At 37.9% G+C, this 576716-nt stretch overlaps 2 protein-coding genes and 2 long non-coding RNA genes across 5 annotated transcripts; 3 read left to right on the forward strand and 1 right to left on the reverse strand.

The window, feature by feature from the left end:
• Positions 1–35108: 35108 nt before the first annotated feature.
• PRRG1 (proline rich and Gla domain 1) lies at positions 35109–65973 on the reverse strand. 2 transcript variants are annotated; one of them, XM_083854800.1, is made up of 4 exons: positions 65922–65973; positions 49368–49417; positions 44991–45151; positions 35109–38347 (listed from the first exon to the last, which is right to left on the reverse strand). In XM_083854800.1, exons 2-4 carry the CDS (start codon positions 49375–49377, stop codon positions 37829–37831), a joined length of 690 nt encoding a protein of 229 aa, XP_083710926.1. In that variant the 5' UTR covers positions 49378–49417; positions 65922–65973; the 3' UTR covers positions 35109–37828. The 2 variants fall into 2 exon arrangements, with proteins under 2 accessions (XP_083710926.1, XP_083710925.1); XM_083854799.1 differs by having other exon boundaries at positions 65872–65971.
• CFAP47 (cilia and flagella associated protein 47) lies at positions 65548–359731 on the forward strand (the record flags this gene model as incomplete). The annotated part of the gene is made up of 68 exons (XM_083854475.1): positions 65548–66270; positions 66353–66501; positions 67943–68093; positions 102269–102517; positions 105022–105173; positions 107275–107390; positions 109378–109516; positions 110666–110894; positions 111395–111549; positions 112273–112406; positions 112968–113203; positions 113900–114092; positions 114707–114920; positions 115297–115449; positions 116107–116296; positions 116401–116497; positions 117734–117950; positions 118623–118867; positions 119776–119906; positions 121026–121148; positions 122512–122643; positions 123919–123996; positions 124542–124686; positions 126222–126316; positions 134426–134597; positions 136718–136818; positions 137904–138063; positions 142812–143004; positions 144402–144611; positions 153256–153356; positions 155433–155561; positions 156334–156577; positions 157347–157553; positions 160472–160565; positions 161110–161250; positions 163677–163872; positions 177040–177137; positions 177938–178054; positions 180838–180972; positions 181456–181568; positions 182202–182287; positions 184440–184798; positions 185469–185557; positions 186738–186824; positions 192413–192480; positions 193809–193954; positions 198834–198942; positions 199856–200082; positions 206355–206535; positions 216124–216320; positions 219868–220011; positions 221553–221726; positions 230557–230668; positions 239263–239400; positions 256365–256462; positions 276815–276990; positions 279179–279286; positions 282855–282966; positions 289970–290074; positions 291743–291899; positions 298391–298486; positions 322060–322231; positions 322865–322956; positions 326926–327081; positions 338749–338920; positions 340416–340577; positions 349968–350136; positions 359494–359731. The coding sequence occupies 68 exons, from the start codon at positions 65548–65550 to the stop codon at positions 359713–359715; spliced, it is 10971 nt and encodes a 3656-aa protein (XP_083710601.1). The 3' UTR covers positions 359716–359731.
• Positions 359732–428550: 68819 nt separating this feature from the next.
• LOC310906119 lies at positions 428551–445139 on the forward strand. Its single transcript, XR_014589355.1, has 3 exons — positions 428551–428632; positions 439864–439916; positions 445046–445139. It is a non-coding gene; the product is annotated as an uncharacterized lncRNA (long non-coding RNA).
• Positions 445140–455588: 10449 nt separating this feature from the next.
• LOC310906120 lies at positions 455589–457788 on the forward strand. Its single transcript, XR_014589356.1, has 3 exons — positions 455589–455660; positions 456541–456607; positions 457521–457788. It is a non-coding gene; the product is annotated as an uncharacterized lncRNA (long non-coding RNA).
• Positions 457789–576716: the final 118928 nt, after the last annotated feature.

Here is a 576716-nt window from a genome sequence, read left to right on the forward strand (position 1 = left end):
CTGCTGGAGAGATCCAGGGGCTGGAAGGGTGGCCGGAGAGCTGCTGAGTTATTCCTGGCCGTGGAACGGCCCCTCGGGGGCTGCTGCAGCCAAAGCTGAAGGATGGAGCCAAATCCAAAGGAGGGCAGCCCGAGGCCAATTCACATGGGAAGCTAAGCAAGTCCTCAGCAGACCAGCGGTGGCACAAGGCCATCTTTGGCCCCTTTCCTTCATGCATGAGCCAAGCAGAGCTTATGAGGAGCAGAAAATTTAGGTCAGTGAATAGATTCCAGTTAAAAGAAAGAAAAAAATAAATAATAATAAAAAAAAGAAAATCTTGAGGTAGAGATTAGGAGCAACTCTTTCGTGATACAAATACACAGTTGTCACTTCTGTCCCTGATGATGTGAACTTCTGCACCATAAGTGACTCTGTCATCAAAGATCTGTGACTTATTGGGCACCTGGTAATCTCTGATACTTTCTCTGGACATGCTATGCTGCCTCAGTAATTGAGGACCTTCCCAAGGAGAGGTGGAGGGTGCAGCTCGCTGGAGGCTCCAGGCAGTAACCAGCACTGGCACAGCAGTATCAAGCACCAGAGCATTGTCCTTTGGATGTTGAAAGGCCTTTCTGAAGTCATGGCTGGCTTCTCTCAGCTTCATGCTGGCTGCTTATTTCAGCCCAGCACCTTCAGCCCTGTTGCAGCTCCTCACTTGCACTTTCACACCCTCTTTTTTGATTTTTATCTGTCCTTTCTCTTTCCTTCTTTTTTTAATGTGGTTTATGATCTGCTCAGAGATATTTGCTTTCACCCTCTGGTTTTGGTTTCTTCACTTTTCTTCAGTGCCATTTTGCCATGTTTACATTCCAGATACACACATACTACTCTGTGTTTGTACTGTGTTCCTTAAAGTCCTGTTTTCTGGCTTATTCACAGTTGTACAATATGTGGTTTCTACCACACAGACCTTGGCAGTCTAGAGCATTGAAAATGTGAAAATGCCCTGCAAATGGCTAGGATATTGCATTCATGTGTTATTTTCTGTCATAAACTGGCTTCTGTTTGATAAGGTTGACAGTGCAACTAAAGAATTTCTAGAATAATTTCTGTTGGTTCTTAAAAAAGGATTCCCTAAATGGTTTTTTAAGTTAAAATTTGGGAATTTTATTTTTCATTCTGACAAATTATTTTGCATCTGGGGGGTGCTTGCTTCATCTGTTCAGTCCTCTTTTCAAATTAAAAAGGCTCTGTCATTTTGAGCATCTCAGCAAAGAGAACTGGATCTCTGCCAGTTTCAGTGGCAAAGGATTTAAGAAAAATACAGACTTTATAAAAAAATGAGTTGAGTTAGCAACATTTTTCTACATGAGAGTCAATATTAAGTCAGTAATAATATGCCAAGAAGGAACACCTTCTGTGCTCTGGGGAGTCTTCTGTTGAAATAAAGAGAGCTTGGCAAATGCCATACAGCAATTGAGCAAGAAATGAGCATGACAGTTTCCGCTGCACTTCTTTTGTTTGAGTATTAAACCACCAAAGCCAAAGGGAGAGATACATTGAAAAAACACATGCTGCTTGTAGCAGCAACCCCCCCAAATCTTAAAGTGCTGATGTGTTCATGTACAAAAGTTTTGTGCTTTCACGTAGTGCTCTGTTTCTTTTTCTCTCAAACAAGCACAAGTGCAGTCCTAATAAAACTGGAGAAGTCAGGCTGATTCTCAGGTGCAGTTCATGTGTTTCTCACCAGATCATTTGAGATTTGCCCTCCTTTTCAGTCCCAGAGCAAAAGTGGGCTTCCAGTGTGGGTCTTCAGCTTGACAAAAAATGTGAATTCCCCCGTCTTACTCCTCTGCACTTCTGCAGCTCCTTGGTTTGTTTGCTTTGGGCATGATGTGCCTCCTCTTTGCTCTATAAATCTGATGCCACAAGGCAAGGACCAGGAAAAAAATATGGATTGTAGAGGGAAGAGATATGATCCTGGTGTGATGGGTCGAGGAGGGAGCCTTGAAGCTATTTGTTCTGTATTAGTAAATCCACCATTCTAGAACACGTATTCTGGAGATTTGCATGTTGAAGATATTAATAAAATGTCTAATCATAGAATAAATAGGCTTGGGAGGAACTTCAGGATCTAGTTCCACCCATGCTTGAAGTGGCACCTATTGGTGTACTTGTTCATGTATGCTGGTTCACTTCTATTTGTTTATTTACAGATTCCTTCAGGGAATCCAGGTGCCTGATATTTCCAAGAGAATACAATAGTCTGTCTTCAGTTGTCATGTAGGGACTGGAGGCACCTCTGAACAAATGTCTTATGGACTGATCCATCATTTGTCTTTTATACTTTTTAGTGATGTACCAGGTTTTTATGCCTTCAGGATTTTGGGATACCCATGTGGCTGCAGTCTTGTTCTCACCCAGTGTTCCACATCTCTTCTGAGCTGAAGGTGAACACTGGGCTCCATACACAGGCTGAGCTTTAACAACAGAATTGTATTAACTCCTGTGAACACATCAGCAGGGTTGTGCTAAAGGGTTTTCAAGGCTGGCTTGAGTAAACCTGCTACTCAATCCAAACTCAGTTCCCACCCTACCTATCAAAATCAGCCCTTGGTTCTTCACTGCCCAGTGCTGCTCTTCTCTCCCCAGAGAGGTTTTGGACACTGCAGGTCAGACCTTCAGTGAGCTCCTCTCCTGCCTGGGTGGGCTCTGTCCCAGGAATCTACACTCCTGTCCAAGAGGATTTTACAGCCCAGTCCTGCAGTCAGTTCACTTTTGATGGGCAGCTGTCCTTGAAAAATTTGGCAGAAAAGAATGAATTAGGCTGAGCTGTTTCATGCCTACATCAGAAAATAAGTATTTATATTTCCAGTATTCTCTGATGAGGGTTCTTTGCGGGGGCAAGGGGGGCAGGATGGAATTATCACTGCACTGCAGAGACCATGCTAGTAGCCAAAATCTGTAATAGTCTGACCAGTAGTCATGCAGTGGAGGCAGCCCAAAGGTTTAATAGCATTGTTATTTAGTAGCCAAATTTCCCCAGCAGTTTCTGGTTGCTCAAAATATTCTGTTTTCTTGCCAGAAGTAAATTTTTTTATTTCTCAGATTGAGCTACCCTGTTCTGTATGAATTCACAGTGAAAATTACACATCAGAAGACAGGGCTACACTGAATTACCTTTTGCTTCAAGAGCACACTGAATTTTTTATCCACTAGTCAGATTGAAAAAATTTAACAGGAGTTGAATTTCTTTGAGACTATATCTTAATTACCAAATATGGTAGAAATTGGCCAACATGAGACATTATGGGATAGTGGGAAATGCTGAATAGGTACTTGGACAGTCATGCATGTCTCTTCCTTAAGAGACAAGACTAGAAGTTTTGGGGGTTTGTTTTGTTGCTTTGTGGCAACTTACAGATTTTTGTAACAGGATACTGAAAGCATGGGAAAATGTACTCATTGCTTACAGAATTGATTTTTTTACAACATGTCACATTTTCCATTTGGAGAGGTAGGATAATTTTGGTAAGGGTTTCATCTTAGGTAGAAACATCTGTTACAGAGTCTCTGAAGAGAATATTGCGTTTTTCAGTATCTTTATGTAGAACTACCTGTGATGAGTGAATCACTCTTCAGCTGTTCACAATTTCCAGGGCTTTCTGGAGAGCAGGAAGTTTGAAATTCAGAGTTTTGGCTTAACTGATAAAACTCTAACGTTAAAATAGCAGTACTTTGACCCTATCTGGAACTTTTTTCCATAGGCTTTGTTATTCCTGGTTTTTCTTCCTTTGGCTGGAGCCCGTTCAGATTAACAGGATGGTGGAACTCTTTTCTCAGTCATGTCTTGTAACAGTGTGTCTTTTTCGGAGTGCAGCTACAGCCTTTCTACATCCCAGTCAGCCTCTCCAGTGGAGAAACGGCTTGAGAAGAATTCAGGCAGCAAATCGAGCTCACACATCCACACACATTACAAGGCTGGCTCAGCAGAGAGGCAGAAGGCTCCCAGCCCCAGAATAATTCCAGCAAGCCTTTATTCCATGTGCCGAAGGTGAAATCCGGAGCCAAAGAGGGCAATCTTGTGGTTTCTCTCAGTTATTTAGTGTCTTAGATTCTTGGGTGGTACAAAGGGGGCAGGGCACGGGGCAAGTGGCCATAGGGAAGACAGAAATTGGACACCATGGGGGTCTCCAGGGATCCCCAGATCCCAATGAGGAAACAGGGAAAGGGGATACCACAGAGGGGGTGATGGAATTGCGAAACCCAAAGAGAAGATTGCACAATGTTTGCAAAGAGCCATAGGGGAGAAGCCTTTTGTTACACCTGGGAGGGGAAATCTTCACTTTTCCAGGGCAAGGAAGTTGGAAATTCCTTTAAGGGCACGAGAGACTCCACAATGTGTGTCACAATTAACAGTCTCTTCATCCAGCAGATTATCTCATTTATTTTTTTATGTTCAAAGTGATTTTTACTGAACACAAGTACTGTTGTACGCTTGGAGAGCAGTTGTTCATCTGCAGTTCTCTGCATGGCTCTGGCATTGTCCGATAGAATAAGGAAACACAGAATCCCACTGGGCACTCTACTGTTGATATTTAAACCAAATACTTCTTTTTGTCTCATTAATTAGTCTGTCAGTACAACATATATTGTAAATTCTAAATTTCCTTAAGTGCATGTTTTCTACAATAGATGTCAGTGTGATAGCCAAGATTTTAATTGTAACCTTTTTTGTCCCAGATGGAATTTGGAAGCATTTCAAAGTACAGGAACAAAAATCAATATCTGAAGTCAACTAGTACATTTTGCTATTGCCTTGGTGTTTGCTGATCTCAATAATTGCTGTGATGGAAATAATAGGCTTTTATTAAGAAACCATGCTTCTACTTGCCAGGGCAGGGACCTCGCCAGGAGGTCCACAGCAGGTGATGAAGGGAACTGGGAACAGTGACTGGGCTTTGGGCACAGACACAGGCACTGAGGAATGATGCAAATTGCTGGGATTTCAGGCTGTAACACTGAGTGTGATAAGAAAATGTCATGGAGTCCAACATACAACTAATGATGATAATGATAATAATGGTTTTATGTCCTTGAGGAAAACTAGCACTTGCAGAAACAAGTTTTCCTTTTATGATATGCTAAGGAACTTAGATATGTGATAATGGAAATGGAAGATTTCCAACTTCTGAGTCATCAAAACTAGTGCAGCATTTGACCTTCTTTAAAATTTCCATCTTGGCCATGATTTGACCAGGTCTGGGTCTCTTAGTCTGACATATTTTCATAGTGCCATGTGTTACAAGATGTGTGTACACACACAGACCCACACCAATACAACATTGTCCATAAGCAAAACCTCTCTGAGGTGTTTTTGTGTTTGCTTGATTATTTGTTTTGGTGTTTTGGTGGGTTTTCTTTTGGTTTTGGGGGGTTTGTGGGGTTTGTTTTGCCTTTTTTTGTCAAATTACCAAAACTGTAAGACAAAGCTGGGTTTACAAAATTGAAAAATTTAATATGACACTTTTCCTGAGAACCTTCTAGCCCAGCTGTTTTCAGTTTTCCCTAAGAAGTAAGGAGCCTAGGTGAGAGAACACAGAATCATGCAAATTCACACAGGTCCAGCTTTGTGCACCTGAGAGCACCTGCTGTTTTAGAAATCTAGAATACTGACTGTTCTCCATGGGATGCTGATGCATTGTCACTTACAGCTGCCAACCTAGGAAGGCATAAAATAACCTGACTTTGGCTGTATAGTTCTTGTCCACTCAAAAAATGAAAGAGTTGTGTTAACACTGAAAATTAATGAAGTTGATACTCAAGATACTGCAGCCTCAATTTTTTTTTTTTTTTTTTTTTTTTTTTGACACATTTTAAAGCTCAATTCATTATGTAGGATGACAGAATGGCTGAGGTTGGAAGTGGTCCAGCCTCACTTTGGTCCAACTCCCCTCCCCTTCTCAAGCAGGTCACCTAGGGCCTGTTGCCCAGAACTGTGTCTGGGTGGCTTTGGAATACCTGAGCGCAGAGACTCCATGACATCCCTGGACAACCTGTGCCAGTGCTCAGACACCCTCACAGAGAAAAGTGTTTCCTGATGTTCAGGCAGAACTGTATTTCAGTTTGTGCCTTTTGAACTATGTTTCAGTTTGTGCCTTTTGCATCTTGTGCTGTCACTGGGCACTACTTAGAAAATCCTGGCTCTGCCCTGTTTGCACTTTCCCTCCAGGTGTTTCTCTGTGCTGACGAGGTCCCCCCCTGATTCTTCTCCAGGCCCAGCAGTCCCAGATTTCTCAGCCTTTCCTTGTGGGAGAGGTGTTTCAGGCCCTTTAAAATCATAGTGACCCTTTGCTGGACTCTCTCCAGTAGCTCCATATCTGTCCTGTCCTGGGGAGCCCAGAAATAGACACAGTGCTCACGTACAATTCTTGTGTTACTTAAGTTTGACAATCCATAGTAGTTTGCTTGTTTTTTATGTAAATGTTGCAGCTGAACTGAAAATAGGTCTCAGAAGAGAAAAATAATTAAGGAGGCCAGAGTTTATTCTTAGTAATCCTGAAACAATGCATGGGATGCTCCTCTTTAAATACAGTGATAATATTTTCTTGTGAAAGTGCCAAGAACATTTCAAAATCAATTTCTGTTCACATTCATTTACAGCTCTTGCACTTATCGCACCGTCTGTCTTCATTTCTCTGCTCTGTACTACTCTGATGGGATGCATAGAGCTCTGCTAAACTGTGCTAAAGATCCATCTGTAGCAGTTTATGCTATTTGGCTTGTTAAGCATCCAAGAGGGAGGTAACAGAAATATTAAAGGCACTCTACTCTGATTTGGGTTTTTTTAGTACAAGCAAGTTTTTATGGGTATTTGTAAGTTAAAATTAAAATAATGTGAAGTATTATTATTGGACTTTGAACAAAAATATTTTATTTTTGCACCCTCATGTGTGGAAGCTATGATCAAGGAAATATTTACATCTATGATTTAACTTGCATGTGTGAATAGTCCCTCACTGCTCTCAGTGCTGTTCACAACATCATGGTCTAAGTTCATTTCAGAACACTGTTAAGCATTTTTGTTTTTCTAGTGTTTGGTTTTCAAACAGCTTGTTAAAAAACAAATGGAGGCAGAGGATATATAAAAATAATTCACAGCTTCATGAATTATGCAGGACAACATTCTAGTTGATAAGGCAAAATGTTCAGGTACTAACATATAAATTTGGATGGTATATTACAAAATTAGGCTCTGATTCAGTAAACCATATGGGTCAGAATTATGGCTTATAGACTTGATGTAAAAAGCTCATGCTCAAGTGGATCAGACCAATACTGCTCTGGAACAAGATTACCCCCTCCAGCTTTCTGTAAGTTGAGATTTCTCTGAAGTAAGCAGAATTAAGATTGTTTAAAGGGCATTTTAAGCCACTTAAGGCTTCATAAAGAGATACTAGTGAGTGCCTGAAAAAATCCACTATATTTCCCATACAAACATGGTTATTAAAATTTCTCTGTGCAAGATGATTCAAATTCTTTAATGATGAAAAAGGCAATGTACATAAAGGAAATTATATGTATGTAATATTTATACACAAACTTACATTTTTTACATGTATGTATGTATGTATAAGCTCAAATTTGAAAATAAAACTTGTAGTGAGTATGAAAAACATTATAAAATGGAGCCCTTCCTTTCTCTGGTTATTACTTTTATTATTGCACATTGAAAACAAATGAAGCCAGTTATGTGCACTTATTTAGTACTTGGTTTACTTGCAGGTTTCCACTATACTGTTTGTAAAGCCAGCCTTTTTCATGTCATGGCATTGTTTTCATTTGTATAAAGAGGCTCAACTAGAATCACAACTAGTTTAGAAGGGTTTGCCTGCATTTTCTGTCTTCTCTTGCTGCTCTGTTCCCCTGTGTCAGAGCCAAATTATGAAGCAAAGCCATCAGCTCTCTGAGTGAGGCACTAACACACAGTTCAATGAGAAACCTCTCCTAAAGGGCTGCTGGGCTTGGTCAATAGTCACTGCAATAAAAGCTTTGTGCTTGGAGTGCAGCTGCTGGTGCTGGCGGGGCTGGGCTGGGCTGGGCTGGCCGCCTCTCTGGATGCCCCACATTTGGATGTTTGTTATTCACTGTGCAGTGACTTTCACAGATGTCGGTGTTTGTTACCTGCTGGGGAGAAATTAAACCCTCTGCGTGTTGGCCAGTGCACGGACTGTTCCCTCTTTTAATGTCACTTTGCCTTCCAGCCCACACTGGCTCTGAGGCTCCAAGGCCCAGCTGGGGTGCTCAGCCACATGTTCCCATATCCCTCTTTGGATTTAGGCATTGTTGTGCTCAGGAGGTTGGAGTTGGCTTTCAACTATTACTTCTGATTAGAGCAACCCCATCTCTGATCACCCAGCAGGCGATCAGCCTGATGTTTTCAGTGACTCCCATTTGCATTAAGGTCCTGAACTCCTGTTTACATCAAGGTCCTGTTCTTGCATAATGTTTCCTGGAGCTGTGTCTGGATCAGCCTTGACTGTCACTCCAGTTGCTTTTCACTGCTTGGGTAGTTAAAAAATGGAAAAACTGGTATATCTGACCTCATTATGCATAGGAATTTTCCACTGGCATTCTCCCCACCATTGCCATGGAGAAAGGGTGACAGAGGACATTTTCCAAGCGCTTTATGGCCCAGTGATGACCTCTTCCTAAAATAGCATCTAATTAACTTCTGGAACAAGGTAATCAACCTCCTACTACTCTTCCAGCCCCATATCCCTGGCACACATGTCCTGGAGAGCATGGACACTCCTTGGTGGCAGGCTGGAAGTGGGCTGGGAAAGGAGGTCTGTGGAACTTGAGCAACATTTTGCTGCTGACATTGGATGTCCTTGGATCCCTGTTCTTCACCCTATGGCCCACAGATGTGACTGTTAAACAGCTGAGGTTGGGACAGATGATGACATGTGTGTGTAACATTATTAGTTATTTCTTTGTAGGTCCCACTTTAATCCTTGGCTGAAAATGAAGGTTTCTGAAAATCCATCTCTGTCTCCAACATGCCGCAGAGGGAAGACAATTCTGTTACAGGTGACTTGCCAAGTGAAATTTCTTCCATCACCAAAACCTCTCCCTGCCTTGCTTTTTTAAAAGTTTACCCTCTTTGGTGCTTTTGCCTTGCAGGCCCAGAAAACTGAAGTTTTTCTTCTCCAAAAGAGTTCCAAGCAGAGGACGAGCAGGCGCTCTGATCCCAGGGCAGAAGGGGTGGTACAGGAGCCAGGAAATTGTGCTGTGGAGTGCCACTGCCTCAGTTAGTTTATTTTCTCCTCCCTTGTTCTGCAGGCTGGAAGAATAAGGGATGGCAGCTGGAGCAGCTGGCAGTTTCTGGGGGTAGGTTGCATCTGAAAAGAAGGAAGACATGTTAAAGCATGGCAGAGAAAGGAGATGTAGCCACAGGCAGGGGCAATGTGACATGAGCCAAGTGTACTCGTGTCACACTCAGTGTGTGACACTTGACAGGCCTTTCACATCAGAGGCACAAGGATCATGTGTGGTTTTGGAGTCTGTCCCTTAGGGCAGCATAAGCAGGATTAAAGACTTTAAACTGAGCTCTTTTTGTTTAAATAAATTCAAAAGATGCTTCCTTCTTCCAGCACTTTCTCTTCCGTGTAAATTGGGGCTTTATGATTTTAGGAATTAGTAATATCACTTCCAGCACGTGACATAGCTGAGATAAGAATTCCTAAATGCATTTGGAACAAACAACTCCATGTTACTGAAAATAAAATCAGTTATGTGATTAAAATGAACGCAATCAAATTTGAAGCTTGAGGCGCTGCGGCTAAACAAACATATCTCTAATCAGCAAATTATGTCATTCCAAGGAACAGCACAATTTCAAAATGGAGGAACTACACGAAAACTGTCTTCTTTAGCGAAGGAATGATTAGGCAGCAATATTCACATAGCCACAGAAAGCGCCTTTTAAAGGGAATTGGCGGAGATTTTCCCGGTCCGTTTCCACCCGGCTCAGCTCAGGCTCTGGGACAAGGGCGACCCCTGGCGGGCAGGCCCCGCCATGGCCGGGTTCCTCCACTGCGCCGGGAAAATCCCCGTGTCCTGGGAAAAGCCCGGCCGCTCCCTTGGGAATTGGAGCCTTGGAGTATTTCTAACATTGGCCTCAGGGACTTAGAGAACTGGGGAAAGGAAGAGGAAGGGGAAGAGGCAAGGGAACAGGGAAATAAAAAGCAACAAAGAGGGAAAAAATATTATTTGCATGTTACATTTTATGCATCACTTTGACATTTGCACACACAAGCAGTTTCTTATAACTTTTACAAGTTCATGGGATCGAAGAATCATTAGGGTTACAAGGGACCTCTGGAAATCACCCAGTCCAGCTCTCCTGCTCAAAGCTGTGTCACCTGAAGCAGGTGACACAGGAATGCATCCAGGTGGGTTTTGCATATCTCCAGAGAGGGAGACCCCTCGGCCATCCCAGGCAGCCTGTTCCAGTGCCTGCCATCTTTGACATAAGCTTCTTCCTCATGTTGAGGTAGAACTCTTTGTGTTTTTTATTTTATAGCCATTGCTCCTCATTCTGCCACTGGGTCACTATAAAGCGTCTGGCACATCTTCTTGGCACCTCCTTTGTGATATTTATATGCATTAATGACATCCCCTCTCAGTCTTCCCATCCCCAGACTGAACATGCCCAGCTCCTGCAGTCTCTCCTCACAAGAGAGATGGTCCAGACCCCTCCTCATTGTTGTGGCCTCTGCTGGACCACAATATCATTTAGAAATGACATTTTTACTACTGATTCCTCCTCCTCTCCCTCCTCCTCACTGTCCCTCACAGTTCTTTCCTCCCTCCTCGTTCTCCCTTGCAGCATTTTCCCTGTTCTCACAGGCCTCCCCTGCAGCTCCAGCACTGCCAGGCCTGAACACCTGGGCCAAAGACACAGTTCTGTGCCAAGAGTGATATCCCAGCGGCCTGGGAGACACAGCAATGCTCCCACTTTGGGAGTGCAGGGAGAAAAGCAGGACATCTGTGTGCACAAGACTGTGTCCCAGCACCCTCAAACTGTCTTCAGGGGTGGCTGAGCCTCCAGCTGTGGGTCAAGATCTGACAGTCAGAAATAGGTGATGCAATGGCCTCCACAGGCCTTTGGGTGTTTCAATTCATGGATCAATCATCTTATAAAAAACAGCTTGAGAAAAAGACCCTATGATGGAACTGCTGATTTCGGCAGAGTCTTTTGAAGCAAGTTCAGAGATATTCCAAGGCATGGGAAAGGATGCTGGGAGGAGATGGTAAGAACACCAGGAGGAGAGAAGACAGGGAGGTGCCAAGTGCTTAAGTACAAGTGTAACCACTGCACTTGTCAATGGGTGTGGTAAGACAGATAGAGATAGTGTTAAAGGCAATCCTGCCGCTGATATATTGCAGCTGTGTTAATTACCAAAGAGTGGGAACAGCCTTGCCCTCACAGCTGGGTGTGATAACAGAGTGAGTTAGTGGGTAGAAAGTCAGTTGGGACAGAGGGTCATGAGAGGGGCAAATAAGGTAAGTCACTGTACGAGGGACAGACAGGGTTAGGTGGCTGTGTCAGGGACAGGAAGCAGTGAGCTGGGACTGCAGAAGGAAGAGAGAGGAAGAAGAGAAAGAGCCAAAGCTGTGGGAAGCTGCCCATAGGATTGCTACATAGAAAAGGTATGAAAGATGTCTAGATAAAGTGGTGCTGATATTTGAAGCCCCCTGAAGTTTTTAAAGACGCACTTTGAGTGCAGTGGCTGTCTCGATGCCGACAAATGGGAGCACAAACTTCATCTCTTTGTTACAGAGGGGAGATAGAGCCATCCCCCAACACAGCTTGTCCAGACCCTCACAGATGCAGGATTTCTCAAAGCAAATCAACAATTTTATTAACAGATGGACAAGCAAGATACTTCTTCTCCATCTCCTGGCAGGGAGTGCATCACAACTGGCACCATTTGCAGAGGCTGTGCAGGAAGCAGGGATTTGGACTCTGTTTGCCTCCTCAGGTGGGAGAGGAGGAAGCATGGCACGTTCTGTGGCTCCTGCTCCCTGTAGCTGCAGTGATATCAGCAGATCTCCCCCAGTGCCCAGCTCTGGTGGGAAAAGTGCAGTGGTTGGTCTCAGGGACAAGAGCAGCAGCTGGTCAGTGACATTGTCCTTGCAGATGCTCAGGACTACATAGGTGCTGCCAGCTCCCGTGGCTGGATGTAGCTGTCAGAACATTTGTGGGAAGGACAAGGCAAAAGCAGTGAAGATCCCTACCTTATCCAAGGGCTTGTGCTCCTCCATCTGCTCCTGGGCGCTGCAGGTGGTTTTGTTCTGGCTGTCACTGCCAGAACCAGCTCTCTTCTGATGGGGGAGCAAGTAGATACCAAAGAGCATGAGGATGATTTCGACACAGTTCCAGAACCACCACTGCTGGCAGACTGAGTGGAACACACTTTCCTGGGTGGGTCTGCTCTGCTCCTGCATCCTCTGCTCCATCTTCTGCAGCTTGGCCATCTCCTGGCTGTGCTGCTCCTCGTGCTGCCTCAGGAGCTCTTCTGTGACCTTCACTGCTGGGAGATCCACACTCAGAGCATATTGGAAGATGCATGCCCCCAGCAGGACTTGGGTGATGCTTCCAGCCATACTCTGGAGGAGGAGAAGGAGGGAGAGAAGGGGCTCAACAGGCTGGGTGATGGTGGCTGGGGCAGTGGAGGCAGGAGGTGGAGGACCCAGGGATGGGTGGGACAGGGGATGCAGGAGCCTGGAGACAGCCAGAAAAAGGTCGGGGAACTCATTGGGGATGGGGGCACATCCCCCACAGGCACTGGCTGTAGCTGGCAGCCCTGGGCACCTCTATACCTGTCCTTCCCAAAATTATCTCCACAGCCCCTGCACCCTTTCCCCAGCCTTAGAAGTTCCCCTGGGTGCTGGTGCTTCTTGTCTGTCCCTCAACCCAGCCTTCCTTCTGCCTGCCCCACTCACTGCTGCCTCAGGCAGTGACATTGCCACATATGGGGTATCTGGGGATGTGTCCCCCTCCTCTCATGTCAGGGACATTGGAGCCCCACAGCCCAGCCAGTTGGGGCTTTGGATGGAGCTCACATGGAGCAAGAAACTTTATGACCTTTGGAGGAAGGGGCAGCCACTCAGAGCACTGCACAGCTGTCATGGGGTTGTGCAGGGAGAAAATCAGAAGGGCCAAAGCCCAAATAGAACTGAATCTGATTATATATAAACTTCCATATAAGAGAATAAAAATGTTTCTGTGAATTCATTAGCAACAAAAAGAAGGCCTCAGAAGAATCTCTGTCCTTTACTGGATGAGGGCAAAATAGAGTGAGAAAGAATGAGGAAGAGACTGAGATATTTAATGCCTTCTTTGCCTCAGTCTTTAGAGTAAGGCCAGTTGTTCTCAGTGTACCCAGGCCCCTGAACTGGAAAACAGAGATGAGGAGCACGCAGGAAACAACAGCAGGGCAGAGGGACCCAAGTGGGAGGCAGGCACAGTTAAACTCAGCCATGCTGGAGGATGACTGCCCTGCTGGTCCCAGACTAACCAGGAGTTATTACCAGCTGCCCAGTCACTGGAATGATTTACAATCCTTCTCACCAGCCAAGTCATCTGGCCGTGCTGCTCCTCATGCTGGGTCAGAACCTCTGCCGTGGCCTTCACTGCCTGGGCATCTGCCCTCAATGTGTACTGGAGGACGGCCAGCACCAGCAGGAGTTTGGTGACCTTTCCAGCCATGGCCTGGAGGAGAAGGAGGGGCTCAGTGAGGTCGGGTAGCAGGGAGAGGGCGGCTGGGGCAGCGGGGGCAGGAGATGTCGGGCCCAGGGGCGGGAAATGCAGGGCCCAGGGACAGGGCACCCGCCTCAGCGGTGGAATCTGCCCGAGGTGCTCTCCACAGCCCGCGCACCCTCTCCCCTGACCTTGGAGCTCCCTGGGGCCGGTGCTTCTGGCTGGCCCTGGCCCGGCCCTGCCCTGCCCTGCCCTGCCCGGCCCTGCCCGGCCGCACCCTCCGCTGCCGAGGCCGCTCTGCAGCGCTGCCCCGCGGGCTCCGGGCCGTGTCCCCGCTGATGTCACAGACACCCACCGGGGCTCCAGGGCCGCACCCCGCCCCAACAGCTCGGCCCTGGGGGGGAGCTCGGGTGGAACTCCCATGGAACCAGGGAGTTTGTGACCTTTGGAGAAGGGGCAGCCACCCAGGAGCGCCGCACAGCCTTCGCGGGGTTGTGCAGGGAGAAAATCAGAAGGGCCAAAGCCTGACTGGAAGTTGATTTGGCCCTAAAAGTGCCCTAAAAGATGATAAAAAACTCCTTCCATTAGTACATTGGTGACAAAAGGAGGGATCAGGAGAATCTCCAGCCTTTAATGGATCGGGAGAAACAGTGACAAAGGAGGAGGACGATTTGAAGTGTTTAATGTAAGGCCTGCTACCCTACCCTGGTCTCCTCCCAGGACAAGATTAGGGAGAGTTTGTGTGTCCTGATTCCCTGGAGTTCAGTAAAGCCTTTGACACCGTTCCCCACAACATTCTCCTGGAGATGGCTCATGGCTTGGATGGGTGTGCTCCTTGCTGGGTAAAACACTGTCTGTGGGGCCAGTCCCAGAGAGGGGTGGGGATGGAGTCACATCCAGCTGGGGACAGACCCCGGGGTGGCACCCAGGGCTCAGCCTTGGGGCCAGTCCTGTTTTCTGAGGGGTGACTGAGGGAGAGGGCATGTCCAGCCTGGAGGAATAGGGGCTTGGGGGAGACCTTGTCACTCTGCAATTTCCTATAAGGAGGTTTTAGGCAGGTGGGATGTGGTACCTCTCCAAAGTAACAGACGACTGGACAGAATGAAATGGCCTCAAGTTGTGCTTGGGGAGGTTTAGGTTGGATATCAGGAAAATTTTCTTCACCAAGTGTGTTGTCAAGCATTAGAACACAAAGAGAGCCCAGGGAAGAGGCTGAGTCACCATCCCTGAAGGTAAATAAAATACATGTTGATATTTCACTTAAGGACATGGTGTAGTGCTGGACTTGGGAGTCCTGGGTTAATGGTTGGATCTTGGGGTTTTTTCCAACCTAAACAATTTTTCGAGTCTGTGTTTCTATTGTAGCAGTCTAATGTGATAACTAAACTCAATGCAAATCTTTACCTGATTTTCATTTGACAGCTCCAGTAATTTTCCATATATCTTCCTTTGCATATATCTATGTCAAAAAAAAAACCAAAAAAACCACCCCAAACCATTGTGTGTCTTCTGTGTGGCTGCTCATTACTTTCAGAGTTGTTATTTCATCAACCAAAGTTTGTCCAAACAAACTTTAAGTCTGCCAAATTCATCTTAAGGCTGTAGTATTGTCAGGATATTTGGCAAACCAAGGAAAAATGCCCTCAGAAACAAATATGCTGCTGTGCACTGCTCTTCCATCTTCCATTTCCCCCTGCTATAATGTATTTCTGGCTTGTGTTGTCAGAGTGCCTAAAACAATAAGTTTCAGCCCTCTGCTTCCTAGATTGTACTGCAGTGCACATAATAAAGATTGAATATTTGCTCCTGGAATAAAACTTACCTAATCAGGTGGTTGGGATACAGATTCACAAATCAGGGAATCTCTTCTCAGTTCTTGCCTTAGCCAAGGGTCTGCTGTGTGCCCTCAGTGTCTGTGACAATTTCTCAGTTACAGGGTCGGGAGAGCAGGACGTGGTGTTGATCCTAAAGAGGAGAGCTGCTGAGAGAGGCTGAAATCCTGAAAGAGTTAATGCAAACCCGAAAGCATTCGTGTCTCAAACGCTGGGCAGAGGAGAAGAAGAATGTTACCACGCCAACAAGTGAAGGTGATGTTTGGAAAGGGGGCCTTGGAGGCAGGATGGTGCTTTTTTGAGACCACCCTCCTTATCTTGGGTAACTATCTCTAAAGCCAGATTTGGAGAGCATTGCAGTTGTGTCTCTGACAGGGGAATTGAAACTATGAGAAAACCCAACCTGCTTCTGAAAAGTTTGAGAATAACAAAATGTGCCTGCACAACAAGGACTGTTCTGTAAATAGCACTGCTGAGGGGGCTGTGTGTGCACCCACAGGTGCAGGAACTGCACCAGAGATGGTGCTGGGGCCCTGGGTGGTGACACGGATCCTTTACCTCTAATTTTCATATCTTTCTTTCTTCATTTCTTCCTCTCCTTAGAAGTTTAATGTGCTGCTGCTACAGGCTGTTCAATGGAGTTTAACTCAATGATGGTGTGGGCTGTTCAGAAATTTTATGTTGTTGCTATCTTGGACTGTTCAATATATCATAAAGTTTAAAAGTTTAAATTGCTTCTTCCATAGCTAAAACTTTCTAATTGATCATTCGGCATTTTTTGGCCTTGATTTAGTCCAAGGGTATCCTGAATATCAGCTGTCCCAGAGCAGGAGGCCCAGGACCTCCCTCACAGGACCTGACAGCTGAAAAGTGTGAAAAATATTCTGAAATCTTGCTGTGATTTCATTATATTTTAATTTCCCATGATAATGAGCAATATTATCTCGAAATTGAAAGTGAAATATTATTGAGACATCCTAAAGCGACATTTTAATTTTTGCAAGTCAAACTAGAGCTGATTTGAATTCCTCTGACTTGGTGTTGAGCTTTTTCAAATGAGATATAAATCTACCACTATTTGACTTTTTTAACATCACTGAGTAATGGCTGAAGCAATTAAAGAATGAGATGTCACACTTATATTTTATGTCGTTATTGCAAGGAATGCAAATATTGAAAATTAGAACTATAAACAAACTTTAAATAAAATTTTATTTATAATTCATAATATAACTTCTATGTTTTATATAAATTTTATTTATCATGTTTGTCAAACATATACACCCATATGCACCCTGGCTGTTTAAAATTTAAAATGTACTGAATAAATGCAGCAACCCATTTGGAAAATGAGACAAAGTTAAACAAAAGAACAATGATAAAATAATAATTTTCATATTTTACAATTATTTAATTGCTCCAGAATAATTCCTTTAGACATTGTTCTCTTCACATCCTCAGAGAGTACATTTTTTCTGCAGCACATTTTTTCTGTTCACAAGCATAAGTTGAACAATTGAACCATCTTTTAATTCTGTGTAAGGGAGATTAATTTTTATTTCTTCTTCCAGAAGAGCTCTGCATTCTATGGAGAAAGTTGTCAGAATGATTAAATTCAACAGCAGTTTAAAATATATAACATAACTCACCTGAAAAATAGAAAAGAATATTTTTGCCATATTCCTATTTTAATTAATTGAAAACTAGCTGAAAGTTTCTAATCACTCATGTTTTTCAAATGATTGATTTCTCACTGAAGAGGCCAAACGATGAAAATACTGCAAATCAACCCAACCTCCCTGTATTTTAGACCACTGAAAAATGGAAATACACTTTGCTTTTGGGGACTTTTCATTACTTGATTAATAGACCTGATTCAGATTTGAGAGAGAACAAGCACTGACCCAAAAGACTGTTTACTCCCCACCCTTGCACAAGTTATGAAGCAAAGGCAAGCATCACCCTTGCTTCTTGTTCCTGGAGAAGTAAATCTATTCTTTGGCCAGAATTAGGGCCTAAGCACACCTACAGCTGACCTGCTGACAGAAAACATGACTTTGAGTCATTATGTCGATTATTTTTAGGTATTTTTTATAAAATTGGCAGTCTCAGTGAGAATTTTCAAGGCCAGTTTCTGCAGCAGTGTATGTGGAAGTACACACACCTACTGCCTTTGACTCCTTTCTCACTCACTGCAAACCTTACAGCTCAAATTGAGGCCAGTTCACAATCATCTGCCATGTGGATTGTGCCAAGTGACCCCAAACTACCTTTTCAGTTCATAAAATATTCATTCAGTCCCAGCTGGGACCATAAAATATGAATGCTTGGTTATGATGTTGGTAACATACCCCTTTTCATTCTCTTACATATGTATAAGGGAAATAGCTATACATCACTCACGAGTACAGCTATATGATAAATTAGTGCTCTAAAAAACCCCAAACCCCTCCATCTCGCTCTGCTGGAAGCCCATTTGACACTACAATCCTCTGTCTAATCCAAATGGTGGCCATTAGAAAAATGTTTCAGGTTTTACCCTGCCATAAATTCCTGCCCTCTTCCTTCATATTCATCTGCCCTGTGGGAAATTTAAGTTCCTCCATATTACCTTCTCCTGGCACACAATATTCCATTTTGGACAAGTATTTATTAGTGCAATTCAGAGATAAAATGCTAATGAACAAAGAGCTTTGGAGTCTCTGTGATTGTATATCCACTAGTTTAGAGAACTGGAGAGTGCTCAGATATACAGCTGTAATCACAGGGGAGCCTAGTGCATAGAGGAATATTTTAGGACACATTTGAGAATTTTTACCTGTCTTGATCTTGAATTTCCTTTCTCCTTTGTTTGACAGACAAGGATTAGTACAAATCTTTGCACTTAGAGGGATTCAAATATTCAACTCCCAAAACACTGTTCACATATTCTGAAAAATATTTAAAATACAATCATTCATTAGAAAATAATTTACACGCCTATCTGCCCTAGATATGTCTCTATAAGTGCAAATTTGTGTCATGACATAGTGCTTAGGGCTATTTGCAAGAGTTGGGATAAATGTCTTGTCTTTACAGTTGAAAAAACTGAACAAAAATGCTCAGAATGCCTCGTGCTAAGAAGCTCCAAGTGAAAAGAGCAGAGATGAGCTTGCCTTGTAGGCCCAGGGCTGTGACATGAACAAAAAATGACACAATGTCAGACTTTTTGCCAATTTGAGTTGAAACCATACCCATCATCTTTTAAAGAGGAAGGACCACAGTACTTTGTGAGCTGATTAAACTTTACCATTTGGTCTTTACTGGCATCTGACTCACACAGTTGAACATATAAGGATTAGTGGTGATTGATGCCTCCTTCCCAGTCCTGGGGTTATGGTTGGTAGAAATCCTGCAGTGTTCATCCTCTCTTTGTTCTCTGTAAGCCAATACTGAAGTTTCAGGAGATCATTTACTTCCCAGGAATATACTTTTCTGTGAGGCAATGTAATAATGGTGTATGGAATATCTGCCAGAGAGAGAAATCTCTCTCCTGTAATCTGAACTCTGTGTTTCTGAGTGAGGAGCCAGCAGACAAGGGGAAGGGACCAATCGTTAAATGAAAGCAAATAAGGAGAAAATAAGCTAAAAAATAGTAGGGTCTTTGTGAGGGCAGGAAAAGGAAAATGAAAAGAAGAAAGAAAAAAAGCTTTGTTTGGCTGGCAGATAGGCAGTGATGACTGTGCTCATCTCATAATTATTCAGCTAAGCAGGAGGTACATCAGTATGGATGTTTTTAGGGCTAAAAATCCTGTCTAGCATGTTCAGCTATATGCACACCACAGTTTGCATGCTCATATGGACAAGCACTTGAAGGGAAACACAATCTGCTATAATGCCTATCTGCTAGACAAAATGTGCATGATTAGTTCCATATGGCTTTTCTTTCTGAAACAGTAGAGTTCCAAAGTGAGGAAAGATTTCCAACAGAGGTGATGATGTATTTCAAAATTGCAGTTCAATATTAAGCTTATGGGGGAGTATTGGCCTGCAGTGGGATTTAAATGCACATTAGTGTGCTTTGCTGAATAGAGATGTCCTTAAACATCTCCTTAAAGACATTTACACCGTAAGACATGCCCATAGTAGGACATGTACATGGTAAGAAATGATCTTGTTTTTGTGGCCTTTGAATCAACTTCCAAGTGATTTGTTGCATGAAGCTTCCAGAGAAGATACCTGCAGTCTACATAAATCAGTATCTGTTTTCCAGTGTAACATTTCCTTTCCTGCTGAGTTGCATTATCAAGTAGAAAAGTGCTAATGCTATTCCTCTTCATACGGTCACATTTTGGACACTGATACAATATTTAATGGAAGGAGCTGCCTGTTCTTGTATGTGCCTATTCCTACCATTGCAGAGGAGGGAGTCCTTTAGAGGACAAATCAGAAAATCCCCATGTTCCACTGCATTTTAATGTAAATCAACACTGACTTTTAAACAGCCCCTGACTTCTAGTTCCAGCTTTGAAAAGTTTCTAGGTGAAGTTTCTCTTTCTCCACACACCAGACAAAGGAAGTGAAGGACAGTCTCCCAGTTTAGATGTCTAAAGTGCTGTTAGTAAGCTACACGAATAACCTTTGTCAGACAGGATTTTTTAGGGGAGGTGGTTTCTATAGTCACAATTTGTCCCAAATGCAAGAAAGAAAACAAAGCTCCCTGTCCAGTGTGGCTGTTTGCTCTCGGCAGCTGAGAGCACTTGAGCAGCCCCTGCAATGGGCTGCAGGCTCCGAGAGCAGCAGCTGTGGCACAGCTGTAGTCAGCACCTGCCCTGCCATCTGCAGGGGTGACACTCACTCTCCACCCAAGACAGGAATATCAGGCTTCCAGCTGGGAATGTCCAAAAGCCAAACTGCTGAGCACAGGAGAGTTTTAAACTTTTCATTGAGAAACACCAAGGGAACTAAACACTGGTCTTTGAGGGATTCAGTGTCTGCCGTGTCTTGCCTGCTGTCTTCCATAACCAGGGATTACAAAACGTGCCCGGGAGGCTGATTCCCAAACCAGCATCGCCCTTCCTGCCATTTGAACAAATGGCTCTGCATTACAGGAAAAGCTGCCAGTTCAAGGGGGGCATTTTGCACAGAGGTGGTTGTCACCTCTTACTGAGCTCAGACTGCTCTGTAGTCAGAAGTGTGAACTTGTGAGAGCAGAAGAGAAGGGTCCCTGCAGGGGACTGGATCAGTAGCCTTGGCTGTAGGCACTTGGCCTGGGGAGGGGCGCTGTGTGGTTCCTTAGGCTAGTGAGAAACTTGAAACACAGCACTTAAAAAACACAGAAAAATGCCCCAGAGTGGGAGCCATAGCTCTGCACCCAGAAAACACAGAGCCCACGGGAGCCCCGGGTCATGTCTGCTCCCTGCTGCTGCAGCAGTTCTGCCTTTCTCAGTGGCCCAAGAGTAATCAGGACCATTCCCACGGCAGATATGCAGCACATGATGTTCAGAGCATTTTTCTAATCTCAGGGAAGTGGAGGCTCCACTTTTCAGGGGCTAGAAGAGCCTAGGATGCAGGTTTGGTGTTTCCCACAGGAGTGCTCTCTGTTATCAGTCAGAAGTAGGGCATGGTGTTTTGTGATAACGTCTTTTAAAGTGAGCTCCAGGATAGTTCAGACTTGTGAAATGAATTCTGAATTTGGTCAGGCCCCAAACAGCCTCAGAAATTCAGCATAAGCCCAGCTGGTCAGCCCAGCCCAGCTCAGCCAGGGCCTGTGCTGTGCCTGTTGGTGCTGCAGAAGGCTCTCAGGGGAGATTTTCCCTGGGGATTTAGGTCCATAAAACAAGAGAGGCAGCATTACCCTCAGTTCTTTACAGCAGAGTAGGACAAGCTCTTACCTTGATTCCTTCCCCACTGGGAGCATTGTAAGCTGTTCTTCCTCCACCCCAAGGTGTTTACAAGCAGCATAGCCTGCATGTGAACTATCTGGATGCAGTTTTTAGAAAATTTTATTTCATAATACAGAAATAAATGGCTCATAACAAGGAATTGAACTGCTGTTGTTTTCCCTTTCCTTCAGACAGAGAAGGGAACTCCCTGACAGCTTCCTTGCATGCCACCAAGCACCTCCAGTCCTTGAATAGGGTTTTTCACAATGTACATTTTGGATACAGACTCTTAAATTCTGCCTAAGCACCACTTTGCATACATAAATCTCTTCTTGGAACTGAGGATTAATCCATGTGCTCACTTTGTCATCTGCAAAATGGAGAATTTTCTTACCTGACAAGAAAAGTGAGAGGATAAATATTTCAGAGACTATGAAGTACTCAGACAACTCAGTGAGGGTGACAAAAGTGCTTTGGCTAGACAGGAAAACGCTTCTTTAAAATTCCCAGAAGAGCGGGACAGAATAGAGATGAGATCCAGAGTTGTGGGAGGCAATTGCAGCACTCTGTGTGATAGATGGCATCATTCCCAGAGCAGTAAAATGGATCTGCACGTAGACTTTCCTCCCTGGTACGCTCCCTTCACTCCTGGCACGGGCTCTGTGCCACCAAATAGTGCTGCTCATCCTCCTGCTCTTTAACTCTTGTTTGGGACATCAAGTCCTGCAGAAAGAGATTTGGGATAGGAGTGGTACCGTATTTATGCTGCTTATTGTTGTGCTGTTACAAGACAATCTTTGCAATTCTTGCAGGGACACAGCCTCGGAGCTGCGTCCTCCAGAAATGCAGGAAGAGAAGATTTTGGGGGAAATGGACTTATTTGAGTAAATATTTCCCACGTCCATATTCCTGAACTCTCTCTCCCCCAGGCAGGGCAGCCCTTGGCTGTCAGCTCGGGCCGCTGGAACCCGTGAGTGACGCGGGGTGGCAGCTCCGGATTCAGCTGCTGTTTGCAGGCTCGTCCCACGAGAGGGCAATGCAGCAACATCCATCCCAGAGCCTCCCTCACAGGAAAGGATCGAGATCCGCACCCGGGAATTCCACGCTGCAATATACGTGCGGTATTTATAGAACGAGCGTTTACTCTTTTAAAGTGTTGCTTATGGCAGTAAAATGTAATCAGTCTGCATTAAACTTCATCTAGGAGAAGCTAATATGGCCCTGTGCTGCTAGGCAATCTAGGACAACTGAACATCCAAAGAAAACCATATTTTTTTCCATGTCTTGGACACTCTATCAGACAATTAAACTGAAGGCTCAGTGCTACAACTCATCCTCGGGGGGTACCCTATTTATCAGCTGCTTTAATAGGACTGACAGTTTGAGTACAATACTATAGGTTTGTGTGTTACTTTCATTGACCTTTATGCAATTAAATACCTTATTTTGTACCTCACCCTCGGCTCTGTAATCTCTTTTGGCTGACAAATGTCTGTGTCACCTCCTAACCTGGTTGATCCAAACGAGCTTTTTGAAAGTGCCACTGACAGCAAATCATTGTGGTCTATAAAAGGTTTGTCTTCCACTTGACTGGAAATTGCTTACTATGTGCTAAACATTGTCGAAAACGCCAACCAAAAATGCTTTTTTTCCCCCCACAGATTTAATATTCTGTCTTATATTCCAAAAGACTGTGCATATGTTTCAGCTGTCTTATGGGAGGCAGCTGAAATATTTTGTTCTGATTCCGTTATACACAAGTGATTTCCCTTTTCTTTGCATTACACACAAGTTACTGGCCAGCTGCAGGCTCTGGTAGCGATTTGCAGTGTCACCAGCCATTAGAGAGGAGAATGCAGAATCGTTAAGCACATCTTGACAGGTAAATGAGAGAAGAAGCGCATCAGCAATGCTGTGAGGAACGCCGTGGGAAGGAGGAAAAACATTCTTACGAACAACAGCTTGAAATGAGTGGATAAGTAAGGTGAGATAAAGGACCTTGCCGGCTGTGACCGCGCTGTTTGCAGCAGGATGAGCACAGACGATGAGGACAGGAAGGCAGGGATGCAGGGAGGCCTGGCAGCACTGGCTCTCCCAGTGTCAGCCTGCAGCCAACAGTGCCAGCGTGAGCACCAACAACCGGGCTGCCAGTCCTGCCCGGCCCACGGACACAAAAGGGTCAGCATTTTTTGCATGGCACGGACATTACTGTGTGTGCTCCTCCCACATCTCTCGCTGTTTAATTGCTGCAATCAGTTGGGCAGCTCTGCGGAATGGAGGAATTAAGTGGCCCGATTAAGTCACCGTTTGTGCAATTGCGGCTGGGGCACGTGTCCCTGCACAGCCCGTGTCGGGCAGACACACGAGGCCCTCATTACCTGTGAAGATGAGCTGCCACCCGCCCAGGTCAGGAGTGGGGATGGTGGAGAGCAGAGTCATTTATGCCACAGGGATTGCAGCACTGCTGGGGTGGAAAGGGGAGTGAGCCTCACAAGATTGGAGAAAACTGTACTCAGAAAATCTCCTGGATGAAGAACTTCTGTATCGATGAGGACAGGTCGGTCCCTAAGCATTCTGTCCCTGCTGTGAGAAGTGGCTGTGCTCTCATAATGAAAAATTAAAAATTAATTTACTTTCTGTTTTGTTTTGCCTTCCTTCAAACACCACAGGTGGTCAGGGAGCACTGTCACCACCCAAAACTTCTCTGCTGGCTGGAGAGACACTGTACTCTCATGAAGGAGACTGATGTGGTATCTCTCCCCACAAGGTGTATTTGAAAGGGTTCTTTAATAAGTCTGTAATTTCCAAAGTGACTTTGGTAAAGACACCAGCCAAGCTGTGCCCAGAAAAAGGTGAAGTGGGAGCAGTGCAGCCAAGGCTGGGCACAGCCCAGTGTGGAGGGCACTGAGCAGCTGCTGCTGGCTGCACACGTGGAACACACCCAGTGCTGCCAGCAGACAGAAAATAATTCTGATGAGAATGTGAGGCAGATTAAAGCACAAGTGGAAATAGTCATGCATCAGAGGGGTGCCAAAGGGGCAAAAGGGCATACTGGGGCTAAGCTGGGAGGCTGCCATGCTCCTGTCTGCCCCGTCACACCCCTGCAGAGGCAGCAGAAGGCATCAGGAAGCACCAAAAAGAGGATCCTGCTGCTTATGGGGACCAAACCATTGCCCAGTCCTGGGCCAGGATGCCTGGGGCTCTGCAGCCCCTGCCCAGGGCTGGCTCCAGTAGGAAAAGCCAGTGAGGAAGAGCACTGGGGGCTTCTGTCCTGGTCTAGGGGCAGTTCCTGCTGTCCCAGCTTCACCTGCTGGACCCCTGGCTCAGACACGGAGCTGCCCTACAGCCTCAGCCATGGGTGGCCATCCTGGGGTCTGTGGTAGTCCCTGGTCATGTTTCCCATCCTGGCTCTGCCCTGGGGCTGCTGTGGTGACAAGACAGCCTGGACACCAGGATGACCATTTATAGATTTATTTTCTTTTCAGAAGAACAGTGACCTTCTCCAGACTAAGGTGCATAACTTTTCAATATACTTCAGCACTAACAAACCACTGGATGGAAAATTTCTTTTACATCAACGAGATTTGCGTAATGGGAAAGGACATTACCATTGAGAAAAGCAGTTTTTCCAGACCTCGGAACTAAATTCCAGCCAGCAACAAAAAAGAGAAAAGAGGGAAAAAATTATGGAAATGATAGAAAGTTCAGGGACTTTTTAAATGTGATTCTTTACTTGTGTTAAATATTTGACAGCAAATTGCAATAGACTTTTAGGCAAAAATAAACTTGAGTGGACTTACAGGAAATGTTTCCTGCAAGACACACATGCAAATAGGGCTACAATTTTTTATTAAAGCATCATAAAGAAGAAAGTACAGATTTAGCATGACATGCTGTTTGTAAACAATTCACAAATCTCCAGTTAAATTTGAACACTGTGATGGATGTGCACATGCTGAGGTTGGATTTTGGATATTTTCCACTGTTTAACTGGTGAAAAAAAGACGAGAGGCAAAGCCTGAATGGCTTTGTCAGCTCAGCCACTTCCAAAGTGACCTCCCACCCACGCACAGTCCCATTCTCACAGCACGAGCTGCTGTGCAAAGCCACTGAAACATGCTGGTGACAAAGCACAAACAAACAGGATCAGTTTCTGGTTTAAGAAGTAGATAAGCCTAAACCAAAGCCAAGCTGAAACTTTAGCCCAAATGAAGAACTTTATAGGACAGGGCTGGTTTTGTCTTGTGGCAGGGGACAGAAGCAGACTGCTCCAGCCTCTTCCTGGTCTGTGCTCACAGCAGCAACCTCTGTGGATGGTGCTATCCAAAGTTTGCTGCAGTTAAAATACACTTCTCCAAATCACCCAACTTTCAATGTGCCTCTTCCCACTATCTGGTTAAGTAAATACATATTCTCAGTAGCTAAACATAAGCAAAGAGGTTCACATTTTTATCTCTTATTTGATTACCACCTTTGCTTCAAGATTTGCAGTGAGTATTCCACAGCATCCAGATGAATGACATGTTACAGAACTGGGGCATCAGCCACTACTGACTAATCAGTTTCATTCATTATATTTTATATAATTTAACTGGCTGAATCAGCTTACCATTAGGGGAATTTGCAAACCATTTAAACCTTTTGCAGTCAAGTTCATGACAATTTCCTTTTCCCACAACCAAAGCTGTTTCCCCAAGTACCTGCACAGTTATTTCCTGCTTGGGATGTTTATCTGTTTCATGCGGAAGGTCTGTAATTTCACCTGAGACAGATTGGCAGTTAAACTCAATGGGAGCCCAACAGAGACCCCAGGTTCTGTAACCAATAGATTACATAATAGAGGTTTATTACTTTTCAGAAGAAATGATAAAACTAAACATTAACAGACAGATTGACTTTCCTGTGGGGTCACTGTTCATTAAATTTCCCACTGCTTTTACAATCTGAGCTGCTACAGTCATTTAGCTTTTAGCTCAAGTCATTAAAGCAAGAAGATTGTTTCTTTATTACCTTGTGACCATTCTTCATTTTAATGACATTTTTCAACCTCTCATGCTAAAACTGCAAATGCTATTAAAAAAAAAAAAAAAAAAAAAAAAAAAAAAAAAAAAAAAAAAAAAAAAAACTGTGCTTTCTGCGTTCTTTGGCTTAAACACCAACAAACCCAGTGGCTTCCATCCTTCTCATTTAATATCTGACAGGCACTGATTTGTGCCAGGCAGGTACCTACTGGGTGAGGATGCAAAACTCCTTCACAGAAGTTAGTGGTAGACTCAGGGCAATCAGCTCTGAAGGTATTACTCTGTGAAACAGCATTTTGTGGGCCTGGCTGTAGGAAAGTGCCAAGTTTTGGCAGGTAGGAGACCGAGATTTGGAACTGGTGATGAGGCAGCTGAACAGAGCAAGACATGCCAGTGAGGGGCTTTGACATGGGGAGTGTGCACAGATGCCCTCAGGCACCACAGGGCTGTAGCTGGACTAGAAAGTAGTGGCTTCAACACCCCTGACATCTTCTCTCTTCTTTCCTCTTCCATAAGAGACTATGCAGACTTTGGACAGATACCATCATAAAAGGTCATCCAGGTACATCAGAGAGGACTGGGAAAGAGGGCATAGAAAACAATAAGAAACTGTAGAGAAACTCCCTGCAAGAGATCCCATCTATCATAGAATCATAGAATAAAATCACAGAATGCCTTGGATTGGAAAGGACCTCAAAGAAGATCTAGTTCCAAACCCCTGCCAAGGCCAGGGACACCTTTCACTAGACCAGGTTGCTCAGAGCTCCATCCAGGCTGGCCTTGAACACTTCCAGGGATGGGACATACAACTTCTCTGAACCACCTGTGCCAGAGCTTCACTACCCTTACAGTAAAGAACTTCTTCCTAGTATCTAATCTAAACCTACTCTCTTTCAGTTTGAACATGAAGAAAGACTTTTTTTTTTAATTATTTCTTATTAGATAGATAAACCATAACATTTATAACTTTTCAACAAATATAGTTAATAACAAGATTCATTACTCATCTTCATCACATGCAGTATCTACAGATTTCAACAGCTGCAAGGACATTACTTCTGGACCATTTTTTCAGGTCACAGGTTACTTATAAACACAATGGCCACAATATCAAATATTTGATGAGAGAACAGAATAAGAGAATGCTCTTATCTTCCATCACTCATTTCCCAAAGAAAAAACCTTTACTACACATCCTAATTTATTACAATAATTCCTTTTTTTTTCTTATAATACATCTTATGTGTTATAAGGGCTCATGTCTCAAATTTTACATTGTTTTGATGAAATATTGAACAAAACTTTTTCATGTTTACCTCTTGCAAATTGTGAACTTGAACTTTTTTCCTATCACTGGATTGATGCTGGAGCAATGCAACCCAACTGCTTTCCTGTCTGCCCACTCCAAAAATGGAAAGTTGATAAAAGCAATAGATGAGATAGGAGGAGGCAAACATCTGTTAAATCAGTGTTCTATGACATAGAGAGGTTTTTTTGAGCCCTAAACCCAGCAGACTGTAACAGCTAAGGATGCCTAAACCAAGAAACACCTGGGGGAACTTTGCAGCTGAGCAACATCTTAGGCTGTTCCTAACATTACAAGCTCCAATTATTTTTCTTTTCTAAATCCAGATTTATTCTTTGAGACCATCACTAAAATGTTCTTTGTTTTTCCACTATGAAACAGATGGCATAAATGTGCCCTGCAATTTTATTGCTGTTACAATTTCACCATGTCGTGCTCAAACCAATGGGTTCATTCAGTCCACAATAAAACCTCCACTCTGCTGTGCTGCTGATGGATGCACTGAATAAAATGGCAGCTGAAAAAGTTTCAAGTTGGCAAATCAATAATTCATTATTTGTCTCATACAGGTTTATTAGCAATAGAAACAAAGCTCAAGAACAGATAAAAGCTTGAAATGGTTACTTGGAAAAATGTAATGAGAATGGACTTGTGCACAACCACTGCATTTTTCATCTTTTTGGTTTTTAGTACAAGTATGTCTTTTGAAACATGATGAGATTAGACAAAATTGCTCAATTCTTTTCTCTGTAAGGTTGGTCAAACTACTGGCTGAAAGAATCTTTCTCAAGGTTATACACAAGTGAAAGAAAACTTCTGTTACAAATTTACCTTGGCACTGGCATGAATAAAAAAGAGTCTAATCTGTGAAGAGCTGTTCTGAAGTGTTCAGTTTCAAGAGGAACATGACTAAAGAGAAAAAACCTGAAATACAGCAGGATTTAACTCCTTTCAGTCCTTCATCAGTGCTTTTCAAGCATGGCAAGTCAACTGTTCAACACATGTAATGGTTTACAGCCAGAGGCAGCTACAGGAACTTCCTACTCTCACCTTGGAGGGATTATCAAACCCAGGCAGGGTGGAGTTGATACATGAATACAGAAACATTCATAGAAATCCATTCCCTTGTTTTCTTAAGGTGAATACAGCAGGCCAAACTCAGATGTTACTGACAGAGGCTTAAAAGGGAGATGACAAGAAAAATATTGCAAATCTCTTGGCTCTAGGGGACACTTTATCTGCATGCCCTGTAGAGATAACCTTATTCACACCACCAAGGGAGCAGAGAGGTGAACTTTAAAAGATCCTAAGGGATGAAAACACCTATCAGGTGAGACAGTCACTGCAAGGTTGCTGGGATAACATCAGCATTGCTGCACGACTCCCTCCACACCAAGCAGCCTCTGATTAACGCTCTTGGAAGTTGACTCCTTCACACAGATTCCACCAGTGCCTGCCCTGGCTGATCCAGTTTAGCAGACCTGTAGCTCTGGTTGCTCTGCAGGGTGGTTGGTTCTGTGGGACTGGTTCAATATCCCCATTTTGATCTCCCTGCTGTGGATTTGCTGAGTATCTTGATACCAACCACAGCACCAAGGCAGGCCAAAGGCAAAACAGAGAAGACATGTTAACTTGATCCAAATGTAGACAATAAACCTATAAAGGTATCAGGAGACATGTACATGAACAAAGCCAAGGGCTTTGAAGGACTTCTAACAACTACTGTGAAAGTAATTACTTCAGTTGAACTGGCTTCTTCCTTGTCTTTTTCTCTTTTTCTTTTTTTTTTAGGAAAAAATACTAGACTATTATTTAATTGCACCACTTTCTTCACATTCAGCCTTAAAAGAAACCTTTTAACATTTTTGAGTGCCCTTCAAATAATTAGATTTGCAAGAATCACCCTGTAGCATTCTATTAAAATTAACTCACCTGACAGCAGTTTAAATAACAAAGCAAAGAACACAATTTGTATCAAGCACTGGACAGTGATGGTGGGAACACTTCCAAAGTACCTTCACAGGATTTGTTTAAACTGCTTTCAAAGCCATGTAAAAAAACAAGCAGCTTTTAGAACTTGTCCCAGAGAAATTAAAATTAAGGCATCACAAATAAGTGACAGGGGCAGGACCTGGAGAAGTTCTGATGCTCACCCAGCCTCCTTTGCAGCACAAATCCAGCAAAGGTGCTGCTGGGATGTGGCACATGGAGAGAAGGGATGGGAGTGTGATCTCAGGGGTTTGTAAAGCAGAACAGCCTCCTCAGGCCACGGGGAGCCAGTGCAGCTCTTACAGCCCTGCTGTGCCTCATGTGGAGTGAGCAGTTCCTCCACAGCAGCTTTGGCCACTGGAGCACAGTGCCACACGCTGGTCCTGGAGCTGGAAAGGGCTGTGAACAGGGACAGTGTCTGCTCCTCAGAGGCATTCAGGACTGCATGGTCACAGGCAGAGAGGCTGCTCTGTGTCACATGGCACACACCACAGCCTGTGCTCCACCACCACATCTTCCTCAGTGCTGGGCAACTTTCCCAGTGGGGAAAGGCAGCATCTCTGCCACCTCCCACCAGCAATGCCTCCAGCACATCTAACCAGCCTCAGGCCAGCACAGCAGCTGTGCTGGGGACACACAGTGCCCTCCCAGCCCGAGGAGGCTCTGGGAAAGCAGAGGGAAGTGCTATGAGAGGTGGGGGATGGCAGCATAGCCTCGTGCAGAATCTCACCTGTGATGTCTCGTGGAAGAAGAGCATTTGCTCACTACCAACAACAGCAATCTCTTTAAAAGAAAAGATTATCAAAATGATGTTGACTATGAGCAAGTTACTCATTTGTCAGTGTCACCAGCACAGAGGAGGTGCCAGATGAAAGGTCCACAGGCTGTACCTGGCTCTGAAATCCCATGTCAGACAAAGTAAACTCCACAGACCTCCAATCTTTGCAAGCCCTGGCACACAAGAGCAGCTTGAAAAGGGCAGGTCAAGGGAAGGGAATGCTTTGGGGATGTGGGGCAGCACTAATCAGCTGCCTGGGGGGGATTTTGCACATCCCATAACAGGACTCTGGGAAAAGGCCTTACACCTTTGGTGTGACTTTGGAGAACCCTTTCCAACACAAAATGGGCACAAATGTGGTGCAGGGAGTGCTGGTGAAGTGAGATGACTTAGTCAGCCTCATCAAGGTAAACAGCTATCTGGAAATCTCTGGACAAATGAGCAATTTTTTTCAGTGATGTTGCTAGGAGACATCACCGTAGTCAATCATAAAACCATCAACTGCTGCTACTCAGGAATTTTTTTAATAAACACTTCTATACTGAAGAGTATTTCAGTGAAGCTAAAATTGCTTATGGGATCATGCCAGTTTCGACAAAAACTAGCAACAAAACCTACACTGGTGAAGATTTCTCAGATTCCAGATGAAATTTGTGATCCATAAAGTGTAATACTAAGGTTTGGTGTCACCAGCATACCAAAAAATCAAGAGAGCAGCTCAAAACCACACCCTGTGATATCCCATAACAGAAATATACTGGTCTGCTTTCCAACAATCCATAAGTTAGTAAGGTAATTAAGTCTATGTTAAGTAGTTTAAATTTACTATACCCAGAGATCTGCATATAGTATAGAGAATTTCAAAGGATTTTGAAGCTTGAGAAAGATAAAGACTACAAGCTGAGTCTAATATTCAAAGCTGCCTAATGCCCTGCAATGAAAGGAACACAAGTTCAAATCCTTGCTCCAGGGCTGTGGGTGAAGGTCAGGGTGAGGGCCAGCCTTCCTCAGGCCTGGGGGTTTGCTGACAGCTTGGCACTGCGATCAGGATCTTGTGAACAATTTTCAGGAAGTCAATGCTGGGTTATGCAGAACAGTAAATGCTGAAATCTGAAAACAATGTGCAGAGCAGAAACTCCCTTTTTAAACATTCCTGCCAATGGAGGAGCTGGTAGTGCTTTCATGGAGCCAAACTGCCTGTGTGGAAAGGCTGGAGGGTAATGAGGGTGGAAGCACAGTTAGGCAAGAAAAGGGAAATTAAGCTACAAGTAACACTTCATAAAGCTGAAAAAATGATTGAAGAGAAAATAACATTAGACATTATTTTTCAAAGCTTCATTTCTTCTAGGGAATCTGCACAATAAAAATATCAACTCTTATGCACTTTGCTGAAGGAGCATGTGAAAGATTTTAGGGGGAGCAGAAAAAGAAGGTATCATTATTCAGCACTTTTATTAAACCAAATGCAAAAACCAGCAAGCTAAGAGGAAAAACCCGACTCACTCAGAAACAGAAAAATGAAAAAATCCCCAAAACATGTAGCTCTTCATGATTACATGTATATTTTACCTTCACCCATCTGTAAGGCAGAAACTGTGGTTAGAATACAATCATGAACAAAATAGCAGACACAACAAAAGCATAAGGAAAAAAATAAAGATAGTAATTCTAATAGTAAATGGCAATAAATTACTTGTGCTAAGAGAGTTTAGGGGTACTAGCTGAGGAAAATGTTTGAGCTGGTCCCATCGCCCTTGCTCTTCTTTGACAGGACCACTTTTCAAAGAAAGTCTTGACAAGAAATGCAGCCTGCAGGGGTTTTCATCTTGGAAACAACCCAGGAGGTGGCTGCATTCAGACTGGCAGTAAAAAGGCCACAGGTGATAACAGACTGTGCCTCACTGTGTGTTACACCACGCTGACACCTGCCTCTGGTCCCAAACACTGTGTTCATCCCCTCAGCTCTTTGCCCAGCACTGAAATACTGCCTGGCCTGGCGTGAGAAGAGCAGCAAGGCCAGGGGAGGAAAGCAGGGAAACCTGGGTCCCAGAGCCACGATGTACAGCTGTGTGTCACCAAAAGAACAACTCCAGTCCCTGTGCACAGCCAAGAATGGCTGCTGCACCACTGCCAGTGTCAAGAGCTGAGTTAGAAAAGAAAGAAAAATCAAATTGGGAGCCTCTGACCTATGGAATTGATCCAGGGTCTGTTGTGTGGGAACACACATCCCACACCACAGGCAAGGCCAGGGAGACAGTCCGGTACAGATTATTCCTTATGCAGAGATTTCATTGCTGGCAGTATCAAAATGAATTTTTTAAATACTTGTTTCCTTCTTGCTTTAAGCTCCTCAGCTAACCCCAGGAGCCACACAGTTAGATACAAAGCTTCCAAGTGGAGAAGGAAACAGCAGGGCACTCTGGAAATTGTCATTTTGATTCTCAGGCTTTGTTTCTAAAGGGGAAAACATCACAGCAGTCAGTGTGTCTTTATTGCAGGATACACAGAGAGAGGACAGGCAAAGAGGACACAGGTCTAATATTACAGCAAACATTTGCAGAGATCTAAACAGTAAGGAAGTCCTGTATTATATATGTGCTGGAGATATCTGTATCTATCTACAGACAGATAGATATGGTCAAGATAGCATAAGCAAGACCTTTCCTGTGCTGACTTGTTACTTAGCATTCAATAACTCACTGCCAAATGAAAAATACAATTACTGAGGTACCCCTGCAGAAGAAAAGTGTACTTCAACTTTCTGGCAAAATTCAAAGTTCAATTACCCTGTGGCAAATCAATCAAATGTGTGCACAGCAAGCAATGAAAAAGTACAGATGTCACCTCAGTGCTTTCAATTGAACATGGTTTTTCTTCTTTTTAAAAATCAGCAAGTGGCACTAGGAGACATTTACAAAGCTCACATTATGCAGAAAATAAAAAGAAATCCATCAGTGTGATTTAGAGCAGCACAACCCAGCGCTCTGGGCACGAGAAACAATAAATAATGAACATTCATCACTGGTAAGCTGTGCAATGATCTGATTTTTATAGACACTGAGATTCATTACACCAGTTTGGCATCGTGTCCCACGTTCCTGTAGCTGGAAGCCAGGCCTGCAGGGGTGCCCTGAACCACGAGCACAGGTCAGCCTGTGCTGATGGATGTGGCAGGACACAAATGTGTGTGTGCACAGCAAGCCCCACCTAAGCCAGGGCAGAGCACCCTGTGTGGATGGTGCTGGCCTGGGATACACAAATGAAGTCTTCCCAAGGGGAGCACGGGGCCACACTGGGCACTGACAGCTTAGGAAATCACTGACCTTTGCTGCTTCAAGTACCTTTCTCGGCCCTTTTGTTATGAGCAGCACAAAACTGCACTTGAGTTCACAGCTCTGAGGCACAAAACTTGCCCTGGGCTCCTCCAGCCTTTCCCACAGATCCCGCCCTGGTGAACAATCCCAGGGACGCTTTTTCCTGATTACCAGAGTGGGAAGGGATGACACACACTTTGTGTTGCCTGGAAAGACCTTCAGTTTCCAGCAGGGATCATTACACAAGGTTGGGTTTGGTTTTGTTCTCTGTTAATTCATCATTCCTATAGCTGACATGAAATTTTGTAATAATTTTCAACTGGCTGAAGGGAACCTTGAAATTAAGTCCTCCTACTTCAACATTTTTTGCTAGTTCCCTTTCCCTGAGTCTGTGACTGATTTAGCAATGGCTACAATGAATATTCTGAGTTGGAAGGGACCAAGAAGGATCATTAAGTCCAACCCTTCAGTGAACAGCCCACATAGGGATTGAACCAAAAACCTTGGTGTTATTAACAGCAGACTCTAAGCAAATGAGCTCATCTCAGTGTTAAAATTTTTTAATAGGAAACAATACAAATTCACAACTCTGATAAAAATTGAGGCTGAATTTTAAAACACTACTTGCCTACCCACAAACAAAATTATATTTGTATTTTATATCATCAAAACAACTGATTCATGAAACTGATGAAGTCCATAGAACAATGGAAATTAAAAGACCATTTAAATACACAAAGTTAATTCTCACTGTAGTTGTGTAAAATTGATATTTGGAAACATTAGAGGCATCTTAAAAATTTTTATTTAGCATGTTGAAAAACAAATGTTACAAAAAATTTCTATAAACAGGCAAAAATCTTTAAATAGCATAATTTAATGTAAACCAAACCCCTTTAAAATATACAATACTGTAATCAGAGGTTATTTACATCCAGTGAAGAGAGAATAACCTTCACTAATGTTAATATCATCTAAGCAAATCATTAATTTCCATAATTTCTTAAAACAGTGCCACCTTTAGGTTAGTTTTAGTAGCTAAATCATTTCAGTCCTAATACAAGATGAAATTCAATGTTACATTCAGAAGAGGGAAAGGCAGTATCCTGACTATTCATGTCATCAGTCAAGACAGCACTGCATTCAGAGTTGCAAAACCTTAGAGAGATACAACTATAAACTGATATTTTTTGCATGACAATACAATTACAGGATAGGTAAAACAACAAGGAAAAAAAATGTAAAAAACCCCAGTACAAATAAAATTTTATTTTTCAATCAGGTTAGAAAAGCCAACCACAAGATTAAGCTATTTTCCCACATTTCACAAAACAGAACAAACCATTTGTAAGTTGACACTATTTTACCATGGAGAAAACTGTTCATGTTTTAGATGAAATGCTTTTGCACAACTGTCCCACACAGGTTTTGTTTAAATATTCAATTTATTCACCAAGACATAAATTCATAGCCCACAGTGGCTTTCATACTCATGTACTCATGGAAAAGGCATTGTCCAGTTAATTCAACTCATAGATCACTTTGAAGTTTTTGGTTGTGACTTGTTTTGGAATGGCAAGCATCAATTTTGGATTGCACATAAAAGTATCTACAGGACAAAGTAACATACTCAACTTTGGAGCCAGAAACAAACCCTTTCAAAGTGGTACTGGAATATGGAGTGAAAAAAAACACAGAAAAAAGGGAAAAGCAGCTCATCTCTAAACTACTAAAGCAGACTGCCCACATTCAGGGCATGATGACAGCTGCTTAACAACCTAACGTGACATGGGTGATCTCCCTGCATTTCCTACAGGAAAGTCCTAGATCCTGACAAGGAAGTTACTGCTAAAACTATCTGTGCTGGCAGGCACAGGAGGTGCCAATATGGCACAGACACTGAAGTTCCAGCTGTTTCTGAGGTGCTTCCTGCATGCTGGGATGAGGCACTTTGTTCTGGTGAATCTGCCTAAAGCAGTGTATCTATTAACTCCTGCTCGGTATGAAAGGAGCTTTAACTTCCACAAATGCAATTCAGGATTCACAAGAGCTAAAACCACTTCAAAATAAAAGGTCTGACAGTCCCATAAACAAAACCCAGGCAATTTTTACTACAAGTGTCCAAAACATACTGTACTTATCTGCTTATCTTAATGTATCTATTATATATAATGAATATAAATATGAGTTTTCACAGTGAAGTCAGGAGTTGGCCAGGAGTTCATCTCAATTTGCCTTAGCAGCTGAAGACCCTCAGCAGGTTACAAAGGCAACTTACTCTTTGCCAAAAATGAGAACTCCTGACTCCACTTGTCAATATTTTAGATCATATTCTTATCAAAGTGTGCATTTACACACCCATCTACAACCATCCACTTCCTTCCATAAAACTCCTTTGGGAACAGTTGGGCCAAGCCCCCATGAGAGGGACACTAAGAGCAATTTCAAACAGATGGCACTGACAGTTCATTTGGGGTGTTTGACACAAGAGAGTTTGGGCTTCTGTTGCAAGAAAGCCAATATAACATAATTTAGTCCTTCAGGGCTCAACACACTTCACTTGGTGTTAATTGATTAGTAGAACACAGAGCAGTACTAAGCTAATGCCACGCTATTTAGTGTGGGAAGAAAAAAACCTGAAACTTAATACTCAGAAATTAAACTGAGCAATTATCCTTTACATCAACCTGTGAAAGAAGAATCACCACACTAGAATTTGTACCACCTAAACCAAGTGGATGAAATTCTGTACAAGCCTGTATTTAACTTGCCTCCATCTCTTCAGTCTCAAAAATTCACTCCACACTAATGCTTGGGGTTATGCCTGTATGTTGTTAGAATTCCTTGTTGGAATGGATAAGCAATGAATTTATTTGTAGTTGAAGAAAGATATTTATATTCTCTGCGAAGAATTTCCACAGGCACCAGTACAAGGTGCACACAAGGTACGTGTCAGTAGGCAAGGGAGTATCAGAACTTCAGGAAGGGGTTTATAGCTGGCAAAACCTTGAGGAAGGTTTTCATAGTTGGGGAAAAAATGAACTCACAGACACTGAATTTCTTTCCTTTTTCCCCCTTTAAAAAGGAAAGTAATGCCTTTGGCTGTATGTGCTTAGAGATTACATCCTGGTCCCAGTAAAAATCACAGTAGGAAGTCCATGATCAGGATTTTATCTACTCTTGAGAACTTCTCTATTACTGTTGCATGAACTTTCAAGTTCTGAAGTTAACATATGCACACTTTTCACCTCTAGAATACAAAAGTAAAACCAGATAGGAAAACAGGAAAGGCAGAACATAGACAAACACACCATTAAATGCATCAATTAGTGTCTTGAATTGTCAGCTTCTAAGCATTTACAGAATTTTGAGCTGTAACAGCAAAAGCTTTAGAATACACCTCTCCTGCTAGGACTCTGGAATTATTGCTCTTACACCAGCTCTTACATGAGATCTGGTTTGAACACAAAGGCTCCCAGTCTCCTGAGAGCAGGAGAGGGTGCAGCATGTAACAAAAATCCAAGTGAGAAATAGGAACCAACCAGACAAGAGGCAATACTGCAAAATCAGTTCCCTCTAGTGTAAGTAACTATTAAAATGTTGCTTAAGGATTCCCTATTGCAGGGAATTCTGACAGTCTGCAGTAAGAAAGGGGAGGGGGATCCCACAAATCTTGTGGGGAATGTGAACAGTGTTTGGAATAAAACAAGTGACATCCTTCAAAACAGAGGTACTTTTGAGAAGTATGGCAGAGCACCACATCTGTATCTGCACTACACTCCCAATGCAGATTCCTTATCTTTTAAAACATTCAATAGGGGAAAAAAATCCCAAACCCAAAGAAGGAGTGAACCTAAAAAAGGTGAAATTCATTGTATACAAGTCCGTTTAATTACAGAAATGCATAATAAGCCAAGATAAAGTGCTACAAAATGATTAATGATTTTTAAAAGGTCCATGGCATTCTTCTTGTTTTACTTAGTACTGGTGACAATGGGGGTTAGTGCAATGGCATTGGCTGAACTGGAATTCACAATGTCCTCGTATTGTGGGGGTGGATCTAAATGTTGTTCAGTTTCGCTTCTTCTCACACTGATTTCCCCAGTGGCTTCCTCATAGGAAGGAGGAGGATCACAGTTTGAGAGCCTCGTGGATATTGAGTCTGACTGTGCATCTGAGTAGCTCAGACCTCCTGGAGAGAGCCCACTGACTTCATACATTTCCTCCTGTGGGGAATGAACAATGCTGAGGGGCGGCGGGAGGGGCCCTCTGCCGTCAGCACCATCGCCCAGCGCGCCGTGGGCTCCCCTGTGCACGTACACTGACTGCCTGCGCAGCTTCTTTTTAAACAGGCACCTCCAGATGACAAAAATGACAATGAGGATAATAAAAAGGCCAATGATTAATGGGAATGCAAGGTAAAATGAATACCAGCTATGTCCTGTGTTACTTTCTCCCTGGAGTCCGTTTTTGTAGACTTTCCAGAACTCCTTCTAGAAGAGCAAGACACAACATGTCAGAAACTATGACACAGTTAACAAAAAACAAGCAATGTAAGCAAGTTGTTTTAAAGAATGAGGAGAAAAACAAAAGGCATTTCAAATATTGATGATTAAAATAAGAACTGGCATGGATAAGCACACACAAACTTTCAATGCTTCTTCTCATGTGATTAGTGATACAAAAGGGATTTGGTTTTGCAAACAAACTCCTCACCACTTCTAACATTGTTATATCTGCACTCAATGTTTACAAACATGCAGCAGAGACAGGACTAAGCAAGAACACACTCAGAAAAGAAATAAACTCAATGACAAAACAAACTAGGAAAGAAGTATCTCAAAAGCTCCTGCCTAATCAGCATGCACATCAGCCATCCAGTGGATCAGAATCTGTCAACACCACTCAAGGTATAATTTTAGGGTTTGTTCGTTTTAAAACTGCAGTAACACACCAGTACAATTTGATATGGAAACACTGGCTCAAAATGACAGACCATTTTGGCAAAGCACAACTATGCTGCAGTGTCTTATCATAATTTAGACATGCCCCACCCTCTGGCTCATACAGCAATTGCTGCCAGCTTATTTTGAGTTGATCCAGATCCTCTGTTTACAGTTAAAAATAGCTCCGTAACTATGAGACTATTATACAGGTTATAGTCTAGAAACCTTGACAACAGAGCTGCAGATAAATGGAACACGAAGTGAAAATATGAACAAACGAAAACAAAGATGAAGGGGGACACCAATACTTGAAACTCCTCTTTGCTGTATTAATATGAGCAAGTGGGAGCACAAATACCATGTTACCATCAAATTTCTTCTGCTGTGAATGCTATGAAGAAACAGCACAAAAGAAAAGTATACCCTGCCTCAAAAAAGCCATCCTCACCTGTAATGTTTCTCTACTATGAAACACTTCCACTGAGTTTTATGATCATCATTTATTATATTTTAGTATATTGTAGTATAATTAAAAAACCCAACCACCCAAAACCTGTAATTAATGACACCTTCCCCAGTCCATGTCAGAATCTCTGAAGTCTAGTTTTCTTTAAAAATGCACAGACTTGACCCCCTCATCCTCCTGCCAGCATCACATTAATTTTAAATGACAGCACACATTTCATGCAACTATTTATAAAATAGTCACCAGGTAGAATTCAAATTGTCATTGCTCAGTTGTTAGTAAATGATGTATTTAGGTTGCAGACTGACTTTGTGCACAGAGAAAGCAGATCCACAATTTTTATTTAGTTCAGGCCTGCTGCCACATGATGAGCATTAAACAGACAATGCCACCAAACTGCCCCCAGAGGCAGCTTGAGTCCAGAGGCAGGACAATCCCTCTATAATAGAGGTCAAGCTTTCCCTGTGCAAAGGCAGGACCAGGACACCATGGGCAAAACACACACTATCAACACTTCTGGATCAGAATTTGCTCAGGTTAAGAGCAATGCCATGTACATGAAACAATTGAGTCTCCTGTAAATTTTCTTCTCCAAAGATAAATCCAGTTGCTCTTACATCTGTGTGCAAATTCAAAAACCAAAACAATTTCAGCTCCTACACCAATCCAGGATCAGGCATTTTCCCTAAATTTTAAGGCTTGATACCACAAGCAGGTTGTTACAATGCCCCTCTTTGATGAGAACCCAGGTTCAAATCATCTAAGCTGTGTCAGGTGGCATTGGCTTCAAACAAAGCAAGAAAGACTGGAAAGGTGGACTCTAAATACTTCTCTACAAGGGCTCTCCCTTGACATGTGTTTCACAGTGAATCCCAAGCCAACTGCTCAGAGTTTAGAAAATGTACTTTGGGGGGAACTAACACTGGAAAATGCCATTAGCTGCACAATTGAGGGCTTTTGAGATCTTTGCATGATAAAACCTGGCAGAACCAAATGCCTCACCCTCTCCCCACCAGACTACCAGGCAATTAAGAAAACCTATTACTTTTCCATCTGGTTAGAATACAGCTAACTAGATTACTTAGTAGAATAAATAATATACTGTTAACTAAAAAAAGCAGAGAAGGATTAATTAGGATTATGAAATGCTGCTGGGTATGTACCGGAATAAAACATCCCACATCACTGTTCTGTGGCCTGAATGGCAGCAAAGAAATAAAATTGTACAATGTTTGCTTTTAAGACCAAAGATTTAATGAAAGTCATTAAATATGCTGTGCAAGGATATGTCATTTTAAAGACTCTCTGGAGAAGAAAGGTCATTTTGATGAAAAAGAAGAAATCACACTTCTCTCCTAACAAACTATTATGTGTTGCAGACTGCAGAGGAAATGCACCTTCTCCAAGAGAAAGGTAGCAAGTAGTAGCAGGTACTTGAATATTGTTTCCATGTTACTTCTAGGTCAGATCTATCTGCTGTAGAAAATGTCTCTGTATCTTCAGAAAGCTGAAACAGCATCTCTCCTTGGCACTCTGCTACTCAGCAAAGCAGCAGAAAATCTGTTCTGTTCTCCCAGAGTGGCAGGCACTTAGTGCAGAACAGGGTGTGTTGCTTTGGGGGTGTTTGACTCGGTGATGTGACCAGACAGATGCATAAAGAGCTTAAAATAAGAGTTTAAACTGCCTTAAGGATGAAAGTAGTTTAATGTCCTCTTTCATTTACATGCAAGGCAAAGCAAATTCAAGACAGTTTAGACACACCCCTCTCCCTGGTCAGAAATTACTTTAGGTCAAACACTGTCTTACAGAGGCAGAAGATTACAGTTCTGCATGCAGCTGAAAAACACTGAGAAAGAAACACTTGCTTAGTCATTAAAAAAAAAAAAATAAAATATATAAATCTTTAACTGTTTTTCTTTATGGGAAAAGAAAAAAAATAAAAAAAACCCACGAAACCCAAGAACAACCAATCAAAAAAAAAAAAAAAAAAAAAAACCTCCACAAAACCCCACAAAAAATGAAGTTGTTAGCATACTAGATCCTGGGTTCCCAGCTTGCATTTTTGCAAGTCAGCTCTCCGAGAGAGCATTTTTAGCTCCAGACTGCCACAATTGACAGGAACTGCAGGAAATCCATCCTTCAGATCTGAGTTGCACAGCTGCCAAGCTCCCTCTCTGCTCTGCCACCCCACAATTACACTGCAGAGTAAAGGGATGGTGCAGGAGGAATACAAGGCATCTGGTCAGAGTCAAATCCTGCTCAACAAAGCCACAGACAACTTAAATGAGTTTGCACAGTGTGAGGATTTGTACAAACTGCTGTTTGTAAAAAAAACTACTGTTTGAAAAAGACCAAAAGTGGATGATTGGAAATTCACAAAGTATCTGTAAAATTCATACAGAAAGTTAAAGAGTAATTTATAAGCTGGAAAACTAACAGCACAAACATCCCTCCCACAATTGCTGGTCTCTTTAACTAACAGAAAGGACTTTCTGCTTGGCAAAATTACTAACTTGTGATTAATGAAAAGGAGACTTCAGTAATCATTTATCCCTGAGTGCTATACAACTGGGAATACCAGGTGTAAAAGCCTTTTAAGGCTGAAAAACTTAAGCAGGCCACAGAATCAGATAACTGCAATGGAAAAGACTGAGAAAACATCTAACATATATTCCTGCCAAGAACAATTTTTCTGAATGTACCTTAGTGCTTTGGCAAATCCAGTTTGAAATAATGAAAAGGAATTCTCAAAGGCATCCCAAAGACAGTTACAGCAAAATTTTCAAGAACTCCATTTCCCTTTCCTTTTTAATACTTCTCAGAACAGAGTCAATATCAATTAGCTGGATCTGAATGCTGAGTCAAATAATGGATCCACAAGGAAGTCAAGACTCACACTCTCTTGAGAATTTCAGGGGAGGCCTTTACTACATTTGGCAGCATTGTCATCCTCAAATAATTCCTTGTCAATCGCCTGACTTGTTTCAAAAGTGGACTGATAATAAGCCAGTCAGAAGACTGCTTAGTATTGGCCAGGCAGAGGGTGAGAACAGAGCAATAAGGGGAAGTGAGTGCACTTGCTACATTCTTCCCTTCTGCTCTGCCCCCAGTTTTAAGCAGCAGGAAAAGATTCACATCTTCTCTTATGAGTTATTTATCCAGCATCCATAATTACACACAGAGTGACACTGGAAATCTTACTTGATCATGTAATTTTAGATCTGGTACTGACAAGTTTTGAGTTGCTTACAAAGCTTTTTAGCAGTAGTTTGTTTTGCTTGAGTAAAGCAACAAAGAGAACTTGGCAATTTTTATTAATTAAAATTCACTGGAAATTTGCGACAGGAACAAAAACCTGTGACTTCCAGGTTTTAAAATCTTCATGCAGTTTAATTTTAAAAAAATGAGTTAATGGAAATTAGTATCAGTGCATTACACTCAGATACTTCACATGGTAACCTCTGAATAAATCTTTGAGCATCCCAACAACCTCTGACACCTGACCAGTGACCACATGCAGTGCTGCCTGCAGGCACCACCAATAAACAGCTTTACAAGATCACACCTAGGGCTCACCTTTTCTGTTAACTTCTCTCTGACAGTAATCATTAAGGACTGCTGAAAGGGTTCAAACACAAGCAGGCAGGGATACTCTCCCAGATTTCATGTATTTGTACCTCAAGAACTTCCATTAGCCAAAGTTGATTCCTTTTAATTAAGAGTTCCAGACTGATTTATCTTCCCTTCATTTACATCACTGTCCTCTGAACCTGTACAAGCTTTTAGGATCTGAGTCATCCTGTCCACAGCTCCATTAGCTGTGGTGAGGAGAGATTTCTATTTGCTTTGGACCTGCACCTTCCCAGTTTCCTTTGAGGCCCTCTTAGCTCTGCTGTCAGAAGGATGGCAAGTGACTGACCTCAGCTCAGCCTTCATCTCACAGACATCATCACATATTCCCTGATTCAATTCTTTTATGATCTATTGTTGTTATACAAGTCTTTCCATATCTTTGATCAATTGTCACACTTCTCTGGTACTTCCTCACCAACTAATCTGCTTTTAAAGAGATAGGGAGATGAGAGTTGTACACACTCAAGATGTGGGTAAGCTCTTTATTTTGATCCCTGTTCCTTTACTTTAGATTCTTAGAACTCAGGGTCTTTTGTTTTGGCTTTGTTTGACTGCTCAGCATTAAACTGAAGTCTTCATAGATTGAAATTCAGATCTTGTTCCAGAATTCTGTTCAGAGCCAATCATATATTATAATGAATGTGCCCAATTCCTCCACATGCACTACATTTGTCAACACAGAATTTCATATTCTATTTTACCCACTAAGTCCTGCAAATTCTTCCCTGTTGGCTCTAGCCTAACATCATAGTTTTATCTTTACAACTAAATTTCAAGTTTTAAATAATAATTCTGGATCTGTCAAAATCCCCAAGCCTTGGAAATATTGAGAATGGCATGTATGCACACTTGACACACACAGTGCTAATTAAAAACTCATGCACCAAAAATAACTTGAGGGAACTGCTCAATATTATTTTAATATTACAAATCTGCATGTTGCAGACCTGCCCAGGAGAGTGTGGAAAAACAAAGAAGCAAGCACACAGGATAAAAAATAGAGATTAGACAAAAAGTTATCAAGAGATAAATAAACTACAGCCCCTATTTGAATTCCAGTCTATCTATACTATGAAAGCTTTCATCCTGTGTTTCTCTGAAAATACTGTATCATGTTCCCAGTCTACTGCATCCATTCCCTTCCCCTGGGCCACAGATGTTAAGTATTACTAAGTGGCTGTGTGGATGATACTGCTGGGGGACAATGCACTAAATGAAGCCCAAGTAAATGAGGCTGGTGAGGCATCACTGCACATTAGCAGAGCTTGGCCCATTAGGAACTGCCCACAGCAGAACACAGCAGCCAGGGAAAAGAGATACAGCAGTGGAAATGGATAAAGGTCAGGACCTTATTGGAAGCTCCTTTGCCACTTGTGGCAGGAAAGAAATGTAATTATTTCTATTTTACTACTTCCCAAATACCTCTGCAAGGGAAATGGTAATTACCATAGCATAAAATGTTCCTAAATGGGAAATAGAAGCTGAGAGACAACAGGTTTAGGTTATGTTTTCTCTAGTGACTGGAACAAAAAGCAGAAGTGATAATGTGGTAGAATTTTATAGAAGTTGTCTCATTGTACACATTATTTTTAATTACACAATGAGCTATCATTAGGAATAGTCACACCAAGTCAAGTTTGGGAGGTAAAAACACGTGTGTAGACACTTCACAGCTTCAGAAAGAAGCAGTTTTGAAGAGACACCTCATGTCCTACAACTTCATTTTAATGAATCAGCAAATTCTCATGCCAGCCCTATCCATCTCCCCAGCTATGTGAGAGATACACATCAACACCAACAAAAAGAGATCAAGAATTTAAAATGTCCAGTATGCCTTAAGACACTGTTATTCTTTGATGTAGAACTCAGCCATGGAAGAGTGGAATGTGTCACCTATGTAAATATCAGAAGAAATCTGCAAGGCTCCCTGTGCCACTTTGAACATTAAATCACAATTAAGTGATTTAGTGAAAAAAAAACTGTGCAAAAACCAAATTTAATGCAATGTTGGAAAACACATAAGCACTCAGCACACCCAAAAGTTCAGTATAAATACACCCCACCCATCTTTACTTACACAGCAACACATACCGTTTTTTCCTCATTTTCAAATGCTTCTCTTGCTTCCTCATAGCTACAGATTTCTTCTCTGCATTCATGTTCTATGTCACCTTGCTTTAATTCTTCCAGAAAAGTGTTGGCTCTTGGGTATCTTTTTAACACAGAGTTGGCTTTGTCCTCTGTTAAGAACACTGAATAAGAAGAGGAGAGTCAACAAAGGTCACTTCTAAAATAGACACCCAAAACCTCATGCTAGAATTGCTCCAAGAAAATATGCCTTTGAGAAAAAGTTTTTTCAAAGTCTTCCCCTTTATTTGATATGATAAAAGGCCTTTCCTAGTTCTGCTCACTGTGGTAAATAGTTGGGCCTGCAATTTCAGTAGTTATTGCTAAAAGGTCATAAATGCACAGACCTCAATTCAGCACCATAGTAATGTGTGGTGAAACAAGACTGAAGCTGCACCCAAGAAGAGGCCTTGGAAGAGAGGCACATGCTCAGCTCAAGCTGACACAGAACAAACAAATCCTGCTTGTCAATATCCAAAATTATATTTGCAACTGCCTGAGGGCATCACAGCCAGAATGCTCTGAAGTTTTTGATATAAATATTTATGACTATTATCCAGAGTCATAAACACCAGACAGCTGCATTTATCAATGTTTAAATCTGTAAGTTTTCATAAACAACTTTGAAGCAGACTTGCTCCCTTCACTCCAGAACTCTCAACCATGAAATGGGTGCTCTTTTAAGGGTGTAGGGAACTAGCCTCTTTCTATTTTTTTTTTAACCATACAGAAAACCTCATCTTATTCAATGAATTAAACTAAACAATCCTAAAAGGCAACTAATGTTCTGACATAGGTATCTCCTTTATTTGCTTCCCTTAGTTTGCTGTACAAGGAGGAGAGTTGGAGCAATCTCTTTTCTTCTGATGTTCTAGCTTTCCATCAAACTCTCTGACCCAACGATTTTCACATATGCAGTAACTGGGAACATTTTGAAATCCATCAGCCTGAATTACCCAGGAGGTACATCTGCAGTGTATGATGCAGGAATACTCCAGGCATTTCAGGTCAGGAAGCCGGAACATCAAGTCAGTGCTACACTGCTCTTGGGCTCTGAGTGCCAGCAAGAGGGGATAATGGTTCAATGCACTACCACACTACTGCATTTGTACCACTTTCTTGGCCTACACAATCATTTGTGCATTGCTTCATTTGCAGTTAGTATGAAGGGGTTTTTTTCACCCTTCATTGTCAGACTTTTAATGTTATAAAAGGAGGGCAGCAAAGAAACGGTGTTTTTGCTTTAGAAAGATGTGCTGGCATTTGCCAGCACTGATTAGCATAATTAGGCATAGCTAATCTCAACTTGTCTAGTGTCTGTGGTATACTACTGTAATGGATCTGCATGGCCAGGCTACAGGGGTGGCCTCTGTGAGAAGCTGCCAGAAAATTACCCAGTGCCAGTGGAGAAGGAAGGGGAGGAGGTGCTCCAGGTGCCAGAGCTGGGATTCCCCTGGAGCCCCTGGGGCAGACCATGGTGGGGGACAGTGACAGAGCAGATTTGGGGGCACCTGGCATCCAGCCAGGGTCAATCAGTCACAACTTGGTTACAAATCATTAGACAGTCATCTGCCTTTTGCAAAGGATGTATGAAGTTGTGAAGATTGAATTCCACAATACCACTGACTCCTGTGCTTCCAGCTGAACACATTACATGCATGCATCACACAAATTACCCTCCTCATGAGATGCTAGGGGTTCAGGGCATCCAGCTCTGCAACTGCACCTACTACAAATTTGGTTTTCTTCAGCACCACAGGTGAGTACATGGACATCTCCTATTGTGTAAGTTCATTGGCCGAACAACATAGAAATTAATATCCAGAAATCTCTTCAAAAAGGGAAGAATAAAAGATGGCTTTTTTTTCCACTTCCTAAACAATTCCCCTCACTTGCCTCTAGGCCTGAATAACTTGGTTTGTTTCAGCCTCATGCCTCAGTGATCACCTCAAGGTGATGAGCTGAAGGACTCATCCATATCAGGAATGCAGCACACAGCCATGCCTGGGGATGGACTGAAAGTGCTTTTCCTACTTCCCCCACCTCCTTGTGGGCATTCCTGAAGGGAACAAGTGTCAGGCCAGACTCTCCTAAGAGTGCCCATATGTAGAGGCACTGAAGAGTAGATAATGCACTATAAATTAAGTTTCCCTTCCTCCAGCAGATAAAACTTAGGGGATTTCATTTCACGGCTGGAATCTATCCCCGAAAAGAGCAATGAGAGAAATGATGACAGGTTTGTATTGGATGCAGAGGGAAAAGAAACACAAAGAAATGCAGGTTGCTGAAAATACTCTGATTTACAGATTCTGGCTCTCAGAAACAAGATATAAATACTTGTTTCTTTATGTGCTTTCCAATTTCCAAAAAGAATAAAGGTTTAAAAGCCGGTATGTTAAGAAATATTGCATTTGATACACACTGGTATGAGGTTTTTAGGTAATAATTTAGTTTTTCAAAAGTAGATAATCATACATTTCTGAAATGTACTGATGAAGAACAGCAAAATGTTAATTCAGTTCAAGGATGGACAATATATTGGTATCCAAACCCCTAAAGTCTTCATTTAACAATTCATATTCAGAAGGTCTGTCTTCTTTCACAATAGAGTACACAAAATGCACATACTACAGAGACAAAAAAAAGCCTGCTGAGGAAAATAAACTGCATCCCATATTAATTATGAATGTATCTGAGAAATAACAATCTCTGGCTAGTCCAGACCAGGAATGCCTTTTGACCCTGCAAGGCTGGAAATAAAAATGAAGTGTATTAACTTGTTTGTTTGGAGGTGACATTTTTAATGCTCTGCATAATCCTAGTGCCTTCAAATCCTATTGAGAAGTCAATACAAATATATCAAGGAAATAAAACCCTGCAATTGAAATACAGAGATTTAATGAGAATCAGGCACCGCCTGATGAATCTTATAAAAAAGATAATGGAACCATATTGCAGAATCCAGTCTGACTTCTTAGTATTCCAGGACCATAATCATGTAGATATTTAGCTATGGTTGGACAGGAGTGTGCAAAAAGCCCACTTGGTTGGATGCCCACCCAGCTAAGCCACAGCATGGCTGAATTCACTGCAGCTTGACTGTGGAGCTGAACATAATCAGGGAAGACTTGCATGTAGTAAGAATAAAGGAAAGAAGCAAGGTAAGTCACTTTTTCACTTTGGTAAGGAGATTAATCAGCAAATAAAGGATTTAAAAAAAGTCTAAATCGTTATTTTTGCATTATATAAGACACAAATCATCCAAAGCCTCTTCTACTTCCCCAATTTTTGTAGGATATAGATGAAGTTATACAGCTACCAAATTTAATGTGTTTGAATACATCATGTATTCAGACATGCTTGTGCTCTGTATGTAACTGTAACAATTGGCTTTTACCAAGTTTTTATGTATCAGAAAGCTTCCAAAGACTCAGTTTCACTTATTATTGAAGAGAACAATACAGTCAGATCAATTCATGACACATCCTCTGGAAAGCCTGCCTGCTATGCTAGTAGTGAATGGATACTCTAGCAAGGTGAAATTCAATCAGAACTGGAGCCAGGCACGAACACAAGAGGATAAATATTTTGCAGCCTTCCAGCTGAAGCTGTCACAGGGAGAAGAAACAGACTTTGGGTCTGCTTCAGAGGGAACAGAGAGCAGCAGTGTGGGAAAAGTATTCTGAGACACTGCAGTGCCACCAAAGCAAAGCCCAGGGCAGCCTGGACACCAAAACCAGCTCTACTGAAACCATTATTGAGCTTCCTTTTTTGACTCCTTACCAACATCTAAGCAGATTAAAATCACTACTAAATAGTAAAAATAAACATTTTAGCTCTAAATTTGAAGCTGCTGTTGCTGTTAAATCTTTCTGTAGGTCACCTTAATAAATCCATTTAGTTTGAATAGGGCTGGAAGGAGAAAAATGATTTGTGCTTTTATTTATAAAATTAAGAAAGTGACTTCTGCTCTGAGAATTGGCAGTTACAGAGACAAGCTTAAAAACAGTTAAAACTTAAAAGAGTTCAAGTACTCAAGGCTAGAAATTCAGCTCTGTGGTTTTCATTCTGCAGCCAGCTTTCAAAGGGCCACAATAAGTCTGTGATGATTTTTATGGTCTGCAAGTAAAAGCTGTTCTGTCAGAAGAGCTGCTTGACTCCAGTTCAGCAAGTGCAGGCAAAGATCTGCATCATCTGTAACATCAAACCCAGTTCAATGCCAGAGGGCATCTTTTGTGCAAAGAGACTGGGATTATGAGCAGAAGACAGTTTTGGGGTGTGTTACTGTCCACTCCACAGGAAATAATAGAGAATGCACATTCAGCAGTAGGTAAAACTTACCACCATCCATGGTGATTGCTGTCAATGCAGGGAACTTGCAAATATCAAGTCTGTAAACAAAAGAGGAAATATCCAGATGAGTTTGCAAATTACAATCAACTTGGACAAGTTTCTCTTGATTCCCAAATACTGGTACAAATACATCAGTATTCAAAACTCCATGATCAAAATTAATCCCTCTTTAGAGTTGCAACAGTACCGCATGCAGGCTGATTTCAGTAGTATACGAACACTATCCAAGGAAAAGATAACCTCTGAAATGGTCTAACAATTTTCAAGTCTTTTCAAATTCAGAATATCAAAAATGTAAATATGAAATAAGAGGGTGTGTATAGTTTCAAACAAAATCTGACCTGTTTTGCCTAATTGAACTTTAAAGGTATTACATTCTCCACTGTAATTACTTATACCTTAACTAAGACTTAAATTCACTCTGCAGAGATCATCAAGTCAACTCATTATCTTTAGTCTATAGATCAGATCTTTTGAAATCAGCATGAACACATGGAAATTCATTCAGAGTCGGGTACTGATTAAAACAGGATGCCTGCATAAAGTTCAAGGGCAGAACAAGATCTGCCATTTGGCAAAGGAGCTTGCACTACATGAGAGGATCCCAACCTGCCCTACAAGAACTTACATGTACTTTGTACCTCATCTTGGAAAGAGAACAGACAGGAGATGCTCTCAGCTGAGAAAGTGCCTGAAGCTCATTGCACCCACCAGGCACAGAGCCAATATGAGCTGCATCTGGAGGAAGTCAGAGTAGTGCAGCTCCTTGGAGTCTTTTTTGGTACGGGAGAAGTCGGGAAAATAAAAGCTTTCAGCAAAGAGAAAGAAAGATGCAACTGCCTAACCAAGTTAGAATACCACGAGGTTAAAGGGTTTTTTATTAATGAATTAACTTCTCCTAAGGGTTAGCACCAGTCTTCAGAGGCCAGGTTACACATCAACATATCACACCACTCAGATGTCCTCACTTGCCATAAATCCAAACCCCCAGAAACAAACCCTTCTGTAAAAAAGGTTGGCCACGGCTGTTGTAATAAACAAAGAGGGAAAGTTACTGTTTTCAGCCTGGCCTGCTCAGCACCATAACTCATCATGCAAGAGCAGATTGCAGGACTTGCAGTGCTGAGGTGAATGGTGCTCCATGAAGACATCCCAGCCTGCTACAAAACTCTAGGAGTGGCACTACAAGATGTGGGATGAAGGAGCAAACTGATTTTAAAGCAAGTTTGTCAAATCTCATAAAGGCAAATAAATGTGAATAAGGAGCAGACATTAAGGCACTCTGAAATCTCACAAACACAATGTTTAGCTTGTTGTTACTAAGTATTGTAGGTTGACAGAAGCAGAGGGCTTAATTTTTTTTTCAGAATATATATAAAACCTCTTTTAATAGCCAGAATTTTTCTTGGCAGACTACTCTATGCCAAAAAAAAAGACCTTTGCCCTTTGCTTCTTGAAGAAAAAAAAATAAAATTAGTGTCATTTAATAACTAGTCACATTGTCACAACCCAAATATCTGTGATGAAGAAACTGCTAAACTTATTAAAATAAACAGGCCATGAAAGACTTGGCTAGTGGTCTGTTTTCTTCATCTGTTGCATTATTATTTTCTTTTGCCATTTATTACCCACCAGTTTCAGACAGCTGGTTTAGCAACAGCCCCCCAAACAAACAGACATCAATAAGGAGGCAGCACCCAGGAGGGTTCCCTTGCTCTCTCAAGTGGCAGCAATGCAGTGAACTAAACATACCTTTCCTATGTTTCCCCACTTGAATGGGGCTAATTTTTTTTGCAATAAATTTCAGCCTTTAAAGTTTTACCCTTTTAACAAAACTGGAGTGTGAGTTTCTACAACATTCAAAATAAAAACAAAACAAAACAAAAAAACCCCACAAAAAACCACACACACAAAAAACCAAAACACACAAACACAAGACAGAACACAAGCATCCACATCCATGAGTCACAGCCCCTCTGATGGCTCTGCCTACTTGGAACTGTGTTAGGAAAAACGGGACTTTGTGCCTCCCCTGGCTATGGGATGTTTTCCACCAGGAACACAACAAGTCACTGCCTCTGCCTTGGCACCTCGCACTTGGTACTTGGCATATCATGCTCTCTGGGAATGAACACCAGAACACTGGCACACAGGTTGGAAAACTGGGGAAAACACAGGGAGAAGAAAAAAGGAAACAGAGAAGGCAAAATATCTTTTAATTTCTTTAAAGGAAATTGTATTAGGGGCTAGTGACAAAATAAAGAGTTGCTGAAGTGGCTGCAGAACATAATTTATGTTTCATTTTACCTCCTCCATTACAGAAGGAACCAGTATGGCCTTCTCTAGGAAATATCAAATACAGCTTTCAGTCAGTGGCTGCAGTGCAGAAACTTACCTTCATCAATCCACATTAGATTTTACAGCACTTAAAAGTATTCAGAGCTCCCTGGAACTAATTATGCCCATTCTCTAAAAAATATGTTTCTTCCATGCTCTCCTGACTTTCCTTTCAAACTTCTTCAACTCCAAGCTCCCACAATTCACAGCTTCACCCTCTATTAACAGTCCCTTCCCCTAAAGGGAAGGAGTTTAATTATACTTTAGTCCTCTACTCTGACACTCTTGGTTCAAACTGACTAAATAGTTCAAAGTGGCTTGGAAGAAGAGACTGAACAAAGACAGGCACAAAAATCTTTTTTACCGTCATAAGCCAGCTAATAAAGCAGAAGAGCGCTGGTCACACCACAGAACATCCTGATCTACTACTGACTCATTTATTCCTCTGTCCAACTCTTAGTTTCCTGCTTTTAAGTCTTCATAAACCTTACTGAAACACCAAAAATTGTTGTTTATTGAATCTCTCTTCTATCCATCTTCTATAAGGCTGTATATCACCTTAGATATGTGACAACACAGTGGACAGCCCTATACCCGTGCTAAGTGTCAAATTCTGAATTAATGGCAGCTGATCCAACCAACACATGACCTTTCCTGATTGCCTGCTTGGCTGTCAGTAGAATGCTTAAAAAACAAAACAAAAAACAATGAACCACACACTTCTAGTAGGAACTATAATGGCTCAGTGGGAAATACTGAGTTCCAAAGCCTGTGAGAGAGCCCAGGAGACACACCAACACCACCCCTGCTATTTACCAGCAGTACCCTAATCACCACCAACAGGCTGCTGCCTCTTACCAAGGAGAAATATCTCACATGAAACAGGAACTAATACTGAAATAACAAACCAAGCTGTACATTTCTTTCCACAACTAACCTAAATATTCTTTGTCTCAATTCTGAAAGTATCCATATCTTGCATACACTATTTATAAGCATAAAGCATAGAATATTTGTTTACATATTTCCAAAGCTGGTAATCATATTCTAGCAGTGGCAATCTCTTGAACTGGGAAGGTAACTAATTTCAGCATAAAAAGCTGCTGTCTTAAGACAGTGATTCTGCAGGATTTTGTTGCATTTATTAGGATAACCATCTTTGGCTGGCAGGCAGGCACACACCTCCACTGGGTACATTTCCTGGCTCCAAGTTTAATGGCAACTTGTGTGCAGCACGTACCATTAAAGGACAGAGGATCTGACTGAGGGCACACAAACTGCCTGCACTGTTCTCCCTCACTGCCATCTGTTCCAAGGATACAGAACATCGAGAACAAAGTGAGTCTTTAAGGGAAGGGAGTAGAAAGGGAAGGGAAAGCAAGGCTAATATAAAGCAGCAGCAGTATTTTCCCTCATCTACTTTCTCACCAGCTGTGTTAAAAGGGACTTAAAATACTGCAAGGTCTCTGCTCCTCTCCCAGCTGGGATGTGCATGACAGCATCCAGGTAGGGAAGGGGGAAGTGGCTTTTTTTCCATTCTGCAACAGAACTCTCACAAGCGGCACAGCTGTTAACTTTAGTTTTCTAATCTGTACAATTCATGAAGCCAAAGAGCTACATAATTTCTTAAAAGTTATCAATATTTCAGTTCTTCTGGAGCTTTTTATAAAAGCAGGTGCATTCCAGGGACACTGTTAGCTAAAACATCAGTAGACATTCAGTCTAAAAATAAACACTCCTGTTCTTGCTCCTCAGCCCCCAACCAAATGCAATGGAGCAACTGGAACACTCCTGGGGGAGGTTTGTTTAGAAGCAATATTAAAACATTGTCAATCTGACTTCCTGTGTAGCTATTTAATTATCTGACAGGCATTTATACAGAATGTATTATGTGTCTACCTAAAAACCCCACTCCCACCACATGTCTTTAACATGCTTGGAAAGACAATTTCTTTTACCGTTATCTAGTTCCAAGGAGCTTTCTCCCCAGGAAAAGTGTACCAAAGAATTTACATTGATTCAAATGCTGGAAAAATAGATTGATTTTTCTCTGAACAGGAATTGCATAGGACATGGGAGAACCCTGTGGTAAGTTCAGTTTGCTCGCAAAAACAAGGTTTTCCAGGGAATTTGGTGGGAATAGAGAGGGAGGGAACACTTTGGAAACTACTCTGTCAAATGAGGATGCAAAAGATTTTTCCCACCTCATACCACATGGGACAAGAATAAAAGTAAAACAGAGTTCCAAAAAACCTTCTGCTTTGTACATGCTATTTGATCACAGCATTATAAAACATCATCATTAATTTAAGCACCCAAAACCAGAGACCAGATCACTCAGAGGAGCCTGCACTTCACAGGCTGCCACTGTACCCCAAACCCAGTGAAACAGCACACGGCTCACACAATGAGCCTGCACAGGGCACAGCAGCACCCTGACAGCAGAGAGAAGGAAGCTCCCCCAGGACTGCAGGGCAGAGACTGAGCCTGAGCTTCTGCCTCAACTTCACTACTCATCTTCACTCAGTGTTTTTTGTTCTGTTTAAGCTGTGGCAATATTCTGGCTAGTTATTTTCTGGATACTTGTAGAGGTTCAAAGGGGGAATTGCCACAAGCTATCTCTTCCTTCTCTTCCCTTTAAAAACCAAACAAAAGCATTCTCCTGATACATCTTGGTGAGCAAGACCTTTGGCAGAAGTAACAAAACTATTTAGAGAGAGGAAGAATTTGGGGGGATTGCATTGTTTTAAAACTCCTGGGGACCACGTGGGGCAGTTCCTGGGAGGCATAATTGAACACTTACATGACCATCTGTGTGGAAACCAGAATTCCACAAATCCTCAAGAGACTCTGCCTTTCCCAGCAGTCTGTAGAGTAGAATTTCAGACACCTCACTCTTCTGAAAGCTACTGTCAGAAGACATTGATTTCGGTTATACAATCTCCTATGCCTTAGAAGTCAAATTTAGAACATTTAACTTGATAATCCATTGAAATGTTGATGTAACAATAACCAATTCCTCTCCTTTTTCAAGTGAGAATGGTGAACAATTAAGTAAAGCTTTCGCAGTACGATGTGTTTTTATCCTGATTTTGTTTGGACATGAAACTGATGCTATGTCACTTATCTATTCCAAATTCTGTTCCTTGTCACTTTTCTGCTCCTCTGCCAGTACCTTTTAACTAAATCTGACACTGAGATTTCTTTCATGCTCCCACACATTTTCCATGAAAATCAATGACCAAGAATAACAGAGAAAAGCCATTAATGCTCTTCAGTGAAGTGAAGATGGGTTTACAAATTGCAGCAGTTCTCTCAGCAGTCACAGTGCCTTTGGCAGCTGGAAATCATTATCTATTTTGCCAGCAGAAAGCGGGCAAAAGACCATGGAAGCAAACACCACGTCCAGGACCAGGCACAGCTCCACAGCCCTTTGCAAGGGGGCAACTCAAGTAGCTTAAAGAGATGGGAACAGGGAAAGAGGACTGCCCTGCCAGCACGTGTGAGATGTCAGAATGTTGTGACTTGGGGTAGCAGCTGGATAACAAGGATAAGCACGCTAGGGAACGGAGGGGAAGTCAGATTAATAGTGGGAAAGGTGAAAAGATAACAGAGACAAGAACACAGCTTCACTATACATCTGGTGCTCCCTGACCTAATTAGTGCTTGGGTGCCAGCTGACAAATCCAACTTGTCAGCCACTTGGATATCATCTATTCTAACTTAGGCTTGAATAGCTGCACTCTTTATCTGAAGCAATTACAGTGGCCATGAATAATAACCTCTAAGTGCATAATAATGACCTCTATCCTGACTACACCCACATTAGCCAGGAATGCAAAGCACTTAGGAGTGCACCTGAAGAGCTAAATAGATGGTGCTGAGGACACAACACTTACACAACACAGGTCAAGAATTCTACTTTGGGGTAGCTCTAATTTGCTTTCATAAGCTGAGCACTGTCTGGCAGTGGGACTGCAGCTCTTGGAGTTTATCTTCTAGTTTACCTTCTGTGTTTAGAAATGTTTCTGCAATGCAAACCAAAACACAGCAAGTAGTGACAACTGGAAAATTCCTAATCTGAACCAAAATGCTACTGCAGATACACCCAATGATGCACCCATACACTGTATGACCACACTCACAGCAGTAAGTTGAGGAAGGAACCTCTGTAAAAATGATTTCTCATTAAAGAGCCAAAGGTTGTTATGGGGTGGTAGTGACTGTTTGGGAAAAACTTTCTGTGAGGCTACAAAAGTACTCTGATAAATAAGTTGACAAAAACAAAGGTAATGTGAGGCTCTCTCCCTCAAACTAAAACCCAAATGAAACAATAAAACCTCTCAAAAATCTCAGCAGTCAAAGAGATTTGTGAAGCAGTTCATATGCTTGTCTTTTGTCTTCAAAAATTATGTTCTTGAAGTGAAAATTATATCCTACTAATACACAGGACACCACAGGGCTCAGTCTAAGACTTAAACCCTGAAATACTGGAGTAGCTTCTCAGAAACAGCAGAAAAAGAGACACACAGAGACAGCTAATCCAGGAACTGAGACAACCCAGCCAGACCTCACCTCCACAAAATAAAAGCACATTCTTCCCACACACCCCTAAGGAGAGCAATTACAGATTACAAAATTAACATCCAGTTTATAATCACCATTACTGACACCTTCAATAACTTCCTCTCCAAAATTTTACCAGTTTCGAAAAGCATAAAGTAACACACAAAGTCAATACACAATAAGCCAGAGAAAGTACATGATCCCTTTGCTACACATTTACAGGTGGCTGGAGTGTTAAATTATGTATTGATAAGATCCTATGATATACTAGTAAAGTGACAGCTGCTTATTAAATATCTAGCATGCATTTTTTAAAATTTACAGTAAGATCAAATAATCAATGGACCTGCTAGCATTTTCAAAGAAAAAAACCCACATGAACTGTATCAGAATACTGCAGAATGTTTTCACTCACAGCCTCCCTAAGTTAGGAGCTTTGAATGTGCACTCATCTTATTTTCCTCCTCTATTCTGTCCCTGTTTTCATACAAATGAAACATTTGCATCTGTTCTCTAGATTAGAAACAAGCCAGCTTTGATTTTGTAGTTCAAACCATCTCCTGAAGCTTTAAAAACAAACTGAGGAACAGTCAGCAGCTCCCAACTTCCAACTGAAAACCGCATTGTATATGAATGAAAAATCACATTACTACTTATTTGGGAAGAAGGGAAATATCCTTTGTGCTTAAATCATCTCTGTGTAGCAAACCTTTCAGTTCAGAGAAGGCAGACATTCAGCTGATCTAACTGTAACATGTGGCAGCCAACCATTACTTTTCCCAAACTGGAGGGCACACACTGACCTCGGCTGACATGGATGTAAATAAGCCAAAGGACCTGAAATTTCACACAGTGGGTAATTCACGGAACTTGCTGCCACAGGAAGCTGTTCAGGACAAAAGCAGAAATAGATGAAAACAACTAAAAAGGAAATCAATAAATGAGAGTGAGATTTAGTGATTACTACAACACTATTCTCCAGATGTAGCTACAGCTGTTAACTACATGGCTGTGAAAGGAGAGGAGTCCAGTCTCCAGGATGCAATGGGTAACTAAATCCAGTTCCTCTCCAAAGTGGTTTAAAACTGGGTTAAGACCAGGGGAGTAAATCTCAGCACATAATACCATGACACAACCAGAAATTGAGTTGATAGATGGCATGCAGTCTCTTCAAAGATCCTACTTACGACCCACAATCTCTCTTTTTCATGGTCTCTGGTCTCCCAAAACAACACATCAAAACATTCATAATAAGTAGAAAGTGGAGTACAACAGTGCTTTCTGCTTTTTAAAAGCATATATGGGTTAGGTCCCTACCTAAGGGGAAAAAAAAAAAGTAAAGAGTACTACCTCTATTTTAGATTACACCTCCCTAGACATGAGAGAGAAGGGCCAAGGAACAGTCTCTGGACACAGTCCATTCTCAAAAATGTAATTTCATTACAGGTACAGTGTTTCTCTGCTCAGGAAAGGTCATAAGATCAAAGCTAACGATGTACTATTTATCCTGCCCTGAAACTCTTACAGATACTTTCTTCCTCAGCCCAGCTTATAAAGCCAAACCATGACCCAAGTGTCACAAATAATACCTTTCCAGGTTTTCCAATAACACAAACTGGCTGTACAAGATTCAGCCTTCAACTCTATTACTGTATCCAATATTCAAGTCTGATCTTTTCACAGAAAAAGAGAGACCTGGCAATTCCATACATTTGAAAAAAGGTTTAACTCAACTCACTGAAGTTTTTCTTGGAATTATTACAATATTGTGAAAGGCAAGAAGCAACAGCTACTTTTAAAAATCAGACTACCTCTAAACTACCAGTACTTTTCAAGTAGCTATTAAGAAACCCCAGAAAGATTCTAGATCTCAGAATGTGCATTTCTGCCGTAAAAAAAATGAACCTGGGTAACATTGGCATCTTTGTGTGCAGTAATTTTATAGCAAACATAAGACTACTACTTAATGAAGTTTGTTTTTCTGTGATGAGGCAACATTCTGCCCCATACAGAAACGGCATTTAGCACTTGTTTGGTAGGCCAATGTCTAATACCCCATTTAATTTAGAGAAATTAACCCCAAACCAATAAAAAGTAACTCCTTTGTTTAGTGGTAAAATAAGCTAGAGAAATGTGCAAACAAAGCCTTCTCTTCCAAGCATTTATGCACTGTCAGCATGCTTTAATACAAATTTCCACCCTGCCTGTCCTCCCCTGAAGCAATGCATATATGACAACATTTCAGAGCATGTTTTAATGGGATTTTCCAGTCAACCAAAAATCAAATTGCAGAGAAGTTATGAAAGAGTCATAAACACATATTTCATCTTATTGAATTATATGGTAACCAGGCAAAAGATAATGAGGCACAACTACTTTAGAGATTTTATTAAGTTTTCTGTCACACTGGGGAATTGCATAAAGAGAGCATACAGAAAGTTGTACACCACCAGAATCCACAGAGCAGCTGCAGTAAAACAGAAGGGTAAAAGAGCCCTACAAACCAGGGGGGAAAAAAGAAGTACATTTTAAATACTAAATACTTTTATTTCCCTCTCCCAGCACCCACATCCATTATTTCTCATGTAACTTTACCTGAATTTCCAACCACATGAAGATGCACAATTATTTTACTGCATTGCACTTAATTTTTTTTTTAGTAGGATTTGAACAAACCTACCTACAAAGCTCATTTATACATTTAGGGTACAGCAAAAGATGTTTTGACTTCAGCCTCAAAGAGGAGTCAAGGAATTTCTCCTCCTTTCCTGCCACTGCCACCCACCCTTTACTGGGGATTTTGCACACACAAATTTGACACACCAATTTGGCATGTGAGTTTTAGGAACTTCAGCATGAACATCCTCTGAATTGTTTTTGTTACGTGCATCTTTGTGCTTCCAACTCAGGCAGAATGGGTGTTGTACTGACTCACTTCATAAGGAACAGAAGAGCAACAGCAGAATTATTGTTTTACCACCCTGATGTGGCTGATGCAGTTCTGTGCTCTGCCCTTTGCCTTTGTCCCTCTCCCCCTGACTCCCCTCTCCTCCTCTGCTGCTCTTCTCCCCAGGACAGCCACAGAAAGGAAATGTGAACTTTCCAGACTGTATCTGCCACCAAACTCAGCCTCTCAGGGAGCTGGTTTTGCATCCCTTGTGACTCTAGTCCAACAATTTTACTCATGGTCCCTTCCAATCAACTACTGCGGAGCAGGAGAAATCCTTAAATTCATGGCAGTTTTCCTAAAGGAAAACTGATCTAGAGGATGGAGGTATCCTGAACACCATCACTGGAGAAAACACTGGAAGACGAACTAACATCTAATTCAAACTGTCAGTTACGAGGAATTAAGGATCACAGTGAAGCTCTAAGTCACAGTTGATCAATCACACAGCACAACTCCATACCTACCAGTAGCAGGTCATACTTCTAAACAATTTTTTGCACTTTCCAGCACTATAAAAACACTAGAGCAGCTCTCAAAACTAAAACAATAATTCCACTGCTGCTCTTCTACTCCTTTTGAAGTGAGTGAGTACGACACCCATTCTGCCTGAGTCAGAATCACAAAAATGCACCTAACAAAAATAATTAAGAAGATGTTCATATTGAAGTTCCTAAGAAGTAATGTGCTAAAGTGATGTGTCAAATTTGTGTATGCAATTAACTGTACTTGAAGATGCAATTTATCTTAGTTGTGTCAAAAGCATACACAGAATAAAATAAAGTTAGCTCTTGAAAACTTCATTCCTAACTGACAGATCCCCTACAGATCCAACATGTAACTCATATTTTGTTCTTGGAAGATTTTAAAGGGTGTTCCCCTACTCTCCCATAAAGCTGAACATCTACTCCAGGATACAGAAAATGGAGAAGAGTCTTCTAATGCAAAAAATATACCACTGGTATTTTTTAGGTCTGATAACTCATTTATGTATGTAATACACTGCAGAAGTCATTGGAGAGATTCTAGATGTGCTGTCCATCAGCAGGTGCATCTCCACCTTGTGCATTTGTGTACATCACTTCACCCATACAAACAGCTTCACAGAACCATGGAGCAGCCAAGGAATGTCAAAAGATTGTCTGGTCCAACCTTTTGTGTGGAAGGCAGCCCTGATGAGGTTATCTAGCACTCTGCCCACCTGCAGAAATGACCCCTCTAGTTATGGGGAATCCCCCATAACTGGTTGTTCCAGTGAATGATTGATCTCACTGTATAATATTTCTTTCTTACATTGAGATGAAAACTTTGGTTAAATCCTTACCAAGAGTTCCCAACAAACAGCCACACTGAAAGTGCTTTGATACTTCCATTTTTGAGAGCTGCATCTCTGATGAGCTTGTAGTTGGGCACTTCTTTACAGTTCACCCTAAGTGGCCTTTCCGTAAAAGATGAGTTTGTTCACCTTCTCACCTCCTTGCTTGTTTTAAGATAAGACAGATCAGGTCCCTGCTGACTGCAGAACACCAGGGAAGCAGTCAAAATGCAAAAGGCAGCAAGGCTGGAGTGGAAGAGGAGGAACTCCTGTTTTCAGGCAGCGGGAAAAGCTTAGGTCAGTAAAGCCGCTTACGCAGCCGCACTCAACAGGCCTTGCCTTTACTTCACTGCTGCCCACAGCTCTGACAGGCAACAGCAGCAAACAGCAAATGGCACAGTGAGCCCATTCCATTTGTGATACTCAGAAGAGCTCAGCGGTATTGAAATAAAATATTACAGACTGTGCTCATTTCAGCTGCCACGGGAGAAATCTGTAGGAAAACCAGCAGGAGATTTAACTAATTCTGACACCGAAACCTCATCTAACCCTTCCCCATTCCCCATAGCCAGGAGAATGGAGACCAGGAACAGAAAGACAAAGCTGCTTCTCCTCCCAGGTTTATTTAGTAAATAGTTTGAAGAGTTACAGCCTGCAAATAAAAGCTAAAGAATACACACAAGGTCAGTAAAAAATTCACTGATAAACCCGGAGAAACAGCCTGGTGCAAAAGTTCATGTGACTGATGTAGCCACTATTTATGATTTTCCTGCCAGGATTCCACAAACTGCCTTCACACCAGTGAGCTAACAAATTCACACTTCAGTGCCAAGGAGGGAACGCTTACAAATACAGCTGATTATAATAAATATTACAGTTTAGAGAGTTATGCTAAATGGTTAATTTAGCCATTGGGATTTTAATGAAGAATTGCTGTAAAGTGAATCTTGAAACTGGGCCATCTATTGTTATACTACAGGAAAACAAAGAGCTCAGCAAAACAGGAATACCCAGAATTACCACAATTCTTGATGTAAACAAACAAACAAAAAAAATCTCACCCACCCTGAAGCTCTGGCAAATACAGGTTTTCTGCAGTTTCAGGTGACAAAATGAATACTTCACTGGGATTAAGTTTTATGTATGACAAATTACTCCCATCCTACACTTCACATGGTGTCTCTGGATTTTAGCATTACTTAATTTGACCACTCTTGGAGTAATCATATTGGTACAGACTAACCACTAAGATGAAAAACTGGAAGTATGTTGAGTGTGTGATCTTCAAATATGAGATGCCAGCTTTCAAAAGTAATTTCAGAAGCAACATGAGAAGGCTGGTTCAAACATTCCAAATGAAACACTCCACTGAGCAGGTAAAATGCACAATGAAATGTGTAAAATGCAAGGGATCTCAAAGATCTTTCAATATGCCAACTGTAGGATAGTCTGTCTCCTATATAGACGTCTATGGTCAAAAAAGTTATCTATTTGCATAAAGTAGCATTCCTGGTTTGAAAATGGGCAACTCTTCTTGTGCTACTACAGTGTGCATGTCTCAGCCCTGGATGCTAACTCCAGTACACTGGGCTGTGCAAATGTATTTGTCTGATTTTATAAATGTAGTTCTGAACAGATGCCTTTCATTCAAAGTTAAAGTTATTTTATATAGTAATTAAGTACTACTAAAAATAAGCAACAGCCTGAAATAGACACAAAAGAGCTCTTAACAGATGTGTTTTCTTAGCAGGCCAAAATCCACGGTGTGATTTTAGGTGGTTAGCATGGAACTTCTTTAACCGTCAGTATGCAGACAGGCTTTGCCTTTGAAATGTAGCCATTCTAATAATAGTATTCAGCAACCTTGATTAAAACACCAATTACTTGACAATCAGCACCATCAAAAGTGCCAGCAAGAAAAGAATGAGTTAAATGTATTTCAAACCTCACAAACGCTTATCAAATTTTACTTAACAAGAATCAGTAAGACAAGCAAAAGTAAACAAGGAAAGGGCTGGGTATGGTCAGATTAGATTTTAAGAGGTCAAATAGTTACCAACATCTGAACTCAGCTGGCAGGAGAACAGACGAGACATTAGGTCATTCAGGCCACTCCTCTGCCAGCTCCGTAGGGTTCTCTACTGCACACTGCAAGTGCTTTTGTTTGTAATGTGGAAGAGGAGAGGAAGCAATGGTGGGGGCAAGAAAGTAGATTGTCTTTGGAGGCTGAAGCAAAACAACCATTAAAGAAGCACCAGCCAGACCAGACAGCATCCTGGAAACACCGCTGAGGGGAATTCATGAAAGAGCAAGACGAAAACGAGCAACAAAATTCAGGACTGAGCTGACAAACTGAAAGCAAAAGCTTTTAACAGGATGGGGCAAAAAAAAAGTAGAATTCTTGCCTGTAGGAATGTGGTGTCATTTGTTGAGCAAATGGGAAGAAATGACACATATAAGATTTCCTGGAATAATGGAAGAGGGAAGCAGAGGGGCAAAATGGGTTTGTTTTTCCCCAGTACTCATACCTGGGGTAGGTGCTACCAAGCGCTCTCTTGTTCCCTGCCTGTCCAGCTGTTTCTAAGAGCCCAAAGTAAGCCAGGTAAGTTTTTGTTCTCAACCTGACTGATCCTGTGATGTGCCTCACCAAAACAGTATGGAAATGGCTACACTATCACACGTGAGGGAGGTCACAGGGCAGAACAAAATGATGGACAAGAGGATCACAGGAAAAGGAAGCTATTTAAAATGACAGAGCAAACAAAAATGGTTCACACTGCTCTAGTCTGGAGTAAGTTAGCACTGTCCTGAAGTATATTTTATCCTACTTTTGCCACAGAATTTATTTCTAGTTCTAGATAAATTACATAAAAATGCTGTTACAATGGGGACACCAACTACAAACATTTTATTTTAGGGATGCATCTCCCAAAATCTGACTGGTTGATCTGCAAAAGCAGAATAGGTTTAGAACAGACATTTAATTTATTTGCACCTGTGCATTTAACATAAATGAGGACAACCGAACTCAATACCCTGAAAAAAAATCAGATCCTACCTGGACCAGATTTAGTCCCTATACTTTTATCTTTGACTCTTCATGTGGAATGGGAGGATGATTTCCTTGTCTTAGGAGAGTTTTGTCACTTAAAGGGGGAATTAGTTGAGTACTGAGATACTGAGGTGATAAGCACAACAGAAGATATAAGGAAATTTATAATTCCATAGTCAAAGTAGAATTTGATGCAGATTTGAGTCAGATCAAGAAAATGTGTCTACATCACACAACCCAAGTAAGGAGGAACACCAAAATACTTCATCTCTTTAATACCTTGAGTACAACAGGATTTTTATGCAAAAAACAATGTTATTACTTAATAGAAAACTGTAATTCAATTTAGATGTATGAAAAGACTGAATTAAAGCTAACTTCAAAACTTCAGTTCTCCATTGGTGTTTCTGGAAATGACACTATTAGTTCAGTTATTCTGTGTGTAACTATCCACTTCTCTCAAAAGAAAACTGATATTAAAATTGTAACCAAGTTATAATCTCAACACCTGCATGTATTACAACCAGATGCAATGCTTTGTTGTTTTGAGTCCAATACCAGCTGGACACAAATTTCTGGATGAACTTATATGAGAAAAGAATAATAGAAGTTTCACCTGGAAATTTCCTGGTATATGCTAGTTCCAAGAACACAGAGTTACTTAGAATCCCAGTTCAAGTTTTCTAGTCTAAAAGAGGTTGAAGTGAGATGGCTGAAACTGAACAGGTAAGTAAAAATCCCACTCCTGTCTCCATGCAGTACTCTCTCACACACAAATTCCCTGTCTCCTCCTCCTCTCTGATTTCTATTCTCACTGCCCTGGTTTAGCAGGAACTACTCTTGCAATCTCAGCCACCTTTACTAGGTAAGTCTCCTCACACTGCTCATCACCTCTTGCACTTGTAAACCTCCCCCACAACTGCTTTATCAATGGCACTCCCTCTGTTCAACACAAGGGCCAGAATGTTCAACCTCCCAGTTGCACAATCCCTTTACACAGGTGTGCGTCTGTGTGCATAATACACACGTGGACACATTAAAAACCAGGGCTTCTACATGCATTCCTACTCATTTTGTACAACTAAAAAAACTCTTTCCCTCCCAACCACACGTTTCCTTGGGCCAGTATAAGCAACCTTATGCCAGTGCATGGAAACAGATGTGATTACTAACTAGGTTAATAAGAAAAAGTGTTTAAAAGGTCAGTCTGAGTCTTTGGGCAATGCTCCACGCCACTCCCCTCCCCTGCTGTATCAACAATGGTACCAGTATGGAGAGAAGATGGTACAGGAGGTGGTAATGTGCAGAAAAAGTACAACTAGGGGTTTTTTTTCAGTGACAGTCAATTGTAATAATAAATTTCAGATCTTGATTTTAATCTAGAACACAAACATCTGTGTAACTGTACCTCTTCTCTTCAGAACTTTTCTATGAAAACTTGAAATTCTTTCAAGTATTTTCATGTGTTTATAGTCTTCTTCCTTTTACTCACTGGCTCTGTTTTTCTCTGTTTTGTTCCCAACAAACCCAATCCCTGCCTGCTCTCTCACTCCTCGACCCATGCAACATTCAACCCCAGCTTCAACTGCGGTACCACCGAGGCTCCCTCTGCCCCTCCTGTTTCCTGTGGATGTGGATGGATTGTTCCCTCGCCAGCACAGGTCCGGGAGAAGCCCCGCAGGGCCGGGGAGGGTCCGGCTCATTCCCGAGCATACCTTCCCTTCCCTTCCCTTCCCTTCCCTTCCCACCCCAGCCCAGCCCAGCCCAGCCCAGCCCAGCCCGGCCCGGCCCGGCCCGGCCCGGCCACCGCAGCTCCAGCACGGACGGGGCCTCTGCCTGATCCTGTGACAGTGGAAAAACTTTTACCAGGAATACCAGAGCTCAGGATTGCCGCGGCTGAGCTCCGCGGGCTTGTTTTGTGGGATGGTGTTCTCTAAAACTTCGGAGAAAAATGTATGAGCTGCCTATTTTGCAGAGAGTCGCTAACCCCTTCCAAAAGAGAAACCCCTCAGGACTGTTCCTTTGTTCAATACACTCCGCACGTTTTCTCCTCGGGCTTAAGCGCGAACGGCACAAAGCCTTGGAGAGGAGTTCCCCGGCGGCTGCTGCCGGCGGAGGGCGGGGGTGGGTTCCTCCCTCACTCCCCTCAGGGTCCCTGTGTGGGACCCCCGCCCCGGCCGCTCCCTCCGGGCAGCCCCTTTCCCGCACCGGCTCTCACCCGCACCCCGCACTCACCGCCCCTACCCGCATCTCACCCCGCACTGCCCGTACTCACCGCCAGTACCCGCATCTCCCCCGCGCTGCCCGCGCTCAGCCCGCACTCACCGCCCGGGTGCGGAGCAGGGCCGGCGCTGCCGCCCCGCGCTGCCCCAACGCCGCTGAGCGGTCGGCGGAGCGGGCGGGCGGCGCCTCCGCGCATGCGCCCAGCGCCCCGAGGGCGGCCGTGAGGCGGGGAGAGCGAGGGCGAGCGGGCGCCGCGTTGCCCCTGGCCCCGGTGTGCCTGTGCAGAGCCCGCCCGGGGATCAGGGGCACCGCAGGGTGCCCGTCAGCCCCCTCCCCGGCACAGGGTGATCCTGTCAGCCGCCCTCCGATCGGGAGCTCCCCGCCGTCGCAGCCCGGGGCTCAGCACTCCCCGGTGGTCGGGAGCGCGGCCTCGCTGAGCCTCCCCGCCAAGGTGTGTCCCGGAGTTACCGCTGTGTGTCCCGGAGTTAGCGGTGTATATCCCGGAGTTAGCGGTTTGTATCACGGGGTGACAGCATCAATTGTATCGGAAAAGATCTGAGAAATCATCGAGCTCAAGTTGTGACCGAACACGACCGTGTCAACCAGACCGTGGTCACGTCCAGTCTTCCTTTAACACCTCCAGTGGCGGTGACTTCACCGCCTCCCTGGGCAGCGCGTTTCGGTTTGTGATCATCCTTTCTGTGAAGAAATCTCTCAGAGTATCCAACCTGTATAGACTAATGCAGTCTTTTCTTGCAGAGAGGATACACACAGACACACACACACACACACACAGACACACACACACACACACTGGTAATTGCAGTCTTTGATGGAGAGCTAAAATTTGTGCCACAAGTAATGATTTTCCCCCTTCTGTGCTCCCAAGGGTGGCTGCATGGAGCTGTGGGGCTCATTGCCCAGAGTTCTGAGCCTTTGAATGCTCTCAGATCTCACCCAGCAGAAGATGTATTTCAGGAACCCTAAAACATCATGTTTCACGTTAGAAAGTAAAGGTTGGTTGGCTTTTTGCACTGCCCAGAATTAATCTGAAACCAGAGAGTTTGATAGCTTTATTTTGTTTGTGACTGGTACCTTCATTTTCACCTCTATGACTTTCAATGGATGTGTATGGAAAGAAGATGAAGCTCCTCAGAAAATTCACAGCAAATTAATAATCCCTACCTGACTTCAAAGGTGCTGTTGTCAGTGGTGCCATGGCCTGATTATAAACGACTTAGGAACAATCCACAAAAAATCACAGCTTGACTTGCCAGAAGAGAGATTGAGGTCTAAATGGTGTGGAGTGTAAAATACCATTTATTCCGTGAAAATGGAATTGAAGTTCCCTATAAATATGCAGTGGATCTTTTTTTTTTTTTTTAAAGTTTACATTGCTGCTGTCTGCAGATTCAATGAATATGAAGAATATGAATATGAATTTTTGTGGCTCAAACTTTTGATGTGTTACTATGCTGTATAACAGATCTTTAAACCTTATTTTGTATTGAGAGACAATTGACAATGAGCAGAGAAGGAATGAGGTAGCACTACAGTCACAGAGGAGTTGAGGGAATGCAAAGATGAGACACAGTTTGCAGTAGCTCAGGCCATGTCTCAGCTTCTTTAATGAATCTTGACCTATAATAAAAGTAAATGCCTCCATATATATCAGCTGAGAACTGATGCTGAGACCATCAGGTTTTAAACAAAATAAATCACATTAATATGCCTGACAGTTCTTTGACAGAATTATCTAGAAACTCCAATGCCTTGAGACAATGGGAGATGAAATACTTCTGCTCTTTGAAAGTTTGTTGAGGCCCTGACAACAAATGATCAGCAGTGACCATGAGGAGAGGCACACACCATCAGAGACTGAGTTTCCAAGAGAATTGAATTTACATCTGCTTTTCTTTGGAAGGCAGGGAGTTTTCCTGTAATAATTTACGAATACTTGCTACAGGTTGTTTGAATATGTAGTATTCAACCATATCTGTTTAACTTAATAGCAGGTGGTTGGGAAATCACCAGGAAAAGCAATAGATGAAAAATTTCTTTATAAGGGTCGGGAGACAATATTTAACTTAATAATTATGCAGCACTTTCTTCCTTGATTCCAGGTGCATTACACAGTTTGTTTGTGAAGGCTTAGGGCCAAAAGCTCAAAAGGGCAATGGAAAAGTTAGAAAACACTGGGAACAGAGGACAAGAAATGTCACAGCTGTGCTGGAAGAGAGAAAACTGGTACCCAGCCTGCTGAGAGGAATGGAGGTATGAAAACAGACCAGTACCTGGGCAGACCTCATTGGGGAACCTTACTGTTGTCAGTTTTTAAGGATATAGTTTAATAAAATTTAAACTGTTTGTCCAAGGTGGAATTTCTGAACAGAAAGAAGCCCATTTGTATGGATAATGGTTTTGCTGTGTAAGTACTTCCCTTGGATTTTGAAAATGAATTCAAATCCTGACTCTTCTACTTTCCATACATGGGAGGAAAATTTAGGACCCACTTCTTGGAGACGTCTCACTTCATATAAATACTCAAATATTCATAAGAACAGCAAACCCACCAAAGGCCCAAACATCCTGCTGCTGAGGGTATGCTCAGTGCTTTTGTCTATGACATTAATGAGGATATCAAATAACACTGGCCCAAAACAGAGCCCTGAGGAGCACCACTTGTCACTGATGTCATTGGAACTCTGAGCCACTGATCACTATTCTCTGGGTACCACCTTCCAACCCCTTATCCATCTAACACCCACTGTTCAAATCATCTCCCTCCAATTTAGAGAGTTTGAATGACTCAGTTTTCACAGTCTTAAACCTCATTTCTTCCCCAATTTCTGTCATGGTACAGAAATAATAGTAATACAATTAATATTAAAATACAGTTTTTAGGACATACCTGCTTTCATCTCTGAGAGTAAACTGTCATTTGATATTGAAAAGTTTGTCATAGACAATTACACATTTGCTTCTAACTCCAGAGTACCTTCAGGGGGTCCACTCCTAAAACATGAAGTAACAGATACAAAAGAGAGAATTCATCAAGACTTTTCTGGGGTGAAAAAATTATCTTTTTTGATGTAGCCCAGGACCAGGACAAGGAGTGGGAGAGACGAGGATTTTGACTGAAGAGAGATCAAAGTTCAAAAGCTATTGCAGTAAAAGAAGTGACAAGACTTAAAAAATTGAAGGAAGCAGAATTGTGTCCCAGCACAATAGCTGGGATACTCTACCATTTTCTAGGAAAAAAAAAAAAAAAAAAATAAAGTATTGTTGTATATACTCTAAATTTAGGCCCAGAGCACACATATAAAGGAAGTGTGCCTTACAAAGTCTTCTTATTTTTTGTGTGAGTAATGTGTTATGAGTAAAGATACTTACAGAACTTGCTTGAAATGGGCAAAAGGGGGAAATTAATATAAAGTGTGATTTACTGCCAAGGATTATTGTGAGTGCTACCTTTTAAACTCATATATGAGTTTTCCTGTTTGTGCTGTGCACAGCTAATGTGTACCCTGCACTAGAACATTTCTCTGGATGTCACAATTTCTCATAAATGTAACTGGTTTATTGTTTCTTTGCCATCAAGCCAAGCAAACAAATGTAAAGCCAAGAGGCTTCTAAAGTGTCATCTCTGTGGATCTGTCACATGCAGATCCAGTGTCCTCACTACTTGGTATTTCCTGCTCTGTGACTTCTTCTCTTCTGACAAATGAAAAACTTCAGCACTGAAGGGGTTAATCTGACAACAAGAAAACAATGCAGATTTTTCCTCCTCCTTTTATCCCTTTGTTTTAGTTTACCATCCAGTTTTGAAACTTCTGCTGTTTCAGTGCAAGAATGCAGTATGTAAAGAAACGATGACCGCTATGGGGAACTGCATGATGTTTACCAGCATATTCATTTCCCCACTCCAGACCCTCTGCCCTGGGATCTGGACTGGAGCAGTGTCCTCTCAGCCACATAGGGCTAAATCAGGTGGTTTTTGGAGCCCATTAAAGATACCTTTCAGTCAGGGGGATAGTTGGTCCCTGGTGAGTGATGTTCTCAATGTCTCATTATGACCCAAAGCTGCTCCTGCTGCACTCTGGGAACTTAACACCACACACACAGATTCTACACTCTTAAGCTGTTTTCAAGTGCATTTAAATATCACTGTGTAATACATTAACTTGATTCAAATATTTTGGATTTTTAAATAATCCTTCATTATTCCAGCAAAGCAACATAGGAATGTTTAGTTTTCTGAATGATTGCTCACATCTAAATGGCTTTGTTCCTTCAAAAATTAATTTATGATTCACTCCACTCCCTCCCCAAACATGGACAGGATTTGATGTGTGTTCCAGTTGTTTTGTGAATTGCTCAGAAGTCACCATTTTTCATCTGTGAAGGTGTTCATCTGAATCACTGTAGATCACACAAGTATGCAATTGATCTGAGCCAAATATTACAAAGTAATTGAAAATGTATTTCGTTTCTCTAACTTTGATATGGACAGCAAGCTGCAGATAAGTCCAATACCATTGTTTTTATAATGTATATTTTAGTTTGATTGGTGGCCTCCATATGGCACCTGGGAAAATGCCACGATTACTTTTCTAATCCTGATTAATCCTATATCTCATAATTTCTTCTGTGTTGAAAAAAAAAAAAAAACCCAGAGAAAAGAAACACAAATAAATAGAAATATTTAAGAACAAACTGGGCCATAAACCCCCAGTACAGTATGACATGAACCTGCAAGTTATTTAAGACAGTTGTAGACCTTGGAACTGAAGATTATGTGCCCAGATCGTGGCTGGGGCAACAAAATAAGCAACTTCCTAATCAGGGCTTCCAAGTTTTGTTTCTCATTGAATAAAAATGTGAAAATATTCAGAGTATTTTTAACATCTAGAAGAAAAACAAATAGCTGATGAAATAATACCATCCTTAAAAGAGAGTCTGAAAACTGTTAGGGAAATTCCAGTTCCCACAATATTTGTGGAAATAAGTGATTTGGATTCACTCTGCTAAATTCCACCCTGTGACTTTGAATACATTTCCATACTTTTAAGAGAAGAGTAGGAAATAGATGAGTGCCTTTTTATTTCATAACAGTGTGCAAAGCTTTTGAAAGCCCATTTGATATAAAAAATAAATAAGCAGCTACATTTAATAGTGCTGTTCTAGCGGTCTCGCCATCCCTGTAATATCACGAGCAACTCACATTTCCTTTCTGTGGTTTGTAGTGTTTTTCCAGAACATCTCAACAAAATAGAACCCTTGCTACATTTCTTTCCTTAAAGTCTGTTCTGCTGTTGACAATATAAAGCTGATACACACATTTAGTGACAAGGCATGCATACAAAAATAGCAAGTATCTCAAGTATAAAAAGCAACAAAAATGTAAATGACTGGAAATTGACTTATTTGGTTTGTTACTTCATGCTGTCAGGATTCCACTGACATGATCTTATAAGATGCAGACCTTTGTGCCTTCTGATATTAAATAAAAGTCTAAAGAGAAGGACATTTATTCTGTACAGTCCTCAAATACATATCTTGACTTTCCTCACAACACAATGATGACAAAACACTCTGTTGTGCAACAATCTGTTAATTGAGAGATGTGATTAGAAGACCTCAGCTCTTTCCTGGGCAGAATAGGTCTCTTGGGGTGAGTGACTGACAGACCAGATGGGTGTCCTGCGATTCAGAGGGACTTTGCAGGCTGGAGGGATGGGTCAGCAGAAGTCTCATGAAGCTGAACAGTGGGAAGTGACAATTCCTGCCCCTGGGGAGAAATTACCCAGTACAACTGACCTCCTGGAAAGCATCTTGGCAGAAAAGCATCTGGGAGTCCTGGTGAACACTGAGCTGACCATGCCATGTGCCCTTGTGGCAAAACATCCTGGTCTGCATCAGGCAGGGTGTCCACAGCCACTGGTGGAGGGTGATCCTTCCCCTCTGCTGAGCCCTGGTGAGACACACCTGGAGAAGGACCATGGAGACAACTGAGGGCTGGTGAGGCTGGGAGAGCTGGGACCACTCAGCCTGGAGAAGGCAATGCTCAGGGGGATCTTATCCATGGGTATAAATACCTGATGGGAGTGTTCTTCCCATAGAAGACAAAGCCATACTCCTGTCAAATGTGCCTGGGGACAGGATAAAAGGCAAAAATGAAAACAAATACAGGAAATTTCATTTAATTTCTTTTTTTGTAATGAGGGTCAAATACTGGTACAGGCTGCCCAGAGAAACTCTGGAGGCTCAGTCCCTGAGTCATTAAAAATCTATCTGGACATGACCTTGAGCAGCTTGCTCTGAGCAGAGTTTTGGACTGGAAGATCTCCAGCATCACCTTCCTGCATCAGCTGGTTTGTGCTTCTTTCTCCAGACCACCTCCATGGAAATGTGAGGTTTGTAAGGGTTAGGAAAACAGAATGGGCTGGGCCAGGTCCCATGTTGAGAACCAAGTTGGATGATACATGCTAGAAACATGTCAGGGAGTGAGAGGCTTCCCATGGGCTGCACCCAGGCCCGCAAGGAATCACAAGGATTGAGCTTCTCTATCAGCCTCAGTGATGGAAACATTCACCTTTGGCTTATCCTACTTAGCACTGCAAAGAGCAAGTGACTTTCATGTGTTCATTCTCTGTGTTTGAAATGTGTTAACTATTGTTTCTGCATAGCCAGGGGGATTTACAGGCTGACCCTGGGGGATTGTTGCAGTTTCAATACAGCTCGTTTCTACAGAGCTAACAGCCTATTAGCAAATGACTGATGGGTCGTCAGGAGCAGGAGGAAAGGTATTTTAACCTTCAAGCTAAAGATGCACCCTTCTCACTTTGTTTTAATTTTGTATTGTCCAGAAACCCTGAGAAAGATCATTCTTTTTTCATGATCACACTGGAGCTGGATCCAATGGTCAGTGCTACAAGCTGTTCTGATAAACATTCCACAGTTTGCATCTCTACAATTGATTTAGAAGACTGAAAAGAAAACGTTCCTAACAAAAGAGCTCTTAAAGAGAAGAAAAAATAGTACAGAAATAGGAAACTGTCAGATGAGTGAAAATGAGGATGAAAAAATGGTCTGTGTGAGGGATCTAACCAAAAGGTTATAGAGCAGCAATATGCAGAGAGAGTGCGAACAACAAAAGAAGTAACCATGTTAATGATTGGAGGAAGACTTGGGAATGGTTTCTCTAGAATTTAGTGAAAGGGAAGGGCAAGAGACGTATGGAGAGCAGTGACCAAAATTTCAATATCAGAAGAGTTTCTGGTGTATTTGTCTGTTGTCCTGATCCATTTAGGGAGCAATAAAATAGAAAAAAAATACTTATTACCTTGTTAGATAATATGTGGAAAAATTGCAAGTATGCTTGAGGATACAATTCAGATGAACAATAGTCTTGCTAAACTGAAAAAAAAATAGAAGATGAGGTTGTACAGGGACAAATGAAAAGTAGTATATTGGGCAGTTTACATACATGTATTGTATATGTGAACTCAAACTACTTTCCAGGGATGGATAAGCATTCAAAAGCCCTGAATTACAGACTGGCCATCTTTTCATAATGCCTATTATAGCACCATAATATAAGAAAGATATAAAGGTATTAGAAAGTATCCAAAGGAGGGCAATGAGGATGGTGAAGGGCCTTGAGGAGAAGCTGTACAATGAGTGACTGAGGTGCCTTGGTCTGTTCAGCTTAAGAAGGGGAGACTGAGGGGAGACCTCACTGCAGTTACAACTTCCCTGTGAGGGGAAGAGCAGGGGCAGGCACTGATCTCTGCTCTGTGGTGACACTGACAGGACCCGAGAGAATGGCCTGAAGTTGTGTCAGGGGAGGTTTAGTTTGAGTATTAGAAAAAGGTTCTTCCCCCAGAGGGTGGCTGGGCACTGGAACAGGCTCCCCACAGTGGTTACAGCACCAGCCTGGCAGAGCTCAAGGAGTATTTGGACAATGCTCTCAGGCACAGCGTGTGTCTTCTGGGGCTGTCCTGTGCAGGGCCAGCAGTTGGACTTGATTGTACTTGTGGATTCCCTCGAACTCAGGATATTTTATGATTCTATGAGGTATCCCTGATAAGATTGCTTACCTGTCAGAAGAAAGGGCTCCCAGAGTGATTGAAGACAACCCCAGCACACTCTTTAATGCCACTGCTTTGTGTAATGGATTGTTCAGAGCAGGACAGGGAAAAACCAGATCTGTTATAAAGCCATGTAGTGTTTTGTCTTTAGCTGCTGTTGTGTGCAGTCCCAATATATTAGATACCAAATAAACTTCATGAACAGCTCCTGCTTCTGTTTTCTCTTTGGGGGCTCTGAGATTTCCTGTACAGCTCTCTGCCAAGAAATGGACTTTGTGGACCTGGAGCAATTCCATTGGCGGCATTCAAAAGGAGCAGCTGCGTTTTCCCAACCTTTTGCTGTTACACTTCATTCCCCCAGTGCAACTTTGGTGGTTTACTGTAGCACTTTTTGTATCTGTTGTGGTGCCAAGGGAAACAAGTTTTTATAAACATTCAGTGGCAATTTTGTGCAAACAGATTTTATTTTGCTTTCCAGCCCTCCAGCAGTATGTGTCTTGTCAACTGTTATATCTCAGCTGAGGTGGCCCTTGCCAAATCAGGGCTAGTAAAATACCAAACTTTTTTAAACAAAAAGAGAAGTGTTATCATGCTCTTCACAGTTAGTAACAGTATTTTATCAAACGTAATTGATAAGTGACATTTCTTGTTCCTCCAAGGAAATTTGTCACAAAACTTGTGCCGTTGTACATTCAGTTACTTAATAGTTAATAACTAAGGAGATTTTACCAATTCAATACATCAAAAAGAAGAGCACATTTTTATCCTAATTTTTCCTAACCGAATGCTCAGAATATGTCCTTGAAATCTGATTTGAAATAGTGAGTGAGCAATATAATGCACAGCAGCTTTCATGTTTGGAATTTATTTTCAAAGTCTGAAGGCAGGCCAAGTAAGCAGGCATCTGAATTCTTCCAGAGTTGTCTTTATATCACATTATGGCAAATTTGTCAGCAATAATGCAATGCAGGGGCACAAATTCATATTTGGCTTGGAAGGAAACAGATTTGCATTGTTGTCTGAAATCCTGTATTTTGTATGTCCATTAAGGAAGTCACAATTGTAAAAATAAATTCCATTTCTTGCTTTCGTATTTGATTTTCATGTTAAAAATGGTTTGTATTACTACTGTGTTGTGTTGCTTTCCAGCATATACTGATTATTAAATGAAAGATTTAAAATATGCAAATAAGAAGTAATTTATTTGGCTGTTGAATACTAATTCAAAGTCAATGAATTTTTCCTCTAGGTTTGACTCTTTTGAAATTCATAAGAATGTTTGCATTACCTGGTTTAGATTATATAAAACATCTTTGATTTCTTCCGGGACCTCTTTATGAATTTATATTGTAGTTGCATTTGACTAATGATTTCAGTTCAAGTCATGCAAATCATTAGTGCTGAAAACTATCAGATTAAAATTCATATAATTCAAGAAAAAGATTTATTTGTTTCAGGCAGCTTCTAAAGTTATTGCAATGAAAGATATGAACTATATTTCTTTCCATTATTTATCCCTATGTTCACTTTGTGTCACACAATATGAATATGAATATCTACAAAATGATCTATTTCTTAACTGTCTTTGGGTTTTACACACACAGAGACAGAAAATTGTTGGTTTTAATTGATTTTCGATGTGCACCACCTCAGGACCTCACCCATCCTGGCAGCAGTGAATTTTTAGTGACTCACTTTCTGAAAATCAACTCTGTGCATTGGCATCAATAGACTTAGGAGACATAGAAGTGACAAAGGTTTGGGGAGTATTTTGTCTCTAATAACACAGAAATTACTTAAACTTAGAGGTCAGCTGTACTTCTGAAAGGCCCCTGAGTTCTTCAAGCACAGAATTGTGGTTTTCTCCACATCACAGGACACAGAAAATCCTCCTGCATCCCTGGTTTGTCCATTAGAGTCACACCATGGCAACTTCAAAGAAACAAATAATGCTAATCTCTGTCCAGCACTGACTAATGAAATTTATTTGAGCATAAACATTTCTACACTCCATCAGCCTTTGTGGATAGTTTTCTGTGAAACAAAGATGGTGCATTCAGTATAGAATTTAATAAATGAGGAAGAGCTGTCACAAGGTTTTGTTCTCTCTATTGTAATGTCCCTGGCAACTGAAGTCAGGACAAATTTGATTGCAACAAGAAACTCCTAATGAGTTTGCCAAGATGCTATCTCCAGCATGTCTCACTAATGAGGCTGAGGCTGTGATTGAGGATGGTGTTATATTTATTCTGCACACATAGAAACATTAATAACCCTTTGGAAAGATGAAGCTCCCTCCCAGCAGTATTGATGAATGCAAAATGAGGATTTTTTTCTTCCCAAAGAAAACAAATTAAGAAACAAACACATGAACATTAGGTTCAAATCAGCACCATCATTTTTTGCATCCATTTGGCATAGTTTTATTCTTTTATTACTTAAAACTGAAATAATTTTTTTTTCTGTTAAATTGGTGGTCTGAAAAAACACCTTATTCAACTCAACAAAATTTTCCAGTGGAGACCAGTGGGATTGTGGCATCACTGGAGTAGGGGCTGGCACCCTGGGACTGGGCTGAAATGTGGCTTCTGAGCCATGGGGGGATTGAGGGAGGCCCAGAGGGTTCTTATCAGGGCCAGTAAGGCTTATTAATGCTTATTAATGCACTCAGGGCTTTTATAAATAGCTATGGGCTTTCCTTTGATGGTCCGTAGGCATCTTTTCACAGTTGTGTTAGCTGGTCCAAGGTCCAGATCATTATGGTTTTTTACTGGGAATAAACAACTTTTTTCTTTACTTGTTTTAGACTTTCAGGAAATCAGTGCCATGGCAAAACATCTACAACTTGTATTGTAGTTGTTGACTGATAAAGTCTTGGTTGCTTTTTTTTTCTCTGTAATACCTTAAATACTAAATACATTGTGGAAGTTAAGCAAAGTCACAAAGTTGCTATAAGTGAGTCTGTCATAAAGTAAGTACATTACATGCCTTGCAAGAGGGACAAAATAACAATAGGTGATGAATTGAGAATTTGGTTTTTCAAGACTGTAGTGGATCAGCAGTAACAGATGCTGGGAAAGGGAATTTTTTGCCATAGCAGAGCTCCATGAGCTGAGGTAATGCATCACTCAATTCCATTGTAGTTGTAATTGAACAAAAATTAAAAAGAACATTATTAGGAAGAACAGATTTGCCTTAATGGATTTATAATCTTAAACATTGTGACTGATCACACACAATAGTCATTAGCAGGTAAATGTGCTCAGCAGTGGGAACTACAACAGCAGTTAGGGGAACACTACTGAGATCAGTGCCAAGGGCCCAGAAGTCAGGAAAGCAGAAGGGAGTTGGACTCTTATCCTTATGTTTTAAGATATTTAGTTACATCACCATCCCATTCAATTTACAGAATAAGCAAGACTTATCTAAAGTGAGTTTCTTCTTGCTTTTCCATAGCTATTTACAAGTTAGGCATTGAGTCTTTGATTTGTAGGTTATCTTTCTAGTCATTGGAAGAAAGTAGTTATCTCCAGAAGGTTTTCAGAAAGTTAAAATTCTCAGCAGCAGTATCTTCATACCCTGAACTTAAGATTTAAATCCCTAAAATTAGATGGGGTCAATGCCCTCCCAAGTGCAGAGGAGAGTTTCCTTCACTGCGTTGCCGTCCCTGGCTGCACACCAAATCCAGAGGAACGGAAGGTACAAAATCTTTCTGAAATACAACCTCCCCTAGATAGCAGAGATGTGTGATTTGGTCAGTCTGAGGAGCTCGACAGCAATTAAGAAATGTTAGGTACTTTATGGGCTGTAATTAATTTTATAATGAGGCTTTACAAGTGTGTGAAATCTGAGATCTCTTATTGTCCTCACTGGACAGTTGAACAGATTTTCATGAGGTTGTAAAAGACTGGAAAATATGTTAACCCACAAATAAAGGTCAAGCTCCTGCTCTAAAGCCTGGAGAAAACAGAATGCCCAATGAAAAGGCTGACAGGACTCTTTTATAAATCAGGCAAACCAATGTGATTCCCTAGCTGTATTTTCACATATGTGTGACTAATAGTGCTGAAATTTTTGCAAATAAACAGCATTATGAGAGCACCTCATATGGGGAAATTTCCTTATAAGAAACTGAATTTTGCACACTCTTAAGATTACAAACCCAAGGTTTTTTAATGGCATACATAGCCCAGTCTGTAATAAAATATATTCCAGCTGCTTTTATTGTAGTGCAAAGCATCGTCCCACTAATAATGACAGACCTCCTGATTTTCATTGTGTCCTGAATATTTACAGTGTTTTGAGAAAGTTTCAGTTTTCCTGTTCTCTAGAGTTTTAAACACCCTTCAGTCTTTTACAGGCAGATGCAAACCCATTTTCATCAGACACCAAGTCAACTGGGAGCTCTGCTGATGTTGAGCCCAGGCTGATATACCCTCACAGGGTTTATTAGCTTTGCCCCTTGGCAACAGCTCTGCACAGCTCCTGCCTGGGACAAGGGTTGTGTCTCCAGTCCCCCCAGACCGTGTCTGCCTGCAGGATCTGTGCAGAGGCACGCTTGGGAAGGAACTTTAAGAAGTGCTGCCTGTCTTTTACACAGGGGAGGCTGCTGAGATGGTGCTTGTAATGTGAACAGTAAACTTGCTTACAGCTGTGAGATTTCTCTTTGGCAGCTCCAAGGGAGCTGGCTGCAATCAGAAATGCACACGGTGCCAATGCTGCTGTATTAACTCATTCTAATGGTTTCTATTTTGTTACTACCAGGCAGTTATGCACAGTGCACAGAAAACAGATTATCAGGAAGAGTGAAAACCTGTCATGGGACAGCTGTGTCCCTTTAAATCTGACAAACTAAATAACTTACAATGGCTTTTAGAGCATGTATTATTTATTATCAGTCATAAAGTCTCCCTCAGCTATTATTCAGATTTGACCTGCACTGTGGAGTTTTGCCACCAGAGTTATTGCAGTTTCAGCTGCAAGTGTGAAAATAATGGTGCTCCCTTGCTGATGGAGCTGTGCTGCAGGAGAGAGAACTTGTTGGCTTGATTAATGTTGCAGGGGAAAATAAAACAACACCCAAGTTGACATAAAGCCCCTCTTGAATGAATTCACACTGCACCTTCACCAGGCTGCTGTGCCAGAATAGCTGTGCTCAAACTGGGGTGTGCACAGAGGCTCTGTAGGAGAGTTGAGCTGTCAGAGATAAACAATCTTTAGAAGACAGTCAAAATGGAAACTTATGTAAGAGAAGAAAGAATGGTTTTGCTCACTAGGCATCAGAGAGGGTTATGCATTCTGTGAAACAGTGGGTATGTTGAATTCTGTAGTAAAGGCCTGTTTTTGTAGGCACAGAACTAAATGCAGGATTCACGCTGAAATTTATTCTTTGGCTCAGGCAGGCCCAACAGAACTAATCTGTTTATCTCTTCCCATTACATCTTTCTTGTTTTCCAGAAAAACCCCAGTATTTAGTTCTTTAATATCTTGAACTGTGATAATTATTCTTCATTTCTGTTTATTGGAATGCCAATACTCTCTCTTTCCCTATTGTTGCTTTATTAATGCATTGTTTTACCAAGATAACGGAAATCGTTAGCACAATATCCATGGAGAACTGTGAGCTTGTAGGCATTTATCATCTTCCTTATCCTTTGAGAGTTTCCTTTTAATTCAGGGAAATCTCTTAAGATTAATGGACTGAGGGAATGGGCTGAGGACGAAGGCAGAAAAGGAAAATAAACATTCCAAGAAGAGCATTGCTGTGCAGAGTGAACACAAAGAACAGAGCAGAGGTGTGGTATGTGCTTTGCAGAGAACTTCCCCGAGTCCTGTCTGCAGCTCATTGCAGTGCACTGCAGTCTTCATTAAAACTTGACTTCCTGAGCTCTAGAAGGTGTGCTTGTCTCCCTCCTGGTACAACATGCAAAGGTTCCCTTTCTCAGTGGTTTAGTCATCTGTGCACACATCGAGTCAGTGTTTAATGCCTTCACATAGTCCCAGGGTACTTGTGTTGCTTGAGGGCCTCAGAGCCAAACCTTTAAAGTGATTAAAAAATCAAGACCAAACTCTATTAAAGGCTGAATTTCAGTCAATTAGCTACTAAAACAGCTGATCTCCCAGGGTGATGCAGCTCACAAATCAGAAGATAAAGCGCATAGAGCTGGGAGATTGAACCACCTCAGGGCCACACAAAGTTTTTCTTTCTGGGGAAGCCTCTTCACATGCCTGTCTCCCGCCTACCCCAGTCCTCAAAATTGTAGTCTAAATAATAGTGATGAAAATACACTATTCAAAGGTAAATACACCGAAACCTGAAGGAGATTGGGTATTTCAAGACATCCGTAAAGGTCTTAATTGCTGGAAGTCTGGGTTACAGGCAGAAATTGTTTAGCTATGACAGTGATATAGGGTTGGATTTTAACTCCAAATAACTCCACATTAGGTTGGAATAATGATAATAGTATTTTTCCACTTTTTTTTGTGTTTATATGAAATAGGAGTGGTACAATGATAATAGCTTATGTTTTTGTCTGTTGGATTCATAATGGTTTCATAGACGTAAATACACATAGCTCAAGGGGTGAGTGATATATTTTATATCTCAGGGTGGTAGAGGATGAGTAAAACTGAATACAGAAGAAGTCTCAATTTTGAACACTGGTCTTTCATCAGGGATCATCAAAGGCCATTTGTCTACCTCACTATATTTTATCTGTCCTCTGACATTTGAATAATAACCATTTGAATTGTATCTGTTCAATTTTTACATACCTATTGCCAAGGATCACTGACTAAGGCAAAAATAAACTTTAGATCTGTACAGAAGTTTATTAGAGAAAATTATTCAAAATTCAATTAATTACACCAATTTATTCCTAGAGGTATTAAAAGCCTGTTCTTTTAAGAGTGAGATAATACTATTTGGATAGGAACTGACTTGAGAAAAATAAGCAAGTGCTATTTATATAGTCATGAGTTAGTGCAATCCAAAGGTAGTGGATGTCATCTAATATACTAATTCTGCACTCAAAATTAAATCATAAAAAAAAAAACAACCCAAAAAACAATGGCTACAACTGCTTTCTGTCCAACAAATTTTTCCTGGAAATTACAGTAGCATAATTAAGCTAACCTAGCTGTACTAATCTAACTGTCTATATAAATGCATATTCCAATATGAGAGTGGCTTTGTCTGTTCCAGCTGAATCAGTTCTAAAGGACTAATGCCAAAACTGGGGAAAAAAAGGCCTCTTGTAATTAGATGAAAAGTGTCCACATATGAATTTGTATTAATGCCTTGTAGCACTTTAGAATCACAGCTTACCTTTTATTACCATAATTTTCCATGTGAACAATCTGTAATCTTCTGTCAAATGCCAGTAGCATCAACACATTCTGAGTTCAGTCTTGCATGAGAGTCCTATTCTAAAATAAATTCAGCTGTGTGTCAAGCTGTTCTCTGCATTTCCATTCTTTTTTTCTGGTTCTGGGAAACTATGCTGAAAGCTGACTAGTCACATTTTTGTGACTCACACTGCTGACAAGTAAGTTCTTATAGAATTTATGGTATTTTTTCCTCTCTACTACAGAGTTTCATTCTTCTCCAAGTGAAAATGTGTATTTACACAGCATGTCTAAAATAGTCTTGCCAATTGAGTAAATACTGCTCTGTATATAGAAGAATCTTACACTGCTTAAACAAATATAAAGGTATCAGTTGATCAAGGAAAAAAGAATTTGTGATTCCAGTGTTATGTTGGGCTTTTTGTGTTGATGAGGACACATACTGCTTAAAGTGAATCTGAATGTGCATTCTAGCAATGATATGACTCCATAACATTCCTGGTTTATTTCTGAGAAGACCTGAGGCATGGGTGTTTCAGGTATGATTGTAGGGTAAATGTGAACCCATACTTGCAAGAGGTGCTGACACAGCTGTTCATGCAGAGGTTGTGCTCTTCACATCCCCAGGACATCAAGCAGGAGGGCAGCAGTGGTGCCTCCCAAGGAGCACATGCACACAATTCCTCCCTTCTCCACACTTCCTGGGCTGCCATCATATTTCTGGATGTGCTGCTTCTTCAGCCGTGTGCTGGTAACAGGAGAACCATCATGGAAATGCGATCTCTCTGCATCTTTTCTATCCCAGGAGAGTCAGTGCCTGTGGATCACAGCAATGACCTCTTCATTCTTGGGAAACAAGAAGGAAAAATTTTACAGCTGCCTTGTTGAGTTCCAAGTCCCTGAAGAGTCTTGGGAATCCTTTCAAACTCTGGACTCTTGTCTCCTTAAAATAGATAGAAGATGGCTTTTCCTTCATTTTTCCAGATGTCTGGCAGCCTTGAAGGCTGATGCAGGACCATCAGCTGCTGCACTGCTGCTGCACAGCTGCTCTGCAAAGGTGTGCATGGGGAGCCTGCACAGACTCAGGGATATGACAGCAGCATACACACACCAGCAGTGAGACCACAGCCAGCATTGCTCAGGGCCTCACAATTCCCTCTGACAGCCTCCAGCAGGATCTCTCTCCTCTAATCAAAGGCAAATTGCCTTTGGACCCGGCAGTTCCATGTGCCTTTCTGTGCACTTCAGGGACTTGTGTACTCATCCAAGCAGTTTTGCTGTAGCTGAGGGCTGTGATGCACAGCCTCAGGAGGGATGTGAGCAGTGTCTGTCTGGGGCAGGTACTGCTGACACCACACACAGCCTCACTCAGCCTGCCTGAAGTTGCCACCCTGTTGGAAAGCAGATGTGAGAGGTCTTTAGCTCCATCCCCCAGCAGCCTGGTGCCGTGGCTCAAGCCCATCTTTGTTGATAGCTTAAGGATTTGCTCTGGAGGAGTTGAAGTATGTGCACACACTGTAGTCTGCCAACTCTTCTCTGTGGAAAATAGCCTCTGGCAGAAAAGAAGAGTTTTGAGACAGATGTTATTGTAAAGCGCGTTGGCAGGACTGCCTGCTGCTCTTCTGTAAAGCCCTCTGTGGTACTGATGTGGAGGAGTCCTGCAGACTCTTGTAGGAAGGAGAATAAAGTCCCATTTTATATACAATGACAATATGTCTTTCTGATGTAAACCCCACATTCTAGGTGTTCTGGGAAAGTAGTCATTGTGGACACCAGGTTTTCAGTAACTTCCATAAGTTACTGCTCAGTTATTATTTCTTTATTTATTATTCTGTGAATTATAAAAGCTATATTTAGGACTCTAGGAAAAAAGGAATAACCTTCCTTATTTACAAGTTAAAGAATTTTTCTATATAATTCCTCAGAGAAATGAGCATATCTTTGGTCCTTTTGTAGATTCAAGTAATTTATTCTTTCTTAATTATGTAATTTTCTATAACTTATAATGAAGTGATACAGCTAATTTTATTTTTTCCTGACAGAGTGGAAGAGGGAAATGTAATTTCCAGTTACTGCAGCAAAGCACCAGGATCTATTTAGAGAAATAAATTGATTTAGATGCCATAAAAAGTGGCAGCACAAAGTCAAAACATTACTCATCCTGTTAAATAATTTAGCTAGTGACTTCTGTCTCACTTGAGTATATCTGACTTGGTACACTTTGGGATTTATATTTGTAGGCCTTTGATCTCTCTGAGATGACTGCCTTTTATATCCTCCCCACAAAACTCAAAGGAACACCTTTGGAATGAAGGTTAAGCTCAAAACGTTTCTTTCTTTTTCCTGTTCACATCAGATCCAAAGGCACGAGGCCAGTCAGGAGTGTGAAGCACTTTTTCACTGACCATGGTATTATCCTGGGCAGCTTTTCCTTGTCCTGCAATAAGGCAGCTTCTTTATTGGGCGAGATTCCCTTCAGTTGAGTGGATGTCTCACAGCAATCGTGGTATCCTGCAGTCAGTTTGTCTGAGAAAGCTTCACCTGGCTGTGGTGGAAGGGAGCTGATCCTCCCCTACCTGCTGCCTGTTTAAAGGCAGTAGCTAATTTTAGCTATGATGTAAGTGAAATCCAGTATCTGATCCAATATCCTCAGGGTGAGTTACCTAATTTCTTAATCACAGCTCTATTTTGAACTCATGTGGTACTTAAAAGTAAATAAAAAATTCTGGACTTTAAGCTGATGGTTACCATGGAACCAGCAGGGTTATACTCAACATGAACAAACATTGGTAGTTTCATTCTGCATTTTATATTCAGTGTATATATTTATATTGGCTTCAAATAGTAAATTAATTTCCAAAGTAGAGACACTTTTGAAAATAACTAGGTTAAGACAAAAAAAACCTCTTAAATTTGTGAAATAAACCCAATACCAGATCGTTGTCACAGTCAAGTAAGAAGTCAAGTAAGTGTTGTTCAGGAGTTAGTGAAGGAAGAAATTAAAGGAAAATTTGAGAAAGAAATTAAAGGAAGGAAAAAACCTAAAATGCCAATATAAGTGAGTATGAATTACAAACAATAACAAAAAAAGGAATGTCAATAAGGAGAGATAAAGATAGAACAAAAGAGACTGGGAGTTCTGAAGACAGAAATAACACCTCAAGGGTATTAAGGAGAATATAAAATGTAACTGGTATCCGTTGCCACAAGGAGATGGAAATTTTTGAAGAGCAACAGGAAAAGCTGTTTATTCAATAAATGGTTTTGTCTTTCATTTGGAAAGAAACAGAGAAATCTAGTCATAGCACATGAGGATGGAAAAGTGCTTTCCAGTGTGGTTGAGTGAAAAGAATCCCACTAACTCCAGTCTGAGTCCAGTGATCCAAGCTGTGCTAGTCAGGTGTGTTAGTGTGCACCTTACCACTCTCTACAACCACCTGAAAGAAGGTTATAGCAAGGTGGGGGTTGGTCTCTTCTCCCAGGAAAACAAGTACTGGGAAAAATTTCTTTACTGAAAGCATGATCAGATATTGGAATAGGCTGCCCAGGGAAGAGGTGGAGTCACCAACCCTGGAAGTGTTCAAACAGTGCCTGGCTGTGGCACTTGGTGATATGGTTTAGTGGTGATTACCAGTTGGACTCGATCTTAAAGGTCTTTTCCAACCTAAAGGATCCTGTGATTCTCTCTAGTCAAGGGCAGGCACTCCAGAGGGGAGTTTATTCCACTCTGTGCAGGGGACTGAAGTATCAAAATGACCACCAAGTTCATGAGGAATCAGGCCAGGTGTGTGTATTAAGTTACCCTGGAATGACAATAAAATTACACACACAGCTGGTAGCCCTTGATGCCACAATAGTTGACACCATCTTCATCAGCTCCACCCAAGCAGCTGGTTAGGGACAGCTTGGACAGGTTCTTTTCATGGCTAAATTCATGATCCCCACCTGCAGAAGGAATGATTTGGTCTTGCACTGAAGGTGCCCTTTTTTTAGCAGCTGTCAAGGTAATAGTGTGTGACAGCAAAACCATTGTCTGTTCAGAGCTTATCATTCTATAAAATATTCTGGCAGTTTTCCAGGTGTGGCTTTGTGGTAGCCTCAGCACTTATTCCAGGGTCAGAGACTCGGTCACGTACACATTCTTGTTTTAGGATTCCTGAAAACTCCCTGTGCACAGAACTTTTCTCAAGAATGTAGATATACATGCTTATAATGCTTTGTCACCCATGTGTTATTAACATCTGTATGCTTACAGTAATGCTACTGGCATGTGCTCTAATTTTTTTTGCTTGTCTTTGGACTAGAATAAATCTTTCCTTCATGATGACCTGTTAAAATCACAATCTCCCTAAAAGTGCTGCTGGTCAGACCATTCAGTTCCCAGTCATATCACTGGCATTCTGAGGAAACATTTGTGGGTTGCTTCATAATGTATTGATTTTTCAGTGGGTTTTGGAAAATAACCTTGAGAAAACACATGCAATGAATTACCACTGTAGTGTGTAATACCATAACCTGCATTGCTAGCAGTTCAACACTGGGTGAAATAAGACACATAGCAAACTAGATGTTGTAGGACTGTAGAATAGCCAGTTCCACTGAGATTTAGTAAATACTCTCTTAATCTCTGATGCCCATATTGTAATTTCTTGCTGATTATATTCAATTTTCTCCTTGGTTTGTTGAGACAGTGTCACTGATTGGTTTCTAATGGATTAATAATAAATACCCTTTCTTCCACAACTTTTTACATTCAGCTTCTGTTTTTCCTGTTCCAAGAGTACCTGCCATGCCCTGGGGAGGATTGTTTTCAGTCATTCTGATTGGAGAAGGATGTCTGGTTGTACACCTAAAACCTGGTAAGTAATGACCACAATATAATTGCAAAATGTGGGTTTCAATTTTAAAATGCAGTCTTACTCTGAAGACACCATGATAAATGATTTTAGTTTTGGGTCCTACCAGTTGAGCTTTAGATCAGAATAATTCTTTATGGCAAGTATTTCTTTCCATTCCTCTACAGCAAGAATGCATCCTAATAAATTTCTGAAAGTACACAGGCAGCTTCTTCTTGAGGAATGCTGGGTTTTCATTAGGGATGGAGTTTACCAGTTCAAGGGTCATCAGTTTATGTGTGGTCCTTTCACAGATCTGTGATACAGTTCCATACAGGAACTAAATAAAGCTATGGCTCTACAGTCTTCTAACATATGGTTAAGATGGTGGACTTTTCTACACTTAATTAGGTTGACTTTTGTTCTATTAATCTCTGCAGTGAGAGCATATTTTAATATCAGTAAACCACATGGACCTGAGAATATTGCAATCAGATTATTCTGCAATTATTCTACATTTGAAGCTAATGAGAACACAGCTTTTTCAAGGAGCAATAATCCACCCCGGTAATGTACTGAAAACTGTAGGAAGGCCTTAATCACATCATTGCCTATCAGTGATAATTTATCCCAATTGGATTCAAGGTCTACAGTATTCAGTGTTCCATTTACTACACTAAATTTCCTAATAAATTACTTAAATCTCCCTTTCACTTTCAAATATTTCTCAATCCATTGCTTAAACAGGCTTTGCTCAGCATACATTCCAGTTGAATAATTAGAAAGTTTAATGGAACAGTTACTTGAGTTAATTTGAACCATATGTAACTCTATACCAGATTTAAAAGACCTTCTGACTTTCCATATTGCCTTTGGAAAGTTTGGCTTCTGGAGACTTCGATCCCAACAGTAGCTGGCATTTGCCCAATCAAAGGAAAAAGGTGAGCAGATGGAAACAGCCTGTGAGCATGGGCAGAGCACTGGCACAGAGAAGTCTGACCTGATCTTTCATGGACAATTTTATTCTGGGAAACTTAACCATTAGATGGAGTTAATACTGTGTGATGCTGGCTGATCACAGGAAGAGTTACACAACCCAGGGAGGCTGTGGAATCTCTGCACACATTCCAAGCCTTCCTGGACATGTTTCTGTGTCACTGCTCCAGGTGACCCAGGCTTGGCAGGGAGCTTGGACTGGGTGATCCCCAGAGGCTGCTTCCAACCCTAACAAATCTGTGATTTGTTGACTCTGTGGTGCAGGGAAGTGGGTTCACTGCTCTGGCTGGCAGAGTAAGTTGTGAATAGTCTAATACCCCAAATCCAGCTGCAGTGTGTGGGAGGGTACAGACTACCTCCACAGAACCCCGCTTGTAGGAACCAGCACTGTTTAGTTAGTTTTACCCATTTACAAAGTGGATGGAAGCTGTCACACGGCTGTGATGCAAATATATACTGTGGAATTTTATCAGTGAAGAATTCCCAAGGAAACCATGCCAAGAGCAAATAACGAAAGAGTTGTGCACAATCTTATGAATCAAGCAAAAATTAATCTCACACAGCAAGACAACCTCAAAGTTCTGGACAAGTGAAATATTTCTGGAGGACAAGCAAGAAAATTTAGAAAATTATTTAAAGGCAGTGATAAAGATTGGGATGAAGAGCTGTCTCTGGACTCATGGTCAGAAGAGCAGCCATTGTAGTTTGATTGGTATATGTTTCTTGAGACTTTGATTTGAAGAGAAGTGTAAATAGCACAACGCTGTTAGCTGTAAGGAGAATGAGCTGTAAGGAGAAGTCTGAGCTGGAACCTTGAAAAATTTCAACCTAAGTAGCAAACCCTCAATGGTTTGTTACAGAGTTCAAAATTTTATCACATTGATGTATTTTCGTTTATGTGATTTCCAGTTAAGGTAGCTATGGAAATATCTTTAAGTGTTTGAAAGCTCAAAAGAAGTGGCTTAAGGGTACTTATATTAACAAAAGTATCATTCAAAATGCAATTAATTTTGAATGTTAAAGGCAAGACCCAGATGGTCAATAATCATGGGTGTGGGCACATGTAACACCACATTAGTCTTCCTGAGTGAGATCCCTAATTCCTTTGCTATTGCTCTAAACTCAGTACCATCTAATTCTGCCTTGACCATGATTTGCGCTGTATGTGCTATTAAAGCTAACTTTTTTTTTTCAATTAAATATTTTTGATGTCCCCTTTTATTTCCCAATCTAATCCAAATGGTGCCCTGGTTCCCACAGAAGTTTTGGCTTAACTCACTCCCTTTTCTGGGAAGTGTTCACTGTGTTCCATATTATCCTTTTCCTGGAAACCCCTTGACATAACTGCTGTCCTTAATCCTTCTGTGACTGTATCACATTCCAAACTGCTCTTGGGCTTGGATCCTGTTTTCTGCTTGCTTCCTAAACAGGCAATGCCCAAACTGCTCCCCCAATAAGCTCTTTGGATACCCTTAACTTGGTTCTCATTCATGTCCATGCCTTCAGAGATATGTTTTGCATTTCCTAATTGCCCATGGAAAGCATTCTTTGTTTTTGGATTAGAACCCCACTGTCTACTTTTCTTTAGTAGGCCTCAAGATAATAGTCCCTAAAGGCATGAACAGTGGTTTTTTTTTTTTGTCACAAACACATTCTCATTTTAGAGTTCCTGAAAATTCCCTTCATGTGGAACGGTATGCAAGAATATAAGTGTGTATTTTAGCCTAGTGCTATTAATATCTGTGCATTTACAGCAATGTAACTGATACATGTTTAAATTTATTTGATTCTCTTCAGGATAATTGGAATCAAATGGCTCTATGGGAATCTTAGTTTTCTTCCTTTATTGTGGGAATCCCTAAAACTCTAATTTTAGACACGTTTAGGTGAGATGAATCACCCTATTAGTGGCAAATGTGGATGCTAAATGAACGTATGAGCAGAATATTTCACACTGACACCAGGACTTCTAAGAGCAATGAGTTTTCAGATTGCCTCCTGAAAATGTCAGCTTTGAATAAGTATTTGCATGTGGATGATTCTAAAGATCAAAAACATAATCGTATTTTATGAGTATTCAAAATGTTCAAGGGAAAGAGAAGGTAACAGGAGGCTTGCTAGACAACATCAGTTCTTGGCAAAATACTGGAAAAATTATAATGATTCTGTTGGTTAAAAATTAAAAGAGAAGGGTTTATAATTAAGCTTGGTAAATGCATGAAAATAGGCTTTGTCAAATATATTTGATTTCTTTCTTACAATTATGGTTGATAGAAGTAAGTACAAAATAGACTTCTGTAAAGCATTTGATTTATTACAAATGACACGTTGATAAGAAAATTAGGACTATGCAATATCAATAAAGTACGTATTAAATGGATTAAGAACTGGTTCACAGGACTGAAAGAGTACTTGTCAGCAGGGAGTTATTATGATTATGACATTTTTAGGAGGGTTCTGTAGTGATTACTCCTAGTTTGTAATCAGCTTCATTTTCATCAGCTCTGTGTTCTTCATAATTTTCAATCGATTGACAGAAATAATTGAAAAATAAAATCAGTGGTGTTAGCCCTTGTGAATGGTCCCAAGTGGTGAAGGATGTGAAAAACAAGTCCCCCAAACAGAGTGTTCTGGATTACAAGGGAGAAAATTGAGCTCCATGAAACACATTTGACTTTAATATTAACTGCTGGGAGGACATAGGACAAGGGATAAGATCTTACTGAGGAGGACAGAGGCTGTTTCATGGGTAACAGTGAGAGGTTTACTGGAGATACTGTGGTCTCCCACTTTAAAGTGCTGTAATAAAGGGTTTATGGTGCATAAACCCCAGAACTATAAGAGGGGAATATGGACATGATTTCACCTCTCTGCACAAAATTCCTCAGGTGTGCAGCTGTGATTCCAACACATTAAAAATATGATTGAAAGAACAGAGGGGACAGAGAAAAATGGCAACAATTACTCCAAGGTTAAGGAAAACGTTTTAATCCATCAGACATTTTTGTTGCATAGTTAATGCAAGTCAAGGCCCCTGAAAACCACTCCTTCAGTACTGTAATTCTGTCAGGTTTTGGTACCCTCAAAAGAGCTCTCTACATATTTATACAAACTTCAAAAAAAGACCTTATAATGGTGCCCTCAAATGAGATTTTATATATATTATATATTATATATATATATATTATTTTATAATTTTATATTTAATATTTATGTATTTATATGTATTACATACTCTTGACCTATATAGGATGAAGGCCGGATTATTTTCCTTTGCTACTCTCACCCCTCTCAGGAACATACCAACCACTGTGACACCTCTGTGTTTCCCTGGAGACAATAAGAGATGGTTTTACCTTACAGCAACACAAAGCACATGAAGAGTATGTCCAGAAGCCCTTGTGCATTAAACCACTGAGTTGTGCAGTGAATAAAGACACACAACACATGGCAGAGTTTTATAACCTGATTATTAACTTGTGGATAGTGTTAAATAAATGCTGTTCATCAGAAATTGCCCATCCAATAGCCCATACACCCCAGATGATAAAAAAGTTGAAATTTTTAAATTTATCAAATAAAAGGCATAATATAAAAGGATATAAGCACTTTTAAAGGAAAAAAAATAATAAAGGCTTCTCAGTGGAACCAAGCAAAACAAGAATCTGGGCTTGGTTATTAAGACCAAAAATGTTAAAAATACAAATTGACACATTTTTATTTGGTTTCTTTTTAAAAGCAAGGCTGGTAAACAAACAAAATGAAAGTCCAAAAGGGTTGTAGTTTCCACTGCTACTATTATAAAATCAGTGGATTTTATACAACTAAGGATATGTCTTGGAAATCAGAATAAAAATTGTCTTTAGGCGTTAACTGGCTTCTACAAAAGTACCATGTAAAGTTTAATAGCCTGTGCTATATGGGAAATCAGGCTACAGGATCTAATATTGGTCCCAAAGGCAAAAATCTATGAATAAACTGTAGTAAAAATATTACATGGGAAATTGGATTGGAAAGCACCATTCAATTATCTTATAAATCAGACCAATGGCTGTGATCCTTTCTTGAAATTCTGGGACAGAATATTCTTTTAATTTCCTACTACTAAGGCTTAACTATTCAATCTTGAATTGCCATGAAACCTGTTTCTGTCTCACATATATAGTGTCATATATCATGGTGATAGAAAGCTGCACTCAGTGCTGTAGGATGGGATTGTCAGAGCTGGAAGAAACCCTACTAAGATCAAAGAGGTGGAGTAGAGCAGAAAAAGAGGACATCTATCCTTTAGTAAATGATACTTGCAATAAAGAGAAACAATGGAGAGTTAATATTCTTGGTTCTCTGACCCTTGAGAGTAAAGCAGTATTACTCTAAAGTCACACAGTAGTTACTCCTGCAATGCTGACTCTGTACTTTGAATTTGACCTGTATTTGCTTCAAGTATGAAATATATTTCCAAAACTGAAAGTAAAAAGGATTGCTTTGCAAACTGCAGTGATATTGACTTACTAATTAATTTAAAGTGGTGATTTCATGATTACTGGTTGCCATTAAATTGCTCCTTGCAGAATCATGCAGTGTGTTTGCTTGAAACAGCTACAACAGTTTTCCATATAATTGCAGGATCTAAGCGCAATACAGTTGAAACAAAGTGCTGGAGACACATTACAAGAGCTGTATCTTCCAGATACAACAGAACAATTTGTTTTGTGATTCCTAATTGCTAGCAAGTCAGTGGAATGAAATGTGCTTTCAGAAGCTACATTGCTGACATCTTGCTGACATCATCTCAATCAGCACAGAAGCTGCCTCTATGTATTCATGCCCTTTGAAAGTTCCAGTAGTTGATGCTGAACAAACAAAAAATAGCTACAACTACAATAAAACCTCAAAGTATGGGAGACACAGGCTGAGCCATGGTGAGGAAAGAGAAGAAAAGATTTAAAAGAAACAGGAAATTAATCAATAACAAAAAAGTTTCTCTGGGCAGCCTGGGACATGAAATAAATCACCAAATAAAAAAGTGTTAAAATAATGACAAGCAGAAAGAATGATGATGGGTGAACACAGGACAGCAAATCAGCCAAATACTAAAACTTAGGACAAGAAAAAAAATTAAAAAAGAAGAAACAAGATACAGAGTAACTTAGGCAGAAAGAAAGTCAACTTTAAAAAGATAAATTTAAAAAGTGACTCAGGGAGATCTAAAGGGAGCGAGTTGGTGAAAGAGAGATAAGAAGGTCCTAGCTAATAAAGAGGGCCATGACTAAAAAAGACAAATTTCAAATGGTCATGTTGAGAATGAAATAATCCATTTTTTTAGTCAACAAAGATAAAGAGTAAGGACAAACCTAAGGAAGATGCATTCTCTGAGCTTTCATATTTGTGAAAACTGAGTGTGTGCCACAGTTCCTGATTCCTGTGTAGGTAATGACAGGCTGGCCTGGAAAAGCAGACTTTTCAATTTGTCTTATGTAAGTCCTTTTTGTTTTGTGTATGCCTTTCTGAAATTGTTTTTCGCATTTGCAGAAGAGTAAGTTGAGATATCTGAGGGTTCTTTGTTTGCCTTTTGTTTGCAACATTCCCTTTCTAGGGAGTTACAAAAGAGCCTTTTGAAGTGTGGATTGTGTTTCTTCCTTCAGTTTTAAAATACAAACTCATGTTTTTTAAGAAATAATGCCAATTCTAGGACTCCCACTTAGGATCTAGATGGGAAGGATGTCGCCCTGTGTTTTCTTAACTCATTGAAAAACCTTTAGTGTTACTAAATGACCAAGATGGCTTAGTCAGATCTACTGATCTAACAGGATATAGTTGACATGAAAGAACTGCTGTCTTCAAAAGCTTGTTGTCAAACAATGTGCTTGATCTCCCCTCCTAAAAATGACTCACAGAGAGCAAAGGCACAGAGCAGTTACAGAAAATTGCCCTTATTCAGAGACTAAATGCTTATATAATCTTCTGTGTCTGAATGCAGGCCACACAATCATGAGAGAGAGGGCTGTGTACAGCCCCTACATATTTTCGACAGAGAAGAAAAACTATAATTCTAGACTCTATTCCTTGGTCCCTTTTAGCTGAATGTGGCAGCATTTCTGCAATTCTACCCTTTTTATTGTTTTATGTATTATTTGCTTGAGTTGAGGCCTTGCTAAAATCTGTTTAGGATCTACAAGCAGAGGCTCAGCATAATACAAGATCAGTACCTGACTGTCTATCTGTGCCTTTTTGAAGCCCTTTCCTTTCTCCTGCTGCCTCTCAGTGTCACTGGAGCAACCAGAGCCTTAGATGAGGATGCTCCACTGCCTCCAGCACTAACAGCCTTTGCTGTAAAGGGTTTGCTCCCAAACAGCTGTGAATTGCAAATGGCCAGCAAAGTTTTGTCCAGACTACACCACCATCCTTATTTTTCTTCACTGTTAAAAAGACTGTACATGGTAATCTGGAAAAACTGATTCACTAATTATTTTATTCTAGTAACGTGTGAAATGTTTTCTAGTTGTTTCACAATCTTAAGTCTTCCTTCAGATACTTCAAGAATTATGCCAAAACTTCTAGCAGGTTTGATTAAAATGCTCACTTGAAACCAGCCTGAACAGTGCTTCAGTTGTGATCTTGGGAGCATGACAGCGAGAAAAAAAAGTTATGTGTACAGATATCCTTGTTGCTTTTTTGTTTTACTTTCACATTTATATTCATTTTTCTTTCATCCATCTATAGCATTTAAATGCTTCAAAAACAACAACGACCTTAAATTTCTTTCCTTTAAGATTTTATCTGTTTTTCATATCTGGAATAGGTGTTTGTAAATTTTAACTACATGTTAATATACTATTTCTTTTTCCTCTCTAAATGGAGACTGAATATAACTAAGATGAGGCTAATCTGAGATTTCTGAAATGCCAGTAATGTATTTTAAATGCCAGAACTACAGTCTGCTATTCAAAAGTAAAACTTCTCCTGGTGTCCTCGATTACTTCTGCAGATATGAGAGAATCTTTATTTTCAGCCACAGATGTTGGATTTGGAGACATAGTGAGCTCATCCATAGATGATGGATGCAGATCTATGACAGTACAGAGAATAAAGAGAAGGGTAACTAGCAATTGGAACCAATCAAAAAACACAAGTACATCAGAACTGAAGGTCTTTATATCAAGATATCTAAAGGATAAGTTTTAGTACAACTCCAGCTGCTGGAATTAAAAAAGTAATTAGACCTTGGTAACCATGAGGCTTTTATATTGCTGAAAGTCTGATTACATGATCACAAGACCCTTTTCATCTTAAATGTTATGAAAAGTCACTGATGACTATGAAACTCTAAGCTGACAACTGCCAGGAAATGCTTCACAATCTCTGGCAAGATGTAACAAGAGATGTGTTAAATACTGTGGTTAGCTGGACCCCTGAAGCTACAAAGGAGGATGGAAAAGTGCTGCCCTCATGATGTTACCAGAAGGAATCATGTTCATGGCTAGAAACTTGAAAAACTTTGTAAACTGGCTTATAGCCCTGTGGGTGAGAATTGTGGGGAAATGTTCCAGTGGTTGCTGAAAGCCACATTTGTATTAAATTATGCCACTGTGAAATATAAGCAGCTAATTCAAATACAAGGAATTTAAAATCAGCATTAAAATGTTGCTATACTTCCTCAACAAATAATGGCATTAGGCAGATGAAATTATTTTCAGAATTTGGCCAAAAATATAAAAATAGTGAGATAACAGAATCCTGCTGTGCTACATCTGACCATTCTTTTGGCAACAGAGGGAAGAAGAGCAGTGCCATTGATGCCTAGAGAGGCTACCTGGAACAGAGACTAGACAGTGTTAAAGAAATAAAGTAGGTATTTATTAAAATGCCTTCAAGGATACACCTTGGGCAGTACAAGAGCCTGGCCGTGGCTCCCTCCAAGATGGATCCAAGATGGATCCAAGATGGATGACTGGTCACGAGTTTTCACACTTTTATGTTTTGGTCCATTTACATATTGGGGCTAATTGTCCAATGAGAGCTTCAGGCTATGAAGTCCCATCCTCACAGTTTGCTCTCCTCCATTCTCTGTTGTTTATACTTTTTGGGCTGGAAGCTGCAACCATGTCCTTGGTTCTCAGGCTGGAAAAGGATTGTTTTGTCTAACTACCCTGTGAAGAGAATTTGCTAACACTTTGTATGAAGTTCAGAGTCCCACACTAAGGCAGTACAGAATCTGGAAAATATGAAAGCTAAAACTTAAGGCATCACCATAAATTCAGCAGCTTGCTTGATGTGTGCAGCTCAGTGCACAGTTGGTCTCAGGACTAGAGGCCTGCAAGGGAAGACAAGGGAGAAATCAGTCATGCTGACAGATCCTCAGTGCATCACCATCCCCACGGATGATGGCTCAGCTGAGAGTCTCTTTCTCCACCAAACTGGCACATGGGTCAGCCTGCTCCTGTGCCTTAAAGATTTCCTTCTTGAAGAAGCTCCAGTCTTCCTGGAGCCCTTAACCCCTCAGGACTTTCCTCCAGGCACTCCACAAGGCTCATTAAGAGGGCAATGTCTACCCTATGGATATCAAGGCACAGTTTTGCTGACCCCCTTCCTTCTCCATGAATGAATATGATTTTCTGTTGGCTGTGCCCAACACTGTCTCTGACCATCACATCACCCACCTCTCCCTCTGTGTCCATAAACAGCAGGTCCAGTGGCTGCTTTCCTTTGCTGCCTCCCTCACCAGCTGTGTCTGGAAGTCTCTCCAGACTCTCCAGGAACCTCCTAGACTGTTTTTCTCTGCTGTACTCTATTTTCAGTAGACATCTGGTAATTCAAAGTCCCCCAGGAGAACATGGGCTAGTAATTGTAATTTCAGGAATGTGGATTCCTCTTCAGTTAATAGAAAGTAATAAGTACTGAAGAAATGAGATTCAGCTCTCAATAGTTTCCCAAACTAATAGCTCTTTGAGAATAGCTCTGCTAATACTGGTGACCCCTATTCCCACCAGATAATTGCTTTTATTATGCATTTCTATTTTCTGCTCTTGTCTTACAGCACTGATGGATGTAATTTAGTTGTATACTATATAGGTGCCTAATGAAATTGCTGAAAGAAAGTTCATTGCCAAGCTAAAAAAATGATGTCTGCTCTTGAGTCTCAGCAAGGGTCTTACCTTCAAGCTTGCTTTTTTTTTTTTTTTTTTTTTTTTTTTTTTTTTTTTTTTTTTTTTTTTTTTTTCCCCCAAGTACATTAAATAATTTTCACCATGGCTAGAAAAAATTAGGAAGGGCAAAAAGCCCATCATCGGTAGCCTAAATTCAGACATACCTCACACTACCATAATGAACAGACATGCTGTATCTGTAGCTGATAAATTAGGCCACATGATGGCAGGTGAAATGTAGATAAGGTGAGAGTACTGCATGATGAAAGGAGGATATTAAGACCTGTGTTATGTTGATATGACCAGTCAGAAAGAAAAATGTGTGTCGGCGAGAAGAAATCAATTTAATGTCTGCATTATACAAAACATCAATACAGACAGGACATTAAACTGCATTAGGACACGTATCTGTAGGTGGATTTACAGGTGGACTGCATAATTCAAAAATATCAGGGGACTAGAAAAGGGAAAACAGCATGGAGAAATTCTCAAGTGAAGAAAAATGTATTAACACAGGACTTAGTTGAGCAAGAAATATTAGGGAGGAGATACACTAAATGGTGAATAAAATAGTGAAAATCACTTGAATGCCCATATTTATTCCTGTTGTAGGACAGAATATTAAAATAGTAATCTTAAAAATTAGTGTAAATTTTACAAGAAAAATCACATGTTGACACAATGCATCATTACCCACTGAGCAGCAGAAATTCCCCAGAGTCTGTATGTTCTATACTCTGCAAGATATGTTCTATCCTAATTACCATTTAATGCAATTCCAAAACTCCTCTATTGATCTTCAAGGCCACCACTGGATAAGGGCCCAGCTAAATTAGGTAATATCCTTTCATCTGTAACTTATGAAGACAGATGAGCTCTCTCAGTGTAATGTAACAAGCTTTGATGACATTCATCAGGACCAGAAACAGCATTTGACGCAAAGTGAATTGATACAGAGCAGCCAGATACAAGAAGGCTGGAGAGGGACTTTTCACAGGTGGTGGTGGCGGCTTTAAATTGAAAGAGGGGAGTGGAGAGGGTGTACTGAATTACACCCTGATAGCATTTAGAGTAAATAGACACATCTCTTTGGTAATGGTTTCCAACTGTAATTGAAATCAAAGAGACAAAACCATCAAGATCTCAGAAGGATCAGTACCTAAAAAACTGAAAACCAGGGAGTGATCCAATACTCTAGACTGTCAGAATGCAAATTTAATTGATCTTGCTAAGCACTTGGATTCTAAGGAAGTTGGATAAATTTCATATAAACTGTATAAGATACATGTAAAGTAAAAATACATAGAATTACACCACACAATGATTAGGCAGTAATTTTTGGCAAAAGGAAAAAAAAAAGTACTAATATATGAACATGCTTTTCAATAATCTTATAATTTCTGCCTAAGAAAAAGATTCTTGAAATTGCGTAAGTGACTGGCTACCCAGCGACCCACACAAAGCCAATGTGATATATGGAACTCTATTTCAAATACCTATTTAAGGGGAGGAGAATGATCATGGAGGTACTTATCTCCCTCCTAACCATAGCGGAAGCTTAGACTGGACATTGATTTTCAATCAGTGAAGTGTGCTGAGATGAATCTCATCATTAGCAACTATAGAAAATCACATCTTAGTTGTGTATAGTTGAAATTTAATATTGATTTATTGATGCCAATAACTGTTGACATCTTGATACCTGGAAACTCTACTGTTCTAGTTTAGCATAGTAAATATTGAGATTTTTTGGGAGTGTTTGATAACCACAGACAGCTGTTAAAGAAGCATTAATATATATGTGAGATTTCCAGAATTTTTTCATCCTTTATTTGTCCTTTACCTGAATTTCCTATTACCTACATTTATGCGGTTTCTCCACAGCTGTGTTCTGTTTTGATCAGAGATGATCTGCCCAGCCCAAAAAGATAAATCTTCATCATGTTTCTCAGTGTAGTTCAAGGGTTTCTCTTTCCACCCTGCAATTTTTGTATTTGTCTAATACACGAAATCTGGGAGTGGATATGGATGCTTTTAGAGTTGCTAAATTTTTCATGAACAAGGATGTTTCCACAAACTGTGACTAAAAATGATGCCAGATGCAGAGAGCATTTCCAGTGCTGCAGACTGCAGGAAACAAAGGGCACATTTGTCCTTTGGTGCCGAAATCTTTGGATTAACTGCTGTGAGCTCATAAGATCAAAACGTTCAGCTCAGCACTGAGTGCTGGGAGTAGCCTTGATCCCCAGATGAGTGTTGTCATGTTCCAGCTGTACTGTGGCTGACCTCCTGTTTGGCTAAACCGACTGATTGTGCTGATAAAACCACTCTGATTCTGCTCCACGATAAATATAATAACTCAATGTGTGGCTTAGGGGGCCCTAAGCTATATTGTCAAATAATGGCGACTGTTTGTATTTATAATACAGGTTTTTTCCTTCACCAATTCCTACAGAGTCACTCTAAAAAGGGAAGGCATTTGTGATTGTCTTGTCTAACTAAAAATGCCTCTGTTGCTCACTATTTTTACAATTTTGGTCACGCTCCTTTCAGCCCAGTCTGAGATGGAGGGACACCTCAGAGATTGGCAATTCTTACATGTTTTGTGAAGACTGATGGTTTCATTCAGCAAAAAAAGACCCAATAAAATCTTCATTAGTTCTGCTTCTAACAAAATGCTTTGCTGAGTGAAGAGACCTTTAGAGAGAATTAGAGCTCTAATCTGTCATTTTGAACATCCTCGTTTTCCATTAAACAGAGCAATTTGCAAGATTAAATGCAAAGGAATATCTTATTAGTCCTCATTATTTGGACTTTATCTGTTTCTGATTCCTAAAAGCTGATATCAAAATATACACCCTTTGTTTGTTTAACCAGTAGGTGGTTGTATTTCCTACTTATATATTCTAAAATATTTATTCCTCCCAAAGTAGAATAAATAGGTCAACATTCACATTTCAAATCACAGTTCCTCTGGATTCAGGTTCCAGCAAGGAAGGGCAGTATGAGTGGCAGTTTCTTCAAATTACTTTAATTATTTCACATATCACTGTCATTTCTTGTTGCTGAATTACTGTCAAATAAACCATCCTTACGATCAGTTTAACTCTCCCCTTTTTATCCTTTGGAATACTTTCTGAAGGGATTTCCCTGTGCTTTTAGAGATTCTTGGATAAGTGAGAACTACTTCTGGTCTAATAGAAGACTCAGATGGTCTCCAGGCATCTTTGACCTGTGTTTACAACATGGACAGATAGGAGCAGTGTCTCAGATCTTGCTGTTTACTAACACGTATTTTCTAATAAAGCTTTCCCCTGTGCAGCTGGAGAAAACAGACTGGAGATGGCTTTCTGATTCTCCATCTTGTTTTACACTGGCCACGGCCCCAGGACTGATCTGAACAAGATAGAAGCTATTTAATGTTAAACAAATTAGCCTTTCTTAGTAAATGGAAAAAGCCTAAAGATGAAATTCCAGTTTTCTGCCTGAAAGCTGGGAGGATAATCAGATCAGTGGATAGTCAAGGAACTTTCAGATCTGAAAGTCTGGCTTAGAGAAGTTGGAAGTGATTCTGATATTGAGGTGTGGCAGGAATTTATATGACTGTACTCTTCTCTCTGATGACTATAATACAATAGTGAGAAATTTGCTATGAAGCTTTTTTATTCACCATCTGATACTGCCAAGGTGAATGCAATGGGAATTGTACAGATTACTGCACAATTTATTCTGGGAGAATTAAATTTTGTAGAATTAAAATCGCTCTTATTGTGGCCAGATGATAATGAGAATGACAATACATAATCTATACCTTATCATCAGGTATAAAGGATTCTGTCATCCTTTATCATCAAAGGATTCAAGTAAGTACATGTGTTCCTTTACAATAATCTTCACTTTGGGGATGAATATTAGTTGACCAGGAAAAAAGTGCTTGTGAATCCAGACTGAGCTGATAAAAGGAAGGAGAAGAGTCCATTATCTAATGGTGTTTCATCATGAGCGTTTGTAGTGATGGCAATAATAAGCATTTGGATATAACAGCCTGCAGAAGAGGAAGAGAGCCTAGCCAAACTATTTCAGAGAGTTCAAGATTCTTTTAATGCTGAACCTGACTCTTCTATACACAAGCTAAATCCAAGTTTAAATTTGTTTTTTAAAGATTTAGTTAAACTGATTAAAATTTTGTACAGACATATTTATATCAAATCAAGGGAAAATAGACCAGTGTTCTTTGATACTAATTCTCTTCTGGAATAGTAACTTCGTCAGTGAGAGCTGGAGCAAGCAGCAGAGACAGAAATCTTTAAAAATCAATTCTGCTATGAAAGAATTAGCATCAAAGGAACAGAGAAACTATGTAGGAGTGTTCTCCACTCTGTATTGAAAAAGAAGAGAGAATCTAATTATTTGATAAGGTAATCTTCTATTTTAATTTTTTACTTTTACTATTTTTTGTGTGTTTCTTTTCCATTATGTACAACCATGTTACCATAAAATAGATTCAAGTAGTCTTCCCAAAGAACTCCCTCCAGATGCTTTTACTCTTAGTGCTTGCAATGCCATGATCCAGAACATTCTTTAGTGATCTACAGATGGGTAGCTATAATTTGAATCTTTAAGAGGGACAAAAAGACCTGTTACCATTCTTCTCCAGCAACAGAAACAAATGCTTTTCTCTCTCCTTTTTCCCTCTAGGTTTCTTGATCTATTAAAAAGATTTTTTTTTTTCTTTTTTTCTACTTTGTAATTCTGATCTGTGCAATCCATGTTTACAGCTTCTCATATCTGACTTTTAGAACATAAATTTCAGTCCTTATGCACTTTCAGGCAACGAAGTAATTCAAAGCAAAACATTTTGAGTTAATCAGAACTAATGTCTGAGGTTCTCTGTACCTGCTGTGAGTGCTGCTCTCCCTCATTTATTCTCCTACTTTGAAGGCAAGTGCAAGGTAGCTGTCCTGGTTTAGGGAAAATTTAGGGAGTGTCCCATAGCACTCCAAGTCTAAGTGCTGGAATCTTGTCAACCTCATTTTACTGCTTAAATTAGGGCCCAGGAAGGATCAGAGCAGGAACATATCTTCCACCACTCAGTAAATGTGTGCCATGAATTATTAGTGCTGTCCCTGCACTGCAGACACTGAGCTCCCGGCACTCACGAGTGTTAGTGCTGCTTTAGCTCTGTGGAGGCCAGGTCTGTGATTGACATGGAGGCCCAGAAGAGTAATGAGGCTGGTTTTAGTTCAGTGCAATCCATCTTTAAGAATGCCAGGGCACCCATGTCTGTATCCTCCGTCACTCTCCCAGGCCGCTGTTGGAGTGGAGCCATGGCAGGAAACACCTGGGGTGGACACAGGGGACAGCCCCCAGCCTGAGCCCCAAGCTGGGCATTGCTCAGGTAATTCTTTAGTGGTAAATCCCATCCTGGGGTGCTCTGGGAAGAGTGTGGCCGGCAGGTTGAGGGAGGAGATCCTCCCCTTCTACTCGGCCCAGGTGAGGCCACACCTGGAGTGCCCCGCCCGGCTCCTCAGCTCAAGAAAGACAAGGAGCCATTGCAGAGGGTCCAGCAGAGGCCACAAAGGCGATGAGGGGTCTGGAGCATCTCTGAGGGGTCTAGAGAGAAGACTGACAGGAGATCTCATTTATGCATAAAAATATCTCAAAAGTGGGTGCCAAGAGGGCGGTAACACTCTTTTCAGTGGTACACAGTGACAGAACGAGGAGCAACGGCCCTAACTAAAACAAAAGAAGTTCCGCCTCCACACGAGGAAGAACTTTATGTTGAAGGTGCCAGAGCACCGGAACAGGCTGCCCAGGGAGGCCAAGGAGCCCCTCTGTGTGGAGACATTTAAACCCGGCCTGGACACGTTCCTGTGTCACCCGCTCCGAGCCGAGCCGAGCCGAGCCGAGCTCAGCCCGGCCCAGCCCGGCCCAGGAGGACCAGGACGAGCCCAGCCGAGTTCGCCCGAGCCCAGCCGGACCGACACGAACCCAGCCGAGTTCGCCCGAGCCCTCCCTCTTATCCTGTTCAGATTGGTGGGTTTTGGCCTCTCCGCGGCTTCTCCGCCAATCAGCGCCGCGCGTCCGTTGCTAAGCGGCCGCTGGCGGCCGGGCGGGCCATGGCGGAGCGGTGGCGGGACGTGTGCGGGGTGCGCATCGCCCCGGCCGAGCTGCGCTTCAGTGACACGATCCCGGGGAGCTGCTACCGCGCCGCGCTCACCGTGCAGAACCTGCGGCCGGGGGCCTGCCACCTGCGGCTGCTGCCGCCACACGAGCCCCAGGTGAGGGCCGGCCGCGAGGGAGGCGGCGGGGTGTGCCCCGGGCCGTCTCTCTGCGCTGGCTTTGCCTGGGGCAGAACGAGGAGAGTTCTGAGCTTCCCGGGTCTTTATTCTCTCGAGGCTGTGAGCAGTTTAGAGAAAGCTTCGTTCTTTCTTAAATCCATAGTTTCAGTAGAAATGATCAGGCTTTCCTTACTACATCAGCCATTAACAGTTGGGCTGGATGATGCCGGAGGTCTTTTCCAGCCTCAGTGGTTCTGTGATCAAGTTCCTTGTGGGCAGCAAACCCTGTTTGCCTTCTTTGTGCTCTCCAGAATTCATCCCGCAAGAAGCCCATGAGTTCCCTCGTAACTTCAGGGAACATTCTGTAAAAATGGGTCACTTTGCTGTGGTGTGAACGCCAAATCTGGGAAGTGACAACTCTTACCTCATTTCTAAGTTACATACTTGTAAGTTTTTTGACTGGAATAGACCCCTTGTGCTTGTTTACTGAGAGCTTTCTCAGAACAGAGGAAGTTTAAGCTTCCTCAGAAAAGAAGATGTTTGCAATCTTTTATTGAGATAGTATGATTGCTATGAATAACATCTGGTAACTTCTGGAAAAATCATTGCATTGCAAGGCTTTTTAAAGGCAGATGCATCTCTGCAATTCCAACCAGTTGAGTCCTCTTAACCTATGTGGCTCCAGTAAAAGCGTGTTGTGGTTAGTGGTTTATTGTTTATAAATTATGTCAAAATTCAGATAAAAATGTTGGGTTGAACTGGCATCAGGGGTTGAACAGAAGCTGATGTTGCTTTTTGTTCATAGCAGCTTGAACTGTGAATAATTCAGGATAGTCATCAATCTGATTTTCTTACAACCGAAGTACTTTGAATAATTTCATTATCTGAGTAGTGCACCTTTCTTTTTGAGGGCAAGAGTGGCAGGTTGATTCTTACTAAACTGTAGCTAAAGACTTTTGGCATAAGGTGAAACTGTTGAGAGTGCTTGGTTTGGTAGGGCTGTGCTTACTCCGTTTTGTTAGTTTTCATCAGCCTTATCAAATCTTTCATGTGCTCTAGAAGTGGAAAAGGCAGAGTCAATGTTAGAGAAGAGAAAAGCTTACTAAATAATAGCTTTGTGGTTTTCCCCTCTGTGGTTAACTCTTGCCTTTTGCTGTGTATTTTTATGGCCCTGTACATGAGATGACCAATATGACAGCTGGGGGACAGGATTCCACTTCACAGCCCCAGCTCCAGAAAGCTCTGTTGTGTTGTCCCTTCTTGTTCCCAGACCTCGTATTACTGCCTGTGATTACAAGGCTCTGAAGTGTGTGACTCCTCTGAAATACATTCTGGTGCATTATAGTGCAAGCACTGAAAAATAACCTTCCTTCAGCTGCCGTAGTGCCTGGCCAAGAAATGCCTTCCAAGGAATAAAACTCACAGGCAGTTTTCCATAGGCTTCATTGAATGTTCCTAGTGCAAAATATTAATTTTGTCTTGTATAAAATGAATATGTTTGGATGTTTTAATTTTTCTTGAGAGAACAGATAAATTGTACATGCCTCAGAAATAAAACATGGCTACTCCTTCAATGCTCCCATAATCATGATGTGCATAACATAAATTTCCCTTAGCTGAATATTTATACTGCTAGGAGGATTCTAAAGGAATAGAAGGAGATGCTTGGGTAACAAAACCAGCAACTAGTAAATTTTGTTTGCACATTTAAAACATGAACTAGAACAGAAAACTTGGAGAATACTGGGAAGACTGTCTTTCAGAAAAAAAAAAAAAATTATGCTGAACATAAAGAGTGGAAGGCCACTGTGCATGGGGTAATAATGTGAATTTTAAATTCTAGGAAGACTGAACCACCAGAGGAGCTCTTTACTTTGAGGCTTTCCTAGGAGTGTGTGAAATGCTGAATTTCCCTCTATGTGCTAGTGGGTTACTTGTGTCTTCTGTTCAAGGAAAGGTGCAGGAGGTTTCATTTAAACAGATGCTTACTTTTTTTTTTGAGAGAGAGGAAAGTGCTTTCCATCCCTCTGTTTTTTTTCTCTTTCATTTGACTGCCAAGACTGGAGGTGCCTTGGGCCTTTCAAGCAGATTTTCAATGAGCAGTGAATCTTTCTATTGGTATCAGTCAGACCTGAAGGAAACTCTTTCCCCTTTTGTTGCTGCTTGAACTGAGACTTAATCTTTGTTATTTTCTCAGGCACTAAAAATATTCTTCACTGGGTAATAGCTGATTTAATTTTGTGTTGCTTCAGAAGCTTTTTTTGGAACAGTAGGAAAAGCTGGAGCTCTCTTGGAAAGACCAATTCATTCTGTCTTCTCTATTTCTGTAAAAAGTTTGAACTTCAAGAAATAGAGAGGTAAAATTATAAAAACCTGCATATAAGTTCAAGGTAAGTTTTAAATCAATTTTTGTATTCTTCTGAAAATAAAGTACATCTATATCCTTCTTAATCTAAAAATGTGTAACAATTTAAAACACTTTTTTTTTTTTTTTTTAATTGCAGTTTAAATTGATTGTGGAAAATCCAGAAAAAACCGTTGCACCTGGACTTCAAGTGAAAGCTGTTGTGGAATATACTCCCAAATGTGCAGAAGATCTTCGGGATAAACTCACTCTTTTAATAGATGATGACGTAGTTCATATCCCCGTGCTTGGGTATGACATGCAAGAGTTCATGTGCTGGGTTAATATTTGCAGTTTAATCTTGTGGAAAGTTTACTTCTGGCTGTCAGTTATGGCTTTGTAATAGTCTGTCAGTTGCATGGAAAACAAACAGTAAGTTTGCTTACAAAAGTGAGATTTGTCTTTTTTTTTCAGAGCAGCACATGGGTAAGAAATTCATTGGGGTGATATCTCTCTAAAGTCATAGAGAATCTGGATTTTTAGTTTTGCCTTATTCTAACTTGGTTGTGATAATGTTGATAATTTTAGATGCTGTATTATTAGACAAGTCAACAGCTACTCTTGATGTCTTCTTTTCATAGTGAATCACTGATATGGAAGATTTCACAGAAATTGTTCGTAGCAGTTGCAAATCTGGATTATAGAGAAACATATGTTGCCTAATTCTAAAAATACAGTGCATATTTCAGAGTAGTATCACCTGTTCAAGGACTGTTGAAAATTTTTAAATTTTTATCAGGGTAGTATTGTGAAGATAAAGCCACTTAGGCTGATAATGCTCCTTGTGACTCCTTTTTGGAAAGAATTTGCAATAGATTAAGTATTTCACATCTTCATGTTTAACTGTCTTTTGAGGGGGAAGTGTTGACAGGCTTTAATTTTTTTTTTTTTTTTTTTTTTTTTTTTTTTTTTTTTTTTTTTTTTTGTGTGTGTGTGTGTTTGGAAAAACAAGTATACTTTGATTTCTTTTAATCAGTGTTTTAAAATGTATTTTATGTCATGCAAAAGCAGTAAATTCCAGCTTCGTGAAAAAACCCCAACCAACAAACCAAGGAAAATAAACCTCACACTGTGTTAAAATGGTAACCCTAAACCTTTTAACTTGATTTACCTTGTTTCTGCAGGTCTGTATCTATTAGAAAATCTCATTGCATATAGAATGTATGCTTTTTTCTGTCCAGTTGGGAAAGGAGATACTTGGATCTTGAGAGGAGAAATCCTTTTTTCATTCTTCCAGTAAAACTTCTTATAAGAATGTCTGGATACTTTGAAAGTAAAATTTGTACAGTTGTTTTGAGTGTACTCTAACTTTGATAGATGATTCCTGTTTAAATTTTTTTTCTGACATATCCTGCTAGTCTAGCATCATGTCTTTCAAGAATTTATTAACCTATTTTTTTTACATTACAATTACTTATCAAAGAGAATTAAAAGTGTATTGAAATTCCGGAAAGCAATTTCTATTGTGGCATTTCGTGATTCATATTTTTTTCTGTCCCTTTGTAGCCTCTCCCCTTGCCTTTAAGCAATAGAGTATTTATATATGCAGGATCTACCTTGCTTGACTAAGGATATTTATTTTTCTTCTCTATTATTTCTTCTGTACTGCATGTGACACAGATCAGGAGATGGAATTGTTCCTGCATTTTGTGGCCAAGAGGAGACAGATTGTTGTGCTGATGTAAAATTCCAATTGATTTGAAGCACAGTTTTATGTGACACCAGAAGTGTCATTGTATTGAAAATTGGAGTCTTGAAAATACAAGTTTCTGAGGCATGATCTGTTCATTATGGCTAAAAAGTACCTTATACAGTGATATCATCTCACTGGCTGAGGTTCTTAAATAAATAAAGGAAGTAGCTCATGGTTTGTGTCATTACCCACTTCTGTCTGTTGTAGTAAGTTTTGTTGAAGTCACAAAAAGTGTTTATCAAACACAAAGCTGTAAACTGGCACTACTTCTCTGCTTTAATTCATGCAGCTCATAATGAATTATGGTGCATGATTTGGTCACATTTTGTAATGCAACTAACTCAGGATAGTTTTACTTAAAGTACTGTAATGAATTATTTAAAACGAAATAGAAATATGTGGGTTAAATTTTGACCAATCGTTTATAGCTGTATTGTTTTAAAGTTAGAATACTGAGTCATTAAACAGACTGACAGATAATTACCTCTCTTTTAGATCTTCCCTGTGTATGCTGTAGTGCTGAAGTGAGTTGCCAAAATCTTGATAGGAGAACTAGGAGAACAGGAGTACTCTGTTCCACTGGAGTGCTTAGTCAAATTTCTTTAAAATGCAAAGGTATTTTCAAGTTTCAGGAAATATTATGTTGTCTTTTCTCTGCAGGTTAATTCCATACTGTGATCTGGAAATAGAGTCAGAGGTTAATTTTGGTGAAATGATTGCAAACAGTAAACTGGTTTCTAAAGAGATTAGTATTACTAACCGTGGAACAACTTCAGGTAAATATTAATATGCATTAAATAATACAAATGTTTTATTTTATTGGAAAAAGTAATTTTATGCAAGTTAACACTTGAGTGAACAAGTAGCAATTAACTGGAATTTTGGGTTATGCAGATTACGTGTACTGTAGCTGCAGGTGTTGTACATGGCTCACTGTTTATGTAGCCAGTACTGTATTTCCATTTAGAAAAGAAAAAATACTTCAGAACTTTGACAATTTTATGCATTCTCTCCTTTTGAGTCCTATTTGGAAGATGTAAAAATAATAGTTGCTCATTGCCTTAGTGTGCCCAGCATAGACAGCAGCAAATCACATCTGTTCCTGCTTTGTGCTTCTGTGATCCCCAGACCTGTCTCTTGAATAAACAGCTACAAGTTCCCTGAACTTTCCAAGCTAAAGTCCTCTGTGATGGGAACTGAATTGTATTTGTTGCTATAAGATAATGAGAGGCCTTTTATCTTGCTGCCATAGCTTTTGAAATCCTACAGCTTTTACAGCAGGCACGTCCTTAAATTTCTGTGAGCAGCTATTCCAAGGAGAGTAAGAAACATGGACAAAGGAGCATAAGAATGCTTATATGATCCAAATAACCTCTTTGACTGCCTTTTGCAGTGGACAAACCTGCAGACACCTTTCTCCAGAGGAAGGGTGGAAAATATGCTGAGTTTCAAACAACAAATTGAAGGCAGTTAATTATTTTTGTTCCTCATTTGTACAGCTGCTTGTTACATTAAAGGCTACCTTTTTTCTGCATTAGGCCAAAGTTGTGGGAACATTTGTTTTACATATGAAATACTGCACAAAGAGAAAATACATGATAACAGAAACACAGAGTTGCAATATTAAAAATCTCCAAAAATAAACAAAAATCTGTCTGGATGAAGCAGATCTTTATTTTTTTTTTTTTTCCATGAAGTAAAAGAAGAAATTATTGTGGGTGTTCTTCCTATCCAGTTCATCTTAAAGATGTAGTATGTAGTTTATATAATCAGGTCTTTCTCTCATATGCTAGCTTACTCCTTTGAGCAATTATGATTAGGTAAAGAAAAGGAGATAACCTACAGTATATATGCATCTACAACTAGGTTGCATGATAATTATTTTTTTCATATTGTGTAGGGAAATTTCTAGTTATAAACTCTGTTGCATGATACATGCATGGTGCAGTTTGATAGGGTTGGATGATAACTAGAAGGGTGATGGTTAGTAAAGGATGTCTTGGGGACAGGCAAGAGAAGAGCAGCTGAATCTAAGTTTCTGTAGGCTCTGTAAATCCTAACACAGCAGGTCACAGTAACAGGCAGCACATAAACTCTGTGAGCAGGAAGTGCTCTGTGCTGGCCTGAGACTCAGGGATTGCATTTCACCTGTCACTCCATGCACTAAAGGAGTCCTTTGTTCCTGCTTCTGATCTCAGAGATTATCTTTTATATGAAATCAAAGAATGCATTTTTTTGTACATTTGAAACAATTTCTTTGCATCTATTATAGAATGTCAGATAACTAATGTTGTTGGTTAAATACTGTTTTTTTTTCACATTTAAAAAAAATGCTTTTATAACCTAGAAATATTTAGTGTTCTCTTCTACAGTAGCTGTTGTAACCCTGCAGTATGCATTTAACTTTCTGGCTACTGTAGGTTCTTAGAGCTTTGATAATATTTGCAAATATTATTTATAGCCACATCATGCTATAGTCACTTTTGTTTGGAATGTGAGTATCTTTCCTGTTATAATCACAGCTTTTGCAAAACGGAATTGGACATGTGGGTGTAATAATTAAAGAAAGCCTGGAAACGATAGCCTACTTTGCTTGGAAATAGCTTGTAAAAAGGTTAACTCTGTGTTTCCTGTTTTCATAGGAAGATCTACTGCTTGTGAACATCTGCATTGTGTTGTGCAATTTCAAGTGTGTAACAGAAGCATATAAATCTATAAGTTTATATTGTCAAGCATTCTGTTGATTTCCATGGGTTTTTTTAGGTGTGTTTAGAGTATTATATGATGGGGTTGTCCTGCTTAACATAAAACCTACCAGAGGAGTAGTAAAGCCAAAATCTGTAAGGAAAATTCAAGTCGATATCTGCACAGATGTACCCGGAGTCATCCAGGAAATGATGAAGTGAGTGTATGACTGAAGAGATACAGCTTGATAAATTCCACTTTTGGTCTGTTATTAAGTCTAGTCTTTACTATGAATGTTTATCTAAATTTAAAGTTAAGTTCCTAAGTGTCAGTTGCTGTCTTTAATATTTAGTTTTATTTAATTGATTTGATTGTTGTATAAATTGTATGCCTGGCTGTGTTAATAAAAATCTGTCATAATTTGTAATGATCTAGGATGTTTGCACATTTTTCAGAATAAAACTAATCAGGAGACTTTGTAACTTTCACCTTTCTGCACATAGCGTTTTCCTTAATTTTCTTAGCTTCTGTAATTGCATGTTTTCTTTTAGCTCTGTGTTTGAGAAGTCTCAGAAACGTTCTGGTGTTCTTTGGTGTATCTTATTTTCATTGGAGGGAATGTATTTGCAACACTGGAGTGCATTGCTTTTAAATACATACCTTATAGAATCCTAGAATCCCAGCATGGTTTGGCTGGGAAGGAACTTTAAAATCCTGTATTTCCAACCCCTCTGCCATGGGCAGGGACTTTCCACCAGACCAGGCTGCTCAGAGCCCCATCCAGTCTGTCCCTGAACAATTCCAGTGGTGGGGAGTCCACAACCTCTCTGGGCAATGTGGGAATTGGGGAGGGGTGTAGTTGATTTTTTTGGATGTTTTGTTTTGGTGATTTGTGGAATCATCAAGATCAAGATTCCAGGCAGGAACAGTTGCAGTTCTTTCGTGCTTATTCAGATGAACTTGTACCTTCAGTTCCCTACAAGAAAATTAAATTTTATATGCTAAAATTGGTATTGAGATACAAAACCTCTGAGGGATAAGAGCAGTTATATATTGGCTGTGGACACCTCCTGATTCTTTGCAGATGTCACTCCTATAGTTTCAAGCATTTAAAAAAAGTCAGAAAACAAACCAAACCCAAAACTCCACCAAGTAATGTGTGATTTTTCCTGATTGGTGATACTCCTGGCATTATCAAGGACATGCTCACTTTGCCCTGCTCTCCCACTTAGTTTATCTGTGTGATTTGAAAGCTTGGATTGGGTCTTTTTTGGCACAGATTCTAATACAAAGCAAACTAACCAAAGTTACTATTTCTACATTTCTTCTCTACATTACCTGTTGCTGCTTCTGCTCTTACTGGCAGAGTGGAGTTGGAAAGTCATGGCTGCGCTGAAGTATGGATCAAAGGTGTTGTGGTTGAACAAGTTCTTAAAGTTCTTGGAGTATCTTGTGGAAAAGTACTAAAATGCATTAACTTTGGACCTCTTTACTTTGGGACCTCAAAGACAGAAAAAATACATTTATACAATGAAAGTCCTGAGAGTGTGGATTGGGTAGCAGTACTGGAAGACAATGCCATTGGGGGAGAGATGGTAAGAAACTGCTCTGGTTTTTATTTTAATTGAAAACTTGTTTTCATTTCTTATTTTGCGTTTTTTAATTCTCATCATTCATCTTCTAGTATTGTTTACTATGTCATACTGTTTCCTGATCAATAGGTTTTCTGAAATGTCTGTCCAACCAAAAAGTTTTTTGTTCCAATTTAACCCTGGAATTGAGTTTTTCTATAGTTATTTACTAGGAGTTATCAAAATACAATTTGAGTTCTAAGATACTAATAATCTGTAATTTCACTTGTTTTTCTCAGATAGTGAAATAATTTCAGAATCATGTTTAAAAAAGAGATTTCAAGACATTGACATGAAATTGATTTAAAAGTTGTTTAATTAGCCATGTGCTCTGTAACTATGTGATTGCTATTTCCTGTGATATGTCCTTCTACTTGTTATACATGAAAATGTATGTGTGGGGAAAAAAACACAAAAGAGAAAGTAGAACAGGGTCTACTATGCCTTATTTTGTTATTTTTTAGGGGACAGATCTCCAGGGGAGTACAGATGCTGTTTTATATGACTTAAGCCTGAAAAAGAAAGATGCAGATATTTCCACCTTGATCTTGTGTGCTCCCAGTCAAGGAACTTTGCTGCCTTATGAGAAATCTTTGATTACAGTCTGCTTTAGTCCAGAGTGAGTCAGTGATACCAATTAAATGCACACACACCAACACACACATCCAAGTTGGTTGGTCTACACTGTTCTGCAAGAGCTGTCTTAGAGAAAATAATTTTGAGTTAATATGTCTGCAAATTATTTCTGAGTAACTTCTTATGTATTTATGTGTGTTAAAAGAAATTTCTTGATGTGATTCTGCAAATAAAGCCTGAAGTATTTCTATGATTTTATGTTTTATAATACCCTAGGGGTTTATTTGGACCAATAATTGGTTAAGATGGTTTTGTGAGAATAAGAATTTTATTAGACTTTTTTGCCATATATTAACCACCAAGAGAGTGAAACATTTTGGAATGCTGTCATCTCATTAAAAATAAAAAATGCATATAAGGAAACATTTTTTCTTGGATAAGGAAAAAGCAAATGTGCTGTTGCCATTTTCCCTTGCTTAAACTCAATACAGGTAGTTACTATGCATGTGAGAGTAGCTTAGAAATCTGTTGTAGACAGAAAAAGATACCAAATTAACAGTATAATAAGCACACAGATATTGATGTGCTTAAATTTGTTACTATTTGCATTTTCTGAAAGTAATTACAAAGATCATTTGTTCAAGCTGTTACTGAAAACAAAGAAGCCAGACTGGATGTTCAAAAATATGTTTTGATTTTTTGTGGGTTGGATTTGGAGGTTTATTTTTTTTTTTCATCTTTTAATTTGAAAATGTGACTCTTACAGAAAATTTGAAAGAGAGCTTGAAGTGGATGATGCATCACTGATTCAAGATTATGTCCTGTTTCTGAGGTTTGAGGCTGTTGGGGCTAGAGGTGTCTGTCTGCAGGACATCAGTGGTGGTGCCCCAGCAACCACAAGTATGTTAGTCACCATCAGAAATGTATATATGGATGATAAAACCGTATAGCTTTTTAAACTTCTAAAAACATTCTTGGTTGTCTTAATAGTTTTATGGTAGATCTGCTTTTTTGTTTATTTATATCAACACAAATAAATTAACTTGCATCTTGAATGCTTTTGCACTGAAACCTCTTTGAACAGTGAGTAGAAATGAGGGATTTGTGTTATGAATGACCACCCATCACTTAATTATAATAATTATAAATACAAATATTTGAAGGAAATAAAACACCCCCAGCCATTTGCAGCTCACTAACACTTTTGTAATACCAGTCTTGTGCATTTTCAAGTGCATGTTTGATTATCCTCAACTTCCTTACTGAGGGGATGCATTATCCAACATCTTTTAGAAGTAAAGATCTCTGCATTAGGTTTATAGAAACTGCATTATAAAACATACTGGTTTGTAGTATTATTTTGTTTTCGTGACTGTACAACTACAGCATGACTGTCCTGTTAGTGAGATAATGGGTGTGAGAGGGGTTTTGTTTGTTTGCTTGTTTTTGTGTTTGATGCAGGGAGTTACTTTCGTCACGTGGACTTGGCTTTGATGGGTTCTGGATATCCTGTGATATTAAATTTTAAGCCAGGAAGAGTAATTAATTTTAAGGACTGTTATTTGGGTGAACAAACAGAAGTGGTGTGCACAATGAAAAATGAATCTGAGTTCCTTCCACTAATGTTCAGATTCCGCAGAGCTGCTCACTTCAAAGTTTCTCCTGAAAGAGGAACACTTAAAGTAAAATCTGAAAAGGTAACTCCCTCTTTCTCTTAGGTTTTGTAAGTGTGAAGATTATTTTATTTTATTATAGTGGTTAGCAGTGGAATTTCTTAAAAATAAAAGCAGAGGAATTTCATTTCAGTAGCAATGGCTTTTAATACCAGCCAAATATATTTTTGTATTTTGTATAGTCTCTTAATGCTTTTTCCCTACTTCAGGAAGCAACAAATACTATTTTAAATTAGGAAAAAAGATTGGAATTCTAAGGTCACTTTACAAGGGATTTTCCTATCTGTAATTATTTTTTATTTGACTGATTTGAGACGATTAATTTATACTCAAATATTTTTGAAGGATACTTTTAATTTGTTTCAGTAAATCACAAGTATTCAAGTAAAATAAAATTTTCTTTTAATTAGAGGAACTTTGCCAAATACTAAGTCAAATACAGAAACATTTACAATTTTGCAAACCAATAAATCAGGGCACAAGATCTCTCTCAGAAGTGAACAAATGACACTTTGCTGTGTTCTAACATGTCAGATTTTTATGTTACCTTATATTGCTAATTTTTATGTGCCTCTTGGCATATTCTGCAAGCCCAGATTTGAATACCTGTTTTAGAGGTAAGTGTGGAGAGAAGTGACTGAAGGGACTCAGTCATATACAGAATTACACAAAACTTGACTCTTTATTGTCTCACATGTCTCAATGAGTTTTCTTTTCCAGGAAGTGATCATTTCATTTTCTCCACATCAAATTGGAACGTTTGAGATTAAGCAAATTATTGATATCATTGGGACAGGAGTAGTGGAAAATAATGTAGAGGCTTTGAAGATGAAATCTTTTCATCAAATATGTTTGACCTTACTTGGTGTGTGCAAATCTAAACGAAGAAGCATTGTATTCACAATTAATCCTGGTAAGATGCTAAAAACATAAATGACAAGTGATAAAATGTTTTAAAAGCACATTTTTAGCACATTTTTTAAAGAGATATTGTACTACTTTTAGCTTGCTTGTAAAAAGCCGTATCTCTTTGGAACTGGAGAGAATGTCAATTGTATGACGTGTCCCATAAGACGGCAAAACAAAGGCTAAAATATGGTACACCCTCCCATAATCTTATCCAAATTTAAACTATTACAGCATAAATTTTCGTCATATGATTATCTGACTTTTTTAAGATTCTGTTTTTGCAAAATTCATGCCTCTGTTTGCAGCCCTTAACACGAGCCTTAGGACACTGTGATTGGTGTGACAGGCAGCTCTGAGTGTCTGATGTGCAAGACATAGCATCATAGCTGGACACAGCTGGTTTGAACTCTGGGTTTATTTGTTTGGTCCAGGCCAAGGGAAGCAGTTGGCTCTTGGCATGATGTGAATGGCTCGTTCTGTCTTGTCTCAGGAAAACGCTGTGGGATGGATATCTGACCACTGTGCTGCTGGGTAGACCATTGTAAATTAGATAAATATTTTTAAGAACTTTGGATTTTGTTTAGAAAGTATTAGTTTATGTTTTATTTGAATTTTAAGGTCTAACACCCTTGATCTCTAATGCAACTGGACAGTTTGTAGTTCGTGGCACAGGACAGCTCAGTGATACAGCACCTGTGGCAATCCTTAAATCAACCCAAACACAGATTCACACTCACCAGAGAAACAGGAACTGTAAGGATGATGCACTTATAGCTTTCCCCAACGATCGTGCAGCCAGCCTTAGGCCTAGTGAATGGAATAAAAAGTACAGGTAAAAATTATGTGAATCTGATATTTAACCCTGCACATTTGCATGTATCATATAGTAGATCAAGATTGGTTACTCATATGACAGTTCGCTGTTTTTTTTTCAGGCTGAAAGTACTTTAAAATTCATTGCATTCCCGAGTCTCTTGCACATAAATTTATTGAGTTTTCTTATGTGGAACTACAAATGTAGCTATTACACTTGGAATATTTCATTTTAATGGTTGCCTTTACAAGGTCAAATATTAATAATCAGGTGTGATAAAAAGAATGTTTGGAATGAAATATGTATGTATCAAAATCAATTATGTTCTCACTCTAACAAGACCCAGTATCATTTTACATGTGTAATGAAACTACAATTCTCTTTAAATATTTAGGACTATTTTCACAAAGACTGAGAGATATAGTTATGTAGACCCAGACTTTGCTTATACTGAATTTGAACGACTATTCAGAAAAGCAAATACCAAACGCTACATAGACTTCATTTCCCATTTGAGACAGCGTCGTTTAGAGAAAGAGGCTGCCAGGTAAGCCTTGGTTTAAAGGGTAAATAAATGCTTTGGGATCGTACAGAAAATAACATGAATATATGTGCAGAATTAACTTAATGGCAACAGTCATATACCTAAATTTATCCCATGCCAATATGCTTACAATCTTGGGACTTCCATTTATGTTGCATTCAAAACCTGTTTGTTTCAAGTATTTTGACATGTAGAGATCACTTCCTGGGTGAAACGTAGGGATAGAGGCAGGGCACTTGAAATTAAGCTTAAAGTGAATTTAAATTAAGGTGTCAGGTTTTAAGAATACTTGGTTATGGTTAATAGGAAAAAAGATAACATTGATTGTTTTGGATTCTCTTTATATAAGAAATATGTATTTCCAGCTAGGATGTCTAGTTCACCCCAAGTGATGGATTCAGTATGTAAATTATTATATATTCTGTGGACTGAAGCAGATACAATCCTTTAATCTGACTGGTCCTCTAGATTTACCTTACAGTAAAAATCAAAACAATAAAAGTATTTTCGAGATATTTTCTGTGCTTGAGGTTTTTTTAAATAATGAAATATTCCTACTGAAAATATTGTTTTGTTTAAAAATATTAAATAATTTAATGTGTAGATCATGGAATGCTCAAACTTTTAGATTTCCACATTCTTTTTTTTCCTTCCCTGTAGGCAGTTTCATATTTATAACAATCCTGTGAGCATAGGCATTAAACCAGGTGAAGGCCTTAAGTCACCACACATCTCAATCTCAGATTTGGCCGAGGAGAAGCCAGAGCCCAAAATGCTTCCTTCAAATGAGAATTACATGTTAACGAGTCGAAAACTGGCAGCAATTGTTTCTAAATCTACAAACAAAGGAGTAAGCTAAACGCTTGAGTATTATGTGAGCATAATGGGTTTGCGGTATAAAAAGTCGTAAGAATTTTGATCCTGCTCTGAAGAAGTGTCTTGTGTTTATCACAGGTTTGGAGCTGGCTTAATCCTATGCCATCTTCTACACAGGAGAAGGAAGATTGTGGGCTAACTTTGACACACAAACAGCTTCATCAAATATTCATTGGTAAGATTTTTAATTTGTTTGCAAAATGCAAGTGCTAGAAAAGCACTTATATATAGTTAACACAGTTTATGATTATAGTTGTTCACCTTAAATAAAAAACAGTTTAATTTGGTAGGCAGCTTGAGACCTACACTAGTGTTTCACTAAAGCTTTGCAATTCTCACCAAATACTGAGATGTGATTAGGTATGAACATGTAAAAGAAGAGTTTGCTTTGAAGGCTGCTCGTACCATAACGTCTTACAGAGAAATCTCTACAGCATAAGAATTGCTCATACCCTTAGGCCTTGTTAGTGGATAGTACCTGAACAAGCATTAATATCAGGAAGATTCATGGAAGTGCTCAGAATATTTCTGGGAATAGAAAACAGTAAAGATTGATGCCCCCAAAAACTAAAATTTAAGGATCCTCCATCAAAATAATTTCAGGGTAATGTTCTGTGATGAGAGTAAGAGCTTCTAAAACTTCTTAGTGACTTAATAACAACACTTATTACTGCTACAGGTCTATTTTAAGGTCAGTTTTTCTTCAGTAAAGTTTTTTCACAGCAAAAAGAGGATTTTCAGTACTTCCTGGGCTTTTTTAAATTTTCAGTCAAGCCAGAACTTGAATAGTGTAGTTGTGTAAACTGATATACCTGGGGAAAGGTAGGACAAGATAAACATAATAAGACAAAAAGTACTGAGAGTTTTGTAAGATGTTTGATTAGTGCCATGAGCACTCAAGTTTTCAGACCAGCCTAAAAACTAGTGGTAGCAGTAAACTAGGTGATGAAGTAGTTCTGTGACCATCACACGACATGAATTATTAACCCAAATGGTTGCACATCAGCAAGCAAACCAACAGGTTGCACATCAGGTCATACATAAACTTTCAGTGAATTGGTAATTGGTCCTTTTAAATATCTGTTTAACAAAAAGAAGTATTTATGATTATTAATAGTCCTGTTAGTAGTGAGCACATTGATTTCCCGTTTTACCAGTTGGCTAAAACAAGCGGAATTAAAAAATAAATGTTGCTGGCTTTTGACTTGTACTGCTGAAAACACTCACAGGACATGGATGATTATTAGTTCCATATTTTAATGATAATTTGTTCCACTACAGGATTTTCATAGCTGACTGAGTTTGTAATTTGAAGAACTAAAACGTTTGATCATATTATTTTAGTAATTATGTTTCCTTACATTGGCTTTTACCTTTTAATGTTGAGGATCTTATTTCTTATATAATTCAGGTCCTTCTACTATAGATTTTGGTGATGTTTGTGTGTATTCTACAACAACCAAAGAACTGCACATCATCAATAACTTGTCAGTTCATATTTGGATTCAAATTGAGGTTGAAGTTGCAGAATTGCAGGAGACATCTCCATTGTCTCAGGTGGTGCCTCCTCTTACAAAAACTCATGTTCCAATTGTGTTTGAGACAACCACTGTTGGAATGTTTAAAAGGTAAGGCTTTTTGTATTTATTTGTTTTGATTTACACATTTTCTTGGCAGTAGTAAAATATGTTTTAAAAAAATCACCTGGCTGAGTTTGAAGTGTAATCATGATAATTGTTAATGGTGTATGTTCATCTATGGTGATATTGCGATAATCACCGCAGTTTTATGTTGCAAAAATTTCCTAGTACATACTGTTTCTTGGGTTTTTTTAAATCACAAACAAAAATCTGTTCTGTGAAAAGCCTTATATAGCTAGAAGTGAATCAGGGAAAAAAGTTTGCTATTACAGTGTATGTGCTAGGAGAAATTTTTATGGGAAATACTGTCCTTTTTCCAGCCTAGCATTGCATCACTTGCATCCGTGCTCAGGTCTTTTGATGCACCTCATGGGAAAATGTATAAGCAAACTGTGTTCTAGCCTGCTGGTTTGAACTCTGTTTACTAATGTTAAAGTAACTGTGTGAGGCTGATCATCCTTTAGGATGATCTTCAGTTCTGACATGATTTAAGTAGTATGCAAAACAATTGCAAACTTTTCTCTTGTTGGTCTTAACTGTGTGTTCACAATCAGTTGTTAAGTATTTTCTTACTAGTGGTTATATTTAATGTAAACTTTACTCTGACTGTAACATAATAAGTGCATAAAAATATTGATATATATATATTTTATGTTGCAGCTCTTTCAGATACAAAATAAATAAGCAGCACATTGGACATGTGCTGGTAGTTGCACATGCAATGCCTTTTGAACTTCAGCTGTCTACAAGGGAACTGATTTTGAGTCCTGTTCATGGCTACCTAGCAGGGACAGAGTTTAGAGGAACTGTCAGGGTATGCAATCCCAGAAACCATCCTGTTGGCTTCAGTTGGAGGCCTGTAACAGGAGAGAGAAAATCTGCATTTACTATAAAGCCAACTAAAGGTATGCTGTGCCAATATAGTGTCTGTATGTATCTTATATGCCAACAGTGTTAAATAAGACAAACATTTAGCTGATGCTATAACTATATTTTTAGATTTCTGTCAGTATTAGTGTGTCCCAAAAGCAGTATCGGGTTCACAGCTTAGCCCCACAGCAGCATTCTCTGTGTAAGCCCTGCCCTGAATGCAGGCTCAGTCCAGCTCCCTGCTTCCATGCCCAGCCAGCAGTGCTTCTGTAAACATTTTTCTCAGCACACATTGCTGACATTTCAAGAGTGGGGCAGCAACATCATACAGCTCATCAGGATAGGAATTTTTCCAAAAGCACTGAATGAAGCTGCTAAAAAGCTGATGGAAGAGTTGAGTAACATAAATGGAATTCAATCTGGGATTACTCTGCATTTGCATCATAGATGATCAGTATTTATTAGATGTGTGTATAGCTTTTACCTTCTCTTTGAAAAATAATATTCTGTAGGGGTATGTCGGAGCTCCATTATGCAAGAACAAAGTGCTAATTGTGTTAGATTTAGTGTGCTCTGATTCTAGAGACTCAATTGCAAGAAAAAAAGTGTATATGATCTTAACCCAAGTTGCCATTCTGCAAGAAAGATAGTCTGTTCTTTTATTTTTGTTTTCAGTGTTGACTATTAGAGTAATTTGTGGCTAAAAATACCAGTAAACTTTGAGTGTGTTTTACTGCAGGGTACTAATAAATAGCAATGCTCATGAGAAACCAAGACCTGATTTTACTTAATTCATCAGACTGTTCAACACTTAAGAAATGTAGGCTTACATTTAGTAAAAGGTCATTTCACTTTTGTGTGCCTGTTATTTCTAATTATACAATGTAATTTGACAGTTGTACATGTGTATGCTATAACATCTAAATTATGTGCACATATTTAGGGTTTGTGGAGCCCTATAGTGATGTGGAGTGTGAAGTTGTTTGGCATCCAGGGTTCAGCAGTCCAGAAACAGGACAATTCCTCTTGTGTGTGCGCAAAGGAAAGACAATTAACCTGAAGTGTTTAGCAAAGGTAACAATTCCTGTGGCAGCTTTAGAGAAAAAAATGTGTGGATTTCTTTAAACAAGTAATACCTTAAATATATTTCTATTACCATCTATTTTTTATTAAAGTGTTTTAATTTCATATTAAAGTATTTTAATTTCATATAGCTTTTACTTAATATGTTTAACTGAAGAATATGCTCCAAAGACATGATGGAGAAGGCAAGGCAAAGACAATTTACCTTTTTCTTGCTTTTGATGATAGTCTTCCTTTGGCATCACAGCTTAGTGGTCCTTATATGTTATGGGCTAGTTTTTGTGCTTGGCTTGCCTAGTTTGACTAAACAAATGTTGAGAGGTGATACAACAGTTTTTTAGATATATATTATTTATTAAAGGAATAAAAATCTAGATGTGTGTGGGAAGGTATGTTTCAGAGTGTCTTAATTTAATTTTGTGTTGTATTTATTTGAACACGATATTTGAGAAGCAATGTTCTGGGTAGTCTTCTAAACAGTGACAATCATGTTTGGTTAGTTATTTGTTGTCTTATGTTGCATACCAGGGAGTATGAAAAAGAAAGACTTTTTTTTTTTCTTTCAGTCTATTCTATTGGCTACATGTTCTAGAACTTACATTGGGAGTCAAGAAAACTTTTCCCTTTCTTTTGATAATCCTGGTTTTGTTCTTATTTTCTTTTTTTTCCCTCAGTAGCTAGTTTTATTTTCTTCCTCTTCTTTTGAGGTCTTGGAAGTTTGCCATATGTAAACCAGGATGTGTGTAAATTAGAATATTTGCATTTCTACTGCTGTTAATATCTCTGAAATAGCTTGTCCTGATCACACATTTGGAGTTAATGGAGTTTGTGCTGTTAAATTTAATTAAAATATTTTTGTTGGTCTTGAAATCAGTCCAGAAATATCTGTAGGGTTCAGTCTGTTCAATTTGAATCTAGATAAATTCATTACATTGGGTAAATCTTGTCTTACACTTAAGCTGTGTTTTCCTATTTGAATACTTCCAAAATATGTATTTTCACAACTATATTAGCTTATTATGTAATTAAAAAAAATAGGCTGAATTATTTATTTGTAGTTAGGAATATGTTATATGGTTTGCTTGTTTTCTCTCTCTCTTTTTTTAATAGTTTGGTACTACTAGAGTTCAGTTTGCGGCTCAAAGTATATCCTTCGCTTATAGTGCAATTGGTGTCACTACCTGTAAGACAGCCACTGTTCTAAACACAGGATGCCACCATGCATACTTCCAAGTAAGAGAAAAATATTTCTAGCACACTTAATTTCTTGGGCTGGGGAGCAGAAGGGAGTTAATTTTACTTGATCATGTTATAGTTTTGTGTTTACAGCTATTAAATATGCACCTATTTAGGTTTTTGTGATGTTTTCTGGAGAAACAAGATTGATGTAAATAGGAATTCTGTCCTTCTGTCAGATTTGCACTGATGAGTAGATGGGACAAATAAAAAGCAAAGTGGTGATGGCCTAAATAATTCTGGTGGTTTCCTGAGAGCCAGGGGTGAGAGTAGAACCCCATACTGGTGTACCCTATGGAAAAGCATTTATTGACTGTTTTCCTGCATTGAGAGCAAACTGGCTGTGCATGCAGGGACCCAGAGCAGTCACAGCACATGGGGTGACTTTGCTAAACCAACATCCAGGGGCAAGAGGGGCTGTGCAATGAATTGAAGAAGGGGGTGAGATGGATGCCAGAGTGGGTAAAGACATAATACACGAATCAGTAGGAAACCTAACCTCATTAGTTCTGCTGATCACAGGATAATTGCTGTATTAAGTGAAGGAAAATAATGTTCATTAAAATCCTCTGAGTTTTTGTTACTGCACTGTTACGATACTGAGAAACATATTTAATTTATTTTGATTTGTACCAGATTTCTCTTTTATCAGCTGAGCATTGAATAACAAGTAGTACCCTAGTCTTGGAGGCTGGGCCTGAAAGAATAAAATCAGCATAGCCTGTAACACAAACATACCCAGCCCTTTTAGCCCCCAAAATTATTCTTAAGCCAAGACATAGCTGGTTGGTCTTGGTCACTATCATTGGTATAGCTATACTTTAAAAAGCTGTCTGCTAGGACTGCATTAGAAGAGAACAAATTCATTTTGGTCTTTGCTAACTGTGGCTAAGCTGAGTATTTACTTCTAATATTATTACTGAGCTATACAGAATTTGGGTTCTGTGTCCCATCTTACTGTGAATGTCAAAAAAGAAGTGATGAATTTATTTGTCACTGAAAAAAATGTTTTGTAGAATATTTTGAAGACTTGCTAGATAGCAAGTCTTAATTTTGATAGCTTAATGAAAACAACCCAAAACTCAGAACTCCAAGTTTCCAATTGGTGGCAACATTTATTTCATAGTAGAAACTGACAATTATGTTTAGAAATATGTTACTTTATTTTGTTTATTTTGTTTACTTGCATTTTTCCCCAAACGTCTAAGTCCAAGTTAGCCTTATATGCTATGAAGGTTCTCCTTGTAAGAATATAAAATCTTTATGATTATATAAATAAATAAATGTATAAATAAAACAACAACAGCCAGAACAAATGAATGCAAACACCGTTTTCAGTATGTTTCTTTTGTTTGTGAAGGTTCAAGATGCAAACCCGGTGCCTGGAATGCAAATCAGCCCCTCTGAAGGAGTGATACCTGTGGGAGGCATTGTTGATCTCAAAATCTCTTTCACTCCAACGACATACATGAATATTGATAAAAGAGTGGAGGTATTTCAAAATTGGAAGAACTTTGTCTTTTGAGTGTTATCCTGTGTGCTTATGTGTGTGTATGTTCATGCATTTTTTGGATTTTATTTCCAGTGTTCTAATGCTTTCTAAGAATAAGATTTTCTTGCAGCATATCATTACTACTGTAACGTATTCTGTTTTTTTATTTTGTCTCAGTCCTGCTCAGAAGTATCAAAGCAGTCTCTTAGTTTGAGCTGGTTCAGATTATATCACTGACAAGCTGTTGGAAGTAATGTGTGGTTGCTCTTTATGAGAGAATGTCGACATACGTGGAGTTTTTGTAATCTCTAGAGAGGCAGGATTGGAATACTCTAATGTTTTTAATTTCTTGACTTCTTTTTGTAGTTTTCTCAGAGATGGCTCTATTAGTAGATTTACTTTGATATCAGGTGTGCAATAAGCATGTAACATATTTTGTTTTCTGCACGCCTTCTTCCTGAGATAAGTCAGATTGGGAAAAAAGATGCTACCCAAGGTCCTGAACTTTGCTACCATTTTTGAGTGATCCTGGATTTCCCATTTTCTGGGGCTGCAAATATTAAGCTTGTTAAACCTAGTATTCATTTTTTTAATTTTTACAACAGATGTAATATTCCCCAGAACACCAGTGTCTACCTTGTACCAGCACCTCTGTCAAGCAATGTGTGTTGTGATACACATTCCAATCCTCACAGCTGCTAAACACAGATTTTTCCTGTTGGAAATAAACTGCTCATTCTAGTAATACAGCCTCCTGCAATATTATTTTTGTCTGCAGAATTGGGGAAGACTGGTCACTGGTCTTTCTTACAACTTTGAGTTGTGGTTTTTATGTTTTATCGTTTTTTTTTAAAAATTTTTATTCTGCATTTTTAAATAACAGCTATATCTATCTAGCCATATCTGTCCCAGATTTGATATGTCACAAAGGCATGATTTGAACCCACGTCACTGGAATCTGCATACATATGTTCTGGAAAATGAAGACATTTACTTTATCTCTTTGTATTTCTGCAGAAAAAACCCCAAAACATTATATTATAAGAGCAGAGTTATTTTCATATTTTCAATGCAATTTATACTGACTCCTGACTCTCTCCGCTCTGTATTTGTATCTGTGGGATAGGGTGTTTTTTTTTGTTGTTGGTTTTTTTTTTTTTTTTTTTTTTTTTTTTTTTTTTTGGTAAGCTTTTTTTGATGTAATTATGACAGATTTGGTGAGATAGTTATGTTGAAATGACCTTGACCACATCCCAGTCTTGTCCCTTCACTTAGGTAGCAGTAAGGAATGCAGCAGATCTCCGGCTTAGGATTACTGGATTTTCAGAGGTCTCTGAAATAGTCATTGATGTGGTAAGTGTGAAGAAATTGTAGCAATTGGTAAGATTGGTTAAGTATTTTGCTTCATCTAGATGTCAAAGTGGCTCCTCTGTACTTCATATTTTTCATTTCTTCCTCAACTAACTTCCTAAGAAAATTATCAGAGAGATGAACCTAGGAGGATATATTAAAGCCCAAATGTAGATACAACAGTTGCACTAAGTGATAGCTAACAGCTTTAGCTTTTGAACTTGACAATCTGGTAAAAGTATGTTTAAAGGCAGAGGATTTCTTAAGGTAGTTATAGCAAAAAATGCAATAAAGGGAAAAGTAAGTTGCTGGTCTGTTTACTGAATGATGAAAACTTTTCTGGTGGTGTGACCAGACTTGATATTAAATTCTAAACTCTTCTATTTTGTGTCCTGTAAAGATTTTAAAGATAAGGGTATGTGAGATTATTGATTAACCAATACTATTGTGTTCTAAATTGTGAATCTTGTAAACTTTTTCATATTATGTTCTATTATAAACTTGACTTCACAGTGCTTTGACCCATTTCTTTTTCTTTAAACTTACAGGAACTATTTAATTTTGGTCCCGTTTATGCTGGTTCTACAAAATCAATTCCATTTTTGCTGCAGAACAAAGGACACTCCTCCACCAGAGTGGAGTTTGATTTTTCGGAGTATAAGGATTTTAAACTGACTGCTAAAGACAGTTCAGGTATTTGCTTTTGCTATATTAGAATTTTCATTAAATAAAGAATGAATAATGGTAAGAGAAAATCTGTCTGACCATTTCTGGTAGCCAAATTTTCTGATACAAGAAAACCTAAAGCAATTATTTTAAAAGTACTGCTTAATATAAATTAAGAGGAGATATTTTGGTTTGCCTGTAAGATGACAATTGACAAAAATAAATATTGGCTAAATTTCAGGTTGCCTGTAGATTTTTTTCCCTGATTTTTCCCACCATAGTTGCTGAGGTATAATAAAAATTTGGAATATCATCTAACCAGTTAAAATAAATTATTAAAAAATTCAAACAAATAAAGCCAAACATTTGTATTAATTTCCTATTCATGGACTCATACCCAGTTTTTGACAACGTTTACCTTTTGATTATTTAATCCCCAGTATAAGGGGATTAAATTGGGATTGTTTTTCCCAAAGGGACAGAGTGTTTGCAGGTTAATGACATTGCCTCTGCATGAATGCCCAGCTCAGGAAGTTATTGGGGCAGCAGTGGGATTGAATTCTTTTTTTGCTTGGTGGAACTAGTTCAGATTCTTACCCTGCACATTGTTGCTCATGGCTTTCCTACTTCAGTCATGGCATCTCCTTGGATATTGCACCATCATTATTTACAAAAGAATTTTGCCTTATAAGCAAAGCTGCAAACTCAGGAAATCAAGACTTCCTTTTGCAAGACAGTATTATCAAATTTAGTTGTATCTTTATGTTGAACTATATGTGGATGATGCAAAAAAATGATCTCCCAAAATCAGAGGGGTTTTCTTACCATGTGGTGTACTTAAAAGGGAGTAGGAGGGCTCCTAGTCAGTCATCTTAACTTGGAAAAGAACTGTAAGACTCTTTACAACAGGCAAGCAGCCAGCATGGGATCAGACTCATTGCACATGGATCCGGATCAGAGTTTGTGCTTGAAACCAGTCAGGTGACATCCAGTCAGGCTCAGTACTTAAACAGTTAATACTAGATGGATGATGAATATTCCATCATGGGTACTGATCTTAGAGGAATATTACCTTTGCTGGAAACCTGTGTTCCTGCCAGTGCCTTAGAATTGAACATGGAAGTCTGAAAAATGAAGCAAGCCTTGTTGGAAATGTAGATTATGAATAAAACTAATTAAAAAAAAAAACCCATAACAAAAAAACAGTTTCAGACAAATATTTTTATCCCAGTGATATTAGTTTATTATGTAATTACTATTTTAGCCTAACACTTTTATTCAGAGGTAAAGGACAATGTTGTTTTGGGGTTTTCTTTTCTGAAATACTGTGTTTTCCCAAATTAATAACTTACATGAAAATTGCTGGTGATTAATACTGCCCAAAATCGCATTCAGAATCCTTATGAGAGATACTATAATCCATTGTAACTTTGTGAGAAATGCTTACTGTGCAAATATGTAGATACTTGATACTAGAAATCACTTTGAAATACTGCAGCTGTTATAAAGTTGATATTTCATGCAGTAACATCTGTAATTTGATTTTGGATTTTGTTTGGCAGCTGTTGGCCATTCTCGTTCAAAGCCTTATTCGTATTCAGTTGACTTAGAGGAAGAGTCATCTTTGCAATGCTTCTTGTCCTTGACACCAAAAAAGGTAGGTTTGTGGAACAATGGTGATGAAGTTCATTAAAATAATGCTCTGTGATATTTTTGAGGTGGGGAGAGTAGAGACTTTAGATTAACGTTTTTGTGTGTGCAATAGTTTTATAATTAGTAATGTTATTCTTAAGAAAACGAGTTCTGAAATAACCTCTTTATAACTTTAAGTGTTTGCATACACAAAGAAAACACTTTCTCAAAGGATTAAAAATGGTGTAAACTAATACTGAAATGTGATACCACACACTCATGAAATTATTCAACAAACCAGCAGCCACCTTCTTGCAGCTGTTCTCACCTGAATTCCCAGATGACCAAGATACTGCAAATGTAGATGAGTTTTATGTGTCATAAAGATTGGCCAAATTGCTTTCTGGTTGAGCTGTTTGAGTGGAAAAAAATTGAAGATATGAGACTTTGTTACTTTTACATCTGAAAATTAGCATTTTATTGGTAGTAACTGTCAATAGAGAATGCTCAAATGAATTTTAAATCCAACCCCATTGAAAAATGCTTTGGAAATTGAAGGTTTGGGGCTTCCCCATATTTGGAGAAAAATGAACTGCAAGAAAACTATATGAAATCATAATCCAGCTTCAGAACAAGCAGCTGGGGATCACTTTTACAGCATGTAAACCCATTGCATTATCTGCACTTTTACCTTAAAAATGAATAACAGAGATTATGCATCTTGAAAGGGTCAGGAGTATTCTTTTTTCCACCACCCCCCACCTCCCAGGCTTGCCTTCCTAGCAGTAGAAAATTGAATTCTTTCGTTCAAAGCATCATTCAAATAATACTTGTATATTACAGGCCGTGTGTGATAATGTTGTGATTTTCTGCTGTGTACACATGGAAGCTATTGGAGTGAGTTTATAGCACATACACTACTCTGAAATGGTTTTTCCTGGCAGAATATGAGTCAATAGATTTATAAAAAATACCTTCTGTAGCATGGCAGGCCTTGACTTAAAGGAAAAGGAATAGTTGTCATATGTTTTTAAGTATCTTGACACTTCTAATGCAACACTCATAAGCAACGTAGTCAGAATTAGACTGGATACAGTGTAAGGACAGTATGTAAGGGTTTGCAAAATGGTATCTACAGGATATCGTAAGTGACCTATAATCAAACTGGAGAAACCCAGCAAAGGAAAATGCTGGCATTTTCCTGTAAGTAGGAAGGTGCAGTGATGGGAATACAGGAGTAGATAATGCTCTTGGAATAATCTCTGTGTATGGCATTGCAGGCCACAAGCTGAACAATAATTAAGAGCAGAGATTTACCATACCAATAGCAGTAATATTAATAAAGCAAGTAAAATACTCTAATCAGGGCTGATAACATTTCAGCTGCACACTTTTCCCAAAAGAACTCTAAAAGAAAGCAATGGAAGAGAGAGGAACTCTATTTCCCATTGTAACATTTGAGCTCTATTCCTATTTCCTTTCCTTGTCAAGTTGCAGGATAGAATAAAAATAGGTATGTTGCTACTGATACTGCTGTAAATTGAAGTGACTAAAAAATTAATATTTCTGAAGAATGCTGAAATAGAAGCTTGCTCTCTATGTTTATTTTAGCTTTGTCACCTGAACATGATGTTTAGGATTGCCCTTTGTTATTGATGAGCATGTCCAACTGTCATTTGATACTGGTGTACATTGGCTTAAGTGAAGATAAGGTTATGCCACTTCCAAATCTGCTTTAACTGTGGTATAAATTTGGAAAAACAATTTTTACATTTGACAGGATCAGTTTTGTGACTGTTCTTGCCAAAAAAAACCCCACACCAAACAACCCCTAAAAAACAGAAGAAACAGAAAAGGGCTGTGGAATATTGCACCTATTGATTACAGATTTTATTTTTCATACTCTGGGTCTAAGAGTTTTTCAAGTCTTAAGAACAATTTTTGGCAAACAGAAATAACTTCCTTCAGAAATAAGGAAATAAAAACTTCAAAAGGGATACTTTCTTGGGGCCCCTCATAACCAACTAATAATTGTTGCTTTAATTAAATGTTTTTACTTCAGTTTCCCTTCTCCCTGTGTGCTCAGAGTCCTGTTTCCCTTTGTCCTTGGTGCTGGGTAAGCTGGGTGCAGCCAGTGTTGCCCTTCGGCTTCCAGTGTGTTCCTGCCTGTCAGGAGCAGCTGCTGCTGGGCAAGACATGCCCAAGGTCCCTCACAGCTTCCTGCCCACTGGTGCTCACAGGTGAGTATCTCTGAGCCTGCAGCACTGTCACAGCTGGCCCCAAGAGCACTGAATAATGTTAAATGAAGTTACTCGGTGTGGCATGACTATCAGGCAGCATATGTAGCCCCCAGGATGCTGTAGCTTTTCTTTCATTTAACTCCTACAATGTAGAATACTAATTAAAAACTGAGTTTGTTAAGAAAGTGGTTGAGGTATCAGCATCTCTTACTGCGATCAGAAACTCTCAGTAGTTACTGATTCTTAAAACATTTTCCTTTGGATCTGAGCTCTTTATTATTCTACCTCATCTATAGTCCCCATTTTCTCAGCAGATTTCTTTCCTGATTTTCCAGTTTTGAAAAAAACTTCAAACCCGTTATCTCTGTGTTGAGCTTTCCCTATTCAGATTTCACAGTTGCAAGTGCTATTTCCTCCCTCTCTGTGCTTGAACAGCTGTTTCTCTGATCCCATCTCTAGTTTTTTGACAACTGCTCTTCCCCAGTTTACCTCCCAGCTGCTACAAACCTTCTGTATCCCATCAGATCACATTCTTCTCTGTCTCCCTTCTGGTTTTACTAGAACTTCCTGCTGTTGTAGACATTACTGACAACACTACCCTATGAACCACCATACCCCCACTATACTGATGTTTTCTTTAATAGAGTGGATACTAGAGCTAAGGAAAAGTAAAAATAATTCAGCTGCATTACTAAAAAACATAAAAAGGCATGAAATTATTTTCATGCACTTAAAAATTTTATTAAAGTGACTTGAATTATTGATGTAAGGTTCCAAGTAATTTAGTCTTGAATGCAGCCTTGAATTCTGCTAAAAACCTTGCAGATCAACAAATTTAGTGTATATATAGGAACTTTCAAGAGCTGCTACAATTCTCACTAAGCTATAATTTGTATTAATACATAGGACATCAAAAATGTTCTTAGAGATGAAGTGTCTTGGCATGCTTAAAAAATAAACCTTAAAAAATGTTGAGCCAGTTCCTTCAGTATTCTGAGTGAGAAAATGGAGCCCCATGCATTATAGATAAGGCTGGGATGTTGCTCAGACACTGTGGCTGTGCCTTGCTGTTATTCCAGTGTCTTTGAAGGTGTTAGAGGTGATAGGGCTCTGAACCTCACTGCAGAGGGTTTAACCTTAGTGTCTGGTGGCTGTGAAAGTCAAAGCTGTCAGTGAAAGCAGTATTGATATAATCTGTATCTTTATATCTGTATCATCTATATCTATCTAATCTGTATTTCTCCAGGCAGGATGATTCCTTGCTCACAGAGGTCCTGCAGGGTGTGCTGGTGGAAGCATGCAAAGCAAAGTGCAGGAGTGTAGTGCTTGAAAATGAGGGTTTTTTTTATTATTATTTTTTTAAACCTTGCTGGATAATAACAAATTCCATCATTTTGGAAAAAGGACAAAATACCCAGCTGTGTAATAATGAAGCCTTTGATTGAGATAAATAGAACAAGTCATAGCTGTCAGAGATTATTGCCTAAGCTTGTTGTAGGGAAGTGACAGGTGTTTTGGTGGTTTTTTTTTGTCCTTTTATATCACCTTTTTTTTTTTTTTTTTTTTATGAAAGAACAGATTTGTCGTGTAAGAAATGAATTCTGTGGAAAATCTGCAGCTGTGGAATTACAGGCCATTGTTGTTGCATCATCTCTGACCATATACAAAGGAAAGATTTAAATTTATTGCAGCACTTTGAATGACGGCTTTGAACAGCAGTTACATTATTCATTGTGGAAGCTTCTTATCTGTGATATAAACCTGGGGGAATGAAAGATTTCAGTATATCTTAAGGAAAAGCTCATGTTAAATTTGTGAGAAGTTTGGGGGTGTATATTGGATTCAGTTGCAGGACATAAACCCTTGGCTTTGCAGTTTAAGTTTGAATCTAACTGATTTCTTTTAATGTACATTACATTTTGTCTCCTTGTATTCCTGCTGAATTTGTTTATTAGAGGTATAAATAAAGAAACTCTAAGGTCAACCTTTTCACAAATGCTTCAAGATACTTGAACAATCTGCATGGCATTACACGATAAATACAATAGTATTATTATCTTTTACAAATGTTTTAATGCAATTTTAAGTAATAAATTAGCTTATTGATTTATGTGCAATTCCCTGGGAAGTTGTACTGTGAAAGAAAACACTGCAATTTTAGAGAGATGTCACATATTCTTTGTGTTAAACAAACTATACAATTTCTGAATTAGCAAAATTTTTATTCAACCTTGAGAATATATGTTCTATTAGAATAATAATTAGAGAATTATATTTTATGCTTTCTAAGACATTTATGCTTTCTAAGATTGATGCTTTGGAATACTTAGTAAAGATAGAGATAAAGTAACTGCTTTGAAAGTTTTCTTTGAAAATAGCAGTACTTTTTTCTACTCTCAGATTGCCACCTGACAGCTGTGCTTGTTTGTTTTTGATCCATGAATTTTATATAAAATACTATTTTACTTGTAGTGTTTGATGGGGTAGATTTTCCCCCTTTTGTTTCTTGTCTTACACCAAGTATTTAGGGCCAAGGCAGGAACCAGCCATGTTTGCTCCCCACTGTTGAGCTCAGAGCTACCAAACTGTTCGTATCAAACCTATTTCATAAATTCAAATGAGTTTTGGTAGCAGAACTTGCTTTAATCTGACAGATTCTTTGTAACCGACAGATTCTATTTGTTTATTAATTCTAGCAAAAAAAAAAAATTTGAAAGTATTTTAAGATGCCATCTGAATAATAGTTTCCAAGAATGTTATTTTTATTTGAAGAGTTAAATTCTGCTGGCAGCCTGACCAAGCATCCTTTTTCTGACATCCTTTGGAGGTATTCCATGTGAGCACACAATGAAAAGCTCCTTTGTCTCACCTGTCTTTTAAAAGCTTCTTTTGAAGTCTTTTACTTCTAAGACTTTCACTTTGTAGATGATGCCTCCTTTCCAGCCAACATGCATAATCAGTGTACATCAGGACAGGAAAAATGTTTTTTGTAATGATATTAACAAACAGAAGTGTTTGTGAAAGAACACTCTCTAGGCTGCTTCCTTCCTGCCCTTCCCATGTTCTCTGGTGTGTGAAGTTAAATGCAGCTTCAGGAAAATATCCCAATAGATAAATAAATATAAAGTATCATTAAGTTACCTAAAAAGCAAGGATAAGACCAGTAATAGTCTAAGGATTTATTTTTTTTAAATACCATAATTACTTTTTAAAGTATGTAATCTCGCAAAAGAGGGAGTTTTGTATTAGAGAGTTTGAAAAATGAAAAATTAATCATAAAGAGTTTTTTTTGTGTTTATAGAAAGAAACATAATGATTGTACTTGCAAAGTGAAGTCCTAATAATTGAAATGAATTTTTAATTCTGTTTCAGCAGTATGTGGATGTGTATGAATTATAATCTGATTTCTGCTTGCACAGAATTTTAAAATTATTTTTCATTTGCAATGTAGTTTACATAATGTGCAGTTAATATATGAATAAAGTAAAAGAGCTATGATTTGTTATCAATTATATAAATACATCTCTATGAATTATGTTGGCTTTGAATTTGTACCATTGTGCTTCATAGCAAAAGTAGATTTTCAGTGAACATCATGATCTACATGTAGTGAATTGAGTCTTTCTCATATTTGCTTTTGTTTGCCAGTTCTTAGAAAATAAATCCCTTGTTGTATAGTAAGACAAAACCAAATTTTCCTGATAGTTGGGGTGAAAAATGAGTTTTGATTTGCTGGTTTGGGAGGGGGATAAAGGGATTCCATCTTCTGCTGTCTGGCCTAAACCTGATACTGAATAGCACGTGGCCAGAGTGTAATAAGCCACATCCTAATATATCAATCTCTGAGGGACCAGCCTTCTGCAGAGAAGTGGCTGTAATTAATTTCAGCAAGACTGCTCCTGGGAGGTGTTTTGTAAATCAAAAGGTTGAATAAGTAAAAACACCAAAATAACAAACGTTACAGAACACAAAATGATAAAGCCACCACAAGTGTCTGAGAAATCTCTTGCACCTTGCTAAGACACCCCAAAAAGCCTTTACTTCTTTTTTTGCTCCTTCCTAAATACTGAATGTTCTAGGAGAGAAAACCTGGCTTGCAGCCAATAAGATCACCAAGAGGCTTTGAGTTACACTCTCAGAGCCCAGTCCATGCCCTTGTGCAGGCACAGGAGGGTATCAAAGTTTCTGAGTTCTTTACCATGAAGGGTAAGCCTTAAACTTTTCCCCATATGGAAAGCACTTGCTGGGTGTAGGAAATGCATCCCTACATAAACCTACCAGCATTGATGAGTAACAGTTGCAGTGCTAGACTGCACTTCTTTGCAGAGGCAGTGCTGGCATGAAATCTGTAATGGACTAAACATTTTAATCTCACCAAACTTAAAAAAAAATAAAAATTGTCACAAGAACATATTTTGAAGATGTAAATTGATGAAATGTTTTGTGTGGGTGACTTGAGCTACTAAAAATAGATGAGTATGTAATTCAAATGAAGAGATTTTTACTCAGTCTTTTTTTTTTATATATATCTTGAGCTGTAGTTACTAAAAAATACTAAATGTCAGTTTTGAAAAGCCAGTTATATATTGTAAAATCCAATAATTATTAGATTTGAATATCAGTATAAAACAAGGGACTGTGGTAATCTCGCCCTCATTCCATGCTTTCCTTTAGCTAAGCACAAAAAGACAAAACATTCCACAAGGCTCAGCACACACTTCATTGTCCAGGAGTGTGTCACAGTTGTAACTGTGTGTCACAGACCCTGCTGGGACACCAATCCCTCCCAGTGCTGTGCTTGCTTCTCACTAGGTGTTACAATTCCAATAAATGTGCCTCATGCTCTGGCTTAGGACACTTTTGGTGTTCTTTCCTGTCATTTATATATTCTACTTGCTACCACAGATGTGAAAGTGAAGAACGATGCACTATTTTCTGCAAGTTTTGAAAGCTTTTAAACGATTCATAACATCTTTATATAGCTGGTTTTACTGCTTTTTCTAAGCAGCATGAAGATTTTATGGATTTAATTCCTTTCTAAGATTTCAGTGGACTTCAAGGTGAAAACAGGATTTGAAGGACTTCAACAGCGGTTTAAGTGCAGAAGTTTTGGGGTTTTTTTCCATTACCTTTATTAAGGAGATCCATACCTTTTTCTGCAGAACATAATCCCTTAATGTGTTGGTCCTTGGAAAGACAGAGTGAGGGGCAAAAAATATCGCTTTGAAACTGCTTTTTGAAATAAATGTGGCCTTTCTGATGCACTCTGTCAAAAAAGAAGATTCTGTACAAAACATGCCATTTTTTAAGTTCTAAACCCCACTTGGGAATGTGATAGCACAGATAAAATGAAGATCAAAATCACTGGAATTTAGACTCCCAGAATTCACTGGCATTTCTCAGTTTCAACTCATGTTTCACCTTTGATCTCAGGGCCCATTTTGTTTATGCTGGATGTACAGAAATTATTGACCTTTGCTCTTCAGCCTTTGAGAAAGGATTCCATAAGTGATGTAGCTTTCTTTGTTTTCCCTCCTCTTTGCTCACATGAGCTTCTGCATTTGGGCCATGGCTCCAAGCTTTTTTCACTCGTGAGAGTGGTAGGAGTGGAACACAACACTGTGATTTACTAGAAGCCTTGTCTGTAACTGTGCTGATAACCCTGACACTTTTGGTCACAGAGCTTTTCCTTAATGGGGAAAAAAAACAACCCTGGGCACTGCTTACTTAAAGAACTGATTCTGAGTTCCAGTAAATGAACATCCTGTTAAAACCATGAGCAGCTCCATAATTGCAATAATTCTGCCAAAACAGCAAACAACTCGGATGGTTCAAGAGGTACCTACTACTTTTTATTTTTGGGAAAGTGACCACAGTATTTTTTTTTCCTTTAGATGGCAGCATATGACTTCATTCTCCCAATTGTTACTCCTCGGGCCAGTTCCCCACCTCCATCTCCATCTCCATCTCCTTCGGAGTCTCTGAAGGGCGGTGCTCCCGCTCACGCAGCGGCTTTGCCACCCCTGGAGGATCCTCCTCTTCCATCCTGTAGAGTCACAGCTACTGGTGGGTAAACCAGGCCCTTGGAGACCTGCTGGATGCATGTATCTGGATGTTTTTGCTTTGCAGAGAACGGCTACTTAATTGGAATTTGTATCATTTGTACATTTCGTGGAAACTTGCAAAATTTTCAAGTTTTGATTCGTGTTTTTAAATATGCTCGAAGCTGAACTTCCTATACCTAATTGTAATGTGGAGAAACTATTTTTTGTATAGCCATTTGCCTTATATAAAAATAGCTTACCAAAACTTTTTCAGTAAGAGTTTTCTATCCATTTATTAGTATTTCTAGACTACATCATGCAAATCCCAGTAATCACAGCGGTTCCTCTGGAAAGTGTAGAAAAGTAGAATGTCAGTCATCCTCCTTTGTAGAATTCTCCTGTCAAAACTAGGATCTCTAGCTGTATTTAAAATCCTTTAAAATGCCTCTGAATGGTCCTCATCCCATCTGGCTTGTCAGAGGTTGTTAATAGCCAAAGTTACAGGCCATTTGCCTGCAGCAAAGAAATTGGTATCTTATATATTTCTTGTCTGCTTTTCTCAGAAATAACTTGTGGTTCTCTTTAGTCTCCTGTCTTATTCTTACTGTCATGTATATCTATAAATTGTGAATATTTGCATACACTGGCTTTCCTAATCTCATAAAAAGAATTTGATAATTTGACTACCTTCTGACAACTTAAAATTATGTCTGTTACTAAATAATTTCACATATTATCACATTAAAAGCTAAAACTGAGTAAGATGTATCTTGCAAGTTCTAAGTTTTGATTTGACAAATATGCCTAACTCTCACTGCTGGATGTTTTATGGCACATTTGTTTTTTGCTTTTACAATTTTTTATTTTCCTGGGATAGTTTTTGTGGTTCACTGGGATTCAGACTGCATGGAACAGTGTGGTTGGCACTTAAGCAAATATCTTATATTTGCTGTTTATACTCAGGATTGTTCACCCTGAGAAAAGAATCACCCTAATCTTGGTGCAGTCAGCCCAGTCTTTTAATAAACTTCAGTGTAGTCTGTATGTTTTCAATCCATCAGGAATATGTTTTTTGATTTTTTTTTAAAACAGAGTTTTTAGTTTGTTTCAGCACCTGGGAAGGAAAGCAGGTCTCTTACTTAAATACTTACAGGAATTCTCCCTGGGAAGGTGTTTATCTGTATATGAGAAAGAACTGGAAGAGAAAAATCTCAAACTACTGGAAAAGACACAAATCTAATCTAAGCCTGGCACAAAGGAAAAAAGTTTGTCCTATCAATGTAATGGCCTCATGGGAGCTGACATATGTTTTAATAATCCAACTCAGTGTTTTTGGTTGGGTAGACAATTTCCTTTCCCTGACAGAGTTTCAGTTGCGCTGTGTTCTCCTGGTACAGGCAGTTTCTGAGAGTTGAGGACTTGGTGATGTAGTTGTGTGTTGGTGGAAAAGTTCCAGCAGATTCTGTTCCTACTTTGAAACAATATTACTTTATAGAGTTTATGTGCCTATGATTTAGATAAATGAAGGTAACATGGTTGTTTACATAATGTGATAGATATGATTAGGAAATTATTTGGGTTTTTTTAGGGGGAGAAGAGAATTAACACTGGGCAAGGAACAAGTGTCCAGATTTTAATAAAAGGATCCTGTGTGCTTGCTAGATTCATTTCCAGTGTTGTTTCCAAGAAGGAAGATGAGGCTGTGGGAACACATACCTCTGTTTTCCCAAACTCCCACTTTAAAATTTCATATGTTGGGATGATTTCTTTGTTGCATCTCTATGAAATTAAAGAAAAATGCTGTTTTATATAAAATCTTCCAAGTCTTGTTCTAATGGTTATTATCAGAACTGTAAGTGCATTCATGTGCAGAAGGAAGATCATGTGGCTGTTGTGTTATGAAGAAGAGGTGCTATATGTGTGGTAGATATAAAATTTAAATAATTTTAATGTGACTAAAGAATCATAGTAAGACAAAGTTTAATTGCAGTAATCATGTATATACTATAGGAGCAACAAAAAGGGGAAAAACATTTTTCCTAAACATGTACAGAAATAATGATTTTATGAAGGTACTTTAAGAAAATATTTGTCAAATGATGCTGTATCAACATTTTAAATTGATTGTTTTTTTTTCAATAGTATTTAAACCACTATTGGCGTTCTCTTCAATGGAATTTAAATTTGAACAACATTTGAGTAACATGTATTCCAGTACTCCTGATGAGAGTATGAATTCTCAGGTAATCACACTGTCATTTTGTTCAGTTTTCTATTTCATGTTTGTCTTTTAATCTCTATAATTTTTTCCCAAAATTTAAAATTGAGCTTGTACTAAGTCTGACAATATGAAAATGTGGGCACTATGAGAAATTGACCATGAACTGTGTAAGAAATAAATATGAATAGAATAATTCTGCATCTGCCTATACCAGTAAGTGAGGCAGCAATGGTGCCAAGATGGAACTGATTTGTGCCATGATGGGTCATGCAGTAAAACTGCTGTCCCAGTGCCTTGTATGGTACTGACTCTGCCAGCTGACACTCTTTCAAAAATTCCTTGTCATGACTTATGGCTTCATAGGGAAAAAAGACACTAAATATAATATTTGCAACACAGGTAATTTTTCTGAATGCAAAACATACCATAACATAATTTATTATTTCTAATTCCTGAGGGCTTTGGGTAGAAATTAAAAAAAAAATTTGGCCATGATGGAAACACTTGAAATGCTTTTCCAAGTGCATTGAGGAAACAATGATAATACAAAGTCAAGGCGTTTTCCTAGCTAGGCGTGTTTCAAAAGCTGAGAGAGTAACTCTGAGATAAAGGAATTTAATTATATTTTTTGTTTCCACTGTCACCTTATTGAACTTGAAAGAATGGGTTTTGAAAATGTATTTTGAACTTCTTCCATTTTCAACAACTACACCTCTAAGTCTAGATGTGAGACACATGTTTAGTGCTTTTGCTGTGCTTCATTTTTATAAGGAATAAGTCCTCAATTCTGTTTGGCTAAGCACTCCCACTGTGATACTTTGATCTATTTACCTCACTTAAATGAGGTTTTTTCCATTCTGGAAAGAAAGTATTCTCTTTGTGAATGTGGTGAGTGGCTGGAAAGCATCTAGTCTGTGCAGATAGGCATACTCACCTTTGCACCCCATAGACACAATAAACTGAGTTCTTCACTGCTTTCTAGTGCTGCCTTGTTTTCCCTCTGATATGTTTGCACAAAGAATGCTCAGGAGAGAGCACTGTGAAAAGTATCACAGTGTTTGCTGTTTCCCTCTTTCAACATCACTCCTTTTCTCTAAATATTTACAGGAGCTTGTCCTGAAGTGTATTGGAAGAGAGACTGTTTTATGGAAATTTAATTTTGATGATGCAGACAAAAATATAGAAGAGGGTATTTTCAGATTTAGTCCGAAGCGTGGATGTCTTCATAAAGAAGAAAGTGTCGTTATCACTGTGTCGTTTTGGCCTCGTAAGTAATTTTATGAATTCTTCTATAGATTGACCATTTGCATAGGTATGTTTAAATGGGGTTTTATGATGAATCAATAGTAGTACTTATTTTGATCAACTAAAGGTTTTTTTGGTTCTGAGAAATTAAGACAGCTGCAGACCTAACAAAAAGCATGGAATCACTGTTTTTGAAATTGCATTATTTGAAAAGTTTGCTTTGCACATAGAAATCATCAGGTTTTTCACACTTAAAACATCAAGGACTGGGATAGGTGTATCATTTTCAGAGCTTCTACTTCAGGTGCATTTAGGTTGACTGACTTAGCTAGTAAAGCTTTCCAAGGGTACTTGGAATGCTTTTGAACTTTTCTCTAAATAGCCACAATTGAACAGAAATTTCCTGCCTCATTAAGATATAAAAACGCTTGTCTATGGTATTTTTTGGAGTAGACTGGTCAGGCAACCAGTCCTGAAGAAAAATATGCAAAATAGATTTCTAACAAAACTTGGGAGAATGAAAGAAGATAGTAATCAACCACATAATGCCAGAAAAGGAATAGAAGAATAGGAAAATTAAGATTCTACTTTTTTCGCAGCCAAGTGTTTAGAGTAGACAGTGATATACAAAATTCATAGATTCATAGGGTGGAACATGTGAGGGTTGGACACTGGAAAATCCCACCAGCAAATGCAGCAGTTCTGATGCCCACAGAACCTCATCCTGTGGACAGTTTCAGTGCAGTACTTTTGGAGCTGCAGCATTGTCAAGGGGAAGAGAAGTTGTGTCACTTGGATCTGATGCGGAGTCAGGGAGTGAGCATCCCTGTCCTAAAGAAAGATGTTACTGTTATTCTTTATCATAGCACTGAAATCTCTAACCTCAATTAAGCACTGGAAACAGTTTAATATAAATAAAGTTTAATATAAATAAAGAAAATAAAGGAAAATAGATTTATAGGACTCTTGCCATGACTCTGTATGATTAATTGAGAAGACTGCATGAAGTATTGCTCTGTAAATGTTGTGAATGTGCAAGAGCAGTGTTTAATTGCATGTGTTGCTTGGAGTTGCAAACTGTGAAGCAGAGAACAGCATAAAAATAAAGGCCAATATTCTGAATTACTGGGTAAATTGTATGTACAAATTCAAATGTATATATATATATATATACATAAATATGACTGATAAATTACTGTAATTTGAAGTTATCTGTATTTTTGCTGTGTTCCCATATCTTTTGTTTACAGAAAATCATAAATAACTGTAAAGATCAATTACCCTGAATTCAATGTTCTAAGTATTTTGCCATGATTTATAGCACACTTGTGCTGTACCTTCAGTGCATATCATTACTCTCTCTTGTAAGAGAGCATTAGGTACATCAAAACCCACACAGGAGACTTAGTTAATGAACATGGGGTGCTAATCACTTTCATAGGCTTGTGCTGTAAAGTTGTAGTATGTGGGGGGGTGAACAAACCTTAAAAATGAGCTTTGAGTGTGCATTAGGGTAATTTATTTAAATATGCTGCAGCAGTTATGATAGAGTACAAAATGCTATAATAAACTGCAATGTTTAATTAAGTGAAAGAGCTTTTGACGGTGGTAAAATCATGCTACTTGTTAAAAAAGCATTCTAAAAATAGAGATTTTCAAGAATTGAAAACATATTAATATGCTCCTCTTCTCCTGTTTTCTAGTATAATGCATTAACAGTCAAAAAAATGTTTCACTATATCTAATTGTAGTATGAGAAAACTTATCTGCAGCAAAGAAAGTTACAAGGAATTTGTGCTCTTGGGTTCTTTTACTGGGAGTTCAGGGATACTGGAAGATGTGAGGATTGTGTAATGGGTACAGATGACAACTTTGATACTATAATTGTGTGGTCTTTTTGGTTTTGTTTTTTTTTTTTTTTTCTCCAACAGCAAGATATTAACTTGCTGTAACCTTTAACAAATTACGTAAGAAATTGTTAGTTTACTGCTGATTTTTTTTTTTGTAGGACACCTGTAAGTTCTAGCTATCTGTGGCTTTTCTGCTTTGAAGTCTGTATTTCATTGTATGCAAATTGCTCAATGGTACCTATTAATGTTGAAGGGATATAGATGCAATAACACCTGAATAATCATAAGGTCCTAGGCAACTAAACTAAAAACGTGCTTTTAGGAGACAAATGCAGGAACTGCAAAACCATATAATACAAACTTAAGAGGGTGAGAAGAGCAGAGAGTCATAAACTCTGAAAATATATTATAGAGTTATTATTTCTGGATAAGAGAAAATATTTCCCAAATAATTCTAGAGATTTTGTTACCCCTTGGCAAATTTAGACTGACAAGTTTTTAAGTCCCATCAAATGTCCCTAAGGAAAATGTTCACATCTGCTGGACTAGAAATTAATGGTGGTGTACCAGAATGGTAACAGCAGCCCTGGCTTTGACAGCAGTCATGAAAGGTGTGAGGAGTAGAATAAATTCATGACTTCAGCTCTCAGTTCAGGACATAATTCTCATTAACTTCTAAGTAATTTATTTAACATAATATCCTGAAAACACTGGTTATAGGCATTCCAAATGAATTAACAAATCCTAATAAATGACAGAATTCACTTTTTTCTGTCTTGGTGTCTGTTTAAAATGATCGTGGTATTGCGTTGTCCTGGACGCAATAATTTATTGGTTTACATACTATGCTGAATTCTGGTATTTAGTAAATGTGTGGATCTATGCACAGAATGATCAGTGATGCAGGATAGGCACTGTCTGTTCTGCTCTTTGGGTGAACCAGAAATTCTCTGGCATTAAAACTTTGTATGAGAAAAGATTAACACTACTATTGTCTAACTTTGAAACAATGGTTAATACGAATATTTAAAAAATGTGAGTTAGTGAAAATTGCACATTCTTTGGTACTGAAATATGCTCCTACACTTTTCAAGTATTTATTAGTATTTATTGGTTATACCCTTTCACTCCAGTTTATGGTAGATATGGATGAAGAGAGGACACCAGAAATATGGTTTAGTTACAGCTCAGCTATAGGACAGGCTTGTACAAGGGAGGAGCTTGTATTGAACATGCTTTCTTACAAGCTTGTAAGAGATACCATGTTTGGCTCTTCAGCCATCTCCATGACTTTTTTTCTGCTGCTTTCTCACCTTTCCTTCATGAAAGGGCAAAGTGCCAGAGGAAGATCTGTTCCTCAAAACCTAGAGGCAGAATCTTTTTAGCCTTCTCAGCAATGTTGTCTCCTAAAGCTGATTTACATTTAACATGGAATCAATCAGATGTTGAAAGCAGTGCAGCAGATTCCCATTAGAGCTGGTTTTCAGTTTGCCATTTTCATGTTTGCTGGTTTGAAATGAAGGGATCCACAGGTCGTGTTCTGGTGACACAACAGCTTCCATGAAGCTCTTCTATGGTCACCATTAGGAAATTAGCTTTTACAGGAAGGGAAAAACACAAAGTATTTGAAGACACTAGATTTTCCTTTTTTTGTGTGTAAACAGTGACAGCTCTTTCTTAGGCTGTGAAAGTAATGATCTGAGATGATCTCAGAAGACCCTGTCATGTATTTTGCTTCATGACATGTATGTGGTCGTGTGGACATACTAAAGAGAAAATTTCTTTTTGCTATCTTAATTATTAGGTGAGGGAGTTTCCATATTGGTCTAATTGAGGGGAATCAAAGGAGAAGGCGTTTTTTCTCAGAAATTCAAGGATTGAACTTTTTGGGTGGTTTTAAAACACATCATTACAGATTTATTTCTAAATCCAGGAGTTGTTTATTAGTTTACCCTCAAAATTTATTAGTTTGCTGGTTCTTCAGCAGGTGAGGATGACTGAGGGTTGGGTAAATGACACTGCTTGGTTTGGAATATCATTTTTTGGCGTAACAGCTGTGGAAGGAAGTACTGTTTTGCCTGTATCAGTGAAAAAAAAATGTGGGTTTCCATCCTTGAGAAAACTTCCTTGCAGCAGGAAGCAAGGTGGCTTGAGAAAGAGCAGGACACAAGGAAATCTTCATCTTTGCTGTTGTCACGTCCAGCTGCACTGTAGAGAGCACCTGGAGAAGGATATTTGGTCATCCCTTCCCTTTTTTTTTTTTGGTGGACTTGGCAGTGTTAGGGTTGCAGTTGGACTTGATGATCTTTAAGATTTTTTCCAAGCTAAATGATTCCCTGAGATGGGAGATGCTCTGAGTGGAGGGTAGAACTTCCTGCTGCCTTGTGTGAGGCTGCTTGGCCACATTATAGGTTTTGGAGCCATCTATGAAGTGTTGTAATTGCACTCTTAAAAGGCCCCAACTTCTCCTTGTCTTGGCAGTCAGATGCTTCCAATAGTCACTCCTTTATAAAATAAACATTCACTGTGTCAATTAGTGTAATTAAAAGTATGACTGCAATTCTTAACATTCTGCTGTTGTATTGATGTTATATATAATGGAATATTAATGCAATAAACTCATTTATTGCAGTTAGAACTCAGAAAAAAATTCTGACAAGTTAAAAAAATGTGAATTTCTGGTTTGCTATGGGCAAACGTTCTGAACTTTATTAATAAATTAATAAATAAATTAATTCTTAATAAATACTCTTCTGATACAATATTTATGAAATGTTGAACTACATTTTGGGAAAGAAAGCAGTATTAAATTTTAAAAAAATTAATAACAAACAAGAATTCCAACCCCAAACCTCTTACTATAACTCTTTTACATTCCTGTATTTATGGTAATATATATATTTTTATAATTTTTCAACAGCTTGTCCTGGGACATATACATCTGAAATCCTCATGTGTCTAAATGGTAATTTATCAATATATACGCTGAAATTGACTGGCACGCTGAAGTCGCCAAAACTGAGTTTTCATCCTCCCTTTTTAATGCTGACGCCAGTTCCTCTGGGTGTGGAAACTGAAGAACTGATCACCATCATTCCACAGGAATTTATAAGGTAAATTCCATTCCACAGGATTTTATAAAGTAAAAATCTCAAAGTCAATTTATTACAGAAATCATGAATAATTGTTTGTTTCATTCACTTGTGAAAAAGTGAATTAATATTTCTTCGTGAAGATTAGTGTTAATTTTCTGCTCAGCAGAAGAATCTGTATATTTAAGAGAAAGTTAATGTAATTAATATTGTTGAATATTCAACAAGCCCACATTTTGTCCTCAAATATTCCTGCTTCATGAAGTGTCTATCTTCTGATATCTTGACTCTATGAATTTATATCAGAAATATAAAATTACTGTGGATAGCAAAAAAGTTAAAATCAGAGACCTACCAGGATTTTTTGTTGCATTTAGCAAGATACTAAGGTTTTAAATCTTATTTCTATTTTTCACATTGTGATAACATAAAATGTTTCTGTTATTTTATTTTTTCTATGCCACTAGTTTGAGGCTTAGCTACTTGAACAGTTGTTGGGGTTGCAGTTTTTGGTGGGCTTTTTTTTTCTTTCTATGTGAGGTTCTATTGCAAAGGACCACCAAAATGTTTTAATCCTGCCATTTGTTACAATAAAAAAATTATATATATATTTTATTTTTCTGTGGATCACTCACTTTATCTTGTTACTTGAATTTAAAAGAGTAAATCTTTGTATAATGTAGTATAACCTAACATTTCAATTCTTAAGATTCAACTTTTCTGTTTGTAATTAGTAAAGATCAGTAATATTTGTTTGCTATGCTTATGTAAGTATCATTCCAACACTAGAATTAGAGCAAAGATTTCCTTTTGTCATAAATTAATTAAATTACCTTCAAATTATTACTGTCTTATCTTGTCTGAGTTGTGCTGATTTATCAAGTGGTTTGTCTGTTGTCAGTAGCTCAGTGATTGGAACCGAAGGCATTCCACATGGGCCTGGACTGACAGTTCTTATTTCAGAACTGAAACCTGTAATAACTACTGTAAAACCTGCATAACTGCATGCTGAAGCATCTTCAGCATTGTCACAAATTTTCCTCTTAATGTTTCCATTTTATAACTTGTTTTAACTTATTTGTGCAGTAGTGCAGTTTAATGAGCACTAATGAAAGTTTTAAGTTTCAGAAAACTCTTTATGCCTTTTGTAGCACAGTTAGTAGAAATTTCATTTGGATGCTCAGATATTGTAGGTCAGCATAAAATGTTGTTAACCCTTACGTTACATACAAAGTAAACAAACTAGCATCTAAACGATGGAAGAATTTTATTTTTTAATTTAATTTCACTTGATTTGCACTTTAGAACTAAGGTTATCCTTCTGTATTCAACTGTGAAAGAGTTTGACTGTGTGAATCTATGAATTGACTTTATTCCTGCAACCCTGTGACCACAAACACTATTTATGTTTACCACAGGCCATCGCGAATTAGAGTTAAAGTTCCTGAGCTTGAACTTGCAGATGGAACCAGGACTTGCCCTTTTTCTGCGAAGTTCCTAGAGGGACAAGATATTGTTCTTTCATCAGATGGCACAGCTAATGAGCTGACTTGTTGTATCAGCTTCAGATCATCTAAGCCAATGTCATTTTTAGGGGAAATACTCTTCATGGATCAAGATGAAAACAGGTAATGTGTGCAATTGAAATTCACCCGGGGGAAGGTTCCAGACTGACCACGTTGGATGTAAGACACAGAACTCACAAGGGTTGGGTAAAGGAACACAAGAATCCTTTGAAGAAAACTGAAAATGGAAGCTAGTAATTTATTTATTTTTGTCAACTGAATTACAATTCAAAACAAAAAAAATCAGCTTTGATCTCTAAGCTAAAATTCATCTAAGTGTCCATCTTAAGGTCTTGTTTCAAGATCTCATTCATATCTACTGGTAGCTCATCTCTTGTTCAGCTCTGCCAGGGATGGGATGACAGGATGTGTGCAAGAGGAGGAATTTAGGCACTGTTGTAATTAAAGTTGTTCCTTTATTTTCTATTTTCGCTAAAGCAACTACATTGAGGGATAAATAAGTCCACCCTGCAGCTTACAATAGGCTTTTTTCTAAACATAAAACTAAATTTTTATTCAAGGCTTATGGATCTTTAAGTTATTGCTGCTCTCTGGGTTACTATTTTATATTTTTCTGTATAGATTGTCAGTCAAGAATCAATTTCTTACTAATTTTATTTAATTCTAGGATTTAATCATTGTTTAGGGTGTGATTCATGAATCTGTGTTAAAGCTTGCTGTAATTACAAGAAAAGGATAATTTAAGCTTATGATCAAGTCTGAAATGTAGCTTCTGAGCAGGCACAATATTTAGTTTTAATAACTTTTTATTTGATTCACTAGCAGCTTCTCAAACCTTTTTATGGAGAAATAAAAATTCTCCTGTATAATAATTTATTTCTATATTTGCCATTAAAGGGAAATAAAGAATATGATCATCAATTTAAAGGCAAACTGAATGTATTTTTTAAAAAAAAGATAGCAAATAAAAGTCATCTAAGTAACCTTAACAGCCATTCCTGCTCGTGAGGGTGAAAAAATTCATGCTCCAGAATGTCAAATCATCTTGGAATTGTTGCTAGGTTTTAAAATGTAGAACTAAAGTATTTGTTAAAGGACAGAACTCATAACAGCAGTTTGCTAATGTATATGGGATTTCCTGGCAGGCAGTTGAGTTGTGGGTGGGCTTTAGGAGGAGGTAATATAAAACCTGAGCAAAACTGGATGAGATAACACAGCATCAGAAAAAAAAAAGAATTATGTATGTGTCATTGGTCAATGTGGTAATATTATTCATATTGGCTTTCAGATGAAATTATTTTTATCATAACCAGAAAGAATTCTTTCCTTCACTTAGGGAGGTCTGAGTAAGCACCTAATTCTGTAATCCTGACCATTTCCTTATTCTTCTAATAAAGTCCATGATAATTTATCCAGACTTGGATACATTCATATACTGTTAGTATTATTATGTGCTTTGATATTGCACTCTGTAATAATATGTAGCTGCAATTTCTTGTTCTTTGCATATCTTTCCTTCCTTCCTGCCAGCCCCCATGGGAGCCCTGTGCAACATGTTCAAACTTCAAACCTGAATCAACCAATTATCTAAGCATTTGAGCAATTTGTTTCAAACTGTGTATCTAATGAATTGAAACTGCTTTGTTAATTCAAGTCTGTTAGAAAGACGAGATTTCAGGGTCTTCTTGATCTTTAATAATAAAACAATGAAACCTATAACCTTTTATAACACCTATAAAAGCTAACTGGTCTTGAAAAATTGTTGGACTGTTTAATAGGCTGTGAAATCTCACAGTATCAGTTTCTGAAGATGTATTAATTTGTCAGGTGTTCTCTCTTTATATTTCCATTTTCAAAGTGATAATATGTACTTTAAAGTAATTTGAACGAAACTTTTGAACTTCAACTCCTATTCTGTATTCTGGGATATTCTTAATAAAATAAGCAAGTCAAGATTTTTGGAGATTGGTAAAATATTGTATTCTACAGCTGCTTAGAAAAAAAGCCTTAATTTCTAAGCAGAACTAGCTCTAGGCATATTTCAAAGCAGGAGTATTGATGAGAAAAACACTCCATAGAGGTTGACCCTAGCTAGATGTAAGGCACCCACCAAAGTCTCTCATGTCACTCCCCTCTTTCACTTCTCTCTGAAAGGGAAGAGAAAATATAATAAAAAGTTCATGAATTAAGAATAAAACAGAGCTCACTCACCAAATACGCTCATGGGCAAAACAGATTTAAATTAGAGATATTAATTAATTTATTACTAAAAAAATCAAGCAGGATAATGAGAACTAAAATACGACCTTAAAAACACCTTCCCTTCACCCCTCCCTCCTTCCTAGCTTTACCTCTTCCCCCAGCAGTGGAGGGAGACAGGGAATGGGGATTGTGGTCATTTCATCACATATTTCTACTTCTGCTCAGGGAGAGGAGTCCTTCCCCTGCTCCACCATGGGCTCCCTTCCATGGGAGACAGTTCTCCATGAACTTTTCCAGTGTGAATCCATCCCATGGGCAACATTCCTCCCCAGACTACTGCAGTGTGGGACCCTCTGCCACAGGGTCAGTCCTTCAAGGACAGCCTGCTCCAGCCTGTGTCCTCCATGGGGTCACAAATCTTACCAGGAAACCTGCCCCAGTGTGGTCTCCTCCATGGGCTGCAGGTCGATCTCTGCCCCCCTGTGCCCTCCCTGGGCTGCAGGGGCACAGCCATCCCACCACGGGCTCTCCTTGGGCTGCAGGGGAATCCCAGCTTTGGTGCCTGGTGCCTGCTCCTCCTTCTGCACTCACCTTGGTGTCTGCTCCTCTCACTTACTCTCACTCTCCTCTTCTCTGGCTGCAATTACATCTGTGCTATAACTTTTTTAAAAATTCTTAAGTATACTATCACAGAGGTCTTGCCACCATTTCCAGTTGTCCCAGTCTTGGTCAGTGGCACATCTGTTTGGGGCTGGCTGGAGTTCTGATGGAGGTGGAGGAAGTTTCCAGCAGCTTCTCAAAGCCTCCTCTGTAGCCCCAACCACTACGAAAACCCGGCATACTAACCCAGTGCACTTTACTTAGGCTCTGTAGTATTTTCCTTTTCTAAATTCAGGTCTGAAATGTCAGTAGGACTGATTCACATAGCCCATACTTAGTCCTAAATAATAATGACGTTTTTGCTTTAAAACAGAGTGAATGTTAGCTAGAGAATAGATAATGTTGGATTTGGCTGTCTTACAGAAAACATTTGAAAGATGACAGGCAATCTTTTTTATGATAAAGCAGTATTAAATGTAACTGTAAAAGAAAATTGAAGAGATATATGGTTGTCATTTATGCAATAATTTACTGTGTGCATGGATTCCATAAAATGGAACATATGAAAGTGCATTAATATTCTTTTAATGACTGCTTTAAATGAGAATTTACAGTTAATTTCTAATATTACTTTAAATCTTTACGCTTTCTTTTTGCTCCTTTGACTCTAAAGTGGAAGAATGACTCTTCCTTACGTAGGAGTGATAGGAATTCAGAAGTAAAAGTTAACATAAAATCTAAGACTGTCTTGAACAAGTATTTATTAAATGGGAGAAATATTTAACTATGACACATATTTCACAAAAAAACCCCCAAACCCTCTGTGAACATAACACATTTATATATTTGTTCTCTGGTTATTGTTATTATATATTTCAATTTGATGATTATACAAAGAGTTTAGCAGAAAAGAAAATTTTCTGGCATCTTGATGGAAATAATATTTGACTTACTATTTCTGAAAATAAGTAGTAAACATACAAAGAAAATTGTGCCCTGGGCAGTAAAATATACTAAAATCCCCACATGTGGTGTAGATAAGTTGGTGTGTCATTGATAACACAAGTGTGCTGGGATGTTTTCCTCCCATGTTCTACAGTTCTCCCTTCCCTCTCCCTCTCCCACTGGGAAACTATGGAAACTTATGAAATTTCTGAATTTATTCACATTATTCATGGCTGGAACTTCAGGAAAAGAGAATGTCAGGGAATTTAGCCTCTAATAACAATATGATAGAATTGAGACACAGTCACTAACCCAATTATGGATTGGTTCCAGTTGTTTTGGTAGTCCATCAGATCCCAGTGTCTCACAGGGCAAAGCATTCCCTTTGCTCTTGGGAAACATGCCCAAACCATCCATCTCTTTAATAAGCACTGCTGGCAAATGTCAAATCCATGTATTCTGCTGGCATGCCTGGGAGAACATGAGCTGTCAATGTCTTTCAATATCATTTACATTACATGAGAAAGCAGGGAGCTAGGAAACGCTGGAGTTCTTGATATTTGCATGCTGCTTTGCAGCATTCATCTGACCTAAGAATATGTTGGCATTTTACCTTAGATAGTTGGGAGTGCTTTGAAAACAAGAACTCCAAACCCATTAATCACTCTGTTATTTTCTGTGCTTGTGGCTTTCTGCCATTGTGATGGTTCCTGACAGCTGAAGCATCTCTTATTCAGGAATTAAGTGCTAACGTCACTGCTGCTGGAAGAAAAAAATGTGGATGCTTTCCCAGCTATAAGTTTTACATATAGCATGAAATTATATGTCAGCCACTATTCATTGTTGTATTATGTTGGTTGCTGGGGAAGCCTGAGCTCCTGCTACAAAGGATAAGGACCCTTCAGTGTTGGGGAGCTGCTTATTTGTCAATAGTAATGGCAGAGCTGGTGTGGGTCATCTTTTTCCCTTTCTTCCAGTTCCATCATCTCTGGATCTGTTCTATGATTTTTGAGGGGAGGGAGGAGGGCAGGTCTTTATTGGTATTTAAATTGCAAATTCCCTGCATCTAACTTGTTCTTTATTCTTAAAGATCTGTAAAATGCCACACTCTGGGGTAAAGTTTTCTTTTGTCACCAATCAATTCTGCAAGCAATTTGTTTTGTTTCCTAAACTGGCAGTGTGAGTTTCTCTTAATTTTTTTTTTTTTTTAGTTTACACAAATGATGTTGCTACAGGAAATTGTTAGTTAGATGCTAATGGATTTGGATTCTTTCTCATTAGAAATTTAGTGATATTCTGCATCTCTTAATGAATACTATTGATGAAGGGTTTTTTAACTACGCCTACATATTTAGGACATTTGGGGTATACTGATACAGAGAAAAATCACTTATTTGTACTTAGGAAACTCCTGAAATTCTATAAAGCAGATTAAAATTATAAATATATTTTGATTTGTGTTCTTTTGTCTTTCCACAAACATTAAACAAATTAATGAAAAAAACCCCCAAAGTTACTTCAAAAGAAGTGAAAGAACTTCTTAGATAAACTTTTTTTTGGAGTGTTGAATAGTATTTTTTTATCATCACAGTTGGAGCTTTACTTTTGGTGATCAGCAGGTTTCAAATGTTGGTAAACACAATATATTTGATGGCCATTCTTCTGTTCTGTGTTGTTTGGAAGTACACATTAGGGAATAAACAGTGGAGTAGCAGTGGCAGTAATGGTTCATGTAGATAAAAAAAAAATACTTGCTTTAGTAAGCATTATAAAAACCAAATACACTGAATAATTTAATGTATTTAGTGACGTCACATTTGCTAGCAATACAGGTACTTTTCATTCCAATAGAATAATACAGACTTTTCTATTATTTAATTAAACTGCTGCAAATACAGAATAAATATGTTGTACAAGCCTTCTAGTTCTGTAACATCATTTCATTGATGATATTGTAAGTAAAGGTCAGTGGTACAAGATGCTTTTACACATACAGAATGCATGTCTTTGTAATCTCTCTTCTGTACTTGTATGCTAGTGTGCATGCTTTTCTGTCTGGTGCCCTCTGACTCAGTTCCTCAAAGGCATATGATAAATACTTAGTTCCCAGCACCTTCACTGTTCTGCCATGTGTCCTTGTGAATGGAGTGGCATTACTTGAATCTCAGATTAAATTTTTAGGTACAGATTCATTCTTGAATTCTATTTCAAATAGCACTTCTGGGAAAATGCTGTAATAAAGTCCTTACTGATGATAAGTGGACAGGTGGCCAATAGGTGTGTTGATATTTCTTATCACACAATGCAGAGGTTGGAAAGACCTTCCAGAGATGATCTCGTCCCCTCTTCAAAGAATCAACTCTAGTGCCCAGTTGATTTTTTTAGTATCTTCAAGGATGAGACTCCATAACCTTCTCTGGGCAGACTTTTCCAGTCCTTTGCCACTCTCATAGTTTTGGTTTGTTTTTTTCTGTGATGATGAGATAGAAAGAATTTTCTGTGGTCTCATTGAGCATCACTGAGAAGAGTCTCCTTCTTCCTTACTCCCTCCCATCAGATATTTGTGCACACAGACAAGATCCCCCTGGGCCTTCTTTCCTCACAGCTGAACACTCACACCTCTCAGTCTCTCCCAGTAGCTTCTTCAATCTCTTCTACATCCTTCAGTCCTGACCTCCACCATCTTGTGCTCTCTGCAGCCACAGTCATGGAAGTTAAATCCTTATGATCAATATCAGCTGCAGAATCAGTTATTGACTTGTGGGATCCATCCCCTCCTCCTCAATATGTGCCTTGTGTTTGCTGTTGGCTGGGTGTGTTCATGTCTCTCAGTGTGTTACCACAGCAGCCAAAGAGGAGCATCCATGGGGCACGGAGGAGCTTCTCTTGCAGCAGCACCAGGAGCTCTGAGGGGTTTCTTTGTACACAGATGTTCTGTTGTGGGGCTGCTCTTTATAATCTACATTGCACAGTTACTTCCTTTGCTCTGAGTAGTTTCACTCATGGAATTTGTATAAGTGGTTCAGATGTCCTGCAGTTGTTCTCAAGCACACTTTTCTGTGTTGCATTACTGTGCAAATCAGAGCATGAATGAAGATTTCCAGGAATCCCAAAGTGGCCTTTAGGATGGAAATGGCTGATGAGGTGCTCACCTCAAACTGAGATACCAGGAAGTTAACTGAGACATCAATTACTTTCATGTAACTTCAGAGCTGTCTTCCATTAACCTCGGTACAGCTTTCTTCCCCTCCTGCCCCTCACTCAGTTGTCTGAAGTTCATCTGTGTGCCTGCAGAGTTGTCATTTATCACGGTAAAGTCCTGAGTTGGAAGTTGAAAACCTTTCTGTGTTGTAGTTATTGATCCTGTGTGTCTTGAAATGGCTTGGTGAAGGTAGAACAAACAAGCCCTGACACTTGTTTTGAGCATGTACAAATGTACATTTTGTACACATAGATAGGTGTAGATGTACCTCTCACAGCTATCTGTTGTGCTGATGCCCTGCTGCTGAGATTTTTTTTTTCCTGAATAAAAGCAGAAGGAATGACATTTGCTACAAGAAATATTATGCTGCAAGGTGCAAGGGGCCAGAGCCCTTGCCTTGCCCCCAGCCAAGTTCCAATAGGATTAACATTTCCTAAGAGCAAACCAAAGCACTGCAGAGCTGGATTATTTACTTAAGTGACTGTTAGCTTTTAAATTGGAATCCCAATGGGAGTATTTACCTGTAAGAAAGTTTGCTATGGATTTTGTTGGATCCTTTCTCTATTTATTAAAGTTGCCTTGAAAGCAAAATTCAAGAATGTTGTGTTTGGAGAGCAAAATCTGAAAGAGGAAACATTTCTACTTTCTGGTACTTTTAAAACATTTCTGTTTTCCTTGATTATGTTATTTCACAAAAAAGAAAAGCAGTAAAATCTAATTATGTCATAAATAAATTAATCTGAAAGGTCTTGTGATATCTTTTAATATTAATCTAAATTTGCAATAAATAGAACTTTCTCATTGGTTTTTTCAAGGAAATAGAAAATATATTAATTTATTCTGTGCAAGGTATATTTTCAATATGCATAATTCCCAATATGTTAAAGCAAGATGGATATCAGCATGCTGTTCAAATTATTAAAATACATTTTTCTTTTTACTTTCAACAGTTTAGTCAAAACAGTTGATTAAAATTAATGTTAGTTAATAAGTAAATGAAGACTACAAACTCAGCTATTTAATAACATAGGACTAAGCTCAGTTTAATTACCTGTCAGTTGCCATGAGCTAAGAACATAAATACAGATGGCTCCAAGGATTGCAGTGATGGCAATAATTTGCTTGTTGACTACACTCTGAGAGACTGAGGTGAAGTACAAAAAGGGAGTTAAAAGGTATTGGAGGTGAAGTACAAAAAGGGAGTTAAAAGGTATTGCTGCACATCAATAAAGTTACTGCAGATAGGACACTCTAGTGAACATCAGACCGTGGGCATCAATTTCTATTATATTCCAGCAACTGCAGTCAATATCTTATTGTTTTTAAATTGAATCTATTTATTTTTAAATATTTACTTTGACATTTCTGTAAAGTCTTATAGAATAAATGCTACATCAAAATAGAAGTTGCTTTTCAAGAAAACTTCCCTTGTCAAAATTTATAGGACATATTATTTAGCAAGTTAGCAGGCATCTTTAGAAGACCTAATGTCAGTTGTAATTTTAGTAGTTTTTATTTTTCTTTTTAGAAATACAGTTAATTTATTTCATTAAATCTCTGCTGACTCTTTCAGACTATGATACACTCATGCTTATAGTAAAACTAAGAAGTGGAAATACTATATTAAACTTCAGCATTTTGAAAGGTGCAGTCCCACCTGTGTAATCTGTTCAGCCCCCTAGAAAAGAATGAAGGAGTTCTGATATCTTCACTCTATCTTTTGTTCTTGTGCTGAAAAATATCTTGATTACCATTGGTGTATAATAAATGGTAACTCCTGTATTTTGTTTTCAACAGGTTCTCATTTCAGGTTTCTGGAACAGCAGACAATTGTCTTCTTACCTTGTACCCGTACTTGGCATTGCACTGCTATGATCAAAAAATTGTCTGGAGAAGCAGTAAGCAGTCAAGACTTTATCTCTGAAATGATATTACAGCCATTAGTATTATCAGTGTTTTCAGAGTGATAATAGGAATGTGATCATCAAGATAGCATTTTCCCACATTTACTGCCGGGGGATACTGCAATTAAACTTTTAAAATCATTTAATAGCTTCAGTTTTCTTGTTGAAAATGAGGACAAGGTATATAAATGATTAGTTAATATTTTTTGAAAAATATTGAACAAACCAGAATCTTCCAGAATGTTTTGTGAAGTTATTTAAATATGAATAGGGAAAACAGCCAAAACAGAGAATTAGTAAACTTAGTTTGAATTGTGTTGATAGACAGTGGTCGCATGTTTTGAAGAAAGCAAAAGAGAAACCAGATGATGTTATTTTAAAACATGATAATTATTTACTTGTTGGGAATGGTTTTCAGGGTATTTTAACTCCTGTCCTTGAATGGAGAAGGGCACAGCTATCTTTTAAGGCCTATTAAAACCTGTGGTCAGAGAGCAGAAATATTTTTATCTGCATTATATATCCCTGCCTGCCTCCCTCTGCCTGCCTCTATCTCTAAATCTCTGCCTGTGTCCACTCTCCTGAATCCATCTCTGCTGCCTCAGTGACCTGTAATCTCTGTGTGTGGCTGTGCTTATGGGAAGAGATTGGGATCCTTGTGTAAGTCAGGCTGGAAGGGATCCCTGGGGGCCATCTAGTCCAACCAGGCTCAGTGTGGGGTAAATGATTGTGGTTTTTATAGCTGTAAATGTGATCTGATGTATTTTCATGAAATAGAGAAGTTTTTCAGGTAAGCAAGTAAGTCCTTAGATCTGAGACAGATTTAGCATCAAAGACTGAGTTCTAAGACTGCATTAACTTAAAGGAAGTGTGTCGCTCAGCGTATTTGTGGGAAAAGTGAATTGATATTTGGGAAATTGAGAAACAGATTAGCAAGAAGACAGGTAATGTTTTGGTCTTTGTCACCCAAATGGAAGAAGATAGGTGTATGAACCACATCATTCAGGAATCATAGCACAATTAAATGAAGATAGGAAGGGGAAAAAATGCTATCTCTTATTAATGTGTAATTTTTTGTAAATTTGTTTCTTGTCTTTATTTTTTGTGACCAATGGACCATTTTTGCAAGCTTGTTTTTTAAAGATGCTTTGTAGATTTCCATTGAGGATTAAGACAAAAATGGAGTGATGGTTTTATAATAAATCATGTCCCATTAATAACAGGATATTTCTGTCCTGCATTGATTGCTTATTGGTTTGTTCACACATCAGTTTGTGTCAGTTTTGAAGGAAATCATTACTTCTAAATTCCTTGACTCTTTTTTAATATGATTTTGTATAGACTGTGTTGGTGTGGAATGCTGTTTGATGTGACCAAACCATATCTATACAACACAGTGTCTTTGAAAGGTATCCAGGAAGGCTTTGCCTCCACTCTGACACCATGCTCTTGTTTTACTTCCTACAGATGATAAAAATAACAGTGCCAACAATCAAAAGTTAAAAGATAATCATAGAGACTTCTTCCTTCTCTTAGTGGTGTGTTTGCTTCTCTGGAAACTACACTTGGTGCCTCTTTTGTTTTGGACTGACAACAGAGGGTCCTCTCATCCTATCTTAGTCCAACATGAGAATGTCAGAACATCTGTTATTTCAGAATTGATGGATTGATAAAGTTTACTTCTCAGTTTGGTTTGTAAAATATGTTTTGTGGAGTCTGAAAGAGCTTGAGAATGATGTACTGAGACTCATTACCCTGCTGGGAACAAGAAGTCCTTAAGAATATTTTGTTAATGACACAGAATTCTTGAATTAGCATTGTTCTGACAGGTGCTTTTCAGCAAGTAGGAGGATGCATCAGTTAATGGGGAAAAAAAAAGCAGCATGAAATTTTTTTGGACCCCAGTCTAATGACCAAAGTGAGATTTTTATGAGTCAAATAAGAACTGTTACTTGATTAATTGAAGCATGATGTAGAAAAAGATATAGAAGTAGATATTAATTTAGAACTTGTTAGAGCACAGGCAGTAAAACATGTTTTCTGAACTGCAACTTGAATGTTTTTCTACAGACAATAAAGACTTCAGCAGTGGAGAAATTGTTCTACAGCCATGTTTTCAACTACTGTCATCTTCACATAGTTATTCCTCAAAATCTTTAAGTGCAGCTAGTGGCTCAGCCTATGAAGATTCTCTATCAGGTATAGTGCAGCACATAGAATCAATGATCTTTTGAAAAAATGAGCCTCTTTTGTCCACATTGTATTGTTTTTTCTTCTTAAATCCCAGTAAGATATTTTTTTTTAATTCACAAAGGTATCAATTTATTTTATTTTTGGATCATTTAATGAAACTGCAACAGTGGTTAAAATGCACCTTCAAGGATGGAGTCACCTAAGTTATTTGTGCTATAAGGAATATGTGCTATAAGGAATTTGTGCTATTTGTTTTCTTAGTTATCATTTTGTGCAATAATGTTGTTGTCGATGTTAAAAACTAATAGTTGTTAAAAAATATCAGTCATGAACAGATCAGAATTTAGGAGCGAGAAAGCCTAATAGAGGGGGACAAAGTCCAAAGGCTTATAGATGTAGTGGGAGATATATCTGTACAGTAACTGTTAAAGTGAACTTGCAGTGGCTGACCGGCAAACCTGTGTCTGCTGGAACTCTGTGTGAGACTGCTCATTTTAAGATTCTGGCTGTAGTTTTCTAAGCCATGCCTGAATTTAATTTTTGCTGGTTGGGTGATGCTTTTTGATGAAAGTGAAATTAGATTTCAATATATAATTTCTTCTATTCCCAAGATGTGTATATGTAATTTAAATTGTTTTTTCCTAAAATAAGTTGATCATTTGTTGTCTGGCATTTTTTTGTTCTTTGAAAGCAATTGTGTGTTGGATATTTTTGTACTAGACAAAAATGGAGAAATAAGAAATCTTTCTGGATGTTTCATTTTATGTGCATCATTCAGAGAGCACCACTTCTGAGAGTGATCAATGTGGAAGTGATGAGAATGAAGACACAAGTGACGAGAGTGAAACTGACAACCAAAGTGATGGGAAAAGAGATAAACGTGAATTATCATTTTTTCCTAATGAAGACAAGGAGGAGTACACCTTCTTTCAAAAGATCCTAACTGCTGTGAGGAGTTGGTTCACACTCTTTGGCTGGTCTAAGGGACAGAATCCTATTTCAATACCTCATTCGCTGAGACGGTAATTCATGCCTGCTTAGAGCCAACTCCTGTCTGTCTTCTAACAGGCCAAAGATCTCCTCGAGTGGTTTGGATATGACCTAAGGAATATAAACACACTCTAATGCACAGTATTCTATCAGTTGTGGCTTCTATATGGTGCTTATATGAAAATGTCATCCAGGTGTTAGTTTTTACTTCTAAAATATATTTTCAACTATGATACTGAGAACCATAATGCAGTGTATGCTAAATATGCAGTTCAAACTGTATGTCACCTTCTTAACTGAAATTGATTCTTCTCTGAGAGTGAAAACAGTTCTAGCCTTTGTCCCTTTTTTGGTGGCATAAGTAAGTGCTTTAACAATACATCTTTTTCCCCCACATAATCTAAAGATCAAGAAACAGATGAGAAAGAATGTTTTAGAATCAAGAGCCTTGCAAGCACCCTGGAAATGTATCAGTTGTGGTGGCCTCACTTACTTGATCTTATCTAGCTTGATACTAAATAGTGAAGAAGCCACTCTCCTGGGTAACAATTTATAAACATGATAAAAATCCAAGTTATTTTTGGCAGAAAGCTTTTCTTTATGAAGGAATAAATATTCCATGCAGTTCAATTTTCTTACTTTATTATGAAAGTTCTATAAAGATGAAAAGGTGCTGTATTTTTCAACCTTCCTTGCTGCTGTTTTTAATTCGTGGTTTGCTAAATTAGCCTTGTGATACACAAAATTGTAGCTGATTTTGTGCATTTAGAAAAATAATATCAAAGGCTTTTTCTCTCCTAGTGATGTGTGTATAGCCCAGTTTACCATTGCACAAGAAAAGAATTTCAAACGGAAGGTTGACAAAGATAAAGCTTTTTATGAGATGATATTGCATCTGAATGGACAACCCATACCGGGCCTTGCAGCGAGCCAGTCATTGCCCTCTGATCCAGTAGAAAGAATGTTCCAGCTCCACTGGCAGCATTCTGAATTGCTTTCCTTCCTTAGGTAAGTACAAGTATGATGAGATATCCATACATGCACCTTCTCTTTCCAGTTTTTAAAATTAGCATACTTCAAGCCTAGTTCTAATTGAGGGTATACAGTGGGTTTAGGGTTTCCTTTATCCTTTTTGTCAAATAAGATGTATGTATTATAACCTTTAATTTATTTTTACCAAGGTTATCTGCAGTTTACACTACTCAAAGTGTCCTTTGGTAGGGTTATATCCAGCATAGGAATTCCACAGGAGTTCTGCTTCCTTAATTGCAAAAGATGACTCCTAACCTTTCTTCTTAGACAGACTCAGTAGACAGTCAGTTCAAGTTTTCATTCAGGATCTCCCCAATTCTCTGATAACTCTTATGTGCAGTCTTCCCATTGAAATTTTCCAGGAATCTAGGAATCTTGAAATTAGCATTAATTATGTTTGTTGAATAATTTAAAATTAATAATTTAAACTTTTGGGGTAAGTGGATTCCAATCCTCTTTGCTAAAAATAACAGCAATTGGAAAGAACTACTTAAGTGTCTCTAGTATGTTTCTTGGGAATTTTTTAAAAGCTCTTTAATAGCTAAATTTTAATAAAAGACTTCAGGTTTACTGAGCTTTGGCTCTTAAGTCATGGATGCATTCAGAGCAGAAATGAAGCAGCAGCCAGTTGGTCAAGGCTAAGTCCACTGCTTCTGTACACAAATGTTGAGATCAAATGATCACACATGAAGTAGTAATCCATACCAATCCTAGAAAAATATCACAAGTTTTCATAAAAAAGTATTTCTAGTTGGACTCCTTTGCTTGTATGTATTTTGATGATCTTGGAGGTCTTTTACAATCTGAACTCTTCTATAATTATTTTGGTGCTCATTTGTGCTTGATGTTACCACATCCTGTTAGGTTTCTGCCTCTCCTAGTTTGTGTGAGTTCTGTAAGATTTCTTTGTGGTCCTTCATTATGGTTCTACTTTTCCTACTTGTGCATTTTAGGATCATCTAGAATATTTGCATTTCCTCGGAGGTGTTTATAGATCGTAGCACAAAAATGTCTTATATCTGCACTGCTGGCCTGACTGTGTGTAATGATGATAAGACATCTAAACCCAGCTGAGATATGAGTAATTTATCTGTGATTTGCTATCCTTGCATGTTCACTGTGATTTGTTGAAAGTCAGCAGATAGTTCTTGACTTTCCTACCCCAACCACTAGTTTCTGGAGAGCTTGGTCCAAATAAAGCATAATTTGTATCTCAAAATTTCTACTTGCCAAAGCAGGTGAATGGTGCTTAGTGTTTCATTCCAAGTATCAATTTTATTGTTCTCCAGTAAAAAGGTTTCTTTGGTGCATTATCACAGCAGTAAAGCAGAAGCTTGGGTATTTTACAGTACAACCAGGTTGTTGCAAGCCCTGTGTCTTGAGGAAAAATGTTTTATAGTGTGAAAATTTATTTAATATTACCTGAATGAAGAGGAATTTTGTTAAGACAGTCTTCCTTGGTAGCAAAATGCAGCCAATTATGAAAACATTGTTACACAGAGCTTTGCTATGATGACTGTAGTGTAGTGATTTTTTTCCCTCCTCACCAAATGTCAGTTAATGCAAAACCAGCACACTGACATGTAACCTTGTTACAGGCTTTTCTTGGAATGAAAATTATAGATTACACCTATTCCTGTGTATTTGCCAAGGAAAAAGATCAAAAGAAAGATAGGATACCTGAAAACATTAATATTGTATAGCTTTCTTATTTTTTCCTTTGGGAGGATCTGGAGTTTAAAAGTGAACAAGGTTTATGAGTTAGTGGAAAATGGGAATTTCAGACAGGATGAGTTTTAGAACCAGGCTGCTAACTTGGTGCTATTTTTATGTCCCTGGTTAAAATAATTTTGTTTTAAAAAATATACTAGATAATTGTAAAAAACATGAAATTTCAATAATTCGAAAAGATGAAGAGTAATTTTCCAAGTAAAATATGGAAACTGAAATTTTACTCTTACTTGAAAAATAGAATTCTGTGAGAAGAGTAATAACTTGTCATGATCCTAATTGCAAACTGTGATATTTGACTTTTAATGTAAAAATTAAATTTATTTTGAACTGTATGGTATATGGTACTGAAAAGTATGATCATTTCATTTGAATGAAAGACTAGTTATATAAGAAGAAATACTAGTTGAATTTTTATTCCCATTAGCCGTTTTAAAAACTCAGAGAACAATTTAAATCTAGATATGCTATGATAATCTTCCTGACCTAAAATTCAGGAAGCTTTTCTGTTTTCCTTTGAAAAGTAAGGCTCAAAATTCTACATTGTTTTCCTTTCTTTCCAGCACAGTTATTTGAACTGTGTCATTTGCGAAAATGAATAGTCTTTATTCATTTGGAAATTAACTTTTTTTGGTTTTCAGTTTAATGAAGTTGCCTTTTGTTACAGCAATTACTTTTCTTGTTACATTTATAAGTAACTTGAGAAGAGATGGCAGGTCCATTGAGAGTTTTGAAATACCTTTGCTTACACCCATTAGGCTTTCGGTATAATTTGTAAATATGAAACCATAGACATAAAAGCATCATCAAGTTTTAATTCTGCTGATGTTATGCAACACTGGTCATTTGGCTTTCACGTAGAAATGGATATTATTTGTTTTGATGTTTTGTGTTATAATAAATCCTTCATGGAGGGGCAATGCTCATAAAGAAGCCAGTCTGCCCAGAATTGTATGTTCTTATTTGTGTAGTTGTAGCCGTAAGAATGGAACATGAGTTTCTATTCATCAAGTTCATCTAAGCAATTAATGGAGCTGGACCACTTGTCCAGAGGTTATTCACGTAGAGGAGATTACACACAGGTTGAACAACTTGAAAAAAAAAAGGATTTCTCTTAAAAATAATTATCTTTCCCATTAACTTTTCCTGCTTTGTGATTTCAGAAGCCAAGGAGCACATCTTTCTCATGTTATGCCAGAATTTCTGCTTACACCTGAAGATTATAAGATATGGACTGAAGTGAATACTGGACTGAGGGTAGGTAGGTTTGGTGTTTTTTCTCTTTTTAATAAAGCCCACATGCTTAGTTTTAGTCCTTTGAATACTAGTGGAAGTTCTTGGTGGATCGTGAATGCTCTTACTGTGGTGACTGTTTTGCATTGCATAAATCTAAGCACATGTGTGAGACTAAGTAGGAATTTAAGCTGACTCCAACATTTGCCTTGCTCTCCCTGTTTTTTTCGGTTCCTTCTGATACTGTTTATACTTGATATTAATGTCCAACAGATAGGTTTTGAAGTAGAGATCAGATTGTCATACAGATTTTTCCATTTTTAAATAAAGTATTTTGTGTGTTTTCTTCCTGTTTCCTGATTTCTGCTTTCAACTCCTGTCAATTTATTATGATTCTTATTCCTGAGGTAGCAGCAAACTGCAAATGGTTCTAATGTTGGTCACTATTTCACTATAGTAGATGTTATCACCCATTTATGCCATTTATTCATTATTGTCCTCTTGTGAATTCTCTATCCAAACTGATGAAATGAATATTGAAAATAAATTCCCATCTTTTTATCTGAAGTGTTTCGTACCTGAATTCAGGAGAGGAAGCATGAGAAGCTCAGGCACATTGAGTGACAGCCCTATTTTCATTCTGGAGCACAGAACGTTTGAGACAATGAGTAAACGAGCTTGGACAGATGTGCTGCTGCAGATATACAAGGTAAATTACAGATATATTTACTACCAGATTCTGAGGAACTGATGACTAAAAGCTTTATTTTGAAAAAGATCTGTGGTATATTGGAGGTTTATTTTTTTCCCAAACACATTTTCAAAAACTAAATACTTGTAAGGATATTTTTTCTTGGTAACAAAGAAGGAAAAAGAGAGAGTGAGAATATTTTAATTTTCTTTAAAACTTTATAAGTGTTCCAACTAGGAGATATTATATTAGAACAGGCTGCATTTTGTAGGATTAAATGTTATATAAATATTAGTGCAAATAAAGAAAACTTTCATGCTTTTATGTTACCCTGCTTAGAAGCCCTTTTCACTGGACATAATTGCCTCGATGTATAACTGTAGCATTTATTACCTTACATTGGAATGAAATTTTTAAACAGCTAAAGATTTTTTTATAATACCTATTATTTTTAAACTATGATCTACTTGGTATAGTATAGACTTCTTATTTTTTTTAATTTAATTTTTACTGATGGTGGAGAAAAAAATTAGGTGTCATGTTTTCCGAAGTAAAATTTATGTGCTCATCAATGATCAGCAACATTCATTTGCCCAAAGGAAAAAATTATTTCTATTCTAAGGGATGGAAAATAGATTAAAAACATAGCTAATATTTGAGCTTCCCAGTACAAGTCAGACGTGGATGTACTGCAGTGTGACTTCAATGAAGGATCCCAGAGATGATTTAAGAGACTGGAGCATCTGTCATTTAGGAAGAAAGAGCTGAGACTGTTCAGCCAGGAGAAGAGAAGGCTCAGGCAGGGGTTGTAGCTAAGAAATGTATTTCAGTACCTGAGGGGAGGTTGGCTGTAAAGAAGACAGTGCCAAACTCCTCAGTAGTGCCTCATGACATAGTGAGGAACTCCAGACATGAACTGAGATGCAGGAAATGCCTTTAAACTTAAGAAACCTTTCCATGTCAGAATGGTCACACACTAGAATGGATACCCTGAGGGGGCTGTGGAGTTACTGTCCTTGGAAATATCCAAAGCTCAGTGGAATACAATCCTGGAAAAGCACTCTGATTGTTCTTGGAGCAGGAGATTTGGACCAGGCAATCTCCAGAGCTGCCTTCCAACCTCAACTGTTCTCTGATTATGTGATTATTGATTGGGAAAACAAAATAAAAAATAAAGATGGAACAGTATGTGTACATGGGCTGAGACAGATGACTTAAGAGCACATGGGAGTATGGGTGTGGAAAAATGCAATCAGGTACCAGAAAGCAAGTAATTTTCTGTTCTTTCAATTTGCTGTAGTATTTATTTATAGGTACATGACAGACTAGCACAGAGCAAAACCACACCAAAATTAATAGTATGCATATATATTTTGTTGTTTGGGTTTTGATTTTTTTTTCCTGATGAGATGAAACCCTAAAAAATAGGTAGCTTGATATGCCTTGATTCAATCAGGTTTTGTATCAGTCAGGTCAAGGAAACCTCCAGTATCAGTCCAGGCTGGGGGACGAACAGCTCACGAGCAGCTCTCCCGAGAAGGACTTGGAGGTGCTGGTGGATGAGAGGTTGGACATGAGCCACCCACATGCACTTGTAGCCCAGAAAACCAATTTTGTCCTGAATTTTATTTTAGGCCTTTAATGTGAATCTTTTCAGAAGAAACAAGCAGTGTAATTTGGACTTAAATAAGCAACTGGGTCATGAAAAATACAATTTGAATGTTGTCTATAGATTGTGCTGGACATCCGTGTAAGTAGTTCATCAATGAGTGCTTTGGATAGAATATGCACAGTAATTCTTGGAATACAGATGACCTAGTGATTTCACAGGATTCATCAAAACTTGGAGAAAAGTTGAAAACAAAAAGTATTTAGAATCATAGAATATCTCAAGTTGGAAGGGACCCATAAGGAGCATCAAGTCCAACTCCCAGCTCCTCACAGGACTGACTACCTAAACTAAACCATATGACTAAGAACATTCTCTAGATGCTCCCTGAACTCTGACTGAGTTGGTGCCATGACCACTTCCCTGGTCCGGTGACTGACCACCCACTGAGTGAAGAACCTTTTTCTAAAATCCAAACTTACCCTGTTGCAGCTTCATTCTATTTACTTGTGTCCTTATTGCTGATCATCTGAGAGAGGAGATTGGCACCTCCTTCTCCTCTGCTCTCCTTGAGGAATTTGTAGACTGTGGTGAGGCCACTCTTCAGCCTTCTCCAAGCTGAACAAACCAAGTGATCTCAGCAGCTTTTCGTTTGTCTTGCCCTTGAGATCTTTCACCATCCTGTGTAGTGGTTATGTGGGTGCTAATGTGTTATCTCCTAAACCTCTCCTAAATTAGTAAAACTTTTGAGTTTGAAGAGTTTGGTTTTTTCTTTATCTGTCAGCTCAAAGTTCTTTTTACAGTTCATGCTTTAAAACATTTTTTGTCATTTCAGGTGTTTGTTCTTCCACGTGTTTCTTCCCGTACTGTTCCTGACCCATCAAGCCTGGAGAGCTTGCACAGCATGCCAGGAATAAAATCAGAACCTTTATGCAGTAATGTATATTCTCGATATGAACGAAGCGTCCTCATCTGGTTGAATAAACAATATGAGAAATATCGAAAAATTGTGTGGAAAGATAGTCAAAGAGGTGACATAATTCTTTCACTATGTTCTTTCTGCTGATATTCCTTTTGTAGACTTTTGCAATTGTTACTCATAGAGATATTGTGACAACTTGCCACTGAAAGTATTTTTTTGGTATGTTATTGCCTATCCATATGTATTTCCTTTCCTTATGTTTCTGTGTTCCAAGATCAGCATCTTTTGATTAGCACTGTTCATGATGGATCTTCTGTGTTCTGTGTGTTCTTAGAGTTTTTAACTGGGCATAAAAGGGTGATGTGAATCTTCTCACTTTTCTACTTTCCATTAATGTTGTCAGGAACGAATAACAGTAATTACTTTATATTAATATTCCTGTTTATAGTCAAATGCAGTTGTTACTATGTGTGCTTTTAGTGATATGTTTGAGAGCTAGCTTTTCAGAAGTTTTAGAATATTTTTGTATGTCTTTTATTCAATGACATTTGAGAAGGCACTAGACACCAAGGTTCCAGATTACAAATCTTGTCCTGCTTGCAAGAGCAGGTTGACTGTCATGATTGCTTGAGTAAGGTTAGATAAAATTACCTTTTCCATTTAAGACTGATCTAGGCAGTTCTGGTATTCAAATCTGATAAACTGTTCAATCACTAGTAGCTATTACTTCTATTTTCTTTCATGATTTTTCCCTTTTGCTTCTTGACCCTAACTGCCTTTTTCAGCAGTAATTTTGGGTGTGTGGTGAGCACCAAGAAAGGCCAGTCTGGTGATAAGCAGGAATGACCTCCAGAATGGCTCATAAGCCACATGTGGAAAAAAAATTCTGGTGTCGTTTTTTGCCTCAAGCTATTTCTGACCTCTCTCAGTTATGGGTAACCTATTGGGATGTCATCTTCCATAAGTCTCACTGGGGCAGAATCTCTACCTTGCATGTGCCTTGACTGTTCCTTTGCTTTTCTCACTTTATTGTGTAGAAGCAAATTGTAATGGCTATTCTCAAATATGTAGAATACTTCTGCTGGTAAGAGTGAAATGTTAGTCTACCTCCTGCATCCAATGGAAATTAGCTGGTTTTGCATAGTCTGGGTCTTGTCTTATGATTAACTCAGGGAGCTCTCTTAGCCAAATAACGTGCCCTGCAGTAGGTAGGTGTATTTGCAATATATTATTTTTTATTATCTGTGCCTGCTTTAATGGAGCTTTCTGACAGCTGCAAGGACTACTCTGCTGGGCTTTTCTGAGTGTAGATGGCAACTTGCAAAGGGAATGGCTCTCTATGGCCAGAGCTGTGGCTCACTGTAAATGCTGCATGGATAAATTCCTCATCCCCTCTGTCTGTTCTCTGGCTTGCAGGCTCCAATAATACCTGGGTGTTGAGGCATGGCTGGCCTTGTTCTGGTCTGTGGGAGCTCAGTGGGGAGAATCTGAGTGCCAAAATAGATCTTATTTAACATTAAACTTTTAATTGAGTCATAGTCTTTAAAGATGAGAGGAGTGAATCTGAATCCTAAAGTGCAGATTGAATGGACATTATCAGACAAAAAAGCTGCAGATGTCCAAGTAGAATATGTACTAAGGATGCATTGAAAGAGTGAATTATTGAAAGTGTTATTTTAGTTTCCTAAGAGTATGTAATGAATTATAATATAAAAATGAGGGGTCTGTTGCTAATGAGTCATCATGTAGTTATCAGCAGTTGTAAAGTAGGGGTTTTTTATAATTATTTAATTCTAAAGGCTCCCCAAAATTGGCACCCAAAAAGAGCAATTTAATTACTATATTGATGTTCACAGAAAATAATAATAACGTCTGCTAAAGCATGCTGTCAGTACAGATAACTCACTAGGTTGATGTATTAATTAGTGCAAATCTGATTGTAGCTTTGACTCTGGGTCACAGGTGAAGATGAATTCTGTGGTTACTGCCAGGGGACATTTATCTGCATTACAGTTCTTCCCTACAATTTCAGTTAATTACACTTTTCTGCTTTCAGAGAAGTGCAAGGTTGGAATGAAAAGGCAGAGTTTATATATACTTCCTGCGTATGGGCAGTTAGAGATGCTGCCTTGCTATACCAACTTCTTTATAGGTTTTTTGGTTCATGAGTTCTGAATTCTCTTTTCTGTAGGGCACACAGAAATAACTTGGTGCATGCACATAAGCATGCCCTTTTCTTTTGCTTTGACTTCCATTTCTCTACCCAAGCTACATAAATGAGCATTGGAAAAGATCTAATAACCCCAAAAAAGAGAGAAAATACTGAAAAATTCTGAAATTCATAGCTTACTCTTATGCCTTTCAATTATGAAAGTGTTTAGTTGTGCAGTCTTACACTGTTTTGTGTCAGAGATGACCTGCCTCAATATCTCTTTGAATCCTCTGTTTTAGCCTTCACTTTCCTCTAGCTTGTTTTGCTTTTGTTGCCTCAAAATGAATTGGTGTCTGCTACTGTACTGTTCTTTCTGCCAAATGAGGCAAAGAATCTTAAGACAAAGTACACAGAAAAGACTTGAGGGACTCAATGCCTTCTTTTTTACCTTGGTCTTTACAGTTTAAGATTGAGCACTGAGCAATCCCAGGCCCTTGAGATGAAAGGGAAGGTCTGGAACAAGGAAGATTTAGCCTTGGTGGAGGAGGATCAGATTAGCGACCCACTGGACAAGCACAAACCCAGGGGACCCAGTGAGGTTCAATAAGTGCTGAGAGGCCAGTGTCATTACAAGGTCACATTCAACCTTGGAAAGGTGAGGACAATCTGAGGGGGAAAGTTTGGAAGAGATGTCATTCCCATCTGGAAAGAGAATCCAGAAAGGTTCAAAGCCGGTCACCCTCATCTTGTCTCTTGGGATGCTGATAGAGTAAATAATCTTTGCAAACATTACCAAGCATACAAAGTACAGGAACATTTTTGTAAGTAGTTGCCAAGAACTTCCAAAGGGATAATAATGCTGGATCAATCTGATTGCCTTCCATGATGACATGTGCAGCTCAGTGGACAAGGGGAGACAATGGATGTTGTTTATCTTAGCTTGGGCAAGGCTTTCAACAGCCACCTGTAACATCCTCAAAATCAAACTGGTGAAATACAAGCCAGTTAAGAGCCCAGTGAGGTGGACTGAAATTAGGCTGGACTGCCAGGCTCAAGGGGTTATGGTTAGTGGCAGAAGTCTGGCTGTAGTCTGGTGACCAATAATATCCCCTCAGGGATCATTAGTCTGAATCTGTTTCTTGAGATCATGCACTGGAGAAGAGCTTATATACCTTGGCAGATTTAATATTCTGATATACTCTTGGTCCTTTAAGTTTTATGATGTTAAGGTTAATCTTTAAATTTGTACTCAGATATTTTGACATTTTAAATTATATTAGCTTTCAACTAAGCGTTTAATCAGGTTTTTTCAGAGGAAATTAAGTGTCATAAGGAAAAATGTCAGAGTATATTAAGTGTTCATGTAGCTCAGCTGAAAGTCTCAAATATCCTCAGGTTTGAATTTTGGTTGTTACTATTTTCTAATTTTAAGAGAAGGATTAGGGTTTGGGTTTTTTTTTCTTTTTTTTTTTTTTCAGTTCTTATTACAGTGCGGATCAGAGAGCAATTACCACTTTTTACTTAACATTTATGTTCCTGCATATTACCATCCAAACACTCTGCTTTGAATACTTACCCCTGACTATCAAAATGTATTGACATGCTGTTTTCAGCTCAAAACAGTCTGTTTGGTGATCAATTTCCACTAAATAAATAAGGATCTATCCAGACCACATTTCTCAGTCTTTCCTTTGATACCTAAGCTCCTTAAAGTGAAATCTGACAGTGTGAAAAGCCTAAGCTACTGCAGTGCAGAGAGGTTTCAAATATTCCTCTTTATTACACTCTTCTAAAGTTGGAGATAACTATGCCATTCATCAAAACTCTCCTTTTGCAAGAATTAAGATCTTAATAGCTTAGAGAGAACATTAGAGAGGAGTTTAGTGTCTCCACATCTTCTCTCCTTACTGCTGCTGAAAAATAAATAAGTTTTAAAAGCATCTTGGCATGTGTTTTGGAATGGCAGGCTTTGTACTGTGCCTTATTGACCACAAACTGGAAAACAATGTTGAAACTTGAGTCCAGAGTCCATAAAACTGTGAAATGCAGCTATGCCTGCTATGCTGAGACTATAATTATACATGAAATATAAGATTCAGTGCCCACTTAAAGCATTATATGGACAATAATAATGATAACAGAAGAAGCATTAATTATTTGAGCATAATAAATTTGCAGATTACCTTCTAGTAAAGATAAATTTCCTTATCTTCATGTTTCTTTTCAACATTTCTCTCTGGAAGACTAACTGCTAATAGCATGAAAAAGTAACAGTCAGGAAAAACCCTTAAAGAGTTCCCAGAGTATTGGAATATTGTAATTCAAATCCTGTAGTCTCTAAACAGTAGAAAATCTTGGAGATTGGTGAATTAAGTTGTCTCCTGAGAAGCTGTATGTCTCTTCCTTATTAATTATGACTCTTACCATGGTAGAAAAGATAAATTATGTTTTTGGAAATAGGGAATTATCTTCAGTCTGTTCTAGGAGGATTTTGAAAAAAATAGATAATTCTATATTTAATATAAAATTGTTAGAGAAGATGACAGCCAGTAAATATCAGCAATATCTGAACAGTCAATCTATGTCTGAGGTTCAAGAGCTGAACAGAGCAGATACATCTTCACTTCACTGGAAAAATCTGTTTATGAGGGAAGAGAAATTCTAATCCATTGCCAATATAGGTGTGTCTGGCAATCTTAGGCATAGTGGCCTCTCACAAGATTCTTACTTCCAATTAAGAAAGTTTTGGGTTTTAATGCATTTTATTCAGTTCTCTGTTAGTGAGTTTGGGGGTTTTGTGGTTTTAATTTTTATATTTTCTAATTTTGATATCAATTCAGCGTATATTTGAAAACCTGTCAAAAATATTTTCAAAAAAGAAAGTAAAGCCTAAACTCTTAGGCCCATATATATTTTTGTATATGTTTGTGTGTACAAATATGCGTACATATGCATACCTCTGTGTTTGTAGACTGTATTCTTATATGAAAAAAATGCATATATGTATATAAATATATGCTGACCCACAAAAACATAATTTTCTAAAGAGAAATAATCAGACAAATGCTTAGAAAGAAATTTTGTTTCCTTACTTGCAATGCACTTTGTGATGTCTAAACAGCAATTCTATTCTCAGCCAAACAAGGAACTTGGCAGTGTTTGTATGTTAATTGGAATAAATAAGCATTCTAATCATTTGTGTAATTAATGCTACTTCTGCAATGCATGTGAAATATGTATATTGAGTGTGGTATAGCTGAGGATTTAGTAATACAACTTCAGATATTTTTTGAGGAGAAAACATATTTCAGACTGTGAAGTTTCAGAAAGATTCTCTTAATTGATTTTAAGGATTGAGCAATAAATTTAATTGAGAGCAGTATTTCACTTTTTTTTTTTGCTAAATAACAAAACACAGACATTATAGTAATCATTGTGAAGCCAGTCGAGAAACTAGGAATGCTTTAATGAATTGCTGAGATTTGTAGCATTTTAAATGGAAATGATGTCTAAGTGAAATGCCATGATGTGAGGTCCCACCTTTAAGGTGAAAGGAGCACCCAAGATTCATAAATACTCACAGATGAAAGGAACAACAAAAGTCAGGCTCTGCACAAACTCACAAAGTTTTAGTAGTAAATCACATGGCATGGAAGTTGATCTGTTAGTCCCTGACCTGCTGTGTAAGGATGAGACAGTGGGTTTTGGATAAATAGGTGAGATGAAAATAAAGAAAGGAAAAAAAAACAATGAATGAGAGAAAGCAAGAGGTCACCAGCCCTGGTTCCAACGTTGGTCCAGCTGATGGGATGTTCAGGCTCCTTGGTGGGGGGGCTTGGTGGGGCTTCCTCACCCTGGTGGTGGAAGTTTTTTGTTGAAGGTCAATGAAATGGAGACTGATGTAAGGTAATGCTGCTCTTACATGATGCATGAAACCCTCAGAAATTTGTCAATTTAAGATACTGTTTAGGATAAGAATCAGTGAAAATAAAACAAAACTGCATAGAGAGTGAAAGATTATAGACAATTTTTTTTAGGAACAGAAAGATGAATGTGCATGCCTCAGGGCAAAAGTGTTCTGCAACAGATGGGAATAAATGAGACAAATCACCAGCATCTCTGTTTTTTTGTTATTGCCCCATGTGGTGCTTCTTGAACTTTTCTGCTTGGAATTATGAATTGACAGTGGTATTAAGTTAGGCTGTCAGTGATATTTCAAGCGTTCTTAGATGAGTAATTGTCAGTTTTGATGAGCAAGTGTTGTATCCTGCATCCTGCCTGAAGTAGGAACTATAATTTTTCTTTCATCTCTAAGAAAATTAGACTTGTTTGCCACGTTAAGATAAATGTAGCTAGACATGCTAAATGCTGTATGTTCTGAAGGCAGATATGTTATCAATCTCTTAATCTTAAATTCTAAGTAATAAATAATAACTTTTAAAAAAATTATTCAAAGGCATATTCCATCTCATCTTTCTTATGCTCTGGATTGTATATCTCAGTGCTATTATTTCAAAGCTTGTTCTGGTTCTGATGTTTGCATGTACAGGAAAGGGTATTGCTGTATATTTCTTTTGCAAATGTTTGTATTATTCAGTGCCAGATTTAAGCTACTGACACAGAACTATAGGTGTTATTATAGGTATAGATTAGGTCCACCTCCAGAGATTTTCAGATTCCAGAGTAAGAGTTTGTTGTGTAATAATACAAACCATAATTACTGCACTAGTTTACATGGAAAAGACATACTGTGATATATTAAAGGTCAATGTAGCTCAGTATTCCACCTTCAACAGAAGTTGCTTAGAGATGAGTAACACTGCAAATGTACAGAAATGCTTTATACATACTCTGAGGCTTCCTGCTTTGAAATTCAGGATTCCTTCAGATGGAGGTGGCACTCCTGTCATGCTGTACTAGATTTCCGTTCTGTGAATTTAATTTTATTTTCAACCTGTGCAGACATGTATCACAATATTCTGAAGCAATAAGTAAATTTAAAATCTCTTTTCTATGTAAAGTACTTTGTTTTGAGTTCGCTGCTTAATGCTGTAACTTAGTTCTTCCTTTGCTGACAAATTTGTGTATTGCACTAAGCTATTTAACAACATCTAGTTCCTAATCTTGGTCTCACGCCTACTTACACAGACTGCTATGGTAGCACCATTCCATTGCTACTCTTAGTAACATAGTCTAATTTATTAGTTTTTTAAAAAACCCTGTTTCATACCTTTAATCACAAAAGGCCATCAGTTTCAAGGTTTTTTTGAGAATGTATTTGGTTTATTTGAAAATTCTCAGATAATAGTAATCTAGCTCTGTATACGTTTCCTCTGTTTTTCAGTAACTCAGAATTTGAAAAAATTGCTTGTGGCTATGTAACAGAAGATTTATCATTGGTATCCCTTTTGTCTCCTTAGATATAAGGATTTTTCAAGAGATGGCAAGAATTTAAACTTTTTTTATTATTTGTGAAAACAGAAGAACAAGTTTCACAAGAAATACAGTACTTTATTTAAAGATTTATTGATGTTCTTGCTTTTTTATATAAAATAGCTGTTAAACTTAGTAGGCTAAACTAAATCTGATCCTTTAAGTGTTTTGTTCCTTGGTATGAGACCAGTTTTTACACTGTGAAGTGTCACAGTGGTGGCGCTGGTCTTCTTATCCAGATAATTCCAAAACATCATATTTCTGCTCATCCAGATGATGGATCAGTTAATAAAATGAAACTTAAAAAGAACCCACAGTAAATCCTAGAAATGGAGAATGAGAGCAGAAATAATCTGCTTTATTCTCATGCACAAAGACTAATTTGAATATACCTGTGGTGTACTGAAGAGGTATTTGCCTAGGCTGTTACAAAAATCTCTGAAAAAGGAGATTCCACAATCCACTTATGAAAATATCTGCCAGAATTTCCCACTCATTTCCATTTGAAAGAGTTTCCAGTTGTCTAACATAAACTCCAGCATGGGAAATTTTGCATTAAGACCATCATTTCTCTTTTAAATATGGTGTGTGATGAATCTTTTCTTTTCTAGTAACTTTATGCATATTTGCAGATTATTATCCTCTTCTCCAGTTTCTCTCTCTCACCCTTTTTGGCAAAACATTCTTTCAGTCTTTCTGTGTACTCAGCTCAGGGATTTTTGTTGTCAAACCCTTTTAGTTGCTCCTTCTCTTGAAGTCTGGTGTCCATTACTGGTTTCTATACCAGGTGAGACTTTACTGGAAATAAACAGAAGGGGAAAGATCAGTCTGTGTGCTAAAGATGCAGCTCTCCTGTTAGTCCATGCTAGCACAGTATTTCCTTTTTCTCCACATTATTGGATTTAGTGTTTTCTCCAGATTCTTTTCTGCAGAAGTTCTCTCTATCCAATTTTCCATCTAGCACTTGCATAATGAATTATTCTTAATTAATTGTAGTATGCTGCAAGCATCATTATTGGATTTCATCCCATTTGTTTCAGATCATTACTCCAGTTGTTCAAGAGCTTAAATTATAGTCCTTTCCTCATGAATACTTGCAAACAATTTTTCTTCCCAAAGCCAATTCTTTAATCTGCTTTATATTATCTCCAGATGGGAGTAAGATAATTTTGTGCAATTTTTAAAAACTGCATATGAAAATATTGGAAAGTACACAATCTAGGATTTTTTTTTTTTTTTGTGGACAGCTGATAGCAGTTAGGGTTACTGTTTTTCAGTGAAGCTTGTGTTCCACTTTACAGGATCTTTTTTCCTAGAACACATTTTCATTGATTTTCTATGACAGAGAATATAATCAAAATCTTACTGAAGTTAAAATATGTAGTATTCTTCTTTATTCATCATATCATTTCCATGTCAAAGAAATAGAAAAAAAAATTGACCTAGAGTAGTTTATGGTGACTGTTGCTTGGTACTCTGCCAACAAAGAAGTGGTTTGTCATTTTTGTGTAGAATTGTTGTAGGTATTCCCTTGATTGTCTCGATTTGGAAAATAGTCTCCATATCCCACAAAAAAACCTTGAAGATTCAAATCTAATAATAAAAATAAATATTTAAATTTGTTGAGGGTTTTTTCTCTTTTTTTTTTTGGTGAAAAATTGATTACAAGCGAAAAAATCATTGCAAAATCTTGTGGACTTTGTATCGATTCATCAGGGTAAGAACATAAAGTTTTAAAAAACTCAATGGATCTGGTCTTAATTTAAAACAATTTTTTTAAGAAAAGGGTAGTCAATAATTAGAGTGCCATGGCAAAACCTTGCTGCTTCTATGTAGAAATGCTTCATGAATGAAGCAAGCAGTGTGTATCTTCATGGGTTGGCTTAACCTGTCAGAAGAGAGATGGAGACAATGCTGTTAGGCTTGGTTACTACATGCATGCAACATGATACCATTACATGTTAATAAAACCACCCCAAACTATTAAAGGTAAATGCATTCAAGAGTTAAGTTGGTCCAAAAATCACTGAATTTACTATGCATGCTACTTCCTTTAGTGCTGAGTGGGATCAACAAGTGAAACAGAACTACTCTCATTTCAGACTCTTGCAGAGGCCTTTTGCAGTGTATAACCATAACAAATGTTTAAGTGCACTCACAAGTGGCTGCACATCCACTCCAAGATAACCCTGCTTAGTTATTTTCTCTTAACAAGTATTTTCACCTCTTGTCATGGGTGAGACAGTAAAAAACACCCTGTGGTGGGTCATGGGATCCTGGGTTTGTTGTAGAACCTGATCTTGTCCTGTTTGATAATTTCACACATCCAGTTGCTTCCACAGCACTCTGTTCACATTCCCTCTGTGCCAGTGAGGCCACTGGAACATCAGGGAAAATTCTTGTCAATTCCTGCTGTGCTGCTGCTCTGGACACCAATCTCATGTCCATCCGAAGTCCCTGGATATCCAGTGCCATTTGTCTCTTCAGAATCTTCTCTCACTTCCAAAGTCTTCCCTCCAGTTATGAAATTTTTTCCCCTTCTTTCTAGTCCCCTGTTATCTCATCAAGACCACAGATTCTTTTTGGAAATTATTCTTTTTTGCCTCCTCTTCTTTTTGTGACTCCAAGTTTTCCCAATTCCATTAGTCTATATGCAGAGCACAGTTCATTATCTCCCTAATTGAGGCTTCTGTCTCACTCCTCTTCATTAATGGGATATTTAGACTGTGCCATTTTAGTCTTGGTGTTATCAAAATTTGCAGCCAGCCCTTTTGGGATGCAGTTAAGAAGTAGCAGGAATCTGTCTCAATTCAGAGGTGAAAGTGTTGACAATTTTCTCTCTCCCTGCCCCCAGTCACAGAGTTGTTTGCTACCTGTTACCATTCATGTTTGAAACTATTTTTCGCCAGGTTTTTATCATTACATTGGATGAAAACCTTATTCTTAAAGCTCCACTTGATTTTGTTTTTTTACAAGAAATGCCAGTACAAATGAAATTCAATATATTTACATGCTTAGAGGTATCCTGAGTAATAATTATGATTTCTATTGTTTATTTCTACTAAAATTGACTAATTCTATTTAAAAACTTAATTACTGTAGAGTGGTTAGCTGGCAGATGTTCTGCTAGATTTGATGTAATTAGGAAAAGTACATTATGTTTTCTGACTAATTTATTCACAAGCCTTTGAGTTAAGTATGTTGATTGATAGTAGAAGGATTAACTGAAAAACAACAAAAATGCTTATAGAAGTATTTAATTAGCTAAGATGGGAAAATATTCCCATTAATGTTTTTTTATTCTTTATGCTCCCATATACACAACTATAAAGCTATAGTTCAATAAATGGTTTTTTAAAAAATACTCCTACCATGTTTCATTTCCACTGGCATGTTTATATGGCTGCATGGCAAAACTGGATTGGGTGATCCAGATTAAACACTAAATGAAATTTTTGCTCTTTCTTTTTAAGCCAACTTTGTTCCCCAGCCTCTTTGTTGGCACACAGACAATTCTACCAGCATGAAAGCAAGGATTAGTCAGAACACAACAAAGTACAGAAGGGCTGTGTGTGGTGTCCCTGGCTGTGGCTGGGCTTTAGAGCTTCATGATCTTTAATGTTCCTTCCAGCCCAAACCCCTCAGTCAAAAAGGCACAGCTGCTACTGCTTAAGTGTGCTCAAGTAATGGTCCCAGCAGAAGACTATAAGTAGAAAATGGTATATTTAAAGTAAAATATAAAGTAGGATAAAAAAAAAAAGTTACTTTTTTTGATCAAAGCACCTGGAGCTTCCATAACCATGCTCAGCAAATTAATCTAGATTACTAACCAGAAGAATAATCAATATTGGACTTAAGAAAGCAGAAATAGTTAATCTTAAAAAGTTAAAAATAAAAATTTTAAAACAGTGATTTATTAAAAATACTGATATTATATGCTGAGAGTGAGTCTGAACTCTATAAATAAAAAAAGAAGACAGTTTATTGATTTTTATAGGTCCCAACTATGATCAATAGAATGATGTATTTAAGTTAGAAGACTGACTTTTTAGGAAGAAAGCGTCTTTTCTTAAATGTATTTTCCTATTTTTAAAGTATTCGTTTTTGCAGTGATTACATTAAATATTTTTAAAATAACTGCAGGTTAGGTTACCGAGAAGATGGGATGAAACTAATGTCTCTTACTGTAGATATTTGTAAAATGGATGTAGATGAAATTAATACTGTTACAATTTAGATGTTGAGGCCCATGTTACTATAATCTCTTTCTGTTGTAAGTAAAAGTAAGATGTTATATATCCAGTCAGACTCCATCTTTGGTACCTTCCAATATGAAGTTTTCAAGACTTGAAAGTTGAATTTTCTGCTTGAAAAAGTTCTTTCAGTTAAACAATAAGGAAGAAATAACTCTGCCACAGTGAGATAAATGCAAATTTTAATTTTGTTTGGAAAACTTAAGGAAATATTCATCCAAATACTCTTTTAATACTGTTGGTTGTTTTAAAAAATATATTTTATGGATATTTAGAATATTGCCTAAACGGATTCACAGCAGGAATAAGAAAAAATAAGGGATTTGAGGCCAAGCCTAAACATCACCACAGTGAAGCAGTGGCAAACCAAAATCATTACTGATGTCATGGAGTAAAGCTCAGATGGATTTACAGACCTTTGTTTTTAAGTTTGTGCAGCATCTGCTCCTGTTTTTTCTTACTAAAGCTGCATGAGTACACTGAAGGATCTGCAAGTTCATGTGAAGTGATAGACATTTAAGTTTTTTGATGTTGACTCAACTGTAGTCTGTAAATGTCTGCTCTTTTTCTGCATAATTGCAGATAGATTTTGCTTAGGATCTGGTGCAGGGGATTGTTGTGGATTGAACTAATTTTTTTAAGTGTAAGAGTGAAATGAAGCCTGTATAGTTTGTCCCATATGAGAAAGCCTGATCCCATGCTATTTGAAAACCTTGCCATTGGCTGAAATCCAAAGTGTTTCCTAAATTTGGGAGCTTGGACCTGAGACAGTAAAGTTGTGTAAATGCTGTGTTAAATATTTTAAGATACGGATGCTTCAACTAAGAAATTATAAATAGACTACATTTTATGTCTTAATAATAACTTTTATTTTAATAAAAACATTAGAAATATAAAAAAATCTAACCTTCTGAGGCAATGGAGTTTACAACAGTTATAGAAGTTGTGATTTGTGCTGAACAATTGAGCTGTTAGGTGTTAGCTCTCATTTATGCCAAATAATTAAATATGACCTTAAAGAAAATCAGTAACCTTTCCTTTTTGTGTCTTAAGCATTTCAGCTTTTCATGAATTTCAGTAGCTCTATTAATATTAGGCCTATAGTAATAAAAAGTTTACATATTTAAGCTCCTAATCTATGAATTTAAGTTTCAATTATTTATTTTCCATTCTGTTATGGTGAATACTCTTGCATGCTGCAGCAGAGTGAATAATAGTTAACAGTATTCCAGGTGAGATTTTTCAAGTTTTCAGCAACCGCTCTGAAATAGAAATATTCCAGTGAAATTCTACAAATTCTACATGTGAATGGATATTTCCTTCTTATGTTCTTCCCTCTACTCAGTGATTTCAAATAGTTATGATACCCAGTCAGAGCAAAATAGGCATCCTGGGGAGAAGAGAGTCTCATGAATGTTTTGCTTTGTGTTTTGATCAGGTGGAATACCACCCATGAGATGGATAGTGAATTTTGACCAAGATCTTCTAGATGGTCTGGTATTGGCAGCACAGATAGCAGCTTACTGTCCATATTTGGTAAGAGGGTTTTTAATATTTTGCAAGTTTTATGCGTTTTATGAATGTCAGTGTGTTTGTTCTTCTTTGCAATGCTGAGGAGTGCACTGAGTGCAGGCAGCTGGGGTGTGGCTGTGGTGTGAGCTGCAGGTGCAGCTCTGGGTGGTGGGAGCAGGAGGAAGGAGACCTGGCTCTCTGACCCTTTTTATAACAAAGCTTCTGGGGACCTGAGGCACAGCCAGGTGTCCAGAGGGACACAGCAGGAGCCGATGATCCAGGAAATCCCAGATTTTCACACACTCAGACTGAGGGTGTGTAAGAGCCCAGGGTTTCCTTTGCAGGGGTCCCTCCTCAGAGGCACCAGCTCCAGGTTATTGCACTAAGATTAAATTATTTTAAGGATCCAGATGGCTGAGACTCTGCTGTGGGAAACGTGGGCCAGAGACAGTAAGGAAATTTTGTTCGAGAGTGTGAGAATGGGGTGTGTGGGGAGTCAACAGAGCATCCATCACTCCCTGCAGCCTCCCACTGCAAGGTCCCACTTCAGTCCCAGCTCAGCTGGCTCTTGGGTGCTTGGACAGGGAACTTTCCTTAACAGCAACTCTTGGCCTATGGGATTTTTAAAAACAATTAAAAAACCCCATCCCAACATTTAGCAAGTTAGGGAGGATTATTTCAGTGTTAATTTTTCTTCTTACTGCATTTTTTCTTAACAGGGGATTTCAGTTCAAAATTTAGATCTTTTTGCTGAATGGGCAAAAATACAAAATCGGTGATTTTCCCTAGTGGAAGGTTGAGTTTGATTTTTCTGTCTTGTCTAGATTCCCACTCACTTCATAAAGATGTATACTAATCCAAGGACTCAAGAACAGCTTCTGCACAACTCCTTGATAGTTGTGAAAGCTCTGCATTCTATCAATCTAAATATAGACATAAAGGTAGGTGATTTTATACTAGCAGCTCTTACACATATTACCATTTGATTAACAAATTAACATTTTAACATATTAAAATTTTTATTTTGAGTGTTTGTATAGTAGTGTTACACATCCAATCAAGGTATGATTGTAGTGAAACAGTTTTGTTTCAGGATGTGTTACTATATGATGAAAACCAAAATACTGCTTCATATTAATAGACTTAAATAGAAGTAATTTCCATAATTCCTTGCTTTGTGCATGCACAGGTAGCTGAACATCAATTAATTCAGTTCAGATTTTAGCATCCTACATCTCACAGTGAAAGCTCCAATGGAGTTCATTATTACTGTTATTACATTTAGAAAAATATGTTTAATAACATCATGCATTTAACCGTAAAAAGAAGTGGTGAAAAAAATTATATGAATGTCTGGTGACAGTGACATGCAACTAACCATGAAGGCCCATGAGAGTTCTGTCCCAGGTTTGATGCACACAGTCAGCAGCTTTGAATGCTGGTGAGAGCAGCACTCACTCAAAATCATCAGCTTTAATTTCTTTTTTTGGGGGAGGAGTAAAATGTTGATAACTGTTGATAATTTCTTCCATCAAAGACCTGCTTGGGATCTCTTTTATTCTCTTTATATGTTTATATATATATTTATATGTTTTTGTATCTCTTTATATGTTTAGTAAGCATGCTTTACATCTCGGTGGTTTTTATTGACCTATGGCTCCAAATTTTCTGTATATGGTGACCTTACATAGGTTAGATATCATTCGTTTGTTCTTTTTGTTGTCCCCAAGTCTGCATTTCTTTAACTGTCAATTTATGAGTTATTTATGTCTCTGGGAGCATATTGAGCTGCCTGGAAGAGCAGAAGATGCAGTAGAATTGACACAGTATTTCAAACTATACAAAGAAACTTTCCAAAGGAATTAATGACATTAGGAACCAAAGGTAGAGCTTATTTGTGTGAACAAAGTAGTATAAAAAGAAGCTCAATTACAACTTTTTTTCCCCCTTTCCATTTGATTATGTTATGATTACAGGGAAAAATTAACCCTGGTATTTCCATTTGTATCAGCTGCTGTCTTGCTGTCCCCTTACAGCTGTCACTTCCTCATACAGAGCACTCTGTTAGAAAGTACTTTGCTGTGACAGGCTAAACAAAGAAAATCTACAGCTTCCCATCCTTGTGACTGACAGAAAGCAAAAAAGTAATCTGGGTATAACCCTCAAAACAAAGGCATATCCTGCCTCAGCTTGTATTAAGAAAAACAGGCTGTTCAGCACATGAAGGCAGAGGCTTGATGCCACGTACGAAAAGGGTGTTCAACACATTATATGTGGAAGCAGAATTCTAGGATATTCTCCTTAATGTACCTGTTTTAAGACTAAATTGTCTACAATAAATGGGACAATCCATTTCTGAACAGACTAGCAATTTAAACAAAGATAGACAATCAGTACCAGAAAAAGAAACAGATCTTGTCTCTTCAAGGTCTGTATTTTAGTTCAAAGGGTACATTTTACGTAGATTTATTGAAATTCATATATACTTTTCTAAGGCTATTGTAGAAACTTCTGAACTGTCTTGTTCTGCAGTAATAGAAGTAGCAAAATACATCAATCCTTTTGCTCCATTCTACTAATTTGGGAATTTTCTGATAGTCTTTCCTGAAATTTAGCAGGCTAAAATGTTCTGATAGGATTGGCAAAGTTCTTGACTTGGGCAGTCACTGCTTTTGAGCTCTCAGGACATTTGCATTAATTAACAGTACAAGCTGAGACATGTTAGGTCTGGAACAGCTGGCATTTAAATCCAAACATCTAAGAATCTGTAATAATAAAGAAGTTCAACTATCTGCAAGGCTTCAGGTTAAAATGACACTTTTAATGGCATTCAAGGTTTTAAAATCCTTTTAAGGATTAAGGTGTAGATTTAATATGGAGTACTTTGGGTAGGAAATGGTTTCTACTTTCTAATTCTGACTTACAATTCAACCCTAGAGTATCAGTGGTGGCTTTCTATGTGTTTTTAATTTGTGTTTGATATATTTAAGTTTTAAAATGCTTTGATTTGAAGAAGATTCAGATGAAAGCTAAAAATAAAGTGTTACCAGATAAGATGGTGAATGGCAGCAACATGGATGGAATGTGTGTGACAAAGAGATTAGGACAGAAGGTGCAGTGATTAGGAATAGCCAGTAAAGGAAATTTGTTCCAGACTTTATTATTTATTGTTATTAATTTATAATTATTGCTATTATTTGCTAACACATATCTTTTAAAGAAAATAATATTTACTGACTGAATTTTCTGATGAATCTTGTTAAGAAATACATTATTTTAAAAAATTTAGTTCTTAGACTAGTAGATAAGTGGTACAAATGGAGTTTAAGAATTCATCGCAGGATAGAATTGTATTTTCTGAGGGAATAAATTCTGATCTAAGTGGAGATGGATAGAAAGAAGTAGGTGGCAGAAGAAAGTCTTCAACAGATAATCTACTCTGGCATCTTTTCTATCTTAAATGACAATGCATGAAGAGTGAAAAGTAGGGGTGGAAAACCACAGCCATATTGGAATAATGGACAGTGACAAGATTCATATTCATATTAGCCATGAGAATAATACAGTTATTACATGTTAGAATAAAAATATTTGTATAATAAGAATTAACTTAAAATTTTTTCTTCTTCCTGTCTTTAGACTATACAGGCAAAATTTTAACTGAACATCTGCTTTTTTGTTTCTGATATTTGTTTTTGTTTTTTGTTTTTGTTTTCAATATTAGGCCACTGATATCTGTGATCCAAACCCTGTCGTGATGCTTATTTTGTGTGTCCACCTGTATGAAACTCTCCCTCACTACATACCCAGGAACAGTATAGAATTTACAGGTGCTTTCCATTCAACTATTGTGAAGCAGGTATTGATACCATTGAATTTAGATTCATAGTAATGAAAGGTTAGAACACTGTGTGTATATGTGTGTTTTTATTATGCGCAAGCTACAACAAAAAATTAATAGGTTTTGTATCGATTGGCTAGTTAATATAGAAGATGAAAGTGTGCATTTTCTGATTTTATTCTCTTCAATTTTGGAATTTCACTTCTGTTTTTTACCTATGCTTGAAAGTACATGAAAAAGAAATCTACGAATTTGACAAATCTGAGATCAAAGAGAGGAGTAAGAGATTCACAGGCATAGGAGTGCAGTGTACACTGTACTCTCAAAAATTAAGGTTGGATAGTCCATGGGAAATCCACACTCCTTTGGATGGAAAATCATCTATCTAGTTATTTGAAATACTTTCTTCTTAGTTTGTATTTTGGAACTTACATGAAGAGCACATCTTTTATTGTCTAAGAACTGAGTAAAAATGGGCTGATCTTGTTTTTGTTGTGGCAGGTGCGCCTGAGAAACCCGAGCAGCAGCACTTTGATGTACACTGCCACCATTGTGGGAAGAGATGCTGCTGATTTCTCTTTACCTAAAGGAGGCATCGTTTCCATTCCTCCCACGTAAGTAATAACTTGTTGGTATTATTATTTGTAGTATTACAGAAATAGAAACTTACTATTTTATGAGTGGTGGAAGACTAGAAATGTGTACAACTACAAACAGGGCAAAAGAGGTCGATGTAAGGGTCAGGTTTTCTCCTTAACCTGGAGCAAATCTAGAGAATTATTTCAGTGAGACTCTTGCAGTTGAGCTCAATAGAGCTTTAAGAGCACTATATAAGCCAAGGAGTCATCTGTCTCCAATGTATATTTTTTTTCCTATGTATCAAAACTTGATTCACATTTTGTACATCAATGCATTGTATAGGAGCATGAGCAGGTAGATTTTTTTTCTTCCGAAGTGTCAGATTTTGGCTCTTAATTTAATCATGACTTAGAATTAAAGATACCATGACATAGGTTTGAGTATTATTACACTGCATCTTTTTGCCCCCATACTTCCTCCCAACCAAGATGGATGTGATGTAGTTACTTGTACATCTTGCATGTCTAAGAGACATCTGAGAATTTGAGAGAGATTTAATTTTGGGAAAGCATTAGGTTATAATTTCTGGTAGCAGAAATATTTATGGTATATCACCAGCTCCTTGTTTTTGTTCACTAAGTACATTTTGCTCTTTCTGTGCTATGCAGGTTTATGAATCAAGACAGGAATTTCATTAATCTCTGTTTAACTAGTGAAGACAAGAGGGATGTAGAGGTGACTCTGGCTGTCAGCAGTTTTTAAGTTTGTCTGTGAGATATCTTAAAATACCATAAAATATCAAGATATTTTATTTACAGATAAAATGGATTAGAGATTGTAAAAAGGAAAAGAAAAAGGTCAACATTTGTATGAAAATAAACTGTAAAGGAGAAAAATATTCAAATATAGATGGTGAAATTCGAGACGACTCAACATAAATACAGTGCTCTTTAAGGACCATCAATATATCAGTATTAAATTACATGCCTATTATAAAAATGTGCAAAGGGAACAACAAATAATGCTATGTTTTCAGCAAGCTGTGAGGCTGATTTGATTCCATTTTCTTTGCAATTACTTCAAATAAGACTTATCATATAAATGTAATCCTTGAAAATACCATGTGTTTCTATGAAAGGTCAATACCATGGCTGTTTCTCACTTCACCTTTAATAAACACCCAAAACAAACCACAAAGTGAAATCAAGACAGAAGAAAATGTGCACAACCTTGTTGTTGAGCTGCTTGGCATTATATATAGAACCAAATATTTGAAAAATTGCATAGAAGTAAAACTGTGGAAATGCCAGTCATGCACAGTAACCTCTGCAGAGTTTTTCATAATGTCATGATCATTAAATGAAAAATAGTTTTTTTGAAATAATAGGTTTCTTAATATTCTGGTGCAAAGGTTTAAAAACTCCAAGAATGGACGAGACATATGGGAGTCTTGCAGGTTCTTTATGTTAAATCATTATGCTGTAGGTGGATTTGAAAATTATAATAATGTGAATAACATTCTCAGTGTAGCTGAGTGTCCTATGTTGCATATGGCATCATTAATTCTTGATCTGAGATTCCCACTCTGCGGGGCACTGCACTGTGCTGTGTAGACTTGCAGTTCACAATGGGAATAGCATGAACCCCCAAGGTTATAGAACAATTCCATAAGATGAATTTGCCCTCACTTTGCATTGACCACAACACGGATTAATAGAGATAAAAATGAAGAAGCTTTGTGGTTTTGCCAGAGAAATCAACAATTCAAATCCAAAATCTCAGGTGTTTCATCAGTCAGAGGGCAAAGATCAGGCAGAAGGTGCTGTACACTGCTGTTGCCTGTCCTTATTTGTGACCAGAGCAGGCTTTTTAAAACTTGATTCTTAAAGTGGCTTTAGGAGTGTATGTCTCAGGCAGTTTATTCCTCTGGGTGCTTGCATCACAGCATGTTGTTTCAGAACATTTTGAATAGTGAGGTGACCTAGGAGCCTCAGACTCTGAGGGACTCAGCAACTCTTCAGTGTCATAAATGGAACTGTCTGAAACTTGAAAGCTGTAAGAGCCAGGTTTACAGAACTTCCAGGATTTCATGATCAATATTCAGCATTGACAATTGGAGACTTCCTGCCTTCTTAAGACTAATCTCAGAATCAGAGAGACATTTTGAGAGCTTCAAAGTGAAAGTTTCAGGCACTAAAGTTTTCTTATTGTTCTTTCTTCACTGAAGGACTGAAGCAGATAAAGTCTGAATTTGTATCTGGTCTAAACTCTCATTCTCTGTGGTCTTCTCTAGTTTTCCCATTAGAGAGAAGATGTTGGTTGTACAAGAAAACTTTGTTTTTTCTCCCTCCTAATTACTCAGCTTTACTGATTATTCTGAAGGGTTTTTAACTAATTTCTTTCTCACTCTTCAACAATAATTTCATTAAGACTATCTGGATCAGCCCCACAAAGTGCATCACAGGCTGTCTGACTGCTTAACTCAGAAAAAATCTATTCAGATAGAGGAGCATAAATTGGATCAGTTGTTAACATTGGGTGATACTCTAATGAAAGAGAACTTCCTGTGCTAGTGTGTGTGTGTGTGTGTGTGTGTGTGTGTGAAGAATAATTAAGCTGTGTGCTGATGTAAAAAGCAGTGATATTGTTCTTTATCTCTGTAGTTCTTTTGTTGGAATGTTTTAAAGTACTCTTAGGCAGAAGATTATACTACAACAAACTATTTCAGAAGAAACAAATTGCTTTCTTTTCCAAGACTCCTCCTTTACTGTTGCCTCTGGTGTGAGGCTGGCGACCTGGTAAATGGGAGGCCACGGCGAACTTACAAACAGGCCGGACAAACCATGCGTGACACCAATATGATGAACGGTGGAATGCGATTTATTTCCCACGGGCACCTGCTTAAGTGACCTCGGTGCGCCCACGTGACTCTTGGAAGGGGATAGACAGCAAGGTTACAGGGCAGCAGCATGGAAAAGAGGAGGACCCTATTCTCCTCGTACATCACGTGAACTTCCGTGCGATTTTGCTAACTACACTTTACGAAGACTCTGTAATTTCTGAGCCCTGGTTTTTTTTTTTTTTTTTTTTTTTTTTTTTTTTTTTTTTTAATAGGAGACAAGGCTTTATAACTGTGGAATTCACAATCCGTTTCCTGCGCCCTGCTGAAGCAGTATTGTTACTGATCTCAAATAAATGTGATGGAATGGAGGGTGCCACAATGACATTCTCTCTGAAATCTGAAGTTAAGAATATAGAGCCTCATGTAAGTTTATGTGTATGATTAATATTGTCACAAAAAAATACTGTTATTCTGTACATTATATCAAAAAAAAAAAGGGAACTGAGATAAGAATGAAAATGTGAGTTACCATCAGCATTTGCCTTTTACCTATGAATTTTCAGATCTCCAATATTAGACTATGTACATACAGCAAAAACCCTAGAGGAATAAGTAAGATTCCTGAGGGCATAAATTATATTTGGATCCTGAATATACTGTAAAAGTTTGCCCTGAATGCTCTGAAAATAAATCTGGAGCCCTTTCAGCATATGAATGTTATTGGAAATTCTGTTATGGGGATATTGGTGTGCTTCAGCCTAGGGATTTCAGATATCACATGTAGATGGACCACAAGCTTTTCTTAGATGTTTCTGTATTTGTTTGTGCTTTTTAACTACAGAGGCTCTGTAGTTGTCAGATATGTCCCAGTGAGGGCAGGTAGGCCTGTATTTATAATCCACATTCATTGGGCACGTCTGGATAGACTTCTGAACTTGGATGGTGCTTATGTCATCCTCTCTTTTTTTTAGGCCCTCTGACTCTGTTAGAAAGGAAGCCTGGGGCAAGAGAAAAAATAGAGGACGTGTAAAGATAAGAAGGAGAAAACTATGATAACTTGATTATTGATCTTGTGTTTTTTGTTCCCTTTTAGGGTATGTTGAAGTGCAGATCTCCATGTTATGAGCTGAAGAAATTTAACCTAAATGTTACTAATCCCTTCAGAACTGATGGCCAATTCAGGTAGATAGTGATATAAAACAGGTCTTTAATGATCATGCTGTTTTATCCACTCTTTTCTGTAATTTTCTTCTTCTTCTTAAAAATTTAAAACCTGGAGGTTAAATGATAGGGATTTACATTCTCAAAATTGTTACAAGCACTATGAAGTGGAAGCTATCATAGTGAATAAAGAAGATAAATAAGCCTTAATTGAAATCTGTCTCAGTGTAAGCAGTAAAGCTGGAGCTTTAATCAAACAGAGTTCATGAACCTTGCTTGTATTTTTGTGTTTGGCTGAGGTCCAGCAGAATTACAAAGAGAAACAAGCCATGTTAATTAATAGTTGGTTATTTTTCCCCAATCTGCTTTATCCTGCTGTTTAAGTTATTAAGCATGCAAAAGAAAAAAAATGCTTTTGCCTTGGGGCTTTCATCATTATCAGTTAGTCTAATTTTTAATTTGTATTCATCATAGATGCAACAACTGCAGAGTTATAAATGTTGCTTTCCTTAGTACAAAGGAAATAGATCGTTGTACCTCTTTAAAATCTATTTATGTGATCTGACTCCATATTTTGTCTTTAGTCTTTGGAACTAAGTATTGGTTCATTTTATTCATTTATTTGGAAGAACCATCTTTCACAAGATTTTAAACTTGATTTTTATGCAACATGAATATGCATGTTGCAGAAGCTGCAAATTAAATTTCTCTTTTCCCCACAGACTGGGATTGATATATACAAATAATAATAATAACAACAACAACAGTAACAATCCTGCAAGAGGACTGTTTCCACTGCTCCAACCCTTGTGTGTAGGAATCATATAAGTTCAATTAGCTTCTGTCTTTTATTTTGAAGTCTTTGAGGTGATCAGAGAGGCTGAATCAGTCCTATGATTTGGAAATTATCAATGAAGTGATAAAGTAATTTATTTTTATGTAATTGCTTTGAACAATCTAGTGTTTAATCAGGGGGTATATTACTTACTTGCAAATTACACTAGGAAATGCTAGTTTGATACCAAGGGATATATTTTACAGAAAAACAAGGGTTAAACCACAACAAGTACTTTTAAAGTATCTTTATTGAAGATAATAAACTTCTTTATTGAACCTGCATTTAAAAGTTAGAATAAATTGAGTTTCATCTTTATTCCTCGAGGTAAAAATGCAGTCATTATGTGTGCTTGTCATACTCCAGGGTAATTTTGCTGGAATCCACACAATGTTTAACAAATGGAGAGAAAGTATATCAAGCCAAGCAAGTAAAACAAGAGCAAAAGTTCAGGTAAGTTCCAGATAACAATTTCTAGCTGTAATATAGTGGTTCATACATTTCTATTAATATTACCTGTTTGTGCATAGCTGTGTGCTATCTGTTGTACAGAATTACAGTTTAGGACGTGGAAATACCACAGAAAATGTCCAACCAGTCCTGAGCAGTGAGGGCCTCCCTGGCCAGCTCTGCCTGGGTTTAATGCTGAGCCTGATGTTCTGTGATTCCCTTTGGCCACTCCAGCTCAGCCACCCTGGCTGTGCTCCCTCACAGATTCCTGGGAATCTCCTCCTAACAGAGCATGGGAAGCTGGAAATTCCTTGTGCTTAGAATAAGCACTGCTCAGCAGCAATTAAAATATCAGTGTTATCAACATTATTCTCATCCTGTTCTGAAACAGAGCACTGTGCCAGCTACTGAGAAAAAAGAATGAATTCTACCCAGCTGAAAGCAGGACAGGACTGCAAAGAAATTATAAACAGATTAAAAAAAATATTCTCTGGTTCAATAATACTTTATTTAATAGTTTAAAATATTTTCCACAATTTGCAACTTGTAATTTTTAAAGCTCATGTAAATGTTCAAAATCCTGAAATATTTTTCAAGGATTATTGGGAAATACCATAAATTGTTACCTCGTCAGTACTGTAGGTTAAATTGTAATAATAGGGAGCCATGTCATGCAGATTGTTTTTCAAATTTCTTTTAAAAAAATTTTTAAAAAAGGCAAAAAAAAAGCAGAAAAATAATGAACATTTTGCTATTAAGAAAAGATATACATATATTTTAACTGGAAATAGTTTTCTAAAGTGTAATTTATACTACACTTTCTACTAAATTAAGTAAGTGTATAATAATTGTTGATATAGAAAAGGATTTTTAAATAATTTTGCATATTTCAGCTTAATTTATCCCCAGTCAGTCTAAATAGTGTAATTTTAGTCACACATCCAGATCTCATTCTTATGGAAATTGATTTCAGGGCATCTTAGGTTTTTACAAATTTCCAGTACTGATTTGCTTTATGTTTAGATGTTTCTGTCATCTGTGATAACAGAAGCCACTTAAACGCCCCTTTTCAGAAGATCTTTTTCTTGAATGGAACAAACGTCTGAAATTTGTGTTAAAAAAGTCGTGTGTGTATATTTTGTAGCTGATCAGTGAGAAGATCTTGCTCTCAATCATTTTTATCCTTCTGGTAAATCCAGCAAATGCCGTGTACAAATTGAGAGCCAGTTTCTCTAAGTGCTCTGTGAGCGCAAAACTGCCGTGAAGTGAGTCCTTGCCCTTTGGGTAATTGTGTCTGTGAGACTGATGGCAGGACAAGGCATGCAAATGACAATTTAATCATCCCAGCACGACCACCTGGGCTCAGAGCTCCTTCTGCATCCTCATCCTGTGCCTCCAGATACGTCAGATCCACTTGAAACCTCACTTTAAGAAGCTTTGCTTGGCAGGTGACCCTTTTACCTCCCAGCTTTCCCCTCTGGCAGTGTCACAGGCCCCCGAAGTGGTGTCATTCAGGCTGGAGAGGAGAGCAGCCCTTTGATCATGGTGGTTTGAGTTCATCACAGTGTGACTGGAATGATCCCAGTCTGGAGCAAGAGCCTGAGGAACTAAGTCCTTGCTGGGACACAGCACTGTCTAAGCCCCAAACTCTAACAGTGCCCCCTGTCCTTCAGTGGTTGCAGGCAAGACTATGTCTTTGCATGAAGACAGTAAATTTTTTTTTTTTTAAAGCCAGTTGACATAGTTTTTCTTTTAAGTACACTGGGAAAAGACTTTTTCAAATTATCCACTTCTCTGTGCTTTTTCAAGCCCTTGACACTTCAATTATTATCTTTGGTCTACATCTGTGTGGCAGCATGGTCTGCTCCCTGTGGGAGAAGGAAAACCAGGTGGAGGGAAACACACCACATGGCCCAGAAATTCTGTGTAATGTAAAACTACCCATAGCTTTCAAGTGTGTTGGTATTTTTAAATTATGTCCATTAGAAAAAAAAAGTATCAAATGACAGTAAAAGTTCAAGGTTAGATTTAATAGCTAACTTTTCCTTCATAGATTTTGTACTGTAAAATTAGCAAGTGGTAAAGATCTACCAATGTTTCATTAATAGTCCTATTCTAAGACCATGACTAAGCAGATTATCATACGCAGTACAGTGTCCATAAGGCTGGATCATGATTGCACAGATTGATTTGCAAAACAAGCTGTGAATGTTGATAAATATTTCTACACTTAAAAAATGTATTCTGAATTTTAAAAAAAGAAAAATTAATGAATTTCAAACGAAGCTCTGCATTGTGTATGGATTCTTACTGTAAAATTAATTACTTCTTTTTTTAAAACTGGAGATAATGCCAGGAATTCTAAACAATTTCAATTTTCTGAATTTTATTCCTACACTTTTTGTTCTAAGCTGTTTCAAGTGCCAAGGAAAGAATTATGTTACGCAGAATACCTGTATTTATTTACTGGAAGAATAAAGAAAAAATTAGGATTGCAAAATGGTGTCTCTGTGCAATACGAGATACAGCATTATTACCTGTTGTTTCAGAAAATGCAGTTTACAAATATGTTATCAAGAGTCATTACAATTCTGAGTAATATTTGATATAAAAGAAATCCATCTACTCTAAGCCTTAGTACAGATTTTGGACAGCTCGTTTTAGTTTCTATCCTACTCTTTGTTCTGAGATCACAAACTCTTCTACAGTGTGGAAACTGCTGAGTGTCTTAGATGTGAATTTTGTGTTCAAATGTTTCAGTATTTTCAATGCATTTCTAAGCAGTTTTTTGTATCTCTTTTCTCTAATAAGATGTTTGCTTGCTAAACATCCTAAAATTCATTGATTAAGATGCTGTTCTGTGAATTTAGGATTTCCTTATGGCATCGGGCACATTTTTCCCCTCCGCAGTAATATATAGAATTTGGAGCTATAAGGGACAGAAAAGATCATCTAGTAAATTCTGTTCCAAATACATATAGGAAAGTAATTTTTTTCCTGAGAATTTGTTGGATGGAAAACAGAATTATTGGCTTGTTTGGAGCCTGGAGTGGAGAGTAAAGGCACACCATGACATATGGATAGCTCACATGCCATGATGATGTATGCACACTCTCTGTGTTAACTGCAGAGATGATTTTCCTTTTGATCTGGATTTTTGGCACACCTGATAACATGGCAAGCCCAGTTGCTTTGTGGTGTTATATTGGAACCAGTATCTGACAACTCAGGTAGCAGACACTAGACTCTTACTGGTGCAAAAGTATGAAAGTGGTTGGAATTGGATGATCTTTAAGGTCCCTTCCTATCCAGGCTGTGATTTTCATCTGAACTATTTAGAATTCACCATAGCAAGAATTAATTGGAAGTACTCTCACCTCAGCCAGGCAACTAAAAGGTGCCCTCATTAACCCATCCTCACCTGTAACGTAATCTTGTACTTTCTATTCATTTAATGAGCGGTAAAATTATCTTGCTTTGTTAGCAAAAGCCCCCAAGCCAAATGAGGGCCAGTTGGAGAAGTTGCTTGGTCTCTTTCTTATGAGCTGCTCTCCTCTCCCCTCTGTCCCCAGCTCCCTCTGCCTTGACCTTAAATATTGAAAGACCACAATGAGGTCTTCCTGGAGCCATATCTTCTACAGACTATCTTTATAGGAGAGGTGCTCCAGCACTCTGACCACTTCCGTGGCCTTCCTCTAGCAGCTTCTGTCTTTCTTGTACTGGGACCCCAGAGCTGGTGCAGCCCTGCAGGTGGGGTCAGGGCAGAGCAGGGCAAGGCAGAGCAGGGCTGGGCAGGGCAAGGCAGGGCAAAACAGGGCCAGGCAGGAAAGGGCAGGGCAAGGCAGGGCAAGGCAGAGCAGGGGACAGAGTCCCTTCCCTCCCTCACCTGCTGCCCGTGGTGCCTTGGAGGCAGCCCAGGACACATTTGGCTCTCTGGGCTTTGAGTGGACATTGCCAGCTCATCGGGAGTCTTTCATTTACCAATGTTCCCAAGTTGTCCTCCACAGGGCTGCTTTTGAGCCATTCAGTCCACATTCTCTGTTGATCCCAGGGATTTGCCTGATCCAGGTGCAGTGAACAGTCTGTGTAGACTTATTTTATGGCAGCTTTAAGCTCTTCTGCCTAATCCTTTTCTTTATTTCTCTGTGTATTGAAAGAGGATGTATTGAACCAGACTTTGAACATAACCAAGCTTCTTATACCTTCTGAACTTTATTCCTTTCAGTTTTATTATTGAACAAGATGCTATTTCTTTTTGTTATGGAAGAATGAGACACAATGTTCATGTCTTCCACAACACAGGTTTGTTTTCTTTTCCCATCATTTACCTGCAAGTGCTTTGTGCACTGAAGGAAGAAAAAAAATGATATTGAGAGAAGTTCAATACTGTGTTAAATCAGTCTAATGAGTTTCTCAGTTGTACAGATCTGAGAAAAGGACTTATTCAATGTATAATTCTCTCCAGTGAAAAAATGTAATGTGTTGTGTCATAATATTCTTATTATTTTTTCAAACAGCTCTTGAGCTATTTGTTACTTTTACACTTACTCTGCTGTAGTCTCTGATCTTGCAATCATGACTTGTCATTCTCAGTCAAAGATAAAGATTGAGAGAAATGATGTTTTATATAATATTTTATTTTTCTTAATGTGAGATACTTATTTGTAAAGTACAGTATAAATAGTATGTTGTATGCATATACTCAGAGATCATTTTCCTTTCTGAAAAATGGTGTTTAAGTATAAGTATTAAAACAAATCTCCAGGGTAACATATTCTAAGAATTTTGCAGGTCCATTTATTTAAGGTTGTGATTTTTTTCTTAGCCCAGAAAAATTAACTATTTACTTTAAGAAAGACCCAACATCAAACACTGTAGTAATTGTTTGCTGTGTGCTGGTTCATCAAATTTTATTGCTGGGGGGAATGACTTTTGTGTGGATAATTTTAAATCTGAGTCTGGAGCTGAAAAACTTGCAGTATTTTTTGAGATACATTGCACTATTGTTTTCAGCATCTTTGAGCCCTGTGCTTGTAAATTAAGCAAAACTCTCTTTCCGTAAATGTAACTGCACAATCATAACACCTGTCAACAGTGGTAGGAATTACTTGTGAAGAGGAATAGAAAATTACATGGGGTCACATTAGGAAAATATGATGGTAAAAGAGCACAGTTTGCTTTGGGGGAATGGGAGCTCAAAGGAGATTTTGTTCAAAGCTGTTTTTTTCCAAATATATCTATTCTTTTCAAATACACTTGAAAAGCAATATTGTAATGAACAGAGTTCAGGTGATTAGTTAAGATTCATCCCTTTCTGCTTTCTTAGACAAAGCCTTGATCTTTTGAATGTTTAACTGCAAAGTTAGTTAATATAACTCATTCCTGTAGCCACCTGAAGTGGATAAGGTGATTTTTAACATTACTGGTTGGAAAATTGTTCCAAAACATCTGTTTTGTTTTTTTTTTTTTGTGTGTGTGTGTGTTGAAACATTTGCTTTTCCAGTATTTATTCATAAAAAGGGGAACTAAGCTATCTATTGGTAGTAGAAATGTCCAGCTTTAGAATATTGATTTAATTTTTTTTCTTTTAGTTCTGAAAATAACATATTAAATTCAAATAATGGTGCACTGCCTGAAGAGTCAAATAAAGAGATTTCCTGTAAGTACCTATGCCATACCTAATGCCTTACTACAGTAGAAATTAGATTATCTACAGAAGCAAAATTTTAACATCTAAGTATGTTCAATAAATATTTATGGATATGCTCACTAACTCTTATTTATAGTTTTCTTAAACTGTTGGCCTTAAATTGTCCATCACAGTCAAAAATTCATCCTGGAGAAAAGAAGGTTCCAGGGTGATCTTATTGTGGCCTTCCAGTAGCTGGAGGAGTTACAAGAGAGCTAGAGAGACACTTTTTACAAGGGTGTTTAGGAGTAGAAGAGATGATGTCTTTAAACTGAAGGAAGGCAAGTTTAGATTAGATACCAGGAAAAAGTTCTTTATTGTGAGGGTGATGATACCCTGGCCTCTGAACAGGTTGTTCAGAGAAGTTGTGGGTGTCCCATCCCTATTCTATCTATTTGGCCAGAGTTTGGCATAGTTTTATTATGTGATCTCACTAATTTCTGTTGTTTTCACTTTACATATATTCTTAAGCCTGCTGTCCTGCCTAGAAAGCCTGCCAGCAAATCTTGAAGGTCTGGTTCTACAGTGTCAAAATGTGCTTAGCAGATGAAAAACACACAGTGAGAAAGTCAGACTCTGCCAGATTCAACCCAAAAATTCTTTCTCAGCATAATCCTTTTGTGAAAGCAGTGCAAGAAAGTCTCTGTTGCCAATATTTTAGATTTTGCCTATTCTAGAGGATTTCAGGGTAGTTGCTGCTCTGAGAGTGAGATTCTTTGTTTAAGCAGCAGTAAATTATACTTTTTCTTCTGATGTGAGTAGACCTTTTCTTAGAGTCTGTACCTCCTTAAGGAATTTTTAATGGTGAAAACTGTGTTTTCCCCGGTTTTGTTTCAGTGCACAGAATAAGAACACAGGTAATTAGCAAAATGTATTTAAATATTACAACAATGTTGCAATGTTGCAGCACTGTAAATGTAAATACTCATTACTGATTACAGGTGTGCCTTAAATACTGATTGCTACAGGAGGATGTATATAGGACCTTTTTTTATAAACTCAGGCAACTACTTTATTTTACAATCTGTGCTGTTGTGTAAAGCTGCACCAAGGGAAATACAGGCTGGCTATCAGGAAAAGGTTTTTTACAGAAAGGGTAATAAAGTATTGGAATGGTCTGCCTGGGGAGATGGTGGATTCACCATCTCTGGATGTGTTTAAGAAAATACTGGATGTGGAACTTGGTGCCATGGTTTAGTTGAGGTTAGGGTTGGGTTGGATTTGGTGATCCTAGAGGTCTCTTCCAACCCAATGATTCTGATTCTGATCTAAGCATCCACTTAAATTTGTTTTTACAGCTGACCAATCTGGCCTCCTGCATGAGTTCTACAGTCCAATGGAAAGCCTGTTCTTGAAAGGGAAAGGTTCTGCAACCTTAGATATTCACTTCCTTCCCTTTCACCCGGAAAAGCGTTACTGCACTGTCATTCTGGGTAATGAAAAGGTGAGAATTAAGTGTACATTCTGTGTTTATCATGTCTAGTAAGAATCAGGATTTTTGCCCATTATATGTGAATGAGAGCAACGCTGTGAAAAGGGATTTAGGGGTCCTGATCAAGGGCAACTGTTTACTGTCCTTTTACACATAATTAGAATTATATGAAATGCTGCATGCAACTTCTCACTTTAAAACTACTAAGTAATAAAAGTAATAGTGAAGGAATTTAATTTTGGTGGCTTTTCTAAGCATCTGTGCTTCAGAAAAGAAAAGCAATTTAAATAATTTGTCCTGACGTGGGTGCAAGAATAATGCATAGGCAGGGAATGGATAAAGACTTCACTGTTCTGTACTTCTCCATGTACTCATCACTGTATTTAGGGTATGCTGTTAAAGTAGAATAATAATTTTCCTTGCTGTCTCTTTTTAAATTTTTCTCTCAATCAGAGTTCCATTCAGAAAAGACTGTACATGAATACTGTCTCTATAACCTTTCAGACTCTCTTGACTCATGTAGCCTGGGCTTTGCCATATATACTTAAATGAAATTCAATCAAATTACCAATATCTGATTTTGATCAAATTTCAGAATGTAAAACCTTGCAATCCTGCTTTTTGATGTTCCTGTAATCCTTTATCTTAGTGAATACAATCTTATTTCTGTGTCTTTAGTCCATCTTTTCACCTCTTAAACCTGTCTGCTGTGTTTTGTCTCTGGTTCTCAATATTTTTCAAAACCCTGTTGTTTCTATAATCTTCTTTTATGTGTGGCTGATCTCAAGGCTTGCATTCTGCTTCTTACCCTTCATAACGCTGCCTCTGTGTTTCAGCTTCCCCTCTGTGCAATTACATGCCTCTGCCTTTCTCTCTGCCACGTTTTGATGATTTGTAAAATGCATCTAAAACCGAATGACTTTTTCTCCTGCACATTCTCAGCTTCCATTTTGTTCCCTTCTACAGAATGTGGAATTTCTGCTAGTGTGTGGTGTTTGTGTGTTTGATGGGATTTTTTATTGCTTAAACATGACTTTGGCTATGCCACCTGGTCAGATTAATTTATTCATCTTGTTCATGAAGGGAAATAAGACTAATACAATGATGCCCAAGCCTGTCTTTCTGACTGTCCAGTATTTGTAAATACTGGCTATTTTTTTAAAGAAAACAATCCATATGACTGGATATCTTAAAGAATGTACAGTTCTTTTGATTTTCTTGAAAATTAGTGGAGATAGAAGGGAGATGTTCTGTTGAATATACATTAAAATAGTGAGTTCACACCTTATTAACACCAGGGAATCACCCACAAAGAGGATTTATTAATGTCCCCATGTCGGAGGTTACCAATCTTTGTGGATGGTTCAGTGGAAAATCCAGTGCTCAGCATTATTCAAAGAGAGAAATTATTAGGGAAGAAATGCATATCAACAGCAGTACAGTCATAAAGAAATTTTAGGTCTATCAGTTTAATTCACTGAAATATCTAGATGCAGTCTCTAGACAAGGAAGGACCTGGACTACTGCTGTCGGGGGTAAATCTGAGTGGAATCTCCTTTTACCTGTTATGATTTTATACCCTATAAATCTCTGCTATTGGCAGTTTACCTGTTGGTTGTATCTTTATTAGAAACAGAAGTACACACCCTGGCTGACAGGAGTAGGCTCATGCTACCCAAGGAATAGAGCCTGAAAGCTAAATAATATAGTGAAGGGAAAGGAAATTGAGACATTTTAAGGAAAAAGTGTTAATCTAAGAGATGTGCACAGAGCTGTAGGACGTTGATAGTTCAGGTGGAAAGGGAAAAGTACATTTCTGACAGGCCCAGTGTTGCCTCCAGTGGCAATGTAGAAATAAATTTAAACACCTAGCTACTGGTCACTGTTCTTAACAGAGGTTAGTTGACCTTTTCACAGCAGGAGCCATTAATGCCTCAGAGAAGCTGCTGTTAAGCCTTGTATGGTAACTTTTTTTTGGAGCACCTGGTCCTTCCAGCTTAGTTGAGTAGGTGATGCATTTAAAGGCTCCTCAAAGTGCAAAACTTTTGATATGCAGAACCTTGGGTAAGAAAAATTAGCTCCATCGACTTAATTGCATAATTTTTGAGGAATTGTATTAAATCTTCCATCGAAAGATGAAACTGCAAGACAGCTAACATGATTTTAGGGCTGTATAGTAATGGCACAGGAGGAATTTGACTTTCTTAAGTATTTTGTATTTGGCTACAATATTTCAGCCATACCATTTTCTAATTGACAAAGAAGTGCAGCCACCATGCTGTAGGATGATCAAATGACTTTACACAGAGTAAAGTAATTTGTATCATTCAAATTTACACAGACTAAAGACATTTGTATCATTCAAATATGGACTTGTGCTGTATATAAAATCTGATCAGTTATTTAATTTACTATTTCTGTGATTTTTCCTACCTTCCTTTCCTACCCTTTTTGACAAATAGACCAAAATAGTAACCAGAGTAGGTCTTCTTCATTACAATCAGTGAAGAAGGTATTGATATTTAAATCACTGGACTTGAATCTGATTGGGAATCCTGTCCATCACTGCAACAGCTGTATATCTGTATATCTGTAATAACAGCAAGAGGATTGCTGATTCAAGGCTTCTGGCCTCAGGAGTGTTCCTTATTTTGAAATAATCTTTATGTTAGCTTTTCTGAGGTTTGAAATGACAGAACAAGCCTTTTAACATGTTTCTCAAGGATTTGTTTCACTATTTCATTGTTCTTTAAGAAAAATTGAAGTGGTCCTTTTTCAGATTTTTAGCATAGGTCTTTTCATAAAAGTTACAGATTTTTAAGCATAACTGTGTTTTTTTTTTAAATATACCTTTGTTTCTGAGAGGTAATTTTAATGTGAACAGTGTGGAATATTTAACGATAATAATATCTTAAATCATGGTTTAACAGTGTCAGTCCAGACTTTCAGAGCTAAGTATGTAGTATGAAAGTAAATTGTTTATTGAAAGACCACTTTGGTATCTGTTGATCTTACTTACTGGCTTGGATGGGCAACTGCAAATTCCTAGTAGCCCAACATTCTTTTGAAACATCACATAGCAATGAGGTTGGATAGATAATTCAACAGCTCTTTTTTAAACTATTTTCATTAACAGTAAAGCCTACACAATGTTGATGCTGTCCCCTTTGCAGCTGATGGAAAATGGAAATATAAAGCATTAAAACCTTGGGCATACAAGCTAAAGTCTCAAAGTTCAGTGAAATATCCATTCTGTTCCAAAGGATCAGGGAAGAAGCTCAGCGGAAATAAAACAGGATTTGCATTCTGTGGAGATCAAAACCTCAGAATTCTTCAAAGCAAAGAGGAAATTGGGGAGGTTTGTTCCTTCCTAAAAGCATATTGATGTCAGCAAGGACAGGAAAAGCTGATGGCAGAATGGCATCCCAGCAACCAGCACCTTCATAAAATCAGTTGTGTGTGCTGTGAGCTTGTTAAGGGCCCTTATGGAGCCAAATCACTGTATCAAACAGGAATAATTCCTGTTTAAATTGGTTCCCAAGAGTGGCTGTTCGTGTGGGAGAATTGAATTTTGCTGGAGGTTTCTTTAATCCTTCTCAAGGAAGATTTGTGTGAGCTCTTGAATCAAGGAAGGGGAGAAAATACCATCAAAGTTGAATAGCATTATTTCTTCTGGGTCAGAAATATAATTGCAGTGGTTTTTTTGCCTTAACATAAATATCTGATGAAACTACAAATGAAGGCAAAGGAAAAACCAGGGTTTTCCAATGTTATTGAGCAGTATTGAAATGGAAAACATTGTGTTGGTTGGCAGATACACTAAATTATACAAATAAATTACTTCCTTCATATCTGGAACGAGGAATAAAAGAAGTGTTTTTAGGGCAGAGTTTTACAGAATATGGTTTATAGAAATAGAGGTTGAATGTGCAGATTATATCAGTTGTTGCAGAGGCATTTAAATCTTTATCTTGCAATCAGTAGAAGCTAAAATTGTCTGAAAAATATTTGTGGTAAACACGAAGAAGTTATCAAAGCAATATATGCAATGTATATGTTAAATCTCCTGTATGGTACCTAACTTAGATAACTTTTTAGTTCTGATTGAAGACTTTCATTTGGAGTACTTTCAGTGACTTTTCTTTGAGAATACTTTTTTGTTCATGCAAACTTTGTTTTTTTCATTCCATCTACAATTCAAAGTGTTATTTCTCTGCTATTTAAGTTATCCTTTCCTCTATGAAAACTGACTGTCTTTCTTTGTTGTAGGTCATGTTTATATTTACTTTCAACCTTCTGTAGATTTTCCATTTTTTAAATAAAATAATTAAGATTTATTGACTTCTTTTTTTTTTTTTTTTAAGGAGAATTTGTACATGATGCTAACCTGCCTTGACTTCCACTTTTTGGTTTTTTTTTTTTTGCCTTCTAGAGAAATGTTTCTGACTCAAAACTATTGTTTAGATAAGTTTTTAAAAAAATTCCCAATGGTGAAGAGCAATGAAGATTGCTCATTCATGCACATGTTTAATTATATGTAAATGTATAGACAGTTAGAATTCAAATTTCTTGCTGTATTTATGGGTCAGAGTACCCTTATTCAGTTAAATTATATGAGGAGCTTGAAAGGATTCCACTTTTTGAAATTTCTTGACTTTTCAGATTTAATATTATCATTTAAAGGTACTATTTATCACAGCATGGCTTGAAATAATAATTTTCTTATATTTAGGCATAGTTTAAAAAAACAAGTTCTCCTGAATACGAAAATTATTGCACAGGTCAGATCTTAGATGTTACTAGGATATGTTCGCTATAGTTATAATACTTTGCCTTCTGTTCTGCATGAGTTGTTTTCTGAAGTGTGTGGATGTGTGTCCTTGTGTTTCAGATTGGAGACTTTGTGTACCTGATCGAGGGAACAGGTGAATTACCTTTGCCTTCAGAATTGCCTGCCTTGGATAGTCTCAATGTTTTGCATGTTACCAATACCTCAGAAGGTACAGTGAATAGAAGGGAGAAGAGTAAAACAGAGCAAATATTTTTTTTTTTGTAAATATTCTTTTATTTATATAGATTTTTCTTAAAATTAATTAAATTCATGTGGTAAAAAGAAGTTGTTTATAGTGATGTGTAAAAAAAATACATTATAATGAATATATGAAATATTTCTTAAAAATAAAAAATTTCCAGTCCATTCTCTTCAGAGCATCAGCTGTTTTTTGTGATCTTTGTCTTGTATTGTTTTCAACACAGTCTACATAAATACTTTTTCATAAATTTTCTTATTTTTTTCTTCTGAATATGGGTTGCTATCCATATGAACCAGGACAAGTCATCTTTATCTAGAATTTTCCTAGCTTTAAAACAGGAGTTTTGTGTGCAGTGATGTGATTTGACAGATATTCCAATGCTTTTGTCTTCAAACAGCCAGGGATAAACTCCTGTCAGTCCTATTTCAGAAGCAGTGGAGCTGCTACTTGAAATAATTTCTGGTGGTTTCTTTTAGAGGGGATGCAACATCGCCTAGAGGGGTAAAAGTGTGGCTGTGTTGTGTAGGTAGCAAAAAGGCTGTGGTAAACTTGTAATACGGTCATAATAGTAGTAACATTAAAGTCTGGGATTTTTTATTAGCTAGTTTATTAGCTATTTCTTTGCCCTATTAGCTAAATTTTGGGTTGCATTTCAGTCTGCTAATTTTTACTTCCCTATTGCGTTGAAGAATAACGTATTACAGGTTATAAATGGCATATACTAGATAAATAACATGGAACTAAACATTGAAGGAATTTTTGAATTATTTTCTTTGGAGATTAGAAATTTTAAATACTCTCTGCAGTTCCACCAGCTGATAAATGCGATGTGCGGTTTTGTTTCACTCTTTTCATTTATTTGGGGTTTTTTTTATAACAGATGCAAGCGCTGTGCAGCCAGTTTTATATTTGAAATGTAAACTTGGTCAGACTCTAAAGGAAAATCTGAAGATTCCCTTGATCAATGAGTCAAGGGAGAGGGCCCTGGCTCTGGCTGCCCAGCAGCAGATGTCAGCGTTTGAGTACGAGAGGAGGCTGATGACTGGGACTCTGCAGAGCAGCAGCATTCGAGTGGCAACTGCCTTGTTGGGGCTCTCCAGAGTAGAGGTGAGAAACACAATTATCTGGTGCCGCAATTAAATTTAATTGTCCTTGATTTGTAGGAGTGAATTGTTTTTTATGTTTCAGGAAAAAGTGTGAGGGTACATTTTTTTCACATGTCTGTAATCTGAGCGTTACTAATCCCAATTCCCCCTCAGACACGGCAATATTTTACATGTTCATTCAGAAGCTACTTTATTACCCCATGCTATTATGATGTCCTTCTTTTAAGAAAACTTGACTGCAGTAAAGTACTAACATTTCACTTCTGAAAAATACTTGTTTATTAAAAAAGCTTTCAATGTAATAGGTAACCTTCATTATGTATATTTTTGTAGGAAATGGATCTTTTTTTCCCCAAACCAATAGATGTTGAGAATAAATCAAGGAGCAGGACAGACTTTTCCTTGCCTTGCAATCAATGCAAAATAGTTTTGAAAAACCACAAGTTTTTCTAATATGATATAGCTCTCCTCTTATGCATCATTCCAACCTATATGTATTTTCCCAAGATTTCAACATCTAGAAACAAAAAATCCTCCCAAGGTAGACCATTAAATAATCAGTTATTACTTGTGAATAAATTTGTAATAGTAATATTGCCAAATAGACAAGGCTTTTCCTCATGAAGAATTCAAATATAGCCTTTTGAGGATGATAGCCACACTCTGGGTTTTAATTTCCCTTGTGCCCTGATGGTACCTGGCCTCAGACCAGTTGCTGGGCAGCAATGTTATTCCAGCTTTCCAGTTAGACAGTTCCCCAAGTATGGCTCCCAGAGTTTTCCCTCATGATTTGATGTTGCTAAATGTATGCCTTTTGTTTGAAAAGTAATATAAAACAAATCTTTAATCTGCTGTGTCTTTGGAGTGGGACAACAATTGTAATCGTGTCATCCAGACTCAAGTAGTCTCCTTTGGGATTATGGCTAATCCATTGCTGTGGTAACATTTTATTGAATTTTCGAGTTCCTTAATATCACAGTCACTTAGCAAATACTTGATGAAAAGTTCAACTGCCCTGAAGTTGTGGATAGGATCAAGACAGAACATAATAGGAAGACTCCTTGCACCACTAGGCATGCTAAGATGCAGTGTGAGTTCTAAAACCAAATGTATCATGCAAGAGTGGAGGATAATTAGCTAAATTACCTCATAAAACACATAATTGTGGATACTAGCTCTGAATGAATTATCATGTGAGAAACAAAACCAATGTGCAGAAAGAAGTATTTTGTTCCATGTACACAAAGTCTTACACTTGTTTATGACAAATACAGGGGAGAAGTTCTGCTAGTGGGATAGAAAAGAGTTTACACATTAAAGATATCTCAATATCCACCATGCAGACAAAATGATGAAACATATTCCTAAAAACTGTTTGTAATAAATTCTTGCCAACTATCTGTTTAAAGGTGACAAGATAGAAATTCTGGTGGTATAAACTGGAGAAACCTTTTTTTGAGGGGGGAGTTGGTGTTCTGCAGTGAAAAACGGAGCTGAAGTATGGTTTTAGATGCTCCCAATTATCCCCTTTCCCTACAAAAAAAGACAAAAAAGAAAAAAAGCCCATCTACAGAGCCCATGGTTCAATGAATTATTTAGGCTCATTAAATCCTTTGGGTCACATACTGTAGCTTAAAGATAAATCCAGAATCTTTGGAAATCTGTTGTTCTCTTTTGGATTTCTATTCCACCTTTCTACTTGCTTCCTGCAGGTAGAATCATGTTAGACAAAAGATGGACAGAAGGGAAAATACCCTTATATTAGTACTACTTGGTCCATTTTTTTACCTGTCAAATTGAAGAATTAATAACAAAATAATAGTAAGATTTCCAGTCTCTCTCGACTTTAAATTTTAGTAATGTTTACTTAAGTCACATAGAAAACAGTAATAAAGGTGGGCTGTGTTTTTTGAGCCAAACTGGATATCAATAATCAATAACTAGAGGTGTAATTTTTTACTTGACCCATCTATACAAATCCAGAAGTTCCTAGGTACTTTTTTACTATGTTTTTACTGTTTCTTTTTCTTGCTGTAAGGAACAAAGATCTATTTAGATTGCATAAATGATTAGAATTAGGAAAAAATTATTTTTCTATATTTTCCCCATTAAAATGGTGTTACTTTCTTGCTTCCTGATTGTTTTTTTACTTTAATTCCTCCTAAAATATTTTTGGGTAGTAGTAAAGTTAATAATAGGATGGAACTGTCAGACACTATTAAGGTTGGGTCTGGTATTATAGTGAATAATTAAGAAAGGCTGTTTTGTAAATAAATAGTAATGATGAATTAGCGAAAGCAGAAAAGGGAGTGTTTAGGTGAGCATAGATAACAGGGGCACGAAGAGGGTATTGGAAAAAAGATAAGAGACTGTGGAAGAAGAACGTGTTTAGACTGAAGTTGCTAATTGTAGTAAATAGAGGAAGGTAAAGAAAAAAGAAATAACAAAAAGAGAATCCATTTACTTGGGACTCTGAGGGAAAGGATGCTGCAGTCAGTGAAGTGAGATTCAAAATAACATGCCTAGTTTTAGACCCAGTTGCTAGATACAGGACTTTTTTTCACACTCATAGATGCCAATAATCTCCTTGTATAACTAGACATTATGGTAGGAAAAGAAAAGTCCTGTTGTACAAGAATCCCAGAGGTAAAGCTTTAACTTTCACTGTGTCCAGGTGTGCCCTCATTGCTAAGCTGCAAAAAGAATTTACTTAGGCCTTGTTTTGCTTCCTTTTGAACATGTCTCATCTGAGTGTGGACACCGCATTTGCCATATTCCACATGTTAGGACATAGTGCATTTCTTTTCTATGCTGCTGTCCATGTGACTGAGCACCATGGAGCATTTTTTTCTTAGTACACCATAGTGGTGTTGATGAGTTTTAGTTTTGATCAAGGAAAAATGAATGGAGACCTTGTGCACTTGGGGCTGTGGCTTCTGCTGTTCGGCTGACGTGGCAAAGTCTCATCCTACACCTGTCCAGCTTGGATTTTCAGAGTTTGTGCTCTTCATAGGCACCCAGGGATCAAAAGGGATTTTTTGTGTTCTTCCATATGGTTATGGAAATTTGTAAGCTCAGTGTAAAGAATTTGCTTTTTTTAAAAAACTGGTATGGGTTTTTTTTGAGGAAGAATCATGGTGTCCTTGAGCAGAGAAGATACTGGAAATAAAAAATTGCATTAGATACGTTTGAGTGGGAATGAACTTTTCAGAAAAGGACCTGGGGTCAGATTTCAATTTGCTGAATTTACAAGTGAGACCAATGTCTTTTATATTACATCACTTATCTTTTGATATGGGATTAAGGGAGGTGGCAAACACGATTGATCACAGGTGTACTGAGAGATAATAAATTGATTTATTCATGAAGAACAGTTTTAGAAGTTAATTTCTGGAAGGAAGAAATGGTGCTAAATTAGGATTTGAAGAACAGTAATGTACAAGGAAGGAGAGAGGTGCCTCAGAACCTTGTAACAGAATCTGCCACCCTTCACACATAGAAAGTGCGGATGGTACATCTAAGAAAATACCTTGGAAAATCAAAAAGTCCTTGAAAAATACCAAGTTAAATTCTCACGCTTTATATACCCTCCATTAATTTTTCAAAAATATATTCTAAGGCAGTAATTAATACTGGGAACTGATTAATTAATTAATCCTGAACGCAAATACAATTCTTACCTGTTAATAAACCTTCCACACTTGGAATATCATGAACCATCGGGTTGATGAAGTGAAAGTGCTTGGAATCTGTCTTTTTGTAACAGAGAGGCCTTAGATCTGCATTGACCATGAGAGTTAAAAAATATTAAATTCTATTTAATTCTCACTGCCCACAAAAATGTCAAAAATAGGAGCAGTTGCAACATTCATCTGAATTATGTTGATGTTTTCTCTAGAAAATTTTAGCCTATGAGTCAGCAAAGTTTTGTCTTGTGAATGGTTGCACAATTTTCTTGTTGCAGTGGGTCTCTCATTAAAAATATTTGCATACTTTACTTGTTTACAAGATGCCAGGAAACATTTGAAGTGTTAATATATTATGTAATACTAACCAACTGGGTTTTTCTCCTAATTTATATTTAAAAATGCGATAATAAGAACAAGGATCTTAAAATAAAGTCTTTCAGTGGATTTTTAAATAATAAGACATTTCTTCAAGATAATTATAATTCAAATGTGTTCAGTGCTCCAGGAAAGGTCATCTTACAATTATTTTGTCGATTAAGATTTAACAAAACTGTGTAATCATGTTGGATTTTTATTTCAGTGTTGGAAAATAATCTAATTATGAAAATCATTTGTAGGTATAAATTTATATTTGATTATGCAGAAGATCAAGTCAAATTTAAACTGTAAAATGTGTGTAAAAAAGGGGTAAATGTACGTGATTCTTTGGGTTAGGAACCTCCCATTACAAGTTAGAATGAATATTTTTTTTCCCACTGCAAAGTATTCTGGCATTTCATTCCTATCAGAGAGAAGTGGAACTTGCAATTAATATAGCAATTGAATTATTTGTACCTATTGATTTTTAAATTCATTTTGTGTGCATTTGAGAGAGAGTAATATCAGAATCCAGTGTTGTATGATAGAAATGAGTAGTGAGCTCAGATTTTAAACTCAAATAACAATTTTCCCTGTTTCTTCTATAAATTATATTTGCACAAGTTGTGCAAATACAGTAATACAAGAACTATTCTAACAATTTGGTTTGATATGAATTTGTTCAGTCAAATACATCTGGCCAATTGCTCCTCATAGAACAAGAGTTTTGAATAATTATCTGTTTCTATATTTATTGTGCAAAACCCCTATATTAACAGTTAAATCTTAACAGGTTCCCAAAGTCCATATGTACTTTTTATTCAACATTATATAGACACTGTGGAAGGATAGATTAATGGTCAAAACAAAGCAATGTCAGGGTGAGGGTCTGCTTTCTAAGATCAGCAAGGAAATAGGAGATTTGTATTAAAACGGGACGAAAAAGCAAGCCAAAAAAACCTCACCACCAACCCAAAGCAGAACCCAATCCTAGTTGATTTAAACGGTAATTTGACCATGTTACACCTAATGGTTATCTTTAAGAACAATTGTTTTTCCTTTTAAATTGAGTTTTTGAATTCCCACAATGGATTTGCATTCTTACTGAAATATGTATTGTGATACCTGCAGTCCTGGCAATATTTTAAAGCAAAAGACTTTGAGAATAAACTGGTTTTCTTAGCAAAACACGAATATTTCCAAATATATCTCTGCCCTAGATTTGCTTCAAGGTAATTCACAACAGTCATTAATTCAAAGCCTGGTCTGTAAAAAAGACATTGCTAGGCCTAAAATTTGTGCAGCTTAAAATTACTCTTGGGCATTGCAATTACAGTGTTTGAAAATGGCAATTGGATTGAAAATGGCAATTTTGAGCAAGTAGTGTATTAAATCATTGCAGTATTTTTGTAACATTGTCCTACAGGAGTCAAGTTCATTAAGAGGTTCAGATGCCTGTATTGAGCTTGCCTTTATATATTGTTCCAATCCTTTACTAATAATGTTTTATGCTGTTGATTAACAATGCTTTTTTACCAAGAGGAGGAGCTAACTTGTCTCTAGAATTGATTCTAAATGCCCTAATTTCTAAAATACATTTTCAGCATTAAAATATCAGCTAGCTAGCAGTCAACTCTTGCCAAAAAGCAAAATAACCTTTTTTTTCATGCTTGTTATTACTGAGAAACTTTATGAAGTAGGAGAAGCAGCATCTTTCTACCACTGATGCAAAATATTTTTCTGTTTATTTTTTCTTCTTCTTCTTTTTCTTTTTCTTTTCCTTTTCCTCTTTTTCTTTTTCTTTTTCTTTTCTTCTTTTCCTTCTTTTCCTTCTTTTCCTTATTTTCCTTCTTTTCCTTATTTTCCTTCTTTTCCTTTTCCTCCTCCTTTTCCTCCTCCTTTTCCTCCTCCTTTTCCTCCTCCTTTTCCTCCTTTTCCTCCTCCTCCTCCTCCTCCTCCTTCGTCGTCTTCGTCGTCGTCTTCTTCGTCTTCTTCGTCTTCTTCTTCTGTAAATTTCAAAATGCATTTTTCTTAAATATTTCAGATGCGTGATGGCTAAAAATATTGCACGAGTCAGTTTTTAGTTGGAAGGATCACTCAAAATTGCCATGTATGTTTCTTAATTACCAATTCAGTTTTATTAGAATTAAGCCTGTACAGTTTTGCATTTCTTAACCTGAAAGTTTTATATGATTGTTCAGCTGTAAAATCATTTCTTCACTTGCAGAGACGTGCTCTTCTGAAACCTCGCAGGTACGCCTCGGAGCGGAAGTACGTGAATTACACTGTGGAAGCGAGCATGAGACCAATCTTTGAAGTTCCTAAAAAGTTCTCTATCCCTGTGTTACCTTCAGCCAGAGTTAATCTGGACACTTCACCAGACAAAAGCCCTACATCTCAGAAAACAGGTAATAGTCTTAAAGGTGATGAATTTGACTGGATTCTTTCACCAAGATAATCTTTATTTATAAAGTTTTCCTGAGTAGATCCAGAAAATGAGCTTTCTTTCCTTTCTGCTGTTGATCAACTTTGCCTTTCTTGTCACTACCCAAGTTCTAAAGATTAGCTCAAACCAGGGCTTTCCACTTGCCATTGGTTTATTGGTTTTCTCAAAGGCATACAACTACAGGAGACTTGCTCTAAAAGACCAATTAATTTGGTCTGTTTATCTGACAGATCCTGAATTTGTGTTCCCATTTCTCCCTTCCACTTCTCATCCAGCACTGATCTGTGTGCAAATTTTGCCACTCATGTCACATCTCTTTTCTTGTTTGCCCTCCTCAGTCAGCCAGAGGGAGATTTCAGCTGATGGTGTCCCTCATCGGTGAACAGTTGTGCATTACCTTTCAGAGTGATCTTGCCATCCTTGGTCACTCTGTTGTCTCTTAATTTTTCTAGTATTTTAAATTTTGCACTGAAATCTTGTTAATTTTTTTAAAAATGCTTTGTTTAAACCTGTAAAGCACTCTAGGTTGCATTTCTTAAAAAACTGCACAACTTGAGCCATTGAGAGAGCTGGATTCTGGAGAAAAGGAGTCTTGGGGGGAACTTCATGCAAATTTGTAGAAATTTGAATTATACACAGTCCCTATCTAGTTTTGTTTCTTTAGTTCTTTTCTTAGTCAGTGGAGTCCTTCTACATATTTCTGCAGTTCACTTCTCCAAGTGCCACTGGAATCAGTTGCACTTTCATGGTGTTTTGATGCTCAGTGTATATCTTGTGGTTTTTGTTTCTATTTTGGAATAAAAAAAAAAGAATAATTTTATTTTTTTTTCTTAGAAGTCTTTGTTGCAGATACTTCAATTGAAATGGAATTTAACTGCTATAAAACATTTTAGGGTTGTGTTTTTAAGGAAGATGGCAGCAATAGTTATGGCAGTATCAGAAGCAAGATTGGTGAGGGACTACAGGATAAGCAGTCAGTAGAAGTTGCAGAATAGATGGAACACTGGAGGCTGGAACAGGTCCAGGATATTTAAATCCTAGTTGAAACTCTTTCATTGTCAGGTTAATAATAACGTGTTTGTGTCATAATTAGTGTAGAGGTGAACTAAAAACAGTCAATGACTTTGATAAGTGTTTTAGGAGATTCTTTGGAGTACATTGTAGAAGAGCAGAATAACAGCTGGAGGACAGAGAACTAACTCTGCACACACATGTCTGATGTCCTGACAAGATCTTCTCCATCATGGTCTCATAACAGAAGTTCTTAACTGATCAGTTGGCAGATCACTGTTGCTTAGCAACTGCTCAAATTATTTTAGAAGTTGAAATGTGAATAAATATATCTGAAAAAATTAGAATATTAATTACGTTGTATTCACTACAAAAATGTAGTGAATAAACTACATTGTGGTAAGGAAGTAGTTAATTTACTCTTAGTTTATGCTGCTGCTTTATTCATCAAAGAATATTAAACAAATACTTGAAAGAGGAGAGTAATCAGTGTAAAGTCAGAAATTAGATCATACCACAGTGTCCACAATCTTTTTTGATATATATTGTTTCTTTCTTAGGATGGTTTATAGTTACATGAGGAAGTAGAAATGTCAAGATGATGCATAAAAATAAATGGGACTTTTGTAGTGAATTCAGAGAGGTGGTGAGGTAAAGAACATCCAGAAAGGGAAGCTGAGATAACCAGCTGATAGCATGGAAACAAATACATGTTCAGTAGGAAGACAGTGCCAACTGATTCAGTGTATTTATTGCACTAATGAGGAAACAGAGGAGGATTTACAGGATCTTAGAAAACCAAATACTGTGACATAAGTCCCCAGCTGGTGGTCCTGGACAAACCATTAGTCTTATCTGAAAATTTTGACATCATTGCCTGAGAAAGCAGTATTGTTTTAGCCATGGTGGTAGCTTTCCTCAGGGTGGGAGGAGCTGGTTCTCTGAAGAAATGTGAAGAAAATCTCTGAAGATTTATGAAGAAAAACAAAGATGGAAGCAAGCTGACTAAAATCAATCTTTGGATCAGAATTTCTTAGATTGCAGTAGCAGGAAATGTGCAACCAATATTTTAAGAACTCTGCCAACAGGGAATTAGAAAGTAAAAATCAATGCCACTCAAAACATTTTCTTGTAAAATAGATTTTGTTAAATGACCTTATTACATTTTTGGCACTATTTACAGTTCAAATAGATAAAAAGAGTACAATATGTTTACCTTACTTCAAGTGTGATATCTTGATCAAAACCCATACTGCATACTTGTATAGATCTAAAACAATACATTTCCAAGATTGAAAGCCTTCTGCAAATGATGTTAATTCATTTTTGGAGAGTCATCAGAAAGGGAGTCCTTTGTCTCAAATGGGATCTTTAACAGCTTTAGTTTCCCTCTATCATCAGAAATAGCCTGAGAAATAATTCAGTCCCCATATATAGCTCAGGAGAAAGGTAATTGACAGTAAAACTGCAATGCTTCACAAACCAAAGAATGGTAGATTGAACATTCACAAAGTCTTGTTAAGCATAATTGAAAAATGTTTCAACATTGAAATATGCTGCCTTTTTCTTAGAGGGCTGTTATTAAAGAATGAACAGGATAAAATGTCAAGTGGGATTAAAACAATGGCTACAAATTTTAGCAACAGAGAAGCAGCATCTAAAACCAGCTCCACGCTTCACCAAACTAACACGTTCCTTCTAAAGGTGAAAACACAAGAAACTTTGAGTAGAGAGCTTTTATGGCTCACAGTTGTAACTTGAGTTGTAACTTTACTTGCAGTGTCACTGACTTTGTAATGTGTATATATATTTATAATTTCTATAATTATTTAAGATTTCCTGCCCTGTAGTTTTATTTTACAAAACTGTACCTGTGTAAATGAGCATGCTCTTCCTGCAGGTAAGGACCATGTTTGGTAAGTCAGAGCTATTACGTTATCTCTGTTAAATAGCTTTTGTAAGTGTTTTTTTCTGCTGAATATTTGCTGGTCCTGAATATTTGCTGGTCTTTTCCAGCAGCAAAACACCCACTGTGGTTAGAAAAAAAAGGAAATAGCTGTGGATTTTCGAGCAGGACTGTGAAAACCAGTGCAAAAGTCAATGCTGTTTGTTTCTTCAGCAGTTAATCAGCTGAAAATCAGCTTCAACTGTTTTGAAGCGAGAACAACTTCTTAGGCAGTTGGGTTTCTTTGAACAACATGGGGTTTATGCTAAATAATGTTACATATCAAAGAGGAAATAACATAGGTAGAAAGGGGAGGAAGGGCTTTGCTTTGCAGTGATGTCTCCCAAAATGTTTGAGAAATCTGCCAAGCAGGTGAGTACCTATCTCACAGTGTGAACTAAAGCTGTCAGCCTTACTTCCCACTCCCACGTGTTTTTCTGATATCAGCCCCATTGTTCTTTCATCAAAGGATTTGTTGTAAAATTTTGAAAAACAAGGATCTTTGAATGCATAACTTAAAAAATGCAGTGCAGGTATTGAAAAGTGTTGTTACTGTATTAAGAAGGAGAACATAATACTGGAACAGCACATGCAGTTCTTGTTCCACACTTTAGACAGAAGGTTGCAAATGAGGAAGAGTTCAGCCAAGTTCTGTGGTGATTTTCAAGGTCTTGATAGATTGAATACCTTGGTGAGTCTGTGATCTCTGAGGGAAAGAAGTTCCTTTCAGGTTACCTGTAATTATTTAAAAAGGGAAAACATGTCTGGCTGTGCAGACTGTTAAGTTCTCTATGCAGAGAACACAGCACTTCCTACATAAGACAGAGATTGGTAATGAAACAGTTTATGACTCCTGTAGAATTATGTGAATCAGAGGTTTATTGAATATGAGAAAACTCAAGAGAAACAAAAATCTTTCTACCACTCAGTCTTTTAAAGAAGAAAGGGGAAACTTTCCTAAGATACAGATTTTACTCCAATTGTCAGGGTAGAGCTTAATATTGGAATTATTTGGTGAAATTCTAATGCTAAGAGAACCATCCAATATTATGTGTTTTGGTATTAAATAAGGATTTATGCCAGAATTAGGAAATTCTGGAATTTTCTGGACTAGGCTATGCCTTTATACATTGTAACATGACAGTGGCAATTGCTTTGAGTAATGCAAACATAAAAGTTCCCCAGACAGAGCACCTTCCAGAGCTGCCTGTGACAGTTCATCAATACCACAGCATCTGAGTACTTTATAAGAAGGGCTTCCGCTTTATTTGGTCTTCTTTTTTCAGACTGTTTTTTATTGTGTTTGCAATTTTCTGCCTTGAAATGACTTCAGATTACCACTTGTGCTATTAGCAGGAAACCTGATAGCAATACCCTTGGACTAGATATTTTTTAAAGGAAAGAAAATATATGGGAGTAAAAGATTGACAGCAATTGCTGTTCTAAACATTGCAGCAGCACACATCAGTACCAGCACATCAATACCAGATTTTATACCTTTTAATAATAACCAAATCCCAGCATGAAATGATAAATACACCAATATGTTCCATCAGTAATGATAGATTTGTGTAGTTCTATAAGGTAATGGAGGATTTTAATTTTCAAATGGATATGCACCTAAGCATGTGTGTCTTGATAAGCATTTTCTGTATTTTTTATCAGCATGTGCATTATCAAACTATCAAAGCATGCACTGGGAATGCGTTTTGTAATTTCATATAGTTTAGTTTTTTTCCCATGTTTATAAAATAAACATGAAAAACCTAGGGATGAATATAAAACCAAATATTAATGATGTGGCTGGGTTGTACTATTTCACATCAAAATAGTCCATAAATAAATAAAGTTCACAACTCATTTTCAATAAAAAAATGTTGTTCCACCTTGCTGTGTAATTTAGATTCAGTATCAAAAGCTAATGTTAGAGTTCTGTTGCCTCTTCCTATAAGATTTGACAATGTTGGTTCCCTGCTGTTACACTAACAAAAAATATCCAAGAAGAGTTTTTCTTTTTTTTTCCCCCTTTCTACCCAGTGAATGATGAAAAATCTTTCTCCACAGAAGTATTAGGAATTGTTAGATATTTTCTACTTTCTCAATAATTGTTCCTACAGTTAATTTATTCAAATTGTTCTGACTTCTTTGTGGCTTCTGGTAAAACAACTGACTTATTTTTTTCTCTTTTTTTAAAAAACAAAACCTTTCCTCAGAGAAATCTAGATTGCAAAAAGAAAGGATCCACACCACAGAAGTCTCTAGCTAGCTCTTAGTGTATCTTTTCACTATAAGCCTTCATTATTAATTATGCATTAACTTACTATTTTCCAGTGAGTGATATAAAAGACTTGGTTTTGATCCTCTCTCCATGTAATATTTCCTTATGCATTCATTGCAGTCTTTGTAATCATTCTGAGCTCTCTTTCTTGTTTGTAGGAAATTTTGTTAAGTCTTCCAATCACAAAGAATCAGTTTTGAATTTTTTTTGTAAATTTTGAGTGTGTGTTTTAAAGAGACCTTATCTGTGTCTTTGTTGTGTTTTTCGATCAAGAATCTTTGAATTATTACTCTATTTTATCAGTGTAATTCCTTATAATTTGGCTAATCCCTTTCAGCAGGGGCTATTCATCAAATGGCCTAAACACCTTGATGTCATGGTTCTTAAAGCCGTATTAAGTAAACATGGTAGCATTTCCCAATGGTTAAGTGACTACTTGTTTCTAAAGTGCCTGTGAGTATTTTTCATAAATATTAGGGGCAATGATTATTAAACAACCAGCCCCTAAAAGTACTTTATTTTAGTGCCACGCAGCTCCTCACTGGCTTCTGAATGATACACAAACATGGCTGCTGAGTATTCATAACAAGACATTGAAGAAAAGTGTTTCCCATTTTTATTTTTAGATCAGTTAAGGAAAACCTGCTTTCATTATTTTTTTCCCTAGTAGATCTTCCTTTTCTGATTAAGTGTATTTAACTTTTTGCTTAGATGTATAATGGTATACTGTATTTAAATGGAAAAAAGGAACAAATAACCAGTTAGTAAGTGTTTTAGAAACTCTCCTACAGATCTGTTTGATTAAGATAAAGTGAAAGGAAATCATAAATAAACATACACAGTGGTAGTAAAAAAATTCAAAACTTTTCAACACTCAATCAGGGATATAAAAGAGTTGTTGCTTTTTCAAGACTACTAAGTTGAGTGATGTTCTAGTTCAGATGAGCCCATTTGAAGACCTAATATATAAGCAGAAGTCAGAAGAGTCTGGATTCTTAATTATGGTTGCTTGTTTTACCTTCTAGGAGTCCATACCTGCAAATTCAGTCTTTAGGTTAATTTAACCACTTGTTTGTGACACATGCATAGTGTCAGAGACTGAATAAGTTCAGTGAGAAATTTAGCTTTGAAATTCTGAATAGATAGAATCACCATTGCTGAACAAAAGTTAATATAATGTTCAGTTATTTGATGAACTGCTGAAGGCCTATACTTTCTTCCCTTCACAAATTATGACAACTGATTGTGGTGTGGAACAGCAGCATTTCTATTTTTACTCATTTCATCCTCCTGCAATTTCTAATAAGACTAAACAGTGATTACTAAGGGCCATTGTTACTACCTTACAAAATATGTTTTTTCTTACATTTTAATGTCAAAACAACTGTCATTATTTTTCTTTGAAAGGTACTGTTTGTGGGCTAATGCAGTTAGAGGACTTACTTCAAATTCAGGCAGATCTAAAATGATGAGTTACAAGATTTTTAAGAACCAGAGGACATGAACTTTGTTACTCCTGGTGATCAAGTTGTGTTTTGCAATAAATGAATGGCACAAAATTCCAGGCAGTTGCCAGAGGACATGACCAGTGCCTACGTGCTGTAATTTAGTTTTCCATGAATGTGTGGTACAATTGCACGCTAAACATTTACTTTTTGCAAATACCCCTGTTTTGACAACTGTGTCACAACAAAACCCAATATGATCAAGTGAATGTTTCTTGGAGGCATTTGTCAGACATAAATCTAGAAAATAAAACTGTCAGCTTATTTCATATGGAATGCTTCCCTGTCAAACAATAAAAATCCTGTGCAGGGATGGAAGCTGTAGCAAACCCCTGTATTGCTCTGCCTGACTTTTCACTGTTGGAGAAATGCTTGCAGCCTCATTCTTTTTGATGGATGCAGACTCTGCTTCCTGCTACATGGGAATTAAATAAATGATACCCATGGCTTACTGTTGACACTCTTGTCTCAGAAATTGTTAAGTAAGCCAGTTGTGGGCCCATGGATTATGTTCATTAAATCTTTGAATATATCCCTAAATTAATCTTCGTTGAATGTCTCATGAGACTTAGAGAACAAAACATGCTAAGCTGAGACATTTTTAAGCCCAGTTTACTTTTAAAATAAAAGAGTATTTAAAAACATTTTGCAGGGAAAAAAGTCAATCTTCACCTATAATTTGAAGATAAATGATTTCTGTAGTTATGTTGATTTGGAGGAACCATGTATTTCTGCAGAAAATACTTATTGCATTGAATAAATGTAACCAATTTACTTCCTTTCCTTTTGATTCATTGTAATTGAGCATAATATCTAAGTTATTTCAACTAACTTATACTAAAATGGATTTTCTAAATGCATAAGAAAGAATTTTTTTTTACTAAAGTAATGCCATACTAAATATTATAATTATGGAATGTACTTCTCATGGCTTTTTTTTTTTTTAATTTTTCTATGGGAATCATTCCTCTTTGAAAGTATACATTTCAAATATGGGTGCAACTCAGGGAAAAATAACCCTGGTTATTAGTAATTAAAATTTCCATTTAGTGCAAGAAAGTAAAACTCATGCAAAAATATATTGGATCTTTCACTACACTATATTATCTCTTTATTCAAGTACAGATTTAAACATTCACTTAAACTTGAAATTGAAGTATTTAAAATGTGTACTTTAAAGAAAATATTTTGATAAAACATCTTAAAATAGTTCTTATGGACAGGGACTGTACTAATGAATTGAAGAATGGAAAAGAGTTTCATTCCTTGCATAACTGACAAACTCAGGTTACTTCTGTGGAAGTTTGCCCATGAGGGTAATAATTCAGTGCTAAAATAGGACATATTGGTAATAATTAAAAAATTACCGGGCCATTAATCTTGTCTTTAAAAGAGAACAAACTGATTATTTCAGGGAGGGTTGAACCTGAGGTGCAATTTATAATCTTTCTGATAGTCTAGTAATGTTGAAAGATGAATAATGTCACTCTGTATGATTTGTCTCTTGCACTTGAGCTTTTATTGTGGAAAAAACCACAGTGATTGACATAGTGAAGACATGATGCCACAAGAAAACTTTAGTTGGATGTTCATTTTCAGAGAGGTGGGACCTAAATGCGTGAGGAGCACTACTGGAAAGAAAATGAGCAGCATTGCAAATGAAAACTTATTGCACTTTCAAAATTCAGTTATTGCCATTGAAGATATCAGAATAGTTTGAATCCGGTTGTCATGCATGCCATCAGAAAATAAGCAAAATGAAGGAGAAAAGGCAAGATTCCACAAGACTTTGTCTGGTGTTCCCCCTCAGAGAGAATTGCATTGTTTGGAGTTTTATCTGTAAGGTTCTGTTGTGTCATTATGTTGTCTCTGAGTTGCCTGATCATCTTTCTCCAGATTTAGGCATTGGTTTCTAACCTTGGAAAACAGTGAAGAGAATCAGTCTTTGTTACATGTAAGACTACATTTTTTTACAGCTGCAGTCTTCATGTAGTTTTTCAGGTTTCTTTGTGACTCTTGGGACTGGGGAGCTCTTTATTGCCGTCACTGGAGTTCCTCATGTTCCTTCTTTTCTCCTTTGGAATGTGTCCTACAAGAGCTACTGAGGGGCTTAAAATCCTGTGGAAGTGTCTCATCTTTTCTGCGAGCAAGAAGAGAGGAGGCAATCTTTGTGGCAGACTCTGTGCAAAGATGGACAGCATTTGTACTGCTTCTTCCTTGCTCTAGAGATATGGTGGGGAGTTTTCCCCATGTGCTGCAGATTGGGAAAATGGGACTTTGCATGGATCTGCTTCAGCTTGGCACCCCTGACAATTTTGGAAACTCAGACTTTCAATCCAAAATTTGGGACAGAAAAAAGTCTAATGAGTTGTCATGAGAACTACTGCATTTAACAGAATTTCAGTAATTGTTGGGGATACTCAGCCAAATACTATCACTGATATCTCTGGCGGTAGCTGTTGACAAAAGTGTAGTAGCTTGTATCGTTTTTAAAAATATTTACAGAAATTCATATATGTTAAATTCTTCTACTAGATTTAAGAGGTATTTTAAAATACCTCTCTCTGTGCACTACTAAAATCAATAGAAAATATTGTTTACATGCTTCAATATCCATTTTTTAGGAAACTAACGTATATGGTAACACTTCCAAAACTCTGTTTCATGGAAATTTTTGCATGTACTGCTGGGGAGACTCTCCTACAGTTTATTGGAATCCTCTTCAGATTCTGCTTGTGAATTCAATGTTCCTGAAAAAATTTATAACACCTTTTTTTTTTTTTTTTTTTTTTTTTTTTTTTTTTTTTTTAGGTGGATGTGATACAGTTGACTTTCCTATAAAAATCACTCCTAAGTCCCCTGGTTCCTTCCACTGTCAGATTGTTCTGAAGTCATCCTTTGATATTCGTGTGTATGAGGTTGAATGTGTGGTGAATGCAGACCAGGCTGATGCACAGCTCGAATTTCTAGCTCCAGCTTTCCAGGCAGTGACTCAGGAAATTCCAATTGTAAGTTCACTCTACTACTGCTAACTAAACTAAGATTCGGGATTTTGAAAAAATGGATTTCGGATCAATACTGTTAAAATTTATAGTTCTGAAATGCAGAAATGCATGGAAATACTGACTGGAGTATTATTTCTCAAAGTCCATGTTGTAGATAATGGGAAAAATAATTTCCTTCAAGTTAATTATTAATTTGATGGGCTTAATTTTAATGTTTTTCTTCTGAAAATTGTAAGTCTGGTATTTAATAATGTTATCACAATGAAAGTGAAAAAAATTAATTTTTATTTAATCTAGGGAATAAGTACACTATTTCTTTAGAAAAAAAGGAGAGAGTCTGAGGAATAAAACAGAAGAAATAGATTACATACAGTTAAAAAAAACGTGGTAAGCATAGCCAGTATGTCATATATAGTTTTATCATATCTACTTTGTGTATGAAACCCTTGGAACATGAGAAATAAGACCAGAGAGAGAAGATGGGTGCAATATCGTCTCTCTCAGAAAATTATTGGTCAAATTTTCAAGAACTTAAATAAAACAAGCAAACAAAAAAAGAGAAATTATAGGGAAGGAACTTAAGCTGTGCGAGAAGGAATAAAGATTCTTTAAGAGATAGAACCAGTGAAATATTTCCTGAGATCTGAACTACAGTTTGGTTTATGTACTTTTGATTGTAGAGCCACTAAACAATACTAGTGAGCTGATTTATAGAGAAATTATTCTGAGATATTGGAGTCAAAAGACTGGGGGCAGATTAAAACAAGAAGACTGAATATCTGAGGAAAGACCCTACTGAATGTTCTGTCAAATATTGAGAGTAGACAAGGAACTAGTACATCAGAAAGAAAAGAAAAACAAACCCTAAAGGAAACCTTATTACAGTGCTATCTCTTCTTGCACACAAGTTTTAAGATATTAATAATTCATGTGTTAAACATTGATATTTTGCAATGTTACATTAGCCTAAGAACAACTGGTGCATAACACAGAAAGGTAAGGGGATTTTCCACCTTGTTTAAACAGACACTTTCTAAACAGATTTGCTTTATTCTTCTTATGGATTTATTTTTCACGTCACAGTGATCATTTTTTAGGAGTTAGATACTTTACATTTCTATATACACTCCTAGTTGGAGCTTCTCCATCTACCAGAAATTTTCCCATATTTTTATATTTTTATTAGCACTATTGTATTTGTCATTTAAACTTTCTTAAATATTCTGTGGAAAAAGATATGCTCATTGTGGAACTGAAGATGCTGTTATTCAATCTGCTAAAATTAATTTTTTGAATCAAATATTTAGTGCTCAAAGCACTTTTTACAGGCACAAGCAAACTAACAGTCATAACGTGTTTTAGGTGGAACACTTTATAAATGGAGCATATTAAATGGTCAGCAGGTTTGCTTAAAGCCATGCAGTGAATTAGTGACAGAAACAGAATAAGAACCCATCTGAAGCTGAGATCTGTGATTAGTTTCTTTTGGAGTTTCCATAATTTTTTCAATGAGATGAATGTAACTGTTCCATCTCTGCCTTTCAGACTCTGCAGGTGTTGGTCCAATAGAATTATTATGTACTTTGGGTTGAACCACCTACAGTCCTGTGAGGAGATTCTGACTCCCTTAGCATTAATTGTGTTTAAATTAATTCACTTGACAGGCTTTGGATGAAATTTTGCATTAAGCAGAGATCCTGTAGGAATTAGATGATTAATTAATTAAAGCCATTAATGAACAAGTGTAAAGGAGTAGAATTTAACGTATATTTTCTTTTAAATTTCTAATGTTTATGGTTGTCCTTAATATCTTCAGAAGACCCTTTTAGACAAATTCATGCTGTGTTAGAAGGATTTGTTCCAAAAGAATTTCACAATGACCATGTTTGTCAACTACATTTCTCCAGATGACAAGTTTTTGTGTTAGAGATCAGGAAGAAATATTTGTGTTACATATTGATGTAATCATCACTACTGTGGCTAAAGGAAATATCTCATACCAACTGTACTAGAAATCACTGAAAATAAAACAACTTTAGCACCCGAATTTTCATGGTTCTCCTCTAGAACCTAGACCAATCCTGATGATGTTTTTCCTCTATCCCAAGTTTTAACATGTTAGATTAGCAGAGAGTGATGACCTGACAATTTTACACCTGATCAGCTAGTTTTCAAAAGGATAAAGCTTTTTTAGTATTGGTATTGTGGAGATAAAAAAGCATGATAATAAAAATAAACTTTCTTGGTCTTTTTTTTTCCTTTCAATTTTTCCTTGGTGTGTGGACATCATACTTTTTTCCTTTTGTGTTTTCTACCAGAGATTTGTGTTTTCTACCATTGTTATTACAGAATTGGAGACATGGTGATGGAAGTTTTTTATAAAACTGAGGCACTACACAAATCTCAACATTGCATGCAGGCATATGTGCTCAACCACTGGGAAATTTTATAGCTAACACTGAATCATAAAGATTAATCAAACCTTAGATAAATGGTACTGCAGGTGTGGGTAGCTCTGGGTTAGCTCTGATGACCACGAGTTCTTTGTTTCTGAGGCTTTCATAGACAGAAACAAAGACTGAAGAATTTCTCTCTTCCCTGAAATCCATTGTTTATCTCTGATGTTTGCATACAGTTTTCCATGAATAAAGACCTTTATAGGTCAAAAGATTACCTCCTCTTTTCATAGATCAGATGAGATTAATCTTCTCTGTTTGACAAGGCATGAATTAGCTCATGAGTGACAGTTTATTTTATCTTTCAGATGAGTGTTAATCTTTTTTTTTCAGACTGGATGTTTGGTCATCTGGTTCTTTCCAGTATTAGGAGGCTGAATATCATTATTTTAGTTTTGCTATTTTTAGGCAGGCTCTAAGCATATATTATAGAATATCTCACTTTTTACCATAATCAAGCAGTCTTGTGATACGTCTGGATGCAAGATAAACATGTTAAATAGGCTCAGGCTCATATTGCTCAGGATAGGCATTTTTTAAAGTAGTTTAGTCTCTTGAAAGACCAGATTCTGAGAACACAGGACTGTAAATTCTCCTTTGGAGATGGAGTTCTCAATTCATAAGACTGATCCTGTAACACTGTCAGTGGCCAAATGAGGCAATATATTCCAGCACTCCACATCAGCACTTCAGAGGGCACCAAGATTTTCTACAGATGGAACAGGAACAGAATTTTGGCAAGCATTAAAGCAGCACCATAAAGATACTTGTAAATGTTTATAATGATACTTACAAATTCCATCTTGACCATTAGCTAGATCATGCTCATGTTCTTCTAGTGAGTATTCCTGCTGACAGTATTGCTACTGAAAGTAGGGGTTCTGTACCTCTGGCTGCCAGGAATAACAGATTTATTATTAGCTTGTTTTATTTTTAAAGTACACTGCTTTTATTCTTCCCAAAGGCACTCTGAGCCAATACTTGGAGCAAATGAGTGCTGTGCTCTGATGTGGTGATAGCTGCAAGTGAAAGCTGAAATGCACATTAAAAAATTTAAATGCATAATCTAATTTACGTCTTTGATTTTCTTTCAGAGTAACATATCCAGTGAGGACTGGATGTTTGAAGCACATTTGGAAGGACAGTGTTTTCATGGCCCTGCAGTAATAAATGTGCCTGTGGGTGAAACAGTTCCGTATCCTCTCACGTTCACGCCAGTTGCTGAGAGTGTAATAACGGTAAGAGAGAAATTAGTTTCAACGTTTGAAAAGGATGGTTTCACCAATAAAATTATCACCAGTATCCAAATTATGAAAGTGTTTAGACAGTTGGTAATAATAAACCATCTGCTTGAGAGAAGGAAAGGATAAAATTTACTACTATCTGAAGTAAAAACCACAAATGAATTAACTTTGTAAACCTTAAGATTAGGTGTGATTGATTTCCCCACCACATATTCTCATGTGTTCTTTATTTAATTTTCCATTATATTCTTCAGTTCTATTAGTTTCTACAAAATCCTTCAATTATACAGTTATTCTGTAAAAATTCTGAACTTTTATCACAAAAATATACATTGTTCTGAATTTAAATACTTACATTAAATCGTAGTTCATTATCTAAATAATGAGGTAGTATTTCTCACTGCATGCCTAGATCAGAAATTAATTTATGAGATGAGTACTTCGTTTGCAGGCTAAGCCACCATTTCACAGCTGCTTTTGCCATCAGAGTAATAACTATTCCAATGCTAAAATGATGAGCAGAGCAAAGGCTCTCACACCTTTAGCAAGAAGCTGCATTTGTGGTTTTGTCTGTGTCCCAGCTGAGGGATTCTGACTGCAAGTTGCTGTTGAAATACGTGAACTGCCAAAGATGAAAAAAAAATGTTCTTTGAAGCATAAGTAACCCTTCTGCATGTGTTACCAACCAAATATAATGCCGTTTAGGCATCCAGTGTTATAAAATTATCAAAAGCCAAAAGCCCTGAATCCTTTGATGACAAATGATTATGGAGAGCATTTTAGCTGAATCACAAAATCATCCAGGTTGGAAAAGACCTCCGAGATTATCTAGTCCAGCTGTCAACCCAACACCACCATAATTACCCCTAAACCATGTCCCCAAGTGCCACATCCATATGCCTCTTGAGATGGTGACTCCACCATTTTCCTTGGGAACTTATTCCAATGCCTAACCACTCCTTCAGTAAAAAGCTCTCTCTGATGACTAATCTGAACCTCCCCTGGCACAACTTAAGGCTATTTCCTGTCAACCTTTCACTTGAGACACAGAGAAGAGACCCATCCCCACTTCACTACAACCTCATTTCAGGTACTTCAGAGAGCAGTGCAGTTCCTTTGAGTCTCCCTTTCTCCAGGCTCAATCTGTGCTCATATGACAGGTGAAGGACAGGTGGAAACACTCCATCAGCAACGTTAAGTATTATATAAGAGACAAGGAGGCATGAGATATGTTCTTGGAGATGTTTATTTTTCAAGAAGGAGCCAAGAAGTAGAAAACCTAGAAATATGAAAACTTTATATTCTTGAATTTCATAGTTTAGAAAAAATTTAAAATAAAATGTTTTGTTTCTCTGGTTTATTTCTCTGCTTAACAATGGGTTTATTTAAGAACTAGGAAAATCAATAGGAGCCCTTTCTTGTAAGCACTCTGACTCACCTAGATTTGAGATTAATAAACTAAAGGAGTTGCTTTGGCAGCCAAAGGGGACTTGTACAGTAATGAAACTTTTTTTTTCCTCCTTTCTTTGTTATAGGGAAAGCTTATTCTGAGAAATGTTACAGCTGGAATTCAGAACATCTTTAGTCTTAAGGGAATAGGAAAGAAACCTCTGCCTCAGGATTGCATTGTGATAGAGTGCCAAGTGGGAAAGATCTCTCATAAAATCTTATGGGTGCACAATTATACCAAGAAGAAGTTAAAATACAAGGTAAATTTTTTCAATAATGTGACAAATCTTTTTCTGTCCAAGGGTGGTCCATTATGTTTTACAGTAGCAACAATTACTGTAATTGCAGATACACTCATAAAATTCATGTTTTCATGAGAAAATTTTCTATAGTTCATAGCATATGGATATGTTTATAAGTAAGTATCCTGTGAGATAATGTATGCTTTTACTGTATGCTTGATGGGAAAAATTATCTCTTTGTGTTTTAGTCTGGTTTCTCTGTTCATTTGCTAATCTTTCCAATGATTTGAGACCTGTGGCCAACTCCATCATTTTTGAAGTCAGAGAAAGGGCCTGAGAATTACTGGGTTCCTAAAATCTTCATAAAATATTGAATAATACAGGAAAAGGACAAAAATTATTATCCTGCTAAGGGCAGGATTTTAGCATAAGCTACATGCTACACATGAATTTCTCATGGCCCAGTGGTCTGGCCGAGTTACTGTCTATTGCCCAACTGTTGTTTCCGCAATGTTGGAGGAAGTTGGGAATAGTGTGTTTGCCAACAGTAGAGAAAATTTGGAGGTAATCACTGGAGTTGTTGAAAGGCAATGGGTCACTGAGGAGGTTAATACAAATTCTTAAGACATAAAGTTTGATTTCTTTGCTCAAGAATGTATCTTTATTATTAAATATAATAATTATTTTTAATATTTTCCATTAACTATATTTTATAACTGTGTTTACACAATCACATTTTCCTATTTAAAACCACTGTTGTGGTACTGAAAAAGCATATTTTTTCTACTATTTATCTTGTCTGTATGTTTAATTTGAAAGTGATTATTTCTGTAGCATTCCTCACCTTCTGTACCTATGCATTGGCTCTCATGTCCTATGCCAGCAGAGGCAGTAAGTACATGAGAGCACCAAAGATGAAATTCTGCTTTTCTTCTCAGCTGCAGAGAAGTTCCTGAGCAGGAATATCTTTGATCATGCTCAAGAAAATCCATATTTGTGACTCTATCATGGCATTTAAATCTAGAGTATATAACATCCAGATATTAAGGCCATGCAGTGTTTGCCAGGACAGCTCCATCTGTTGAAGCAAGGCAGGGGAGTGCCATCTAAAATTATCAGCATATGCAAAAATATATATATTTACTTTTGTGGGAAAAAAAATCTTTTGTGGAAGGGTTGAAAATGGGACATGTACATACTAGAAGATAATATCTGACTAGTGTGGACTTGCAAACTGAGTGATTTTGTTCTCTGCCTTGGTGCCAGTAGGTCCAAATGCTGCTTTATTCAAATTGAAAGGTAATGGTAATGAATGGTTTGACCACATGATATAAAGAGAGATCATGTACATACCAGCAGCAGTGTTCTGTTGAGTAATGATAATTCATACCAGTGTGAAATCCTCTCTTGGATGCCTTTTTGCTAGTCTCCAGTTATCCAGGTGTCCACTTTTCAAGGTCAGTCTTCATTTAGTAAACTTCATATATCACAAAAAGGTCTAGGTTTGTATTCCTATTTTTTGGCTCATTATCATCCCCCAAAACAAAGTGAAAAATGAATTTTTTGAGCATCAGCAGCTTTGACATTTTTATTTTCAACAGTCTTAGTTTTTTAGATGTGAATGCATTTGCATTTCTAATATATTTGTACTTTTATCTCTGGAAGAAGTGAATCTTTTTGGCAACAGAACTATTTTTCTGCTTTCCTATTTTGTGTGAACTCAATTTTTTTTTTGTGCCATGAGTGAAAGATACAGAAATAACAAACTTCAAAATGAATACATTAAAATTATTCATTTTATGTATTTTTCAGAAATATTGCATTAAATGAATTTATGACAGTTGTAACTATTCCAGTGTGAGCTTTGTCTGACTGAACTTTGACCTCCTTGAGGGTGTTCTCTGGGCCCTGAATTCTGGTTTTGGTTGGTTTTGTGCTGGGGGAGGGGGGGGATTGGTTTGTGGTGTTTGTGCTTTTTTCATCTCTGTGAAATGCTGCTTGACAGCCCAACTGTGTGTGCTCTTTTTGCTCTGGGACCTTTGGGAGAGAAGTAGTAAGGTCAGCTATTTCATGCATATAATAAATTAATCAGGGTGAATAATGCATTTTCTCTATGTGAGGTTCTTACCCAGGAGCAGTTGCAGAACAGTTGTTGGGGCAAGGTGGGCCGAAATAGCTGGAAAATGCATGGTTCCAAAGCCTGCTGGAGCCTGGAAGCTGTTCCCTCCACAAAGCAAATATTAATCACTTCCAGCACTCTCCAGCAGATGTCATGTGGTGTCTTGTGCTGTTGGGGTGAGCAAAGATCATTTGCTTGCTTTTATTTCCAACACTGCATGCCTGTAGATTAGGATTTAACCACTAAATCCAGAACACGATCACAGGTATCTGTAGTTATTAGGGGAGTGCAGAAAACCTCCTCTTAGTTATTAGGGGAATGCAGAAAACCTCCTCTAAGAGGAAAGGGTGACCCACAGCCTTGTTGGAAATGCCAAATAAACTTATTTTACTCAGATGTATATAACACAAGGGCCAAGAGGAAAAATAAACTATTCTAATTTTGTTGCTGTTATTAATTCCATGCTGCCTGATAGCTGTAATATTTGAGTAGTCTGTGGTGGAGCAGAGCACTGCTTTTGTCTTTGTTGGTGTTTCCCTTGGGGGAAGTTGCTGGCAGCCCAACAACTCCTCCTCCTGTTTAATACAGCATCTTTGACAGTTTTCTGTATTGTGCTGTAGCTAAGTTGGTGATTAGGTAGAAAAAATGTTGTCAGTCTTGGCAGATAGAGCAAAGATAATCCAAAAAGTAATAGTTTTGGATGTATTTTTGATGGGATCTTTTGTAATTTTCTTGCCTAATGAATATCTTCATTATTGAATTGGTTGGTTGATGTACCCCATATACCCTGCATTGCTGGAGTATAGGCAGCATATGAAGTAATTTCTCATAGATTAACTGGGACACATGATAAAAAAAACAAACCAACAACCCACACAAGAATTCCATTTACTGATGTAATAAAGCTCAACCTGTATTAAGAATGGTATGTGATGTGCCAGTAGCTGACAAACATAATAATTTACAGGCATGTCCATAAACAATTTACTGCACGATGAAAACTTGGCAATAAGTAATTTAGCTGAACTAATACTTGGGTAATTTTGCCTTGGAGGTATAAATTTAGCTTCACTATTCCATTTAAATAACTGAGTATATTAAACTATAAACTTAAGAAAAAAATTCATTTTATTAAAAAATACAATTACGTTATATAGATATATATCCTACTCTGTTTCTCATTTTTGCTGTATTTTTCTAATAGCCTAAGCCAAAATGAAGATACTGCTGCAAAAGTGACTATTTAAAATGAAATTTAAGCTCTGGAAGGAGGAAGAGGGAAATAATCTTTGCTTTTACTGTATAAAGACAGCCCTCTTCCAGCTGAATAATATTTTTTTTCCTTTTCAATCATATAGAAAGGGTTTATGCCTGGAGCAGTAATAATTTTTGTATTTGTGTTTGATTGTGCAAGCATTAGTGTGTATCTAGAGCTGGGGAGGGAAGAAGTGCCTTGGCAGTTCAGTGGAGGTCATGTGCATGACTCCATCAGTCTACCTTTAAAACTTTTAAGCAAAACCCTTTCAGTGCTCACAAAGCTTTCCATGATTAAAAAGACAATTTCCATAAATTCCCTTGAAAAATGTGAATGGTTTTATGAATTCTTTTCTACTGATTGATGTGTAAACCTTAGGGAACTGCTGCCACTGTGCTCTTTGGGGTTGGTTCTAGGGGATCTTTCAAAAAATAGTCTTCCTTGTGATTGACTTACTCCTGGATATGAAAAAAACCCTTCCAACAGAATTCATAAAGAATTTGTGCATATACAACATCAGCCAGAAAGCATGTCCTTTTCTGATGATAAATTAATAGAGGGTAAGTGACTGCAGTGGAAATAGATTTTAGCATCTGAAAAATTACATTCAATTCCTCCTAGAAGAGAAGGAAGTGTAAAGCATTTCTATGGAAATCCAATCTCTCAGTCTCATGACAAAACTTTTAATGCAATTTTCTTGTTTATTTATATAAATCTTTGTCTACTGGATATAAATAATTGTCTGATGTGTTGATGGCTCCTTCTAATGATACCTTTGATAGAAACTTTAGCTATAAAGGTGCCGAATTCTTTCAAGGCATGGTTTTGCAATAAAAATATAAAACTGTGCAACTGTTTTTCTCATTGGTGTTGAAAATAGATGTCATTAAAGTAAACTCTCCAGAGGAATCTCAGGATTCAGTTAAATTACCTTTCAGGCATTAGGTAATACAAACTGTTAGTATTTTATAAATTTGTAGAATAAATACATAATGAATAATAATAAAAAAGCAATCCTCTGTTTTCCAGTGTGTTTATACTCTATATATCCATTTTGAGTTTTTACAATGTCACCAAGACAATGTCTCGAAGGTTGGGTATTTGTAACAAATGCCTCAAAGTAATAAAATAAATACCATAAACCTTTAATGAGGGGCTTCCCTGTTCAGCCTGACTCTTGTTTGGCAATGAATCTTGAGATTTTCTAAGAATAAATTCTGTGCAAGTGCAGTAACCTGAATGCTCAAGGTCAAGTTTATATTCTTTAACAACAAGCGGATCTGTGTATCCCGTAATCCTTCAGTTTTTATCTGTTCTTCCAATTTCAATTCCTTTGGATTCCACTGTATCTACTAGAACTTCTGTAACAGGGGTTCTTTTCACTAAAGAAAGGGCAATCTTCATATCAATAATGAATGGTTCAAAGGCCTTCAGAATTTAAAAATAACTGTAGTTGTTGCCAGGTGTTTTTTTGATGACTAGTGAAATTTTTAGATCCGTTAAGAGCATAGGAAGGTCTTAGGTCATATTTGTTTCTTGAAATGTGTTAGTGGTCTTGACAGGTAGCCTGGTTTAGGAACAAATCTGGATTATGTAGCATCCTTCATTACGTAGAACTCCAGATTGCTGCTGAACAGGCAGGAATTATTTGGGGAATATCCTCAGTGCAATGCAAAGATGTTTTACTTCAGTGTGGTAACATGCTGGTGGCAAAATTAGAGTGATTGTAAGAATTAAATGTGTTCCCAGTGATTCAGGAATTTGGAAAGTTTGCACTGAAAGGTGATGAGGGACAGGGGCCTATTTTGGAAAAACTGCCATTCTTGAGAGTTTTGTAAAGGGTCTGGATGTCAGATTGATCAGTGACTCCCATGGATCCGGTTCTGGCCTAGGGTCAAAAAACATTAATTTTTTGCTAAGTAAAGCCTCTCAATATTGTTAAAAAGACCTGAGAAACAATTTTCAAATGGAAACCTTGAACATATTACTGTCTAACTTTGTTATACTAAGAGACAATGGAGTTTGAGTGTATTTGATTTTATTCTTACATCCATTCACCACTTTGCCTTGTAGTTTTGGGACTTACGCTTACTTGGTTATTCAACTCTGGAAAAAGTTACTGTAATTTTGAAGTTTGGTTTTCCATTTCTGTTCATGCTAAATAGCCATATTAGTTTTGCAGAATGAGTTTTCAAAGCAGTGACTGATAAGTTAGTTTTACACTGCAGCATTTTATACATTTACTTCATTTATGCTTTCTGGCTGTGAGTAAATAATGACTTGATATGTAAGACAATAGAGAATACTGTAATTTAAAAAACATATCCTTGGGTATAGATTGATTTGAGCAAATGTTGTTCAGGGTCAAAATGTTAACTTTAATAATAATTTACATTCTGTCTCCATTGCATTACTCTGCAATTCTGGTTTCCTGAGTGATAGTGAAGTGATGTAACATATTTTAAGAAACTGCAATTATTTACGCCTGATAAATTTTGTGTGTTCCTCAGTGTGTGCGTGCAGCTCTGTCTGTTTCTCTCAGTATAAATACTATGTGTAAGTACATATCTCTGCAACTCCACCCTTGGTGTGGTTATGGTTAATCTGTCTGTAATTGTTCATCATTCTCTCATTGCACATCAGGACAGAAGCTGACAAACTGCCTCTCCCACTAACTGGAAGAAGTAATTATATATTTTGACTCATTTTGAATAGCTTGTAAATCAATATTTTTTTATTGTTGTTGATAAAAGCACCCCAATGTATGCCCTATTTTCTTCCTTCAAATATATTTGCCTAACAATAGTTATCCATAGAAGATTTTGTTAGGCATATTATAGTACCTTTGGGAACACAGTGTTGTAGATTATTATAGGATATAAGGTTATTCAGTACTACATCTTTGACTAAAATTATGTCCTGTTCCTACATATAATCCTCATAAAAATGCATTCTAATAAGAAATAGCTCTTATTCTGATATTCAGAAGAAAGTTAGCTTAAAGCTTACAGTGTATAAATTCTTTTGTTACTTCACTCAAAGTTTTCCTCTAAACTTAAAAAAATGGAACTATTATTTGGAAATTTTTGGAACTATTTATTTGGAACTATTTATTATTATAAAAATCTGCAATTTGTGGAATTTCCCTGATGTGTACTTTTAAATTCTCCAGCTTTTTCACTTTCTGATTATTCCTGGATGTCTTGTTATTTTGTAATAGACCTGCAGTTAAGCAGAGACATGTTATACAACATTATGCCGTATTAGAATCCCAAATGTCTGTGAACAAATGAGAATGATTCTTGGTAGGAGTTCTGATACTAGGATAAATTGACTATGTGCATGGGCAAGCGTGGGCATGCACTTTTATTATCCATTTGTCATCTGAGGTTGATCATTTAATTAGTCTCAGTAACAGAGCTGATAAATCACATGGCCATTGGAGCAAGACAAAGTTCTCTTTAGGGAACACATGAGAGGTATGTGGCGAGTGATGTCTGTCACAACCATAAACCTTCTCAGGGGCTGTAAGTAAGAGACTGTATTGCTGTGACCACTGCTTAGAGATTGGCTAAGGTGTATGTGACCCTGATTTTTTCAGCCTTCTGATGTTTACATTCCTAGACTGGAGCTTTCTCACACATTGTAACATAAACAAAGTAGATTGTTTTTGCGTTCCTTTCTGATAGACTTTTGGCTTGACCAGTGGGATCAGAGAGGTGTCAACGTCATACCCTAATCACTGGTCAAAGTCCAAACCCTATTTAAACCCAAAACCCAAAATAAACTTCTTCTTTCTTGTCTCACAACTAGAAAGTGTGAGTGTCCTTCTTTCGTTTCTGTTGGTTGACAGGTGTGAATAACTTAAATAACAGAGACAAATAGGGTTGGTAAATTAATGGGAGTGGTTCCTTAATGGTGAGTATTTTTGTTATAGCTCTGGAATAGCAAGCAATATGAGGAGTATGAGTTTAATGACTGCGTTGGAAAGGTGACAGCAGAATGAGGTTAACATCAGTTATGTGCAAGTTTTAGTGAGCATCTGATCCCAAAAGGTTTAATCTGATGCAAGACAGGTAAAGTAGAAATCCTTCCTGTCTCTTGATAGGATCTGGATTGAAACACTGAAACAGTGGCTATGTGTGTAGTGACATAATTTCATTTCTTATACTCAAGCTTTTCCTATTTGGTTATACAGTCACTTCCTTAAGATGAAAACTTAATTCTGTTAGTTCACTACTCTGAAAAAGTGTCCAAGATTTCTCTTGAATGACTGAAAAATAAAACTTCCAGTCCATATTTACTCATCAGCAATCCATAGGCATTTCATGTTTATAGTCGACCATGCCAGTAGTGTTGCTTTTACTTTGACATCTTTTGGTAGAAACTTGTCTGGAACATCCAGTCTTTGATAGAAACTGTATTACTCTATCCTTCTGCTTTTTACCCAATTTAAATTAATCACATTTATCCTACTTTTACTTCTGTCTCCATGTTACTTTTTCCTTAAATAGAAATCTCATTTTAACTAATCTTATTTTTTTCCTTAGTAATTTGCTGTCATTTCTATTATCCTAGCTGTATTTTAGGTACTTATCCTTTACTTTTATGTACGTTTATTGTAAACTGAAATGGAATACTACATAAATGTGGCTTATTTATTGTTTCTGTTTTAATAAATGAATCTTCCCCATCTTCAGTGTGTAACAGCCCCACCTTTCCTATGCTTTGCTCTTTGTTGACAATTTAAAGATGTTTTTTTCAGTTTTTTTCTCCAAGTGCCAATTCAACGAGACTTTTCATCCATCTCTTTTTAGCCTTTTTTTTTTTTTTTCCCTCTTGCCAAAGTAGTCTCTTCCTATTCTTTCTGGTTGCTGGACTTTTAATACTCAGTTTGAAATGCAGATTTATTGGGGAAGAGGAAGACTGTTGCTTTACAGGGGTTTTTTTCCCTCTGTTACTTGGAATAGAAATTTTGAATTTAGAAGAACAAGCACCTGAAAAAGGAATTACAGTAACATAAATACCACAAAGAAACATGTTATAGGCAATGATTGTCTGTATCAAAAGAAAAGATGATTTAAGAATTGACTTCTTTTCTATAGAAGATATTAAGAAAATATATTTACTTAAAAAGTGAATGTGCATCTAATGCTGTTAGTATTGCAAAAGGAATCTTTGTAGAATGCAGGTATCCACTTGGACGCTTGACAGAGCAGCTCTGCCTGGGGATGCCTCAGACCTGAAAGCTTCTTCCACAGAAGCCTTTTCCCGGCTTGTTGGGCTTGATATGATCTGTATGTACCAGCATTTCTCTTATCGTGTGTATTCTTTCATTTGCATAAAATTTAGGACTTACTGATACCATATTTTCTACTCTTCAAAGCAGGTAGAATGGATAATGTCTTGATGCTGTTCTTGCAACAGTTCCTTGCTTTTGATGAGTTTTCCTCTTTGTGATTTGTCTTCCTCAGGTGTATTCCAATCTCTCAATAGTGAGTGGTGCCCCTGATGTGACTGTCAATGCAGAGGACACTGCTGCTTACACTCTGAGTATATCTCCCTGCAGACGAGGAGTTTTTCAAGGTACCATTTAGAACTTAAATATATAAAATATCCCTATAAATTAGCAGGGTAATCCTTTTACATCTAGTGCTTGCATTTGTTCTGCATGCATAACCTTTCTTCTGGAATAAGGTTGTCATTACTGGTGATTCAGGTTTTTAAGCTGGCTCATATTTATGTTTTTAAAGGTATCTTCCTGCTAAATATGTGGTCAGGTTCTTCAAAAATGCCAGCATATGAACAACTTTATGCATTTAATTGGTCTCATTAAAATTGACTAAATAGCAAGTAATGATTTTTGAATTATCACCAAGTTTGTGGATCTCAATTTAATTTTCCAAAAGCTGTTGAATCCCTTTGCTTATGTTGGCACTACTAGAATCAAAGACGAAAAGGCAGAGACCAGAATTTGATTTTTTCCTTTAATTAATGTTCACTTTGTTGACCACAAGGCAAGAGTACGTAAATAGAATGCAGTGAACTGGGTTCTTTCTTTGACATATGTGGAGGCTGGGGAGATCAAAAATTGATTGTACATAATTTGCATCCATCCATGTTTATAATGGTATTCTTATGATACAATAGCAAAACTCTTGATTGTTTTAACCTATGTCAGCATCCCATAATTAATGTTTTGTCCTGATTTTCTTTTTTGACAACAATTCAGATTTCATATTTTTTAAATGTTTGGTAATGGTTCTAAAATTCCATTCTGCTTCTTATTTACCTTCTAATGTGAGAAGTATGATTTTGAGAATGAAACTGTACAATCAGTCTTTGTCTTCCCTATAGGATAAGTATTGTATTAACTCTCAGCAAAGTACAAAGGTGTTTAGGAGGGAATTATGGAAACAGAAGAGACCTTCCTAAAGGAACTGAATAGCATTCAGGAAAAGATTTGAACTTCTTAAACAGAAAGTTTCCCGATAACGGAGAAATCTCTCAATACAAAATGCTTGGTTTGTGTAGTTTTGAATTTGTAGGTTCCTAACTCCAAGCACTTGATTCTGCTACAGTCTTGGACAATTGAGATTAATGACAGCTGTTTTCTCAGCATTAAAAAGCTATTAAGTCTTGTCCCTGGGGATGTCAAACTACTTTGCTCCTTTGGCCATTTTGTTTTTAGTACCTGATATGTAACTAATAATGTCATCTCAATTCACGAACGATTTGTGCAAAGAAATTAATGCTTGTAACAAGGCTTGGCCTAGTGCCATTGGAAGACTTCATTGCCCTGATCTGTAGCCCTGGGAAAAAAAATCATGCTATATGAATAGGAATCAGCTTTCAATGAAATTGTAACCATCAAAAATGTACACCAGAAGATATTGAGGATTTGCTATATTTTAACATGCCTTTTTTTAAGCATTAAAGATTTAGGAATAGTCTCTTCTTCTGCCTTAGAAAATCCCCAGTTCTTTCACATATAATGAAAGTTTCAGTAGAAGAGGCTCCAAGGGATCTATCATACAGCAAATTAATACCAGGTGATAAAAGCCATGCCTTCAAAGGGACATAGATGGCATGTTCAGATCTACATCTCCAATGTTCTCTCATTCCCTTGACTTCTATCACAATGGTTCCCATTATGTCTTGAAGTATATGTTCACCGAGTGAAAAAAAGAGAGAACAGTCAGCTTCTCTAACCCAAAAAAAAGTTACTGATTCAAATGATGGGAAGCCATATCTGCCCTTTCTCTCAGAAAAGTTCATTTATTTTATGCTTTAAAATAACTTGATAGAAGGCTAACGTTATCCTTTGAAAAGCCCAGGGCCCAGTTATCTACAATCCACCCCCTGGCTCAGGGCTTGCTTTAATCACTACTTCAGGAAATCATGTTCATCCTTCCCCTGGAACAGAGACAGGCTTGTCTCTCTCACAGAAATACGTGCACACTCTCTAATCACTCAGCTGCTGTAGCACGGAGAGGGGTGGAGGGAAGAGAGGCCACTATCACAGGTCTGAAAAGCAGCAGCTGATTTTGCTGTCTGATGTTAAGTTTGATGTAAATCTAACTACCACATGTCCTCCCTAGGGTAACGTGTTAGGAAATACTTTCTTTGTGGCTTCAAGGAGAGTGGAACTCTGCTTCAGACTTTGCAAGTCTGGGAAGTCAGTTTTTTTTCTCCAGAGCAAAATTTCCAGGTCTTGAGAAACTTCAATGTCAAAGATAAATATATGAATGCATTTTTGGCTTTCAGGATCTTTCAACTGCCAGCCTGAATCTTGACAATCACAGATAAGATGTAGGTGATTCAAGTGGGAATTAGGCAATACTCAGGAATCTTAATCCTTTATAGGATCAAGATACTACAAGAAAAGTATAATTTAAACATTTGCCTCCCCACCCCGCCCCCACCTCCCTCCCCCCCCCAAAAAAAAAAAAAAAAAAAAAAAAAAAAAAAAAAAAAAAAAAAAAAATCTTCTTCATTCAGTCTGCTCAATTTGTTTAGAAGGAAGCAAATAATCCATGGGGTGAACAGTTCACATGACTGAAAATAAAAAACAATGCTCCAAAGCTATCTGCAGAGGGAGTAAATTTTATCCTGCAAGGAAAGAAAGAACAACTATTTTGATACAGAGCTGAAGACTCTGTCATAGTGCCGATGAATAATTTCAAGTCTAGAACTTCCTACTTTGTAAGTGTAAAACTTTGTAGCTTCGCTGTTCTAATACTGTTTTTTTCATATTAAAATAAATTCTAGTAAAAGAACTTTTACCTCATAAGTTGTTGTACTGAGCAAATGGTTTGCATTTTTCATTTACTTTCAAAGTCCTTTTATATCCAAAATGATATAGCTGCAAAATTATGCTGCTTTTGCTTTCTGTCCTGCTGTTTTATGGTTGCTAAGCTAAAAATGGGCCCAGTTATTTTCTAAAGCCCATTTGGAAGCATTCCAACAGAGGGCTAATATTACATGCTTCAGCTGGTTTGTAGGTGCATGACAGCTTTAACACAGAAATAATAGCAAATAAACACGTCAAATAAGATTCTGTCACTACATAAAATTCTTCAGCAGTCTGTTTTCTGAGTAATTGAGCAATTTTCTTTAGGTTTGATAAAGCATCTTCTACCGATTGCTTTATATTTTATCAATTTTTTATTTCTGCTTTCCCCAGAATAGACCGGAATTTTTCCAGGGTACAGCAAAACTCATATACTTGAACATGTCTTGTGCAAAAAACCCACACACCTTTCATAGTCAGTGCCCTTTTATTCATACAACTGCCTAGAATTTGGAAAGGAGCTTTCTGACGTTTTATCTCACCTTTTATTAATCTTTAAACTAAATCTGTGTTTAGTAGGCAGTGCTTTTCCATGCTGCTTAGAAACTTAAATTGAGGAAAAGAGGCAGCATGTTCCAGGCCTGTCAGATGCAGCTGTAGGACTGTTGTAGTGAGGTGGTGAAGATCATGCCAATACATTCTGGCCTATATGTGAGATGATTGAACTTGTTTGATTATCATTATTATCTATTTGACAGTGGTGTTAAAAAAGGTCCATGTCTTTGCTGGAATTCTGCAAATTGATGTACTGATTGCTATAATTTCTATGGAATCATAAACAACCATGAGAGAGAAAGATTATGTTTGTAGTTTCTTGCAGCCTGTGCTGTATTTCCAGCACCTGCCTCTTTGCTTTGAGCACTTCCTCTTCACCCGCATCACCGTGATGATGATGAGTCCAATTCTTTGGTAGTAAAGACAAAGCTTGAAGGCTCTTCTGGTTGCTTGATTGTTGTGAATGACTCTGCTGGATCACCAGAGTGCACTGGAGGAGTTGCTGACATGGCCCAGCAAGATGATCCCTGGGACACTCCATCCATCCATCCATCCATCCATCCATCCATCCATCCATCCATCCATCCATCCATCCATGTGCAGTTGGATCTGCAGGCTCCTGTGCCTTGCCATATTGTGATTTCATTGTCACATTAAGAAGAGGCAGTGAGAATTATAAACAAAACCATTCACCTCTTTATTAAATGCTATAAACCCATATATGAATGATAGTTGGCAGCAGGATTTGCCACTTGCTCATTTCTACTTGGTATGAGACTTAAAGCTTATTCTCTTTTTCATTGTTGTAGGAAGCAATTCGTTTAATCCTAGTATACCATCAAGTAGTAAGATTTACAGAAACTCTGTAGAATTCACGTCTCATCATAGAGATTTTCCTAGGAAAAATAGAGTTTATAAAGTTTTGTACTAACCTACAGTAAATATCTTTTTTTGTCAATAGAAAAACTACAAGAACAAAATTTGGCCAAATAGCTACATAAATTATGCTCAACTTGTAATTTATCTTATCTCTTCTGTGGAACTTTTCTGTGGCAGCAACGGTACAGATTTCATTGGCCAGAAGAAAAAATAGGAAAAGATAAAAAACCTCTCCTCCTACTCCCAAGAGCTTATTAAGTTCATATTGGTAGAGTTAAACCACAAGCCAAATGTTTCAATACCTTTTCAAATTTGTGTGATGATTTCTGTGGCCATATGGCCTTCTGTTCTTTTTTCCAGTTAAAATACTGGGATATTGTGGACTTTTATCATCTCTCTGCAGCAGAAAGTAATCATGCACACTATGTATCTTTCAAATGTCCCATTTAGGTTATACAGAAGGGAAACCATTGAGCATTTCTTGCTTTCTTCATTGTATTCATTGATACAGGGGGTGTATAGTATATAGGCAATAAGTCTAACATGGGGTGTTGTAATTACAATTTTATTGAGAAATAAAACAGCCTGCCTCCTTTTTAAAGGGATGCATTTTCTCTGAAGCAATAGAAAGCAAAGCTTTGCTATTAGTATGTTGACTGTAGTTGTATAAAATGTTTCAACACTGACTAGTAAAGCTAGAAAATATGCAATGATGTTTGACCAAGAAAGCTTTTAAAGGAATGATGTGTCAGCAAAAAAAAGCCTCCTCAATTTATGTAAATTTTAATTATTAATTTTCAGTATAATTCTAGAAATACTTGTATTATTGCTTTTACAAGTTTAGGATCATATATGCAAGTTTAGTATCCTATATATATGCAAAAGAACAGCTCAGGAGTCTTATTTTCTAAAACAGATGATGATGGCGTAATTTTGTGGTTGGCTGAATCAGTGGGAATTGTATCTCTGGTATGTAGGTGAAGTCTGCTTTGGTCTTGAATATATGCTTTAAAAATTGTCAGCCATGATGTTTTGGCAAGTTACACTCTTGTGAAATGTGTGACAGAGGAGTCAGAACAGAGCAGCTGGATACAAACCCAAGCACTGAGGACCGTGCATGAAAAGATTATCATTTATCAGTTGTTTTGTAGCATCAATAATGAGAAATGAGATGCATCAATAAGTAAAAGTTGTGTAAGATGACTGTGCATTCCAAGAGACCAGAACTTTCTGTGTAGAAGCTCTTTAAAGCACACGAGCCAAGCTCAGCAGAACTGCATGAAAAATGTAAAATTGCTTTTTGTATTTGTCATTTGAAATCTGTCATTTTTGGTGCAGTGTTTCTGCACATTTCCAATGTATTATTTATGACTTCATAGAGCACAAAGTACTTTTTATTACTCTCCATTGTATAAAACACTTTTTCCCATCCTGTAAAACATCTCTTGACAGGAATATTTTTGTAGCCCATAATTTAAATAAATTAATATATTTATATATCATCTGCTATCTTAGGATCCAATAGGGGTCAGTGGGTTGCACTATTTAACTCTCAAACCAGAGAAGTATTCTAATTAGGAATACTTCCTAGGAAAATGTTTTGCCTTAATTTATAGACTCAAGTCAAGCAGGTCATACTGTGTGTTATCCTCACTGATAAAGGATTCTGCATTTTAGATTTGACTTTTTTCTTTTGTTGTTTGCAGTTCTTGCCAGCAATGATTTTCTTTTATTTTCCCCTAATGAAAAATTCAAATAGCTTTGAGTCACTAGTAGATACTTTGATGCCTGTGAAAATTATGAAAGACAATTTATTAATATTTTTAGATTAAGCAGATAAACTGGGCTATAAATTGTATGCCAACTGTAGTAAAACTCATTACTTTTTCTAGAAATGCTTTGACAGATTTCATTGAGAGCCTTGCAGAGATCTGTATTCACCACTTCAATTCAGTCACCTTCATCGATCAAGATTATAACCTCATTGTTATTAATTCTGTTTGTTTGAGATCTGGTTTTCATAAAGGAGGAAAAGGGAATGTCAGCAATTATACTGAAATTCTTCACTGATTTTTTGATCATGCAACTGGTGGATTATCAACACAGTGGTTTAGCAATTCAAGTAGTTTTTAGTTACCATAGTTCCTCTCATAGCTCTTGAAATATTCTTGGGCGTTAGTAATTTATTCTTTTGGAACTTTTCAGGCATTCTAATATTTGCTGCAAATAAAAATTAATTATTCAAGTGCTTCAGCAAATTATTTTGATGCTTTTGAGGCCACGCTTTGTGCAGAGAACAAAAATAACTCTTTGTTTTACCATCTCATTACTTAAAACTGTGATCACTCCTGTCCTGTTTCTCTTTCTCCACGCTCACATATGGATATTCATGATTCTGAAATAGAGAAAATTGGTAAAGAAAATCCTTCATGGTGACTTGAAAGAAGAACCATAAGGAAAAATTACTAACATTTTAAAATTAGGTGTAACAAGATAATCTTTATTGTAAGAAGTTGGTAGAATTTATGAATGTATTGATTTTCAGCATTTAGCCAAGACTTCTTGATCAACTTCAAAGCTATAATTTTGCATTTTTTACACATTGTCTTCTAATTGTTGACATCTTTCAAGCATATTGTTGGCAAGGATTGGCATTTAAAATCAATGAATTCTTATACTTTGCTTTTCTCTAATGATGGGAATCAATAGACCAAAATAATACTAAGATTATATATTGAGACATAAAATCAAATTAATTAGTCATTTTCCTATGATCATTAGTCATTAATTAGTCATTTATCCTATGATCCGTTACATATTAGTACCATTCCATGTGTACTCTTACATCAAGATTTATATACCTTCAGCATTTTCTTCAGTCTTCATTATCCTTTCCATAATGGTTTTGGTTTTTATCCTTCTTGCACATCTACCTTATCTTTAAGATTAAAAAATAAAAAAATAAAAAAATAAATAATTTCCTCAATTTTCAATCACTCCTCTGCTTATTTGGACCCAAGTTCTGACTTATTTACTGGGAGTAATCTTAGTAGTTTTTAAAACTTTTTCATTTGAAATACTTTTGGTTTGTTTTTAATTAGTTTAGTTTAGTTTATTTGTATTTAATTAGAGTTTTCTTAATGAAAGAAAATTTGGGACTCTAATTTATTTTTTTTCAAGTTTGAAGTTTTATATTATATTGTTCCTCTGGATTTAAACCTATTTCCATTTTTTGATTTTGTTTTTAACTTCAGTGCTTCATACCTGTGCTTCTTGATTGCTGTCTCTCAAAGAGAAAGAGATTCTTCCTTGTAGTCATTTAATGTAAACCTTCTTAGTAGGGATAGTTTGTCAGTGTATATCACACCTCTGCCCCACTCAAAGCTGCAGAAGCAAAAGATACCATTGGATGTAGGTATTTTCAAATCAGTTTGTTCTTGGGACTCTCATAAGAATTCCCCATTTCAAATCTTAAAAATTCCATTAATAATAGTTTTCCCAAGTCCTGGGTAAGACACAATGAACAAATTGCCTTTTGGAGATGTTTCACGTGAATTCTAATAATTGCAAACAAGAGCATTTCTTACTATATAATGGCATAAAGTAAGTTCACCTCCTCAGATTTTGTATGAGGCAAGAATTAAACCAGCAAAATATATTTATTTTGGCTTAGAAACTCTCCAGAATGTATTTCAACATTGAAGAACAGTAATTTAGATGCAAGTAGAATGTTGTGTGGTATTTCCAAAGGTTTGTGTAGATTTAAAATTCTTAGACAGAGGCATAAAATATAAGAAATTAAATCTGCTAATTTAAAGCCAGTATATCAAATCATCGAGAATACCATTAATATTATTTAAAGGCACCCTGCACATACTTGATTTTATGTTATTATTTTATGTGATTGTTAGTGGCAATTTAAAATTCAGGGTTTGCAGTATCTCTGTATTTTATCTTCCTGAAATATTTGATTTAAATTTAACATACAATACAAAAATGTATCACAAGAATATTTTTACACTTACAGTTATTCTCTTATAGCAATAGAGTGAGGCACTGTGATTTAAAAAGAAATAACAGAAACAATCAAGACTATGCACAGAAAATTGAGCTGGGAAAAAGATACAATTAGTGACCATCAGATTTTGTAACTTTTATGAAATCCTTGTTTGTATTTTATTTTCCACTACTGATCTTTTTCAGGTATTTACAATGAATCTCTTCAGGCAAGTAGAAGAGCACTTTGGGGACAAAAATGTTTAATGTCCTTGTACTAACTCAAGAGATTTTTTTTAACATCATAAATTATAATTGGATGGCTGACACCTGGAGTGGAAGTTTTACTTCATTTTGTATTAGTTTTGAACAGAAGAAACACTTGTACGTGTCTGGCAGTCTGTTTTTGTGAAGCTCATGCCTGGGCAATAAAACACCTGGTATCTGTTTGTTTTAGGTGTAATTTCATTTGTTGCTGAAGATGAAGATCAACAGCAGCCTCAAGGCAGCAGGTCACCAAAGAAGGCAGGTGGCAAAAAAGCCCTTCAGAAACGGCCACTGAGGGCTCCAACAGCTCTTTATGCAGCTCACATTGGTATGTTTGTTATTGTGGATGCATTTGTTGTCAATGTCCATAAAATTATCATCGAATTATATCAAATTACACCAGAATGTGTTTTAAAATTAAATGAATATTTAGTGTTTAGTATGCACAGCCTACAAACAGTGTATGAAATTCTCCTTTTATGCTTTTTTGAAATATTTTTATGAAATGTTAAACTGAATTTTTTCTTTTCCTTTTTTTTTTTCCCCTCTTTTTGCAGTGTCACTGATTGTTGCTTGTTGTTGGAGAGGGGCAGAATGTTTTTGATGCTTTCTTTATTATTCTCCCGAAATACTGATAGTGCTGATGTCAAAGCAAGCCTTTCCTGAAATTCATATTGTTCCTCTTCTTTCCACTGTGGAAAAAACTTTCTAATAACAGACATAGATACTGCTTTGATACAACAAAATCAAAAAGAGAAAAATCCAGAATATCTACTTGCTTTCATATTGTCACCACCTGCTTTATTCTAAGCAGTATCTGCATTACTTTTGAGATTTCCAGTGTTCCAGGGGCATATTTTTGTGGTTACACCAAATAGACAAAACCATATTTTTTGTTTGTTTTTAGATTAATTTCTCTACTTTCTTACTTATATTTGCAAATATAACTTTGCCTTCAGAACCATGTTCTTCATGATATTAATATATAATTTGGTATATATTTAAAATATCAAGCATTTATTTAAAATTGATTAAAGAATATTTCTTGCAAGGAAAGTTATCAAGGAAAGTTTTAAACTAAAAAAGTTGATTTAGTCGATATTGAGTTCTTAGGAAATTAAGGGCTTGCAGATTGGAGATCTCTCTGTCTTTATAACTGTATTTTCTAGATAAATTAAAACTAGAATTTATCAAGCTCTAAAAAGAAGGAGAAGCTAATTTTATCAATAAATTAGAAATAATTTGAATCAAGTCAATGTGAATGTCAAAAAGTCTGTTCTTTTATAGTCTATTAAAATCTGTACAGCAGCATGGAAGTTGGTTTGACATTAAAACTTATGCAACACCTCATTGGAACTTTACAGAAGAAGGATTTTAAGAAGGATTAAATTAAGGTGATATATGCAGATAATATAGTAGAGACAAGAATTATAAATTTCCAGATATTAAATGGAATTAATACTAAAAACAATATAAATGATGATGCCAGGTAAACAGGAGATAGTCTTCAAATCTCTGCTGAAAGCCTGAGAATATTCTTGAATTTAGTTAAGCTTCAATTGCCGAAGTGAAACATTTTTTTCTTATGAGATATTTGCAAATTTAGGAATCATCATTCCGAAACTAGTAAAGGGTGTAACTGAAAGTAACTGAATGTAGAAGGTCAAGTAAGAAAATAGTTTAGGAGAGTGGATGTCTCAGTACTGTCCGGTCACTGATATCAATGGAGGGTGTTCTTAGGTAGAAAATCCAATGTATCTTCATGGTTTGCTATTATCATTACTGATAATGCCTTTGCTCCATTTGATTTCCTGATGACAATGCTCTTCCAAAAACATAAGGATTCTGAAATTTGTTTGTATTTTTTTTTTCTTCTTCAGCTGTATTTACAAAAAAGCACAGCTTGTTTTTGCAGTAAAAAAACCACAGTGTTTCCTCATGAAGAATCTTTTTTATGCTGCCTTGTATGAGAGGGAAAAGGAGAAAACAAACCAAAACTCGGACAGGAAAATGTCCACAGAGCAGATGTGACAGGAGCTTGCCCCTTTCTAAACTGATGTGGGCTTTTAGTTCTTTACAGAACATATTTCTGTCTTTGAAGAGAGGAGGTCCTAGGGTTTCTTTTCTCATGGGAGCCAAAAATAAAACAAGGCTAAGTGATTGCAAAGACTGAAAGTAGGATGTAGCTGGTGTTTCATGTAAGATTTATATTTAGATATTCCTATATCATAAAGTGCTAAATCGGAAATAAATATTAGGCATTAGTAGGTATTTGTTTCACAGTCTCAATAAACGTCATACTCGTTCTATAGGAGTGAGGCCTGCTAAACTCTCAAAGTAGAGGAAAATATTCTACTCTGGAGTTAATGGTAACTTCTTGAAGTGAACTGGCCAAATCTCCCTGTGTTGTGCTCTTTGCTGTGCAGCCACGGGGAGGGTGCTTGGCTCAGCCTCTGCCAGACCCTCTCTGCTCCTCAGGAATCATCCCCTGGAAATGGGAGTTGAGTGTGAAGCTGCTGTGGTTGCTGCCATGGCTAAAGCCTGCACTGCAACTACAAATCCTCCTCTCCTCTTCCAGCATCCCTCACACTCTCTCCCAGCACCAAGACTCAGCACAGACCTGGCACTGAAGCAGCAACTTTAATGTTCCTACTGGCAGTGATGTCTCACAGTGTTTGTACAAGACTGGGGAATTTTACATGGGCTGTTTTCTTACAGTGGCTGCCCTAAGCATTGCCTTTTTCCAAAGATTGCACTTCCCATTTTGTTTATCTTATGGAATGCATTTAGATTTTTATGTCACTGCCAATTTTTTGAATTTCCTTGTAGTTGAAAGGCCAAACATCAGAAACATACACGACTTGTAAATAGGCCATGATGAAAAAGCACAGTCAGAGGGGCCAAGCCAGACATTCATTTTGGCAAAGCCTGGTTTAATTCTCTTTCTAAAGCTAATTTGTGCTTCAACCAGGCTTTCAGTGACAGGCAATGTTTTCTAGCCTAAGTTACCATTATAGTTCTTATGAGATGACTCTGAGTTGAGTGCCTTTCCTGTTGAGTTTAAAAACTGCTTCCAAGTGATTTTTCGAGCAGCTGATGCCTTTGGAAGGAAATGGGACTTGCACAGGTAATTCTCCTGGACTTCCAGGCTTGAAATCAATCCCTGAGGACTGAACATCTATGGGAGCACTATGGGATATTCATATAAGGAAGACAGTAAAATAAAGTCTTTGTTCTAGCAACTGTTGGATTAGGAGGTAAACTACTCAGGATTGCAATTTTTTTTTAAAAATTAGCCTTTTTTCATTATAGTTTTTTTAAAAGATCATATGCAATGGTAAATGATGGGATTTATTCATTATTAGTGCAGTAAGATGTTTCACATACCTTTAATATATTAAAATATAATTGATACACCTCACATGCATGCATATTTATTTCTGGAATTAATGTCTTTTTAAGAGGATTGTTTTTTTAAATCAATTTGAGTTACCAGGTCATAAATTTTGATTGGGTAGTTAAGCTATTTTTCAGTCCTATCTGCATTCTGTATGTTCATACATGGTGTGCTCCAGCTTCAGATTACTTTAAGTCTCTCTCTTCGGGGAAAAAATAAAGACCTGTGCAGAGAAAATAATCCCCATGTAAATTGCATGCATATTTGCAAATTTAAAATACCAAGCACAGTTCAGTTTGTTTGTGGGGTTTTTGTTGGTTTTGTTCTTTGTTTTGGGTTTATTTGTGTTTGTTTGTTTGCTTTTCTGTGATTTTTTATAGCATTTTCACATTTGCAGCTATACTTATGCCAATGCATACAAGCTTTGGGGAACGGTGTAGCATATGTAGAACATTAAGTATTAGACTGTTTTATGTTTTTTTCCTTTGTCAAGAAGATTGTTCAATTACTGCTAGCTTTCTCAGTAGGTGCCCTTCTGCAGTACTGCAGTCTGATGGATGTTATGAATTTTCTTGTGCCCTTTTGAGACTCAGAACAGCTTGATTCTCCCAGTAAACTAACATGTTTTGAAATAATTCAGATATAGCAGTGCTTAAAGGACCTAGAGCCCTCATGGAATTTTGTGGGGCATGGTACTGTGGGCAATTAAAAATCTGTGTAAACAATGCACGGCAGCCCATTTAAAATTAATAACAAGAGCAATCTGTAATTGCTCACAAAGTGAGGCTGCTGATGAACTTTAGGTTGCATCACCCTTCTGCAGCAGGTGTTGTAATATTGTTGTGCTGAGAAGGCAGGTAATGTTGCATCTGCACTAACCACAAATTAGTCACTGCTCTTGTAAACCTGTACATCTGTACATTTTTGGATATCATAGCATGTAGGATTGCATTTGCATATAAAGAGATTAAATTTTATTACCCAATTTAGATGTCTGTGATGTGCATTATGCTTGTTTTGAAAGTCTGTATGAGCTGTAAACTGTATAACTGAGAAACACATCATTCTGTCACGTCTGGCAGACCTGAAATGTGTATGTATGGAATTTCTTCAATTAAAAGCCCATACAATAAAAAAAAATTCTGAAAAACAAAATCCCTAGCAGAAATAATGAGTGGGGCTCACATGACAGGTCCAGGTGTATGCCCTTACTAGTTGCCTGTGACAGAAAACATTCAGAGTGATATAAAAAATAACATCTTTGAAACAGGAGGAAATGAGCAACAGAGCAGCAGTGTCCCTGCAGCCAGTGCCCTTGTTATGCTGGAGTATTTGACATTCTCTTTCCAGGTCATCATTTTGCCTTTCCTACCTTGTCATGCTCACAAAAAATTATTATTTTACGCTTTAGCAAGTAATGAATTATATACACACAGAGAGTACATAATGCTAATGAAAAAGGACACTAATATTTACCAGTTCCTCACAGTTGTATGAGCATGTCTGAGGCTGGAGATAATGAGGTGAGGAGAGGACAGAGGGAAGGTCCCCATCAGTCTCCTCTATCATCCTGTTTCAATTGCTGTGACCTGTGAAAGTATTCACTGAGCCAGAAAACAGGAAAAAGTCAAACTTTATGGCCCAACACATGGGACAAGTTCATAGGAAGTGGAGTCAAATCAAGTATGTGATTTTTAAAAAATATGAAGGATTTCTTAAAATGTGGAGGTTTCTTCCCTAGATGAATAATGACTTGAGTCTTTTACATTAATCTAAATATTATGAAGCATTTAAATTATTCTTTCACTAAAAAAAATTATATTCTCTCCAAGAAGATATTTGATATTCAAATTACTTCATCTACAACAATTTGTCTAAGGGAGAGAGCAGCTTCCTTCAAGGTTTATGCTTAGTCCCTCACGCAGAGGAAAGAATTGAACATTCTCAGAGCCTATTTGGACAATCCAAAAGTTAAACTAAGTTATAAATAGATTTACAAATAACCAGAGCAAAATATTTGTTTGTTTGTTTGTTTGTTTCAAGTTTCTGAAAACTGTGCAATTCAGAAATATCAATTAAAACATCAGATTGAATCCAAATTATGTTTTCAAGATGACAGGGAGTGCAATTCCCAGCAGAAGAAAATAAAGCACATTTCTCCTACCAATCTAATTTCTTCTTCTTCTTCCTGTTGCTATTATTATTTTACTACAAATAGAGCTCGACTTTTGTAACTAGACAAGCTTGCAGCATGTACTACAGTCACTGTCTGCCTTTGAAGCTAGAAAATAGGTTACTCTTGAGGACTATTTGTGATTAGAACATTATAGTTGTGTAAGTAAATTTTTTTGTTAGTAAAAGTCTCAGATCATCTCAATGTTTTCTCATGGATCAGTGTTGTGCTTATCTTAGATCCTCTTGTCCCCTCAGTAGCCTCCTGCTGGAATTTGCTGAGGACTTTTATTTCTATAGTAGATGCAAAATGAATTTCCGAAATAGAATTCTGGCTTTTAATTTATCGCAGACACTGGGCACTCCTGCATTCTCACACATTCAGGTATGAGGTAGGTTTGCTGAACTAACTGGCAAAGGACCACTCACACCTTTATAGAGCAGGCAATAGATATTTCTTGTCCATTGAAGTGCTTTATTTGTTATGGTCTGTATTGTCTCTCTCAAAATATTTTTGCTTTCTCTGTGGGTAGAATCCTACATGTTCTATAACTATGTACATAACTATAAAATTTTAAGTATTAGGGAAGTACTGTTTCCCACTGTGGCAAAAGACAGATGATACTTTATACACTGTCATCTGAGAGTGAGTGTCTGTGAGTGCAAGAAGTTTTTTAGAATTAATTGTAAAAATGTGATTAGTATATCTGGTAATATATTAAAATAAGTTTGTGTTATTCAGGAAGAATTTTTCTTCTTTCATAATGTGATATATACATTAATTATTATTAAATGTTAGAAAGAATTGCAGGATTGCTTTCACTAACTTCTCTGTGTTTATTAGTTATCTACACCTTATTTCCCCAGCAATATATTGAGAAATTAGTAAGAACAACCTTATAAAGTTCAGCTACTGCAAATATGGCAGACAATATCCATGAAATTAATGAAGGGTTGGTTTTATTAGCGTGGAATTGCGTGAACATAAAGATCTTCTACTTGAAGATTAATGGAATTTTACTTCATTTTATTATTGAAGACATAAATTGCTCACACACCTCTAAGATACGATTTCTGAAATCTAATGAAAATCTGCCCACTTCATCATTGTGCTCAGGATGCTATTTCATATAAGTGATTTTGTATTTTATGGATGTATAGAGAAATAAACATCATTTTCCTAAAATGACCTGAGCTCTCAGCAGAAATCCTTAATACCTCTTAAAGACAAGACATATTTTATTTTTAATCCCAGAAAAAATGTTTCTTTTTCTGTGTGTGTGATCTTGTTTTGTGTTGCCTTTTTGCCTTTCCTTAGGAGAATAAGATGAAATGCCTACTCTGTGACAGAGCTTAGAATGGAAAGTTATCCAAATCCCAATGAACTTGGAAGGGTCATTTTAAAGTAAAAAGGGTTATACTAAAAAAGAAAAATAGACACTTGTCAGTTTTGATGCCTTTGCATTTGCCTAGCTGTGTTTCTCTGAAACACTGCAGTACGACTGTATTAGGGTTGTTAAAATGCTTTTGGTTAATTTGATTTTTTTAGCAACCCCCCAGTATTTTGGAAAAAATATTTTTCATCTGTAAATACAGAATAATTTATTTTCTAATAATAGCAGTCAGAAATCACTCATTGGGGTGCATGAGTATAATTTTTGAAATTCTGGGCCGTGTTCATGTAGGAAATAGGCATTCTTAGCCTTAATATTTAGCATGTTTTTAAGAGGAAACTGCATACACTGAGCCTGATAGAGAATTTAAAAGTGAACTCTGTCTGCAAGTGACCTGCCTTCTCACTGAAGTTTCATGTAGGTTCTTGTAATAAAATCAAAGTCAACTCAAATTAAAGGTTCAGTTAAAAATTCATGTATATTCAAGGAAATGTTGTCAATTTAGTTTCCTGGAAGCTAGAAGGGGTAAAATCTTCGACTACTAATTACATTCTATAATAGAAATGAAGATATGTTGTACTCAGCACTTCTTGGGTCCTCATGGTATTTTTTTTTTTTTTTGGAAAGTGCTGAATTGCAAGCTGGGGGATATAAAAATTTAGGGAAACAGTGCAATTGATTCTACAGTTGCAAGGTAAATTCTATAATTCAGTTGATTGAATGATATTTGTCAAGGGAGAGGCTCATGCTCCTTGGATGTGCTGCAACTCATAAGACCAGTTATTTGCTTTTGTGACACAGCACTAGAAAAATTGAGTTCACTTTGTCTTCAGTAAGATTTTTTTTTTTAATATGTTATGTTGATAATAATAAAATAAGGCTTGGATTTTCACAATAAGAAACAATGGAGTATATTTCATCCCAGCACATTACACCTGGAGGATTTTAAGGACCTTTGATGGTCTTTGCTGCTAAGACTTAAAATTATAAAGCATTTGCAATAACTAATTGCCATATTTGTGAGCAGACCTCTGCAACTCAAGAATACCTGCTGCTTTCTGCTGTCTTTTTGTATTTTTTTGACTGCTAGCCTTGTCACGGGTCATTGTGTTTAACTAATATACTCTTTATGTAATCTATGTTTCAGCAGTGTACAATCATTTTTCATTCAATGTACAGTTGAAACAAAAGTTGAAAACAAGAAATGTTGATGTGTTGTTTTTTTTTTTAATAGAAGATTTTTATCAGTCCTAAAGTTATATTAGTTTCATATTTGATTTTTTCTGGCTACAGCTTTTTGATGTCAAATGTTCTATTTTAAAGAGTTCTTAACAGCCAAAATGTTAAATTTATGTAAGTATTTTTTGTAGTAAAACATCACCTATTAGAAAAAAATGAAAAAAATGAAAAAAATGAAAAAAACCCAAACTTTGAGCAATTACGGTTTTTTTTTTAAGAAATAACTATTAAATGCATACATTTATAAGCTATTTTATATATTTTGTTTTCATTCTGACATAGAACAGGAAAACACTTTGGTATCATTTTAAGGAATTTCCTGACTGGAAATCATCTGAGTATAACTTAACCTACTGTGCCAAGGGTATATCAGCTGTGACTGTGTGTACATGACTTCTGAGCTGGCTTTTGCCTTTTCAGACATATTAAAATATTTGTGTGACACAGCTACCCAAGCTGTTCACCTGGCAAGTGATTTCCTTGCATAAGTCACAGTTTAAACACTCTTAAAATGTGCAGCACTATGCAAAACACTATTTCTGCCAAGAGGCAGAATAAAAATTTTTAGGTTTTTTTACCATATCCTTTTTAAATTTTTTTTCAAGCAATTGGTATTGGTGGGTCTTTCCCTTCTGTTCTCTTTCCCTTCTGTTCTCTTACCCATTCTTTCCCTTGTTACGTGCTTTACAGTGGGTTTATGTCTATCCTTCAGTATTACTGATGATTTTCCTAACCTTCCAGAGAGCCTACAGGGAAATTTAAAGATCCTGTTTTTCCCATTATCACCCTTAGCTTTATAAACCAGCATAATAGGAACGAGCAATATTTTTTCTGTTTCTTATTTGAGACCTTATAAGTTGATAGCCAGAAACAAGGATCTCTCTGGATTTCTCTGTTAGCTTTGGATTTTTCAGTTGCCTTTGGAATTTTCCGTTACCTTTGAATTTTTCCAAAGTTAAAACATAGGTAAACAAAAATAGAAAAAATGGTGTCAGTAGAAACAAAGGCAGACATGGCAAATGGAGAAAAACTAATCCTTTGGGAAAAAGCATCAGTCCTTGTAGAAAAAACTTCTTAAGTAATTTTAAAAGATGTATGATGTAAGAAGAAGCAGGGAGGGTTAGTACAAAATTTGAGTCGTTAGTTGAGCAGTCTTGACTCTGTGTTTGTTAGCAAGGTATCACAATTCAATTTGAGCTAAAGGTTATGGCTGTGAATGAGGGTGTTTCGAGACATTTCATGGGATACATTTCATGTGTTAGGTATAACTTGATAGAAGTAACTTTTTTCCTTGAGGATTTTTACAACCATTCCTCTAGGATGTTCTTTAAAGTTATTTACCAATAAAAACTTCATGACCTGGGTAATCTTGGTTCTTCTCCACCCTCACCACTGTGGAGTTTGATTGATATTTTTTGCATGTTTTAAAGTCCACCATTTGTTACTCTCTCCATCAGAGAGGTCACTCCTAGTAGCAACCTTTTGTGCATGTGAAAATGTTGAGCATTTTCTTTCCTCAAAAATCTTCTCTAAGGACAATAAAATACTTATTAAGCAATAGTTGTTTTCTGAACTTCAAATTCTTGTTGGTTGTACAAGTTTTTCTGTGGTTTCGTGCCTTTTCATAGTTGCCTAACAATCAGCTACTTTGTGGGGTTTTTTTTTACTTCTTGAGTTATTCTTGTCTCTTTGCCCTTTGGAATTACTTCCTTATTCAACTCTTAGACTAGATTATTCTAAGTATCTCCTCCACTTAACCTCAGCTTCTTTCTTTGCCATGTCTTTGAACTAAGGTAATTATAATAACCAAATAACTGTGAGTCTTAAAGCAAATATCATTTATCTTCACATTAGAAGTTAAACAGTACTTTAAAAATGTTAGTATTCTAAACAATCACTTCACTATATTAATTATATCAATAATTATTATATCAAATTATTGCTGAGTGAAAAATTCTAGTTCTTCTTCCTGGCTATTCAGACTACTAAAACCATAGTGCAGTAATGGAAAAAGTAACTTCCTGTAAATTGCCACAAAGATTCTGCTTGTGATGGCAGTCTGATTTTGAGGTAACCACTTGAGATATGTTAGTCATCACTAAGAATAATGGAGCCAGGCAATAAAAGACAAAATAACTCCTTAAAGGGAGAGTTTTGAGAATCCCATGTGACATAATATGTGTGAGGTACAGGTTGCTCCCAAACATACAGACCATTGCACTTGAAATGTGCCAAATTTATTTTCAATGGTCTATTCATGGCAGATTCCTTATGTGGTAGAGTGTTAAATGTTTCTGCTGTCCCATCTCTTCAGAGCATATTCAGTGGCTTATTATGAAAGTCTGGGCTTCTTCTCAGTGTGTGGCTTTGTGGTCTTAGGAAGGCACAGTAAGAAATGTGATTGAGACATTGACCTCCGTTGGTAAGGCTTGTGATAATCCTTTGAATTAATTTCCCCAGAATTTATTCCTCAAACTTTTACTAAGGCAGAATATTCCCTTCCCTCCCCCACTGCCCCCCACTCTCTCCCAAAACCGCCAGAACAGTGAAGTTTTCACTAGTGTTGCTAAAATATGCTGGATTTCTTTTCAGCATTTGAAATGTTCTTACTCTTGCATCCTTTGTATTCATGTATGTCATGCTGCCTGCAGAGCTCAAAAAGGTGAGGGGAGATGGATTATAATACCAAATATATTACCTGTATTATTGTTGATTTTTAATCTCTTGTTTTAGATCTGTATTTATTAATGTCACAAGTGCTTGGATGACATACTATCATGTGTCCTGAGTTTATTCCCATGCCATGATTTAATCAGAAAGAGTTTAAGATCTTAATGAGATCAGATCATGATTTCTGGCTCAGTGTGTACCAGCAGGTAGATCTTCTGTCTCCAATAGACAGGCTGGGCTAAAAGTCCTGAAAGATACATACCCTGGATAAATGTAGGACAAATGGGGAGTGAAAAAAGCCCCTGTAGAAGGTGAGTAACCATATTTGCCATATTTACATTTTCATCACTTAACTGCAAGGGAGAAGAGAGAGCTGTGACATCATCACATTAAGGTACTGAGAGTTTATGAAGGACATCAAGAATATTCTGAGGTAAAGAGATACTTTCCATCTTCCACATCCCACAGACAAAGCAGATCTGCTGGATGATTTTTTTGAAGTTGTTACCTGGGAGATGGAGATGAGAAAATGTCTATGGAATAAAGGTGTCTAACTGAAAAATGATGTTAGAACATCCTGCTGTGGTGGTATTAATAGTATGGAAGACTGAGCTTCAAAAATGGAAGATTCCAACAGCATTAGTCATCCATTTCCTTGAAATAAGCTGTCTAGTGTTAAAATTCTTTCTGCTCCTTACAGTTTTGTAGAAGTTTAGGGAAAAGGAACAACTTTCATGGGCTAGTGGTATCTCAGTTTCCACCATAAGATGGTGATGTTCATTTGAAAAGATGAATTTGAAGCCAGAATTTAATAAAGTGGTTCTGGATTTCTGCCTTTTAAAAGGTAGATACTTTTTCAGAACTTTGTGTAGTACTAATCACAGATAATTCCAAGGGCCAAAACAAGGTTTTGATTTTGCATTTTAAAGAATGGTTCTGATTTCCATTTCCAAATTTTCCTGAGTGGAAAACACTCTGGAGATACAGTCCTTGCCTAGTTTAGGACAATCTTGAAGAAAAGGAACCTCAATCTATCTTGCAGATTTTCCTTTTGTAGAATACCCTTCTTCACCAAGCCTACCAATAAGTACTGTATTAACTTGAAAATTCTGAATTAATAGAATATTAAGTACATATTTACACATGAAAGCATCATAATTTAATTTTAAATTGCAGCATTTTGAAGGCATCACTTTCATACATCAGTTCCAATTTACATGTGCAAATGATTGCAATCTTCCATCCTCAAGGTCACTTTAAGGACTGTCCCTCTGCATGACTTAGGCTGGATACAGAATGTAAGACACACTCTAAATTTATGGAAGTTGCTCCTGGGGAATTATAACATCATATCCTTTAAGAACAAGATTAATGACTGATGAATATTAAAATATTTTTTCAAGTAGTGTTATATGGAATACATGAAATGAATATTCATCTAGGGTTTCTCAGATATGTTCATGTAAATAAAATGGCAGCTGAGAACAAAGTTTATCTTGCCATGTTACACAAAAGCATTTTTAAAAGCTGTACATATTGATTACCTTTATTGAAAAAGTATAACCCCTCGGTGAGAAAACTCATGAGCTCAAGCCTCAAGGTGAAACTCCTAAACCAATAACTCCCCTGGAAGAAGAAAGTGTAGAAGTGTTGCCTTTTCAAGGATAAGTTATTCCTCATGTAGCAAAAATGAATACAAATGTCTGACTTTTTGCATCATTTTGAGCTCTCAATGTAATAGGGTTGCAACATTTTCTTAATATGTTAATGTTTTACAGCTTCCCCCCATAAATCAAGTGCAGATTTTTTACACTTGGGAGCTGAAAGTGAAGAGAGGTATCTTGAGCCAGTTGAAACAAGATTTAACTTTTTGAGAGGAGTGATGGGTCTACTTATGCAGAAAAAATGCATTTTTTTTCCTTCAGCATGTGAACTCATTAGATTTGTCTAATGACACTGTCAAAAGTATTCAAAACCTTCTTATAAGGGATTTACATGTCTTAGGACTGATTATTGCAATTAGTTTTGTGTCTGGAATGAACTTGGGGGTTTATGATGACTCAGAAGAAATCTCCTAAAATTCTGTAAAAAATATATTTTTAAAAAAATTAGCATTATAGGAAAACAAGTTGTCAGTAATAGTTTGCAAAATAAATATCTTTTTATAGTAATTCTTACGTGGTTAAGGCTAGTCCAGTTAGAAAAATAGGGAATGTAAATAATCATGGGCTTAGCAGCTAGCCTGTTTCATATGATTTATATGAAAATTATTTTTTCTAAATCAAAAAGGCTTATTTTGAATTTTCCTGCATGAGCTCTTTACATATTGAAAACTGTTACCTGTTTATATATTGTAGGAAACTAGACAAAGTGTCATTTTTAATTTATGTCTTACATTCTGTAAAGTACAGCAGTATATCTATGAGGACAACATTAAGGATGCTCACTCAATGAGAAGGTTCATAACTTCCAGCCTAGGAAGTTTTTTGGAGAATCAAGAAATCATGCTGTGTTATTTCTCTGCCTGTTATTCCAAAATAAAACCATACCCTTAAACATCCCTATCTAAGAGTGTTTTATTTAAGAATGGAATTGAATGTACTTTATTCATTTTTATTGCTATATTATCTCTGCAAATATTAGATAAAAATGCTGTACAAAGAAATCCCATTAAATTTGAAAATATGACTTAAATCCAGCTTTTTCCTTAAGTAATCATATTTCTGATGCCAATAAAAGAAGTCAGTAAAATTATGATGAAGTATTTAAAATAAATTAATGTTATTTAGCTGTACAATTCAAGTTTCCCCATTGTGTCCATGACACACACACCCTTCCCAAAAACCTTAAAATTCTACAATTTTCAGGCCAGCAAGGCAAATCTTCCTTCATCATCAGTGATGTGTCATTCAGGGGACTGATGGACAGCTGTGTCTCAGTCAGGAGAGAAGGATCTTTTCTATTTATAACTGACAGCACATTTAATGGCTGGTGTAGCAGGCATAGGATGAAAAGTAAATTTAAGGAAAGGGGACAGGGAGATCAGAAATTTCAGCTTGTGGCTGATATGGTAATAAGGTATTCTTATCCAAGTGAGTAGAAAGGAGCATCTTGTGATGAGAAGGAAGAGGATTTCAAAATTGCTAACTCTTCAGGACATGAGGACATGATACAAAACATTAGATTAAAAGTGTGTGGCTTAAAATACTGATATGCTAAGAAATACATTTATTACGTTTTTTAAATTTTACAAATTTGTTACATTATTTAAAATTTCACAATAAACAAAGAGATCAGACAAAGGAGAAACAGTTTATTTGCATCACTGAAGAGAAGTAGGGCAAGGCACCAGACTGATTCGATTACAAACGGATATTGAGCTCAGGAAGAAATGACTTTTTTATATAATACAAGCTGGAATAAGGTTTGGAAAGGAAGTTTGAGATTTTAACCTGAAATTTTTATTGAAGGTTCAAGTTTTTTCATGTAAATTGTAATTTAGTAGTCCTGTGTTTTAAATACAGAACTGTCTGTTCACAAATGTAATTACTGTAAATACTTGTTGAAGAAAATGACTTGTTATTAAGGAATGGATACAGAAATATGCCTTATTTTTGTGTTTGTTGTTCCCCCAGCTCAGGGTAACTACATGAAACAGGAATTATGCAGCTTTCTATGTTTCCAGTGATTCCATAGTAAAACCAAAAATTACAAAATAATCGGGGAAAGTTCTAAAACCTTAAAATTAAGAAGCTCTTTTACAGTGGTTCTAACTGAATATGCAGCAGCTAACATATGGAAGATGCTGGTTTGCACTAACCACTAGTGACAGACGCTTGACCCTAAATTGTCAGGGTGAAAGCCTACTGACCAAAGGAGAGATTAAAGACAAGGTGGTGGAGATTAAATATTGAACTAGATGCATTTTTATGTTCAGAAGATTTCTGCTCGCTCCTCTCTAGTAGTGATTTCCATCTGAAGGACTGAGTACAATTTGTTGTATTTATTTCATGAGATCTGACAAGATCATGACCTGGTGGTTGCATAAAGCAGGCTAAAGATTTTTATTTGTCATCGAAGGCCCAGAGTGAGGAGATAAGAGATCCAGGCCTAAAGTCAAATGGAGTTTATCTCACAAGATATCAAAGTGCAGAGCTCAGGCCCTAAGAAAAGACTTAAAATGCATTAAAAATGTCAATGGAAGTTTAGAAAAGTAGAGAGAAAAGGAAGAGTGCATTCTTTTTTCTTTTTCTACCTGCTTTTGAAATGTGTGCAGAAAACAGAAACAGACAAATATAACCTTGTTCTGTGAGTAGAGAAAGAGCCATGTCTGAGTTTCAGCCTGAGTATATTGAGTTTATCTCTATTGCCCCTGATTGTTGAGCCTTTCCCAGCATCTACTCTCTGGTAAAGTAAAACTCTTTGAAAAACTCTAACAAAAAGTGGTGAAAGAAATCCACAAACTCCCGATCTTCTGCTCTCTACATTAGAGAATGAATTTCTAATACTACACTTCAGTCATTTAAGTTGTTTTTTGGGTTTGAATGCTGAGATAGAACTAGTGGAAATTCCAAAACCATTTGCTGTTATTTTGATCTTTTTAAGGTATTTCATTTTTTTTCCCAGGAGCTTAAGCTTTATATCTTTGGAAGTGACTTCTGAATATTCTTGAGAATAAGAACTAGCTTCTGTCTTGTAGGTTGCCTTAGGAAGAGAAGAAATTTGGAGTAAGATTAGACTATAATTACATGGGGATGAGGATGATGCAATAAATTGGCCTTGATGTAGCCTGTTTAAATAAATTATATGGGTAATTACATGAGCAAGGACTCACCTTTAAAGTCACTATTTGCTGGCAAGTTTTCAGCTAAGTGAGGATAAAGCCCTGAATTTTATGTTTTTAGCAATGCTAGTGGGCAGCAAACAACAATTCAGCTGCATTTTCACTGAGTAAAAGTTGACAGAACATCAAAGTTTATACAACGTCAAGGCTTAATGCCTGTACTTTAATAAATCCCTCTGTCCTGCAGTTTAATCACATATCCTTGGTAAATGGAACTTTACTGTTGAAGTTTTCCTCTTTTGTTTCCTACCTGAATTTCAGAGCTTTTCCTATAATTTTACTGCATTCTTGAAGAACATCATGTCCCCAGCTATGGGTACTCTTTTGATTTTCTTTTGGTCTGTAATTAAGAGCTTTTATTTCATCTTTCAAGGTAGTATGTTCTGTTTTGGTGTAAGGTGATCCTCCCTTCTTGTACAAGTTAACTCTCTTCCGTGTATATTTTTTTATTATTATTTTTTTTTAACCTTTTGTAATTGATTAAACTCAGGGTCTTGTTCATGCCAGAATCCTTTAATGAACATTCAGAAGATCTCTTTAGCTCATTGATGCTAATTTTTATAGATTGTAAGACACTGAGGCTATTATAGACATTGTAAGTTTGGAATTCTGGTATTAAAACCCAGGAAATTGTATGTAAATCAAATTAGCCCAAAGAAAATGAGTAAGTTAATACAGAATTTATTTGGTGACAATTGTAAGAAAATAATGCAAATAAATCCTGTCAGGAACAATTTTATTGGAAACAGGGTTTGGCAATAAAGTCATATATGTGGAATAAGGAACTGCAACAAGGAAAATGATGACTGAGATGAGCTGAGGTCACAGCAGAAGAGAAAATCAGTAGGAGCTCCCAAGACTAATGCTGTGGTAAAACAGGAGTGCTAATGGAGCTCTCTAGTGTATAATTCAGGAAAGTGTGAGTAGGAGGATTAGGGCTATTTTCATCTCATACAATATACTGACAAACAGGAGCAGTGCAAGCAGTTCTTGGTTATGCATTATTAAAAGGTGCTGAAAAGCTCTTTATGCATGAAAAAATCATGCCACATGAAATATTTGTGCTGTGAAAATCAGGCCTTATGGTAGAGATTTCAGGCTTAATTTGTTTCATCTACCTGAATGAGATTGATGAGATAATTTTATTGCATTCATGACTATCTTCTAAAAACAAGAAAATGCTAGGCACAAAAAATAAAGTGTGAGAGGAACTAATTTTGATTTCCTGATATAAAATTACAAAAGTACTGTCAGTTTGCTGTGACATTTTAGTTACAAATCAATGATATTTAAAACCCAGAAACAATGTGATAGTCTAGGAAGCTGATTTGCCATAGTGCTATTTCAATTCAATTTGTGTATATATTAATTTTGTTGCTATTTTGAATCCTGACAAGAAGGGATTAGATAATACAGTTTGTTGACAGTGATTAAATCAGTTCATGATTTGCTTTGTCTCAGCATGAACAGTGAGGGACATTTCTGCTAAAAGTTCAAAGTTCTCATTGATTTGAAGGCTGCCAGCATTGATCACATCATAGGATAATTTGTAAGGCATTTTGGTTTTTCTGACATAGGAGGAAGCCCTACAACTTGCAAAGTGTGGTTCTCCCTGAAGATTTACAGCACACCTGCAGCAGCAGAAAGGACAATACATGTGGACTGTAAAGCTCTGGTAAGATTATTCTAAATGTCTGGTTTTGTTCTACTGCATTTAGAAGAAAATTTTCATTTTTATTGTTGTTCTGGCTGCTATCACAGAGGAATGATCAATTCTATTAAGTGACCACACAATCATTTTTTGAGTTATAAAATTCAGTACTTACTAAGATCTCATTTAAGCTCAGTGATATAAACTGAAATAAATGCTTGAATGAAAGTATCTTCTTTATCCTGTTGGAAAAATTACAGTTTTACTCTGCTGACATCTGCTTTTACTTTTGGAACTCAAATAAGCCTGAATTCTAAAAAAACTTCAGTTCATCCACATTTGTCCACAACAGAATATGGCTCTTTTGGTTCTTTGCTTCTTCATGCATGCCAAATTATTATTGTCATTTAAATTTCTTTAATCATTGGGATGTATTTAATCATGTTTGTATCACTAGATAAATACATACTGTCACTCTCAAAAAATTTAAATTATATTAGTCATACTAGAAGAACAATTGCATCATATTAAATAAGTATGCTTTAAATCACTTAACTATGTAAAGAGTAAATTATTTTTTAGTATGTTTGCTCAATAAATAGTGGTTTTGTTTCCCACTGATTTTTAATTTTATTTGTCTTTGAATTATCATTTGTGTTTGTTTTCAGAGCTAATTTCTTTCCTAACTTCGGTAAATGGATTTTTGCTTTGTCATCTAGACATCCTGCTTTCTGCATGCATTGTAATAATGGGTGGTGTTAACAGGTTATATGAGTAGAGATGACTGGTGTGGTATTTTTCTGCAAGAACATTTTTGCAAATAAAAATATATGATGGAAGTACTAGGGAAATACCTCTTCCAGTCACAGATGATGGGAAGGGAGAAAAATCTCCTCAATTGGTTTTACATGTGTTCAAACCAGGGAGGGGAGTGTGGAATACAAACCAGTAAGCACTACTGAAAATACTTAAATATCATTGTTCACGTAGGACTTCAAGTTTGCTCTTCTTTCCTTGAAGTTCAGTGTCCTGACTGTGAACTTCTGTAGGGAGAAGAAAGATAATGACCTTTTCAAAGTCTTGCTGTTGGATGAGTATGCTGGGAGGTGTCTGGTGCTACTAAGAAACATGAAAGCTGGACTAAAAGAATTAGTGATTTGAGACCTTGAAAAGAGTAGTGTAGGTTTTTGTCCCACAGGATCATGCATTGCCTTGTATCATTTCTGATCTGAAAATTCTCTGAAGTGGTAAAAGGGAAAGCTAGATTTGAAGTGCACTATTGACTCCTATTGTATGAGAAATTCTCAAGGCGCGTTTGAACTCTTCCTATAAATTTTTATCAAATTCAGTGTGAAAACTTTAAAAAATACATTGAAGTATGAAATACTTCTGCGATGTTCAGGACAGTGAAATTAGTGACCTTAAAATTTGGATAATTCCTTTAAAGAAAGATAGAGGACATAAAGAAGTAGCTATGCCTCTTCTTCAGATCTCTATGGAAAATATATATATATTTTTAAACGAGAAATTTGGAAGATGACATGAATATTTCTGACTAGCAAATAATAACATGTGGTTACCATTATGGAATTGTGATTGCTGAATTTATTGGTTACATGTCAGGAACTTAATTTTGGAGTGTGAGAGTTTTCTGACTCTAATGTAAGAGAATGGGATTATCCTAGCTAATGTCTCAGTAGAACTGTCAGTGTGACACCAGGAAAGAGAACCAAACAGTCCTTGACTGCTGAAGAATGGTCAGACATGAACAGAAAGCAAATAATGCTGGTGGTACTGTTATTTAGAATGTGCACACACCTGGTTCTTGAAGGTTAAAAATGGTTTTGAAATCTCCTAGAAGCATGGGGGACTGGAAAAGCAAGCCCTGTCATATGAATGTTAAACAGCTCTATCAACTTCATTTGCCAAAGAAGAAATGGAGAAGAAATGAGATAATTCGCTGAAGAATATTTAGTGATGATGTCTCAGCTTGGCTGACCAACATACATCAAGAGCTAACGGCCAAGAATTTACATCTGAATTATTTAATCTTGCATGGAATGTCTCAGTAATGAGAACAATAAAACATTGGAAGATCTTACTAGTGAAAACTGTAGATAGAGTCTTGTGAAGGTGTGAACTTGAAATTGCTTCAAAAGCTGAAAAATATTTAAAAAGCATAGACATTGAGTACATCTGCTACATCAGTGAGTCAGATTTAATGAATACATTGATCTCTTTTTGACCTTAGAGACTTCTTCCTTCCTGGCCTCAGAACAAAAAGGATGAGCAACATTTAATTTAAAATACTAATAACACTGCTTTTGTATGCTAGTTATAGCTGAATCTCATCATCAAATGCAGTACAAATTTATCCTCAGCATGTCAAAAGTGCTGTTCTGTCTTACACGAGCAATCACACTTCCAAAACATCCAAAATTCGCTACAGCAGAGGGAAAGTTGGCAGGATGGAGATGTTAAATGAGGCAGGTGTATCATCTTGCTGTTTTTGATGGTGGCCACAGTGACCACCAGCCTGCAGGCAGTGAGGGAGGGCCCAGGGAGCTGAGGGCTGGGGGACACCCCAGGAACAGTGGACAGTGTGGGATCATCTTGGCACATGTCACAATCAGAATCACTGGGTTGGAAGAGACCTCCATGATCATCAAGTCCAACCCAACCCTAACCTGAACTTAACCATGGCACCAAGTGCCACATCCAGTCTTTCCTTAAACACATCCAGAGATGGTGAATCCACCACCTCCCCAGGCAGACCATTCCAATACTTTATTAATCTTTCTGTAAAAAACATTTTCCTGATGTCCTGTTATAGTCGATGAGTATATTTCCTTGTGGATTCCAATTTTTTGTTTGAGGTTTGGAAAAGCTTTAGGTTGACTCAGCTTTTTGTACTTCATACATGGACTTCTATCTGAAATGCAATGCCTGTGCCAGGGTGACAGCTCCCACCACATGGAAGGGGGAGGTGAGAGGTATCAGGATTCAGTCTGTCTCTGACTCTGTGCAAGTTGTGACCTTGATGGATGGCCTCAGGCACTGGCCATCAGTTAATGCTACTCCTCTGTTGAAGAGTGCAGAGAATACTGAAGAAACAAGTTCTACCTGGCAGCACCATACAATTGTCTGTAGCTCACATCTTGGTGTCAGCACAGAGCTGCTCTCTTCTGTTTTCAACTAAATCAACTAAAAGGAATTACCACAGTTAGGTCTGTACTGCCCCCACCCCAAATTCATGCATTGTGTCGCCATCCTTGTTTAATTTGCTCAGAATTTTCTGTGCTAAGTATTATTGCATGTGCTTTCATCTATCTTTGGCATAATGCTTAATTCTGATTAGATTAGTGATCTCTTATTGGAACAACACAGGATTTTCCAGTTACATTTACCTTTAGTTTGCTTTGTTACATCCATGTGTGAGCATCTTTAAGGTGAAAAATTTCAATATCAAAGCGTGTCTGCAGATATGTATCTGAAAGACTTAGAGATAATTTGGTTTAACTCAAGTTTTTAATAAAATATTTCAAATTTGCATTTCTATGTTGTTGAGATCCATCTCACTACATATTGATTTTGGATGTGTTTTTTCTCTCAACCTAAAATTCAAAGTGGAAATTGATTAGTTAAATGAATCAAACCCAGTTTTATGCTGCCCAAGTTTTGTTAAAATGCTTTTGACCTGTTATAGCTGAAATAATTTAAACTTGTTATTTGCTATTAACCAGATTATGATTATGGTGTTTATGGAAATAAAAGCATTGAATATGTCAATATTGAAAGCCATAAGCCATATATTTTAAAAGTCATTAATTTTAAGCTCTAGTCTAATTTCATTTATTTTAATCACTGTATATCAGTAAAAGAAATACCTTTGTTTGAATAGAAGAAGTTATATAACTGGAAATTTAGAGTAAAATCTTTTTGTAGTCCTTACTCTTTGGTAGACAAGTGTGGATTTCTGGTTGGGCACTGGCACAGGCTCTCCAGGGCAGTGATCACAGCACCAGCCTGACAGAGTTCAAAAAGTGTTTGGACAATCCTCTCAGGCCCATGGGGTGACTCTTGGGGTGTCCTGCCCAGGGCCAGGAGTTGATCTCAATGTTCCTCATGGGTCCCTTCAAATCAGCATATCCTGTGAGTCTCTGAAATGGATTTCAGTGAAGACATAAGAACTGACCCATAAATTAAAAGAAGTAAAGGAAATAGCTGTTCTAATTTAAAATATAATAGTTGCCTCCTAATTTTTACATAGAAGTACAGTAGTTCCTCCAGTTTGAGGCACACCTGTATCTAAATTGAATTAGATTTAATTTTTTTGGTCCATGTGGTCAATAGAATACCCACCACAAGTTGTATAGAATGATACAATGCTTTAAAGGTCAATGCAGCATTTGAATAAGAAAAATAATGTAATCTCATTTCCTCTGTGTGTGTTCATTTTTTTCTATGAGGAAAATTATAGTAAAAATTGAAAAACTGCCACAAACTTGGCTCTTAATAGTGCTGGTACTGTTTGATATTGTTATGTTTAGAGATTTTGGGACAGAGAAGCAATTTCACTTCTCACTTTTTCTTTCTGGTCATTAGTAGTCATGGTATCTTCTGTGTTGGATAAATGCTTGGTGCCATTACTTTGCAAATAGCAGAATAAAATATTGATTTTAACTTTCTTTGTGATAATTCCACATGCTTCTATTTCCAAGTAAGGAATGGCTGACAGTCTGCTTTTTTTAGTGTTCAGTTAAACTTCTTGAAGATAGATTTATTTCTCATTTTACTCTCCAAGTTTTTGGTCTTCGTGTTTTTGTTTTGTTTTTATTGTTGTGGTTTGTTGGTTTGTTTGGTGGTTGTGGTGGTTTGTTTTGGGGGAAGGCTGGGTATTTTTGTGTTTGGCTGTTTTTTTTTTCCAACTTGGACAGATTGGTACATGATTTCTGATTTTCACTTAAAATGAATGATTTTTTAAAGCCTGTAGCCTGCTGATTTGGATATTCTTTCTAATCCAAACCCTGAATGGTCTAAAATCCAGCCCTCAACTGTGGTGGTGCTTAAATTCAATTCCAATTGGGTTTTTACTGCTCCAGTTTGGTTTTATAATTTGTGTTTTATAATTTTGTAATTATTACTATTGTTTAAGATGGCCTCTCCTTCCCTCTCCTTCTCCCCTTCTCCCCTTCCCCCAGACTTTCCCGCCAAAACCTTGGTTGTCCTGGTAACCCTATCCCATAATAGTTGTTTACCACTTTTCTGTTAAGTGTCAATCTTTAAGTTATATAACTTCCCCACCCCCTCATCATGTATTCCTCCTCCCCAAGTTACTTATTATTGGTTCAAAAGTTGTGCATCCCCTCATTATACCTTGGTTGAAGATTGTAATTGGTCCCACGCAATCCCACCCCTGAACCCACTCAATAAAAAGCCGTGCCATCTCGAGGCCAGCGTCTCTCTCCTCGGAGCACGGCCTTGGGACCACGCATCCCTTGGTTGCACACCCTGAGAGTCCCGCCTTTCTATTCTGCGCACTATCCGCACCGTGGTCGAGTTTGCCCACGCCTCTGGCAAAGTGGCCCCCTGGATGTAGTGGCGGCAGGGCTGGCCGGAGCTGCACCCATTGGAAAAGCCGAACCACTGCACTCAACCATTGCAGAAATAAGAATAACTCTATTGAAATGGAGGGAGAGTATTCAGCTGCAGGTTTATTTTCTAAGTTCTGTGTATATTAAGAGAAAATAGATAATTAGTGAAGCCTGGAAAGGTTGTAAGGATACATTCCAGCTGTGAAGAATTCCTAAAGCTTTGTGAACAGGGGAACCCTTACAGGTGTGTCAAAGATAAACCTGTATTTCAGGGGAGGGATATTATCAAGTGTTGATAATACTGGAATAACCCAGTCAGTCCTAGGGCTGCTTATAATGAACACCTCCAACTTTATCTTACAACTTCATCAGTCATAGATTCAAACTCCTTTTTTTGCCAGCTATCATAATGAAAGAAACCAATCTAAATTTTAAGAATATTTGTCTTTTTTTCCATATCCTCTGTCTTCCAGTCATTAAATACTCCATCAATTTCCCCACAGTCATTAAATACTCTGTCAATTCTCTTTCATCTACGTGTAGAAACATTTCCATAGCACTCTTCTGGAATTAATTCCCAGTAAAGAAATTTCAGATTTGTGAGGCACCATTTCTAGTCTACCATTTTTAAAAATCGTTGTGTTTTGAACTCCATGATGTAAGGGAATGTGATGTTGGAGACTTATCAGCTTTGGCTTTCCTTCCACCAGTGCAAATTTCACATTGCATTTCACCCTGACAAAGATCATCAGCTCTATTAAAAGAGATCAGCTGAAAAGTAGTTCAGGGAAAAAGGGAGAAAGTGTGCTCTGTGATCACAGTCTGCTCAGGAATTTATTCATTTTTCTCTTATGAAAGTATTAACATATTTTTATTTAATTTTTTCTTGTCTAGACCAGCCTGTGGCAGTCTAATAAATCACAAAGGCAAAGGAAGAAACTTGTAAGAGTGGGGGTAGTATAGGATGCAGAAGTGTATTTTCAAATGTATATTTTACTTTTTAAAAGTTCTGAAGTATCTTTGAATCGTTCTGTGGGTTTTACTCTGTTAGTGACATCTTGATAGCACAGGCTAGACCAGACTGCTGTTCATTAGCAGCTGACAGCTTTTCAAATCCATTATGGATTCTAAAGATTGCCTGCACAAACCTCATCAAGTTCAAAAGGCCAAGAGCAGGGTCCTGCACCTGGCTCAGGGCAATCCCAAGCACAAATCGAGGCTGGGCAGATCATGGAATGGGAGCAGCTCCAAGGAGAAGGACTTGGGGGTGTTGATGCATGAGACCCAACTGTGAGTGTCTGCAGCCCACAAAGCCAAACGTGTCCTGGGCTGCATCAAGGGGGCAGCAGGTCCAGGGAGGGGATTCTGCCCCTCTGCTCTGGTGAGGCCCCACCTGCAGTGCTGAGTCCAGCTCTGGGGTCCCCAAAATGGGAAGAATATGAATGTGTTGGAGAGAATCTGTAGGAGGCCTGAAGATGATCCAAAGGGCTGGAGCACCTCCCCTGTGAGGACAGAGAGAGTTGGGGCTCGAGCAGCCTTCTAATACCTAAAGGGAGATACAGGAGAGCTGGAGGGGGACTTATAACAAGGACATGTAGTGGTTAGTCAAGGAGTAATGACTGGAAACTGAGAAAGAGTAGGCTTAGATCAGAGGTATGGAAAAGATTCTTTACTGCAAGAAAGTGAAGTGAGGGTGGTGAGGTCTTGCCCAGAGAAGCTGTGGCTGCCCCATCTCTGGAAGTGTCCAAGGCCAGGCTGGATGGGGTTTTGGGCAGCCTGGTCTGGTGGAAGGCGTCCCTGCCCATGCCAAGGTGGTTGGAATGGAATGATCTTTTATGTTCTGTGCGACCCGAACAATTCTGTGATACTCCTCAAGCTCCTCTCATACAGAAATGGTTTTGCCTTCTAATAGATTTGTAAGATGTGTATGAGAATTTTCACCTTTGCCAACTCTGTCATGCGTTTCTTCTCACAGTATTTTTTGGCTCCAGGAAACGTTCCCCACAAAAGCCTTGGCAGATTTTTAGAACCTGAGAATCATGCTTTGAGGACTGCAGAAGTAGAACCCATCAGTGGGAGATAGCTTTCTGTTTTAAACCTACAGTTGTTTTATGGAGAGGCACAACAGTAAGAAATCTCAGAAAATTTAATGTGTTAATTCTCCCCTTGCTATGCCTCTTTCCAGCACCTTTCCTTCTTCTATTTAATTACCTGAAGGGAACTTACAAGAAAATATGCATTGGTGTTAAACTCTCAGTACACAGAAATAAGTGTGTTTTTAGGCTGTGTCTCCTGATTGCCCTCACTCACCACTCCTTCATCTGAATCACACAGCAGTCCTGGAGTGGATGAGATCTGTGTAATTTAACGGGAGAATGTCTTCCACGTGCTCATCTAATGTTTTTCAACCATGGTTGATATTCTTCAACCACTGATGGATGTTTTTAACTTAATGAGAGCAAAGCAGAACCACTCATAAACAAAACACTGATGGGCATTACACGGTGTGGAGGCTGAGTCTTCACACTGCTTTTTTCTATTCTCCTCCTTCTGTGTCTCATCCCAGCTGATATGGACACATCACAGCCCCCAGATCTTTGTAACCCATCCTGTCAAAAAACACTGTGTTCTTTCTAGCAGGAGGTTGTATTTTGTGGTAACTGCATTATGTCAATTCACAGGTATAATGCAGAGATCTTGTTACAAGTCATACTGGTCTTAGAGCAGAACCAACTTAGAATCTAAATGATATGTCAACGTCTCCCTTATTAAGTTTTTCATTAGTTATTTAAAACACGTACAATTAAGAATGTTATGTAATTATGTAACCTGGCAGCTGAAGGCAGTGACACACTGTTTTCATAGCTGTGGTATATTATTTTTTCATAAATCCTAAGCAAAACTGTAGTCTGAATATTGTTATATATGATATATATGGCTGATACTTGGATCATGTTCTCAGAAATTGAGTAACCTGAAGTTATGAATCATGCCCTAGGATTTTTTAATTTCTATCATATGGTTTTATGACAATTGGTAGTATAAAAAGTAAAAGAACCATGGCAACGTGGTTGGTGGGAGGAAAAACAAATTTGAGAAGGTAGTAATTATTAATCACTCTCACTAAAAGCAGTTTGGCAAATAATTCAGACCAGAACATATTTGTACAGCTCATTAAAAAAAAAAGGGAAAATTATTAAAAGTATAAAAATGTGAGTGATTTTTCTTGATAAATATTTAGCTACTGCCAACCCCCTCCTTTTCTCCCTACAGATGAATAATCAGTTCTTTGATATAAGAGCAGGGAGCTAATGTAGATCACAAAATGACATCTGAGCTGTCACTAACTGCCATGGAACAAAAATGTGAGGTTAGATCTAAAGCAAGTAATTAGAGGGGATGTTTCATCTGGACAAGTGGTCATATCTATGAAAAATAACTGTTATGTGAAGAAAGAGAATGGCCCTGAATAATGAAACTACCAATTCCCTGTGTCCATAACTGCTGTTGCTCCCCTGGAGCTCAGCAATTGAAACAAGAAGGTTTTTTCTCAACCATTAAACACAGCAAGTCCCTGGAAAAAGTTCTTTTTAAGAAAAATTTGCTCACTGATGGCCTGGAGTACAGATTGAACTAGGTAGTAAAGTAACATTATTGAAAGGAAAATGTATGTTTGAACTCTGTTCCCTGTCATTCTGTCAGTGCTAGGAACTTAGGTTAGATTTTTGGCTCAAGACAAAACATGATTGTACACTCTTAGGGCTGGGTGGGGTTTTTTTATGTTTCTGCTTGGGCTTGCTTTTTGATGGTTTTTAATTTTTTATTTTTTTTATAAATAAGTAACAGTGAGAGGAACATGAAAGACAACAGTGAGAATTTCTCCAAAAGATGATGTAAAGTGTAAAATTTCCAACTATGTTTGGAGACTCTTAAAAGTGACTTTCTGTGTTTTTTTCTGCAGAAGTCTAACCTTTAAACCTGTCCCACCATTTTTCAGAGGTGCCAAGAAAACTGGTGCTACTGCACTGTTTTCCCCCTCAGTAACTAATGTGACCTGGTGAGAAATCTCTGTTTTCCTTGTGTCAGGTGAAGGAGTAGGAAGAAGGGATCTTTATTATTCATTCAATTCCTATGAAGGCTGTATAACATCCATCTGTATAACAGAAAGCTCTGTCTTTAAGTAGTAGTACTCTGCAGTTTTGGCAGAGGTACTACAGCTACCACAAAATGTAAGAATATCCCTGTTTCTCCAAAATGGTATTGCTGTGTTCCCATGATCAGAATACAGTTAAAAAATTCCGGAGTGGAATTCAAATACATTTTTATAACAACAAATATAAAAATAGTTTTTATTCAAATAAAATAATATTTTATCAAGTACGATTTGTCTGCATCTCTAGAACATGGGTTAAAACAGCTAGTTGTTCTTTTCTGCTGGCTTTATATGGATAGTATGCACAGCTTCTGAAACAGCCAGTGATAATTTAACTAGATCATTACAATGAGCAGCAAGTTAATCCACACATACAAATATTCACAACATCTGAATCAGGAACTTCAAGCTAGTTGAGTAAGGATTTGATTTGAAAACAGGTGCTGTGTTGAAGTTTGAAAAATGCCATTAACTCAGGAATTATTTGGCTTAAGTCATATAGTTTTACTGGGTGTTTTTACTTTAGTCTACAGCCCTACCTGTTTTAGATGGTTTGGCCAATTGAAAAAGTAATTGAGATTTTCCCTCTTCTATTTAAATCAGAATAAGGAATGACTTTTTAAATGTTACAGTCTCTGACACTTGCTTAAGTCAAAACCCTCAGCAGGAAGGAGTGGCCCAGTGTCTGTTAATGTCTGAAGAATTTTCTCCGGCCTTCTAAAAATGGATTTGCTGCTTGATTTGAATTCCTGGTGAAAAGGTAAATGAAAATCGTTCTCACTGGAATCTTAGAAGACTAAGGAAAAGCTAAAGTCTCTGATCATAGAGCCTGCCTTAGTTGAATATGCAGACCTATTTGTATAGAAATAACTCACCTGAAGGCCATAAAATTGATTCCCTGCAGCAAATATTTCTACGGAACAAATTCCAGCTGAAGCTGTTTGAAAGAAATGGGGACTAAAAATTAACACTACTCATTTCACGTTGAAGGGGGTAGTGAATATTTACTCAGTAATCATTTATGTGTTTCTCTGGGATTTAGAAAGGATAATTTAAAAAGAATTTTAACAGTTCAAATGAACCATCTGTGAAAGCAGGAAGTTTCAAGTCAAATTAAAATTTATTTAATGTTCATTATTCATTAATTAAATAACACTTTCAGTCATTATGAGTTGTACACTGGTACATATTTTTAGTTCTAAATGCAGAGAAAACAACCATTTCTTTAATTTTATCAATTGATAATTATTAATATCTTCAATATTGAAAAAATTGTGAGAATTTACAATTAAAACTTTTGTTACTGTTTTTTATTTTGGTGTTTACTTTTATTTCCTGATTTGTAACAGTATTATAGAGGTGTAACTTGGGCTGATAAATTAAGGTCCATTATCTCAAATTGTTTAGAAAAATGAACTGCAATGGTTACTTTGCCTTGCAAATATTCTAATGGATTTCTTCAGGTTGAATGCAGAGGTCTAGAAAGATGATGATTCTTAAATTTTGATGTAAAGTGTCTAAAGGCTGTTAGTTATTGCTTTAAGCATTTACTCATTAGCAGTTGTCTATATCATGGAGAAAATTCTTAGTGTATATCACTGGTTCACTGTGTAAAGAGACTTTTTAATCCATATACTTGAAAAAAAGTATTTTCTGTCTTGAGAGGAAATATCTAATATGTGAGCTCCCAGCACAATCTGTACAGCAGGAGATAAGCCAGAGGGGAAGGTCTGTTTCAACAGTGAATTATTAGTTTTGCTTTAATAAAACCAAAGCCTGCAAGGGATTGTGTTTGGTTTCCACATAAGTGTGGAGACAATAGTTTTGGCTTTTCTCTGCCAAATCTTTTTTTCCTCTCTCTCTCAAGTCCTTTAAAACCACATGAGTACCCCAAAATTGGTAATGTATGTCTGAAACATGTTGCTCACCCACACTTCCACAAGATTGGTTCTTGTGAGTTGAAACTTGTGCTGCTGTTGGTGTTTGTGAAGTCCCCCAGACCACTCATACACTGCTGCTGAGCCGTCGTGGTGCTTTTAGAAGGTCACTGGCACAGGGCTACTGTTTACATGCAGATCTAAGTGGAGACAGGGTATTCCCGTTGTTCCAACCTTCACATCTTGGTTTTGGCAGTCTAGAAAATATGCAGTCTAGAAAAATATGCAGTCTAGAAAAATGAATGCAGCAGATCTGTTCTGTGTGAGCCCTACACAGCAGAACATGGCTGAAGGATGAATATAACAATTGAAAAGCACTTCATTGATACTTACCCAAGTTGTAAAGTTGAAACCTCAGGAGATAGCTTTTACTGTATTAAAGGATGAAATAATGGCTCATGTGGATATGCCCAAAAAAAGTATATTTCAGGTAATTGTAGTAGCAATTCTTTCCCTCAGAAGGTCATCTGCCAGGTGGTCAAAACTGAGCAGACAGAAATGTGGAGAAATCGGTATTTAAAGGGCTTTACTCTCTCACTTCATGATTCATGGATTCATGATAATCTAATAAACACTTTCTTCAATCTCTTCCCCATACAGACAGACAGGCTTCCTTGTGACTGAGAGTAGAAGTCAGATTGCACAGACACAGGGAAATGCAAGTGTGGGCCTTGGTTCAGACTGTTCTAATTTTTGCTTTTTAAGAGGTTCTAGAAAAAGATACCATCTATAAAAAAATAATGTCTAGATACTAATATTATTAATAAACACTGTGATGCAGTGAGCTTGCATTACTTTTGTAGAGTAACTGCTGAGGGACTGCGTGGGACAGACTGCAGATTCCCCTACCATGTCACACACAGAAGTCAATATAAATGCAGCATTTATTGTTTCATGTGATACAGTAATCTGTGAGCAAACCTCTAGGGCTTAAAAGTTAACTTTTCTTGGAGCAACAGCTAGCAATAAGGCTGTTTTCAAAGTCTATCTGATCTTATGAGTCATAGTAAGGAAAAGAATGAGATAACTTTTACAGAGATTGTTCCTTTTGATTTATATATAATTCTGTTTTCAGAAAAACTATGAACATTTAAGAAGTTATCTTCATATTATAACACTGTTTGGCTCCTGAGACTGCAAAGATATGCCAAAACCAAAAGTTGGATTTTAAGAACCCAAGTGTCTAGAATCTAGGAGAAAAAGATTTTATCAGAGGAATTTTACTCCTAGAAAATTCAGAAGAAAAAGTTTTTCTCAGCAGAAACTCTGACAATTTCATCTTTGTATCAGAATTATCTCTACCTCTACATGTTTTGTCCCAGTGATAATTGGTATCATTCTTTTAAATTGTGAAGAAATGCTTCCTTAAAAATCTATTTTTAGACCTACAGAATGAGAGAGTCACAGTAGGTGCAAGATCTAAGACAGTCAAATTAATTAGCATTTTACCTCCACTGATTCAGTAACTTGATGGTAGGTGGTGTAGCTGAAATGTAAATTACCTCATTAGTATGGTCATAAAAATTCACTAAAATGAGATATTATTGGAATTGGTTACTACTCTTAAAGTAAAGAAGGACTTTTAGTTCTCTCATACCGGCGTGAGCAATAAGTAGAGGCACATAGTAGAATATTTTTTTCCACATTTAGCAGGAGTCTTTAAAGTTGGTGGAAATAGTGTAATAACTAGTCCTGCTGCTATTCTAACTTTGGGTTCTGATAGGTGGTTGTAAGTTTGTTTTTTCCAAGTATTTCTGAAAGTCTTTGAAGCACTGGAACATGGGCAGTGCTGCTCATTGCCTTTCCTGCTCAGTTCTGAGCGAGCTGATATTCAGGATTTCACCGGCATAGACTTTGTCATGTTTGTAGTTGCATGTCAAATGGAGATTTCTAAGCTCATCACATCAAATTTTCAATCCAGGGCAGTTGGATCTAAATATGAATAATTAAACTAATAGGCTAATTATATTAGAGTAAGTTTCTGGAAGTAATTCTGTGGTTTCAGTTACTGACTTCTTTATAAATGTGCAGAAATCATCAGCATTCACCAGGCATTCCAGAGTATGTTCTAGTCTGTTGGATTTGTGAATTTATGGCATTATTGTGACTTTATGTAGCACTTGAAAATAAATCAGTGAGACCAGCAGAAAGTAATTACAACTACCTGTTGTAGAATTATATGGACAGATACAATTAGTTCAGGAGCTAAACCTTGAAGTGCTGTACACATTCAGAGTCCAGGCATAACAGTGCAGTTCTGTGGTAAATAAGGGCATGACACATATTTACTTAAACATTTAACCTGAATTGCATTCAAAAAAGATCTCTGAGAGTAAGATTTTGTCTAGATCAGAGAAAAATGATTGAAAAAGACAGGTTTTGCAAACTGTTTACCTGATACATCAGAAGCTATTTGTAAATTGAAAACATCCTAAATTTTGCATCTCCTTAACTTCCCTGAAAGGAAGGGTCACAAATGCTGATTATCGCTATTTTGAGGCTGATTTTGGGCAGGTATCTCAGTGTGATGACATGCTTGCAGAAGAGTTTGCATATTACATCTCCACGAGACATAACTGACTTTGAAAATGCAGTAGTCACTGATATCTCTCTTGACTTCATTATCTAAGAACAGTACATTTTTCAGGGGAGAATGTTGCACTTTCTAGTGATTTTTATTGAGTGATACTGACCTTAAATATTTTGTTCTGGTGTCATGGATATGACAGTCTCTGAAGGAGAAAGGACAGTCTGAAAAAAATGAGAAATGTCTGGTTTTGAGAGATGCAGCCTGGATTTACATCACCCCAAGAAGTCGTATCACCCAAAGAGTGTAAATACATCCATTGATTTGATCATTGGCACCTCATATATTGTGTGCATGCATCTGTACAGTAAAGTGACCCATAAAAATGATGAATAGGAGCTGTATTGAAATCTGTCACTTGCTGAGTCATGCTTTCCAAAAATGTTGATGACAAAGTAGGTCTAAATGATTTTCCCGTAAAATCTTCTGAAGAATAATTTGGTCCTTTGTTACATTAATTCAGTGTCAGAAACCAGAAGCAGCCCATCTTTCTGCAGTCCAGAAAGCCAAAGGTGTCCTTGGCTGCATCAACAGCACCGTGGGCAGCAGGTGAGGGAGGGGATTCTGTCCTTCTGCTCTGCTCTGGTAAGACCCCACCTGCAGTGCCACCTCCAGCTCTGGGGTCCCCAGCACAGGAAGAACATGGAGCTCTGGGAACAAGCCCAAAGGAGGCCACCAGGATGATTAGAGGGAGCATCTTTCCTGTGAGGAAAGGCTGAGAGAATTGGGATTGTTCAGCCTGGAGAAGAGAAGTCTGCAGGGTGACCTAATTGTGGCCTTCCAGTACCTGAAGGGAGCCTCCAGGAAAGACAGAGAGAAACTTTCTACAAGAGTATGCAGTGACAAGACAAGAGAGAATGGCCTTAAACTGACAGAGAGTAGATTTGTATTGGATATTAGGGAGAAGTTTCTTACGGTGGGGGTGGTGATGTCCTCGCACAGGCTCCCTGGGGAAGCTGTGGATGTCCCATCCTTGGAAGTGTTCAAGGCCAGGATGGATGGAGCTCTGAGCAATCTGGTCTGGTGGAAGGTGTCCCTGCCCATGGAACAAGATGATCTTTAAGGTCTCTTCCAACGCAAACAGTTCTGTGATTCTCTGATCTCTTTCCCCATTGATTCTGGAAATGGAAAAGATTGACTTCTACATTTTTTAGTTGGGCTGTCAAACCCAACTGAGCTTTGATAAAGCAGGTTACTGTTTGAGGTGATTTAGGCAACTGAGCTGGTCACTGGAAGTGATCAGCCAGTCTTCAGTATAGATGTTGGCAGAAAGTAGCTGTAATTGGTAATTTCTTCTTCTAACACTGCTGGATCTGAGAAGGAAATCCGCCTGTGATCTCAGGAGTATGGAGAGTTATTGTGCTTCAGTCTCCATGGATGCAGAGGTGCCCTTGATTTCAAATTCAAAAAAGTATTCATTAAGATGTGAGCATAGTTATTACTTTCTCAGTTGTGGGAATTTGGGATGTTAATTTTACTTTGAGTCAGTCTGTATCCCCTTGTCAGGTATGCTACTTATAATTATCTTAAAATAGCACTTCACTTAGCATTCAACTCATCTTTGATACAACTTTTTCTATCTGTCTTCACTATCTATCTTACTTTTCTATCTGTCTTCTATCTTTGGATGGAAATCCAAGTATGTGCATATTATTTAGTTCATTAGTTCTCCTATCTGTGTATAAATTATTGTAGTATCAGTTTTGTGTGGGTTGTGGTATCTTTTGGTGGAGCTGAGGACATTTTAGATGGATTCAGTTATAAATTGTAATGCTTTTTCAGTCTCTTTCTTTCCTTCCATTTAAGAAAAATGTTTTTTTTGTAATCATCTCTTGCATAACATTGTTTTCCCAGTTTGTTTGCTTGGTGCAATGTGTAGGCCCCATTAAGAGGTTAACAGTGTAGTAATTTTTAGTCAGAGAGCTTAGAATTATTGTAATAACTTATGAACTAATCACTGCTGTATTCTGTTTCAGGGCATTATTACTTAGGCACTAATGCACATTTCAGCTAAAAGAAATTCAATTCGGTGTGATTTTTCTATGTAAATTTATATGTAAATTTAAACCTGGAACTCACTGCCCTATTAGCTTCTGATATTAAATGTCCTGTGCAAATTTTTTCCTTCTGGTTAATTTCCTGTACTGCAATAGTAATAAGAACGGATTCCTTGCTAAGCAAGTTTTACAAAGATATAATTTGCATAAGGTGTTTAGCCCTAAATTTCAACCGGTTCAATTTGCTGTTTTGATAGACTTCACTGCTGATGAACAGTTGGTGCCTTTTTGAAAGCTGATATTTTGTAAGGCAAAATATGCCAAGTAAAATGGGAAAATACAGTATCAAGAGAATAGCAATGCTGTGGTTCTCTAGCCTCATAGCCCTAGATGGAAAGGAGAGGGTTATCTTGGCAATTCATTTACATCTCAGAGAGAAAAACAAACAAGCAAACAAACAAACAAACCAGAAAGGGAGCTTGTACAGTGAGGGAGATGGTTCACTTCACAGAGATCTTCTCCACTGATTTAGGAGTGAGCAGGAAGCCTGAAGGATTCAGCCCCTCAGGACAGAAGAGCTCAGGAATTCCATGTGTGAGTGATCAGTGCCAGAACGGCCCAGCTGAGTGTTGATGTGTCTGCCTGGGTTTGGAGTGTGTGTGTAGAAAAGGGCAGTGAGGTGTGACTTGGGGGGCACTTTTATCAAGCAGTTCAAGAGTCAGAATTGATTTCTAGAAGTAGTTTGACCAAACTGAGCTGAGCTCTGTTCAGCATGGCCCTGAAACTATCATCAGCTGCTGTTGCTCAGCTCACTTGAGCCTCTTTTGTTCCAAGAAACTGAAATGAGTTAATAATGAGAATACAGCAGGAGACTCTAACTCTTACTACTGACATATGGACACTGATGGGGAGGTTGAAAGCTCTGATCATTTTGAGCCTGAGAAAGAGAGAAGGCAAAGATCTGTTTTTTAAGCAATATTGCCACCATTCCAAGTTCAGTCCTTGAGTGAGCAATATTCCTGCTTGTCAGGTGCAGCACAAAGAAGACACTTGCTACTTTTCATCTAGAAGAACCATGGTTTGGACAAGGACTTACAAAGGGAAGAATTTCTGCTGTATTATTTCACCAGGCCTATAAAAATAACTTTCTTGCTGGTTACTCAACTGAAAATTTGCTTCTATAGCCACAGCCTGGCAAACTCAGGAACAAATACAGATACTTTCACCTCAAGGTCTGTGGATTGAAAAAGCTTCAAACAATGAATGGAATGGATGCCATCTCCTTAACCAAACTGGATTTTAATTGAAAACAATTCTTCTAAAGAATAAGAATTGTAATCAGTCTCTTAGACACTTTGGCCAGGTACTGCTTTTATTGACACCTGCCAATGGTGAGAATAGGATTATTACTGAAGATGGAACATGGAGAATTGTTGTGCACAGTAACTGTAGAATGTGTCCATCTTCTTGCAAATTAGCTTGAACTTAGAAGAGGATTAGTTGATAGTTCAGTGCAGTGTATGCATGAATAAAAGTAAAATCGCATATTATGAACTTAAATAAATCAGATCCGGTTGCTCAAAGAAGGAAATAGAGAAAGGAATGATAAGAAAGTCTGTGGCATAAAATATGTCAGGAAAATATTTCAGCAAACAAGTGAAGTATCACGAATGATCAACTGATGATGGTGAGCGTCTTTTGAAACAGTCTGGTTTGCAGAAGGTTAAACCTATGCATAGACTTAGGCTATTAATGCAGGATTGAGTGTTAGCAGTCAATTGTTTTATCGATTTCCACAGAGAATAAATGTTTTCTCATATTTACATTTCATTTTATTTAATTTTAACTCTGATGAGATTATTTTAAATAACCTGAACTTGACAAGAAGTGGGTAATTGATAGTTCTTAAAGAATAGTAGCTTGACATGTTGCACAAAAATATCTCTATTTTGGTGACTGGCAACCTTGATAAAAGCAATGTTTGAGGAAAGAGATTAATTTTCTTCTTTTCTTAACTTTTACATTTATCCTCTGTCAAAATGTTTATAAAATACTCAGCACTGAAATGTGGAACTAAATTAACGACTATCAATGTGTTTGGAAATTGCCTGAGATGTTCCTCTTTCACATTCTGTCTGATAAAATGGTACTTTCAAGAAAAATAATACTCCTAGAAATTGCATGGGCATTTTGTTCTTTATCCTAGTTATATGCCTCCATAACAATCCAATAAGGCCTAGAAATGTAAAACAAAATAAAAATTATTTATGTATTCTGCTAATAAACATACATCTGCTCCTATTACCATCTATGAAGTAGCAGATCATTGCAATGATAGAATTAGAATTTCCTGGGAAATTCCAGGGAAATATATAATCTTAAGCATTCATTTTATACTGGCAAGAGAACAGTGTTTTATGATAATACTGGTGATATAAAATTTCCTTTGTGCACAAGATTAAAAAGATTTCTTTGATAGTTGCTGCTTTTTTCCTAAATCAGCTGTCTCATATTTCCTCTTTACTGTAAAAGTATTTCTTCAACACAGTATGTAGATGTTTTATTATAAAATTGTTATGAAGCCTGTGGTAATAAAATGGTAGATAGATTTAGAAACTTGTTTACACCAGTAAAAACTATTAATCTGAGCTTTAAAATATTTTATGGCAAATTTAAATCCCATTTTACTGATGCAAGGCACTTAAATGATTTAAATTGTTGGTATAGTCTTGCCATCTGTAGATCATTAAATGTGTTTTGTGTATATTCCAGTAGTCATCGTCTATAAATGGAAATATATAGAAATTTACCAAATCATAGGCAGGCTGAAATTAGTGTGAGGCAGCTCTGTGTGGGGTCATAAAAGTATTTTTATTCATTTTTTAGTGTGTTATTAATTTTAATAGGCATTTTATATTTTTTCCTTTCATATTGCAACTTGAATTATTTACTTTATATAAAAAAGTATATGGAATAATTTTGCTGTGAGAAATAAATCATTATATGTTAAAAAAAGCCAAACCAACGAGCACTTTGAAATAATCTGCTTGGTTAGAACAAAGGAAAGAGACCAAAATAAGAGTAGACACAAATATAGGTACAGAGAAATAAACACATATCTTTATTTTTGGATTTTGTGTGTTTTCTATGGATGAATGCATATAAATAGAACATATGTATTTTAAACTGCCGGTATGCCTCCTGGATTATCACACTGTGCTGCCTTCAAAAGTGTTATTCCTTCTGGTGTGTTCTAAGTGCTTTGTTTCATGAGGTGTATTGATATTGATACACACAGGGCACATAGGATGAATTTACACCATTTCTAACCTTACAGCAAAAGGAACCCTGGTGAAATGTAGGAGCTGTGCAGAGTGAGCTGTCTCTGCCCAGTTCCTAAAGGTCTTCCATGTGTAAAATATCCATATTTATCTATTGAGGTCATATTTTGGGTCTTTTTTATTACAGTAACTGGAGCTTTTATGCATCTTTAATAATATCCATGTTTTCCAGGTGGTCAAGGAGAGATGGTCCTTCCCTTAGACTTTAAAAAAGATTTGGAGATCACTAGTGAGGGAAATGGCCTAAAGGAATAAGAGAGGGAATTTTTATTGTGGTGGTGTTGTTTTAATGTCAGGTATTATGATGTAACTTATAAATTAAGGGAACAGATCCAGCAGAATTCAGCCTAATCGTTTGGCAGCTTGTGAGGTGGGTATTTCCAATTGTCTGTGCTTGGCTGTTGGAAGACAGCTTGGAATTTTTACCTGCTTGGGATTACAGCAGATGGGCATGAAAGGTGTATTTTGGCAAGCCTTGGACATATCTTGAAAGGTGAAGTGGACTGTTACAATGCAGACCAGCCAGGAAGATTTGAACTTTTTCATATTTATGGAATTAAAGAGTTTGCAATTTGAGAGTTGTCTGAAATGTTTATTGCTGCAACTTGGCTTTTTTGGGGTTGGTTCACACATCAAACAAAGGTGCAGCCTGAGCTTGCATAGGTGTAAACAATGAGTAAGCACCATATACTTGTTTGAGAAATATCTTTTATGTGTAATCATTCATAATTAATTTTGTGATTTGGGGATTTTTTTATTCTTTGTAGGATACTGTTGGAATTAATATTCCCATCACTAATCCTACCAAAAGGGTTCTCGAGATTAAAGTGCTGCTGGACCATCCATCCCTTTTTGGAGAAAAGTCTTTCATTCTCAACCCCAAACAAACATTTTCATATCATGTAGACTTTTCTGCAGCTGCTCTTGGCTGTTATGCTGGAAGGTATGTTGTAGAGTTTTGAAACTTATGATTGTGTCTGTTTTACTAATAAATGACTTACTTTCATTGAACCCTAAGTCACTTCATGGAAATATTGCCCTAAAAACCCCCACAAAAGTTAATAAATGGAATTAAGAAAATTTCTGGCTTTAAATGTTCTGTATGCCTAAGAGCAGCTTTCCTCTCAGGGGAAAAGCATTATTGAAAGGCAATAGAATAACTCCTTGTTATTCTAGTTCACTACATTTTAGTGAACAATGTTTTAGAAATTTACTTAATGTCAGAAGCCCCCCTTGAAAACCTCAGATAAATAGTTAGTTTTGTAAATTTTAAAGTTCTTTAAAGGGAATAGCACAATTTCTTTTTTTTTCTGAGAAGGAACAAAATTGTAAAAACATAACTAAAGCAGGTGGAGAACCCTTTTAACTGTCTTCACTTAAATCCATTTACCTTTATGATCTTCCATTACTTAATCATTATCTGCTAAATTAATATGGAGATGTTTTCAATTAAAAGGTTTTCATTACATTGGAAATCCCAGTGAAAACATGCAGGTATGATATTTAGGTGTGAAAAGACAGATGACCTCTTGGTCTTAGTTTCAGCTAAGTAATTAGCTAACAGTTCAGCAAGTAATTGAACAGTGCAGAATTGCAAAGCTTATTTTCCCAGAATTTGGTTACCAAAGCATTATTTAGTCTACAAGCTGATTGAAAAGCAATTCCCTGTTTTTCAGTTAGCTCAACTGACTGGCAAAAGTATGGGGATGGAGTGGAGGGTGGGGTGGTGATTTAAAAGGGCAGAGACATCTGAGAGATTTATTTAATTTGCTTGTATTGATTTTTCCAAAGACCAGAATAATGAATGGTGTCAGGTACCATTGAGTGATACAGATTCAAATAATACTGTTTTATAAAAATGAGTACTGTTATAACTTTAGTAAGTATCTTTTTTTTTTCTTTTTTTTTTTTTTTAATATTTTAAGAAATCATGCTATTGTAAGATAAAGATTTGTTTTAATAGGAAAAAACTTTGGGCTCAGCTTTGGTGGGTTGGGGCCAGGGAATATATGCAGAGGTGAAATAAAGCACATGTGGGCATTCTCCAAATGTTTTTGCATTTGTGCTCTAGAGGTGTGTAATAGATCTTTTAAATTGCAGTAGCTCCCACAGGCTGCAGTTCCAGCTGGACAGAGGTACTTCCACATTACATCCACACTATTAACTTCTTTTTCTAAAGCCATGGTCTGTTTCCTTTGCTATGTTAGCAGCTGGGAAGAGCTGTTGAGAAAGGGATTGAAATAGGATTCAACCTTTTCAAATGGTCGAATCTTTCCTAGAGCTGTTTTACGCTCACTTTGTTGGCACAGGGGATAGTCTGGAACCATAAAGTCATGGAATAGACGTAGTTATCTATAATTTAGAAAAAGAACTCATCCTTAGAAGGTCATGGGTTTGTACAGTGCATTTCCTCTAAGTTTTTATATGCTTTTTATATGCTTTGGTTTAATGTTTTTATGACTCAGCTACTCAAAAATCCTCAAGAAACAGAAAAGGAATTCTGCAGTAGGGAAGTATTTCAGTCTGTAACTGAAATATATTGCTGTACATATCTCACCTAACAGGAAGCAATTTTCAGTCATGACAATCCTTGATTGTATAGCAAAACAATATATTGAATATTCCTTGAAGTGTATCTCTTTGCAATGCTCATAGGAATGTGTCTATATCTATTCCTTAGTTTTTAGCACTAGATTTGAAAAGATTTTTCTTTTTAAAAATAGTGTATAGTATTTTTGTTACTTTGCCCTTCAAAAGGGCTAAAACGAAAATATTGTGATATTGAAATGAAATTAAAGCTTACTCTTATGAGCTGAAATATGTTTGAGTTGTATTTTTGATAAAAGCAAGCTAACAAACAAAAACTACAAGCAACAAATGAATTTTATTGGTAGAATTTAAGAAAGCTGCAGAAGAGATTTTGTTACATCAGTAATTCTTAATATTATTAGACTTGGTAACTGAATTCAGATACCAGTGAGAAGTGTCAGAGGAAAAATATGATCTAATTAAAGAACTTATTGTGTTGAACTCATTAGGTTTCTCCTGAATTTTAATCTGTTTGGGGGTTTTTTTTAGTGATCTTAAAAAAAAATTAGTTGTTATATTAAGCTTATTGTATCTGTTTTCAGTGTCATGTTCCGGTCAGATGTGATTGGGGAATTTTGGTATGCCCTGAAGTTCAATGTAGAGAAGCCACCGCCAACTACTATACCTGATATAAAATGTGACCTTGGAAAGTAAGTGAGTAGTTCATTTTGCTGGACTGGGTCATGGCTTTTTAGGTGTCATGGAAAACATATGAAGAGTTTAAACACAGAATAGTGCTCTGTGTCTGCTGTAGTAGCTTGCAGAATATTTTTTTAGATATATTTGCAGGTAGGTGAAATATTCCTTGCAGAAAAACAATTGAAATTAAATTTTAGCCTCTATGTAAACTTCCTCTGAATTATTTTTGTAGAAATCACTCTGACAATACTCCAGAATGTAAGCACCAAGATCCATTATGCAGAGCTCTGTAGGTTTGCTTTATTTTCTGTTTCTTTTCTTCTCTCTGAACTAGGAATTTACTGACAATCCTGGCTTTACAAATGCTTCTATACCAGCTAGCAATATCTTTTAACCTCTCAAGAAATGGAAAAATAATGCAAATTCTGTCCTGCAGGTCCTGGGGGTAGACATGCTTGAAACACTGCAAGTGTTAAGAAAATTAACAACTTAGAGAAATTAACCCAATTATTATCATCCCCTTCAACAAAATTTCACCATCCATTTTGATAACATAATGTGCACTTCAGTTCTGACTTTCAAACTAAACTAAACTAAAACTTTGAGGATAAGACTTTGAAGAATGTCAAAATTTCAGTAGTGCTTTTCCACATATTATCTCCACTTCCTAATAGTTTCTCTGGACACACTGCTCTTCCGCATGCTACATTCCTCTTCTGTGTATCCTTGACTAAATCTGTAGTTAATATACATTACGGACTGAGTAGAAATGTTGGAGAGCACAACATGGAATTTTACCTGAATAATTTTTTGTGAGTGAAGATATTCTGCTGTTCAAATATGATGCATAGACTGGAGATATGACAATGCCTTTGTTATTATGTTCTAAAGAGAAATATGTTGTGCTGTTGCCTGGGTTTTATTTTAAAATTCTGGGCTGACTGGAGTAAAAACCATTTTTTTTTCTACTATGTAGGCTATTGCTGTTAGGAGTTAGGAATTACTTAAAACCTTTTTATTCAGACTTTCTGGCAGTCATAATTTTCTCTGGCATGCACAGCCTGGAAACTTCATGCACAAATGGTCTAGTGGAAAATGGCAAGTCATCCTTTCCTACTGCAAGTAAAATGGATATTGGAAAAGATTAGCTCCATTAACTACAACTCTTCCTGTCAAAACTCTTATCTCAAACTCCTCAAAGCCCACATTTGATTTTTTCAGATGAGATTTCTCTTTACAAGTACATGCACGCTGTAGTAACTATGTATTTGTAAATATGTGGAGGAACACCATGTCCAGTTCTGGACAGTTCTGGGCTCCTCAGCACAACAAAGACAAGGAGTTACTGGAGAGGGTCCAGCAGAGGCCACAGGAATGATGAGGGGTCTGGAGCATCTCTCTTAGAGGAGAGACTGTGAGAGCTGTGCCTCTTTACTGTAGAGAGGAGAAGGCTGGGAGGGGATCTCATAAATACGTATAAATATCACAAAAGTGGGTTCCAAGGGGATGGTGCCAGGCTCTTTTTGGTGGTGTCCAGCAGTGTCAGCATAATGTCATCAGCACTCTTCTTGAAGTGCAAAGTGTTGGACAATGGCAGTCAATGATGGCATTGAGGTTACAGTTCAGTTACTGGGAATTTCTCTGCCTCATGAAAAGATGAGACAGTCCAAGTAAATAGGCTGCATTAATGTATGTTGAATATGTAAAGGTAATGCAGGTAGACATCTGTGCATTGTCTAAGAAAGATATCAGTTTGGGAGATTTTTGGATGGATTTACTTCCTTGCTGTGTACCCAGAGATGTGAACTCTAATCATCATCAAATATTTGAAGCATTTCTAGTTGGTGAAGATTTTTAGGTTTTTAACAGATTAACTTTCATTCTACCACATTTTCCTTCAATGCAGAAGAAGCGTTAGCATACGAATATAAGAATAATGTTTTTCATTGTGTCCTCACTGTATTCTTTTTTTCTGTTGATGTGAAAAATTTAGGAATTTGTGTCCTTGAAACATTACCTGGAATCGGATTAGAAGCCAAGAATCCACTGATAATTCATAATCAATTTCTAACCAATTCTTGAAAGAGAAAAGAAAAAAAAATCTCACCATTTATCCTTTAATCCTTCTTCAGATTTCCTAAAATTCTGGGCCTATCACAGTCAGATCGGCTTCTTTTTTTGTGCCAAGGTAGATTTAACACATCCCTTAGCATGTGTCTCTAAGGAAAAAAACCTTCTCCTTGATATTTTTCATCTTTCCTTTATGGGCTCTACAGTGGAGTCATTGAAGATGAGTCAGTTGAATGATGTTCACAGTGATCTGGAATTTACTGCCACATGCAACAATTTTTCCAGCACAACCACGATAGCCAATCTGTGTGAGGTGACTGGATTTTGATGGCTTGAAGAACCTCTAACAGTCGAGTAATTCCTTAGTAAATTTCAGATATTCCAAGTTAGTTTTCCCTTTGACAAAATATTACATATGAAAGAGACCAGCTCAAGAAAAAAAAAATAAAAATAGAGATGGTAAATGTGAAAAATGGGAATTATCAAGTGAGTCTGAACTTCCTATGTAGAAGTTTCATAATATTTCTTTACTCTCAGGGTTTGAGATCTCAATGATACAATACTTAGACAGCATTAGTCAGAAACAAGTCTGCTGGGGATTTATGTCACTGCATGGTTTGGAAGGAGTCCACCTGTGAACAGGTTTTAGGGTCTGAAGTTACAGTCATAAATCTGGACTGAAGTATCTTCAGTTGTTGCTTTTTATATTTTATTTTTCCTTACTGATTTAGCTATGATTAACAGACTAATTTTTCCAGGTGATAAATATGTGGAGCAATCCAGCAGTTGATCTGCCACAGGTTTGATTAGAGGGAATATCCATTAGGCGATAAGTTACAGCAAAACCAATATATGTATCTCATTTTTCAAACTTTTCTTATCTACTGTTTTCACTTATTCACTTTGAATCTCTTCTCTGTGTCCCTTGGTATTACAACAAGAATGTGATTTATGGTCATATAACTTTGCTAAAAACAAAAAAATTAGTATTTTGACCAGAATAGAGGAAATTTTGGGAGTCTTGTGCATTATTTTTAAAATTTTCTCCCTATTGAAAGTATCTCATGAAGATTCTTTAACTGGAAAATAAAGAAGGGAAGTCTGTAAAATAGAGGGCCAGCTGATTTAAAGCATAACACTTAGGGAATCAGTATACTCCAGTCTTTCTTCTGGGAGGGGCACTTTTCTCATTAAAATATATAATCTACATTTGCAACATAATGATTCTATGATTATGCTATGTTGTAAACAGCACAACAGTTGAACAAAATGAAACACAGAATGAATTCAGGATTTATTGTTATTAATAATGATTATTAATAATAATTGAAGTTACTAAATATTTTTCCACACTGGTGGGGAAGTGCTAATGCAATAAAACTTAATTATTATTTTAAAAATAAAAATATCCAGAATTTTTCCAGAAATAGAAAAAAAACCCTACACATAATGACATGTAATAGAAGCAGCTTTGTAATTAATCATTGTTGTGTATATGATTTTTTCCAGGTGTGCCCTCACCCACATACCTCTTGCTAATCCTACTCATGAAACTCTGGTGCTAAAAATGGTTAACAGTGATCCCAGCCATTTTGAAGTTGAGACTGACCCAAACCAAATTGTAAGTAAGATTTCTGTGCTTTCATAAAAAAAGATGGAAGAGAGCCTTCAATTTGAAACAAATTGAATTATATATTGTACTGTGAGTTCATAATATACAATCTTTTAGACATTTTAAGTACATATTTTAGAGATTTTATAGCCTGAGGAAGAAAACAATTAAACTTGTAAAGCACCTCAAGCTGAAGTAAAGATTTTTTTTTTGTTTTCCTGGAATGCTTTGTGGAATGGTTTTGAGCAGGACTGCAGTGTAGGTTGTAAATAATTCAGGAGATATTAGAAGGAGAAGTTGTAAACAAACCAGCTGGTTAGAAGCTATGTAAGTATCTAATAATCAACAGGAAAACTAGGTAAATATTTAGGTTAGTAGATAAACTATTAATGGAAGAACACAATATCTCACATTCATGGCAGTTATAAGCAGCTTGCAAGGACTATGAATAATAATTTGATCAATATAACTGCAAAGAAGCTTCAAGCGAATACCTAAAATTGATTTATTCTCCAAACTCACACTTACCTTGAGAATGATTTCTGTAGAGCAAATCTTAACTCTCTTGTTCTTATGTGCTCCACTTTCTTCTTTTCCATCACAGAAGCCCTTCCATCTTGTTGCCTAACATTCATGTCCTTTCTAGGAACGAGAATTGTGTAGATTGGCTCAGCTTTTATATTTTCATTGAGATTTGCTAGAGTTCCTGGGGGTCGGGGTTTAGAAAAATATTTTTTATTGACCACTGAATGCTAGTTAATAGTACAGGTCCTGTGAGCAATTATTTGGCTATTATTAAGAAATAATATGAAATATGTGATCTTTTCATGATGGGGAGAGGAAAAAAGGGAGAGTAAATGCATGGAAACTCTGCATCTGAATGAGTGGCATTAAGTGCCTCCCTCACAGCCTCTTAGGATATGAATTCAGAACATTTAATATTTAAAAAAAATAATAAAATCCTTCCTGGACAGGAAAGGAATGAAGGAATGATGCCTTTTCTAGACATGAAGAAGGTAGGCCAGGGAAGACACCAGAGCTGGTTGGTCCCTTCCAAGGCAAACTATTCCACAATTTTATGATTCTATTCCTGCAAAATGGTTTAATGGTCAGAGAGAGAAGAATACTGTAATAAAATAAAGCTAAGAGCATACAAAAGACTGTATGGGGAAAATAGAGGAATGCTACATGATCATTATAGGTTCAGTTTTCAGAAACTGAAAACTGAACCTGAGCCTCAAATATGGCACTACAGCCAGACCAAGTGTTCCTAAAAAGGGCTCTGACAGTAACAGCTAAAAGAGATCAGACTTATTTACTCAGCTTCCCCATATATTACTCCATAGGATTCCATTAAATTAAAAGTATAAAACGTGAAGTTTTTTCTAGTCTGTCTTTTCTGTCATACATAATAACACATCCTTTTTACACTATGCTAAAACTAGACAAGTGCTATTACTAATCATTTAATGAATTGGTATTTGAATAGGAGCTTATAAACCTAATAGATGCAAACTATATTAATTATCTGGGAGTATTATATATGTATTATGTTCAGGTCATTGGCACAGAAGTGGGTTCGATTTAACCATAGTGACTTTTGGCTGCTGCAGATTGCATATTATCTTGAGCAGGAAATTAACAACAAGAAAAAAATATCTCTGCTCTCATAATTTATCACCAGAGATTCACACATCAACAATAGCTACATCACATTGTGTACGAAAAGACACATTTAACACTAACTGCAGTAATTTTCTCTCTTTCTCTTTTATTATAATCCTCAGTCCTGTATGTCATTTATGGATAGAATTCTGAGATGTTCCTTGTTAATTGCAGTAATTCTTCCAGTTACAGAATACTTTTGGTTGCTATATGCAACTACTTAATATTTATTTCATTTAGCTGTCCCTTTTTGAACCTATTTCTTCCATTACATGTCTGGAGAGGTTATGAGATTTCCTTCAGTTTTGATGACAAAGTTGGGGGTGGGATTTATATCCCAGAATCATAGAATGGTTGTGGTGAATACCATCCAATCCAAGCCCCTTGCTAAAGCAGGTTCACCCAGAGGAGGTTGCACAGGATTGTTGTGTCCAGGCAGGTTTTGAATATCTCCAGAGACAGAGACTCCACAGCTGCTCTGGGCAGCCTGTTCCAGTGTTCTGCCACTCACACAGGAAAAAAGTTTTTCTACATATTGAGATGGAACTTCCTGTCACTGGGCAACACTGGAAAGAGTATGGCATTTGCCCTTAAGATACTTGTGTACATTGATGAGGTCCTCTCAGTTGTCTCTTCTCCAGACTGAACAGCCCAGCTCCTGCTGTCTTTCCCCATGAGATGCTCCAGACCCCCAGTCACTTTTGTGGCCTCTGCTGGATCCTCTCCAGTAATTCCTTGTCTTTCTTGGACCATGGAGCCCAGAACTGGAGACAGCACTCCAGATGCTTTCTTCTCCTGAATATTTTGCACCCTAGGCTTAGTACCTCCACACTACATTCAGCTTCCAGAAGATTACTACTTATAAACCATGCCCCATGTTTTGGGTATTGGTTTATATTAATACCCATTTCAAAGCCTTTGCTATGAGTGGAAGAACTTTCCCATCTTAATCATTCAAGTTTCTGCTCTCTTTAAAGCAAGTAATGCTTTCTTGTCAGCAGAAAGATTCTGATTTGTGCAACTCTCAGACGAAAGGCAACAGAAAAGAGGAAATTATTAGAACGATAGGTTGAAGATAGGATTGTCCAATGAAGATATATTATATTTGAAGACAATTAGTAGAGTCAGGTCAATCACTTTTATATTTCATGTAAATTTCCATATTTGTTTTGATGTTATCTAAGATGTAGGACTTTTGAATGTACTTGGCTCTTGATCAGAAAATGTCTCAAATTGATTTCTTCAGTCTCTTAGTTATGTCAGATAAACCATATTTAACAGTGATATCAAAGAATTTTTTTTCTTCCGTTAAGATATTTGCCTAAAATAAATAAACAAAATTTTGACTAATATTTAAGAATTAAAAAAAAATAAATCCAATATTATTATCATACTTTCATGTGTGTGGAAATTTGTTTGTTCTAGTTTCAGTTTGGAACAAAATATCACAAGGGGTTATTTTCTACAGATCTGATTCAACTTCAAGTATGGACATCATTAATAATACATTTTCCTGAGGTCCAGTTGGAATAGGCTCAAATATTCCTGAACTTCAGGGTGCATAATGAAATCTACATGAAATTCAAAGATTTAAAATACTTCGTCAGCTTCAGGTCAATTAGAAGCAGCATTGTTGCCTTTTGTAAACTGATAAAAATGAGAAAAGACTGCATATCTTACTAGTGGCTAAGTCAGTTTAAATGGAACATAACATCTTGGTTTTCTTCCAAAAATTTGATAAAAGCTTTTGAGGATTCCCTTGTAATGGGATTTTTCATATCTTTTTTCCATTTTTTTTTAAACAAGTTATGCCTAATATTTGTTTTCCTTCTTGTCAACCCTAAACTAACTTAATAAGTTTATAAATGCTGTGAAATTATCTAAAAGCCAGAATGGAAGTGAATTTACATAAGTTTACTATAAAATTCCAACTTGTTTTTCACTATCATGTTGGGTATTAGGGATGTCTGGGCAAAAAGTCATTGGGATGTTGAGTTTTGTGTTTCTGTCCTGTCTGTAGCTTTCTTTGTCTTTAACAGAAAAGTATTTAGGTTCAGCATTTAACAGCTAAAATTTTTCAATCATGAAGTTACTACTTTTCCTCTATATAAATATGTTGATGTATTTCACATATATGTGTGTTATATTGATATACACATATATTTACAACATACAAAAAATCTTACAAACAGGATCATCTCTGTGGCCAAAAAGAAACATACTGTCACTGTAAGTCTTCAGTTTGCTATTCTGCTGGCTTATAACTTGCCTAAACCTATTCCATTGAGCTGTGTTCTTTCCTGATTGTCTTTGAAACACAATTTTTATTGAGGACAAATAACTTAATAGAAAAGGGCTGGCAGAGAGGAGTGCAATCTCTCTGTGCAAGCTTTAAGGATTTTCTTAATGACCACGAGTATTGTTTTGTACAGAGTAGAGAGCAAGCTTTTGGATTTAATGAAAAATTGCCCTCCTTTCTTCATTTTAAAATAGAAATAATGTATTTGTTGCTAACTTCAGACTCAGTTTCTGTATTTGAACTGTTATATCTGACATCTTATGAGGAGCAATGATAATCAGTTCCTTTTCACATGAGTATCGTGGAAGCCACTTGTTTATGTAAGCAAAATGGAAGGCAGGAGATGTGTTAGCATCAGCATATTTAATTGAATGATTGAATGATTCTATGAACTTATTAAAATATATTGTTTAGCATTATTTCTCAATTCTAGTTTTAAAAGGATTTTTTTTAATATCACTAGAAAGTAAGTAATTTTTTTTTTTTTGCCGAGCTTATTTCAACACAAATTACTTTTTGGATTCACAGAACACCATAATGTATAATACAAAATGAATTTTTAAAACCAAATCTATACTGTAAAAATTATCAATCCTTTCTGCTTTCAGAGCAGGCAGTCTGCTGGATTATCATATCTCCATGCTGATTATTTTGATTCATTGTGGCAGTGCGTGTTCTGAGTAATGATAATATGTCAAGTGATACTTATTGAAAATCAAACTCCTGTCTGTTTGCATCTCTGTGGAAGAGTTATTATTCTGAAAAATGTGGATATTTTACTGAAATTACTCAATGTTTAAAAATCTTAGTGGTAATTTAATTATGTATTCTTATTCTATGCCATCCTCTCTTTACTTACTTTTTCATTTTATTCAAAAGTATTTGGGAGAGGGTGTTTTCTACTATAGTTCTTTCTCTATTTGTAGGTCTTCATTTGATAAATGGGTCTGACTAGGAGGTAGGAACTGGACTGCAAATGAAAGTTTAATTAAGTGTTATGGCAGTAGTCTGATGAATTACTTTAAAACTTTCTCCCCAGAAAAAGAAAATAACTTTTCAAGTTTCGTGTATTAGTTGAGCACACCTGAGCTCTGTCCTCTCTATTCTGCACAACCTGCCTCCCACTGACATCAGTAGAAATATCTGTTGTTCAAGGCACATCAACATCCCCACCCCTCATTGAGCTGGTACTGATGACTAGATTTTTAGATTTTTGTATCTTTTCATGTATTTGTGGCTTGGGAGACTGCTAATACATGGTTGTAGCTTCTAGTACTTTTCCTACCCTTTTTTCCCTACATTTTAGAACAATAAGCTAGCCTTCTAACATATTTCTGAAATACTGTTTAGTCTTATTTTCAAGAAGAGAGCCTACAACAAAGAAGTTTTGTTTTTCTGCCAGAATCTGAGAAGACACAAAAGAAATGAGGCAAAGAAACCCTTGGAATAATTCCAATGGGGCAGTACCTGGGGTAGAATTACCTAACCAACTGCTCTTTTAACTGGACAGTATTTGATAGCTATACTAATCAATTAACCTTATCAAAATTGTAGAACTACTTGTGTATATATATGTATACTACTTGTATATATATGTGTATTACTTGTGCATATTGCCATATTGTGCATGCTGAGGGCTTTTCAATTAAAGTTTTTATATATAATCATTTATTATATTTGCTTTTATATATTATCATTTTAACACTCTTTGGAAGGATCTGTGTTTTGTTCCAAGTAACTCTACCCTATAAATGCGCCCAGGGGATGACTCCAAGACCAGGAACACCATGGTTCCTGCATGGACCCAGCTCTGGGATGGCAGGGAAAGCCATGGGGCAGTGAGGAAAAGCAGCAAAGGCTCTGCCAGAGACTGGATGAGATCAATGTCCCAAGACAAGACGTCTGTGTGTACGGGGCTGGGGATGGGCCAGGCCTTGCTTTGTGGGGAGACAGTGACCCCAGAACCCCCAGCCTGGCTGAGCTGTCAATCAATCAATCAATCAATCACACACTGAGTGGTGCTATCCCAGCCTCCGATTGGCAGAGTTATCCGTCAATCACACAGTGGGGCAGTGCTGGTTGGCCAGTTGAGTGGAAGGCCCACCTGGGGGGCTGGCCAGTGAAGGCTGTGGAGGTTAAAAGATGGTGCAAATGTGGACATTCACTTCTCCTGGAGTTTCTGTTTCAGTCATGGTGGAACACTAAGAGTTGATAGTTACATGTGCATTTTGTCAGTTGTAGGGTGTTGCTTTGACCTTCATTTATTGCAAACTATATTCATTTTATGAAACACAGGTTAACTGCTCATAATATCAATCAATTGCCTTTTTATCTCTTCTTACATGCAAACATTATTTAGACATATATAATATTAAAAGTCCAATACATGTTTTTTATTAAAGAAATCATCATAGTAATTGTGTATTCAGTGATTGTGGCTGATCACTCTCTAAATGCATTGGCATTTTTATTCTTCAAAATTTAATTCATTTACTGCCTCTCTAGTTCTTGAAAATGGAGATTAATCCATTGTAGTCAGCTGCTTTGCTTTTGCCTGCGCAGTTGAGTCTCAAGTAGAACACTTGAGGTGAAGAGAAAACTCACAACATTATTTACAGTGTTGGTTTTGCTAAGGGTAAGGAGAAGAGACAAAGCACTGGTTTATTAAAACCTGGCATGTATTTCCTTTGTAAGCCCATTTGTGTCTGTGGGGTCACTGTGATAACCCTTCGTGTCATCAGCACGATCAGACCTCGGTGTGCTGTTGAGATGGTGTTTGGGAGCTGCTGTCTGTGTCCTTGGGGCAGTTCTAACCCTGGAGCTGCTGGGCAGTGGACGTGCAGGGACTGCCACTGGGATTGTTTGCTGCAATAACTCGCTGCCTTCGCAGCCTGTGCTGGCTGAGAGGGGAAAATGCATCTGGTGGAACACATTAATCACATACACATCAACGCTGTTGGTACAAAGCACAAAACAGAAACTGACTCAAAGAAATTGATTTCCTCTCCCTTAACTCTCCTCTTTTGCTTCTTTCTTGTGTTTGTACAGCTGACTCTTCCTCCTCATTCCACCACTCATCTGCCCGTGAAATTCTATCCCTCTGCCCTTGGAACACGGAATCACAAGGCGACAATAACGTTCAAATGCCCAAAGGTATGATAATGTGTTTGTGCCCACAACACTTGGGATACAGGTTACATACTATTTATGAAAGGCAAGGAAGTAAGAGGTTCAGCCTGTAGGTCAAGGTGAAATTTAGTGACTGGATGCATAATAAACAAGCAAACACGATGATGTTCAAAACTTATAATTTGTTTTGTCCTTAGTTTTACACAAAAATTGTTCTATTTACAGTATTAAAATGTGGCATAATGGCCTAGGAGCTAGAACAGGTAATGAATAATTTTAGCTTTCTCATTACTGAGCTCTGCTGGTTTTAACACTAGAAGACTGGCATTTCTTAGGAGCAACACCTCTGAAATTAAATTTCTTGATGTTTTTCCCAACCCCCTCCCAAATTAAATAGTTTCATTTTTTTTATCTGATCTGAATTTTAGAAGGTTACACATTTGAAAAACTTAATTCTTCCTTTCATTTTATCTCAAAATGTTTTTTATTTTGAACACCTTAGAATGGTTGACTTCTTTTTTCTCTCTGGAATTTCTTAAAGTTGAACAAGAAACAAGTAAATCAACATGACCTATTAGATGTTTTTAAATTACAGCTGGAATAAAAAAGAAAAACTGATAGTACAATGTAAATGGTAATATTTTGTCATGTAAGATGTGGTTAAATGAAGGCTTTGCATTCTGTGCATTCTGTGCAATTTCCTCTCTGTTTTTTTTTTGTTTGTTTGTTTGGTTGGTTTTTTTGTTTTTGTTTTTTTGTGGTTTTTTTTTTTTTTGTTTTGTTTTGTTTTTTTGTTTTTTTTGTTTTTTTTTTTTTTTGAGTTTCAGATATCCTAAGAGACTGCTGACCTTTGAATTATTCCAGCTGAGTGCTACTAGCAGTTTTCAATAGTGTTTTAAGTAATACTAAAAAAGTGAATATTCTTTTAGATGAAGAAAACAAATACTGAAGGAAGTCACGTGGCAATTTTTTTTTTCCTAAAAGTATGTTGAACAGGCAGGTTATTTGCAGGTAGTGTTGTCACAGCATTTATTTTCAGAATCTCTCTTAAATATTTATTAAGGATAAAAACAAGGAGACAGCAATTCTAATATGAATAGTATATATCCAAGGTCAGTTCAAGAGTACACAACGTCCTTATTTTTGAAACCTGATGGTCTACAGAAATCTTAGATCTACTATTTCTTTTCAATATCCTCGATTTTTCTGCGTCTAAAGGATAATGTCCATTATTATCTTTGGAGTAGCACTTTTAGCTTTTTGTGTTATTCTACTGCTATCCCATCAAAGAATTATTTTCTTTCTTCCTTTGTCTTCTGGAGAGAACTTCTCACTTCAACTGCTTTCAAGTTTTATATATGCTTTTAATTATGCTTTTGCAACCACCTGCATCTTGCCATTTCCTACACTGAAAGCTCTGAGTAGCTGGGTGGAAGTTAAATGCTATGTGCTTGAAATAGGACAGAAATTAAACACAAAAAGGAGATGTGGACATCTTCCAAAATGAAACTATCGATTTCCAGATAGCAATACTTAGAGTAACAACAGCTTGAAGAAAGAGAAAAAGAAGCAAAAATAAAGTTCACTTATAGCAGAGACAGAGAACAGCAGAAAAAAGAAGTAGGGAAAATACTTTAAAATGTACAGCTCCAACTCATCAAATAATAAAAAAATGGCCCATTTCATTCACAGTTTGGAGAGAGGATGTTTTACCTGTCAGGATCTGGACTCCCTCCTGAGCAGATGGAAACAGCCACCATCAGTTCCTGCATTGGCGAGTACTCCTCTATCGTCGTGTCCTTCAAAAATCCAACTACTGAAAACGTGGTGGTAGACATCAGGATGGCAGGTACAGGTGTTTGGATTTTTTTAATTTTTTTTTTTTTTTTTTTTTTTTTTTTTTTTTTTTTTTTTTTTTTTTTTTTTTAGTGGAGAAAGGAATTTAAGCTCCTTGGGTTCCATTAGAAGTGTGAAAGGGATGCGATTAAATTTTCCGCATCCCATTTTTTGGCAATTGTGTTCTTGTGTATTCTCCACATCTGCCCTGAAAACTCTGTAGAGTGTGCTGTGGGAGATAGGAGAGAGCACAAACCTGTACCAAGTGTTCACAGAAAACTTCTTAGGTCATGCCAGCCCCATGTGGATATGCAGCTGCTTGCTGGCTGTGTACTGCACTGTAGCATTTTGGTAACAGGAGACTCCTGCGATGTGTTTTGGTACCTGTGCCTCAGCCACATAGCTAATGCTTTGCTTTACTTTTGTTCCTTAATTACCTTCAAATATTTTAAATTATTTGGTCAAATTTTGGGTAACTAAAGAATTTAGTAGAGAGGGCAAGGGCAAAACATTTTTAAGGTTTTCTTTGGGAATTTTTGGAGTTTTTTTCTGATGACATTTCAAGCAAGTATGATTCATCAATATTTTCAAACATGCTTTAAAGGATAATATAAGATCCAGAATTATCTGAGATCGACAAGTAACTGTCCATACTGGGATTTCACAAATGCTGTGAAAAGAGAACTCAGGTTCCCTTCCTGAAGGAACTGTGCAATTTCTTTCTGGAAATTGAAATTTAGAACTCAGGTTCTAAATCCTACATTCTCATTGATGACTAAAATTTACTCAGGCAAAGAGGCAATTTCACTTCGAGTGCATCAGAAGGCTTTAAAAGGTTCTCTGAATCTCCACCTACTTGAACGTAACATTTAGAGTAGCATCAGAAAACAGGTGCCAAAACATGTCCTAGCATCTACAAATAAAAAAAAATGAAGATAAATCTTCCAGTTTTATCTTCATAAATAAATAAATATAAGAGAAATAGCAACAAAACCATAAGAGAATAGCAAGGTCAAGCCTGTTCCAAGGTAAGTTTTAAGCCGTGTTTACACACTTGCGCTGTGATTCAGGGTTTGTGACACATAGAATAAGTGAAGAAATGTGATTTTTAAAAACTGTAGATTCATGTTTATTTGTTGCATTAAACTCTTGCTTTTAATTCTACTTTCTGAATTAGAAATAAAAAAATAGAGCTTTGTTCACATATGCAGTTTATATATGGGGGATCTTGGAAATATGTTTACCTAAAAGGTCAAGAGCATCTTGGTCTGATGGCTAAACATTCTGTACTTTTGCTCACCAGGTGCTTTTTTTTTTTTTTGGTCAGACTTCAGTGCAGTTTACCCTGCTTAACTGCTGAAATACTTTCATTCGTGACTGTCAAAAACAGAGTACCATTTGTAAATGACCAGATCTCTTGTGAATTTTAGTTGATGTTCTCTTCTGGGAAATATTGAAAGAAGAAACAGCATGCAAAATATTCAGTGCTTACAGGCCAAGTGAATCATATCCATAAATCCAGGTGAAATTCACCATGTAATAGAACAGGTGACCAATATGATTGTGAGACTTTTCTGTGAAAGTTCATGATCAGAAGGTTTTTCTGTTGAAAAGGCTTTGTTGTTTCCTCTTCTGATGAGTGCTAGAAGGAAGACTGAGGGAGGAGTAGGATGATCAGCCTCATTTGAACCCCTGGTGGGGTCACTGGGCACTTCCTTTTGCAGTGTGTGTAGCCCATGATTTGCACATTCTCTTGCAGTCCATGTCCAAGCTAATGAAGGTCAAGAAGGTAATCAGGAGTTGTCAGATGGATTTCCTAAGTGCAAATCGTGATTGACAAATGCGATTGCCTTCTGTATGGAAATGAGTGATTATGCAAATAAAGGAGGAGCAGTGGATGTAATATACTATGATTTAGTAAGACTTTGTCACTGTATCCTGTAATGTTCTTGTTTGGAAGCTAAGGAAGTCTAGGCTTGATGAACAGACTGCTGATTGGATTGGAAACTTGGCTGAACCTGTTGTTCTCAAATGATAGTGATCAGCATCTTGACATTCAGCTGGTGGCTGGTAATGATTGCTGCACCCCAGGGGTCAGCTTTGGGGCCCCTATTATTCCAGACCTTTATTAATGACATGGATGATGACAGAGATTGCAATGTAAATTAAGGAGAGGAACTGACATGATGGATGGTAGAACTTCAGTCCAGAGGTACCTTGATAAATTGTTGGTGCAACTCAGTTTTGAATTGCTTTGTTCATCGACTCATCGTTTCAGGAACAACTGAAAACAAAGTGAACTTTTACATTATTAGTAATGCAATTTTCATGCTAAATTGTTAACCCTTTGTATTTTCCCCTTACTCCATCTACCCTGTGTGCTTATCTTAGGCCAGACTGTGTGAATTAGAAGTGCTGTGAATTACTAGCTGTGCAACCCACCCTAGTTGACCAGGAAATAACTGATTATAGAAACTTTTGAAGTGTAGGTATGTATTACATCTGTGGTATAAAGATTCCTGTTACATCTCATGAATGCAGGATGCTTTATTCTAGTGGAAAGTGCAGGCTGACATTCTGATTTGTACGACAAGAGCAATTAGGAGATGCAAACTGCTTGTCTTACTGAGAATAAATCAGGTGCCAGAGAGCACAGTTTAGTATTCCATTATTATGAGGTATTATTTGTAAGAATGCCAATCCAGTGTGCTGTTCACAAAATAATGGAGAAGAATAATCAAACTTATCTGTGATCTAGTTAATCAGAAATTATTTTAAGAGTTTAAATATTGCAACTAAAGCCTAGCAGATTGTGAAATTCTGAGAAACAGGGGAAATTGGATTGTTTAATTGTTTTAGTGAAAACAGTCATCTTTCTCGCTGTTGACCATGAACTTGTCCCAGGGAGTTGCTCAGGTGACAGAGACAGAAGCATCTGACTTAGACAGTGAAGGACTAATGTTTTTTTTATGCATCACAAGGTTTCAGTCTTCATTTTTCTTTCCCCATCAGTAGACCTGATGTCATGATGATCTAACTGATCTAATGTTTCTGTGATCTGTGGAATTACAAAAGGTCTTCTTTGAAAAAATAAATTCTATACAACAATCTTAATTAAAAAATAATCATACCTGTCTTTTAAAGTCTATCTTGAATTTTTAAATCAGATTAATTTCAATGCTAATTTTCTAATACAGTTGCTCTTGGTGACCTGTACATAAAGTTTGCTTTGTTTTAATTACAACAAGATAGTTGATTTAAACATTAAAGCTGTATTTGGATGTCGTTCTTGCTATGATTTGCTTTGTGTGGGAATACTTAACTGGAATTCTTATTTCCTTCTTTCCAGAGGAAGAGGAATCTAGTCTTATGAGCAAAATCGTGGATGCATAAGTTCAGTTTAGCATTCCTGGCCCTTACATATCTTGAGCAATAATATCTCAGGCTTATTGCTGGTGTTACTGGAGGCCGGAAATAGGGTGGAATGGGGAAATAAACAGAAGGCAGCAACTCAGAAGTCAGAGTGACATGCTTGACTGATCTTGATCTTTAAAAATTGTCTTTTAGACCATGTGCCTCTTCTTAAGAGAATTCAGTGTGTCAACAATGAAAATAAGGCATCTAATTTAAAGTGTAACAGCAATAAATATCAACATTTATAGATTTACTTCATGCTTTAAAGAAAATTACACAAGTTATCTGTCTTGTTTTCAACTAACATTCCACAGACAGTTTCTGCCCTATATAGATGTGAAATTATGTGTAGAACTGAAGAGTTCAAGAATTAAAGTAGACATTAATTGGGAATTGTCCTATCTGGATCATTTCTGAAGTTTTCATTTGCATTTCTGAAGCTTTGTCAAACCCAAGAGCATTATTCCTCAGAAATGTTTCTTTCTGTGAATTTTGACTGCTTTTGTAGCACAAACAGTCCTCTGTTCAGGATAATTATAGACCAAGTAAAACTACTGCTACTACCACGCTGGACCTCTTTAAACAAGATATTTTCGTATTGGATTTAATTCCAGTAAGGTTTCTTCCCAGGATTTAGACACTTGGATGCTTAAATGTGCAGCTCTTACTCACATCAGTATTCACAGCTACATTAAGAATAGTCATATGAATAATGTTTATTTGACAGTAGGAAATTTCCCCCAAAATGAGCCAATGACCGGAACTACAGAGCATGCAAACTCTTGTCACAGATGGTTTAGCAATCTGCACTAGTTCAGCTGTTTCAGGTTGAATGATACTGCTTTTCTGTAAATACCACTGTATAGTATTTCTACCAAAAGGTTTTTTTAGAAGCAACAAAAATGATATAAATAATTAAAACTACTAAAATCTCCAGTGTAAACCAGAGCCCACAGAGCTAGCCTGTATAAGAATTATCCCTAAGTATTAGTGGTTTGTTAATACCATAATGCTTTATTTCAGTCAGTGTGGACAATTTCATTTCATATTTTCAGTGGTCCAAATATATAGTTCAAGAAAAACATTGTGACAGCTTTTATAGAGGATATTCATTTCCGAGCTTGAAGGGCTGTGCTCAAAGAAAAGATTAAAGCTACAACAGTAATTAGGAACTGGATAAGGGAGGTGGATTCATTCCTCTGGAATCCGGTTTTACCTGCAGTAGCAAAACTGATATCTTTGGCAGTGTATAAATTGCTTATTAAAACTTACCCTATGTCCAAGATAAGGCTGCATTTCACAGTAGGTTGGCTGTGTCTTTTTCCATTCAAAGATTTCCAAACTAGAATTGCAACTTTTTAAATGTACTTTGCAAAATATTTTCAAACTGCTTTCTGGGGCTTTCTGCAATTGAACTAAATACTCAAAGACAAGTCTGCTACTTGGTCATTTTTTGTTCAGACAAAATATATTGGACTAAGTATTATTGCATATATCTGTGTGTGTCAATGTTAGAGTGAAACAGTAAAAATGTAAAGAAATACTATTTTCATTCATCTAGCCAGCTTAGAATACAAGTGCTAACATCACTTTGTGCTGACTGTGCCATCATTCAAGTCGTTATTTTAGCTACCAATTAAAAAAATAATGTGCAATTTATAAATGCACCTCTGAACTGATAAATGCAATTTTGAAGCATCATGAAGCATTACCTAGTGCCTTTAATTTCATACAGTGAAACTATATTCATTAAAAAATATCTCTGGAGATTAGTTAGCTAGTTGTGTGAAAATCACTTTTTAGCTGAACGTGTAGAAGGATAGAAACTAAAAAATACCATATATTTTGCAGTTTGCAAAACTCTTCTAGTAGGGGAAATTTAAAGTGTTCAGCTTATTAACATCCTGTAAAAAAGATAGAAAATAATTCTTACAGAATAATTAGCTTTATAGAGGAAGATTTCACTACAGCTGTGTTTTTGCCACTGCAGTTTCTCAAGTCAGGAAAGATAATACAGTTGTTTTATTGATATATTAAAATGAGTGTGTTGGCTTTTCTTATGCACCCATCTTTTAATATTTTGGAAAAGACCCTTCAATTCTTTTTGTATTTCCTCATAGTTTGCAAATCTAACTTTGAACCTCTAAACTGGTTTCTGAAACCTGAAACCTTGTTCTTGTGATGAAATAAATTTGGGGCTGTTTCTCTTCTTACAAGGACCACGAATGCTGGTGCCAAGAGAGCTGTTCTCTGCCTTCCTGAACATCTTCAATCATTATTCTCTTTCTTAAACCCAGCTTAACTTTGTCCCATAACCCCAAATGACAGTCTTCCCTGGCTGTTGGATGAGTTCTGTGTATCCTGTCTTCCTGTCAGCAGTTCATCATTCAGTGTTACCAAACTTTAATATGACATATTTTACAGATAGACTTTATCTATTGGTCTCAGGTTCTTGGATTGAGCTGCCAGACATATTTCTACAAGGAATTTCCTTTGGCTGCTTGAACAGTTCCAAAACCTATTCATAAAATTTGACTTCAGACCAGTTTTTCCTATCTCATTTTTCATTTATCCACTGTATTGACAGTGATCAGTGAAACAATCTAAATAATGTCTAAATCCTCTGTCTTTATGAACTGATCTGTCAGTTGATCCAGTAACTTGCCAACAAGAAAGCAGTTCTTGTCTGGAGCTATGTCTGTACTGCTGGGCCTGAATTATATTTCATGTCTCTTATATTTCATGTCACCATTGGCTTTCATTGCTATTTGATTTTTTCATTTAGAAAACAGTTTCTTTTGTAATCCATAAATGTTATTTAACTGAAAACATTTTAAACTTTGTATGTTCCTGATGCTATTTCATTTTAATTCTCTTTAAAAAGATATCCACATTGTATCTCCCCTTCACAATGAGGAAAATACTGAGAGAACCTTTAAGAAGAGTGGGAAAAAAGGGACCATGTGCCCCTTTCAAGGATGTATTTTATAGCTCATCTGTCTGTGAAGCTGTTTTATTGGGGAAATTGTTCCATCAATTTTAAATTCTAAATGGGTTTCCACAAATTATTTTAATTTTTTTTTTTTTTAGATCAGGAGCTGTTGAATGAGCATCTGAGTGAATCTGTCCTGTCCCACACCACCTATAATGAATCTGTTTTTCAACTTACGATTAAACAGCCACTAGGTATGTAACTTCTTAACCCTTAATACATATTTAAACTATTATTGTTACTTATTTTATCACCTTAACCTGCAACAAGTCACAGTTTCCTGAAACATGAAGTACCAGAGTGGAAAAATATGTTATTTCTAAGAAAATTACTTACAATTATTATTACTAAGAAAATTACAAAATAAAATTTTTGTCATTCAAAGGATCAGTTAACAAGAAAAAGAAGAGGAAAGAAATTCCAAAATTCCAAGAGTTAGACAGTTGTAACTATTTTTATTTTTATCAAATTAACAGAAACCAAAAATGAAAACTATTTAATTCTAAATACACTTATGTTTCTCTTAAGCCTTGTCAGTCACTTCAGGTAGTTTTTGTTTTGTTTATGGGGATTATGTGTTGGGTTTTGGTTTTGTTTATTTGTTGTTTGTCTGGAGGTTTTAGAGATAATTCTGGTCTATAGTTTTATAATACAGGGAACATTTTCATAGGAAAATAAAGGAAACAGTACTTTCCACTTAAAAAACTATCTAGAAAGAATTAGACTATTTGGTTTAATATCCTGAATTAAATTTTAGATGTCATTGCTGGTCATATCTGATCTGAGATGGTATATGAAACAAATGAATTGACTTTAGTGCTGTAATTTTATCAAAATTTATTTTTGACTTGTATATGATAATTATTTATTTGATTTATCTGGTGTTATTATAAGGCTTGTATTATCACAGAAATTGCATATTTTAATAATTTAAAATTATTCACTGCTGAAGTATAGAAGATAAGTAGATTTCTGTACCTATTTTAAATATTTTTCTTATTAATTATTTCTACTGATTACTTCTCGGATATGCTTTCTGATTTCAGAACACACAGTTAAATTATTCATATCTTCAATTATTTACCAAAGAAATTAATTTTTTTTGCTCATATCCCCCACAAATACGTGGGAGCATCTGTTTCATGTGAACAGAGATATCAGAATAAACCATACCATTTTCCTTGAAGAAACAGTGTCTAGCTCACATTAAAGACCTTGCTTAGAAATATGAAATGAGGATCACTTGTTTACAATTTCATTCAGAAAAATTTGCCATATGCTATGATTTTAAGATGTACTTGACAGATCTTTATTTTGTAAAGGATATTGCAGACCTTTCTGTTCCTAGCGAGGAACTTTTTTTGTTTTCCCTTCTGGAAGCTTATTATTCCTCAAAACATTTCTAGGTGGTATGGAAAGCAGGATTTAGAAGAAAAAGAAGTGTACAAATTGATTTGGATGTCATGTCATTTATATGTATTTGGATTTCTTGTGATTTCATCCCAGCCAGCAGCCAAGCCCCAAGCAGCCACTCACTCACTCCCCCACCAGCAGGACCAGGGAGAGAATTGGAAGGGTAAAAGGTGGAAAACTTGTGGGCTAAGACAGTTTAATAGGGAAAATAAAAGCCAAACAAGCAAAGCAAAACAAGGAATTCATTCACTGCTTCTCAAGGGCAGGCAGGTGATCAGCCGTCTTCAGGTCCCCATCAGTAGTGACTTGGGAAGACAAACCCCATCACTCCAAACATCCCCCTTTGCTCCTTCTTTCTGCCACCTTATACACTGAGCCATGATACCAGATGGTCTGGAACATCCCTTTGGTCAGTTTGGGTCACCTGTCCTGGCTGTGTCTCCTCCCAGTCTCCCATGCATATCAGTCTCCTCATCAGTGTGGCAGTAGGAAAAGCAGAAAAGACCTTGGTTCTGTGTAAGCCCTGCTCAGCAGTAACAAAAACATCCCTGTATTATCATCACTGTGCTCAACACAAATCCAAAACACTGCCCAGTACCAGCCACTGGGAAGAAAGTTAATTTTACCCCAGCTGAAACCAGCACATTTTACACAGACATAGATAAAAGCTGTAACTTTTGTCATGACCCTATATATATTATTTTTCCCACAGAAGCAGTGAGCAACTGTCCAAAACAATCTAATTCCTGTGCACAGTAAAACTGAAAGTACAATCACTTCACAAATATAAGAAATATTTGAGGAGCGAAGCCATCTTTAAAATGTGTACTTTTTCCTCACTTTTTATGTCTGGAATATCTTAATGATATGATAAGTAGATGAAGATCAGGTTAGATGCAGGTGTTACTGCTTACCATTGTTCCCTATTAAAAAAACCCAATGCTTTGAAAATGTGTTAGAACTAAATATTATTCTTGATAGACTTGCTGGAATATGATTGCTAGATCACTTTATGAGCAATAAATGAATACTTATGGAAAAACTGTGCTTATTGCTAGTTAATTACTTGTTTTTCTCTCATTCACTCTAAAAGCTGGAGGTAGAAATTCAGAAATAGTGAGATAGTCTGAGGATCTAGGAATCATTTTGTCATCATCCTTTCACAAGAAATCCAAAATATTAGTCATGCTGTGAAGTTGGTACTCAGAGCAGAGTATCCTTTTTCCTGTCCTGGCTTTCCAGTAACACAAACTGTGTTACTTCACCCAGTCCTCATAGTGAAGGTTTGTTCTCATTTTGCATTCAACCTCCAGTCATCCCATTTTATGGCTTAGCTGCTGTTCTGGGTGATCAATAAGCCTCTCTGTTGTAATCACTTGGTGCAGCATCAAACAGGAGCAATAACAGGGCAATCAGCTGAACCTGCTTTTTAGATATCCCTCTCCATATTTCAGCACAAATTTTATAACTTAAAACTTTTGTATTTTAAGCTGCCATGTCACCTGTCTCATGTTTATCTTTCCCCATGGAGAACTCCATGATTAGCTCTTTAATTTTTTCTTCTAACTTTGGTTTTGTGTAAAATATATATATTTGTTAACTTTGCCGACCACTTAGGAAGAAAAGAGGAAATATATTTGATAAATGTATTTAATGTGAGACATTTTCCAAAAAACTGCCTGCAGTGTAAAACCAGTTGATGGCAATCAAGTTTGAGACACTGAATTTCCGTGTATGCTCTTTGGAAACGTTACTATTACAGTTTCATATTTTATTCAAGATTCTTTGAGAAAGCCTTTTAGCATACTTTTTATGTCATGTCACAGTCCACTGTGATTAGAGATAACTTGGCTTTTAAACTAATTTCACTTCAGAAATGGCATAAATTTTGTTCAGGTCTTCAGGCCGTTTCCCTAAAATACTAGTTTTCAAGATTTGCTTCTTGAATTCTATACTTATTTACATCTGCTATTTTCTTTCAGTCATTTTGTATGCACAGTCTGTTTTTTCTTATTATTGGTTTCAAGGACTGAAGAAAACAACAAAACTAACATACTTGGTTGCCCTGGTTGTCCTTAGTTCCTCTCTGTTTCTTTTATAATGTTTTCATTATCTCAAAATGACTTTAAGAGCCAGAGAAAAGGAAAAAAGATAAAGAGCTGTGAGAAATGTTTTTCCATTCTAGCAGATTATTTTGAAAACATGCTGGAAAATACTAAGTTTTCTTTCCTCTTTTGTGTTTTAACTGTATTTTATGACCAGGGTTTGGTCTCTTACAATGAGCAGAAACAGTTTTATGCTTTATAAATTCTGTCAGAGGCTCTGTTGAAGGCAGCCATCAGTGGCTACAGCTATTAGTGCTCCTCCAGCCGTGGGTATATTTAGGTTTCAGGACTGCAGTTCATCTTTTCTTTCTACTCTACTGTCTGTTATTTTTTGGGAAGGGGCAAAGTTTGCTAGATCAGGTTGCCTTTAACATCTCAATTTTTTATACCCTACTACTACTTCTGTCCCTGTTCCTGAGGGGCTGTTAGGGCTGGCTTTGTGAGAGGGTCCAGGATTAACTCCAGGGTCAATTCAGTGCACAGAGTCAGGCTTAACTTCAGTTCTGTTATGTTACTATGAATATAAAACAGAGGCTGGCTGATTGGAGACTGCATCTAGATGGGGAATTACTGGCTGTTGGATATCTAGCAGAAAAATTTAAGGTGCATGTGTCCTCAGCACCAGTCTGTCAGAGAAAGGTTTACTGACAGGGTGTATCCTGTTGTAGCTTGATGATTGTCCCTAGTGGTTGGAGGCCCCGTGGAGTTGGTGGTCGCTTAACCAGGAGCTTCATGAGAATATTTTAATACCATCTTCACTGGATTTGTCCTCTGATTGAAAAGCCTACTTGTCCTCCTCCTCAGAATATGAGATTCCTTCCTTCCAGGATCACTTTTGGTGTGGGCATCTTTTGCTGTGTAGAGAGAGACTTTGCAAACAGGATTTGTGTAATTTCAGAATACACAGATTTGTTTTATGGTCTGATACATGCAGTAGATAACCAGGACTAACACACTTCTGGGCTGGGTATTACCATGGTCAGTATTCCCAGTGAGACATGGGATGTACCTTTGCTGCCCAGGTTGTCATTAGTCATTTGAGGACAGGTCAGCCTTTGTCTTGGAATGGGTTCATCCATGATATTGCTGGGTTACCACCTTCTGATTCTTTGTTTTCTTTCCATAATTTTTTTATAGCTTTTTACTTCAGAACTTTTTTACTGAGTCCTTGAGTTGTTTCTTAGGTATTTTCTCACACCTTATTACTTTTCTCAGTAGATTTAATCCAAAGTAGGGGTGCTCTGCTGTACCTACTTAGACTCTGCATCACTGACAGCTGGACTGTTACTCAAAAGATTATATGTGCTTTTGAAGGAATTGCTGTTTATGCTTCCCACAAAATAGCTTTCTTGAACCTAGTCTATGCAAGAAACAGTGACTTCCCTTCCTGGCCCTATTTGGGTATGTGTTTGTGTGACTGTTCCTTGTTTAAACCTCCAGCTGTTCATTTTGCTCTGATGTACTGTCATGGTACCTGGAAGCTTGTGCAGATGTAGATTTGCTTTGTGACATTCCCAGCAGAAAGGAAGGCGTGGGATCCCTGCCTAATCCATCCACATGGCATTTTCCTGATTGCTGAATCACCCTGGCTTGCCTCTCCCATTCTGAAAGAGCAGTGTCCTCATGTTACAGCTGACAGAGGATGTCATCACTCAGTCCTGGCACGTGACAGCACAAATGATGTGGTCTAAGCCAGATTTATGTCCAGAGAGTTGTGCTCACAAAATCAATGAGTTGAAGCTGGTGCCATTCCTGAGTGCTGGTTGTCTCTGCTGTCAGCAAGGAAAACCTTAGAGAGCTCTCTAAAGCCACAGCCCACCTGAGGCTGTGCTCATGTAGGGAAAACCAGTAGGGAAAGTTTTGTGTCATGTTTTAAGCCTTCTAATATAAGTATCATGTGTATACCTTCTAATATAAGCCTTTTAAGCCTTCTAATATTTGTGTCCTATATGTGCTGTCTAATATAAAGAAGGACAAAGCTTAAAGATTTTTCTTTGTACTTCTCTGCAATCTCTTCATGCCATACATATTTTACATACGTTTATTTGATGTGTTATATGCCCTCTTTTTACCTTTGAATTTTACTTTCTTTACAGGTATTTGTTGTAGACAAATCTTTATATGTGTTTGCCATGAATCCATTCTAGTGAAATAAGTTAAGGAAGCAAAAGGCAGCACTGTAACAATAAACAAATATTCTGTTACTGTTCTCTTAAAAACAATCCTGTGAGTTGAAGGAGTAGAACAGTACATTCCCTTGACTGGGTAAGGAAATGATTTATCTGTTTCAGCATGCTCTCCTGATGTTACAAAAGAAGAGAAAAGGAAAAAGATGTTCAGGATGCAAAAGAAGGGAAGACATCACAAAGCCAGATTTTGCATAGTCTCACACAGATTCACATAACACTTCCCATGTGGGTTTATCACAAAAAACTGATTTTTCAGGCTATAATTGCCTCACAGATTTTAGCTAGGCTGTACAGTAGGTTTCCTTCAGAATATCATGATTTGTTACTGAACATCCAGAGTACAGTACTTCAGAGCATTTAAACTATGCAAATCAGCCGCAGGGGAGGCTGTTATTTCACATTATCTTGGCCTGTTTCTCTATTTAAAAATATCTGCTCTGTTTTATAACTTGATAAGAAGTTATCTCCTTTAACTTCAATAGAACTAGAAATTGAAAAGATGATTAATTTTGACTTAGAATAGCATATTGCTGCTAATTTATTTGATAACAGCTGTGGATGGACAAGATGGAGTCAGGATGTGCCCTTGAATAAGACAGAACTGCTTAATTCCTCCCTTCTTCCTGATTCTTGTTTCTAGCCTTCACCTGTTTAGGTAATAAACCCAGTGAAAACTCCAGAGATACAGATTTGTTTCAACCTGTAAATTACTCAGTAAATCTACGTGTAGCTCTAAATTTGCTATGAAAAAATATCTGCACTATCCTTTTGTTTCCAGCAGCATATGCATGGTGGGGAAATTACCAGCAATATCAAGCAGTTGTTTCTTGAGTGAATTAAGAGGCTTGATTTTCTAGATGTCTGTTTCATTTCCATTTTCCCTGTTCTCCTCTGCTCTTGGAACAATGACATCTCTGTCTCCCATTAATTCATCTGTGCAAGACACTTCCACATTCATGCTGGCACCCAAACATACAGTGAAGGGTAGGTTTCCCTCCTACCCTAAACTAGCTAATTTTCTGACTGAAAACTGGAATTTTTGGTTTTGCTGTTGCTTTTCTTTATTTGTGTTTCTACATTGACTTTCCTTATTTATCCTGCTGTTGAGTTCTGAGAAACATTGAATGTGTGTTGAAGATGCTTGTATAACCTTGCTGAGAGAGGATAAAAGACTAAAAATGAAAGAAAAAACAAAAAACCCCACCCTATCCTGCTGGCATTGGTATTAATAGAAAAAGATGTATCAAAATTTGGAACAATTACAGATTTTTTTTTCCTATAGAAGTTGTAAATAATTACAGAATTCTAGAAAATATTCCCTTAACATTTTAAAATGAGGAGGTGAGGTATGTGTGGGAAATAAATTGAACCTTTTCTGTAAGAACATTTGGAGATGGGAGATCATGATGAATTTCAAAAGTAGGTCTGAGGATTTGAGGGAAAGAAGAGCTAGTTGACTTAACCTTCTCCTTCTTGTGTTTGTTTGTTTTAATTACTGTGTACTTTCCAGGAGAGAAGACAGTTTAAAGTTACCTTATTAAGTAACTGTCCAGGGCACAGATTTTATTTTAAAGCATAAATGCCAGAAGGCATTATTGAAGCTGATGTTTCAACTTTAATGTTTTTATGCCTTAAAAGTGCTTGATAATTACACTGTTGAACTGATGTTCTTTTTTTCATATACTGAGTTTTTCTAGGGCATTTTTTGCCAAATGTTTTCATTGATTTTTTTTTCTTTAAGTCCGTGAAGAATGGATGAAGACAGAAGCTAAGAGAAAGTAAAATTATATATATACGTATATACATGTAGTATGCATTCAGTAGTTAAACAACAATTTTTACCCACAGTGGTAACAGAATTCTCAATATAGTGGTGTACAGTTTAAAGTCAGGGAACCATTAAGGTTTTTCTTAATCAGAATTTGGCTTGCAGAACATTATGTATTTCAGCTTTATTTTAAAGGTCTTATTTCCCAAGTGTTAAGCTTTTTCGACATCTATGATAGTCCCTGTTCTGACCCTTTTTTTTCTCATTCCGAATATCATGAGATGTTCTTAGAAGTGCAGGCTCCAGCGCAGTGTGAGGAGTCACTGGGCACAGGTATTCAAAAGATGAGGGTAAGATGTTTTTGCAAACCCTTGGTACTCTGTTAAGTGCTGTGAACAGCAGGATGTGCCTGGAATCTCTATTGGAATTCTGTGCAATGTGACACAGACTCAGGTGTGTTACCCAAGAGTGTCTCTTTTTTTTTTAATCTTGCATTTCTGTAAAACCCAATCAAACAATTCAAATTTATACAATCAGGTCATTCCATAATTGTCCTGCCAAACAATTAACTTGCTTCTACCCATTTTCCACAGCTCTATAGATTCTTTTGTCTACCTTCTCTACTCAGAGTTTTACCACCCTTCAATAGATACACATTTCTCTTGCTATCTGAAAATGTTCTGAGTTGTAATTACATGAAATCTCAATTGCAGTCAGGAACAAATTGAAAGGGAAGAAGAGAGAGGGTTTTTTTGTATTATTTTTTTATTCATTAATTTAGTCACAAAGTTGTCAGGACTAGTTGTTTGACTTAGGAAAGCTGACGGTGTTCTGGGCAGATGTGCATTCTCTTCTTCATGGCAAATTCTGTGTTGTCTGAGCTTTAGTTTTGCACTTTATTTGATAGCTAGATACAATATTTTTTACAAGTAGCAGAAAAGGTCCTGCTGAATAAGGAGGTTTAACATTTAAGAGGGGGTATATTCTCTCCCCTAAACATCCCATATTAAAGTTTATACACACTCGAAGAATACGGTTGGTGTTGTGGTAGGGTATGTGATTAATTGAAATAGCTGCTAGCAGTTGGATTCACAAGTCAGATTATTCATTATTGGGAAAGATGAATTCAGGTTATTCAGTCTTGGATCAGTAGCATATTTGAATCTGATGAATTTCAGGTAGGTAAGACAATCCCCAGATAGCAAAGAATTTAAATTTAGACATCTGCCTCACTTGCATTGTAATTACAGAAAATGTAAATTTCAGGCATGTGTTCTAGCTACTGTGGTGTGAATAGAGGTGAGATTATTTGTGTGGCTAATTGTTTTTTTGATAAATACTTTATTATGCCCATAATCTATACATTCACCTTAAAATTATATATTTCTCCTTGCTTATAAGATATAACCAGCATCAATAATGCTGTAGCTCCAGTTCTTGCCAAATGGGGTCTTTAAAGCTGTTCTCTGAAGGGGGGGGGGGAATAATTTAATTAAATGAACATTATATTCTTCATACTCTGCTGCTTTCATTCTTCCCTAGGTATTTTGTCATACTATTACTAAGATTAACAAATTATTCAAAATATCTTTTTTATGGGAAAGATAATAAATTATTCACAGTCTCATTAAAAATTGATATCTTTCAGTTACCAGGGGGAATTTGGATTCCCTGATTTACTTTTCTGTCACAAAGCCTGAATGATTAGGCAGGGCCTGTTTTGTTTAGATAAAGCCATTGGGATTGTACCTGCCTGAGTGTATTTGCAAAAAGAATGCACATCACTAGAACCCCTTCTCTCTTCATGTGTCTCAGCAAAAATTTTTCTTTCTCTTCTCTGCCTTTTATGATGCATTCAGGCTCTTACTTTCAGCTTTTACAATATTTATGTGAAATCCTTCTTGTTTACCTGAAGATCAGGTTGATACCTTCAGTCATCAACATTAGTAACAACCTTGCATCTTACAATAATATTTAGGTTTAAACAATATTTATTCTTTTAACTGCATTGCTGATACCAAGCTCAAAAAACTCACCCAAGCCCCAAACCAACACAGGAAAAAGAGAATGTGGGCACTTCTGCTGTTTGCTGTGGGTGAAAGATGAGGATGTGCTGTAACTGTAACCCAGACTTTGCCTTTATTTCAGTGTGATGCTTTTTCTGCCCATAAGCCATTGTATATGTCAACAGAAGGGATTTGGGTATTAAGTACTGAACATAATTTGTGTGTTCTTAGAGAAACTGCAGAACCAGGACTTACATTGCAAATAGCTGAAAGGTGTTTGAAACGTGGCCTTTACTATAAGAAGAAGTAATACCTCACAACCACTGAAGTGTGCAGCACAAAATTCTTCATTAGACATCAAAGTTTATGTTAACAATGTACATAAGGTGCTTTATTGAACTCATAGTCACTTGGTCTAGTATCATCTGCTGAGTGGAGGGAAATTAAGCTTACTTCTTTGCACAGTAATGGCATCTTTTGAGATGACAGCACATTTAAAGGGTCATGAGAGCATTGGAAGAGGGTTTTTCTTTCTCAAACTCCTCTTGCTAGGACATTATTTTTACCATGCAGTAGTTTATGTGCAAGGATTTTCCTCTTTTTACTGTTAATATGCTACATTAGGTAAAACCTGTGTTTGCAAAAATAGTTAAAAGCTCTGAAATTTAGGTGGATAGTGAAAGTGCACTGAACCTTAAATATTTTCTGCATTGACATCTTGTTAAGGTACTTAATAATTTTATTTTCATGAATCTTCTCTTACTTGAGAGGAGGAATTTAGAATTTTATTCATTTTAAACCAGGGAAATAGTGGTATAAGTGTAATAAAGGTTTTCGCCTACTAAAGCTGTGGTTGTTTCAAAATAAAACCCAGAGCCTTGAAAGGTAAGCAGATCCTCTTTCTCATAATCTTTTGGTGAAGCATTAAGAAAACAAATTTTCATACAAAGTCCAAAAGAAGACTTAAAATGAAAATTATCCCATGCAACCATCAAGAGATCAGGAACTTCATGATGTGACTCTTTCTTTCATCTCTAAATTGGCGCTATTAACTGCCTTTTTAGGGTGTTAAATTCAGTCTGGTTAACATGAGAGGTTTTTTGTAATAGATGAACTTAAAGAATGCAAATCATATTTTTTGATTGCCTCATTTGCCTGCTTTTGTTATAGGAATGTTTTGTACACTGAGGTGAAAACTACAGCATTGCAACAATTTCTGATGTTGAATTGTCTTTTATCTGATTTCTACCCAAGCGCTGAAAATCACTTATAAATTAAGTACTTTTCTCCTTCAGAAAGATACTAAGATAAACCAAAGGTTATATGTCCATAAAGATTGCTATCTGTTAATTGCAGGTAGCACTGCCTTTTTCACAACGAGTGCCAGTAATTTCAGCTGATCCCTGAGGTTTGTTACCTTTTATACCTCTGCTACATACAACCAGCAGAAACTAAAACTTGAATTGCATGCTGTCCTCTGATGGGCTGTTCCAATTTCTTGTTTTCTAGCCATTGTATACAATTTTCTCTTTTCCATTAAATAGGAAAATAAGAATTTCATTGCTGAAAAGAACTGGTTTTCAGACCTTTGTGAACAACATGTTTTATACATGCACAAGCAAGCAAATCAGTTTCATCATACATAATAGCACAGGGCACTAGACTATATAATAGCTTGTCAGGAGCTGTTGAGGAAATTTTGGATAATCTTTATCTTTCCAGCTTACTTTACATCCCTTCAAATGAAAAATCACAAACTGTATCCTATTCTTCTTCTCGTCTTACTAATTTATCCCTTTTCCAAATCAAGAATTAATTTTTGTCTTATTTTTCCTTCTTTGACCTGCAGATTTACCCAAACTCTGAATTAAGTGGAAATACCTTTCTTCCTGCTTTCTGGTACCTTTACTTTATGATACCAATCTTATTAACTGAAGAAATAGAGTTTTTTCCAAACTTCTTGCAGCCTATTTACTTCTAGAGTCCCTCTGTTTGGTATACAATGTTAATAGCCTGGGTTGCCTTCTGCAGTTGTTGTGCTTTGCAATAAAAGCATGTTTAAATGATTCAAGACTGAGAGTGAGCGATTCAGTGATGCCAAATTACTTAACTGACCAAAGAGAATTTTGGTGGCAATTTATTTGTCCTATCTCTCTATAAAGCAGAGTGCTGGTGATGAAGTATTCACTGTCACAGAAAAAAGCAGTGACTGAAAACATGTCAGTGTTCTTCAGTAGACAAATTAAAAGTGAAACCTATATTTAACAATGAGCTTAATTAACTCTCAGAACAATTCTCAATGAAATGTGGAGGATTCACTATCACTGACAAGTTTTAAATCAAGTGGCTGTGTTTTTTTCTAATTAAATTTTCTTGTTCAAGAAGAGTTATTGAGAGTGAACCTTGATTTTTTCAAATGAGTTCTGAGAAATCCTATGTATTTAAGTCAAGTTAGGTGATCATAATGACTGAAATGTTTAGCAGTGAAGAAATGAGAAAAGATCTCTGCAGAGTTCTGGATAAGCAAATATGCTTTAAACATGCTTTAATAGTACAACCCAAAATGAAAAAAAAAAAAAAAACAACACTTTGAAGTTTCTGAATTAACATTTTTGGAATTTTTATTATATTATTTTTCTTGTTCTTATAGTACATCAGGATGAAAACAGGGCCAAGAAGTCAAGTACCATCAATAGATACAAACTGTACTAGTTTACTTTCCTTTACCATTGTAACCTATTGCCTCTAAAGAATCAGCATTTAAATAGTCTATATAAAAAAGGAAGATATCTAAAAATGAAATTAAATTTTGATACCCAGTATATTCAATCGGAAAAACCTATAGATTGTAGGAAAACGAACTACTATTTTTTAACTCTTCTTTCCTACTCTTCTCCAACTCCTTGCTTCCATGTATCAGAAAATAACTTTTTTGGGGTTTTTTTTCCTTTTTGTTGGTACCAAATGACAGTTTATAAAGATTTGTTCCATGTCATCTTTACAGACAGGATTTTTTTCCTCTGCCTTTTCTTCAGTTGGCACCTATGACAAACTGCTGTTGGGAAATGCATTTGTCTCTACATTTGTTCAGTGTTTGACTGCAAATCACTTGTGCCTTGAGCTGCTTAGGAGACTAAACCATATGGAGAGAAAAAATGTCTTATATTTGAAGGCTGGCAGCTTCTTGTTTTGACAGCTTTAAAATGGATTATCTTGATTGATGAAGTTACTTTTATGAAAATTTTCATTCCCAGTTATCTCACCACAAGTTATTGTCAGAGGAAGTTACAGTTACTGACCTAAAATGTCTCCTTTCTGTTCCAGAAAGGTATTGTAGTAGTTTTATCTATGGTTATGTTTTAACTAATTTTTAGAAAATAATCAGAAATTATTGGTTTTCTTCCTTCCTGAATCAAAAGAAAGCTGGTCTCTTACTGGGAACTCAGTGTGCAAAAAAGTAAGTAAAAGTTAGATTTTAGACATTTGTTTTGTATTTCTCATGTGAAAGTGAAGTAGTCATCTTGTCTCCCAAATTGTGGCTGATGGTTTCCATTTCTGGGTTCACACAGAGGTGCAGGATCTGCAGCAGCCACCCCTGTTCAGAAACACTGCAGCTCCCAATTACCATTGAGTCATCCAAAGCCTGTCTTCTGTATGATTCAGAATCATCCTGACACTGTCAAGTAATTTGGGTCCCTGATCCCTTTCAGAATATCTTAATACTAATTCCCACTTTTAGGCTTAATTTATTTCTTTTTTTAATCTAGTTCATTTCCTACATGTTTGCTTCTAAATGTTTTGTTCTTTTTCACGAGGCCCTCAAGTACATCCCTCTATATTAATCTCTGAATTTCAGGGGTCACCAGCTCATATATTTATTGGATTTTTGGAATACTGATTATTGTTCCCTCTAAATTACAGCTGCGGAGGTGATTTTAACCTTGCTCACACAACAGGAATCAATGCACAGTCCCCAGCCATGAGCTGCTAATTGTCCTTAAGGCTGGAAACTCATGCCACATTTCAATTGCCCCTCAGGGAACCAGGAGAATTGTAATAATTATCATATTAACCACAGAAATTTAAGGGGTAAAATATTGTCATACTTGAATGAAGTCTTAATGAAATTTAAATATGATCTGTAGCTATACGTGAGGTCTAATGGGTGAATAGCGACGTGTCACATTCACTGATCCAACATCTCCCAGATCTTTGTAGCAGGGTTAAAATATTTCTGGATATTTCTAAACTGACGTGTCCTAACGTGGTGTAATGATGGAGCAGTAGGAGTGTACATAACCAGCATGTGAGATCACACTGACAATAAAAGATGATATTGTGTAGACATGCGAATTTTCAGAGTTTGAAAAAATGGATCCTGTCAGAAATCATTACTTGTTAAAAAAAGAACAAGTCAATGTGAGTTACCAGTTTGTCCATAAAAATCAAAAATGTCTCTGAAGTAGAAAGGCACTTGACAGCTCAACAGAGTTTCTTGCTAGAGAAAATTGCTGATGGGTTTTTTCTGTACTTTCTCTAGGGACAAATTATTGTTCTGTGATAGTCTTGATAAACTCTGGAGCAGGTTTTGCATGTCAGTGAGAGTAGTCAGAAGATAAGATGTGTATTCAATAAATTGTCATCCTAGAGGTATGATTGCTGGCCTCTGTACGAGGCCACTGCAGTCAAGTCAGTACTCAGTCCTAAAAATAAGATAAAATCCAACAGCAGTGACATCCAGGCTATTGTTTGACTGCATTTTCTCCTGAACAAGGAAGTAATCAAAATGACACCCTAATAAATAGAAACAAAAAAAAAAAAAAAAAAAAAAAAAAAAAAAAAAAAAAAAAAAAAAAAAAAAAAAAAGATCTTCATCTGTTCCCAGGGATTTACTTTTCCTACATAAAGTTTTATGAATTGAGTCCTGCAACCTTGTTTTCAGAGCACATGATTTTTATTTTATCCTTTTCACTTCCATAGACCACAGGAAGCATCTTGAACTCGTAACTGGCATTAGGAAGAGGAATGCTTGGTTTAAGTACCAGGTTGTCTGTTGCTGTTGTTTTTGTCTTAGGCTATTTCTGTGTGAAGTCCACTTTCTCTGAAGACATCAGCTCCCAGCTAAGCCCCAAATGCTTCAGTTACATTGCAACTATATCCTGGCTGACCTTTGACTATTTTACCTATAAGGACAAGAACAAAGAACTCTATCTGAAAAACTGTGAATAGGAGAAAAGTTTCATTTAAGGGACCAACTTTTAGAGTAGTTAAAGACTGAACCTTCTCTAAAAGCTGTTGCTCTGCCTAGGGATTTTTAATGAAATAAAAGGATTTTCTTTTGTATTTTATTTTCTTCTTGCAGGAAGGAGCTTGAAATATATTTTCATTTAAGCCGGAATTATTTTCAGATGGAATAATAAATATCAGTAATTTTTTTCAGAATTTTGAAATCTGGAGATTACCTGCTGACAAGTGTCGTGGTTTATTATTTAACACTGAGGCTGACATTGCCACATGTTGGATTTCAACGTGTTGCACACAAAACAGAATCGGTCAAAAGGATGCAAAAATGGAGCAATAAAAATATTTGTCTAATTTGATAGGCTAAAAAGAAGTTACTGTTAGTTGACTTGCAATAATACTGCTGTTCATAGCTATGAAATACAGGTAGGTTCTGTCATTCACTGAACTACTGCTTTATGACATAAATCAAATTAATGGGCAAATGTTACTTTAAAAGAGAGATTCCTCTTACCATCTTTATCTATTTTCTTGAGTATGAAGAGACAAAAAAACCCCACATAAATCAATTCCGGTTTACTACAGAAACCTGTAAAACCTCAAATGATGAAGAGTGTACTTACCAGGATTTTGAAAATGCATAACTTGATAGACATACATATATATATATGTATGACTCACAGTCACACTGTTTCCAGTTACTGTCTGGGGTATGAAGTGTGATATGTGTTCTGAATACTTGTAGCAAGCAGTACAATTTTTGGTTGTATGTAACAAGTAGAAGGATGTAACAGCACTGATGTCATTAGTGATTTCACAACACTTTGCAGATTTTGATTAAAATCTGCCATAGCTTCAGAATTTGACTGTGCTTTCAGAGATCAGACTAAGAGATACATATATCCATGTAGTTTAAAGTGGAAATAAAAACACATCTGTCAAAAGTAATCAGATATTTGACATATGTCAGAAATTCAATTACATCTGAACTGAAGCAATTACAGTTTCCTTTCAGGCATGAACTCAAGACACTTTTGTGTATGTTTCAATCTAGAAGAAGATTAAGAAATAGGGAAGTTGTCATAGTCTTAATTTACTTGCTCGTACTTCATCTTAGGTAACATGAACTTTTCTTAAGGAGAAAGGACAAAGTTTGGTGCGTTTTTTGTGGCTGGGCACTAAATTGAAACTCACACTTGTTTAATGTGTGCCATTTCTTGTGTGGCTCTTGCATTTTCAAAATATTTGTGTGGTGATTTTCTGCTTTGTTGAGATTTTAGGCAGGTTGTACTTGTAGAGTGTTTTGTTATACACAGAACACAACTAATGCACTGTAGCAGAGGGGCAAGAGAGGTTGAGTGTTTGTAGATTTTCTGTTACTGAAGTAGAGAATGTAAGATCCTCTTTTTAAAGAATATGCTCATCTTGTCACCCCACTAAGCTCAGCAGTCTCCTTCCACACTGAGCTTATGGTCTTTCTTTTATATAACTAATCAATTAATCTCTCTTGAGATTGTCAATTATACTTACAAGTGTGCAGAACTAAAATGGATATTTAGCTAAGGAAAGGAAAATTGACCTACATTCCTATTGTTTATTCTGTCACAAATAGAATCACTCAGAGAAGAGGTGTAGTATTGCATCTTTTACAGTGCTCATTTGGAAGTTTGCCTCCTGCTCTCAGTGACTGGGGATTTAGGACATTGTATGTTGCAGACCTTTAGATTTTGGATGCCAGGATGATCTGCAGAGTTTTATCAACATAAATTTGTCATCAGGAAAATAAGGATGATAAACAGTTTTTAAATACATGAACTGGTAAAAGGAGGTTGGGGTAGATCTACCAACTGTTAGATTATTGGGAGGAAAAACGTAGATTTGGAAGGAGGAAGCAAGAGAAACTGCCAGTACACCATGAAGTTTTAGAGCAAGTGTTGGACCATAGGATAAATAAAAAACTTACTACTTTAATTTCTGATTATTCTTTGCTCCTTACTCTTATCTCTTTGGCATTGCCTGGTCCAAATGACTTTAATGTAATAGCCTGGCCTTCTCCACACATTCTGCTCTCTGCTGTGGCTTCATTTTGCAAGTTACTGTCTATGCCTGTCACCATTTTGCTCGTTCCTCAGCTGCTTTGTTTGTTCATTTTTCCATCCCTGTTGCTGAACTATTCGCTGGCTTTGCAATGATTTTCCCTCTCTGACATTTGCCTTGCATTGCTCTGTACTGCTTGGTTCAGCCTTGCTTCCTTGCTGTTCTCATATCCTTCATTTGGATGTGTCTTTCCTGATGTGCTGCCTAACTGGATCTCTGTAAAATGAATCCCAAGCCCATCACCCCAGCATCTCTGAGGGAAAATTGCAAAGATATCCCATGGTGTCAAGACAAGTCCATAAGGTAATAGCAGAGATGTAAAATATAATTGAATGTGGCACCTATGTGAATGTTGGTCCATTTAGACAGATCTGTAGTACCTACCTGAAGTCAAAGCTGCAGGTATCAGAGTTCAGAGATATGAAGGGTGGTCTGTGATAAATTAGTTTAGGATTTTACATTATTCGGTTAATTACTGCAGAAGATTATTACATCGGAATTTATAATCAGATGTGATTTGGAATTGATGGAGACTTTGCTGTGAAATATATTAAGCGATAATTTTATATTGGGGTTTAAAAAACTTTTTTATTTAGTCTCAATAAGAGAATGTGACTTTCATGATCTCCATGTCTTTTAAAGTTTTCTCTAAGTTAAAGATACCAAGTTTGATTTTGCTTATTTTGGTTGTCAACAGAGAAATGAATTACTGTACTTGGCAACATTTTCTTCCTCAGTGTGTTCAACCATAGTAAGCAGAGTTGTTACTGCACTTCAACAGTAAATAAATATAATAGGTGTTTCTGTCAAAATAATTGTCTTGATTTTTACTGAAACTACACTGTAAGCTATTAGAGAAGGATAATTTTATAAATTGAAGGAAAAATTTATACTTGGCCTTTCAGACATGTTTCATTTAAAAACAAAATAAATTGCATTAAATGAAACAACATATTTAATTACTGAGCCCTGTTCTCAATCCATTTATTTTAATCTAAATAGCAAGTGTTTAACTTGTATCCATTATTCTGTACCAGAAAGAAATTATTCTAAATGAAAACTCTTAATTAAATAATCCAGAAAGTCTCTGCCAGAAGTAGGCAAAATTGTATTAACACAAGATACATAAAATGGTGAACAAATCTTATAAACATGTTTTGATACATTTTATTGTGTGCTTATTATAGTGATGTTGTGAAGACTTTATTTGTGCCTTGTCTTTCTTAAAGCAACTCACAAAGTTTTATTCAGTCATTTGTGAAATTTTTTATTAGCATCTGAGCTGAATAATCATGGCTTAACGTTTACAACTAAGTAATTCATCAGGTCAGAGGGAATTTATTGTTTTGTATAAGTACCAGAAGGGAAGGTGCAAAAAGGATGGAAGAAGGCTCTTTTCAGTGGTGCCCAATGACAGGCAACATGGAAATTCTTATCTGAGCAAAGGGAATACTTTTTGTCCTGTGAAGGTGATTGAGCACTGGAACACATTGCCCAGAAAAATCATGGAGTCTCCATCCTTGGAAGTATGCAAAACCTTTTTGCACATGGTCCAGGTAGGGGACTCTGCTTGGAGAGGGGTGTTGGAACGTTTGTCTGTGAGGTGTTCCCTTCCAACTTCAAGTATTCTGGGATGTTGTGAAGCTGCCAGAAGAAAGGGAAAATACAACTCTACCTCTTCATAATTCATGAAGCAGAGAGTCCCCTAGAAATGCAATCATTGTGGACCATCTGTGAAAGGAACCTCCCTTGCATCCCACCTACATAAATGAGCTTTACTGAAGGAAGGAAAATGGTTATGTAAGTATTAAAACATAGGATGAGACAAATTTAACTTTTGGTATTTTGCATGGTTCCTTTATTAGTTTTTTTACTTACTTTTGTTTTGTATAGAACTTGAAATTATTTGAAGTGCATTATGTTCCATTTTATTTGTCCCAGGGAAGATGCAAATAGGAGTATCCTGCTTTTTTGCCTTAAACTACACCCAAAATCTAATTTTTATGTTAGGGTGATCTCTTGTTCTGCCTTCATACTTTCCTTTTGTAGGGTGCACTGTTTTTCATATCACCTGCAATTCACTGAGAAAACTATCTGTGTCTGGTTTTCCAAACGAGGATGTGTTTTATATCAATTCTTAAAAACAGAAACAAGACAAAGCCTAGTGATCTCTACTGACCTCAGAATTCCAGAATCACAGAACTGTTTAGGTGTTAAGGAACCTCTTGAGATCACCTCATCTATCCAAACCCTCAGTGGCTCAAGCAGGGTCATCTCCAGGAGGTTGTTCAGGACAATGTTCACTCAAGTTTTGAGTATCTACATGGATGGATGCTGTTGGTTGTATAATGACAATGTCAATGTATGATGTCAATTCAGAATTTTTTTTTTTTTAATATTTTCTCATTGAGACTGAATAATTATAGTACTGATGCAGCAAAACTAACACAGGCTGCTACACTCATTTTTTTAAATTAGAATCCCGAACAAGGGATTGTGGTCTTGTTTTAATGAAAGGGAACAAAAAATTCAAGCAGCCTTGTTGGAAGCACAAAAAAAAAAAAAAAAAAAAAAAAAAAAAAAAAAACCACCAAAAAAGAAAAAGATGCAAACAAAAATGAACCCACCCTTAATAAGAGTCAAGGCAGAAATGTTATCTGTTCTTTATTAAACTCTTGGGATTTAGCAATGAAACACTTCTGGGAGAGCTGCTATAAAAAATCTTAGTTTTCATATGTAACCCAGGATTTTATCTCTTCCAGCAGATGAAAATAAATTAATACCTAGGCCTGACTTCTTTTTATGCATTTCTGATACTGGTGCGCTGGCAATATCTCACTCTTTACTATCTGATCTCAATCCTCCTTTTCTAGATGAGTTCCTTGAGAAGGAATTAGCAATAATTCCCCAGCAGCAGCTGCTGTGTATGAATATTTTGGAGGTTGCCCTTTCTTGATTCTGAGGATAATAAGAGAAAAGAGACCTAATTATACTGGTTGTGACCTAAACCCATCACAGTTGACATTTACATGGCCAGTGCTAATTTTAGCAGAGCCGTCTGTGGGTTTAATCAAAATGCTGCTGTAGTAATTTTAATGGAGAAGCTATCAAGAAAACAAACAAACAGAAGTGCCCCCTCCTAAATTATTCTCTATGAGGTTTCAAGAAGACATTTGAACTCTGTTTCCCTTCTTTTTCAAGTAAAAGAGACTGAACTGAGTGCTCTTCTTCTGGGTAAAGTCAATGGGAGGCACTCAGATGCTACAGAATTAAGAGCAGTGCATCAGGGAGATGCACTTAATATCTAGAAAATCTAACTGCAGAGCACCTTACTAACATGAAAAACACATGGCTTTAGGTTAAAGTTCAATGGGAGGATAACATATTGTGGAATATTTTGTTCCTTGCCATCACAGTTTTATCACCATGGCACTACCTCGTATGCTTGCTCTTGACATTTTTCCTAATCTACTGTAGAAGCAATAAAAAGTATCTTTACCCATCAGTATTCCTTCCAAATAACATCCCAGCTGTGTGTATCCACTGCTGCTTTAATTTTAGTTCTCACAGTTCTCAGACTTCTAGGGCTGCCACAGAAGTTACACAGAGCTCAACCACAGTGTAGTAACCCAAAGAACTGAAGCCAGGAATTTGAAATACAATAATTTTGATTTATTATCTAATCCAATTCTGAGTTCTAGGCTCAGTGCCTGAGGAATCTTTCACAGAAATCAGTGTTCTCCAGCAGTAATCTCCAGCAGGCTCTGGGGAGGCTAGAGGCAAGGCTTAACAAAAGGTTACCTAAAAATGAAGTGAGGGAGGATGCAGAGCTCCACACACTTCTTTGTAAGGCAAATTACAGCCTTTGGTTTGAGTCAGATACCTTCAGTCTTTGAAGGGTCAGTGAGCTTCCTCTGCTAAATTTAACTGTTTCCTAATAGGCTGTAGGACAGTGAAAGGGGAGTGAGGTATTATCAAAATCTGGTCCAAAGCTTTTTACCAAATGTGATGTACCTGTGTTAAGAAAAGGGACTTGCTCTGGATTTCTTACACAGAATTTTTGGATAGTCATTGCAGTAAAATAATTACATGAAGACAAGGGATCAGCCATTGGTATTAGATTTTTGGTATCTCTGGGAGAGTAATTGAGGCCGCCAGGCAAATAGGAGCAGGTAACACTGATTTTTATCAAAGTTGTACATGGAGTGATTTTCTGTGTGCTAGCACACATTCTCTAAATGGGGAAGAAAAAAATAAAAGCAAATTATTTTTTGCCATTAGGTCTATTTTATCTATCTTATAAACTAGCCAAATCATAATTAAATAAATCTGTATTAGCAGTTAATGATCAGTTGGTTAGTTGACAGCTACAGGCAAGCCTGATGATACAAAAATTACCATCATTATGAACATCTTCTATTAAGATTTCTTATTAAAAATGTGAACACAATCTGTTTCAACAGCAATATTATAAAATTTGTCTTTTCATGATCTTTAATAACCAATTTTCTGCCAGAATGACTCAGAATGCTATCATATGGATTCTGTATTAAAATCTTTTTGAAAAAAAACCAAGAGGCTCTGTCCTATAACAGGCATAATTAAGCTACAGTTCAAAATATCTATGGAATGTATATAACTAGTTACGAGTTTACAGTCTGTTCTATTTGCCATCTGTTAAAAGCTTTCCAAATGAAACTTAAGGATGTGCTGTAATGGTGTTACACACTGTTTACATTATTTTGATATCCATGTATGTGTGGATTCAAGGCAATCTAATTGCAAATATATCCTGAAGTATACTCCTCTGTTTTAAAGATATTACAAGCCTTTGTCTTAACTAAAGCAGAGTAAGCCCAAAGTGGGCAAATCCCAGCAGAGCGTTGACTCTTCTCTCACTGGGGGAGAATAGTGTGTCAGTGCTGTACTGGGTTTCTGATCCAGAGGGATGGATCCCAGTTCAGATATCTTCAGGGGTATTGCAGCTACGCCTGATATCAGCTTATTTATTTCAGATACTGGATTAAAAAGGAGTTGCTAATTTTAAAAGATTTTCACTTTGACCGTGTGGTTGCCAACCATACACATATATATTATATATCTTTAAATTTGGTTATGGGCTTGATAGATAATGCCTTGAAAATCTAAGGAAAAATCTTAAATCTTTATCTAAATGAGAAAAAAACCCTATAGTTTATTTTTTTTTTCATATAGATACTAACATCTTAATGGATTTTTAATTAGGATATTTTCAAGCTCTTTCATGATACAAAACTTCAAGTTTATTTCAAAGGCAAATTGCTCTTGCATGATGAACTTTGGAAATACACAAGAATTAAGCAATCACAAATGCAAAGCAGTTAGTTAATTTTCATAATTATATATGATAAACCTCTTACATACAGAAATTCAGATATGTTTAGGTAAGAATTTCCTACAGCTTTTCATATTTATAATAAAGTGAGGCAGTGGTCTATATTTGATGTCCTGAGGCCTTTTTAACTGGGAGAGGTAGAAATCCTGCAGAGTTCTGTGGTTTTAAATATTCCCAACTTTCCTAATTTAAGACTGATTTTCCCATCTTAATTTGGTTACTTTATTTGAATTTAAGAGTGTTTCTAGCAAAAAGCTTAATGCCTGTAGACTTTATAATTAAATGCTGGTAGGGAATTAGTGCAGATGAGGAGTCCAGACTCCTGTTGTGTGTTTTGGAGAGCTGCTCCTCAAATACTTCTCTTTCTCTCCCTGATGTGACTTCAACTTTGTTTTGTCTTTCTGGCCATTCCTGTGTTCCTGTCTGACATCATTTTACTCAGTCTCCCTACACTTCCACCTCCATTCCCAAACTTGTGCGCATTCACCTTTTTTTTTCTCCATTTCATCCTTCCCAATGCGGCACTACAATTTCCCTACCATTCACTCTTCTACAACTCTCAGCAATGAGGTCTTCACCCTCGAGGAATTTTGGCTATAAGGAGGGTGAGCATTTGTAGCAGCAGGTAAAGTTTCTCTGCTGACATTTTTTGAGCAGGAAGCCAGTTGTGGTGATCAAAGAAGAATCCCCAGGAGGGTGCTGCATGTCCCAGGCAGGGTGACTCCAGCAGATCCAATCATTCTCAGGGAGTGATATCTACAGAACTGTATCAGTTTGTATTCATTGTAGAAAGCATAAAATATTATCACAAAAACTGATTCAAAGCTTAATGTAAAAGTAGTTACTTATAACTAAGAGGATTTTCTGCAGATAGAATTAAAGCTGAAACCATAACCCTGAGGTGTCATTTCCTGAAAATTCCAAGAATTCTTTTCAAACTAAGAGCTTTCTAGTTAAAAGACTGATTTATTTGTTCTACTCTTTGTAATCTTTTGATTATTTCTGTAATAGGTGAGGTAGAAGTTCTGACACTTGGCAAACTGGCAAGTCACTGGGAAAAGGCCCTTGTAGATTGAAAATATCAGGCTACCTTCATTACAGAAAACATGTTTAGTTGCTTTATTTTTTTAACAGAAAAATCAATCAGATAAAAAATCATGGAAAAGGCATGGTTTGTATAATAATAATACTGAAGATGCATTAAAATATATTACAGTTGTCTTGAATGTGAGCATTTGGCTTTGGATTGATCTTTTTTCAGTGTTACTCACAGATGTAACCCACTGAAAAAAAAGTTGCAAAAACATGACTTAGGCCCTATTAAAATATGGGATTGGCATGCATATGTTACATATGCATGCCTGAATATTAAATGTGAAACATTCACTTAATTGTGGTTGTCTTTTGGGGTTTTTTTGTAGCAAAGGTAGGGTAAAATGGAAATTTTACAGGGAAAAGCATGTAATATGATAAAAAGTTAAACAGTGATTAAAAAAAGAAAAAAAGAAAGATATGGGTAAAATGATAGAAAATATTTTGAAAACTTTCAAAATACCACATGTTCCATCTTGCAGGAATCCGATTAGGTCCAAAAGAAAAAGTGGATGTTCCTGTGTTATTCATACCAGCTGAAATGAAAATTTATAAAGCAGTGGTGATAATTCATATAAGGAGGGAAGACGGTGAAAACTGGCCTTATAAGGGGTCTGCTGGATCAAAAACTGGATCAAATACAGATTTAAAAAGGTAATTTATTCTAATAGGAAAGGAAAAAGTAGTTGAGGGATGCTCAATCCCATCATCATTTATCCCATTGACTGTTCATGTGTAGCTCCCAAGGACAGTCCAGTGTCTGATTTTGAGGGCAGTGGGTATCCATCAAAAGCTTTTAATGTACCCTGCAAAATATGCAGATTCAGGGTAAGATTTCTGTCTGTTTTAATACTTACCTATTCTAGCTTTAAATAAAGAAAATATAAAGTACTGGCTGCTGGTGCAGTTATGGATATTGAACAAATGAAAGCTCTTAGGTACCTCTGTTTTTTCAATATATTAGGGTTAATAATGATTCTCATCCCAATATTTTTATGTAATTCATAAACTGCAGAAACTTTCAGTGTAAACATAACCTGACAGAATGCAGACCCAGCCAAATGTTTTCAGATCTATAATATTCAAATACACTAAATAGATCTAAATTATTGCTGATATAATTTATACCTGATATATGTAGCTGGATTTTATTTCGTATTTTTCTCAGATATGGTTAGCATTACAGCTTACAATAGAATAGAGTCTATCCTTTCCAACAATTCCTAAGTCTAGATTATTTTGGAAACAGAATTTGCAGCAGTGTAAATGATACTCTTATTTTTCTAGAAATCTTATTGTAGCAGAGAACGGCGAAACTCAGGGAATTGTCTGGCTCTATCCAATTAATGGAACACCTGAAGCACCACAGCAGAAATCAGGTAGGTAATGCTTGAAAAAAGCTTGAACAATATCTTCAAGAATATTTAAGAAAATCAAATGGTCAGTTATATTCTCACCTGCTCTATCACAAGAATTTGCAACAGTACTTGGCTATATCTTAAAAAAAAAAAATCCTCTCCCACTTCCAAAGCAAATCTAGATCATTACTTTGTTCTTATTGTAAAATATAAAAGGTTCTAAAAGGATGAAAGGAGTTGGGGACAGTTGTAAATTTTAAGGCCTGTGCCCTTCATTATCCTGAGTTTGAGAACTGAAGGTAAGCTGAACAAAGGACTGGCTCAAGGGTAGACTTCTTCTTGCATACCCAGATCACCCTTCTGGAGAGTCTACAGGGTGCAAAATACTGGAGTGGATGTTCACTGCTTCTTCTCAGCCTTGAATTTCATGTCTTAATCAAAACCAGAATATAAAGTATTGTGAATAGCAGTAAGTTTTCCCTTACTTACTGAGAAGTAAACTTTCATTAAAAGATGAATGACGTTCTTGGAGGTTTCTTGCTTATTTTGGGGATAATAAATCCTTATGCATTTGGCCATCTGGATTTTTAAGGTGTGATATAATTCAAGAGCTATGAAACAGGAAGTTGTGAACAGCTTTTTAAATGTATAATCTTGAAACTACAGCTCAATGTGTAGATGTGGGACCAGCCTCTCCTTTCAGCTTACCTTTTCTTGACTGAATAAGTGAATATAATACCTTCCTATATTAAATGTATTAAGATACAGGAACAATTTCTGGAAAAACATAGAAATAGATATTTGTACTTTCATTAATTTATATTACTTAAGGGCTCTTTACTTGCAGACAAATGCCAGTGATGTGATATTAATTAGAGCTTTCATCTCTTTAATTTGCACTTTAATACCTTAAGGGATGAAATAGAATATTATCATGTAATCTACTGTTGCCCAAAATGATGGCTTTAATGAGTCTCATTAGCATTAGAACTATGTATATTAATGTAGGATGTTTGCTGTGTTATTTAGAGCTGTTGTGTAATTCACTGGTACTCTTCAAGATAAATCTCCCTTTTATTGGGCTGTTGCTTTCATTGAAATCACAGAATCATTAAGGTTGGAAAAGACCTCTAAGATCACGGAGTCCATCCATTAACCCAGCACCTCCATGTAACCACTAAACCACATCCCTAAGCACCACATCTCTGTGGTTCCTGAATATTTTTAGGTGTGATGATTCCCCCAGTTCTCTGGGCACCTTGTTGCATCACCTGGCCACCCTTTCCATGAAGAAATTTTTCCCAAATCCAATCTAAACATGCCTTTGGCACAACTTGAGGCCGTTTCCCCTTGTCCTGTCGCTTGTTACTTGGGAGAAGAGATTGGCCCCCACCTGGCTACACCCTCCTTCCAGGTGGTTCTAGAGATGGAGATGGTCTCTCCTGAGCCTTCTCTTCTCCAGGCTTGACCCCCCCCCGGACCTCCACTGTCCTCTGGACTCATTCCAGCCCCTCAATGTCCTTCCTGAACTAAGAGGCCCAAAACTGGATTTGAGGTGTGGCCTCACCAGTGCCCAGTACAGGGGGACAATCCCTGCCCTGGTCCTGCTGCCACACTATTCCTGGTCCAGGCCAGGTACCTTTGGACTTCCTGGCCCCTGGGCACACCTGGCTCATGTTCAGCTTGTTTTTCACCAACATCCTCAGGTCCCTCTCCACTGGGCAGCTTTCCAGCCATTCTCGCCCAAGCCTGGGGCATTGCCTGGGGTTGTTGTGACCCAAGTGCAGGACCCCCAATACTTTTTAGGTAGCATTCATGAATTGTTTAAGTCACATCACTTCTGTATATGATCAGAAGCTCACATACTATCAACTCTTACATAATTTTAAATTCCTAAATGTTTTTTAAAAACAGCAAAACTAAATTGTAGCATATTTATAACTGTTATCCATTAGTTTATGTTCAGTAAATGTTTTTAATACATAAAAAAGCTTTGCATTATTTTTGAATACATATTGTTCTTTGGCCATCAGCAAGTAAGGTTGGGCTAATATTTTCTTTTCCCAAGGAAGTACTTGGTCTTTCAAGAATGTCCTATAAAACAGAAATAGGTGTTCATAAGTGTGTTTATGGAATTTTCCATTCCTGCCTTGATTTTGAAAGCCCATGGTTTTCAGTTATAAATGGGCATTTAGAAAACTCACATTGTAAGGTATAAATCCAAGGCAGGTAATAACAAGAAATCCACTTTAGAAAAAATTAAATATTTTACATAATGATCAAAAGAATATTGTCATCTCTTTTAATGCAGACAGTTATTAGAATTGCCTGGAGGCTACAAGTTTCTGTGTCAAAACCCCAAATTGCTTTGCTGGTGTATTAGGGAGTTCATCTTTGGGTCATTCTTATTTGCATCTTAATGTACTTAAACTTCTAGAAGTCACTTGGCTTTCTATCTCATGAGACCAATTAAAATGATCAGTGGTCACAACCCATGTAGTACATGTTAAGTAGGTGATACCTTGGCTATCTTATAACAGTGATTACAAATGGGGGATCATCTGGAATATTCTTTTAATTCTTGTAGAATGTAGAGTCAAGGAAGCATACAGCAAATTTAATTGGAGGAGACCACTGGGGGTCATCTAATCCAACTACCTGCACAAGGGCAGCTTGCTCAGGGATTTGCAGTCAAATCCTGGATATATCTGAATTTTATTCGAAATATTACTCAGCCATTTAGGAAAAAGAAAATGTAAAATCAATTCTGACAGTAATATGAACTATAGAATTGAAAATGACACAATGTGCACACAGTAATCTGAAACATTTGGTAAACTAGTGGAATACAGAGAATGTAATCTATTTTTAAATGTAAGGTCAAGATGTGTGTTTAACTATTTCAGTAACTCTTCCTCATGGAAATTCTTACACCCTGTTAAACAGAGAAAAACCAAGGGAGAAAGGAAATTACCTGTTGTGTAATTATCTATTTTGCAGAGTAATGGTAGTGAATAAAGTGCCAGAACTGAAATTTGAAGCTACATAAACATGATAGGAAAAAAGGGGTTTCCTTCCTCTTTTAAACATTGCATACTGACTCACCATGGTTCCAATCGTTCGAAATTATTGATCATTAATTCCTGATGATAACTTCAGAGTTAATTTTTGATGAAACATTGGGTCTAACTGTGATGAAAATGACTTTTAGAACTTGATACTGAAACATATGTGGTCAGCTGTTCTTTTTCATGTTGATTCCCAGAATTCTAGGAAGTTCTAGGTCTTTTCTTTGGGAAAACATTTTTTTCAATGCTTTTATGTACTTTTTGCCTTTTTCTGTGCCAATAAATACAAAAGAACCAGAAAAAACCCTATTGAAATAAGCTTTATAAAAACTAGTGTAAAAGCTAAAACCTAACAACTTTGTAATGAAAAAGACATACTTTGGAAGCAGTAAATTAAAATCACTTACTGAGCTGAAAGAGTTCCATGATGCTTCAAACAGAAACTCATGCGAGAATGCTTTTTATTCTGGCATATTTCTATTAAAGTTGAAGTTTGAACAATAATATTCTTAAAATAAGAAAGCAAAGAGTAACTTAATATTCTTTCATTTAATCTTAAAACCTTTTATTTTTTTGCTTTTGTTTCTGTCTTGCTTTCTTACTGACATATTTCAAGCTATGCCATAATTCCTGTTAGCAGTTGAACTAAAATGAAGCTACATTTCATGATTAAAGGTGAGAGAGAAATTTGCAGGTTCCCGTTGGGATCTTACTGAACAGATTTTTGTTTGCTTAGCAATATTTTCTACTACTTCATCACATCAGAACAATAGAAAGTGGAGGTTGGGAAAAGCTTTTAGGTTATCTTGCTCCTTACTGGAATTCTGTCTTTTTCTAAGCACATTCAGCTTCTGTGTTTAATTGCTTTGTTAAAATCCAGATTCCAGCGCTTTTCAAATAAGATGTTTTTGCTTTTCTGTAGTTACGATACGCTGTCAAGCCAGGCAGAGAGTGGAGCAGAGAGTGGAGCTGCTGCTGATTGGTGTAATAATGCCTGGGGCCACTGCTCTGCCTGATGCCGAGAATTCTGCCGAGGTCGATACGGACGAGCCGTCCAACACCACGGAAGTCACTGATGGTAAGAATAGTTTTGAAATTGTACTATTTTAGGAAAATTTCAAATAAGTACTTCACCAGATGTGCAGCTCTGCCATGACAATGAGTGAGGTCTGGGCAAATTGTCCCAGTCCTTATTTCAACCATTTTGCAAGTATAGGGTATTTGTTTAACTTACTGTCTGCAGCTATGGGCACCTATGAACCTGAACCTTCCCTTTGTTAAAATGTGTCCTGGATGTGAGGCTTCCATACACACAGTCTCTCCTTTAAAAGAAAGCCTGCACAAATTCTTCAGTTAGAAAAAATACAGCTGTGTAGGCATTGCCAGGAGACATTTATCTGCAGGTTTATAAGATGCATTCCCATCAGCAGGCCAATATTGGTAGCAGAATGGATTGAAGAAGGAGGAATTTTTGAAAGAAGTGATAAAGCTTTGTAAAAGGATAGCTTCCACTTATTGTTAATCTGCTGGGAACAAAGTGAAAATCAATTTATTCAGATACAGCAGCTTTTCAAAATATACCTCTCCTTGAAACTGAATGGTACAACATATAAGTAATAAGGAAAGAATGATTTGTTACTGCTGTATCACCGGTATTTCTGTTGTCATAGTCACTACAACTACACTACAACAAATTTGAAAATTGTGCCCCTTGGAAACTTAATATTTTGGGTCCAAGGTCTTCCTCCTTTATAAGGAAAATGTTATTTAAAAATTATGACACGTAACATGAGACAGACTAATGTGTGTTTAACTTAGCTGTAGATAAGGGAAGGGATTTCACCTGTATTCTGACTTTGTTCAAAGTGATAAAAGATGGGTTTACAGATGTTGCTATAATTGCAGTCTATCAGGCAATCAGTTGGAAGGGCAAGCAAACTTGGCTTTTGTGTCCCATTTCTGCCATTTACAGTCTGTTCCAACAGGGGCTTTGCAGGAATACTGAGTTACAGAAAATGTCCTGCCAAATAGCAGAAATGTGAATAGCTGTAAAAGATAATCAAGATGCATTACATCCTTCCTAGAAGGCCAATTTTCATGCAAACATGCACAGGCTCTGCACATTGATCAATGTAATCTCATATCAGCAATTATTGTCCAGATCTTTAAACAGATTTTATTTCTGAAAGCTTTTAAAATAGGAGGAGATCTGAAGTTGAACTGTTAAAAAGAGCTTGCACAGCATATGCTTACTGATCAGCTAATATTCATAATTACTTTTTAAAATTTTATATTCACTCATATTGCAGTGTCAAAGATAACTTATTTTCTGGGCATATTATCATTTAACACTTCTATATTACAAAGCGGTAAATCCAGTAAAGCAAAAATATGGGAAGTTGTCAGTATAATTTCTTTCTTCTTTGGAGAACTGTAAATAGTATTATAAAAATTTGTTCAGCCTTTTTCAAAACAGTTGTCCATCAAGATACAAAGGCACTTTTGGGTGTTGTGAGGTTGTTTTTTTTTTTTGTTTTGTTTTGGTTTGTTTGTTTTGTTTTGTGTGGGGTTTTTTGTAGTTTGTTGTGGGTTTTTTTAAATCATAGAGTAACAGATTTAGCTCATTATTGGCTCGTCAGATATGAGTGGCCTATCTTAAACGCACCTGGGCTATTTCCCTCCAAAATGGTGGCATCTGAATTGACAAGAAAAATGTGCAGTGAGCAAGCTGAGACTGCATCTTGAAAGTCTTGCAGATTCGTGATGTCTAGTTCTTGTTTTATTCATAGGAATAATTTATTAACACTGACTTCTGCACATGCTACAAGAAATTGATTTGGTGCATTGCATCTTTTTGAGTAAGAAGTCTGGTAATGAAATGCTTTACACATAGGTAGTAAGATCATTTTTAACACTGTGCTTTTCATAGTTTTCAATGACATTTTAATGCCATTATTGATAGATGAATTCGAGGCCTGTTAGGAAGCAAATTAAATGGTACTATCTGAGCTTTCTGCAGTCTACCAGTTATAACATAAATAAAAGTCTAAACCTTTAAGATAACAGTCTGGCACACTGTTCATTTTTTTCTCTTCTGAAAGAATGATTCATCAGAGTTCCTGTGTGATGTGTAGTAAGCAGTTTTCACACCGAAGGATAAATGATGATAATTACTGGCAGATCAGATTTAAACAGCTAATACTGTGCTTCAGTATTTAAATTATTTGGACAAGTATATATTCTTGCTAAGTGAAAAATCTTCAAGCACATTTTTTACATAAAAAATTCAATTTCATGCAATAGAGAGGAGTGCATTTGACACAGAAAGCTGCTACAATTTCTTAAGAAAGGGGGTGTAATCTAAATACTGTCTAGCTCCAATGACATACTTTCTTGTTTAGAAGTCAGCAAAGTTCCAGGGATCAAATAATGAAAGCCTAATATTTTAGATATAGCAAATACAGTATGGACCTTTAAAAAAATACTTTTCAGTTGCATTAAATGCATATTTTCACCCTAAATATATTTTTATCTGTTTTTTTACTTATGGCTCTGAAGATATCTTTTCCACTAAAGAAAATTTAAGAGCTGAGATTCATCCAAACAAGTGTGAAGTTTGCTATTTTTCAGTTTATATATTCAATTGGGAATACAAACATATTTAATTTTCTACAATCTTCTAAAAAAAATCAAAACATTCAAAAATCAGCTTTGGATGTTTGACTGACATTTGACATTCACAACTTTTTGTGCTTGTAGTGGTCCTTGGTAACCTTCCCTTTTCAATTGCTTCAGTTTATCTCCTAAGCCAGCCATGAGGGCTGAGTGTTTCTCATTAACTTCCCTCATCTTTATTAATTCATAGCTCTCCTCACAGCCCAGGGGCTGGTCTCAGCTCTTTGCTCCTGAGTTTTTATTTCTGGGCAGGTTTGATGACAGTTGCCTTGGGGGGGAATAGTGCTGCCCAGGTTCTGTAGGGTAGCACAGGTATGAGGTTGATTTAGGTTATGACCAAGTTTTAGAGCCGTTCAGAAACTCAGACTGAACGGATGGACAGTTCTACTGCACCTGAGAGTGAAATAACATTTTCCAGACATGTTAATCCATAATGTGCATTGGAATTCATTATACAAGGTGTATCTGTACCCTTTGTTTCACTGTTTATAAAGCCTTGATAGCAGCTACCTAATATTCCTGAAACTCATCAGAATGTACAAAAGGCTCTATTTTCTTTCATTTCATTAAAGCAGTTCTTTGAAACCAGCAAAGAATAAACACATATCCAAACACACATTAAAAAGCTGTTTACCATCCCCAGCAGGATTCTGTGTTATCCAGTGGTATGGATTACACTAAATTCCCATTTAATGTGATGGATCTGGATCAGGAGGCTCACCTGTAAGATATAAGGTCAATAAAATTTGGTATGACCAAAGAAATCTTTGGAGACAAGGTATCTTTATAGATTTGATCTCTCACCCAGGGATGTTAATGTGATTGCTGATAAAGTGTAGCAGGTTAATATTGAAAGCAGTATGAAGAAGATAATAATGACGAAGATGGCCCTGTATCCTACTTAAGCCATTTCTGTATTGTCAGAATAACTGTGGCATTATTTTTGAAATTATCCTTGAGGATGAGAAAATTATAGCTATATAAATTAGATTTTCTTCCTATGCAAGAAATAAAAGAAAGGATAACAAAGTGTTTGTTTTGGATTAAGAGTTGATGAAAGCAGTGATCAATGGCAAAATGAAACTGTTGACAAGGGGGTGAACCAACAATTGAGACACTTTATTATGGATTATTGCTTTGTTGTTCGGGGTGACAACTCCTGATGGAAAACCGAGAACTAGTAGAAGTCAAAGTATAAAGCATCAGAGGAGAACTGAAAGTCTTAGATGGATCATTTTGTCAGCTACATAATTTCTGTTTACATCTGCCTCTTTGTTTCTTTATTTATGAGTGAAGCATGGGAGAGATTTGATGTATTGTTTATTTCCATTATTGAACTGAAATAATGCCAGGCATTTTAATGAAGAAGGTCAAATAGTTCTTGTTGATGTACAAGGCTATCATTGGGTCCATCAAAAGGAAGAAAAAATACAGCACAATTTTTTATCTCATGAGTAAACCCTCCTGGTGCAATTTCTTAATACAACTAGAACAATAACAAATATTGGCAAAAAAAAGAACTCGTGAATTATGAGCAGGCAGTTGGGAACTTCTTTTATTTCTGTTTACAGAACTCAGCCATTTCTGTTTCCTTGCCATTTTTTCAAATGTTAAAATCTGTAAGCCTTAGGAATGAGAATCATCATTATGTTGATTGAGATTACTTTCTGATACTTATGCAAAATCATGCTCACTTTAAATATTCAACACATAAAGGGAACCAGATCAATTGTAAATTAATCTGAAGTTATTTTTTCAGCTTCACAAAATTGCAAAAACAAACAATACAAACCAAGAAATAATTAAATTCTGCCAGGTGCTACTCCTCAGGATGATGTAGATCCAGGAAATATGAGAAGTCCAAAAGAACTGCTTGACTAACCCAAATAATGTCTGAAACAAGAACACACAAATAGATATCCCTTAAAATTATTTGAGCTAGTGGAGAAGAAAAACCTGGCCAATATAATTAGCTGGAAAAGTGTATTAATTACTTTAATTGCTATCTGTGATTGCCGTTTCTCCCCTTTCTTGCTCACAGAATTTCCTGTAATCTCTTTGGCTGGGTGATAAGGAAGTATTACTTCCATTAGAAACAAAACCACTACACCCTTGTTTTGTAAAGATATTTTGGGGAAGCTTCTGTAATACAGAACCATGGCCAACACAGCTCTATAGGACCTTAACTGTCCTTCTGGAACATCATAACACCTAACAGTGATCTGTGTGCATTAATTTCCACTTTTTTCTGAATTATTTTCTCATTATTTATGGGATGCCAACAAAGTATTGCTAGTCAAACCCCTTAAGATGCAAACTTAGGTTTTTCTGGGAGAGTGATCTCCTGTCTCTCAGCTGTTTGAATGTTTTTTTATGATAGAAAAGCAGAAGATTTATGCACCTAAATTTGCCTCATAAAATTTATCTGACAGTGTCTGTAGTAAAAAACCACATGTGCAACAAGCCTATCCCAAATGCTCTTCTATTTCTAGGTTGTTACATCCTATTGTCATTTCTGTGATAGAATTCTTTGTCCTTGTCTTCTGTCTCTGAAGTTGAGTTGTTCAAGTTTTGTTGTTCTTACAGAAAATGAATTTATTATCTCTAGATCTTCTTCTTCTCAACTACACTACACATTTCCAACAGAACACGGTGCAAAAATCCCCCAGCAAACTTCCCCTGTTGTTCTGTAAAATGTATAAAACTTTATGTTTTATAAAATTAATCCATCAGTCCTGTTGTTTTGACAGTTTAAGAACACTTTGATCTGAAGCTTTGGAGGTACAAGTAGATATTGAAACTATAAGAAAAGAAGTTACACAGAATCACCACAGGATTTTGGATGAAGCAATAACCTTGAACTATCACTCTTTCTTTGAACCAGCTGAGGAAGACAAAAGTGAAACTTCAGAAATTTACTACTCAAAACTTTTATTCACTCTGAAACTTGATTTGTATCCAAAAAATAACACAAGTGGGTGCTTCCCATGAGGTGAAATGTCTTTATAGTAGAGGAATTTACACTACCCTGTGTGATAAGATGTTCTGTCCTACATGTAACTGAATGCAATCTGCTGGGTAGGGAAAAGGAAGCAAATGAATGTGCTTGATCCTAGTGATCAGGTGGTATGTTCCACTCTCTGTGTCTCGGTTTTGTATATTAAAAAAAGCCAGAAGATAAAAAGTTGCATGCTTTTGTAACAGACCATAGATTGGTGTAAAAGTGTCAAGAATGATTGAAAAAATGGTGACGTGGATTTTCAGTTTAGCCTCCCTGTGTGCCAATTCAATAACCAATAGAATGGTTAGGTTAAAAGTGATCTCGAGTTGTTACTGGTTTCTGTGGGCATCATTGAAAGTGAGGCAAATTACTCTGGATGCCATGGAAAAAATAATGTCTGTGTGAATTAAGACTAAATCATGAGATACATTCCTGAGAAAGTTGCTTTGATGTTTCTGTGCCAAGGTACTGATGTGATCTTTATCTGCCAAAGTTTCTGGCTAAATGTAGACACGGCTAAATAAAAAAGGAAACTTGTTGAAAAAGGATTATAATGTTTATGAAGAAATGAATTTTAATTGTTTCCTTTATAGCATGAATTATAGGGTAGTGTACAAATCTGAGTAGAATGCCACATCAAAGGCAAATAATGTGAGATCCTTTGGGCTGAAGAAAATTCTTTTGGTTTTTCTGAGGTTTTTGCTTCAACTTACTATGGAAGTAATATGAGAATAAAAAAAGTGTTGAAAGTGATGTATGGAGACAGAGTAAAACGAGAATTAGTGAAAAAGGGATCCAGAGAGAGAGAATATATGGAAACAAGCTGCAGGGAACAATACTAGATGCACACCATGTGTTTCATATACATGAAATGGATTCACAAGCTTCCATTTCATTCACTAAACTATGCAGTGTTTTGAAGAACCACATTCTCAAAAAAGAAAAAAAAAAAAAAAGGTGGAGAGAATGCTTTTTTGCTGCTTTACAGTAAAAACTTGATTTAGAAGTAGATAGCTCTTTTAAAGAAGTGTTTTGAAAGAGAAAAATTAGGAAACAGAACAATTGAATGTAAGAGAAAATTTAGGGAAGAAGCATTCCAGTTGAGGCTAAGGAAATAGGCAGTGGGATGCAGGGTGAAAAAAGAGATGTGGATAAGAGAGGAATTTTGTACAGCCTTGAAGATATGGATAAAAGTTTTTGGCTGGATATGGAAAGAGAAAAACTTGCAGAGAAGAGATATAAAGATATATGTGCAGAACTATATTGAGAATTTCCTTGGATTCCTATGAAGATCAATAATTTTATTATTAACCGGAGATCAGGTTTTTATCCATTAATTTCTATGAGTTTAATTTGGTGTCTGGGATTTGGTAATATTATGTTATCTTTGCTTATAATTGTAATGCTCCATACACCCCTCTTTTGTACCTGTATGAAGAAATGTGGTGAAAGGCATATTTAACTACAGCCAGGTCTTTGGGGAGCTTTATGCAATTTATTTATCCTGCTGCTGTTACCCCATAGTTGTGACATTTTATAGTGAGAAACAGATATTTAATTTTCAATTGAGATATCATGTCTTATTACCCACATGATGTCTACTTGAGTGTTAGGATGTTCTTGACTGCTAAACTGCTTTTTGCTTTTATTCCTTTATTACTCTTGAAATTCACTTTTTGATGGTTATTTGAATTTTTACTTCAAAACAGTATTAAAATTATTTACTCTGATGTACAGTAATGTGTCCTGTCTGACTCTACTTTTGCTGGAGAGGCAGAACTCCATGTTTAATATTCATTCCCCACTGCCTGCTGAGTTCCAGCAGTGTCTGTGTGAAAACTCCTGGAAGACAATGGAGAAGCAGGAAAAGGACAAGTGTCAAACAAAACCTGAAAGGGGCTATGAAGGAAGATATTTCAAAAGATTTGGCAGGTGAAGATTAGATGCCAGATATCTGGTAGATATAAGTAGTTAACATCTGGTTTCTTAGTTTCTGTGTTAGCAGTTTGGGGACTATAGATCAAGAGGAGAAGAAATCTTTGGTATGTATCAGGGCCACAGTGGACACTTAGCCTTGGAAAATTATCAGAACCAGTGAAAAAAATCAGTGTGAGTGCTGTGTTACATTCAGCACCAAGGGAAAATAATTAATCTGGTTTATGCAAAGCATGAAACTGCAAATTTATGAATGCCTGGGCTTTAATTACATGTTTGTATTTGGTGATTGTGCTTCCCTCCTTTATGAAATGACTGCAAATAAGAGCAGTTAAGTGAATTCACTTGCATCTCTTTTACTGCATCTATCCAAGGAAAAGCCTTTGCAAAAAAACAAGCAGTTTTGCAGTCTGAGCATGTTTCCATCACAGTTTTAATTTCCATCTGTCTCATTGGAAATGGGAGACAGTGTGAAAGGGAAGCAGGTCCCTTAGGGAGATGCTCCCCTTTGGCAGGTTCATGTCACCGACTGTGCCGTGGGTTAAGTGCTGTTTGTGGAGAACTCAGCCAGCCACATCTCCCCTGGGGATCCACAGGGAGCTGCAGCTCCCAGCCCTGTGGCCAGGAGATTTTCACCAGCAGGAAATGCAGGCTATAATGAGCTGGCCCTCAGTGGAATCAAAAACTCACTCTTCAGAAACAGGAGAGAGGTACAAATGCTTCTTTCCTGACACGGTGAAACTCTGAGGTCAGGAATATCCAGTGGGGCCTTTCACTGCCTTCTGTAGGCAATAGGGCCATCTACAAATGTCTTTGTTATAAATTCTTTTGAACTTTGAATACAGCTTCTTTTACAAATATTATTTTTAAAATATTATTTAAATGTCTGAGATTCCTATTTTGTGAACCTGTTGGAATAGTTCTTTAAATTTTAGATGCATTAATTTTAAGCATTATTAATTCGTTTTCCAGTATAATAAGCATTATTATATATTAAACTAATTAATAATAAGCATTATTAATTAGTTTTACAGTAAATCTAGCAGTCACAAAAATTCACATTTCCCCAATTTGTATGCCCAGAGTGTAAAATCCTTGGAGTTTTCATGCTGTAAGTCTTATGAGTCATAAAATAATTTTTTTTTAAAAAAAGTGGTCTCTATCCTTTCATCTTCTTAGAGGCTATTTAAACAAACTCCAACACTTTTATTCCAGAGCTTTTGAAGCAGTGTCCTTACTAGCACTTGCAAATAAATGACAGCCAGGTCATAATGCTGTATAGCTGAAAAGCCTGGCTGGTTTTTGAACATAGGTGCTTCAGTAGCTCTGTATGCACAATCTTTGGTTAAATACATACTACCTTTAGAAATCTTTATTTACACAAATGAAAGTGCTTGAAGACCGAGATTAATTGCCTTTCAAAAGAAGAAATGTTTAATAATTAAAAAAAAAAGTCTTTGAATAATTACCTCAGAATATATTTTCCCTTCTTACTTAAATAAGGCAAGATATTATTTGGAAAATATGAAGAAGTAATAATTTTTATAATCAGAATTTCTGTTCCCTGGATTTAGCTAGCTGTATATAAATAACATATCTGCTCAGTGTTTGGATTGATAAGTATCTCTATGTTGAGTCAGATGTGGCTAAAGCTCTCCCTGCTGCTCTCTATTTACAGAACACAAGTGGATTAATTGGGGTATACTTTTATATTTGCATATGTATTTTACACCTTGCATTAGATAAAACAAGAATTTTACCTGCATTAAAAATGATGATTTTTAAAAAGAAAACTGAACTGAAATGAAGAGAAAGCTGAATCAATGAATACAAAGAGCTAGGCCTAAAGGGTCAAGGTTTATTTGAGCAGTATGTTATATTGTATTTGATTTTGCTTTAAAGAAAGTGTCAGTGTTATCTGCATGTTTTATATCTTCTGCCATTTTAATTGACACTAGGAATTCTAAGAGTCAAGAGAACTCTGAATATTTGACAAATTGGACAATTTCCTAGCTGTTTCATATCTTTTTTTTTTTCTTCTAGGTTCTGCCTGTTTGTTTAGGCAGCACATGTATTGCAGGATTGCTAGAATCAAATATTAACATTTCACAGAGAATTCCCACAGCATGATAATATACAAGTCTTCAGGGCAGCTGTGATGAAACATATAACTATGTTTTACATTTTTTAGCAGTGCTAAACTATATCAGCAGTCTGGATCAAAAATGAGCTGAAGGGACCAATATAACAAGATTCCAAATATTGGCATTCATAAATGCATAATTTTTTCCTTAAGTGTTGGAAGTATAAAATATTTTAACTAATTACTCAATGTAAGCATAGAACAGGTTGCAAAACAGCCTGGAACAGAAAAAAAATATATTTAATTGCTTTTGACTAAAAAAATATATATATATATATATATATATATATATATATATATGTCTAACCAAACCCAAATGTCTTTGGATATTAAAAGCAGCATGCAGTTCCCAATGTTGTCTTCCTAACACCTGAACTCTAAAATAAACTTTTCCTGAGTAGCATTGTGTGATATGACTGCTGAAAGAAGCATCTGCTCAACAGCTGCAATTTTTTTTCACTGTGAAATGCTCCAGATTGTGTCATCCTTTCTCTTCCATTGATTGTCAGCATGTGAATCTTCAGGTTATAGCATTTGTCAAGGGTGACTCCTAAAAGCCTTGGGCTGTGTTGGAATCTGAATTCATGACATAAACATTACATTTTTCAAATGGAAAAACAGTGAGCATGAAACAACATAGGACGGTCCTCAATTTTATAGACTGTGGGAGAAAATGTTCATGTTGAATTTTGCTTTAACAAATTACATTTATTGTAATGAAGTCCCTGCATATATGGATCAATACATGGAAATCCTGTATTTTGATACTCAGTGTGTATCTCATCTACTGTGATTGATAATCCCATATGGTGGTCATAATGCTTTGCTTACATCTGTGTGACTCTGCTCTGATGTATATTGTACAGAGGTCTGTGAACAGTCTACTTAAAGAATTACAAATGGTTCAGAATAAGCTGCTACGTTTCTTAGAGTTAATATTTGTGTTATAAAAATGAAGCAACAAAAGTTCACGCCTCCTCTTAGCTGCTGAAGTGGGAAGAGGAAATTGTGCATTTCAGAGAAGGACAAAGGACTAGAAGTGTGGGAAGGCATCTCCATACTCAGTTAAATTTGGGTGGTTTTACAGATTGGCAGTACCAAAGTAAGCTTTTCTCCAACATTGTCTCTAGGACTTCTTATATAAACAAATCTGTCGTCTGTATTTTAGAATTCTGAGTCAGAAGGCCTTGGGAATTAACTCTGCAGCTTCCTGGCACTGTGCAGCCAGGATTTGTGTTCAGGGATGCACGCACAGCAGTTCTCTACATTTGTACTCAGCTGTGCAAATTCAAAATGTGCCCTGAGATAGGTGGTCATAGTAAAATCAGATCTCCTGTAGTGTAAGTTTTACACATAAAATGTGTAAAACTTCTAAATGGATTATCAGCTTGAGATTCTTTTCCTCATAGAAATGTTCCCTTCTGTGCACACATTACTATTATATACTAAATATCTCAGTTTCCTTTATTACAGCTGGAGGAGAAATTTGATTCAAGAAGCTCAGCTGTTTATTTTTATGTCATTAGTACTTGGCCTTTTCATAGCTGCTTCAGGGAATAAGAGGCTGCTGGTGACATCTTCACTATTTCTCTGTATTCTGTTTCTCAGGCTTGCAGCCATCAATAGCATTGATGTCCTTAATGATTTTTTTTTCAATTGTCCCAGTGGCAATACTCAAAAAGATTATTATGACATTTTCATTTGGCTGATGAACTAGAGATATCTTACCAGCCAGAGCAATATTGCTATTACCATTCACATGTCCCAAGTAAGTTCTCCAGCTTCTATTTTGTTGGAAACTATATAGCCTGTCATATGAAATGGGAAGATTTTGTAATGCAGCCAGAAAGGAATCACTCAAGTTTTAGATAATTGCTAGTTTTACTTATTTGTCATTTTTAGTAACAAATGGAAGAATTGTAACACTGAGCCAACCAACTGTGTGAAATTACAGTGCACACAGGCTGACATTTTTCTCCTGTATCATTTAGGTTCCTCTGCAACACTGGAGTTTCTGTATGAATTGCAATATCAATCAGATGAAATTAGATCTCAGCTTGAATCTTTGGTTGGTATGGAGCTGGTTGAAAAAGAATGGGACACAGAATCCAGAATTGTAACACTGATCTTTAATGTAGTGTTTGCACCTAACAAACCAATGAGGTAAGATCCTGTTCCTTGCTACCAAAAGAACATGTAATGAAATCCTGTCTGTTCACTCTTTCTTAAATAATAATAATTTCCCTGCTTTCTTTTCTTCATTTTGTTTTCACCTCTGAAATCTGTTGGTTTGGATTTTCTCCCTTGCTACTTCTCAGTGTGGCATCTTTGGTGTTAAAATTGACAGTGTTTCTTTTTATTGCCTGGGAATTACTTCCATTGTCTGAGTGTGTGTGCATCGTTTTACTTCTAAACATTGGAGCATTGAAAGATTGCCAATGAAAATTATTTGTTCTCATAATTCATAAAAAACATACAAACAAGATGGTCTCTCAGTCTTGGAAGACTTTTCCTAGACAAGTATGTGTGCATATTCTTTGACTAGGTGAAATAGTTGAATTTGAAATTAGTTTCTACTGCCCCAGTAACAGTAATCTGCAGGAAATTATTCTCCTTTTTTATAACTGTGATGTCACAAATAATGTATGTGCTTTGATTTACATAAGAACATCTTCCTTCTTTAAAAGGAACCTGTTGAAGGGAGATTTTTTTGGAGAGGGAAGTTGCCCCTTCCTTTGGGTACAGTCAAATGTTGGTCAGGAGGAGGCTGAAAAGAAGCTTTAGTGACCTGTAGGCACAAAGTAAATCCAGAGTCCTGACATTACCAGGAGTGTTAGGGAGCAGTCACTGCTGAGTACCATGGATTGCATGAAAAAAGGTTATCTTTAGGAGACAGGAGGTTACTGGTTTTTTTGCAGTAGTCCGGAAGGTTCATGAAATAAACAAAGAGCAAAGCTTTAGGAAGAATGATCCACCCACTTGATTCAGTGTCATTGTGTCAGAGGGAGGTGAATTTAGGAAGCCTTTTCATTTCTACTCTGGCATCATAATTTTATTATTTTTTAATTTGGTTTGATTTTTTTTATCTTTTTGTGCTTGAGGTTTAGGCTTTGTGCAGAGGACTCAATGACTGCAATTAATTAGCTTTGTTATCTTCAGAATCTACAACACCAGCTCTCTCAGACAGTCCAAAGCCATCAGAGTCTGGCATTTTTCTTCAATACATAGACCTTTGTCAGATGTATTTGATCCTAATATGAACTGCTAATATGTTCTGGACAAATTCTCCTCTAACATCACAGTAAATACAGAATTATGAGTAAAATAAATTTAGGTTGTTTGGTTTTTTTTCTAATTCAAAAGAGAGCAAGCAGAAGGAAAAAAAAATCTCATGACTGCGAGGAATGTTACTTTCATATTATGTTCTTTCTTGTAATGTGCTCTAAATATTTAGTGCTGTTTAATCTACATTCCAGTCAAGTTGACCTGATATGTACTATGCCATACAAAAATAGAGATGTATTCCAGTTCAAAGTAATTTGTATTTTCATTTTACTGTAGTTTACTTGTATACACTCAAGGATTTTTTTGTAGATGACTCAGTTCATGTTTTGTAACATTTTTCTATGTATTGACTGTTTTTATCTGAATTTTTAAGGAATGAGGCAACCATCATAATTCAGTGCACTGCAGGAGGCCTCTGGAAGTTTCCATTGGTGTTCATTGCCACTGAGCCAGAAGTGGATGATGTGATCAACATTGAAGCAATTGGCCTGAATAAGGAATCCGTAGTTGGCTTTAAGCTCACAAGCCAGACAGAGTAAGAAGACTCTTATATGTCTTATGTGGAATTTATGCAGTTTTCTGAGGGTGCAACTCCTACTCAAACACATTGGTTAGAGTAAATTTGGGCAACAGGCACATTAACTGGGATGCAGCTATTCCATCATTATTTTCAAGAGCTGCATTGTTTAAGTAACGTGATTTTGAAGCTTTGTTGTAGAAAACAGAAGCATTTTACATTTAGGCTTTGGCTTAAGAGAAAATCTGTGGAATAGATCTGTATGTTTATATTATGACTTTTTTGCCCTAAAAGGCTTGGGAGAATGTTAAAATGTGCAATACAATATTTTGTGATGTTAAAGGCTCACTAGTAAAGCTTTAAAAGCTAGTGCTTTTACTAATAGATTTTTTCCAAGGTACTTTATGTTTACACCAAGTTATAAACATTGTCTCACATTGTGCTTTAAAAAAATTTAAATGTGCCGTTCTTTTTAAAGTACTCCTGTTATATTACGTAAGTGTGCTATGAATTCATCCTTACTTCCACTTGCTAAAATAATAGTGTAATTCTTCACTATTTCATTGCTTTTTTAAAAGTCCTGCAGAAACCTCTGTTAATATATAATTTTACATATTTCAATTATTTACTCAGAGTTTTACAATGTTATAGCAAACTTACAATGTCATTTATATACAGCAGGAAGTCAAGGAATAAATTGTGTGGTAATCATAGATAATTTTAAAATATTAATCAGGGAACGTGAATTAATCATAATGCTTACAATCCGTGTAGCTTATGGAAAGTTTTAAAGTTTCTCTAATTTTCTTAAAAATTAACTATTTTTACTATATATTTAGAAAGTGTGCCAGATATGTAGATTGACACTTTCATTGTGGATACATCCTTTGGTTTCATTCTCATCAGGGAGTGTATTTGGTAACAACAGATTTTTTTAAAGCTTATTTCCAAAAGCTGTGTCTCTAAGATGGACAGTTGTTCCAGGTTTTAGATGTCTGTCAGTGATGGTAATTATTAAGGACTCTGACAAAGGCTTCTATCACAGTGTTCAAGTTAACAGCTTCAACAGAAAGGCTGTTTCAGGAACAAAAGTGAAGCAATTGCTCTGGCAATACTGTAATCTCCTGGTAGGTGTTTGATAGTAGTGAAGATGCCTGATGTTCTCCAGATAGGTGTTATAAAACCTGAGTCATTATAGTTACATAAAGGAAGGGCCATGATGGAAGATAGATTCTCTTTTGCCCTTAAACAAATGCCAACTTTATTTTATGTAGCAAGTGTTCCCCCCATACATTTCAAATGCAAAATGTAATGTTTGCATGTAGTAAAAAAATTCTGTGTTATAAACAGTACCAGGAACTTCATGCATTAGGGAGAGCACTGGCAGCACGTCAGGGAGGGGATCCTGTCCCTCTGCTCAGCCCTGGTGAGGATCACCTGCAGTGCTGTGTCCAGTTCTGGGCTCCTCAGGACAGGAGAGACATGGAGCTCCTGGGGCAGGTTCAGTGGAGGGGGACAAAGATGATGGAGGGACTGGAGCATCTCCGTGAGGAAAGGCTGAGGGAGCTGGGCCTGTTCAGCCTGGAGAAGATGAGGCTGAGAGGGGCCTCATCCCTGTGTGTCAGTGTCTGCAGGGAGGGCTCAGGGCATGGACCAGGCTCTGCTCCCTGGTGCCAGCAATGGGACAGGAGGGACGGGCAGGAACTGATGGCCAGGAAGTTCCACCTGAACATGAGGAAGAATTTCTTTCCTGTGCAGTGACTGAGCACTGGAACTGATAGTCCAGAGAGGGTGTGGAGTCTCCCTCACTGGAGATATTCCAGAAATGTCTGGACAGAATCCTGTGCCACATGTTCTAGAGTAATTCCACTTGAGCAGGGAGGCTGGGCCTGATGATCCACTGTGGTCCCTTCCAACCTGACCCATTCTGTGATTCTGTGAAGTGCTCTATAAGTTATATGTTGCTTTATCTTACTGTGATTTGCTTGGGAGATTTTGGTGGTGGAGATTTTGTACAGAAATAGAACACTCAGCCAACCAACACATAGTACAGTGGACCTGCATATTAAAAGCAATTACATAAGAAAAAACATATATTTAATGCTTGAATAACTCAAATTATTTAGATTAAAAATAAAACAATGAAATATTTAAACATGGTTTAAAAATTTTGGATGGGATATAAAGTGTCATCCTATAGATCCTCCCTGAAAAAAAATTATCAGCCCTTTGGAATTCTCTTAGTAATCAATTGGAAGCACAATCTGTAAAGTTTCAGTTCTGTTACTTAAAGAGAGATGGGGTTTTTTACTCCTTGCATATATAGATATTTGATGTCTTCTTATATTGGACAGCAGCTCATGGCGTTGATGCTTTGTGAGAACTGTGGGGGAAACAGGTGTAATTCTGAGTAACCTGCTAGGGAGGGATTCTGCAGTTGTGTCTTTTTCTCCTGCTGCTGCCCAGGAGAAAGGGGTTGCACAGCATCACTGAGAACACCTGTGCATCTTTCTGAGCTAGCAGGGTGCATAGTGATGCAGCAAATAGTATTTGAGAACCACAGGCCCTAAAAAAGGCTCAGGATCTTATTAAGAACAGGTTAGGATTCCTGTAAATATATAAATATACACCACATTTAATGAGGATCTTCAGTGCTCTACAATAAACCTGTGAGATCAATGGGTTTTGCTTTCTTTTTCTTTATAGCTAGTGCAACTCAAATGTGGCCTTCCTCCTTAAATTCCACATTCCTTCTCTCCCTCCCCTCCTCCCCCAAAATCCTCAGTGTACAGGATATTTCAGAATGAATTAATGATTTTGGTGCAGTTGCTTCAGGAAGGATGATCAGTTACAAGTGGGAGGTCATTGCTGCACTCTTCACAGTGATCTGCAATAATGAAAGCTCCAGCAGTTTATGAAAATATGTAATGAACCCTTTCAATACATTTAAAGTTCACACGATGAGAAACAGCACAATATCTGCTCCAGAAAATAATGCAAGATACTGAAAATACAGCTAAACAGTTTTATTGCATGAAGAAAACAAATGTATTTTTTAAAAGCTATATGCACCTATGTCAGTTGGGATATAGAGTAGACAAAGATTTTACTTTCAGCTTTATAAATTCCAAAGGGACATGTTGTTGAAGGGTTTCTTGTATTGGCATTAGCTTGATTAGAGTCAAATTAGCAGATTTGATTTCCTAGATAAGAAAAATCTACCAGTTCTTAACATTAATGGATGACATTTTTCAGGTTTTATCATAAATGTAGGTTTAATTCAACACCAGCTGAAATCATTGGCAGCATTTCCACTGGAGTAATTTGTTTTAGTACAGACCTCTAATGTTTGACATAATATTAGGGCTTGTTTTAATACCAAATGCATTATTGAATGCAGATGGTTTACAGAATGACAGCAGTCTTAACCAAAAAGGATAGGATATTATCCTTGGAAATAAAACTTACAGAAATTTTTTGATAACTATCTTAAATTATTGGTCTCTTATTTTAAGTTGAAATCTGTAATGGAAACATAACATAAAAACTCTTAAAGTTATGCTTTGGTTAAGAAAACTAGCCATTTCTATATTTGGCATACTGAAGATAACTTAATGTATTTTTAAGCAATTAAGTTTGGGATCAGGACATTTGTATTAATACAGAAGTGGGTTTTGGAGCTTATTTACTGCTCTATCTTCTTGTACAGAGTTATTTTGATGATTGCAGTTATTTCTTCATATTAAAATACTGATGTCCAGCTACAGCAGAATGTTACCTTATGTTTTCCACAGCAAATACTTCAGTAGCCAACATGAGATGTGTGGCATGGATAGATATTTGTGAACGCTATATTCACTTGGAAATCTTTTGTCAACTACACTACATTTGAAGGTTTAGTCAAGCTGGGGGATAATTCCTTCCTATTTGTTCTGTCTGCACAGTTCCTTTCACCTATTTAGTTCTGTCTTTCCATGTACCTGTTAGTGATTGTTACAATCACATATGGCTTCCCATATACAGTAGAATTTTTTCCATCTTTTCATCCTGCCCTGTCACTCCAATCCTGTTTATCAGAAGCAGAATATTTGTTACATTAAGGAGACTTCTTGGATAAACTTCAACTGCCCCTCTGAAAGACACCACACCTCTTGTCACAAAAGCAAACAGCCTCATGTTGATGTGATCTCCACAGAGGAGCATCTGCTAAATCCAAGGCTCCAGCTGATTATGGAAACAGAGCTAGAATGAAGAAGAAAAAGCTCCAAACTTGTGGGCTGGGGAGATGAGAATAAAGATGAAATTCAGCTTTAAAATGACTGCATGTGCAGATTTAGTTTTCTTAACTGACTTTTCTTTGGAGATTTTCCTTATTTCTTCTACGCACATTTCCTAGTGCATAGAATAAATCTTCAATTAAAAACATTCCTTAGTCACACAAAATTAATTTTAATTCTGAGGAATTAGTGGGCAACTCATTTTGTTTCTATACCCTCCCTTATTTTGAAGGGAAAACAAAACAAAACAAAAAGTTTACAATTTTAAGAGCCATTTCTATTTTACTCTAATTGCTGTATTTCATTAGAACTAGCATGAGCCAGGATTAACTATGCTGCAAGAAAATGCATTTGGTAAGTTCTCAGTTCATGCATCCTCCCCTTCACTCTCTCCCTCATTGCTGTGTGTGTTACTGGCCTGGATTCCTCTGCCAATCTCTTTGTTAGCAGTTCTGCAAAATTCTACCACTAATCTAAAGATGTAATTAAAACACTTTATCTTAGCACTTCCCACACAGTGGCAGCTGCAAGGCACAAATGTTGACTGGGCTCCATTTTTTGTGGCCAGAATGAAGACTAGTGGAAAATATTGATAATGTAAACATTCAGCAGATCTTTCAAAAACTTATGACCATCCTTCCTAACAATGCAATATTTGACCTGTCACACGTTTATCCAGGACCTGCATCTAGTCATCAATCTGCAGATATAACACCCCTGGGTAGAGCAGGGATGAGACAGAAATTGTCTTATGATGAAAGAACCTCTAAGTCCTGCTTTAGTTTTACAACATGTACACAACAAAACGTCATCTTTGGGTTGGTAAAGCATTCCCTGACAGGCATTTGTCATGCAGTGTTAGCTCATATTTTTTGAAGGTCTTTTAATTCTAAAGCAGATTTTTTCAAAGCCACAGAAGTAATAGCCAGAGTTTTAAAACTTTTCTGATATCCAGTATTCAGGACATTGAGTGGTCAATTAAACCAGAGTTGGTTTGGGTATGAAACATAACCAATTTTTATAGATAATATTGACTTACTAATTTATTTTTCCATTGTATTTTTTTTGTTGATAGGAAATTATCTAAATCTACCATGTATCACTAATAATTGTATAGGATTTGACAAATGCATACAGTTAATAGGCTTTAAGGACTTGACTGTGTAATAACTGAAATTTCTTGTCATCCAACAGATGTTAACTACAAATTACAAGAAATAAATTTAGTTATGATTAACTATTGTTTGAACTACTTGAACTATTGTAACATTCTCATATCCCTTATTTCTTGAAGCAGTCATATACTTTACAGACTTTTATTAGCAAAAAATACCCAGGCATTTGATCAAAAGGACTACTTGCTGGTATTTTTATGAATGGCATTTCAAAATGCTGAGTTTTTTAAAGGAATACATTTCTACAGGAATAATTTACTGCTTCAGTAGTTTTGGGAAGAGAAATATTAAACCTATTCTGAGCCTTAATGTAATAAAATTTAATAAATGTTTTCAGTTTTGATGAGTATTTTATAAGATTTGGAGTGTGATCTCTACAAGAATATAAATCCTAAGTTCTTCTTTAGTTTAAGATGTAAGCTGCTATTATTTTTTAGTTTAATAATTTTGAAAATTGTGTAGCATGAAAATACTGATAAGCATAGACTTCTATTTAAGGACAAGATTAAAGAAATAATTATAAAAATGTCCATTAAAGACCAGCTCCATTTCCTCTTTGCCAGGTTGCCATGATTTGATTGTCCAATAATTATTTAAATTCAAATGAATGTTTACTCTTGTTCATTATTTGAGTAAGGACAGAGTTCATGTTGTCTCATGGCAGTATCAAACCATTATCAGAGGAGTTAAGAACAGATGGGAAAACACATTTACTTTCTTTGGTTTATAAGGCCTCTGCCCTTACATTTTCTAATTCATTTCTGCTTGGTTCATATATGTTTTCAAAACTCTACACATCATTAAGTTTTATAAAGTATTTTAATATCTGTCACCCTGATTGAAGAAGTGCAGACTTCCCCACAACCGACCTTCATGGCTGAGAAATGACAAGCCAAACATTGACTCCACAGCTGTTTCACCTGAAGGAGTAATCAAAAGGGAGGAATTAAATTTTAATAATTTTAAAAATCGTAATTATTAATTTTTGATTATATACTAAATATACATGCATGGAAAATGATAATGTCTGAAATTCAGGTGCTATTTTGGGAATTCCATCTCCAGATTTCTCTTTGTTATAAAAGATAAGAAAGAGAAAGCAATTTACGTATGTTTGTGAGGTACCCGGCATGCCAGTTCATCTCCCTAATTTGAACAGCAGTGAAAGCACTGCTTGTTTTGTCTCAGGGAGCATCTTTAGGTTTATTTTTGAAACAGTGCAAGATTTATCAATGAAAGGTTTCTCTTTCTGATCGTGTGTAATTTTCTAATTGCTGGTTTTTATACCATCTTCATCAGAATCCCTGCTGGCCTATCATATTATGGCAATACATTAAATTTGTCAGGATTTCTATTTTCCTTACTTGCACATAGTTTCTACTCTGAGAAACATTTTGCATCCAGTAGATGCCCTGACTCTTTTGTTTAAAACTGACAGGCTTTGGGAACAGGGAGGTTTTAGCTGTGATTATATTTGTTCATGCAAGTTAGTATGCCTTTATGTATTTTACTCAATATTAAAAAAAATTATAACTGCCTCTAGTACCTTGTGATAATGCTGTCAAGAAGTGTGCAGATTTTATTTAAAACTTTTTGATTTTTTTTTCTTTCCATTTTTCTTTGTGAAAATTAAAATCTGACAAGGGTGATGCAATAACATTATTTTTCTCTGACTTGTTAAATATCTTGTGTGTAATTATAGATGAGTATTTTGACAGTCTCACTTTAAACTGTCTGGTCCCCTTGTCTGATCAAAAACTGTACCTTTTTCTCCTCTGTGTTCTCTGACTGTTTTGATGTCTCTAAAAAAACCTTGGAACAAGCTCCTGTTGCATAACTCCCTGCTAAGAGGCAATTTCTGCAGGAATGAAATCTGTATTTTCCTCTGTCTGCTGTGTAAGCAGCCTGTCCCCTGGCATTTCATCATCACATCTGTAGTCCAAGTCATGCTCTTGGACGTTTTACAAAGCCACCAAGCACTTCCCAGGAGTTGTGGTCCCTAACTATTCAATGGAAAACAGACTGAGCACAGGAGATACAGAAAGTACTGCCTTAAAATGTTCCTGAACATAGTCAATAGAGCAGTGATGCTGAAAATAGAGATCTGTGTCCAGGTCTCTGTTTTCAGGATGAGGGTTTCAATATTTCTTTCAGGCATTTTTGATGAGTGCTCTACTCTGCTGCTCATTTTGGATCCGTCACTTGTTTTTGCTGCCATAGCTGCTGTCTGTGTGTAGTAGGTGTGCTCTAGGCATTCACAGCTGAGCGCTCCTGGTGGGAAACAAAGATGTGAAAATTCAAGGCTTATCTGGCACATGGATGGGAGCTCAGGCCCAGCAGGATTAGTGCTGATGGCCCAGGGCTATAAACTCAGTGGGACAGCTTTAGGCACCACAAAAAGAGGTTCTTAGCATAAGTTTGATGTCAAGACTGGAAGACTGGAAATGTAATTTCAGACATTCAGTACTTTTGCCCACCTTGCTGTCACCTAAAGAAAAAGCCAGGCTAAATCTGCTGATGCACTCCTAAATATCAGTGATTTTTTTTGGAGGCAACAGAAGCTTTTCTGTTTCTGTTTTCTGCACTCTCACTGTTTGTTTCTATAAACTGGCAGTGTGACCTTTTTTTTTATGAGAGCATTTTGAATATAGCACAACCTTTCATGAGAACATATTCCAAAAGAGGGCTATTTTTAAACAAAATTACATAGGCCCAGTGTGCCCACTCACAGGATAGCTCTTGCCCAGGAAACGTGGAACATTTCCACAGAGATATGACTTGCCATAAAATATTAAATTTCATTTCTTTGTGCGTATTTTCTTTGAAAAGTGTTATTTCTGGTGTGACAGTCCATGAATAAACAGATTTGAACAGCTTTTCTTTGAGATGCTGTTAGCTTTTCATTCTTCAGGTTTTATCAATAGAAAATGTGTTCCCTCTAAGCACGCACAGTACTTGCCCTGCTGTACGCTGCCAGGGTACTGTGGATTAATTTTTGACCATCCCATTGTATTTCTACTTCCAATTTCCCGTGTTCTCCTTCTGTCCAGAGAGTGATAGAGTTGTCCTCAATAAAACATATAAAGACTAAAAGGAGAATGCCTCACCAGAAAATACAAAAATGTACATTCTTTTCATGCTGAGAATGTTTATGGCAAGGAGTCCCTGAGGAACTGTGATGGACAGGCTTTAGTTTGGGACTGGCCTACGATTGTTTTATAGTGCTCAGCCACTGTCTTTACCTGGACTAGGGATATCCTTTGGGTCCAACAGCCCTGCTGTGAACCAAGGTATTAGACAAGATCTGCAGACCTGTGACAGAAATTCTTTGAGATAAGAGATAACACAATATTATCAGTATAGGAACCTAATTATGTTACTGCAAAATCTTAAGATGTTCAGCTTATGGGATATGAAAAATGTGAAAACAGTGATAAAAAATTATTATTTTTCATATCTCCATTTCAAGGCTTTCAGAACTCCCTCCTAGTCTAGAAACACACTGCCAGAACACAAATTCGATTCTAGTCATAAACCTTAATAAAATGGGTAGCTTGTCAGTTTTATTGGATTAGAGATTGGAAAAAGGAATACTTTTAATAGGAAAAATGGATTTTCACTCTGATATGGAATTTACTTCTATCACTATTATGATAACTTTACAAGTCAAATGATTCCCATTTTTCTAGTGGCAAATGCTATCATTATTCCATATTTAATATAGTATTTATAACAGCATATAAATGTGTTTGAATACCAGCATGCAGGTCCCTGTGCATAAATAAAGAATTACTACAGAATAATCATTCTGTAAGTAAGAATGCTGTTACCATTCCATATTCATGCCACGCCATGTTTCCTGAGTCATGCCACATGGTGGCCTAAGTGTTAGATTGCAGATAAATTCTGTTAAGATGCTGTAAAAGGCACAACAAGCTCCTGTGCTTTTCCTGCAGGTCACCAGAGCCATTCACCGCTCACTTCCTGGCGGGCAGCGATCCTGATTTCCTTGTGATGCCACAAGCTGGAGAACTTCTCCCAGCAGGAACTGTGGGAACCCATATTACAGTGGGATACAAGCCAAGGATGTATGGCAGGAAGCAGACAGCAACGCTGGTCATCGAGGTAAGCCTCACCCAGGGCAGTGCACAAATGCACCTCCAGGGGTGCCAGCAGGGTGAGGAATCCTGCACCAAAGAGCAGCACTGGGACACACCAGTGCATGTGCTGTGGTGGTTTTGCTACTCCTCAGAATGGACAAGAATAAAACTAAATTTGGAGAACTGACTGATTGCAAGCTGGGAAAACATACTGTATTTTACACTGTATTTTATACTCTATTACAGTTTCTACATTATCCTTTTGCCATCAGCACCAGAGGCAGATACTTAATCTTGATACCTTTCCCCCAACTCCACAGACAACATGACTTTCACAGAGAGTCAAAATAAACCTGTTAAGAACTGTTGGAGAATATTAAAGTAATTGCAGATGTGAAGCCTAGGTTATTGATTTTAATTGTATTATACATCTTATATGATCAAAGGCTCCAAGAAGGCAGGTGCCAAACTGTGGAAGAAAGAATTGCAGAGCACAAAGTCAGGAATAGCTCTTTTGAAGCAAAATGCAAAATAAACAAAAATTATTTGCAACCAAGTGGCCTGCCTAAGTGTGAAGGTCAGGAAACATTTGAAGCCATGTATTCCTTCAGCAGTTAAAATGCTCTCAGAAACCAATTTTCAAGTTTTAAGTTATTCTTTAGAAGGAATCTGTTGAAAACACACAGCAGGGGTAAACACCTCACATTCTCTATAAATCATGGTTTGTACTTTCAGTCTATTCACTGCATGCTGGTAGTGTTTTCAGACTACTATATTAGAAGTGAAACAGCAATATTGATTTAAGAGATAAGATGGTCAAAAAGTTGATAAAAAGATGCATGGCAAATCACTATAGTGCTTTATCTCTGTAAGTGACAACTTGTATAACAGTGAATAAGAAATTCAAATCCTGGGAAAAACAAGGTCCTTCAATCCCTCCTACTTGTTTTCTCTTAGTGTATTAGATGTTTGATTAATATAGTCAAATTTTACTGTATTAGATGTTTGATTAATATAATCCTTACATAAACAGCAATGATGTTTATCATGTTTCCATTTAAAAAATAAGATAGCTTGCTGAATATATTCTGTGCTGTTTTGTGTTTACAAAGTGTTGTATGACACAGCTACAGAGCTCAGAAACTTCAGTTTTGGAACTGAACTCCTGTTTTTAGGCATGGCACATACAAATGCACCAACTATGCTTGTCCTTGGCTTAGCTTTCATCACTAACAAGGAGATTTAACCATGAATTTGTCTGGAATGGGACAAACACAAAGATTAAAGTTTCTTATTAGCTTTCTAAGAATTCAGGCAGTAATCCAGAAAATCTTTTTAGGAATTTATCAGTATGGATGGCCTATGTCTAATTGGATTTTTAAGCTACATGCACTCACACCTCAGTCCCTGGTTATGATCTTGGCACACAGCTCTTTACATCTCCACCTTTGCTGCTCTGTGTGGCTGCAGTAAGTCAGTCATTCATACATATTACATATATATATATATATATATATATCAATATATATATATATATATATATATATCAAATCACATCTTCTTGTATCTATTCCTGGATATGTAAAAATGCATCAATGATTTTTGATGCTCATAAGCACATTTTGGACCAATATAACTCCATCACAGTCTGTTTGAGTTGTTTCTAACATTCTTACTCAAATTGCAGAATTACGTGGTTTCAGTAATGTTTTGACGAGTCTGGTGTTCTCTTTGCTCTTTTTGGTAGCTCTTTTTTGTGCTCCAAACTTCCCTCTTTCTGCTCCACACAAGCTTTAATTTCTGCAGTTCTGATGGAAGGCAGAGCATCTGTTGGCTGTGTGTGATTCAGTGCTGTGCTCTCAGCACTGACCCAAAATAAGGTTTGATGACATGTTGGGAATACCTGAGACTCATTTCTGCCTTTTGTGTTTGTTGAAATCATTTTCATTAGTGACCTGAGGGAGACAGACTTAGTTAGATATATTAAATAAAAGCAGTATTAAATCATTCTTATTTGGGGAATAACAATGAAGGTGGTGAAATGCAATTAGTGTTTGACCTAACACTGAAGAACCTTTCTTGCATGTATCTTCTCTAGCCAATATATTGGCTGAGGCTTTGGGCTATTTTTAGAAATGTTGAAGAAGCTTCTTTTCTTTTGCAGTGCCTCTCTTCTGCTGCTGCTGTAATAAAGGATTACAGTGCTCATGCTTTAAAATGTCTTTTGCATTTCCAAGGGTAAAGTCATAGTCCTAAAACTAACATATTTTTATTATTAAATTCTTTGAACAGTGAGTAGCAGATTTGTAATTTTTGTGTATTTCAATGAACAGTGATAATTAAGCTGTAAAGTAGCAGAGATAGTAGTGTAAATTCTTTGGTTTATGTTCATTATTACAATTGTGTTGTAAAGGAAAATGGGAGGTTAGGATTATGGAGAAAGATCCTACAGTCATCTTTTTCTCATTTGTTTTAAACATTAAACCCAAATATTGTAATGTACAATTTTTTTTTGTTTTATTATCCTGCTGAGACGCCGATGCTGAGAAGCTAATCAGCATTAACGTGTATGTAACAGTCTGTCTCTACCAGAACTTGGTGTGTACATTTTATTAACTGAATGTATATATATATAATTGAAATCACGTTGGCTAATTTATATTTCTGCACACAAATCAGATACTTTGTGGGATATGGTATGGATTCTTTCAGACTTAATATTAATGAATACTTACAGTAGATTTTATTAATGGCAGGAAACCTTAATTACTTTGCTGTAGCAGTTAAAGTTCTATAACCATCATTATAACTTCTGTTCTCAGTCAACTCCATATCAAAACAACTGAAGTTAGATAATTACTTAAATAGCTGCTAGGAATCAATTTTGCAGAAGTGACATAGAAAATTACTTTAAAATTTTATGTAGATCAAAGAATGAACTATTACAAAAAGGCAGTAAGGAAAATAATCATGCTCTTCTCTTTGAAAAACCTTGTAGCTTTGAATGAGGACATCACAACCTAATTGAGCTACAGGTAAGAAACAGTGAAATGGTGCTTGAACAGCATTTTTAAGTAGGTATTTTTCCATAATCAAACTTCTAAATTTAGAATTGCCTTCATAAACAGTGCAGTTCTGACTGAAAAAAAAAAATAAAATTACCCCTAATGATAAATAAGTGAAGAGAAAAAAACACTTCTTTACTTCTTAGAAAACCTGTAAAGTGCTGTGAGGACAGAAGGGACTTCTGAGCCACAGTGACATCCCAGAGCTGTGATGTGCCAGAGCTGAGGGACATCAAGGTGCAGCTGGGGCAGGAGTCACAACCAGACACAAGGTGGAACAGCCAGGAGGTTGGGAATCCTTGGCAAAGGGCATATTCCTGTTGTCTTGCAGTTAATTTCCTTTCACTGTGCTGAATTCAGCTGGAGACCAGAGAGATTGCTTTGTAATTCATGTGTGAGACTTCTGAGATATTCTAAAGCAGAAGGCACACACAATAAGTCTTAAATGATAAAATAGGTGTCAGAGTGAAGCAGATTGCAGGTAACATTATCAAGCCCTCCAGAACTCAGGCTTGTGCACCTTTATTACTGAATAATCACTAACTTAGCCTATGGAAGATAGCATATCAAAACCATTTGTCATGCTGTTCTGCAAATAAATGATGCAGTGTGCCAGCCACAGTACCCAGGTGCGGCTTCTCTAAACTTGTCTATGCATATCTTAACAGCAAACAGTACTGTTACATATTCAGCAGCTTGCTGAAACTGCCTTGTTCCTGGTGGATTTCTTAATTACCTTAGTTTGATGTTATTTTAAATTTTATCTCTTGAAAAGAATGAGCAAGGAAAAATGTAACTAACTTACTGGAATAATTGAAATAGTTTCCCATTAAGTAACATCCATGTTGGTGTTGGCTTGAATTTTAGGATTAGAAGCAGAATGCAGAATCAGTACTCAACATTTTTGATTCACAAGCATGAGGAAGGGATACTTTGCTTATTGAGACTTCTGGTTCTGGTAATGGGCAGAAGATGATAATAATGTGGAAACCATTGCTGTAAAAGTGTATTCAGATCATTGTCAGTCCTGGAGGATTTTGATTGTATAATGTCTAAGCAATGTTGTGAAACACCTACTGTTTGAAGTGCAGAAATCAATTAAGTAAATTTTATATCTAGATATGTTCTTTAAGATAAGAAAATTGTTCTTATCCACCTTCTTCATTAGAAATTGGTAAGAGCTTGGATGGGCATTTGTTTCCTTGTGGGAGGTGGGTTTTCTTGCTTTGGGTTTTTTCCCCTTCTTTCTTATTAAACTATCATTGTCTTGATCCATGAGTTTTCTTGCCTTTGCTCTTCCCTTCCACAGTTCATATAAAGGTTTGCTTTACACTAATGGTAATTGGTCATTTTTTTTTTGTTTGTTTATATAACAAAACATTGCAGTGTATAAATTATTTACACTACCTGTAATTGCCTGTGGTTTAACTTTTTAGGAAGTCTTGCAAATTTTATTTTGATTTTTATGAGTTAACAATATTTGGAAGCTAACTAGAATACAATATTCCTTGAAATTCCTGATCCTAGCTCCCAATCCACTTTCCTAACACAGATTGCTTTGGCAGTTATTTATCATGTACATCAGTAGCACTTCCAGCCTTCAGTGAACACCTATGGATAATCTGTGTTTTGCAAATTAATCCTATGAATCATGAGGCATCAGTTAAAATGGGTTGGATACCAAACAAATAGATTTTTATATAAATTATTTGGTGACTGTTACCAGTATTGGCTGAATAATTTGCTTCATGAACATTGCTCAGTCAGCCATCAAAATGACTGAATGACTTACTTGAATAACTTACATTTTTTTAATAAGAAGTGGCAGTGTGTGTCACATTTTTTAATTGTTAAAAACATTTTTCAGAGAGATTTAGCTCAGTAGATGGCCATAACTCCAGTCAGGTGAGCCAAATTGTTATTCTCTTCACATTTTGATTCAGGAATATTGAGGTTTTGAAGAAAGAAAGTCATTCATTTCAACAAGAAATCCTCCCTCAGATTGTCAAGGACATTCAGAATATGATCTGGTCTTCCTTCTTAAATTGTGTGTGAAATAGGCCTAGATATGGATCATAGGGAGCCTGGATTCTTAACTACCTATGCTTGTATCAGATATATCTTCTTAAGAGAGATTCTCTTTTGTAATTCTGTTCTCGTCATAGTACAGATTGCAGCAGATTTGATACCTTCATCTTTAGACTTTGTTACTACCAGGGCTAGTACTGGAATTATACCAAATTTGATAAAATAAACTGCATTGCCTTAAAAATTGGAAGAAGAGCTCCTCTGATTTGGGAAAATTTGGCCTGCTTTTGAGACAACTAAATACTGCTTGTAAATCAAATATTCTATCATAATTCTATGGTCATATGTGGATGACCTTTGAAAGTCTCTCTTCCTCCTCCCACCATTCCAGAAAAGTCTGAAACTGTGATCTGTGTTTTCCTTTTCTGTGACGTGTTTGGCCTGGAAACCCAAAGCAGCAGTTTTGAGGCACTCGCATGAATTTTGAAGATGATAAATTTAGTCTTGTTTTAGTATTTAGTTTTCATATTGCTTAGAAAATTACTGAAGTTAAGCTTTACAAACTTATTAAAAAAAAAATACTTACGGCTTGTGCAACTAACATTGTGCCCATTGGAAATTAAGTATTGAAGTAAAATAGACATTTGTGGTCACTTAAGGTTTACTGAAAATTACTTATATTTAGGTTGCCTTAAAAATTCTGATTTCTGGGTGGTTCTAATGCTAAACAAAGAGCCCCAAGTTATGTTGACTATTACAGAAACTTTTCCATGTGTGTGACACTCGTTTCCTCTTTGGCAGAAAATGCTGAGCTTACATTAGACAATAGTAGGGGTTTTTTTCACTTAATGCATATGTAAATGCACATTTTTTTCTGGATTATTGTCTCCAGTAATCTTGGATGATGGCACATGATTTACAATAGTTGAGCTACCATAGTTTAAGGTAAGGTATTAGGGTGGAGTTACAATGTCTTCTGCTACAGAACACCTGACACAACAACAGAATAGGCAGCTTTATTCAACAAGTCAAGCCATAACCGTTTTTTTCCACTGGACGCACAATCCAGGATATTAATAAAAGGTTATTACTACCCAGAAGTTTGTGTCTATTGTTTGATGCTTATAAGTGTAGTTGAGAGATGGCATAGCCCACCATTTTTGTTTAAATCCCACTATTACTAATGCTATAGACATTTAAGTCACAATGTGTGTGGATTTAATGAACAAAAATTATTTTTTAGCAACTTGCTACTCAGTTGAAATCACTGGCTGAAACACCTTTCAGATCTTTTCTCTGACCTTGAAATAATCTATGAGACTTTCACACAGTGAATATGACCCTGAGGTTAAATTACCTTTAAACTAAACTGCTCATCTGCATTACTAAAGAAAGATAAACTATTTCATTTTGTACTGAAGTTAATAAAATAATGAGCTAACTTTGGAGAGCCGCTTACTTCTCTTAAATGACAGCTTTATCTTTGGACATGATACTGATGCTGGTTCATGTCACACCTGCTTTTTGCTGGCTTTTGCTTTTACCTTTTCAGACAGTAGAGTTACTAATTCATTTCACAGTATTAAATAAGGTTGAGAATAAAGATGAGTTAATCTGCCTGTTTTACAGAGAATAATATTCAATTCAAATGAGATTTTGATTTTTGTAGGATAGTAGTGAAAATTTTGAAAAACTATGCATGCATGGTGAAATATCTACTGAGTTCTCATTTACTAATCTGACTGGAATAAGGTGTGTCATTCAGCAGAGACCAAGTAAAATCAGTGCTGTCAATTTTCAAGTAGAAGTTTCTTTAAAAATACACAGCAAAAAACACCCTCATCTATTCTTTCAACATTGGTGCAGAAAAGTATAATTCAGTTGCCAAAATGCTGGTTAAAACTGCAATTAGAGAGTCATATGATGATGGTATTTAGGAGCTGTAAGTGTATGCAGTATATCTGTGAAATAATGTAAATGCTGTCTAAGTGCACAGCAGAGAACAAAGCCTGAGCCAAAGAGTTTATGGCTTAATGTTCTGAAACTTCTTTTTGTTGAATATCTGCATTATAAATTCAAAACTGCTTGCAATGATACTCCATAAATATAATTTATCACTGAACAGGGTAGTAATTAGAATGGTAGGAAGAAGCATATGTTAACAAAGATAAGCATAATAGATTCAAACTTTTTCAGTGGCAAGTATAAAACTGATGTAACAAAACTTAATAAAGTCAAACAAACATTTTACCATGCTTTTTTGCCTTCTTCTTTATGTTGCTGTAAATATGAGATGACTCCACAGAAAGTTGGAGGTGAAGGTTCACTGTGGCTTTTGTAGTGTTTTACCTAGACCATAATTAAATGGCAGAATGCAATAAATAACAAGACAAATATACACACTGTGCTTTGGAGGTGGTTGGTAGCATTTATGGTGTGTGAAAATCTGTCACAATTTCTGTGGGTGCTGTGGCACCTCTCTACAGCCAAATCTGGCTGGGGAACTGACCTGGCCAGCAGCAGAGCAGGAGCAGAGAGCTCACACTGGAATGAGCCACAAGTCCAGCTGTGTCAGAAGAAACCAGCTGTGACTGTCAGCTGAGGGAAAGACTCATGAAGTTTCAGAGTTGAGTGTGGCACAATTTTCCAGAGCAATTTGAGAGCACATCAGCCTTTCTGACCTTTTGTTTCTCAGAGGAAGAACGGCCCTGGTGTTTAGGTGTGCTGTTTCTATCTACAATTGATTGTTCTAAGGATTAAATTAGTTGTAAATGGGAGATGAATTCCATGAAGTACAACTGCTGTAATGGTAAAACTGTGTGAAACAGCAGAGAAAGGTGACCTATGAGCTGTGTCCCTGGAGTTACACAGCAGGAGAGCACCAAAAACCTGCTCTGGAACCAGCACAGCTGTGATTGCACTGCTGTGTCCTGTGGAAGGGCAGACCTTGGGAATTTGGAAATACCACTCATTTCATGTGACTCCCCTGCTCCGAGACTGCAAATTAAGAGAGTCTGGTATATTCTGTATACTGTGTTCATGCTCTGTGTTCTGTATAAAAGCCAAATTTCAGTTATATGAGTATATTTTAATGGACTTATAAATGCCATATTTTTACTCAGTCTTCCTCTATTAGTTTTATCTCAGAAGGAGAAAAAAAGCCCTAAATGTAAAACCTGGGATTTTTAGTCACTAAGTGTGAGGGAATTAATGACAATTTATGCTTGAAGTGGACCTGCAATGCTTTGTCCTTTTGCACAGTACAAAGGTGGACATAATGACACATCATTTGATATTTTGTAATATCTTTTGGGTTTGTAATATTTTTGTAGTTAGTTTGTAGTTTGGGGTTTTGGGGGGTTTTTTGGGTTTATTAAGAAAAGGAGAATAGAAAACTAAACCCCAGGAATATACATTTTCTAGATGTAATGACAGGAAAGTGCTAGAGACTTGGAATAAAGACCTGTTTTCAAAAATGGAAGTCATAGATTATGAAAGGAAAATTATTGGAAGAGCTGTAAAAACTACACATGAATTTTTAACAACCAAAATTCTGTTTCAGGACAAAAGAAGCATGGGAGGTAGACAGCAGTATACCCTAATATACACAGAAATTAAAGTCCTTAAACATGGATAGATGGGATGCGTAGTAAGAATCAGGACCATGTATTCAGGAAGAATCAAGTATTCAAGCATTACAAGACACGACGTGGAAACATATGTTCCATTCCTGGAGACCAGTTATAAACAGAGAGCAAATGAAGAGTGTCATTTTCAATCCACATAAATGTGCCTCAAACTAGAGATTCCAACATGAAGCTTCAATTCTCTTGTGCACACTCTGAATCTTTTCCTCTTAGTTTTGTTCATTGTTTTAATGTGAAAATCCCACCATTTGATAATACCATTGTTAAAGATATTAGAGCTGCAAGTGAATCCTACAGTATAAACGTGAGGCATTTATGTTGTAGTATGGAATAGTCACCTTTGAAAAACATACAGAGCCTCTTTGAAAAACATACTGACCTCTGGGAGTTTTAAATAAAAAAGGAATTTTAGATCAGCCAGGGAATGTAAATTTCTCATCTTTGTTATGCCTGGTTCTGAATAAAGCTGATGTGATTGCAGGTTTCTGTTCCAGGAGTGCAATTCTCATTCTGTGTTATTCCAGTGCATTACATGGAAAAGGACAAATATCTTTTGAAATCAATGTTGGATCTTAAATCACTGACGAATATTCAAGGTATTTGATCATTAATTTTTTTTTTTTCCGTATCTCTTATTTTCAGACACAATCAATGCAGTGGACATATGTAATCAATGGACTTCCTCCACAGACTGTACCACCTACAGTGGCAGCAAAAGTAGTTTGCACCAGCAGCTACACAGAATCATCCACAGTCCGACAGCGCAACTTTGTACGTGAAAATCTGAAACTTATAACCACTGGAGTATCCTCACCAATCAAAGGAGCACCTTTGGTCCTTAGGAGAAAACAGAAAAGTTTATAATCTGTTAATTTTTTTGTGAGAGAATAAATAAATTCTGCAGATAAAAAGAAAATATGGTTTGTTAATTTTTTTTAAGCAGGTATGGTACACATGGATTGTTTGTTCTGTATGGAAGATTCAGAGCACCTGAGCCTCAGCAATATTCTTGGTTTTCTATAAAGATTTTAGATACCCAAAAATTTATTTATGTCATATGGATATCAGCAAGTTCAGAGAAAGAACTTTGAGTTTAAAAATATATATATCTGAAGATTGGGTAACAAATTAATGCTTTGTTTTCTAAAGGATGTTGGTTTAATAAGACTGTAATAGAAAGTTTCACAGAACGTTCTGTGTGATGTCGAGCACATTACAGCCATGCAAACCAAGCAAGAAAAAACAATCCCTGCTGTCTTCCACAAGAAAATCCTTACCTTTTCTTGTTTTGGCAAATTACAGTAATTAGGACATCTTTGCTGTGTATAAAATAACAATTTTATTAATCCCATAACATTTCATATCTTTGATAATTACACATAGCACAGACGTGAAATATAATGTCCTGCAGTAACTTTATATCAAGTATATTTTACAGAATGCTTTAGAATATTAACTTATAGAAGGCTATGAGAAGTCAGTGAGGAATGAAGACAGATTTTCTTCTTTTTCATAGAATAAACAAATCAGAGGTGCTATCCCTAGTGTGTTTCTATTTCCATTCTTTAGATGGGAATTCAGGCTTTCTCTGCTCTTGATATAATGTGGAAAATTAGATCTGTGGATGGGTAACTCCTGACTCCTTTCTTTACTGAGATTGTTTCTCCTGATTTTCCTAACAGAACACAAATTGGATTTGTGCCTTTATTTTGATGGCAAAATGTACTTTGAGAAAAAGATGTCTTGGCACAGATTAAGTGCCTCCTTGGCTCCAACACAGAACAAGCATCACTGCTCAGGAATGGGGAGCCTGAGAACAAACTATGTAGGTCAGTGCAAATGAGCACCAATAAAACCCTTTTACCGCAATGTGCTTGAGGATTTTGTTTATGCCACACATTTTTAGAGAAGCTATTACAGAAAATGTTGGGAACACATCAAACAGCCAATGGTGCTTTTTTAATACCTCCTTCTAAATGCAAAATGGGTGCCCCATTTTGGTTAGAAACCAGGTAATCTGAAGTGAGAATAAAATCAGCTTTATAAATTCAGTACACAACACTGGAAAGATACTGTCCATACTGATATCTCTGGAAGACACTGAGAAAGAAGCTGTTGTAATATTTATTTTAAATGCTGCTGAGACCACAAATGCAGCTGGATTTTACAGGAAGGCTTGATCTGCACATATAAATGAAGCAAGTGTTTCTCTGACCGTAAGAAATTGGAATTTATGGATCAGCAATGGTTTCACAACTAATGATCAATGTTCTGGAAATATTTCATTGACATATTTTTGTAAAAGCTTTTTTATCCTTGTTTCACTCCTTTTAAGTTATGCCTTCCTATTTAAAATGGCACTTTTTTGCAAGATGCACAAAATTTTGTAATTCTTCCAGAAATGGATTAGCAGGTGGCTTAGAGGTGAATCACTTAAAAATTACATGGTGCTTACTCCAGAAACGTTATGCCCAATTTATTTGCCTGCACTACTTGCTGCTATACATAGTGGATTTCAAATTCTGTCATACATCTAAACATTTTCAGCATCCATGGCAAAATTTGCAATAAAATAGTACCAGAGGGGTGTTTTCAAAGGAACAATTTATATTATCTATTTTAAAAGGGATGAATGCATAATCTGTGCTAACAGAACAAAATTATGTGGGCTTTTTCAATGTGTACGAGGTCATATCTGAGCTATGTAAAATATGCCATTGTCAGTTGAATTTGGGCCTAATATTAAAAACGTATTTTTCTAATTTCTTATACTTTAAAACAGAACTAAGCATATTTCTTCTGATATTAATAATACACTTTCAAAGATGATTTAAAGAAAGACCATTTTAGCTGTGTGGTTGTAACATACAGTGTTTTACATAGTATCTGCATGCATTAATGGATCACAATGACTGTATAAACTGCTAAAAATAAATTCATTTTTGCTTTTTAGCTTGATAATTTTCACTTCCATCACAGAGGTGACTGTATTATTTGTAATGCAAGGAATAATTCCAAGTATGTCTCTTAACATACAGTTTCTAAGCAGCAGCACTGGAAGATTTCCAGAGTGATAACTTGTATTCATTACTTGCTTCCTCCTTTTTACTAGAATTACTGAGCCATTTCAAAATATTAGTGTTTTAAGTCCTGGAAGGAGAGGTCTGACATAGGAAAAGATTACAAAATTCTGGAGGTTTTTACTTAAAGATTTCACTTGAAAGCTTTTGGACCCACCATTAAATGTGAGCTTCAGAAGAGCTGAGCAAGCTGCTCACCGTCACTCTGCACCCTAAAAGTGTAATCTGCAGAGGAATTCAGCTCTTGGAGATAGAGCTAAACACAATTGTTGTAGTCAGGGCTCAGGTCTGGAAAAAAAAAAGCAGCTCGAATAATTTAGATTTGAATTAATTCTGAATTACCATTCATTATCATAAAAGGCAGTGGAGGAGAATGAACACAGCCTCAAGTTATGGCTTTTGAAGATGCCCTCATAATTTTTTTCTGTGCCCTCATGCCACATCAGAACAGCCACTATTAGAAACCAGTAGGAAAAAACCTTAAAACTTTGTTTCTTCACATTAGAATACCCATCAGAATCCTTTTCTTCTGAAAAGGATGAAAAAAGGAGTTCTCCCCTTTACATTAATCTGTGTAGGCACAGCAGAGTCTTAGGGAAATGAGGGGGTACTGGTTATTACTGCAGATAATAGCTCCTAATTTCTCAATGCTAATATCAATTAGTGATCTAAAATTACTTCTGACCCCAGTTATATGTTTTGATTCATAGAGATACGTAATTCCAAAATACAAGAAGTTTTTCCAAGTCAATATGGCATTTATGGCCAGATGTTTTAATCACAGTCTTACATACCCCACAAGGGTCAGCTGTGCACTGCTTGTTAGTGGCTTAGCGGAAATGCTGGTTGTCTCATCAGTGTAGTCAGCATGTGTTGTGGTTGAAGGCAAAATGATTGAGAGGCCCCAAGTCAGAAATACAATTTAATAAGAAGAAAGGAAAAAAAGTAAAATAAAATAAAATAAATGCAGTAATACAAAAGACCACTGACAGAGTCAGAATACAACCTGAGCAGGGTGGTGGAAGCAGTCCAGATGAGGTGGTCTTCCCAAAGCAGTGATCCTGTAGAAAGGTCTGGTAGCTCTGGTCCTCTGGGAATCCAGTGGGTAAAGGCTGCTTTTACTGTCCCAAATCCCGTATTATATCCAGGTGAGAATGCTTGGCTCCTCCCCCTGGGCAGAGCATCTCACAATGGGATGAGGAGTTGTGAAGTGGGTCCTTGATGGCCCATTAAACAGAGATAACTCCTGGAGGGAGTTACCTGTGAGTCATGGGCAAGGCGTTAATGGGCCATTAGCAGAAGACAGCCCAAAGGCAGGGGGCCTGGGAAAACACTGCCCCACCTGGTTCCAACAGTTCATGAAGATGGTGATAGAATAAATACTTTGTGTACATCCTACACTATAACCCAGGACACCATGTTAGCGTTGAAACACATAATCACAGAATGATGATATGCAGGTGCTTTATTGAAGAGCTCTGGGAATCAGGTGTACAGGGTACAACTCCAAATCTGACTCTGACATGGATTCAAGATAGACATGTTTTTGTACCCTTTTGTTATATAACTATATATATATTAGTTATTGAACCCATATTGTTCTATTGTATATCCAAGCACGAATTCTTGTAGTTTTCATCAGGCTCCCCAAACATCGTTTCTCATGATTCTTGTTATGAGCAAACAATAATCATATTCAATTTCCAAACAATTATTACATTTAACAATCATATAATTTATCAGATGATGATTATGCAGGTGCAATTTCACATGATCTAGTAAAGATGAAGCCCAACCTTCGTTCCTAGCGCCGACGTAGTTTTGGTTCCCTTTCCCAGGCCTATCCAGGCCCAACCTTTCTTTCCACCTCCCCTGTATCTATTGTATACAATTCTCATGATTTTTAGAAGCATTTTAACCTTATGCTATCAACCATGTGTTTATTTATATTTCTTCCTCCCTTTTCTCTCTATGCCTCACTATAATGATCCATCTATCAGAGTAATTAAAACAAGGACTAAAACCTTATGAGGCAACATTATTGTGAAATGCAGAACTTGTTACTTTGGAAATGAGGTCTATATTTAAATTTGTTAAAATGCAGTGGAACTTTTGCAGCTGTTGAGCTCCTGGTTTTATGTGACATGTCCAGTAGTGGGGACAATCTGCCCTGGGGGGCTGCAGCACTGTACAGTCAGAGCAGTGGCTTCAAAGCAGCACAAAGCAATCGACCTTCTAATTGTTTGCTGTTTGGCTGAGCTTTATTTGGCACAGTGCACACAGGAGAATGACAGGAGGGTAACGTGCAGATGTCATTAGGATGCCTGCCATTAGCAGCTCAGCTTGGAGAGGGCTTTGCACAGATTTCAATGATGCTTTTTCTACTCATGCCTGGCTCACCATGGGATCAATGACACTCAAAGGCTGTTTTATGCCTGATCTCTCTCACAAGATATAAAAGGTTTGGAAGTATCAAAACCGCCCATCAAAAATAATAGGAGCCAGACATTAACTCCTGTGCCAGTGCAGGTTTTGTCTGAGTCAGGGGAATGGAGAGATAAAGGCTGCTGTAAGCACAGGAGGTAATCACGATCAAGTAAAGAGCCCACAGGGGCACGGTGCCCTATCCATTCCTGCTGCAAGGAGAGGGATTCTTTCCATGCAGCTCTTTGGGACTGAAGCCAGGTTAGCAGAGGACAAAATGCTGAACCAACAATGCTCTTACTTTGGTGAAATACCATGGCAGCAGCCAGATCTGAGCATGCACTTTTTTCCTCTTTCATCACAAACCCAAACTACCAGAAGAAATAGAAAGTTCTGACTCACCCTGCACATAGCAAACATTGGGGAAAATATTGCTGTATATTAATAGATATTCCTAGGAAGAAGGCTTAATATTTAGAATAAGAGAGAAAATCCCTGGCTTTGCCTTACTATTTATTTGCTTGTGAGGCGTTTCATAATTTTATTTCTCCCTGCAGTGACTGCTCGTTCTAAAATAAATGACTGAACAGTACTTTACTGCTGACACAGATCACAGTTTGTTGCTAATGGAATGTTAACTGCTTTTTAAGTGACTCTGAATAAACCTACTGATCCATAGAAGATTCATCTAAAAAGGAATCCAATTCATCTACCAGCTTTTCTGCTTCCACTGTCATGAAACATATTTTTCTGCAGTTTACTTTACTGCAGTTATTGTAATATTGGTAGTATCAGATTTCCTGTGGTAAGATATTTTACACTTTGAGACCATGGCATGATGACAGTGTGGTGAAGTCATGGCAGGAATTGATGCCAAGGTCACTTCACAGAAATGTGTCTAAAAATCACTTCTTGGTGGGTAGGGAAATAAAGACATGGGGCAAGGACATTCTTTGACCTTTTTTCCCCCTCACTATTCCATGATTAACTTCCTTTCTGCAAAGTACCCAACTTCTCCTGGGAAAAAAATTAAATAAACCAGTAAACCTGGTAACTCACTGCTCCTCCCACCATAGCAGTACACAGCAGATGCCAACAAACCAGTCTGGCACAAGTCTTAAATGACAAAATAAAATCAGAGGTATCAAGAAGGTTAAGGCAACAAAGTAAAGTCCTTCCACTTATTAAATGGATAATGTTGATGTTCATCCAATGAGATCAGATTTACCAATCTGTACAAAAATCGAAGGCCCAGTTTTCCTATTCACTGTAACAGGTATCCAGGGTCCCTTTGCTGTAGCCCACAGACCTGATATTATCTGTGTGAGGTGGGAAGGGTGGCTATGTTCTTACTCCACATCTCCTTCAGTCCTCAGTGTTTTCATAGGTGCAAGATATACATTGTAAATACATGTAACCTGCAATTGTTGTTTAAAAAAAAAAATCAAACCCGCAAAACAACAAAAAACAAACAAATAAGCACCCTCCCCTCAAAAAAAAAAAAAAAAAAAAAAAAAGACGCAAGAAACTATTTCCTCCACCCATACCAACAGGCTTCTTTAAAAAGCATCTCAGAAAACAAGTTTCAATTTTGAAGAAACTGGCCAATGAAAAGATTCCTGATGATCTCTTAATAAATCAAATTACTTCAGGGTGAGGTGTGAAACTTCCACATTCTTTGATGAGTATAGAATGCATTTTTCTAATATTGTTTAGGTTCAATATTAGGTATATCATAGAATAGTTTGGGTTGGGAGGGACATTTAAAAGTCCAAATCCCCTTGAATGAACAGGGACATCTTCAACTAGATCAGTTTGCTCACAGCCCCATTTAACCTGACCTTGAATGTTCCCAGGTGCAGACATCTGCCACGTCTCTGCACAGCCTGTTCTGGTGTTTCACCACCCTCTTTGTAAAAGATTTCTTCCCTTTACCTAGTCTAAATCTCTTTTAATTCAAAACCATTACCCCTTGTCCTATTAAAAAGTCTGTCCCCATCTTTCATGTAAGTGCCCTTTAAGTGCTGAAAGGCTTCAATAAGGTCTCCCTGGAGCCTTTTCCATGTGGAACAACTCCATCTCCTCAGCCTTTCTGTACCTGAGAAATGCTTAATTCCTCTGATTATTATTGTGGCCCTCCTCCACACTCACACCAACAAGTCTATGTCTCTCCTGAGACCTCGAGAGCTGCACAATCAACCAATTGCCCCATAAATATCCTGACTGATACCTGGGATACAGCATTTAGAGTACTGGGGAGTCCTGTCAACAACAATCTGAAACATTTTTGACTGTTTAATATCAATGGAGAAAAGAAACCCAAAACCACTGTGTCAAAAAATTGTACTGCCAGCACACTAACTCCATTTAGGAATAGTTCTCTGCAGTGTGTGGTATATTACAGGGTTAACAAATACATATATAAAGTGAGAATAAAACAGTGATTATTTTTATTCCTTGAAATGTAAAATAAATGTATATTTGTGTAACTGCACTTGGAAAGTCAAGCTGAATGTGCAGGCAGTCAGGTGTGTGCTTCTGAATTTGGTGCATACGTGTGAATATTGGGTTAAACCCATGGTAAACATATGAACAGCACTGACTCAGCAGCCTTGCATTGCTCCTGGCATGAACTGTTGCATTCAAATGTAAAACCTTTTACTTTAAAATGCTTTTCTGAGCCATGCTAGCGTTAATTGGTACTGCCATTTATCATTGTCTTATTTCTGTCCTAATAGTTGCTATTTTAAAAAATAAATAAACAAACTATAATAAAAGAAAAAATAAAGCCAACACCAAACCAAAAACAAGGCTACCCTGCCTAGGTCTGAGCCTTCCTGTGCTCAGCTACCGGTTACTCATTTTGAAGCAGTTCCTATTAAACCTGAATCTAAATTACACAGAGGAAATAGTGTGAAGGGGAGACAGAGACAAGCAAACTCACAGCTGCAAAATGAAATCCTCATGGTAAAGAAATCTTAATGTATAGAAATATTTTCTAAGGAAACTTCCTTTCTGTTAGAGAACAGTATCTACACACAGTGCCTGGATCACTGCCATGTGAGGAATTAACTGCTGGATGACATGTCACTGTACTGAAACACAAATCAGCTGCAGAAACATTGGACTGCTCATTAAAAAGACTTCATTAATTAGAGATTCAACATCTGTAAGAGCTGTTTGGTCATTTGCAGGTCACAGAAGTCAAAGTGCCCGAGTTCCATGGCGGGAGGTGGCTGGAATCAGGAACCCCCCATCTCCTCCCTCGGACCATGAGGAAAAAAAGCTGCACTGAAGCTGCCTGGAGCTCTCTCCCCTCACCTTCCCCTTGTGCTGTGAGGCTTCAGCTGCCAACATCAGCTGCGGTGTTGGAGCCAGAGCTGTGCTGCTGTTAATAGGGGAACAGCTGGGGGATATTGCAACTGGAGGTCTCATGGCTTTAAATATAATCAATTCATGGTCTGATATAATCCTTATCTTAACTTTCAGAGCAGGCTGCAAATTATCCCTGCACCTTTCCCCGGGTTTGTATTAAAAGGAATAAATTATAAAGAGGAAAATTGCATTTAGCTTGCTTAGTTTGCTCATGGTAGCTGATAGTGAATTGTGATGTTGCTCTTGGAAGGTTTTACCCATCATCTAGTGCATTGAGAATGGTTGGGTACAGCTCCTATCACTTTTCAAAATGTAAAAGAAAATAAATTACTTGATTATTAACAGAGAGGATCAACAACCAAATCAGATAGGTCTGAATTAATGAATAAAAAGCAACATGAAGAAGAAAAAATGTGAATGTAATGGACTCATTAGAATTATTTGGGAAGAGAAAGTTTGTGAGGAATAGAAAGTAGGACAAGTCAACTGGCACAGAAAACTGACAAGGTTATGGGGGATTATTTAAACTAGAAACAGGAGGAAAAAATCCAGCAGGTGTTGAGGAACACTTGAGCCAGTCACAGACATCTGCCAGGACTGTCAACCCTATGACAGTGTCTCTGTCACAGTGTAAAAAGTATGAAAAATAATGATAAAACTAGGAGAAGACAGTGCAGATCCCAGCAGTCCATCAAGGAAAATCAGCCAAAGAAATTGTCCAACAAAAAAAAGAAATAAATACCAAACAGTTCAAAGAAAACTAATAGAAAGAAACAAAATAAAAACTGTGTCACCAAGGAACAGCGCCTTGAGAGGGCTGTTGTAATTCTAGCTATAAAGTAGAGATGACAGAATATTCCTTAACAGCAGTGCAATGCCATGGCAGTTCCAGAAAAATAGATTGAGAGAGTGTTTGGCGGGGAAGAGGCCAGTGAGGAGAGCCAGGAAAGATGAGGGTGCAAGAACCAATGGCTCCCAAAAGGCCAAAGCCCATTAACAGTGTGACACCAACAGCTGCTGGTTCAAAAGAAACCACACTGCATCCACAGTATTGAAGAGATGCAATTAAAAGAACAAATGCTTCTCCCTCTCCATTCAATCAAACACACCTGTGTGATAAACTTTTATCAATGTCTTTGATGGACTATAGACAGGGTACAAAGAAGAAATCAAAAATCCATCTCCCAACAAAATTTTACTGCATTTGGTTAATTTGCAGTAAGTATACAACGTAATTAAAGCCCATATCAGGATAAATTTGGCAAGGCATATCTTGGCATACTATATAACTATGTCTGTGAAAAGTAGTTCAAGACCCTTGAAAATGTACCATTTTTAATATAGTTTGAAGGTAACATTTAAAAAAAAAAAAAAAGGGTTTGAACTCGTGAGATAATAATCATTATTTTTAAAAATGAAAAAAGAGAAAATTCCACTCTGCAATGTTGAGTAAAACCAGAAAAAGCCCCAGAGGTTTCTCCCCAGAAAGCTACCACAAGTACTGACACAAATACCTCCTTCCATCCCTCACTGTTCTCATCTATAAACATCACATGGATCTAAACATTAGCATGTAAATCCACCAACTCTGACATATTGCTTTGCTTCTTCCCAAGGCAGAAACATCTCTTTGAGGAAGATGCACAGGGAAATAGAAAGTTAACCAGTAGTTTCCAAACTCACACATGTCCAGCCAGCAGTGATGTGTGGGGGTGGTGAGGTCACACAGCCCCAGCTTTGGGCTGGAAGAACACAAGCAGCTCCTGATGAAGGGCTCTGACTGGATGATGAAGAATTTGGCCTTCCCTGGGAAAAGCATTCAGGATTATAAATTTGGGAACCCAGTAGCAGTTGCAATCCAAAATGGAACAACTCCAAAACATCTGGCATTGATTATGTGGCTTCCAGTTAATTAATGTAGGAACTAATTAATGTGCCTGGTGGAGACGATCATCAGCTGTGGGTGCCAGAGAGGTCTGCATGCCTGGAGTCATCTTGCAGTAGTTTCTGTTTAAAGGGGTACAGATCACAGGTATGGTTTCACACTAGAGGAAAGAAATGAAACCACCCTGCAGTCTGTCAGAATTTAGTACCCAGACTTCTGCACGATTTGATGAGTGATTCACTTTTTCAGTGTCACATAAGAAAAAATAACACCATATCCTCATATAATTAAATTATAAAATAAATTGTCCTGGATAGCAGGTAGAAAACTACTGACACTATGAGTAGAGAGACCTCCTTTGCAAGTGCTTAAATTTACTCTCACCAACAAGTGTTTTGACTGTTGTCTCCAAAGAATGCAATGTTTACTAACATATTTATTCTCATTAGAAGGTGAAACGATGCCAAAGAAGCATTTCAAACTTTGGAAAAGTGATAATTATATTTTGCTTGTTGGTAAAACACCTTTGGTGACACAGCCTATTATGTTTTAAGATGGGCCTGAGCTACATCTGATTTTTCCTGCTGGGAAAAGCACTGGGTCACATGCAGGGCCATGCTGTTAAGCTCTTTTGACAAACTAGATATGTTTCCAAGCATCTAAAATACATTTGTTCAGTTTGCAAACTAACCAGCAACAAAGAAAAAAGACAGATCTGAGTAGAGAAAATTATCAGGTCTCTGCCCACTTTCCCCATCACAATCCTTGAACAATTTCCATTTTGAAAGGACTGAAATCTTAAATTAAGAAAGCAAAGCCAAACAAGGCTTCTGAAGAGGTTGAGGAAAAAAGTGGAAGAGTTCTGAGAACAGGGAGGCAGAAAAGGGTTGTGCATATGTGGTTCCTCCTACAAAACGCCAGTGAGGCAAGACAGGCTGCTGTGGAGTAATTTCCCACATGTACAAGCTGGGCTGCAACTGCTGAGCTCCCATGACTGACCAACACCTGACTGCTAATGGCAAAATGGGTTCTTTTAGGTCCTGTTAGAACTGAAGTTCAGGGGACAGGAAGAACCATTATCCTTAGTTTATGAACTGTAAAACCTCCTTTGTTTTATACTGTGTAACCACTACACTGTGAAAAGGGTTTTCACACTAAAGGCACACCTGGCTGAGAAAAGTCCATATAAACCATGGAGAATCACAGAATCATTTAGCTGGGAATCATTAACCCAACACTGCCAAGTTCACCACTAAACCATGGTCCTGAATGCCACATCCACACGTCTTTGCAATACCTCCAGGGATGGTAAATCAACTGCCAGTTACAGCCTGTTGGAATACCTGACTACCATTTTGGTGAAGAATTTTTCCCAAATATCCAATCTGAGCCTTCCCTGGCACAACTCAAGAGGTGAAAAGCATGACATGGCAAATGCTGATGTGAGAGTTTGCTTGGCTGGGCAATGTGGAGTTCTTGGGGATGGGAGTTTTGGCTGAAACAGGGAGTGAGTACCTGATATCTTCTCTCCTCTTCTCTTCAGAAAAATTGGATTTCATGTCACAGATGCCCTTTTCATCATCAATTTCTCCTTATCAGAAGAAAACCTGCAAGTTCCTGTGTTTCAGTTAACTGCCTGATTGTGAAGGAGATAAATGGGGTAAAGCTGGGTTCAGTCCCTGCTGAGTGGCAACTACAAGTGAGGCAAAGGAAGAACTGCTGTGAGGATCCCTTTGGGTGTCAAGGCAGACATGTGGGAAGCTGGTAAAAATGACACAGCCCCTATGACTTGACAACGTGTCTGACTTATGGCTTCACTCTTGTTTATTGCCTACAGACTGAGAGAGTCCTTGGGAGTGCAGGATCAGTCTTGTTTTTTCTCCAAGCAGTGGTTTGACAGCTACAGGCTCAGATTAGGCTCTGGAGGAATCAGCATGTAAACAATGGGAGATTAATGGCCAATGAATTATAGCCATATGGACAGGACAAATTTCTTTTTTTTTTTGGTGATTGAAATCCTGTGGACATTTGTAAGAGGAAGCAGCCACCAAGTGCTTGTCACTTTGCACCATGCAGCTGTATTTCAGTGGCAGATGGGGCACTGTGCACTGGTAATTTAACACCAGCTGAGGCCCTCGTCTTTCTGGCACATCTTTGCATGAGTCTATTCAGGGTTGAATAAGGATCGTGAACACTGAGGCTTTCAAAGTTCAAGACAAAGCTCTGAAGTGCACCGGAAAATTCTAGATTTTAAGCCATGGTGGCTGCATCAATTTTAACAGCAGAACAGCCACTCCATATGTACCCTTGATGTAACAAGCAGTGATATAGTTAAGTGCTCAAGAGGGCAGCTGTTCCTAATACCTTGGTGATGAGAGGTTTCTAACAGGGTATGTGTGTCATTGAGATAATTGGGTGTCTGGGACCATTCCCTTCCCAGGGAAGCCACAGGGAGTCATCTTTAAGCTCTGAGCAAGGCATCTTTTCTCTGCACTTGGTACTTCTCCTAATTAATAAGAAATAGAAATAGCTCAAGTTTCACCTTATAGGTCTTCCATAAGGACAAGTAAGAGACAGGAAAAACTCTTTTTTGAGATTATTGCAACAAGCCAGTGAATAAAATTTGATTTATGCTTAATTACTGAAATGCTTAACACTTAAATCTCCCTAGTTTTTGAACACAGCCCATGAAACAGCCAGAGTAGACAAATGTAGTGAGCACTCCCTGCAGTGCTGCAAGGATTTTGGGTATCAGAGCTCAATGTTTTGGGATAACTTGGCCACTGACTGCTGTGTGCTGCAGGCTGCTCTCCAGCAAGTCCAGAAGATCCCATCAGTAGATCAGCTCTCTTGTGAAGGCAGTTGGGCACAGACCAGGAAAGGAGAGATTTTGGCACCTCACTCTGACAGCCAACCTAAGGCAAGCCCTCCACATCTCTGAGCTTGATCCCTAAACACCAAAAGAATGTGCAAGCAAATGATGGCCACTTGGCCCAGCTCTTAAATAGCCCTGGAATAAAATCACAAAGAGAAGTGAAAACTGCTTTGATCCCTGGACTAGAGAACTGTGCTCCCCTGCCCTGTGCTGGGAGGTTTCTGAAGGAGGGAGACCAGGCTGCCTTGCTAGCCTCTTGCTTGGCCACTGTGTCTCAGCTGTTTTGGGTGAGATGTATTTTGTTATTACACATATTTCTAAAAATCTGTCCATTGTCCCAGCCCAGCAGGGCCTGCTTTTGCTTCTGCCTTTTAAAAAGGAGAAATTAATCCATCTCCCAAAGGAGCAGGATAGGTGGGTTTGCCTGGAAGGAGGAGAGCCCTGCTAAGGCAGTCCCCATTTCCTGGCTGACAGAAGTCACGGGCAGAGCAGAGCTGCTGCCAGAGCTGGTGGTCCCAGGAGAGCTGTCCCAGGCCAGGAGCAGAGCTGTGTTCATGGAGCTAAACATGCCCTGCCTACAGGCTGAGCTGTGATGCTGGGGGATGCTGCTGTGTCCTTCTGAGCTCAATCCCCAGCACTCCTGCAGTATGTATGGCAGCCCTGCGATAGTTTCCTGGGGCGTGCCCAAATACAGGCTGTTACACCCCCCCTGCCTGGGGGCTCAGGGTCTCTCTTCTGAGCCCTTTTTGCCTGCTGCAGAACAGGAGATTGCAATAATGCCCAACTCTCATTTGTGGATGTTGTGCTGTGGGTGGGTACCCACATTCCCTATGCACCAGAAACTGGGTTTGGTGCCAGGCTGGATCTGCCCCAGTGGGATGGAGTGGGGTGTGGGGGTTTAGAGAAGCTGGTGCAGAGCCAGTGTAAGCCAAACTGCACATTGAATTAGTGAACAGTGAGCCACAAAAGCTCAGTGCAGAGCTGAAGGCTCAGGAACTGACCTGCCCACTCCATCCCTGCATCCTGCTCTTAAATTACAAACCTGAGCTCAACAACAACCACAGCTGTATCTTTTTCTCTGAACAGGCACTGGCTGACTTTTTCACCTCAGGCAGTTCAGGAATAGTGAAAGTGAAAAGATATAGATAAAATACTATTAAAAATACAGAATAGCTACTCCTGGCACTTTTATAGCACTTTTTATCCAAGAATGTGTGTGGCACAATTAAGATCATGGGTTCAAACACCCCAGTTCACAGCAGCTGCAATTGGAGTCAATCACAGATGACACCCTAGTTGCTCATACCATGCTCTTTCTGCTGAGCCTATCTACTCTCTCTGCCAAAGGCTGGTTTGAGCCACACTTCAAAATATTTATGTTATTCTTACTGCGTAAATAAACAGCTTGAGACTCTTGCTGCAAAAACTCTTCACTATCATTGGCATTCATGAAAGAACAAAAAAAAACCACAGACAGAGCTCAGTCCTTGGCCCATCAGCATGCTGAGCAGGCCATCCATCAGATATGCCTGTGCACTGCAGTCATTACTCAATGAGTGAAAGCATTTACAGAAAAATCCATGACACCCAGCCCTATGGCACTGACAGTGCTCCAGGGGGTTTAGCACCTCCTGTGCTGCTCATCTCATTTAGAAGTGATGTGTTTCAGTGGCTGTGGCAGGGCAATGGCAGGTGACATCCCCGTTCCTTGAGGTAGACAGACTGTGCTCCAGAGGGCACTTCAGAAATCTTCAAGTATCCTTTCTAAGGAAGTGCATAAAGTAACTGTGGATATCTCCGTGATAAAAGGGTCCTATTCATGCAAATATTCAGTTTGAAGTTGTGATAAAGTGAGGCTGGAGTTGTCTCTTCAGAATTGTGTCTGAGTGTAGAAACCCAGCCCCCAGCCTGCTCCTCCCCTGTGAGCTCCTGCTCATGGCTCACAGCAGAGCAGCTCCAGCAGCTGCCTCCCCTTCCCCACACAGCATCCCTGACTTGGCTTCTCCCAAAGCCTCGTGCTGTTTTCTCACTCCTGCCCAACACTGGCAGATTAATTGACAGCCTGCTGCTATTTTTACCTTGTAGCTTCTTTACTCAGCTGTCTCAATCAGCTGCTGCTTAGATTTTCTTCTCTCTGCAAAACAGCAGGCTGGAGGCTTTCAACTCTTGCTCCTGTTCCCCCTCTTCTTCAAGACTAAGATTCACATTAAATTCAGTCTCTTCTTTCTCCATTGCAAACTTTCAACAACCAAGGCTTGACACATTTATCTACTTGTCTCTCTCTTGCAGTCTGACTGTGACAGAGAATGCCAGCTTGTAATCTTCACTCACACCCTGAGCCAAGACAGGGAGACGAGCAAACCCTCATTTCAGAAGATGCCAGCTAAGAACCTGAAATAAGCCGAGGGAAGGGAATGATTCAGCAGTCACAGGAGGTTTCAGTAACAGATGGCAGAGCAGACAAGCTCGCTCGTGTTTGCTTGCACAGTGAGGCCTTTTGTGAGAGTCTCCTGGAGGGGCTGCTCCCTGTGAACAGGGATTTTTCTGGCTGGCAGGACAACGCTGCAACGAGAGCAGGTCCTTTGTGCATAGATCTTTGCAACACCCACAGCTGCCTGCAAGTGGTTTTCACACTTCTAGCTTGTATTTTGAGTGAGTAAACATGCTTTTGTTGAAAATCTTTCCTGTCAAGAAAACTTAATTTAGTTGTTCCCACAGTTGTGCTCCACGATATTTAATTGCTAAGGCTCTTTTCTCAGGTGACACTTAAATCAAGCTGTTTCAAAATAAAATGCTCCTATGCAGATACATATTTTAAACAATGGTTTCATATCCTCCATCAGAAAAGCCATTAACAGGACTAAGAGGTCAGAGATGTCCGCCTTTCCTTCTTTACAGAAACAAAAGAAAACAGACCAGGATTTTGCATAGGCTCTAGGCAACAATAAAAATAGCTTTTGGATGTTGAACAACAACATACAATTTGGGTGACTGGGAGTAAGGTGTAGGATTAGTGGTTTTCCTGTAAGGCTGGGACTGCTGGATCACCATAGGTCCCCATTACATCACCTAGATTAGTAAGGAAGAATAAAATACTTCAGTAGCTCTTAAAATAATGGTTTCTTTCAGGTACACAGCTGGTGCCATCTCTGACCTTCGTCCTGCCCAAAGATCTCTGCTACAATTTCAGTGTCCTTCCCCCCTGTGCAAACACCACTGCCCTTAATTATCCATCACTGCAAAGCACACAATGTGACCTTGTGAATGTAAAACCCATTGCAGACTCTCATTGGAAACCTCATCCTCCACCAGTGTCTAAAAATGAAAGTTCCTTTAGTAAATGATATGTCAGCCACAGGATAATATTCCAAGCTTTCCTTTCCACGTGCCATTGCAGTGATGCTGCAGGCATACCCACAGTTTAAACACTTTCAACAGAAAACCAGGCAGGTCATTTTCTTCTAATCTGGGATGCCAAAGGTTGTTTCTGTCTCACTGTGGTTATACACCTGCTGTTACAGACTTGTGATAGAGTTGATAAATGCTACACTGCTCTGTAAGGTGGAATTCCTCTTGGGCCATGCTACAGAAAGGGAGGTTTGAGTCTCTCTAGCTCCATGTTGCAGGGCTTTAATCTTCCTGACTTGTTCTAATGATGTTTTTTGCCTGTATTGATTTATGTTAGCAGAAATTTTAAGAACAAATACCAGCAGGTAAGTTTGTATTTATGAATCCTATTTAGAATCATACATGGCTTTCCTCTGTGCATATGCCATCCCTGTTTTCTAAGTGACACTACTGCTTTACAAACAAGCATCTTTAGAATTGTCTGAAGGGCTTACTGTTCAATGACCCATGAATGTAAAGAAAAGGTCAATTTGAAATGTTTGGCCACTTTTAAAAATACCCCATCTTTGGAGGCAAAGAAAAAATAAAACCAGATCAGAAGATGATATTAGGAAGTCCCTAAATCCTTCTTTATCAATCATCTGATGTACAATTTTAGGGAGAGGAATTAATGGAAATACATTGATTATAAAAATCTAACTTTTAGGTCAAGTTGACTTAGTCAACAAAACATAAGCACTCTTTATATCTGAGTAGGAAACTGGAGCAGAATAAATTCAGTTTGTATGGAGGAGTGACAGATGCCTCTTTCAGAGGACAGAGGAGGAATTAAACCACGTGTCAGGGTTAGGTTTTAGGCCTAAGATGAGAAGGACATGACCCTTGCCACATTGTCTTGACCCAGCCCTGCATGCATCCCACTCAAGGTAGAATTTTGGTGACATTTCAAGATATGGAAAGGCACAATTTCAGTGGTGATCAGAATTTCACCTTTCTAATTTCCCTTGAAATGAGCAGTGCACCAGTCTGGTCTTGGGGCAGCACACAGGAGTCACAGGCACAGTTTTGTGCAAGCAATTATGTGTCTAAACATTTGGATCAGTTTACATGCACAAAAGAGTGTTGTAACCTTCTCTAGGGTCTTTTCCTTGGAAAAAATACCTTAATGGGGTGTTGTTCTGTTCCAGACACTCACTCCTGTGTGCATAGACCAAACATGGAAAATTTGACTACTAAAACGAGACTGTGCTAGAAAATTAGGAGTCTGTGAAAACAAGAGCTGCAATTCTTAGTGGTTTGAAGTCTTTACTACAGCAGTTGCAGTTCATGACAGCTGCAATGTTTAAGAAATACAGCCTGACAAAAATTACTGCATTTTCCAGGGGTGACATGAGACATAAAGCTGATAAATAATCCTGTGGGAATCTACTGCCTGTAGTGTTTTACTGCTATTATGAAACAATATTATTCAATAAAATTAAAAGGCAGGGCTATTAATTTACAAGACAGCATGTTGATATAGCTTACATTGATAAGAGTCAACCCAAAAACCTGTCTTCAAAACCATTTGAATTGACCTTTTTAATTAGTCACTTACCATGACTACCTCTCACCTAGATGCTGCTAGCTTAACCAATGTATTTAGGTGACCTCTTCTATTAAAAAGCTTCCAACAAAACAATAGACTTTCAGAGATAACCAAAGAGTTTACAAGCAAAGACACTTTTTTCACAACAAAAGAGTTGTTTACCCTACTGCATGAAATCAAAATTGGAAAAAATATCAAATAAAAAAGTTTGCATAATCATGAACTCAAAAATAAATAATAAATGTCTATTTGAACAGCCACCAGAGGCTGCTAGAGACCTAACCTTGCACCCATTGCCCTCCCCTTTATTACAAGTTTATTGGTCTCCCTTGCAGTGTTACTTGTCTTCATCAGCCAGAAGGTCTGTAGTTTCCTATGTGACAACTAGATTCTTAATTAACTAGACATGCTTTTGTGCAATAGCCCTTAAACTTTCCCAGAATGGGAATGTGAAACGTGGATTGAATTCTGGTTTGAACAATGTCAGTTAAAACTTAGCTGTTCTAAATATGTGCAGCTGAGGAGACACTGAAATCCTTTGGCCATATGATTACTTTTAAATCATATGTTAAAGTGTGCAGGATATTTTACCAAAGAGATAAAATTTCTACCCCAAAGACTTTGCAATCTCACAGGATCTAAAAAGACAGAAATACATTGGCTACAGGCTAAAGGACTTACTTGTTGAAGGTGCATGATAATGCTAGAAAATTTAACATATTATTAAACCTTCTCCAGTCCTCTGCTGTGACTCCAAAACCCTCTGGCATTTGAGGCTGTGGAGCTACTTATGATTTTCTCCTTGGGAAGCATATTGGGGATTATGGCTACAGCAGGGTAAACTTTTTTCCTCTTTCCCTCTATACTTGCTCACATTCCCTAAATCTCATATTCAAATAGATGGAGCAACTTCTCAGGTCAACATGAAATCACCCACATTTCAGATAAGAGGGTCTAAGACCTTGGTTTGTCATGGCAGCAGGACAGACAAGGCTGTCCCAGCCCCACTAAACTCTTCTTGGTTTGGGCAAAATTTTGGTGTAGCTTTAGGTCTTCCAAGAAAATTAATTTGGAGAATGCAAGCCAAGGGTGGAGGGCCTCTACGTTTTTGCCATCATGTGGAAAGAGCAATAAAGAATGGGCTGAATGGGGTATTCTCATACCAGAAATGCTACTTTTGAGCTTAGATGGGTATAAGTGATTCAGGGAGGTTTCTGAGAATTATCACTCTGAGCCATATGCTGCTGACTTTTGTTTATCTAAAAAGTTTTATAGCTGATAGATTTTAAGCTTCTGGTAACCATCTATATTTTTTATTCCTTTGGATAGGAGTAGATATATGCAATTATACCTTAGAGCAGTATTTTTAATGATACTTTAGAGCTTTCTTCTGAGCTTCAGAATAGTTTCTGCATGTGTTACAATAAAATAATGTAACTAAATAACAACATTGAAAGTGGCATAGTCTAGGCAAGGTTGTTAGCATAGCTTTAAAGTTCTTTACTGTTGCTGTAAATGCCATGTTTTCCTTCTAAACAGTTTCCTTCCAGATCAGTGGAGAATTACTAAATTTGATTTTAAACAAACAGTGGCAGCACTTCCTGTTAGTCTAAACAATAAATGACAAAAACAACAATAAAGCATTGTCTGGCAGGATGTGATACAGGTTATGTTCATATACCACCAATGACTCTGCATCAACATAAAACTGTCTGCTCTCCTGTTTCAGTTCATAAAAGCTTAAAAAAGAATTAAGTCTACCAACTGGATTTTTATTAGCCTGGCTATTGAAGTCAGAATGCAATAAGTGTTATTTATCTTAGGAATGGAAGAACTCAAAGAACTTGATTTAAGCAGTTGAATAAATATGAGTCAGGAAAAAGGAGAGACACACGAAGAGCACACACAAAGTTTTACCAGCCAAAATCCTATTTGGAGAGACTCATCCTGAATAAAAGCAATGGCAAGTTGGCATTTCCTGCTCTGTTGCCCTTCTGAGTGAGAGCTACCACCAGAGATTTGCCCATCCCTGCACAGAGCAGGGGCTCCAGGCAGGGAGCACAGAGCAGTTTTGTCCCCTAGGACAGGCCAGATGGGATCAGTGGCTGTGGACAGTCTCACTGGGCCTGGCTAAAATCATAGATCCTCCTGCTGCCCAAGGAAAACCAGCAATGCCTCTGCTACTCCTGGCAGGGTGTTGTCCCACCAATTATTTTAAAGGAGTTTCCACAAGCAACTGGTTCTAACTTTCACTCTTTGGAAACCTTCCCTAGTATTGCTTGGGAGCATGTCCTCTTTCACTTGGGAACATGTCCTCTTTCACTTGGGAACGTGTCCTCTTGCCATTTAAGTTCGTTGCTTTACCATCTGAAAGTGGAGGTGATGCCCCACTCCTCTGAAGCTGCCTTTTACACCTGTAAAGACTTCTGTCCCTCATGTGATTTTTCTTCTTTCCTCAGAGCAAACCTTCTTCAACTCTCTGGTTAATCTCTCCTCTAATCTTTGGAAAACTGTTTGGAAATGTGAAGCAGAAAACCTGGAATACCTGAGCTCTGGTTGTGTCAGTACCAGGAGACTCATTTCACCTAACATGCCAGTTTGACATTTTTCTCTGCACCCCACTCAGCTATTGCAGCAACCTGAAGTTGCAGATCAGACGGAATTTGAGTCAAAAATCACCAAATCCTACCATTTTGCAATTCCCTTATTTGTATTTATGTAGATATTTTCTCAAAATTTAAGACTCTGAATCATACTTTTTCATATAAAAATCTCAAGAACATTTTAATCTCTAAATCTTGCATACAGGAGAGTGGCTGGTCTCCATTTAGTCCCATTAATCCTTTTTTAGGTACTGTCTCTAAATTTAATTTCAATACCCTGTCGAGACATCTAGAACAGTAAAGAAAATATTAAGTATTTCCAGACTCCAAAGAGTCTGCTCAAGAGTCTCCTTTTGGCACTGGCTCATGAATAACTGTGGTTTGATTACATTGTTCCAGCTATCTTTGCTCTCAGCCTCTTGTGGTTCCCAGTTGGAAGATGAACTTGTCATTCAAAACACTGCTAGAAGCCAAGATATGACATCTTTTTCTTCTCTTCTACCGAAGTGTTTCCATGTCATGTGAGGCAATTAGGATTGGCAAAATAAAGACTTGTCAGAATGATCCATATTTCCTTTTAATTTTTTTTTTCCTCCTCTAATTCTTGGTGCTTAAAATATTTGGCTTGATGATTTCTTTCCTACAATTTTTCTGAAATTGAAACTAAGCTGACACCTTTTGCAACTCTCTGGCTCTTTCCTCTACTTTCAGAAGCATGGGCACTGCATTTTCCTTCTTTAAGGGTCTGGCATTCACCCATCTTTTGCAAATTCAACACGGTAATTACTGATGACTTGTGAGGTTCCTACCAGCCAGCTTTGGAAACAAACCAAGAATGAAGTTCATCATACTAAGCAGATATTAAATATAGTTCTTATCTAACCGTTTCACCTGGGGGCTGAAATCCTGCCTCTTTTTCCAGCCATGTCCAATAGTCATATCAGAGTCAGTCTGGGAATCAAAGATTTTTTTTCCCCCCAATCCATCATACTAATTTTAAATGTATTTACAAAAGAAAGAATGGGGAAAAAAAAAATCACATCTTGTATTTTATGATGATTAGAGAGAGATGGCTGCTGCATTGTCACCTCCAAAAAGAGGAGAAATTGCCATGACAGACACTCTTTTGTCTTTCATTGTGCATCCTGTTCAATGCATAGGGGTCAGACTCACTCCATTAGAAGGGGAAAAAGGCACTGCTGAATGAGCCATGTTCTTTGTTCTCAAAGTGAGATGCTCACACTCCTACTGTGCAGTGAAGCTGTTTGGTTGAAAGCTGCCTTTTTAATGAATATTGTTAAAATATCATCCATTCCTTCTTATTGTTAATCATTAAAAAAAAAAAGATTTTAAGCCTTCTCCCTATTTTAGCTGTGACAATTTTTCTCTGGAAAGCTCAAGTGTCTTTATGCACAGGGTTTATCTCCCTGAAAAATTTCTACTGGTAAATACAGTTACTGGAAAATTTTTTAGAAAAAATAGTTTTGAGAAGAAACAATGTACTAGAAAAATATGTTACCCATGCACAAATCCTATATATACACACACACACACATATATATTTAGACAAAAAGCCCTGTGTGAAAGAGTTTCATCCTGAAAGGATGCTGCAAAGAACACAACACTGGCAACTTCAGTGGACAACTTCAACTCTTGCAACAGCGTTTATTTAAATACATCACAACACTTCAAATTCCCTTTCAGTGCTGCAAACCCAAAGACCCAAACAAATGCTCATTTTAACAGTTTCTTTGCTCCAAAGAGAATTCCTTTAATTGTTGTTTAAAAACTGCAGAGTAGAATGCCAGAGGAATGCAGACACAGAAAAAAAGCTCCCCAGAGCTTGCTGGTTCTTCCAAGTGCTTCACTATTGTTTATTCCTCTTTCCACACACACCTTGGGATAGTGTGGGTCTAGATCCAGCAGAATTTTTAAAACTATCAGAAAACACTTTCAGAATATTATTTTTCTACTGCATTGAGCATGGATGGTGCCTAGGTTCACATTGTGCTTGATGTGAGTTACACTCTGGAACAGGGTGTAGCATGCACTGTCCATGCAATAACTCTCACCATGTCTGAGATGGGTTAAAAAAGTGTTAGAAACACCTGCATGAAACCATAGACTATCCTTAAAAGGTAGCACTGCTTTCTAAAAAAATGACATTGAAAAATGTAAAAACTGGAACACCCTTCCCCTTTCCAAATCATGAGATTTGCACTGAAGCGGTGACCAGCAGCCTCAGCAGGGGTTGGTGGCCATTGTGTGACGTTCTACATGTGTATCTGTACATTTGAACACATACTTGCACACACACATACACACATATATATTATATATATGCACAGCTGTCTCACTTCTTAAAGTGAATGGCACAGAAAGGCAAACTGCAGAAGGGGGGCACAAAGAGGTGAGTTCATCTGCCTGTGAGAGCTGAGCAGGTGGGTGCCAGAAATAGAAATACAACTGCATTTGCACATTACAGTTGGATGCTCCAGGTTTTCCCGCGTCTCTTCTCCTCTGCCTGCTGGATGTGGCTGTCATTTGCCACATCTGTCCATATTGTCATTTGATAGAAATGAAGTGTTAGGTAGGAAAAGATGGGAATGTAAGGAGGCCAGCTGTACACCTCTCTCCACACATTGGAGTGACTAGAGATACACACAAACGAGTAAGACAGTGACCCCTCCCAAGTCCACCAATTTTCCTTCCAATTTTTTCTTTCCTGGAGTTTTCCTCATCTTTATGGAGTCCATCCCACTTGGTGCTGGAAGGTTTCCCAGTGCCATTGTGGCTGACCAGGTTAATGCTCCAGGATATATCAGACAGAGAAATTTCTCTAATCAGGGAATTTTTCTAATCTGATTGTGCTCTAAATGTGTCTGCAAATGCAGCACTACTGAGACGTTGCTGGGACCTACCCACTGCCAGCTCCACCATTCCCAGAAACACAAACATTATTCAGGGATGAATGTGTGAGCTATATGTGCTCAAAGTCTTAGCTATTAAAAGAAGTTGGTTAAAGCTGGATTTGGTTAACTGTGTATCCTTATCCCTCCTGCCACTGTAAATCAGTTTTGTAGGAAATAAGGAGAAAATAAAGTACTTGCAATTATTACTGAGAGAGAACACAGTCCAGAACTTTGTCAGCTGTCAAAGTAAGGATCCCATTTTCTATGAAAGCAATCTCGGTACTGTCTATGTGGTACAAGAATTGTGTGTGTGTTTCAGGGATAACAAAAGAGGAGCCAAGAAAGGTTACAGGCCCAGCAGTAAAGGAAAGCACATTTGCACATAATATGCTGGAGACATTCAGGAACAGTTCAGGATGAAATAGTGGCAGGTCCTGTCAGGCTGCCAAGGACAGAGTAAGTTGTTGGTCTCTTAGGCTGGGGCTGACACAGACCAGTATTTCTCACAAGTAAATAACTTTGTTGTGTAGCACAGAAATAAACCCCCACAACAGCATAAAACCACCAGTAGATGTGAGCTAGACATTCATATTTTTAAAGTATTCTAAACAAGGTGAGGGGCTTAAAAACAGGCCTTTATTTTGTGCTTCTGAGGCATGCATTTTTCTCTGCTCATCATGAGGTTGTTTCAGTCTGCTGGAAGGAGCCTTCAGAAAGTTGCCTTTTCTGGCCTCCACAGAGTGCTGAGGGGCAATGCTATAAAAACAGAACTAAGAAATCTCCTCTACTTTTAGTTCAAAAATTGTAGTAAAATATATATCTACACAGGAGTGGGAGAAATAGCTCAAAATGAAGTATGTTCAAAGTTCTCCAACACTTTCTGTGCAGAGCTTTATGTGACACTAAAACCTACATCTGGTGCTATATTTTAAAGTTACTTAAGCTATTTCATTGATGAGTCAGTTATATATAACATCTTAGGTAATGGAATTTTTAAAAAACATTCAAAATTTAGTAAAATTTTCCTATCAAATCTTGTTTATTAAAAATATACCTCTACGTACAGCTCTGATGTCTCGTTCACATAGTCAGAGGAATTAAAATATTTGTCCTACTTAAATATCTACAACCTGCAATCACTGTATGAGTAATAATCACCATAAAAAATCACAAGACTGAGAAGTGAACCTCTTCTATACAGATGCAAATTTGGGGCAATGACTTTGGAATCAGAGAATGTCACTTGTATCACCCTTTTTTATTTCCTATTTTTTGATGGTATTAAGATGAATGTTTTAGCTTTCCTCTGAGTTTCATTACTGAACAATCCTCCTGCCCTATATTGCTTCCCTAAATCATGGGAGAAAGAAGCACCACAGCACTTTTCTCCAGAACAGTTAATGTGGCTATAGACCTCCAGATTTTAAGACAGGAGTGAAACTCTAACCTGAGCCAGTGTGATCGGCCTCTGTAGGACACTTTCGGAATAAGCAGAGTTATTTATGGCTTGCTGAAGAAACAAGGGAATAGTGGAAGATATAGTAAAATTGCTGTGAAGCAATTTATTGACTCCTGAGAAAATAACAGGAGGTAAGAAAGGTGAGAAGATATGAGATAATGGAGGAAGGGAATAGGAGGTGGAAATAATTTTAAGTTATGTACGCAATAGTTTCCTGGACTGTGTAATTGTCTGGAGGGAGAGAGGATTGTGCTGGATCTGATTCATACCTAGTGGCCTTTTTTGTGTTTGGACTTGGCCTAAGAAGTGATTTGAACACTAAAGTATTAAGCTGGCATCTGCCTCTTGAGCATTTACAGGCAGTATGGCTGTGGCAAGAGATAGGAGTTCCCTTCAGTCCAGCTGATCTAGGGATGTTCATTGCACTTACGGTTTAAATCTCTGGTGTGGGGATTTTTCACAATGTAGCACCATCAGTTTCCTTTGTAAGCTCATTTGACTTAAATATATGGAGGCAGAATCCAGCTGTTTGGCTTTGTGGTGAATATAGAATTATCCTTCTGAAAAATTGCTGGTGGATGGATTGATTTGCTTGGAAGTGAAATAAAATATTAATCCTTTTAAGTAATTCAGCACCTACTGTCAGTCAACTTGTTCACCTGAACTATGATGACAATTAAAAGGAGATATGGATGATTCCAAACTCCTTGGAGACCAGCCCCACGTATTTCTGTGGCTGCTGCTACATCTGAGTGCACTTTTGTCCTTATTCTGTAAACATGAGAGGTTCCCTTGACTTAAAGAGGTAGGTAGCATTTTGCTGTGTGGATTTGCAGTTGCAGTCAGCATGGCTGCTGTAGGCTGTTCTGACTAAATGATGGGGATTTTGGTGTTTGCTTTTTTGAGCCAGCAGGATCGTTGATAAGAGTGCCAAAGAGGGAAAGTAGCCTTAAGAATGGGGTTTCTGCTCAAAAGCAGAGAATGCAAATCCATCTTTTTGCTTTGGAGGAGGTAGGATGGGAGCCTGCAGCTGGAAAACATGAAGGAAAAGAAGGAAGGTATTGAGAATGCTGTCCAGATCCTGCACCCACAGTGGGTGGCCAAGATCCTGCCAAAACCAGCTTTGACACCACCTGGATGATTTTAAACATGTGAGAAACAAAGGCCCCATAGAAATTGAAAGCTTTGGCAGAAGGTTGTTGAGATGGAGTGGATTTGGCCAGCAAGAATCAGTTTTGGGTTCTCTGCCTTTGCTTGAGAGAATATCAGTTCCCTTGTCTTGTGTCCACTGCATTCCCTCATTCCTTGGTTCCTTGGCTTTGCTTGAGAGAATCAGTTCCTCAGGAGTTTGCAACAAAATCCAACAATTAAGGGGGCTTTTCAAGTTTTCTTGATGTGCCACCTCTTCTTGATGAATAAAATTGTTTGGTGTTTGGGGAGCAGAAATATGACAAAAATTTGTATGGGGAACTGTTTTTATCACCACCCTAGAAAATAGGTTGGTTAATGGAAAGAAGAATGAGATTTTTGAGTTCTGTAATGAGACAATGGTCTGTTTTTGCAGCAGAATGGTAGAATGTATTTTTTTTTTTTTTTTTTTTACTGGAATGGGTTGGAATTTTGATTGAAAAGAGTTCCTTATGCTGAAATGAGCAAAATGAATGAAAGGGTCTCATGTAGAGAATGGAGAAATGAAATGCTGTATTTTGCTACTAGTCTTTGCTGTGTTTCTCTGCAATCTAGTTATTCACCTCTGTGCAAATCTGTAGCCCAGTCTACTTGTTTGTCAGAAGTCAACAAGCTATTCCTCACCATTTATTTTGGTCAAATTTTAGCTAGAAATCTGATATCCTATGCATAGGCCAGATTTCCTTAACAGTTACATTTTCCTGTTCCCTAAGATAACTTGGGCAGCAAGTATGTAAATTGTGTTTAATTTTTTTCCTTATCTCAGAAAAATCTTTCAGGAGAAAGATAAATTAGCTGTACAATAGTTCCTTTGTCAGAGATAACTATTTCAGTATTCATATGATCAGGAGAGCTTGCTGATATGTATGTACTGATCAGGAAATTCACTTTCACATTGAACGTATATTGTCAGAGAAATTACAAGCAGCTTTTTCATACCAAATAGGAACTACTTTTAGTTAAAAACCACTATATTTGCATTTTACTAACTATTTAATTGCAAAACAGAAGAAAAACTCCACTTAAGCCTTTAGTTCCTTTTTTTTTTTTTTTTTTTGGGGGGGGTGTTTTTTTTCTTTTTTTTTTTTTTTTTTTCTCTCTTTTTCACTTAATGGAATTGACCTGCTGCTGCTGTGATCTACAAGGAGCCTTGGTCAGTTCCTCAGGCTGTGCACACAGGCATTAACACAGCAGGTAAAAGTTTAAGTAGTGTTAAGCATTTGAAGGTTTGCAATCAGTAAAATCGAAGTCAGTCAATGAGTCCAGAAATAGCAGATTGCTTTGAAGTACAGTAATTAATTCTGTACAATCTCACTTGTTCCATTTCTATCAAAGCTTAAGAAGTGCCTGTGTCTTCTCAGGAGTGTGTTATCTTCTGCTGAAAGTGTGGACTGAGAATTGGGTCTTGATTTACTCTCCTGATAAGATTTTCACTCTCTAAAGATCAAATGCACAAAATTGAAAGTGTAAACTGACTCAAAATGAAATGATCTGCCAATAGAATTCCAATGATATTCCACAATATTGTGTTTTTAAAGGAAAATACCATAAATTTGGGATAGAGGGCCACCTCTTATGTGGTCCCATTGTAAGCAGAAGAAATGTAATCATTTTTATTCTGAGTCCAAGGTGGGCAGTGAGGAAACACCTTTATCAGGGAAAGATATGGAATGGATTTATGATAAATGTAAAGATCAATGTATGGCCCAAGGTAGGTATTTTATGTTATCACAATTTAGGTCATTACATTATCACATAAAATATTTGTACATTGTAATATAGAAACTTCAGTTTTAATCTTTATAGTTGTAAAATAATTTAGGGTAGAAAAGATATTTTAGATCATCAGGTCCAACTGTTTGCTTAATACTGCCTAGTTCACCACTAACCCATGTCCCTAAGCACCACAAGTACACATCTTTTAAATACCTTCAGGAATGGTGACTCAACCACTTCCCTGGACAGCCTGTGCCAATGCTTGACAACTCTTTTCATGAAAGAATTTTTTGTAGCATTTGATCTAAACTTCCCTTGGTGCAATTTGAGGCCATTTCCTCTTGTCAACTGTTGATGGAGAAGTGGGCCAATCCCCTCCTGGGCTGGACTGTAGTTTCAGGGAGTTGTAGAAAGCAGTGGGGTCTCCCCTGAGTCTCCTCTCCAGAAAAAGCACCTCCACCTTCCTCAGTCACTCCCCATAAAAGAGGAGTGGCCCCAGTCCTAAACCCTGGGGGACACCCCTGGTGTCCAGCCCCAGCTGGATGTGACTCCTCCATTCCCCACCTCTCTCTGGGCCTGGACATGCAGTCAGTTCTTCCCCCAGCCAAGAGTACACCTGCCCAAGCCACGAGCAGTTGGATTCTCCAGGAGAATGTTGTGGGAAATGGTGCTGGAGGCTTTGCTAAAATCTCTGTATATGACATCCACAGCCTTTTCCTTGTCCCGTAACCAGGTCATCTGGTCTCAAATGATACCAGGTTGGTTAAGCAGGACCTGACCTTTCCAAATCCATGCTGGCTGGGCCTGATCCCCTGGTTGTCCCATACTTGTCATTTGTGATGACACTCAAGATGGTCTGCTCCATGACCTTTCCTGGCACCAAGGTCAGACAGGGCTTAATTCCCTGGATCCTCCTTCTGAGCCTTCTTGTAGATGGGCATCACGTTTGTTGAATTCCTGTCACCTGGGACCTCCCTGGTTAGCCAGGACTACTGGTAAATGATGGAGAGTGGCTCAGTGAGCTCTTCTGCTCTTCTGCCAGATCCCTCAGTACCCTTGGGTGGATCCCACCTGGCCCCATAGACTTGTGTGTGTCTAACTGGTTACTGAAAGGTAACAGCAGGTTACTGCTTCTCCTGGGATTATGGAGGCTTCATTCTACTCCCCATCCCTTTCTTCCAGGTCAGAGAATAACTGGCTTTAATATTAAATAGTAAAGCAAAGACAACATTAAATATTAACATCCTCACCTTTTGTCACTATGTTTCCCCCCACATTTGATAAAGGATGGAGATTTATAATGATGTTGACCTTTCTCTTACAAGAATCAGGGACTGGTACCTCTGTTCTGCTGCAGAAGTTTTTTGTTGATCTTCATGTGCCACTATGAATGGAACAGTCTTTATTGATTCTCTAATAGAAAGTTTTCTCATTTATAATTACATTCTACCATTTTTCCACGTTAGGTTTGGTAGACTGACATGTGTCATCATTTATCAGGGTCTGGGTAAAGACAACTTTGCATTTAAAAAGTGTTGATGCATAAAAATCTTTATTCTGCCAGTATATTTAAATACCCTGGATGTATATATCAGACAACACAGAAACTTAGAGTCAGTTGATGTCTACTCACTGCCAGAAGAAGAACATTAACTTATAAGGAAGATAAATAGTGTGCTGCTTTTTCACTTGCTGTTGTGTCTCTATAACTTCCTGCCACAGGCTAATTTCCATGTCTTCCAGCTGAGCCATTCAGTTTCAGAGCTGTGATGGCAGAAATTAAAAATCAGCTTCCACTGCCTTTTTTGTTTACTTAGACAAACAGGCAAAACATAAAAACAAAGAGCATTTTTCCTCCTCCCAGCAAAGCACTCGAGTGCAAGCTTGCTTTACATTGACCTCAATGAGACTTAGAAATTCTTAAGAGCTTTGATTTGGGGCCTCTGTTCCTAATCCTTGTTGAATGCAAATTCCTTATTGACTGAAGTAGGGTAGGAGACAACTCTTAATTGCTTACAAAAATATTACAGAAATAGCTTAAAACACTGCAGAAAGCTACTCTGTGCTCATGCAGCTGTATAATCTTGGGCCATTACTTTAAAATATGACAACGTTTTGTTTCTATAGTGGAAGCTACAGAAACAGCTCTGCCTATTGCTCATATAAATGGAAAATAGTTGTGAGCAGTGTTGTGTCTCTGTCTGCTGGTTCCCTGGATTAGTTACTTCTACTTTCAGGCTTAAAAGCTTGAAGACTATTCCAAGTTAACATATTTCTTGATAATTCTCTATTCTTTTTAACCTGATTTTTACATAAATGCTTTTTAAAATGTTATTTCAGGTATTGGTGAAATACTATAACCATGACTTTGGCATGCCTGGATAAAAAAAAATCCAGTGCTGTCCATAAAAACCTCCTCTGATAGAGTGAATAAACACCTTCTATGATCCTACTGAATGCAGGAACAGATTATGGCATGAACCTGCAAGACCTGGAGCCTGCACCTGATGGCCTTGTCACCAGCACTAGTGCAGAATTACAAACAGTAGGATTCCTCAATTCTTAAACCTGGAACACATGCAGATGGATGTCATGCTAGGCAGAAGAACACCTGATTGAATCCACATTTTGCTTTCAAGTGGCAATGGAGTTTCAAAGCAAGTTCCTTGGCTGTCCTCAGTTCCTGCTTTGCTCTCCTCGTGTCTGGGAATGAGCCTCTTCACAGGAAACTAAACAAATGCTGCCTCAGGTGTGCATCCCACTGCACTTCTAGTCTTCTTTTAGATATAACAGTTCCAACCACTGCTACTTTGGACTGTTTGGCTGATTCATGGAGAGAGGGCATTCAGTTCTGATGGCCAAATTAAACCTAGTCTGAAATAAAATTTGGAAGACTATGTACAATGATGACGTAGCATTCTCAGTGCCAACATCTCCAGTTTGCTAATCCATTCCTATCAGGTTGATGATTTCCTAATATAAGCATAGCTTTGATAAGGCTTTAAGTTTGTTAAAAGTGTTTCTTTTGCACATCTTTACCACATATCTGTAATCTTTGTAAAAAAATAAAGAAAAAAATAACTTGAAATGAGACAGCAGGTAGCTGAAGTGGACAACTTCACTGACAAAACAAATTAAATGGAACACAGTGAGGAAGTAACAGAATATTAGTTTCTAATGGATGTGTTCATGGCATTTGCCAGTGTCATTCTCTTCGAAAAATCTCAAACCAAACCTTGTACTAAACACATTACAATGCTCAGCAAGTCATTGAAAGTAATTACAGATAGTGAATGAATGTGGCATCTCATTTTGCATCTTGACCTAGTTCCTAATAAAAACTAGTCTCTTGCAGTGCTGTTCTCTGAGAAGAGAAATCTGTGGGCCTTTGGCATGTCTTATCACACTTGTGTAAAGATTCAGAAAGGGAGAACTTGTGTATTCTGTATAATCAACAGATCTGAATTTCTTAAAGGAACTGGTACATCTCCATTATAATAACTTAGAAGTATGCAGATTAAATAAATGGAAAGCTTCTGATATAGATAATACCATTTCATAAGTTTGATATTTTCCTCATATTCTCTTTGCATTGAAATAGAAGATAATATTAATCAAAATTGAAGTGTGAAGTTTTCTGAAGTAAGTGATAGGGGAGTTGTCTGCTTTAGCTTGGAAGACAGGCACTGCAGGCTTTATGCAATCCTTCCCTCTGGCTTTGCATATGCTTCCAGTTCCCCCTGCTATTTTGTGCTCTCACCATCTTGGATGCATTTTGTTGAAATACCAATTACAAGAGGAGTTAAGTGCAGATTCTCAAACATATTCAGGGCCTAAGTCACTCGAAGTTAATCTCTTAAGTTGTTGCAGGTCTGGTGCACATTTCCTGCATTCCTCTTTTTCCATGCTGAATTTTTTTCCCATAGAAAACATGGTGAATATAAAGTGATCAAATGGGCCAGATTCAGAGACAATCTATTTTCATTGTGATGTCATCACATCTCAGAGAATTCATCAAGATGTCTTTTATAGGCCTATTTTGTTATGATCTTGAATACAAACAGCCCAAACTCAGCTCTAAAAAATTATTTTCATCAATCTGCTTGCTAATAAAGCTTGCAAGTTACTGTATTTATAAAATCAATATCTAACGATGTTGTGCAATAGGACATTAAATATGGCACAGCTTTAACTGCACAGCACAATATAAATATACTGTTATGTGTCTGGTGTAATACCTTGTTTAATCTCTGGTGTCATTAGGAATGCCCTAAGGGTTGTGCAGTTCCACAAACTGTATCTCAGCAATGTGCAGCTGTGTTAGCAATTGTGCAGGTGTATGGAACATATGTCAGCATTATTGAAATCGAATGGACAGTGCACTGTAACCTAAAATGGCAATGTTAATAAATCAATTGGTTGCTCTTTGCCTTGTTTTCCCCCTTCCCAGCTTTTGCACAAAGGGCTCCCTCTTTCTCTTTGGGTGTCAAGGTTCAGCTGGAGACCTTGGGCTTTATATGAGAATTGCTACTATGTACATCCTCCAGTGTGCAGAGAAAAAAAACCTTCAAGTACAAGAAAAAGGAGCACATTAGATAAGCTCAGAAATGTTAGATAAATCAGTGGTGCAGTCTTTGTTCATGCATTCACTGCTGCTTTTCCACCTGGAAAATAATATAGCAGAATTGGAGTACATTTGTGCATGTCAAAGAAAATGAAAAATGAGTCAATGAAAACAGCCAGAGAGGAGGTTTAGATTAGGATTGATTACTTGGAAAAAAACCCAATAACAAGCCTGAAAAAATACATATAAAATGACAAATGACATGGTGAAAGGAAAGCAGGGGCTTCGTTTCTTCTGCCTTTGCTATGCAAAAAAAGGTGAAAGACTGTTAGATGAGAAGAGGAAATTTCAGAATGATAAAGCAAACTCATCTCCATACAGTCTGCAACTAGAGTGGGGAACCATTACCACAGGAAATTAAGGCCACAGCCTCTCCTGAAGCAATCAGTAAAGGTATATAGGTATCAAGGGTATGATGATAGCATTTTGAAAAAGAATATTAATCCTCTTCTATCAGGAAATAAGACACTAGAGTGGTACCTAATAAGATTCCCACACCATTTCTGCTGCATATTTCTTATAATTCCTTATTCAGTGTGATCCCTTGAGAATCTGAAGCCCTGTGTTCAGATGTGTGACAGAAAGCCAGTCTTCTGCAATAAGTGTATTTTATTATTCTATTATTTGGGATTTATTGCTCATGCAAATGCCTCTTGTTGCAGAGGTGCAGCACAGCCAGCTGCATTCCATGGTGTGGTTGATTCAGCAGCATTTTACTGAAAAGGTGTGCTGCTGCTGTTTAACCTGCATGCTGCAAAGCTGGAGATGTCTTGCAAGATGTGACTCTCCTGCTAAAAACTCATTTCAGCTGATTGTATTGAAGCCATATGCTCAAGCCTGTACATAAATGTAAATTCAGGATTTTTTCTGAGCATCCAAAAAATAATCACCTGTGTTTAAATTTCTTCTTGCTTGTTCCTTTCTGTATTTTGTACATTTTCCAGAAGATGGTAGCTTGCATTCTGTGCAATATTCTGTGCACTATGCCCTGAAAGTCATGAGGAAGAGATTGCTGTTAATGCCATTTTAGTTTCTACAAGTAGAAAACCATTAATTACCACAGGAAGAGAAATGTCTATGACCCCTTTGCTATGTGAAGGTCATAATCTTGACTCCACAACTGGAGAATTATTCACATTTTTTCCAAAGTCTGTCTCTGATTTAAATTTTGTGCAGTTTAACTATTTAGTATTTAAACGTATCATACAAAATTGAATTATTACATGAAGGACACATGCAAATCCCTTCAGAAGAAACCTGTGTTTTTTTCTTTGTTTCATTCTGCTATGTGTGAGCTGCTGCTTTACTGTTTTTTGGTCTGATATCTGTATAGACAATTCGAAGTTTATATAAATAAAGAAAATAAGTTTCAGTGCATTTTTGTCCCAACTTTTCTCTTCAATATGAGGTTTAGTAGAAAGAAATTATTTAGAACCTGAATTTGTTGCATGCAAGCAGAATGGAAAAATCTCTATCCTTGGTGAAACAGTAAGGTCAACACCTGGTGACCTTGCAAACTGTGCAAGTTTCCTAGAATACCACAGAAATGTGATTTATTATTAAAAAATACTACATTGATGTTTATTTGCTTTCTGCAAACTTCCTGGGATTAATCTTCTGCTATCCTCCTTCCCTTCAAAGTTCTTATTCCTGATTGTGCATAACCTGAAAATCCTGCTGCAGGAGAAAAATAATATAACCACCAGTTTATATAAACTGCCCAGTTTCCCAATGAACATTGCTGGTGTAATGTGCACTTCTGTCACTACTTCTGGTTGCTGAGGCTTCCTCTAATTTCAGTTATAGCAGAAATATCAGGGTCTGTTTTTTTTCCTGAAGATTGATTGCCAACTCTCATTGGCTGCATAGTTTTCCATCTGACAGGCAACTACGATGCAAAAGGATCACACTCAATGGCATCAGAGGTGTAGAGGGGTGGCAGCAACTTGGTCATAACAACACATTGGACAGATTTTTGTTTGTAAGACTTCTGCCAGAGCAAGGTCAGAAACAAACCACCAACAAGAAGCCTAGAGTATAGACGGCTACAGATTAAAAAAATTCTGGTAAAGTTGAATGCAATTCAATATGTGATGTGTGCTATGCAACCAATTTTTCTCCATCAGGCTCTTTTTCTAGAAGTGGAGCAGAAAATATTAGGTAGAATAAGGCCCTAAAAATCTTTAAAAAACATGTAGTAACAATTTAAGATGACAGTGAAGAATACTGTTTCCCAGTGTAAAAAAAACTCCCTCTCATGCACAAACAGTAAAATGCTGTATTGGAATAGATAAAGTCAAAGGGCAGAAATGTAGACATTGGCAGGTTATCTGGTGTCCACTTTTGTTGTTCTTTCATTTTCAAGTGGTCCTGACATGTTTTTTTTTTTTTCAGATATGTGATAAGAAAACTTTCTGGAATTGGAAAAACACATGAAATATAAAAAATCTTGTGCTGAAAAAGCAGGTTATAAAGAATACCTTAGAAGCCCAGCTTTTAGAACAGACTCATTGTAAGTGTATTTCTCAGCATTTTCTGACAATTAGAAAACAGACTGGCGAAGTCAAATTCTTCATCTGGAAAAACAGAGGAGCGGCTCTTTTCACCTCAGTGTACATGATGTCCTTGTTTCCTCATCAGCTATGGGGAACGATCATCTTCAGTGTTCCTTAAAAAATTCACATCTAGTTGAGTGCATATCTAGCCCTTCTGTTTCTGAAGTAAGAGCTCTGTGATCTGGAAACAAGCTGGTGAAGTCATTCTTCTAATAATATACTTCAAATACTAAATTATGTATAATTTCCTTCTGATTATGAATCTGAAAGCATATGCTTCTATGTTGTATTTGTGCTTATTGTGTTACATTCCCCTGAGTACTTTGCAAGCAAGATATAAAGTCAACTACTAATTATTAATATTGCAATTAGAGTAATCACAATGAAACTAAATATTATGGAGAGCTTAATGAGCATCAAAAATTCTGATAGTGAGTGTAGATCCAAGTTCTTATAGAGGTACATGTTCCTAAGCTGTCTGAAAAAGTGTTTTCTGAAAAACAACTTCTTTTTGGTGACTGGCTGCCACTTTCAATGCATCTTGCAAATCAAGGGATCACATAAATCAGAATGAGGGTTGTTATGTTGTTAAAGCATAAGCAGAACCCATCATGTTTTTTATATCCAAATATTTTGCTCTTCTAATCTCTCCTGCTCCCATCTCCTCTCATAAATGTGCAACTGATAATGTCTAAAATCTGTTCAGAATCAAAGGCTTTGAATTGCTGCATCCATAATGTTTGGGGTTTGTCTCAGTCTTTGCTTTCCTATGCTATACTAAAATAATTCTTTACTCTGTATGGTGTAAGATTGGAAGAGCCTTCTCTTTCAGAACATAACTGGAAAGGGGAACATTTTAATTTTACAAATGCCTAAACTACAGTTACCTTACAGCACAATGCTTTTAGAGAATAAAGTCATTAAATATTTGCAAAAAAAAAAAAAAAAAATTGTGAAGACAGGCAACCAAATATCACAAGTTACTCTGGAAAATTCCAAACTCATCCAAAATTACCAAAGAAAATACTTTCTAGTTTGAGTCTGGTAGTCAAGTCTCTATGTGTTCCCTTAGTATCTTGCCTTACAAAGCTGAACAAAACAGTCTGGAATTCCAGAACAGTCTGGAATTCTTTGGTATTCTGAGGCAATATTTACCTAAATATTTTATTATTTGAAAATTAAAATACAATTCCAAATTAAATGTTTTCAGAAGGCAAACTTAGCCTATGAGTCTTAATTATTTTATTAACAAATTTCCATTAAAAAAAAGGTAATTTGACATTCAAAAAGCAGTACCTTTAGCAGGTATGTACCTGCCTTCTCAAAGGTTCAAATCAGTACCTCTTGCAATGCAGTGACTTCTGGATCTTTTTGTAGCTCAGAACTCAGTGGAAAATGTGAGTTTGTGCCAAAGGCGAGATACTGCTGAGTATGACACCTGCCTCTGAGGTCACACCTGCTAAACCTGTGAGTAGAAACCTGAGAGAAATTGAAGGGGGTGGGTGTGCAGGGCTGTGTGAAGCAAAGGAGCTGAGCCCTGGATTAGTGGTAGGCACAGTGTCCCACACCCAGGATTTTTTGTTGTGGCTATTAATTTCTAAAGCAAGTGAAATCTAGCAGCTAAGGACCTGTTCTTGAGAATTCTGGGGTGTGGATTCACTGCAATGCAGGGAGAGATCAGTGTCTGACCAGGTGTGACAGCCTCAGGTGCTTGCTCCAAAAAAGGAGCATTTTTTGTGTCCCTCGCTTCTGCCACAGAAAATCTTGTCATGAGGAGGACAATTTTCCACCATTTATATCTCTTGTCTGTGCCTGTGCTGCATCCCTGCAGGGGATGTGTCTGCAGAGCTCCTCTGGGAGCACTGGGGACACAGCCCTGAGTGGGGACATGTGCTGGGTGGCAGACACTGTGTGGCCTCTGAAGGGGACAGAGGAAGAACATCACTGAGTGTGGGGCAAAAGGATCCCATGGCTTTGTACCCTGAGGTGCCAAAGACCTGTTTGAAGTGGTTCCAGTGTGTCATCATGCTCCACACAGGGAGAAAGAATCAACACAGTGTAGGAGTAACAATTTCTGTATGTTTAAGAGGGGAGCAATAGAGGTGTGATTATGTCTGCCTTTCATATAGGTATTATTATTCATAATTTTTATTGACAAGGCAAGTAAGGAACCATGGCAACCAAGGGCAGCTTATTGGAAGCTATTTTTGCCTGTGTTGTGATTTCCACACCTCTTCTTTTTATTTCTCAATACATATATAACCTTTTCCAGCAAAATTGATTACTCTGAATCAATCCCTCCTCATACCTAATAGTGCCTTGGTAACCTGATCAGCCAAGAGAAACTTTTCCTGCATTTTCTGCATCATAACATGTCCGTGCTCCTAGATCATCTTCTGTGGGATTCAAAAGATAAAACAAATATGAAAGGATGTTAATCTTCTGAAGATTTTGTAGAGAAAAAGTGTTTTCATAGTGGCATAATGTGGTGGTCTATGCTTGTGGAGTTATTTATGAGCATCCTGCAGAGTTTTACTTTGATGTGTAAGGGTATTTTGGCCTGTGAAATCCTCTGAAGTGGACACAAGAGTGTTAATGAAATAACTTGCATTAGGGAGGAAACATGAAAGTGGAATGTGATCTAGTTTGCTTCTTTAATCTGTGTAAGTGATGAGAAGAAATGCCCATGCTACCTCGAGTTTGATAAGGGAACAGAGTGACAAATGTCAGCTGGGCTCCTGAGCTCTGTGGGTTTGAGCAGAGAGGGGGGAAAGGGGGCCACGGATTAAGGGAGTCCAGCAAATAAGACCTTTCAGAGATCTTACAAACACAACAGTCCAGGGAAGGGGAAGGGAGAGGCAGCAACACATTTCCTTGACTTTTGCCCTGATTAAAACGTTCTGCTGGAACGTAAGGTTTAGATTTAAACTGGAGAAGAGGCATTTGTGTAGCTGTGCAGAGCTGCACAAGTGTCTGTGCCTGACAAATCCCTCTTCCTACAGACACACACCTTAACTGGGCACTGCCCAGAGCTTGGGCAGTGTGCTCTGCCTCTGGAGCTGCAGATCTGCTCCAGAGGGCTGGAGAATGCCTCTGGCTCATGAGCAAAAGATAAATTGTATTTCTATTGATGTTTTCTTCCTATAAGCCAAGGGACTGCTTATAAGGTACTATCTAGGCTCGATATGAAAAGTTGCAAACTTTCACATTATCAGTTGATAGACAAACTCTTTGCTCAGTGAGAAAAGCTAAACTAGGGCTGAAATGGTATTTGAAGGACAAGACAGTACAGAAAGTAGTTCCCATCAAGAGAAACAGCTTCATTTTGTCTATTTGGCCTCTCTGCTTTTGAAATGGGATATTTCTATTATTGTTCACAGATTTGAATGCATAAATATTATCTGATGATTGGGAAACGAAATTGCTTTTGGTAGAGCAAGTGAATGGAAAAGGGTAGAGGACTGCCAGTGATACAGAGGCAAAGAGGCTTTGCTGTGAACATGGAGGAGGAAATACTCCTCCAAAAGAAACAGAACAGAACTACCTCCAGACTCCTGTGCCTCTGGAACAGGGCACACTGAATGAGGCTGCTGGGACCAACTGGACCTGTGTTCAGCCAGAAAATTGGGCAATACTGTGGAAAACAGCATTCAGACCATATATGCTGCTGCATTTCAGAAGATATCAAAGGGTCAAAAGTCCGTTGTGGAACTTGCATGTTGCATGGATTCAGTGGGAAGGTCAGATAAAAGAACAATTCTTGGAAATTCTGAAAAATAAGAAATAAAGATCATATGAGGTTGGAACTCTAAAGTGATGGGAAATGAGTTCAAAAACAAAGGGAGAATAGAGGTACAGATAAAAGCTGTGTTGTGAGGAATGAACTGGGAGAAAAGAAAGCACATAAATCAAAGATATGTAACAATGCTACTTTTACCATGAAGTACTTAGAGGCCCAGTATGTGAACAAGTAGCATTCTGTAATTAATAAATTCAACCAAAAATCATAAAATGCAATTCTTCAGTCACTGGTGGCCTCCTTATCCTATTTTGATTTGCATAGGTTGGACCAGCAGGGCAAGGAATTTGACTCCCTGTGGTGATCAGGTATAACAGCAGTAGGAAGATTTGTTTTTCTGGTGCCCATGATGGTGTAGTGTATTTAGCACACCCAGGCCATTCCATCCCCATTAGCCCCAGTGCCAGGGAACATTCCATGGTACACTCATGTGAATATAGGCGCAGTGCCAATGGTGCAGACAGCTGAAAGCACAGTATTTTGGTTTTGTTTTGTTGTTTTGTTGTTGTTGTTGCTGATGCTCACTTTGGCTATTACATTAAGACAGTTTATTTATCTTGATGCAACTTAATTCCATAGGAGTGCTGGGAAAGGCAGAAAAGTTTACTTCTGTGTTGATGCTGTAAAGGTTAAGAAATATTGACTTAAAATACAAGAAAGGAGGGTTAGCTTAAATACAAAGAAAATATTTCTAAAGGTAAGAAAAGCAAGTAGATATATTAGAAAAGGCTCAGGAGAGCTCTTCACCAGGGATTTTTTGAATACATTGGATATGTATCTGTCAAGGATAGCTAATCCTGCCCTCAGACAGAGACAGATGACTTCCAGATGTCTATTCCACTCTGTGGACAGGAAGTCCACACCTGAATATTAAATAGGAAGGGCAAGGATGTGTTCCCAGCTATCCCTAGTGCACCAAGCAATGGGGAGGATGAAGTGAAGGGGACTGGAGGGTGACCAGGCTCACAGCTTTCCTTCTGCTGCTTATCTCACTGGCACTCAGTGTGTGCAAGGCTGGCATGACAGACTGTTTGTCTGACCCAGGAGAGGTTCTTTTTTGTGCATCATTATGTTGAAAAAAGTACCCTTGGCTTCTGGAGGAGGTATGGATAAAGTGGAAAACCCACATTATGTGATCATATAAATAAATGCCATTTAATCATTACAAGATAAATGAGGTATCACCTGAATGCTTGACTTAGCAGCCCTAAGATTGTTTTTCAGCTTGTACTTTAAAACGATTTCCTAAACTTTTCCATTAATTTCACCTCACATAAGAAATCCTCCAAATTCTGTAAATTCTCTTGCCTTCTCCAGCTGTGATTATTAGTTTAGTGATGCAAACTTGGTAATTTGCAATATAATCAAAGTGGATTTCTGGACTCATAATCATCATCACTGGAGACATGCACAGTTAGCTTTGGGGTCCATGCCTGCTTGTTGGACACAGGAAGAGAAAGACCTGAACTCAGTTTGTAACTGTAATTTAAAGTCATTCAGTGTTTACACATTAGTGTGCTTCTTGTAGGCCCCTGTCTTATATCTGGTTGCTGTTTTTCTTTTCTTGTCCATCTTTTTATTTCTGACTTACTAAGTTCTCATTATTTCAGCTCCCTCTGGCTCCTCATTTTGTCTTTCTCACTCTCATTATATCATTGCTACATTGTCTTTTTATTCACTCTTATTCCTATGTGATTTTTCCTGCTCCTTTTATCACTTATGCTCTTTTACTCTTCACATTTCTACTTTTTTTATTTCATGTGGGGGAATATGTGCAAACCCTCTCTTTTCTCCTCTTTGTCCATTCATGGGCAAATGTGTTTTGTGGCCCTTTCTAAGACTGCTGATATGATCTGGCACTACATAAAAAGGTTTGTGTATCAGCTGGTAATTTGCGAGCAGCTGAAAATGGGAGACTGGGTTGGCCACTCTGCATATGAAAACATCATTCTTCTAGACCAAAATTGATTCAGTTCTAGAGAAAGTATCCTAGCTACAGTCTAGGATCTCCAAACTGCTGTTCATCGCAGAACAGACACTTTCCATCAATGGGAGCTACAATTAGTCTAATCCAGGAATGGATTCCTGGTGTAGGAAAGGTCAAAAGGGCAAAGCCCTCCACAATGGCAGTGCTAATATTAGATGTCTTTATGATCATGGATTTGTAGCTGTGCACTTCCCTCACAATTTCTTTCAAGAATAACTTTTATTTGCCTCAGGTTTGGATGAATATTTTCTTCCAAAAGACTACAGACAGAGCATGTCTCTGTGATCACAGTGCGCATCAGGCCTCTAGTCTGGAAGGGGATGAAGGCACCCCTAAAACAGGGAAGTGAGCAGGAGGATCAGACTCTGTGTCAAAAGTTGGCTGATGCACATCAAAGCAGCTTGCTGGGCTGAGCCAGCACCCAATTCACAGATGTCAGGGAATGAGCACCAGTCTGTAGAAAAACTTGAGCCCTGATTCTGTGTGGTGCTTCAAAAAGTGACTCAGAGCTGAGTGCTTCCCTGTCTCATTAATGGTCTTGGTCCTGGCAGGAATCTTTCATTTTTTCTTGTATTCTGCCATAGCATAAAAGCGACACTTGAAGAGAATCCTTGGGGGAAGCAGTCTACTCTTATTTCTTGAAGATTTGTCCATTCAAACAGAAGCTGGAAAAGAAGCATAAGCAGTTTTAGTGTGTCATTTTAGATATTATGTCAAATGTTTACAGTCACATTTCTCAAATGCCTTTATATCATAGAGAAACAGAGTTGAGCCATACACTCAAAGACAGATTAAGCTCACCTGACAGGTACCATCTGGCCTCTAACTCTGCCTTTTGGCATCTAACACAACAAAGTAAAAGGATGTATGCTACAATTATAGAATAGCTTTCCCCAGCAACAATGTTTTAAAGAAAGATACACCTATTTATAAGCTAAACTTATTTCTCCCCCACATTTTTCATCTTATTGTGGCCTGGTCCCCTTCTCCTAGAAACTGCGTCCATGACACCTTAAGGTTTTTAAAATATAAGTACTCATTATTGAATATCTAGATTGTGGGGAAAAGTACCTTTCCTCTCTTTTGAAATGGCTAACAGAACTAAAAATAATTAGGTAGACTTCCTTCTTCAAAAGAACTTAGCAGCTTCTTGGAAAAGTCAATGGATTTTTTGTTAATGTAATTCAAGGAAATTATGTTGTAAAACTTTCTGAATATGGAATTCTGCTCTGTCTGGTTTTCTCCAGCAATGTCCTCTGCAGATTACCTGCGAAGATTGTCCCTCCAAAAGAAACAATGTAAAAATTAAGCTTTCTGATTCAGACGCAATTTGTCCCTGATTGCAGTGACAGAGATCAGCTTTTTTCATGGGTTGTTTGTTCGACTCATTGGACTTGGCAGGCTAGCATTGATGAGAAAAAAACTGAACTTGATTTTTTTCTTACATATCATTGCCAATATTATTTATGCAATTCAGTGAGGTCATTTAGATAAGACTATAGAGGTGTCATATTAGCATACTGCAGTATCTAGAGAACAACAATGACTATATTTCAGACTTGAGAGTGCTTTTTTACTATCTGGGGAAAGAAGGAGCACAATTAAATACTTAAGACCCAAACTGAAAGCTTTTCTGGTTGAAATTTCTCTCCTTCCACCTCCTACTGCATATATGAAAATCTTTGTAACAGTGGGGGAACGTGTGAAATGCCATAATTATACTGATAATGGAAATAGGAATGCAAGTGTTGGGAAAAAGTTGGTGTCAAACAAGTGCAGGTTCTCAAACTTCTCTCCATTATTTACAATTTGTGTTTTTCCTCTCTAAGGGAGGACTTTGTCTGTGTGCAGGTCTCCCACAAATCTGTCCACATCTTGAACAGTGACCACAGAGCTTAAGAGGCATTTTAATGTGGGGTCTTCCAAGTAGTGGAACAATGGAGAAAGGGCAAATTAGAAACAGCCTCAGGTATCCTGTACAGAGATGTGTTTAGAATGTAAGTGATTTTTTTTGCTATTGTCCCCCATCAGACCTCTTCACACTAATTCATGCAGTCTCTTAAGTTATTACCAGCCTCAGAAAGCAGTTTAGAGACACCAAATAATCCCTGGTTTAAATCTGGATAGCACTGTTGAAGAGCAATTCACTACCTGATTACAACATTTGAAATGTGTTAGAAAAGTCACATTGTGCTTTTATCCAGAGAACCCAATGGTAATGCAAATAGCGGCATTAATGGCCAATAAATTAATTATGCTCAGTAGTGAATTAATAATGTAATGAAGAATTAATTCCATTTTTTAGTGAAGATGATCTTAAATGTTTCATTCCTCCTCTCATTTTGCTTCACTATTCCCCACTGTGATCAAGGCTTCCTTTGCAGGCACCTGAGTGACTAGACAGCTCCATACCCTGATGTCCTGGATTTGTGAGATAAGAATGTATTCTATTTGCCATCTGTTGGAGGTGGGGGGCAGTTATCTTATCTCTTCCAAGAACAATGTCTCCCTCCGGGGAGATGTCTCCTGCTAATGAGCCATTAAGTGACTCACTGCATGACTGATAAGGTACATCATCCCATTGTGAGATGCTCCACCCAGAAGGAGGAACCAAGTATTCCTACCTGCATAAAATAAGCTTGGTCTAAGCCATCGGCCCAGTTTTCTTCACTGGATTCCCAGAGGAGCAGCCATCTTCGCTGGATTCCCAGAGAAGCAGCTTCTTCCCTGCTGGATTCCCAGAGGAGGACCAGGCCCATCTACTCTATCACCAGACCTTCACAGAGAACTATACCCTTCTACAGGATCTCTGCTTCAGCAGCATTTCATCTGCCACTGCAGGAGGCACAGCCACCATCCAACTGGACTTTTACCAACACCCTGACTCCTCAGGGTGTCAGGTTTTCTGACTGTATCAGTAGTTTTGTTTGTACTAATTACATTTGTTGTTCTTTTTTTTCTATTTTAGTTTTTTCTAGTAAATAACTATTATTCCCATTCCCATACCTTTGCCTAAGAGCTGTTTTTTTTATTTTGAAATTGTGGTAATTCAGAGGGAGGGAGGGGGTTTACCTTTCCCACTTCACAGGAGGCTTTTGCCTTCCTTTACAGACTCCTGTCTTTTCAAACTAAGACAGATCTTGGCGCCCAACGTGGGGCACGAGGGCATTGAAAGGAAAAAGGGAATAATAGTTCTTAAGTAATCTAATTGTGTGTACTGATATAGAAACATCTTTGAGTGTCACCATGTGGTCTAGCTTACCTTGGTTTGGGTGGCACGTGATCGTGGCTGTATTTCTCCCATTTGCAGGCCCTTATCTAGATATGGGTCCTATAACTAAGGCTACTGTGGCTGTTATCCAGTTTGGCTTATAGGTTAATAAGGTGAGGAATTCATGGATCTTTAACTTCCTCTGGAAGGCAGGTACATGGATTCAGAGCTATCATACACTAACTGTGTGTTCTTGGGGTTACCTTAATAATGGTACCTATTGTGAAGAAATGACACCAAGGGAGATTTTCTCCCAACCTTTTAACCATCTTTTTGGGTCTGCTCCACCAGTTTTTGAAAGGTTAAGATCCACTCTGAATGCTAATGATGTCATACAATGGGTGGTGTTGTTGATATGCCTGTTATATTTAGCACTCAGAGATAAGAGAAGATTAACATGGAAAACTACCCTGACACCTGCCCCAGAGACTAGAGATGCTGCTGTTCCAGAGCCTGACCCTGCCCCACAGTCTGTCTCAGAAATGAACCACCCAGATTGGGTGGGGGTTCTAGTTAAGGAGATGAGTCAAATGCTGAAGGAGTGCATTTCCCCAGCTATTGAGAAACCCTCACTTTGTCTTCAAGAGGGACAGCCAAATAGTACAGCAGTGGAACCCACAGGTGTTACAACTGTCCAGGGTCCAGCCGAACCACAAAGGCAGTCACAGCCAGCAGCAGTTGCCCCGGTAGAAACAAGGAGGTCTAAGATGAAAGCTGAGCACCCAGATAAGGATAGGAATGGAGGAACCTCACAACCCACAGGGGAGCCAGAGGTTGCAATCATCACCGAGTCCCTGAGGTACAAAAGTCTCCGTAACCTGCACAAAGACATTGTGCGACGGAGACGTGAGGCTTATACTACCTGGTTACTCCGGGTCTGGGATCTTATGGGTACAGGCGTGCAGCTGGATGGTGGTGAGGCAAGGAACTTGGGACCCTTGACCCAAGACTCAGGTATGAATCAGATTTTTGTAAGGGAGCCAGGGTCTCTTTCTCTCTGAGAGCGGCTTTTAATGAGTGTCAGAGAGAGGTTTGTCCACAAGGAAAGAATGCAGGAGCACCACCATAGGATGCGCTGGAAGACCCTTGAGGAAGGGATCCAACAGCTGAGGGAAGTAGCAATATTGGAAGTACTCTTCGGGAGGGATGGACAGCATGACAATGACCCCGACAAAGTCAGGTGCACAGGGCAAATGCTGTGGAGCCTAGCAAACCTTGGGCCATCTCAATACACCACTTTTATTGCAACAATTGATGCAGATACTAACCGAGAGACCGTGGGTTCTGTTGCCAACAAGCTGAGGAATTATGAGAGCATGATCAATGGCCCAATGCAGGCTCATATCTCAGCTGTGATTAAGGAGTTCAAAGAGGAGATGAGGGAGATAAGGGAGGAGATGAAGAAAGTTAATGCAGCCCCTGTGCGAGTTACAGGCCCCAAATTCAGTGCCCAACATTCCCCAGCTAGAGACAGAGGGTACACCCCAAGGGCCAATTTGTGGTTCTTCCTGCGTGACCATGGGGAAGACATGAGTAGGTGGGATGGGAAACCCACTTCTGTCCTAGCAGCACGGGTGCGTCAGCTCAAAGAGGGAAACTCTAACCGAGGAACTTCCACCAAGGTGAAGGTAGCCTCGACCTCCCATGACCGAGCTGCCGGGTATGATGTGTCAGATCCCCTTGAAGGAACCTCTAGTATGTATGCCCAGGAAGGGAATAATAACCAGTGTTAGAGGTGCCCTGTCTCTAGCCAGGGAGAGGCACGGGAAAACCAGATCTTCTGGACAGTGTGGATCCGATGGCCTGGCACATCAGAGCCACAAAAATATGATGCTTTAGTTGATACTGGTGCGCAGTGTACTTTAATACCATCGGGACAGGTGGGGGCAAAGGCTGTTTCCATTGCTGGTGTGACAGGGGGATCTCAGCAACTGACCCTGGTGAAGGCCGAGGTGAGCCTGACCGGGAAGGAGTGGAAGAAACATTCTATTGTGACCGGCCCAGACGCTCCATGTATTCTAGGCATAGACTTTCTCCGGAACGGCTATTACAAAGACCCAAAGGGACTCAGGTGGGCTTTTGGAATAGCTGCTGTAGAGGCAGAGAACATTAAGCAGTTGAACACCTTGCCTGGATTATCAGAGAACCCGTCTGCAGTAGGACTCCTGAGGGTGGAAGAGCAACGTGTGCCAATTGCGACCTCGACAGTGCACCGCCGGCAATATCGGACAGATCGAGATGCTGTGATCCCCATCCACCGGATGATTCGTGAGCTGGAGAGCCAAGGGGTGGTCAGCAAAACTCACTCACCCTTCAACAGCCCCATCTGGCCTGTGCGCAAATCCGACAGAGAATGGAGATTGACTGTGGACTACCGTGGCTTGAATGAAGTGACTCCACCGCTGAGCGCTGCCGTGCCGGACATGCTGGAACTCCAGTACGAGCTGGAGTCCAAAGCAGCAAAGTGGTATGCCACTATTGACATTGCTAACGCGTTTTTCTCCATTCCTCTGGCAGCAGAATGCAGGCCTCAGTTTGCTTTCACGTGGAGAGGTGTGCAGTACACCTGGAACCGACTGCCCCAGGGGTGGAAACACAGCCCCACCATCTGCCATGGACTGATCCAGACTGCACTGGAAAAGGGTGAGGCTCCAGAACACCTGCAATACATCGATGACATCATTGTGTGGGGGAGCACAGTGGCAGAGGTGTTTGAAAAAGGAGAAAAAATCATCCAGATTCTCCTGAAAGCCGGTTTCGCCATTAAGAAGAGCAAAGTCAAAGGACCTGCCCGAGAGATCCAGTTCCTTGGAGTGAAATGGCAAGATGAACGCCGCCAGATTCCCACTGAGGTCATCAACAAGATCACAGCGATGTCTCCACCGACCAGCAAAAAGGAAACACAAGCTTTCCTGGGTGCCATAGGATTTTAGAGAATGCACATTCCCGAGTATAGCCAGATTGTGAGCCCTCTCTACCTGGTTACCCGCAAGAAGAACGACTTCCACTGGGGCCCTGAACAGCAGCAAGCCTTCACCCAGATCAAGCAGGAGATTGCTCATGCGGTAGCCCTTGGCCCAGTCAGGACGAGACCAGAGGTGAAGAACGTGCTCTACTCTGCAGCCGGGAACAATGGCTTGTCCTGGAGCCTTTGGCAGAAGGTGCCTGGTGAGACTCGAGGCCGACCCTTGGGATTCTGGAGCCGAGGTTACAGAGGGTCCGAAGCCAACTACACCCCAACAGAAAAAGAAATCTTGGCTGCCTATGAAGAAGTTCAAGCCGCCTCGGAGGTGATTGGCACGGAAGCACAACTCCTCCTGGCACCCCGACTCCCGGTGCTGGGCTGGATGTTCAAAGGAAAGGTTCCCACTACCCACCATGCCACTGATGCTACATGGAGCAAATGGATTGCCCTTATCACCCAGCGTGCCCGTATTGGAAATCCGAATCGCCCTGGGATTTTGGAGATAATTACGAACTGGCCGGAAGGTGAAAACTTCGGTCTCACTGATGATGAGGAACAGGAACAAGTGACAAGGGCTGAAGAAGCGCCACCATATAACCAACTACCAGCAGAGGAAACATGCTACGCTCTTTTCACTGACGGTTCTTGTCGCATCGTAGGGATAAACCGAAAGTGGAAAGCAGCCGTATGGAGCCCCACACGACAGGTTGCACAGGCTACCGAAGGAGAAGGTGGATCGAGCCAACTCGCTGAGCTCAAGGCTGTTCAGCTGGCCCTGGACATTGCTGAAAGGGAAAAGTGGCCAAGGCTCTACCTTTACACCGATTCGTGGATGGTAGCCAATGCTCTGTGGGGGTGGCTGGGAAGGTGGAGAAAGGCCAACTGGCAGCGCAGAGGAAAACCCATCTGGGCTGCTGATATATGGAAAGACATTGCCTCTCGGGTGGAGAAACTAACAGTGAAAGTCCGTCATGTAGATGCCCATGTCCCCAAAAGTCGGGCTGATGAGGAGCACCGAAACAACGAGCAAGTAGATCAGGCAGCAAGAATAGAGGTGTCAAAGATAGACCTAGATTGGCACCATAAGGGGGAGTTGTTCCTGGCTCGATGGGCCCATGATGCGTCAGGTCATCAGGGCAGAGATGCCACCTACAAGTGGGCACGAGACCGAGGGGTGGACCTAACCATGGACAGCATTTCTCAGGTTATCCATGACTGTGAGACGTGTGCTGCCATCAAACAGGCCAAGCGGGTGAAGCCCCTATGGTATAGTGGACGGTGGTCCAAGTACAAATATGGGGAGGCCTGGCAGATAGACTACATCACACTGCCCCAGACACGCCAAGGCAAGCGCTACGTGCTGACCATGGTGGAAGCCACCACTGGATGGCTGGAGACCTACCCTGTGCCTCATGCCACCGCCCAGAACACCATCTTAGGCCTGGAAAAGCAAGTCCTGTAGAGACATGGCACCCCTGAGAGAATAGAGTCGGACAACGGAACCCATTTCAAGAACGGCCTTATCAACACCTGGGCCAGAGAACATGGTATCGAATGGATATATCATATTCCCTATCATGCTCCAGCTGCCGGCAAAGTTGAACGGTGCAACGGACTCCTTAAAACCACCCTGAAGGCACTTGGTGGTGGAACTTTTAAAAACTGAGAAATGAACCTGGCAAAAGCAACCTGGATGGTCAACACCCGAGGGTCCATCAATCGAGCTGGTCCTGCCCAGTCTGAACCCGTGCACACAGTAGATGGAGATAAAGTCCCTGTGGTACATATGAAAGGTATTTTAAGAAAAACTGTTTGGATTAATCCCACCTCAGGCAAAGACAAACCCATCCGTGGGATTGTTTTTGCTCAAGGACCTGGTTATACTTGGTGGGTAATGCAGAAAGATGGAGAAACCCGTTGTGTACCACAAGGAAACCTAGTCTTAAGTGAGAAATGGGTGTAAGATTTCATTGTGATGCAGATGGAAATAGAATAAGGGGTGGATAATGTCCTGAATTTGTGAGATAAAAATGTATTCTATTTGCCATCTGTTGGAGGTGGGGGGCAGTTATCTTATCTCTTCCAAGAACAATGTCTCCCTCCGGGGAGATGTCTCCTGCTAATGAGCCATTAAGTGACTCACTGCATGACTGATAAGGTACATCATCCCATTGTGAGATGCTCCACCCAGAAGGAGGAACCAAGTATTCCTACCTGCATAAAATAAGCTTGGTCTAAGCCATCGGCCCAGTTTTCTTCACTGGATTCCCAGAGGAGCAGCCATCTTCGCTGGATTCCCAGAGAAGCAGCTTCTTCCCTGCTGGATTCCCAGAGGAGGACCAGGCCCATCTACTCTATCACCAGACCTTCACAGAGAACTATACCCTTCTACAGGATCTCTGCTTCAGCAGCATTTCATCTGCCACTGCAGGAGGCACAGCCACCATCCAACTGGACTTTTACCAACACCCTGACTCCTCAGGGTGTCAGGTTTTCTGACTGTATCAGTAGTTTTGTTTGTACTAATTACATTTGTTGTTCTTTTTTTTCTATTTTAGTTTTTTCTAGTAAATAACTATTATTCCCATTCCCATACCTTTGCCTAAGAGCTGTTTTTTTTATTTTGAAATTGTGGTAATTCAGAGGGAGGGAGGGGGTTTACCTTTCCCACTTCACAGGAGGCTTTTGCCTTCCTTTACAGACTCCTGTCTTTTCAAACTAAGACACCTGAGCACAGACTTTAAGATTTAGATAAGATCTTAATCTAAGAAAATGTTAGCTCTTCTTTTTTAAGCATATTCCACATTGCAACGCTCGTAAAAGAGATTTGTATTGTACAGTTTAATGATATCTGGTGGGAATACTTCACAGTAGACAAGTTTTCCCTCAGGTTTTTCATACATGTTTAGTCTACTTTTTTTCCTGACGTGTTGCTTATTTCCTTGTGTGCAGCATATTGGTCTGTTCCATCTGCAGAGCAAAGACAAACTGCTCATGAATTACCTGAAAGGAAAACAAATAGAAAAAAAAAATCGCTTTATGTAATAAAAAAAAAGGAATTTAAAAACCAGGTGAGATGAAGGCACAAAATCTGAGAGGAAATACTCTTCTCTCCAGTTTGGCTGTTAATACTTAGCCTTTCGTAGTTCAGGAAGCTTGTTGTGTGAATCTCTGTATTTCAGCAATGTTCCCCTGTGTCCCTTTGACTCACTAGGATTCTTGTAAAGTCTGAAAAAAACAAAAGAATCAACAACATTTGAGCATAATAAAGACCTTCTGAATTGCAGAAACAGATGTTTAATGTCTTACATTTGAAGTTCAAGTCTACTCAATCAGGTTTGGTTAAACCCCAAGGCTCAGGTCACGGTAGCATTTGTAAACAGAGGAGACAACGCAATTCTTGCCATCAGTAGAAAGCCTGACTTATAAATTAACAGGATGGACAGGTAATTCTCAAAGTGGCTTCCATTTATGTGTGGTTAGATGGAGTTCTTTTCAGAGACATCAGTGCTCTCACAATGACCATGTTGTTAAGGATGCCAGTCCCATCCACTACACCCTGCACTCAGTGGCGAGATGTCACACTGTTAACATGTCATTAACTTATGTGCTTTTTCTTCCCTCAAAGACCAGAAGAACCCTGAAGTATTCAAAATTTCTGAATTACATGACCGTCCATGACAGCTGCTGGAATTGTAAACGCTAATAGCCAACACTAAACAATCAACCTGTCAGCTTTTGGTGAAGTAAATTACAGGAAATCAGAAGTCAGCAGCCACTATAACATGTTTTTCCAGAGGAGCAAAATTCTAACATTGTGGATAAGTTGCTGGTTGTCACCCATAAACAAGGATAGCTGCTTTGTTCCTTCAGCAGCAGCAGTGCAGCTCCTTCATCATCTCAAACCCACAGTACACTGGCAGGATGCTCTGTTGTTTATGGCAAATAGCATGGGCTTCTGAAGGCAGAGTCCATCATCCCTTTCCAATTCCCCCTGGGGGAAAAAAAGAAGAATTCTGCCTTACACCCCTTTTAGATTCTTCACATAGTCAGAGCACCTCATGCAACTGCAAATATTTGACAAATTCTATCCACTGAAGGAAAACAGATTATCTATGAAAAAAATTATGTGAGCCTGCACTAAACCTTAATAACCTGTCCTTAAATAGTAATTTTAAAAGTGTTATCATGTCTCTCATTTTGATTTTATTTTTGATTTCCTGGATGAAGAATTTTGTCCTGCAGGCCAAATGTTTTAGAGAAAATCATACTATTTTTTTAGCAGATAGTTATGAGAAAAATAAGAATTGGATCACTTTTTGAACTTCTTTCTCTTGTCTAATTCAGCCTATTAGATGTGAAAGTCATGTACCTTACAAATTTTCATATTTTCTTTCTAAAAATCTTCTCAGCTGCATCTTTATGACTCACCTCTCTTGCTGTCAGCAGCACTAATCTTCATTTCCTGACACCCTGTGTATTTAGGAAGTCAATCCCCTCACCTCTACCTTTCTTGATAACATTATAATAGCATATCTGTGTAAGGTGAAAACTCCTGGAAAAACTATTTAACTATTTAATAATTGCCCAGTTCTTTCGAAAATCCCTTGTAAACCATCATTCTACATTTTGGTGACATCCATACACTCCTCCTGCCAGGGAGGTGCAGGGGAAGTTACCCTTCCTTCAGGACAGGTGCAAGCTCTCATGGTGTTCCCAATGGCACTTCCCTGGATGGCCTCGAGGAGAAACCTCTGCATTAATGAGCTGCCAACTTCCCTCTTGAAGTGAACCAACTGCTACCTGATTGCACTCTGTCTCCACAAAGAATGGGGCCAAAGTCCTTACCAAAATTCATTTTCCTTCTGATTCACTGCCATTCATTCTGTGGACAATGAAAATTATTGTGGCTGGTGTCACCAGCTTAACAAAAGCCAATTCAGGTACAAGGAGTTACTCCAGGTATGTATGCAGCCCTTGTCTTCTCACAGCAGCAAAGAATCATATTTGCAGGGGATCATCTGCAGGGTTAATTTTGTACAGAATCAATTTAGGCAGTTCAGCTAAAACATTTTCCAGCTGTCAGCTGAGCCAGCCTTGCCATGTCTGCCCTCAAACTTTCCCCAGCTGGTGTCAATGCTCAGTATCTCTCTGCATGCAGAATTCAGCCTTTCTTATTTCGTTGACATTATGATGTACTTTCCACAAGTGTCTCTGTGCCTTAGTTAAAGAAGAACAGCTGAAATGAAAGAATGTAAGAAATATCCACTTGGAAAATAATATAACAATGATTCAATGTAACCTGTGTCCTTTGCCCAAGGACCCTCTCATTATCCCTGTCTCTTTAGCTTTGGTGTTTGAGAGAGAGCACAGTGTTTAATTATTTACTGGTTGCTATAGTGTTGTTAAATGAACCTTTGAGGCTGTCATGTGGTGGGCAGAGCTGTCCCCTCACAAATATTAAAGCAGATCTGCAGCAATTTAGGTTTCCACAGATTCAAGAAACCTCATATTCCCATTTTCAGAAAGCAGAAAATAAGAAAGAAAATCAAACCCTGAAGTCTGCATTTAACAATTCAAGAGGCTCTTAGAAATTCATTTTTTTCTCTTAGAACTGTGCTCAGTTGTTCTTTTTCTGCTCGTTGCCATTTCACATTACTTCAGTGTATAAAAATGAGTTTGCAGACTTTCAGATTCTGAGGCTGCTAACTTACCAAACCTCTCCATATTCAGACAAGTTCAATCTGTATAAAGAACACAATGATGCATAAAACAGATACATTGCATTATGCAGCAGTCTAATTTATTTCATGAAATATATAACAAATGACCAAATATATTTTGATTCCACAGCCATGAACATTGTAGGCTTACAGCAATTCAGCATGACCGATGGAGCTGAAAATCATTATTTGTGAAGTGGGAGTTGATGAGTTAGAAAAGTAAGACATTTTGGGCATCCAGATGAGTATTTTTATGGAATAATGCAAAAATTATTGAAGGAGAAAAGAGATGACCAAAACAAAAGAATGAAAACAAGTGTGCAACTGAAATATTCTGTAGGGAAAAGCCAAGACTCATTTGCAACTAAGAAGTTTGTGGTATCTGTTAAGAAGCAACAAATGGATTTAATATAGTATTCTGTTTGCCTTCATAAAACTTGCCACTTTATCTTTGCGTAGCTTATACAAAAGTAATTCAACATAGCAATTGCTTACAACACTTTTTCAAAGTATTACCATGTGCCATGTGAAGATCTTGTCTAGATAAAACTATCAAGAATCTGGACTCAATTTCCACCCCTTTCAGAGAATACTGTTATTTTTGTGGGAGGGGGGGAATAAAGAGAGACGAAAGCAAAAATAGAAAAGATCCACAGATGTGAGACTACAGATATGGTCCTCATTCAAAAATATTGCCTGGCAGTCAGTCATTGAGTCAACAAGGAGAGGTAGCTTCTTACTGAAAAGAGTAAGGAGATTTTCCTAGGAGATGCACTTTTACTATTCCATTATAAGTTCCAATTACCTCTGTGCAAGTGATGCCTTGGGAAGGCTGACCTGGAGAGAAGACTGGACAGAGCTCAAGAATAAAGTAGATATTTATTGAAAGGCCTTTAAGGATATACCTTGGGCAGGACAAGAGCTGGGCCAGGGCTACACTCAAGGTGGACCCAAAATGGTCACAAAATGGACAACAAGGTTTCACATTTTTATAGGTTTTGGTCCATTTGCATATTGGGGTTAATTGTCCAATTACAGCTTCAGATTATGAAGTCTCATCCTTCTTTTTTTCTCTCTTCAGTCCATCATTGTTTATGCTTTTGGGCCTGAAACTTGTAACCATTGTCCTTGGTCTCAAGCTGTGAAAGGATTTGTTTTGTCTCCCTACTCTGTGAAGAGAGCTTAGTAACACTTAATATGAGCCTCAGAACTGCACCTCTAGGCAGAACAGAATCTGAAAAACATGAAAGCTGAAACTTAAGGCATCATTTCCTCCCTTTAGAGGCTTGACAAAGCCTTTTCCTTGTCAAGTCTCTATTCTAAATATCTACTAATAATAGGTATTCAACAACAGATAAGTATCTAACAATAGTAAACAACTAACAATAATAATATAATAATAAGCATCTAAAAATAATGAACATCTAACAACAGATAAATATCTAATAGTAAATAAATATCTAGCAATAATAATAATAATAAACATCTAACAGTAATGTCTTGCACAGCTGGGTACCATGCAAAGAAGAACAGTGATTATTTGAAAAACAAAATAGGGTCTTTTGGACTGAAGATGAGTATAGAGTAATTGTAAAGCATGTAACTAGAGTAAAGAGTGACAAGTTGACAGCACAATTCAGATACAAATGTACAGGCACGCAGATGAAGCAGTTCTACATCAGGATACAGCACTTGTGCACCAGGGACCTGTCCCAGATCCACTGAAGCTATTAAATGCAAGGCTGGGAAGATGGGGGAGAACCCAGTGCTACTGACCTAAGGAAAATGAATTAATGTTCTGAAATACTTTCCCTTGATAAAAAATTTCATACATACTGTGGAGAAAAAAATTTCCAGCAGCTTGTCCAGCCACTGGAGTGCTGATTTTATTTATGAGTGCCCTAATAGGTCTTATTTGCTTCTGCTTCAATGAATAAAGCTCTAAAGGAGAGCAAGCAAATGGAGAAGCACTGGCTAGGAATTACCAAATGGCTGATAGGCAGCACCTGACATTTCCTACTCAGCTTTTGTGCAGATCTGGATGCGCTGTGCTGGTGGCATGAGCACACAAACAAAACCCCGAGTTAAAATCCACACTGCAAAACATGCTCAGTGCAATTAAAGCAGTGAATTATTGAATAAACAATATCCTTAACTCACCCTGTTGGGACGAGCTGGAGCTTCTGTAGAATGGGGCATGGCTTGTGTTCCTCCAGCATCCAGAGGGTTTGCCTGTGGCAGCAACCTTGCATTTCACAGCATGACTCAAATCATTGCTTCTGTCAGGACCTTCATCTTATAGATCAACAAATAAGCAAACCTGAAATCTGCTGGAATGGACCTACTGATAGTTTTAAAGAAATTTAAATCAGTTTTTCATAGGAAAATTGCTTCAAAGGCTTTAATAAACGTGAGCTCAGGCAAATGGAAACAAAACAAAAACTATTAAAGAAACAAATCTGAATTTTTTCCACTTCCAAAGTTGCAAAGTTGCCCATGCGTGTAAATTGCACAAATAAAATCAATGAATTCTGCTTTAGGAAATAACTTAATTCCTATTCACAGGTTAAAAAAGCAACTTTTACTTTTTCTACAAATATAAAATTTCTCACATAAGCATAAATTTTTTATTATGTGGGCTTCCTTTAAAATAAAACAAGCTTTCACTTTTACAGTAGTTTTGTGCTGTATCCTTTACATATAACCATCAGAAACGAGTGAATATTGAGTCAATTACAGATTTCTGGTATATAAATTTCTTCTACATTCACAGATTTAAAATCCCTTAGGAACAATTTCACAATCTAACTGATGACATTTGTGGCCGTGTCTCAGAATCAGCTCAATCATTTGAGAACCATTCCTTTATCCAGCAGTGACCTTTTATTTTCAAAGTATAGAATATGCTGAATAACTCTGGTAAATGATCTGTGGATAGAAAGGGCTGTCTTGCTTCCCTAAAATCTTTGCAATATATTTGGCTCATTAAAGACATCCCAGAAACTATAAGGAACACCAAAATATTGTACATCCTATTTCAACTTCAATGATAGTGAGACAATTTAAAAATGATAGAAGTTCAAAATAGTATAAAGTCATTTAGAAACAACATTTTGGTCAAAAATCTGAAATTTATACCAAATTTTCTTGCATCCACAGGAAATTCAAAAACATTTGCAACAGAAATCTTTTACTTAGCTTTTTTTTCGCCTTGCCTTGTTTCTCCTAGACTCAAGTTATTTTAAATTTCATTTATTATATTGCTGCAGATAATCAATAGATTTGATTTAGACTGGCAAGTTGGCTTTCTACAAAGAGATCTCAAGGAGAGAGTCGATTACAGCACTGGAGCCTCCTCAGGAGAACAAATCTGTAAGCAATCTAATCGCTGTCATCATTTATCAGGCTGCACTGCATTAGCTCGTATTTTTTTTGTGTTACAGGTGAGTAGAGCAAGACTTTTGAACGAAGGATTAAACTTCATATAGCATAGGAAAATCAAGCTTTTTTCCAGCATAAACTCCACAAATGTAGTTCTTCTCAGAGACATATTCACAGGGATTGATTCCTCAGCCTCCCATGGATCCATTTTCCTGGGGCAGAATGAGGCACTGCATGTGTAAAATGGTGTTGCTTCTCTCTGCACACAACTTGAGCAGAGAGAGCCTCCAGCACCAGGCTCTCTGGCCCCTTGAACAGCACACTGAAGATAATGAATTGCTTCCTGTATCACATTAGTGGAGGTGTCCTCATATTGAAAACATGAGGATGCAGTGGTTATTGCTGTCATATTCTGACAACACACTCACATATTCCTGGAGAGTGGAGAAGTTATGAAGACAGCTAACAGTGCCCAATGTCACTTTGGTGTGCTGGGACTCTGGGACTACTCACCTTAAATATTGTTGGATCCAGCTGGGGCAAAAAGGGAAGATAAGTATTTATAAAACTGCCAGAGAAGGATAACTTCCCTAATTTCTCAACACTGGCCCCTGCAGTCATGCTGTGGTGATGTGGCAGGGTCCTGCACACAGAGCTGTGCTGTCCTGGCTGTTCAGACTGTCACTGCCCTGACCCAGAACAGCAGGAATGGGGAACACACACCTGCAGGGCTGTGAGACATCCTTGTGTGGTTTGATTCACGGTGTGGTGGCAGCAATGTACTCCACCTCATCCCCAGGACTTGCAGTGATTTCACTGAGAGGCAAAACCACCTGAGCCAGGGCCAGGCTGCCAGAGGCCTCCAGGAGAACAACAGTTCCCTTGTGGCTTCCACTAAAAGAACTCAAAGTGCCCCATTAACAGGCAAATCCCCATCCTCCCTTGCCGTGGTGTAGTATGGCTCTTGTGAAGTGAGGGGCTTGGGTTTTGGATGACTTTTCTTTGCTATTTCTGAAATACAAGAAGATTGTGCCATCAAATATCTTTCAAGGAGAAAAGCCAGTTAAGAGAGGGATTGTACAGTCTGTCTTAAATTATTTGATTTATGGATTGACTTCCTTTATAAATATTCATTCCTGGCTTCTTTATTTTCTTAGTTTATTTTTTCTGGCTGATATGGATCCAAATTTAAGTGCATTCATGGTGTACAAATATGTATATCTTTTTCCTTTGAGAATATAAAAAGACAACAAATGCTGTCATAACCCATTGCTCTCTTGATATATATCCCTTAGTGAAGTGCATGGATTCCCCTGGCTGGAAAATGACATCATGAATGAGAAGCCTGCTATTTCTAAAATGTGGGACTTTTTGCTTAGTTTTAACAATGTCAGAATTCTCAGGGTGATGAAATGACAAAACCACACATTCTCCTCTCATGGCAACCAGAAGTTACATCAGGGCAATATCCTGACAATATCCACTGCTACAGCTTTAGTGCCGTGACAGAGTAGTTGTGTTTGCTCAGTGGGCTCATAACAAGCTCCTACAAAAGACTTGTCTTCCCTCTCTTGCCTTGTGCACTGAGGCAGAGCAGATATATTCGTGTGGCTGAGTCTTGCCACAGACGGGAGCAGCAGCTCCAGGGGGTAGAGAGGGCAAAACTTTGGCTGCTTCTTCTCTGCATGGCAAGAAAAGTCAATGGAGTTACAGAGAAAGAAGTGTGTCCTTTCAAAAGCTACTGGAAAGGCTTTCATTAGTATTGTGGAGGCATAAAGTCTCCTCCATTTTTTATAGCTGACCTGTCTCTTTATATTGTACAGCATGAGGAGGTAGTAGCCTCCACACCTTTTGCTGTCTGTGAGTTTTGTAGAAAAGCACCTGTCTTTGGAATTCCACTGGCTTTAACATAACGTACCTAGCAGTGAGGATTCCCAAAGATTCTGAAATGCGAAATATTGAGGGGGATGGACAGATTTCTGTCTTCAAGTTCTGCAGAAAACTGTAATTTCTTATGAGTTTAGTTTTGTTTTCTTTGTTTTGGTTAGTGATGGGGACTGTTTTGGTTTTTTTTAATATTAAAGGAAATCCAACAATGATTTCACTCGGAATGATTTCTTTTTCCCAGGACTACATGATAACTGTTCATGTATTTTTTGTGTTCTGTGATGAAGATATTTTTTCTGAAGTCAAGATTAGAGCTTGGATTTTGGAATGATCTGACATTTTAGATTCACCTGTTCTGTTTTTAGTATCCTCATCATAAGTACTGTGGGACCAAGGGGCTTCTAGAAGTAGTCTTTTGTGGAAATGCTCATAACAGAAATGGCTTCCAACCACAGATGTTGTAAAAAAACTCCACCTAAAAGATAATAATTAACAGATACATCTTTCCTGAAAGTTCTTTTTACAGGCTAGGGCACTTATACTGTAGTCTTCCCTACAGTGGCTACAACAGAAGTAGAGATTTATTCAGTCAGAGCACTGGGCTGTGAGACTGTAAATCTAAGTTCTATTCCCAGCTCTGTCTCAGAGCCTGACTTTGATACCTAAGGCAAGTCATAGACTCTCTGTACTCCAATGCTAACATGAAGAATGGCAATGGTGACTTGTGCAGTTTTCCACAGCCATGCTGAGGTTAAATTAAATGAGATTGCAGGATACATTTCAGATTTTTTTACTAATGGGTGGGTAAATGGAATTAACAGGGGTATCACTTTTAATATATACAAACATGGGGAAAGTCTCTTATTCATCTAGAGTGAATATACAAGATAAAGATATTATAAATGGTTTCCTTCTCTGGTGTATGAATAGATACACTTGAGATATTTGTGGACTTTGAACTGATTTTGACTAAAATTAGTGAAAATACATAGCTATTAGTGAAAACACATGACTATAGGAGCAAGTTGTTGAACTGATCAAGTTGCAATAACTAATAACTAATTCATCTGTAAAATTATCTGTAAAGATGTTATTAGGGCAAAATAAGAGCAGGCTAAATCTTATCTTAACATCATCTAAAATGGTGAGTTTACAAGAGCAAAATGGTACAGTTGTTACAGGCAGAATAAGGCCACTGTACTGACCATTCAACTGTATGGTAAAGTGCTTTAATTTGGCTCTGCTCAGCCTGCCAGTGATCTTATTCTGCATCATGCAGGCAGGTGTAGAAGAGACTTGTTTGCTAATTAGTGTTATGATTTCAGATGCACAGCTGTAATGAAGCATGAAATGGCAGTCACCAGTGCTATTCCTGCAGCCCTGGTACGTCAGCCTGATGAGATGGCTGCACATTGTCAATACTAGCAGGCAGAAAGTCCCAGAAGAAAAAATACTAGCTCAAGTGAGAAGGGGTTATTTAGTGGAGGGCAATTAAAGAGACTGATAGTCCTAATTACACATGCAAGTGCAGAAACTAGGTAAGCTTTTAGTACAGTGGTGACAAGAGTTACACTCTATTAGGTTCTGACTCTTAAGGATGCTGCAGAGGAAACGTGTTAATTCAGAGCATCAAAGAGCATTAGAAAAATCCCACCAGATAATAGCAGTGGTGAGAGCCTCACCAATCAGATCTGCTATTGTTTAGTGAATTACTGTATGGAAAAGACTGCTGTGAGCCTGTGAGAAACTGGGAGGCCACTTCTTCATCAACATCTCAAGGTGACATACACAAGTAGTTTGGAGGATCAGTGACACATCCAATACAGCTGGCTGTTGCATGGGTATTTTTTCATTATATTCTATTTTGGATACGAACTTGCAAGGACTTTTTGGAAAAAGATTAGACAGGGTGTATTCTGTTTGTGAACGTGTGAAAAATTCCAGAGAGAACAAACAAGTCTTTTCCACCATGTCCATAAAACACAGCCAGAGTGCTTTGTGATGCTCTTACTGCTGTCCTTGGCCACCTCATACCTTCATATCAGGCAAGGCTTGACACATGCTGGCTCTTCTGCACTCTGTTTCAGTCCTGTTTCCATACTAAGGGAACAGGGGGATGTGTTCCACATGAGAGAACACTCTGACCATGTGCTGGTTTTGATGGACAAGAGTACAAAAATCTGGGGACAAGTTATCACACAAATTGGCAGGTTTAGTGAAAAACTTCATTGCAGTGCTGCTTTCAGAGATAGTACAGCAAAAATATAATGAAAAGGAGCCTGGGTCAGGTTACGTTGAAGTGTGTCTACATCTGTACATTTTCATTGCTTCATAGAAGTGTGTTTTGAAATCCATCTTTCTCATCAAACATATTTAACTGCTGTGATGGAAAGCAGTCTCTAAATTTTCTACCATTACTTTATGCACAGACCTCATAAGAAGTGAAAGACACTGACAATCTTAGCCATGAAGAGGGTCATGATATAGAGTGAAATGATTGTTTCTGACTTAGACTTCATGTTCCGTTAAAATTATTCTAAAATACTCCCCACTTTTCATGTCTTTCTCCAGATTTTGGGAGGGCTTTATCAAGTCTGATCTCTGACATGCCAGTTATTTCCTCCTGCCTTTCATTTGATTCAGTTGTTCCTGATATTGTCGCTTGAAAAACTTGCCTGCTCTGAGACCCACCTGCAGCTGAAAGCCATGTCAGAACAGTCTATTCCAGTTCATTAAAAGCCATCCTTTTTTTTTTTTTTTCTCTATTCCTTCAGTAATGGATAATTTTACAGTCCCTTTCAAAGTTAGAGTTTCATTAGTACCTTTTATCATATCAGGGGACCTGTTAAACTTGCTGTAATCACACATAATACATGGCACATTTGACTTTTTGTATGTGATCTGCATCTGGAAATAACAGGGGAAATATCACTGTGTTCATGTTTTGTGAAAAATCAGTAGGGTGGCATCAATCTGGTCTCAAAAGATGCCTGAATGTTTTTTTGTATCAGGAAAACATTTCAATGTTCTTGATTAAAATTTACCAATTACCCACAAGAAAGCACTAAAGTGATTTAGAGTGTGTTCTTCCCCTCACTATCTCCCTTCTGCTGAAGGACCCTGAACTTGTTGGACTGCTTCTGTCCAGGGAAAATTGCAGCACCTAGCTGTATTTTAATGACAGTATATTATAACAGATTATTTTTATGCCCTATCTTTTTTTTTTTTTTGCTTAAAATACATAAGATTAAAAAATCAATCTCTTTTACTTATTTTTTTTTTCTAATGCAGTGTTTTTTCTTAAATCTGTGTAAATTCAAAGCTAATTCTATTTATTTGTTTACTTTTAAATTATATATGGAGCACTTGATTTCTGATCGTAACTACAAAGAAAAAATGATGCAAGACTTGGCAATTCCCTGTGCTCAATTTTGTGTGATTTGTGCTGACCCATTTTTCTGGTCTGTGAGAGGGTCCTTCAATGGCAGGATCCTCATATGCTCTGTCAAGCACCCTGCCCAATTTTGTGCTGTCTAAAGAGCTACTGAGGGTGAATGCTGCTCTATCAAAGAGTCATAGAATCATATGAAAGGGAAAGGTAGATTGAGATATTGATAAGGAAAGATATATTCCACTCTAGTTTGGCTTTACTTTATGGCCTTGGCAGAAATTCTTTCAAAGGGTCTTTGTGTAGACTTTAACTGTGTTTCCATTAGTGAACTGATTCAGAGGTGTGGTGCTGCTCAGAAATTAAACTTTTTTTTTCTGACAGCAGCCTTGGTTTCCACTCATTGTAGTTTTTTATGCCAGAACTCAGTTCATTTTGGAGGAAAATCAACAGAAGCTCTTTAGAAAAAGTGGTCCGACCCTTAAGAGAGGGACTTCAGACCCCAACCATGGGTGGGGGTTTTGCTCTGCCTTAGGCCTCTGGTGTGGGTCACTGCCTCCTTCCTTCAGAAAGTTTTCCATCAGGAGTAGTTGAAATGTTTCCCTTGGAAGAAGAAATCCAATTGGAAATAAACTACCAGTGCCCCAGCAGTTGGAGAGAGTGCTCAGCACTTACTGCTTTGATGTATTGATCCACACATTTGTACCAAATTGCTAAATTCAGCCTACCTGTTGTGGAAATTATAAACAAATCACAGTAATATAAGGAAGCCAGTGACTTAGGCTGGGGCTTATTAGAGCAGAGATGTGAAATGAAGCCTGGGAAAGATGTGTTCCATTTCATTGCTCAGCTCAGCAACAAGGAATAATGAAGGAGCTTGTAAAAAGTTAAGGGAGATTTACCATTTTGCCAGCTTTTGATTGATTTTTGCTGAATTTTTCAGAGACAAGTTGATAAAAGCCACCAGGATAATTCCATTTTTTTTTCAGGCAAAGTAGAGAAATACTTTATTTAAAGATATGTATCTTTATTAGATTTGTGTGAAATGAGGGAAATTATCGTCAATATAAATAATCACAGAACTGGGGATAATGTCTGAAAATCAAAACTCTTTATAGATTTTCAAGTTTGCTTTCCTTTTTGTTCTAGATATACACCATGGAGGGTTTGCACACTATTGTTTGTGTAGTAAAGGTGGAATTAGGTGATGCATTGCTGGTGGCCAAAATCCAATAATGAATAAAGTTTTATGCATGGAAATTATTCACAAATCTAAACATTGATCTATAATCATCTGGAGAAGCAAGAAGATTGAGGGGGAATGCTAGTGGAGCTACAAGTCATGGAGATCAACTCCCTGTGACTTTAGAAATATTTTTCTTCCTATATACTCATTCCCTCTACTATAAAAAAGGCTATGAAATACTAATCTTTGGAGAGAAATAAAATTATTACATTTTATTTCAATAATTTAAAAATTGAGAATATCACCTTAACATGTAATTCCACACATTTGACACCAAGCATGCTTTCTCAATACTCTACAGTCTATCATATGCATGTAAATATATATATTACTTTTTATATTGGTAATAACAATATTATTACTACATATAGTTAAAAGAGATGGTTTGAAGGATCAAAAAAACCCCCATAGATATAGAAACATAAGTGATTACTGAGTTGTCTAGCTGCAAGATCCTGCAACTGAGCACATTCAGGAATTTTTCTTACTCAGTAGTTACTTTAATTTCTCTAGTGTTATCAGTCATACCATCCTCCACTGCTTTCCATGTTATCATTCTTTCTTGATGGAATTCTGCCCGAAACCTTAATTTCCTTAGAAAATTAGAAATTACAATTTCCCAACCTATCCATTTCAATATCTTCATGCAGGATAATAAGACTCTTATGATATTTAATATGTCCCTGCTAATTTTTCTTGAGATGTAATGGGATTATGCACTATTTTTATATGTGCTAAAAAGTGAGTGGTATTAAGAAGTATCTCCTTATTTTCCTATTTACTATAATTTTAATTTTCTTTTCATCTGATGTACCATATAAACTACACTTTCCCATTTGGAGCAACAATAGATGTAACTTCTGCCTTATTTACTGCCCAAACCATTGACATAGTGGGTTTTTTGTTGAACTTATTTTTGTATTGCTCAAGGCAGAAAAAGATATGTGAAATTTTGTCAATTTATCAACTTATTTTGTTTCCTGAAAAAAAAAAAAAAACAACCCAAAAAAAACCCCAAACCCAACAACATTTAAATAATTTGATCCCATATGCAAAAACAGTACTCCCAGTGTCTTAGGACAGAATCCCAGTGCTAATTATATCACCCTGCATTTTTTTCCTTTCCTGAATGCTATTGGATGTAGTTTTTCAACATCACCACAGATGTCTTACATTATTTCCACCCTACTATTTTTCAAACCTGTCATCCTCTAGCTCACTTGTACCTTGATGCTGCCACCATCCTATGTTCTATATGGCCTTTGCAGAGTGATTACATTTTTTGAACTGTTCTATTCCTCTCCATTAACTAAAGCACATCTGAAAAGTAATTTATTTAATGACAGTTAAGGAAATCAGTTGAATTTATTGCCTATTTAATTTAAAATATAAATGGAAGATGGTATAAAATGTTACAGGGAAAACTTTAAAAGTGAGCATGGAAATTGCTATACGGGAAGGAGGGATATACAAGAAACAGCTTAATATACAGAAACCTATGTGAGGAACAGAAGTTCAATTAATGCATTGCAGGTGTTGATACTTGCAGCAGTGTGTGTTGCTGATTAAGACCAAAGATGCAGGGAGCATCTGTGGGTGACAGCACAGGATTCCTACCCTGGGACAGGTGTAGTTATTGTCCTGTCTCTTTCCAACACATCAGTAATGATGTGCTAGGAGATACAAGTGGTGTTAATTTGCATTTCACCTTGCAGTCACTGTAGATAGCTGAATAGAAAAACTGTTTATGAAATAGGCTTTGGGTTTAGAATGTTAATCCCTTTTATTTTCTCTGACCATATATATGTGCAAAAAGCTTCCTGCCTCCTCCCTCTGCCTTTCAATCTCATGAATTACCCTTTTTCACTCCGGTTGTTTTGCTCAAGTTCTGGCTCACTTTATTTTCAAGTAGAAACTGAAATTAATAAATAGAATAAAGGGAGAGAACTGCAGGGGTTTTTTTGTTTGTTTTTTTTTTTTTTTTTTTTTTTTTTTTTTAAATGAGTTCTGTTTCCTATTTTCTTTAGTGTTTCTCTTTTAAAAGGCAACCATTCCTAAGAGCAGAGATGCTGCTCTTCACACCCTTCACTGATTTCAGGTTAGATAACAAAATGGAGGTGTTTTGCCCATAACTCTCAGCAGTTTCCCTTCTGTCTTAGTTTTCAATTCTAAAATATCCTTTCAAAGTGTTTCAGTACTGTTCAAGAGCTGCTGTGCTCTATTAAACAGGTGTCTGTGTTTCAGTGATCCATACATATGTGTTATATGAGCCTGTGTGTGTATAAATCCATAGTGCACAAGTATAGAATGCATATAAAATGCATTTATTACTTTGCATTAAAATACAGGAAGGTTTTAACTGTTTGTGTTTGAGGGGTTTTCCCTGCAAAGTTTTAGCAAAGCTTGAACAAAAGGCACTTGCAAAGAAACGAACATCCCATTCGTAATTTTCACTTCCAGCAGCACTAAATGTATGCTTAATATCTTTCCTCCCCAAGCTGGTTCAGCATTCCCAGGGAGGGCTGAAAGATGAGAGTAATGTGCAGAGCAGGGGAGAAATGCCGTGGGAGTGGATAAATCTGCACGACCCTGGACACATTCCAGCTACTGCCCTGTAATGTGCTCCAGCAACTGCTGGCAAAGCTCTCCTTTGCTCCCTGAAAGTCACCTACCATAATCCTGATTCCACAGGATCACTTCGTGCAGGCAGTTGCTGGAGTAGCTTATGTGTTGGAAATTCAGATAGGACATAACCAATCCAGATTGTCTATTCCCACAGCTGTTTGCAGGGCAGAAAAGAAACGTATGTGATCCACAGCCAGGAAACAGAAAACTTGGACCAAGGATTGTAAAGTTGAGAGCAGAAAGGATATAAATGAAGTAGGGGAGTTTTTAAGACGAAAACAAAACAAAACAAAACAAAACAAAAAAAAAAAAAAAAAAGGAAAAACAACCATAAAATATATCAACAACTAAGTCAATAGGCCAGACACAGAAAAAACAGAGAAAGAGACAAACAGTGAAAATAAAGGAAGTTGCAATTCTATCAGCAATGGAATTCTGTAGGTCAGCTAACTTTTTAAGAGCCTCAAGTGAAGAAACAGTACAGCAAGCTTCTTTTTTTGACCCCTCTTATAGGACACTGTTCATTAATTTAAATTAAACCTCCCAAAGTAAGTACCATCCCCTGGTCTGTTGCCAGTTGGTCTCACATTAATTGGCCGTGTCAGCTGAGCACTCTCTCTCAGGCTTTCTCTTCCTAATATTACCTGGCAATTAATCCCTCTCTAGATTCTAATGCAATGAGGTGAACTCCTCCCAAAAAAGAGAAGGCCTCCCTGTTACAGATTGTGTGGAAACTAGCAACGTGATTGATTTTGAGATCCACTTAAAAATTAAGGACAACATAGTGGCCAAAAAAGCCAGCTGGTGGGGCTCCACACATCACACTTGGGATTTTCCCCATGCTTCCAGTAATTTTGAATGTTTTTTACTTATAAGATGGAGAACAAAAGAAAAACATTTGATCCTCTTTGAAGCTGGCATTTAAAAACATCCAAGACTTACAGAAGTAAATAACAGTTATCATTTAAATTATATTTTCTGTGGGGTTTTTTTGGGGGGGAGGCTGTGGGCTTTGTTTTGATTTGGCTTTGGGTTTTTTTTTTAAACTGCCCAACACTGCCTTTATTGCCGGTAAGTAAGGAAAGGAAGATGGACAGGGTTGCCAAGCTACTAACTGGAAGAAACTTGAGACTCCTGAAGAGAGCAGGGAGTTGACCTTGAAGTGCAAAACAATTGCTTGGGGTGAGTGGAGTTTAACAGGCAGAAAATCCTCGTGCTGTAGCAGAATATTTATCTGTCTCTCAAGGTTTTTTTTTTCCTTGAAAAGTATTGTGTTTGATAATTTACTTGTTTCTTTTTCTGATAGCTCAAAAAATATGGTGAAACTAATAGATACTGCATTAGAAAAGTAAATAAAAAAGCTGAAAAGATGGATGATTTTCAATATTTGTGTGTCAGTTTAGTAAGCTTTTCCTTTCTGAGAAGGTATTTAATGGATATTTGAAGAAGTTGTAGGATTTGAGCTTATAATATAAAACATGAAAGAAATTATAAATATTAAAAAATAATGAAATTTTATGCTTTGAAGTATGAACCGCTCTACTCAGCTGTCATTCTTTTCTTTATTTTCATTTTGTACAACAATCAGCCAAATTTTTTAAAAGGAATTCTTATCTCCTCTTTCAGTATTGTTATCAACCTGCTGTGATCCCTGGACAAAGAACACGTTAGAGAAACATGGTGTTGAGAAATACCTTGATCATTCCTTAGCAGAAGCAGTTATGCCACAGTAAGTGGAACAAATATGGAGAGCTGTAAGCTCAAGGTCTTGGAAACAGAAAGAATAAAAGATTTGGTTCTTTGCTTTTGTCACAATCCTCAGAAAAGCAGAGGAGATCTATCTTTAAGTTCCACAGAAATACAGTCTATGTCCAGGCAGTGAAAAATTGCAAAATATGTTTTGAAATAGTTGCACTTAATTTATGTGACAACAGGGATTCTGCAACAGCTGGACACAATTTTTCAGGCAAATATTTTTAAGACAACACTTTAAGGAGTATGAAAAAGTAGGCTAAACTGGTTTTGTCTCAAAATGATACAAAGTTCTCTTGGAAACTCTAGGGTCTGATCTGCAACAGTGGCTGAACCTTGGTAATTTATTTAGCAGATGAAATAATTTTAAATGGATTTAAAAATCTCTTCTAACAGAAAAATGCATTTGTTTTTATTATATATATTTATTTACCCATATACATCTTAATTTATCACAGACAAAAAAAGAAATTACAAAAAAGACAGGAAAACTGCAACTGCAGATTTATGTCCTTCTTTCTGTTTGTTGAGGTCTGATTCATAGCAACAGTTTGACAGACATGCTGTTCTTGTGGAGTGTGATGCCTTTAGGAAACGTGAGGAGCTCCACAAACCCATTTATCACATTCGTCCAAAATGCTCACATTACAAAGAACATTTTTTATGTTCTGCCTTTTCGTAGTTTTCTTAGCCAAAGACCAGCATTGTATCATGTCATCCTGCTGGCTGTATGTCTGAAGTGCCTGTTTTCATGCCATCCTAAATAATCCTCTCAAAGGGAAGAAATTGTTTTCAAATGTTACTCTGGAAATTTTCCTTTTGAAGCTTTGATGAGTTTCCACTGGTATCTAGCAAACACTTGCCCTGAATATTCAAGCATAAGGAATCCTCCAGGTAGAGGAGGTGCTTACAGGAACCACAAGTTAAAACTGTCCCGAATAAATGTGAAGAAATTAAGGGTTCTCAAAGACATTTGGGTTTTTTTTGTCAGAATAAAGATTACCATTGCTGATAATGTATTTTTCAGTGATAGGTGGATGAAAGAACTGGTGATGTTTTATTAGTATGTTATTTTATTGCTGTCAAATTATTTGGGAATATTTTTGCTCTCTCCCATTTTATTTAAGGTGATCATTTTACACACATTGTTTCATGCTTCAGCTCAAGCAGTTAGATTTCTTTACTACTTTTCATCAATGCTACATTTTTCATGCAGTTTTAGTTCACAGGAATAAGACTTAACCATTCTTTTACACTACCATTTTCCAGTGAAGCAGCAAGGGAAAACATGGAGGAATTGAGTGAATGTCATATTCTGGATTGCATTTACTTCTTTAATATTCTACAATATTCAAGATGTCACACTGAATGATCACACAAGTTCTGATCACCTTCCCATAAACATCCACTGTTGGGAGGTTTTGCTTCAGTGAGCACCATTTTATTTATTTATTTATTTTTAATTTCACCTGTCAGAAAGTCAGGCATGGTTGCCACTGCTGGCAAAGTGCCAACCACTCCTAGGCTGGCTAGGTCCAGAAAAATCACATTTTAAATACTTTAAATTAACTATTCCTTGTTAGTTATGCTTGGTAAAGGAAAGGCAAGAGGAACTTTGTAGATAGGTAGGGCTAAGCACTGAATAAAGGCTGGCAAGAAAGCCAGAAGGCAGCGTTTTTGCAATCATGCCCTTTGCTGTTATTGGGCTAAGAAAGGCCAAGTTTGATAAGATTGCGTCTCTATTCCCTGAGGAAAAGCAGCACTGTCAGATTAGCCCTGCTCTTCTAAGGAGACCTTTTTACTCAGCAAGTAGCAAATGATTCACTCCTGTAAACTGGACCTAAGTTTGCAAGTATGACATGTTTTCCTGGGAGGCTCTGTCTAAACCTTTCCACACTAAGAGCAGAAGGCAGAGATTCTCTTTCAGTAGCTCTGCATGGTGACAGCTCCCCAGACAGTGGCCTCTTTCCCATGCACCATCCCAGCCTCATGAGTATTCAGTTTCAGCTGCTGTTTCAGCATTCTGTTCAGCGTTTCTTTCAGTTATTATTCAGTTCGGTCGAGTTCAGCATTTGTCCTTGATTCACAACTCAGTCTCTTAGGTAGTCTTGTGGGATATCCTTAGGTAAGTGATTTATTGAGTTACTTTGTGATAAAAGAGGTGTATGTGAATAGATGAAAGATAGATAAATATATAGATATGGATATTAATAGATATGCACCAGCTTGCCTTGTACAATTCTATAAATACTTAGGGGAAATAAGAGATAATTAAATATACCATTATGTCATGTCTGATATTCCAGGAAAATATTTCAGCCAGGAGCCATCTCCCTAGATCTCTTATTCAAATAAAAGTCAACAAATTACAGTAAGCACACTGTCAGAAAAGCTCTTTCCTCTGATATTGTAAGTTGATTCCACATGATGGTAGTCAGGACAATTCCATTAGTGGAACTAAAAAATGTTTATGTGTTTAATATATTTTGGGATGTCTGTTGTAGCTACAATGGGAAAGGCTTGTTACCCCATTCAACAGCTGCCAAAAATGTGTTCTAAAGTCCAGCCTTGAACCTTGGTGTGACTTTATGTCCCATGCTACTGTCAGTGTCTGTCCCCTCTTCACTTGGGAAGCAATCTTAGTCCAGATCCCAGCTCCTGTTTGGATAATCGTGTGAAATTCCTGTTCAGGAAGGTGGTGGAGAAACAACATCTTTAAAATGCCATTCTGCCAGAGAGCTGCTTGGCTTGAAGCTGGAACTGAGAAAAGAACAGTTCTAAAAGGGAGGCCTCATGTTTTTCATGGGATGTGTGAATGCAGTGTTTGACAGCACAGAAAAAGGGAGCAAGGCTGGGCTGGCAGAACAAGTTGTGTTGTCTTTTAGGGGGAAGCTGCAGCCCTCATATTCACTTAGCAATAAACTATTTCAAACACTCTGGGGAACACTGCAGGTTTTCTTCCATTCTTTGTCTGTATAAAACAGGCCAAACACAAACACACTAAAGTGAATAGAGTCTGCACTCTTCAGTTAAAACTTGGAATGCTTTTTTGGTGTTTTATTTCAACGAGTTTTATCCATTATTAGTAAATTTCTTTCAATTCTTCATTAGCTTTTTCTGTCGACTTGCAGAACAATTCTTCATAGTTAAATTGCACAAGGAGAACCTGTCCCACTGCTTTTAGGGTCAGGATGAAATAATCTGAACAGCAGGAGCAGTGACAGTTCAATTAGCAACACTGGCAACTTCTGTGGAATGGAAACACTGCTGGAGCCAAAGAGTTTGCTGGCACTGAAATGTCTCTCGTGAGGGGGAAGGGAAGAGTCCTTGGTACAGTTTTTTAGATTAGTGTGACAGACAACAAAATGAGTAACCAAGTTGGGAAGATGTAAACACAGTACAAAGCTTTTCCACACCATGGTTTTGTACTGAAAGAACCTTTCTCAACAAGAACAGCAAGAGTTTGTTAGGAAATGTATGTACCATTTGCTGCTTTCAGTACATTCATTAACGAAACTCTGCCTTTTTGTTAGCTTTTCAGATTAGCTTTTCTTTTAAAACTGTGTTCCTGTAGTTGTGCTCTTATTTTTGTTTTGTTTTTCTTTTCGAGAGTTGTAGAATTTCTTGGTTCCTTTTGTTCTGTTGTTATTTTCCTCATTGCTGTATGAACCAAATTTCTGGAGCAACTTCCCAGTGACACATCTTCAGAGACTTTACTTGAGGAGTAAATTAATTTTCAAAATATCTTTTCATTTTGAGGAAATACAGTTATGAACACTGGTCTCATGAAATAGAATTTATATGCAGTAATCTGCATAAATACTCCCAAACTGTATCTCTTCCATAATTAATATGTTGACATTTTAGGAGGAAAGAAGGACTATCTTTAAAGTCACAGTCAATGAAAACAATTGAAGTTCTATTCCCAGCTCCTACTCCAGATTCTCATTGTGATGTCAGTATTTTTGCCTCTATTTTTCAAGTGAATGATTAAATAATTTTTTAATTCTCTATTGTTGGGCGTTAAAGGTCCTAATTTTTTGTTTTGTTTAGGTTTTTTGTTTGTTTGCATTTTTTTTTTTTTTTTTTTTTTTTTTTTTTATTTTGTTATCTACTCAGTATGGCTCTCAGTGATAATGAAGAATTTTAAAACATTTTTTTTTCCTCTGGAAAGGATGAACTCACATTAAAATTAATTTCCTCCAGGTCCTCTTCTGAATTCTGTGCTCAGTTCTGTAGCAAATGTCTGAATGTGGGATGCACCAATATGATTTCAACTAGTAATTCCATCTTTTAATATACATTCAAAGGTTGTGTCCTTTGCTTCCATAAAAAGGAGGTGTTGGGAGGGAACAGGAATGCACAAAGTGATTGTTTTGGAGCAGTAAGGAGTGTTTATTGTTGGCAAGCTGAGGCCTTAAAAGCATTAAATAAATGTTTTTTACAAATTCTAATTAGTCTTCTTTGTGCTAATTGCTTAATTTCACCTTTCAGCAGTAGATCTAAATCTGCCAAATAAATTACCGAATAAGCCATGATGTTCATCTATTTGTTAAAATATTATCTAAGACAATGAAAGCATATTTGAGAGAGAACAGTGGGCTTTTTTTTTTCAAGACTGCTAAACGGGATATGAGCTAGGTAGAAAATGGAGATCTAGAGATAATATTTACTGTAGAAATTCAGTTTTACAAGTAAATTGTATTTGTTTCTGAAAATTACTTACAGACAAGATTTTTTTTTATAACTCACTGTAAGCTGGAACACAGAATACAGTATAGAGTACAGAACTGTATTATGATTGATTTTTTCCATACAGGATACCACTTAACAATTTAACAGTTCAAAGTCACTGGAATAAAATATCTACATTTAGAAAAAAGAAACTTCAACTATGTAAATTTCCAGAAGTATTTTCAAAAATTATTGAAGTTCCTCAGACAAACGTATCCTGTACTTGTGGGTACTGTTGATCCTTCTGTTGATGTCTGCTTTACTGCATTTGATGGACTTTTGGGCTGTTATGAGTTTTCAGAAAATCTAGAAGAAAATGATGATTCCTTTCCCCTGCAAAAGGTTTTGTTTGTTCTTTAATCACAGGACTAAAGCACATGGATTTTTTGAGATGATCAATACTTTGAAAACTGTGCTGTTTTATCACCTGTGCTGAAACTCATGAAAAATTAACACTTTTTATCAGCACCTGAACCAAATCAATAGTTCAGGTAATTAATTCTGGCTATTTGATAGATCATTTTGCACAGGTAAAATTTGGGGACTGCATGGGGTATAAGAGCTTATTCTTGGTGAACTGAGAATTGCAGGTAATAACAGTGCTTGTGTGGAAGGGATTCAGATTACCCTTGTGTTCTGGGATAGATTGGGTTGGGAAGTCCAGAGTAACTCCATGTGACTTAATTCCCTGTGAGAGGGCACAGCTATCCCAAACAGATCCTATTTGTGATGTATAAAAAAGTATTTTTTAAAGGTACATATTTATCAAGAAAACAATACTCAATCCTTTAAAAGAATGTGATTAGGAGAAAATTTTGTGGCTAAACATTGGGTCCTATACGCAGGAATTTTGAATTTGGGCTCTGCTTTTAGACTTGATGTTTTATTACTTTCTCTAGAGAATGGTGATATGAAAACTTCTTGTCACACATTTCAGTAACAGATCAGAGCTCTGCTCAGTGCTTAGCACTGTAAGGCTTTCATCTGTGTTAGGTCTTACAGGCATTATTAAAATAACACTTGGTTTTAGCTGTCTTTCTTACCCTTGAAGGAGATCAAATGGTTTGCACTGTGCCTATCACTTACAAAGAGCTATTTTGAAAGTAAGCTCGAGTGTGGGAAATTCTGCCTCACATTCCCAGGAGCACATCCCAGCAACGTTGGTCAAGGGACACCCTTAAAGTTCTCAAAATGAAGTGTAGATACACCCACAGTACTGAGGAATCCTACACACAAACAGAACACAGCCAGCTACCTACATCATATTGCCCTCACCTGCACTGTCTCCAGCCTGCAGTCAGAGTTCAGTGGGGTTTGTTTTAATTGTTGTCTTATTTTTGTTTCATTTGGTCTTTTAGGACCAGGGAAAGGGATGTAGTGACAACACTGTCTTTGTACAAAACTACAAATTTATGTGTGATTGTGTAACCCACCACCACATGTGATCTGAAGCAATGATTATGACAGTGATGGTAAAAAATCCTTATGTATTGAAAATTGGAGACAGAGGAGAGAGAGGACTCTTTTGTGTCAAGAATCACTGAAAGGAAAAAAATATGCAAGAAACAGCAATTCAAATGGCAAAGCTGAGGTTTCAATACACCAAGGAGACCTGTGATGACTTAAAAGCTCAAGTGCAAGCACTGAGTTAGTGGTTGCTTAATTCTGAGAGGGATTTCAAGGTAAAAGCAAGAGGGAATTACACTAACAGACTCATTCCTTTTAAATGCATGAACAGGGCATGTTATGGTGAGGTGCACATATGGTGCATATCTTAGCAGTCTGCAGTCTTTTAGGATGGTTCTCATAACTTTAAAATACATTGCCTAGCTTCCACTTAAGAATTTTCTTGTGTGGACAAAGAAAACCCATTTTCTTCACTGACAAAGACAAATCACTTTCATCATGTGAGGATATTGCAATTTGTTTCTAATGTATAAACGCCCCTTAAGTTTAATTTCTCTACACAAAAGGAAGATTCCTAGTCAGTCAGGGCAGCATGGGATGTGTTTCAGTAGACTTGGGATCTACTCTAAGTACTGCCAGGGGCTTGTTAAATGACTTTAAGGAAATCACCTTGCAGTCATTTTTCTAATGTTTAGAGCTGTGACTGAGAAGTTCTGTGTGATGCAAGTAATGTCATATTAACGCACACCCTTGTCCAATCAGGGTGAAAAAATTAAGTTTTGGATATATTTTATGAGCCTGTTTTCTGTCTTAACAGGCAATTTTAGTACTGGTAGAGCAAAAACTGACTGATCAAAACATCACATTATACATTAACAAATACGTCCCTTCACTATTTTATCATTAATATAAAGGAGAAGTTCTTTGTATAAAACAATGCTTGATATATTTTGCAGGTTTTGCATATTGAAAATACTAAAAAAAAAAAAATAATCATAATTTAATGCCCAATTAAAAATCAAGTAATTGCTAGTGACCACAAGGAGGAAAAATTATATTCTTCAAAGAAAACCTTCAGTAGCTTGTTTATTTTAATTCTTTTATAAGCTATGGAATGTATTTCTAGAGAAAACAGATGCTGACTATGACCAATAAGTACAGAAAAGACTATATAATATATAGGAGTGAAGTATAAAAAATATAATCATTTTAGCAAGCAGTAAACCTCAATCCAGATTTAGAAATTTTCAGAAGATCATAGTGAAAGTAAAAACTAGAGGATTGGGCTGTGTTTACTTTTTAAAGGTATTTTTTATAGGTGAACATTATTAGTTCTCATTGATGCTTCCATTATTTTTCATTGCTATACAATTTCTTCTCGAAATTTCCATTTCCCTTAATAATTACAAATGTGTTTGTGTTTCAGTTCCATGGCTCCATGAAGCAGTCTGTATATTCCTGTTTCTCACACTGTGTTAGTCATGGACACCTATTTGTGTCAGCAGTGTTCAGGTACTTTTTGTGCTAAGGAAGGCACTGAAAGTAAAAATACCACAGTTTTTGCATTGTATCCTCATATCCAAGGAAATGTTTCCATTTTAGGAAAGGAGTTTCATTTTCAACCCTGACCTTTAAGGAAGAAGCACCAGAACTTTCTATTCATCGCTCATTGTAATAGGCCCAGTGCCAGCACAGGGGTCCTGGTTGGATCTTTGAAATGTACCTCAAAACTTGTAGCTGTTTCTATTGGGCAGGAAGCCAAAAAATCTTCCTAAATCACTGAGTACATAAGAAAGAGCACAGAGATGCTCAGGGCTTTTTCAGGGTGTCTTAACAGGTGCTGAAAGGGCTTGCACTGTGCAAGCTTTTGCTTTTTGTTTTGTATAGTTTGCTATTTTCTACCTTAATTAAAACCTTTTGCTTTTTCAAAACACATCTGATCAAGCCATCTCACAATTATTTTAAAGCCATTTCTGGGAGGTTGCAGGTCAGCCCTCAGAGCCTGATACATCTTTTTAGGACTCAAAACACTCTGGCCACCACACAGCTTGTATCACACGGTGGTCCCTAATGGTAATTTAATAATTATTAAAGCGTTGCACTAGGAAATCAAGCAACTGTTGCCATGTTTTATTGCTGTGAAAATATGGAAAAGGTGGCAGTGATGCTGTGAAAAATATGGAAAAGGTGGCTGTGATGCCAAGTGGATGTGAAAGAAAATATCAACAGATTTTTGAGGAAGTTGAATTTAATCGTAACTGGGCTGCATAAACACAAGATTTCAGGGTTTCAGGCAAAGATTTTCAAAAGAAGACATGTGACTTATCATGCCTCAATATACATCCAAAATCACTGCTAATCTTGGGATAATAGCTGCTAATACAGCCAGTGAACAATCTTGGTTATATCGAGCCATAGATTTTTGACTCAGATCCATTTGAAAAAGCCTGCACTCTATTTACAATAATCCAGTAATCTTTATTCACTTCAGTTCCTTATTCTCCCACAACTCCCTATTTCTGGAAGGATTCCAACAGTTAAAAAAAAAAATACTACACATGTATTTAAAACCCATTTTCCAAAATGTGATGAAGTAATAGAAGGAATTTAATGAGGAACATCATTATGTGTTCAACAGAAAGCTCTCTCACTGATCTTGTCGCAAAAAAAAGAATCTTCCCCTCATTACTTGTGTCTTTCTGACTCAGCCAGGCTTTCATGTAAAAATAACACTAAGCTCACAAACTTGTGGTGGAATGGCAGCTATATTAGACACAGTTTTATTACCACTTACCAGTTATTTTTAGAAACCACAGATCAGCTTTTAACTTGAGTGGCAGAGTAGCAAAGATTGTTCATAGCTGGAATTTCTCTGAGGACATAGAGAGGTACCAACACTTAGGGGAGATGGAAACCAAGACTTCGAATGACAGCTAGTATTAGCCAAGGAGTATGTAAAACATCTCTATTGATTTTTTTGAATAAATCTTGTCAATTTGGCATTATTTTAATTTTTGAAGTGCTGATCAAGGAATTTCTTGATGTAAAAACTTGCAAAAACTCTGTCAATACTGATGATCATGAGGATCTCAGAACAGTAATACGTTTGCCACTGCACACTTCTGAGCATGTTTTTTTTTAAATATATATATATATATTTTATTTCTGAAAATTTTGAATCTTGTTTCATCCACAATGCTATGGTATTGTACATAGAGACTTTGCTACACTCTGTCAGACACAGCAAAAGTAAAAAGAAAGCAGCATTTCTGTTAGGGATCCTGAGGAAAAACTTCCATTGGTTTCTAATCCTAAAATCTTCTCAGGATGCCATCAAGCTAACTCCCTGAGAAAAAGAAAAGTCAAGAAAAGAAAACTCAAAGCATTTACAGGTGTCTAATGGAGAAATATAGTTGTTGCTGCTATGAGGCCAAATAGAGGTGATTGTTTTGTTTGGCAGGGATGAAAATATTGCAAGTGCTACTAAGGAGAAGTAAATTAAAACCTTCATTAAATAAAAATAAGAATGTTAGAGGTTCTCTAGAGAAAGAGCCTTGTGAAACTTCCATTGATCAGTACATTTAGTAATATAAAATAAATGAGCATTTTCTAAACCAAAATACTGAAGACAGAATTAATTTATAAACTCTATTCCTTAGTATAATGTTTTTTATAATGTTCATGGTTTACTCAATATAAGGCTCTTTGAAAATTGAACTTCTAATATTTTCTCTCTCTTTGTGGAAAAAAAGGTATGAATTTTTCTTTAAGGGGAAAATTTAAAATTTCCTAACTCATATATTTAGAATTTATTTGAGTTATTTGTGCTTAATGTTTTGTTCCTAACTTGAATTTTAATCTAGAGTACAGGCTGTCTATCTAAATGTTTTCTGAGCTCCTACAAATGTCAGCAACATAGTTTGAATATTTTCTGAATAAAATATGTTACTATTATTTTGGTGCTTAATGATGGACTTGAAGACCTGAACAAAGACAAGGTTGTTAAATTATCTGAAAGTAATAATTAAATGTAAATGTTGCACTAATCATCATGTTGTTATAGTAACAATCAGGAACTAATAAATAAGTCCAGACACTTATTCTTGAGGAAATTACTATAAGGGAGTAAAAATAGTAATTGCTGTGCAGCAATCATTCTGGTTAATCAAGAGGCATTTAACTATAGTGCTGTAAGTTAAGAACCTGACTGACTCAAACATGGCCATGTTAAAAAAATAATTAAAAAACAGCATAGAAATTGTCCATTGATGTTATCTATTGCTGATGTAAATTTGGACTGTGTTTGGGATGATATATCGCCTGGTTGATTGAATTTGAATGTCTGTGGATAAAGCAAACAAATATTAACCCCTGCCTCTCCTCCACTTTCCTTCTCAGATATTAAATATTGTATAATGTAAAGACAAGTTTTTAAGCCCCTAAATGTCCTAATGCAATGCTGTCACAATAGCAGTGATGACTCTAACGTGAACAACCCCAAAGAGCCCCCAATGCACATCTCCTTCCTCTTATTTTTCCTAGACTTGATTTTCCTATTTTAGTGTAACCCAATACAGCTCTCAAACATTTCAGACATCTTCTGTCATTCTTACCCTCAGCTGTTTAGACAAGACTTCTTATCAACTTTTCCTTCCTGACACAGATCCTTATCTTAATTGATAGCATGTTTTCCCATATACCACATCCCCATGGGTTGTGATTACTTTTCTTGGCTGATAGGTATGTCAAAAAGGAGCTGAGTCTGGAGTGTGAAAGAGACAGATGTGTTTAGAGCAGCACAGGAAGAAGTAAAAAGGGAGACATTCTACAGACAGAGGAGACTTGTGGAATAGAGAGTTGAAGTAAAGACAAGGAGAAGCTGAATGGAATGAAATGTGGTTCTGTCATCTGAGAGCACATGAAGATGGAAGAGGGCAGCCTGGCTTGCTTTCCTGCTGATGCCAGTTACAGCAGCATGCAGCTAAATTAACAGCTGACTTTCTTCACTTGTCTAAATGCAAAATTCAGAATTACATTCCTCACACAAAGTTCACTTGGACATGCTTCAAAACAGCTGGACATCTGCATCAAAAAACCCTTTACCAAGACTGAAATTTTTGTAGTTAGGCTAATGAACAAGAATTAGACATCAGAGATCAGTTTGAAGATTTCCTGCTGCCTTCAGACTGGAGGATATCAAACCCCAGTTTATGTTGGTTTAAAATGAAGGGCATGTTAAGGAAGAAATGCAAAATGGGGAACTCAGTTTTCGAAAGCATGTGAGAGCTCTTTTTTTATGGGAATTATGAACATGTAGAAATGAAAATCTTGACACCTGTAGATCCAATGCCACAAATTTCTAGCATAGACATTTTTATTCATCCTTGGGAACCTGCTCTAAATGAGACTGTTAGGACTAAGGACTCAGATTTGTCAGATTTTTTAAAACTTAAATCCCTTTAAGACCTTATCTGCTCATCTAAAACTGTCAACAATATTTCACGTCATTATTGACTTAAAAACTGAATTGGCTTCTCACATGGAACAGATAAAGTCTTTATGTAAGAGATCATGCTGGACTTGATTTTGTGATGTCTTGGTGACTGATGATGTCTGGGCAGCCCTTCTTGAACACATGGGTTGGACTGGAATGGCCCGCAAAGCCTAACCTCAACCATTTGTAATTCAGAGATACATTAGAAAGGATTTAAGCAGTGTTGGCAAGGAGAGGTATCCATTCTCTGTTTGTGTCAGTGTTTAGGCTAAGTTGTTGCAGACCTCCCAGGGAGATCACTGAATTCAGCACTTGTCTGCATGGGACAAAAGGAGTTCTCAGAAATGGTCTTTGGCCTCAGCTGAACATGACGAGGCCAAAAATTGTGAACTTGGAAATTGCTTCCTTTTTATTAATTTTAAGTAAGTTCTTTTCAGTAAGAAATAAGGGAACTCTTGCAGATATATTGAAAGATGAAAAAAAAAAACCAAACAGGCATGTAAACCAGATGTCCCATAGTATTTTTTTCTATTAGGTAGCCAATGCTGGGATGTATTTATGGTTCCCAAACAGCTGAAGATAAGCAGGGAAGAAGATGTATACTATTATTTTTTTCTCTTAAGGGAAAATGACAGAACATAAACATTCTACACAACTTTTTATTCCTGGTTACATAAGTTGCCTGAAATTTAAAAGGCTCAAGAACTAATTCATTTTCTGCACTTCTTCACTTTTTAATTTGGAAATCTCTCTGCTAATATAAGCAATTTTGAAGCTGCACAAGTTATTTTATAACTTTCAAGAGCAGTAATTCAAGAGTACCTATAAGACCTGTTACAGTGAGACTGTAATTAAATTTTAACAATAAAAGCCCAAAAAACTAATTTTCATAATTTTGCATCAGAACTAACAGAATGACCTAAAATTCCATTTCAAACTCACCAAGTCATATTTCAAGAGTAGTCTTAACATCTGACAAAATTTTCATAAAATGAGACACTTTGATCAGAGTGATTGCACATTCTCTGCACATTTGATAAGTTAAACTATATATATTTGAATTACATGTAAACACCGTATGACAAGTCGTACTAAATACCACTATTACCATGGGTTTTTTGTAGTAGGAGAGTTTTTATAAACAAAAGGGTTACATGTAAATGGGCTAGGCCAGACCCAGCCACCTACAGAATACACAGCATTCATACCACCACTGTATATGGCTCAATGATTTCTCTGCTATTGATTCCCCCAGGTGTTTCTGAATAAAAATCACCAATTTGTTGTGTGTTGAGAACCTGCATGTGTAGTCTCTGGGTTTCTCAAGCCACCTGCTGAGTCCATGTTTGAAGGGGTGGCTGTTGGACTACAGAAAATGAACAGCCAGGCAAGGCAGAGAGGAGAAATAAGAAGGCACAGAAAAACCTGTAGGAAAGGGACACATTTTGTGGAGGAGTATTGAAAATGATGTGTCCAGGAGCTTACAGGCTCCTGCAAGTCAGAAAAATAAGGCAAACCAGACACTGCTCCCGTGACCTGAAAATAAAATATTTCTCACTTCTCCTAGGTTTTTCCCCTCAAGTGTTTTCCTCTAACAGATTACTTTTTTCTTCTTGAGAAATGCAATTAAAAGAAAATTTATGCAATTTTTATCAGAAGCAATTTAATTCTTATAAAAGCCTAGACTAATCCTTGACATTCTTTACTTTTTTGCTTTTTAGGAAGCCTTCCTCCACCTGCCATCAAACATCAATATAGATGTTGATGATATCAGGTACAAAATATTCATTCAATTCATTTTCCTGAATAGTCTTGCCATTGTTCCTGTTGCACGTAACTGCCATTGTTCCTGTTGCAGAAAGAGTCTGGTTGAGGATGGTTCTTTCTGTGATGTATCAGGCAACTTCTTTCTCTGATGTATCAGGCATTTCTGTGAAAGTCAGGCAACTTCAACAGGCACTAACACTATGGAGGATTAAATTAGTAGTGATATGTTCATGTAGTTTGAGGATCTGTGGTAGTGTCAGCTCTCCCTTTGACATCAGTGTCAGAGCAAACCTGACCTTAGAGGACACAAAACACTGTTCTGAGGCTCAGTGCTAGCATTAATGCCACCTCTCTCCATCAGAACAGCCTGCACCACTTATAATCAGTTTATAAAGACACAGCAGCCTGTTTAATCACACCCAGTGTCAATGCTGGCATTTGACTTGCTCATGTAGATCCCTAAAAGATTAGAGCTTGTTTTGTTCATGGCAGGATTTCAATGCACAGACAGCTCTATAAATGTTCCCACAAAGCTAAACTGTCTAAACAGGCTGCCGTGCAATTTCAGGTGGTGCAGGATGCTGTCACAGCACTTAAAACAAGATACCAAAAGCAGGAATTGTGAGGGAGGAATAAAGGAAATTATTCCAGGAAAAATCCAAGACTTGCAATTTTAAAAGTACCTGTAGTGGTGTGTTTTTGGTTTTATCAGTTTTATGTATGTATTTGTTCCGTGTTTTATATTGTTTTTTATAAGTTGTAATGGTTTGCCCCATGTCACCCATGTTCAACCCTTCTTGGTTTTACCCCAACCCCAGTTATGTGTCAGTCATAAGTTATACAGCCCCTGGGTCTTGTCTGTCACTTTGGGGGTCTCTCGCAAAAGTCTGGAAAGTTCCAGTGAGGGCCCCAAGTGATTGAACAAGACTTCAGCTGTCTCCCCATCCAGTTATTGATTTGTTATAATATGTGCCATTTACCTGCAGAGCCACACCCACATGGTCCCTGATTTGTGCTCAGTTAAACCCATCCCTGAGTTCCTCCCCCCAATAAAGGATGTTACTTTGGGGGGTTTCCCGCCTTTCACCCTCTGCTTCTGCCAAGGGGTCACTTCTGCTGAGGGGTGTCTGCTGAGGCAGATACCCTGAACTGAGGTTATCTCCACTGGGGGAGGAATAAAGCCAGTAGTTAATCCTGAGCAGAGTCCCTCTTTCTTTGCTGCTGTCCTCACTTGACTCCTTCAGGCAAACCAGAACCCAAGGGATCAGTGAGGTTCGTCCTGCTACCAACCTGTACCCTAAACTGTTGTGGTGTCAGGGCTGGCCGAGGCAGAGAGACAATGACACCTCTACAAGTACCAGTAAACCTGAAGGGGCAAGAAGGATGATCTTTGCAAAAGGATGGATTGAACCAGCCCATTGGAATTACACGGGGAGAGTCAATTACAATCCATTCTTCTACTCGGAGCCAAACCTAAAGCTACACTTTTTTATTTTTCTTTTCAAATGCCTTTTTCAGAGACTTGAAGTGAGCTCTTCAACTGGTAGACAAAGAGAGGAGATACTTGTTTTCTCTTTCTGTATTAAAGAGTATGATATTATTGGAATGCAAAAAAAGATTTCAGTATGAGTAGCTGTGCTAGAACACACAGACATCTATTCATCCAATGACCTTTTAACACCCATCTTTCAGTGCTATATCAATTGTTTTTCAGCCCTGTAACGGTGTCAGAAGCCTTTATAACCAGTAATGAAATTTGTAATTCTAGGAATGTGAATTCTTCAAACATTTGGTTGACTTTATCAGAAGGGAAAAAATGAATAGATAAAAAAGAAAAAATCTTGTCTTCTGTGGACTTCTTGCTTTTTCAAAATTATTATTTCCTCTAAATTTTCCATTGTTTCCCTGAAATTATTTCTACTTCGAAGTATTTAGAACTAATGAACTAATGTTCATATGCATTTTTTTCACATAGGAACTACAAAACAAAAGAATGCACATATAAACACAGATAAACATGACTGCCAATATACATTGCGATCAGTAATTACTATTCTCTTGAAGAGCATTTCTTGAAGAGTATTTTCATGTATTTTGTGAATATCAGAGACTACTAAATTATCTCAGTAATGGTTGCCAAATTTGAATTCACATTATCCTTTTTTTTTGTTTTTCATGAGTAGTTTCCAAAATAAAATTATTTCAAAATCGAGAGTATAATTACAGTAAATTAGAAATAAAGTAAAAGTAGAAAAACCACAAATATAATTAAAATAAAAGTAGAAAAAACACAAATAGAATATCTTTGATATTCAATAAATTTTCTAATATTAACATTTTCCACTTATGATATGGATTTTTTCAAAATGTCAGTTTCATTAATGTGGTCCAGAATTCAATGAAAAGAAAGTATAAAAAATACATTTATTTAAAGATATCAATGAAAAACATCTGCATCATATAATTACACTGGAGCTCTACTTTCAGTCTACAAACTGTTGTAGTGGTATTTTTCCATTCAACTGCAATTGTTTTATTATTTTGTACATGCAAATGTTTTGTACATACCAGTGTTAATTTCTCTTTAGTTGTTTGCATTTTCATCCTTTGAAATGACATAAATCCTGAGTTTGATGCTGACCAGTTTCTTCAAGGAAGACACATCTAAACTGAAAATAAAACATCATAGAGCCCAGTGAAATGAGAAATTTATGTAAGCACTATATCCTTTTAAAACACTCGTGGGAGGATTTTTTTTTATCTGGATAAACACAATAAATATCGGTATGAACATTTGCTGAGAGAGCTCCTCAAATCCCGGAACTCTTTGTCTTCTGCTTTCTGGTGTTCCTTCCTGGCCTTTATAGCCAGAATATATTGATATTTCTGTCTAGACAGGAGGTAGTCACAGAACTACTACAGGGAGCAGAGCTCAAACATGTAAGGCACTCTCCAGGGTAAAAGAAGGAAAAACCCAAGACTTTAGTGACTGAATAAAACAAACAAACAAAAAACTTACTAAGTCCTCTCAGACCTTTTTATATAACTATTACTTACTGAAATTTAAGAAACAGAAAGTAGTAATTATGAGAAACATCAAAAGCACAGCAAACCAATGGATACTTACTGCCTAATTAACTCATAACCATACAATTATGAAACAGTTTGGTTTGGAAAGGACCTTAAACATCATCTAGTTCCAACAGTTCCAGGGATATCTCCCACTACATCAGATTGCTCAGGGCTCCATCCAGCCTGGTTTTGAACATTTCCAGGGCTGGGGCACCCATAGCTTCTCTGGGAAACCTGTTCCAGCACTTCAACATCCTCTCAGTAAAGAATTTCTTCCTTGCATCTGATCTAAACCTATTTTTTTTTCAGTTTAAAGCAATGCTCTCTTATCTAACCACTACATGCCCTTGTCAGAAATCCCACTTAGTTTTCCTGTAAGGTCCCTTTCAGTACTGCAGTGCTGCTCTGAGGTCTCCCCAGAGCCTTCTCTTTTTGCTTTCTGAGAGGGAAGCCCAATGACTACATAATGCATCTTATAAATTGTATGTATTTAATTTTGTTGGTTTGGGTCAAATGAGAAATAAAAATTTTGAATCTGCTGACAGGTGAAATGAAGATATTTTCTTAAAATATAACAAGGAAGAAATACAGTACATATCACAGGATTCTCCCCAAACAGATTTCAGGTTATTTGCTCTTCATTCTGTTAAACAAAGAGAAAAAAACCCACAACTAATATTACAGCTGATGTGAATTTAATACCAATATGCAGTGATTTCAAAGTGTTTATGCTCAAGTGGCTATGATATGAATTGGACTAACATGAGCATTCTGGGGTCTTCTTATTTTAATGACAATGAGAAGATTTTCCTTTATCCAAAAGAAACACTGTAAGTTCAGTTGTGCATGTGCCTTGGTTTTGATCTTTACAATCTTGAAGCTGTCATTGTTTGGCAGTGGCAGCAGGAGCTCAGCCCAGACTTCTCCCTTTCTGCATTCCAGTCTCCCAGAGCAGCAGAAACCCAAATTCCTCCTGGCATGTCAACCACTTGATTTGTCAGACAGCAGAGTGGTCTTTTTCTGGACATGAAGGGCAGAACTTTCCCTTTTGTCCTGTCCCTAATTTGAGTGTTCTGGAATGGCAGAATGTAACTGAGTATTTTTGCCAAACACAAGTCAGTCACAGTTTCAGTGCAGGCCAAGCACAGAAGACTCAGTTCCACACTTCCTGCACCAATAGTTAGTTGTTTTACTGTCCTGTAATGAATTGTGTCAGATATCTACTACTATAATCAGATAATTGTAATAAGAAGAAAAGAAATCAAAAGGGGAGATTGCTATCCATTTTTCAGGGAAGTGATTTGCTTTATTCCCCTCTCCACTGCTGACCCTGTTCAGATTTAAGATACCAAACTATGTCTTTCCCCTCACCTCATATTACTTTACACAGCTGGAAACTGTACATTGCAATTTGGTGCCTGAGTTTCTACCTTGATTCCACATGCTCAGCGGAAGCACACACGTTCCCTAAAAGCACTTAGAAATCTGAAAGCTTTTTGTATAATTTTTGGCTATTGGGTATACTGATGAGTATAAATGTACATTGCTCTGAAACAGTGACTGGTGTTGGGCATAGTGTATATGTAAGCAGAATTTTCACTGATTTTTGAAGGAAATATGCCATCTTAGTCCAATGAGAAGTCCAGGCTGCCCACTGAACAACAATGAGTCTGATGGAGAAAGGATTGCCACAACCATGCTTTTATAATTTTATGTCTTCTCTAGAAATCCACTACCAGCCATTATTTGATCTCTGACACTCTGGAGTAGAAAACAGGCCTTACAGTCACTGCAACCCCTCGGGTCAAGTGGTCACCTCATGGTGCTGTGAATCACTAGTGAAGCCAGCGTTCCACTGATTATAGGAAGATCCTACTGTTTTTGAGGGGAAAAAGATATAAAAGGGGAAATTAAATTTGAATAGGAAAAAATTGCCTATCTCTATGGAGAAGCAACCTGGTCTAGGCTTTTGAGTACCCTGGTCTAGTGGACAGTGTGGAGAACCAGTGGTCAAGGTGATAATTTATTTCCTTCTCCTTATGCTTTAATCTGATCTGGTTCAAGGCAGGAAAAGGGCAGAAAGAAAGCTCCAGGGCTAGGATCTCCTGTGAAGATGCCCTTTCCAACCAACAGGGCTTCTCTGCCTAATTGCCAGAGCTGCCACACTTCCCTACACAGGTAAGCCTGTTGTTTGTCTTCTGGCTGACTTACAGGCATAGGACAACATGCAGACACTGAAAAAAGTTTCTACAAATTATTATAATTTTGCAACAACAATCAAGTGGCGCAAACTTTCCTTATTCAATATTTAAAAACATGGCAGTAAATACAAACCATAACTCAGAATCAATCATTTTTCTTTTTGCTAGTCTGGTGGATGCTTCTGAATTTGATAATCCAAGTGGTTCCAAATGAGCAAAAAACTGAGAAAGATAAAAAATGCATGTTTATATGAAAAAAATCATACCTCATTCAGCCTGTGAATTGAAATGAGGATAAGGAACTTGAGCAAATGAGGCTTCCTCAGTGACATCATTAAGTGCTCAAACACATAAGTGCCTGACTACAGAATTAAGTCTCTTCATTATATTCTTCCACATATTTTTAGAAGTTCAAGACTACGAGTGGAAGGAAGAAAAAATACCCAGTAAAGTGTCCTTGCATGTTCCAGGATTCCACAAGAGTTTATGTGAAATTTTTTCTTCCGTAAGAGTGATTATGAAAAATCTCTAGTATTGAAGAGTACTTAACACTAAGGTTATTCAACTCACAAACCTCCTACATGTGCAAAAACAATCTGAAAAAAAAAAAAAAAAAAAAAAAAAAAAAAAAAAAAAAAAAAAAAAAAAAAAAAAGTTTGATCCATTTTTTAGAAGTAAGGTTTCACTGAACAGGCATCTTTTGTGAGAGCTGAATTGTGGTTCTTGGTTCTGGACAACAAGGCCACTGGAAAAATTGACCTTTTCTAAGTTTTGCCAGGTTAGTTTCTGTTGGATCTACAAAAAATACAGACCAGCCAATGGGATGGAACTCACAGGCTACTAGAGGAATGTGAGACAAAAAGATCCAGTTTGATGCTTGAGTCTGACATGAGTCACAATCCATTTGTCCAAAGAAGAACATAAGTATTTTAGTACAAGCCTGATTCCATCCAAAAGCGCATTAATACAGGCTTTACCTAATAAGAATTTCACACACATTGGTGTGGGATATCTGTGTAGTAAATTGGTGGTACAGGAAGATACCTTGTTCAAACCCCTATATTCTGCATTCTACTATCCACATTCCAATAGATGCCAACTTAAGTAGCAGCATAATTATTCTCTAGGAAAAAAAAAATCCTTCCACTTCTTTTACCACAAAATATTTACTGGACTTTTCTTTCATGGAAGGTAACAATAAATATTTCCTCCCCCTAGAAATTCTGCAGTTCCTGGGACCAGCTGCATTCAAAAAACTTTCATCCCTTCCTCCACATACTCTCAAGACTTCAAACACAAGTGCCTGCTGTTTTACTTTGAAAGACTCTTTTACAGAGAATATTGTTCTACTATTAGTCTGCAGTGTACTCCACCCTTTTGATCTTGGCTCACTCAGCCTGGCTGCTTATATTCTCCACAAGATGCTAAAGAATTATGGATCCATTTTGGGCAACAGATGTTACATGCTGGTCTTCTGAGGTGAATTATAGCTGCGATACTGATGCTACTTTTGCTTTATGGCTCCTAGAAGTGATTCCCAGATCTTGCATCTGAAAACATGCTCTGGCCTCATCGTTGTTCTCTGTGAGGACAAGGCACAGATTTGCAGCATCTTTGCCTTCACAAATCTTATTTTGTACATAAAAGCAGTGCTCAAGAGGAATGCCATTATGTGCTTGAAACAGGTACTGATCTGGATGATTATAAGGAACTTGGCTGCTTAGCAAAAAGGACAGTGCTGTACACATCAAAAAGAAAACCCACACCTAGGTTAGATAAATAAATTTTTTGTTGTTGCTTTCTCTAGTGCTATTCTTGAATCTTGAAGTTTAGCAGTCTCTTAACTCTGTTAACTCAGTTTAGTATGTGAAGAGACATGCATGAATCACTGAATGAGAGATTTTAACATGAGGGTAAGAGAAGATCTGGATTTAATAGAACACACTGAATGCTTATTTCCATGAAACTTAGAAATTAGTAATAGTTTGTATGAATGGAAAAGTCCTGTGAAAGAATTCCTCGTTGTACATAGACTCTGAAGATCTATTTGCTCCATCAACAAGAACCACTGCTTAACACTTCTTTCAGAAGACAAAAATAAAAAGGAAGAAAGCAAATTGGAGCACCACTAATACTTGCCAGTTTATTGCAGCACTTCTGGAAATGGCTTTATCCTAATGTCTGCTGAAGAAGGTGGATCCACCTCATGTGTTCATGTTTGGAAATATCCAAAGACTTGTGTTCAGCTTATGTAAACTACATAAAAGAGATATTTGGAGCATTGATTTAGCAATTTTCTAGTGTAATGAGAGAAGATAACTCACTCAGGGAAGGTTGAGAATAGCACGTTGATTTCTACTGATAGGCAGGCATTATGATGAAGGTGAATTTTGCCCTCTTCTACAAGTTACTGTTCCACTGATGGAGTTTTTCTCAGTGTCACTGGCTCATCTGCAGGTCAAATGCTGTGTGATTTTCAGACTCACTTAGTAGTCTGGAGTCTTGAAAGGGATGAGCACTACCAACAAAAACGGGCTGCAGCAAGTGCACAAGAACATACAGCTCCTTTTGGGACTTTAATCTGCCTCTTGCCTCACAGAAGACTCCTTTTTCCCAACTATTTTCCAGTCATTAGGACAAAGGAACAAGCCTTTGTGGTGCCTTCTGAGCAAAGCAAGTGAAGAGAATTAGGCTCAGCACGCAAAACACGAAAGCATGGGAGGGATGAAGGATCCTTGTGGGCACAGAGTGACAGAGCATAAGATCAGTACTCAGGAGATAAAGGGAGCTGATGAAAACACTGCAGAGCCCTGATGTATCACAGATACCAGGCAGATGTTTGCAGCATTTGCTCTGCTGCCAGATCCTTCTGTTGTTTCTGGGCTATCATCCATTTACTCTGTTGCCTCAGCTACAAGGTTTTCTTTCCTGCCTGACAGCTGCTGATATCCGTTTTGGCAACAACACTTCTGCTTCACTTGCTCAGTCTTCCCTGCTTAAAGAGAAACTTGGTTTCTTTACATATATTCAAAATGTTTGTCACTGATTAGTGTGCTTCTTGGACGATCTTTTTTTCCTGTCTACATATTCCAAATGTGGGACATGGCAAAATTATGAGAAGAGGTAAGGAGAAAAAACATGCAAAAAAGAATCTGAACTGAAAGAATTCTGTTACTTCTGAGAGATTGCTTAAATGATCTCTAATGGACCCTAATATACTATAAACTATATCAGCATATAGCTATTTTCCTATTTGGAAATGCATTTCAATTTCTACATGTACATAAGAATTTAGTGACTAAAAATAAATGCATTCATAGACTCAAAAACATTCTTAGATTTTAGAAGGAAGAAAACTCCACAATTTTATACCACATACTATTAACTGAACATAAACAAGTGAGAATGGTAAAGAGAAAAACAGAGTAATCAACAAAAAAGCTCAACTTGGTAATGAAACTTTGGCTTTTTTCCTAAAACTGTTGAATAAAAAGAAATTAATGCAATGCAGAAAAGCTCATATTCTTTCTCTGTGCTCTCACAGAAGTCACCGTGCTTGTAAAAGCAGCAGCACAACCTTGAAAATGAATTTGCTGAACTTGAACCTGTTACAACTGGTTTGCACACAGGATTGCAAGAGTAATTTCTGCTGTAAAAATGGCAGTTTCACATAATTCAACAGAAAGAAAAAGCACGAGGAACCTTTTGTGCTAATTTGTCATTTGGTGGTAAGGTATATTGCAGTTATGACAAATGTAATCATATTTCATTGTTCTCTGCAGAAGAACTTTTGATGATGCCTCAAATACATGTCAGTACTGCAGGATGTGAAAAACACCCTTAAAATGTAATTCATGCAACACTTGCAAGGGTGAACGTTATGCATATCAATATCCCCTCTGTAACTGGTATCTGTGGATTCCTGTTGATAACAGTGCTAAAATGTGAGTGAGGAATGTCTTATTTTCATCCTAATCTCCTTACTTATCTCAGTCAATGTCAGGAGAAGACTTGGTCTGTATTATTTTCTGCTATGGTCTTTGTCATGAAAATGAAACATCAGGATGTTCATTTCCATCAGAAGAGAGCTAGAAAAGTAGAAGCAGGAACTGAACACTGCAGATAATTTTCAGAACTGTAGAAGGAACATTGCTGACATTATTATGAATGACAATAACAGAAATGTAAGTTAAAAATAAATGGGTTTGGGTTTTTTAGGAGGAGAATATGTTAAAAATTTTTGTAGCTAAAATAGTATATTATTTCCATGCATAGATTTTCACAAGATCCAAAATAATTTGGAATACATATTTCTTGATTTGAAACAGCCCTTCAGTTTCAAAGGCAAAGAAAAACCTTTAAATATTTGAGTCAGAATCTTATTGCATACTAGGGAATAATTATTCTTCAATTATGCAATCTTCTAACAGTGTGGGAGTGGTTCACACCTGACAGTTCAGATCCTTGGAATTCCCAGAGTGAATCACACAGTGCAAAGGGCTTGTGGTGCTGCATTAATGGTGCTGCTCTGTGATGTGTGTGCCACAAGCATTTTGATATCTTGTTTATGTGATGAGGGCACGAACAAAGTTTGGGCACAAGAAACGGTAGCACAGCATGAATCTTCACTTTGCAAACACAAACAGCACAGATTTTTTTCACTACAGGAAACCTCTATGATTTGTTGAAAGTTTGCTAAGTGAGGAACATTTCCCCCAAAAAATCCTCAGACACAGCAACACTGAGTTCAGTTTTTAAAACTGAATGTTAGGACCACCAGTTTCTCTGATGAAGTTACCACCTGGCACTTGGTGGGAACTGAACCTGCCTTCTTTTTGCTCTATCCCTCTTCATTCCTCTTACTGTGTCTCAGTATCATGATGCTGCACAGAGCTGTAGTAAAAGATCCATTTGACTACTTCTGGAAGAATTCACATGAACGTTTTGCACTGCCCTGCCTGGAATCCCTCTTTGAATCCATTCTTTGATCCCCCTCCACATTCCTATTCCCCAAGCAGCCAGCCTGATAAACATGATGCAGCAGTCCTAGTTCCATCAATGATCACTAGGAAAATCCTATTGTACAGGGCACCCCCAGCCTCTGATCTCCAGGGAACCCTCCAAATTCCTCCCCTTTCTAATTCCTATGGAAGGGAATATTCTCTTTGAATTTTCCTTTGAAATAAAACATGCATTTCCAATGCCAAGCAGTAAGTGTGTGGAAATGGTTCAAAGCTCAGTAATTCATATTTCCAATGCAGTCACTTAATAAATAGGAATTGTTGTAGTAAAATATTATCACTATTGTTGTAGTAAAATATTATCATTTTATATTAAAAAAGAGGATCCTGAAATCTGGAAAGGTATCCAATATCAGTATAAAAGAAAAATGATAATTTTTCTTGGCTCCTCTTTTCGCAATATAAATGATTTAACACATTTAGTTCTCTCACTTCAAACCTCCTGCTTTTTCTTCTTTTAATCATGAAGAGTTGGAAGAGACTTTTACTGGCTTGGAGTATATTAATGTGAGATGTTGGGGGAAATCAATGATTGTTGAGACAATTATTGCTCATAGGAGAGAGAGAACTAAAACCTGGAGTCGGGACCCTGACATATTAAGCAAAATAAACACTCCCCCTTCTCTGATGCTGAGGGAAGAAGATATCTCCTAGAGATCTGTCCAATAATTGCAAGTTACTCCATAGTTTGGAGCTATAGATCTAAACCAGGGAACCCTACTGTGCTTTCTGTAACCTATATTTTACTGTTGAAAGAGAGCTTTGATTTCATAATGCTGGCATGGTTTGCTAGCACAGTCATGCAAGTTTTTCTGTTTTAAAAGACATAGAAATATTGCTAGTATTTCTCAGGGAAAACACTTTTTACAAAGATGGAGTTTTTCTTTAAAAATTACATGCATTTTTGCCAAATATTTCAGTTAAATTGGATGTGATTATAAATAGAGAAGCCTTCAAAAGCATGTAAGGCTTCAATTCACTTCTCCCCTTTTGCCTTTTCTCCTCCTTCCCAGCTCTTCCAAACACTTCTTATTTGTATAAAGAGTCTGTTTATTCTGTTTGATCTATTAGCAAGATATGTTCCATAAGCAGAGTGAAAAGTGAACTTTTGCCACCAGTTGGCAGAGTTCACTCCCATTCAGATAGAAAACCACTTAGTGTGATTTATTGCAGCTCACCTCTCCCTGGTTTCTTAATTTCTTGGACAAAACCAAGGGAAAAAGAAATTCCTTCCACAGATCTTTAAAGCTGTTCTTTGGAATATTTTATTTTTAACACTAACATTTATTCATCTTTATACCCATTCCATGACTGTTTCCAGAACAGCTCTCCCCATAGGATAGCAGAGCCTTCCTGTTCCCATTTTCCTTCTCTAACAGCTGAACCTGGGGAAAGCACACTTTCATTTAACCTTTCCTTTGAAATTCTGTGTAGGCAGCCAATTAAAATCAAGTAGCCAGTGTAAATAATTGATCTAACCTTGTGTTTGAGGAAAAGGAAGTTGCAGGAGGAAGAATTAGAGAGGCCAGCAGGAAAGGCTCATAGATTAGATGTGGTTTAGGCTTCTGTAGTGGAGTGGGATTTGATGTGCAGACAAGTGACATCTTTGACAACCAACACAGCAGACCTGGCTATTAAAACTTCCTATGCCCTTTCAACAGGTGTCAAAGTTGCACTGGCAGTTCCTTTATCCCTCACTTAATTCCTGCTTTTGGACAAGATACTGTTTCACAACATTTTATTTTGTGCCAATAAGAGGATTTAATTTTTTTTCATTCTGCACATATGGTTAGGAAGTCCCATGGGAGCAAAGAATTTTCTCTTTATAGTGACTAACTCCAGAGCCAAGGAAGATGTCATACATCCTGAGGTGGGTTTACAAGGATCTCAAACCTAGTCAGGGTACATAGTTAGAGAAGGAGTTTAGTGAGGCAGGGAATAAAACCACCTGGATGTTTATCTACAATTACATACTAATGAGAAATGTGAGGAAAGAATAATATTATCAGGAGTATTTAAAGAACAAATGGGTGGGGTACTGGTGGGAGTACTGTGTTTAATTAGTGATGGCAAGAAATTTGTGTTGGGACAGGCACAGAATAAGGTCAAATACATAAACTTCATAAGCTTGTCTTTCAGAGGATGGCAAAGGACACATAAACATAAGAATACTCTATTCTTATGTTGAATTTAAAGAATTTTCATCCCTAATATTCTTCTAAAGTGACTATGCACACTCCACTGCATGGTAGCCTACTTTAGACTGCCTCTGAAAGATGTGCAGTGCTAGGAAGGTTTCAATCACATGTAGATGAGTGTCCTGACTGGCAGTGAAGAAAATTCTGGTGCGACACTTAACAAAACCATATCAAAAAACAAGTTTTTCAAATTGCAGGTGTCCAGTTAAGGGTCTAGTAGTGACAATAATAACAACAATAATAGATTATTTTTTTGTTTAAAGCTGAGAAGGAACTGCTACAACTCAATGTTAGATTCACCAGCAGGTGGGTGATGGCAAATAAACTACAGCTGTGTTTGCTGTGGCTTTCATTTTATTTTGAATTATTTATAAATAGCACCAGGAGCAATTTAGGCATTACCACATGATATGCCCTTTAAATTATTTGTTGGGGTTTTTTTCTCTTGAACTTACTGAGCAAGTAGGAGCTAGATGGAAGATAATGTCAGTGAGGTGCAGAGTACAGTTCTTTTCAGACCTATGACTCCCGTGGTCACTGTAGCAATAATGAAGTTTTGAGTGAGCTTTCAGAAAGAAAATTCAGCTAGTGCTTTAATATAACAATGTGCTGCAAAGTACCTGACCACACAAATGCTCCTCAAACAGCACCATCTGTGTATACCACAATGCTGACAGAAAAGTAACCTAAAAATGGAGTGAGATGAAGCAAGATCTATTGTTCTGTTTTTGTCCTCCTGCAGAACACACTGGTATTCTGTTGCACCATCCCCAGACAACAATAAATGTTAACACTGTGTCAGTCTCCCATTTGGTGTCCCATTCAAAGGCACATCACCTATTTCCCATTTGTGCATTTGGTGTTCCTCTGTTGCCGTGCCTGGAATATCACAGCCCTGATGTGCTCAGCCTGGAGCTGACCCTTTTGCTTTGGCAGTCATTTATCTGTTGCCTCTCCTTTGCTCCTCCAAGCTGAAACTTCATGTCAGCTAATACCTGAATATCAATGCTGGTTGGGTTTTTCCCCTAATCAGTTTCTCATACTCAAAAGAGATTTCTAGTAAATATCTTCAAGGATCTGTGTGCAATATATTCTTTTAAAATTCATATTTCCAAGTATGCATGCAAAACATTTAACAAAGACAGCTGTCCTGTCATACTGCCCAAGCATGTCTTGTTCTTACCTTGTCCTCCCCTGCCTGTCTGAAAGCATCTGTTGTCTCATCTCTGCTTTGGCAGAATGCTGAAGATCTTACTTTAACTGTTTGCCCATCACTGCCAATTGGCCTACCTATTAGAAAGGGAGAGAACTTTCTATCTGAATGATAGACTGAGTCTGATACAATATTTTTTTTAACAGTAATACCTGAACAGTGAATGATGGTAGAGAATCTAAAATCATATGCTCTTTGTGACCAGTGTTCTCTGCTTTTCCATGCAGGGATAAAGGAGATCTGTATATACTGAGAAATGCTTTTAGCAAGAAAACATCAAGAAGAAATTTCCTGAACCAGACCTTTCCTTCCACTACACAGACTGACACATCAGCTGTGGAGCCAGCCTTTCTCCGACAGAGCAGAGCTCCATTCTGCAGTGAGGTGGTTCAGGAACTGAAATCTCTGACAAATAAACAGGGACTTGCAGTTGGTGGGCTGGTTGTGCATACAGTTGGTCACACTCTGATCCTACCTGTGTCAATTCTGCTCCACAAGGCAGTGGGAGCTTGGAACAGGGCAGGGATAGCACAGAAACTTTGTATTTGAAGGCAAATATTGTGTTTTTCTCTTCTGTTTGCTTACTCAGTAAGGAAAGGAAACTGCAACTGATATTTCTCAATAATAACTCCCTACAAAAGCAACATGGCATATTTTCATATAATTACAGGCCAGGAGTCACTTCCTCCCACAGTCCTTCCACTGCAAAAAACCTCTGGATCCAGAAGCAACTAGGTGGTTTATTATTCATTTCCAGAGGACTTGTGGAAAGAATTGTAGGAGAGGGAGGAGAACAAAAGCAAGAAAGATTAAGTGCCCCATTAAGTACACCCGGGAAACACAATAATACACTTTATAGTCCAAAACCATTTACTTATGCGCTATCATGGACAAAAAAGTTTCAAGTCCAGGAAGCCCAGCCTATAGCCAGTCCAAATAAAACTTCTGATCACTAATTTGAATAGTGAGGAAAGAAGTGCACAATTATACATCAATTCAATCTACACCAGTCCTCAAAACCACGTGCTCATTCCCACTGAGAAAACAGACAATGAATAGGCTGAGGTTGTTGTGCATGTGTTGTGCTTTTTCCACTCTTTCCTTCTCACTTGTCTCCCTCCCACACTGTTCCTTAGTGTCCCTGCCCTGGTTTAACCCCAGCTGGCAGCTCACCCCATACGGCTGCTCAATCACTCTCTCCGTGTTGGAATGTAAGAGAGAAGAAGGGTAAAAGTGAAAAAACTCTTGGGATGAGATAAAGACAGTTGAACAGATAAAGCAAAAACCCTGCTCACAAGCAAAGCAAAACAAAGAATTCATACACCACTTCCCATGGGCAAGCAGGTGTTCAGCCACCTCCAGGAGAGCAGGGCTCCATCACATGTAATGGTGCCTTGGGAAGAAAAATGCTGGGAGTCCAAAAATACCCCCTTTCCTCCTCCTTCCCCCAGCTCTGTATGCTGAGCATGATTCCATATGGTCTGGGATATTCCTGTGATCTGTTGGGGTCAGCTCTCCTGGCTGGGTCCCCTCCCAGATTCTTGTGCAGCCCCAGCCTCCCTGACCAAGGCTTGGCTCTGTGTAAGTCCTGCTCAGCTCCCTGTGATAACATCACAGCTTTTCACCACAAATTTAAACACTGACCCATACAATCTACTACAAAAAAATTAACTCAATCCCAGTTAAAATCAGCACTATTGCCCACAGCTGCAGTTCCTTAGGGGACTCCCTGCACCTTTTGGCTCCACCTGTCTCGTTCCAGCCTCTTCCCTTCAGATGATGGTTTTTTTCCTAAATATGTTTGTGTCAGAGCATCCTATGCTCCTCATATTTGCTCCTCCAATTAGGGAGGGGTTTGCCTCAGCCTCTGAGCTGGCTACAACCAGCTGCAATCATCTTGGGGCTGCTGACCTCCTGCCCAGGGCAGCACTGGTGCTCCCAGCTGCGTCAGCCCTGAGACTTTGTGTCCCTTACAGGGGGACATATCTTTCGCTGGGCTCATCTTTCACTGCTAGGCTCTGCATCAGGAACAAAGTTCAGCAAAAGGTAAAAAAAAGGCTCAGGAAGGAACAGGAGAAGTGCTAAATGGGAGAATTTATAGAAAAATAAGGGAAAAATCTATGTCTGCAATATATGAGGAGCTGCTCTGACCTTATTTGCATGTGTCTTTTCCCATTGAGGGCACATCAAGCAGATCCATGGAGCTCAGAGAAACCTCATTCAGTGCCAGATGTCCCTGTCCATGGCAGGGGGGTGGAGCTGGATGATCTTTAAGTTCCCTTCCAACCCAGGCCATTCTATGACTCCAATATTCCTTTTGCTCCTAGCTGTACCTCCCCCCTGGCAGGGATGCCTGCAGCCTGTGTGGGCACTGAGCTCTGCTGCCATCCTGGGTGCCCCATGCTCTGTCTGCCCATCTCAAGCAGGGGGTGAGGAGAAAAGACTTCTCCCCACCTTTTTTGGCTTTGTCAGCTCACAGTCCTGAGAGAAAAGGAGAGGGGAGAGGGGAGAGGAGAAATCATCTTGCATTCGTCACAGCTCTTGCTTCATGTGCCTCTGCACATTATTCCTGAGCCAGAAATGAGCACACACAGAGCACTGCTCCTCTCTGACTTTTGCTGGGAGATACTGGAGTGTAAATGGCACATTCAGAGGAGTTGTACCATGGACAGCCCATGTCAATGGGTGAAGTGCAGCCCCTGAGTGCCCCAGCAGCAGGCGGCTCTCTGGGCATGGAAGGAGCCTGGCTCTGGCTGAGGAGGGGGTTTCAGGGCAGGCAGCAGTGCTTGGTGATGTGGGCTAAACAAACTGCAGTGGGGTCACATTGGAAACATCTTGCTTCAATCAATACTGAGCAGAGCCAGCTCTTAACCCTGCCTCTGTATTTCCATCCCTTCATCCTAATCACTTTTAATTTATTTTCCAGGTTTGCTGGAAGGCAGCATCTCCTCAGCACAGGCCTTGTATAGATCAATCCCTTTGCAGCCTTTCAGGTTCGATGTACAAATTTGTGTTTCACGGTAATGTAGAATGGAAAGCATGGAAGGGTGGTCAGGGTAATTTCTGGTGCATGAGATCTTATATAATGTTGTGATAAGCTTTGCAATCACTGCATCATTACACTAATTGTTTGTCACTGTGCACATGTGCATATAATCAGCAGCTTTGAATGGAATACATTACATTACTCTTGTGTCAGATATGGTGTGTCTCAATCCATCAAGAGGAAATGGGTAGAAATGAATGTAGGAAAGTGTTTAAGCCAGAAGCAGAGATTCTAATTATTTCACACCAAGAACTTCACATATTTGCTAGACCGAGTTGTCAGTTGTCATGCTGCTACTGATTATAATTGTCTTCTACCATTGACAGGTGATTGTTTTGTGATTTCTGTGCCTAATGAAAATTCATTTTAACTAGAAAATTATTTTTTACTATCCTGGATTCACTTAGAAAGTATCTCTGTTGCTACTTTTACCTCTTAACATAATCCTGAAACTATTTTTTCTGCTTAATAAACTTAATTGAGAAAATTTAAATAGGTGCATTTAGTTTTTCAGTGTGACTCACAGTACTGACACATAGAAGATGTCTCTGCAGTAATAATGGAGATGATTAATAGAGAATAAGCATAATCTGGTTTTATCTACTTTTGTGTTATTGTAAACAGACAGGAAGTTAATTGAAGTTGTCCCTTTATGAAAGCTGTGTGACACAATCCATCAGTGAAAACCAGGTTATGAAACTCAGTGGTATCTGCCTGACTGAAAGAGCCTTCAAGACTGAGATTAATATAAAACAAAAGCAGGCCTTTTAAAATTGCATGAAGATGGTTCAATGTGTCTCTTAATTCTGTTGTTTAACACAGTAAAAGGTAAAGGTCTCATCTCACCTCTTCCTTTCCAGGCTCAGGAAATGATTGAAGCTCTATCCTGAGACAAGAGAAGAGGAAACCCTGGGGCAAACCTGAGGGAATGACCAATCCTGGTTTCTCTGTCAGAGAATGCAGCAAAGAGGAAGAGTCTCCTTCACACATTTGGTCCAAAACTGAATCTAAACTCTTGAGCTGAATTTCTGCAAAGCAGTGTGGAGTTCTACTGGAGCAGTGTTGAGGGGAGAGGAGAAAGGGGAGAAAGATGGAGAAATCTCTCCTCCTGATGGAGAGGTTCCAATAAAACAGTCTTGTTTTGGGAAATGAACTGAAAAGAGTTACACACTGTCTTGTTACCTTCTCACATACACATACACAAAATATGTGGCTGCAAGTCTGGGCATTGGACAGAAAACAAGATGTAAAGAGATGGTTTGATTATGCAGGAAAAGGGATCAATGGTAACTGCAAAAGCCAAACCCATGCTGTGAAAAAGCACACACACTTTTACAAAGATATAATTACCATTTTGTCCTCTGTCATTTTTGAGCCTGTCTCATCGTAGAGGGGACCACTGATATCTGAGGCCAACAATAAGCATGATGTATCTGTTCTTGCATGGGGTAGATGCCAGGGGAACAGGCAGCTGAACTTCAACAAGAGAAATAATGTTGATTTAGTAATAAAACAGTATTCCTGAAGCATGTACATTTGTTTCTCCAACAAGTTTCATAGATTTTATTATTTCTACTATAATGTAACATTTTATCTATAAATGGCATCACAAACCTGGTATTATATATAAAATTCTTAGAAAAATGCTATGTTTTTTAAACTTTTGAAGTAATTCACAGTTAAGCTGTAAGAGCATTACATGCATTTTACTAATATATTCCAGATTTAATTTAAAAAGTAATTAATCCCCTTCCTAGTTTGATCTAAAATATACAGGAAAAACCCAGAAAAGATGAGGAAAAAATGACTGACATATAATCAGTACTAAAATAGTTCAATTTATTATTTCTGTGGATTGCAATATAATTTATTTTCTGCAGTCTCCAATTTGTCTTCAGATATCTTAAGCCTTTGATAGGTTGCTAATATAAGGCATGATATCCACTTTCAGTCAAGCTGAGCACTCTGCAGCTGCTATGTATGGAACATATGTATATATTTCTTTGTAACAGGAAATACTAAGTTTTGTTGAACCATGCTCTCACTCTAGCATTCTTTTGGTAGAGTCTCAAAAAACACCTCACTAGGCTCCACATTCTGACCAGCTTTGTGTGAATACCTTTGGCTGCACAGAAGGAGCCCTGCCTAGGTGGTTTGTCAAAAATGGAAAACGTAGTCAAGGTTTACTGAAAAGCTGAGTTATACTGGTACTGTGGTCCACCTTTTCAGGTAGTCAGTCCTTGAAATTTTAATGCTACTCACCTCCCACACTATTATTTACTTCGCTTGATAAACTACAAAGCATGCTGGCAGAGAATTATTCTCACGTTGCATTTCTCTCCTACAGGCAGTGGAAAAATACTTAGAAATAAATTGCCAGAGCATAAGTGCCATTTCTCAGAATTTCATGGGCTGTAGTCTTTGATGCTAACACAGTTAATGTACAATAAGCATTTTATGTAAATACTAAATGTACATGAAATCACTAAAGAAAATGCAAAAACTCAGAAGCTCAGCAATAGGTTATGCCTCTGAGTTGGCCATTTTACAGTCAGGATTTCCTTATATTTTTTCCCTCCTGAATGAGTAACTGAGAAATTGTCCTAGAAACAACAAGTGAGTGGAGTGATTGTCACATTTGAGTATTTGAGTAAAGGCTGTCATCAAGAGGGACCTTGACAGAGTTGGGAGTTCCCAGCATAAATCAGTCATGGACCTGTTAGAGCAGGTCCAGAGGAGTGTCACAAAAATGGTCAGAGACCTGGAGCACTTTTTATAAATTAAAGCTGAGAGAGTCGGGGTTATTCAGCTTGGAGAAGAGATGGGTGGGGGAAAACCTTATTGCAGATTTGCTATACTGAAAGGAGAACTATAGAGACAAAATATAGAGAATTTTTACCAAAGCCTGTAAACAGGCAGTGACAGGACAAGGGATAAAGCAAAAACAGAGTAGATTTTATTGGCCATGAGGAAGACTTTTTTTAAGGTGAGGGTGCCCAAACAGTGAAACAGGTTGCCCAGAGAAACTGTGGATGACCCATCCCTGGAAGTGTTTAAGGTCAGGTTGGATGGAGCTTTCAGCAACTCAATCTAGTGAAAGGTGTCCCTGCCCATGGCAGGAGGGTTGGGCTTAAGGCTCTTTGAAAGTCTGTTCCAAGCCAAACCCCTCTGTGAGTCTGTTAAAGCTCACTTTTTTGAAGAGAATATTGTGCAAATATTTGTAAAAGAATTCCTTGCTATAACCTCTGTAAAAGTATCAGAGAGTCTGCACAGAAATCAGAGATAATAAGCACTTTGTTTTTTTCTAATTCTTATATTCCCTGCTTAGCTTCCTGATGAGTGCTCCTTCTGTCCCTTCTTTCCAAAGCACGTTAGTTTACAGATGCTATGGCTGAGAATTGATCCTGGAGAGATTCAGCACAAATGTCAGAGTTCCACGCACAGGGTTCACAGGACATACAGAGACATAAAGGTAGGGCTGGGTGAATTTTTTGAATTGGGTAGTGAGACTTCGAGGGCGTTGAATTTTAATGTCATTTGGGAATTGTTGAATACTTCACCGTTTCCTTCCACACCTCAGCTTCTTGCAACTTAGCATTTTTAACATAAAGCTGTACAGCTCTCTCCATGGATATTAACCATAAAATGAGGATATTTTGAGGACATTCAATGAAGTAATTGAAACATATTTTCAAGCTTTGCTTTTTATTATACACAAACTATTGTGTTAAAAAGCACTAAGGTTGCAAAGACAAGCACTCTAAAGCAACATTCACCCTATACTTTCTTCTCTTGTGAGATCTTTTGAGCAGAGACACTTTTTTTAGTATCTATCCATCAAAATCCAATCTCATTTTTAGGGGTATCCAAATAAATAATGCTAATAATAGATGCTGCAGTAAAGCAAGGCCATCACAACATTTTGGATTTAATGTGGATGACATAAGTAGTTAATTTGCATTTTGCAATCTAAATGCACTTTTTGCAGACTGTAACTCTCTCTCTTCTTCCTACCTTATACAATAAATATTTTATCCTACAGACCTAATTGTCAAACCTGGAATGTTTTCCAGGTTATTCAGTTGATTCCCATTTCATTATATCCTAGAGCAGAATTCTTCACTACTGCTGCTCACGGATCATAAAAGAACCAGAGCACAGCGGGCAATGCCCCATTAATGGACCACTCGAGCATCCCTGCACACAAGTGCTAAACCCCCACCATCCATCACCACTGCACCCTACCCACACTTACATTCAGTTGTTTGGAGGAATATATCTAGATAAGAACCAGCTCAACTGTGAAAAAATTCTTAGTTCTTTTTTTTTTCCCCCACTACATTCAAATTGCATTCATGTGATTTAAAAAATAAAATAAAATTAAAAAAAAAAAAAAAAAAAAAAAAAAAAAAAAAAAAAAAGAAAAAAAGAACTTGAACTAAAATTTCAGCCCACTCCAGCTCTGTTTGGATCAGGATGACATACCTGCACCATCTGGGTATCTTTCAGTGTCTGCATACTCCTGTTTGTTAGTCAGCATTTCTTTAAATAATAGCTTTAAACATGCATGTATTCAGACTTCCTGGTGAAATTAGTAGCTAGGCAAGATTAGTACCAGAGCAGGCAACATGCTATTGCATTTGATAAGCTCTCCAGCTGTATCTGCACCAATGGATTCTAAGAAAGTATCTTAAGGAAATGTTTTTGGAGATGATTTTTTTTTTTTAATTAATGAGACATAGTTTCAACTACTCCTTTCATAAGTCTATTTTCTCTGCTTTTTAGCCCAAAATTCCATTGCCTGCCATCATTGTGGAGTCCAAATCACTTATTCAGTGAACAGGCAGAGGAAAGAGAGATTGCTTGAAAACATGAAAGACAAGTATCCTTCCCTAACACAAATATAGTAGACATGATGGTAAATTCTATACATGGACCAATAGTTTTCATTTCTAACTTTTTACTACATAAGGTGACACAGAATTAGAAAAACTCCTGGTAACCTCCTTAGGCTGCCCAGTAACTCCATGGTTGCAGTTAGCTTTTTTCTCATTTATTAATTGATTTGAATTCAGAGAAATTATTTCCCCAGTTAGTAATCTGGAGGGAGTTTGGGATATTAGCATCAGATGTTCCAGTGCTGGTAAGTCGTTGCCAGAAGTAATTTCCACCTTTTTCCTGCACTTACGCATTATTTTTTCCTTACTAGGAAACACCTTCTTGAATATCAAAATGTTTTATTGCATTGCAAGATGAGGAGATACAGACAATTTTTCTTTTTTTGGAATGAAGCTCTAAATTTCATCCATTGCTATTTTTAATCTCCATTTTTGAGGTACTGCCTTTTTTCATATTAAAAGATAGCTGAGAAAGGGAAAAAACCCAATGAAAGCCAGAATCATTGACTTATTTAAACTTGTTGGATATTGTTTGTTAAAAGACAATCCCTCAAAAGTAATAAAAAAATAGCAATCAAAATATCTATTTCTAATAGCTCTGTTATTATACTTCTTCCAATACCAAAAAATATCTGCCATGTGAAAAACAGCAAATAGAGTATTTTTAAGTTTTCTACATGCTGCACAAGGCCACTCTATGAAATAAATACAGCAAATCATAGTGGTTTCAGAGTCAAAGGATGCCTCACCTTTTTATGTGTAGAGGTCTCAAAAATACTGCTTTGAATTACAGTATTCAAGAAAAATATATTTTTCTGGAGCAAATCAGAAGAGTTTTCTTCATGTTCTGTCATGTCTATTCATAATTTCAAGTTGTTAGCCTTAAAATAACACTTCAAGTATCACTATATTTCAGTAAGAATGACAACTCTAAAAGTGCCAAAGGTTACTGAGACAGCTTGCCTGACTTCTCCTGGGCTTTAGATTTGTGGCAATTTTCACCAAGTTTAAGAAAAAAAATTGAGTCAAGGCAAGACTACTGTATTATGATTAAAGAAAAATCTGCAAGTATTTAGTGGGAAAAATGCATTAAAAGCTCTCGCACTTCATATTAGTCTAAAATAAATAATAGGACAGCAACAACAAGTAAGGACACAATTCTATCGCCTCTATTTTAGTAAACTGTTAATAGCAATTTACTGTTAAGTAAATCAAAACACAGAAATTGTGAGAATTATTTAATTATTTGCAATTTTTTTCACAAACAAAAATGAAAGGAAAATTCAAATTTAATAATATTAATTATTCTCTCTTTAGTAATAGATGTTAACTCAAAATCCTTGAGTTCAGATTTTTACAGTCTTTTCATATCACAGCTACAAGGAAAGTAGAACTAAAATTAAAAAGCAGGAACTGAAAAGTCTGGAATTCAAGGTCAAAGGGCTTGGCTGTTCCTTGCCACTGATGCCTGACAGAGATGCTGTTTTTATACTGCCTGCTTGGGAACAGAGCATGTGGCTGGACAGGCAGAAAGGTTTTAATCATTTCCTTGCTCTTTTCCTTTAGCTAACTGAGATGAATCCATGCATGAAGGTCCAGGAGGCAAAGTGGAGAACAGGGAAGAGAGGTGGTTGTAATTTGCAGCTCACATTGACTAACCCAGCACAAAAAGAGATGGGAACCTTTTCTGCTGCAGAGGTATAATCCATACTTGCCAGAGCTCCCAGAATACAATGTAATGCACAGGGTGTTGGAGTTCATTCTACATGTTCCCCAGGAATTATTTTTTCCTCCAGCAGTATTTCTAATCTCCAGAAATGAAGTAAGTAAGTCAATTGAATCCAACTGAAATCCTAACAAGCAGCCTAATTTGATAAGATGTGGGGTAGTTTGGAGCATGCTGAAATTACCATCGACTGAGCAGAGCCAGTGCTTCACTTGCCATCACTGTAGTTCTGCCTGGTTTGATGTACTCTTCAAGTTGTTCTGCAAAACATCCCATTGCCTCCTAGATTTTGTATATTTTTACTGCCAAAAAAAGAATATATTAAAAAAAAAAAAAAAACAAACCAAAAACTAAAACAAAAAAACAAAGTACTGAGAAGATTTTAATTTTTTTTTTTTTCCTCTGTGCTTTCCCTTGTTTCCCTAGTCATCTTCATTTGCTTGCCCTCCTGGGTTTAGCTCCCAATCACAGCTCCCTGTGAGATGCTGTTTGTAGGGGACAGCTGAGTGCTGTGCTGTTCCAATAGGGAGAGAGGTACTAAACTGTGCTCTCTCCAGTCATATACGCAAAGCCTCAACTACAAAGGGGAAAAAAAACCCCACAGTTAAGAAACAGCAGTACAGAGAAGCCTGAGTTAAAATTTTTAAATGTTTTGTGCTATACAAAATCTCTTTAGATCCATGTAGAACTAGACTGCAGGATGAGATTCAGAACTAATGCTCATTTAGATGTAGGAAAAGCAGAGCAACACTGTTCTTCTAGCAAAGCCACACTCAGCTCTACTTTGCAAGCTTTTTTTTTTTTTTTTTTTTTTTTTTTTTTTTTTTTTTTTTTTTTTTTTTTTTTTATCATTATCACTGTCTTTATTTTAGTGCCATCTCTGAAAGACTGATCCTTCACTTTCATACCAGTCCTGTGTATTGGAGTTGCATGGATACCAGATCAATATCAATGCTCTTTCGCTGCCAAACTTGAAATCACAGCTCCTGCTGTCACTAAGAGCTGTACACTTAAGTGAACCTGGGACAGAACTGCAGTGCCAGCTCACCATCTGATCACAGCCTTGTGGAGTGGGCTGCAAGACTTACTGAGCCAGCTGCCAGGGAGAGCCCACAGTAACATAACTCTACTGATGCCATGCTTACACTTGTCATCTTGTGTGGTATCTGAAATCCTGACACGTTGTCAGCCCATGCATAGTGTGTCTAGAAGCCATCAAATAAATGTGATGCCATGTGGCAATTAACATCACTGGTGCTTCAAAACACAGAGCTGGTGGGGAGAATTGCCTGTGGGGTTTTGTGGGAGCACACTATATATGACTCAAAGGGAGTTCAAAGGAAGAGATGGATAAGGTTCTGTTTAGCCAGAAAGCACAAACTGAAATTACTGACAACTAAATCTCTATATTATTGGTGCTCTTACTTTTTGACATGGAGATGATTTGCCTCAAACTTTTAGATCCAGAGTGACAGGGAGCTGCTATGAATCCAACAATGCTTTGCTTCAGCCTTTAGTAGCTGCTGAATTTTTTTCATGTGGTGCAAATCATGACATCTGGTCCTGTGTCCCCTTGTCAGGTGTTATGAAATAAGCCTCCCTTCTAAGCTTTTGCTGGTGTTATTTTACTCTGCAGGTTCTGAGGAAGGCAGAAGTAGCTGAAGGCCATTGTAAGGCCAGTGATGCCTCCAGTTCTGCAGCCCTGCCTGTTACATCCAATGAAACTCACCTGAAGCCTAATTAGAGGACCCTGAAATAGACCTTTCACACTTATTCTTGAAAATATTCAGATTGACAGCTAATGAGTAGTGTCCACCTGCTGATATGACTGTTCCAAATAGTAGAAAATCAGCTCAGAGAAACCCAGTAATGATGAAGATCCTTCAGATGAAGCTCTGTGCAAATCTGCTCTAATAGAGAAGGGCATATTGGAAGGGGAAAGTTTAATCAGTTCTGAAAAACTCAAAGCTGTATTCAACACATATGACCCTGTAAGCTTGATCTTGGCTCTCTAGGGGTCTAGTTATTTGAGTTTTGCAAGGTGTTGTTGAGGCTACATTTTCACAGCAGGCTCAAGTAAACCTGGATATTTTATTTTTTATATTTAAATAATATGCTTTTCACTTGGGCAATTGATTGTGTTGACCATCACTTTGACTACATTTGTAGGTACTTATTCAGATAGAAACAATGAATCATACTTTTGCTGTGTCCTACCATGTCTTAAAATTACAAAATAAAAAGACTAGAAGCTGCTGCAGGGCTCCAAGACAATGACAATGATAAAACAGTAACATTTAAAGATCTTTTTAAGATAACTGCTGCAGGGGGCCAACCACTTTCTTTCAAACTGCCTACTCTGGGAGGCTGCTCACATGACAGTTTTATGAACTGAGCTTATGCAAATCAGACACGAGACCCAGGAGATAAAACCCTGGCCATTCTGCTCTTTCCTACTGCATGGAACAGCTGTTGCATCTTCTGGGATTTTTGGTTTTGGTAAAGAGAAACGAATTTGAACAGGCCACCTGCAGATGAGACCAGAGTTACTGATTTCTTAGTCTGTTTGCAGCCTGGGGGCAGAGGGCAGGCACAGAATTCTGCTGTGGCAGATTGAATACAAGCATGACTTTAATTAAATGAGACAAAATATCATGCTAACATGAAAACTGTAGTCTATTTATATGCACGAGTCTTTTTTGATATCTCACTCCATTTATTTGGTAGAATGATGGCTAAATATTGTTTGTGATTGTATTTTTTTTTATCATTTGAAGAAGAACTGTTATATGTGTCAGAGCAGTTGCAATCTGATTTATTTCCATGGGTGTGAAGAGTCAAACTCAGTCTTAGTCTTTCCCTCTGCCATGCTAGTATTGATCACTGTTGGGCCAGAGAAGAACAAATGATTGTTCTTCAAGATATCAGAAGTGGTGATAAACGGGAAATGGCAGATGTTAGTTTATCCCTTAATGATAAAACTTAATTAATTGATAATTTATTTTTTTTTTCCCATGAAAATATGAAGCATAAAAAGCCCAGCTAGCATAGCAAGTGGATGTGCTATCTTGGAGACAGTCTAAAAAATATGAAAAATACTGGGTTTTTTATATTTATATATATATATATATACACACACACACATAAACCGAAAACAAACATTCTTAAAGGAAAATGAAGACTCAATTTTGCAGATTGAAAATTTGCTGAATCTATCTGAAGTTGAGGAATAGGAGTAAGATTTGCAGTAATGCTTAAAGCAGGTGTGTGTGGAATCATTAGTTGGAATGGGATAAATCTAGTTCAGTCTCCCAGTGTTTTCTATTTCCCCAGCCATTTTCTATGCCCATGCATATTTGTATGTTCCCATTTTCTGGACTTCATGATTTGCTGTTCCTAGGTCTCAATGACTATAGCTCAGTCATGATCTACAGGTTAAGGCAGGTGATTTCTACCCCTGCTCTGTTCTTGTGAGGTGCCCACCCAGAGCACTGGATCCAGATCTGGTGTCCCCATCAAGAACAAGACATGGAAATGTTAGAGAGGGTCCAGAGGAAGGCAAAAATAAATAGTCAGAGGGATGGAGCACCTCTCCTATGAAGAGGGAGTCGGTTATTCAGCTTGGACAGAGAAGGCTCAAGGGAGACTTCAATACCTAAAGAGGGTTATAACAAAGATGGAGAAAGAATTTTACCAAAGTCTGTAGTGACAGGACAAGAGGTAATTGAACTGAAAGAGGCTAAATATAGCTTGGACATGAGGAAGTAATTTTTAATGTGAGGGTATTGAGACACTGGAATGGGTTGCCCAGAGAAGTTGTGTTTGGAAGTGTTCAAGACCAGATTTGAAGGCGCTCTGAAAACCTGACCTAGTGATAGATGTCCCTCCCCAGGATGAACTAGATAATTTTTAAGGACCCTTCAAGTCCAAACTACTCTGAGATTCTATGATTCTATATTTGAGTAATGCAATAGACACTGAAGCTCATAGCATGGTTCATTTTAGAAAATGGAAATGGATGGCAAAAAGCCTCCTTCAGTCTAAATTAGGGTGTAGTAGGTGTCTCAAGAGAATGTTTTGCTCTTTAATCGCCCCAATCTACCACACTACACAATCAAGTCCATTACAGCCAAAACATGAAAATAAACAATCAGGGCAATGTACTGCCTTCAGCTGCCATAATTTTCTATACATTAATACTGACATTGAGGACATCAGATTGCAACAAAAGTCACCAGAAGAAAATAGGATCCCACCTCTTCTATGAGGAAACAGTCTATGGATAACTCCATGTCCAGTACCTGGCCGTGTGTTTGTGCTATGACTGCATACAGGCATGCATGATTTCCATGTGATACATGATGCTTGAAAGGTTGGAATTCTAAAATTGTGGACATTTCACGATTGAATCTTTTTTTCATCTGTAGCTTTTGCTAAAATCTAGTGGAAAGCTTTATTTCTTCCTAGTTTGAAAACAAACCAACTGTAAACCCCTAAGAAAGCTGTGAGACAGAAAACAATCCACTCTCTTGTGTAAACTGAAAAAGATGAAAAGTACAAGTCGTGATTTTCTCCAGTCAATCCAGCCTCATGCAGAGGATACAACATGAATAGGAAATGGGATGAACTCAACCTGTTCTCTTTGCAACTCTCCACTGGTAACTTTGTAGTTTTATTAAGATGCTGTAATAATAGTGAAACATGGTGCTATCCACAGGAGAGGGTTATTTCAAGCAGAGTATGCTGTATTTTTAACTAAAACTGTGATTTAATTTCTGTGTTCAATGTTACTTTTAGATTTTCCTACATCCTACACAAATGTCAGTTGATAATATTAGTTTTTGAAGTTTTTTAAAATTTTTTCCCCTTTTATTTTTTTAAACCAAGCCTTTGAATTCTGCAAGTCATTTGAAGAGGAAAAGATGACTACTGGTCTGGGTTTTCCTGCTCCAGTAGTGCATGGCAAGATCAATTTGGGCATTAAGCTTTTACCCTCTTGCAAGCCTGCCAAGCAGTAGGTATTATTATGCCAGGAAATTTCAGCTTCATTAAAACTTCAGCATGTTATCAGGAATTCATGTGTTAGGCAGACACACTGAAGGAATCCATATTTCTTACTTGGAGAAAATACGATTATTTTTTTTTCATCAAGTTAGTTGTATACATTCTTCAATAAGTTCATTCTTTAATTTTGCATATTCTCCTCAAAATATGTAAACATCCACTTTTAAAAATAAAAAGGGTCAACTTTCTACTGCAATTTGATCTAAAATTCAACATAATATTGATTATAGTTTAATATTGAGCTGTCTTTGTAGGTCAGCATCTTTGATTCACTTTAAATTCAGTAAATAATGTTTAAAATGGAGAGACATCATTTTTTCCCCCAGTTTTTCCCTTGATTTGAATTTGAATAGTTTTCTAATTGGATATGGTTTAGCATAGAATTAATTTTTTATTTATTTTTTTTTTCCTCCCCAGCAATTAGACAAGTTCCACAGTATGTACTTAAGCTGTCACCTGCTTCTGGAGCAAAATTCAGATGACAGGAATGAATCCATTAAGTGCAAAAGAACTGAACAGACTTAGAGCAACCTCCAAGGAAAGGTTAACTTTGGGTTTGCTCTTCAAGCTAAAAGAAAAATTGCTGCTGCTAACATTTAGAATAAGCACACTAAACAGTTTTTCTCTAGCACTTAAATATTTTACTGAAAATTGTCTCATTTTTCTAAAAAAGTACAACAACCCCTTGTTGGTTTTTCTGAAACTGAATGTCCATCACCTGTAAATAAAAATTCTTATTGATAAGTAAGTAATGAACTAGAAAGCATACAAAGATATATATAAGTTTGTGGCCTGAGGGAACTCTCTGATCCTAAAGCAGCAATAGTGTTTATGAAGAGAACTGTAGAGAAAGTTCCCTCAGAACTTAAGGCTCTGGTGATATTCATCCCAGGCATTTGAGTGAGAATACATTATGCATTCATACTGAAGCTCTTGGCCCTTCTGACCAAAGCCAGAAATCACTATTTTGGCATTCTGAATGGAGAGGTCAGCTCACCTGGCCAGATTGCTGTGATTGGTAACATGCAGTGTTGAGAACAAAACTTTGGCCAACATTGGCAAAACTTTGAACTTTCCCTTGTGTTTTCAGCACTGGTTGGGTCAGAACAGCCCCAGAGTAGAATGTGATTTGCATCTTAGGTAAGTTTATCATGCTTCATCTGTTAGCAACCACTTTATGAACTGACTATGTACCTACAGCCACACAAGTAGCTCTGAGAAACAAGCCACAGTAGGAACAGAAATTCCAAACTATCATGGGCTGCTTTGGATGTAAGCTCTACAGCTTTGTCACGTTCTCAGACTGTTTAAACATAGCCCATATGATGTTATGCACCTGGGAACGTGCCCAGAACACAATTATTCTGTACTAAACATGGGTTTATAGGGTGTCTATGGGGAGATGTGCAATTACATATTTTAGTTATGTTCCTTACTCTTCTGAAGTTAATATCCTGACTGCCCATGCTTACGTTCATGTGATTTGTACTATTGAGTGGTTTCAGAGTGCTCACATGACATTTAGTTGGATGAAAATAACGTGAGAAAAACTACTCTGGGGAAGCACCAAATGAGTGCTAACTGCAAATGGGAAATGAGCCCACAGGATCAGACTGGAGCCAGTTTAAAGGGGGCATGTATGGTTCTCACTTGCCCTTGATCCTCCATGCCAGCAGTTTCTACAGATCTACTCCCTTCATCTTTTCACCAGTTTGTGCACAGAACAGAGAACAAGAACAAGGCTACAGCCTACTCCCCCTTCATTCTTCATTTTAAAAGCAAGAAATTTGTGAGAAAGTGCCAAAAATTGGTTTATACTTAGCTACTGACACAGAGACCAAAGGAACATAGACAGTAATTCCGGATTGAACTTTTTTTCAGAGACCAAAAAAGCTAATAGCTCTAAAAGTAAATATTTCAATGGATACCTCCTTTAAGAGATATGCAGTGTCTACAGAATGTAATTATGTGCAACTGCTGCTTTTTTGTTCAAGGAACAGTATAAATCACAGTAATTTGTGTTTGATTTTTAAAGAACATACTGTAGATTCGGGCATGAATCAAGGAGAATGCATTGGCTGAACTCTTTAGCTCTTATTCATTTGTTTGCATTGATTTTTCCATGATTGTGAGTGTTTTTCTATTGTATAGAGAAAACAATATGGGAGACATCTGGTGGCCATTAATTAATTGAAACTCTCTAATTTATCGTAATAGTTGGTTGATCTACTACTAAGCTTATAAATGAGCAACTACAATTTTAAAATTCAGGTTAGTGTATCACAAAATCCACCCCTAATTTATTTGCTACTTTAATTATTTAAACCTATTCATAGTGTATTGGTCAAGCACAAAGAACTGTTGTAACTGATGCCAATGCATCAGATTTATGTTTCCAAAAGTCAAGTTCTGAACTTTGGAGAACTTTGGAGACGAATTAGGATCTTGATCAGACAACTCAGAACTATCTCTACTTATCTACTTTCTACATATATTTTTAATTAATATAAAATGATTTATTTTATTTTAAATTATTTATTTATTAATACTTTTTTTTGTTTATATTTATGATTGATAGGAAGGAACGACAGCACATAAAGGCATCAGTTAATGTTACATCATTTGAATTATTAAAATAAGCACTTATAATAAATAAAATGTCAATTTTCTGACTGTTCTCCAGCTTGGCATCTTCCTATCTGTGTTTGTGCATGTGAGTGTGTAATGATATATTTTTTCATTTTTTCTTCTGCTCACATCTTACAGCATCTCACTTCATTCTTCAGCAAGGAAGTCAGGATGTTTAAATCGCTAGCTCTTCATGATAGAACTTTTTCCTCTTCAAAACACAAAGGTACTGGTCTTTTTCTTATCCCATTTCTTGGGAAAACACTGAATAATAGATGCTACCACATTCAGAAAAACTGATGTTTCCATGACAGACAAAGAAAGAAGTGAGGTTCATTTTCTAACATCAAGCAGTCAGTCAGGGTTTTTAACAGAGGTGCTGCTGTACTGCCCTGACTTCCCCCTGCTCAATGCAGCGTGGTTCAAAATCTGCATCCAAAACTTTGTCTTCAACATCAAAGTAACAGCATGGCCTCAGCAGAAGGAATGAGAGCTGCACTTTTTCTTTTGAGGATCTCAGTAATATGGTATCTTCACCCATTCATGGATGGGGAATAGAATGAGAAAGAGCAAAATCAAATATTTTGGGGAAAACCTTCTACCTCTTCTCTCTCAAATGCCATAACTTGTTCAGCTTCACCCACAGCCACACTGTGTTGGTGGCACTCACTCCACGTCCCTGGATGACAAAGTCTGACTTGAGAGTATCTTCATGAATTTCTGCGGGAGTTCTGGATGTGGCCTGCCCTGGACAGCTGGGCAGAGCAGCACACACAGAATTCATGCCAGAAGTTCTTCTCCAGAAGCAGAGATGGGCAATGTGTGACTCCCTTTGGCTTCTGAAGGAGAAATATCAGCATTCTGGAGGGCAAATCACACTGAAGTTCAAAAACATTCTGAGGTGAATACTTAACAGGAAGTAAGATGCAGTCATAATTTTAGTTATCAGATTAGTGACTACTTGCACTTTTGAAAGTTCTCTACAAGAAAGATTAGACCTAAACATATATATCTATACCTTCCTAACTATGGAAATTAAGGCTGCAAACTTGAAATGTTTATGTTTTATGATTTGTTTTCCAAAAGGAAATATCTGAACTGCAGTAAAATGAATGTTTCTTCTATACATACTGATTCTGAGAATTGAAAGGAAAATTTATATCTTTGTGTAAGATTTTTCCTGATTTTAAGAGAACTTTTTGGATACAGAATTTTAGGCTAAAAACATTGCTTCTGGGGGCCCAAATATACACTGAAAATTCAGCTATTGACCTAAAAAAGAAATTAGCAGGGGTTTTTTTATTATTATTTTTTTTTTTTAGTACCATCTGTAGACCAGGTAAAATGTTTATTTTTGCAAAACTAGTAAGCTTTAATTTCTGCTAATGCTTTAATTTCTGCTGGGGTCTAGTGTGTCAAGCTGTTGTGCCTGGTGATTCAATATATTGGTTTCACAAATGTTAATGTATTCATAATTGTGTTTTCTTGTGCCCAGATCTACCAGTCAGCCTACCAGTCTATTCCCAATCTAATGTTATCTCAAATAACATGGTACAAATGCTATGAAAAAAGGGAAACCTACATCAAGCATTTTGCATTGATTTTTACAAAAAACTGTCAAAACATGTCATGATGTTATTGATGTCAACATTTCTCTGAGGCTTTGAGTGTTTCATATGCATATTGTGATACTGGAGATGTCTGCCCAGTCAGTGCATTCACTTTTGTCTCAATTTTAAATATTTTGGACAAAATTTTGCTCCTACATTCTGATTCTGCTCCTTCACCTGTTATTCATCAGTGTGATGCTGCCTAGTGCTGTGAATGGGTTTATGAAAGGCAGGTCCTGTTTGGCTGCCCTGGTCTCCCCTTCCATGGTGAGATTACTCCCTTAATGGGTGACAGAGAGGCTCCTTTGACACTGACAGAAACAGCTCCTTTCACACTGTTCCCCACAACCTTCTCCTGGAGATGGCTCATGGCTTGGATGGGTGTGCTCTTTGCTGCATAAAATACTGGCTGTGGGGCCAGATCCAGAGAGGGGTGGGGATGGAGTCACATCCAGTTGGGGACAGACACCGGGGTGGCACCTGATGCCTTAAGTTTTAGCTTTCATGTTTTTCAGATACTGTGCTGCCTAGGGGTGCAGTTCTGAGCCTCATATTAAGTGCTAGTGAGCTCCCTTCAAAGAGTAGGGAGACAAAACAAATCCTTTTCCTGCTGAAGACCAAGGGTGACAAGGGCAACTTTCAGGCCCAACAGCACAAACAACTGTGGACTGAAGGGAGGAACAAGAAGGATGAAACTTCACAACCCAAAGCTGTAATTGAACGATTAAACCCCAATATGCAAATGAACCAAAACTTACAAATATGTAAAACCTCATGACCAGTCAGCCATTTTTGTGACCATTTTAAGTCCACCTTGGGTGTAGCCCTGGTCCCACTCCTGTTCTGCCCAAGGTGTACCCTCAAAAGCCTTTCAATAAATACCTACTTTATTCCCTTAGCTCTGTCCAGTCTCTGTTCCAGGTTAGTCTTCCCAAGGCATCACACCCAGGGCTCAGCATTGAGGCCAGTCCTGTTTTCTGAGGACCAGCTGAGGGAGATGGGGGTGTTTACTCTGGAGAAAATGAGGCTCAGGAGAGATCGTTCCCCTCCTACAACTTCCTGAAAGGAGGTTGTAATGAGGAGGGGATTGGTCTTTTCTCCCAAGTAACAAATGATAGGACAAAAGGAAATGGTCTCAGATGGCGGCAGGGGAGGTTTAGATTGGATATTGGGAAAAATATTTTCGTGGACAGGATGGTCAAACATGAGCAGGCTGCCCTGGGAACTGATTGAGTCCCCAGCCTTGGAGGTATTTAAGAGATGTGTACGTGTGACACCTGGGGACCTGGTTTAGAGGTGTACTTGGCAGTGCTGGGTTAACAATTGGACTTGAAGATCTTAACAGCCTTTTTGCAACTTAAATTATTCTATGGTTCTATGACTTGGAAAATATAAGAGTATCAAAAAATGGGCCCTGAATTTTAGCCAAACTCAAAATTATATAAATAACTAAGTGCAGGTGTTCTCTATTTAATTTCTAATTAATCTGTTCTGGTCCAGCTCCCAGTCCAGCATGTGGAAATATGTTGTTTCAGACTCCCTTTTCACCTTGCAAAGGTTATGAATTCTAGCATTCCAGATTACTTGTGATATTTTTTGAAAATCTTTCATAAAGTGTACAGAGCACTCTCTTATCCTCTACTAATCACCCACAGTTCTCAATGCCTATAACCAGAGGGCTTCAGCATTGATGCTCTGTCACAGATTTCAATATTCCGAAGCACAAAACCATAAAAATACCATAGACTTTATACACTGTTATCATTACTACTCAGGTTACTGCTTCCAGCACACAGAGTACCTTCAGATGTCCTTGGGGAATATTGAGCACCTTTGCTAAACCACAACAGAATGGAGCAGTTTGTCACAGCATCACATTCCATGTGAAGGAGCTGCTGACACAACAAGGTGTTGATGATATTTCTACACAAGTAAGGGGAAGCTGTCCCACTTGATGGAGAGGTGACACATCAGGTGTCTCTGGAGAACACTTCAGTCATGGACGTTGGCCCAGGAATGGATGGGAAGGTGAAAACATTGGGATCAGCACCCCTTGGTTCAGCTGTGCAATATTTCCCTTGAAATTATGCACAGATTTATCTCACTGTCACGTTCCCCAAACCTCTGAAGCAGCAAGTTCAAATTCCTGATGGTGCTACTTGCGATTTTCAGTGCCGTTTTTTGATTGCAGGCAATTTGTTCCCTTCCTTCTCTACATTTTCTCTATGGTTTACTCTATGCAAAGGTATAAATGTATGCCAGTCTAACTAAACAGAAAAATATTGGAGGTGGGGAGGCTAGTGGAAGGAGAGAACTTTATAGACTGAGAAAAAAAATCTGTAAGGATTGATTAGATCATTTTTAAATCTACTTGACTGATCTCTAGGTCCCATTTTGACAGCTCTGGTTAGAAAGTAGGATTTAGGTGATGAATTTATTTACCTAAAAGGTCATCAGCTGGTTCACAGGAAACTAATTTATACTGTTAAAAACTTGAGGAGTCCCTTTCCAGATATACTTTTAGATGTTTAATTCATCAAATAGCAGAAATACCAAATTACTGGAAAGTCAGATATTAATTAATCCAAGAAAGAAAAAGTAAATATCTTTTTGGCATGTCACATAGATATAAATTTCACCAAGGTAAATGTACACTGCTTCACATGTATATCGTTCACTGAAGACATCAGACTCCTGACTATTAGGAGAAAGGGCAAGGAGGATTACACTGTATTTGATGACAACTTTTGGGTTTGCATGTTGTGGAAACAAAGGAAGTTCCCTATGTGAGAGAAGCTTTCTGCTTCACAAGAACATCATGGACACTGATGAGAATGCAAGGAAAACCAAGCATTAATAAAAATTAAAGGTTGGTAAAAATGTAGGGAATTTTCAAATTCTGATATTTTAAAAAATGCTACATTCTTCTCATGTGTGGGGTTTTTATTTGTCTTTGATGCTCATTTACTTCATGTCTTCAGGGTTGCTTCATGTCTTCAAGGTTTTCACCACAAGGGTTGGAAATCTGCTTTTTTTATCTGTGTGATTGAAAAATGAGCTTCTTGAGTGAGATCACAGTCATAGCACCTCAAGCTGTAAGAAAATTGCACAAAATTAAAACTTCTAATCATTTACCCAGAAAAAATTGCAGAAGTAACACACACCTTAGTAGCATATACTGTGAATTTAAATATACATGCATACACACCCACATGCAGACACACACATAGACAAATGTATTTATGTGAATACAAGGACGGATAAATATATGTGTGTATGCATGTGCACACATCCCCCTGGGTAGATAAATCTGAGTAGTATAAGATAGGAACTATCTCTTGCAAGCAGCAAGAATGTATGGAAAAGAGCTTCAGTGACTTGTAAAATACACATTCCAGGTTAGAGGCAGTAATTATTGACACATGTCCAATATCCTACCTATCCACCCAGATTTGGGTATTCATGTGTTTCTATTAATTGTGTAATTTTTAATGTAGAAAAAGGAGCAAACCTGTGATAAAGATATATGACCATTTATAAACGCATGTATAACTGGACCAAGGGGAAAAAACCCAGTATCATTTAACTAGTATTTCTGTGTTACTATGTTGTAGGTTGCAATGCAAGATGCAACCAAAAGTGTGTATTCTATTACCATCTGTTAAAACCAGGTGGGGCAGGGTTCTTTATCTCTTCCACAACCCACCCTCCCTCCAGGGGATATCTGCTGTTAATGGGCCATCGAGGCTCACTGCATGGCTGATACAATTACATCATCCCATTGGGAGATGCTCCACCCAGCAGGAGGAGCCAAGCATTCCTACCTAGATAAAACCTGAGATTCAGTACACCAGGGCAGCCTGTTTGCACTGGATTCCCAGAAGAAGACCAGACCCATCTCACCACCACTGGACCTTCAGAGGAAAATGACACTTTTCTGCAGGATCATCTCTTCTCTAACAGAACCACATCTGCCACTCCAGGAGGATTTAATTGACTACCAACACTCTGACCAACACGGTGTCAGGTTGTACTCTGACTCTGTCAGTGTTTTCTTTTTTATTTTTAATATTCCTAGTAAAGAACTGTTATTTCTATTCCCATTTCTTTGCCTGAAAGCCCCTTAATTTCAAAATTATAATAATTTGGAGGGAAGGGATTTACATTCTCCATTCCAAGGGAGGCTCCTGCCTTCCTTAGCAGACACTTGTCTTTCCAAACCAAGACATAAAGTATTTTTAAAATTCTTCTGGGAAATCCTAAATAGTGGAAAGATCATGAAATGTGTGCAGAGGAAGTGGTGGGAGAAAATTAAAAAAGTTTAAGGATCAAAAAGCCCTGAGTGATCAGAAAGCACTTGGTGCCTTTGTCCTGACAATAAAGTGAGAATGCCCTCTCTTAGTTGGTAGAGGATTTCCAGTCATCACACTCAAAATAACTATAGCAATATAAGCAGGTTTTAGCATTCACCATGAGGCTTCACCTGTTATTTGCTCATCCTGTCTGTAATACAAGGCACCTGTTTGTTAAAAATTTGGATATGGGCATAATTCAGTGGGCTAAAGCCAAGATTCCTGAGTATTTTCAAGAGAATAGTAGCTGATAAAAATAACCAGGCACGGATCCAAGAAACAATAACAGTTCTTTCCTCATGAAATACTGGGCAGTATTCAGCACTATGCTAACTAGAAAGATATTGATCAATTAGAGAGAATTTAGTGAAGAAAAACAAATTAATTTATAGGGCAGAATGAGGATTTAGGAGATGGATTAATGGTACTAAATTAGGTCTGTGAGGATTAAGAAAAGCAAGAAATTGTGTTCAGATAAATCTCTCAGATTTGCTCAGGTTCAGTGCCTGAGGTGGTGCCACGTGGGTCACATAAAAGAGGATGTGTCCCTCCTGCTCTGGGACACCCCGTCACCTGCTCAGAGCTTCCTGTGGTTCTGATGCTGCACCACAAATGGCTCCAAAGCAAGAGCTCAGCCAAGGGAAAGTGGGAAAGGCAGGAGCAGCATGAGTCCTGCAGTGACTGTGCAAGGCTTGATGGGTGAGAAAACTGTGAAGATTGTTAGCTGTGTGCAAAGAGAAGTATTTAATGTTTTATGGGAAGATAGAGCTAAGCATAAAATAAAGAAATTAAAATTTAGTCTGCAAAAAAAACAAACCAAAACCACAAAACACAAAAGTGTATTCTATTGAGAAATTGCCTCCTGAGATAACCTGGAAGATGATTCACCACTGGTATTTTTAACATTGTTCTGTATGAAACTCCAGAAAATGTGCTTTTGGGACTAAGCCTCCCTTAGCAGAGAAATGGGCCTCATGATCAATGAATCTCTGATTTTAATGTCTGCAATTTTCTGAGAGTATTCTAAACACTGTTCATATTTCTGCCTTGAAAAGTGCTGCAGCAGAGTGAGAAGAATCTGTGTACTATTCCCATGAAAACAGTGGGATGCAATGAAAAAAGCTCGTGAGTAATAATGAGAGCTATTAGCTAATAGACTAATAATATTTTTCTCATTATGTGGGGTGGGGAGGAGGAGGAAGAAGGCAGGCAGACCTCGTGCCAGAATCTCTGAGTCACAATCAAAAGTTATGCTGCAGTCTTGCAGAATTTCCCTTTTATGGTGCCTGCCAGTCGTGTCCCCAGCAGGGACATGTGGGTGCTGCCATTCCTTCCACGTGGCAATGTATCCAGTGGCACTGAGTCTCCTCTCTTATGGACATGGAGACAGCAGACAAAATGCCTCATTACTTCAATTCTCAGCTGTTAACCCTTATGTTTTTTCTTTCTTCCTTATCTCACAGAAGTCACAGGACTTCCTCCTCTTATAACAGGTCCCTTCCTCCTTATGGGAAGAAAGGGCACAGCTAAGGCTGTAATTTGTGGTTTGTGTCTTGTCTCTCACTTGCAAAAGCCTCCAGCTTCTGAATTCTCTGCAGGTTCCTTGTGGGCTTAGCTCACGGCTCCTGCATGGATGTTGGTTCTTCAGGGCGAGTGAAATCCACGGCTTGGGCTCTTCACTTCAGTCCTTTCCTCTCTGCACGCACACACAGCCCCGCAGGAGTCTGGCTCTATCAGGATTCCCTGCTTAGTTGCTGTCCAAGTCTGATATAGGCTTTTTTTTTTTCTCTCTTCTCAAGCTTCTCTGTATGTTTTCAGTTGTTTGCCATCACATTTTCCATTTTTCACTGTTCCTCATCCTCTACAAAAGACCACATTGATTTTCAGCCATGGTGCATACATATGGATGTGTATCCTTCAAAAGAGTAATATGGAATGTTACAAACATGCAGCTGTAGTGATGGTGATTATGGCTCTGAGGAGGCAATAAATTGTGACCAATTCCAATGACCTAGGAATGATGTGTCCAGTTTGCTGTAACAACTCAAGTTGGCACTAAAATGAGATCTGCACTGACAGCAGATTACTGGAGCTATTGCTTGTACAACTCTCCATCTCTTGCATGTTTTTCATATTTCTCAATGGTCTAATTTCTAAACCATACTGAAAGAACAAATAAAGAGAGGGAACTTGTTTTTTAGTTTTCAATTTGATAAGATCTGTAATGTTTATCTTGCTTATTAAACTCTTGAAATGTTTATCAAATCCTTGTTTATAAACCCTGTGCTGAACACTGATGGCCTGAAGCAGGAAGATTGGTGTTTTGTGGAGCAAGTGGTGCAGCATTAAAAAGCTCCTGATGGCCTCCAGGATGAGTCTAGATGCTAATAACAAAACAACAGAAAGCAAAAACAAAACAAAACAAAACAAAACAAAACAACAACAACAACAACAACAACAACAAAAACACCAAAAAACAAAACAAAACAAAAAACCACCCAAAAAAACCCAAACCAAACCAAACCAAAAAAAACCCCGCCCCAAAAAAAACCTCCCTAAAAATAAACACAACAATCAACACAACAAAAACCCAAACCAAAAAAACCACAAAAGAAACCTAACAAAAACTGAACATCCCAAACCCAAACCATCACTAAGTTTCAATAATTTTTTTCTGTCAGTTTGAATGGTAGATGATGTATAGCTAATCGCAACTGTGCCAGCTAATCTGTCAGCTCTGTTTTATCTAGAAAGTACTGCTTTGTGCTCATAAAAGTTAAACTGCCTCTCTGCCTTCCTAAAATCTCTGTTCTCTACTGCTGTACTAGAAGTTAAAATACAGATGCCTGTGTAGTTTAACAGTTTAACAGATATGAATATATATATTTTGAATTTTTCCTTCCTTATGGACCTTGGAAATTGAAATAGCCTAAGAGATTTATATTTGACACTCTAGGTTTTCTGTAGTATTTCTGTGTTGATTTTCGTTCCAGTTCACTCAGAACGACCTCAAAACTTTGCCACAAAAACTCAGTGGGTTCATATATAAACTTGAGGTTAAGGCCCAAGAGATAGGGATAGCAGTAAGAGTTGCACAGTTTCATGTAATTGTCCTGTTATACTGAAGAAATCCAGTGTCCCAATTGAATTTAACATCTTGTCTATAAAAATAATTCTCTACCTGCCAAGAACTTCAACTGTGTGACAATGTCTGAACAATGTGGGTTGGTACATAATCTATTTTCTAGTAGTAAAACTTCTAGGGTCATTAAGTAGGAAAGCAAAAGGAGAGATGTTTTAAATGTATTTGTTTTAGCAGCATTTTTCCCATGTAGACAGTACAAAAAAAGTTGGTTTATTTGACTGTTCCTGTTTCTTTTGGCATGCAGGTGTCTTTAATTTAATTAGGGAGTATTATTTAGCCCATAAATTCAATGTAGACAGTAGAATTGAGTTTATTACATGAAAATGAGCAGCAAATAACTTTTAATGTATTTTCTGTGTCTTTTATCTGTAAAACTAGCATATGGTGTTTTCTTATCAGAAATTAATTATGAAGTCTTCTTTCCAGTCAAAACATAGGAGTTAAAACCATGAATGAGAACTTACAGAAAAGTAAGTTCATAATATAATCATAATAAAATAAATTCTTCTAACCTAGGCAAAGTATTAGCAAGATATTCCACCTGCAAACCTCTTGAAGAAAAGAAAAGTACAGTTTGAGAAGCTTTTTTTTTTAAATTAATATTTTTGTTCTTCATGTAATTAATGCAGGCATTATTCTGGTACATAGGACATTTTTCTTCATCAACTCTTAATGTTATCATCTACCATACAAAAACAAAGACTTTATAGCACAACTTTGTTAAAATCAGAAAGCAAGCTGAATCTTTGGCATGTAGAGTGTGCAGTGCAATGCAATTTTTATCCTGATTTTGATTGTGTCAGTGACACATTTCCTTCAGCCTAGTGTGCGTAGGAACTTTGCAGTCATGTAGTAGCAGTGCAAAGGGTTCAATAAATGGGAAAAATAAAGCCACATACTGATACTAGATGCTTTGAGCTATAGTAAAATTGGGAGATACTAAGATCCTATCAATATTTCTTCTAGCCTTTTGTCTCAATAGTCTTTTGTCCTAATTCATAAACATGACCCCTGCATTCATTTTTTTAAGCACATAAAATCATCTGGTCTTCAAAAATGGACTGGGAGACTATTCTTTTCTCTCTTGTTTTCCCTAACACAGTTACAGTCATTATTAGATCTCCATTATTAGATCTGCCAAGTTTCTATTATATTTGACAACTGGACTTGGATTCATTTTCCCCACAAGGCAGTCTGCTGTGCTCATGGCCAAGCAATCAGGTCACCTTTTGAAACTACCAGTACAGTGTTTGATTGGCAGATATGTATATTAAAAATAATGTTCTCCTTATGGCTTTTATTTTCTGCTGTGCTCTAGTGCCTGTCTTCTCTTGCTAGTTTATTAACTATGTGAGGATATGTACATGAAAGCAGTAACGTCCCTGATCCCTTGCCCTACTTGTAATATTCCTCTCTCAGCTCTCTTTTTCAGAGCTGGTTATATGCTGAACCTTAAATGATGCCTTTCCAGCTCTTTTCAGCTGTACAAAGCTGCTCTATTACCCTTCCAGCTCCGTTTGGAGCTTTCGTGCCTGCGAGCCAGGGCTCTGTCAGTTCAGTTTCCATCCTCAGCCTCGCACCCTCGCCCACCAGTGACATTACAGAGAAGTAGCAGGCTGGATATTGCCTCTCCTGGCCTCTGCTCTGGTGATATATAGGTACAGCTCTGACTGGCACCCTGCCCCAGGCTGAGGGAGCACAGAATTTTCTCTGCATTGCAACACTTACGTTTGCTGAACAAGAAAAGTCAGGCTTCTGAAATGGCTCTGCAGGTGGGTTCCTGGAGGGGGATATATGTCTGCTGCTCAGGTCTTAGAGCTGAGTCCTTCTAAACTACACTTAAGTGCCTGAAATAGTGCTGGGATAGACTCTGATACAGATAAAGGCAGAGGGTAACCTATAGGGCAACGTCAGCACCATAGAGATTATGGACTTCATTTCTTCTTAGCTTTGTATATTTGAAAGTAGAGTGAGACACAGCCCAGGTCAGCTTGTTCTGCTCCTGGTCATGGTCAGCTCTCAGACACTCTAGTGCAACACTCTCAGCATCATGGGAATCCCATGAGGGGTTATTCCTACACATGAAATCAGTCGTAAATATGAAATATAAGCATGAGTTCATTGACTGGGATCAGCACCTTATTAAAATAAGTGTGAGGACAGTGGTGCAGGAAATCAAATGTTTCCCCTTTTTGCTAGTGGGTCCCCAAACGAGCAACCAGCCAAGATTCCTTCTCAGTTACAGATGGGATTTTCATTTTTATTTAAGGTTTTGATAGCTACTTCCTACACTAGTTCTGGGTTCTTCCCTCTCTATGCAATATGCTGGATTTTCCTTTAGTTTTATTGGACCTTCTGCATGTCTTTTTTGGTTGGTTGCTGGTTGTTGCTATACTTTAGCACTGATATCAAGGAATAGCTTTAGAGCATATCAGTACACACCCTCAGTAGTTGCCATTTAGTTGTTTACTACATGGCAATCAACTGAAGAACAAATCACATTTAGTTTGGAAGAAAAGGTTAAGAAGGTATTCAAATTTTTTTTCAGAGTTTTTTTTTTTTTTTTTTTAATTGTACATTCTTTAAATGCTTTTAATGTCAGCATCTGAAATAAGTAATCGCTATTCATTTTTTTGGTAGGATTTTCATTGCAGTGATATAGAGCTGAGCCACAGAACCCTCTGCCCTGTTACTAGTTTGACAAAATAGGATTCAAAATAAAACTCTCAATTCTATATGTTCATTAAAATTGTTCTCATCCTAATAATCCAGATAAAGGACAGAGAAATTATTGCTTAGTTCTTATTCTTAGTTCCCCTACACTTGCAAAGAAGATCTAAAGAAGGGTCTTTGTCACGTCATCGAAAAGATCATCTCCCAATTTTCTTTAAAGCTTTAATATTCTCATTATCAGAATCTTCTTTCTGTTATCAAGGCTTCAGGTTGCAGACCTGCAGCAATTTAAATAGACCCTTTCACTATGGTTCCTACCCACAGAGATGCAGGTATAAGCTTCTCACACTACTTTCTGTTCTGACTCATCCACTGCACCTTGAAAACTGTGTTTCTCTTTATTCAGCTGGAGAATTCATTCTTAGAAATGGCATATTTTGCAGAAATCAGGATATTTTGTATTAAATATAAGGAGCATTTAAGCCAGAAAAAAAAAAAAGACTGTTGTTTCAATTATTTCTATGCCCAAAAAGTAACACATATTAATGAGCAGAAAGAGTAACAAAGTTATATATTTGACCCAAGTATTCCTTCCAATACAGGAAGTTCCTTTCTGCATAGGACTGTCAGGTCTCAGTTTTATCTGTCAGAAACATCTCAGTGCACCACAGGGTTGGTCCCTACAAACAAAATTTGACATTTGTAAATGTCTTGAAACCAAAAGGGAATAGCAAACAAGTCTTTCAGTATGACTCAGCCTTCAATGTAAATAATGTCTTGCCTGGTTAGAAGAGGGTTTATCAGACCTTTTGTGAGGGTACTGGGTCTGGGATGGAGTGAACTTCCCTCACTGCAGCCCATAAGGTGCTGTGCTTTGGCTGAGTGGCCAGAGCAGGGCTGATACCACACCAAGGCTTTGGCTGTTGCCAAGCTGTGCTTGCACAGCATAAGGGCTGTGTCTCCCACTCTGCCCTGCTCTCCTTATGCACATTCAATCAAAGCCTAGGCTGGGGGTGCATCAGGGGCTTGGAGGGGACACAGCTGGAGCACTTGACCCACACTGGCAAAGGGATATTCCATACCAGATGATGTCATGCTCTACAAGTAAAGCTCAGTGAAAAGGGTGAGGAAAAAGGGGTTTCTTCTTCCCTATTGGATGTGCTGAAGCTCAGCTTTCCAGCAAGTGGATAATCATCTTCCTGCCAATGGGAAACACTGAATTAATTCTTCTTCTTTGCTTGTGTGTGCAGCTTTTGCTTTCCCTGTTAAAATGTCATTATCTGCCTGTCTTAATTTCCTTCTGTTTTCTTTCCATCACACCAGAGAGCAGAGTGAGTGAGCAGGTAAGTGAACCTTGGTTATTCAAGGCTAGCCCACCACAGCCAGTGTTACTGCCACAATCAGTTTCAGGAATTTCTGGACATACATGCTCAAGAAACAACTCTCCAGTTTGGTTTTGCTGGTTTGCTTTGTTGTTTAATTTTTCCCTGCATGCACAGATGTTCTATGATTCAGTGATCAACCCCATGCCTGGTGTTGCCATTCTGGTCAGTTTTCAGATGCATGCAGAAGTTCCTGGATAAATGGAATTCAGATATAATAGAATTGTGGAACAGAATCTCCAGCAATATTTTCAAGGCTCAGTCATATGTGTTTCTCTGATGAGTAGAAAGTGCCTAAGAACAGCTGCTGGATCACTTTGAGTTAGATGGAGTGCTTGATATTTCTGGCTAAAGAGGAGATTAATTACCCTGGAAGTAGCAACAATTTGTAATAATAAGAAGGGTAAATTTTAAGTTATGCTTATGTGATTGTGACTCCTAGATCCTTCTGAGAGACTGAGATCTAACTTTAGCTCTCCAAATCACTGGCCAAAAATACATTTAGGGTCCTTGGTAACTTACACTCTTTCAAAAATACACTTCACAAAACATATGTTGACTATTTGAAAATGTATCTGGGTGCCTTGCAAAGGTAATTTCAGAGTCAAGATGTGTGGGAAATCTGAGTAGTTATGGACATTTGCTACTGAATTAATGTATTAGATACCTGATCCAAAATGCTGTGGTAGCACAAGGCTAGAAACCTTCTGTGTCTCCCCATTCCCAAAAGGTTTATTAACATGTGGAGAAATTGACAAGCTATAAGGAAGGCTCAATAAAACAGTATATATTGTGGGGGGCTCAGCAGCCACAGCTCTCTCACCTTCAGCAGAAGTTGGAAACACTAAAACGTCTTTTCTCCAAAAAAAAAAAAAAAAAAAAAAAAAAAAAAAAAAAAAAAAAAGGGGGGGGGGGGGCAGTGGGGGGGCTTTGCAGTTTGTCTGCTCTTGGTAAACAGTGATTCCTACAATTTATACTCTTCATACTCTTTCAAACCCTCCTGCACACGCTGTTCTGCCTAATTGACACATTTATGAGTCACAAGACCAGGCATTAACCAGAATCACAAACACTGCACAGGTGACTGCACGCACAGGGGACAGCAGGACAAAACCCCAGCAGCACTGCTGAGGTTTGCACAGGGACAGAGTTGTGCTCAGCACTGTGCCAGGGCAGGACCCTTTTCCTCTTTGTGCAGGGAGATCAGGGCACTGTAATGCCGTGCCTTGGACATCCAAGGGCTTGGATATTCAGGGTTTGCATTTCCAGCAGGAACAGAGAACTAGAGAGGGTTTTAATCCTCACCTCGGAGCCATCAAATGGAACGATAAATGACCAACCCCAGAACACAGAAAAGTGTTTGTGGCAGAGCACAGAATTATGCTCTAGTGTCTTATGAACCAAATAATGCCTTTCATAGTGGATTGCCCTTCTTTTAATCAACTGAGACACCTCAGCATTGAGTCAAATGGAGTGAGTAACAAGCAAATGCTCCATGGGTGCTTTTTATTTAGTAACAGTGGTGAATAATTAATTCAAGATATGACAAAAAGGCATCACACTTTTTCTTAAAAATTAATTATAGCTAGCAGATCTTTTAAGCTGTTATATTGAGTGCCTAAGACAAGTACATGACCTGCCCTGTTGTGACAGCAAGGAGAAAAAGACAAAGTAACAACTCAAGTAAAAGAATTCAAGAGTTCTAAATAAGGAAAAAAACACAAAATAATGCTATTTTATTAATAATCTTAATTTATATACCCATAAACAGAATTTTAAATTAACTATTCTTTGGAAGCAAGCAGAAAAACATTCTGAAGTGTTGTGCAAGGATATCAACTTTGATGAAAATCCAAAGCACAGACAATAATTTGAAAACCTTCACTTAATATTTGGTCTAATTTCTTCCATAACTGTTTCAGCTCACTGGAGGTAACTTGCATCAGAAAAGCCTAAAATTCTGAAATCTGAGTTATGGATGGGGTTATATGAAGCAATTAAATGTAGAAATGGTGCAAGAGCTGTGTGAAGGGCTGCCTTTAACAGAGCTTTTCCAGAGCTCAGCTCTTGGCTGGGCCCAGACACCCAGTGAAAATGGCAGTTTGGAAATGGATGTTATTTATTGTGGTGCCTCAGCGTTGGTGTCACTCCTTTATTTGAGAATAAATATTTCAACCCTTCCAGTGTTATTCGAGCTGATGTTCAGTGTGTGGGGGCATGGCTGGGTGCACGGAACATCTGTAATTAGGAGGAACAATCATTTTCTCACTGCTTGCTTTGGCACAGCTGGAGACCAGGCACTCCCTACTCAGGGCCAGTTTTACACTCTGAGGAAGTACTGGGGGTAGTAGGGGGCTGCTTTTTGCCTTCCTAGAGAGAACAAGGCTGTGCTGTCTCTGAAACCTTGTTTTGAAAGACATTTGTAGACAGTGTGTGAGGAAATGTGTGTATGTGCTAGACCAGACAGACAGATTGCATGTTTAGTGATTCCTGCTCCCTCAATTCTACAAATTTCTCTAAAGATCTAAGAACTGAGTTTCTTCATAGAGGTCTCCATTCCTTTTAAAAGTTGTTTCAGTAAAGTGATATTAAATTCATTGCTGACAAGTCAATTAGCTGAGTTAGGCCATTGGATCAAGAAAGCACATCAGATCTCTCCTACAGACTTTGGAGAAGAAAATTCATGTGTTAAAAGATGAATAAACTGAGGGCTCTCAACATAGGAGACACCCTGGGAAAAGACCAGATACTGAAAACACCAATTGTCTTATTATAGTTTATCTTAGGGGACCTATACACTGCCTTAGAACATTGGGGTAGATTTTTTACAGTCCTTAATTATTGTTTTAACAATTACTGAGAAGATACAGTAAAATTGAGCAGGTTTATATTGCTTAGCTGGAAACAGAAATTGTATTTTTTCATTGTATGTATGTGGGGAATAATTTAATCAAATTCCAGGCTAGAAAGTTTACTGATGTTCTTAGTGAGAACACAGCTGGAATAGCACAGAGAGCTAAGGCAAGAAATCTGTGGAGCTTTCATATTTTTCTGACAGTTCTGTAATCCAGAAGAGCTTCCTGTCCAGGCTGCTCAAGATTAATTGTGCATGAAAGCAATAGAAAATGGATCTTCAGCTTTGCATATTATTGCTTATCAAACACAAAATATTCAAAATCTTTTCTCTATCTCCAAAGAGTGAGCAGTGTCTTTTTCCTGGTTACATTTCATATTCTTCAGTGTTAGTAAATAAAAAAGCTTCTACTTTGTATTTATTGCACGTGTAAATGGCCAGACACTCATTCGTACATGAGTTTATATAAAGAAATACAATTAAAAGATCTAAAATTTGGAAATTGTCTAACACCTCTATTGACACTCTATCCCCCAGCACTTATGCAACCCTGTCACCCATGTCTGAATATTACAAAAAAAATTAACCAAAGATCACTTAATATTTTCTCTACAGAACTTTGTCCTCAGCTAACACACGGATGCCTCAATAATGAAGTGGAAGAATGGGATTTTTTGTAATGAATCCCTTTTTCTTTTTCATCTCAGAGCTGACAGATGGATAGTGGCTGAGGCAGGGAACTGTAAGAACAGAAATGTGACTTACTTTTCCTGAGAAAATTAGTTCTATACCTGTCCCATCTGAGAACTCTGTATGCAATGATTTGAGACTCTGATATGTTCTTCATCTTTGACTGCCTGGTCTGTACCTCTAGGTCTGCTCTGCAAAATGTTGAAAGGTTCAGTTGCTGGCAAAGTCCATGAGAACTAATCTATCAATATGTAAGCTCTTCTGTAATGCTAGAATACCATTTTGACAGTCTGAAGTATTTCATATTGGACAGTCAATATCTATGGGCTGCCTATATCTCAGCTTTCTATCTCGTAAATGGAGATAATGTCTTCAAATTTCATATGGTTTTTACAATGATGATATTGTTGTCTGAAAGCACTCAGATTTTGGGGTGATAAGGATCATAGAAAAGCCCCGGAAGAAATTAATAATTTTGTTTTCAGAGTAGGACTTTAACAGTGGTTTGTTTGGTGGTGGTTTTTTTTTTTTTTTTTTTTTTTGCATAAGACTCAGGGCAACGTATTGAACAATGAGGCTAAGAAAAATATTGAACAGCTGCTAATTAAGTCCTTTTAATGCACTAAGTAGGAGTATTCTTGAGAGAACTGAATGTGTGATCCTGTAATTAAAAACTCCTTTCCATACGAAAAAGGTGGCCAAATTAAGTTCATACTGCTAACCTGGATTCTGTCCATTTCTAATTTTTGGCAGCTTTACAGTAATGATCATACTTCTTGAGAGAAAATGATGTGTGACTGTAGTAGAAGCAAAACCAAATCAATGGCATGGTCTTGTCACCTACTTCATGCACAAAGAGAATCAGGACCTCAAGTGTTTCTCTTCTCCATGAATCAACTAAGTAAAGGACAGCAGCAGCAGGATGTTTTCCTCCTGGACCAGCACCAAAATGGGATGAGATACATGTTTTATTAAACAGCAGGTGTGAGTTTTGGGAATCAAAGATTTTATTTCAGGCTGAGGAAAAATCTTTCACATCACCCCCAAACACCTTTTACCTTTTATCTGCCTCCTCCCTCCAGTACACCTTGTCTTTTCTGATTATTTTCTCAGTTTTCTTGCCAAAACTGTCCTTGTTCTCTATTCAGTTCTTCTTGTATCTCTCTCACATCTGCTGCCTGCTCTCTGTCTCAGGGAAAAAAATCCCAGTTCACATAGTTTAAAACAAATTATGATCAAAGTGATTTATTGGTTTGTTAATACCTGGTCAGGAACTAAATATTCAAGATCAAAGTCAATAATGCAGTTCTAGACTTATACAAATGTTAATATACACCTGCACAGTTCTAAATACCCTTCCAGAGCTGATGCCTAAAAGTCATAACCATACACAAGTGTGTGTGCTCACACACATTGGCACCATCCCTTCCATCAGGAACAGCTGGTGGCCAGCACATTGCTTGGTTACTATTTAATCTGAGTGATGATTGTTTTCCTTTTAACAGTATTAGTGTGGGACTAAATGTGCTTTTAGACAGTTTGGAGTGTTGATTTAAACACATTCTCACACTCATGTTTTTGTCTTAACAGCAGTTGTTGTTCAGACTGTGTCAGCAAGAGTGACCTATATGAGCAGCTTCTTATCACAACTTCTTTTTGCCTCCTGGAAACCTTCTCTCAGCCTCCTTATACCAAATTTCAGTTTTGTAACATGCCCCTCCCTGCAACCCCATTGATTCCCATAACTTCCACATCATTTTTTCCTGACCATGCTTTTCTTCCTTATCCCTCTGCTGAAAGCTATGATGAAAGCTGCCTTTGGGAGTGAGGAAACAATCCAGTCTGGTGGGAAAAAAATCTTCTCTACATCAGACAGTGAATGTCCTCCCACCCACACAATAGTGGAGAAGCAGAACAGAGTTAATAGAAGCATTTTTGAAGGTAATCAATAAATTGAAGCAGAATTCACACCTAACTGTGGGCTTTGACTGCTGATAGCACAATTGTATAATAATCATGCCCCAAACTCCATTTAACTGCTTTCAATTGCACCATGTCACTGCAGAAGAATTTCTCCAAAGGCACACAGTCATGGAAGACTCTCCCTGCCTTGTTTTTCTGTGCTGCTTCAGAAGGAACAGGAAATAGCAAACGGCGCCTTCCACGGAGCCCACGGGGAGCAGATGTACAGCCAGCCTGACCAGAACCTCTCTGTCCTCTTTCCAGACCACTCATTTTTATGGTCACCCACGATAAACAGCAGCAGCTTGACAGCTGATTTCATATTGGGTTTTTTTCAAGGGAGTAAATAGGGCCATTTAAACAGTTTTTTTCAATCTCTGCATGTGATTTCCAGCAATAGTCCGCAGAATTCAGCAGTATTTTGTGGGCCAGCACCACTCCTGCTTGAAAAGGACTAATGCTAAATCACTGATTTAAGCAGTGCTAAACCAGAGAAGTCTGCATCTAAATTGTAGTGGAAGAAACTCCTTTTTTTTAAAAATCTGTTAATTATTCTTTTTTTCAGGAGCTCAAGCAGAACAAAAAAAGGAATGGTAATCCCCAAAACCTCACCTATGCCCAAAACAGAGTAGAGACAAGACCTGGGATGTCCCTTTGTGTAAAGACCTGGGACCAGTTGGGCAGCTTTTGGAGATTTAGCTTCTGGCCATCTCCCAAAGGCTTTGCAAACTGCCCCTTCCAAGTAGTGTCTTCAATTTCCCTCTTCTTTTTTTTTTTTTTTTTTTTTTTTTTTTTTTTTTTTTTTTTTTTTAATAAAGGTGGGATACATGTTACAGTCTTTATGGCTCATATGAAAAATATTATTGCATGTTACACCAAATGCCAGAAGATCAGCATACTTATTAAACAAAGGAAGGCTGAAAACAATAAAATAACATTTTCCTAACTGATCTGCCACTCACCAGAGAGTAAGATATCTTTCTTAAGTCAAAACTTAGGAAGATGAAGCCTTACCTCACAGTAAATACATATTTGTACTGCCTGTGGATGGTTTTTTTTAAATTGTTTTCCCCAGGTGATTTCTGTACAAGTGAGATTTATCAATCTGTGTTTGGAATACATGGGGAACATTCAGGAATCCCTCCAGCTCTCACACTCCTTGGAGAAGGAGAGATATTTTGTTAAGAATGACTACTGAAGTCATTGAACTTCACTACTGTGAAGTTTTAAAAGTATATTTTTCTTTTTAATGTGATTGGTACATTGAAAAAAAATGTATGCTGGATTAACATTTGACAAGTAAAATCAATTTACTGGCAGCAAAAGGGCAAATCCAAAGACTGTATATATGGAATAAGTAAGGGGATGACATTTTAAAAGCTACACCTTCTTAAATCCTTTAGCCAGGTCTCTCTGCATACCTGGGGATTAAAATTACTTACATGCAAGTTTATTATGCAACTTTAAGAATATGTGTTCTGTGATGTCCCAGTTCTTACTGACCTCCTATAAATCAGTATAAACAGCTAGGAATTGAAATCTAAAAAAAAAAAAAATAAAACTCTGAATGAGACACTTTCATTGTATGCTGAAAGAAATATGATTTTTTCCCCCATAGACCTCAGACAAAATGTCTTCTTACAACAAAGGACTGGCTGATGAACGAGCAGCTGAGTTGTGGATAATAATGCTGAATGGTTTGGAAGATGTTGTTGTGTACTGCCTGACCTACATCTGAACTACTTCCAGCCTGGGAAGGGAGGAGAGGATTATACTCAGCATTCAATAGTTTCTAAAGCAAATCAAATCTGGTACTCTTTGTTCTAAGTGTAAACAACATGTAAGAAAATCTTACACAGGAATCCTGTCTTTCTAGGGAAAGTAGTGACAGCAGGCAAAGAATTTCTTCAAATTGTTTTCTATTCTTTATGGTACCAATGCCAGTTAGACAGAAATTTAATAGCTGTTAGTCTTTGTGGCTCTGCTTGTTATTTTTCCTAATACAGTCCTAAAGGAAGCTAAATTAAAAGGTAGACAGAGTGCAGGAGAAAGCAGGACTCTCATCTACTTCACAGAAAAAGACAGTGAAAAGTCAGTACAAGATATCTTGGGAAAAAGTTTTAAATAAAAATCAAAATTACTGTTGGCTTAGCTGCACCACCAAAAGAATACATAACGTAAATGATGAAATTTAGAGAGAGTACTAAAACTCTTAACAGGTAGAAATAGATTGCAGAAGACATCTAATAGAGTGAGACTGATAATGTATGTTTAAATTCACATAAGAACCATTTCAGCTCAGCTGAGATTGCAAAGGGAGCTGAATCTTGTGTTTTCTATACATAAATGTTCAGTGATGTCTGGCTGCTATGGTAGACTCAAAACAGGATTGTGCATGGTTAGAAGATATCACTGCAAAAGTAGGCTTCAAACAATTCAATGGAGGCAAAGTATAAACTTCACAGGTCATTGTGCACATCAGGATTTCAGACTCCTCCCAATGAAAATAATTATATATATCTGTATGTAGTAGGCTCAGTGATCTTCACCTGCATCTAGTTCACCAAAGTCTAATTCCACAGATGTTTTGTCTTTAATTGGGAAGGAAATATTGAATGTAGTTGAATCTAGTTGACACAGTGTTATATGATTTGAGTGCTGCAAACATAATATTTCACGAAAAACAATCATGAAATCTCATCCCCATTGCAAGCAAAGGCTCCTAGAGGCTGTATATCAGCCATAACCTTTGTTCTCATTCATGGAATGGATGTGAAGGTTCAGGTTCAGAAATCCTATTAGGAATTGTCCTGTTGAGTGTTGTAGAGCCTACAGTTAAAGAAGTGGTTTAATCAACACCTGTTCACAGTCACGTAATAAAGAATTTACATATGTAGGAAACCTACACAGACTGGGGAGAATTATGTTTCTTAACATGACTACCTAACAGGTAACCTGAGTCATACTCAAATGCCAGGAAATAAAATGCCTTGTATAAACTCACAACTTGGACTGGAGAATATTTCTCAACTTATCCTTTTTGCCAGATAGGACTGGATCAATTTGTTCATTTCTTTAATTCCAAAGTCTAAGAAATCCCTGAAACTGGACAGAAATTGCATTGTGTATCAGTGGCCATCACTGAACTAGCACAGCTCCCTTCATTGGTAAGCTCCTTAAAAAAGTGAGCAGCTCTGGAAAGGAAAGGAACCTGAAATAATCACTTATTTTAAATAGAAATAACTGTGGCTCCTGTGCTTTGGTGTGACCTTCATGCTGTCAGGATGTATTAGGTGTGCGGTGAGGTTTACCAGACCAGACCTCTGGGAACTTTGGTAAAAGGATGTCTAAGCTGTGAATTCCTGACAGCCCTAAGCAGTGAACCAGTGCAGCTCAGCCAACTTGGTGGCCTATCTCAGCATGCACAGTAGCAAAACTTTAAGTATCTACTCAAGCTTTGTGTTGACAACTTTGGTGCCTGTGCATGCTCAAGCACTCTAGCAGAAAAGCAGCTTTTTTTTTTTTTTTTTTTTTTTTTTTTTTTTTTTTTTTTTTTTTTTTTAAATTCCCTCAGAGTTAAAGCACATGAATGAAGCCTAAAATGAAATTGAAGTGCCACAATTTCTCTGCAAGGCTCTGCATAAGTTCTCTGGAATGAAACTTGCCTCTTTCATTAGGAATGTCTGTCAGCATGAAAAAGTTTTAAAGGTCATTGGTTTGCAAAGTGGTATGAGCAGAATCTCAAGGCTGGTAGAGCAAGTCTTGCTGAGGAAGCTGAAAGGAAAGGATGAAACACCTTAATGTTTCATCTCCCTGCAGGGTCCTCAAGTTCCTCCAGCACTCCTCTGTTTTGGTCTGTGCAGGACTCTTCTGATTAACTAGAACTTTGCACCTTGTGGCTTTTGAGAAGGGACACACACCAAAGATTACAGCAATATATACACCTCACACTTCACTGCAAAGATAAGGGGAGTAGGGGAGTTTGAGTCCTTTGATTTTCTGGGGATTATGCAGACCAAAAATTAATGGCAACCTCATTGTTGACAACAGAGAAAAATTTTAGGACACATATATTTTGTGGAGATACATATCCCACTGAATTTCAGTGTCAGCGCCTTCTATGGTTTAGGAAATCCTTACTCTTTTGAGATGCTTTAAAATGTGAAGGAAGTACATTAGCAATGATTTGTATAAATAGCAAACTTCATAACTTCAATTCAGATATCATACTGCAATATGATATCAGGTATCTGAGAACACATTGATTTAATAGAAAGAAAAGAAAGTCCTTAGGAAGAAAGAATATGATTGGGTATATAGAAAACTGAAGCTCAAGAAAAGTACTATTAGAAAGGGTTTTGACCTCCTTATCTTTCAAACATGGATTGATGGGTCTAAATTCTTTAGCTGTTGTTGTTATAGTACAAATATTAAATAATTTACATTTATAGATCACACTTTATAATGTTATGATTCAAAATCAGAGTTATGTAAATGGGCCACAAATGGACTTTTTCTCAGCTGTTAATGTCAGTATAAAGAATAAATGTGAGTATGAGTCATGTTCCCTGTTGTACTGAAAGATCAATTAATATGAAGATTACCATTCCAAAGTATAACCCCATATAAGGTCTCTTAAGTGAAGTCTATTTTATGTTAAGAAAATCTATTTGTATTACTGTTAGAAAAAAAACTCCCAAAAACAAAACCAAAAGCCAGCAATGTCTCACAAATTGTGTAAATTATCAAAGGAGCAATACATCTGTTTTCATTCTAAAATTACTTAATGGGCTACCTTGACATTAGGGCGTCTTAATTGCTGTTTTATCCACTTTTTCCTGTCTTTCTATAAGGTTTCTGTACAAGGAGTTTTGTTGCTTTAGAGGAGGCAAGCAAGAGAACAGCTGAGTCCAGTGGGACTTTCCTTAATCCATTGTTTTCATGGGGAAGGTATATAAAAAATGGACTTTGGGTATGTGTGATGGTTTTGGCTTCTTTTTTCCTTTGTCAAGGTCAGGATGAATGACATCGGAAAGAAGATACATTATTTATTATTACTGTGGAAGGAATTGTAAATGCTCTGTTTGATTGTTCCTTCTGGTTTAAAACCAGTGGAAGGGGCAAATTTTTGTTCAGTTGTCTCAGCTTTTGGACTACCTGTTTATATTTTATATTACCATAATGCCTGTATAGTTAAAAATTCATTTCGATGATCCATTTTTTCTACATTCTTGTTTGAAAAGGGACAATCTCATCAGAATTACTGACATGATTATTACAATAGCACATGAAAAACGAAATCACAATTCCTCATAAAATCAAAGGATAGAAAATTCAGAGACATCAATTTGGCCTTCCTAGCTGTGCCATCCCAGTGAGTAAAAATGTGTTTTTCTCTACTGGGGTGATGAAAAAATCTGTAATGAAGTAAATTGGCTTCCTGTATAGCTAATAGGATACCTTAAAAGTTTCCAGAGGTTATTTCACAGCAATGGTAAGAAACAGGCATTTATGAAAATACAGAGGATTTAGGAGTGTGCAGAAGACGGCTGAGAATAGGGAACTGACTTCAAAGCTGCATCTGTGCCCAGTCATAATCCACTCCTCTTTGCCGTACAAAAAACTTAGAGAGGAAGCAGGGGAGATGAAGATCTGCTGATGGCAGATAAAGAATCAGGTCACAGACTTATCTAGGTAGCTTACCCTTCTCCCTGACGAATCTCCTTCAAAAGTCTCAGTGGGTGTATGGACCCAAGAAGAGATAAACCTTGGATTCAGAGCTTCAGCAAAAGGGCAGAGCTCAGCACCCTCTCATGCTGATTCTATAGTTTTTCAGTGACTTGCTCAGTGTATTATTATTACGCTATTATCCTTTTGAGGTATGAAACTCTCACCAGTCCCTGTACATTATCCTTGGGAAGCCTTTAGAGCTCAGAGCCATTAGTAGTGCTTAGAGCAAAGACGCCTGACTCGCTCTTTGAATGCTCTTACTGGGGCCAGATCCTTAATTTTGGGGCAGCCCAATACCTAAAATCTTTTCATTGTGCCCTTAGGCTTATTCGGTAGCCATTGAAATTGAGAACAAATATGAGGCCTTGTGTTTAAATAATTGCGAGGGATGTGTTTTTTTCCTATTTATATTGCTAAAATAATCTTCAGTGGGGTGGGGGGGTTTAAGTTTCAATGTTTTATCAGAGTGCATTGCTTTCATTGTTCACCAAGTGTAAGGACTGTCTACTTCTAAATACATAAGGATTTTGAAATCAAAGGTAATAAGAACAAGATCAGGTCATATGTGAAAGACAGATGTCACCATGCGAGGAACAAATATTTTCAGTGCAAAAGGTCTAAGATCTTTACGAGTTTTGTGAGAAACTCTTCAACTGAATAAGACACCATCAGAAGACAGCAAAGGAAAGAAGCTGGAAGCTCCTGAGGCTGAGAGGGGCAACAGGCATTGGAATGAATGATGCCTTTGGAGAAGGTCCTGGTCATAAAATCAAAGTAGGCTCAGCGAGCTGAAGGCTAAGGTTAGCCTGCAGACATTAGAAAAGGAAAAAAACGTTCTTGGCAAATGGCTCTGGTGAGATTAAATAACAAAGAAGGACTGTAGGATGGGGTTGGGATTTTCTTTTCTAGTAAAAATTCTTGGATTTCAAGCAGAGGAGGAGGAGGCGGAAATTCCATGTGCTGATAATGGCTTAAGATAGGAAAGACGGTGTTCAGCATCTGCTCTTATTGCAACATTGAGGGGGAGGGAGAGTTTGGCATGTAAATTGCAAGGACATTTAAGCCAAATCTGCTAAAAACTGAAAGCCTGGGCCTCCAGCAATCTCTAAAATGAAAAAAAAAAAGGAAAATCTGAAAGGGACTTGAGGCTGTTATTCTATCTGTCCTTTTGACCATGGCTGCCTCCTGCCTAACTTCATTTGTATGACACTCATTCAGCAAAGGGTGTCAACAGGTGCTCAGGTTCAAACATATAATTTGGAGTATTCATCCCCTTGAGTCCCTCACTGAGTCATGGGTAATACTAATTGTTATATTCACAACAAAACTAATGAAGTCAGTTTAGGGCTAATGAAACTGCACAGCTGTAACAAGAAGCAGAAAACCACATGGCTGCATAGTCCAGTATCCCCTGTATCAATTCTTACTAATTCTTCCTGATAGGGATGGAGGCAGCAATGTCTGACAGATCACACATTTAGTGTCTCTGTAATTCCCATTTTGAGCACGGGTGTGGAAAGTGCCAGCCCTGCATTCTCTGTCACAGCCTGCAGAATGCTGTCAGTGACCTCCAGCTCCTGAGCCTTGCTAAGGATAAGTTCATGAGCCGAGCTCATGCTGTTCCTGGTGCTGTGCCCACTGATGCCATCTTTGAGGCCAGGGATTGCTGTGACCACTTCCTTCTCCATCAGTCCCCTGACTCATCAGTCTGTGAACTTTTCTCTTTTGTAGGGTTTTTTATCTGTTTTCTGCTCATTGCTGAGTGCCTTTCAGAGTTAAAACCTGCAAAAGGAATGCTATTATGAGATGCTATTTTCAGTGTGCATGTGGTTGCAGGTTTATTAACAGTTTCTGAAGCCTGAGAAATTCCTGCACAAGGCAGTTCAAGTAATTTTGTTTAAAAATTCTTTTGTCAAACTCAATACCTCACAGCTGAAATAGAAGATATCTTTTTAAAAACATACATTTAATAAAACCAATGGGATCTTTTTTACTTTGTTCTTTGTCAATGATTCCAATGGTTTACTGTCTTCTATTAAAGGTTATACCTTCATTTCAGTCTGAATTTCTCTAGCCTTAACTGCCAGTAACTCTTATTGTGTTTTGTTTTAAGTAAATGCTGGTTTTCTTTTGTCAAGTCTACATATAGATTGTTTCAAAATCACATATCCTCCTTCTCTGTAGGAAACAGTTTCATTCCAAGATGTATTTCTGCAATAATCTTTTTGGATCATTTCTGAGGCTGCTAAATTTGCAGTATTCTCTTTGAAGCACATCAGAACTACACACAGCTCACCCGTGGTGGCCTCCTCAGCTCTGAGTATGGAGAGTGTACCCTCTCCTTCCTTCCTGATAACATTCCTAATTCACATTCAAGGAGTGCCAGACTCACAGCCTTGAACTACAAATTCATAAACAGCAAATTATCCACCACAGCTCCCAGTACCTTTCCAGAACTGCTGCATTTCAGGATAAAGTCCCACATCCTTTGGCTCCATCCTGAGTAAACAATGCACTTAGCTTCACTTCAGGCAAGTTTTGTAAGGAGAAATATCTCTTTTGAGATCAGCACATATCCTCAGAACAGGGAAAAAAAAAAAAAAAAAAAAAAAAAAAAAAAAAAAAAAAAAAAGAAGCCTTGGGCACGTGAGCTCTCTTCATTTCTGTGTGGAAAATGATCAAAATCAGACAGATATGGGCCTGAATATTGAAAAGCCCAGACACTAAAGCACTCATACATTTCAAGACAGGAAGGGATGCCTCTCTCATGTCCCTGGTGACATATCTAACTACTGGGGGGATATTGTCTATTCTATGGGAGCTTTTCTCTCTCATTTCCAGCTTGCTCTTTTTTTTATGTTCTCTTACTAAGAGCTGTCCTTCAGCTAAAGAGGGCTTTATGCGTGATATTTGGGGTTGGAGTGCTTTTCCAGTTAAGTCCATTGATCCAATATAAAAACAGTGCCTCATACAAACCTTGCCTCCATTTTAAACAATTAAGCCACAACAGCTGCAATAACATTACTACTTTTAGCTGTATCAAATGCTTGTGTATTTGGAGTCAATTTACCAAATGATATAAACAGACATCTTTGGATCAGCTTTTTTATCTGCAAGCTTTATCCAAAATTCTTTAAGTGTTTCTTCAGAATTATATTTAATAATATCTTATTGTTATTAAGTATCTCAGTGTCTTCATAAATATTTGTTTCTCATTTCACCAAGTAGAAAGTGAAGATTGAGAGCAGATAATCTTTTTCCAAATCTCAAGTAATTTATGATTTTGGCACAAGTTATTTTAATTTCCCTGGTAGAAGTCAATAAAAAATGAATCTTGTTAAAGAAATTACTCTGGTTTTGCAGCTCCCTAATGTGTATTATGACGTGCTGGAGAGAGGAAGTCTTGTTCAAATGTCTTTTATCTTGTCTATTTCACCCATCTGAAACTATTCCTCTTCCTGCAGACAAGCAGAGGAATTTTCTCCTTCTTGAACTCATCACCTCTAATTTCAGAGCTCCTAGTCCTTCAGCAACTTAGCTAATAGCTCAGGAGATCACGTAATTCAATATCCTCTCAGCAGTTGATGAAATCAGGTACCTGATGGGTCCAGTGACTTTGAGCTGACCTGCCTTGATGGGCCAGGCGTGTTGGCCACTACAGAGCACGTTTTATTTCAAGGTTTCTCATGGACTTAACTCAGTCTCATGGGCAAGTCAGTCCTTCCATCTGAGTGAAAAGTTAAGCTGAACTTCTGTCAGCTGCTCAAAACAAATCAAACATTATGAGCAGATACTGTGAGGGACAGAGAAAAAAAATCCCTAATTTTTGTGATCATCAGAAGGCATCATCAAAGTTCAACAGCAACCAGGCTTGTTCCTTGCTTATTTCTGTACTGAAATTACTGAGGAAAACTCCAGTCAAATAATACTTATATGAAGATGAATTCACAATTAAGAAACCAACTTTGTCTTTTCTTCCAGTGACATCATGCAAAGCATTTGTGACAGCAGTGTTTTCTCTAGTCTTTCTTCTGATCAAATGATGCATTGTCTCATGCAAAGATTTAACTGCATCTTACTAAAACCAACCTACTCAGTCAAGAATAAACAGAAAATGCAGATTATTAATATCTCCAATTCATACTTTGTATAGTTACAAGCTTTATTTAAGAGGAAACAGTTTGGATTTTATATGACTCTTTTCTAATTATACAAAATAATTTTAATACTGGTGTAATTCTATTTAGGAACTCACTTAAAACATAACTAGCTGGTGGATAGGAATATTGCTGATAACAAAACAGAAACAGTGCTGACCTAAGCAGAAAATAAGTAAGTGTGATCATTAAAGTGTGCACACTTTGTAATAATAAGCCAGTCCGGTCAATTCCTTTTATTTAAGGGGATAGTGTGCCAATGCCAAGACTATTAGAGTAAGTGGCCAGTGATGCTGCTATCATTTAGTAGGGTCTATATTACCATTGAAAGAGACTAAAAGCATAAATTGTAAAAGTTATATCCCCAGGAAAAAACAAACAAGCCAACAAGCTTAAGGAACAAAGCACCATCACTCCACTTGGAATCCATATTCTGAAAAAACTCTGTACTTCAGTCACAGGCTATTATGGATGTTTTAAGCTGCTTCCAGCTTTGAAGTTATATGTCCAATGAGGAGAAGGAATAAGAAAAAGGCAGAAATTGCTAAAAAGAAAATGTAACTTTTAAGGACATATGCTCTAAGAATAATTGCAGGTTAACTTAAAAATAAAAAAAAAGAAAAAAAATTAGTTTCAGCTTTGAAAAAGACCAGAGATCATCTTATGAGATGGGAGGAAATAAAATCAAAAGAAACTAATTCACTGTCAGAGCAGAGAACACAACACCTAAGAGAGGCTGATCAGAAGAGAATTCGTGGAGTGAAGAACATAAGGGAGGGAAAAGTAAAAGCCCAAAAGGAAATATAGAGGCAAAAGCAAACACTTTTAGTAAGTGTTCTGTTTTTTTGAAAGGTGCTTTCTAAAGACATTGCACTGTATTTCACCTTTATACACTTTCAAGTCACAAAAATAGCAACCAAAACTAGTCTTCTGGGTAACCACTCCTCTGATTGTTCTAAATACACATTGCATTTCTTTAATAAAACAGAATGAAATAATTTACAATCAGTTTTCTCAGTAGTGCTGATCTACTTCAAGAAGTAGCTACGGAACCTATGAAATAACTCAGCTTTCCACTGGTTCAGAAGTTTAGCTCTATTTTACTGTATATTCTCTATATGCTCTAAAAATACAATACTAAAGTCTAATGTATATAAAGAAAGTAAAAAAATCTCATTTTGAGGAGTGTGAGCCTTCAGCTTGAGTCAGAGGAATAAAAAAAAATCATCTGTGTTTCAGGACTTAGTAAATTCCTAAAAAGAAAAGCTCAAGGTACCCAAACTATAAAGAAAACCTTGATTCTTGTTCCCAAGGACTGGAACCAAAGAGTGCTTGTAAAGATACAGGTGCAGAAAGTAATAAAAGGATGGGTAATAAATTAAATAGTGGGTGTTCTGGTGTCATCATTGCCCTGAGATGGCCAACAAAGGTGAGGAACAGAAAAAAGAGCAAATGAAAAGATTTGCATTTGAATGGATGGCTGTTTCGCGATCAAGCTGAGGAAGGTGGTTACTTTTGCTGGTGAGAATTTTCTCACTGCTTATGCACCTATTTCTATGCTGGTAACTCAATAACCAGTCAAATATTATGCAAAGAAGTACTTTTAACAATCCATCAGGAGAAAAAATATCAGAACATTTTAACACTGACATCTTGATTCTGCATTACTAAAATCTATTTGAGTTTTCCTGTTGACCTCAGTGAGCATTAATATACAGTTTTATATTTCAGCAGCAGTTCAGTTTCCACATAAAGACTGCAATGATCAAATGCTTCTTTCCTTAAATATGTCATAAATAATGACTATATCACAAGCATTTAGTATAACGGTATTAAAGTCATCACATTGCAAACCATTGTCTTAGACTGATATTTCTTGCCTTGACATCAAGTATTTTGGCTTTACTTCACCATTTTTTAATAAGAATGCTTTTGTCTTGGAATTTCTGAAAAAGCAGATTGCTATGCTGTGAAAATGTCCATGTCATTAGAATGAACTACTTTGTGATAGGGTCAAATGTGGCTTTTAAAAGGCAGAGTAGGATTTCCTTTGTATATTTCAAATCTGAGGCCATAGAACTTGTATATTTGATCTGCCTGCAAATGGGTCCTTCATTAAATCCTGTATTAACAATAAATCCATCATGGAGATGATTTCATTCAAAAACAAACTTGCCTCCACTCTTTCATGAAAAGAAAAGAGTAAAAAATCCCTTGTAGAGGTTATTTAGCTACCAGGGTATAGAGATATCTATAGATATAGATATCTATAGATACAGATATAGATATAGACATAAGCATCACTAGGACTTTATTGAGAAAATACAGATTCTCACTGTCAAAGGTGAACCTATCTGAATGATGACTGTGCAAGTTGTACCTGCAAGTGAGTGGGACTGACATGGCACAACTTTATAGAACCTTTATAATATTCCACCTCACACTGAGAGATGACTCCATTTGAATGATTTCTAATACTAAACCCAAACCTGTATTGTACATCCACATGTGAAGACTTTAAAAAAGAGTCAGTGGAGAAATAAGATGATTTTTGTTGTTGTTTTTGTACCCACCTAACCTTTCTTCCACAGTTATCTCCCTCGTGTGACTGGGCTGTGTCCCTGAAAGGCTTCGACTTGTCATAGATTCTGAAACACCAAAGGGATTTGGAAACATTTTCCTCCTTCTTTAATCCCCATGGATCTGGGGTAACTCCCCTGTTACCCCAGACCCACAAATCATGCATATGCTGCAGCATCCCTGGGAGAAGAGGGAGGAAAAGCAGAGTGGTGAAAAGGGAGCACAGCCTTCTCTCCAACTGTGCCCTGACTGCGGATGAGAAAGAGCAGCTCTGGCAGAAGCACAGGAGAGCTGCACAGCAGAGAAATGGACCAGAAATTATTGTGCAGGCTCTGACAGGAAAGGGCACAAAGCAAGTGTTGCAGTGTTGGCTGCATCGCAGTGTGAGCGTGTAATAATTTTGATGTTGCTTGGTATTACATATATTTAGATTGTCATAAAGTCACAGAAACTGTCTGTCACTTATCATTGCTGTCAATGACTCCACATGCCCTGCCAGGTGAGGAAATTTGCCATAAAAGTTTACTTCTGATTCTGATAGGAAATGTAGCCATGGAGAGGAAGGGCATCTGGATGTCTAGAATGATTTGTGTGACCTGCACCCCCTTCTGTAGCTATGTCCCAGCTGCCTCTGAGAAAATGAGCAGAGGTAAAACTGTGGCTGTGGTGGTTGTTCTGATGGGATGATTTCATCTTAAAATACTGTAAAAAGGCTGTTGACAAAAGGTTAGGTGAAAAAAAAGTTTTTTAAAAAAGTGAATAATTTTGACATGTTAATATGTCTTTAAAAGTCTAGCTCAAATATTAACAAAATAATGCATGGATAATTCCTCTTCCTGATAAGATTTTTTTATTATTTCCCTGTGAAATTACTACATCTACAGAATACCTTAATTTACACTGCCATGGTTTCATGGTTGTAATAAAAATTGTGCAAAAGAATCCCAGAATGATTATGTGCTATACTGTTATGGAATCCACTTCAGGGCCATATTCTGTCCTTGCCATTGCTTTTCTCTGCAGAGTAGTGACCATGAGAACCTAGAGGCAGTGTGTGGGAGGATATAGTGCCACTCTGGGCACTTTGGATTGCCTTTTATGGCACAGAAATCTTCAGGGTAGGCCTCAGTTTCTCCAGAACATAACCCAGCAACAAGGAGACAAAGGAATTTCTCATTGGAAGAGCTGAATTCCTACTAATAGCTAAAAGAAACTTCGCCAATTTTTTCTCAAAAAGAAAAAAAGTATCATAACTCTTTTTGGTAGTATGATAACATCTTAGCTTATGTAAGATTCAGACTTGAATTACTGCTTCAGACTTACGTTGCCATAAATCAGGAAGAACTTAGTCCTATATTTTTATTCCATAGATCTCAAGGAGTCTGAGCTAACTGAAAATTTTGGATTTCTTTCTTTTTGTCTTGCAGAGATCTCCTTTCATGCATTGTATGGTTCATTAAGGAGCAAAATCCTGCTCTTCTTGCTCATGCTACATGATGAAAATTTCTTTTTTGATCTCTCTAGCTTATCAAATCTGCAGGTCATTTCAACTTTAAGTTGAAATAACTCCATTTTCACCCTTGTGCTGTTACATTTTCTTTGAATTTTGAAAAAGTGCTTCACTTTAGGGGAAGTTTTAGGCTCCATCTGAAAGAGATACAAATACAAAGTTCAAATCCCATCCCTTGTGGAGAGAGATGCTTTAGAAACTTCAGATTCAAGTCTGAATTCCTAGCATCACCAAGAACTTACACAAGTTAAACCCAAAAATCCTGGTTCTTTTCCATCTGTGTTTGTGTCTGGAGTTGTTATGCCATAAAAGACCTGAAGCTCAACTATTGCTTCTCCTTTGCTTACAGTGAATATCAGCCTGTGGTCTTGTTTCTGAAAAAAAGAGTTTTGTTAAGAGGCACATGGCCTACTCTTCACCTTGTCAAGGCACTTTATATGGGGAAGACTTCAGGGATCCTGCAGTAAAGGTTACTAGCCCTGCTAACTCCAAGACATGAGATGTATTAGGTAATTGAAAACAAACTCTGAATAAACCTTTGAACGTTTATCTGTTTACTCAAATTGAATCTGAATGTGGAGCCTTCTGAAGTTCACTTGTCCCTGTTTATTTGAAAAATGGATTAGGATAAATTACTGAGCCATCACTAAGGGACAAGAGTTCAGCATGAGGCAAGCCAGCAAATCTCCGCTGGAAATTCAGTATAAATTACCGACCTCTAAAATTGTCACTTTAATATCAGCTGACAATGTCATTTTTATCAGAAGATCTGCTTTTGTGCCCTGTCTCTTTACTGCCAGTTGTAAAACTTCCTGACACCTGTGTATTTCCAGTAAGATTTACTGGTTTGTATCTCCAGCAAGAGGCAGAATTCTCACTGCACCCGGCTGGCATTTCCCTTTGGCTGTCAGCAGAGATCTCTTGCTGTCTGGTTGGAGTCAGTATGAAAAGAAATATCTGATTTGATGGAACTGTGAGGGAGTAGCTGAAGTGTTTTTCAAGGGAAGGTGCGGTGCAAACACTACAGAGTGCTCCCAGGTCCTGTGGCAGGAAATATGGCAATTCAGACTGGAGAAGCAAATTCAATACATGTAATCAACTGTGATTTCTCCCTGATTATCTCTGGACTAATTAGGGAGTGTTTTTTTACAGCTAATCAGAGGTAGCTGGAAAGAAGTAATTTGCATAACTTCAAGTCAAATTATGTCATGAGGACAGCTGAGTTAATGTAAACTGGCATTTACTGTAAAATTAGTATGTATTGCATTCAAAAAGGAAACAAAGGAGCAATGGAAACCTGCAGACTGGAAACCAGGAAGAGCAGCAGTGACAGTGCAGAAGCTGTGCTACATCAGGCATATCAATGCATGAAGCACAAGGAATGTAAATATGCAAAGGCCAAAACATTTGCAGAAGGGGACTCGTTTGACAAAATTGTAAATACCATGGACTCTGCTGGCTGTCTAACTGTCACTCTGTAACTGCATTTTGTCATGGTTGGTGGTTTAGTATTCCGGGGGAATGAAATCCCTGTTTTCTCATTTACCAGGGACTGTTTTTCACTTAAAGTAAATACAGTCTAAAATTAGCTTCTAATCTAGTATTAGAGCAAGTCTGGAAAAGACAACTATACACACTTTTGTTTCTCCTTCAAAAACATGCAACATACTGGAATTCCTGCTTACCAATTTCTTCCAGACTGATTTTGAAGCCTATTTGTGCCTCTGGGGATGTAAGGGAGGTTTTGGCTACCTCACTTCAGGCTGCCAGACCTTTCTGCCTGTCTCAAGCTGTAAACCTGACATGTTTCTGGGAGACCTGATCTGAGAATGAGCTCACATAGTGAAGCAATGGATATAACACGTGATTTTTCATATGGGACCAAGGGTTCAAACATATCTGTCAACCTGCTGCTTCACTCAACAGGAAGAGGATATCCTTGAGAGCTTTGGCATTCATTCACAATCCATTTTATGCAGAGCTCTGGCCTAAAGTTGGGACTTCTTACAAGGGCCTCACTGAGGATTGATGTACAGAAATTTGTGTATAACTGAACTAAACACATAAGACAAATGCTCTCTTGTGGGAACTTGGAATGCTAATATCCATTATCAACCCTTTGGAAAAACAGGAGTTCTAGAAATAAATTAAACTGGAGATTGATGATAGCAGTTAGGAAGAATCAGCTGGTGACTAATTAATCCTTGAAGTTAAGACAGTGTCCCTCCACAGTGAACATTTTTTCACAGGTCCAGGTCTGTGTAACATTTTTCCTAACAAGGGTCACTCAGCCCAGAAAGATTTACTGCTTGGCATCTGGTATCAGTTTTGTTGCAGATGGTATTTGGAAGATGCAAATTATCTGTCCAGTCCTATAATGAGATAAAACACTCTCAGTTGTGAGATTCTAGATCTCTGAAATGGATTTTCACCTTCATTCACAAGCATTTGGGGGATCACTTGACTTCCATGTAGACTTGTTCACCAAAATGACCATTTTGTAATTATATTTACATTCCTTTGAAAAAAACCCAAGCACTTTAAATTTTAAAAGTTGGATTACTGTTTATATTTAAAAATATGACATTCATGATCAAACACAATTTTTAGTATAGGTCACTTTAGAAAGAAGGTATAATTTTCATTGCTTACTTAAATAAGTATTCCATTTTGTAAGTCCCTGTATAGATTTTTGTTTGAAACTTTTTTTTGAGGAGGACCTAGTGACACGGAAATCAGTGAACTAAGAAAGAAAATAACTCTTTTTATTCAAACCTTGACTAAATGTTTAAACCCTAGCTATGCCCAGATACTGAAATTCTATTTCTAATGCTCTCTTTAATATTTTGTCCCCAAAAAACCACATTCTCTTGATGTGTGCTTGCATATTAATATTTCTCTTTTTTCCTTTCCCTCAGCAGCTTTCTTATAAGCACATAAGCATGTGTGTCTACTATCTCTAGGCCTAAATTCTTTGGCATGAAATTTGCTTTCTCACAGCATTTTTAAGAAAGTATGAGGGAAGTCTAAAATGGAAAAGACTGTCCTTATTTTGATGTTTGTTCAATGGGTTGTTTCCTTCTGTTGAAAAGATCATAGTTTATGCAAACCTCCATTTCTACTTAATGAGCTACCCAAAATTATTAGTTCAAATTTCTGCCTAAAACTGATTTCTTAAAATACATTCTATTTCACTTTTCACTAGAATAAAAATAAGGAAAGTTAAGAGGTTCCAATTTCCACTGTTATACTTCTTAGATCTTGTCAGATCCTGAATATCAGGGAAAATGAACAAGTTATGTAAGACCAGTAGGACTTAAGTTACTGAATGCTAGAAGATTGTGCTTGGAACCAGATCATTTTTTATTTTCCTGTTTGTGATGCTGGCCACAGTCTGAGAACAGCCACTGATCTCTCTCTCTAATCTAATCCAACAGAGGCTGTGCTGCTAGAACTCAGCCTAGTGTCTAGCAAAGGCTTATCACTGCCCGGGATGGGGCATCCACAACCTCTTCCAGTTTGGATAATTAAAGATTTTTCTGTCTCTGTTACAGTCCTGTTCAGAGAAACTACACTTTCTACAGGCTTTATGGTGCATACAGCCTTTTTGAAGAGCCTAGAATTCTCCTGGGCTGTGTTACACAAGAATATGCAGAAAACCTTCAGATCTTATTAAGACACATTATCTGGTTTGCTATTTCCCTATTTTTACCTTCCTTCTGTTTTCATTCATTCCCTCCTGTTTCAGCTACAGCCCAGCACTTTCACTCCATCTGTGAGGGTGGTAACTCCAGCTGCCTCTGCAGCTGCTGTCTTCACTTTTTCTTGGCCAGCCATCAGGGAATGACTCTTCCTTCCCTAAAGACATTATACATTTCATCCAGCTTCCACTTGAAAAGCAAAGGAAGCCATCTAAATACTGCATAAAGGCCACCTCTGAATCCCATCTCTGAATATATAGGGCAAAATACCTCAAGTAGAGAGCCAGATAGATACATGTTTGCTTTGAAGATTAGTCAATTTATTTATTTACTATTTTGAAGTCTCAAGTCTTGAGCTAGTGATTTTTTTATTTTTTTTTCTTTCAGATCTGTTCAGAATGTCCGTGCAGGCCTTTTCTAGCTGGCAGGTCACACCATGGCACAGGTCCCTCCACATCTCTGCTGTCTGGTTTGCATGGGATGCAAACCCATGCATGCAGGCTGGCAGCAACCAGGGAGAGTGCAGCTGAGCACAGTTAGTCTGCATTGTTGATGCAACAGAAAATTCAGCAAAACATAGCCAGCTCTAAACAAGAGTGAACATTACTATTAATGAGATAGAAAATGGATAAGATTTTTTTATCTTGATGGGAGCCAACAGAAAGTATGTGACTAAGTTCTGGACACACAATGCTAAATTATCTAGCCCCTGGTAGGTTTGCCACTCTTAATTGCTTTTACAAAACAATAGTAAATGAGAGATAAGAACTGCATTCTAAATATCTCATGGTAGAAAAATCAGTTTTTCCAAACCTTGTACAATACTAATTCACCCATTATTTAAAAGACACAGGTAGGTTGAATTACTGTTTTAAACTGCATCTACAATGTAAAAGGAAGCTATGGGCTTTCCAGGCTGGGATGATGCTGTAATTTGGGTTTTTATAAGATGCCAAAGAAGATTCCACAGGCACTAAAAATGTTTTGTCACCATTATTTCTTTGATAAACTTACTAAAGCATTTTAATGTTGCAATAACACCACTACTCTATTGCTGAAATAAGCAGGGAACATTAGCTTAATGTTATTTTCATCATGAACTTAATAGTTCTACAAATTTAGAGGCTTCTTATACCAGCTTTTTCTTTGAGAAAAATAAAACAACACCATTAAAGCAGAGCATAAGTAAGGCACAGTTAGTGCCAACAGTTATGAAGCTCATACTGATATTTCTTTTTCCCATTTCCTGCTAATTTGCCAGAACAGCTTTTGGCCTATCCATAAATAGGTCCATGATAAACCAGACATTAAATTGGAACTAATTCCATAATTAGCATAGTTTCATAGTCATATGTTTGCAAGACAGTCCCAGTTAGCAACATAAAACAAAGAAAATAAAAGCATCTATAGGCAGCTTGGGAAAGCAAGCAGTCAGTAATCTAATATTTATAAAGCTATACATTAGAAAATAAAAATCTAAAAAGCATTGGCATGATAGAGCAAGCCTATTGCTCCTGGGTTTAGTCCACAACCTGTTAAAATTTATGTGCTGGTCAAAGCTGCCAAATGGGCGGCTGTGTCATGGAACAGCCACGGGAAAGCCACAACAAGTCTGGCTGCACCAGCAGCTCTCTGGTTCCCCTTTGTACTGCTGGGCATGAGGAAAACATCCAGGCAGAGCTCTGCAGTTGATGTCTGCAGCACACACAGACATTGGGCTCCAGTTCCAAACCCCTGCATCTGGCAGAGCTGAAGAAGTTAAAAAAAAAAAAATCTATAATGAAGGAAACCAAACCTACTAGATGTTCTAAAGATATGGGATGGTCCTTCCTGATCCCCTGGACGGAAGCTGTGAAATAAGAGATTTTATTACAGATATCAAATTCTCCTTTCCTTAAGAGATTTCATCAGCGTCCAAAACTCTCTCCAGCCTTTCTCTAAAAGCCAGCAAGAGGATCTAACCTCAGCTCAAGCTTGTGACTTGTGGCAAGAAAAGATATGCAGGTTTTATTTATGGTGTTATGTACCTATTCCTCTGCATATCCAAGTGTTTCCTTTGTGTATAATTAAATGTTAAAATTAAAAAAAAGGTGCTTCATTTTCATGTTTGTGGTCCTTAAATTAAGCCTGCACTCCTGAAAAGAGGTGTATGCAAATAAACTTTTGTGCTTATGCAGAGTGCCACTGTCTGAGGGGGCTTCCCATGAGGGAGATAATGCTGGGTCAGGGCAAACTTAAAAAGCCTGAAGCAGCTGTTTTCTGCAAAGGCATGAGGAACACTCACACTGAAGTCTAAAACACTTTTGCACTGCTGTAGCTTGAAATTTATCCTGTAACAGTTTAAATTTTTACCTACTCCATATGATGCCCCAACCCTGGCAGTGTTCAGGGCCAGGTAGGATGGGGCTTTGAACAACCTGGTCTAGCAGATCCTGATCAGGAGAAGAATACTACACCTCTTAAAATAGCACCTAAATTCACATTTTCTGTTGTGATTTATGGAAACCACGTGGTTAACTATTGTTTCAGGGACTTTAACTACTTTATATTCCTGTCTTCAGATCAAATAAGTGGAAATCTCATTTCAAAGCTGAACAGAAAGATTTTCAAATGCTTAAGCTTTCAGCATTTTGTTTTGGGCTTTTTTTCAAGAGACGGTGGAAGAGTGCCAAGTCACTGTTCTTTTATCTGATGTTCAGATATGTGCCCAGGAATTTAGGGAGCATGCTGAATTAAGCTAAACATGGTCTGTTTTTCCATCTAAGGAAGGGTAAAGAGAAACTAAGGAAGCAACATAACAGATTTTTTTAAAGTAAGTTCTATTTTCAAGGAAAAAACCCAAACAGTGGAAGAGCAGATGTGGCAAATTCCACAAGGTACACGCAAGTGTTGCACATATTGTAATCAACACTAACTAAGAACACCTGAAGATGTTATTGAATTTGTAAGGTAGAAAACTAAGAAGTGTTATAATTAAGGCTAACAGTGCAAGTGTAGCTTAACTCTTTTTCACAACTGGATGCTGATCAAGTTTTACTTTCCTACTCCTTTTTTCACTCGTGCCCTGAACTACCCAGAGCAGAGAATAACTAATCAATCCTTTCTTTGTTATTTTAAACCTTCATTTCTCAATATATCTCTATATTCCATTACTTCAAATTAGTCAAACTGTACTGAGAGTGAAATTCTGTAGGGTTTATCAGCACTTCATCTAACTGCAGGAAAAACCAATCCCTATATTTGCACAAAATATGCATGAGATTATTTGAATTTTTTCTATTACATAGAGGCATTGAGCTAAGAATTTACACACTACATTTAGATGAGTCTTGCTGTAGAAATTGATATAGCAGAGTATTTCGTGTTGTATTTCGTGTTGTATTTCAGCTTTCGCTCAAAACTTAGCACCCAGAGGCTTCAATTGCATCTGGGAAGGTTAAGCATTTCTGTGCATGAAAGCCATATAAAATCAAGCATAATGACAAGTCTGGTTGGTTTAGTGACTTGATTAGCAGCAGAGAAGAACTTTGTGGCTCAGACAGGACTAAAAGTCAGCTATTCCATTTGATGTTCAACTTCCTTGGGAACGTCCTTGCTTCTCCTGAAGTTTCCTGCTTGTTTCTTTCAATAAAATTTTACAAGGAATGAGGGAGAAATCCCACACAGTTAATTTATTTGTCCACTTCATGGCTGCAGAACAGGAATGCTGTTTTAACAAGAATGGGAGAGTACACCTGAAATGTGGCTTTTCTTAACTCTTGAGTGCCTGCATTTCCACAGTCTAAGTGTGTTTTTCTATAGTGCCTTAGAAAGAAATCTGAGGGAAAATTCTCACTCAGTACCTGTGGATGTCCCCTGACCATCAGGAGGACTGAGTGCTTTGGGAGCAGCACACCAGGTGGGCACAGGAGCTGACAGCAGCACAGGGTTTTCCTCCTCTGTCTGTGCACAGGCAAAGGCCCACAGCAATTCCCTGATAGTTCCTGCAGGTTTCTCTGGGCAGGGAAAGGCTGTGGTGGGACAGCTGCACCCAGCAATGTGCTCCAGACTCTGCAAAGCTTTGTGCCACCTGCTCTGGTCACTCCAGACACAACATCCTCTGCCTTGTTCCCTCCACTTAGCGCTCATCTTCCTTCTGTTCTTCCATCCTCCTCTTTTTCTGAAGCTTCTTCTCCTTATACAACTATTCCTAGTCCCCTCTTCCACCCTCAGTCTATTAACCTTCCTTCCCAGACACCAGAGATGGAAGAAGTGTCAAACAGCTTTCTGCTCTGTCTCTGATACCTTCTCCAGTCTTCTTTGACTGAATCATTCCCTGATTGTCCATTTAATGCTAAGATATAACTGTAGCAGTTAATGGATCTTTTTAAGATTTAAAATCCATGGAGTGATGAGGTCTCCAGTTTCTCAGTCCCAGTCTCCTTTCTACTGAGACTTAAATCCTTGTATTCAGCCCAGGTCCGATCTTCTCCACTCTGTCCAAATTCCAGCCTGACAAGGTCAAGTGTCAGTTCCTGTTCCTCCCTCACATCTTCCTCATCTATTTATTGTCTTTGGTCCCTATCAGCTACAGCTGCTCTCCCCTTTGCAACTCCTCCCTTTTCCCTCCTGACATTGCAGCTGTGTCAGGCACTGGGGCTGGCAGTGAGCCCCAAGGAATGCTCAGCTGTACTGGTTGGCCACTCAGACAGGGCAGGGTTTTAGTCCAGAGTAGGCCAAAGACCGTGCAGATCCCATGCACAAAGATTTCCTTCCTGTGAATAGCAGGAAACAGGCTCTTGATGCATTCTTGATGCATTCTCCTCCTCTGCAGGAGGCCAGAATGTTAAGAGCCTCCTGCAGGTGCATAACCTCCTGAGGGTTGGCTGCAGCCTCAGAAATGGCCTATAAAAATAGGGAGATGGCATGATCAGAGGTGTTTAGAAAAGCAAAAGGTTTTAATAAAGACGAAAATAACAAACTAAACAAAACAAAAGTGAAATAAGCCATGCAAAGTGCAGAGAGGATCCTTACACCTGCTATCACAGCCCAAAAATGCACTGAGAGACTCCGTGCTCTCTTGGCATCCTGCCCAACAAATAGTAACAGGGTTTGAGGTACAGCTCAAAGATCCAACATCTGCCTTTGCCCTGGCACAAGGATAATTGTTGCTGTAGGACACAAAAGAAAGACTCTAAATATTTCAGAAGGCAAAGAGCGTAGAAAAAAGACTTTATTTTCTAATTCTTACTACCTTTTATAAATTGTTCCAATACAGACTTAACATGACTGGTGAATAGGAACGACACCTCTCTAATCCCATTGGTTCAACTAGAGAAACAACAAAACACCACCTGGAGAAGGATTGTTTTGAGTAAGGATAGTTGTTTGCCAAGATTGTTTTGAGAAGAAGCTTTCTTGAGAAATTTTTCCTTGGGAAAAAGTTAGCAGCTGCTAGCAGGCTAAAATCTCTCAGACCCAGAAATATCAGGCCCATGGCTAATTATGGTGAGAAGAGCATCAAAGTTTCTGGTTCTTTGCCTTATAAGATCAGGGGTGTAACTCAAACCCTTTCCTAATATGGGAACACCTGCAAGGATGGGGCTGCATTGCTATAGGCTCTACTTCCCATTTTTGCATCTGTTTCATCTCAGACCATGGCTGAGGAATGCATTGTGACCTGAGGAGTAATCACAGGCCTTGCAGTTTGTCCTGTTTGGAAGGAATGGAGGAGGGCAGTCTGCCTCTGCTCAGTTCTGCTGCCCACAGGCAGTGGCTTGGACCCGTAATTGCAGAGAAAGTCCCAATTCAATACCTCAAAGCTTAAGCCTGGAGAACCTTAGTCCAGGAAAATTGTCAAGAGATTTTTTCAAGTCTCTAAAAAGTATAGAGTACCTGATAACCTGGCACATTCTCGAGAACTCTCATTCATAGTACAAAACAAGGCCTTCCCTGCCCTCTTTGTGACCCAACTTCAGCACACTGGCGACATCCAGTCCTTTCAAAGTTCAGAATGAAAATTTTCTCAGCCTCATTCTCAGGAATAACTAACTTTGTGCTAGCTGAGACTTTCCAACAAAGAGGAAATTAAATGTGAGACAGACAATGACATGGGAAATTTCAGTCCAAAATGGCCAAGCAAAATCTTGCAGATTTAAATTAAAAGTACCATGTAAAACAAGGTAATGGTATAAAGGGCTAAAAGGCAGCACTAGACAATCTTTTAATGAACCTCAGGGACCAAGTGTGGTTTGTATGTTATTGTAGCTACTATTATTAGCGGTATTTGTAAAATTAGATTAGGACATGCAGCTGTTTAAACACTGCAATATACATGAAATGTTCTTGTCTTGCCTTGATAAGAGTACCTCAGACATATTCAGCACAGCTCACTCTGTATCAGAGTGGTGGTGGGCTTAGCTTTTTGAAAGCTGTCAGAGCTGCTGTGCTGCTCTCTAGGTAAGCCTCTCTCCTGCCTGGCTCCTTGTCTAATCCAGAAGATTTCTGTAAAGTGTCTGCTCAGTGCAGCTCTTCCCTCTTAACAACATCATATCTCTTCTCTAGATTTACCCTGAAAAAAATGGACATAACTGGATGCTGAGCATAGGGAAATCGTGCTTCCCATCCTCATCTGGTCCTGTCCTGTTCTCAGACTTCCCTAAGGCAGGTGGTTCTGGGTTTACAGTTTTGAGGTGATTGGACATGAGTGACCTCATTGCAAATTACATTAAGATGGAACATACAAATTAGACAAAGGTTTTACTGTGTTGAGAAGCTGTCCCTCCTCTGCTGAGTGGCATGAACAAAATCCTGAGCAAGTGCCTTTCCTTCAGGCAGTAGGGTTGCATCAGTTTACAGCCACTGAAAAACCCGACCCATTGCATGCAGAGCATCTTCAGATACATTGAAATACACTGCCAGTTAAGAGTCCTCCTTGGTAATTTTAAAGACTTATATTGAAACAGTACCAAGATTATAACAGTGATTTTGCATTAGCTTTCTTTTCAGAGCAGAAAATTGTATCAAGCTAGAAATTATAGAACTATTTTCAAACTTTTAATTGTAACTTCATTGAAGGTTTTAATAACTATTCTAATTGAAGTGAGTACTAAATTATTAACTAAAATATTCTTGCTTAAAAAAAATGGCCTTTTAAAAATTAAAGCAATTTTATGAAAGGGAGTAAAAAGAAATTTCTTATTTTCATGCCCATCCAGCTCTAACAGAGAAGTGTGCATTTTAATTACATTTCAGATTCAAACTAGAAGTGTGAATTTTAGACCTATAAGTGAAAATGGAAATTTTTTAGACATATCAAAAAATCATTTGAAAGTAGAGGGAAAAGAATAATGATGTTGCATCTTGTACAGATATTTTTACTACAAAGTAATAAAAATGCACTAAAATTATTCATGAAACTTGTCAATAGCTAATGTCTTGTCTTTGAGATCCTTAGTATCCTAATATAACCCCTTGGAACAGTTTTACTTTTATATTGCTGTGCTGGGATTCCAGCACACATTGGAGAGCTATGCAGAATGTAAATGTAGTGTCAAAGATTACAGAAAACCACGGGGGAAATTAGGAGTTGTTTCTTATATGGTGTTATAGGCCTTAAGCTATTTTTTTATGGGCATCTTGTCATTATTGTTTTGTATTTAAGTTTTTGGTGGTGGTAAGTGAATACATTCTGAAGGTAATATTCACTCCTGTGAAAATTCCAAAGGGATTATATTTAAAAGATTGTCTTTTCTGAGACAGTTTTCTTGAAGATCTGTGGAATTACAGACAAAATTATGCAGATGTTCTCGATATCTTACATTTCCATGTAAATGCATTACATTAAAAGGATATGTGAAACTCAGTTAATTTCAGTGGTAAAATTTCTGTTAAATTCATGAGCACAGTTTGTTAGGTTGCAGTCCATCCACACCTTTATGCAAACTCATGGTCACTGCAGGTCACAGTTTGCCAGTCATGCTGTTTCTGGAAAAAAAAAATATAGCTTGGAAGGTTTCCTTGCAAAAATTTTGTTTGTTTGCTTGCTTTTATTTTTTTTCCCAAACTAGACAGATGTATAAATGTTTACACATTTCACAACATTTTCTTCCTTTCTTTTTTTTTTTTTTTTTTTTTTTTTTTTTTTTTTTTTTTTTTTGTAGTGTGTTTGTCTCTTTTCTTGTATCTTTGCTTTATGGAGGTGAACTTGTATTTCTTATTCCCTGTGAAACTGTGAATAAGAGTATTTCATGTTTCCAGTGGAAATGGGAAAATAAAATGTAGGGGACCATTTCTTTATCCTTAAGCCACTTAAAAACAACTTTTAGTTTAAGGATCGCTGCCATATATGTTCAATGACTGTCAGAGGACATAAGACCTACATGGCCCTACCATACTGAATTTATTACCCATGTTTTCCACTCAAGGTAATAGCTGATTACCTTTCTGATCATGACTTGTTACCAAACTTAGCCTCTTGAACACCTTCACAATCACAATGAGCAGTGATGACTAATGCTTATTTGTGTGTGAAGGATATTTAAATAAATTTTGGGAATATCACCTGCGTTCACAGAATTGCTGTGTTACAGAGTCTGTCAGGCGTCCCTGCCTACAGCTGGGGCCATGGGGTGCCACTTCCAGGCTAGTGCCAAGGAAAGGTATAAATCTTCACTGTTCATGTGGCACAAAAGAATAGAAGTGCTGAGACCAAAGCTGAGGGGGGTTGGAACTGGGGCATTTACCAAAAGGCAGAATGAGAAGGTCAGGTACATACACCAGACCTGAAAAATTAAGAAACTTGCCTTCACAGAAATAAAAGAAATACAAACATGGAGAATAACAGCATTGTGCTTTCATAGGAAAGGGATGTAGCTTAATTCTGAAAGTAGTAGGAAAAAAGTAGTTAGGGAAAAACAGCTGGATAAGCACAGCTTATATGGAGTGTCTATTGTTTGCTGCAAATATGCTTTAATAATAGGAAAAAACTGGTCTGCAAATCATAAAAAAAAGGTGGAGAATAGAACAGAGAGACTTCTAGTTTCACAGACAGAGAGAAAAGCTCCCAATCTGCTAAGGTGATCCAAAAATGTTCAGATTATAAAGAAAGAAAATTCAAATGCATGACAGCGTTTCATTGTTTTGTCTCATTTTCTTTGCTGCTTCTAGCAGGAAATACAAAAATTCTTGGTATTTGAGATCATTATGGAAAGGTAATGTGCCTATTTGCTTGCAGTATTAAGCATCTCTGAAGACTTCAAGGCTCATTTTTCAGCTGATGAGGCTTGGAATGACCTAGGACGTGGAGGCTGGTTCACAGACTGGTCACATCTTCCACGTGAGGGCCTTTCAAATTAGGAACATACTGTGTGCAAACACACCTCTCATTTGTTGGCATTTGGGGCACATGGCAAAATTCAATGCCCAGCCTGGTTTCTGGCAGTGAAGAGCCATGTTCAGACAGCTGAGAAGTAGTGCTATTTTCACATTCTTCAAGTGAACAACCTACTGTGTCTTCTACACAATTGTGTGTCAACCATAGTTTAGTATTTCCTTTAATGGTCATTATTTGCTATCCTTCTTCATCTGGCTTCCAAAGGAAGTTGGCTTCCAGCACCACTTAAGCAGAAATAGTTTGTTAATCTGATTCCCAAGTACTTTGTGATTGCTCTTGATAATAGGTACTGCTGATGTAAATTGCTGTTATTATCATCAGTGACTCATTAATCCATTAGTTATTGATCTGCTAAACCTTTTTCATTTGAAATGAGGGGAATAAAGATTGTGCTACAACCTGCATTTCAAGACCTCCATTGAAACTTTAAGGAAATGTATATGATTTTGCAAGGAAAACAAGATGAATGAGGTTAAAATGCGCAACAGGTTTGGATTTTAACTCCCTATTTTTTAAAGCCCTCTATTTAGATGTTATGGCTTCTTTTAATATTGACCACTTTGACCACAAGTGGAAGAAAAAGCTGCAAGCCCAAAAGATTATTTTTTTTTCCACTAAGTGTGGAGGGATTGTACACAAGTAAGTAAGAGTATCTTAGCTAACTCACACTTGCCAAAAATTAAGCAAGATTAATATAATTCTAAATACTTGTCTTTGAAAAGTACACTCAGGTCAATTCCCAAGTCAGCTTTTCTTATAAACTACTTAAACACTGAAATGAAATAAAAATAAAACTCTCATTAACAGGGAAAAAAATAGCGAAATATTAGCCCAGAACAGACTTTTAAACATTCTTATATTGCCACCTGCAAAAACAGGGGCAGCCTGTAACAGGAATGCTGATAGAAAATAAGCCTAGCAGAAGAAGTGAGAGAGGCTGGAATTAAGCTGCAGAGAAACTGTGAACAGTGCAGGAAACCTGCTGAGGAGGTCATGAGTTTCAGCCAGCGAGACTGCCCTGGCCTGGAGCAGAGCCCAGTGGGGTACACGTGGAGTGAGCAGAGCTGGAGAGCCACCCTGTCATCCAACACCAGCCACACAAAGCCACATTGGGATGGAGGCATAGCATTCTTGGAAGGTGCTAGGAAAAATGGCTGGATAAGTACAGCTTATATGGAATATCCATTGTTTGCTGCAAATATGCTTTAATAATAGGGTAATTTGTTTCTTCCACTGAATTTGCCAATTGACGGAGAAAACAGTTCTATAAAAGTCATCCAAGCAAAATAACAAATGGGAACAATTATTCTTCCCGAGTAGATTTTCTAAATTAAGACTCTCAGCAAAAAAGGCTGAGATTGCTTGCTTTAGCTAATGCTTTTTGCTTGTTTTCTTTTAATTTGTAGAGTACACGCTGTTTTGCAGTGCCACAGCTCTAAATTGTGTATTCCTAGTTGGCTTAAATGTCTCGACCTCTCCCCATACACAGACAGATATAGATTGGCAGGTTTGTTGATTGATTAAATAGTTTGTGAATGTAAAAGTTAGGAAAGATCATTGCTACTCTTTCTTTTAAATCAGGCATTTGCATGAATATAGGGATAGAAGTATTTATATAAATATATACCTTGAGCTTCATTACTCAAGGTCAGTGTGTTAGGCCTCCAAGGTATTGTCTTTTCACAAACTGCCAAGGCCAAAGATACCTTCAAGAAAATTAGAATTTGCCTGACCCAAGTTGTTGTATATCAAACAGGGCATCTGGGAAAAACTGGCAAGGAGCTGATGGTAATGAGCCGTTGATTTTCACACATGTTTTCTTTGCTATAAATCAGCAGCACTTACACACTTACAGCATTTCTCAAATCATTTGTTGTGTTGGTCAGCTTTACACAGACAGCTGTAATTCTTAGAGTAGAAGTTACATGCTCAGTAAATTTAATTCTGGGAGACTCCTAAATCAGGAATCTCCACAGAGTCTTGGTATTAGTTTTATGTCCAGAGCGCAAGAAACTTCAGTGAGCACCTAACTCACTTAAGTGTTTGCAAGTATCTGTATAAATATATATATGCTATTTATCTATGAAATGAAGCACAAAATAATTGTTTTAATACACGATAGGCTTGCCCATGGTGAGGTAACCTGACAAATAAATGTACATACAACAAAAGAAGCAAACAAACAGTACTTAGAAATACTTTGTCTTCCCAAAGGGAAGCTCAAAAGGAGATGCTGACACTGTGAGTTGAATATCATCCTGCTGCAAAAATTTAGTTTAACAAGATGTATTTCATTTTTCAAATCTGATTTCACCAGACATATTAACATGAAAAATGCTTCAGAGCTTTTCTGGGTGAACACTCTGAAACTTGCAGAACTCAGTAGCCCACTCTGGTTTAATCTTCAACCAGCAGAACTATTGTCCCAGGGAATAGCAAACAGGTGTTGTCACTAAAACCCATCAGTGGATAGAGGGCTGGAGCATCCCTACAGTTTTTGATTTCTCGGTCTCACCATTCAGACGACAAGGAACACACTCACCACTGTAAACCACACTGGGACTCAGGAAGCACCACCAAGATTTCCTTGTCCTGCCTGACAAATGAATGCCAGAGCTCAAGACTTTCAGGGACTTTTGAGGCTGCCTCATTTGAACTTGTTCTATATAGCAGAAAAATCCAACTATTAATCCTCTGAGAAGCTTACTTGCAAGGAGGCATTTAAAATCACAGTGGGAATAGAAATCTGTGTCGGGGCGCGTGGCACTGCTGTGTGATAATGAGCTGTACTCGCATCACTTGGCGCGGTTTCGGGACTGCCATCCCTGCAGTACCCCCTGGATGGATGGGAAATGTGTTTACACAGAATCACTGGGTTTACAGTGTAGGTGGTGGGTGGGCTCTCATTGTCACAGCACAACACAATCTCAGATGTCATCTTGTACAAAGAAATCTTGCTCTAAACCCGATTTTGGGTAAGATGAGCAGAGAAATTCTGCCTGAATTTTATGTTGGATGGATGTTGGTGCTTCTTAGGAATGCCAAAGTAAATAAATGCTTTTCTGCACAAACCCTTTCATTCCACAATGCTCCTAAAACTCCCCCTCTGCAAGAATAGTTGACACGTCAGTGGTGAGATATGGCTGGAGCAAAACTGTCTTTTTGTTTTCCTTTTCTTAAGTTGTGTGATAATTTTGCAGTAGGTAACATCGTCTGGAAAAGCCTTCATGGATACAAAGAATTGTGATTTCTTCCCCAGCAGGCTAACAATACCAAAAAAGGAAAGGGTATTTGTTTTGGTGAACAAGTAATGAGGAACATAAGAGACAGATCATAAAACAAAGAAGAGAAAGTGATGAGAGATATGGCCTTAAAAATGTGTATCTTCTTTAGTTGTGTTTGTTTTATGATGTAATTTCTTTCCTGTTGCTGATTCTGGCACAATTATTGTAGCTAGTCTGTAAATTTTTGTATACTTAGCTCATGACCCTTTGAATGTTGGTTAGTGTTTTTCTCAAGCATTGATTTCAGCTAAGAATATGTACAAGCTTCCTCCTACCATTCTCTTTCTCTCTTGATTTTTCCTGGTGCAATGAGATTATTTATGGATCTCTGGATAATTTCAGATAGTTTGGGATTTTAAAAATGGTTCCTAGTCTAGATTACTTCAGTGTTGCACTGCAAAGATTTCTTTTTTAATAGGATTGCCTGTAATATGTACTGAGTTCCCATCACTTGCAGAGACATCCTGCAAGTAAAATCCAGCATTTCTGAGAACTGAAGTTCTTGGTCCTCTACCAAGCTGTCTAGTTTGGAAAATGTTTCATAATGTTTGGCACCTAAAGCTGTTTTCTGTGACACAGGGATATATCTAATCAGACTCTAATATATCTACATAATTTTTTTGATGATCTAGATAGAAATAAAAGGAACACTACATAATATTAATTCATAGATGAATCAAAAATCTACTTATTATGCTTGCATTCCTCTTTGAACATAAATTAACTCAACAGTGATATAGGATCCATACATTAGTGTCTTCAACGACAGAATACCTGGGCTTTTGGTTTGTTGGTTTGATATTGCTTGCTTCAGAAAACAGATTCACTTGCTAATTTTTTTTTCTTCTCACTGATTACATTCATGGCTTTCAATACCTTAGCAACTGGTAAAAACTCAGCTGAATAAAAATTAAACCAGTTACTTCCAGTTCAGTTTGAAGTTGTACTTCTTATTTTTTTGGTTCATTCAGTCCTAAATCCTTGTTTTCTGTATATATTTTTCTCTAAATGTAATCTGGGCTTGGTTTATGATGAGCACAACTACATGACATTTTTATATGAATCTTTTCATATGTGAAATATGAATTTTGTAGATGATGACACCAAGATCTGAAATGTCTCACAAGGAAAAATAAAAAAATCCTCCTTGCCAGTTTTCCCCTTGAGTGAATATAGTGTTTAAAAAGACGCTGGGCTGATAGTGCAGAATGGAGTTTATTTTTCTGTGAGACCTGCCTAGCACCACCACCACCACCAGATTCTTCTTCATTTCTATGCAGATGCTCCTGACTCTCAGGTGAAGTCCCCTCATCTAATGAGGCAGCTCGTTAGTCACTCTGGACATGGCTTTTCCAAAGTTATTGCTAGAAAAGGTACTGATGTATTCCCATATGAATGTTTGACCATTGTGAAATTTACCCAGAGCAAAAGTACATTTTGCAAAGTAAATAAAAAACCACTGGGTTGTGGTAAGTTGCATTAGCATTAGTGATGTAGGGAAAGAGGATTTTGCATATCAGAAGCCTTTTTCTGATCTGTCAGGCAAATTAACTTTCTACAGAGCTAAGCCTGAAAAACTTTGCTAAAGTTACTTTGCTAAATTATTACAATTTGTAAAACAACAGTAGGAAGCTCTCAGTCAGTGAAATATTTCTGGAACAATACAGATATTAAAAGTCCCCATGGTTAGCCCAAGCTTAAAAAAAGATTAAGTGCCAGCTCATTTTAGGTATGTACTTGACTCCATCCCTGTTCACCTAAGCACCTCTCATATGCTTGAATCCCATAACAATTAAAAGGAATGTTCACACCCTTAGGTACAAATGGAATACCTTGGTAGGCCTTAGTGGTGTGTGTAGCCCCTGAGTGGAATACACCCTGTAACAACCTGCTGTTTGAAACTGTAAACATGAATGAGAAAAGGGAACTTAAATTTGATTTGTAAATTTAACAGCTCGAAGGTCACATCCTGGATTTAAAAAAAAATAAAAAAAAATCATTGCCTGTTCAGTGGTCTGGGTGATTTGGGTTTTTTATCATTGGAGAGGCACTGGAGTGTTAAATGAAAAACCCACTGCTGGAGGCAAGAGGGAGAAGCTCTTGGCTGGGAGGCAGGAGGAGATGCAAACTCTTTAATTGACAAGGTAGTGTTAGGTCACAGGTTGGACTCGATGATCCCAAAGGTATTTTTCAACCTAGTTTTGACTCTGCGACTCTGTAATTGTACCAGAAATGGTTCCCAAGGAAAGACTGGCCAAAGAGCTATACTGTGCAGCACACTGAGCTTGTCTAACAAGGTTACAATTCAAAAACTGACTCATTTCTTTATCACCACGACTATTGATTGTTTATAAAGTCTAGACACCCTGTGGCCATCTATAATAAGACAGTCTGAGGCTGTGTTTTTCACAATTCTTTCAACCCATTTTTGAAACGTCATAAATACTGTATTATTCTTCACAGAAAATCAGGTGGGTGATTCTCAAATTGCCGTAAGATATTCTCCACCCATTCCCATCCTCTCACATCCACATGCCGATCATAAGAGCATCTGCAGCTTCAGGGGCTCTCATTTCTAAAACTGAAAGAGAGATATACATATGTATATGTACCTAAATATACATACGTAGTGTGTGTATTTATGTTTGACCATACAATGCATATATATTTATTTGTGTGTGTGTGTGTATTCTTGTTATTGCTGGAAAGATGCAGACTGGTCAGGAAACCCAATTGGTGTCACAAGGTGAGTGACAGCTCTCCTCACAGGCAGGGTTTTGTTCCAAGGCCAGTGTCACCAGCTCTGTGTAACAGGTTTGCATTCCTGCCATGGCACAGGGAACCTTCTCAGTGAATGTCTTGAGGGACTAGGATATCTTCTCAAACACTGAGAAGCTCCCAAGTATGGTGGTGCATTTTTCTTTATTGTATATTCTTTATCCTCTAATAGTATGTTCTCATTTCCCCCATAGAGTTGGTTTGTTCTCAGTTCTTCCCTCCTTTTCCTAAGTGTCAATTAGCCCTTAAACCTGCCCTTTACCCCACCCACCCATTGTCAATCCTCCCTTATCCCTGCCTCTTGTTCTGGAAGGCTCCCTGTCAATCCTAAACTCCTCCCTGACCCTGCCTCCTGAGGCTGTCAATCCACAGTTAACCCCACCCTCAGATCTAGAAGTTTCCATGTTCCTTGATGCCTTTTCAAGATGTGTCCTCCCCTTGATTTCTCTCGTTGCTTGCTGCATTACAAGTCCCTCCTTAAAGTCCTCCCTGATGTTTCTCCAATTGGTTAATGATCGCACCCACCCTTTGTTCCTCTCCTGTTTGAAAGTCAGTGTCAAGCCTTGTTCAAAGTCCTTTGTCCCAGACCCTCCTAAGGTAATAAACTGTAGTAAGAACCATACAAAAGACCTCTCCCTGCTCCTTGTCCTGATCCTTGGCTCCTGACCACCAGTGTTGTAGAGAATAGAAGCCTCCCTGCTCTTTTCCACCACTCTGACCACTTGTGGTTTGGGGGTGGCCACTCCTGGTGCTGGCCGGAGTGAGGGGGGCCAGCTGGGGAATTCTCTGGACACGTCACCCAAGGACAGAGTGACCCACAAGGATCTCTGGCTGCATCTTTCCTATGCTGAGTGCAAAGAAGCAATCCTGCCTGGGGAGCACCAGCATGGGGGGCAAACACCCTGCCACGAAGTGTATGAGCTTTAGTGCTGTGCTGTTTTACAGCTCACTGCCCGTAGACTGAACACAGTCATTAGTTTTGATCTAATGAGTGAACAGAGGACAGAATGTACCTAGATTACTTATGGCTCTTAGAATTTTGCTTTTTTTGTTTTATTATTTTGAGTTGGTTTTACCTTCACACAGTTAATTTGGATTAAATAATTATTGGTCCAATCTGAGAAGAATAATTTTGAGATAGATGTATGGACACTTGGTTTTACTTTATTTCTAGCAGTCAAAAATCATAAAGTTGCAGGTACACGATCTTCCACTGAAAAGGAGTGGATGAGGTTATACTTGAGGTTATATATCTATCCTTTCCACCTTCATGTTTATCTCTTATCATTGGTAGGAATAATAGTGTTCATTAATTTAATTGATTCTGCTTTGGTTACATTGAAAATGTTTTATGGGAAAAAGACACCTAGTGCAAACACTGGTGATATTTTATTGGATATTCATAACAATTGATTATAAAATATAACTGCCAGAACTTGGGATATGATTTACACCTATGTTGAAGTGACAGAGAAAATACAGTCTACACTGGTCCTTTGGTATTCAGCTCTTATGTAAGTACCAAATCTGATTCAAGCTGATGGATAAGTGACAACACAAAAGGAAGCTACATGAAGTCAGCGTGTCCAGTCCTTCCTAGTAAGTCCTGGATCACAAAAGGATTCCACCTGTGCAGCTTAAGGTATTCACTGCAGTGTAACGTTGCTTATGCTCTTCAAGAGTACAGAGATTTGCTCATAAAATTTGCCTTGTTATGGTTCAACAACAACTATGTACCCTCCCCTTACTGTAAGGAAGTTGATGTTGGCAGCATGAACCCAGCTTTCATAGTACAGCCTAGATGTTGAATCTTTTTCCAAGAAAACCGACTTATATTTTTCTGAGCATGAGATGATCAATATAAGTAGCCTGTCTTCCCAAGACAGCAAACTAGTAAGAAGGCAAAAATAATCAGGCACTCTCTGCTTGCCATTGTTGGGAAATTTCTGGACCCTAATGATAAACAAGCTTGAAGGATGCTCTAGTTTAACCCCAGTAGGCAGCTAAGTCCCCCACAACCACTCAGTGGAGAAGAGATTCTGAAGGGCAAAAGGGAGAAACTAGAGGGTTGAGATAAACACAGTTTAATTGGTAAAGCAAAGCTGCACACATAAGCAAAGCAAAATAAGGAATTAATTCACTGCTTTCAAATGGCAGCCAGAAAAATTGGCAGAAAAGTAGGGCTCCCTTGTGCTTAACAGTGACTTGGGAAGACAAACACCGTAACTTCAAATATCCCCATTCCTCCTTCTTCCTGACAGCTTTTATTTCTGAGCAAAAGGTCATGCAGAATGGGATAACCCTTGGGCCAGTTGAGGTCAGCTGTTCCCTCTGTATCTTCTCCCAGTTTCTTGTGCACTCCCAGCCTGTTCACTGTCAGGGCAGTCTGAGAAGCAGAAAATGCTTTGGTGCCATGCAAACACTGCTCAGCAACAGCTAAAACACCAGTGTGTTATCAATAAATAAAAAATATAACACCATATCAGGGAATGTAAAGGAAATTAACTCTATCCCCACTGAAACCAAGACAAAGGAACAGGAGTCCCCAGCCTGGAGATGAGAACGGAGACTTCAGATGGATCAAGTTTTATCTCACTCTTCCTTGGACTGCTCATGCATGAACAAGTTGCTGGATGAAGGATATTAGAGTTTTGCAAGGAGCGATCAGCACTCAGCCACTCAATATTCAATTCTTTGTTCCTCCTGGCATCATAACTTCTGTGTTGTCTTCTTCACAATGACTCAGATTCAGAAGTGTCTGCCCTGGAGTCAATAAAATGAGTGTATGCCTTAAAATTCAGACTTCACCTTTTATTTAATAGGGGCAAAATCCTGATATTCCTCAGGATCCTGGGATAACAACTGAGCTGCCTTGTGTTGTGCTCTACAAGTACAGTGAACAATTCATACAAATCTGTTGGATAAACACTTGGTTAAATCAATACTCTTCCCCTTTCCATTTACAGTCTTCATGCTTATGGTTTGCAACTTGTTTAGCTGAGTCACATTTAACTTTTCTGCTTTTTGGGTAGTTGTGAAACTTGAAAAGAGTATTCACATGCAGTACAAATTTCTCTCTGTGTTAGCATTAAAGATGGACATACTATTTTTCCAAAGAAGCACTAGTAATATCAAGTAAAATGAGTAACCTCACTTAAAACAGAAATTTTCTCTTCTGAAGACACTCTCCCTTATGAGAATTTGTCAGAGTGTGTCAATCATGCCTCCTGGTGCTAAACTGAATTTCTTATGCAGGAATATTTTTTACCCAAAATGACAACATTTCATGGGAAGTTTCTTTCATTCCCTTTGGTTCTCAGCCAGATACTTTAGTTTCTATAATTATGTATGATGTACAGTGACAGTCTGGATGTTGTTTTCTCAGAAGCCTTCTACAGGAGGATAGGGCCTGACTGGGGAGAGACAACTTCTGGGGCTAAGAGTGAAAGGAACTTGAGGTCTCTGAGGGGCTGGAGAGAGAAACTTCTGAAGACAAAGAGAGGAGAGTTCAGAGTTTGCTGCAAGTCAGAAGTCAATGAATTGGCTGAAAGCAAACCAGAGAGCAAAGATCTCAGAAACAGAAAGCTGTTTGCAAAGTTCCTTGGGTTTGGTTCCTTCCAGAGAGACTCACCTGAACATTCTGGCTGACTGAGGTCCCATTGCACGGCATTTTGTCTGTTCTAAATGTGTTTTTAAAAATACTCCTGAGAGTGGGAGAGTGCTTTGTATCAGACACTGGTGTTAATGGTTCTGTAACAACTTCTGCTAAAAAGGAAAAGTGTTTTGTTCTTCCCTTGTACCTGGCAATTCATGGTCCCACACTACAGCAGCTGTGTAGTACTTTGAGGTAAACCAGAGCAGTGCAACCACCTTGTGCTGCACACGTGTTACTGGCTGCCCCCCACATCAGTATGGACAGGCTGGTGCAAAAGTCTGAGCTGTAAACAGTGGTTGTTCTGTTGTCCTACAGATACTGTGGACAGTCCTTTGTAATCTATGAATAACATGATTGTGTGTTTTGTCTTATTTAAAAAATGCCTGTTTCCTATCAGTCCATAATTCATTTTGACTCCAGACATAAAACACATTTGGTTTCTGTTATCTCTATGCATGCAGTAAATATACTATGCAAAGGTACAAGCAGTGGGTGCTCAGATGCTCAAAACTCTTCTAGGTCTTTTTTTTAGACTGTCAAGCACCAGGATTTTAATCTAAACTTTCCTCCATGAAATGCCAAGGTGTTTCCTGTTGAACTTGAACAGTCTCTTGTTCACTTGTTCTGTCTCCATACCACATTTTAAAAGGGGACATCTTTGGAGGACATGAAGAGTTTGAAGATCCTGGTCATCTGAACAGCTGGCAGTGACAGCACAGACACACTGTGAGGAATGCAGTGAGAAAGTTCCTGTGCTTGTGCAAAGATAAAAGGGCTATGCTTCACAGCCACACATAGGGGACTACTATTACTCCCCAGGATAGTTCTTCTCACGTATTTGTTTTGCATGCAGCCACACAACAAACTGTATTTTTCTAATGTAATTTGGGTTTTTAGGCTTCATTGTGTTTGTTCTCCATGTTCTCAATGAGAAATTGGGTAGTGGGCTCATGTTTTTTCTTATACATTGGCTGCAGTAGTGCTCTCCTTAAGTGCTGTATGGTTAATTTGCTTTGTTGCAGTTGAAGCTGTGTGAAATGTAAGTTGCTTTTGAGGGGTATTGCTGTTAATTCAAGTGGATAAGCACAGCATTATAATTCACAGCAGTACTGCTGTGTCTTGTCTGCATTGAGCTTACAAACTTGTGCAAGAAATGTTAAAGATATATTGCTCACTAGTTGCAGGAAAAGTTTTACATTGGAGTGGGCATTAGGAAAAATCCCATGTAATTTCTTGAAATTGTCAGTACTTGAAATTTCTTCCACTGATCTCCACCTAGTCTGTTCTTTGGGGTGTTTGTGTTTGCTTTTCTTTGCTATAAGAAAACACCAAACACATTAGCCAACCTGCAGAAGCAGAATTGCCTCAATTAGTAGTAGTGGGACTGATAAATCCACATTCTCTTAAGCATCATATTTCCTTCCTTCTTTCTGAATTGGAAGAGGCTTCTCTGCATCCCTGTGTTTCTTTGACGGATTGCTAAGAGCTTTAATAAAATCCTCCGTTTTGCAGTCAGGGTACAGAGCATTTTGTATCCTGCTTCCCTTCTCTCCTCCACAGAGATTTGCTTTGGTAGCAGGGGTGTGGTCCACTTTTGCCCAAGGGAAGAGCAGTCTCACCTTCCTGACCCTCAGCATTCCACAGGCCACCTTTCCCTTGCCCCACACGTGTGCTGAGAGTATCACAAGTGTTTGAATATGTTAGCTGTCATTCCATCTCTACTTCACTCCTGTTTTTTGTCCCAGAACCCAGCCATGCTGTGGTGCTGGCCCACCTGGGGGTGTCGCACAGCTGACCACAACCTCCAGATGGGCACAGGCAGCCCCAACGCCACCCACACCAATGAGTGTCACAGTGCAACCAGGACTCTGCTCTGTGGCTTTCCTGTGAGCATCCAGACATTTAAAATGTTTTCCTCTCTACGGTGACAGCATCATAACTCTGCATTTTAGCATCTGCAGCTTCCAAATTTTTTATTATCAAGGAGTAAGTTGGATGAATTAATCCTTGCTGGGCGATGACACATTGGTGCCTTCACTGCCGGTGTGCGGGTTTGCAGCAGCCTGAATGCTCCTTTCACTTCATTTTCTTCTAATGCAGGCAGCATTGGTGCAAGAGAGGAAGGGGAATCTTTTCTTGCAAAGGAGTATTTTTTCAGACCTTTGTCTTTAGACAGAGTTAAAATTCCTGACTGCCTGCTAATACGTTTATTTTTTTCAACTCAGCTGAAGCTCTTACCCTTACTGGTTGCTTTTTCAAGGCTTAGATTGCATCTGCCTTCTAAAGGCATGCTTTTATGGATGATCTGTGAGATTTAGAATTTTAATTCACTTATTTTTTAGACACATAAATTCAGTTGCAACTTTTTTTTCCTGTGAGGGATGTCCCCCCCTCCCCTAGTTTTTCATGTACACGGCTAAAGGCCAGACACTCTGGTCACTTCCTTCTCTTTACAGTTATCTTGAGGAATGTCAGATGGTTGATTTCTGCTTCCTGTAAGGTCTCATGTATAGAAATAGCCCCTACTGTGCTGCTCCTGCAGCAGCCCCCATGTCCACAGAGTCCCATGGAGCCCAGGCTGTAGCTTTATAACAAATGCCTCAATTTTGCTTTCAGTCCATTTTCACCATTACAGTTCTTATCCCTGACCTGCCTTTCCCTGGTGTACCCTTCATGCAGAAATGCCAAGTGGTTACTCACATGTTTTTTATTTTTAACATGTGAGTTATTTTTAACAAATATACAAATCTGTATGGCTGGGCAATGTGTGAAAAATATATCTGGAGAGCAAAAGACTTTTTTTTTAAGCTTCCAGTAGTTTCTTCTTTTACACACAGGGCATTATTTTCTGCACATTTCTGCATAAAATTGAATTATGAGTCCCTGGCAGTGAGGATGCTGTGGTGAGAGGAAGGCTCATGAACACATAGCCTCCACAAACATCATGAAAAATACTGGCAATGCAAATGATGAGAGCAATGTTTAAGCCATCTAAGGTTAAATCTGTGTTCCTCTATTTCCTTTTTTATTACTGGAAGAAGAACTGAACTCCTCCACCTTCTTATATAAGAAGGATACAGTAATCTTTTTTTAATCCATTTTTCAAGTAATCCCTTTAGCACAGAGCCTGCCCCTAGCTCTGTATTTGTGCAGTGGCCAGTGAAATCAAGAGTCCTAATTTTTAGATTGGTCTTGTGTATTTCATTAAAGTACCCACTAATCCTTTCTACCCTGTGGAGGAGGGAGCCAAATAAGGTTCTAAAACCAGTGAGCTCTTGCTTAAGAACAAAGCATGCACAGGGTGCCCAGGTGTCTTCACCTGGTATCTTGGCATCAACATCCAAAACCTGCTTCCTTCTTTTTCCACACCTATATCCCCATTCAGAGCATGACTGCACCTACTACTGATACACTCTTTGTTTCTGGTACTCTAATGACAAGATAGATCAGACTTGCAGCTAAATAAGCCATGCTCTGCACATAAGGTAGGTGCAGATGGATAAAAATAAGTTGTGATTATTTATTAATTTCTATTTCTTAATGAAAATAAAAAATTTGCTTTTCTGAGTGGTCACCTGTCCACTACAATTACTCATTTGACTTATCTGCAGCCATGTATTTTGCATAAGAATCTACTTTTGGCAATTGCTAGAGCATCTTACCAGCTGCAAGCTTAGTTGTCATAGTAAATGTTCAGTAAAGTAATCAGAGTGGTGGTGATCACTGTTTATAGTAAATTTCAAGATCTTCAAGCCTCACAAAACCAATTTATTTTCATCAAAATAGATGTGAAGAGATTGGTTAAAAGACTGTTATCTGAGGGGATTTTAATGTCATTAATTGTGAGTATGTAAGTACTCCATGATGTTATCAATTTTCTCACCTTGTCAGTCATGAAATCTAATCAGCTGTCTTTCTTTAGTGTTTATATAGTTTTCCTATAAATGAAAAGTTGTCATTAATGGGAACCCATTTGATTTTTCTGAGTTGTGGACATGCACAACAGTCAGGTCTTATTTAACATCTTCATTGCCAGGTTTGCACAGGTAGCTTATCTAGAGCATTAACATGAAAAAAACAAATCCAAAGGCAGAATGTTTGGGGAGGGAGAAAACCTTCAAGGATGCCTCAGAATATAGTTATCCATTTTTATTAACGCCTAGTACAATCAACCAGAATTTTTTAGTAGAACGTAAGGTACAAAACAGTTTTGTTCCTTTCTCTCATATGCTTCCCTACTTGTAAATCTTTGGCCTGTTTGTTACCTCCTGCTCTGGCTCCTGGAGCACCTCTGGTTCTGTGAAAGCAGTTTCCCTGTCAAGCTCCCTTGGAAACCTCGAGCTTCTGAGGGTCTTTCACACGACCAAGATTTCACATCAACTACAGTTTAACACTGGCCCTTCAGCTAGAAACACTGCTCTGATCATTGGAATGTGTTAGTCTGGAGCAAGGGAACTGATGCAAATTTCTACATACATCTCTGGACTTCTGTAAGGGGTGATGTCAGGACACAAAGACAAAGAAATAACTTATCTTTTCCGAGTTTTTTTTTTTTTTTTTTTTTTTTTTGTCTTTTTTGTTTGTTTGTTTTTGTTTTTGTTTTGTTTTGTTTTGTTTTTGTTTTTGTTTTCCCTAATCTGTATTAAAAAATTCTTTGGCAGTAAGAGGAGGGCAACAGCAGACATGTATCAGTGAGGAATTCAGTGAGATGTTGTAGCAAATTAGTTCATTACACATGATTGAATCATTAAAATGGAAAAATACCAAGCTTGGCTGTAGAACATAGAAGTTAGTCTGCATATATATGTAAGCCTGAGGAATTGGGTTCATTATCTTTTAGGTTTAACTGCTGTTCATGTGAATTTTAGAAACAGCATAGTGAAATCTTTGCACATATCTGAACGATTGTGATTTTTTTTATGTATGGGAAAAATTACAATATGATCAGTTCTGTCACATGTATATAGTTTTGAATAATGATTCTTTTCCTTATTTTTTTTACTACTGACATAATGTCTTTTAATCTTATGTTATTTTTGTATGTCATGGATCATGCAGAAATGGCTTGCTTTTGAAGTAAGCTCATGCTTCAATAGACAGGCACAATCAATGATAAAATTCAAAATATTTTACCTGTCTCTTTTGTAACATTTGCAAAAAGTATACGATGACAAAAGTAGTTCAAGCTTCCCATTAAATATCATTATGCTTGCTCCAAATGAACGGGTTCTTCTGATCTGATGAAACTGTGAGAGAGATTTATTCTCAGTGAGGAGTAAAGTTAATGGAAGAAGTGTTTGTTGAGACTATGTGATGAAAATATACTGCATTCAGAGTTCATCTTGGCAGCTATTCAGATTCTTCCTTTCTTCTTGCAGGAGAGTCCTGGCAGTTGAAATATTTTGCATATCAAAAGTAAATTCTGTTACATTAAACAATGTGGACTGAATGTTGCAGTCCATTAGGCCAAAGAATGAAAGTGTAAGTAATTTTATTTCCATAGAATTCCTCTGGATTTATACTAGCATTAATTAGACAGGATTTAGTCACTCGGGATACAGCCCAAATTTTGTTATGCATTAGCATTTTTTCCAAGCCGCCAGTTTTACTCTTATTTGACTAGTTAAAAAATAGAAACAAACCCTTAAGTTATTAAAATATAACCAAATACTCTTATCCTAGTATGTCTGGGGATCCTGCTTGTTTACTTAAGACCCAAGCAAGCTCTATCAATACACCTACAGAGAACTCAAAAGTTCAATTTCACTGCATAATTGTAAGAAAACAGGAGGAAGTGGCGGTATTCTTTTATACCCTCCTTTGCTGAAGAGGATTTCTGATGCCACTGGATTGTGCTGTGGGATTCTAAGGAAGCACCTCCTCAGCACTCCAGGATAACTTGTAAACTTATTTAAGAGTTTTAGTATGGTTCAGTTTGGATCAGGCTCTGAGCAACCTGGTCTGGTGGAAGGTGTCCCTGCCCATGGCAGGGGCATTGGAACAACATGACACTTAAGGTCCTGTCCAACACCAACCACTTTATGATCTTTAGATTTAGTTGCCTGTAACCATTACAAATGTAAATGATAAAAGATTTCTTTATTTGAATTACAGGAAGAATCCTTGGAATGGATTACACATTTATGAATATCTCTTCATTCTTGGAGTACCTTGGAGTAGATTAATATATCTGAGCATTCAAAGAATTGTTAATCATAAATATTTGAGCTTCCAGTCTTGTGTTACCAGACTCAGTGACACACTTGGTTAAATTCTGTCTCTTTGCAGGAGGCTGGATATCTGTCTGAGGGTGAAAATTGCTATGCTTAGACGTACAATGAAGGACTTCACTGCAAAAGATGATGAAATTCTTTTCCTGTACCACAAGAATAGATGTTGTACATGCTAACCAAACACAGTCCTAGGTTATAGAGCTACCAATGCAAGTCTTGTAACAGCAGAGATGAAAATGTTTAACATTAGCTCTGCTTTGGAATGATGGTGGTTGTGTCCATGTTTCAATGACCACAGAAACCAGTCCAACCTGCTGCAGCATTCACAGAGTTATATGTATTTAGTAAGAAGATTTATTTGAAATTCACTGAATTATTATAAAACCACAGCAGGAATACAAAGAAAGAGCAAAAAGAAGAGTACTGTGGAGTCCACGTAGTATAGATGCTAACCTTCCCAAGTCTTTCCAAAATTAATGAGACTCTAACAGGCTTGTGAAAGTGACCCTGACAAACTTTGTCCCAGTCTGTGAGCTAGAATGTGCAATTCTGTTACAAATTCCTTCTATATCTCCTCTGAATATGGTGCAAAATTTTTCACACACATTGTAGAAAAGTGTGTTGTTCTGAATGTTGAATCATTCATGTTTTTGTTATGATAGAACTCTGATTGCTGATTATTTTATAATTGTATGGTCTCTACATGAAAAAAGAAAAGGAAAATTGATTGCATCTTAATCCAGAATACGATAAATACGGGTCAAAATTTCTAATGAAAAACCACACTGCAACAATATAAAAAGCATAAAATGATTTTTTTTTTCCTTTATTCTCAGCAATCTAGATTTAGTCTTACAGTGGAAGGCATATCAGTGGTTAAGATTTAATAAGTAAATCACCCTCCCACACACACTTTTTATTTTTTTTTTTTCTTTTTAGGAAATTAGATGGCCAGAACTATAACTGCAAGAACTCGAAAAATTCCTCCCCACCTTTTTTTATAGCTTTGTCTTGAACAATACCAGCCTCCATTCAGTCTTAGTCTTTTTTATGTCTTCTTAAATCCTTGTCCTTCAATTCCATTGCAATTTGTTGTCTCATCTCATAATCAGCTCTCTCTGTTCAGTTACTCTTCCCAAGTCCCTTCATGTTTTATCTTTTTCTGATCTGTCCTGCTGTTCTGCTCCTTTGTGGTGTCTGATGGAACGAACCGCAGAACGTCCTTTTGTCAGGTTTTAATTTGATTCTTATCTAATTATGGATTTTATTTTCAAATTTTACACAGAAACATGTTTGGTTGGCTATACTTTATGAACAGAGATAAATAAATCCACTTTGCAGCCTGCTGTGTGGGCAGAACAAAGGAACAGTTGCAAAGATAAATGTACCAAAGGCTCTTCATAAAGCGCCGCTTTAAAAGTCAGTTTCTCCAGCGGCCCGACAGGACGTCCGATCTCAATCAAAACATGTGTCAGGCTGCACAGCTGACATTTCAACACCAGAAAGAGCTTTCTCTGGAGCTAACACACAGAAAATGGATTGTGTCGTGTCACCGGTGGAACGTGCAGCTGAGTGAGAGTTTGATTACATCCTGTAATAAATCCAGTAGCAAACTGACTTTCAAAGTCAATAGTGATGTGTAAATTAGTAATTCTCAGCTGAAGGCATAGGGGCTGCTGCTATTCAGAGTTTCTTAACTAGTTCTCCTTTCTTACACATAAGACTGTTGGAAATATGATGACTCTATTAGCTGAAATTACCCTGGTTTCTGTGGAAAGCAGTAAAAACTACCTTGTGAGTAAATCATGGGTTTATAACAATCCATCACATTGCAGGTAGGAGAAGAGAAGCTCTTCTGGGGGGAAGCAGGAATTCTGTTGAGTCTTTAACTGTAACTGTTTTATAATGTTATATCCTGGTTTTATCCCCTCAATGCTTTCTCCTCCATCTTCCCTCTCTGCACACACACACACGAGCACTGGCAGTGACATAAACACACAGCTATTACTGGGCAGAAGATGTTTAAACCAGTTGTTAACAAGGAATCAAGTCACAAATCAGGAAATAAAAGTAGAGGGAAGGGATACGTTCTTGTTCTGGAAAACAAGAAACACAAGCAAACAAAGTTCTCCATGTGCAGAGTCCCCCTGCACAGATTTCAAGTGTCTGTTTGGAAGGTCACCTTCGTTTGTATGTGAAATGCCTTTAGAATAGGATGTGTCAGCTGTTGTGGCTCAGGAAAAGTATGGTCTCTGTCTGAATAAAATATTTGGAAAATATAAGCCCCCTTAAAGCCTCAATGATCAAGATAACCTTTAGATTCTACTCAGCTTTGAATGAAAGATAAAGCCACTAGCACTTTTCTCAGTGCAGAATGAAAAAAATAAAACAACCCAGTACTGCATTAGAAGGTTCACTTAGAAAAAAGGTACTTTTTTTTTATCAATGCTTGTTTATGATTAGTCAAGCTGTGATTTATATTTACTTCACTGACAGCTATTTGAATCATCCTATTATGCTAAAAAGAGGTTTAAAATGGTCTAATACAATATTTTGGATTTGTTTAAATGGTGTGTTATAGATGGTAATTTCTGAGGGAATTGATTTCAGTGCACCTCCATTAACATTTAGATTTAAAATGTGCAGGATGCAAGATTTTATGCCATTTTACGGAATATAAAATAAGATTAGCATTGAACTTACACAGTTTTTTTCCTTTTGCAACCAGGCTTGAATTTGATCTTTTTGAAAAGCATAAAGTGCAAAAATTTTAATTTTTGAGCAGCAGAGTAGTAAGCAGAGTTTTTTTGGAGCTCCTTTATGGTGAGAAAGGATGTCTCTTGTGCTTCATATGGTAGCAAAACTTACTTCTTGTACATAATTTTGAAGAACATATTTATGGGTAGTAGATTGGGAAATTTAGAACCAGTTGTAATTCTCATGTCTCCAAATCTGTGTCCCCTTTTAGACATTTGTGCTTGGACACTACTTACTTGACAGTAGAAAAACCAACAAGTATTAATTGATTGTATATATCTTAGCTCTTTTTTTTAATATTTTATCTGAATGTTCTGGAGTTTCCTCTAGTCACTCTCTTCAGCTTTGAACATAACCCAGGAAAAATTGGGTCATACACACAGAGCTCCATCTGATGACCATCAAAGACATGATAGATATTTAATAATTAGTGCCTGCTTTGGCATAGATGTGCTTGAAACTCAAGATTTCAGTAAGAGTTATTTAAAGTTTAAATGAGTTGAAAAGCTCTCATCCCCCCAGTATTTTTTCCTTCATTTTAACTGACTCTGTTTAGCTGTTGCCTATGATGAAGAGGGATCCGAGTCATTGGTATGGGCAATCCTTGACACCTTACTGGTGTTTGTGTAACAAAAGGGAATGTGAGGACTCTCTTTTGACTGATACATTGAAATCAGAGCTTTTGAACTGCTCTGATCTGTCCACAGGGAGAAAATAAGAATGTACTGTAGGCCTGGCTCATAATTCCTATAACCACAAAATTATTTTGTCTTGGTACAGCTCAGCCCAGTGTGGTTGAAATAACTGAGTCTTGCTTTGTTTTTCAGACTCTGGAAGGAAGAATAAGAAGACTGCATTTTGGCTCTTCACTGTAGATGCAGTCATCCAACAAGCTCCAAGCTTATTTTTTTCCAAATAAATCAATTCTGAAGTGGATATGTGTTTTCATTATTTTAATAATACTAATACTACCATTAATATTTAAAATATCTTAATGAACTATATTAAATTTTAGTACAATAGAAGAACACTGAATACAGATACCTGGGGTCTTTGGAGAATATTAATAACTATGATCATGCAGCATGGGACGCAGCAAAGAATTAATATTGATGGAGAGTCAAGCACATCAAACATGCAGCATGTTGGTGGGGTCCCCTCTGGATACAGTAGAGGAATGCACAGGAATCAGGGACACTGGGAGATGCACGAAGGACCACGGCAACAGAAGCCTGAGCCTGTGCATGGAGCTGTGCTGAACTGCAAACAAATATAAATTAAATTTCTCTGTTACTTGCTACATGAGCCTCACCTGTCTCAGGAGAAACCTGAGAAGATTTTTATGTAACTTGGAGTGTATTTATCCATACTAATTCAGAGAAAGAAGCCATAAGCATCTCCTTATGTTTCATCCCAGTAACTCCCTAACCTATTCAAACTAAATAAATTATTTCCTGGAGATACGTGAGAAATATGCTGGGAATTTAATGATTAGCTGCAGAAGAAACAATGAAGAACTGAATTCCAGTTTTAATTGAAAACCTTTTGATTTATTTTAAAATGAAAGCACTTTCCATTTCTAGTTACATTTTCTGTTTACAATTTTAGTAACGTGCTCCTTTCTGATATATTTTGAAGTCAGACAAAAGTAATTCAGACGCTTCGATGTAAACTTGAGGTGAGTTGCATGTTTGATAGAAGTGCTTTGTTTCCAGCAGAGAACTTAGCAAGAGCACTTCCCAACATCTTCCTTCTTCATTTCACTCTGGGGAACAAAGAAGTGGCCTCTTCATGGTATTCACAGGAAGAGGTTTGTTGGGTCAGGATCTCTGTGGTATCTGCTTTCCTTCCTCAGTATATTCAAGTCTTTATACAAAATATTTTCAGGGATCCATGGTGCCCTGCTTTATCCCTCTTTAATTTTTTTTCTTTTTTACTAAGTTTCCCCACAATAATATTTGTTTCAGTCTCTGGGGGATTTTGTTGTTGGGGCTTTTATTTTTTTCCCCTTCACAATCTGGGAAGGGCTTTTAGTATTAGGATTTTAAACCCCTCTTTTTTCCAAAGGAAAACTGGCAGAAAATGCATTCTGTGGAGACATCATCCACGGTTTAATTTTGTCTTGAGCATATTAAGATTTTATGACTAAAGCCTTACAATTAACTGAAGTCAAGAATTAAGTGGAGTAGAATGACTGTAGGCATCCTAAATATTCAGTGAACAGAAAGAAGGGAAATAGATGAGCATGATTTTCCCCTGTGGTGGGAGGATTAGGAATGGGGCTACTCTTCTATCTTCAGTGCTTCTTCAGTGCTTCACAGAAATTGCTAGAATCAGGTGTATTTAATCTGGTCCATTTAATCTGCTCCAATACTGCCAGAAATATTCTTGTATTACTACCATGGATAACTGGTTTCACTGCTCGAAAATTATGAATTCTCTCTGCATTAAGCAGTCCATTTCTGTAAGAACTTATGATTTGCTGTGCTAGGCAAAATGGTTGCTCTTTTCTTTTAAACTGAATATATTATGGGTAATTAAACCACTGAATGTTAATTTGCTATAACATGAAGCGAACTTGATAATAAAAGAACCCATTTATTTCAAAGTCTGTGGTTTTAAGAAGGGATGAAATATGCTTTTAATATAAAACAATATTTCAATTAAAGTGCTCAAATGCTGTAGTTAGGCACCTCTTAAAAATTCTAAGCATTTTAGTATGAGTTGTGTTTGTGCTCAATTTTTTTTCCTCCTGTGTGGTTTTTCCTCAGTCTTACAGCATCTCTGGTGCCTTTTCCTGGTTTCTGATGTTCATATTGTCCATGCCATGAATTCTGCATGAGTTTGGCTGACAAATGTCTCATGGCCTCCCAGCAAAGCCTCTCTCCTTTCCTGGGCTCACAGGGAGCAGAAATCACTGCAGCAGGGGAGGAGCAGTGGGGTCCTGCTGGGGGTCCTGGTGCTGCCAGCACAGTGGGATCAGCATTGCCAACCCATCTAAAGGATCTAGGATGTGCAGGAGCAGAAATGGATGTAGGGACAGTCCAAACTGTTTCTGCTGGGTTTGGATGTTAGTGTGTTATGACCAGATATGAATTTGAGCAAAAGGTGTTAAATTAGCTTATAACCACTTTGTGTTTAAGAGAAGTCTGGGAAGTGTTTAAGTAGAGGGCATATGGGTACAGGGTCACACTTTTGAAATATTTACTCCCTATTTTACCCATCAATATTCCAAATTTGCTCCAGGACTATCAAATAATTGCTTCTAACAAAAATGCATTTTGCGTGGTAATTATTTTTGAACTGTTGTAGGTGTAACTGTTAATGAAATTCAGTCTTTTGTCTCCGCAGCCACCTTCTCCTTGCCTCCCCAAGAGTTCGCTACTTAAGAGCTTGCCAACTCAAACAAATTTAATTGCAGTGCCTTCTTCTTTCTTATTTCATGCTAAGCATGGGCTCACAAGCCAGTACAGAGATGTAAGACAAGAATTCCTCTCTCTGTTTCCCTCAGTGACTTGAGGGAAAGGCAACAAATCCTAAGGTCACATTTGCACCCAAGCAATGACAACCTGTCCCACCTGCCCACCTCTCTGTCAGTGCTGTAATGTGAAGCAATTAGGTGCTAACAGTTTTTTTTAGTTTGGAAAATTTGGGATTAATTCTATCCCCTTTACACATCTTGATGCTCTCTCTCCCTTGCAGGCACTCCAACTAAAAGAACAGGGGGTACACATAAGAGCAATTCTCCCAATGTTACTTGTTTTATTAATAATTACAACTACACTTCTTGGTTTTGCTGAAAGAAAGGAAACTGCAACTGCTTGGACTTGAACTTTTCTTCATAGTCTCCTTGTAATTTTGAACATGGTTCTTGAAAGAATCAGGAGTTTTACATGGCAGATTGGCTTTTGAAATACACAGATTATAAGAATCGAAAATTTCCAGTGTGAGCATTCCAAAGCAAGAAGCTGAAGCAGGTAATTTTCATGGGTCCTTTTTCACTGGCATTGGAGAGCACTGCCAAATCTGCAGCCTGAGGCATCTTGTACTCTGGAGCAGTGATTGTGGGAGCTTCACCACTCACATCTTCTAAGTTCTCACTGGCAGTGGTGCTCTGGTCCAAATTTGCCATTGCAATGCAGCTTTGTCAGCCTTTCCCCTCATTCAGCCTACAGTGAACAAACGTGTCTGTGCTGTGATACGAGCACAAGCCCTCCCAAAACATGTGCATTGTAACCTTTTTTTTCTATTTATACTGCAATTCCATACACAGTGCTGTGTCAGCAGCCAGCATATGGTGTGTGTGTCCTGTGACTTTGTTGGTCAGATAGAAAAAACTGCTTTGATCTCATTCCCAGCTGTTGTATAAATTGGCTGCTCCTGGAATATAATGGGACTGGTTTATGTTTCGTATCGTTTAATGTACTGGAATTACTACCAGAAATAACTGTGTTAAATAACTCGAAATTATTAATTCTTCCCTCAGTGGAAAAAAGGCACCACTAAGAAGTCACACAAGAATTTAATTCCCTGGTTTTATGGCCACTGAGTATATCAAGTGCACAAAAACTCTGCTAGTTGCTCTCAGAGTAGGACTGAAGGCTTTGAACATGGATGTACTCTGAGTCTTGGGGCACCTGCTACCTGAGTGTTTGGGGCTGTGATGAGACACAAAACTATATGCTATGATGTTATATCCTTGCAAACCCTAAAGAAAATGAAAGCTAATCATCTTAAACCCAAAAAACTTACATTCTAGTCATCAAGTTGTACACATCACGGATATCCACGCTCACAAAATGCCAAGAGACTCTCAGATTTCCTGATCAGCAGTACAGAGTTAGAACTGAGCTAATAGAATCAATTAAAACAATAAGGAAAATAAGATAAAATTCTGCCCCTCTCATTTTTTCAGAAACTGCTGTTGAGCCTTCTGCGAACGGATTTCTGTGCTGTTCACATTAAGTCCCCTGAAGTTCCCAACAGCTTCCAAACCATATTTCACCTGTTATGGAATAACTCAGTTTGCCCTCACAGGCTCACTCTCGTGCCACAGACTGGCTGTTGAAATGATTGTGTTGCAGATCTGGTTCAACATACCACAGCAGCTACCTGGGTGCACACACAGCAATCCAATTCCTTCTGGAATTTTCCCTTCTGCAGCTTGTGCTTTTCCCCTCAAATCCCACACACACTGAACAGTGCAAATTGTGGGGCTGCTCATTGAAAAGACTGTTGTTTGTTCTGCCCGACTGAATGAGCATTACTGTAAAAGCAAACCTCCCTACCAAAATAGCAAACAACCATTTTTATCTAAAAGCATCACCGTGTCACTCTCAAATCCACTAGTTTCTCTGATGTTTTCTGAAGTCATGGCAAAAACTTTTAAAATTTTAGATTGTTTGAATGTATCCACTTTACAGCAGCCTCATGGCTCATAAAGAGGCCCACAAGAAAACTGGAGAGAGACTTTTGACAAGGGCAGGTAGGGATAGCACTTTAAATTGAAAAAGGGTAGATTTAGCTCAGCTATCAGGAATAAATTCTTCACTGTGAGGGTGTTGAGGCACTGGAATACATTTCTCAGAGAAGCTGTGAATGCCCCATCCCTGAAAGCTGGAGGTTGGTCTGGTGGGAGGTGTCTCTGCCCATGGCAGGAGGGGTGGAACTAGATGATCTTTAAGGCCCCTTACAACCCAGGCCATTCTGTGATTCTATGGTTCTGTAATCATCCCTTTTGAAAAAGGGAAAATAACTGGTAATACTTTATTTAGGGCATCCAAGAACCTTTCACCAGGTTCTTTGAAACTCGGTTGCAACAGGAAATCAACCACAAGCAACAGAAAATAAAAACAAAATTTAAAGTTAAGACACCCCCCCCCCCCCAAGAAATATAATTATTTCTATATTAATTTCTCTATTTAATGTATGTGCTAATTTGGAAGAAAAGAATCTGATAGAACATTATGCATCTGATAAAATTATTCAGGTTGGCAAATAATTATGCTTAAGACATTTTATTGGTCTGCCCTTAAGAATCACCAGGTGAGAATTCACTTTTCTCTCTTGCCTGCATGAAAGAGACATGAATATTAAACTCTGACATTTTGAACTGTCCTTTAGGCGTCTGAATTTCCTTTAAGCAGATGGGACAAGTACCTTCCTTTGTTCTTCAGTCTCTAAGGGCACAACAGGAACTTCAGCATTCCATGGATAAAATTTAAGAGTTGATGAACACAAGATGATATGTAGATGACTAAACCAGGAATTAATAAATTATCATGGGAAAGTAAGTTATACTGAGCCTTACTAAAAGGACTCATGCACTGTTATACACAGGTTAAGATTTGCTGAGTTGCAGCCACATAACTAATGAAATGAAGCATGGAATGGGAGTATAAAAATGCACATATGGATGTTAGTAATGCTTCTGAATTCAGGCTTACACAGGCACCAAAACAGGTGAGGAAGATAATTGGGGCTATGGAAAACTCTTCCTACAAAGAGATTCAAAGTGTGGGCTTTTTAACTGTGAAAAGGAGGTGACAAATAAGATAGATACCTGAAAATTTCCCTGTGAATTAATGAGGAAAATCAAAGGAAGCAAGATTCCCAAAACTTTGGGTTTTCCTATACCACAGCATAAAGAGAAGACTTTCTACACAGGAAAATGTTAGAAAACTTTGCAATAAAGAAACCAAAATTTTTCCACATAGCAAAAACTTTAGTAGAATACTGAGTTCAGGCCTAATTAGGCCAGGGACTAAGTTATCCAGTTCTTCATTTGCAGTTCTGTTAAGTAGAAACAGGAGAAATAAGATATAAAAGTGGCAAATCACACCCATACCTGTTCCTCTTCTGGTGTTCTTAGAGCCTTTTCTGGGAAATATGAAATTACAGGGGGCTTGGTTCTGACTCCCAAAAGCAGTTTTCAGCTCCTGGTTATGGAGGCAGAAAGCCAGGCTGGGAACATAGGGAATAGAACCTGTTCTCCTCAGTGTCCACCATCCTTGGGGCCTTTTGGGAGAGGTCTCACTGCAGGACAGTAGGACACTGCTGCAGGGGGGGTTAAAGAATTAACTCCTTCATTAGCAACCAGCTTATTTTCCATTGCCTTGGTATTGAGTGCATTTAGGGGTTGTGGCAAGAACAAGAGGCAAAGCAGCTCTGTGTCGTGGCACTCTCTTGGCAAACCTTCTCTCTGCAGCCCTCCAAATTGCTTCAGCAAATCCAGCAGGTTAATCAGACCTCCTTAGCAGCTGATTTAAACCCATATATACATTCCAGTGTACAGTCTTAACTAGATCAATTACAGAAACAACCACAATAACCATGACAATTTGCCTGCATTTTTGAAAGGGAAATCACAAGAGGGTGATTCATTTGCTTTGAAATGCTTGAAGATAATTGCTAGTTGCTTATAACGATATTGTTTGCTTAAGTTCTTGGCTATTTCTTTCTGAGCCTATTACTTTACATGAATACTGTTCTGTCAGTTGATGATCTTTCACAACACTGGCTGTGCAGATCAGGCTGCTCTCCTGTCGAGCACAGGTATGCCTGAGAGGAATTTCACAATTAATGATCTCTGTGGAGACAGAAATCCTCAGAATCATGAGGTCTGGACTGGACTCGTTCAATTTAAGTGTGTGATTTTGTTCTTGCAGTGAATCAACATATTAAATCAAAGGTTTTTTCATGATTTCAAGAACAGCAATCATTACACTGGCTTCTTAATGAGTCATGGGTTTTCCTATAAAAAAGCCTCATTTGAAATGGCTTAATTTTTTAATATTAAAATAAGTATGCTCACTAAGTAGATGTAGAGCTATGCCCTGGTCTGCAAAAAGCAGTTATATTCTGTTCATGTATCATTGGCCCAGTTTTTAAACTGCTGTAAGTTGGCATTAGCCCACTGGATCAGACAGCTGAGATCTGTCATGGTAATTTGAGTTTTGTCAGCTATTTCTGCTATATTAAAAGTATCTAAATTTCTATTGCCATGTCAAAAAGTAAGAGGCTTCCTGCTTCTCTCGCTACTTTTAAGGTGTTGTTTAGATCATGTCACTCACAGAAATGAAGAATAATCCATGGTAATTCTTCTGCATTGGCGCAGATTAATTTTTTCTCTAGCAGGAAGCAGATGAAACTATATTGAAAATGCAGTGGCAGTCACAGGGAACAGATGCTAGAGAACGACCAGCTACAAATATATTGCACAAGATCTCTCATCTTGACCTTCAAGCCTTACAGATTCAGGGTTCAAGCTGAGTATTGGTTTGTCTCCTCCTTTTAAGCTCAGGTGTATGTTTTCATTTGAGTAAATTGTAGCACTGGGTTTGTTTTTTTTCCCAACTGATGATAAATTTCACACATTTCAGGTAGAAATGCAAACAGATGGACCAGCCCCATGCCCTAGCAGTGGTGTATCCTGCTACCCAAGTTCTCCTCTCAGGGTGAAATTCAGCCTTGTGCAGAGGGACCAGGCTGGCCAGGTAGCCTGGAGCTTTCAGCTAAGCCAAGAACAAGAGCCTTTTTCTGTCTCACTGTGCAGCAAGCTACGTGTTACCTGGCTTCACCTCCTTATCCCAAACTAACTTGCATTTAAAAGTATGTTATCCTGAGCAGTCCTATCAAGGGCAGAGCATCAGACAGATGGCAGTCTGGCCCCCAGAGACTAGAGTATAGATGGAGAGAGAAAAAGAAAACAAATGAAGATAAAAATGCTACAGTGAGGAACCAGCTCTTCAAAAGCTGTGTGGTGGTACCTTGCATAATAGCCCTTTAATCCTTTCTCCAGTATGTATATTATAGGCATGTAACAATTTTCTGACATTCTGCACAAACTCTGTCTGATGTAGTTATTTTTTTGTTGTCAAAAGCATTGTTTCTTTCTTTAACCTGATTCCTACCTTGTACTTAATTTCTTTCTGTTTTGTGTCCCTTTTTATGTGCAAGTTTTGAAGAACACCTTGAGCTATAACTGAAGTTCATTTCAGATCTCTAGGGTCTGTCCACACTCTTAATGAAATAAAACTGCTATTGGTGGAACATGTGAAATGAATTGGAATAATTTAGTCTCCCCAGTGCTGAGTGTATGTTTCAGCAGACATTTAAATTGTCCCCAAAAGGCAGAGTAGATGTTTATCCATATGGGATGCACTGGGAGGCATACACCCCATGCTCTGCTAGCAACTGCCTTTTGATGAACACATAATTCACATAAACCGTATTCCAATTCTTTGAGAAAATCTGATGTACTAGACAATAAACCCTGTTGTTTAGACAGCCTGTTTAACCTTGGCTCTTGGCTTCATGGGCTGTTAGGTTCCTAGGTAATGATTGCAATTCTTCATCTACTAGAGCTCGTGATGTTGTAAATACAGTTGAGTTAATAAGTCACAATTTTCCCCCGTTTTTTCACTCCTTCCTAAATTCCAGGTAGAGACAAGAGGAATGGCTATTTGTAGCATTGTGTTATATCTCTCTTGCATGTACTTTAGCACAGGACATAAGTAGAGGGGCACTGGAGGTGCCATTAATAAGTGTTTAATAATTAATTTATGACTGACATAATCAGGCAGTTTAATTCTTCTAAAAATAATGATGGAAGAAATAAAACCTGTAAAAATGGGTTTAAAAAACTTGATCTTGCAGTATGGCAATTTTTTTTTTCAGTACAATTTATGTGAAAGCTGCTTCACCTTTCTGATATGGAATCCTGAGGTAAAACCAAAATTAAGCACTGATATTTTGGAAGAAGGCAGCAATTTTGTTTAAGGCACAGGCCTGGGATTTGGAAAGTCCACTTTCAATTATCAGTTTTGCCATAGTCTTTTGATTGAACAATTTATCTGCCTTTAGCTCTTCATATGTCAGACATTTCTTCTGCCCAATATTTTTCTTATTACTTGGATCCTGACCATTCTGCAGTCTGCAGTCAAATACTGTATGTGGTTAGAGAAATGAGAATTAGCTGTTTACTGGAGACTTTAGGAACTGTAGTTGTAATAGCCTGGAAAGATGAATAAATTATTATTTAAACAATCATTAATAATTAGGAAGACGTGGCCATTTCTGTAATGAGATATGCTGGCCTTTTAAATTGGGTAAGAGAGGTTCTTGAGGGTATATTACCCCAGATGATTCATGTTCTGGTGAGAGCCAGAAAAATAGCTAAGCCCAAGGAAGCTGTGCTACAGAAAAAGTACAATTAAATAAATCCATATTGCTTGAAACTCAAACCAAAACATTATAGAGGGGCAAGGCAATGCCTGACAGAAAAGAGTGACAGGGCAGCTGAGACTTGTAGTTTATCCCAGGTGAAGCACATTGCTGAAAGAACATAGGCACCATATACTTTATATTTCCCTGTGGTAGAGGAATTAAAGCGTGTTTATATGCATTTCTAAAAAAATCTGGACTCTCCATTTGGTAAGCTAAAAGTCTGGGAGATTCTCTTTTTATTTTGGGCTCCCAGAATAACATTTTTCAGGCTTTTGATTTATACTGTAATTATATTCTGGGGTGAGTTCAATAATCCTATATGATATGCTTGGGTTTGCACTTCTCTCTTTCCTTCAGCTACAAAGAATATTCAGATTCCTGCTTTTCCATCAATGGTCTAAATCCATATACTTTCACCATACTTAGCACCAGCTCACCTGTCACCATTGATAATTACACATTAGAGAGAAAGTGTACTCTACTGTTTGCATATTTATGTTTTAAAAGTAATCAGCCTAATGCATCCCAGTTACTGACAGCCCTGACACAGCTTTGTTTAGTTAAGACAGGTGAAATGATAATATACAGAATCATTATCATGTTCTCTTTTTTCATGAGTCTCTTCTAAGAATAATCACTTTATTTAGATATTTAAATATCAGTCCTGAAACAAGCTGTTCAAACAGCATGCTTGGTAGTTCCTGTGTCTAATAAATGGAGCCCATGAGAACATACAGTTGACAGCAGGCACTTGTGCCTCTAGAAAAAGATTAAAAACGTACCTGAGACAGGGAGCAGCCTTTCTGTGTGCTCATCTGGTCTCATCTCTGTTTTTGTCCAAACCATTGCATAATTTGAAATTTCAGCACAGCATGTCTGCCAAAAAGGTAAAACTTGCTTGTGTGCTAAGAAATGTGGGCAATAATGTGAAACAGACACTGAGGAGCTCTTTCTGCAGTAGATTAAAATGCACTTATCGGGTCTAAAATCCTGGGCCTCAATTCTCCTCAGCCTGACAAATATGAACTAAATGACATGGAGTTATACTTCATGCCACCTTTTGAAAGGAAGACTCTGGTGCACACTAGAGCTTCTTGCACTGAGATATTGCTTAAGCAGTGCAGTCTTTTAAAAGCCCATATAATCAGATACTCGCTCATGTTAAGTGTCTTGAAGTGAGGCCAAAGGCACTCGATGTCTAAACAAGGTCAATTTTGGATAATATTCCCCATTAACCATCCAAGAGAGCTGCATAATGGCTGTGCCTGTGAGCTGCCAGCACAGTAAACACTCACCTGCCCCCTGTGCCTGCAGCCCGAGGGAACAGCAGACTGGCAAGGATAGGAGATGCTGAGCTGGTTGTATTCTTACTTATATAAAATAGCCTTCTTGTAGAACTCTTCTAATAAATATACCTTTGCACTTACAGAATACTGTTTTTCCTAGTTGAACAAAGGGATATAGCTCGCAACAGGATGAATTGAAAGAAAATTACTCTTTTATCTACAGGAAATTTAGATACTGAGGGATGCTTTTGAGCAGAGTATCAATGTTAGAGTTAGCGGGGAGAATAAACAGTAGGACAAGTTGTCTCCCATTATTCATATTATTTACATTTAGAGCAAAAATAAAGATGAAGGGGCTTTTCTGTCTTACAAGCTCACTAGGACTTCAATAGTTACCCCTGTGTAGTGGCTTCCAGCACTACACCTGTGCCTACACTTTTCCTGCCCACCTTGGGATTTTTTACATTGGCATGTAGATGGATTTATGCCCATGTACATGGACACATAAAAGTATACATGTAAATAGATACACTTATATGAAAGAGAGATTCTAATTTTGTCCCCTGCTGCTGCAGTCAGTCAAAACAAAGAGGTGTTTCAGTACCATTATGCAACAGAAACAATGAAACTGAGTGAATATAAAGTGCTCATAGACACAGTAAATGAAGCAGGATTCCACTACAAAGCAATTTCTTTTTTGGTTCTTGAAAAATATGGTCTTTGTTTTTGAAGAGAGGCAGGGAGACTAGGGATACAAGAAGTTTTTTATTGTTTCAGCTTGGATACCGTAGTAAACTTCTGAACACATCCACAATTCATCACCATGGGATAAATTATTCTCAAGAATGAGGCCTCCTAGAATTGATGGTGTAACAAACACTTGTTTCTTTCCTTCAAAGCAAACCTGAAATATGGTGATGTTGATAGGGAGTGTTATGTGTGTGAATATTGAATTATTAATTGTAACAATGAGTAAGTGTTGATTGCATTTTTTTGAGTGTTTTCTCACGAAAGGAGTCGGTGATTTAACATGTTGAGGATTTCAGCTATAAGTTATTAAAAACAGCTGCAGCCTATTATCCTGGGATGACAGCCACAGCCAACAAGTGGCAGGACACTTGTGACATATGTACCACTAAGGAAAGATTTAATGTCTTAAGTAATAAAAACAACTCACTGAGTCAAAAAAAGAAAAACAAATGCAACCCAAAAAAACCTAAAACATGCTTCTCTGAGAATTTTTTTTTCATGGGATTTAGGAATTACAAGAAATCATGAACTAGATCTGTAAAAGGTCACATTTAATTTGCTTTCACGGTTATGCAAAAGTATGACCTTGTTGTGTTTTCAGAGCAGTTCATCATTCTCCACAGAGAGATTAAATAAAGAGGAAACTTACCTCTGGCAGCTAAATCAAGCAGTTTAGATTTTAGACCATCAGCTCCAGCACACTTAACAAGATTAATATGCAGGAGCTCCTCCCATGTCTATTCAGAGAGAAGGAAGAAAAGGGCAAACGAGGGAACAAATTAAAATCATTAAGGCCTGCAAGAATGAAAGGCAAACATTCCAAGTAAGCAAGTATTTATTAGCACATGAGGCCAGTTTTAGAACTAGTGAAGTGATGCATTCATCAGCAATGGCAGAAATATTTTTGGAAAGACCACTTTCTGCATGCTTGTGTGCCATCCACCAGACCAGTCTTCAGCTCCTGGCCTTCACATTTCCCTGTCAAGCATTTAGGGACTCTCCCTCTCCCAGCAGCTGGAAATCATCTTGTATCTTAATACATCTTACAACATATTTACTTTGATCTGAGGACAATCAATAATAAGAGACTGTGCTTGACAAAAGCCCTGTATTTCCATGCCTGATCCCAGATGATGTTTTACAAACAACTTAGCAAGTTTCTGCAGCAACCACTATATATTGATTTCTAAAGTACTCTGAGTATATCAGTGGCTTTGAAAAGCACGGACATCAGGCAGGACAAAGAGTAGGAATTTATAAAAAGAGAGGAAAAAGAAATCTTTTTAAAACTGACTGCAAATGAGAACAGAACACACAATACAAAGGCTAAGTGGAGGGGAAACACACTCCCTTTCAAACAGCAGTAGAGCAGTAACCTGGATATTGTACACATGGGATAAAAAGCAAAAAATCCAGCTTACAGTGAAATGTGTGGGCTGAAGTTTAGCAAAGAAGGTGAGACAAAATCTTGCTATTTAAAGCTAATACAGGCTTTCGTTCTGAAAATTTTTGGGTGAAGGGTTGTAAGTCCAAAGTTCATGGTATGTGTGTTCGTCTAGAGAATGGAGTGGTGAAAGTAAACACATCCTATAAAAACAGAACAAATGCCCTGCAGAGTCAGACCAACAGTCCACTTAACCCAGGAATTTATCTCCAACAAATAGCAAGGGGAGGTTTTTGTTCCATCATTCTCTTCTAGCATCCATAATGGTCGTATTAGGAATATTTGAGAATGCCATGCTGTCTTTTTCATGTCTTTTTTCATGTCCTTTTTCAGACCTGATGTCCATGAATTTGTCTAATCCTTTCCTGAATCTTTGATAAAAATATCTCTATCTGCAACCCCCTGGGGCAGTATATTCCAGGAAATGCCCATTTTCTCTGCAAAAAGAAAGTACTTATTTTAATGGTTTAAGCCAATCTTTTATTACTTTCAAGATATCTCAAAAATACCTTAGTTGTGGTACAGAAGGGTTCAGTGAGCAAGAGTTCCATGTTCACTTCCAAACCTAAAGCTGAGAATTCACTCTTTATGGCAAAAAGAACAAAAAACCCTCTTCGACTTCAGCATAGGTTAAGACAGCTGAAAAATGACTGTGGGCACTCACAAGGAGTTAATAAGAGAAGCACTTTCAGGGTGCTCTGGGATTTATAACTAAAAAGTACCTAATGCAGCTGAAAAAGTGATTGTCAAGATAATAGGAAAGTAAAACTTGTCACTTCTTTTCAGTTTGAGAAGCAAGCTGGACTGAACATGGATCATGCACGTTTGGTAAAATACAGCCACAGCAAAAGGGGTGCATAGAGATCCAGGTTTGAGTTTTCAGTTTGAAAAAGCAGCAAATACTGGAACGAAAGAGATTTCGGAGATCTTTCAGTACTACAATGCAAAAAAACCTCCTTGTAATACCTGAAGGCACAGCAGCTGTATAGGGCACAAATAGCCACCATTGCTGTGTTGGAATGTTGCAGTGTCCTGAGACACCCACGTGTGTGAGGACAGAGCCATCCTGAAGAAAAAAGCTGGGCACTTTGACACATGCTGTGCCAAAGTACATATGATGTAATCATTTTAGTTGTGCTTAATACAGGATTACATCTAGCCCTGTCTTTGATCTCATTTTGAATAGATAACAAAGCTTTTGAGCTGATGACTGGTGGGTTTCAGAAGGCTGTACTAGATTGGACTTCTGCTGAGCAGTACCAACTGATGTGATGAACATCCTCCCATGTGTGTAGATAAAACAGCAAACCCTCTCTTATACAAAAGGATTTGAACTAAATCCTGCTCCAGTTTCTACTTGTGAGAGCAGAGAGTGGCACAGATTGAATTCTGCTGGTGATCAGCACCTGTTGCTAAGGGAGAGCCAGAAGGATGGAGTAGATGAGCTGAAGCAGGATATCAGTTTTCAATTCAGTCATACAAAGTAGATCCCATCCCAGAGACACAAAATGGGTGTTTATTTCATTACAGCTAGCTCAGCTCAGCACTGAGCCTCCTCCTGATGCATTTTGTGTCTTCACTTAGTGAGGAAAATGTTGATTCTCCCCTTACATTTGCTTCAAGGGCAAAGCATTGCCTTCCAGTGTGAGAGAATACCAGATGTTTTGTCAATATAAACCAGACAGAGTAGTACCTCTTCATATCTCTTGGGTTTGTTCAACTTTATGATGAAACTAGATATTTTTCAAAGCAGGTCAGTATGTAATTAAATAATGGACAATATATTTAAGGTTCTGTTGTCAGGAAAGTTTAAATATAATCATATCTGTGTTGTTTTCTTTATTTTTTCTTAAGTGATTAATTTCTGCAAAATATTCCCAATCCAGTTATGTAATTTCCTACAAACACTGTTTTGTAACCATGGGTCTGATTCACCACTGCATCACTCCACTTTTATACCAGTGCCAGTCTAGCTGATTGATTTTCAGAAGGGTTATATCAGCATAAAACTGTAGCAATGGAGTTGTGAATCAGACTGAAACAGGGACAGCTACTCCAGGCAGAAAGATTCTTTGAAGAAACCTAACAGTGAGAAACCTTGACAAGGCCATTGCACACATTGATGACCTTCTGTGGTCTCTGGCTGAGTGAAAGTACTCCCTGGGTCCTGCAGCTTCACAGGTCCACTGAAGCTACAGCTGCATTCCCAGCACATGAGTTCCTCCCACCCACCTCTCCTCCAACTTGGCTCATTTTTAGCCTTTTGCCAGGAGGGGCTGAAAGAACGAATCTTAATGAGTATTTTTTTAAAAGGTTGTATAAATTCAAAACAAACATGCTAATGGTGAGGGTCTGGCCTTTCCTAAAAATTTTTAGAACTTTGGTGTCCAAAGCAGAATAATTTTGCTGGCTACTACATGGGACTGGCATCTTTTCAATCTGCATCTCATATATAGAGCTGGCCTGGGATATTTGAGGCCAGTTATTATTTCTGTGTGTGCTGTGGTGGTTTGGGGTCAGGACTGTCCTGTCTGCTGTGCCTGCAGGGCTGAGAGGGGACCCCCAACCTGTGGAATGCTGAGTTCTCCCCCTTTTCCCCCAGCTGGCAGCTTTGTGGGATGCACTTGGAGAACATGAGATCATGTGTTAGATTAAAATCCCTCTCCTTCTGTTGCAAATCTCTGCTGTGGAGAGATGGATTTTAAATGTGTCAGTGTGATCAATCAGATGCTTTTTAATGAGTCTAAGACTGCAAGAAGAGACAGAGGCAAGGAGTCACTTATCTCTCAGGAATCAGACAGTGATTATAATTACATGTGGGTTTTTTTCTGTGTACCATATTTGTTGATAAATTTGCTGCACCTTTTTCTGTTTCTAACACAAAGGATAATGGAGAATTTCCACTCAAAAAAAAAAAAAAAAAAAAAAAAAAAAAAAAAAAAAAAAAAAAAAGAAATAAACACCACCATAAAAAAAAAATCAATCTTTCTGGATTAAAAAACTTACAACGCAAACAAAAATATTTGCCTCTCCGTCTATTTTTGCAATGTTCTTATCTATTTCTTCGCAAGAAATAATCCTGTGTTTCTAAATTTTCTGAGAGATTTCAGCTGCTGGACATGTCAAGAGGAAACATTCTTTCAACCTTCATTCCAGTTTTGCCAACTAAGAGTTGATCCAGCAAATTACATGTCACCAGAGCATGACGTATTAGTCACTTGAAGGGCAAGATACCCAATAGTTTTCGCTGTGAAAATATTTTTCTGCTTTTAATTTGCTCACAGTACACACTTCATGCTTCCTGCTTAGTCATGGTGCATTTCTTTGTAAATTCTTTTGTTGTTTAAAAGGTTCAGTGAAAGGTTTCCTTTCCTATTTAGGCTCCTCCAGCTACTCTGCTTGTCTTCTTTGTCCACACAAAGAATGAATTCTTCAGTGGAGCTCTGATTTTCCAAGCTGCATTACACTCTAGTTGATGATCTCTAGGAAAAGTTTTCATTTCATCTTCACCATTTCTCCTCCAGCCTGTTAGGGCCCACTCAGTAAGAACTGCTGGTGTGCAGAGACCACAATCTCTCCTGCGGTCCCCCATTTGTCCATCTCCATCTGCTGGAGCTTGTTCTGTACATGGTTTGCAAGGTCTCTGCAGGGCTCCCATTTTTCTTCTTTGTGTTTATGGCTGAGAAAGACATGGCCTGGCATGGAGCAGTACATGTAAAATGAGGCTGCTGTTCCAGGCCCCTGGAGCCAGTGCTGCATGGTTAATCTGGACTTGGTGAATGTGAAAAGGATCAACTTCAAACCCTCTGGGTTTTATCTTTGTTGATTCTGTTGTTCTATAGTGGGAATTCCAGTACCGAAGAATCCAGTAAGTGACTAAGATTCTCTTGTAGCACTCAAAGTTGGGCTTTCTGGAAGAAGTTCTGATTTCATCCAGGGAGGCTTAATCTAACCCATAGAAATAGATAGAAAACAATAAAATGAAATAAAAACTACACTAAACTAAATTAAAAGACATTATTGAGCATTTATTTCAACGTGGGCTCAGAGAAAGAAATATCTGCTTAATAGAGAGCTGTGTTTCTAACAGAAGCTAACAAAACAGAAGCTAACAAAATTTAAAACTAATAAATTGATTTTGTTTACATTTTTAGAGTAAAAGACACTGCAGAATTGTAGTGTATTTCTGAAGAAAGATCCCTCTGATACCATATTTGAGAAATTTTTCAGTTGGGACGGCCCATATATTTATTTTGTGCAATAAAGAAGGAAAAATAATATGAAAAAAACCTGAGACACTCTGCCCTCAGTGGTGATATATAACATTATTAGAGAAATGTCACTGTTCAAAACTCATTTTGTATGTTTATTCATAAAACAAATTTATCTTGATGAGAAAATAGAAGAATTCTGATGTTTTACATTTATGCTCTCTCATTCCCTGTAATCTCCTTGCACTTCTGCTCTAAATTTTTTCAGTGTTATTATTTCAAATACCTTGAAGCTTCACAAATTCACACTACTGCTCTTTGAACCTTTGCAGTGGGATGAGAAGGAAAGATGGAGGTGCACAGAGGAATTCACTAACTCAGAAGATGAGCATCCCTTACACAGGGAGCAAACCCATCTAAGAAAAATGGCTGACAGTGAAAAAGGGACCTGAAAAGGCTTGTGGAGCTTACATGACACTTTTGGACAAAAGGGTTTAATTGCCTGTAAAAAGAAACTGTGAAACCTTCCCAGCTGCCCCTGAATTAAGTTCTTCTTTGGTGTGAACTGAAGAGAATCCAATTTGGTTTTCCCTGAAGGCTCTCCATGAATTGAACTAAAGCTCAGTAAGTGGAGACAATATGGAGATTCAGTTCAATAAACTGCTGTGTAGAGTCACCCTTAGTCCAGATGGGATCAGAAGAATCATAAAATCCTGGAGGGAACTAAATTCAAATTCAATTCTCAAAGCTTGCCTGAAAGATTCCAACAAGGTCTGGCTTGCAAAAACAGCAGTTACAGCCATTAATTCTTTAAGAGGGACCAATGATGTGACAATTCCCCTCTCTTGCTCCATAACCCAGCAGTTTAGCCCTTGGCTCTCTCACTCACCCACAGTGCTCAGCTCCCTGAAGGAAATGAATCCTGAAACCCTGATCCTGAACCCCACAGCTGCCTGTCTCAAATGCAAGGCTCACCTTATTTTTGCCTAATCCCCTTGAGGATGTTGTTATGATGCTCTCAGGCCTGAAATGGGGATGGACTCAGCTGACATCATGATGCTCAAGGCACCCATCCTGGCCAGCAAGGGAAGGCATCCACCACATTCCCTGGTCCTCCAGGCCTGACACCTGTGGTGTGGTAAGGACAACAGGTTTGTTGTCCTGCTGTATTTGCAGTGAGGAAGTGCAGGGGTGCCCGGCAGGTACCCTTGGACAACAACAATGACACCTTTTAAATATCTTATTACCTTATTTTCCACTTCTTGTTGTTTTCTCTCACCATCGTTGCCCCTCTCCCTCTCCTCTCCAGTCCTCTCCAGATAAACAACCCAGCCTCTTTTACTTTTTTACTATTGGTTCCATTTTTACTTCATCCATAGCCCATCCATAGTATTCCTGACCCCATTAGTGGCACAGTTAATCTCAGTTTTACATCCTGTGGCTGATGTGGGTATCAAGCTGCTCTTGGTCTTGCCCAAGGTCCCAAAGCTCCTTTTCAGGGATGTTTGTCCATCTCTCCCATCACCCCCTCTGAACCACCTGTGAAACTCAGCTGTTCTTCGTGGTGCTGTCGGTAGCTCCTGTCAGCTCCTGTCGTTGTCTGTCACATCCAGCAATCCCTCACATCACGGCTCCCCATGTCAGCTCAGTCAGCTGGAGCTGAGGCCAGGGCTGGTCACTGTCCCACAGCCCTGACACTGCTGCTCTCACTGCTTGGGGTGATTCACCAGCTCCCATCTCGGGCTGCAAGGCTTTAACCTTTGGTCCAAGCTTCACATAATGCTCATCAGTCTCAAACAGGAGCCTAAAGCCATCATCACTGTACATCTAATAAAAAAAATCAGAATTCATGGAACTCTGGACTGAATGAGCTTAGGTGAACAGGGAGAAATGGAACAGACCTTGCTTTTTCCATGTCCATATATAATGGGGAGTCATTTGGCATTATCATTTATAAGCATCTTTAACATAACCCAAATACTCCATCAAATCCAACAACACAGCTGAGGTGAGGACTCGTGCTTCTGCCTTCTTCCTTTTCTCCTGCTGCCAGTGAAGACATCTCCAGCAGAAGCTCACAGGTCTCTGGGCTCAGATTGAAGCACAAAGTGGAATCATGCCTGAGAGAAGGAGATGGAAAAGGTCTGGCTGTTTTCATGGTGCCTTATCAGTCAGCTGGGACTCATTGCAAAACCATGACACAACTCAGCCACAGCTGGTCTGACCTCATTCCTCCCAGGCCTTGTCATCTGACAAGCAGCCAAAACATTGAGATTGAAGCCACAGTTTCTTCTGGGGCCAGTCTGAAACCCTCTGTATACAAGGGTCATTCCCTGGCTGTGACTCATTTCAGCAAGGAGAGCCTGAGCTGCCTTGCTGCCAAGATATGAAGGTAAGGGAGACTAGAAGCGCTGAACCAGATGCCATCACACACTCTTCATCTTCCACCAGGGCTGGCTGTCTTGCAGGATTGCTGATGTCAGAGAGGATCATTCAGCTCTTCCAAGCTCAACTTCTCACCTGCCATGAGGGCTCTGTCAGCCAAGGATTTACTTGGCACAGGTAATGTAATCATGGGGATAACATGGTTTGTCACAGGACTCATTCATCCAACAAGAACTGAGTCCAAAACACTTCCTCAAACAATTTTCCACGTCTTTTACTGAAATGACAACTTGAAATGTTATACACTGAAAGGGTAAAATGCATTACATGACTGAATTAATAGTCAAAAATGTTGCCAAAGTTCTGTACCTTTTAGCTACCATCTGTATGTTTGGAAACTGAAGAGGAGGCTTTCACAAGGTGAAGACATCACACAGTGGAGGAAGCATATCCAGATCCATGAAGAACAGATCACTCATGCAATAAAACTATTTTAAGTGCCATATCCTGACAAGTACTAAAAAGACAGAGGCAGAAACACAGCTACAGCCAAAAATTTCCACAAGTCTAATTTCAGCCTGGATTGAGGGGTGATTAATGTAAGCTTTGTCTGTTATTTTCTGTAACCACACAGCTCCATGAGCACACATCCACAGTTGAACCACTTGGTAGCTGGGCTAGGGGAGAAGGAACCATGAAATTCTTTTTTTTTTTTTTTTTTTTTTTTATCTTTTCAGAGTTTTAACATTCCAGCAGCTAGAGGTTTTGGTTGCTGTCAGTTTCCCGAAATGCTTCTGGGTCAAGAGTATTAGAAATTATTTGAATAGTCATTCTTTTTAAGCAAGAAGACACTCACTGCAGCTGTGATAGAAGAAAATCTGTCTCAGAGCAGCTTACTGTGCAAATGCAGTTCTATCACAATGATTGCAATAAGAACATACTGTATTGTCCATAATTACATCCATATTAGGAGGAAAAAAATTAGCTAAGCTGTTCAGTTACATGCCAAAACTATTTCCTGAGGGATATTTATTTTGACTAATGTTAGGAGGAAAAAAATGAAACCAATCTGGCCTGGTTTAAAGTACTTTATTTTTCTTTTATGTTAGATGGAGAGAAATTAAGGAAGTGAGCCATTTATGTAGAGCCACTGGTAGGTTTTAGGGTGGGAAGAGTTTTTAGGGTGACAAGAGTTCCTCCCCTCTTGGCAAAGAGAAGGAATTCATAAATGCAGAATGAGACAAGGTTACTGTTCTCAGGGACAGGCATTTTTTCTCTATCTACCACAGCACTTTTCTGTGGTTTGACACAATGCCAGCATTCACTGGGACAAAATCCTATCTCCTGAAGTACCAACTGCTATTTGGCTTTGGGTATTTGGAAATATGCTCTTGTTGCTACGGTGATCTCAATATAAATCTGGTTTCTTGCCTACTTTCTATTTCTTTAGTTGCTGTTGTTCTTAACTGCAGACTAAAATAACAGATCATATCACTCCTAAGTGAGATAAGTCATAACTAGCTAGATATTCTTTAGGGAAAGGCGCAGGGCTGCTACAAACTGTTGGAACTGTTGGCTGACTGTAATACTGGCTTGTCTTTAAACTTGTGTCACCAGATTTTACTGTGAAATAGAGGGAGAGTTTTATATAAACCTAAGAGTACCAGTAAGGCTCATTGGCTGGCAGACTACAGTTCAGATTCAGTCTCCCTGCAACTTTTACTTGCTCTGAGGCTTTCCTTCCTGAAACACTGCTTTCTAAAACCAAAACAAACTAAAAGAAATAAATCAGTCTGACCACTGTGAACTCTGAAATTTGGTCCTGTAAGTTATCACTGCACAATTGTTATGCATTTGTGAATTCTCTATCAAGTAGTTTAAAACTGTAAAACACTAGGATGGTTTGTGATAAGATTGAGGATTCGGTAGCATGAGGAGTAGGGATTGATCAAGATTTAGGAAGCATATTTCAGTAAAAACAAGGCATTTATATACCCGTTCTAGAAACAGATATTGAAGAGTCTACATTCAAATTATTTTTCTCCTACATTCTAGTAACGAGGTCCACCTTCACTACAACATATCTCAATGTATGTACCAGTTCCCTAATCAAACTGCAGCTAAATCATGGTCCTTCCTTTCTTTCATTAACCGTCTCTGTCAAACAATTTGAATGGAGTGTCAGTCTAAGGGAGCCTCTTCTTTTGCAGATTGAAACTGTTGTTTTGTTTAAAAGGGTTCATTCAGTTATATGAACCACTTTACTTGTAGTAGATATATAGCAGGTGTAGACAATAATTCAGTGTCTCCAAAACACCTCGTTTGATGCCTGAAGGTCTGGCCCTTCATTCAGACTGGAGGCTTTGCCCCAGCAAAGGGCCACATGGAGTGTGCAGTAGTGGGATCAGTCGTAGAGGATGGTAGATGAACTGACCAATAAAGGCATCCCGTGCCTACAAGCCTGTCCATGGACAAAACCCAGTTATATGGAAAAGAAGGAATCTGCCTGTGTTATCCCCACGAGAACAGCACAACAGAGGAATGGATATTGCTGTTTGAAGCAGAGGAATCATTTGGGGAGAATAAAAGCTTGTAGATGGTGAGAGGGGAAATCTCTAGCTTTGAAGAATTTGGAAAAGCCTTGGTGGTTTTCCAAACCTTTGATGTTTGATTTGAGCCAGATCCTGAAGAGGGTCCCAGGGAAACCACTCCATCAGCATTGCTTTGATTCAGCCTTGTGAGAGTGAGGAATTCAGAGTCAAGGATGTGAGCCCATTTATACAAGAAGAAGGGAAGTCTACTAGAAGGATAATTATGGGACTAGCAGAAGGCAGGCTTAGCCCTGGGCACAGCCTGTGACAAGTGCTCATTGCTGTCCCTCTCACACTGCAGGAGCTCAGCCAGGATGTCACTGCACCTGGGCCAGTGCTTCATGTTGGACAAAGTTGTTACACTGTCTGCCAAATCCACATCTCCCCCATTGGCTTCAGCACCTGTGAAGGAGCAGTGTAAGTTTGGAAAATTTTAACTCTAGATGTTTCAGAAAAAGGTAGTTTGATTTAGGGATGTGCAGACATTAACAAAACAATCTTCCAGAAATGTGTGTCTTTCCAGTGCACTGGAGTGTGTAATACTGTGACTGTTGTCCCCAGGCTGATATGCTTCCCCACAATTGATCTTTTTGTTCAAGAGCATTACACTGAAACCCAGGAGACTGGGCCAGTTTCCAGCTTTGTCACAGATGTCCTGTATGACCTATAACAAGCTGCTTAGTCTCCCTGTGTGTTACTTTGGAGACTGGAGGGTGATGCCTCCCTATCCCAAGGGACATTTGTCAATACACATTAATCAGTCTTGTGCAAGACTGTTAATGGATACTGGGACAGGGGGTGAAAGTGAATGTCTCTATTTCATTTTTCATGGCATAAGTCCATGGGAAATGTTGATTGTTCTTTCAGGCCACCCCTCCTAAAAGTGTATTAAGGCAGGTGATGCTGTAAGACAGCTTCTCTTCTTTACTCATCTTTCTTCCCTCTTCTTCCTTCTTGATTGCCTTTTTTTGTTTTGTTTTGTTTTCTTGCTATGCCTGGTTTTTTTTCATATCTTTAGGCATTACTTTTCATTACTCAGCTATTTTCTCCCTCTGCCATTTATTCCTTTCCAGTCTTTCTCCCTGCCTAATATGGATGTGCATTGGACTAGGAAATAAGGAGTTCTGCTCACGCCTTGGGCTCTCTTGTGTGCCTGCAGAATAAATAGAAATACATGTTGAAGTATTTTCCAATCTCCTGTTTAATGCACACTCACATTACAATAATTAGTTCGATACCAATTTTGCTGTGTTTCAGGGAGCTGTAACCTGAATGGTTATACAACAGTATAACTGTATAACAAACAGTAGTCTGTTTGTTTGGGTAACAGTGATGTGATTCAGAGTTATGGTGTGCATATATGCTGAAATTCTGCGTCTGGGTACATGGTCAATTCCATTGTTGGAACACAACTATGTGAGAGAGAATATGTTTATGTTAGAAATTTGTCATCCTCAAATTCATGTCTTGGCAAAAAGCCCAACAGAAATACCAGAGACAGGCCTTCTCCTCTTGTGCATCTTCACCAGTACCTTCAGCACTCCCATCCAGGCTGGGGGTTTTGCCTCTCTATCATGCGGGGTGTAAGGGGGCAGAGAGGATAAATTATGTGATTTTAATGTCTGTGTTGTCTTAAGTGAAAATGAAACATGTCTTTAGCTACTTCAGCTGTTCTTTTCTTGGTTAGTGCATCTTTTAAGAGGTGTCAGTGTGAAACAGCCTGCCCAGATGGAATTCCACCTTCTCAATGCTTGGCTGGTTGTTTAGAGCCACTGCTGAGTCTGCAGTGCTGTGCAGGGATGGTGGTGTGTCTGCAAAGCAGAGAGTGAGAGGGAAAACAGGGAAAAGATAAGTACATAACTGGTGTGTACCCTTGCCTAGTGATATCTTGAATAGAAATAAGGAAAAATTATTAAATATAATTAGTGTCTTACACTGGAATAGACAGGGCTATTTAGTTGACTATTATTGCTTGCTATAAAAATAAATGGGGAGACTCTCTAATGCACTGTTCAAAGGAACATCAAAATAAAAAATGGTCATTCCCAAAAGGGACTTGCTTTCCCTATCTCATCTGAAGCATGCCTTATTGGGACAAAAAAAAAAAAAAAAAAAAAAAAAAAAAAAAAAAAAAAAAAGGAAAAAAAATTCCAGCCTGCTACTTATTCAGTAACTGCAGGGATTCTGCTACTACTGCTACTGTTCCAGGTTACACGTATGTGTAAAGCTATGCTGCAAATTTTATTCCAGACCTTCATACCCTATTGGCAGCACTCTCAATTCAGTATAGTTTGTTTGTTCATTCTGTTCTGCCTCTACTTTCTGCTTCAGGTAACTTATCTGAAGACATGGGCCATGAACACAAGGATGCTGTTCCTGGAAATAACCTCGAACACTCACTTCTCAGATACTGTATTTGACTCTCTTCTGCCTGTAAAATTTGCCTGGAATAGCAAAATTTGCAAGTTTATGCTACCCACAATGTGTCAGAATCAGTTAAGTAACACAGTGCCCCAATTCCTATTGAGAGACAGGAGAAGGAACCCAAAAGGAACAGTATGAATTCTTTTTTCATCATGGCATCTTATCTTTTGCAAAATTCCAGTGTAAATTTCCTGTCCTCTGGCACCCTAAGCAAATGCTCTGAGCATGACAGTGTCCAATATTTGTGTAATGGCTGAAAAGCCTGCAGTTTGTAAACAATCTAAATCACAATAACATTCCTGAAAAATCTGTTTATATAAGATTAAAGTGCCAGGTTTGATTTGAATTTTTTGATACAATAGACTCCAAGCAAAAACCTTAAAACTGAACACACTGACATTTTGTTCATGTTAGTAATATGTACTAGAATTTTTCAAATTAACTATATTAGTGTGTGTTATCAAGAATAGACTTGTGGGTCCAGTGTTCTGAGAGTTTCAGGGCATTCCTAATTTGCATCCTGGCTTTGTGGCTTAGCTAATGTCTTGTTCACAATGCTGCCAAGATCTGTGTAAGCTATTTGTCTTGCAGAATAAATGTAGCCAAATCAAAACCATATCTTTATGCCAGCAGTGATTTTCTTCAAATGTCTTTTATATAGCATCCACAGAAGCATTATGCAAGCTTAATATTTGGGGGGGGGGGGGGGGGGGGGGGGGGGATTGAGACAAGGGAGGCAGGGGGTGATTTTCTCTTTATTTCTAAATTTTATCCAGCTTCAGCTCACAAATCACATTCATGTTGGACACTTGCTGACACTGAGATGCCACAAAAGGCAAATCTTATGGAAAAGGTCTTACCTACTGACCATATCTGAATCATCTGTCTAGAAAAGGCAACAGCAAAAAGCAATCAAATGTTTTTTCTCTTGATTTTTGAAGGGAACAAATACATGAGTTTCCTGAGCTGTTTATGTTTCTTAAAAAAGGAAATTATCAGAGAGGAGAAAAAATAAAAAGAAACATTAGTTGATTGGCTGGTTTTGACCTTGAATATTTTTGTCACCCCAAGAGCTGGCCTTAGAGAGCCTCAACAAAGCTGCAATTGGGTCTGTGGGTTTCCAAGGAAACAGGACTAATTAGAGTGTGACTGTGGTTGGGAGATGTGGTCTAGCAGGTAGGGCTCTGACCGAGGACTTGGGAGGGAGGGGTGTTATTCCTGGCTCTCACCTGTCAGGGTGTGACTTTGGCAGGTCACTCACACCTCTGAAGCTGCAGGGTTTGCAGTGCTCCTCTCTGCCCTTGAAGTGCAGCACGGGAGCCCTTCAGAGCCAGAAGCACCTGCACCACCAATACACCACCCTGTGCTGGCTGGTGCCTCTGGGTGCTGCTATGACCCATGTCACCACATGACTCTCTTCAGCACACAAATGCTGTTTGGATCGTTCCTCTGACATGTCTTTTATAGCCTTTTCCAGGGATTTACAACCTAAGTCACTCAGTGACCTTTAAAACCTGTGACTCTGGCTGGAGATCCCACTAGGATTTTGCTGCTTTTCTCTCACAATATGTCTTCACAGTATCAGTCTTTGGAAGACTTCTCAAGTTTCAAATCCACTCTTCCTGGAGAAGAGTGTGGCTGTGTGATATCCACCTGATTCTCCTCTCATATACCAGCAGGCTCTCCTAACTCAGCCTTACAATCTCTGCCCCACCATTCAGACCTGCAGCTCAGCCTCCAGCCAGACACCTCAGCCTTTCCTTCTCCTTTCTTGCAGCCTCAAGACATTTTTTTCCTTGCTCAAAATACTTGAGAAAAGTAGAGTGAGGCAGCAGTGCAGGCAGCTCTCCCCAAAACACCACAGTCTGTGGTAAATGGTATCTATCTCCATCCCACTGGTGCCTGCCTGCACTGATAACCAGGCTGCCTAATGAGAGTTTCAGCAACAACAGTAAAATTCTGTCTTCTTCCCCTAAATATGACCTCTACTGACTTGTGCTGGCACGGTGGCTGGAGCTGTCACTTGCATCACTGAAATCCATCCCTGCAGGATCACAGCAGTCATGGCAGCTGCCTGTCTGAGTTCCAGCTAAAGGAGCCCCTATTCCCAGCAACTTCAACTCCTCTGCAATCAATGAAGAAGAAAATGAGAAATATCACAGCTCTGATCTTTCTCAGGCTTGCCAAGGTGGCATATTCTCAAAAATAAGAAAGACTGTAGCTACTTGTGGCAAGACAGTGATGAAGGGGATAATTGGACAAAGAAAAATGAGCTACTAGATAAGAGGTGGAGAAGAAAGGGAATTAATAGCCAGGATAGAAACGAGATGCTTCTTGGCAACAGGAGAAAGTGGAGGAGAATAAATAGAGAAATGGTTAAGTATAAAGAAATAGAGAGGTCAGAGGGTAGTAAGGTCAATGGTGAAGAATGGAAAGTTAATATCCCTTGGCAGAGGATCAAGGGACACCAGACAGGAGACTTCAACAGACCTGATGCTAAAGTGGAGCACTCTCCTTTGTACATCAGGCAGATTCCTGCCCTATCTTATATGCACTTAATAATTTATTTTCCAGTGACTAATCTTTTAATACATATCAGTTACTAGTGTTTTGTTTGGCTTAGAATTTCTCATGCTCTAACCAGTTGCTCAGTAATTACAGTTACTCACTACTGACAGTTCACAGTGGCTTACCTGGGAATTAATTGGATTTTATTTTCAACTCCTTGTCATCTGCAATGAGATGACAGCTGTCCAGGCCTGAGTAAAAGAACATGGGTGGCAACAGGCTCTGCTTTCATAGATGTAAGTACAAAACTAAACTGCAAAGTCACTGTAGCATTGACAACAAAGAGAAGGAAACCTAAGTAATGGTAAAAATATAAAAAGGAGATAGGGTTATTAACCCAACACATAGGCTCTCAGTTCATGTCTCAGGGAGGGATTTTTTTAGCCTCTGAGCAGATAAGACTTTATTGAGCTACAGCTCTCAGGACTACAGTTACTTGCTAGAATATGAACCTAAACATTTCTGAAGGGTTTGACATGAGATTCAAGTCTTTTCTGAATAACAGGTTAATAATTTTTCCAAGCACTCTATTTCTCCTTTTGCAAAAATAAAACAAATGCAAGACTTCTTCATTTTCAGATTTAATCTCAGTGTAATAGAGACCCTTTTAAGAAATAGTTTACCTATAGGTGCTGCTTTACAGCTGATGTTCTCTGAAAAAAGTACTTCTATGTTTTTTCAGGGAGTAAAGATATTGTATGAAAATACAATGTCCTACAGGATTACAATGGCATCTCACTCTCCTACTACTGATAATTTATTATAATGGTATGGTATAACAAAATTTTAATGGAATTTTTATATCAATACATATGACAGTGACAGTAATATCACATGAATCCATTATGATCTGTATTATTGTGATGAATATGCAATTATTTCAGTAGGCTAAGATGCTCTTTCTAATGATTAGTTAAATTACTGCTTAGCTGCAGTAGAAGTCTCATGAGATTGTACATGACATCCACAAGGATACAACACAAATTAGCAGTGGTTAGTTCAGTGCCTGATTTCAGATGACTCAAAGAGATAAAGCACCTAAACTGTTACTGCAGTGCATTGCAAGTCATTACTACTTTGTTGCAGAAGCATTTATCATAGTCAATTTTTCATTGTGAACTCATGCTTTGGTCTACAGGAATACTTTCAGGGTGATAGAAAGCCTTTTGAGGAACCTGTGAAATAATGATTTGATAAATTTCTGCCAGGAAAACAGGACAAACATAGCTGCTTCTAGAGGTGATGAGAAACACCTGTCCCTGAGATAAATCTGTTGCTAAACTCCATGACAGTGTCTGTTGAGATCCCATTCAGAGCCACCTGCTTCTGCTGGTCCCTGACATAACTTTGGAATGGTTCAGTCCTTAGATTGCTGTCAGGATGCTTGACCAGGTTGTATAAATGATACTGTGAGGTCTCATTGCTTTTGTTCCTTCTGGTACTCCACAATGTTTGTCTCCTCCTGTGTCATGGCAACACGTCTTTCAGCAGAGCTGCATGAATTCAAAATAAGTAAGTAACAAATAAAGCCAGCCTGTTATTCAGGCTTGTTTAGAAGAACTTAAAGCTGACATCATATTTTCCCCTGTAGTATTAGGATTTATCTGCATAAATAAATACAGTGATAAGAGTCTGTACCAGCTTCCCTGAAAAATAGGAACAAGTACCTACAGTGGTTCAGAAAGGTAGGATAGATGTTGCTAATGGACTTAAGATACATGCAACGTACCTTTCCCTATTTCCCATAATTTAGATTCAAATTCCCAAGAATGTGTGCTCCTTCCAAGGCCTCTATGCGGCAGAACTTGTGCATAGTTTGAGAAATAAATCCGCATTTCCTTTATATGATTTATTTTTCATCTCTTTTCTTTTGCTTGCCATCACGTTGTCACTAAAACTGATGTCACAAAAAAAGTAGTGTATTCACCATTTCTCTGCTGAATATACAGGACTTTAGAGAAATCACTTTTAAACCCTCATTTTAATGTTGCTTGAAAGCACTCAGGGGTTGTAGCAAAAATGTTCTTCACGATCTTAAATAGGCAGTGGGAAAATATGGTGTGGAAACAACTGATAATATGGGTTCTCCATTGGCTCACCAGTTTTACAATAATGATTAGAAAAAACCCTGCAATTCAGTGACACAGACATTAACTGTAAATATAAGTTGACACCAGCACTTTCTAAAGGATTTGTAAGATTCAGTGTAGTGAGTGTTTATGTAAATTGCTATGACTATCCCAGCTTTATACAGGGCCATAGTGCAGTTTGCAGGAATATTTGCCTGGAGAAGATGAATAGACCAATTCCCATTTTGGCTAAACAGGTATAAAACTGGAATAACATGATTGCACCAAGAGGAACTTGATTACATCAATGGGAGCAATTTTTGTTTACTGCTATAGCATTTCCTAGGTCATCTTGTATAATGTGGAAATTTGGATGCTTCTCTTTAACGTGTTTCTTCTGTAATGTGGAAACACACTTTAAAAATAGCAGCATATATTTGACAGCAGTGTGCTTAGGGGGAGGCTGATCTTACTGAGATTGTTAGTCCTACAAGATACACTACAGCACATTTCCTTTATAGTATTACATTGTGTAAATTGCTTTTTAAGTATTACACTGTGTAAATTGCTTAAACTCAACTCACCTGTCAAGATAACTGGAAAAAATTAATGTGTGTGAGTTCATTAAAAGGTTCTATTGATGCTATTTAGGCATTAGCTTTAAATAGTTTATTAGTAGACTCCAGTCATTGGCACAAAGCAAAAAGACCCTATTGCAATAAACTTTTCTGCAGTACAATGAATGAAACTCACATGAGGCCTATACTTTCTTTCATTTAAACTGTGATAGTTTTTCCTCTAAATGGATTGGGGATTGAAAACAACTCACAAATATCCATAATTATTCATTCCAGAATAACAAATGATGGGAGACAGTTCTACATATTCTGTCAGAGCACAACTCTGGCAAGTACTTGCTATAAGGCTGTATTAATATCTGTCAGTATGGATAGATTTAAATTTTACAGCTAGATTTGATTAGTAGCTTGCTTATCCCCTAAATGAAGAAGAATCTGGTAAATGACAAGCACCTGGTTTCTGACCAAGGCTCCTTCCCCACAAAGCTGTGCAGCGACAGGAAGCTGCAAGAACAGTCTGTATCCATTGTCCTCAGTGTCAACACTTATTAAGGACAGCACTCTGTGCCTGATCTTTGAAAACCCTTAAGTGACATAAATGATACTTTAAAAGCTGTGTGTAAAAGAGAAACTTTTTCAGGTGGTTTAGGGGAAGGATTTCTGACTTAGAGGAGTTCTTGTTAAAGGGTCTTTGCAGAAGAACATTTTACTTTTCACATTTTTAGATATTACTGCCTGAAACAATTCTTCCTAAAAGACATTAGTTTCTAGTCAGGGAACATCTGGTTTCACACTTACAGGTCCTGGCAAAAAGAGAATCTATTGAGCCAAGAATAGTACCAGGAAACAGGGAGCTCAGATCTCATCTACCTCTCATCAAATACAGTGGGAATTCAGGCAAAAGAGATAAGCCTCCAATGGTATTAAAGATGCTAGCTGCTTTTCTAAAGCAAAACAGCAAAATCTGCATTTAAAGTGCATTTGATTGATAGTGACCAGATTGTTTCTGAGGTCCTATAGAATACCAGAGACAGCAGAGGAGTGTTCAGCAAGCAGCAGTAGCAGCTTGGGTGACAGATATGCAGCTTAGTGGGATGGATTTTTGGGCTTAGTTTGAATTCACAGAAGAGTTGAGTTCAGAACTTCACATTTTCATACTTCTTGAAAAAATATAACTAAGTGTAGAGTTCAAAATCACACTCCAGAATATCAGACAGAGTTAGGATGTGTGCAGGGAAGGAAATGGGGAAAGAGGGGCATGGAAGGCAGGGATGAGGAAGCCTGGCATGAACAGAGAAGAGTGTAAGCCACAGAGCTGCTGATGTGGGATGGGACAGGCCTGGTGCCCTCTTTAATGAACATTTCCTTGAGGAAAATGAGTCTGTCAGTCTGCCAAGGGGGCAGAAAATAGAACAAAACCCCTCCTGAGACATAAAGCAGGTGCTGATGTGTAGGAAGAGGCAGCAGCAGTGAATCCACACCTCTGAGAGAGCAGGAGGTAGCTACAAACTTCCAGGGAAAGGGTCTGACCTGAAGGTATCTGGTGAGATGCAGGAGATGAATGCATATTGTGGCTCAAGCTTAGCCTACAGAGAGAAAAGTCCTTGCCTATCCCAGCATTTTAGAGCTGGGAAAGAAGAAACAAGGTCTCTGATGGCACAGGAACTTTTCTGGTGAGGAACACCTTATAGTAAACTCTTGTCACAAGTCCCAGTGTGTTCCTGTATAGAACTTTAAGGCCCAAGGGCAGCTTTGTACTCTTCACTAATTAAAAGAGGAAGAGCTATGACAGTTTCCTCCTTTGGAATTTATTTATATGGCTGGGAAAAAGTGAAAGATTATTTCTGGCCCAAGAGTATTTTCTCTTGGTCTCCATTTCAGTTTGTGATAGCAATTTTTTATTTGCTATGTTTGAGCCTCTGTTTGGCCTTTACTTACTTTAAAAAGCAAAAATTGAGTCTTGTAGTTTTTATTATTTCTAGTGGAAGTACATTAGGGATACAGAGCTGTACTCTCCTGTAGTTCTCGTGGAAAACTTTATTAAGTTCTTGTGGCAAAATTTTTCATAATCAAAGCTGGAAACAGTCATCTTGAATTTCAAATTTCAGATTTAATTTGCAGAATTCATAATTAGGATGGTAGAAGGCAAATATTCATTTGTTTTCAAACTCCGAAACTTTGATCCATTATGGAAATATGGAGCCCTACAGTACCTACTGCAAGTGACTGCTCCTAAAGTGATACCCTTTTGCTCTCTCTTTCTGAGTAAGTGAGTACCATTATCACAGCATTTGCCAAGTGCTCAGGAAATATTGCTGCTAAGTATAAGGAACACTATACTAATGTATAAAGACATATGAACTGTGTCTTAAGATTATTTAGCTACACTGAATTTCCATGGTGACCAACAAGTGTAGTTTTAAGACAGCCACACAAGTCTAGTGAGCATTATCAGTATTGTCTGTGCAACAAATGAAAACTCAGAACGTGAATACTTTTTCCTGAAGTATGTAAATTACAGCAGGCGTGATATGAATAATACATCCTGTGCACATTAGCACAGGTTTTCAAATGCAAAAGAGATTCTATATGCACAGTTAAAATGGGCTTCTCTGAATGTTATATCAGTAGAAAAATCTCATTTAGGCAGTGGAAAGAAAATGTGGAACCGTCAATATGACTTAACACAAATAGATGTAGAGATCTGAAAGTCCTAAAAGAAGAAAAAACCCATTTTAGATATCTGAAACTAGCTCTTTATTTGGGGCATCAGCCTGAGAATCCTGTTCTCTGGGTTTTTTCATGCTTTTACATCTACCAGAGTAAGGTCCCTATACAGGCAGAGAGACCCTTATTACAGTAATTGCTAATAGTGTGGCTGCAGGAGGCATATGTCAGTGTAATAGAACAATTGTTCCTCCTCCTTCTTCTTCTGTTTTCTCATTTATTTGTTCTTTTGGTTCACTTTTGTCCTAATAAATATGCATGTGTTTATGTAAAATGAGAAAAAAAAAAAAAATCCTTCCTATTTAACATTTTCAAACCTAGGAAAAGATAAGAATGTTACAAGTCATTAGTTTTAGATGGAAAAGGCATAAATGGTAAGAGATCTTCCCGTCCTGGAAAAGAAGACAAAAGAAACAAAATATGGCAGATGCTGGTGGTACTTAGTGTTCATTGGAGGGCTTTCAAATGGCAAATGAGGGTGTGCAGTGGGTTTAGGGATAGGAGAGGAGCAGAGGGAAGGATCAGAATGGTAGGAGAACCCAGAAGAAGGAACCTGTGAGAGACTGTGTACCCTGTGTATTTAAATGTATATATTTTGTCTCACTACGTTTAAACCTGTAGGTCTTCAGCCAGTACCTTGGGAAACTATTTTGACTGTTTCTGGAATTTCCCCCCCACCCTTATAATTTTCCACGTTTCATCTAATTTCTGCTTCTTGAAGAGTTGTGTTACAGCTCTTTCTTCTTGGACTCAGCCCACCCCCTCCTGTGCTCAGATGGAGCCCTGTAGTTCCTGCAATAACCTGTAGGATTACCAAACAACTGGGTTACACCTTGAGATCATTTGACCACTCCTGCCTGTTCCCCAGAGATTTGTCTCTCACCACCTCTGTCATCAGAGCCGTGTAGTTTCATCAGGGCACATACTCAGGATCCAGTTCTTGAGGAGGTAGAGGGGACAGAGAGAACAGCCCTCACAGTTCCTCACCATCCTTTTGTTCACTGTTCATAGAATCTCTTAAATTAGAAGGGACCCAGAAGGATCATCCAGTCCAACTCCTTGCCCTGCACAGAATTTTAACTCAGTGAGTTTTGTAACCCCTGATCCCTATGTCAAAAATCTCATTCTGACAACATTTTAAACTTCCTCCAGTTCTAAAACTCCAGTGTACACACTCCTGCTGCTTTGAAATGCAATCCATCACCACTGGTTCTGCTGTGTGAAGCCATTTTTTAGAAGCAGTGTTCAGGGACCCATCATCTCTTGTTGCTAGTTCATCAATAATACTGTCTCAGACAGATTTACATCTGACCGTTCCTTAGGTCAGAGGCAGGATCTGACTTTGCAGTAGGATGAGAAATCCTGTAGTAAGGACCAGAGTCCCTAAGAAAACTCAATGTCCATGGCTTCATTCTGGAAGGGAACATTCAAGGAAGGACAAGGCAGAACTTGACAGCTGAGATCCACATTGACCTGGAGTGACAGGAATGTGAGAAGAGAGCTGAGATTAGCAGCTTCCAGAGAAGAATGGGGAGATGGAGCCCAGCAGTAACACAAGAGAGGCTGTCAGGAAACAGAGTTAATTTATGTTCAAATGCTAAGTGAAATGCTATATGTTCAAATGCTCTGTGAAACATACAGGAGGCTGTGAACACCAGATAGAAAAGATGAAAGAGCAGGTGAATGGAACCTATTTCTTGGTACACACCTATAGTGAGCTGCATTCATTTACCAAAGTAATATTTTGAAGACTGAAAATACTTCATGGAATTATTCATGAAATAATAATTTCAGTTCTGACATACTACTCATGCAGAGATCATAGAACTCTTCTGCCTTTGCTTTTATTCTTGCTATCTTCTCCCCAAATACACCTCTGCATGTTCTATTACCATTTAAACAATTTTAATTATATGAATCAAGGGTAAACTATCATTATTAGCAAAGAACTTTTAATATATTTATAAGAAGGTCCAGGGTTATGTTCCCTTTAAAGTAAAAATATTATCTCTTATCTTTTAGGGGGAAAAAAAAGTTATTAGAAATCACACATTTGTAACCCAGTACTGCTATTCTAAGGGTAAATGTTTTTTCTTGTTGGTATACAGCAGCAAGTGTAGAATCTTAAGGCATGATGATAATCTCTCACATTTAAGGTTTGTAGATTTGCTCAGTCTAGGCATAAGACACCTGGTTGTTCTTCAGCAATTTTAAATCATGTCAATACAGAAATAAATACCAAAGGCAACAAACCATCGGGAAAGACACTGTGACTGTCTGTGCAATCACACAAATCCAACAGAACTGAAACAAGAAAAGGCAGAAATTTGGGTTAAATCTGTTGAATCTTCCACATTACTTATATTTCAAAGCTGACACTTAATGTGGCAAATAATTCTTGGTGGGGTGGAGGGCAGGGGGGGGCAGGGGGAAACAACAACAGAAAATAATTCTCCACCTAAAGAGAATTTCTGGAATACTTTCGAAATTTATATTACTGGTTAGATGTAAGGAAGTTAAATGTGTTCTGGATTTTGAGGACCCTGCTTTTTACAGTTAGAATGAGGATATACTAATTTTAAAAGTGCAAAGGTTTATATAAATTTTCCCTTAATATTATTATCTTGAACAAGTTTAAAATACAGAAACCAACACTGAAATTATAAAGAAGCCACATGAGAAATCTTCAAGGTAAGAAACATATGAGTAGAGTTAATCCACATACAGGAATTCCTGAAAATTTAATAGTAATCCTAAATAAACCACTTGCATACATAATTTTATTATTCTAGTATACTTTTTTTAATGTAAAATTGCAGCTCCATGTTCTGATTTTAAAGCTGTCCCAAAATTTAAGGTCATCACAATGTTCAGATCATGTCTGCCAAAAATAGGGCATTTTTATCTCTGCAGCATGAGGTGTGAAAATGATTGTGAAGGGTGTATATGGGTCGGGAACAGGCTCCTATTGTCATAGCAAAGCCAGAATCTTTCCGTACAGAGGTTTGGTTAATGAGATTTTAGAAGCAATTTAAATCCGCAAACTAAAGGAACCATCTAAATGTGGTTTGTGGAATTGATTTCACTGCAACAAGATTAGATTTAGATGTGGTGCATACTCCTTTCTTTTTTTTGGTACAGCAGAAATACATATATTAGTTTTTCTTTTTTATTTGAAAAATAAAATTAAAAGATGTTTCTAAGTTTATTTTTATGGATTCACTGGTTTTTTACTGAAAAAAAAAACAGATTGAAAAGGATCTGTAATTGAAAAAAATAAAATAATCAATAATCTCTTCACCCTCCCCTTCCTAAGTAACTGTTAGGAGAAGTATGTGCTGCAGCACAGAATTTGGCTTGTGACTATGGTGTTAGGTCAGAGATTTCCTTGTTGTAACCAACATCCAGGAAGAGCTGAACTCCTGAGCCCAAATGCTGGGAGGCCAGGCAGGGATGGATATTGCTGCTAATGAGGTTTGGGTTGGGTGAGCTGCTCTCCCAACCTTTGCACATGTTGTGTAGAGCATTTCACCTGTGGTTAGCAAACCATGACTGAGAAATTATTTTCATCATCTTCCTTTACCTTCCAAATCTCCTCCCTTCCCACCATACCTCAAGGGAAAATAAACTCCTAGTTTTATTTTCACACAGACTAGTTTTGTTCCTACACAAATTTGGTACTCACTCTACAAACTTTAGTCTGTTTTTATGCTTTTAACTACAGATGCCAAAGTTAGTTTGGGCCATCAGTTAAGGGGTCACTGAAGGGATGTCAATGCCTGCATAAGATAATGAAGAGATCTAAGCTGAGCAGCTAAGTTTTGTCTCACACATGTGCAGTTTGTAACCATACCTGTGGCCTCGCTATCAAAGAAACCCCAAATGTTTGAACGACGTCAGAGAGTCTAGACAATTCCTCCAGCCTTACTGAGCACCTGGAATCCACATCTGAATTTAAAAAAACAAACAAACAAACAAACAAAAATAAAATAAAGGCCACCTTGAAAACTGCTTGAAACTGTGAGACTACAACAGGGAAGTAGCAAAATATGTTTTTATTCTCTCCCAGAAATTGACATGTATATTGTTGGAAACAGATCATCTTCTGCATGACCCAGTACTATCAGCATTCTCTCACTGGAGATTTGCTAAAGTTGCAGAGAAAAAAAAAAAGTCATGTGAATTCTGCTTATCCTTCGATTTTCACAGTTTCAATGTAGCTAAGGTGTCATGAAATACTACATTTATCCATGGGTCTAGAGATTTAACTAGTCACCATTTGGAGTAGTTCCCTCACAAGAGCTGTAATTGACTGTGCAACTCACCAGACAAATATATGTTAATCCTGTTTTGCCCAAATCCTCAATTATAATCCAGAATGTTTGATTACATCTTTCAGCTTTACTTGTTAGTGCTGTGGAAGACTTGTGTTCTGCCTTATTAGAGGAACAGTAATCTCATGAAATGGTTTAAGATCTTATTATTTGTAGCATTTGTTTACCATCTGTATTAACCTAAAACTATTTGTGTAACTATATCTGAAAATGAGGGATATTAGAATCTTTTTCATATGCAATTTAATGTGAGGAAAAGACTTCAGAACTCAGGGAAATGAAATTTTCATCAACCAGTCAAAATAATTTGATGAGTTTTCCTTATTTTACATTCAAAGCACAAAGCATCAGTGGCTCAGGGATAAGAGAGAATTGATGGTTTCAGTAACAAAAACAATACATGAAAAAGAGGAAGCTCTTAAGTACCTTGAAGCTGGAAAATACATGGGTTGGGCTCTGTCCTGCTTTACCTTCAAAGAATTAAAAGCAAGTCCTTTCCTACAATTATGAGACTGGAATTGAAAATGCACGTGTGTCACCAGCCCTGCTGTTCTGTTCCACAGCCCAGCAGAGTGCTTTGAAGGAAGCTTAGTCTGCTCCTGCCTCTGAAATACAGAGTTCCTTGAATAGATGCTTCTCTTGAACAAAACATCCCCATGAATTAATACTGGTTACACTCTGTAAGCCAGCTTAGAAAGAGCTTTCAGGGCATTTCCTCAAAAGGACCTCAGTGTGTGCTGTCATGATAAGCTTCAGTCCCCTGGGATCTTGCTCTTCCTTTAAGAATACTAAAAATTGAGCCACCTTATTGTCATTTCAGGTTTTATAGGCAAGCAAGCTGGCAGACGTGATTAACTCTGGGATATATTTCCTCTCCCCCAAATATCCAGCTTGCTAATGGAAATGGGTGTTTGAAGATCAATAAACCTGGCAAGTCCTCACTGCCTGATCTGTAAGAGTAAGAGCATGGCAAGTGCGGTGTGAGGCAGGTTCTCAGCCCACACCTGAGACAAGGGATGAAAAAGGGAGAAAAATGAGTGATTTTTATTTTTTTGTTGTTGTTTATTCCTTAAACCCTTGTAACTGCTTCAGTGGCTTAATTCTTCCACTGGATGCTGTCTCTTATTAGTGCATTATTAGAACATTAAGAAGTATATTCAGAGAGACTCTCTGCAGCCTACAAGTGCCTACAGGCAGCAAAGAGGGAGATTACTGCAGGGGGCTGGATTCAACATTCCTAAAGTTAGTATTTTGCTCCAAATCATCCTGTGGAGAAGCCTTCGTTACTTCAGGCCTTAAAGGGAATAGAGCAGACTTTCTTCCCAAGGCTAATGTTAACCTTTATGAATATCTTTCTTTGCTTCCCCAGAGAGACATAATTTTAGATCACTGTTTTAAATGGAAGCTGATTTTCTTTGTCTGTGAATGCAATGAATGAAACAACAAAGCACTTTACTGCAGGTTTTTTTTCCATACAGTGTAAATATTTCTTTCCAAGCTGTAGGTTTGTCAGTCAGATTTTAGTCTGAAGAAAATATTTGCAACAAAGAGAGCAACCCCGAACATAAATAAGATTTATAATAGAAATAACAGTCCTTACTCTAATGTTATGATCATGTACCTAGATAAAAAGGTGCAGCCCTCCTGTTGTATAATCTACTATTGGTCCTTTTATGTGACCTAATTAAAACCCCACCTCAAGGATGTCCTTGTCATGCCTGCCAAAATATTAGGGTAATTTAGGAGTTCCCCAAGGAGGGACATGTGAAACTGCAGACAGCAATTAAATGCCACACATTTCACATAACAAGAGGGCTTACTTGGAAGTTGTGAGAAGCTGATTTTCACAGTGCAGTGTAGGAATTACTCCTTTTACCGTAATGGAAATCAGCTGATATGCTCTATCAAGGTTTAACCCCATCAAGTGGCTAAGTGCTACAGAGTCATTCATTCACTGTCCCCTGACAGGATGGGCGAGAGAATTGGAAGGGTGGATGAGATAAAGTCAATTTAACTGGTAAAATAAAGGTCCTGTGTGCCAGCAAAGAAAAACAAGTAGCTCATTCACCACTTTCCATGGCAGGCAGGTATTCAGCCCCCCCAAGGAGAGCAGGGCTCTGTCCCCTGTGACAGTGACTTGGGAAGGCAAACACCAATGCGCCAAACATTTCTAAATTCTTCCCCCAACTCTCTATGCTAAGCATGATGCCATATGGTGTGAGATATCCCTTTTGGCCAGCTGGGTTCTGTTGTCCCAGCTGTGTCCCCTCCCAGCTTCTTCACCACCCTTCCAAGCTGTGCAAGGACTGCTCAGCAGCAACAGACACATCCCTGTGTTATCAGTGCAGTTTCCAGCACACCCAAAACACAGCCCCATACAGACTGCCATAAAGAATATTAACTCTACCCCAGCCCAAACCAGCCCATGCTCCTACAAAGAATTTTTGTTAGCAACTGGTTTATATAGCAAAGTTTGCCATAGAGTTTGTAATGACTGGAATCTCCAGGAACCCAGGTTTACACTTCCCAGAATGACACAGGAGCTGATTTCTGCTCATGGTATCTCTGTGCCAGTGAACAGAGACAGAGCCTAGTGGGCAAAGATGACTGGAATCCCGGGGATGCATCAGAAGTGCAAATGAAGGAGTCAGGGATGGAGAGAGGCAGCAAAGGAGGAGAGGAGGACAGAGAGAGCCAGAGGAGGGTGGGGACTGAAGCACGAAAACAAGAAAAGAGTGACAGTATCCTCAGCTCAGGCAAGTTAAGTGCCATACAAGTTCCATAATGATGCAAACCACCCACTGCTTCACTCTGAAGCACCCAGAGTGCTCTGTTTTCCTCAGGTAATCCTCTGAGAAAGCAATGTGTAAATACAAACTTCAGTATGTAATTAAGTATGTTTTAAAATTCAGTACATTTAAAATTTGTCAGACAAGCATTTCTGTGCTAGCAATAACTTTGTCTTGTGCTCAAAAAATATTTTATTGGTTAGCCAGTAAAGCTACTTTGCAAATCAAATAAATAATAAATTAGAGGGTACCAGGAGATATGCAGGTCCATGGCCCCGTGCTAATCAGCTGTATGCATGCAGTGGCTCAGATGAATACCTGGAAACTGGCCAGCTGTCAACTCTATAATCACTGAAACATCAGGGATGGGGCTTTGTGAGTGGGCCCCTAACCCTTTAGTGAGAAAGTCAAATTATAATTGCATGCATTCCACAAGAAATGACTGTACTGAGCAGCTGAAGAGCCTCCCACTTTCTGAAATACATTTGCAGAAGGTATTTATTGACTCACCTTCAATCCCAATTCAGCTCAGAAATCTGAAGTTTGAAGCACAAGTAGTTAATACAAATGATCAGTGGTAAATACTCTGGCTTGTCTTAAAATGTACTCATTTCTCTCCCTCCAGAAAATCTGAAGAGGAGGAAAAAAAAAGATTGTTGTGGGTAACCAGTGGATAGCATGGTGTCCTCAGTGCTGAATACAGAAAAGGTCAGACTATTGCAAGGAGTTCTAGGGGAAAAAACTTCAGATTTCCCAGAGCTCATTTGCTGCTTCTTTTTGCCAAAAGGAGTTTAAAATCAGTTTCACACTCCCCCAGCATTCTTTCAGGGAAGAGTAATGTAAGAATTAGGGTGGCAAAAGCAGCTGTACCCTCACTTTGGGGAAAAAAATCTAATGATTTGGCTTCCAGTTCTGCAAAAGATACCATGGG

The sequence above is a fragment of the Zosterops lateralis genome (assembly GCF_965231275.1).
Source record: "Zosterops lateralis genome assembly, chromosome: 2".
Classification (NCBI taxonomy): Eukaryota; Metazoa; Chordata; class Aves; order Passeriformes; family Zosteropidae; genus Zosterops; species Zosterops lateralis.

Excerpts from the sequence above, each read along its gene's own strand:
- PRRG1 (XM_083854800.1), bottom strand. Across the intron at positions 38,348-44,990 it reads TTGAAAATGAGGAAAAAACG|AAGGAGTTCTGGAAAGTCTA; the intron begins GTATGTGTTGCT and ends TTGCTCTTCTAG.